We start from the raw sequence: 538,880 nt of genomic DNA on the forward strand, positions 1-538,880 counted from the left end.
GTATACCTAGATAATATACTAATCTATTTAATAGATAGATAATAGTATAAAGAGTATATAAAGGAAGTGCTTAAATAAATAAGTAAGGCTAAACTATACCTTAAGCTTAAGAAATATAAGTTCTATATTACTTAGACTATCTTTCTAGGGTTCGTAATTAAACTAGGGAAGCTTAAGATTAAATAAACTAAACTATAGAAGGTCTCTAAGTAGGGAACCCCTAAGTATATTAAAGATATTTAGTCCTTTCTAGGATTTTATAATTATTATAGAAAGTTTATCCTAGGGTAGACTAGGATTATAGAACTACTTATAAGGTTAATAAGGAAGGAAGTCCCTTTTAAGTAGATAGATAAGTGCTAATAAGTAATAGATTAGCTAAAAGAAGAATTTATAAAGGAACCTATTCTATAGATCTTTAACCTATATTACCTAGTAATACTTAAAACTAACGCATTAAATTTTGCTATAGGAGTATACTTACTCTAGTAAAACCTAAAAATAGACGAAAAACACCTATATAGCTATTATTTCTAAAAAATAAAGGCTATAGAGCTTAACTATAATATCTATAATAAGGAAATGCTAGTAATAGTTAAAGCCTTTAAAGAATAGAGAATATATCTCTAAGGAGCCAAATATTAGACACCTATATTTTTAGATTATAAGAACCTAATAGGATTTATAACTAATAAAGCCCTTACCCCTAGGTAAGTAAAATAGGCATAGACCTTATTAATATATAACTTTAAGATTATATATACTAGAGAAATAGAAAACCTTAGGGCTAATACCCTAAGTAGATAACTAGACCTCTAAAGAAAGGTAGAAGTATTAGGGGCCTTACTTAAGTTTAACGCTAATAGTACTATTATATATAACACACCTAAACTTATAGTAATAATAGAAATATAAAGTAGTGTATAGCTTAATTAGATCTAGAAGGAAACTATAATTAATAAAGAAAGTATAAGCTACTTACTAGTAGGAATAAAGTATAAAGATAATATATATAAAGTCTTTAATAGGATCTTTATACTAGTAAAAATCTAGAGGGAATTTATATAATAATTCTATAAGGTGCCAGCACATAACCACTAAGGAATTAAATAAATACTAGAATAACTAATAAGGGACTACTACTTCCCTTAAGCCTAGTAGGTAGTTATAGAAGTTCTTAGAGATTATATAGACTACTATAGAAATAAACCTAATAGGCACACACTATATAGATAATTATAACCTATAGGAGTACTAAATAGACTATAGGGAGTCGTTATAATAGACTTTATAACTAGATTACTAAAGTCTAGGGACCTAGATAATAAGGTTAAATATAATAGAATAATAGTTATTATTAATAAGATAACTAAATACGCTTACTTCTTACTATATAGGGAAGTTAGTAAGGTAGAATATATAGCGTTCTAATTTACCTCTATAGTAATAGTATAGTATAGTGCTCCTAATAAGATTATTACTAATAGAGATATACGCTTTATATCTAAATTCTAGTAAATAGTATTTACCCTTATAGGTATTAAATATAGTATATCTATAGTATACTATCTATAAACGGATAGCTAGACTAAAAGAATAAACTAGATAGTAGAATAGTTCCTTAGATATTACCTAAACTACTAATAAAATAACTAGGTAGGGTTACTCCCTATAGCGTAGTTAGCCTATAATAGCTTATAATATAGTGCTACTAGAGTCTTACTATTCTTTATAAACTATAGATTTAACCTAGTAGCTTATTAAGTGCCTAGAATAATAAGATCCTAGAGCGTAGATAGAAAAGATTAGGTAAAAGAAATTATATAAATCTATACCTAACTCTAATAAGATACTATATTCCTATAAGGAAAAATAGGCAAATACTATAATCTTAAGTATAAGCCTACGCCTACGCTAGAGAAGGGAGAGAAAGTCTAGCTACTATAAAAAAATATTACTAGTAAATAACTATTAAATAAACTAGACTATCTAAAAATTAGACTATATAAAGTCCTTAAATAGATTACCCTAGTTTTATTTAAACTACGCCTCCTAAATAACATAAAAATACACCTAGTATTCTATGTAGCTTTATTAGAAAAAGCACTATAAGATATAGAACCTATAGTTTATAAGGTAGATACGTACAGAGAATAGTAAGAAGAATAGGAAGTAGTAAGTATTAATAGATACTAACTAGTAAATAGTTAGAACTACTATAAAGTTAAATAGCTAGGACGCAATAAAAAGGGAAACCTATAGGATAATACCTAGGAACTAGAAAGTAATCTTAGCTACCCTAAGAAGTTAAAAGAATTTTAGTTAAACTAATCTCTTAAAGAAAGCCTAGAGATATTAGACTAAAAGTTAGACTACCTTATAGTAAATTATAAAAAATACTACTATTAGAGAAGGTATAAGTAGCATCTTAAGAGACTACTTTACCCTCCTTAGAACTATTCTATAGACTAGTAGCTTTTAGCTCTACTTCTTTCTAATCTAATTTAGCCTCTAGGAATACTAACTAATAATCCTCCTACTTATTAAGAAGCTCTTTCTATTTCTATAACTATAATACCTTTACTTAGGTAGTAGTAAGGGCATCTAGAATCTCCTCCTAAGCTTTCTTAGCCTTAATAAGTTTAGCTTAAATTTTGGCTTAGGAGCGACTAGTATTATGTACTATAAATAATTAGTATAGATAGAATAATAGTGGTAGATAATATACTCTTAGCTACTAAAATACTATTAATATTATAAGAACTACAGACATTTAAATAAACATAAGCTTTATAGGTAGGATGCCTAGGCATATTATATAGAGAAAGCTTATAGGGAATTTTTAACTAATTATAGTAAGAGTAAGGTATAGTAAGGAATCTGTAATAACTAATTTTATTAGTAAGTATAAGTTATTTATTAGTTTTATAAGAAGGTATAGAGGGTAATAATAACCTAACTTATAATAGGGCTTACCCTACTAATATAGTACTACCCCTATAATAGATTAATCTTTAGGCTAAAGACTTAGAAGGGGGAGATAGTATTATAGCTACTACGCTATAATAGAATTATAGGACTTACGTTAATAATAGCAGTAACTAATTAGATTATATAGGAGAAGAATATAATTATAGGTTAAATGCTAAGTATAATATAGGTATATAAGGAAGTTATATAATTAGATCTATAGATCTATAGAATAGAGCCATAGAGCCTAGATTTATAGAATCTATAGATAGAGCCTATAGAGCCACTATTAGATAGTAGTATATAGAGATAATAAATTACTACTAGGTAAGCCTTTATTATTAATCTATAATATAGTTCTCTATATCTAGTTTCCTTATAGAAGATTACTCTTAAGTCTTTAGTAATATACTCTTATAGTAGTAATTAATTAACATTTATACCCTATATAATCTATACTACCCTATACGCTACTTATCTCTTACTAGAACCCTAATAGGGCCACGTCTAGTGATAGAGTCCTAGAGGCCCTATTATAGAGGGGCTTTAGATATATTTAGAATAGAAAGGAAAATCTAGATTAGGGTATAACCTAAGTAGATAAGAGGGCTAGTACACCTATAATAGGGCCTCTAGGACTCTATTACTAGCTGTGGCCCTATTAGGGTTCTAGTAAGGGATAAGTAGCGTATAGGGTTATATAGATTACGTGTAGTATAAACGTTAATTAATTACTACTTATAAGAGTATATTACTAAAAGCTTAATAGTAATCTTCTATAAGGAAACTGGATATAGATAACTAAATTATAGATTAATAATAAAGGCTTACCCTATAGTAATTTATTATCTCTATATACTACTATCTAATAGTGGCTCTATAGGCTCTACCTATAGATCCTATAGATCTAGGCTCTATGGCTCTATTCTATAGATCTATAGATCTAATTACGTAACTTTCTTATATACCTATATTATACTTAGTATCTAACCTATAATTATATTCTTCTCCTATATAATCTAATTAGTCACTACTATTATTAACGTAATACCTATAATTCTATTATAGTATAGTAGCTATAATACTATTTCCCCCTTCTAAGTCTTTAGCCTAAAGATTAATCTATTATAGGGGTAGTGCTATATTAGTAGGGTAAACCCTATTATAAGTTAGGTTATTATTACCCTCTATACCTTCTTATAAAACTAACGAACAACTTACGCTTACTAATAAAATTAGTTATTATAGATTTCTTACTATACCTTACTCTTACTATAATTAGTTAAAAATTCTATATAAGCTTTCCCCTATGTAATACGCCTAGGTATCCTACTTATAAAGCTTATATTTATTTAAATATCTATAGTTCTTATAACATTAATAGTATCTTAGTAGCTAAGAGTATATTATCTACTACTATTATTCTATCTATACTAATTATTTATAGTATATAACACTAGTCGCTCCTAAGCCAAAATTTAAGCTAAACTTATTAAGGCTAAGAAAGCTTAGGAGGAGATCCTAGATGCCCTTACTACTACCTAAGTAAAGGTATTATAGTTATAGAAATAGAAGGAGCTTCTTAATAAATAGGAGGATTATTAGTTAGCGTTCCTAGAGGCTAAATTAGATTAGGAAGAAGTAGAGCTAAAGGCTACTAGTCTATAGAATAGTCCTAAGGAGGGTAAAGTAGTCTCTTAAGATATTACTTATACCTTCTCTAATAGTAGCGTTCTTTATAATTTACTATAAGGTAGTCTAACTCTTAGTCTAATATCTCTAGGCTTTCTTTAAGAGATTAGTTTAACTAAAATTCTTTTAACTTCTTAGGGTAGCTAAGATTACTTTCTAGTTCCTAGGTATTATCCTATAGGTTTCCCTTTTTATTGCGTCCTAGCTATTTAACTTTATAGTAGTTCTAACTATTTACTAGTTAGTATCTATTAATACTTACTACTTCCTATTCTTCTTACTATTCTCTGTACGTATCTACCTTATAAACTATAGGTTCTATATCTTATAGTGCTTTTTCTAATAAAGCTACATAGAATACTAGGTGTATTTTTATGTTATTTAGGAGGCGTAGTTTAAATAAAACTAGGGTAATCTATTTAAGGACTTTATATAGTCTAATTTTTAGATAGTCTAGTTTATTTAATAGTTATTTACTAGTAATATTTTTTTATAGTAGCTAGACTTTCTCTCCCCTTCTCTAGCGTAGGCGTAGGCTTATACTTAAGATTATAGTATTTACCTATCCTTCCTTATAGGAATATAGCATCTTACTAAAGTTAGGTATAGATTTACGTAATTTCCTTTACCTAATCTTCTCTATCTACGCTCTAGGATCTCATTATCCTAGGCACTTAATAAGCTGCTAGGTTAAATCCATAGTTTATAAAGAATAGTGAGACTCTAGTAGCACTATATTATAAGCTATTATAGGCTAACTATACTATAGGGAGTAACCCCACCTAGTTATTTTATTAGTAGTTTAGGTAATACCTAAGAAATTATTCTACTATCTAGTTTATTCTTTTAGTCTAGCTATCTATTTATAGATAGTATGCCGTAGATATACTATATTTAATACCTATAAGGGCGAATGCTGTTTACTAGAATTTAGATATAAAGCGTATATCTCTATTAGTAATAATCTTATTAGGGGCACTATGCTATGCTATTACTATAGAGGTAAACTAGAACACTATATATTCTACCTTACTAACTTTTTTATATAGTAAGAAGTAAGCGTACTTAGTTATTTTATTAATAATAACTATTACTCTATTATATTTAACTTTATTATCTAGGTCCTTAGACTTTAGTAATCCTATTATAAAGTCTATTATAATAACTCCCTATAGTCTATTTAGTACTTCTATAGGTTATAATTACCTATATAGTGTATACCTATTTAGTTTATTTCTATAGTAGTCCACGTAATCCCTAAGGACCTCTATAACTATTTACTAGGCTTAAGGGAAGTAGTAGTCCCTTATTAGTTATTCTAGTATTTATTTAATTTCTTAGTGGCTATATACTAGCACCTTATAGAACTATTATATAAATTCTCTCTAGATCTTTACTAGAATAAAGATCCTATTAAAGACCTTATATATATTATCTTTATACTTTATTCCTACTAGTAAGTAGCTTATACTTTCCTTATTAATCGCAGTTTCCTTTTAGATCTAATTAAGCCATATAGCTTATATTTCTACTATTACTATAAGCTTAGGTGCGTTATATATAATAGTACTATTAGTGTTAAACTTAAGTAAGGCTCCTAATACCTCTACCTTTCCTTAGAGGTCTAGTTATCTACTTAGAGTATTAGCTCTAAGGTTTTCTATTCCTCTAGTATATATAATCTTAAAGTTATATATTAATAAGGTCTATGCCCATCTTACTTACCTAGGGGTAAGGGCTTTATTAGTTATAAATTCTATTAGGTTCTTATAATCTAAGAATATAGGTATCTAATATTTAGCTCCTTAGAGATATATTCTCTATTCCTTAAAGGCTTTAACTATTACTAATATTTCTTTATTATAGATATTATAGTTAAGCTCCGCAGCCTTTATCTTTTAGGAATAATAGCTATATAGGTGTTTCTTATCTATTTTTAGGTCTTACTAGAGTAAGTATACTCCTATAGCAAAATTTAATATATTAGTTTTAAGTATTACTAGGTAGCGTAGGTTAAAGATCTATAGAATAGGTTCCTTTATAAATTCTTCTTTTAGCTAATCTATTACTTATTAGTACTTATCTATCTACTTAAAAGGGACTTCTTTCTTAGTTAACCTTATAAGTAGTTCTATAATCCTAGTCTACCCTAGAATAAACTTTCTATAATAATTATAAAATCCTAGGAAGAACTAAATATCTTTAATATACTTAGGGGGTTCCCTACTTAGAGACCTCCTATAGTTTAGTTTATTTAATCTTAAGTTTCCCTAGTTTAACCACGAACTCTAAAAAGATGGTTTAGGTTATATAGAACTTATATTTCTTAAGCTTAAGGTATAGCTTAGCCTTACTTATTTATTTAAGTACTTCCTTAACGTGCCCTTTATATTATTATTTATTTATTAAATAGATTAGTATATTATCTAGGTATACTATTATGTATTCTCCTAGGCATCCTCTTAAGATAGTATTAATTTATTATTAGAATACTACTAGGGCGTTAGTAAGCCTAAAGGGCATAATCTTATATTTAAAGAGTTCTAGCTTAGTTTAGAAGGCTATCTTCTATTCCTTACCTTTCTTTATCCTAATTTAGTAGTATGCGTTTTTAACATCTAAGCGTATAAAGATCTTTATATCTTATAACTAATCTTATAGGTCTAAGATTAGTGGTAATAGGTATTAATCTTTCTTAGTTATAGTATTAGTTTTCCTAAAATCTATATAAAACTATAGTTTAGGGTTATCTTTCTTCTCTATAAACGTGACTCCGTGAGCCGTAGAAGATTTAGAAGGTTAAATATATTCTTATTTAAGATTATTTTTAATATATTATTTAGTAACCTTAAATTCCTTTTCTATAGTCTTATAAACTAGTCCCTATATAGGTTATTCTCCTTCTTCTAGCTTAATTTCGCAATCCTAGTCTATATATTCTAGTAAGTAACCTTCTAGTTTATTAAAGATGTCTACGAACTCCTAGTATTATTCTAGAATACCTAGAATTTGTTCCTTACTAGCGGCTAGCTAATAAGGGTACTTAATTTCTTTAGTTCCCTAATAGATAATTAGATTAACTTACCTTAGCTATAGTATTCTAAGGATTATATCCTACTAGTTATCTATTTTAGCTAAATCTATAGTAAAATTATTAATTACTAATCTATCTAATAGGAAGGTTCCTAGCGTAGTTTCTATATTAATTTATTCCTAGAATAGTAGCCCCTTAATATTATATAGGGTCTATTATTCCTTTTTATTTATATAGTGGAGTCCTTCTTCCTCTATAAAGTCCTTTAATATAAAGTTTTAGGTAGCCCTACTATTAATTATAGCTTAGATAGGTCTTCCTTAGTATTCTCTATTAAGTATTATATATGGCCTAAGTATTCCTCTAAGGGCTTCCTTACCCTTTAGCTAATACTTAGTCTAGATTTTTATTGCTACGTGCTTTAGGTACTTATTTTCTATATATTTATACCATAGTTGTCCTTTAATATACTTATATAGTAGGAGGGGTCCTAGAGCTAGTACTAGGTACCTACTAACCTTCTTTTCTAGATACTATTTATGTACTTCATCCCTTTAAATAAGATTATTATGTAGGTTATCTATTATTCTAATTAGGAAGGCGTGGTGTTTCTTTTTTAGTACTAGGTATATTAGATAGTTATCTACTATATATAACGTCTATAAGAGTTTATAATATACTAGATATTTAGTTAGCGTTTAGGGGTTATTCTCTTCTATAGGTTTAATTTCTTTCTCTAAACGTTCTTCTTTAATTAGAATCTAGTATTTTATTATAATTTAGGGTATATATGCTTTGTCTACCTATCTAATTTTATTAGCTATTTAAGCCTAGATTTAACTGTCTAGTATCTCTGCCACTAAAATTATATTCCTTTCAACCTACTTATTAAAGCTAGTAAACTTAGTATTTCTTAGGAACTAGATTTTCTAGTTCTTATAAACTTTGTGGATTATCTCTCTATATAAGTTTCTGTAGTAAAAGCACATCCCCTTAATTTATTATCTAAAATTAGCTAACCTAATTATCTTTACTACCTTAAGGGCTAGTCCTTCTAGCTAGAAGTACTCTATTTCTCTAATATAAACGTTCTTTCTAGGAGATATAGGTACTTCCTATACTAGTAATAAGGAGAAGGGCTCCTCTCCTTAGAGGGTTAACTAGAATAGGGTATTAATTAATTTATCTAAACTACTCTCCTATTCCTCTTTATCTAATTTACTATCTAAGTCGCTTATATTAAAGAATTCTAGGACTTAGGTATTTTATTTCTTAAGCTATAGGATTATTTATCCTTCTTAGGTTGCTGCTAACTTTTTGCCTATTAGCTAGTATCCCGTATCTTTCTTTATCTTTATGTGTAATATATACGTATCCTAGGAGTACTTAGCCTAATAGGTTACCTTATATTCCTTACTACTAGCTAGTTTCTCCTTAGTATCCCTTAAGGTTTCTTATTTTCTTAGTTTCTCTTTAGTACCTTTTATAGACTTATCCTAGCTTTTACTTAGGTAGTTCCTAGCTATATAACCTTTCTTACTATAGCTAAAGTAGGTGTCTTCTTTACGTTACTTCTCCTTTATTATATCCTAACTTAATCCTTTTTCTTTATTAGTATCTAAGACTATTAGGTCCCCTTTATTATAGGTTTTATAGTTTTAGCTATTTACGCTATATCTACTTCCTCCCTTATTATCTTATTTCTATAGGAATAACTCGTCGTCTACTTAGATAGCTTATTTAATTATTATAGGTAGAGTTATTAGTTTCTCTATTCTAATTATTTTATACCTAATATCTAACTTTAGTCCTTTATAGAACCTTTATATTAGGGCCCTTTCTCTGTAGTCTAAGACCTTATTAGCTAGCTACTTAAATGCTAATATATAAGCTACTACTATCTTAGTTTATTAGAGTTTTAAAAGTTTCTATTTGGCTATATGTTCCGCATTAATATTACTAAAGGTTAACTATAGCTTTTCCTTAAAGTAAGCATAGCTTATAAAGATAAGGTTAGTTTCTATTTTCTAGTTATTAACTTGGCTTATTTTCTAATCTATAAGATAACTATTAAACCAGTCTATTACTTTTCTAATAAAGTAGGTAGCTATATAGGCCACTTTCTAGTCTTTATTTCTAAGATATTCTTAATTTAGATCTAGGTAAAGAGATATTAAGGCTAGAAATCCCCTAAGTTTAGTTTAAGTACTATTAAACTTCTCTAGATTTATAAGTTTTAGTAGTCTATTCCTTATTTAGAGTTCTATCTACTAGATCTATTCCTTTATAGTATTATTAGCTCCTCCTACTGTCCCTTCTAATATAACTCTTACTTACTTAACTAATTACTTATAAGCTTCCTTAGCCCTAGCATTCTCTTTATTAAGGTAGTTAAGTTATTCCTTTATCTAGACTAAGTCTGTTAGGTCTAATAATATTAGTTAGTTTACTATAGGAGCCATTATTAATACTAGTAATCTAGGTACGTACCTATAGAGACTCTTAAGATACGATTATTAAAGTGTAATAGGGCCTCTAGAACTCTATTACTAGCTATGGCCCTATTAGGGTTCTAGTGAGGGATAAGTAGCGTATAGGGTTATATAGATTACGTATAGTATAAATATTAATTAATTACTACTTATAAGAGTGTATTACTAAAAGCTTAATAGTAATCTTCTATAAGGAAACTAGATACAGATAACTAAATTATAGATTAATAATAAAGGCTTACCCTATAGTAATCTGTTATCTCTATATACTACTATCCAATAGTGGCTCTATAGGCTCTACCTATAGATTCTATAAATCTAGGCTCTATGGCTCTATTCTATAGATCTATAGATCTAATTACATAACTTTCTTATATACCCATATTATGCTTAGCATTTAACCCATAATTATATTCTTCTCCTATATAATCCGATTAGTTACTACTATTATTAACGTAATACCTATAATTCTATTATAGCATAGTAGCCGTAATAGCACCTTTATATATCTAATAGGCGCTAATAGGCTAGCTATACTATAGGAAGCTAGACTAGGGTATTAGAATAATACTCCTAAGGAGGGGGATAATATTATAATTATAGTAGGACTAAGTAAGGTAAGTAGGGAGGATTACACTTAGGATATTAGTAATAGAGGTAAGCTAGATTAAGCCCTATAGACTAGCTAAATAGGTAGCTTATATTATTTATTATATAATAAGGTCTAGTATAAGTAGAAGACCCTAGGGACCTTAGAGACCCTAGGGACCTTAGGAGGTTCTAGGACCTTAGAGTCTAGGTAGGATCTCCTAGATAATAAAGAATAGTATATAGTCTAAAGGAACTTTAGAATTTTTCCTATTCTTTATAGTTAAAATTCTATAGTTAAAATTAGAGCACCTCTTCTATATTAAGATCTATTAGTCTTCTTATATAATTATTACCTTACCTTCTATAGTAAGGTTAGAATATTCTTTTACTCTCTTATTATTATTTATCTACTCTCGTCCACTAAATACCTATAAGGTACGACCTAGGTTAGGTATATAGAAACCCCTTATAATAATATACTAGACGGATCTAGGTATAATATTATATTAGGATTACCCTAGTTAAGAAAGTATAACCTATATATTAATTAGGGTTTAAGAATACTATCCTTAGAACGCTATAAATATACATTATAAGCTAAGCCCACGTAATAATAGAGATTAACGGCGGATAAAAGTACTATTAATAATATAGACTTATAATAGAAAGTTAAAAAATAGAAATAACTCTTAGTAGACGCTAGTAGGAACTACTAGGTTATAAAATATAAAAAGAAGGAAGAAAGTATACCCTTAGAAGTACTAAGAGAATATAAAGTATAGATATATATATTTATAGAGAAGAAAGGAAAAGTAAACCTACTAGAATATTAACCCTAGAATTATATAATTAACCTAAAAGAAGGGAAGACGCCACCCTTTAGACTACTATATAGTAAGATAGGAGAAGAACTCTAGAAAGAATATAAATTTATTAAGATAAACCTAATAAAAGGATATATTAGACTATTAAAGTTACTAGTAGTAAGTCCCTTTATATTTATTAAAAAGAAGGATAGATTAGATAGACTATATATTAACTACTAAGTAATTAATAATATAATAATTAAGAATAGATACCTATTACCTAATATCTTAGAACTTAGAGATAGACTCTTAAGAGTAAAAGTCTTTATAATAATAGACTTAAGAGATAGATACTACCTAATTAGAATAAAAAAAGGTAAAGAATAGAAGATAGTATTTTAATTATACTATAGACTTTTTAAGTACCTAGTAATACCTTTTAGACTTACTAATGCACTAGTAACCTTTTAGGCACTTATTAATAATATACTTTATAAATATTTAGATATATTTATTATTATATATATAGACGACATTCTTATCTTCTCTAAGAATAAATCTAACTACATTAAGCACGTATAGATAGTACTAAAAGCACTAGATAAAGTATACTTAAAAATTAAACTTAAGAAATACTAATTTAATGTTAAATAACTTAAATTTCTTAGACACGTTGTTACTATAGAAGGAATTAAGATAGTACTAAGTAAGATAGAGAGTATTAGAAATTAGCCTATACTAAAGACTATAAAGAATATCTAAGAATTCTTAGAATTCTATAGATTTAATTAATAATTTATTAAAGATTACGTAAAGGTTATAATACTATTAATAAACCTTACTAGAAAGGATACGCCTTTTAAATAGATAAATAAGTATAGAATATTATTCTAGCTCCTTAAAATAGTATATATTATGGAACTAGTTCTTATTTATTTTAGAAGTAATAAACTACTATAATTTAAAACTAACGTAAGTAATCTTATATTAGGAGCATACATAAAATAAAAATAAAATAGTAAATAGCACCTAATAACCTATTACTTATATAAATTTAATAATATAGAAACACAGTATAATATATATAATAAAGAACTCTACACTATTATTAAAGCTTTAAAACACTAGAGAATCTATACTCTTAGCTATTTAATGCTAGAAATCTACATGGATTATAAGAACCTACTAAGGTTTATAATAATAAAAGAACTAATACTATAATAATAGAGATAATTATAAACTACTAGCTAGTATAAATTTAAAATTATCTATATAGCAGGAAAAGAAAACAGATAAGTAGACGCACTTAGTAGATAAAGTAATCTAGTAGAAGAAAAGGTTAAAACCTACTTAGTAATTCTTTATAAAAATAAAAACGGATCTCTTAAACTAATAGTAGAACTTAATTAACTTTTAGTTATAAACTAAGAAGTACCAAAATAACTATAAATAGAGATTATTAAATAATACTATAATAACCCTATATATGGGCACCTAGGTATTAGAAAAATAATAGAGCTTATCTAGCAAAACTACACCTTTAGGGGAATAAAGGAAGCTGTAACTAGCTATATCTAAAAATATATAGAATACTAAAGGAATAAACATAGTATATATCTTAAGTATAGAGAAATATAACTAATTAAGATACTAATAGTATCTTTTAAAGACATCGCTATAGACTTTATTATAGAAATACTAGACTTAATTAAACCAGCTATAAAAACCTTATATAATAGCATTTTAGTAATTATATATTACTTTATAAGCTACGTTAAATTAATTCCATATCTAAAGAATATATTAGCCAAAGAGCTAGCTTACCTTTTTTTAAGATAAGTAGGTTAGACACTATAGTATTCTAAAAATAATTATTAGTAATAGAGATAAACTCTTTATATTAAACTTTTAAATAATATTTATAGCACTTATTAGAATAAAATAAAAACTATCCACGGTATATTATCTATAAACGGATAGAAAAATAGAAAGAATAAATTAAACTATAGAAATATATCTATAAATATACTATAATAAATAGAAAAATAACTAGGTTTTACTACTACCTATAGCATAATTAGCACATAATAATAAGGTATTAATAGTAATAGGGCAAACACCTTATTATACTATATATAGAAAATATCTAAATCTCTTTAACTAATAACTACTAACGAATATTAACGTAAAAGAAGCTATAGATATAGTAGATAATATAGAAAAAATATATAATAAACTCTAAGAAAACCTTAAGAAAGCTTAATAGTAAGTAACTTTATACTTAAACTAAAAATAAAAAATAGTACCTTAGCTAAAGAAGGGGATAAAGCATATCTACTTATAAAAAATTTTTAAACCTAGAAGAAGAAACATAAGAAACTAGATTATATTAAAGTTAGACTATTTTATATTTCTAAATAGATATTACTAGTTAACTATAAACTAGAGTTACCGCCTAATATAAAAATACACCCTATATTCTATATATTATTATTAGAACTAGTAGACCCTAAGACACTAGTTAAAACTACCTTCTATTACTAACTTAAGGAAGAAACTAAATTTAAAGTTAAAATACTCCTAGGATACCACAAAGTGGGGAGAAAGAACTTCTAGGATAATAGATTTCTATAAGAATAGTTAGTTAAGTAGAAAGGCTACCCACACTTAGAAAGTATATAGGAACCTAAAAGTAAGTTAAGAAAGAACTACTAGTAGCTTTTTAAATAAGTAAGAAAAAAGATCTATAACTACTATAACTATACTAGAGTAACTAGAAATAGCTTTAGGGGAGATAAAAGCTACTCTATAATAATAATTAAGTAATATACCTATAGATATAGTATTATATCCCTAGAAGAGATATCTATTCTACCTAATCTAGAGTAGACTATAAGGTACTAGAATACCTAGTTAATATATCTACTATAGGATAGTTAACTATAGTTAAATTAACATCCTTACCCTTAGATAACATTTCTATAATAAGATATATTATCTTCTTATAAGCACGCTCTTTAGCCTAAGCTAATATTTTCTTATTATATAATATATATATAATTACTATAGCTAACTCTTTCTTATCTTCCTCTACTTTCTTCTTATACTCTTCGTAAGTCTTATCTAGGGAAGCCTAGCTTATATTTATACATAAATAATCTATATAAGTATATTTAGCACACTTTAAACTTAAGTTTAGTATAATATAATATATAGTATTCTTAAAGTTATAATTAACGTAGGATTCCTCTATAATAATATTAGCACTAAGAATTTCTTTATAAAGACGATATTTATAGATAGTAGAGTTAGTAGGTATAGTACTAATAATAGTAGAAGGGTAAGTAGGGTAAGTAGTAACTTATATAAGGAGATTATAAGATTTAGAATAAATCTTAGAAAGGGGAGAGGTAATATTAGAATCTAGAACCTAATAGGTAGTAGAATAGTCTATTATATAGTAAAGCCTCTAGATAAGTATATATTAACTATAGGTAATACCTATTTAAGAATTAGGGCGCTTTAGAAGGTTACGTAACTACTCTCTAGAGAGTACTTTCTAGAGAGCACTCTCTAGTAAGCACTCACTAGTAAGTAGCTATATATAATTAAGTATATAGAAATAGAAGAATTACTATTAATTCTTATATTTAACCTAAGTTTTAATCTATTATTTAGATTTACTTAGGCCTCCCTTATTAACTTATTATACTTTATAAAATACTTCTATATTAATAAGAACCCCTTCTTCCTCCCCTTAGTAAGTCTTACCTAAGAACTAACCTTAACCTATTTAGGACTAGCTACCCTTTCTAGATTTAATAGAAACCTATAGAATAATATATAGGAACTAGAAAGTAATCTTAACTACCCTAAGAAGTTAGAAGAATTTTAGTTAAACTAATCTCTTAAAGAAAACCTAGAGACATTAGACTAAGAGTTAGACTACCTTATAGTAAATTATAAAGAATACTACTATTAGAGAAGGTATAAGTAGTATCTTAAGAGACTACTTTACCCTCCTTAGAACTATTCTATAGACTAGTAGCCTTTAGCTCTACTTTTTCCTAATCTAGTTTAGCCTCTAGAAATACTAACTAATAATTCTTCTACTTATTAAGAAGCTCCTTTTATTTCTATAACTATAATACCTTTACCTAGGTAGTAGTAAGGGTATCTAGAATTTTTTCCTAGACCTTTTTAGCCTTAATAAGTTTAGCTTAAATTTTAGCTTAGGAGCGACTAGTGTTATACACTATAAATAATTAGTATAGATAGAATAATAGTAGTAGATAATATACTCTTAGCTACTAAAATCCTATTAATATTATAAGAACTATAGATATTTAAATAAATATAAGCTTTATAAGTAGGACACCTAGATATATTATATAGAGAAAGCTTATATAAAATCTTTAACTAATTATAGTAAGAATAAGGTATAGTAAGGAATCTATAATAACTAATTTTATTAGTAAGTATAAGTTATTTATTAGTTTTATAAGAAGGTATAGAGGGTAATAATAACCTAACTTATAATAGGGCTTACCCTACTAATATAGTACTACCCCTATAATAGATTAATCTTTAGGCTAAAGACTTAGAAGGGGGAGATAGTGTTATAGCTACTATACTATAATAGAATTATAGAACTTACGTTAATAATAGTAGTAACTAATTAGATTATATAGAAGAAGAATATAATTATAGGTTAGATACTAAGTATAATATAGGTATATAAGAAAGTTACGTAATTAGATCTATAGATCTATAGAATAGAGCTATAGAGCCTAGATTTATAGAATTTATAGGTAGAGCCTATAGAGCTACTATTAGATAGTAGTATATAGAGATAATAGATTACTATAGAGTAAGCCTTTATTATTAATCTATAATATAGTTCTCTATATCTAGTTTCCTTATAGAAGATTACTATTAAGTCTTTAGTAATATATTTTTATAGTAGTAATTAATTAACGTTTATACCCTATATAATCTATATAACCCTATACGCTACTTATCTCTCACCAGAACCCTAACAGGGCCACGGCTAGTAATAGAGTTCTAGAGGCCCTATTACACCCACCGTTATCTGGTTCGTAATAATCGATTCTAATTTAATTAAAAAGAACTTAATTACTTCTAGCTTACTATAAGATATTTATAAAAAGTAAAATTATAGATTTAAAGGTATAGCTATTATTAATAAATCTATAATTTTACTTTCTATTAATATATTATAGTAAGCTAGAAATAATTAAGTTCTTTCTAATTAATTCTAAATCGATTCTAATTTAATTTAGAAGAACTTAAATATTTCTAGTTTACTATAAGATATTTATAAAAAGTAAAATTATAGATTTAAAGGTATAGCTATTATTAATAAATCTATAATTTTACTTTTTATTAATATCTTATAGTAAGCTAGAAATATTTAAGTTCTTCTAAATTAATTCTAAATTAATTGAGAATGAATTAAGCTTACTTATCTAGCGCCTCGCACCGACATCTTGGCATGCCACCTCTTGGCGGGCCCATGGTCACATGGCCTGCCGCCTGTTGCATCACCCAATGGCATGCACCGCTTATCGATAAGCCCAACAACAGGGAAGCGCGACGGCGACACGTCGTACCCTTTACCATCTTCTCATCTAACGCAATCTCATTGATTTGGAAATGATTGGAACTCAACTCTAACTAGGAGTTCACACAATGTGTCGAGCACATGTCGCCGCGCACATTCACACATTCACTCCATCGTTGATCTCCACTCCACCCGGCAAAGTCTTCAACCCTGAAATTCTGTCAGTGTACTCTATTACCTCTTCAGAGATTTCGAACTTACAATTGTCGTTCCCAACATCTTCAACCGCTTTCTGCGCAATCTTGCACTTCATAGCCTCCTCGTCTGTCTGCCTCGTCAACTCCTTGCACTTGTCGTTATCGCATCTCGCATTAATCGCGCGCTGTAGACTATCACCCTTCCAACCGAACATATAGTCGCCGTGATTTCCATGTCCGGTCCTGCTTTCATTAATACAATGCATTCACCTCGACTTACACAACGGAAAACACTCACGCATCGCCCATGCTAAACACCAGCGGCTGACTTCCGTCCTCTGGCCACATTCCCTCCCCATTAAATTCTGTTGTGTCAAATATCACTTCGTACATCAACTGCGGCAGATGCACCGGATGCGTGTCGGGGCATTTACCGCGTTCAAGGGACGGTGTGTAGGGTCGAGTGACTATGGGATCGGCGTAAGGCTCGAAGGGGATTGTTGCGTATGCAACGTGGGACTGGAAGATATTAATACTTGAGCACATCATCAACGCTCAGGATACTTGCCTGGTGATCGGGAGAATCAAGGTTCTTGCCGTCCCAGCAGGTGGGAAATGTCACTGCCAAGTGAGGTAAGTGATTGGTGTCAGGCTAAAAGAAACAACTCGTTGGGAAAAAACGGTGGCGACAGGGAAAAAAGCTATTGTACCTTGCGTCCGGATGCCACCTTCGCACTGGTGGTCAGGAAGATGCGTCGTATCTTCGCCCGTACAAGGTGCTCCACCAAATGGTTGCTGGTCTTTGTATAAACACCGATGGCAGATGCCTCGAGATTCGCCAGTTGTGTTGCGCAACATTGGATTTCCTGCAAGCATGCGAAAGCCCTGTGCTAGATCAATACAGCCCCGACAGTCCACAGGAGGAAATATGTACCGGAGCGAATGCCGTCACATTGCTTACACCATCGTAAGTCGGGATATAGTAGACCGTATGACCGCCGTCTTGATGCAGCCCACCGTTGGAAACCTGCTTCACTCTTTTGTACGTTCCGTTACGAGCGCGGAAGTACAGCGCTGCCGTCCAGTAGTTGCTTGGGTACGTCAATGATGTGTTCAGGGATACGGCAGTAGCTAGGTTACCTGAAATCCTAGTCAAGGTGAGTCAATTGCCTCGGAACGTTGCCTTTCAAGTGGGGTGGGAATATCTTACTTCATTGAATGTACAGCTTGTACAGGTGGACTGTGTCGGCAAGTCATATTCGACAGGCTCCATGTCCGGCCTAAACGAGTCTCCGCCCCTGAAAACTGTCAGATTGAGCATGGAGGACAAACAGAGAAGAGACGAACACGATCTGATGCGTATGCGGTGTCCCGATCTGTCCCGGGTTTACCAGTGGGTCCAATCTCTCAACCGTTAGTTGTGAGCACGCGAAGCGCATCATATGGGCAACTTGCGCCTTCGATGCGCTCGCAAGCAAGAGTAATGATAGAACAGCACGATGCATACTGATCGGTAACAAGACCAGAAGTCGTGTAGGAAGACCGGAGTATAGCAAGGGGAACAGCCCTCGTCAGTGAAGTATGTCACGTAGCCCGGGCGTAAACGATGGATATGTCCAGGTACGACAATATTTTCTTATCGGTGTGGGGCATGTGTAACTGCCGTCAAACTTAGACATGCGATTTCATCTCGAGTTTGGAGTTCGTTACCAGGGAGAAATATAGGGTGGTGCTGTGGGGCAATTAATTTACGACACGCACGATAGAAGAGGTTCATTTACCGACTGGGATCTTCACACATGATAGACAAGGCGTGTAAAGGCATGACAAGCATGATGCAGGGTAGCAAGCGAGTTTCAATTCAAGTGCTGAGCTGAGTCTCTGGATAGCAGGTGATCTGATGATGGGATGCTCGGGGCCATAACAAGACTGACACAGACAGGATGTCCTCAATCATATAAGCCACAAGCTTCTCTTTCTTTTTTACCAAGCATGTCAGAATTCACCAATCAAAGTGTTAAGTTCTTTCTCAATTAGGCCAGATGCTCGTTGAATATTATAAACACCCTGCTACCTCTATACTAGGAAATCGAACGATGCCAGGCATCGCAGATGGACAACGCGAAACGAAACGTCTCAAAAGAACTTTACAAAGAGACTAAATAAAACATGAACATGACGACATGGCTGACATCCTAAGCCGCCTCAAGTTGCCCCACGGCCGTCGCACTCTGCAGTGTACACTATCCTTCATTCCTAAGACTTGACTCGCACAATGGGTCGAAAATAAGCAACGAAGGAGAGTTTTTCTCTGCAAAAACATCATGGCGTTTTGGTAACTGAGGAACCCTTATAGGGCTGCTACTCTAGTCACCACAAGAACCGATGCAAGCTGGGGAATGGCCTCGATACTTTCCCGGTGTTCATCTTTACACTCAACTTTTTTTTTTTGCGGATATCGTCAATCCATGATAATCCTGGATAGCGGTTGAATGGAATCCCGATTGCGACGTGCGACATTCGTGCTTCACACTGGAGGGCACCCAGGCTGTTGCGGTGAGTATCTGGATGCTCGGAAAGTGAGACTTGGCGGGTTCGATATATATTTGTAGTAAGACATGTTGATAGGTGTGTACGCGTCCACCACGGATATTTGTAGATTCCCGAGGTCTAACTGGATCCAATCGGAAGGTTGTAGTAAGTCTCCCGGAAGAGTCTATCGTTATTGGAAGACAGGGCATCGATAGAGTCGGTTTGGGAGAAGCGCTCGTGGAGCGCGTCACGAGAAAGTCGGCCCGCAGGCGGCTTCCACGTTCGAGTCGACCAGCCTTCGAAGATGCAATTATCCCAGATCACGCCCTCCCGATCATGTGGGTGTTCCTCAGGTTCAGGTATCACGCGAATTCTCCCGAGCAAGCCGTTTATGGCGCCGCGGCGCCCCATGTACGTCGTGGGGAACTCGTCAATCAGTTGCTGGTTTTCGGGAGAGATCTCGTCAAGCTGCTGACGCTCCCAGTGTGCCCAGTACCGTACCAGTTCCGGAGGGTACGAATGGCAGTGCTGTCGCATCAACCGTTTTGCGGGGGCCATTTTGAGCCGGAACGCATCGAGCAAGAACAATCGAATGGGATCGCTTGCGTTCGTGAAGTGGAAGACGTATCGAAGGTCTTCCGGCTCGAACAACGTGAACGACTCGCGGTTCAGGAGGATCTTGCGCAGATGATCAAGAAGAACATCGCTAACGATCGGGCAGTTCAAGGATTGAGAGCAGCAGTATGCCTCGAGGATGTTACCAATATTATACTCTCCGACATCTTCGTAGACGGCTTTTGAAAAATCTTTGCCCTGATCTGCGTCTTCTCTATCCAGGTACACCTCCAAGCGCTTTGGTCGCTCGGGGAACTCGCCACTGAAGTTCGGCGCAAAGCAACTAGTGAAGAGATCGAACGATTTGGGCGATACATCGACGACATATTCGCTCTCCAGGCCTTTTTCGGAGGTGCGGACGGCTGCGAACTTCTCGCGATGGACAAAACGCATGATCAAAGGCTGGTGCATGTGGCAACCGAAAGGAGTGCGCTGCTTTGAAAGCGCTTTTCCATAGCGGTCACTTGAGTGTTTGCCGAGATGATAGGGCTCATCATCTTCTGCGTCGTCTTCCGAGTCGCTATCTTCTGAATCGCTGGAGTTGTCAAGTTGAGGGTTAGTATGGAACTGTCTCCATGCTTCCCGACACTTCTTATCGTAGCAGAGTTCTGCTTTGCAGCACTCCACGCAACGATCATCCAACTCCAGGTCCGGCGGCTGCAGAATGAATGTGATGATCTGATCATCTGGATCCAATTCAATCTTTACCGGTAAGGGTGCAGCTGGTCCGTCCTCATCGTCCGCCTCGTCTTGGGTGGGCGTGTTTTGGCTTGCCTGTTCCTGCTGAAATTCGGCTTTCGTACGGCCCTTGATTCCATGACTCTCCAAGCCGGGAGTAGAACCTTCGAACCATACACTAGTGGTCTCAAAGACGGCCCTGTTGGCCTTGCCGAATCGCTTGCGAACACCTTCCAAAGATTTGACGGAAGTATCGCCAGCCTTATTGAACATCCTTTTGATGGTATCGTATTCTGATTCTCCATCGTTGGGCACCCATGGCTTGCGATAGATGTAAGCTTGGATGTGCGCATCCGTCAACCCGCTTGTGCGCGCTTTGACGTACTCCCAGTTGACGGGACAGTCCTGCTGGTTGATGTAGGATTTGGTAGGCGCGTATTGGCCTTTCTTCCACGACAAAAGCTTGGCAGGCGGTTGCACGGTGAATGCTAGCGTTTGTTAGTAACGTGAATGGATCTTGGGTAGAGTGAAACATACCTTCTGCAGGAGGAGTCGTAGGAACCCGACTGTCGTCGCTGTCGTCGCTCGGTCCCTCATCATCGTGGTCGTTCGCCGGCTCGTCCCCGTCTTCACCCTCTGACTCATAGTCCTCGTCAGTTTCTTGATTATCAGCCTCTGGGACTGGAGGCGTCTGGACAAAGGCTACTTCGTCCTGTGGCGAAGATACATCGACAGAGCCAACATTCGTCTTGGAATGTTTGGCACGCTTCCGTGGAAAGATTTGGGAACCGCTATTGAGCTGTCCGATTGGAGACTCCTTTTCGTCTTCTTCATCTGGACCGTGGATTGCGGCTCTACGCTTCCTGGATATTGGTGCCACTTCCGCATCCGGCGGGTGGTAATCATTTTGCCTAAGGCGTTTAGAGGCATGATTTGCCACGGTCTGCTCGGTATCTGACAGAGATTCGGAGGTAAACTCGTCAGTCATGGCTGGGCGCTTGCGGCCTGACTGGCCCGAGCTAGGCTGGGTATACGGACTACCAGCGCCATGCGGCGCTTGTTCAGATGGCGACACCATTAAGTGAGACAGTGTCTCAACTCAGTAGTTGAAGACTTGTTTCAGTTATCTGAAGTGTTTGGTGGTTGATGTGTTGAGACGTGGGGCGGAGGAGTTGTGGATGCTAAACAGAGCTCCTGTGCTTGGAGTATATGTAGACCTAAGTCGCAGGTGCAGGGACCACACAGTATGAATTTGGAAAAGGTTGGCCTCAGGTAAAAGTGGCTTGTTGGTTGATGCGAGAAAAGGTGGGTGTGTTGGGGACTCGTTGGCTTCGAAAAATGCGTAGTCTTTATGATGCGGGCGCAAGTACAGGCGAAAGCACGTGCACAGACACGGGCCTGCAGTGTGGTGGTGAAAGCACGTGCAGTTCTGTTGGTCCTTCCTTTCACCCTTGGATGCGGGTTCATCACGGGATGAGCTTACAAGCGCAAGCGCCGTTCATGTATTATGAAGTTTGCGCTGAAACCAAATTTTATAAATTGCGAGGTGGAGCCAAATTTGCATATTTGGCATGTTTCGAAGAAACTGAGTAACTCAAATATGAGTTCACCTTTCGTGGTCTCAGCCTTGAAAGAAAGATGTGATATGCAACAAGATTATTGCCCGGTCCATGACTGAGAGGATAACATCGCCCCAAGATATTGGGTGTTATGTACACAGCGCACTAGTATTGTATATACGAGATGATCAAGATTATACAACGCATTCTTGGGGCCTGTACCCAGACCTGAGCATCAAATGTGAGCCGGTAATGTTCTACGATCGATATATATATATGAGTTATGGTAGTCCCCAGGTTTTGCGATGCAGTACTTACACATAGTGCCCAGAGAGGCGGATCGCAAAGCGTTAATTCCATTGTTAACAAAAAGTTGGATGCTTCGAACAAAGCAGTTTGATGTCGGCCATTCATACCATGGGCTGTGTTTGCGGTAGAATTGTGTACCCATAGACGATTTCATCCTTGCATATCAACGGTTGGTTATCGACAAAAATGTTGCAATCATCACCACTTGCGGCTGCACTTGCGCTTGCTAGTGGTAACCTTCTCGGTGGCCTATGAATGAGAGTCTCCAGAGCCGTTGCTTGAGTTGGATGAGATGTATCATGGGTAGCTTCTTCCAAGCCCGCACGAAATAATGGCAAGGTACCAAGTTGGTAGATTTCACACGGTATAAAGGAGAAAGGGGTGATTTCACCATCGCATGGGACGAGGCAGGCTCGTGGTTTCTTATTTGTTTTAAGCCATAAACCGTAAAATAGCCGCTATCTTTGAAATGCATTTGAACATGTTTCCATTTCATCATTCCATCGCCGTTTTTGGACAGCTTGTGGTGTTTATGTGGAAGAAGCAAGGCAGCCAACGCTGAACAGCAATGTAGTTGTGCGACCGTGAAAGACATATGTTTTCCTATGGCGCATTGGAACGAGATAAAAAAACAGTGCGTGTGTCATAACATCTGGAGACTAGTAACTGCGACTTGGAGATTGACTCAAAGGCTAACAAACAGCATGAAAGCGGGTCAATGATGGACGAAACCTACCCTCCAATCTTACAGTCGGACGACGAAGAGGTAAGATTGAAAATTCCGCTGGGATGTACATCCATTCATCCTCGGCGCAAGTGGGAAGGAGTTGCAGGTGTGGCTGCCCAGATAAAGGAGGAAGCTAGAAGGATAGGTCGCTGTTTTCGGTTTAGCGCCGCCCGAAGAAGCAGTTAAGTACGAGATACACCACGTCACGCACCAGCAGCAGACGTAATGTCTTTCATCGACAATAAATCACCTCGTTGCCAGCAAAGTAGCAATCAGATCTCTCACTGATTATCTACTCTTAAGACAACAAAGCTTTCTCAAATGGAAACTGCGACAGGCGCTCGATTCCAGTCTCAGTGATGAGGACTTGGTCCTCAAGCTTTACACCATCAGTGCCTCTTTCCTCACTCAGATAAGCCTCAATCGATAGTGTCATCCCGGGCTCGATTATCCCGTCATAACCAAACTCGTCGAAGTCCCTTGCGCTGTAAAGGTATGGGAACTCGCAAGTCATGCCAACGCCATGCGCAATGGCAAAGTACCGGTGTTTCCAGTACTTCTGCGGTATTACCCAAGCGGCATCAGCGAACTCTTTGAAAGTCATATTTGGTCTCAACACACTGATGTTGTAGTTGAGCATCTCGTATGCATCCTTGTAAAGTTGCTTCTGCGAGGCAGATGGTTCGCCAGGACCAGCATGGAACGTTCGAGAGAAGTCCGAGTAGTACCCGTGACAGCCAACGACGTCTGTGTCTAGGCATATGAGGGTATTCTCTTCGATTACTGCATTGGAGGTCTCCTGGAACCAAGGGACTGAACGTTTGCCGGCATTGAGTAATCTTGTCTCGACATAGTCGCCGTCTCTCTCAATCACGGCTTTGTGAAGGATAGACCAAAGCTCGGCCTCCGTCTGTCCTGGCTTGATCGCATCTCGCAGCATGGCGACACCTCTTTCGGTGGCGCGTAAAGATTCCTTGATGCATTGGATTTTTTCAGAACACTTGATGGATTTTGCAAGCTCGACAGCCACTTGCGCGTCTACGATCTTGAAACCAAGCTCCGTCATGGTAATGCCGACGCCGGCGTTCATCCGCTCCAGGCCAACCGTCACGCCACTGTCGCGGCCAAGAAGCTCTTTAATCAAGTCTCCCATCTCCTTCGCCCAGTCGCGTTCCTTCTTCTCGATGTTCCTGTCCAGATTGAACTGCGCTCCTCTGGCAATGCGCACCTCATCGATTGTATCTTCGAATCCGATGACAAGATGCGCGCAGCCGGCAAACTCGAAGAGTATAGATCGCTCTTGCGTGAGTAGGAGATATCGTGCGGGTGCATTGCGACCGCTCCAGACCTGCATGTTACGCGTGCCTGTTGCATAGCGAATGTTTACTCCGTCACAGAGGACTACCGCGTCCATGCCGTGTTTAGCCATCTCAGTACGAATGCGAGACTGACGATAGGCCCGCAGAGCCTTATGATCGATATTATCATTCTGCGGAGCCCGGTTGATGAGTTCGTCTAAACCAACACTTTTTCGCTCTGCGTTCCAGTCGAAATAGTGACCCATGGTAGTAGTATATATGATGATAGAGTGAACCAAAATGAGATTTGTGAAAGCTAGAAGCTTGCGTTAGGTAGTTATAATAACCTACTGAGCTACAGAGGAGGTCACAATACGCCTTGCTTGAGTGAACCCGACAATAGTAGTCCTGGGAGTTGGGAGACCTACTGTGGTGGGTAAGTTAATACGAATACGATGGGGAATGCACCTTCAAAGGTTGGTGGAAGGAACGCTATCTTCTTGGTCTGCTCCTGATAGGCTTTTCCCCGCCATGGCTAGGATAGTCACGATGATGCGTGGTCCTGGCTTCTCCACACTAAGCTACACTAGGGTCCAGGATCCAGAGAGCACATCGCGAAAGATAGAGGACTACATGGAGGTTCGGATTCTCAGAGCCAACCTCCTAAAAGACCGTCTACACATGATCGCGGGGAACTTTGAACTCATAGTCTCGTCCAAACACCGCTTTCTCTCCTTCCCATGCGTCTATCCGTGCAGTCATAATCCACTCCGTAGTTGTCGCCCTCATCTTTGTCCACCCCTTGAAGCTGACTTTGATGTCGCCACGTTCAAACTCTCTATCGAAGCCCTGGTAGACTTCAGCAGACAGTGGATCGGCAGGGTGAACCCCCATGACCATCGGTGTCGTCCACCCAAAACGCCATCCAGTCGCATCCACTTCCCACTTTCCATCATCCCAGTCCACAACAAGCTCTGTGCGTCCGGTATCCCAGTCTTGCTTGACGTAGTTCTTGTGATCGGCAGGGCGTAGCTGAGTCTTTTTGAGAGAGCCGTTGATCGCCGGTCCAAACGGCTTAAGCTTAGAGTCTTGAGAGTCGTCGGTTCGTACCGGCAGGTCGATGTGACTGGATCCAGTATCGATTGTAAGGGTGGTAGCCTCAGGGGACGGCCAGACTATGGGAAAGTACGTAGAAGATAGTGCCAGACGAAGGCGACTGCCCACCCCTAGGCGCTGTCCGAAGTGATTCAATTTCAATTCTACGTCGTAGAAATTTCCTGGCTCGAGGGCCTTCAGATCTTCATGGCTGTCACGGTGAGTGAGGTTAAGTAGACCGTAAGATACGCGAGTTGCTGCGCCGTTGGGTAGCACTTCTGATAGCGTTGCGGCTATCAGGGCATCGGGCTTGTCGCTTGCGATACGAACGTTCAGAACAGCAGCCCCGAGCAGATCAAGAGGCTCTTTGAGTGGCTGAGTGTCAAATACGAGGCTACCGCCGGCTTCCAGGCGCTGATCGGATGGGCCCTCGCCCTCGACGCCGAAGATTAACCATCTTCCTCCAGCGAACCCAAGGGTTTGCGGGGAACAGATTCCGATCTTCTCAGAACTGGTGGAGGTTTCGTCGGTCAAGCGCCCTGGAGAAAGACCCATCCGGCGTGTAAGTGCCTTGTCGTCGGCCCATTTGTTTTCTGCAACCCAATGACCAGGACGGAACTTGTCGTGAGGGGCCGGTGGAGCGGGATCTTGCAGGTAACATCGAAGCTGGGGCTCATCCATAATACCCGTTTCGTCGATACCCTTCAGCCATTTGTCCCACCAACGGACTGTCTCTTGCAAGAAGCCAATTTGTGGGCCAGGCTTCGCAAAATTGGGGTATTTGTGACCCCAAGGACCCACGAGCCCTTTCTTGGGGCACTTTAGGTTCTCCAGCATCCTGAAGACTGTATTGGTATACGGGTCTTGCCACCCACTCACTAAGTAAGTTGCGGCCTCGATAGAACTGTAATCTTCGTTGATGGAACCATGCTTCCAGAAATCGTTCCGCCTTTGGTTCTCATGCCACTCCTTTGCAAAGAAGCCTCCAGATTCGAGGCGTTGTAGCCAAAGGTCTCGCCATTGGTCTCCCACGACTGCTGGATCAGGTGGGCAAGAATTAATCGCGAACATTGAAGCCGCCCAGGTGAAATTCTCCGTGAGCATGCAACCGCCCATAAAGTGAATATCGTCGTTGTATCGGTCATCGGTCGATGCAATAGAAACAATGGCCTTCAATTCTTTCGGCCTCCGTGCAGCAACCTGCAGCGAATTGAAGCCGCCCCAAGATATACCGATCATTCCGCAAGAGCCAGTGCACCATTTCTGTGCCGCGAGCCACTGCAAGACTTCAAGCGCATCGTCCTGCTCTTGTTTCAAGTACTCGCCCAAGATCAAGCCTTGAGAGTCGCCTGTGCCGCGCATGTCCACGCGCACGCAGGCATAGCCGCGGCCTGCGACGTAGGGCATGTTTGTCGCATCGCGCTCAGCTGTCATATCACGTTTACGATATGGCAGGTACTCCAGAATGGCAGGGACCGGATTGGACTCTGCGTTTTCCGGTAGCCATATCATGGCAGAGAGTACGGTCCCATCGCTCAGAGCGATGGGAGCGTGATGAATGATGCGAATTGGTAGGAGTTGCATCCTGAATGGCACTAAACTGTTCTCCCTTCAGCTGTTTGTACTTTTGAGGTCGTTCGTAATCACTTACGCAGGTTGCGATTATCGAGGAAAGTCTCACCAGGCACGAAGCGATTCGACCCGCGTTACTCTTTTGTAAAGCGACTCAGAAGAGGTGATTCTCAACGCAGGCATGACAATGTTGCCGGTCCGAAGTCGCAGCGCGCGCTTCGCGCGTTTGGACAGCGTGAGGTTACATGCGGGCTTTCGCGGCTTCAAAAGAATCGGAGACCCGTGTGAACGAATTTGTCAGATACAAGACACATAGTCATTATGTATCGTGAACAGTTTGGGCAAAGTCGAATGATTCAGTCCCATTCCTGCGCTCACCTCCGCCCTGCACGCTAGGCTCCAACCAGTCAAGGGCGACGCCAACCCCTGTTGCAGCCCGCCTCATCCCCCACTTTCGGAGCTCCCCCACCACTCACCACCTCCTTGTGATTCGCTTCGACGAGGCTACGGTATCTGATATGCCGGAAATTCATCGGCAGTCTCGAGCGACGGAAAAGTACGCCCTTTACACCCTTGAGATCCCGCCTAGGTGGGAACACTTGCTCGATGCAGTTGGAACCGCGCGACTTTATCTGTGGGAGCCGCGCCATAGCGCCTTGGAGAACACCCGATCTATTGCCGCTTCCGATTCCCATCAACAAGCATTTCGAAGCTCGACTTACTTAAGGACGCTCTCCCTGGTTGTACGAACCGTAGCTCTGGAACGTTTTACCACCTCTGAGGGACACCAAGGGCGCAATGTCGGCACCCGAGATCACGACCGTCCATGATCGAACATCTGGCGATGGGAAAGATGACAAGCAAACCCAGGCTGTCGATGTTGGAGATGTCGAGTCGGTCATTGAGAAGGGCACAGCGCCCGCCCTCTACAGCAAAGTATCTGTCTACCTAATGATGCTGTTCTCCGGTCTTGCATTGGGATCCGATGGTTACAACGCCGCTGTTATGAGCAATCTTAACCTTCTGTTGACGGTCATCTACCCCGATACACTGTCATCAGACATGAAGGCACGACTCTCGAACGCTTTCCTGATCGGAATGATAGTGGGCATGGTCGGGTTCGGTGTCGTAGTGGACCAACTCGGCCGCAAGACTGGTGCCGTTTTGACAACACTCATCCTCCTTCTTGGTATTGCGTTGAGCACTGGCGCTAGTGGAACATCTCCACTTGGTCTCTTCTGGATGCTTGTTGTTGCTCGCGGCATTGCCGGCGTGGGCGCTGGAGGAGAATACCCCGTAGCTGGTGAGTCTTTACAATTCCGCTTGTATTTGTAGGCTTGCTAAATATGCTAGGCGCTGGTGCTTTGGAAGCCTCCGATGAGGCGGGCCACTTCCGAAAGCGACGAGGATTCCTGTTTGCTATGATTGGCGATCTTGCAGCCGGTCTAGGATACTGCTTTGGTGCGTTGGTACCTCTGCTACTGCTTCTATGTGTCAACAAAGAAGTTGGCAAGTACCACATCGTTTGGAGGACTGCTCTCGCACTTGGTGCTATTCCCCCTCTCTCTATCTTCTATTTCCGCATGCGCATGAAGGTCTCAACTGCTTACCGCAAATCCGCGCTTCGAAAACAGAGGACGCCTTACGTACTGATCGCGAAGAAGTACTATCGACGACTTTTCGGTGCCGCTCTTGGTTGGTTCTTGTACAACTGGATCTCCATTCCGTTCGGCATTTTCGGATCCACTATCGTTTCGCGCATGAACCCCAACAACTCGCTCGTCCAAAACCTGGGCTGGGGAGTTGTCATTAACGCGTTTTATCTGCCTGGGCCGTTCGTTGGTGGTTATCTATCGGACAGGATTGGCCGCAGGAAGACGCAATGTCTTGGCTACACTCTCCAGGCAATCTTGGGTTTCATCCTTGGTGGCGCCGGTCAGCAGATTCAAACCGTGTTTCCACTTTTCATCGTCTTGTACGGCATCTTCCTCACCCTCGGCGAGGTCGGTCCCGGAAGGTAAGCGCAGGTCACACAAGTGACGCAGTTCGCCGCTGACATTCCACAGTACTGTGGTAATTACGGCTACCGAACCTTTCCCCACCTCTGTGCGTGGTCACACTATGGGCTTTATTTCAGCTTGCTCTAAGGCTGGAGCCGCCATTGGTACTGAGGTAAGCGGCTTCGCTATGGGGAAGGTCATGCAGAACACTTACACCGAACAGGTCTTTACTGCTATCATGGCTTCATATACCGATCCCAATAAGTCGAACCAGGTCGCCTTCTTAGTCGGATCAGCTTTCGCTGTTCTGGGTGCGTTGAACGCTTGGTTCGTCATTCAAGACGGCTCGAAAGTACTCGACAATGAGGACGAGATCTGGAAAGACTATCTGATTGCTAACGGATGGGATGCCAATTGGGGTGACCAGGAAACTGAGGACCCCAAGCATACCCGGAACCAAGCGCTTCTGCCCACCTCGTAAGTATGGCGGGGTGCATGAAGAGCCCACCCGTATACTGGCACTGCGACCGCATCAGGTATCAGATGCAGCAGCTCTGGAATGTCTTTAGTAGAGCGATGGATGGGTGCGAGACCAATGCGCCCAATATAATGTCCCAGAGCGACATGAATCCATGATCCAAAGCGACAACCCAAAGCGACAATATCCATCAATCTAGAGCGATAAGCATCAGGCACCCCAAGCGACAGACTTCTACTTTCGAAAGCGGCATTGTGACAGTAGGCAATTGACCATGCTGAGCCATGGCTGTGCGATCAGAATTGAAGAGCCATAGCGCCATGAGATACCACACTTAATACATCAATACCAAACACGCGTTTTAAACAAAAGTACTTCGAAGTGAATTGGGTATCTTAAAGGAAAGCTGACTGTCCAGTCTATATCTCCGCGCCTTCTCTACCTAACATAGGAAATCTCGTCCGCCGTGTTATCCTTACATTGAAATCGTGCACCACCATAATGGCAAGCGACTCAACGTGTAGGGGTTTCTTGTTGTCAACAATCGCAAAATCGAACCTCCGCATCAATTCCACAAACAGCTTCCGCACTTCCATATACGCAATGTGTGTACCCATACACTGGTATTTACCCGCGCCGAAGACGAGTGCAAGCGTCGACTTCATGCGTGTGAGCCTGACGCCATCCTCCTCTTCAGCGGCCTCCAACCACCGCTCCGGACGGAAGCAGTCCGCGTCAGGCCCGAATACTGCTTGAGAACGCAGCACGCCGGGTACGTTGGCGCCGACCTGTGTTCCTCCGGGTACTGCATAGCCGCATACGGTGTCGACGCCCTCAGGTGATAGCTTAGACGGCGACACCGAGGGCGGATGCATCCGCATTGCCTCGCGCAGCACAGCATCCAAGTAGGTCAAAGAGCGACTCTCAGCATCCGTCGCTGTTGGATAACTCAGCGCTCCCGAGGCTGTGGCGGCATCGATCTCCTGCTGAAGAGCCATGTAAGCCGGAGGACAAGTCAATAAGCAGAGCATGACCATGCGCGACCAATTGGAAGTCGTGTCCGAGCCAGCAATGATGTGAATGTACACTTGCTGCATCAGCTCATCTCTGGTCATTCCGCTCTGGATGAACTGTTGAAGCATATCATTTTTGGGCTTAGCATCCGGTGCTGTTCTTCGGTCGACCAGATTCTTTGCAAAGCCAAAGAGGATTCCGAACCCGACTTTGTCTCCCTCCTTGGGGACCAAGCACCTGAATGGCCACAACGTTCGCAGACCGGACATCCATGGTACTAAGCCCGCTACAGTGACCATTCGCAGAGAGAGGTCGTTAATTTGTGTCATTCGGTTGATGTCTTCGTCCTTTTGGAGGAATCCGAATGGTTCGCCAAAGGCAAACGCGCCGAGGCAGTCCAGCGCATAAAAATGCATCTTCTCGCCAAAATTCATGAATCGTGCAGAGGTCTCATTTCGACGACCTTCCGCATTTGCGTTGTTGGAAGTGCGGTTTGTCGCGTATTTCCTGTCGATGAGATCGATCAGTTTCGAAATCTGACGATCGATCACTGGCTGTACATCGGTGGAGTACTGATCATTTGGTCAGTTTGAATTTCTTCCGAAAAACCAGCAGTTTGGAAAGGGTTTCGAACTTACGGCAGTGCCCATCTTAGCTTTCAACGCCTTGTGTTTGACAGGATCGCGCTGCGAAGCAACATGCGGGTCGCCCTCGGTAACGCGTCCGGCATCGTATGCCGGGCCTTTGGTGTACTTGGAACGAATACCAGAGATTCTCCTCAGCTCATCCGGATCCGAGCAAAGCAGAAGATTGGGACCAATGCGAACAAGATCGCCATATTTGTTCCCTGCATCAACCATGGAGGGGAACAAATTCCCCAACCACGCATGTTTCAGCAACCACAGAATTGTGAAGTGTGCAGCTGGTGGACCGGGAATATGGGAAAGCCGTCGCCATGATCGGTATTCCGAAAGTGTGAGTAGAATGAAAGAAAAAATAAGGAAGGAGAGGAGACCTAGGGTTGATAACCTCCAGATGGAATCCTGCGTCGAAAACGAAGGAACAAAAGAGTGTGCTGCTGCCTCGTTGGCAAGGGTAAGAGATGTAAAAGATTGGTCAACCATAATGCCGGGACAATATGCTGTGTAACTGAGTACAGTAAGCCCTGGAGACGAGCGCCTGGTACTTGGGAAGAATCAATTGAAGACGGCAGTACTTTGCGATGCAGTCGGGTAACGAGCACCAGGTACTTGGGAAATAAGTCATTATCAATTGAGGACGGCAATACTCTGCGACCGATTTGCTTGTGATCATGATGACAAGGGTGTATGGAACCCACTCTATGCGCTCGATTCTGCCTCGCTTTTCCCAAAGCTGGTAGTCGACACCGTTACTATTTGCAGCTGTCAAGGGCACTTTGGCACTCGATTGCTGTCGCACCATGTGGTCTCGGGAATATACAAGAAGGTTTCAAGATATCCAGCAGGTTGCTAGCCAGATGGGGATCTATTCGTTCTGGTGCCTACCGTTTGAGGCATGGCGCCGAGGCCTTAGTCTGGCACGTGTTGGCGAAGTTTCATGATCGGCGGTTTGGTCGTTCCAGAATGTGGATCCATGCTGATTTGATTTTTGAGAAGTCGAGCTAAAGACGCGACCATGTCACGTCACTGATTTGAGTATATCGCGCGAACCAGGGGCACCGCCTCAACTAGCTTGGACCCCATATTCTTCCGTGCAACCGTCAGCACAGCTTCAGTGTATTTACTATGGGTCGGCACGGCACGCATCTGGTTATTGTACTAGACAGGGTGAGCTAAAAATGTAGGCCAATTACCTTCCATGGAAGAATGCGCCGTTGAGTGCAAGGCCGTGGAGATGGCGCAATGGAAGATAGGCTGTCTGGGAGCGCAGCTCGCAAGCAGACCGCCCCGGTAGCAGTCACCCTAGAACACGTGCACCTTGTTGAACATTTCGTGGATCAACACGCGCATCACTGCCCTTTGTACCACAGTAAAACTCCGGCTCCGACATCGACCGCATGCAAGACGGGGGCGGATCCGGTACCTGGCGCACACGCGAGAAGGATCAAGTCCGTAGAATTAAGCTCGTGGGGTATACGATTGCCCATCATGGATTCCAGCAAGACTTGGATCGGCATGTTTTGGACCCCAAACTAGCGCGAATGTTTACAATCCCGTAGATGAAGAGCGCGCTAGAAGACGCCTTGTGAAACTGCAATTGGGCGTTCTCGCACAGCCAAACAGCCTTCGAAGACGCGCTAAATCGTCTATTCCGGGTCGACGTTATCAAGGCCCCACAGGATATCGCGAAGATGTTACTGGACCTGGCATTCCCGCACGCGGCTGACATGTCCGCACGTACATGGGTCACACATGGTGCTCCAGTGTTACCATCATCGGTGAATTAATTTCCGGAACTCATTGGACCCAGCACGCGGGCTGTGCTGCACGTTGCACAACCCAGGTTGTCGGCGAATCTTGCCTTGCGCTCGGGACTGGCTCTATCGCAACGTGCTTCGACGCACGAGTGACAACTAGTACCTACGTAGGATGTAAGAAAGCGCCCGCATGCGTGGGAGCATAAAGCTCGCGGCTGCACCCCACTGTCATGCTCAGTGCTTGAATCCTTCGGGTCTTCTCACCATCAGCATAGACCAGGAGTTTCTTCCTTCGCATCTTGCACTTTTCTATTAAGTCCACGCGGACTCGCTGCATCTTTGCGCAAGTCAAACAACATGTCCAGTAACATGGCGACGGCGTCACCTTCACCGGCGGAGACTGCTGCACTCTACCAGACTACCAAGGAGCTCATCACAGAACATGCTTTCAAGGTAGGTACAAACAATCTCCACAAGCTTCGAGGATTGGGCTAACTATGTTCCGCTACAGATCGTTATTTGGCTCGGAGTCGGCATATGTGCCACCGTGTGCATCCTGCGGTTCTGCATCAGATCCTTGATTTTCCGGCGCCTCTTCGTTGAGGACTACCTCATGGTAGCCGCCATGGCAGTTCTCATCGCCATCGCTGCAGTCCTTCAGGTCTACCTGGGGGATCTCTACGAGCTGCTCCACGTTCAGAACATGTTGAAAGCTCCTGGACCGGACTTCATGAACCAGATGACTCGAGGACTCAAGGGAGACGCCATTGCAATCGTCCTGAGTATCATCGGCTTGTGGATGATCAAATTGAACTTCCTGCTCTTTTTCTACCGCATTGGGTATCAGATCAAAGCCTATCTGATTACTTGGTGGGTAGCGCTTGTGCTGGTGATGGCCTGCGGTGTCATCAATCTGGGTATGGTTCCTTACGACTGCATGCTGGGCGATGTTATGCACATCACCGTTACTTGCGCAATGGAGTCAAGGGTGTCAAAAATCTACACGCTCTACGTTGTCTCGGTTGTCATCGACGTGCTCTCTGATTTGATCAGTAAGTCATTTCCGCCACGACCCTGCTCCAACACGACTGACTCTACAACTACAGTTATGGCTTTCCCCATTCTGATCGTCTGGAAGACTGGACTGAACTGGCGCCAGAAGCTTGTTCTATCCAGCGTTTTCCTCCTTGTCGGCTTCACGATTGGCGTGACCATCGTCCGCGGCAGCATCTTCGGTGGCGTGTACAAGTCGGTAACGCAGACCAACCGCCAAGTCATCGACTCTTCGTGGATGCTTTTCTGGTGGTACATCGAGTTCATCGTCTCCTTCGTCATTGCTTGCCTCATCTCTTTCCGTTCGCTTTGGTCCAGCAAACGCGACGAGAACAACGCGAACTACCGCCAGCAGCTCGTTGTAAAGCAGCACAACATGGAGCTCCAGAAGAGCTCTAGGCCTTCAGGGTCAAATGGTAGCGGCAACAACAGCAGCACGAAGAGCAAGTGGAGGAGATTCCACGACGACTTGCTCACCACCTTCGCCGACCTCGAAGGTACCACCATCAACGATGATAGTTCTTTCCTACGCCTCCAGCCCCACCTTGCAACGATGGACCTGGACTTTTCGACATTTGGCAGGAACCCCAGTGTTGGCTCGACTAGCGAGATGACCAGGAAAGACTCGGCGAACGCGTCGACACTAGCCCCCAAATCGCCTCCGATGGCGTATTCACCAACAATGCATTAGAGTAGTCTACAGGCCGAAAGTTGCCATCGAGGTGCTCGGAGGGGTACACAGCCGCTAACCGGCGCTATTTCATGCTAGAACCTACCAAAAAAACATTATAATTAGCAAAAGTGATACCAGACAAGCTTTGAATGGATGACCCCCAAGTGCCCAATGCGCCGTCTGCCTTAGCGGTTGCACCCATGCCCTTGCGAAACGTTTTACAACTCCGACGAGCCGTTTCCCAACCCCGTGCTTTGGTGACCCCACAGATTTGGGGGCTGTGACCGAAGATTAGGGTGGTGGGACCGTCCGAGCAACGTTGATTTTAGCGTTGCTGCGCCTTCCTTCTGCACTCTATTGCTCCTGCCCAACTCAGCCCGAGCGCCCACGGCTCCTTCCGCCGCTGTATCAGTGCGGTTCCTGAGCATTATTTTCCGACCTGCAGCTCCGACAAGAGCGCTCCTACGCTACACCTCGTGAACCCGACACGGACTTACCCACTTGTCGCCAACACCGATCATGTCGGAATATATTACACCGCTGAACGTGTTTGCTGGCATCGTCGTCGTCATCGCCTCCAGTTTCATCATGCCTGAATTTCGAGAAATGGCCAAAGTTACCCTCTTTGGGTCGGGTAACAAAGGCGGTGCCACGTTCAGTCCCGAAAAAGATATTCCATCGCTGGCAGGCAAGGTCGTACTCATTACCGGAGCCGCGGGTGATCTAGGCCGGCAAACGGCCATCGAACTCGCAAAGTATGGTCGACCTGCGCGCATTTATGTTGCAGACCTGCCACGTGATGAAGCGCAGAAGAAAGCAGTCGTGGATCGCATCAGCCGGGAAGCCTACGATGATCAAGCGGGGGAAAACACGACCACGCCGAGTACCGAGATGCGCTTCATCGACTTGGATCTGACGTCTTTCGACAGCGTCCGAGCGTGCGCTGCGGAATTTGCGGCAAAGGAAGAGCGTCTGGATATCCTCGTTCTCAACGCAGGTATCATACGTGTCGCGAAGGGGACGACGAAGGAAGGATATGAGGTCCACTTCGGTCTCAACTATCTAGGCCATGCGCTGCTGGCGAAGTTGCTTGTCCCAAGCCTTGAGAACACTGCAAAGCAGGGTGCAGAACCGCGCGTGGTGGTCGTTTCGAGTGAGGGCCACGCCATGGCGCCTAAGGGTGGGATCCAATTCGATAAGCTGAAGAGCGAGTGCGCGTCCATGGTACGAAATTGCCCCTTCACCTTTGTCCGTCAGAGGTTATACTAACACATTGGCCTTGTAGGACTACTCGCAAAGGTACGGCCAGAGCAAATTAGCCCTCATTCACCTTGTGCGACAACTCGCAAAACATCACCCTGAATCCAAGGTTGCCGCGGTGCATCCAGGAAGGATTCTGACAGGCATGGCGGATGCACTGAAGAAAGAAAGCTTCCTCGTCAAAATCACAGCGCCTATCGCACCCTTCTTCTGTGTGCCGGTATCTGTCGGCATCATCAACCACCTGTGGGCGGCTACTAGTCCAAATGTAGTAAGTGGTACGTACTACGAGCCTGTAGGCGTACCTGGAAAGGAATCTGCGTTGGCGAAGGATGAAGCGCTCTCTGCAAAACTGTGGGAATGGACTGAGGAGCAATTCAGCGGTGTGAAGCCGTTGTAAGGAACGAAAGACTAATGTAAAAGTGCGCTGGCGCTGCTACGGGAGACAGACTGGACGACCAAGGAGTGACTTGGCTGCCATCACGAGCATCCAACGTCAATCTTGTACAATATCTTCCCGCGTATTAGCCATATATTGTATCCACTAGGAAAATCTTAGAGCCCCGTTATAGCCTCGTATGTATCCCTCGACCCTGTCAGATTGCATGCTTCGGCGATTTGATGCGATCATCTACCAGATAGATTACGTTTTGAAAACTTCTCTGATTCCGAATCATTCGTATCGTCTCTCTTCCTTTTCTTCCTAATCGCCAGCTCTCTTTGGACGATATTTCTTTCCACTTCGCTACCTCCGCCCGCCTTTTCGAGCATTTGGACAATATCACGGTGGAGACTCATTCCGGAAGGACAAAAATGCAGATCGCTCACGGTCGAGAGGAGCCAAGGAGAACTCCTCTCGTGGTTCACGCGATCCAAGGCGAGAAGCCAGGGCGAATCTCCGTCTTCGTCTACAAGATTAGGGTCCGCCCCGAGTTCAATGAGCTTCTGAACGGTAGCGTCATTGCCCCTGTTAACAGCGTAATGCAACGGTGAGCGTCCATGATAGTCTTGGTCGTTCACATCAGCGCCGGCCTCCACAAGAGCCTGGATGAGGGGGTCGAAGTTCCGCCGCTTACCCGGAATATGGATGGTCCATTCTGCGATGAATGAGAGTGCGGCCCTACCAGCTAGCTTCTTTACGTCGCTGGGTTGGTCAATTCCGTATGACCTGAGCATTTCGAGGGCAGATTGATCGTGGACCCGGTGAGTGACGTCGGCACCAGCTGCCAAGAGCATATCTGCGATTCGGTTCTTTCTAGAGTAAATCGCAACGAGGAGTGGAGTAACGCCGTTTTCATCCGCGAAGTCGGTACCAGCGTTGTGCTGAAGTAGGAGCTCGACGATGGTCTCGTGACCTCGTTTTGAGGCGAGTAGCAGAGGCGACTGATTGCCAAAGTCGAGAGCATTGACATTAGCGCCCTGCGTCAACAGGAAGCGTGCGATCACATGACGGCCTGCGAGTGCAGCAATGTGTAGTGCTGTACGCCCATCGTAGTCTTCGGCATCGATGTTAGCGCCGTGTTCGATAAGCAGCTCGACTGTGGTATGCCGCCCTTCAGAAGTTGCCTCCATAAGCGCTGTGACACCGGCAAAGTCTTTGGCTGCTAGGTCACAGTCCTCTTTCTCGAGAAGTTCTGCTACCACTTCCCTAAGCCCGAAGTGAGCGGCAAGCTGAAGCGCTGTTACACCCTTCAGGTCGATAAGCTTGAGACCTGCTGCCTCAACATTCTTCGGTCGCTTTAGAAAGTCCATGACGCCCGGATGTACGCATGGAAGATCACGAGCGTGGTTGCCCCAGTGGTCGATCGCGTACATATAGAATGCATGGTAATATCTCAAATCAACCGGAGCGTCTGCACTGCCCGTATCGTAAATCTTGAGTACCTCTTCATCAGTAGGAATCCAGTCTGCGCTCTCGACATCAGAGCATTCGAAGGGGTCTACTCCTTCCTCGCTTTCACGGAAGGAGAGATATGTGGTGCATACGGCTACTATATCACTCCTGGCGTTGGGTGACCATCTCTGTAAATTGCGTTGGAAAAACTCCTGAGCTGTATAATGAATCAGCCTGACAATGCAGCTAGACTCATCAACCACGATAAGACCTATGCACGCAGAGACGACGTCTTTGATGTCTGAAATGTTACTTGGATCAAGGTTTGGTTCCCCGATCTCCACGGCAAGCGCTACTCGCAACATTGCTATTGTCATGGGCGTCTTTGCGAAGGCAAGCCAAGCTAAAGCATCCATGGCGAGCTCTCTTTGGCCCTGTGGCTGCCCTTGAATTCGATCCATAGCAACTGTATAAGCGTAGTCGTAAGCTTCAGACGCAAGCACTGCTTTATTGTCTTTTACCGAGCGCGCGCGTAGCTTTTTCAATAGGATACGGACGGCTTTGGGTGATCTCGCTGTTTTGAGAGACTCAAGGTGAAGTTGTGCCAACAAGAACCTAGCCAGGTATTAGCAAATACATCGTTATAGTGGTGTCATCAGGAAGGGTACGTACATGCCGTCTACTGATGCAACAATACTGGATATGATTCGCTCTTGAAGACCTGGATCGCTCAATACAAAATTTGGTAGGTATGGCATCTGTTCCTGAAGATAGAGCCGTACATCCTCCGTGGTTGCGCGGATCTCCAGACGCGGGAGACATTCAAATAATGCCTCGATGCTGGGAACGCATCTCGATGTTGCCAAAAGATTCAGTGAACAGCTTTTCTGAAGGGCAAACATGGTCGTCATTAGCTGTTGCGTGACTTGACATTCGTCAAGCGCATCAATGAGGATGAAAACTCGCGGAAAAGACCCGATCACAGCGCTTATGGTGTCTAAAACCTCTTGCAAGATAAATTTATCTCGACCTTCTCGGTGCCGCTTATACAAGTCGATGACCGCTTCGGGCAACAGACGCATTTGGTCCACCAACTGCCTTAGGAGACTAACCAAGAGGTTCTCAAGCGTTTGTTCATTCTGGTAACTGTAATTGCAATACAGCATCGCAATCTTGGCATGGCTGGTGCATTCACGATTGACCCGTAGGTCTTGGGCAATAACTGAGGTGATATAGGTTTTCCCGGCTCCGGGAAGGCCAGGGCAGAATAGTGTCTGACTGTGGAGATTGGACCAGGTCTTGTAAGCTTCAGAACGGACAGCCCAATTGCCCATGCCAAGATGATTTGTTCTTGATTCTGGATTCTGGAAGAGTTGCTTGGACGGCGTCATCCACCGGAGTATCTCCTCGCGTTGAATGTCTACCTCCTTGCTTGTAGTTTGTTTCTGCAGGCGATCGAGTGCAGATGTAACGGTGTGCTGAGTCGTTTGGATTTCTGAGATGCCTTTTGTCATTTCTTGATAATGATCAACGTTTGCCTGCGCGTTGTCTCGAATCGATTGTGCAATCTTGTCGATTTGACGACTGATCTTCTGAGAACGGGCGTGCAAATTGTGTAGCAACCTGCCGGAATCGTTCTGCAGAGAAAGGGACAGAGAATTCATCTCTCGGTCAATAGTCGTCATCAGTTCCAGGACCTGCATCCTTTTAAAAGGCCACGTCAAGCGCACATGTACTTTATCAATTTTGGAAAGTTCCCTTTCCAATGGCTCCAGCGCTTTTGCAAGTCTGTGTAGAGGGTTATTGACGGATTCAAGTTTGCGTATAGATACAGCCCAGGTCGGATTAGCATTTGGATCGTTCAAGTCTTCCTTGAGTAGTTGAAGAACATGGCTGCAGCCTTCAAGCTGATCACAAAGACGTTCTCTTTCATCTCTCGCCCCGTGAGCGGTTCTTGCGTACGTAATGATGAAACCTGAAAGCTGAAGCACAGCAATGATGCTTGCGGCAGTCTCCATGGTGCGTACAAGAGCGACGTCGTTATGGCCGGGCTGAAGACATGTTCTTGTATTTTGTGACACCTGGGTTCAGCCATGGATGCAGGCAGCGAGGCGCAGCCGAATTTTCGCTTCCCCTTGCGATTCGCCTGATCTGGTCAAATACGAGACAATACAAACTCTCCTGTCATCTCATGCTGAGCATTGTCCTTTTCGACCTAGGGATGACAGTCGGAGTCGATGTATGAACAGTGTCGTCGTCCTAATGTAACGCCAAGACATTAGCATGTGAACAGGTGCGCATGACGCGTGGCTACCAACAACATTCTCGGAATTCTGCGCAATGCCACTCTACACCTACAATGCGTAATCTTCTTCACCACGACCGGTCTCCCGCTTCCACGCCCTCCGTACTGCCCGCTCCCGACGTCCGCGATACTTAACAGCCGAATGCGCGAGCGACCACCCACTGCGAGTCGCCACAAGGCTCAACCCCGTCCAGCATGACCTCCGTCTTCTCGTCGCTGGTGCGGCCTCCCAAACTGCTCAGCAAAGGTCTTGGACAGACTGCTTCAGATGTACTCGCCACTCTCCCCCTGTCGGCGCCTAATCCTGAAGCCGTCGACCGCGACCTCCGCGATCTCAATGCCGCATTGCAGACCCTCTCCGAGATCTTCCCGGACCTTCAGCCCGAGGTCTTCCGCGAAATGCTCTCTTCGCTAGGCCCTGAAAGCAGGGTGCAGGTAGTCACGGAACAACTGCTTCGCAACGGCGTGAAATGGGCGCGGGGGCGCTACCGGATGCCGACCGAGCAGGAGGAACAACGCGCCGTAGCGCACAAGTACAAGTACCGTAATGTGGATCCCGAGAAAGATACGCGCGGCAATCCACTGGCAAGAGAAGACAAGTTCCGGTCGAAGGGATACAAGGAGGCAGCGAAGGAGGCGCTCTACGGCGAGTTTAAAGGATTAAGCCACGCGACAGTCAAAGCGGTGCTCGCCGAGTACAACTGGAGTTACACGCAGGCGCGACCGACGCTCTTGGTTCTGTCGAGCCAGAGCTGGCGTTCAAGCATCACAAACTTCTTCATGCGGAGGAAGGCCCCGAGTGCGGATGATCATCCGCTCATCATGTGGCTCGCTCCGGATGCCAAAACAGGACGTGGGCGGAAGCCGCTGCTGGTCAAGACTAAAAGTCTAGAGCTGGACCAAGAGCTGTATGAGAGTTTGATAAGGCCGGAGTTGGAAAAGCAGCGGAAAGACCAGGTGCAGCAGGACCTCGAGTTGGCGCTGAAGTGGAATGAGGAAGAAGCCGAGGCAGAAGGGGAGATGTACGACTGCGAATGCTGCTTCATCCCGAACACGTTGCAGCAAATGTCCACATGCGATGTCGATGGGCACTACATCTGCTTCAGGTGCATACGGCATGCAATCAACGCTGCGCTGTACGATCAGGGATGGGCTCGCAACATCAACACAGAGCTCTGCACGCTCAAATGCATAGCTCCCATGACGGACAGCATGGACGATTGCACCGGATGCGTTCCTCTCGCTTTCGTCAAGCGCGCTCTCTTGGAAGAGCCTGACGGCGAAGACGCGGTACGGAAATTGAACGAGCGATTCACAAACGAAGCAATGCTCAAGTCACAACTTCCCCTCATCCGCTGCCCTTTTTGCCCCTACGCCGAGATCGACGACCTTGCACTTCCCTCTGCAAATCTAGTACGCAGCCTCCGTTTCAGGAGAGAATCCCTCCTCGCCTCTGTCTCCCTCTTTCAAGTACTCTGCTTCCAAGCCGTCCGCATCATCGCATTCGTCTTCATCCTATTCATTGGCCTTCTCATCATCATCAACACCGCCCTTCCCACGCCCCTCCCCATCTTTTCCTCCATTCAAATGGCGTTGAGACGCATCCACCTCAAACGCCGCGGTCTCCGCTTCCGCTGCCAGTCCCCGACGTGCGGCCGTTCTTCGTGCTTGAGCTGCTCCGGCCCCTGGCACGACCCGCACACCTGCTACTCCTCCCAACTCACCTCCCTCCGCCTCACCCTCGAACGCGCCACCACCGACGCTGTAAAGCGCACCTGCCCGCAGTGCAGCATGTCCTTCGTCAAGTCCGAGGGCTGCAACAAGCTCGTCTGCACGTGTGGCTACGCTATGTGCTATGTGTGCCGCGAGGGGCTGGCTGGCGTTGGATACCAACACTTTTGCCAGCATTTCAGGGCGGTTCCGGGGAGCAAGTGTATGGAGTGCGACAAGTGCGATTTGTACCGCGTGGAGGACGAGGCGATTTCCGTGCAGAAAGCGAAGGAACGGGCTGAGAGGGAGTGGTGGGAAAGGCAGGGTAGCGGGGCGCAGGTTGGACTGAAGGAACGGGCGGGGAGGCAGAGGGTTGGTGCGAATGAAACTTCGGGGCGGTGGCGATGGGTGAGGAGGGAGGACGTTACTGGGTGGATTGAAAATTTTGTCGAAAGTGTGGTCGTGTGAGAGAACTCTTGACGATGCTTGGGTGCTGGCGTTTAACTGGTCTGGTTCTTGGTATACCCCGTTCCTTTGTACATATATGACTATGTCTAGCTCTAGATGATGTAATAGTAATCCTCCAGATCCACGTTCTGCTGGTGTAGAGTATGTGCTATAACTTCTGATCCTGCTTGTGCGGTCTATCCTAACTCCCACACCAATTCCAGACGATGTTCAAATATTGATAGAGCCCCAGAGGCGTTGAGTATGCGTGGGATCACGTATCACACATAGACCGGCATAGGTTAGTGGACCAGATGTAAACGTTGCGACATGCATTCCTACAATTCGAGACGACCAATCAGAGCGCGTACATCGCTCATCCAACCTGCCCATCTCCCATTCACGGCGGTTCCTCTACCCACGACAAAGAATCGTCGTCAGTCAATCCTAGTGAAGATTCTTTAACAGAAAGCTCATCCGAGCACTGTCCCGCAGAAGGCCCAGATGGAGGCGGCGCCACCTTGTCCCACTCCGTCGACAAACTTCCCCCATTATCCAAGTCCTTGAAAATCGCCTGCATCATTCCCTGCTCTATCTTCTTCAACAACTCATGATCCATCCAGTTCTGACTCGTCAGCAGCCACAACCCATGGCTGCCCTTTCCCTCAGGAGCCTTCTGCAGCTTCAGCACGGAGAACTTGGGTACAGCTACCTTGGCGAAATTCCCATCAAAGCCCTTGTCTAGAAAGATAGCCGAGGACATCTAATCCACGAGGAGGGTCTCTATGGGGTGCCCGTTCTTTTCCTCGCCCGTATTGGTGATGGCCCAGGCGCGGTAGAGTTCGCTGGAAAACTGGATGGGGAGTGCGCCGCCCGCATCGAGCAAGGGGATGAACCGGTTCATACCTATGGTACGTAAAGGAGGGTCGGCGTTCACTTTAATCATGGCGCTTGGATTGAAGTGGGCAGCGCGATGCGCATTCTGAGCACCGTCGACGAGGGGGAGGTAGGACCTCAGGAACTGCAAAGCTGGGTGATGTTAGCATCGTACATCACTATGTGTCCAAATATGCGCTCACCAGGTGGAGCATCGTCCGGGATTGCCTCATAGTCCCCAAAATGCATGTAGGTGTCCCCTGCCTAACGCGACACTCCGAGTTTCGGAGCTCCTGCCTTCTCTTTCCCTTTGCCATGCGTACTGGGGCGCGGCGTCAACGATCCACTCGACTGTGCATCATCTTCGGTCATGGGAACGTCCGACTCGAGCTCTACTCTTTCTCTTCCCTTCTCCTCAGAACGAGGTGTTGCTGCTCCATTAGACTCTGCATCATCATCTTGCATAATAATATCTAGCTCGAACGTTGAAGGATCGGGGAGTTTGTCTGCCCTGACAACGCCCGGTCTGACAATGTCCGGATCAAGCTCCGCAAATTCGGGGCTATGGTCTCCCATGTTGACAGCCGCCTAAGAGGCCGTCGTGGAATGATGGTGGGGCGACTCGATGATAGGCTGATACACAGCGAGCGACAAAGCGAGGGATGCTGACGCGCGAGAGGCCTGCCACATGCGCCTTGTTAGCTTGATGGGGGATGAATGAGTCGTGCTTGTTTGCTTTGACGTACCTTTGATAGGAATAAGTTTGTGAGCGAGGGCGCAGCTGAAACTGTTGCCTTGTTGCGGGTCTTAGAAGGAGGCCGCGTTGAGGGCGGTGGAGTCGTATATAGCGGGCGTGGAGGGACAAGAGAGTTCCTTCCTCCCTCCTCCATGAGACTGGACTTGCTTTTTCCCTCTGATTTCGGTCAACGTGCCTGCCTGAACACGCGCCTCTCAAGAAAGCCACGACGTTATCGATCGAGCCATGAGCGTGGACGCCGTCTCGTCAGCCCCAAGATCGCGCAGCGTTTGTAACGCACAGTGACGAAGATGGCATCCGACAGGACGCCCAAGTACAACCATGTACATTGATCCGACGGTACGGCACGCTAAATATAGAACGCGTTGAGAGATAACGCGCATCCACGTGATTGGCATCACGATCCAACCGTGCCGAAACGTTCACCGAAGAAGCGCTGTACGACCCAGTATGCTTCATGAAAACACACCTTTTCAAAGAATGAGACCAGGCTCGCAACAAACTGTAGACCTCGAGATGTTCTCGGTCATGAGGACGACGAGACGGAGTGCAATTTCCCCGCCCTGCCAGGCTTCATGGATTGGCTGGCGGATCGAGGGTTGGCGCCCCCTTGAATAATGCACTTGCCCGACGGCACCACGCCTGTCACTCCCATCCTCACAGTGCTCTTGCACACGCCCTCCGGCATCGAAAATGCACTTCCATCACTGCTAACCACCTGGACTGACCGATTTGCAGACAGCAGAGCCGCACTGCGCACGCCAGAATGCGAAAGCCACCGGTCTGCCACAGCCACAGCACCCCGCCAATCGTTGGAGGGAGGCCGTTCATACGACGACTGGCCGCCCTCCATCCAAGACCTCGCGCGCAACACTGCGCCCTCCCTCCGAACTTCTTAGACAATATTGCTCGCTCTCCTACGCACCCACCATTCCTCACCGCTCTTGACTTGCGCAGTCGTCGTCGCTGTCGCACTCCCCTCCGTGCTCTGTCACCCTCATTGTCGTCCTCTCACTGTCCTTAGGCATCCACCATAGCATGTACACGCTCCTCGTGGTTGCGGTGCTACTCGCTCTCTTCTTTGACACTGCAGCAGCGTCGAGCCCCGTCATGGACCCGACGATGCCTGCCATGCCTGCGCCATTCGGGTCGTTGTATCCAGACCCAGATGGCATGCTATCTAACATATGCGACCTCTGCGCCATGCCCGTGGATGCCTGTTTCCATGCTTTGGTATCCACCTCTCGCTCACTGCATGGCCTTCTTGTCGCTGACTGCCGTAGACAACGTACCAGGTTCAACAAGTGACGCCCTTCACAGCGGAAACCTTCTATGAGCACCCAGAGTGGCCGCAGAATGATTCCTACGCCGTCACCGAATCGATGGTAGAACCCGCAGCTGCACCCGTACCCTTCTCCTACCCTTTCGCCGAGCAGTCCCGGCGTCCTCTTGTGGATGCGAACGTCCGTCGACTGGACGACAACGCCACTACCGTGAATCCCAGCACCGTACAGATGCATGTCGAGGACACCTACACACCGGGCGATCGATTGGTAGTGACTACCTCACGGCGACCAGGCCACAAGCGACAAGCACCGCGACCGTGTGGTTTCCCATGCGTTTTCGAAGGCTGTGGGAGGACATTCGATCGCTCTTGCGATCTCAAGTGAGACCTCCCACTCTCTTTGCGGATGGGCGTTGTGGGGTAGACGTGCCAATGTTGTGCATGTAGACTCGCTGTGCATCTTTACACCCAACAACTAGCAATACGCCCTCGTACAAGCGTCGGTACCGAAGCTAGTTGCAATCGCGCATGCTAACGTTCTATCAGACGTCATCAAAAGACCCACCTGATCCGTTCTGAGCGGCCTCACAAATGCTCTTTCTGTCACGAAGGCTTCTTGTACCCTAAAGACCGCACCCGACACGAGCGCACCCATGACGAATCTACTGCGTCTCAGAACCAACTCTTCCGCTGCCCAGTGCCTGGATGCGCCAATCCTGGCTTCTCTCGACGCGACAACTTGCTCCGTCACCAGAGGAAGCAGCACCCGCACATGGGCTCTCCACAAATGAGCCCTTAGTGATGCTTCTAGTCCTACACGTTCGTGCTTTGGTATGGGTGTCTATGCTATCCCAGTATGCGCCATAGCACATCAGGCATTGCGTCAAGTCTCGTCTTCCTCATCGTTTTGATTGCTGCATTTCAGCTGCTGCCACAAGATTGGACATTTCCGGCAAGCATTGGCGTTGATTTCGCGTTCGGCGCATGAGCCTTTTATTTTGCGCTACCTATTCTCGCTCTGATTTTGGCTCTTCACATGTGCTCCAGGGAGCACGTGAAGAAATATGGTTTGTTTTGGAGTATACCCCTCTTCGCGCCTGGTGGTGCTGGATAATACCTACGCCTGGTCGTCATGCTCGTCATGGCATGTGCCGCGTTTTCATGATTCACGGTTGGTTTCACGGTTGGTTCTTTTCCTTGCTGTTATCATATCAAAAGTGTTCTGCATACAGATTGGCTGTCTTCACTGACTTTACGGCATGATGCCACTTACGGTTTGCGCGCTTTGGCGTCGCTTTTCTCTTTCTTCATACCCTGAGCTGAGTTCGACCTCTGCGGAGCGGGTCCTACGAGTGAGGATGCTTTGGTGGACCTAAATATACTCATCCTCTTAATTACTTCTACGCTCAACTGGTGAACCTTTGCTGATCCCTTTCTTACGTCCACGTTGTATTTGATGACTGAAACGGCGGCACATGGCTGGCTACCGTATAGGCACACTTAAGATTCAAAAGCTACCGCCTACAACCATAACAGAGTCCGAGTATAACCCGAAGCAGTCAGAACAGCTCGCTCATCGGGAAGGCACCCTGAAGACGACGACACTATTGCAAAAGAAATAACACTCATCGTAAGCGTCAGCCACTCATGGTTTCTAAGACGAGCCCTCGTAACTGGACCTACCACCGGATGTAGTAGACGAGGTGAATGCTAGACCGCTTAGTGGCTCCTTACGTGGCTAGCCCGCTTAGTTCAGAATCGCGTGCAAGATCGAGTCTTTTCACAACCTCATTTTCACCCAGATACACCGAGTCAACATCTAGAAACATGTGGCCCTTCAAAGCACTGACCGAGGTTTTGGGCCTTCCGCTCAGCTATATGAATACTATCGGCGGCAAGCTTCTCAAGACCAACCCCCGCGACCTCGACCTCAACCTCGACCTCAAACTCGACCGCACAATGGCTCCGTCCCCGCACCCGATCATCCCATTCACGATGTACCCTTCCGAGTCCGGCCACCCCATTCGCTTCCTCGTCGGCCCGGCCCAGATGCCGTTCGATGTCCATAGCGACATCCTCGACGATTGGTCACCCGCGTTCTCTCCAAACCTACTTTCCGTCAAGTCGCCTCTAGGTATCCCGTCCATGACGCCAGAACACTTCGGAACCTTGACCAAGTGGCTCTACGATCGTGTCCCGCCTACGTTCAAGGCCGCCTCGGACCTGCTGCGGATTTGCGAGTTGTGGGTTGCGGCGTGTCAGCTCGGCCTCTGGGCTCAAGCCAACACGCTCATGCGGCTCGGCATGGAACTCATGCAGCCTCCGTCGTACATCTGCTCCAAGGATACCGTGCACTGGGTGTTCTCCAACACGCCCGCTTCAAGCCCACTCCGGGGCTACATCATCGCTATCTTTGCGCAGCGGAGCCAGTTCGTGTTGGACAACACGAGTCCATATGACGCAGAGATCTACCGCCTTACCGCTTCCTTCCATCGGAATCTTGAGCACGCGCGGAAGGTGCTTGACTGCAAGAAGGCGGGCGTTGCGTGGGGTAAGGACAGGAATGGGCTTTTCGTCTTCGCTCCCAAGATGGAGAAGGAGTGGAAAGAGGTGGGAGGTCTGCCGATGCCGGAGTATTTGGTGTGGGATAAGGTGGGGATGAACGTGCCGGATAGCTTCTTTGTGCAACCGGGCACAGGGGTGTATAGGGAGGGGCTTGCGGGGTGCTTGAAGTGGATATAGACTTTAAGCTTCGGGTATGGGCCGATTGATGGTGTTCGTTCATACTTCACCATTGGAGAAACGGTCAAGGCATCGGCATGTTAGGCGTTGAAGGGGGTATGAGGGTTTAGCATCATTCATGGCGTTTCAGGGGACTGAATGGGACGAACAGATACCCCTCAATGCGATGATTTTCCTACTCTCGACTTTCAGGATATTCAATACCTACGCATCGTGTGACTACGTATATTTGCTACTTCAAACATCAGTTTTCTCCCGATGCACATGTAGGGTATGCATGGCCTCAAGCAAATTGCTGCTATGATTAGCCTATACAGGCCTATATATTACTTTGGCTTTGGAAAAGAATAGCGCCACAAAAGAAAACTTGATTCTACCTCGATAAAAGCCTTGAACAGATCCTAGCTCCGGCCAAAAACAAAAGCTCTCGTCAACTATGGCTGCGTTGCGAAATGAGCAAAACGATCAACAACGATCAGAAGAGCTTGGCGAAGGCATGATTGGGCCACAAGAGCAGCAACTCCTTGACAAGGGAAATCACAGAAGGCTGCATAGATCGAGACCTTGAGGCCGATCGGGAATCCAGATGTACCTGTATGAAACATTCGAGATCATGGACTTATGGAAGAGGTGGAAGGATAATGGGAGACTGTAGTTTCATATGATGTTATTACAGTTGTCCCGCCATCTGGAATGTTAGCGGGACTGGTAGTAACACAAGATTCCCAGAGATAGTGCAATGAAAGCTTGCTTCTTGGGTGCGATATACATTTGCGAACATTATCATGCAGTTGATAATCAATTAGCAGTCATGCAGTTGTTCTGGAGGCAGATCTTCTTCTAGACTATTGCACTTCTTTAAGTCTCTGCTTTTATTTCCGTGAAATGACTATGTCCTCTGGACTAGAGACAATATGTCGGTACTTTGCAGAAGCGCGCGAGGCCTGCCCTTTAGCACATACAGATCTATTTGACCTCATCATTATTAAGATCTGAGTATTGTATATTAGTAAAAGTACGTCCGAGCCAGGTGGACCACGCTTCTTTAGGGTACTGCGGAAGTTGGAAAGGCTCGGGAGACGACCTTGCCGCTCAATTTTTTACAGATTGAATGATCCTCACATGCCCTTTGAATCGAGTAGATCTAGCGGGTCTCATCTATTAATAAACTGCCAGCTTCTTTAAAACACCATATCTGAGTCTGAGATGTACAAAACAATGCAGAATCGTCTGCCACTTGCGTACGGAATCTCAAGCGTCAATGATACATATATATTTGGTACTGTGAAATATATTATTAAACTAAACAGGTTATATACAGACGAAGCTCCGGTTCTATAATCCGAATTATCACTCTCTTAAGCTCACCCAAAGTAATGGTTTACCAGCGGGTCATACGACGCGTTTCCATAAGCGCTCCCACCGAAGTCAAGATAGCCTGCCACATACGGCTGAGGAACCTTAGACGTGATCTGAGCTTCATCTCCAAACACCCAAGCTGTTTGCATGCCCATAATCATGTGCGCAATGATATGGCAATGCATCATCCACACGCCAGGCTCCGAAACATTGACCCGCCATGCCCGCCACCCGGCTGTCGTGTTCGGCACGCCTTTCTCCGCATACCGATACTGCATCGTAGTATCTCTCACAGCTGGTGTCCAGCCATCCTCTTGGTAAAGCTTGTCCAGCTTCGCATTGTTTGCAGTGGCATTATAAGTCCCATTTCCGGAACCGAGATCCCAGAAGTGACGGCCGTGGGCATGGAACGGGTGAATGTCCCAACCACCGCTCGGACCGTTGTTATTCTCCCATACGATGTCTATGATCTCGCCGATCTTGGCGGGATACGCGAGCGTCTTGGGATCCCATCCGTAATTAGCGATCGCGGCTTCGTAGTTGGGGATCGCTTCTTGGCCCCGCTTGTATATTTCAGTTAGATAGGGATAAGTGATGTTACTCTCTTTCCAGATGTTTCCATTCTGTGCCCATTCGGTCGTACCGTTGACCTTCTGTTGCACTGTGATTACGACGGTGCGGTTAACTGCGCTTGCGGGAGGGAACGGATTGGACGTGGTCTCGTACGGGGTGAGGGAGTACTCCAGCCAGTTTGCGACATCTTGAGGAAGAGTGATTGGCTTTGTCTCTGGCAGAACGATCGTCGACGTAGAGTTGCTTTGGTTATAGCCACCCACTGCAGTATGATATGACAGCAATGCGTAGCCGGAGACATTCGCGGGTCTGTCCCGGTTCTCGTACTGTATCCAGAAGTCTGTGCGGTTCGACTTTTTCAGCTCTTCCGCTGACTTCGTCTTGAAAAGCACAGAGAAACGTTGCCCAGGAGCTACCTGCAGATGGCCAGTGTGAGCTTTCTTCGTAGTTGAACCGTCAGCTTCGATGATAGTCAGGTTGTCATGCCCCTCGATGCCCAGCGTGACTAGCGAGATGACTTGCTGACCGATGAATCTCAGCCTATACGTCCGCTCTGGTTCTACTTTTATAATATGTGGTAGACAGCTGGGGTCGGTGGCATTATCCGTTTGCGCCTTGCCGCTTTGTCCGTTTAGCAGTATCGCGTTCGTCTCTCCGCTCCAAACAAAGGGATTGGCGATGAGACCCTTCTCAATCGTGGCATCGGTCTTGTTGTAGTAGTCTTGCTGGAACAAAATGATGTCTTCGTCATACTGGTAGGGCTCTGGTTCGCAGGAATTCACGATCAGTGGCCCTGCTGCAGTGATTGTCTGGAAGCCGACGTGTGAATGGTAAAAGTACGTTCCAGCTTCTCCTACTTCTGGATGAATCTCATAATCAAAGAAGTGTCCCGGTGCGATGGGCCATTGGCTGGCCTGCGGAGTGCCATCCGAGTATGGTGCAACTCTTGCGGTCAGACCATGCCAGTGCTTGCTCAATTAGCGAATCAATCTAAAGAAGGACCGAAGCTCGTACGACGGTTATGTTTTGGTCAGGGATCTCGTTATACACTCTGATCCAAGTCGTCTTTCCCTCCTCTAGATACAATGCCGGTCCAGGAGAGGTGCCGTTGAGAAGTACTGAGTAGCGCGACTGACAGTCTATTGTGATGTTCGCCGCCGTTGCATAGAGGGCAGTATCGGGTGACCAAGATTTATCGTGCCGGACCAATTCGGCTGTTGCTGGCGACGACCATACAGCGAGCAGGGCCGAAGCGGCAATCACAAAGAGTGACATGGCTGACACATTGTTAAGTGCTTGCTGGGTGTTCCGCTCTTATACAGCCAGAAAGGGTCGCATAAGTTGGGGGCTTTTGTGATGACGGGCGGCCTTGCGGCTGTGCTCGTATGCCCCCAAATGGAAAAGGAGTATGTGACGTCTTAGTGCCCTGTCAGGGTGAGTTTTGTGGGGCCTGAAGAGTACAAAGGCTGCACTTCGGGCGCATTTGGACCGTGCTGGCGGTTTTTAGTGCTGACATTAGCCTACATTTTTACCGATCACAGTTAGCGATCAACAAGTTATTAAAAGGATGGTAAGGCTCAACATTTTGATTCGTTCAGGCGAACGAGAGGTATACTTTCGACTGCACTGCAGCGCTGATCAGCAACTGTAAACTGAATGCCCAGGTGTTAACATAATGGAGAGCCTTTTGATGCTGGTGAAAGTCGCGTAGAGGCTGTCTTTAGGCCTGGGGGAGCATTGATTTTGTACTCGAGAAAAAATCAAGGACATATGCTACGAGGGCCGTTCCACGTCGATCACTAATCTCAGAAATCGTTCCTGGCCCTGGAGAGCGTCGGCGGATATGCCAATGGCCGACATCCGAGACCAGCCGCAAAACAGCCGTAAGCGTATCAGGCCGAGACTAAGGGTGCCAAAGAGTCCACTGTTGATAACATTATGAAATGGGCCGAGCAAGAAGCTGGCACAACAGGCGAGGTTGTGTTCATCAATGGTGGGCTCTGCCGTTACGCTGTAGGTAAGCCGCCAAGTACTGCCGAATACGGCCGTAAAGTTTCGCAATGGATAGTTCAATAGCTTTAAGCATCGCTATATTAGCCAATGATGTGCGTTCGACATTCGGAGGGCTGATTGAGGTCGCGGTGGGCCTCTGCCTGGCGCTATCCGGACGTGATGCTTTACATGAGTTGTATGATATTGTAGGCTTTGTAGCAGAATATAAGCTTGAGCTAGGAGGTACAAACATCGATCCAGGGGGGTCGAATTTCGAAGGACGAGTAGTCGTCGACCGAGCAGGAACGGTGGCTGAGCTGGAAAGAGCCGCCACCAAAGTGATTTTGCTTTTACGTGACTTCGCACTCGTGCTCGAGATCGTGCTCTTGCTTTTTGAGCGTGCTGTATTTGCGGAAGAGGCGGAGGAAGTGGATGAGGAAGCTACTGTCGATGATAAAGATGCTGCAAGAATCCTGCTCGACGTAGACGGGCTGGCTATAAGAGTGGATAGAGCTTGACTTGAGCCAGTAGTGGTAGTTCCCGAGCTGGAAGAACAACAATTGATCTATCGGCAACTGATGTTGGGGCGCTTATGCTACTTGTTACTGTAGCTGGGAAGCTTTGACTCGCTGAGAAGGGAATCACGGTTGACTTGGCGGGGTCGGTATTTACAGAACTTGGAATTCATGAAGTCGGCGTTCGATATGCCGTACTTTGGATCCTCGAACAGGAGTTTCTTGCTCACACAGCATGCCAAGTGCAGCACGTTGAGGTCGTTCCCCTTACAGTCCATGTAGGCGCGCGGCGGCGGAGGTCGAGGGCTGCTTGACTGTAACTTGCCAGTACAGTCCATCGGCGGCGTTCGTAACTGAGCCTGAAGCGTTGGATTTCACCGATGGCGAGTCCTATCGCAGAACGTTGATTGCGGTGCGACGCCCTCTTGTGTCTGTCCAGTTATACGCTGCTCCGGGATTATAGTTAGTGATGCTGACGCTTTGAAGATACATGGCGTAGGGAGCCTTTGTAAGATCCGCATAGCTACCGGCCCATTGAACGACGCCGGGAAGTGTGTCTCGGTTTCCTCTAGACCATATGCCAAGCTATAGCTTACACGGGGTTTGAGGATATTGGTGCATGTTATTGTCCGCTTCGTACGAGTTGAGGATTCCGACGGGCCGCCCATCGATGGAGGGCATGATGCATGTGCGATCGGGATTCCAATCTATACAACATTCGATCTAAGAGAGGCCTGTCACAGATTCGTCGTGGAACGTCTGAGGCTGAAGGTGGAACCTCGGTTGTATAGGGCGGCCATCTCGGCTTACAGAGCGCATTCTGAAATCCGTAGCACCGTTGGAAGAACACATCCGTGCAGGCACGTGCGAGCAGGAGAAGAACAAGAGATGTTGGGGTGCGCGGCGGGGTGGACAAGAGGGAAGAGCTAAGCTGAGCAATGGGAAATGCCTGATCCGCGGAAGCTAATCTCGGGAGGTGCGTGATCACGTGCTTTCGCGTTCTTAGCCACATGTATTTCCAATACGGTCAATCCGGCATTCGTCCCACCAATCATGATCGCCAACGCCTACCGGGTGAAGCGCGCCGCATATTCGCGACGACAACAGGGCGCGCAAGGTCCTTGTCTTTTTGCCTGCTTCGATTTATAATCAGGCGATCTCAACTCTGCGTGCTATGTGCTGACGTCTCCAGAGGATCTGAACCTCCAGAATTTCGACCTCTGCCATGGTTTCCGCCGAGGACGTTATCACGCAGACAGCTAATTGTCTTTGCAAGGCGAACATCTTCACTACAAATGTACCGAAATCGAAGCTCCCGCTGAAAGGATGGGCCTGTCATTGCGAATCCTGCCGCCACGTTACCGGCGCACTGTGCACATTGGTCACTTCTTGGCCTGAAAAGCGAGCGAGTGTCGATGTTTCCGGACTGAAAGCGTATAGCTTCTCATCCAGATACGATCTTCTCTTCTGTTCCATTTGCTCCACGCCCATATTCTTCGCGAACAAGCAGGAAACAGATAAAGAGCTCGGTTTGCTCACGGGAACTCTCAGAAATACCCCAGGCGATGTCGTAAAGATCACGAACCATATTTTCGTCGGAGATACCCAAGATGGAGGCGCATCGATGTGGCTACGCAAGCCTAACGCTGATGGCACCGAGGCCAAGCGGTATAGGGAACGCGCAGAGACTGACAAGGGCGAGTCAGCTGAGGCGGTACTGTCTGATTGGCCACCACACAACAGTTTGACAGGTTCCGAGGCAAAGAAGGAAGGTCCGGTGCCTATCTGGTGCAAATGCAAGGGCGTGAGCCTGGTGTGGCAGCCAGGTAGCTATAACGGTATAAAGGATGATGAGCTGCCGTGGTTCGTTGACCCTGCTACGCACAAGGCTCTGGCAGGTTTCTGCGCTTGCGAGTCGTGCCGCTTGTTTGGAGGAGTAGATGTCTGGAACTGGGGGTTTGCGGAGTTGAAGGACATACGGTTCGCAAACAAGCAGCCGGGTTTCCCAGCTTCAAGCGATGCCCTCAGAGCGCTGGTCGATGCTAAGGATCCTTCCATTGGAACGCTCACCTATTTCGCATCTTCCTCCGACGCTCAGCGGTACTTCTGTAGCAACTGTTCGGCTTCCGTTTTCTATGCCTCGGATGATAGGACCTTCATGGTGGACGTTGCGCTCGGGGTTCTTGGGGCATCAGATGGTGCCAGAGCTGAAGGATACTTTTCCTGGGCTTACGGAGGTGCGATTAGCCACTTGGAGGAGAATTCTGGATATTGGAGGTATGATTTGTTTGATCGCGTCGCCAAAGAGGGTGAGAGATGGAGAATTGATCGGAATTATCCCAAGAACTGGAGGAGGCTGGCGCGTGAAAAAGCTGCAGAGAAGGCATAGAGTAGATACTTCGATCCTTTGGTCATAATTACACGCACTAGCCTTTGAGAGCCTGCTTCGGGTCCTTTCACTGTCCCATTACTCTGGGCTGAATGTTAGCTACATGCTTGTGCGTGATGGCGCTGGCCTCGAGATCTACGGCCTCGAAGAGTGATCCTATCCAGTAATCTCCAAACACGTGTTTTGTAAACGTCATGAACGAGCTGTGGTCTGCAACTGCTCGAATCTACCAAATTCAGTATACCACCTCGTTAAAACTTCCTAGTCTCAACGTCGTCTATTCCATCGAAGTATTCCAATTCCTGTAAAGCGACGGTCGCTTTCATGGTAAGGGAAATTGTTATCTTGACCCTGGTCGAAGGTGTGATCAATTACGGTGCACTTTTTGTGAACCTGCCAAAAGTTGAAGCTAAATGGTGAGCCAGAAATGAAAAATCGCTCTCTGTTCGTAGAGCAGCGTGCGCCTCTAGACCTTTGGCCAATGGCTTTTACGTCCGCCGTGTGAACACTTAGTGTGTGGAAGTAAGTTGTAGATCTAGCAGCGGTAAGGTCTAATGCCCCGTGCTTGCGGTTTTCTGCACGACTGAGTCTCAATCGCTTACCTGATAAGGCGGCCCAGTGTGGTGCAGGTTAAAAGGCTTAAAATACTTCTGGGTGGCGTGGGCTAAGACATAGGTCCAATCACTGTCATAAAAAAGGTTCGTAAAAGCAGACAGCATGGATGGTGGCTACCCGAGGGCTGTAGTGGACATATAGCTCTTTATGCAGGGCACTTATGCCTGCCATTTAACGCGTCGGCCAGTGGAAAAAAGGTCTCAGTAGTGTAAACACCGGGCAGTTGGCCCACACGAAGAGGGTAAGAAGGTAGGGTGCCATTCACTAGAAGTGTCTCAAAAAAGAAAAAGCAAAAGAGTTCGGGCCCGGGCACCCTACGTCTCTATCGCGAATCGAACTACACAATATTAGCACAACGTCCCATACTGGGACCTACCTAACTACCTAACGCGGAACGCTAAGCAACTAACTAGACTAAGGCATCGACCAACGCTCGTCGAGAGGCAAAAGCAACTGCAAATTGTTTGATATATATAGTAGAAGAGGGTTCCTTTGGGGTGAGGTAAACAAGATACTCGTGAGTGATTGTAACTATGTGGAAGGAGCGGGGCTCAGAAGCGAGCACTCCGCTTTGGGGAGGTGAAGGAGCCGGGAAATTTGAGCTTTAGACATGCTGCAAGGTGCGTGTGTGCAGGCGGAGAACGCGAGCGCTTGTTGGCCGTACCTTATTATCTGGGCTTCGAAAGAGATCATAGCAGTATCATCATATACGCAACGTTGCTCCAAAGGCTGTGACTGCAATACACTCTTCATTGATGCCTCTGTGATTGAAAACTACAGACTATGCTACGTTCACAGGATATAGCTTCCCATACATCAGCTTACGCAAGCGGCCCAACAACGCCTCCCTCTGCCATTCTGAAATCAAGTTCTCCCTCCGAAGCCGACCAACAGGCAAGCTTCTCTCCCACCACCTGACAGCGTCTTCCAAGTGCCCTTGCGCTTCGTCCCAGAATATGTTCTCATTCAGAAGCCGGATTTTGTCTAGTGGGGGGTTCTCGTCAGAGATCCCCCGAGCACAGAATTCGAGATACTCGTCTTCCGGCAATAGAAGCACTCCGTTGAACCCATATTGCTCTCCTGTCAGGTCGAGTATGAAGCGCTTGTGAGCTGTTGTGATGCGTATTACTGAGTGAACGTTCGCGTGAGGGTGATCTGTCTCGCCTCTTTGGAGCTTGAGCTCAAGAAAAGGTTTTGGAAGAACCATGATGACATCCGCTCTGATGTTCGGATTGACTGAAGCAAAAATGTGTCAGAAGGGGTCACAGCATATTGAAAAAGGGCAAGCTATAGAATGAGAGCCCAGCAAGACAGTGTTCACACCGCTATCTGTTTAGAATAGCTTGGTGTGTGTCTTGTAAGGAGATTCCTGCTTTGGGCCCGGGTCATCACTCACCAATGCTGAGAAGATAGACGAGCAATGGCAACATTACAATCCAGCTGACGTCGCAGCAGTTGTGCATGATAATTGCTCGTTGCAGGACTGGATGGTTGTGGGGAAGCGGATACGCTGCGCCAATCGTGCAAGGACTCTCCTCGTGGAGCCTAATCTTGAAAGTATGGTACGGCATCGTTGCGAGGGACTCGACAGTGGATATCTCGTATGACTGCGCGGCCGATGCTATGACCAAGAAAAGCCGGTACACGAGTGTGCATACGGCGCGGAGAAGACGTTGCTCGGGGTTCGGGCGTGATCTTGCCATCTTGGTGTGAGGTGTTCGTGACAAGGAATCGACGCAGAAGGTATGTGTAGCAGTGAGAGTGGCGTCCAAGCAAAAAGAAGTCGCGCTAATATTGGGTTGCTGGGGAGTGTGTGTGTGCGTTTAGGCTACCTCTGCCGTGCACTTGACCTCAGGACGGCTTCACTGCCTCAAATTTTGGTTTGCTCTCAACTCGGCTTTTCAGCTTCCCTACTCGCTTTGCACACGAGTATCAAGTCTCTCCCTTTCTATCAAGACGCTTTCTCCAACAATGGCAGCCTTTCCCTGCCCGCGTAGCATCTTCAGCATCCTCGAACGCGTCGAAGAAGGTCCCGCGTTGCGGTGGTTGCAGGACGCTTCTCGAACCGCAAATCTCATCGATACTGTATTCTCCGTTGAGAGAGAGGCGACGTACAATCATGTTCTCCGTAGCTTCGAGATCCTCAACGGGGTGCACGTTTTCACCCTTGAACCGGCAAGCGCACCAGCAGGTCGAGAGCCGTTCTGCGATGCCCAGGTAGAGGAAGCGGTCAAGCTACAAGCTCTATACTTCAGCCAGTGTACTCGTGCTGTAAAGCTTAGCACTCCTGTTTTAGCATACTTGCGCAGAGGTAAGTGGATATTTTTCTACGTAAAGAACGTAATTTGACAAGATGTACTAGATTGTTCTTTCCGCGTCCGCGAGTGCAATGTGCACATTAGACCAGAAGTCCACACATACTGCCGCAATCTAAACGTGCTCAATGGCGAACCCTTGCACTCTGTGCTCTTCATATCGCCCTCCTTTACCCCGTCGAGCGCATCCTTGATAGACCCTTTCAGAGACGCCGGCATGATCATCGACCCCTCAGCACACCAAATGGGCTTCCAGGAAACCATATCGTGCGCAGCTGAGTACATTCGTGACAAGTTCAACATATGGGAAGGACACTCCGTTGTACCCCTTGGGTCCCATCTCCGCGAGTTCCAAGTCGACTTCCTCAGGTATCACCGATCGCTCGACGAGTACAACTGCGAGTTCCGTCTCGAGGTCTCCATCCGCGTGATCTGCAATATCCTCTTCCGCCAGCTAGAAGACAAGGGCGGGGCAAGAGCAATTATGGATCTGGAGCAACGAGAGTGGGGACAATTCTTGGAAGGGCTGAGGCTACGGCTGGAGGAAGGATTGCGTAGGCTTCGAGCTCAGCTTGACGGGATAGACTTTTCAACGTTGAGCGAAGAGGATAGGCACGATCAGGAAGAAGAGCTGATGAGTTTGCATAACAAGGAGGGTTATATCCGGATGATGGCGCTGGTTCGCGACACCTTGTCCTGAGTTCGGATAAGCTGCAGAGATTCCTAGCGCTTTTGCTCTCATAGATAGCTCTTGAGTATAGCTTTTTGACATCTTGATATCCCTGAAATAAAATGCACATGCCGGTCGCATAGCAGTTGCTATGTCCGACGAACCATCGAAAGACCTTTGCAGAGCATCTATGTGGTGCTGAATGTGTATAATGGAGAGAAAATCGCGCTAAGCTAGTCTTGGGCTTCGGCGTCAGTCACTGTCTGTCGTGGGTTCACTTGAGGACGACTTTGAGAAGTCTCTCCACTTCCACAGCTACACCACCTGTGCACTCCTCTCTCCTTGTTGCACTCATCCTCAGTACCCACACACATCTGCTCGATACGCTTCGCCGCGCTGCAACGATGCCGTCTTCGCCTTCCGGTCTCAAGCTCACCACGGGGGACCCCGCTCTCTGCGCCCTCGCAGGATGTAATAAGACCGCCGAAGTGCTTTGCAGGAGGTGCATGAGCACGCCAGCTATCGGTACTGCTGTCCCTCTTCTTGCAGAGATCGCCTACTGCAGCGAGGGGCACCTCGAGCAAGATGCGGCTCAGCACGAAGAGATGTGCACTTGCCGACGCTGGCTGAGATATGTTGGCCGGCTCGGAGAGCTTCACTACCTCTTGTTCTCGATCGACTGTAAGGAGAAGTCTTTTCAAGCGCTTCACTACGCCAATTCCTCAAAGGACGGTACTGCGCTCGACATCGTATATGGAGACATGCAGCCTTGGGAACCGTTCTGCAGCTTCGATGTCGACAAGGACGTGGAGCTTTGCGCGTTATACAACAAACACTGTGATTATGCCATGGCCCTTGGTGCCGGATTGATGGCCTACTTGAACATGAGTAAGTTGATCGTGCAGCATATATAGATCTAAACGCTGACGAAGTGGTGGTACAGACAACGAAATGCGCGTCAAAGAGCGCCATAGCCTGGTCGATTCCCGAAAAATCGTACGTATTTGTTACGGGAGCGGCGAAGCGCAGAACAATGAGAACATGCGCCTTTCTGTGTTCTTTCTTGCGCCGCCTTTCTTCGCTCCGCGAGCGGACCCGTTCACTGAAGACGGAATCATCCTCGACCCCTCCGGCATGCAGTTCTACTTCAAGGAGACAATCGACACTGCCTTGGAATATCAATCTAAAAAGGGTCGGCATGCCGAGGACGACCAATCGCGATACCATGAGCCGTTGGGTTGTGCCTTCAAACGACACAGGGATCAGCTTCAGAAGGCATCCGGACCCGTTCTCGACATCCTTCTCAATACAGAAGCGCGGATCCGTGCTTCCTGGAATATCATGTACAATGAGCTACATTTGTTCGGTGGTGCAGAGGGGATCGACAACTCCGATGACGGACAGTGGGAAGAGTTCAAGGAAAGAATCATCAGGCTCTTAATGAATGCGCATCGCGGCATTCGTACTGAAATCGATTTGATCAACACGATTGATGGACTTCAACAAGACAAGATACATGAGATGAAGCGCAAATTGGTGGTTAGGGAGAACGGGGAAGGGTATGAGAGGATGGTGGCGCTCCTGGATGACATCGGCATGTAGAGTGATCGCAGGCATTCCGGAGATATACAGTAAGACTCAGCGTAGGCAATGAAAGTGTTAAATCGATCCAAGTAGCATGAAGAGCTAGCAATTGATGACTTCTCTTTCAGTGTAATGGATGATGACTCAATTTATGAAGCATCTCTTGTCGCTCAACTCAGAATTACAGCTCTCCATTGCACAAGGTGAGCACAAACGCAGCTTTGATCATTTGGGCGACTGCGATACCCTGCTGGAGTACTTGCAAGTAGATAAATAGGGGATGAGCAGCCAAGGAGCTTGCATCCGAACTCTATGAGCTAAGCTAAGTAAACTTGCGAGATACACTGCCTCGAGTCGGCTGTTGATGTGCAACTATAGTCGGAGAAGAGTACAGCATGGTCGTGTAGATGCCTGGAAATGGGTATGCGTGATATATGCCATTGTAGCTCGGATGTAAGCCGTAGATGTAGCGCCATAATTCGCAACAGGATTGCATCATTTGCAGGTCTGGCACTCTGTCATTCGCCTCAGCCTTACAGAGCCGCATGTCGAGTCCGTTGGCTTCAGCACTTCTAGGTGTGTTGTGGTGACCCGCTAATTTGCAATCGTCGTCACGTCCCCGCCTCGCCTACACCACCATCACCACAACATGCTCATTCTGGCCCGCCTCCGAGCTCCAAAAGCGACGCCGCCGCTTCAATCGAGCCATCAGCAGCTGATATGGGGTATGGCACATGCACTGCGTCTCTTTACGTTCGCTCGAGAGCTTGTTGTTTTATCTTTCTCACCGACTCCCATCCCCTACAGCGCTAGCCTTTCCAGCCTATGACTCGAGCTCTCGAGAGCAGAGGCCGCGACACAAACTAAACGTACGTGATTGCTTCGAAGACACGGCGGAGCCTTCTAGATGCTAGGCGTGGGCACGGGAGAGCGGGTTCACTCAAGCAAAGCGCGCTACGTCTCTGGACTCTTCGCCCCTCACCTCGCCCTCACAGCAACGCAGCGAACCTCTGGGGACGAAGTGGGAAGAAGCTGCAGGTATTTCACATCGACAATAGCGGTGGCAACAGGATGTGAGTGACGAACAAACATTTGAGATGTCTGACCAGATCTCACGACGAAGCTGACCCCGGGGCATGTAGATCGAACAGCCCTAGCGTGACTGATCCGCAAAACAAGTATACCAGCGCATATGGAGAACACAATGGGTTACCCCGGTGGTTTGGAAACATCCAATCTGCCTAGGTTTGCTCTTTGTCGGTGCTGCGACGACGACACCTTGTTTGCGACCACTCTACGCACCGCCAACGCCGGGTAGATTGAGCGCCGCTCTGAGCATCTAGAGGACGAAAACCAAGCTGCTGGAATCAGTGGGTTTCGCCCTCCTGAAAGAGGAGTGCAGCTGCCTCCAAGTTCGCGATCTTCCGAAACGCATCCGAAATGGCGTTGCACTTGCGAGCCTGCAACGACAGGAAGTAGTGACGCTCCACACTGTAGGTACACCCTTGCGAGTTTAGAAAAAGCTCTGGTATTCTTTAGCTGACGATAGCGACAGTTCGATATCGCCAGCAAGCCGAGGCTGTCACCGCGATCATCTCCTACCCCGCGAGAGCACATCACAAACACGAGCACAGCCTAGCTGAGACGGTGCAGTGATCTCAGTGACCACAGCATGCGCAGGCGACCACTCCGCTGCTACAGTCTTGAAAGCGCATCGTAATATGGTGGGAGAGCATGACTCCCAAGAGCCGAGGTAGAGGGAGCGGTCGACAGGATAAGGTGACGGACCAGAATCGAAAGTTTCTGAAAGCCCAAGAGACGCAATCGAAGCCTCGGCATATTTCAGAAGATAGGAAGCGCAATGAGTGGAGGTGGACGACATCCCACCAGAAATGAGCATCGAAGGCAGAAGATACCCCGAAGGATACCATTGTAGGTCGACAGTCGTTGACACCATTCAGTCAGAGGTAAGCATGCGATTGTCTAGATGCTCGCGGCGTTCAATGCTTCGCTGACTCAGTCACCAGTAAGATGGGACGTGTACTTCCTTCACACGGTTTTCCACATTGCACTCGAATGTGTCCGCCAGCTGAACGATCGAGCCGCAGCATCGGTAAGTTGGAAAAAAGTCGTGGTGTTAAGATACCGAGGACGATGGGCTTTGCGTTTGTTGGGGCACGAGATGTGTAGTCGAAGGCTTCTCGAACCCTCACATTGATCCTGACGCAGATCGTAGTCATCGTCAAGTCTCTGTTCAACAGTCGAAAACAATGATAGACATAGACGGGATATAGTCCCCTTACTCGGTCTCGTAGATCTTGACCAGCCTCTCCCAGCGCCACCCGATCGATCGACCGACCGATGGAGCGTTCAAAGAGCCAACCGTGGCCACGCCTCCCGAATCCAGCGAGCCTCTTGCTCAGGGCATGCCCGTCAACGGCGAGAAGATCAGTGCTGCAGATACGAGGGTGAAGGCTCGACAGTTGTTAGATGAGGATCATGAGGCGTTTCGACGACCCTTATCTCGGTCACGGGAAGGAGCAAGAAGACGAGCCGTACATCGATCGAACATCTACGTAGACAGACCGACAGACAGTGCCACGTCTGAAAGGCCAACTTCGACAGGTTGGGCGGTAGACGACCGCAAAGTCAAAAGACTTGGGACCGAACATACACACAAATGAAGAAGGCGAGGACCGTTGAGATCCGAACGTCGGGAAGGCTAGGACTGGGAGGAAGACCCCCTAGCTCACACTTGTGACCGCGCGGACACAGGCGGATTCCATGATTACTTCTGACATATGGGGAAAGAGTGCTCCCGTATAGCTCCAGGTTGGTGCTAACATACCCATGACGATATAGATTAATCCACGTGGCAGGTCCAGTTATACTACGAAGCCGAACGCGTACCGACCGGAACAAGACGACGTTGAATCGGGCGGGTAGGACGACCGCAACCTCGGATGACTTGGATTAGGTAATAACATACCAAGGATGGAGGCTCGTTCATACCGTAAAAGAGAACCCAATAGGCAGAAGCGGAATAATCGTGAGGAGGACAGGAGGACGGGATTACGAGGGACGCCGAGCTACGACGCCGAACGTGCGCAACGGCCAATACCGTACCGGAACCAGTCAAACGTACTGCCCTTCCGAACGAATCTGCTGTGAGCGAGCCGTCTGCAGACGCACTTTCCTCGTACGTACGATCCTTCAAACGGCGATCTACGGTCTGATAATTCATCGAAGAGGCATGGAAAAACCTCTCTGGTCGGGAAGGACGGATAGAAAAGGAAGAATCCGACCGGACATGATGAAAAATGGCGATACACCAGAGGAACGGACATGCATATCGTTCCTTTCGGCAGGGAGAATAGCGGCAGAGAGTCGCGGCAACGTTTAGGTCAGTCTTCCCTTTCTCGTCGACATGTTTTGCTTCTTTCTTGATGATGACCTTTTTCGGTGGCGAAAGCCGCCTGTGTGTTCCGATGTAGTTCATGTTGGAAACTTCGCAGTCTGATCTTTTGAGAAACTCTGAAAACTTTGTTTGTCGTCGCTTGAGACCAGATCCTAATAATTTTCAGGAACGAATCATTTCTCCGAAACCACAAAGAGACGCATTTGGTCCACTTGCATCCTGGAAGTCAGGGTACACCGGTTGCACATCCAAATGCATGGTTGAACGAGTACTGTCGTGGCAGAGCTTTGCAAAGGCTTCCCTGGATCATCAACGACCTGGCTGCACGGCGGAATAACGGTCAGTGCCCCCTGCGATCTTGACTACTGTTCTTTCCCTTGATGAAACGAAAATGGTCCGAATTTCTCATGATGACAACGTCGTTCTTCTGATGATGTAAAGATGATTCATTTTCCTTTCGCTGTTTCTGTCCAAGTCCGTGCTGATGTTTCCAAGAACAATTAGTTCCTCCGAAGGTGGGCTTTAGAGGCAAGCCGGCCAAGTTCCAAACTATGGTGTCTTTTTGGGCACAAGGTTCGCCCCGCATTCGAAGGAGCTACCCTCCATCAGCGACTGAATGAGATGTTCAGGAGGGCAACGGCGTTGGGCTTCTACGAAGAACAGCCTTCGCCTATCGGCTCATCAAGACTCAATTTCCGCGAGCGGCCATACAACTTGAAGACCATTTGATAGGCCCGTCGGCGACATGTTCTTCTATGACAGGCCTTCGAGCAGCGAAGGCTTGAGGTAATCCGAAAACACGTTGATTCGAAGATGCATTAGGTCGTATGCTACACGGAATGGGTCCACAACCTTAGCAGGACATTGCAAAGACTCTAACGGTCGGTGGTCAAGCTCGCATGTTTCAATGTGTTGCTGAAGCGAATATGCAGCCAACCGTCGCCATGCAGTGGACTCGGGAATTGTATGTGCCGATCTGTGACACTGATGGAGAGCCGGCTCAAAGCCAGCCAGGAAAGACCTACAATGTTCCAAGTTAGCATATTGCATCCACGTTGTTGCAAATCAGAGCAAAAGAACATGGGCTACCATCCCGCGTTGCACATCCTAGCCAACACAATTCTTTTTCCATCCTTATCCACACCAACTCTCTCACCCCAACCTCAAGGAAGTTGAAGAGGTTTAAGGCGAGTCGCACGAACAGCACAACAACACCGGAAACCTAATACCAAGCAACGCTTGAGAAGCTCCTCGATCAGCAGCCAGTACCTTAGGACGAGTCACTGCGCGTCGGCAGGACAGACACCCAACACCAGACAACTTGTCTGAACTTGACAGCGTGGCATACGTCTCTCGGAACATGACTCCACCAACAACACTTCCTCCCTAACGCTACGTCTAAATCATACCTCTCAAAGCCAGATCCCAAGCTCAAGGGTGTGACACCGCCACCGCACATCAGAGGGCCCGCATAAGAGTCTTTCGTGAACGTCAGGGGAGGATCTGTTCGTGAAGTGTCATGCGGGGCGTGTTGCACAGGAGAAGTGGATAGCCAGGAGCTCGCGGATAGGTCGGGGGGTAGGTTTCGCGTGCTTAGGGAGATGTGGTGTTGGGCCTTGTGGGCAGGATGAGAGAGGATGGGAGGGAAGAAAGATTTGATTTGAAGATTCGGACAAACGTTGTGGAGATGTTGGCGGAGTTCTCGATACCAACAGGCGGTATGGACGAGCGCGAAGACAACGAGGGAGAGGAGAAGTACCTTCATCAGGTAAGACGTGTTAACACTGACAAGAGCCAGATACACTCTCGCTTGTTATGTCGCTTTGATCGGTCTTTGGACTCTGTGTTCTCAGACGCATCGGCAGGCTGTGGCAGGGGTCAGCGGCTTTAACTTCTGGAAGACACGTAGATGTCAGTATCCACTCGCCACCTGGACGTAGCTGATAAGAAACCTTGACAGAGTCGACAACGCGGTTGCCAATCTGAGTCAGCAACTCAACTCATGCCTGGTTGGCTGCCGCCACGAAACAATACTAGCCGAGAGCCGTGGAATTAGACTTCTCTGCATGGGCTGAGGACGACTACAGCGTACGAGCGTCATCTCACGAAGAGAGGGCTAAGCAAGAGGAGTTAAGACAAGACATGACCCTTCCAGAGACATTGTCAAAGTATGACGATGCCGCAAGAAACGAAAGACGATAATAGAACACTTACTTTGACAGCAGGAAAGATCTAGACGTATTGTGATACTCTGCCTTTCTTCGCGACCAGGATCAATCCGGAAAGTTTTTTTGTCAGTGACCGTCTGGTTCTGTAATACCGTGAATTCCAACTTCTTCGAAAAATCTAAAATCTCTCGAAGAGGCTCCTTTGCTGGATTCACGACCTATCCGATGAGGGAAAATTCGGATCATCAGGAAGGTGACGGACTTAAAGCCACGCTTTTCTTGCGTTACTTGTAAGGTCGCATTCATTGCTGCAGCATTGGTCGTAAGTAATCTTGCAGAAATTACTTGCATCAGCTAATGAGGTTCGATGACGAGCTGTAGGAGTATATTTTGCGAGCCGGGAAGATTCAACCTTCTTCAAGAACGCGATGCTTCTGATACAGTAGCGTGTATATTTACAGGCGAAAGTTGTATGCCTTCACAACCCGTTGGACGCTTGAAGAAGGAACGTGTGGCTTGGATGCCTCAAGTACGCTTCACGTGAAGGGGGTGCGTCGAATCTCCTTCAACATCTTCAAGATTCTTCCCGCGGCTGTAGTCGTCGTGAGCAATCTCTTCGAGCGATAAGCCTCTTGTCTCCTTGAGAAATACGAAAGTGCCGATGGCGATGCATGCATCTGCGAGGCCCCAGAAGAGGAAGGTACCCCATCCCATGTCGTCGATCATATAGGGTGTGACTAGCGAGAAAATGAAGTTGAAGAGCCATTGAGAAGATACTCCAACTGCGACTCCAGGTTCTCGAATCCGTGTCGGAAAGATCTCAGAGATGTACGGCCATGGGAGAGGACCCCAGCTGAAGTTATATGCGATAACAAAGAGGTATATCAAGGCAACTGTTGCAATACCGCTAGGGGTTGTGTTTCCGTTAGAGGGAGCGGGGATGTTCTTCACTACGGCGGCACAGCTGATCTGGCATGCGGCCATGAAGACCGCGCCCCATATGAGGACCTGTCGGCGACCGACCCGTTCTGAGAGGAGGAAGACGAAAACCGAACATGCCACAACCTTAACGGCACCGAAGATGGCTGTCAGGAGGAGGTTCTTATCGCCAGCTCCTACGAGCAGCTTGAAGTACTGCGGACCAAAGTATGCAAAGGCGGTGGCCCCGGTGGCCTGCTGCGCAGCGAAAACGGCGAAGGCGGTGAAGATACGCTTGAAGTTTGGCCATTCGAGGAGTTCTGGAACGAAATATCAGCTTCTGTACATGCTCAAGATGAGTGGCGCCGCGGCTGTACCTTTGGCCTGGAAGCCTTCTGTCTCACGTGCCTCCATTTCGACGCCGGTGCGGATCTCCTTCATTTCGTCTGCCACCTCTTGGGAGTCGCTTGCGCGTACCCATCTCAAGCTTTCCCAAGCCTCCTCGTGCCTTCCCTTCTGTGTTAGCCACCTCGTCGACTCTTTAAGGGTGAGCATGCCAAGACCGAGGAGGGCAGCGGGAACGATTTGCAGGCCGACGGGGATTTGCCATTGCATTGACTTGTGGCTGGAGATGCCCTTGAGAACACCATAGTCGACCCAGTACGAGACGAATATGCCCTTGAATGCGTGTTAGCTGTCTTGTGCTGCGGGGTTGGTGGACTGGTGCTGGCCTGGCATGTGCGGGGACACCGACGGGGACGGCGCGACTCACTATGGTGTAATTGAGCTGGAAAAAGCTTCCTATCTGCCCGCGCAGGTGCTTGGGGGGTCATCTCAGAGCTGTACATGGGGACAACAACCGTCGCTGCACCCAGGCCTATGCCCGCAATGATGCGTCCGGCGTAGAACGCGCCCATGGCATGGGTATCGATGGTCTGAATGACGGCACCGACCACGAAGATGGCCGACGCCAGCGCGAGCGTCTTGCGACGGCCATAGCGGTTTGTGATGGGCCAGGCGACAAAGCAGGCGAGGAAGGCTCCCAGTTGCTGCAGGCCGACTGCGAGGCTGTTGACGCGAGTCTGATGAGCCGTGTCGTAGCGGAAGGAGGAGACGAAGGACTGCAGTGTCAGCACGCCGCCTACACGACGCTGTTAGCCGCGCGGAGGACGTTTTTCGCAAGGGCAGCGTACCGACACTAGGCGGCCGTGGGTCAGCAAGTGCACGCCATGGTGGTTGTGAGGGGAGGGCCGTGGTCGTTGGTGTGGTGTGGGGCGGGTTGGAAAGAGCGACCGCGAAATTTCCCCAGGACGCGCTCTGTCTGGTCGCTCTCCAAACGCTCACCCCACCCACCATCAACTCAAGGGCAACACTCACATTCCCGAGTCGTAGCCAAAGAGGAACCCACCGATGCAGACTACCGTCCCAAGCCAGTATGCTCGGATGTTACCCAGCGTCGAGGGTCGCATGCTGTGGGTTTACGCGCAGGGGTGAAAGGAAAGCCTGAGGAGCTGTCCAGGGCAGCGATGCTGTTTCTTAAAGCGCCGCACAACCTTCACGCTCATCCTCGGGCGCTGTGGGAGCGCATCACGCAATGCTCGCCCTGCATGCCGTCAACGTTGGGTTATGACGGTTCCGTAGAGCTGTCGAGCGTACCCTAGCAAAATGCGGGGGGGGATCTGCAGGGCACCGTCTCCACAGTGGTAGCGCTAGCATGGATGTCGAATACGAACGTCACTCAAATGCGGCTATCGGGTGGAGAGGCCTATGGTTGGCCAGACGAGATCCCGAATCGCATTGCTGCAAGAGCGGAGGAGGACTAGGGCAAAGACTTCTGAGCGTGTCCAATACGAATGCTTTTGGTATCATTTGGCTTGGACGAGGAACAAGGCTTCAGTGACGCCGAATCTCACCTGAGTGCGGCAACATCTTAACGGTTTTCTCCGCGTCTCGCGAGTAAAGCATAGTTATCACCAGAAGCAGAGCTGCGGTACGTGGAGATCACGAGAGGAGGGGCCTCAGAGAACGGCAGTCGGCGACAGAGCCCCCTGATTTGACAGCGAGACTTCACCTCCGTGGCGGATAACAGCGCACGCTGTATTTAGACCCTTTCAGTACCAATTTCGAAGAACAATTTCAGATTCGTCTTTGGAATTCTAGCATTACCCAATCCAACATGGCAGTGAAGAAGCGCCCCAACTTCCTAGTTATTCTAGCAGATGACCTGGGTTTTAGCGACATCGGCTGCTTCGGCGGGGAAATCGAAACTCCACATCTCGACAAGGTACACGGTTTCCAAAATCCCATCTCACTCCCAAAATAGTTTCCGGACTATGAGACATGTTGATTGGAAACGCTAAACTACTATCGACATTCCAGTCGCTAACCTACGCAGCTCGCAAAACAAGGCATCCGCTTCACGGATTTCCACGCCGCGGCAGCATGTTCACCGTCTCGAGCTATGCTCATGACCGGGACAGACCATCATATAGCAGGCTTGGGGAATCTCATCGAATGGACGAACATCTCAGGCCAAAATGACCCGAGTGGGAAGATGTCGACTGCTCCGCAGAGAGGCATGCCGGGATACGAGGGGTATTTGAATGAACGCGTCGTTGCTGGTATGTCCAACATGAGTAATCTCTTTAATTTTGAGGACTGCTCCCTTAGTGCATCGGCCAATCTCAATGGCTACCGCTGCAATCACTAGGAACGAGCGATTTCAGATCTTGAGCCCAAAGCTAATGTCACGTGTAGTGAGCGAGGTTCTTCAAGACGCCGGCTATGCAACCCTCATGTCGGGCAAATGGCACTTAGGGCTAACACCAGATCGGTCGCCGAAGGTAAGAGGGTTCGATAAATCTTTCGCGCATCTACCTGCCTGTAAGTCTGCACTTTGTTTTTCTACGACTTTCACCTCGTACTACAGATACCAGTACAATGCTTTCACTGGAGCGTTGATCAATTGGCAAGCGCACTTACCCCTCTTCTTATACCTGTGTTTTCGATTTCCTGCACTTGGAAGCCCATGGATCAGCACGTGATTTCCTATTCACTAACAACCTCTAGGCAGCAACCATTACGCCTACGAGCCCCAACTTGATAAAGCCGCCGGCGATAAGATACCAGACTTCATGACGATGTCTTTCATCGCGCTACACTCCGAAAACGGCGAGTACGTGCGCAAATTACCCAACAACTGGTATTCGAGCAATGGATACGGCGACAAGCTCATCCATTATTTGAAAGAGTGGCGTTCAGAAAACCCGAAGGATGAGAAGCCTTTTTTCGCGTATCTGCCTTTCACAGCACCGCACTGGCCTCTCCAGGCGCCGAAGGAGTTCATCGATAAGTACCGCGGCGTGTATGATGAAGGTCCGGATGTTCTACGCGAAAAGCGGTTGCAGCGTTTGAAAGATCTGGGAATGATTCCCCAAGATGTGACTCCGCATCCAGTTGTCGCAGATGAAGTCAAGCCATGGTCCGAGATGTCAGATTTTGAACGCAAGATGTCGAGTCGAGCGATGGAGTGCTTTTCCGGTATGGTGTCATGCATTGATTACAATGTTGGTCGAGTGCTTGAGCATCTAGAGGAAATTGGCGAGCTAGACAACACTTTCGTGTGCTTTATGAGCGATAACGGGGCAGAGGGTGCGGCTTATGAAAGCTATCCAATCGTGCAGGGCCAAATGATGGGACATTTGCAGAAGTACTACGATAACAGCTACGAAAATCTGGGCAATGGGAACAGCTTCATCTGGTATGGGCCACGGTGGGCGCAAGCAGCCACAGCGCCGAGTAGACTGTAAGCCCTCCTCCTGTCCACACCTCTGCCAACCTACTAAACCTTACAAAGCTACAAAGCCTATACCACCGAAGGCGGCGTCCGCGTTCCTTTCCTCGCCAAATTCCCCAAAGATACCCTCGATCCCACCCGCGCAAACAGCATAACCGACACATTCACCACCATCATGGACATCATGCCGACAATCCTCGACATGGCTGGCGCCACGCACCCCGCCCCCTCCTACCGCGGCCGAGAAATCGTGCACATGCGCGGAAAATCCATGCTGCCCTTCATCAGAGGCACCACCTCTTCCGTTCACGAAAAAGACTTCATCCAAGGTTGGGAGACCTGCGGCCGCGCCGCCGTGCGCAAGGGCGATTTCAAGATCGTGTTCATCCCTAAACCAAAAGGAACAGAAAAATGGCAGCTCTACAACCTTAAGTCTGATCCAGGAGAAGTTCATGATCTCGCGGAAAAAGAGGAGTACAAAGCGGTGTTTGAGGAGCTGATGGGGTTGTGGGAGCAGTATGTGCTGGAGACGGGGGTGGTGCCGTTGGCACCGGAGCTGGGGAAATGGTTGGCGGCCATGGATGAGCAAATGGTAGAGGATGCGTGGATTGAGTATGAATACTGGAAGGAGGGTGCGCGGGAGGAGCCAGAGAAATTTACGAAGAACCCGTGGCGGTATCAGCCTAAGACAGGGGAGATAAAGGTGTCGCAGATTTGAATATATGTAGGGGAGGCCAACAAGAGCAGGGTCTTACAAGGTCAACTTGATGCCCCTTGTCATCCTCCGCAACTTTCTATCACTCGCCTGCGTAACGTTATGCTTCCAAAGCTGAATCGTTTCCAGGTGACTGGGATACCCGGAATATCGTTCTGCAATTTGTATATTCTCCACCACAGGATTTCGCACCGTGGTCGGGCTCTCGGGAGCCATGCACTTGCTCTTGTACTCCTCCCACGTGAAGAAGTAATCGTCATACCCGAATTGCCATCCTGAGAGATCCAAGACGTATCGCGAGTTGTCTAAGGCAGTGATGCGGATGCAGTCATGCTCGTGCAGGATCTCTTCTTTGGCCCGTACGACCTGCTTTCGGATGAGCACGAGGCGTGGACGTGGATTCACGGTGATCCATTCGACAATTTGCACGCAGGAGAGGGCTGTTCAGGTGGTTGAGTCAGAATTAGTTTGGCTTCACAAGGTTTGTTTCCTTTGAAGGTACTTGCCTAGAAGACGCTGGCTGATCTTGTCGAAAGTGACATATACGCTGTCCAAGCAAGTGTTGTCCGTTATCAAAGCTCGTCCTAGCCTCGAAGGATACTTGTGCTGACGGTTGGTCCATCGCGTTTCGTAGAATTCTACGCCTGTTTCGTTTCGGAATAGCCAATGATCGCGGTAGAGAGACGGATTGAGCTGTTTTGCAGTCTGTTGTATGATAACTCTGTCGCAGAAGAGGAGCCACACGCGGGCAAAGTCTTTGGTCTGCTTGCGTATGGTGATAGAGATCGTGGACTCGCGGCGGGACTTGAGCTTCGTGAGAAATTGACCCATGTTGATCTGGGTGGAGTTGAGGTACAGTGACGGGCAGAGTGGGAATAATTTTCCCCGTGAACGTAAATATGTACCAATGGGTATGGAGAGCCCTTACGTTTGTTCACTGTTGGTGTGCGGTCCGAAATGGACTAGCGCCGCTACAGGTTGTTCACTCCAATGGTTGCGGACCTTCCCAATGATTGAAAAGCTCTTCCACAGCTGCGCAATAGCTCTCTCGAACTCACGACCAGTGGCCACTCAACCTGGTCAGCCGAACCTAAATTTACACCGGTGCCCTATCAAGCCCATACTTGTACCTGATCGGGTGCCCCACTTGCACTTCTGCACATCAACTCGTCAACCGACAACCTCAATTCCTATAACTTCAGTAATAACATGCGTAGCAAGCAGTTGCTCAACGAGCTCATTGAGCTCGCACGACAAGAGGCAACCGAGCAGTTCCAAGACGTGTGGCACCTTTCAGCGAACACAGAAGAGCAGGAGCCGGGCGTCCACCTTCAACTCGACTTTCGCGACCATGCCGACCGTGGCGGTCGCTACATAGGAGAGCTACGTAATGCCACAGGCTTGAACAGGAATAATCGCGAAGGCGAGTACAAGTTCTGGGACGAGTCGAACCTGAAGCTGTTCTGGAGGGTTGACGGAATGCCGACGGCCGCACGCGCTCTGCTCTACACTATGCGGAAGAAACATGAGATTTGTGAAACGCCTGACGTATGGATGGGATTTGTGGGCAGCATAGACGAGGGTAAGCAACCATTGTGTGTTATGAGGACATCAGCTAATCATTGTGTAGAACTCGGCCCCGCAAAGCCATGCCGTCTCCGCCTGCAGTCGATTCTTGGTCCGCTGAAGTTCTGGGATAAGCTTTCCGAGAAGTATTCGGGACCTGACGAGCTACTTGAGGGCACCGAGGGAGAATTGTCTGCAAGCTACTGCCAGCCCTTCTGGTCATTCGCAATCGAAGTCATACGCTGCGCACCGCATATGTTGAAGGCTGGGTATAAAACCAAGCGCAACGGCAAGTCAATAAAGCGCTGCTCGTGGGCTCGACTCCTTGTGCTCCTATTCTTGCCCCGAGAGGACCTGATGCAGGAGTTGGTTGGGGCTGGTCTAGCTCCGAAGAACCCGCCAGCTGGGTGGCATCAGCAGGCACGCGAGCAGATGAAGGAAGCGCTCATGCAACAAAACGGTGTTAAATTACGCGCCAGCATCCGCAATGGATGGGACGATCTCTGCCGTGAGCTTGATAAGCTTTACTTCGACAGTGACCTCTACACAGACTTTCCGATACCGCAGCCTCCACTCCGATCTGCTAGCGAGGACGAGCAAGTTTTGGAACGTTTACAGGACGAGAACCGAGATGTAGAGGACACTCAAGGTAAGGAAGCCGAAATCCCGAACGCTAACCAGGTGTCGAGCGCGGAGAGTATCACACCAACGACCCCCCATTACCCTCGTTATCAGCATCGACCTCCAGCAGCAGTGCAGGGAACTAAGAAACGGAACCTTACTACCAGCGAGAGCGAATATCACGATATTGCCAATGAAGAGAAGTCCCGGCAGCGCAAAAAGCAACGTGCTTTGCCCCGGCGACCCACCCGTTGGGACTTCTCGGATGACGATGATGAAGTGTCGCAGTATCATGTTCTGGCTAATTATCAATTGTCTAGGTCCCTAGAGCAGGACTTTCAAGATCATGCGACGAAGGGCATAGGGGAGACCAGCAGCAACCACGATGAGAAGACAGCCTCGCAAAAGGAGTCGCAGACCAAGGAGGCCCCTGTTGCGGAGGACCACAAGTCGAACGAGACACCCAAGGAGAAGGATATAGCTCGACCCAAGGAAACCTGAAGACCCACAATCAAGATACTGTCAGTCCTGTAGCACGGATGAGGAATAACCTGGCTCGAGGCAAGGCGTCCTAAGTCCGTCCCAAAGAGACCTGGCGCCAACTGGGTACTGTAGATTATATCGGGGAGAATGCGAAATTGATCATCCTAATCAGATGAGTCACAATCAAGCGCTGCCCACACTTGCATGCTTCACGCTTTCAATTGCTGTTAACCATAGACGAATGACCTTCTGCGAGTACGTTCGAAAGTGTATGATATACATCCTATAACTGATTGATGCGCGTCATTGCTTCCTTGAAGATGTTTCATGCTGATCCATACGCCGTGACTATTTCGATCTCCGCTCTATGTAACCAAGAGACTTATCAAGCCGTAATCTTCGTTCATGATCCAAGCTTCGTCTTGCCACCCGGACCTCCTGTCTCAAGGTACCACTGACTTGCCTTGCCTCTTGCGTCTGTTATCATCGCTATCCTTTCAAACAGCTTCGACATATTGTAATGGTCTTTCCCTTCCAAGCCTCAGCCACGAAGTGCTGCTACTACCTTCGCTCTCACCTTGGTAACAATACCTTGTCGCAGCTCATCTTGTTTCTCCTCAGGCAAGAGGTAGATATCATTCCAGGTCAAGTTGTATCGAGCCCAGTCAGCCTTGACCTCTTCCAGCGCTTCCTCGACTGCAATCCTCAGCGCTGGATTCCTATTATCCTCCTCCTCAACATGATGTGCCTTAGCAGCCTCGGTGGTGATTTCGGGGAACCGGCCTTCGAGGAGTAGCTTCCAGTAGCCCTTCTTGGTATAGAACCACTCCTCGATGCCGAATTGGTCCCCGGCGACGTCTAGAACAAAGCGTTGACTGTCTTTGCACGTGATGGTGATGAAGTCGTGTGCGAGGAAAGACAGAGGGCTCTTGCGCTGGTTTCCATCCTGATCAACGTCGAAGAGGATGAGCTTGGGATCGATGTACTGGCGGGACCAGGAAGCTTTGTCGAAGTCCGGGTCATCTGTGACTTGTTAGTGGTGAGTAAGAATTATATCAAGATTGACTGACCATCTAGTATCTTGCGAACCTGCGGGAGAAAACAGTAAACTGCCTTTGAGCAGTTCGAGGTAAAGAACGCTGCCAAGCGAAGGTCTTCGTCGAGGTCTTCGTTCCAGGTCTTCTCGTCGCTTGACTTCTTCTTCTTGTGCAGGATGCCGTGGAAGGCAGTGTTATTCTTGGTCTCCCAGTAAAGATCGTCCAACTTCAAATCATCCATATCGTGGAGCGTGATGCCAAAGATGACCTTTTCGGAGACTACCTGTAACCCTTCGACATACCCAATGGCAGCATCTCGGAAGGGTGCGAGCTTCGCCTTGAATTTTTCGTACCGAGAGATGGGGATAGAGGGTGGGGATGCAGATGAGAAGGATGTAGGGGAAGGAGAGTCAGACATGATACTTCCTTACCTGTTCTTCTTGAATTTGTCGGGTAGTTGCTGGTATGTCTGCCTTGAGGGTTGATTTTCGAAGACGCAGGTGTTGGGGGTCGTCTTGGATGTGTTGTGCTTGTTCTCAGGCTCTATATTGGCTTTTCACAGAGCCTCGAGTACGTCGAGACATCCTCTGGTTTATATACATAAAGAAGTATCGCAGGTGTACTGAGGGTGAATGCATTGTGCTCTGCTCTTTGTCCTTTGTTCACACGTCCCCTGGGACATGGTGACCATGACGGTTGATTCAGCTTTTCTCGATTATTGGAAAATACCATTTCACCGTAGGTACGCTTGGTTGAATTTAATGTAGTATATATGACGAATTCATGGGACATGTAGAGTTATCAGTAAGAGTCCGCCGTGGACATGGTACTCGGCGGATTTAAGAACGCGCCACCAGCAGCTTGACAATGCTTTGGTGGGCGAACGTGGCGTGTATAAAGAAAACCGACAAAGGATTGCCTGACCGCTATTACAAACTCAACCCTGAAGGTTTCTCACGTGAAGGGCTCGATGATGTGGATTCAGCTGTTTCATACAACAGCGGTCTTATAGACCACGACGATACAATTGCTAACGATTGCGTGCATTTGTCACTTTGAATGCTAACAAACATGAAAGGTACAAATTGCGGCCATGTGAGCAGGTCCCGTGGCCGTCTTCTGCGTTCATCGAAGAGTCAACTTACCCACGGATTTTCGAAGTCAACCATCATGGTGGCTTCGTCATCACCATTCGGTCTCTCCAAGGGTGCGCTAGAGCGGCGCATCAACAATCAAATTCCACGGAAACGCCACACTCCATATTCTGTCACTAAGAACTACACTCGCATCCCACCAAAGCAAGTTGCCCACCCCAAGCCCAAGCCGACACCTGTGAAGTCGAGCGCAAAGATAGACATATCTCGTGTACCACAGAATAGACCCGAGAGGAGAGGTACGGATCGCACGCACATCACCGGGACGAGCAGCCATGGAATCAACCAATGGTCCGCTCGTCGCATCCTCGCATCGCGCACGCACCCTTTCAACCCTTCGAAGACTCAATACAAAGTGCAGTGGGACACCACATGGGAGGATGCGAGAGAAATCACTGGTCTAGCAGCTACAGAATGGAAAGAAGCGGCGCATGGCGGTAGCACGTTTCGGTTCAGGGCACAAGATGGGGGTGAGTGGACAGTGCTAAAAGACGCGACTTCTCTAGAGAATGACAGCGAAGAATCTCAGTGGGAGATGTGGAGGGCGATCCGACGCAACGCTGTGAAAGAGCTGGAGAAAGACTGTTTCGCTGCACTGAAAGATAAGGAGTTTGTGTTTGCTAGCGAAGCGGAGGAGCTGGCAGTGAGACAAATCTTGAAAGAAAGATGGCCGGAAGATGATATCTCGGCAAGGAATGTCCTTCGGGCTGCTCGAACTCAACTGAGCAATGATCCGGAGTTGCTTGAAACAGAAATTTCATTCGGCGACGTCAAGATCCGCTTCGTAGTCCAGCTCGATCCGTCGATGGATACAGGAGATGACAAAGAAGGGTTGCATCAAGAGCAACGTACGGCATTCACCGTAGTAGAGATCGTCCGAGCCATGATACCCAAATTACTAGATGGTCTCGATGATGATGCATTTAGCAAGGGCAATGCACACCAAAGTTGGTCTCGGTGGTGTGCGGTGCTCAAGTCACTCATACGGAAAGCTCCATTCATGTTCAAGAGCGGCACATGGCTGCAGCTGTTTGCTTTTTTAGTGCTCGGGAGTGAAGACTTTCGAGGAGAGCTTGCATCGGTGGGCATCAAGGTGCAGGACGACTGGTGCCAACGAGCCCGCGAGTACGACATGCATATGTATTACGATCAGATAGTCGATGACCGCTCGACACACGAGATACAGGAGACCTTCCTTAATCTACGAGATTTCTTCCGGGACATAGGAACGGATAAGGAGCTGGCGCTAGAGTCTGGACTAGATGGGAATTCGACGACATCTGGATCCATGGTTTGCGGAGACCTAAAGCATGAAAGCATGGCATTCAATCAGCAGTCTTCAGCACCAGGATAGCTTGCGCTACAGGACCATTGAGCGCAGCAGAAACATAAACAGCGCTAATCAGAGATGTATAAATGGGTATCAATAGATCGCAGTAGAGCATGTCACCCGGTGTACCAGATATTGAAGAGTGTGTACAGTAGACGTGTTACTAATTATTGATTAAACAAAGAAGTTATTAATACTATTCTCGCGTTCGACATATCCACTCTATTCCACAGGAAGATAGCTGTTAGCTGACACTGTACGTAGCGGCCTTTCGAGACATGTGGAGCTTAGAAACTGCAACATCATCCTTCAATTCGAGAAGCATAGCAGTGAATAGACCAAAAAGCCAAACGCTATCTTTTCCCAACGATGGATCGAACTACAAACAGAAAAAAAAGATCTTCGAATCCATGAGGAAACGACTTCCGTATTCTGGCGGCGGGACCGCTGTGCCATCTGTTCTCATGATACGTTAGCACAGTTCTTTTGATGATAATACTGCTACCTTGGAAGACTATATACAACAAAAAGAAAGGGTGGTGGTGATAGAGAGGGCTTTGTTTGGTGGGGTGAGTGGTTGGCGGGCCACTGTGGGCTACGTCACCCTGGAAGTGAGAAGAACGGCAGGTGTGTTTACATTGGCAATGCAACGCCCGCTAGAGAAGATCCAGCGAAGGTACACTTTCTCCTCCCAGCTTGCGCAACTCTACTCCTCTACTGTTCTTGCGACTGCCTGCAAGACACCTAGCTAATCAGCGGTACAGGTACCGCAGCTCCCTTCCAGACCTACTACTTGAACACTATCCCCCGCACCATTTCCGACGTCTTAAACCGCCAACGACCCCTCTATACCTTTTCCGCACGCTCTTGATCTCGAAATACATGCCACGTACACAGACATATCGCATTCGCATCGCGAGGTCAAGCCGATCGCCAGCACGTCGGAAGGTCCCTTGACCGCTCTATTAACAACCGAAAGCGCAAGCTACTGCCCTGCTTCTACCACCGACTGAGGACCAAAGTTTGACTCGCTAGACCAGATCGATCTACACGTTTCTCGCAATAAGGCAGCTTGACTGACCTTACATATACTTGCGCAGTTCATACTTGCCATTTTGAACCTGTACCAGACCCGCAACTGCAGTAAAAGGGGAGCCATGGGGTCAGATCAGCAGCTAGCACGCCAGACACTTGCCCCATACTTGCAAGATGAACCGCCACGAATATGAACACAAGCAATTGAACCCGATAGAATTTGGAAAAAGGAGATATGGCAAGGCTAGAGGGGCAAGTTATCATACAAAGGGAATCGTGAGCAGGCGGTTGACGTATGGTTCAAAGAAGGACCTGCTTCTTTTGGCTCAATCTTAGTAGTTTTGGACGTGGAGCATGGGGTCCTGGAACATAAATTGGTGCAGAACACTATAGGCTCAGTTAGTCACAGGTCAGATAGACCAAATACTTAAGGTAACCTTTTCGTCACCAATGCAAACCATAATCACAAAACCATCACATCATACATCACATGATTGAAAGGCATAGAACGGAAAGAAAAGATCCATGTTCAACCGCCCAAAGGCGGGACTTCGTCCCCGTATCGCTACATGTCCGTAATCATGCTCGTACTCCGTCGTGCCCTCTACTCGTCGGCCTCGTCGTCGGCCTCATCCTCGTCCCACTCCTCGTCCCACTCCTCATCCTCGTCCTCATCCTCGTCCTCGTCGTCATCGTCATCGTCCTCGTCCTCATCATCATCATCGTCGTCGTCGTCGTCCTCCCCCACGATGCGCACCGCGAGCGGATCCCACGAGATCCACGGGCAGCGCCCGCACTTGAAGTGCCCGCAGGTGGTGTGCACCGGGGGGAGAACCGGCACGAGCACAGGGCACGGGCAGGCCACACCTGCCGTGATCTTGAAGGCGCTGTATCAACATGTCAGTCACTGTCTCATCGATTTTGACGGGCTACAGCTTCTAGGTTGTCGGCCTACTAGCTACAACGAGTCAGGATGGGTTACTTACGGGCCTTCGGTCTCGCCGGGCGGAGCGCGATCCAGGCACGCGCAGCACCGGAAGGTGCGCGGGGGCAGCAGGGGCGGCGGGGAGGGGATACTGCTGGGCAGCAGAGCCCGGAGGTGGTGGCGGCGGCGGAGGCGGCGGAGGCGTGGGCGGCCCCGGGCCAGGAGGAGGTGGTGGTGGAGGAGGAGGCGGCGGGGAAGCTCCTGCTCGCGGAGAATTGGGCGGCGGCGCCGCTGGGCCGTTGACGGCCGAGGAGGTGGAGGGCTCGGAAGCCATGGTGTCGGCGGTGGGAGGGCGTGCGGACAGGTTGATGACTACTATATATCAGCTGCTGGATACTCATTACCGTTCGAGGGCGAGCGAGCATGTACATACGGGGGCTGGTGAGGTGTTGCCAAAGAGAAAAAGAGAAGAAAGCTTCAGAGTTGCAGTATTTATATGGAGGGACCGTGCGCGGTGAAGACGACGGCCACAGAGCTTCCATTGGGTTTTGACGAAGCGAGTGAGGAAGGCACGTGGATTCTGTAAGCACATTGTATGATTGAGCTTTACAAGCATCCGTGGGCTCTTGTAACGCGCTGGATTCCCCATAATCCGTCAGTGACTCTCCAGCTATTTAGTAAGTACATTGATCTACTTCTCACCAGCGTTTTAGAACGTGGAGGGGAAAGCAACGCCATTGTGTGCAACGGAGTCAATCAGCCGCTACTAATATGCTCTGGGAACCGGTAACGCGTTGATACCTGAATACTGCCTCAGTGATGTCCAAGCTATCACCAGCGTGGACGCCTGTGCTTTTGGCTATATTTTCTATAGACAAGGAAGAAGTAAGCACCAGATGATAGCAACCCTTTAAATAGCCGCCATTCAATTGTACGAAGGCATGGAATGCGCTATGTGACACATAACGAGTCACTAACGCCCCATGGTTTGCGCTCATAACGCAGTTTCTTCACCGAGGCAGGGATGAAGCACATTTCGGACAAGCCAAAACGTTCAATTGACGCCATCTATATGCTCCTTGTGATGTATACGCTGTAAACGCCCAAATGCCTCACCACCACCACTCCCCTACTTCCCTGTTGGGGCCCATTTACTCTTCTCCCTGATTTTCGCGCCGTACGCATAGAACAATACGGGCACCGGCAAGAAAGCCACACAGATGAACGCCAGCAGACTACTCGCCCACGCCACACCTAACTTCGTGTACATAACGTGCGTGAAAAGCGGGAAGAAGGCGCCGAAGAAGCTGCGAATGAAGGTGTTGACGGCGATGGCGGAGTTGGCGTAGAAGCCGTAGCAGTCGATGAGGTACGACATGCCTTGCCTAAACGCGCAGGTACGAAGTCAGTCAAGTCAGAAAAGTGGGGATAGTACGAAGGGTTTATGTCTAAGACATATCGACTTCGTACCCGGGCAATACTTGCCAGAAGGGCACCATGCAGCCGATACCGATGAGAGCGGTTGCGAGGACGGAGGGGACCCAGGATATGTGTGGGTTGGATGTCCCTAAGAGAGTGGTCAGCTCTGAATTTTGGCAGCTTTTCTTTCGAGGGAGAATATGATCGGGTGCTCATATGAATAAGTTTGTTGCGTTTGTGATCTTCATCGAAGGATCTCGGGGTTAAAAATGTATAATCATCGCAGGAAGCAGGCTTAAAAAGGGATGACTTACATCCAAACCAGAAGAGCCCGACGGGCAGGCAGATGGCGCCCACAATCATGGGCGGAAGACGCTCTTCTGGAATCGATTTGCCGTGCTTGTTGAACGCGCGGGTGAAGTTCGTGGCGGTGCTGTAGGCTATCACGCCGGCGCCTAAGATGATTCCGACGATAAAGGCCGTGAAAGGAAGTTGGGACACACCGAGGGACCAGCCGCGTTGTTCGTGGTAGGCTACTGGGTACTGGAGGAGTGTCAGCTGATTTGTCTTCGATAGTGTTAAAGGCGATGGGGGCTTACGGCTTCGAAGAGTAGGTACACGATGCCATACAAGAAGGACATGTAGGCCGTTACGAGAGCCAAAATCGGCTCCTGCATGATCATGACGAACGGTCTAATCAGATAAACCGTCAGAACCCTCTCCATTGTGAGCTTCTCGTCATCTGCCTTCGCGTGATAGTCGTTGTTGCCCGACTTCTTGCGCAAAGCCGCAGCACGATATTGGAGAATCCTAGGCGCCGATGTCTCCGGCGCAAAGAAGAACGCAAGAGCGCCAACGACGCCAGCCATGATCAACGTGATCCAGGATGTCCATCTCCAGCCCAAGTATGACTGTGTAATGAAGCCACCAGCGATAGGGCCTGCTACTGGGCCAGCAAATCCTCCAGCTGCGAAGATACAGATAGCATACGATCGAGGGATGGGATCCCAGAGATCAGCTAAGATGCCGCCCACCACTGAAAGCGGCGCGGCGGCGAAGAACCCTCCGAGGAATCGGCCCACACATACGGTTGTTATGTTTTGCGCAACAGCGACGGGAATCTGGAATATGGCGAACAGGGCGTAGCCGCAGAGTAGGGGAGTACGACGTCCAAGGACCTCAGACATTGGACCGAATGCGATGGGACCGAATACAAAGCCCTAACATGCGTCAGTTTCCTACCATTGAGCGTTTTTGTGTGAGAAACGCACCAGCACGAAGAGCGCAACACCCAACGTAGCGACCACCTGTGTAACCTGGAACTTCTCCTCCACGACGCCGATATTGACCGAAAAGATGGAGCTGGCAAAGGTCACGGTGAAAACCAGAAGTCCAACAACCACGGTAATCCCCCATCTCCTACGCGTGGTCCAGTTCTTGGGGTGGTCCGGATCGTCTTGTCCATTGAACTCGACCAGGAACTCGTCCACGACCGGCGCATCGCCCTCCTTCTCCTGAGCCCTTTCCATGTCAGGGATGCTGTTGTTCGAGGCAGTGAGGTCCTCGACACTCTTCTGCGGGGTATCGGGATTCGTCGTCGGCGCGGCATCGACAGAGGTGCGGGTCGACAGCGCGTGAAGGCCGGGACCGGGATGTGCTATCTCGGCAGCCATTGTCTTTGGGATATCGTATATCTGTATGCAAGAGCGACTTGCCGGCCCAGGGGCGGGGCCCGGGTGGCTTTATGTTGGCGCATTGGCGAATATCGATGGTGGATGTAATGGAGGATAAGGTCGTTATTTCCGGCGTTGGTGGCAGGAGAGGTCAGAATGTCGACAGTTTCCGGCTTGGTCGCAGTGCTAGGGTGTCTGTAGATCGCCTCGGAAAATGGGAAGCGCGAGCCGAGAGCGTCACACTACAGCTTCATAGACCGCAATAATTCTCCTGATGTTTCCTCAATCTCATCTTGCAGAAGGAAGGGCGGAGGAGCCACATTTGGAATGGAATGTGGCTGTTGCTGGATGTGTGGCAGTGGACGTCGATGTCATGGTGCACTTCGGCCCTCGGTTTGCAAAATGCGCCAGCGACACGGCCCGCCCACGGCTTTGGGTGGGCACGCGGCATGCCTAAAATGCTTGTCGGAACCTGAGCACATCTCAGCCTTGCCTTGCACAGCTAACAGTGTGCCGTATTCTACGTCTCTCATTCGTCATGATCCTTCTTCCAACTCAGGAGCCACACCTCTCCCTCCGAGTACATTGAGATGTTTGTCAATGCCTCGTCTGGCCTCGACGGTACTCGCACGCATCAATCTCCATCTTGCACGCGAACCGTTTAGCGCGCATTTAAGATAACCGAGCTACGACTAACAAGTGCTTATGCTTCCTAGTTTGTTAGAGAAAACACCAAAAGGGCGGAGACAGTGTAGGCGGGTCTGACTGTATGCTCCAGAATTCGAGTCAAGACTCGCACCACTCGCTTTTGACTAATACATAACAATATATTCGCGCTCTCGGCCTCAACATGTGGCCGAAGGCATATTCAAAGAGCTGCAGAAACAAGGTGAAGAATGGAAGGCATAATGAATATTATCATACTGCATTGCTATGATATTCTAGGGTATTCATCTTTTCCGCCAGGACATACAACCATACGCGCCAAACTCCACAAACACGGGGCTTGCGATGACTTTCCCACCGATATGCCTTCTCCCTACGAAGTAAATCACTTTCTGGCCTCCAATCTTGTGTGTGGCAGCCGGTGCTGTGAAGTTGCCCTTGACCTTGCGTGGAAGCTCAACATCAGCAAGCCCCTCTGCTGAAACAAGCAGTTCGGCGCCACCTGCGGTTAGAACTCCTTTGCCTTCGAACTGTGCGTTGTCGCCGGTAGCAATCATGACCAGGTTGAACTGCGGCTGCGGTTCGTGCGAGCAGAGGAAAATCCGCATTCCCATGAAAGCGATATTGGAACGTGCCGTCTTCGTCGACTTTGAGAACTACATCATACCTGCCCATCCCGAGTGCTGACAACACCGACCAGTCCCTCGCTAGGACGTTTGGCAGTGCTATGGAGTAAGTAGCATTATCGGGGAGAGGATGTTTTACATATAACGTAAGATTGCTTCAACTATCCTGGGCTAACTCAGGGTACTTAACCGGCCACGCGCCTCTTGCCCTCCTCGAACCACTTCTCGATGTCCGCAACGAGTCCAACATCGATACGCACATCCACTATCTTGCCCTCTGTGTGCTCCGTCGCCCTCACTGCATGACGGCCGCACAGTTTCTGTCCAGGCGTATTCGTGCCGTCGAAGTCACCAATCACCACTTGTCCGGTGTCGGTGTCGATGAAGACGTTTTCGGGCCTGATGTCGCAGTGCACGAGACCGATACTGTGGATGTGGTTCATGCCGGATTTGATCGCGGACACGATATACTCAGGATTGAGTAGCTGTGGCGGTGCATTCGCTGGCCGTGAAGCCAATTGCTTCAGGAAACTCGTTCTCACCACCAAAGTCCAGAGATCCATGTGGAAGCGCCGATACACCGTAGCTATCACCCGCTGCTTCACGTCCGTCACTACGCCCATGTACTCGCAGATGTTGGGGTGTGGTGCGCTCTGGTACTTCTGCGCAGCCCAGATCTCGCGCTTTTGGGTCGCCTTGATGTCGACCTGGGCGGTTTCGTCTTCGAAGGTGTCGTACCGGATGAAGTTGTGGTATTTGATGAAGACGGATGGGCTGTCGAGAGGGCCGCGATAGCGGGTCATGCTTGGTGTGAGTTTTGTGAAGAGCGCGTCCGCATCGAGGATTCCGCATCGCGGAAGCTGTTCTGGGGGAGTGTTCCTGATTTCGGATTCTGGGCGCGTAGAGTAGCCCCACCAGATCTTGCCGTCCACGTTGTCTCGCAAGAGGTAACGGGTTTTGCGTGCGTTTGTGGCGTGTGTGTGGACGAGTGTGATAGCCATTCTGGCGGTCGATCTAGCTTGATGATGAATGGACCGTGGAATGGGCGCAGCTGCCAAATCGAGTCTCAGATGTCAGAGGATAGAATGATGCTGTAGACTGTATGAGAGAGACTGGGGGTTCGTAAGTGCAAAGCCAACGACAGTTGCGTTGTAGAAGATTTGAGTGAAAGCAGCACAGAAAGCAAAAAGCGCGCTAGTGGGGACAACAGTCAAGTCGAAATTGCTACCTAGACCTATAGCTACCTGTGCTTCACCCTGAAAACCTAATTCAAGCTCACGACTACCTTCTTGGCCGAGACCCCCTTCTTCTGCAAGTCGATCGCACCTTGTATCGCTTCTAGTCCTTCTCCTGCCACCAGGGGCTCTGGTGCCGCTCTGAACTTGCCAGTTGCGAGGGCCTCGGGCAGATATTTCGCATACACAGCTTCTCCAACCGGTGAGTGAGCCAATGAGCCCCAGATGAAGCTCGTTGTAATGCCTCGTAGTTTCGACTTGATGGTGATTGATATCATCGACGTAACGTAACAGTAAATGGTCTGCAGAAGGGCGAACCGCTTCGGCTGCGATGGAATCGGAAATGTTGCCATTGCCATGTGTTTGTCACCCTTACTGCGACCCAATACGTCCAAACATCGGAACATTGAGTTCTCCCCGATGGCTATAGCTCCTGCAGATATTCTTCCCTTCATGGCCTCGACAATAGCGTCCACGACTTTGGGGTCGTTGTAGTCGAAAACTTCGCTGGCACCGAGCGACTTCAGCAGGTTGAAGTTGCGGGGTGAAGATGTAGAAATAACATCGTAGCCAGCAGCCACCGCGAGTTGGATCGCATTGAGGCCCACACTCGTCGAACCTCCCCATACAAGAAGCGTCTTTCCAGTTGGTTTTGCTTCCAGTTGAGGATATTCCAGATTCAACTGGCTCTTCTCGAAGAGCCCAGCCGCGGCAGTCGTTAAAGTCAGTGGAAGTACTGTTGCAGATTCAAATGACATGTTCTCCGGGATCGTGGCGGTATTCCTCTCTAGCAAAATTGTATACTGCTGAAAGCCTCCATATGCAGAGTTGTTGATATCCTTCTCCACACTGTGCGCTTGGCCTGTAACACGGTCGCCAACTTTGATGCGAGTTACTTGCTCTCCAACCTGGACTACTTCTCCAGCGACATCGCTTCCAAAGACGAAAGGGTACTTGATCCAACCGAATGCCATGGCCGTGCCATTCGTTTGGAGTATCCAGTTGATGGGATTAATCGCCACAGCTCGATTGCGAACAACAATTTCACCAGGTCCAGGTTTGGTATATGGCGCTTCTCTGACTTGGAGTTGTTGCTTCGGACCTGGCATCCACGCTGCGGAGTTGTTAGGCATAATGGTTGGAGACTTTTGATTGGTCGGATGGAGCTGTGCTGAATGTGACATCGAGCTTCCAAATTTTTCGGGACGGCTGATATGGGAAATAATGGACAATATAACTGTAATGGTGCGATATCGCTTCTTGGCCTGTGAATACGACACGATATATAGATAATTGTAGGGTTCTCAAGCCTTTGGCGTAGTTTACATTGGGTGACAGATGCATGGAAGATGCGCGGAGGGTTGCACCAATCAGAACAAAGCGGACGTCCGCTTAGACCCACTTGCCCACCACTTCGTCATCGACCACTTCCACATACATCAAGCACAACGGTGCTTGCGATCTTCCCGACGGCCGTCCGACTGTCCTGGGCGATGTAGCGGAGGAACTTTATACACCGTTTGATGTCATGCCGCCTTGAAGGTCGAAGGCTAGAGCTCGCAAAACTAGGAAAAGCTTATGGCGGACATGGCAACTTCATCCGTCTCCTCGGGCCGGTTGCTAACAAGAGCCAAAGGAAGGGACAAGCCACAACTGTCCTGCGACTTCTGTAGGAAAAGAAAGTGAGCATCATACACACTCATGCCCCAAGAATCGAATTTGACAAACGTATAGACTGCGCTGCGATCGCAAACAACCCTGCCAGAGCTGCATCAGGCTAGGGCAGGCTTCAGCATGCAGCTTTCCCATTATTACACCTGCAAGAACAACAGGCAACGGTGTAGGTAATTTCCCGGATCAATCCAGGTTTCAGGAACGAATTAATCACCTCGAAACGCTCGTTCGATTGTTAGCCGAAAAACAACAAGATGAGCCACCTGCGCCGACGCCAGAGAGCACAGTAACCTCAAATACTAGCCTCTCTACGGAAGATGAATCTACGCCTGCGAGTGACTATGGACATATGCGTTTGCAAAAGAACATGTCTTCTTACGTTGAGAGTGACCATTGGACAGCTATCCTCGAAGAGATTCACGACTTGAAAGACATGGCAGACGAAGAAGCTACGTATGTCTATGATTCGGTAGAAGAGGAGACCCAAAGACTACCCGGAGCCGACTTGTTCTTCCTACACACTTATCCCGCCACTAAGATGGAGCTCATAGCTGCTTTGCCTCCTCGACATGTTGTCGACAGCATTATAGCTCAATATTTCAAGACAGCTGACATGCCCATTACTCTCATTATCCATCGTCGTGTCTTCTTTAAGCAGTACGAAAGCTTCTGGCAAGATCCGCTCAATACGCCTACCATGTGGATGACCATACTCTACGGCATGATGTTTATAGTGGCATACGGTACACTGAACATCAATGCTGGAGGCAACCCAGTCGACGAAGGCACTCTACCGGAGTATCAGAACATCGTCCTGACAGCTCGAGAAAAAATGATTCAGTGTCTGAGACTAGGTAACTACATGAAGGGAACGCCTCATACCATCGAAGCGTTGCTCACTTTACTCCAAACTGAGTACATTCAGGGAGAAGAGGCACAGCACGGATGCTGGCAGTTGATTGGGACCATCATTCGCGTCGCACTCAAGATGGGCTATCACCGAGATGGATCACACTTTCCAGAAATATCACCCTTTGAAGCGGAGATGCGTCGACGTACTTGGTATATGCTGATACAATTCGACATTGCCTCTGCGTCCCAAGTCGGACTGCCACGAACTATCAAAGAAGCGCAGTGTGACGCTGCTGAGCCCCACAACCTGCTCGATGATGACTTCGACGACACTATTACCGTACTGCCGCCAGCAAGGCCATTCAATGAACACACACTGTCGCAATTTCTGATCTATAAAAGCAGAGTAGTCACCGTCTACGGTATGATTTGCGACTTCACAACCTCATCTAAGCAGCGCGACTACGACGAAGTAACCAGACTAGACAAACTACTCCGCACGGCATACACGCAAAAGCCTCCTGTTCTCGAGATCAAGCCGCTCCACCGTTCTATCATGGATGGCACAGAACTAATCACGCGACGTCTATACATCGCAATGAGTTTCTACCATGCACAAATGACACTGCATCGCAAGTTCATGATCCTCGCGAAAAACAACAGCAAATATAGCGCGTCACATACAACTTGCCTGGAGGCAGCTTTCGCAGCATTGCAGCTCCAAACCGAGCTGTTTGAGCATACTCAGACGGGACGTATGCTTTATTCTGACCGCTGGAGGATACTTTACTTGATTCAATCGGAGTTCTTGCTCGCGACTATCATCCTTTGCTATAATCTTGATGACGACGTCACGAATGCGCGACGTATCAAATTCTCGCTCTCTACGTCTCAACTGATCGAGAAGATTGTTGTCGCGCTAAATTCCGCGCAAGATATCTGGAGGAAGCAGCAGGACTTTTCGAAGGAGGCGCAGACGGCAGTAAAAGCTATAGACATTGTCCTCTCTAAAGCACATCATAAGACGGTCATTGGTCCAAGCGCCACCCCTGTCTGGACTTCTCCCCAAGCCAAACCCGCAAATGTTACCGAATCGAAAGAAACAGGCATCACTGCTTCCATGCCGGCGATCGCCGAACCGATGCCTCAAAGTCTTCCCAGCTCCAACTTGAGGCAATCGGCATCCCAGGTCAACCCTTCTCAGACTATATTGTCAACCCAAGAGGCGGATCTTACCGAAGGTCCTTGGAATGAGTTCTTTGATTTCGATCAATCATGGGACATCTGGATGCAGCTCTAGATTTGAAGGAGCTTACCTTAGATATATAGGAGAAGAACTTCACCGTATACGTGGTCGTACACGATTTCTATTTACTATATCTAGATATTGCTTCTTACACACTGGAACCCCCTGGCCGTTCGCATTACGCAAGATTCCCTATCTTCATCCAATTCCTTCCCGAGTTTCATTAGGCAATTCGTGATGGAGTGTTGGTGCCAGTCGTTCATGAGACGGAATGTCTTTTTCTTGAAATTGGTCAGTCTCTCCTGAAGTGGTGCCAATAGAGGAACATCGAGAAGAACCCATGTGAGATGCCTTCAAGCAAACTTATCATTAGGTCGACCCTCCAAATATCTATCTAATGGAGTATTACTGTGCATTAGTAGCATCTTGAATACATAGAAAAACTTACCTCATTTTCCTGAGTCCCCTCATCACATACGTGAAAAGCTCGTCTACGGATACTTCCACATGTTGCTTCGTATTTGCAGTCTATAAATTGCACGATAGAGAAATATTGACGCTGTGCGCGTTACCGGACATGATCTGTAGAAAAAATTTCTTCTATGCCTGCCTCTGCTCTCGTCAGATGGGCCCCGCTATTGGTGGCATCACTGGTGTCGACCGGTTGAGAAACATTGGCAAAGTCGACGCACTGGTATCCCTCGAGATCCTAGTCGCACTACGTTTAGGTCCGCTCGGCGCATGGTGAGTTCAAGACGACTCGTCGCAAAGCTCCCCTCCGGTGAGCCAACTCGCCCGCTCTCGATAACAAGCCGTGCGCCCACCCTCGACGCCTTTCGACTGGACTCGACTCACCCGAACATATTCTTCCCTTCTTCTACTTAGGCTCAGTCGGTAATTGGAGCCAGTACTTATTGCATGTTTATTTATCTAACAAATCTAGAGCTTGAGTACGCGCGCCGCCAACATGGGGTTGGCAGACAGAATAGCAAGGAAGCTGGCCAGAAAGCGACCAAGCGGTAGGCTTTCACGGCTTGAGAAGACAGCTTACCGCCGGGCACAGTCCTTAGAGAGCAATCACGCAAGCATTGCCGCGATATGGTCGGAGTTTGGAGTCGCACCTCCACCTGGTGCTCTACGGCGGCGTCCTGATAGTCCTATCCCGGCAACCTTCTACGATCACAGCACACGCAAGATTAAAAAGTCGAGGACACGACACCGTACAACGGGTAGGGGCGCATATCTCACACCGGGTCAGCACAAGGGTGAGCGAATTGTGCCCTTCAACCCTGCACGTTCCATCCAGAACCAGATTGGTGAGTAGCTCTCCAAGTGCACGGATATCCTAGAGTCCATAAGTGCTGATGCGTAGAAGATGGTGAACAGCCAGAACTGGTTAGCAATAGTGAATTGCGAGGAACGGAAATCAATGTCGCTCGTAGCACCGATGCCTATTTGTCAACGGAAGCGGAAGAATTTCATGCTCAGCTGGCAGCGAGGGTTCAAGATGACGGTAAGCAGCTCGTGGTATCGTAGGGGCCCCGTAAAACCTATCTGACAAGCCGTAGAAGATTTGGAGTATATGCCTACGAACAGAGACGTCCCGGCCCCTGCGCAAAACGACCATCGCGAGCAGGCAGGTCATGGTCAGCAGTCGTTGGACTTTCGTCCACAACGATGTATAAACATCGCGACAATCAATCGAAACCCTGCGAAACTGGGTCAATCAAACGCTATGAGGAAGCAACTCGCCAAAATGGACAAAGCTGCTGATGAATACGGTGAGAAACCTAGCAGTAATCTGGTGGCTATCCCGCACATGGTGACTGACTACCATCAGATGACAAGGAGAATATTCGTATGAACAACCGTCGGGCGTCCTCTGCTACTCAAAGCAGACGACCCAAACGGGGAGATGCAGGGGAAGCGGCACTGACCGAGCTTTCTCCAAGCAGTACCAATCGTCAGCGAGGTACACGCCAGTTTGTTTGCTCACACCAATCATCAGCTCTCCAGAGCGAGGAGTCAGCTGCTCGAAAGACTGGTGAGTCTTCCAGTGACTGGAAATGCTCACTTCAAGAAAATCTAACAGACTGCAGACCAGGCCGGTTTCATTGATGCGCGGAGGAGCGACATTAATCACCATACCCGGCTGTTAACAGTAACGGAATTCATGATGGAGCGTGGTCTCCCCCAGACGCTTGACAGCTTACGCAAAATCCCCGAGACTCATTCGATTCAGCCTCTACAACTATCGAACATACACGATAATGTCCTTCACAACGATGTAACTGACTTCCTCTTCAACGCCTGTGAAATGACGGAGTCGCTCGTTCACCAAGTCCGATCGACCGACTACACATTCGCCGACGACACCTCTCGTATCACAGCAGAATCTCTGGATCTCCCCACGGCGCACGATGCACTTCGATATTGCTCGCAGCTCTTTCAAGAAGCTGAAGGTTCTCTCTACGACCATTCTCAATACCATGTCCTGCACAGCATCACGATCAAGATGAATCAGGAGCTTGTGCGTGGCGAGTTCTACGATCTCGCAGGTGCTTACGAGTGCTCCATCCCACAATATAACATCCACATGCCGGTGACTCAGATCTTTGAGTTCTTGGAGTGGTCCAAGGAATATCGGACTGGAGTCTTATTTAACGTTTCTCGGCTCCATAGCGAGCCCGGTATCCGGGACAAGCTGTGGCACCGTATCCTTCACGCTGCGCCACACGTCTGCCGCTCCAAAGAGATCTTGCTGGTGCTGTTGCTCGCGCCAAAGGAGGATCTGGTCGAAGAAGTCCGCTCGTTCTTCTACGTTGACACTGAGTGGTATAACCGAACGAAGAACAATTGCCTGCGAGATTTCTGCGACGTTTCTGGTATGAGCATTGGTAGAGTGGAGGAGCTGTTCAATGCTACCACGAATGAGTTCCATTAGATGGACAAGAAAGGGTAGTTGGACAGACGGTGAAGGTGTAACGGCATGCCCGGTTCCTGGAAGATGAAAAGCCGATATTGGCTACTTCGGTATCAAAAGGCCTAGTTCTTCCCTGGAAGAGTATTTGGAAATCGTTCGGAGTTCTTTATGTTGCTTTGATGTTGTTTCTTAGACGTCTACAACTACCAAAGCTTCCTTGGAGTCTCTAGACTGTTGGAACAACGAGCGGTAAATGATATACAAAGTTTCCGTCCTTTGAACAAATCCATGACAGTGATAGGAAATGATATGGAATTAACATCCAATCGAAATACTCTTCAAGGAGGCAATCGACCATTACCGGGTTCATGATCTCTCCATATTACGGTTGTGCTTCCATAGAACAAACCCAAGCCGAATATCAAGCCTGAACACTTTCTGTCCTCGTCACGCCTTGTTGCTCACAGACTCCGTAGAGGCGTTGCACTACAGTCCTCAAATCCTGCTCAAAACAAAAGCGCTACTCTGCTGAAAACCCTTGTCACTCAAACCAAAGCAAATGAAGTCCACAACACTGGGCTTGGGCACATTGTAACAGCCGCTTAGCAAAAGAAAACGGCCACCCTGTCCAATTAGCTAGCTACGTACGTAATAAAAAAGCCAGAAACACATAGATCACGACGATCAGCAATTCACTTCGTCGTCTCACTTTCAACAAACTTCTGCGATTGCCGAGATGCCCATCCATTCTTTGAAGAAGCATCCCACCAGTAGCTTCATGGCCTCTGCATCAGTCTCCATTGCGCAATACGCAAAGCCACACAACCTACATATACCGCGTAAATCTAAAAATCTAAAATCTCCCGCGGTCCACATTCATCTCACCAGCTAAACACCAGCACACCCCACATCTTCTCCCCATCCTCGCGGCCCGCCTCAATTTTCAGTACAGTAGCAACAACAATGAAACTCTCCGAGGATTTAAAAGCTTAGAAATTATCCACGCGAAATATTGCCACATTAACTTGTGCACTTGACTCTCAACTGCATCGTTTCCAGATGGTATGTTCTAAAGTGCGCATCTGACTCCATGGATAATCCTGCTTCCTCCCGCGCGCACTCACCCCCTGCGCTATCATACTAAGTACTACCGCACTAGTGTTGAATCCTATTTCCCACCCCTTCGCTTGAGCTGTTCACACTCTGCGCCTATGATACTGTTGCTACTAGTCGGATTTTCTCTCCGCACCCATCGCAGTTGAGCTTTTTCTGGACAAGATGAGATCGATATTTGGACATTTTGAACCCTATAGTTCAAAACTAGCAATCTTATCCACAGGGAGCAGGCGAGAAGAGAGCATATTTCTACACATATAAACATTGCGCCGAGGTGATCAGTTGTTCATTATTCTTCTTCACCCGTCATTCATGCTTTACAGGTTCACAAAAATATGATCAACTTTTTCTCCTTTCGCACACAGAATGGTGTAGTAAGTTTTGGATCATCGCAGGATCTCCTTAGCCCAGTATCACGGCCAAGCCCTCTTTTCAACAAGGAAATGATTACACCTTTTGATTTCCGAGGAACAGCATCTTATCCCGAAATCCTCGACAGAACGCGAATCGCTACCATACATCTCCACCTACGCCCAAGGGTAGAAGGCCCTGACGAAATCCAGATCACCAGCACTCGGTATGAAGTTGCGCGTCAAAGACACCCCCGGTTCACCGTTCGGCCCATTCCCCCTCTTCACCATCGCGCACTCGGCCGGATTTTGTGGACATTTTGTTGGGTCATACATGGAAGTTAAGGCATCATCCACACCCGCTGTGCTGTCATACATCATGACGGATTGCGCATCGAAGGCTCCGAAGGGGTGAGAGTTATATCGTGACTGGGTGCCAGCGTTGTCGATGAACGCTGCCCCCGCGAAGTCATAGCGCACTGCAAAGAGGATTTCGTTGCAAAGCTTGTATCGTATCTCCCAGTCTTGTATGAATTGGTTGGCTGGATCATCTAGGGCGCGGTTCAAACTGGGCCAAAAGTCGCGGACTTTTTCGCAGCGGTAGATGAGGTACTGGTCTCCTGAAGCACGGAGCGTTAAGAAGACTTTGACCACATCATGAACGTTGATACTTACGATCAGGTCGCTGGAACTCGTGGTCGAGACCGAGGACTGCCGTATGTCAGTAACATTGTGGAAATGGAGGTAGTAGGAGACGCGCACCATGACCCAACTACACCGGTTATTCATATGCCTAGACAATCAAGTATCGGGTCGATATTCTCACCTCGTGGACAATTTTGTAGATATGTGGTGGTGCAATATCTGACAAATGCATATGATGGCGGTTGTGGACATCATCGATGGGATTCGACGCAGGTAGATATCCAAGAGTGGTGCTCTGGTCCCGCGAATTAAGCCAGTGAATGGCCAGAACATCATGTTGCACTTCGGGATCCCAAACATAGCGGTATTGTGACCCGGGGAGGCGTGTGTAACTGGTACAGCAGAATTTCTGTTGGCCTTGTTGTCCCTGGATCTCTGCGAAGACAAGATTGTGACCGGTCGCAGCGGATGCGGGTCCTCCGAGGGCATTGATCCAAACCTGCATGGCGCGTTCCAAGTTGCTTTGCAGTCGACCTTTGGACAAGGCGTCTACGTAGCAGTACCTGTTGGGGTGCGCAGATCAGTGTCTATTGCGATGATCACTTCAGAGTCCTAACAGTACCTCACCACGTTGCGACCGCCCTGGCCCTAGACCAAGTGTCAGCAGCAGACAATTGCGTCGTGCCCTAAAGGGTCAACGAAGTAGCAGATTATGGACACTTACAGGGAGAACGGGCCAGGTGGTCCTAAACCGGTTCGTGATGACCTCATAGCCGCGAGCGCCGAGAGAGTCATGTTCGGAGGTGTTCAGACCGACGAGGGCTGCGAGAACGTGTGGCACGAAACTCAGCGCAGTCAAGAGGAAAGCGAGGAGGTGCATTTCAGGCGATTAGGCAAGCAGTCGCGTGCTGGCGGTAGGAGCGCGGGATTGAAAGAGAATCGCGGCCGCGGCACGATGCAGAAGATGAGCAAAGGGAAGAGCAAGGAACGTCGAGCAACCGCATACTGCGAGGTGAGCAAGTTGTGCCGAGGGCAGCCGTGCACGGAAAGAGCGCGGTGAACAGGGCAAGTGCGACTTCGCTCGTGGTGAAGACGTAAGGCGGACCATGTGGATGTATTGCAATAACAGCTGTGGAAGAACGAAGAGAATCGGTGGTATACAAATGTCTATATGCCATACATGTACAAGTGACAATTCTCTGCAAGCCCTGATATCATACAACAAATATACTATACTCTTCTTCACCTTCTTCTCTTCTCATCCTCTCCTCCTATCGCCTCTGCCACGCCTGGCCTCATCTCACCCAAGCTCTGCGTCTCATCCACTGGCTGGCTTGTAGGCGAGAAAGGCTTGGACGCACGCGCCGCGAAGGGGTTTGCGTTGGCATCAGATGCAAATTGCATCATGAATTGTTGCGCCTGAGGGCTCTGCTCGTCCAGCTCCGTACCACTCCTTCCTGAGCCCAAATTTCTCAGAAGATTTTCTGAGTTTCCTTCGAAGTTTGCTCGTGAGGGAGGCCTGTCTTCTAGCGAGCCATTGGCAACCTGTACCTCTGCACCGATAGATCGTTTCAGTTTAATGTGAATGCGACCATTGTTGGTGACGGATGCGAATTGAGGAAGAATGTTGACCTTCGCGCCGCCTTCGGTGCGGACATCGATATCGTAGGCAGGATCCTCGTTCGCGCGGAACCGACCGCTCCTCTCGCCCGTGGATACGAATTCGTCGTTGGTAACGAAACCTGCAACACCGAGCTTCGCTGTGGTCTGTCTGCTTGCATTGCGAGACTCTATTACACGGGCCTGGACTGGTGCACGCTTGTCTTGTGGCCCGAGGATGGGGTGGTTGGTCAAGTATGCGTTTGTGCGGAGGTATCCCAGACCGGCAGAGGGATGCGTAGAGAGGGGTGCAACGTCGTCGTCAAAACGGTACCTGACGGTATCGTCGCTCCTGGCGTCCGCAGAGAAGGTTGTGTCTTTGAGCTTGATGGTCGGGATACGGAGAAATGGTACGATCAGGCGCTGAACTAGGCGTGATTGTAGAGGGTTGACAGCGGCTTCGCTTCGAAGCTTCTTGATGCCTGCGTCGATTTCATCCTCGGAAATGTCAGCCCACTTTTTAGCTTGTTCGGTGATGAACTCTGGGTCTTCTTGCTGTGCAAGGTGGGCATCGAGATCTAGAGGATTCTCGGGCGTTTGGCTCCTTGAGGCTACCTGGCGTGAGGTGTAGATTTCGTTCTTCACATAGTGACGTAGATACTTATTGAACTCTTTCTTCCGAGAGGAAAGCTGTTCGGTCATGTATCTTGTGAACTCGTCGGCGCTCATTCCGGGAAGCCATGGGCCTTCGTGCTTCCACCGGCGAGCGCTGTGGCGGGCCATGTCGGGTTGCGGTAGGTTGAATGGAACAAAAGTGTGTTCATCCTTTTTCCCCTTGCGCTTGGCAGCATTCTCAAGCACGCTCTTCTTGATGGCTTCCAGGACCACGCCGGCTTCGTCGAGGCCTTCGTCCAACTCATACGCCGTTACGTCTGACCGACGCTCGAAGGCACCGGCCGCCGGCAATCCTAAAGCTTCGTCTCGCATGGCAGCCATGCCCTTCATCATGGGCACTGATAGCTCCTCGAACTTCTGCCTTGTCCGTACATGGTCTGCCGCCGAATCGAAATCGGTCACATGCTCGATGGTGTCCAGCTGCTTCACCTTGACCACGGGGCTGCTAGTCTGCACTATATGGGCTCGCGAGGGAAGCGGCCTCTTCAAACCCCAATCTCCTCGTGCCAGCGACCTTGGTGTCGTCGCAATCGCTTGATGCGTTGGGTATGGGAGAGTCGCGGTATCGGAAACTTTCTGGGTGCCGGCGCCGACACTTTCGGAGACCTGGGGGCGCGGGAGGGGGTTTGGGAGAGAGAAGAGACGCGAATTGCGCAGCAAATTGGCTGTCGGCGACAAACTCTGCCGTCGGAGGGCCATGGCGATGCGACAGCCGCGGGCGGGGCGACAATGGCGGCTGAAGTGATCCACTGATGGCGCTGCTGTTCGCGACCTCAAAGTTCGAGCAACATACCCGCGGCGAAACTTGCCGCCGGCTTGGCGTTCATGTGTGCACGCTCCACTTTCACAAGCAATCGAGTAGACAGCGAACAGTTCGCGGGTTCCAGTTTCTTCTGAATTTCGAATGGCCTCAGTACATACTTGTTCTACAGTGATTGGCCTCTCACATCCTGTGCATGCCTTCCCGTATTCCCGACGAGTTCCTTCTACCCTGACCAACCCTAACAAGTGCGTCTGCGCTATGCATTCGCCGAGTGCTTTGCCGTGCTATGGATCTGTGGTGCTTCCGTCTTACAGGATCTCTCATAACAGCGCGTATTTCGTCTACGCTCTCGGCTCGGGGGCGTGGAGATGCTTTCACGTGTTACCGTGTTAATGATTCACCCGGGTAGAGCCTTATCCCAGTCTTGTTCGTCGTCTTCGTCATCGCTGTCCTTTGCTTGTTCTGCATCTCGAGCAGACTTCGGCACATGTCCCTCGATAGCCATATGTGACTGGCCAGAGCTCTGTTGCGGCAAAGAAGGTGGCATCGGTGGAAATTTGGTCACCCGTTCCTTGATCTTGTCCGTGATGAGGTCCTTGTTGGCCTTGCTCAGCCGGCCCGGCTTCTCGCCGCGTTCGATGGCAAGGTCCGCGAGCGCATCGTCGCGCGCTGCCCATGCTGCCGCGGCATCCTCCTCTTCTGTGTCTTGTGGCGCTGGTGTCACTTCCTTCTTCAACCGGAGTGGCAGGGTCTTGTGATGTTCTTCGGCGTTCTCCACCATGAGCTCGATGTCGGTCCCGTAGTCACCCTGTCGCAGCCATGCAGGCTCTTCGTTCAGCTGCACCTTGACAAAGAGTGCCCGTCGCGCGCAGTCGTCAGAGCACCACATCTCCAACTTCTTCCTGTCCACAATCTGAACGCCCTTTGAGGTCTCCACGAATTGCTTTCTGGCCGTAGATGGCGCTTTGCCCTTCGGCCGCGGACACAGCGTGTAGCCACACTTGTCAGCGATGTTGCGCTCCTCGATCAAGGCATCGTAGTCGGAAGGCTGAAAGGCGACAACAGCCTGGCGAAAGCGCTGCGCATCGGAAGGTGACGGACGGGTCGAGTCTGCATCGGCTTGGGAGGGGAAGTCCATGAGCTCCATTACGGAGCGCAGAATGTCGAGCTCCACTCGCTTGCGCTGCTCCAGGACGTTCGCGTGGTGCACCGCGGTTTCGAGGTGGCGCCCGTTGACGGCACGCGCCGCGGGCGGAGCATTCGCAGCGACTGCAGACTTCTTGAGAATCGACTTGGGCGGCATGGCGGCGTCGAAGTGTGGAGTGCGCGCACTCGCCGGATGAAGGTGTTGGCCGCGGCGGTTGAAGCGGAACTGTCGCCAAGCTCAGGGCAGCGCGGGGCGTCTCAGCGTGGCTTTGCATGACGAAGACTCCGCCCTCACCACCGAGCACAAGCTCTCCCACTCTCCCATCCGCCAGATAGCGCGCACCCACGCTTCCATGGGCAGCTCCAGCGCCTGGTAAGAGCCCCTGCTGCCTTCCTCTCCCTCTGGCCCATCTCCGCAGCCCCCGCAGTGCCTAGCTTACGTCGCCGTGGTCGGCTAGCGCTTGCATACGTCCACTGACAGCCGCCTGCATCGCAGCCTCTGAACAGCCTCAACACCCCCGCCTGCCCCCGACCCACGCCAGAGCTTCCTCTACAGCTCTGAGCACCTATAGACCAGCTCCTCCACCGCCGCACCGCCCGTGGTCATCTCCACGATGCCGCCCTTCAAAGTCAAGGCGGTGTACGAGTACGATTCGCCCCACCCTGGCGATCTGCTCTTTCCCAATGGCCAGATCATAACTGTCACCGAGGAGGAGGATGACGATTGGTATGTGGGCGAATACGTCGACGACAGCGGTATCAAGCACGAAGGAATCTTCCCCAAGAACTTCGTGGAGAAGGTTGAGCCGGCGCGACCGCCGCGACCTAATCGTAAATCGTACGTACCCGAGCAGCCTGCCGCCCAGGTAGCTCCTCCAACGCCCGAGGTACCACAGCAAGAAGCTGGGCCGGTGCCAGAGGAGCAACCAGACCCAGATTCTCCCAAGGCCCAGGCGCCGCCGCCTGTCAAGATCCCAGATCAGACCAAGTCGCAGCCGTCACCCCTTTCTCCAACCTCCGCACACAGCGCGAAGGCTCAGGAAATGCCGCAAGACCCTCCGCCAGCTCCTAAGCCAGCTCCAGCCGAGCCAAACACTGCTGCCCCATCGAAGAAAGCACCTCCGCCAATTGCTAAGAAATCGGACGCTTTCCGTGATCGATTGGCCATGTTTAACCAAGGCACTACGGCGCCGCAGCCGTTCAAGCCTTCTGCCGCCCCTTCCAGCTTCATCAAGAAGCCTTTTCAGGCTGCAGCTCCGAGGCCTGATGCATACATTCCTCCGCCCCGCGATATCCCCCAAGTGAAGACATACCGCCGGGAGGAAGACCCGGAAATTGCTGAACGCCAAGCGAGAGATCAGGAAATTGCCGAGCGTGCAGGTTTGTCTGGCCAGAGCCCCACTGCCGGGAACGAAGGCGAAGAAGAAGATCAGCCGAAGGTTCTGAGTCTAAAAGAGCGCATGGCTCTTCTACAAAAACAGCAGCAGGAACAGGCAGAGCGTGCAGCTACATCTCACAGAGAGAGGAAACAGAGACCTCCTGTAAAGAAGAGAACAGAATCACATGGTCAAATGGATGATCATGATGGAGCTAGCCTCGAGAAGGTGGCCAGCGGTGAGCCGAGAGAGCGCGGGTCTATTGATAATGCTCGGCCGCCACGTTCTTCCACTGGGCTCAAATCGCCCGACATTCATGCTAATCGTGAACTTCTGAGTGACGCCAATGATGCCGACCAGTCCGGCGCCGGCGAGACGGAGGATGCCGAGGGTACATCAACAAGCGTCGAGGACGATGATGAGCGCTCTAGACACAAAATGCCGTCAAGAGCTACCACCGCGCCTACCAAAGAGCCAGACGTTGGCGACGAACAGGATGTCGAGGAAGAAGAGGAAGAGGAGGAAGACGAAGTGGATGCCGAGACTCGGAGAAAACAGGAGCTGCGCGAGAGAATGGCACGATTGGGCGGTGGCTTCAATCCGATGATGGGCGGAATGAATCCCTTTGGTGCTCCAATGGGAGCTCCTCTGCCACCTAAAAAGAAAAAGGCTTCCGAGAAGAAGTCGACCGACGACAGCGAGCAGCCAAATCTTCCGCAGCAGCGTGTACCCATGTTTCCTGGCATGCTGCCGGTCAGGAGCCCTGAAATTGAGAATAAGCAGCTTTCTGTAGAAAAGGAAGATGATAATCCCCACCCCATCACCAGCTCACATGAGCCAGAGGAGGTACCTGACGTCGAAGACGTGACACCACAACAGTTGCTGCGAACGCCGACCGCTGAGCAGCCGCCTCCCATCCCATCTGAGAGTAAGTTCATGATACCACGCAAGCCTGTTAACAGTTGTTGCGCCCACCAGACTCTCAGCGCTTTTCAGCTGTCTTCTTCCGAGACTGTGTCAAAGACCTATGTTGCTTCTGATGGGCTCTCGGAATATGTCATGACTGTTAGCGTCTGTAGTATGTCGAAGAGGATTTACAACGCTCACGTCTTCTCTTTACGAACTACTTGCTTACAATACCCTAGGGCGACCTGTGCCGCCTCTTGTTCCTGGTGGTGACCACACAATTGATCGTGCGGTTCCTCCACCTGTCCCTGCGTCATGTTAGTACATTCACCGTTTCTTGTACCGAAAATCTCGACTGATGATCGCAGCTCGACCTCTACCTCCTCATCCCCCAATTCGGTCGCCTAGCCCCGGCTCAGAATCTGGTGATGAAATCTCAGATGCTCCTCCTCAATCAGCGACATCTCCTAGAACACCGTCAGCCCTGCCACCATCAAAACGGAGCTCTTACCTTGCATCAGATGAGCTGTCAGGAGATTCTCCTGATAAGCGTGTGGTGCCGCCAATCCCAATGGGCAGCCCACCATTCTCCCCTTCAGGGGCTGGTCGACCGCCCCCACCTCCGCCACCCACTGGTGCTCCTCCCTCTCGACAGCCGACCATGGATAGCATCGTAAGGAAGGTCGACCGTGAAGGCGAGACCGACTATGAGGGCGATTACGATACCGATATTGCGTCCGGCGCTACGCATAAGGATGCTCTGAAGTCGCATGTTAGGGAGGCTAGCATTGGTGACAGCACATTAGCTGGCGATGACACCCCCGTTCGCTCTCCCGTCACGCCTTCAGCACCTCCACCTTTGCCTCCGTCGTTGCCTCGTGCTGTACCACCTCCGCCGCCGCCGCAGCCTCCTAACAGAGCTTCGATGGATGCCCCCCGAGGAGCACCACCGCTACCGCCGGTTCCGCCGCCGACTCGTGATGTCTATGACGATGATGATTATGATCCGTACAAGTACAACGCGTCACCTCCACGGGCGGCGCCACCTCCAACACCCCGGGCAGCACCGCCACCGCCGCAGGCTCGCCCACCGCCCCGTCGATGCCCCCAGTACCTCCTCCTGTTCCGCAACAGCAGGACGTGGAGTCGGAGGATGAAGACGAGTTGTATGCTCCCCCTTCGAGGAAATCACACGATCGACCTCCTCCTCCACCGCCGCAGGCTCCTCCGCCTCAGCATGCACCTTTGCCCCCTCTGGTAGACCGGACAGCACCCGCTCCTCCTCATGATCGTGCTGCACCACCTCCGCCGCCGCCTGAGGCGTCCCAGCAGCCGCGGCCTTCGATGGGTCGAAAGTCCTTGGATGTCAACCGATCAATGCAGGGAGGCCGCACCTCAATGGACCAGCCTCGCCCATCAGCGAGCCAAGAGTTCATTGCAAGCGATCTCGACTTGGGTGCATCCAGCCACTGGTGGACTCAGCCGAATATGCCGCCTCCTTCAGTCCAAGGGCGCAACGACATCCTTTACGAGATGGATGAATCTCAATCAGGCAACTCCTTTGAGAAAGCTGTCTTCGTCTTGTATATGGACTATTCCCAGACCATCATCACAGCTCGCTTCCAAGCGAACGATGTGTCAAATGTACACCTCGAGCAGCGCCACGACCCACCGCCTAGTCGTTTGCGTCAAGACCAACTCGAAGCAGCCCACGAGCGCTTCGGCATGCGCATAGCCAAAGACGTCGAGTCAAAGCAGAACACCGTTGTCGGCAACGGCACGCCGCATGGGCTGATTGAGGAGCTTCTCCGCCCATACAGCGACGCTCTTAAGCCCGTCGGTACGCGCGCCTTCGGCGCCCTCGTCTACGCTAACCTCGCCAACGCGAGCACTCAGCAGTACGATGAGATCCGGCCCGGCGATATCATCTCCCTGCGCAAAGCGCGCTTCCAAGGAAAGCACGGCGCCATGCATGCCAAATATTCCGTCGACGTGGGGAAGCCGGATCATGTTGGTGTGGTGGTCGAGTGGGATGGGAAGAAGAGGAAGGTTAGAGTGTGGGAGCAAGGGAGGGAGAGTAAGAAGGTGAAACCGGAGAGTTTTAGGATGGAGGATTTGCGCTCAGGGGAAGTCAGGGTTTGGCGCGTCATGGCGAGAAGCTGGGTCGGGTGGAGCTAGGCAAACAAGTGATGTGGAGTTCCATCGCACAATGTGAGCTGCGAGTCTAAGACAGTGTAGATGGGTTGTGTGAAGACAGTGTAGTCATAGGGATTCTTGGCGTAGTGTATACAAATTTCGTCCACGCAAGCTTCGCCTCTGGTCGTGCGTTCCTCATTATGAAATTGTTGTTTCTGTGTAGCCCTTTGCAGCGATCCAGCTCAACACGGATGCGTACGCCTGTAACTTAGCGTGCTCGCTCTCATCTTGTCCTCCGTGTCCGTGGCTGTCACCTTCCACGGTCGTTTTCTTTGGTGTTCCATTGGATACACGTGGGGTCGCGGAGTGTCAAGATTGTCGATGTTCGCTTGCTGGGCGCTGATGAACATGATCTTTGGCTGAGAGCGTGAAGTGCGTTGTGTGCCCAAGGTATTGGACCGTCTGAGCGCAGGTTGAGAAAGACGAGGTACTGGGTGAGTGGTCTACCTTGGAGCCATATTTCAACGTATATGTGCAGTCGCCAGGGTATTGTAAATCTGTTGTAGGCTGCAGGCCGTGACGAAGGTTCAGGTTGTGGCTGGCTGGAGTTGATGAAGGTGAGAGACAAATGGAACCCTCTATGGCAGAGTTGCATTCATGACATGCCATAGGTGAGTTGGACAGTGGTATTATTAGTGTGTTATACTCCGCGATGCTGATCTGTGGTAAAGCTTCAATTTTGCTGCATGAGTGGTCTCCTGATTCTAATAACGAAGATTACAGCGTGTCCAGACCGGGAGGTCAATTTCTTTGTCCCTTTAACCATTCGAAAGCAACACGTGTACCTAGGTAGTTACGGCCCAGTACATGATTGGCAAACGTAGCCACCGAAATGAATAATGGTAGGGCCGTCAAAGAAGCCAGCACCTAGAAATGGCTCTCTAGATATACCTATGTACTGCCAGATTATGCAGTGCCATTGAGAACACATGGAGATAGGTCGCTGTGCAGTAAGCTAGAAACGGAACTAGGAAGGTGCCCGCTCCACTACCTAAATCTCGGTCAGGCCTATCATACCATCTCCATGCCTTCAACAACACATCAATACACTATCGAGTTGCGAACATCCTTCTACAACGATACAGGAAACCATCTCAGGACCAGTTTCCGTCGTCAAAGAGCGCCCACCAATGCTTTAATTAGGACACCGTCAATCCTCTTTCATTACATCGAACAACATCCTGACGGGAAACCATAGCGTCAGGCCTCTCCTAGAACACACCTACGATGCCCCATGACACCTTCCAATGTCGACTCCGCTTCTTGGTCGCTTTCAGACATGCGCCGCAAAACTTCCGGTTTGACAGTTCAAACGTCTTCGATCGTCCGTTTCAGCGGCGTTTCCAACAATACCGGATAGTCACCATACACATCGGCACGATATTTGATCGTCAAGGTCCACCACAAGCGCGACCTCAAATGAGCTAGAGTACTGCTTGGAACATCGTGAATAGCTCGCTGCGGGTGCTCTCTGCTTCTGGTGCGGATACTGTCAAGCCGGACCTTGTTTGACAAAACGCCTCCACGAATATCTATGTTTAGCGAAGCTTATACTTCCTTTCTCTGTTCTATAATAGAGCGTAGTAGGTATGTGAAGTGTTCTCTGCTTTTTTCAACCTCAGTTTCGTAGCCGTACCATTTTCGATACCCATTCCTTCTGCATCGATCTCCACAAGCATCACCATGCAGCCCTCCGTATTATCTTCCTTGTCGGCCCAACTCTAGCATCTTCAAGCCTCGAGGTGCGAGCAGCGAACAGCACCTCAAACAACACCTGCAACCCACAGCAAACCAAAGTCCTAGCTGACGGCATCCAGCGAAACATTGACGTCCAAATGAAAGAAATGCAATCGTATGGGTTCTCTCATCCTATCTGTCCTCATTCAAGGCCACACTCACCATCCTAGTCATCAAACCCTACAATACCTTGACACCACAGCAAACACCACCCTTCGCGCCGTAAATTCCACCTCTGGTAACGATCCCGTGTACGACGTCCAGCAATCTGAGGTCGAAAAACTGCAGCAACAAGCCATCGAGATATGGACGGAGAACCATAGGATCGCGCAAGAAATGGGGAGTCCGAGTAGTTTGCAGAAGGGGCTAGCTAATAGGGCAATCAAGCAGAATATGAAGAAGGTGCAGCTGATGAGGTTGGTGGCGGGGAAGAATGATACGGAGGTTCTTAAAGGGTTGTTGAAGGGAACGGAGGATGGCATAAAGCTGAATGAAGAGGCGCTGAAGGTGACGAAGAGCGGGACGGGGTACAAGAAATAGACGGGAAACAAAAAATTGCCGTGTCCATATACATAGACCCTTGCCCTCCGCGTCACATATCAGCACCTTCATGCACAACCGCATGGCAAGAATAGTCCGCGCCCTTAACATACCGCCGTTTCTGGAGGACCGACTCGCTAGATATCCAATATCTATATGTAGGATTCGACTCTTGCTAAGGCCTGTATCAGCAGATTATCCGTACGCTGTCTAATGCCGAAGTTTTGCGTGCAACCAGTTACTCGAAACTGGGAGAAAAGCAACTTATAGCCAGCCAAAATTGCAGGAGGAAGCTACAAATATCCGTCATAGTGTTGCCGGGTAGAGCTCGCAAGTATCGAGGTATTTCTAATCCTAAGCACATATCCACACGCGTGGAAGGTGTTGCTTCGCAGCGACTCAGCCCGAAGTTGAACTTCTGTAGCCCACTGACCTTTCCACAAATCCAACCGCGTCCAGTACTATCCCCTTGTCAGCACCACGCCCAGTTTCACTATCCCATGCCACACTTATACGTACAGTGCTGACTCGCCCCCTTTTCCACATTCCAGCCTCCAGTCTCTTCCCGCTTGTCGTTGCAGTTCTTGATCACAGACTCGACCTGCGTCCTCGTGAAGTTGTCTTGCACCCATTGCCAAACTGCGGGACAAGATTCTGCGACTTTGTCATTGGTCGTTACCCCATGGAGATCCGTCCAACCGGTCTCATTGGGCATTGAATTGGCGATGGCGATGAAGTAGATGGGTATATTGGCGGGTTCGGCGGGTTCGGCCGCAACGTGGCTCGGTGCCGAGGAACGGATTGGGCGTGGTGGGGGAAACATGGCGTGGAGGTCGGCGTTAGGGTGGGGTGGTGACGGGATAGAGGACTTGCGAAGGAACGATATAGAAGCGCGGTGGTGCCGCTTCACCCACGTGGGTGGGCTATTCTGGAAAGGCAAACGCTAGGCGCCCACCTAGGAGGCATGAGTGCGAGTTGTATTGCCATGGCTGCGTTGGGCTAGGGATTTGAATCTAGTACAGCATCTGATAGAGCGAATCTAGTCGAGTCACATCAAGCTCATTCATGATTTTGATCCCAATGGCAAAAGGTCGAAGTTGGTGTTCAATAGCAGCTGGAGGTATGGAAGTGCCTCTGAAGAGCTTTTGAGTCACTGCGGTGCCCTACGATGTAAAACTTAGTGCTCACACATCGAAGTGCTTTCACAATCGTCTTGATATTGTATAGCATGTCGTGACATTTAGCACACTGGCTCTGGTGCTGAAAACTCGACATAACCGATGAAATTCGCAACGAGTACTCCTGTGAGGATGAGATGTGGAATGATTGATAGCGTAGCATTATTCAAGTGGTTCGATATTACTCAAGTGAATGGTCCAGTTCCTTTTTTGCTTGAGTGTTGTTGTTGTGCACACTAGCGTACTTTCCCGAGCTCTCCCACTTGAACACTCTTTACAGCATCATCTCACCATACACCCGTCACACATCTCTCACAGACCTCTTGCAACTTATTTAAGTCCTTCCTGGCTAGATCATTCTCGTATATCATCCTCATCGCCCAGTAAAGTACCGCAACCCCCGCGCCATCATGAGTTGGCTTCCGGACGAGGTAGATTACGGCTACGGCTCCGTCGATGAAGCCGACCTCGAGCGCAGGCCTTGTGGTCTGCATCCAAAGACCCCTCCACCGCAGCCACCGGTTGCAGCCACTGAGCTCAAGATCTCAGGAGTGAAGATGTTCCGCAACGCCATAGCTCTAGCAAGCTCCACCTTGGAGTGGAAGATGGGCATACAGGAAGGCCATTTCGCCTTCACAGACTGGAATTCCCTAGCCAAAGCTAAGGGATTGAAGCTCAATTGCCCTCGCGAAGTGCTGAACCACTGCATCGACCGCATCGACCGAGGCACGCATCCACATTTCGATACCTTAAGCTGGAACATCGACCCCTTCTTCAAGAAGATCAAGATCAACCACGCCACCACGCGCGCCGGTTTGCCTCACGTTTCCCTCCCAGTTATTGTGCGCATCCAGCCACTCGCCGACCTCAGAGCGCATCCGTCTGAATCATGGACAGATCTGAGTGCCGAGGAAGCCCAATTCCGGTCGCAACTGTGGAGAAGCATGGTCACAAAGTCATCATACATCTTCAATACGAAGATACTGCTCTTGGTTCTCCTCTGCGCGCCCAAGATCAAGTTCAAGTTCGTACGGCTCGCCGAATCTTTCTTCGTTTCCGACAACGACAGCTGGTATGAGACGGTGGTGGAAAACGTCTTAGCGAGCTATGCAGAGATGCATGAGCAAGATACGTGGAGGGTGAGAGAAAATTTTGGGGAGGTGACAGCGCTGCTGCATGGGCAGGATAAAGATATGGAGCTAGAGTATTGAAGGTCATGTCCACCAGCCTACAAGATAGATCAGCGTGGATGCACTTGGGGACCTTGATATGGACACTCTTGGTGATTAGAGTACAGGATATCGTGGGTCGCAGACATAATGGGGTTCTACACATCGTGGGTATCCCCACATGTTAGTAAAGGTGTAGAACACATCTTGGATTGCGATACCAGTCACTACACGCCTACGTTGTCTGCCGACGAGCGACCCTAAGTTCATACGGCGGTGGGGCATCATCACTCACGAACCTTCCAATCTGTCCTGTCATATCACCAGTCACTGTCTCCCTGATCGAATTTTCTGATCTTCTTTCCCATCTATGCCTGTAAACTGCATTCTGATTCCTTACAGCCAAGAACTACTTCACTTCAATTTGTGTTCGAGCTGGACTCAACATCGTCTTTGAGTGGACGCATTCTCCCTTCTTCTTGTCGCCATCTCTGTCTATTCTCTTTCTAAGAGTGCAATAGGTCGCCAAGAGGATGGCAATGAACACGAGTGAGATAAAACCAACGATAATCGTTGGCAAACGGCTGCAAATTTCGTCAGACGATCCCAAAAAATATTAGATGTTGTTGATGCTTCTTAGATACTCAATCGCGGACAGTTGCTATAGCGTTCTGCAAATGCAGTTCAACAAACGTTCAGCACTTATATATAATAACGGAGATCACGCGCGCATATGCACACGGGCATGCTCTTGGCCCGAAAATACGCGGGTATAGCCCAGACTCAGCTTGACACCAGCGAATGAAAGGTCATGCATAGGACCCGGTGAACTGCTTGATGCGCTCGGTGGAACGAATATTGAGGCCTATTGTGCCCGAGGAGGTGGCACTGTTTCGCTGCAAGACTGGTTGGATGCCTGAACCTCCATAGAGCAGCGCCGTTACGCGTCGGATTGCCTTATAGTCTTTAAGACTGTTCCCACTGCTTTCACTGGGCCTTTTAGAAACCAAGACGGAAAACATCTGCACGTCCGGTACTTTCTCAGGCCAAGCGGTACACACAATCAAAATCCGTGGCAAAAATGATACTCTACTAGGTTACGCAAGGGTAGAGGAAAAGCAGGAAGAAAAAACCTGATGGAGCATCAAGGAACATGTGAATACTGCATTACGTTCGGGACTGTGCTTTTCTAGCGCGCTTCGTTGTCAGATAGGAATGTTCCGGCCCCTACCCGATGATGCAAGACGTTCGACCGCCTAAGAACGAGGCGAAGAAAACGGGCTTTGGTTTGCCTGGACGTAGGGATTTGTTCGAGCATAAGCGCTTAGAAGGGTACGCAAACGTCAACATGGATGCGCATAGCATAGTACGCTACTTTACGCAAGTTTGTGGGTACAAATGTATCGCGCAAGGTGGGTTTCACTATTCAAATCGAACGACAGGTGGCTGAGTGTGGCTATTCAAAACCCATTATTTTAGTATGGGGGCTTCTCAGCTCTCGTTATCGCGTTGCCAGCAAGAAGTAGGATCCAGATGAAACAATACGAGCTATCAAGAAACATGGGCGCAAATATTCACCTCCCATTAGCTTTACCCTTCGTCGACCTAGGGGGCAGTACTTGGACATACCTGAATAGATTCCAAGTCTCCTTCCAAAACAATCTGGAGCAAGTAGGGGCCTTTGTTGCTCGTGAAAGTTTGATCATGAACTTCAGTTAGAGACTGCTACATGTCAATCGGAGAATGTGTCATATAGCGGATCTGGGTGATAAGTCTTTCCTCCATCGCTTCGAGGCAAAAAGCCATGCGTGAGCTACGGGTAATGGCTTCGGACGGTACTCGGATGTACCGGTTCTCAAAGAGGTGGCTAAGTACTCGAATAAACAGCTTGATTGAAACAGCTTCTACTACCGTCCAGACCGGTTACAAGAGAGTAACAAGGGTTAGATCGATCTGCATAGCATGACTCGTGTCCTAAACCTCTCCAATCCTGTCAAGCCTAGTTGAATCTGGTCCGTACTCGAGCAGTAGAACATGAACTTCAGATAGCGCCATTGTGCACTCAAAAAGCACTGAGTATCTAGCCTTCTATCATTGCAGGATTGATTCCGAGAGTTAGGGGAGCGTAAGGTGTTATTATTCCGCATGCACAGCCAGGTATGTCGGGTACTCTCCACAAGGTATCCCAGTACTACTCGTCGGTACTTCCATTCCAGTCCTCTTAATCCTGGGAAACCTCGGCCTAGCTTTTATTGTTCCTACGCTATTCAGCTGGCAGATTGTTCCAAATTCGAATTTCAGTGTGTACGGAGGACTTGACGCTTCAAGCGCAACGGGCAAGTCTTCAGGACACACGGCATAATCTCAGAAGTGGATATCGCTCGAACGGGGTCCATTGCAGTGACCGTACTTGAGACGCTGCCTTCCTTTGAAGCGCTCATAGGTGCAAGTAAATAGTGGCACGTGGGACCTTGTGACCTATCTTTGCACTACATATAATTACGATATCGTACCTACCTAGGTACCTAGCTAATCATGTGCGCTGCGCGACATTCAGGACGTTCGATATGAGAAGTGTACGGTGACCATCATGCTAGTGCGAGTTAGGCTGGAGGAATGTCTTACCTGGGCAGCCGCCCGAGCTCAATATCACGCTCCAGCTTGCTCTCAGCACCGAAAACAGCCTCCACTGCAATTGGCGCCAACACACATACACCGTAAGCAACTTGCACATACAGCGCCTCGTTGTGCATATAATGGACGGTCTGGTTTGTGGTGGTTCAGATGAGATCAAGAACATCTGGAGGAGGGACCATCGCGTGAGCATGTGACTGGCTGGAGCCCGCCAAGGACGGTTAGCGGCGCTAACTACGCGAGCGTGAATGTTTTTACCTCGCACCTCGAACTTAGGGATGTCTCCACTCACCTACACTATATAAACACCTCAACCACTTCAACGCCACAACGCCATCAAGATTCATCAACACATCCCTGTCACTTGTTGATACCGATTGCGCGCACTTGCATACGGCCCCTGGACTAGTGAATAGGGCTGCAGGCCGCATTGTTACTATGTCACCTGCCCCAATTACCCAGGATGCAGGCGCGGCTGCCTCGCCCTCCCCACCACAGACTCAAAAATCTCCACCCCAACAGCAAAGTAAGTACAGATCCAGTGAAAAGCGCTCAATGTGTTAATATGGTGCAGCCACTCAGGTGCCAAGCTTCGATGATATGTTCCACCAAAAGTTCATGGACATCATTCAGATTTGGAAGGACGACCCACGCTCTGCTCAGCTGACCTCAAGGGACCGCAAAGACTTCATTGATTCAGCCTACCGCGATACTGACCGTGAGGTCTTCGGTGGTCGTCAGTTGTCAGATCAAGAAATCAAGCTTCGCGCGCTCACCAAGGTCTTCTACAAAGTTCTTTCGGAAGAGCCGTGGTCAGAAGACTGGATCCGACCTCATGACGTGGAGCGCAAGCTCTCTAGGTTCGAGATGCACAAGGAGTCCGTCAAGCTCGCCGCTGAACACGGCATCTTCACCCCAAAGGAAGCTATCATAGCGGCCCGCAAAGCATTACAACTTCAGAAGAACGTTTCACAGGACAAAGAAGGCAATCCTGACAAGAGTAATCTACGTGGTCCATTCGATGATATTGAGATCATCTATATTCCCGGCACTGTATCTTCGACCGCTACCAACAAGATCGATAGAGATAACATCTACCCCGTGTCAGTCGCTAGCGTTGCGCACATCCTGCACAATCACATTTGCCGCGACATGACTAGGCCTTTCGCCATGGCTCAGAAGTTCGTCACTGTGACAGATACTGATGAGCTGACCAAGATGCGCCAGTTCGCCTGTGACGTGTGCGATTTTGCGCCACATCTTCTCGACAACGACAATATCAGTCTTCTTGTCGTGCTACTCATCCTGACTCGTTCGGAGATCTGTAGGCGCTTCGAGAACAACGGTATTCGCATCGAGGGTTCCACTGTCAGTCACCGTAGAGCCGAGTGCATGAAGCAGAAGCTGGGTTGGAAGAATCCCGAGGAGCGCAAGCCGTTCGATAACGTTGCGATCGAGCTCCAGACTCGGGTTAAGAATGCCTGCTTCCCTGCGCCCCGTCTTCAGACTTCGCGTGGTCCCAACAAGCTCAGGACGGGCCGCAAATCCTCTACTCCCGGAACGACTGGCACCCCTCCGCTCGGTTACTTTCCACCTCCCCAGCCTCGAGCTCCCATGTCGTCAACCCTGGCCAATTATGGCATAAACGTCCCAGATCCATCTACAGTATCTCCGTACGCCACGAGCCACCAACAATGGATGAATGGCGCGGACTCTGTGCCTTCAAAGGTAACTCCTGTCCGTACAACCCCCAAGACAGGCCCAGGCAGCAGCGCGGCTGAGCCGATGGACGTCGATTAGCCTCGTCTGGCAGATTACGGTCGTATTTTCCCTAAAGGATTCATTGCATCACAACGGCGTCGGACTACATTTGCTTCTGTTTGTTCTTCTAATGTCAATGCGATTAAGCATGATGGCGCATACAGCAATAGGCGCTAAGGGGCCATCTTTTCTTTCGCTTCATGCTATGGCGTGGGCGGCGCTTTATGGGGCTTAGGCCTGCTTTCTTAACCTGCATACCAACCAGTCATAGGGCGTAGCTTGAGTGTTCTTTCAATTCAATTTTGCGAAATCTGTACAATCCAAGCATAATGCAGTTACCTGACGTGACAATTGGCCGAATGAAGGGGTAAAACGCGTCACGCCGATCTCCGCGCGCCGGTCGTGCACCGCTTCGACCCGTTCTGGCTAGGATGACCAGCCATCGAATTTCATACTTAACACATTGCACGACACATGCATGCTACAATGACCAGTGCTAATCCAGCGGCTATACAAAGGCTTCCTCATACTCCTACATCCTTCTAATCCTTCAAGTGCTAACTCCGAGGCCTTCACCATTGTCGTCGGCCGATGATCCGAGTCGTGTCCCAAACCGCATAGCACACATTATTTCCTACCACCTTCCACAAATGTCACTCTGACCAGCGAGGCTTGTGAAAATGTTCACTACATCCTCATACGGGACGGTCCTGACATGCAGTGGATACCGGTCAGGCGCAGCGTGATGGACATCGCCGCTAACGAGCGTTCGCCTTCTGCCTGCAGGAGCTTGCTGTCGTGTATCCACTTTCCCTGTCGAATAACGCGACATATCCTCAGAAGCGACCATATGATAGCCGTCCTTATGGCGCATGTCCCGATGTCTGTTGTCCTCACACAATCCCCCTTTTTCGGTGCTTGGCTCGAGTGGTGTAGCAAGAGAATGAGTTAGTGCGTGACATTTTCGTAGCTGTACATGGTTTAATCACCTCTGAAAGTCATCGATGAATCGGACGTAATATGGAAGAACTAGATTCGATGTCTGAACAAGTACGTTTCATAGATAGGTTTACCAGTAGTGTTCCAAAGATGAACCGTTCCTCGGTGAGGCAGACCTTTGCTGGAGGCCATCCCTCGCGTTTCTTCTGTCTCTAATTACTATACGCAAAACGGTCTTCCGATTACTCATAATGATCCAATAACCTACTCCTAGTCCACAACGGTCAAGAGAAAGCACCTTGTTGTCCCCGTATCTGCGCAACTCTCGAGGTCGAATGTGGATTAACACTGAGTGAAACTGTTTGAAGTGACTTCCAAGTGTTTGGCAATCCAATATCGTAGGCTAAACCCAATTCGGACACGTGCAGCACGGCCAAAAAACGTGGCGGATCACTCCTTCCGGGCCACAGGATCTCCCTACTCATCACATTCCAGTGAACCGCTCACAATACCATGCAGTATATATCTATAACATAGATGCATGCGAAAGCATGCATGCAAGAGTCGTCGTTCGGTCAGTGCTCCCAAGCTCCCCGGTACCCCTCGCATCGCGACCCGTCACCGCCATTTCAGGTGACCCTAGGCTCCCGGATCCACAACTTGCGTCCGCAAACTCATACGACACGTCCTACGCAACTTCTGCACGGAGTACCTTTGTCGATGTCCGCCTTCAGGAACGACATTCCTAAACTCTTGACTACCTTTCGAGCCTTATCCCTCGGCTGATCCAAACCGCACTTTCGCGAGCATGCCATCGACATCTTCACGCTCATCGACGCGATTTATATTCTTAGATGGCCGAATTCCCAAACGGCGTCCTTGTAGCTAGACATGCTGTCAATTTTTTCGTCCAAGTCTCGCCATGCGAAAAGGTCCCCTTCGCGGTCTCCTTCTCGACCGCGTCAGCCTGATGCACCTCGCGACAAACTAAAGGTCGCGCCGGACGAGCGATTTCAGAGCCTGGATTTCTGGGTCATCAAAGACCAAACGAAGGTGAGTGTCTCGAGACCAAAGCTGGATCGTTCTACTTGATGGTACCTACCTGATGAGAAGGCTGAAGGCTGAGTCACGTGTTTTGACGCGTCCCGAATAGTGCCGATGGCTGGATTCCACACTGACTGACATGTGCGATCATAGGTATCGAAGCGCATTGTCCCGTATATGACAGCAGAAATCCCGGAGGAGCAACAGCTACAATCGTTAAGAGAGACTAAACCATGGGTGGAAGATTTCATCGATTGTGAAGACAATGAAGACGAAGACGGTACAAGCGACGATGCAGAGTGAGTGATGCACAATGGCCATCTAAACCCAATGAAAAAAACCCGTTGATTACCAGACGCTCCGGAAAATGGTCTATCACAGCCACCCTCTGCTATTGAACTGGCTGTTTGCTGAATGAGGCTAATTGTCACGTCATAGGCAATTATCTAATACTGAGGCCGTATTCTGGAACGATCCTGAGGTCACGACGAAGGAATTGCGCGACGTGACACGCTCATGGTTCCACATGCTGCTCCGCTACACATTCCGCGCCAAGCTCCGAGACGGTTGGAAGACACCGTCTCCCGCATTCGACCTTGAGGACTTCGACGACGAGCATTTTACATCGCAGCTGGACGAAAAGCAAGTGCGGAGCTTAACACGGCGCGCGAACTTATTCAATGAGTACAAAGAGACCTATAAGGAGACGAAAGGGCGCATCGGTTGGACACGCTTCTGCGTACGCATAAAGTCATTCACACAGCTTGTAGGTCTGCAAACTGAGTCTATCAAAGTCGAACAGATTCTTCAGGAGTTGGAAAAAAGCTTGCCGGAACTGAAGAACGCAAGGAAGCTACAATCGCAAAGTCTTCTCATTGAACGCCTGAAGGCCGACGCACAATCGGAACGAGCACTTCGAGAAAAGATTGCAGCCGACGCCGCGTCAGTCAACACACTTCGTGAACAATTCGAATCCAAGAAGGCTGAATCAGAGCGCCAACTTCGTCAGCAACTTGAAACCAAGAAAGCCGAATCAGAACGCCTCTTACGCAAACAACTCGAAGCTAAGGGGGCAGAAGCAGAGCGCAAGCTGCGCAAGCAACTCGAAGCCAAAACAGCTGAAGCTGAGCGGAAGCTCCGTGAACAGCTTGAAGCCAAGACCGCGGAGTCGGAGCGCGCACTCCGCGAACGTCTTGCAACAAACGCCGAATCGGAACGCAAGCTGCGCGAGAATCTGCAAGCCAAGTCAGATGCGGAACGAAAGCTACGTGAAAATCTACAAGCTAAATCCGATGCAGAACGGAAGCATCGCATTCATGATTCTCTCGTCTCATGCCGCGAGCTGATGGAGAAATTGGTTGGTGGCGAACTGCCTGCTGCAAAGCAAGGGAATTTCAAAGGTCAACAGTACAAACAGCGTTGGAAGGATCTGTTCCATACCCAATGGCTGAATTGTAAAGCAAAAAAGCCAGCAGGGCATCCGCTTGTGGGCTTGGTTGCCCAGCAGAAATACTACGTAGTGGGGAAGGATCTGTATGGGACGATAAGTGAGCGTCTGCACAACCATAAGGAGTATCGTGATAAAGAGGTGGACGCGGACGTGCTGCGGATGGTGCACGCTATTTTACCCGCTGCCTACTCGAGCCCAACAAGTACGGAGAAGGAGCGAGACTGGAATATCGCTACGGAGAAGAAGAGGTGGGGTCTGACATAGAGCGGCGATATCGCTGGACTATGGATACTCTGTGCGCCTTTGGGTCAGCGTTATCGAACGGTTTGACCCTGACGTGATGCGAGTGGGCGGGCACATCCCACCACCTGCCTCTCTATTTCCGCCAATGGAGGAGCCGCGTCCACAGTAGGAGCCTTCCGGGGTCAAAAAGAGGTGGGAGAAAGCACAATCTGCAAGAAGGAAAACAAAACGCCAGCTGCATGCGTACTCTCAGGATGTGTGTCAATATCGGTCTTTACAGAATCACTCAGCAACTGGGAGGATTCATTGTACTGTACATGGACCTCAGACATCCTTGGTATCGCACTCTGGTTGCCTTTGCGATCATACAAAGCTCTTTCTGTTAAATTTTCATGATTCACGACTTACACGACGTGCATACGGCTAGGCGGCGCACTACGGAGTTTCAATATCAAGCACGATGTATTCAAAGACCCTGAGTGTCAATGCTGTTATTGTATGGTCTTTTCCTTCTTCGTAACTATTCAGTCTTCTACGTCCCTACCTAAACTGATGTAAGGCCAACTGCATCTTATTGATTCTCCAAGCCTTTGAGATATATTTTTTCGGTCCCTAACCCACGCGCCTTTGTGTTGAATTTGATGAGCTAGCCACACCTCATCGATTAGTAACATCCTCAAGCCTGTCCAACAAGCAGAATGCACCCTTCAAATCTACGCTTCCGGTTGTGGAACGAATCACTTCACACCTTCAAAAGCGCACCATACCAGTCTGCACGCATACACATACCTCCAGAGTAGGAAAGATTCGAGTCTCTTCCCCATACATGTTACAATCCAAAATAGGTCTGCAATGTAACCGATCTTCGCGATCTCCCTCGGCTAGACGCGCAGAGGCTACCACAAAAGATCTTTCTTCGCCCAGGCCTATCAAAAGGTGCACCTACTGCAGATACAGTCAAACGTTGAATCCCATGTTGCGTCTCTACTGTTGTACAATGAGTATGCATGCGACTTGCCAGTAGCCGTCACCAACTCTTTCTCAAGCATCTGGATCTACACAAAATTGGAATGGACTACCTTGAAGGGACTAGACCTTGAAATGTGATTGCCGCACTAATGATTGGCTCGCCTGGAACTCAGCCCCAGAACCTGCTCTAGCGTGACTTAAGCGGGGCGGCTCGTGGATTTCTTGAATCTCTAAGCGTCGCTCCATCGCCTTTTTCGATGTACTGCAGCCATCGGTCTCTTTGCTAAACCTGCGAAGCACTACAACATCCCAAGAGGCCGAAAGTCCGGCATTGCGGCCAATCGGGCCTTCGGACACCATCAAACTAGCGATCAGAACGCGTTGCAACCGGGAGCACAGCACAACCACGACTGGTCAAGAGATGAACAGTATAGGAAAGGACCAGATGTCAGAATCCATTGATGGGCGAGTCCGCCTCTGTGCCCGCTGCAAGAGCCTCGATATTGCAGGAGTGCGCTCTTCGACACATCCAAGACAGTCTCTGGGACTGGTCACAACCTGGCATACGGATACCTGTGATCTTTGTAGATTCATGTATAACCTTTTGTCGCGCGATGCCTCCATTTCTCGTACAGAAAAGCAACCATATTTTCTATTTTCCATAAAGACCAGCCATAAAGACGTGTCCGATAGACTTCTACAAATTCTGGATCGCAGACTCATCGTGCTATCGATCTCAGAGAACGGACCTCCCACTGGCAGTGTACCATACATAGCCGCGCATATAGATGAGCCGCCATCATGGTTGAAATACATCCAGCCCTCGATCGATTTCGAACAGCCGAAAGAGTGGTTGAAAATCTGCAGAGAACTGCATGCCGACAACTGCAGTGGCGATAGAAACAGCATGGTCTATAATCTGAAGCTAATCGACTGTATTACTGGCGAAATAGTCCCAGCAAGCGACAATGATCCTTACGTGGCCCTTAGTTATGTGTGGGGTAACGGAGATGCATGTACGCGAGACTCCCATGCATATCCGAGGACTGTACAAGATGCCATGATTGCGACACGGGAGCTTGGATATCGATGGCTGTGGGTTGACAAATATTGCATCGACCAGGATAATTCCAACAAGGTCCGCAATCAGCTGCAACAAATGGATATGATATACCAGCAGGCCACTGTCACCATCATCGCAGCTGCAGGAACGAATGCACATTATGGCCTTCCGGGAGTCAACGAAAGCTATCGTAAACCAGCATCACCCGTTCGTGTCCATAATGAACGCTTGTACGCGATACCCAAGCCTGAGCGACGGTTTGACAATTGCAGGTGGATCACAAGAGCATGGACTTACCAAGAAGGCTTATTGTCAACGAGACGACTGATATTCACCGACGAGCAGCTGTACTTCGAGTGCAATGGATGTTACTGTGCTGAAATGATACAGATATCCTTGGACTCGTTCAAGAAGCTCCACGCTCCTGATAAACCATACTTTCACAGGCGCTACCGCGGAGAGGGAAGCCGCATGGGCACCTTTCCCCTCAATGGCTATGGTGTCGGCCCCTGGGACATCTATACTCGGATCCACGAATACTCTGAGAGGTCACTATCCCATGACTCCGATATTCTCAATGGGATATTGGGAATATTCCGAGCGTTTGAGAAGATTCAAAATCCCATGCGGCATCTGTATGGAATTCCTTTCCCGAAGGCAACAGCCTGCCCCAATCAAGTCAAGAAGTTCGATAATTCGGACCAAATTCTGCCCACATTTTCTGAGAGCCTTCAATGGAAGTTGGAGGTACCTTCGAAGCGGCGTCAAGGTTTTCCAAGCTGGTCATGGACGGGATGGTATGGCAGAATCATCTGGCCCGCCCTTTTCACAGTTGTTAAGATTGTCCGCAAATCCAGCAAAATGGAACGCCCTCGCAATCCGGAAGAAACCGAGCGAGCCCTTGACTTGTCAGTCGAGCTTCTCAATGGTAATGAGATGAAGTGGACAGAGTTCCAGGAGAATTACGAATTGCTCCTTGCTTCCAACGCACTCGGTGGCTTTATATCGATCGAGGCAAATGCAACACCTGTCTCTTTAATCCCAGGTGTGACGGACAGCGGGCCCCAAAGCCCTCAATTTCGTCTAAATCTTGCCGAGGGAACTCATCCAATTTTGGCTTCGATAACCACCGTGGAAGATTTGCAGCCTCACGATACGTTCCTCGCGATCCACTTCCACCGTACAGTGAAAGGAGACCAAGGCCGAAGCGGAAAGTCGGCGACTGCGAGTGATACCCAACATCTTTTGATAGTGCAACAGCTGGGAAGCCATTGGGAGCGCGTAGCTATTGGTTCTTATGTTATTGATTCCAAGAACGAAGTGCCCTCAACGAGGCAACGGATACGGTTGGGTTGATATTTCCTAAATTCTGCATTGTTGGTAGGTAATAAAGCGACCGTGTCCCCGCCGATTAGTAGACGTTTCTGCCATGTCTCGAAAAAAAACAGCTATTGTGAACGGAGTACCAGATGTGTCGTGATGTTCTCTGTACGCGAGGTTTGTGAAGGATGCCGATGTTTGAGCCGCATAGAGAGCCCCTGTCGATTACTCCAGAGTCGGGGAATTTCGCACACTTGAGCGAACTACGATCGAAGGCTGTGTGCGCAAATTGACGCGTTTTGTGGCTCGTGCATGACGGTTCAGCTGGAACCCTTCGATTGACGTCTAAAATAAGGGTGTTTTGTGCGCATAGCCTTCCACCTCGAAACCGACGGGGGACACTATCGTACCCTACGCCAATCAATTAAGTGGAGAATACACACTTCTTGGCATCATCTGCATAGCGTGTGCAACGATTCGTCAATGCCCTGCGCCCTTCGCTTGTTGTAGTTAGATAGCGATGCAGTCGATGGTCAGCTGGGCTGAGTTCGCTTGGCAACCGTGTGGGCCAGAGCTCTTGAAATAATCCAGTCAATCCGTCTACCCTTCATCCCTCACAGCTTGGAACCTTTTCTGTACCATTGCAAACGACTGAACCACTGGAGGTTAATGTTCCTGGCTGTTGACACGCAGCCACCATAACGCACGCACACACACACAACCTAGATGCTCCTTTCAACGTGGGGAGGCACGGGTCGGGGAGGATGTGGAGGAGACGTTTTGATGGATGCCTCGGGGTGGGACTGTAACTGTGAGTACAATCCCCGTTCATCCTTCAGCTGTATTCGAGGTTGGAGAAGAGAGATTTCAATCTCGCGTCCTTTACGTGTAACTGGATCTGGTGGTGATTTTGAGGGGATTCTGTTGTTGTCTCTGAGTTCCTTTCATGGTTGCCTTGCGTGTTCCGTTGCGAATGCTCTTTTTCGTTCGCAACGGCGCGCAGGGAATATTGTGGAGTCGGTCTTTGGCATCTACGGAACACATGCAGAGTCAAGCACAGATTCGCTACTGTTGAGAGCGGATTTCGATCTCTTTTATCGCGACTCTCGAGGAGGCTGTGCTGCGCCACACAAGCATGTACTGACGAGCTTCACAGTGACTCACACTGAGGGCATCCGCCACACCAATAACATTACTGCCGCAACCCTGCGCCACAACATAGAGCATACGGGGCGCTCCGTCCACCTTCTTGAAGACCAAGTAATGGGGTTGTGGAGGACTGCTGGCCTCGGATGATTGGCTCTGGACATCGACTATTCCTTCTCAACCACACTCTTCGATAGCGATGGTACTCGCCCAAGCCACAATCGCCGACCACGTGCACCTACACTGAATCTCGCACTTATGCTTCGACGTCTTCAAGAGAAGACGAACGCCTCGGAGCTCGACGTTGTCGACGCCTACCCGACCTCTCAGTGGCGAATTCGATGAAAAAATTCGACGCGAACTGATTGAACAGCCTCTCAAGCCATAAAGGCCTCTGCAAGGGCTATCACTCTCAACCGAATAAGTCTTGTTTTGCAGATTTATTCCTTTACGATCAGTCTGATGACGGGGGTCATCTAAGATAGAGAGGAGGAGGGTACTGTAATGTGGAAGATTCATTACGAAGGTTCTTCTTTCATATAGGCGTTTCAGTTGCCGTACCAGGCCTGGCTTTTGTATTTACTTGATTGGGAACCATTCATGAAGGTTGCGCTAATTACCGGATCAGTAGTTGAAGTAATATGCAGAGGAATCATTGAAGCTATCTTCTGTCCTGTTTTTGTTGAATGCTGCAGTCGGAAACGGCATGCTGCCATTCTGCATTGCGATTGGTCGGAGTTGTTTGTTGCCTCGTTAATTGCTCGAGTTGCGCAGCACGCTTTTTGACTGACTATCTACCACAACGTTGTCCAAGGCTGACTGAAACCCAGACATCATCTTGCTGGCCGCTTAGCCAGCTCGTATCCCCGTCAATTACGATGTATATAAGCGACGAACGACCTCTGGCTTTGCCCGCAGGAGTCAACCTGCGCAACAAAAATCAGCCCCGGATTGCTCTTCCTCCACGCTGGTCGGGGTGGGAACTTCTCAGACAATATCTTCGTCTGTGATGCTGAACAGAGCCATCAATGTATGTATCTCAAAACAAGACTATGTTGTCATCCCACATTTCGGCCGACACGAGATCATGGCCTTGTGTGCCAGCCCGCCAGAGCCACTCTGCGTAGTCCGATCGCTCCCAGTGACAACCAGGAATTTCTATAGCAGCATGAGGTCATATGTCCTTGACGCTGGTACGCCAAATGTCATCACAGTTGTCTTCTCACTAACGTAAAGTGGGGCCCCATACTCACCCATCATCGCGTACACCTCGATTGGGAACTCTGTCATCTTACTCAACAATACGGAGCTTATGTTAAACATGATAGGCAGGATCCACACTATCGTGATACTGAAGGTGTTAAATCTGACCGTCACCGTAACCTCTAAGCTTCACTACTCCTTCAGTAGCATGCGCATCAAGACTACTCAGGACATCGAGAAGTTGGAGAAGGACTTGTTCAAAACCACAGCGTGTATGAGAAACGGATACTAAACGACTACGAGTAACAATACAGTAAGATCACTATGTTCTGTATCCCCTAAAGTTCCTGTGTACATCTCGCCGCGACTTGCAAAACCACGCAATAATCTCCAAATTTAGATGCAATGACTTCACCCTTGAAGAACACAAACAGCTCCAGACTACAGTGTTTGCGGTTGTCATTCGCTAACGTCTTCTACATCCACCCAGGAAGGTCAAACTTCAAAAGGCCCATGGTATGAGCATACTCTGAATGTACCGCACCTTGGTACCACTTCATGTGAAGGAATAGTACAACAGCTTTCCTTATCCACTTTCGCGCAATAGTTACTACATTAAGTAGTTGCTCTCACTGAATTTTACAAGGCTCACCACAAAGAGAACATGGGACCCGTTTGCTCGTAGCGTTATATCTGCCAATCCCATCATATCCCCTTCCTCATGAAGGTGCGTTTCCACATCATCACGTAGTATTACCTCAAGACCACCGCACCCACCACCTCAAACGTCATTCTGACCAGTCACCACGTCACCCATCATCTTGAGCACTAACTACTGTCCCAACACACTGCACCGTCTGTTTTAACTCGAACACACCGCTCCTCTCCATCTTCCTTTCGATGATGACATACTTTCTGTGTCTAGACTTATCACGTTACTAGGAGAATTCCAATCACCCAAACTGAAAGATGGTGGACCGGGACTTTGGGAAAGGAGTCGGACTGAGAGCGCAAAAAGAGCCTGAACCACGGCTACATGTTACCATTTGGGACTGATTGCATGACAGGTGGAGTGGGATGGGCAGGACGATGCTGACTGTAGAATGCAGCATCATTTCCACCAGACTGATAAAGTCAACAGACACCTTTGCCCTAGTACAGCTTGATATTGTTGTTTATTCTCCTATTTTGTTTTCGTCTCTTAGGCTCGAGTAGGCAGAGAAGCAAGCTGAGCGCTGCCATCTGTACATCATCGGAGCATTCTACCTGCTCTTTCGCCGCCCCGTCCGGAGCCGTTGGACTCTCCGCCTTCGCTTCGCAGAGCTTGGGTATCACATCTTCCCGCTTTTGCTCCTTCCTGCAGCTCCGACCGTGCCCTCACACATTGTGCTCCCTTTTGTGGATGCGTTTCCGTCAGGACTCAGTCGCTCACTCTTCCTCCTGGATAAACGGGTTCGCGATTTCTTCACTGCCGTCAAGGGGCGAAATGACGACGAGTAGGGTGCCACGGGCGACAATCAGGCCAAGCTTGCGATAGCGGGTGTTTCCTTCCTCATCTGTTCACGTTTAGCAAAGGCTTGACAAAGCAGGAAGGAACGTACCGATTACGGCTTCCTTGACCTCGTCCAAGACAAGGTTCATGAGCTGGTCGTAACCTTTCAAAGTACCAATGACTACACAGTGTCAGTACGACGGCTTCACCAGCAGCACAGGTTTCGATTCCGCCAATGGTCCTCGACATACCTTCTCTGCCACCACTGAACTTGACGGTGAGCTCCTTGTCCATGTACTTTCCGAGGTCGAGGATGTTCTCCTTCTTGGGACGCTCCGCTTGGCCGCCTGCTCCCCCGCCATGTGCACCGCGCCCGCCTCCGCGCCCTCCTCGATCGCCTCCACGGCCACCACCGCCGCGGCCCCGGAATGCGCCGCGCTCAGACATATCAGGTCGGACTCGGGTCGGAAGGAGAAATCAAGGCAGGCTGTTGTCTCACGACGCGCGGTGACGATGGTCTCAATGGTGGAGGAATTAGAGCTGGCCTGAGCTCCGCCGGAGATTCGGCGTTCTCTTTCCGACGCGGCGACACGTGACGTTCCGCCGCACACGGGTCGGGCAGGGTTACGTGAGCAGGGGAGGAGATTCAGGAAATGCCGCAGGAGGAGGCCGCGGTCAGTGCAGCTGATCCCGCCCATGCATCGCTCGCTCCCCTGTGATTGGCCAGGGACGGCTGCCCTCGGACGCCGACCCGACGCAGCGCCCGTGGCAGACTGTCAGCCGCCCACGCAGGCCCACCCAGCAGTCTCCGCCGCCTCGTCGGCGCATCGCGCCCAGAACAGAGACGCACAACGGCTTCGGATTGCGAGCACGACGCCGGCCGCTGGAGATGGGGGCGCCTTGTGGCCGTCTTATTCCCTGCGCCCCCTGCGCGCGCCGCCTCTCCATCCGGGCTAGAGTGGCCCGCACACGTCGCCCGCACATCGAAGATCCGCAGGGCCAGAACCCGCCCAAAATGCAAGCCAGGGCGCGAGTGATTGGGCGGGGCCGCTGGCCTCCTCCGCCCTAGCCTCTTGCTCCCGTCCGGCGAGGGCCTCGACGAGCACGCCCATGCCAACCGCGCCCTGCTTCGTTGTGGCTGTTTCCGACCCCCGGCCCTGTTGCAGTCGCAGCGCAGTGCGCAGCGGCCTCCCGTCCCCAGACTCCTCCAGCGCTCCGTCTCCTCACTCTTCGCTCAAACACATCCTTCTGTCAGGGAGCGCTGCCGTGACATGCTGCCCTAGCAGCCTCGACGCCGCCGCTGCTGTGCGCTCTGTGCCTGCTCCAACGCTGGCGCACGCGTGGACCTCCGCTGTCTCCGCTTAGCCTCCTTCCACCCTCCCCTCCTCCCCTCCTCCAAGCTCCAGCACACCCGCCTCCGACACCTCAGCGCACCGCCGCAACCACCAGCGCAAACATGTCTGCCGCCGACACACCCGCTGCGGCCACAATGCACCAGCACCACCACGCTCCCTCGCTTTCGGGCGATCTCAAGCGCAAGCGGAGTCCTTCACACGACCACGTTCATCCCGCTGCCGCGCAAAAGGCTGCCAAGACGTCGAGCAACCACCTACAGATCAACTACCTCGCCCGCCAATGCGAGAACGACCTGCCGCTTCTTACCAACGATGACACCCTGCCCAACATCTTGTCTCTGCTCAGCGACTACCAGGGCGTGCTGGACCGCCACGAGAGCATGGCCTGCAACCTCGGCGCCCGCCCGCTTGGTCCTATCTTGATCAAGAGATTTGAGCGTTTGTTCGACGGCCCGCCACGCGTCTTGAAGAGCCATGGCAGGGACGGTACTACAGTGACGTGGCTGGATGTGGTCGAGTTTGCGCGCAACAAGCCCGAGCAATTCCAGCTAGGACAGATGAGCGAGGGCATAAGAGTTTGTCAATTCTACACCAAGCAGTGTCGCGTCCAGATATCGGAAGAGGACTTTGTACTCATTTCCTCGGGCATTCCGCAGAAGATGATCCCACCGCAACCCATCATCGAAGACGAAGAGAAGGAACTGGGCACACTCGAGATTTTGGAGCGCAATTTGGGGCAGATCTGTCAATTGGCCGATCAAGGTAAGCTTTTGCTGTCTCTCTTCGCGCCAGCCTGGTCCTTCGCAAAATGCACAAACCATTTGATGCGGGCCACTATCCGCGGTCCATTTCCTACGTGCCGACTTAGCCGTTCAATGCTCTTAGTGCATCGATCGCTGACCTGAAACAGTCGCTGCCCGAACGCGCCAACTCAATCATAGGCTCAAGGGGCGGAAACAAGCTATTCTTGATCGCAGAGCCACCGCTAGTCCCGCTCCGCCTATCCGCCCCTCAAGTCCTTCCAATGTCGCGCTAATGAACGGAGCATCCCAAGTGGCCGCGAACCACACACATGCTAATCCGTCAACCCAATCTTCTCCTGGCGGGTTCGTGGCAGTTAATTCTCGCCCTCGCGCCGAGAATGGCGCTTCGAGGGACACCAGACATGAACTCATGTCCAAATTCCATACCACGACCGAGCGGCGGACACCGTCTCAGCCTTCAAATGGTTCCGTCGATGCTCGACGGCCGTCGATGGGCTCCCATAGTCTCTCACACTCTGCGCCACCACCACCACCCCATGTACCCAAACCCCCAAAACCAGCCGACTTGGGACCTTCTGCTCTTGCCCAACAGCGACCGTCACATATGTCCGACTCAGAACTCCATCAGGTCATGAACTCGCCCGTGCCAATACCGAACACACCAACTAGTCTCCTCCCCGCAGCCAGCCAGCGTGCCCAGCAACCCCAAGACAAAGACGACGGTGGGCCCTTCAAAGCGGAAATGGTCCACCGCATGGAGAGCCTTGCCAAAGGCGAGCGTATCCTTCCACCATGTGATCGCTGTCGCAGACTGCACATGGATTGCCTCAAGAACCTGACTGCGTGTATGGGCTGCACCCGGAAGCATGCAAAATGCTCATGGCGTGAAGTGCGCGGAAACGAGATCCGTGGCTCCTACTCGCACCCCCCTTCGACTGGCATAATCAGCAGCATGCACAGCGAGAGCGATGAAGGCGAAGTTGGCTCCGGTCATGGTAACGGCATGCATGTTGAGAGGGCGAGTACAGGGAGTCCAGCGGGCATGTTGAGTCCACAGCGAGGTGGGCTGACACCCTCACATGTTGGTCCGTCGCCGGCGCCGCAACCACAACATCTGCCCCCCGAACACCGCATACCTTCATCGCGCAACTCGCCACCGCCCCACGAGAGGGAGCCTAGTCGAGGCGTAGAAGCGCAACTCCAAGAGGCTGCAAAAAGTGGTCTTGCGCACGCAAGCGCGAGGTTAGCCGGGCCTCCTGAAAGTAGTAAACCGCCCGAGTATCAAGCTATGGTCGCTTGACTCGCACCATAGTCATGGTAGTGCAATGTTCGCGCAAGTCCTAGCATTATTACCATAATTCCCATACGCTGGGTATGCCACTGGTGCGAGCCACTTCCGCACGGCGAAAAAAAGTTCTCTTCTTGTACTTACGTTTGCGAGTGAGCGCGGTGGAAAGTTATCTTGTCCCTCAGATTGCAGGTTTCCCTTCTTTGTAAGGCGGGTGCGCATGACCGCCGGCGTTGGTCTACGGTTGGGAATGATATCCAGGGCCTGGACGCTTGTCATTTATCAACTTTTTGTCGAGACATGTTCTTTCTAGAGAAATATTGAAAATTCGTCCCAAAACCTCGCCACCCGTCGCTCAACTTGTGTTTCATGCCACTCAAACCTGTGCAACCTTTCATAAATGTAGGAATGTTAAAGGGTTATCAATCTACACTGCGAGCGCAAAAGTCCGGTGGTATCTATCAGCAATACCATCTGAAGGTAGGTGCAGTTGATATTCCATCACGACCATGCAGAATAGGCATGTTCAGTCAAAATCATGTCCAACCCAGTATCCATTATAAATCGATATGGGGGTGGCTAGATTTGCCCGCCTAGCACGATTGCTGACAACGTTCGCGACTTCCCTTCTTTCAGGACTGCAAACATTCGGACAGTCAGGAACCCTCCACGAACCTCCCAACTTTCCCTCTATCTTTCTCACTTACCTACCACCAACGACCTGTGTGCACAACGATCGGTCCCACGCCATAAGATCTCACAATGCAGATACGTACACAATGGCCGTATCTTTCACAAAGAACTCTATGGTTTATAGGACGAGTTGAAGATCTTCCCAAAGTCAACACAGCTCTCACAACCGACTCTCCTGCCTACGAAGGAAAATTCGAAGTCGTCTGGTACTGGCTACCAGATTTATTGCTCACCTCATACAAGCTTTCGTAACGCAGAAAGGTTCGAATTGTAAGAATGGCTGACACCTTAGTTCCAAATCCTGCCCTTTCGAGTCTCCTCGCCCACGTCATTGACAACACCGACCTTCGAAATATCACGGCGCTGATCCAGCAGGATATTGCTCAGGCCTCACTCATTGGGGGTACAGAGCCCACGGTGCACACCAGCCCTTTCGTCGATTTGGTAGACACGCGTGTCTCCAAACACGGCATGGCGTTCCCGGGTCGAACTCGCATACTGTACCGTACATTCCGTGTTAGTATACTTGAAGCTGTTTGCGAACTAGATATTGAAGACTTCCAACAGCTCATCAACGAGGCTAGGAAGGGTTGGGAGTCCGCGGCTATGATCGAGCGGTGGTTTCTAGAGTGCGCAATCGCTGCGAGCGAACTCAAGCCGGTACTCACAGCCCGATTGACGCAGTATCTGCAACAACCGCGTTACGAAGCGCATGACCGAGCGTCCGAGTCTACACCCGCAGACCTCAATCAGTCATTGCAATCTCCTCATCTGGAGATGACACTGCTCTTTCGAAAGCTGGCGGGCGGTGCGCTTGGCCGACGTCCGACCGAAGATGAAATCGTTTGTATCCTCCAACAACTCGTTCTCATTGGGACTGATACCTGCTCAGCGATCGAGAAGGTGCTAGGTGACTTCTTCCGCCTACGTTCCGCGATGAATCGGACCCATGCCGAGAACCATTCGCGCTTCCTCATTGATCGCATCTGTTATGCGAGCATCAAGCCCTTCGACGCAATGCTCAGCGATCCGCAGTCCGCCATTTCTTTGCCTGTGCGTGGGCTCCTGCAGACTATGCGGCCTGAGCACTTCGTGCGGCAAGTGCTGAGGGCGACCTTTCCTTATCCTCCAGGTGTGCAACGCCCAGGGGTCTTCTCCCACGCCGAGTACGTTAGGCACATGCCTGAGACGTCCCTATGTGTGTATCGCTCCATTATGCATGCCGCAGTGTCTCCTAGCGTCGACATTGACGGAAGCATCCGACAAGTCGTAGAAGCGCGTTTCGATGACAACTGGAAGGCTAACAGCCGTGTAGCATCCCCAGCACCGTTTTTTCCACCGGGTTGGCGTCTCCCCAATGCCGTGTGGCGCACTCATGTTCGAAACGACTTCCAGCACGCCCTCGATGAGGCCCTCGCGAGCAACGATCATTTCGAGCAAGAGTTCGATATCACGGAAGACGTGCCACTCGTGGCTATTGGTGATAAGCTCGTCCCTTCTGACTACTCGTCTTCCACGCACGCGTACGCGGCCGACGACCTGTGCACAGTCTGCATGGAGAAGTTCGCGGAGACGCTTGACATCCGTTGCATGAAGTTGCGCTTTTGCGGACACCTCTTCCACGAGGCCTGCCTCGACGATTTGATCAACGTGGCCACACAAAACGACTACATCCAATGCCCGTATTGCCGCTGTAACATCTGTGAACCGCGGCCTGTGCGCGGGGTGCCTGACGAGGCAGCAACTGACAATGAGGCGGAGGACAGCTAAACTGATTCTGACGATGGCGACATATCTGGTATTGTCGATTGGCCCTTCGACCGGCTTCCGCTATAGAATATAGGCTGCGATTCGGAGCGTCGGGATTTCATTTCTCTAATTTAATCATTCTTCCTCGAAACAATGCTTATACATTGCTTTGTACAATTCACAATACTTCTCGCAACCCTTATCGCTTCCTCCATGCAATGACCCTTCATTACCGTTCTCTCTTCAAATTCTAAGCCAAGAACCATGAAAGAATTGATTTGGATATAACAGTGCTCCTTTTGAAGGAATGTTCTCAGTCAACGTGTTCATGGAACACCGCATCTCACACAATGGTATCGACGCCACATGTCCGCCACAAGATTTACTCGGTCAGCGTGAGATGAACGAGGAGGAATGTGGGAGAAATGCATATATCGATATATCGTGTATTATCATGCGGCTATAAATCACCGCATTCGTCAAAGAATAATTAACGTTATACCGCCTGCCGTTATAGCCATGTAGCCGTTACTCGTATCATATTCTCGTCTCGTGCTCGTCACGCTCTGAGACTGTGGGATTAGTACACCGTGTCCCCCTTCTTGATCGCATCCCAGTCCGTGGCACTGCCTTGGCCGGATCCTTCATGCACTCCAGGTACAGTACCACTTGCATCCGTTCCGCCGCGACCATCACCGTACTTCTCCACATTCGTGGGAAGACCTGTATGCGGCTCTGTCACGGTGTGGTGACCTCCAGCAACATCGCTGGCTGGGTGAGCACCGTACACACCTGGCTTCGTCTGCCTGCTACCTGTTAGAGATGTGACCCCTTCATCAAGTAAGGGTAGGTATAGCTTACTGGTCTCCAGAAACGAGGTTAGGATCACCGATAGGCCCGTCAATGCCGATGTGTTCGCGCTTTCCTACGTGCGGATCTGCCTCGCGCGCTGGGTGGCCTACGGGCGGTTCCTTGTGCAGGACGTTACGCCCTTTTTTCTCGGCTAGGTGTCTCCCTTCTTCGTGTTCGTAGGCTGCGGCGCCGGCACCTGCTGCTCCTACGCCGGCAGCGCCAGCAGCGTATTCCTTGGAATGGCGGGGAGAATCGCGGGAGGCGCGAGGGCTATTCTCATCACTGTCACCGGTTCGGTCTTTGTCTTTCTTGTTGAGGAAGGTGAGGAAGCGGTGTTTCTTCTCCTTGGGGCTGCCCTCCTCTTCAGGCGTGGCCTCACGCTCCTTCTGCGCTTCCTTTTCCTTCGCAGCGAGCAGCTTGTCGTGCTCCTTCTGTTGCTTTTCCATCTCTTTGGCATGTTCCTTCTCTTTTATGCTCCGCCTCCTTGGTGTGTTTCTTCTCCTCCGCCGCGACGAGCTTGTCATGGTGTTTTTGGTCGTGCGCCTGCTTCTTCTCCAACGCCTTCTGTTGGTCGTCGAAAGCTTTCTGTTGCTCTTTAAGCTGGCGCTCTTGCTCCTTCTGAGCGTCGTGCTGGGAGAGGCCGTATGCGCCTGCACCTGCTGCACCTACGCCAGCAGCGGTGCCAAGGGCGGCGTTGCGCTTTGTGTGGTCCTCCTTCGGATCTTGAGGGCGGGGAACTTGGGTGGCGTCTTGAGGCTGGTAGCCTTGGGTGACGGAGGGCTGCTGGGCTTGAGGGTGGGAGCGGTCGCGGGTAGCGGCGTAAGCTCCTGCTCCTAGGGCTCCTGCTCCTCCAACAACAGCGGCATCGCGGCCGTAGTGGTGCTGACTTTGAGGTGCACCAGCTTGCTGAGTGGACGCATCCTGAAGCATACCGCTTTGCGGGGCAGACGTGGTAGGATCGTAACGCTGGCTATCCAGACCGTGCGTTCCAGACGTAGGATTTTGCTGGTGATCGTCGTGTCCTCGAGTGGCAGCATATGCTCCTGCGCCTAAAGCTCCAGCTCCTCCGACCGCGGCGGCGTCACGCCCATAATGGTGCTGGCTCTGGGGCGCACTAGCTTGCTGGGTAGACGTGGCTGGATCGTAGCGCTGGTTGTCCAGGGGGGACACACCAGCAGTAGGGCCTCGGGCCGTGGATGACTGCTGGTAACCCTGGGTAGCAGAGGGGGTGTTGGGCTTGATCATTCCCGCGAGTGGCAGCATACGCTCCGGCACCCAAGGCTCCAGCTCCACCGACAGCGGCGGCGTCACGACCGTAGTGGTGCTGAGCCTGGGGAGCTCCGGCTTGCTGAGTAGAAGCAGCAGGATCATAACTCTGGCCATCAAGGTCACGTCCTCCAGGCACAGCACGCTGGTGTTCCAGCTGATGGTCACGATTCGCAGCGTGCATTCCAGCACCAGCAGCTCCAAGCCCACCAACGGCGGCGGCATCACGACCGTAATGGTGTTGTTGGTCATGGGGTGACGTAGCAGATGTCGATGTTCCAGCAGTTGATCGGGGATCATGAGCACCATGGACCGAAGGGTCGTAACGCTGATCATCCATAGAAGCGCCGGGTTGCGTGCTTGGATGCTCGCCATAGGACTTTGCAGCTTCGTAAGCTCCGTAGCCTGCGGCTCCTGCACCTCCCGCGACGGCAGCATCGCGGCCGTAATGGTGCTGCTTGGAGGCTTCCTCTGGCGCTTTGGGATCTAGCCTACTGGCTTCTTCCTTTGAAAGGCCCTTCTGCTTCTGCGGATCTGGCAGCACGCGCGGGTCCATAACATTGGCAACATCGCTCTTGTGAGGACCAACAGTTGAGGGTGCAGGGTCCTCAACGGTCGGAGCAGCGTGATGGTGCTTCTGTACAGCAGGATCGGGCTGAACTCGCGGGTCAAGGACATTCACAACATTGCTCTTGTGGGGCCCGACTGTAGAGGAGGCGGGACCGGAATCCGGCTCGGCATCTCGCTGGCTGGCGTACAGGCCTGCGGTTGTTGCAGCGCCTGCGCCTACGAGGGCGGCGTCGCGACCGTAGTGGTGCTGGGAGTCGGGATTCACATCTTGCCCAGCTAAGGGGTATTCCTTGTTGGACAGTTCACGTCCTTTGGATGCTTGTTCGGTAGAGGGCTGAGTGGACGGCTGAGAAGATCCAATCGCACCGCCAGTAAGTGCAGCATTGCGTGTATCACGGTTCTCCGATGCAACGGGGTCGTATCTCTGCTCCGCGAATCCACCCCTTGGAACAGTGTCGACTCGAGGATCCACCTTAGTGTGGGTGTAAGGGTTGGGCTCGTTATACAAGGATTTGTCACCAACATCTGAAGAGCCTGTCTGGTGGTGCTTTCCAGCTGCGTAAGCGCCTGCGCCGGCAGCTCCCAAACCTCCCGCAATCGCGGCATCTCGTCCATAATGATGCTCCGATGTGGGCTGTTCCGCCGAGCGAGCCTGTGGTTCGTCCAGAGAACCCGTGTGGCGCAATCCAGGCTCCGCAGCGAAGGCAGATGGAGTAGTCTCCGTGGTCGGCTTGCTCTGGATGTACGAAGGCGCATTCGACTCTTCGAGCGGTGTCGGGCTAGGAAATCCTCCAGGAATGTGGAGCTTAGGATCTATCCTGTTCGCAGTATCTGTCGAATGAGGTCCTGAGGTGAACAATAGGCTGTTTTTGCCGTCCTGGGGCGATGCAGGCGTAGAATCACAAGGGTCTCCCTCATACTTGTGGCCGTGTCCGGCATGGTCATGGGTCCAGCCGTGTTCATCAACTGCTGCTCTCGCAGCAGCCAGTGCTTCAGGATTTGCAGACTGAGAGGGGTTCGTCAACTGAGATGGCTGGGCCTCATGGCGCTTCGCTGCCTCGTGAGCACCCACTCCGGCCGCTCCTAAGCCTCCGGCAACCGCGGCGTCTCGTCCATGATGATGCTCCGGTACAGGCTGCTCTACTGAATGAGGCTGGAGATTCGCTTCAATCCTTCCCTCGTTCTGGGGAATGACCGAGGACGCCGATGCAGCCTCAGCAGCGCCAGCGAGACCTTGGCGGCTCTGGCCGTCGTGAAGTCCCGCTTCCCTCTCCTTGGTACCCGGTTCCCGTTCGTTGGTAGTCTTAGCCGTCTGTGAAGCTTGATGCGCAACACCCCCAGCAAGGGGAAAAGACCGACCAGAGTCTGGCGGTATGTCCGACTCCTGCCTCTGGAGGTTGATATGCGGAGGTTGGCGAGCGGAACTGTAGCTTGGATCCTCAGGATGGCTCCGCGAGGCATGTTCTGCCAGAGCCCCTGCACCCAATGCACCGGTGCCAGCCGCCGCACCTTGTCCAAGGTGTGATTCATGGTCACGAGCCCTTGTACCTGACAGGTCTCCACCTGCTCCTGGCTGATTGCTTCCAATTGCTTCGCGTTGCTTCTGCTCGAAAAGATTGTCATTCGGCCGTGCGGCGTGAGTATCACTTGAGCCTTGCGGGAAGCCAATGACACCGGACTTGATGCTCGCGGTGCTCGTGTCCTCATGTGGACCCGGCCGATACTGGTTCGGATGCAGACTGGGCGTGGCACTTGGGGCTGATGAATCACCTGCGCTGGTGGAAGTGGCTTGCGGTACGTGTGGGGTATTAGAAAAGTGAGGTGCGTCGCCGGTGGTCTTGGAGTCGCCGGGCGTGTCGCCTTTGGCAAATTGGTCGTAAATGGGGTGGTACCTAATAGCGTGAGGATCAGTTTTGGGACTCCAAGTGGGATTGACTGTTTGGGACTGACTCTCCCGACGCTCCCTGAGTAGACTGATGTGCACCTGTGAGGTGACTGCCCTCGCCAGTCAAGCCTCCAGTCTTGGAGCGGTCGAATTCAGCAGCGGTAGGGGTATCGTGTCGGCCTTGCGCAGCATCACTCTCCTTGCTCTGACCGTGAGACCTGTGATAGTCAGTCAGTACACCATGCATTGTTTTCTCGAAGCAAACTCACAGGACGTTCTTGATCTTCTCCATATTGCCTGCTTTGGGATATCACGAGTTACCGAAAGCAGTAGGAGCAAGGAAGGGTATCACGTAGTTGTTACTGGAAACAGAACGGGATGGATGCAAATGTTGGCAAAGGTCAATTAATACAGTGGAGGTTGTGCAATCATACAGGGCAGTCGCGACCGGAGACGGCCATTGATGTCATAGACGTGAGGTTAGCTGCAAGTAGCCGCACCCCGCTAAGTAGCCATTGGGGCACGACAAAGAGCGCCCACGCCCGAAACTGCCAAAAGCCACGTCCAAACTGGTTTCGAGCGGCCTAGAGGCGTCAAGTGCAATGCTACTCGAGCTTCGCGGATCGCCATGATCCTGGCGGTGAATCGAGTGGGGTCGATGCAAGTTGCGCTGGCGGTTTCGCAGGCGTTCACAGCTTCGAAGCCCGGCAGGACTTCAACACTGACAGCTGGGCACGAACAGGTAATCGGCGCTAAGCTGGGCACCTGATATAATGCGTTTGTGGCGTGGGATGCCATCTCGCCGTGCAGCTGGTGGAGGCATCACGAGCGATGACGCACGCACAGGGATCGCCGAGCTACCCCACACCGCAACGCAAGCCGGGCGCCACCAGGTCATAGTATCACAGGTTGCTGCAGAGATAGTCCCGCATCGCGATTGACATGTTGCTGTGGTGAAGACTCCAGAGGTCAGAAAGAAGGCAGAGGGCCTCCAGAACTGGTACTGCCGGAGACCGGACCGGGCGCTGCGTCCGAAGCGCCTCCGGCTGCATCTCCGGGGCACGTGACCGTCTCGAGCATGGAAGCGATGCTGCTGGAGGCGCTCCAAGAGCCGCGCGCTCCCACGTCGCTGGGACCCGGCGAGCAGCGAAGACGGATGGCTGCTTCTGTGCGCTCAACACTATTCTGACCGCGCTGCTCGCGCCGACAGACCCTCCGACGGGCGGCGGACCCTGGTCTTGGTCTTGGAGGAGGTACCGACGAGGCCTCGAAAAAATCGCGCACCTGGAGCGAGTGAGGCGGCCGTCTTGTCCCCAACGTTGCAGGCCTAGGCCCAGGGTGCAGTGCTCCCACGCGCCGAGTCGGATGGGAGCTGCAGGCTAACGTCAATCTTGCCTTGCGGCGCCAGGGCACGTTGCCATTATGTACAGTAGAGATGCCCAGACGCGGTGCGTCTCAACTGCGAAGGCTGCTCGGCCGGAGGGAGACATGACGAGAGCCTGACTGACGAGCCTTGGCGCATTTACTGCCTGATGATACAAAGAACCGGTGACCCCCTCCATACACGACCTGTTGTTGCTCCACAGCTCGCCTTCGCGCCTCCACGTTCGCCGTCATCCTGATCAAGTCACCTTCTGGCTACAATAACTAAGGGAACGCATCAACGCAGACTACCTTATTGGCTACAATAACGCGACGCTTGCCTGCCGACCCGCCGCGTGCTTGCCATGCCCACCCAGTGAAAGCGCATTCATACCACCGTTACCCACCATACCCACTTGTTCCTAATCCAAGTCCGGCACGCTGCCCACGCCCAACTGCGAACCCTCTTGCCTTCTCCGCTCCACACATTCACATCATACCGCTCGCGACTTCCCCATACTCTCACTCCTCGAATGCGCCATCCGTCCTCGCGAGCAGAACCAAGCGCCAGAAGCAGGAAGGCGCCGTGGACAACATCGGCAGCAGGGACAAGGTCGCTTTGAGGTCCACACGCCCACCACGTCCACTTAGCACTCCGCTGTCAGTCTTGGTACGCACCCACCACTAAGCACGCTGGTTTGTCGACCAATCTCCCACGATTAACCCAATTGATACCACATTCACCAACACTTCCCACACCACACAATGCCTCTCCGGTCGCGCCTGCGTCGCGCCTTCACCCGCGGGTCCCACGAAGACCCACAACTTGTAAAGGGCAAGAAGTCGAAGAACTACGACCCCAATGTCTACCAGCCCGGCGAGAAGATGCCGCCGCTCAAGTACCGCCGGCCCGTCGCTCCAGAACACAAAGCACACCTCGAGTCGTTCGACTGGGGTAAGGCCTGGCGGAGAAAGAGCACTTCGAGCATATACTCGCCCATGGGCTCCCGCATGCCCTCCCGAAAGAGCAGCTTCCAGTCGTTCCGAACACGAAAAAGTGTACGCAGCGTACACGGAAGACGCAGTCAGAGTAAACCTCGCGGCGGTGACGACTACAGGGAAAATGACAGCGGTATCGGGGCTAGCTTGAGCGGCGACCACCAGTTGATAGAGGACAGCGATGACGAGGGCGACATAACAAATGGTGAGTTCGTGCGCTTCTTCAAAATGCTACACAGTTCTAATTTGTATAGTCGGCCTCTCAAGAAACCCCACCGAAGATCCCAAGCGCCCCCGCAAATCCTCCAGCATTCACCGCCGCTCCATGTCCATCGCCTCCAACAGCGGCTCCCGCCCACCCACCGCCGACCGCGTCCGGCGCCCCAGCGTCAGCAGCCCCTCAGGCGAAACCCCTTTCGACCCAGAAGACCTCGAGGCCGCCCTCCAAAAAACAACCCTAGACACCACAAAAGAAGAGTCCGACCGCAGCGGTGAAATCAGCCCGAACAACCCCGCAGACCCGCCGCAGAGTCCTACTCTACCTGAACCTGAACACGGCTCGGAGTTCTATGACAGGCTGAGGCCGAGGGAAAGGATGATTGCTTTCGACGACGACCATACCTTTGAAAGTATTTCTGACCCGCCCCGGAGCGGCACGTACTGAACTCACTCTTTTTCTCAGAATCTTCAAGCGAAACCGCACGCCCGCGTTTGCGTTGGACGAACACGAGTTGAGGGACGAACTGTAAATAATGATTGGAATGGTTTGCGTGCATTCTGCATTGGATTGGGTTGGCTCCCTCCGTATATTTTTGCATTAGCCGACGGCGTTACATGGAAAGGCCATGGGGTGCGGATCTGGAATCCTAGATCTCACGATTGTTTTGGAGTCGTAGGTGGTTGTCTACATGACGTATCTTATATTTTGCTTTTGGGCGCACAGATGGGCGGGTTCATAGGGTGAGACCGACTGGGACGGTGTAGTCGGCTACATTGTAGATGTGTAGTAAGACCGGAATTAAAGCATCACACGTATCACATCGTTTTTCAAGCCCTTTGCCTGCCGTCGAGGCATTCTCAGTGACTAAGTGCCGGGTAAATCTCCAACGTACACAGCAAATCCTCTACGTTACTTCCTTCCTCTCACAACGTAGTAAAGAAGTACCATAGTCTTCCTCTTGAGGAGGTTGTTGTGCAACGATTGATGGGATGAAGCTCGCGCTCTTGGCGGTTCTGCGTGGAAGGTCTAACGAATGGTCGTACCGTTCGTTGCTTTCTGCCCAAAAAAAAAAAAAGGCTTTTACGCCCGCCCTTCATCTGCCGAAACTACAGCATGTCGATGTGAAGAAATCGGCTGGGTTGTCTGGTAGCGTTGCGGCGCGCATAGCGGCGTGGCGACACTGCTGGATGGCGGGATGGAGAAACTGCAGCACACATGGATAGAAGCATACAAAATAATTCGCTCGTTTGCGAGTTGCGGGACTGCGTGGAAATAGCTGGGGAGCATGGCAGCTTTCGGCGCGTTGGCACTCGTCTGCTCTGGTTGTAGCCTTGTTCTGCGTAAGTGTAAGAGCTGCCGAAGTCACTTTAGGGGATGCTCTGGTCTGTGTATGCGGGAGGTGTATCGCATGCGCCTCTATTCACGGCGGAGGTAAGTATTGGTTTGATGGTTGGGAGGGTGCGGTGGAATGAAAACGACGGTTTGGTGAGACTGTCGAATTGGGTTCCGGTGTGGCGGAGTGATCATGGAATGCTGGGATTCTGGGGCTGAGGACTGAGCGGGTGAGCATGTGTGATGATAAAAGAGAGTCGTAATGGCTTAATTTGTGAGATTAGAGTACCGTGAGGTGGAGGGTTGGTGGAGTGCTTTTGCCTGGGAACACGTTAGAAACAGCATACGCTGGTGTAGGATTGGAAGTCGCTGATACGCCACAGGCAACGTGGAAGAGATGGAAGAGACGGCCATTGTGAAGCAAGTCAAAGTGGGATGGGAAGAGGTAGTTTTTACACGTATATACGTGTGGGTATCTTGTCTGCAGGAGGTCTCTCGCGATCACACATGAAGATCACATAGCACAGTGGTCTGCGTATCTGCAGCGCCGAGGATACCGATCAGGACAACACTGCTAGATAAAACGACTACGGCGCTCCCATGTGCTGATTGCACATACGACCCTTTGCTTACCTCTAGACGAATTCAGAGACACATCAAACTGCTTTAATAAATGTCAGCCGCATCCGCGCGAGTTCAGGATGCAGGTACCCGCCCAACGTCCCGCCAGCCATAACCGGACCCAGCTGCAGGCGCTCTGATCCGACCTCCCGAGACAGGGGAAAGAAAACAATACATTATACGGTACGCTATGGAGAGCGAGACGCTGGTGCGAGACACCTCCGCAAATAGCGACCACAGTTCATAAGACGACCCGAGGAGCCGCCGAAGCCGTTGATCTGTAGCACAAGCAGTTGTCGGTAGGTTTTTCGGTGTATGGCCGGGTGATCTTTAGCAAGACCCGCGGGTCTAGAGCTGTGTGAGAGACTCTGGGGGAGATGGAAGCTGTGGAAAGAAAGACGAGACTGGGTCGGCAGCCTGGGCAGCGGACATGCAGGCTTGAAGAGGGGTCATTGTAGGCTGACTGATAGTCGTAGCCATTGGGCACTGAAATTCCGCCGAATGGGCGAACGAGAAGCGTAACAGCCAGGCATGAGGCTCATGGTGCGGTTTCAGACCTACTTGGAAAATGATATTGCTTGCGGTGGGAGTGATCAGCGGGCTCGCATCGAGGATGTCGTTGTTGTTCGAGGTGGAGATGTTCGCGGCGTACATAGGGCTATCGAAGATCTATGGCTAAGAGGCAAGCCGAATTTCCAGCCATTGGAGCGTAGATCGTGCATGTGCGAGCCCTCATTGCGGATGGCTATCAGCCGTCAGCGTGCGTCCGTCCAATCAGTGTTGACGGTGGATGAAGCCATGTTGTATTGCACAGTAGTGCGCGCTTAGAGAAGCTGTCAGGTGCTGAAGAGGAAGTAGATTCCACTGCGGAAAGGCTGACTCTGCTGGAGTGCATGGAAAACATGTTTCTAATGCGACTATTGGGGTCGCGTGGGCGATGGGCGATGGGCGATGGGCGATGGGCGATGGGGGCGTACAAAGGGGCGGCAACGGCGGTGGGCCTCATGCGTGTCTTTCAGCGGGGAGAAATCACGATAGTCGACGAGGAGGGAAGGCTGTTCCTGAGGAAGATGCCGTCACTGGTTTGGGGCGTCGGCATAATGGTGCGGAAGCTGAGGGGATATGTCACCGCGGGCCTCTCGTATCTCTGCGACATAAAGTCAGCCTTCAGGAACAAGCACCTCCTGCGTGACCAGCCGGCGCCTAAAGAGGCCACACTAAAACAATGGGGCTGCCTGAAAAGGATATCAGATCCATTCACAGACGGCACAGATGCTGCTGTCCGTCATATGCGCAGCTGCCGTTGCTGACCGCGTCGCGGACATGAGATGACTTGCTGCCTCAACCATGTACCTGTCGCAGGTCACACGCCAAAGATCGAGTTCAAACGACGGCACACCGTGCCGTCGTCCGACCGTCCTGCCATCGCGATGGGTAGTGGCACTTGGCCTCTTCAGGCAGCGGAATGCGGCAAAAAAAGCTGTGATGCCGGAGTCTACGCCGAAAGCTTGTCCTCGAGATCCATCAACGAGCAGATCTCGCTGTTTCGGCTTCGTCCCAGTGAGAGGAATCCGACGGAGCTCCGCGCAACAGGGGTATGAGCAGCGACGAAAGGCTCGACGCCGGTCTGACGCAGTAACGCTCTCAGTCCTGTGCTCGAAGCGGAGACGCGCTTCTGTCGTGATCAGGGACCGCCCGCAACGGGACGCACCTACCATTGTGCCCACAACATCTCTGGATGTCTTCGTCCAGCCAGGTCTGATATCCAAGGTCCGCAAGCCCACTCGCCTCCACAGCGTTGCGGTTCATCATCGCACAAGCACAGTGCATACATTAGCTCGATACGCGGCACACGGTTCATCAGCGTGCCCTTGCTGACCAGATGAGATTGGTCTTTCTGAGGACATTGTCAACGGTGAGTGCGAGCCAGAAGAGATGCCTGCTGCATAGCGCTCTTGGATTGATGATCGCGACCTTGATCGGAAGGTGAGTTTCAAAGTAAGCGCGATGTTCGAAATTGCTAAACTTGGTCGAGCGCTGACGATGTTCTTGGCTGCTCCGGCTCAATCTCGCGAACTTGCGTATGCCATTCTCTGAGTATCCAAGCGGAAAATTTTCGGAACCGATGTCATGTTGAGTCTCACCGTTCTGTCACATCGCCACGCATCGCATGGACCGCTGGAATGAGGGTGTCAAAGTCCAGCGTGGCAGCCAGTGACTTGCCTCCGCGTGTTCATCGCCAATTCCTTTGGCTCCTGGCAACAGCCGCGCGCTTGAAGGCGGTCTCCCTTTCTCGACGGCGCGAGCTTAACGCGGTGCAAACTCTGGAGTGGAGCCCTGACAGCTGTCGCGAGACTAACCCGAAGACCGATATCTCATCATTCCCTTGAGTGATAGTCAGTGAGCCATCCGGATGGAGCCCTCTGTTCATCGACGTACAAGCTGCAAGTTGGCACTGGCTTCGCGTCCTCCATAGTCGGTTGCCGGTCAGGGCGCTCATAGATACGCTGACAACCACGAGCGTAACGCTTTGTTTGGATTTGTTCAAGCCCGCAGGATCTGAGTCCAAGAACCGAGAATACAGTTTCCACGTATCCAGGTAACCACTCTTCAGCCAGGAAGGCGAGACCTGTCTGAACCAGTTCGTGCAAGCGCTTCTCTTTCGGCACTGTATCGTAGTACACGAGCTTGCCTTCGCTCATTGTTTCTTGGCTGCATATCATGAAAGTGGGACTGCTAAGAGATGCCCAATCCACTGTCGACGCTCTTATGCGAGTGATTTGCCTGTGGGGTCGCCTATACCTGCTACGATCGCAGTTACGTTGCACAACGGTGTATTGAATAACCGACGATGCGGAGATTCAGCATCTCGGTCGCGCCTGACGCCTCTGTATGCAGCCGTTGAGCTAACCAGAAGTATCCGGACTGCGTGTTCACCTGCGCATGCTGAAACAGCAGATCTCGAATCGCGGGTTCGATGGCGGGTACCCGCCTCATCTGGATCGGCTGGTGGAAGATGATGTGGGTAACCATCAAATACGCGAAGGCCTAAGCACCCACAAGCATCTCAAGGACGATTCCAGAGCTTATACCGAATCGTGCGTGGAACGTATATCAGCGTGGCTGAGGTCAGTTCTCGCAAGATGGGCAACTCCCAAGCGCCGATGTCGGTCGGATGCCAACGAAATCCATTGTGCTTCATTCCCTGCAGCAGAATGTCAACATTCGAAACAGCCAATCATGGGTACTGCGTCCAGTGGCTTGTCCATGGCCCGGAGAATTCTTTGGCCCCAGTCAAGTACATGTGGTACCATATGCTGTGCGACCAGAGGGACGAATCGCGCCACAACTCGCAAACAAACAACCATCCCTCTTGTGTAGAAAGAAAGAGGTTCATAATAGTGTGTAAGACCAAAGGCAGAGGTACATGATATTGACTACCATGCATTTGGGTAGTCGGTACAGAACACTGGATCATGTAACAGCCAGAGCAATGCGATGATGATCAGGCCATGTTGATTAACCCCGTGTCGGCTCGACATGTGGTTGAAGTGCATTCTTTAGGATATTGGAGAGATGTGCATCTTAACCGAACAAGTCGGAGTAACCATTGACGGTGCTGGGGGGGGGGAATCTGCAGGTCCGCGGGACCTGCAGAAGCTGGTGGGTCGTTGAGCAGCCAGATGCTTGAGTCTGGTGAAGATGCGCAACAGGGAAAAGCCTGGTACCGCGATCGATGTGGCTGTTCGGCGGGGGGCTGACCTCATGGTAGGGTTCTAACGTATCATTCCACGGGGGTGAGGCGTTAGCCAGAGGCTGAGGTTACAGTCGCGGTCGACCGATGAACATCAGGTCAAACCCCCCCATTTCAGTTCCCGTCGTTCTGGCTACTGTCTGGCAGCCTGCAAGGCCTTCGCGCTTGTGTCGCTCAAGATTCAGGCTTGTGACGACTTGATGGATCTCTGTAGCTTTTAATCTGCCGTGAGGTCGCCGTGTACCTTTCCTCTTGTCTGCACTCTTCTAGTAGTGTAGGTCGTTTGTGAATGTACTGCCCCTTGCAGTCGCTTCGCAGTCCAGGTCGCTACCCGTTCGCCTCTCTATTCCTTCCTTGAATCCGCCACGCCGGACGAGCTACTCGCGCGAGGCTCAACCCATTCCATCGCCCTGCCGCAGTCGCGTTCATGAACGCGCCGTCATATTGTAATATGTTCCACGGAGGTTAGTGTCCTTCAGTGCCACCACGGCATCGTGTCCCCAGCCTATTGTATACTCTTATTCAAAAGCGCAAGCTGCACCCCTTCCCAAAGTGCCTTATCGATCTGACATCAAGAGTATGCTTGTGAACGATTCGGCCGTTTCTCCGTATGTGTATGATGTCGATATGCCCGCCACTGGAAGAGTACATCTGCTGACGATCCTATCCTTCTAGTAGAGCCAGAATTCGAGTCCGTGAAGATGTCGAGCGCAACAACTGCCAGTTTCGAAGACGTCCATTCTCAAGAGGAGTATCATGCTTCACCGTCGACAATGCCAACCTCAGGTCTCTTGACTCCACCAATCCTGTATAACATTGATACCCGGAGAGATTCGATTGCGTCGGCACACACTTCAATGTCTTTCGGGAGCTGTTTATCGGACTACTCTATGCCAGTAACTCCAACACATGGAGAAAGCCCAATCCCCGCCAGGGGCGTCACTGAGGTCATGCCATACGAACTAGGCCAGGACATGCAGGACCAATCTTTCCACGGGCTTCCTATGGAGTCGAAGTCGTTTCCAGGTGCAGATGACCATTTGTATGGATCGTGGGCCCTCAGTACACCGGAAACATCGATGAGTCTCCCCAGTGCGAGCCACAACACGCAAGCCTCTGGATGTTTCTTTGAGACGCATGCGGCGCCCCATCTCAGCTTCGAGATGCCTATCACTTCTTCTGTGAACTCTTCATGGGAAGGTTGGTCCACCACCGCAGACGCGGGCTCCAGCCGACACTGGAACAATCACGCATCCACTTTCAGTATGCCCGAAGGCGGAGTCCAACCATTCTGGACCGAGCAGATGCAGATTGAGCAGACACCACACATGATGATGCTACCGCCTTCAGGGAGCATGCCAGATGTTGAGGACGAGTATGTCCATGTGGAGCCGGTTGCAAGCGCAGCAAACGCCGAAAACAGTTTCGTCCAAGTCGCACCACCATACTTCTCTGACTCGGAATCATTTGAGGATCTAGGGCGGCCTTTCGCGCAATCACCGCAAGAGGTTTTCTTCAAGAAGGAGACCTCCACACCGTCGGTGAAACAAGAGTCGGACATCGAAGATCATGGGGACCGACCAACACGTTCGATACACATGACGTCGACTGGGGGCAAGACCGTCAAGAAAGAGCAAAGGCACTATTCTGATCTAGCGCGGAAGAAAAGTCACAGGAAGCCGAGGTCGGCCAAAGGGGTACGGAATGGGCCCGAGGATGAGCTTTTCCTGATGCTGCCGGATGGAACCAGAACCATCTTGAATCAAGATGGTGTCCACTTTGACTGGGATGGGAAAAGTTTGACGGCCAAACGAACCGGTATCAAGAAGGAGAAGCACCCCTGCCCGTATTGCATCAAGTCATTCGCGAGGCAAGAACATCTGCAGCGCCACATAAGGACTCATGATGGCAAGAAGGACCACGCCTGCCCGCTCCCGTTCTGCGGTAAGACTTTCAACAGGAACGACAATTGCGTAGCGCATTACGCTACGCATGTGGAGAAACCGGGTCGCAAGCCTGGAAGAAACAAGAAGTGGCCGTTGGTGGAGGTTCAAGCCCACTTCCGGGACCAGAAGATGAAGGACAAGATCCGGCATATGTACATCAAGGACATGGAGAAGGATCTGGAAAAGCGATGAGCCTAAGTTGGTTTGTATAAATGATTGTTCGGTACGTCAGGTGTTGGAGTATGGTTTGGCGCTCAGTACATTGTTCCTGTCGATCTATTAATACGTTTTCTTCGCGTTGTACTTTAGAAGCTACTGCTGCGCGCTGATAATGAGGTAATGCGATATGGAATCGCGGCTAAAAGCCTTTGGACGTCTGCAATGATTCCCCAAGTACCTCGCATCGTGAGTGCCGATTCAGAGGTCAATGGGAGCCACTTGTGGAAAGGTCCGCCCACTCATTCGCAGCGGATGGCGGAGGTTGTATGACCTGAGGTGAAATTCAGGAGCGAGCAAGAAGCGCCAAGCCGCCTATTCTCGTCGCAGGGTCTAGGGCTAGATGCAAATCACATGCGCTCTACTTGCACATCATTGCAACCTCGTTGAAGAGGGCACTGTGTATTCGACTTGTTCGATAGTTCCTTGAAAAATCATCGGTGTCCTCATCCAGTTCGCCGAGTCGCTGTTTATGTCAGGCTTAAAAGGGTACCGCGTCACGCGCAATTCGCCACATGCGGCCCTTGTGATCCAAGCAGCAGTGCTGCCAGATCTTCAACAACAACTGCAACGATGCTATACGCATCTCGTCCGATTGAGGCCTATTCGTGCGACGCATCGTCATCGCGTGTCTATCATCGTTTACTGAGCTTCCGACACGTCTCCGAGTTCCGCTCGCCTCCACTACCATAGGTACCTAAGCTGTGCGCTGGGCAGAAGCACCTCCGCGTTTCACTCGATGTCTACTCGTCTCGATGGTCAGCATCGGAACGTATAATCCGGCCAGCGGAAATTTGAAAGCCTCGTGTTGATAGGCGGCCACTGGGTGTGGCGGTGTCGCACTGTGCGGAGGCGCAGACTGTAACTCGCACCTGAGCCAGGCATCAACAAACGTCAAAACGCATGCACCTCACGGCCACTTCTCGCGCCCTTCACACTCCCCCCTTTCTGTTCGAATCGCTTATCCTCATCCATTCTCACTCCGCGCGGTTTGCTCGCCTCTACCCGCCTGTGCAGCGACTCTATTCGCGAAATCTAAGGGCGTTGATCCTCTCGCGCTTCGGAAAGTTTTAGCTTACGCAAGCACGCACCGTGGGGACTGCCGAAGCGACTCTTCTGGGGTCGCGGAGGTCGTGGGAGTTGCCCAGTTGAGAGTCAGCTTGTTAACGCAGTCTTTGGGCGACGCCGAGACCCTGCACTACCCTGCACTTGACCGCCCCTAATCGGTGTCCGGAGCGCGCTATACTCAAGATAGCACAAGACCTTCACGATGCGGACAGGAACCCCACACTTAGACCTTGCGCAGTTCATGCGTAACGATCTCATAAGGTCCGCTGTTCCGGTCGTACTTTATCTCAGCATTTCAGAGCTGCTTCCCTTGACCTTCGTATTCGTTCGCCTTGCTTTCATCCTACTCAAACACGCCATCAACAAGATGCAAAACCAAAGCAATGCACCTTTTCCTTTCATGGAGCTACCACCAGAGCTACGGGACATGGTCTATGAAAACCTATTGGAGGATCCTCATTACCCACCGCCTCGACCATGCCCCAAGACTCGCGGCCCCAGCTGGCTACCAAGCATGCCTCAAATCGGGTCTACAGATGCTGAGACTACGCGCCACAAGAGCAACCTTCTGTTCCTAGCCAACAAACAGATCTATTCCGAGTACATGGATATCATGTGCAAGAAGACTACATTCCACATGACGGTCGCTCCGCACAACTACACGCCACCTGCCACACCCGCCGAAGAAGAGAAAGATATCTGGCAGATTTCGCCCCAGGTACTCAAGCAAATGAAGAGATGCGACATTAAACTCGTCACTACGAGTACCATGCTCGGGGTTTCGGACCCGCGCAACATGAAACCGGAAGAATGGGCGCTGGCCCGCCAGATGCGTCGTCAACTCTCCGAAGTTGAAAACATATCTGAGCTCAACCTGCACGTCAAAGCTATCGGCGACCCTCTATGGAACCCGCTTTGGGTCTGGTACCATGCAACCCAAGCACTCAGGGGAATGGGCTCCGCAGAAAACGACAATGACTGGGCGAAGGTTGAGGTTGTCGGCGCCGAGATCCAGCCCTCTAAGCTCGACCAAAGTGCAGAGATCAAAGGCATCACATCAACTAGTCCGGCATCATCTGGGCCCAAGTTCAACCGCATTACCTTTTCCCTCGACATGTGGTCGCCGGGCGAAAACTACCTCATGCGCGACCCAGCAAGCAACAACCAATGGGCATGGTGGTGTCTAAAGGGCCACTGCGTAGGCCAAGTTGGCTCAGAGTTGACGGTCCGCCAGTTCTGCAGCTGGCTGTATGATTGTCCGACGTGCTACTCCGAAGAGAACGAAGACGAGTGATTTTCTACCGTGGCGGCGTACTGGATTGGGTTACTGATGCGGAGGCACAATATAGCGGAGTCAAGATGTGGGGCGTATGCGAATGATCTTCAAGACGATACGATGTATGCATAGGTCGGACTTTGGTGCTAGGGCAATGTGCAATTGGCGAATTAGCGGACTCCCGCTTTCTCGTATGACCCAAACCTGTGGTTTTTACTCAAAAGAACAATGGCGCATAGCAGGCTGTGTTCTGACTTTGAATGTCGATCTACCTACTTCCTGATTCTCGACTTGACGTGCATACGACATCCTACACCTGCAGTACATTCAACCTTTGCGTAACCATCGGCCTTGCATTTTCCCTGCCCTCACGATCTCACTATTGAAAATGTGTGGCTCCACTTCCCACTCCCCATCACACCGCATCGACTTGATACATACGCCCGACCAGGCGATCCTTCACCACGTGGAGTTCGGCTCGTCTACGTATGCAATGCAGGGCTCATTGTCCGTAGCAAAGTCCGTGCGAAGTGCGGCTGTGTCTGGATACGGTAATCTGCTAGCCAACGAACACCGCGCCGCACCGGACAATTATTTCTACGTGCAGTGGGTACCCACTACGGCGCTTGTGAGTGAATGGTACGCTAGAATATGCAGTGGACTGTATGTAGCGTGGATGTGAAGGATTAGGCGCGGAGTTGAGGTCGAGCTAGCGGGTCGCGTGAGAATGCAGTAAGAATATTCATGCAGTGACTGGACACCTCTAGTCAGTCGAAAATTATTCTATTAGAGAAAAAGACAGTGTTTGCTGACTGCAGTAGCTCTGTAACTGTACATTGAATACAGGTGTGATCTGACGCTGGATCAAAAGAAGACAAGCATGTTGTCAGCGAGAGCATATCACGATGCGCAACCCTAAGCAGTCCGTCTCGACTCAACGCTCAGAGCTCTCCAGTCTACTGCAAAACGCGCACAAGCCCGCGGCCGAGACGAAGGGTTTCATGAGTATTGATTTAACTCAAATTTTGCTGAGATGCATTCGACCTAAAACGAAGCACACACGAAGTCCGAAGTGGGGAACGTACCCTTGGTGGGGGCGCATTAAGCTTCTTACATCCACGCGATCGCTCGATGCACAAGTTTAGTGTTCAATGAGCAACTGTGCGCTGCCCTGTCATCTTTTTGAATAGCCTCATTTCTGACGTACATATCAGTATTGCATCATGATGTTGCATCTTGCTCATTACGATATTCGATAAGTCATTACGAGACATGTACAGGAACGCCAATGCCAGATCGCTTACATCCCATGGTAGTACATCATAACAGTAACTCATCCAGTCTTCGCCTTGATAGGCGCCATACCATACCAGCCGATTACCCCCATCCCCAAGAATGCCGCCACGCAACTGAACACCAACGCCACGATGCCCCTCGCGGTGAACCCAGCAGGTAGTGGGCCCGGGAAGCTTATCTCACCCTTCAGATCAAGCACATCCACCGTATTGCCAGCAGCGTTACCCTCCATCATCACATTGCCTGCCTTGCAAGCTTGTTGATGATCCTGAGGAATTTTACCAGAAAGCTGTTTCTGGATGTCGAGTGGCGCCTCGATGATCGTAGCTATGAGCCCAGATGCCACATGCCATTCGATGTGGCAGTGGAACAGCCATACGCCTGGGTTGTCAGAGCGGAAGCGCAGGACGATGTTGCCGTTAGGGCGGACGAGGATGGTGTCGCGACGCATGGGGGTTTCAGGGAAGGCGGAGTGGTTAGATGCATCATAGAAGCCTGCGTCATCGTCGCTGCGGTGGACAACCTGGAAGACGTGGCCGTGTAAGTGGAAGGGATGCTTTCCTGGGTCGTCGTTGTTGAGAACGATCTCGACCACTTGGTTGTGGTCGAGGACGAATTGGTTCGTGTGGGAACCGTAGACCTCGGGATTGGTTGCGTTTGAGCCGGTTGAGAGGACGGTGTAGAGAGTTGGGACTTTTGGGGAGACGTAGGTCTGGTCGTTGAAGAAGGCGCTGTGGTTGTGTTAATCATGCAGATCCAAGGCTGCCATATAGCTCAGTGCTTGACTTACTAGTTCGCTCCGTCATCGAGATTGTCCATCTTCATGTCGAGTTGGATCTGGTGATCGACGTGATCGTACAGCTTCTCCTTGTCCTGAGGCACAAGACTGAAGTCATCGAACGGCTCGAAACTATCGATCTCTTTTGGTACCGGTTTCTCTTTCGTATCATCGTACACGAGCCAGCCTGTCACATTGGGGTTCAGACCGTCAGGGACTGTGTCAAAGAGATCCTAGGGTTGTCAGCACTAATGCTTCGTCAAGTTGTCGAACTTAAAAGGTGTATGAAGCCAAGTGTAGTCGTGGGAGGTGGTCGGCGAATGTTCTTACCTGGTCCATACTCCCAATGAATGCAAAGTTCGCATTGGTATCATTCTTCGCAGTAACAATGACACTCCAGCGCTGCGCGACCGTCACATAGATCATCTCGGCATCGGCAGGCTCGGTGTAGATGCCATCCACTTCAACTACTTGCATCGTGTGATCTTCAAACCATACATATTGGGCAGCGAAAGCGCCCATATTGATGATGCGGAACTTGTATCTCCTACCAGGCTCAATCTTGACGGAAAGGTTCTGCGTCTCGTTGACTAGCGCGGAGTCTGGCACTGGTTCTGCACCTGAAGGGTTTGCGATACTGATGAAGCTCGCGAGGAGATCCGGCATATGGTCATGATACCAGTCCGAGAAAGTGAGTACGATTTCTTCGTCATAGAGGTCCTTGTGTGGGTCTTCTGGGTCATGAACGATGAACGCTCCACGGAGGCCGTCCGGATATTGTCCACGAACATGCGAATGGTACCAATAAGTTCCGGGTTGGTCAACCTACATCCTCAGCGCATGCTCGTGAGCATTTGTGGGTATAAACTTACTGTGAAGTTGTACGTGAAGCTGCTACCAGGTATGATCGCACATTGTGTGACCTGCGTCGGACCGTCCATATGTGTTGTCCCATTCTGATACAAGCCGTGAAAGTGCAAGCTTGTGGATTCATTCCCCAACGAGTTCTTCACATTAATGACAACTTGATCGCCTTTGGTGACATTCAAGGTGGGGAGCGGCCACTGGCCATTGATACCAATGACAGAGCGCTCTTGCAACCCATCAGGGTTCGCAGACACCCATGATACCTCGAAATCGTACGTCTTAGTAGCGCATTGTGCCACGGAAAGGAGAAGAGAACCTAGGAAAAGAGGTTTCAAAATCGTTTTCGCCATTTAGGGAGAATAGAGCTCAAGCGCTCGACAAGGCCTTCTGGAAGACCACAGGCGAGTACCCCACGATATGGATCGACTCAATATCGTAGACGTCGGTGGCCTGCGACACGGCTTAGGGCAGCTGATGGATGAGATTAGATTGATAAAGCCCAACGATTCGGGCGCGGCTGGATCTGATAAATCACGCGGGTCCCTGTTCTCCTCGTCGTCCATTCGGCGCCGAACACGGAGGCAAACGCTTTGGCTTGCTTTACCAGAGATCGACCCGTAGCGATTCGTCGACTCGGCGCCGCCAGGAGACAATGGTGAAGCGGGGCCCTGCCATCCGTGCAACTTCATCTTCCGCTTGTGCATATTTTTCATGACTACCAACGAAGTGCGGCCGAGCGCTTGCCGCGCAAGGAAAGCTTTAACGAAGCTTTTAGCCGTCAGAGCAAGCAGGCGTTGTGTTAGTCTGTTTTATCAGATGTTGCTGATCTGATAACAGGCCAAAGGTCAAGTCTGGACTGATCGACAGAGCGGCTGGGGTAGACGGCGCATGCACTAGTGAATCAAGGCGTCGTTTAGCCTGTGCGATGGTTGCTTGTTCACACTGTTCGAAGCTTGGCGACAGCGATCGACGCAAAGCTTTCTCCATCGACGGACACTGGAGACGCGGGAAGCCTGAGAGTGGAATGCTAATCAGATCGTCTGACAAGCGAACTCCTCGTCTGAAGCGCTAAACCAATGGCTGTAGGAAGGCCCATCTGCGAGGCAAGCGGGGCACGTTCCGCGGTGAAGAAATTAAAACCCTGCATTTAGCAGGTGTGGCATGTTTCTCGTATTGACCTCGGGATCGGCCAAAGCACGGGTGCATTGTAGTTGCCGACCTCGCTTGCACCTGCTTATCAGATCAATTGGTCTCCGTACTTGCATCTGATAAAGTCCAACTTCCTCTTACCCTTGCCTCCAGGCTCTGAGGATTCAAATCCCACGGACGAGGTCGAAATCTTCAATCAGTTGCTCCGTGAGCGCTCGGCACTATGGTCAACGTCTTCGCTGTCCCAGGTAAGTTGTGTACTTGCGATAACGAACATTTGCATTGCCATTCTCCCGAAGATACCCGCATCGGCGTCGCTAACGTGATGATACAGTGTTCTTCATCTGCTTTCGGGAATGTCTCGAATGCAGCATCATCGTCTCTGTCCTTCTTGCTTTCCTCAAGCAGACGCTAGGTCCTGATCACGATGCCCAGATACGCAAAAAGCTTGTGCGTCAGGTATGTGACACATCACGCTGAAGCTCGAAATTGTTGCGATGATCTAACATCACAGATCTGGTTTGGTATCGCTCTCGGCGTCTTCATCTGCCTTATCATAGGCGCAGGCGTAATCGGCACCTTTTACACTGTCGGCCGCAATGCCTTTGATTCAGCAGAGTACATTTATGAAGGCGTCTTTGCGTTGGTCGCAGCCGTTATCATCACACTGATGGGTGCTGCACTCCTTCGTGTCAGTAAACTGCAGGACAAGTGGAAAGTCAAGATTGCCAAGGCATTGGAACAGAAAGATAGCATGGGTTTCGGGAAGGGAAAGTTCAAGGTCTGGGGCGAGAAGTATGCCATGTTCCTCCTACCCTTTGTGACTGTTCTGCGCGAGGGCGTCGAGGCGGTACTGTAAGTCGTAATTCCGCTCTATAATACTGATGCCTTAATCTAACTAATGGATCGAAGATTTATAGCAGGCGTTGGTGTCGGTCTGCCCGCGACGTCTTTCCCTCTCGCCGTAATATGCGGCCTCGGAGCTGGCGCCTTGATCGGTTACCTCATCTACCTAGGCGGACACAGAACCTCGCTGCAGATCTTCCTTGTAGCATCGACATGCTTCCTATACCTTGTGGCCGCAGGCCTTTTCTCCAAAGGTGTCTGGGATCTCGAAATGAATGCATGGGTAAAGCTCGCAGGTGAAGGTGCCGCTGAAGCAGGCGCTGGCCCGGGCAGCTACGACATCCGCCAAAGCGTGTGGCACGTCAACTGCTGCTCGCCTGGCGAGAACGGCGATGGCGGTTGGGGTATCTTCAACTCGCTCTTTGGGTGGCAGAACAGTGCGACGTATGGCTCAGTCATTTCGTATAACTTATACTGGCTGGTTGTCATCGTTGGATTCCTGGTCATGGGCTTCAAAGAGAGAAACGGTCGTTATCCATTCCAGAAGTCAGCGCCAATGGCTCCAGGAGATGCTACGAGCGAGAGCAGCAGTGGCGTGGTTGGGAAGATCGATGCACCTGGTGCCCCTCGCGCTGAAGTTCGGGAAATCCATACATGAATGGGAGCGTGAGAATCAGAATACTGTATATTGAGTTGTACCTAAATGGTACGAGTGCAGAGACTGGATGTGGAATACCCCTTTCTCCTGGTCGTGCCACGGATGCGAATGATATCCTGCAGGAGATAACGCCCTTTACCATCGGATCCGATCACGTTTCCTTTGAGAATGAGTAACCGTGTGAACTGCAATGTTTCTAAAAGTTCATCAGTAGGCAAATTAGCAATGTCAACCTTCCCGAGCCCGCTTTCGCACACATTCTCACATATACTGACCATACCCATCTCCATCTTTTGCTGGTGCGCATAATTGTACCAACTCGGTACCAAGTAGCTACGCGATGAGCCTCGGTTCTCCCTTTCAGCCAGCTCCGGTACCCTCTGCACTGCCCTCTCGGCTTCAGAGCATCACCTCAAACCATTCGATTGGCTCCGCGTCCAAAAGGTTATCAGAGCGATGGCGGCCCCCCCTCTGGTTGGTCCCATGCCCATGGCTACTGGCAGTGGATCCCTGAGCCACCTAATTAGCTCGGATACGCGATTGGGTAGAGTCAGGCTAACTCAGCTTCATCCGTCGAGGATCTGATCACTTTTGGGATTCTATTACAAGCACCCTCGATGACTCCTAGTTAAGCTGACTCAACTTCATCTAGATTGCACAGCTTTCCGATGCAGCCTGTACCCACTCCAATGAGCAGAGTGTCTGCTGTGGATAGCGATGATGCGTCTCATTCAATGGTTAGTACAGTGCCTAGCTCTGCAACTGCTGCGGCACCTTCCATCCGGCAAGCCGTAAAGAAGGTACAGAACCTCAAAAACCTGAATTGTGCATTTGCCCCGGAGTTTACTTTCGATGCGACTCCAAGGTCTTTTACGGAGGTCCAAAAGAAGACGAACCGCGATATCGCCAAGATGTTCATCACGAATATGCAGGTTCAAGTATTAAATCTTCTGAAAAAAAAACCCAGTCGTAAAAGGGAATGCAGAAATCAAGTAAATCGATGCTCTGGACGTCCGTCTCTAAGGACAGGAAGTAAGAGTCCGGCAACTTCAAGGTGAGCGGTCCATCAAAGGAATGGAACCCAGTTCAGGCAGGGCATCAGCTGATGAACCTCGAGCTCCCAATGACGATGATACTAGACTGCATTTTTGATCCTCGGAACTTCCAGACTGAAGACGTGTGCAACATCCAAGTCCATGGTGACCCTCTGGTGGAGTTGTTCCTGAACATCGCATGGGTCCAAATCATAAAGGAGGTGCGCGATCTTTGGCGCGAACTTCGCAAGTACGAGGATAAGCTCTTGGGCAAGCTACTCGATCTCCTCGTGGTGCTGTACCACGATAAAGCCATAAAATAAAGCCAATTGCTAATTACCTAGACAGTTGGCATGATTGGAGGGGAGTGGTGCAAGGCTACGGGCAGCACGGGTGTGGACGACCAAGGCAATTTTGCTAGGCCTTATATTCACAAGGATGCTCGGTTCCTGGGTAGGCATGGAGCTTCGCAGTTACAGTATCGTGCGGGAAGCAAACTGAAAGAGGTTCCAGAGCTTAAGGGTATGGTAGGTGAGACCGAACGGTACTTCATGCAGCGGCTGAAGGCGATGGAGCACAATATCAAAGCGCTTTGCGAGGATCGCGGCTCCCCAACGATGCTTGATATAGAGGGCTTGGAGGACATGAAGGGTCTCAAGGCCGAAGAGTAGATGAGGCATGACACAACAGGCGAAGCGCGGGCGCTCTAGCCAAAGCAAGATAATTCATAGTCAAAAAGGTTGAAAAGAAAGATCAGGTCATCATGACGGTGAACTTTGACGAATGTATGACCAACAGTCGGAGCTCTTACGAGCCAAATGTACATCTCTCATCTTTCCATAGCTGTGATCACAGCCTCGATGGAATGAGGTTGAAGGCCGGAGAATGACGTTGGTTCGTATACGCTATCGAAAAAGAGTAGTAGCTGTATGGTTTGGCAAGCCTAGCCGCGTCGGCTGAGATAAGGGTAGCTATTGTAAATCCGGCCTCAGAGTTGTCTGAAGTTGATTTTTTCTCATATTCTTGCGAATATGACGAAGGGAAAGTGAAAGTGAAGGAACAAGGTTTGGTCTCAGATCAGCTGACAAAAGGTTTCAAAACTGAAAAGTGACTTGGGATGGGAGTGAGTAATAGTGAAAGACCCAGAGAGCTCTCGTGCCACGTGCGCGTTCGAATGACGTGCAGTGCTAAGTATACAAAGCCGAAGTACTCATCAGATTTGTACGCAACTCAACCCAGGTGGCTGATCTCAACTGACATCCCAGCTTATCCATCGACACCACGCCATGGAGCCCCACCTCAGCGATCAACCATCTGGTCCCCAACAGGCCGAAAACCAGGCTTCACAAGCCGCCCACAGCTCAGCCCGCATGTCCTTCGCCACGCTGACCGTATCCATCTTCTCCAACCCCTCGTACCTCAACCAGAACATCTTCACGTGTGGCTCCACACGTCCAAATGATGACCCACGCGTCGAAGCCTACTTGACCGTCATCCGTACTACATACCTCCTCCACTATTGCAAGCACTGGATCGGACTGCGGAAACATGCTGAGGAACGTTTCGTCTACGAAATGAACACACTTGCCCAAGCCTATCACCCGCGCTTTGGTCGCCAGGCCGTTACGCCCTTTCACGGACTTGAACGGTGGCTTAACGGATGGGCGAGGTGGCTCGCGGAGACCCCTGATAGGCCGATGGCTCGACCGGCTGTGAATGGAAAGAGGGGTATTATGTCTTTATGTGGAGTAGAGGTGCATGGGCGGCACAAGGATACGGAGGCGATGAGGGCGCTCAAGAAGGCGGTTCGGTGGGATAGTAGGACAACAATACAGAAGGAACTCTGGCAGTCAAAGGTGGCGGAGATGGAGAAGAGCGTGAAGGCGGAGTGGGAGGATCGCTCCCAGCAGGATTTCAAGGCGGTGGAGGAGGCTTTGGGATTGGGCGAAGAGCATGGTCATAGTTCGCCTCCGCGAGGTGGTCGGCTGGTGGAAGGAGATAAGACTGATCTTCTAGACGATGATCCCATGGCACTAGAAGATGGGCTGTGGAAGGAGAACCAGGACGGTGTGAGCCGTGGTTGGCCTGCGTCTGAAGTCGTCGATTTTGGGCCACCTTCAGGTGGTAGCAAGGAGGAAGAAGTGGAGATGGAAGGAGCAGATGGTCCTGTGACGGATGAGTTAATGGAGGAGCAGAACGATGCTGCGTGTACTCGCGAGGATCCGTTGTATCCAGGCTTGGAGAATGTTGATGATGGGCATCGCACCGGCACTTCTCCTTCATCCCGAGTTACTGAGGAGCGGGCAAGTCGCTCTCTCATGCAAGAAGCGCGCTTCAGGGGTCCTTCCCGATTCACCAACTCCCACGAGAACACTAGCCGCGGCAGTACTGGAGTGCAGACTTGGTTGCACGAGCTATCGTAATTGGAAACTCCCAACGGTGATGTGAGGGAGCAGAAAGACTCATGGTGGCGTGCGGACCTGAGTGAGACATTGTTCTTCTCAGATGGGAAACAGCGTCCTTGGTCAGCAAATGGTTCTTCGCGAGGGTCGCTGTGTAGGGCGTCTTGGTGTTAGCAGCTTGATAGATACCCTTTGAACGAGTGCCCTGTCAAAGCCCCGTCGAAGAAGTAGTCTGAGTGAAAGCGAACAGCAGAAAGTATGCAATGCGTGACCGTGAGCAGCGTGGTTTGTTGCTGGACGGCAATGCGGCAACGAATGGGAAGGGGCATTGAACTGAAGACGGCAAGACCCGACTAGGCAGATTTCCCGCATGCAGGAGGAGCATCCCACCGAACAGAAGGCAGGCGCGCTGCAACAAGGAGCAGGCGCAACTTCTCCTGCTTCACCATGCGAGCTTGCATGTGCTTGTGCCGAAAGTCTAGCTGTGGATGCTCTGATACTGAAGAGCAATGCGAAGAAGCCACGGCGGTCCAGGTCGCAGTCGGCCTGCAGAATGGTACGATGTCACCATGCCGTGCCAGTGGCTTTGGACCGTGGCCAACGGCTGCAACTGCAGAATCGAAAAGCATTGGTGGGGAGTGAAGTTGCGAGAGGGCAGCACACAAACTCTTGATAGCATGCTGTGCCACTTACGAGAGAGCGACGTGACGCGTCCTGCAGGGCGGCGAGTGCTCGAATGCGGCATGCGCAGAAGTGAGCGGTTCGGACGATTGGCACTGGCGGGAGGACGTCCGGCCAGAGGCGAGAGGTCGGTGAGAGGTCCACGGTCGGATGTTATGGGCGAGCAGGCGTCGGCCAACCCGGCCACCCCCCACACTGACAGCCTGCAGCTGCAATGCGCCGCCGGGCGTTTGGTGGATGCACAGGCGCTCATGTCGGTGTCGGTGTCGCATCTCGCACAGCTGTCCTCTTGCCACTGTCCTGCATTGCCTTGGCCTTGACTATGGTCTCGGAGCTTCAAGACACCAGCCATCGACATCATGTACGAGCATCCAATCTCCACACGCATCTGGTAGTGTAGACGCCGGACTATGCTGCGACAGAGCCTGTTGGTGATCGGCCTTCTAGCGCGAGGTACCGACAGCGGGCCGCATCGTCCAGGGCAAGCAATTTTTGATACCCACACGCGATCCAGACTCCCCACGAAAGACTCGACTGCCCCAGACCCCGAGGGACTCTCGCATCTCCTAAGCGTCCGCTGTCCCCCGTCTGACTCTCCTTCCGACTCGTGAATTGTACAAAATCGCTCCTGCCCCCGCCGCCTCCGCCGCCTCCGCCCCTCTTCAGACTTCGACCCCGAAACACGGCTGGACCTCCAACGCCGCTGCCTCTGCAAGCCAGCCTACAAAGCATACAGCAGCCCATTCCAAGTCTGCTGTGCGCTTCTCCGCCCCGCTTCTTCACAATGGTCACCTCTATGGCTACCAGCACATACCGCACCCGCGCAGGGCTCGATTCCGCAGGGCCGCTCGCATCCTACCTCTTGCGCCTGATGTCCATAAAGCAGACGAATCTCTGCTTATCCGCCGACGTGGAGACCTCGGCTGAACTACTCGATTTGGCGGAGGAGTGCGGAGACTCCATCTGCATCCTAAAGACACACTGCGACATTGTCACAGACTGGAGCGACCGCACCGCGAGGGCGCTCAAGGAGATTGCACGACGCAAGTTGTTTGTGATTTTTGAGGATCGCAAATTCGCAGATATTGGCGGTATGTTGCGCCATCTATCCAAAGCTAATGGGATCCCGTGCTGATGTACAATGCGCAGAGACGGTACAGAAGCAGTATACCTCCGGCGTCTACCGCATCGCTAGTTGGGCCGAGATCACAAATGCACACGTCCTCCCCGGTCCCGCCATTGTCACTGCCCTCCACAAAGCCGCCGACGCTACCATCGCCAAGTACAACACGGGCGTGCACACCGACATTTATTCCGACGCACCGCGACGCAAGCCTGGCGAGGACGACGACGAGGACGAACCTGAGCAGCACACAAGAAAAAACAGCGTTGCTGTAGTCACTCCTCCGATAAATGGCGACGATGAAGACAAGCGGCTAGGCATCAAGCCATTGGACAGGAAACAGAGCGTTGTCAGTATCGGTACTTCGATCTCTCAACGTACGGAGAGCATTTCCCCTCGCCCAGACCCGACCTTCCATCCCGAAGAGACTCTCAGTATCGATAGAATCGCCATGTTGGCTCGCCTTGGCGAACCTCCGTTCCTCCGCTCGCTCCTCTTGCTTGCCGAAATGAGCTCGGAAGGTCATCTAATGACTCCTGAGTACCAACAGAAGACCCTGGATATTGCGCGCAGCAACCGAGACTTTGTCATGGGGTTCATTGCACAGCGTAGTTTAAACTCGGAACCAGAGGACAACTTCCTTACCATGACCCCAGGTTGTCAGCTACCACCACCAGGTCAAGAAGGCCAGAAGCTTGGAGACGGTTTGGGCCAGCAGTACAACACCCCACGAAAATTGATCTTCGAGCAAGGGTGCGACGTAATCATCGTTGGACGCGGTATCGTACGAGCATCGGATCGATCGTTTGAGGCAGCACGCTATCGGGCCGAGGGATGGCGGGCGTACGAGGAGAGAGTGGGGGTCAGACAGGGATAAAAGATATGCCTCGATATTCCCACCCTGCCTTTCTCTTTGGACCTCACTTTCGCGGGGTATCGACAGTGCTAATGCGCGAATGACTTTGACAAGTCTGAGTATGCAAAGTTTCTTTGCTGCTCGGCTATTCAAGTAACACCATCTGCAGAGATCCTAGCGATATAGCTGGATTACGTCCAGCATTGAGGGATCTGGAGCCGGCTGGCGGAGCATCGACGACTCCTATAATTAGAATTTTTAACGCAACGAACTGGTGTGGAGTTGACGGTCATCATGGCATAATACACCGGGGTATTTTCGAGCATCGGGCTATCTCAATCGGTCACTAAAGCATTTGTCTTCTTCATAATGGTTTGCGAGCATACGCACTGGGTTATGCATAGCGACGGCAGTTTAGTCCTATCATGAATGCACGAAACGTACGGATGTTTCTTCTCGCTGCGTGTCACACCACCGTCTCTAGTTTGCGATCTTACAACACGTCTTCGAACCGTCTGATTAGCGGATAACATGTTTATCAAGTAAAGCTCTTGTGAAGTCCGACCAATATCTTGCCCCTCAATCTTTATACACAGACCGGCTGTACCCGTGTGGAAACCGACCGTCGTTCACTTCGATTTCGTACTTTTCGCTCACCTGCGCTTTCTTCGGCAAACCTCTCAGCTCTGGTTCGCCGAGGAAAGGTTCACCGAGAAACACGTCACTCATGGCAACCCACCTTCACTCCTCAATCTTCAGTGCATAGCGTACAAAGAGCACCTTCCACCTACTCACGTCTTCTTCTCTTTACCAGCTTCGAGCTACCACATTACTTGCGCCGTTTTGAAGGAGCTCCTTCTAACGTATTCAGCTCACCCAACCCCGACAAACTCCCAATCCATCAACATGCCTCCCAAGAAGGACGAGACCGCCGCCCCCACCGGCGAGGCCATCACTGGTTTCACGGGGAAGGAGACAAAGATGATCGCCGCCGCTTTCGTTGCTGGAACCGGTCCTGACAAGGTGAGTCCATCCTCACCATACCGTGTCGCATACTGACCACATCCACACAGTACGACTACGAGCTCTTCGCCACTCTCACCGGCAACACCCTCAGCTCAATCAAGAAGATGTGGCCGCCCGTCAAGCGCAAGGTCATCGAGGCGCATCCCTCCTTCGGCACCTTCCTCGGCACAGCCACTACTGCAAGCGGTAGCAATGGTGAGGGCGCGGGCGAGACTAAAGCTAAGGCTGCGCCCAAGGCCAAGGCCAACAACGGCAAGAAGCGCAAGGCGACGTCCACGGAGCCCGATGACGATGAGCTTGTTCCAGAGGGAGTGAACGGGGATGCTGGCAAGAAGAAGCCGGCTGCCAAGGGTCGCAAGAAGAAGGCCGGTAGCGCTGATGCTGAGGAGAGCCAGAAGAAGCCGGCGGCGAAGAGGGGAAGGAAGAAGGTCAAGAGTGAGGAGGTTGCGGGTATGTCCACCCTGTAACCGCTCCAGCAAGTATATTCCTGACCATGAAGCAGACGAAGCAGATGACGAGACCAAGGAGGAGGCTGCCGACGAGGAGGCTGCCAACGGGGTGGCTCAGGAAGAAAGCTGAGGTCGCTTCTTCGCACTGTCTTCTTGAGCAGCCGGACAGAACACGCCGTAGCCCGTCGTCAGCGGTCTTAGTGTTCAATTTTTCGATATCACTTTCGTCGCTGATCCTCTTCTTCATTCAGATGTTGAGTGATCAGCTCGGGCACATGAGTCTTTAGCATTCACGTTAAGGGTCGAATATGATACCATGGTATTCTTGATTGGGCGCTCATGGATCTTTGTTGGTGCTTCTCGAGAGCTCTGCCGAGGGTAAGGCTTGCCGTGAGCAAAATCTGCTGGATTCTTAGCAATACATACATCTCCAAGCATACTAGTCCACTGGTGTACATTGACTGCGTGTCGTGTTCGAATGTGCTACTTGGCATCCTCCACATAAACTCTTCCAGCAGTATTCGCACCTCCTTCCACATAGAATTCCCAAGTATTGGTCTGCCAGTCGCGAAAAGCAACGCGCCACGGCGCCCCGCATACGCGCGACAGCAACGCCAACTCATGTGATCGGAGAGCCCGCTTGCCGACTCCGACAACCTTACCGCGGCGCCATTCCGCGCTCTTACCAACAAACCCTCTTCGCACCACAAACCCCCCGAAGCTTCCAAAGCATCTAGCCACCATGGCTATAACGTCCCTCGCCGTACCTTTCGACGGATCATGAAGCCCTGCTCCTTAGCTGCTATTCTACCCTTCATCACTGCATCTGCGAGTCTAAATTTCTCGCTCAACCCACTCCGCGGCATCCAGCAATTCCCCCTCTCCTTCTATTTGAACACCGCGAAGGACGCAGGCAACATGACCCGCCGTGCGCCCGTAATTGCCATCTCCCACGGCGGTGGCCCGATGCCCATTCTCGGTGACCCCTCCCAAGCCGCCCTCACGCACAGCATGAAGACTCGCGTGCCAAAGATACTGAAGCTCGGCACGCCGGAGCGGCCGCGCGCTATTGTGTTGGTTACCGCGCACTGGAGTGAAAAGGTGGTGGGGATTAGTTCCGGGGAAAAACACGAGCTGTATTATGACTATGGTGGGTTTCCGGATGAGGCGTACAGTCTTAGATACGACGCGCCGGGCTCTCCAGAAATCGCCGAGCTTGTTCGTCGGCAGCTCGAGGAGGCAGGATTGAAATCGAAGAAGGATGGGAAGAGAGGTACGTAGTTCCACTCTGTTCTCCAATAGCAGTGAAATGGGAGGATGGGTACTAATGATCGGGAGAATAGGTTGGGACCACGGCGTGTTCGTCCCCATGACACTAATCCATCCCGAAGCTAGCATCCCGATCGTACAACTGAGCGTTCTCACCTCCGAGGATCCAGCCACGCACTACTCCATCGGACGCGCGCTTGCCCCTCTTCGCGAGCAAAACATCGCCATCGTCGGTTCCGGCTTCGCTTCTTTACACAACCTGCGTGCGATGTTCAGTGGGCAGACGAGGACGCCGGCGTTCAAGGCACTGAACGAGGAGTGGAGTAAGACTTTGGGAGATGCTGTTGCTACAGAAGATGTAGAGGAGCAGAAGAAGAGGTTCGAAGGGTGGAGAAAATGGACAGGCAGTTACGAGATGCATCCTAGGGGTGGAGCGGAGCACTTTTTGCCGCTGATTGTTTGCGCGGGCGCAGGGGCTGGAAGTGGGGATAAAGCGAAGAGTTACGGGGATGAGATGATGGGGTTGAAGATGTGGAGTTATTACTGGGACGACGAGGAGCAAAGCGTGTTGTAGAAATTATGATGGTTTAATATGTGGTCTTGCAATCTCTGCTGCGTACGGAGTACAGTTCTCGAAGAATCAAAGTGCAGCAGGTTGGGTCGATATAGAAAAGGCACAGATGATGCAGAGACACCTGCGGAAGCGAAACGAATTGAGCCATACTTTGGGACTTGCTGTGCAGCTCGAGCCCATGGCAGACGTCACAGTAGGCTGTACGAACGCTTGCGATACCTCGGGCACGCTACTTGCATCCGGATCTACCCAAACCCCACAGTCAAGGCTGAAAAAGGTCATTGTATGTGTCACAATGGTTGTGACCCTTTCGAGAGACCTGGTCGTTGATGGTGAGGAGGGGAAGGAATGGAGAGAGTAAAAGATTGCAAGATTCTGGAGCCAGACGCGCAGATTTAAGATCCTCTGGCATTCAATGGAATGGTTAAACTAAGCGAGCATAGGTCAATGTAAATTCACGCCTCTTGCGAGGGAAAATAGCATAAGCGTGGTCTGGCGTCACGGCCTAGACGTGCAGTGTGGCTTAACATCACAGGCCACGTGAACGACGAGGCTGTGTGGATGCTTGATGTGCCCTTTGCGGTATTGTCACGGACGTCTGTTCCACTCAACTGGAGCGGGTCCTGGGTAAGGCTGTGCGGACGAACATTGCGTCTCGCTGCCTTAGTCGTTTGGTTCTTGTTTCCGGGCGTCTATCGTAGCTGCCTGTTTGGCGGACACCTACTGCGCTCGTAAATTCTTCACCCATGCAGTCTGCCACTTCGCGCCAACAACCACATACCACTGCCGAAGAGGCTGCTACACGCAATCGAAAATTCGCTGAAGCACTGGTGGAGTCCACTTATCCTGGGCGACACCAGTCTGCTACGATCCTGCCCACCCCCACGAACCCCACACGGGCACAGCAAAGGATCGGCTCAGGCCTTCTCCCAATCGACAAATATCGAAGTGACTCTGTGGCGTTTGGTCGAAGTTACGACGATGTCCCGGTCGCTTCCAGGGACATGGTCCTTGCAGCGACCTCCTCACATGATGTGACCAATTTCACGGCAATATCTTCTTCTCCGAGCCTTGAGCGCCATTCCCCTGCTATACACCAATATCATCAGGCTCGACTGTCTACCTCTATAGCGCTTGCAGCCCCGTTGCTGTTCCCTCCTGACAGCCAAGGACCACCAGACATCGTGTCTTCGCTGTTTCTTTGAATGCTTCATAGCATCGCATGCATCAAACTGAATGTTTCAGCCATGTGCCTTGTTACACAGATGATGCTCTTGCATTGGTGCCTATGCGCATTCTGAGGCTGTGTCGCGCCTGCAGCTACTATCTTTGGTCACCTTTTATCGATTATTGTTTCAGCAGGGTCACGATCGAGCAATTTGAATCACCTGCTGTTTAACGCATAGTGTACAAGACGGAATATCGTATGGTAGATTGCGGCGTAGTCTTGGGGGCCGAAGCGGTTCGTCCATATCTTGTCTGGAACCCTGGAACCGGCCAATAGCAACGCAGAAAGAAGCCTAGCGCCTACACCACCTATTCACGATGAGCATGCACTTCGCGTGTAGCCTAGACGCCTCTGTTGCTCGCCAATGAGCTTGTTGCTTGGTGAGTGCTCAGCCATTGACTGCCAGTACACGGGCTATACCCTCCTATGCGAGCACGCACCGCCTCTTCTTCAGTGAAGTACTATAACCTCTCATTGTTAATCGGATAGTTGCGGCTTCCGACTCTTCCCCTCGATATTCTGCTTTAAATACATCCAGCAAGCGCTTTAGCCCTATTATCCACGACCAAAGATGAAGAGAACCAGGGGTGAGGTGATCGGAGACTCTAGGAAGAGGGCGAGGCACGAAGGCATAGAGATCAAGCACATCAAATACAACAAGAGGAGGACCGATGTGCCTTCCTTGCTTAGAGGCCAGTATGACACCATCCAAATTCTGGGCGACATGAAGTACTTGGATTATCAAGATTCTCCGCTCAAGCCATGGCAGTCGGACATCAAGAGGAAGGCTTTACACCTGACACACATGGCCGCAAGGTGTCGGGCCGACCTTCAAAACGAAGCTGGCTGGAGAGATGCAATCGAGTCAAAGATCTTCGAACGATTTGACGTCGAGGTTGCCTGGTAAGTCGTGCATACGCATTTGGGAGTGCGATGAGCTGACGATAATAGCAAAAAATGTCGAGGAAGATTATGGAGATCTGAAATCGAGGTAGAGTCCGACAGCAGTAATAGTCTCACCACGTCGTTGAGGGATCGCCAAAAGAAGAGGGAGGTTTGCACGTGCGATCCATCGCAGCGCGCCGATGAGCAGTACGTTGCCTGCTGCAATTCTACAAGCAGGGGCCAGCCACTAACACGAGATACAGTTCGTCGATGGACCCAGGCATAAGCAATCTATTCTCATTTCGTGTGGATACAGCAGCTTTGGATCGCAATAGCAACCGCAAACACAGGCCCGACAGAATTCATGGTCTACGCAGGACAGAAAACATTGATACCCATCTCCAGTCTCTATACACGCACAACGATCGACTCGCGGCTAATACGATAGTGGAAGACGTCGTTGAGACTTCGTTGCACCCCAACAATGGAGGCTCTCAACTCTTATTCCCATTCCTGGTCGTCGAGGCTAAGAGCGAGAAAGGAGTCGCGAGCTTTGAGCAAATGGAGTTGCAGACTTGCTTTCCTATTCAAAATTCTCTACAATTACAGTTGGAGCTCCTCGAAACACAAGGCAACACCATGGGCGTCCCAGGCGGACCTCTGGTTTGGTATTTGGCGTATCGTGGAGAAGACTGGCGGTTGTATGCAGGTCATGTCGAAGTGCAAGATGGGAAGCCCAAAGTCGTAAGTCTGGCGGTGCCTCCTTTTGGACTCTCCCAAAGCTAACGTTTCTCAGTTTATCAACTACCTCTGGGGAGGCAGTATCAACGGGGTCAACGAATCTCTCCAGCTAGTACTCATCGTTGACTACATTGTGGATTGGGCCAGAGATACGTACAGACCAAACATTTTGCGACAACTGAAGTCGCTCGCTTCTTCAGCTTTCGATGACCGAGCCACTGTCGATCCTGACGTTGTTTCTCTGAACGGAGAAATTGAGAATTGGATGGACGAACAGTGCAGTGATGATAGTCCATCCGAAGAGCCACAATCACCACCGCAACTGCTGTTAATGGACGCACCTTCTGATGAATCGATTGATAACATTCTCGACCCCCTTGAGCAGCAATTTAAGAATACGCACGGGTTAGTGAAAGATGTCAGACGGATCAATTCGCGTCTAAGAGGTCTCCTGATCACACGCGACAACCTTGACACACTTTTTCGATGCTTCAAGACACCGAAACAAGTCTGGAGTTTTTCGAGACGAATTCTTGTACTCCTCAGGCGCCAGGGTGTCGTTGTCAATGGAGCCGCCCTAGGCGCTATCGAGGAACGTTGGACTGGGCGGCCCTGCGACCCATCTGCACGCCCAATCGATGCGTCCAGGATACATGTGCAACTGCAAGTATCCTACTACGTGAACCCAGTCTGGGAGATATTTCGAGAACTCACGTATCTGGCTGTGGAAGATGATGCTCTCGAGTTACTAGTTCAGCGCGCTGCGTACAAGAGACGAGGCCCGATTACGCCTCCTGATTGTCGGAAGGATAGAGTCCTTGCCGCGCTTGATAGCCTTCTCGATAGAAGCGTTCTGGAAGATTTCATGTCCGCACTTTGTCGTCGCACATATATGCTCGGCTTCGATGAGCCTTCTACCGTCATCATCATAGACGACTACAACGTTCCAGAGGAGAGGCAAGAAGTAAGGCCGGTATTTCAACAGGCTAAAGATACCAATGCCGAAAAGCCAGGGATATGGATGCAAAGTGTGGTCCGCATGGTCTTCGATACTGTTCAATTTCAGACCGAGAATCACACTATGCCAGACCGACAGTTGCTAGAGTCCATTCGGGATTCAACGCATGTTAGCCTAGAGGAAAGAATGCTCTCACAACCCGGGGATTGTCTTTTCAAGGATCAGAAAGCGTTCCTGGTTCATTCAAACGTCCCAAGCACTAGGCACCTTCCAGATCTCGCGCGCCGCAAATACTGTCTCTATATCTTAGTCGACCAGGAAGCTGACATGACTGAGTTCTCCGTTATTTCAAAGCTCCTCTCCACGCTTCAACGACGGGAGGTTTATAGCACAGTACGAAGAGCAAGGGTTCCATGCTTGGGAAGTGTGAAGCAATGGCATGACAACCGAGGCGACTTCTCCCATCCTTATAGCAGCCCGACAGATGGCCAACCATTGATGTCCGAATCCCAATTCCAAGGCGAGGTGTGTGATTGGATCAAGTCGTTCGCGCGTCCAACATCGGATAGGGCTGAAGATCTGGCTGAACTGTTGAATGGCTGGTATCTCTCTGCGGGTGCAGTTGCGGCTCTTAGAACGCGTCGTAGGTACAACGTGCAGGAAAGGACTTGGTCGACTCGGCTAGATGCCTCACGAATACGCACACTTTGGGAGAAGACCGAGTCGCCTCCGGGTCGCTCTGAGGCGGTGTTGACTTTGATTCCCGGGGCGCCTAATGTCTTCGTAAATGCGCGGTCAGTGAGTATCTCGCAGCAATTGTGAAGATTTACTGTTCATAGAGGGTCATTGACGGAGTATTTCGCTTTGCTCGTTGTTGATTCAGATATTCATGCATGTTGGCGTACTCTCTGTTCTTCCTCTATGTGTACATCAATCCATCCATTTTCTTTCATCTCATTTTCATCCTCATCTGCGCTGCTCCTCTACAACCTCGACTTCGGCTTCGTGACATCCTCCTCGCGCCCTTGCAAATTCGGGTGTGGCGTCTTCACTGGCCTCGTCACAACGTAAAACGCGAAGCCCTCGGACTTGGTTGAGAACTATCCCTCGTCAGCCATATCCCCTCTTCGCTCTAGGCTACTAAAAAAGAGAAACGTACCTGGACCTTGGAGTTCACGGGGAAGAAAGCATAGTCGCCAGGCACGAGGTGGTGCGTTACGCCAGTGGCCTCATCCTAGATACACGTCAGTGGGCTGGTGGGAATTGGTAAGCGAGGGCAAAGTGAGCTTACGAGAATGTCGACTTGTCCCTGGAGGACGTACTTGGCCTCTTCGAAGGTGTAGTGTGCGGGGCGGGCAGGTCCGGCGACGATCTTGTAGAAGCCGGATGTTACGTGCGTGGGGCCGTCTGAGGTTTTTGTCCGTGTGGTGTGAAAGTCTGCTACTGTTGCGTTCTCGCCATTGGGAAGAGGGATGTGCTCGAAGCCGGCGCCCTTGACGATGGTGAGAGGGACGAGGTTGGACATGGTTATGGCTAGATGCGATGTGATCGGTCGGTTGATTACTAGTACCGGGTTTGGTGGAGTTGCGGAAGAAGTGAAGTACGTTCAATTCAAGCCTTCCAAAATTCAGGGCACAGGATATACTTATAGCGCTCTCCGTTGAGGGTACTGCGGGGTTAGTTCGGGGTTGTGGGGACGCGACGATGTCTTTTATCGTGCTCGGGACCGCTACCGGTGAGGATATCGGGTGCGGATCCGATCAATGGTCCACAGTGCTAGGAGCCCAACATGACCTTCTAGAAGCTAGAGACGTATAAAGGCGGACAAACACGGTACGACAGGCTCTGATAGCGATCGCAGGCGTGCTATGCCCGCATGTACATCTAATCACGTACATACGCAACAGTGCCAGGCAACAGTGCCAGGCAACATCACAAAGGATCTTCACTATTGACGGCGGCTGGACTACTCCGAATGGTCTGTCACAGTTTGCTGCAAATTCAGAACCGTAAGAAGCAATCATCTCCTGGTGTTGTTTCCTCAGTTTCCTTAAGAAGGTCGGAACGAGGTAAGGGCCCCCGCGCTAACCACTTTGGCGGGGAAGCTTTCCTTAGCTAGGGTATGTAAACCGGCCTTGCCTTCCGTTGCTCGTGCTAACTTGCCGGACTGCAATTCTTTCTCATTCAGACACCAATGCTTTCCAGAACTTCCAAATTATGATTACTGCACATTTATACCTAGCCGTGTCGAGTAGTTATTGCAACCTATCCTCCGCGTCCGGGCCGTCCCATCGTGACGTGCGAAGTGAAAATCAGATTGACTGACTATTGCCCGAGTCTCTCCGTGTATTCACTTCAGCCTCCTTCCCTTTCAATATCGAGACCAGCTCAAACCCTTCGACATCAGCATCTCCGGGCGGCTGCGGAAGTTCCTTCTCAGGAGGAACGTCCGCCTCGTCCGTGTCTCTCGCACAATACCGCTCAACAAGCTTCACTATATTCCGCAAAACACGAGATGAGAAGATTCCCTGCCCATGATCATAACCCTCCAACCAGTACAGTTCTAATCCTTCGCCGCTCCACTCGTTCCGCTCCCAAGATTTCCGGTCTGCCCACGACCACTGTAGATCTGGTTTCGACTCCACGGATGCAGGATCTGGCTGAGGCGCTCCTTTCGTGATATATGCGGCGATGGCTTCCGCATTCACGAGGCAGTCATCACTTCCGATTACGATGGTCGTAGGGACTCTGAGAAGGTCTTCTTGCCAGAGTATGTGGCTGCGCCAGCAGAACCGTTTCGCGAGTGTGAACGCGATGTCCGGCTCTGTCATTGCAGCCCACGCGATCTCTATCTCATTGGGATGCACTGGTGCTCGACTCGTTGCATTGTACGCTAAGTCCGGGATGTGGAGCAGGATGGCGACGGGGTCCATGAGGACAATACGTGCCATGCGGCTTGCGAGGAAGGGGTTTTCTAGGAACAACTTCGTGAAAAAGGTGCCGTAGGAGTTACCGATGAAAACGAACGATTCAATGTTCTGCTGCGTGATTATGTCGCCGATTTCGCGCACTTGATCGGCGGGAAGGAGCCCTGCTTCTGTTATGCGAGACGATATGGGAAGGACCTCGATGGCGAGGATGCCAATGTCCTTTGGTAGCATGAGGAAGAAGGGTATGTAGATGGCAAGGCCGATACCGAGGCCGTGGACGAAGACTATCGGACGGTGCGTAGTAGATTTGTGCGGGCGGTAAAAGTAGCTGAAGTTCGGAGAGGCTGACTGTTTGGGCGCGAAAAGCGTGAGTGGACGGAGTGGAAAGGTCTTCAAGAACTTGACGCGCGGTTGACGGTAGAAGCTGAAGCCTGATGCGAGTAGGATCATTGATGAGAAGAAGTCTATGGTGCCAATCATCTGAGAACTAGTCAGTAGCCGTCCTGTGGTTTGGAACAGCAGGATTACCATGTAGTAGGTCAGACTTCGATGCGAGACTGAAAACTTCCGGAAGTTCAGTCGGACACAGCTTACAGGTCCCCATCCAGGCCTAATATTCCTCCCCAGCGTCTCCTCAACCGTCTCGACATATCCTTCTAGCTCCTCGTCGTCTTCTCCCGGCGGACCTTCTCTGTCAAATAATGCCCATAGTAACCACTCTTTCACGTTTTCCCTTCTCAAATCTTCCAAATTTGCCCCACACATCCATTTTTTGACATAGAGCTCAATATCCGAGGTCACGGCTAGACTCCTATCGAACAAGTCTTGTCGATGTTCTCGATTCAATGGCGGAGGAAACAACGCTTTCTTTTTGCGTAGATAAGAGCAGTACGGTAGAAACCAGAAGAGGTAGAACAGGATTTCGATCGCACCGAGAACTTCTATCGCGATGGAAACAGGGTGCGCAATCAACCTGACACCGCCAATGGACAATACCAGGTAGAAGTATGCGAGGCAAACGAGGCCAAGGTAGCTGAAGAAGTATATGACTGCTTTGACGAGGACATACTCGAAAGTGGATCTACCGAGCAGCATGGTTTAGACAGACGTCCTTCCGGTGGATAAAGTCATGAGGCGGACGCAGGAGTCTCGGACCCGGTGTATAGGTGGTTGACTTTGAGATTGGGCTGGAGCGGGCGCGTACATGGCGTTGTGGACGTCTTGGTGAACGTGTTTCGTCTATGATAAGCTAGAGTGGGATGGTGAGGGGGCTGATGTTTGAAAATAGTGACGATGGTCCTGATTCGTCGGTGGGGGCTTCTGATTTGCATTCACATCCCCATTTGGTTTCGGTTTGACTGATGCGACATTTGAGACGTGGCATCGGAGAGTTATTCGGTTCCTATTGCGTGGTGCAGGGTGTAGCGCCTTTCCGCTTTGAGATGTGGATGCGGGGACGGGGATTTTGGCGATAAAAACCCAAGGTTTCAGTTCGGTTCGTTTGACATGTGTGACAATGTGCCACTGCTTCGGCTTGCTCGACCACTAACTTCTCTCACTACGAACGCAAATGTTCTGTACCCTCGCCGGTCTAAGTTCGAAAGACTTGTGGCCAGTAAGGCACGGACATGCCTTAAACTAGAAGGAAAATTACCTGGAACCATTAGAGACAGTGCAAGAATAAGCAGCTCTGCATCCGAAAGTACTTTATGACTTCGTATGGCTCTTCTCGTCTGGACAGTAAGAAAACTAGTGACCGTAAACTCAAGTAATGTCGTGGCGTCATATTGGACTGAAGATGTACGGCTATTTCATAATCTGGCCTTCTCTTCCTCGAAGTCATTTAGATCTAGTCGAGTCCTATTTCGAGGACTCTCGCCGAATTCCTTCGCCCCTCGCTCTTCCAGCTCAACCTCATTCTTCCACTTCCACGCTCTATCCTTCTCTTCGCCGTTACTCTTCCCATACAGCACATTCAGCAAATACTTTCCCGCATTTGGCATGAACTTATATGAATGGAAACTTCCACCGACTGCAATGTACAGATTCTTCAATCGATCGTCTGGATGTCGTGACAGTACCCAGTCTTCGGTCGGCGTGACGGCATCATAGCACATCCGCCAGCGATCGGGGCTTCGTGTCTTGGTCCATTCTGGGATACTGTTCTTGATGACTCTTTCGCTCTGCTGAATGAGCCTTGCTGGGACTTGCATCTGGTTCTTCTTACTTGGTGCGCTGATGCGCCGCCCAGCTGCGGTGGTGGTGGTATTGGTGAACTCGGTCTTGAGGTCGTTGACCTTCAAAGTCGGTATGTGATAGTAAGGTGGGATGATGTCAACTTCACCACCAATTACTACAATGGGGAGCTTGGTCTCCATCAGATGGTTCGCTTCTTCTTCGCTGAGATCGTAGTACGCTGATAAGCGGCCGACAGCTGTAACTTGCCGCTCGATTCGATCCTTGTCCGCAATCTTGAGTATGTCTTCGAGCGGTGAGAGCAGGCTGCTTGTCCAGGCTCCGGCTGCAAGGACGACTTTGTCTGCCTTCAATATTGTTCCATCTTGCAACCTCGCACCTTCCAAGCCCGTGCCATCATCTCGGAACAGGATTTCTTCCACCTCACCGGTGACTCGTTTCGCGCCCTGACTTTCCGCAACCCTCAAATACGCCTTCGTCGCTTTGGCGGCATTTACCCACCCCCGCCTCGGGGTTGAAATACCCCTCTTCCCTAACTTCTCGCCGTCTAGACCTTTTAGAATCTCATGGTCCTTGATCAATTCATCCGCGTGGACATCTTTTACGACATTGGATCCCCTGTTTCCAAAGGTCTTGTGAACACCGTCTCGAAAATGCCGATTTTGCTCAGGACCATCGAACACCGTCCAGCCTGCTTTATGGAAGTGGCCCTGAACTTCCATGTTCCAGAACCAGAAATGAATAGCTTCATTGGCCAGATTACAGTATAATGGTGAAGTGTAGTCGGTCCGGATAATCCGGTTGATGTCTATTGCCGCAGCGTTTTGGTCTTGTACAGGGCCGTCCGGCGACCAGCGGTCGACTATTGTGATCTTAGAGGCGTCGGTGTAGGCTTTTGAGGCGTGCACGGCAAGGGAGGTGCCGAAGGTACCCGCGCCAATAATCAAGAGGCTTGGTTCATGCTCTTCCTGCGCCATTACCAATAAGCCTTTCTCTTCTTAAGATCTTTGCGTCCTTCTACTACATTTTCAAAGGTGAGGACAATCGATTTTAAAAATCTTTGCTTCGAATTGGCTAGCCCCGCATCATGGTGCGGATCCGGCGTGCGGAGGCGATCGATCTTCGATCCACGTCGAGTACACGGACATCGCTCCGCGAGTTATGGATCGACCTCCACACTTTCTACTCAACAATGAAGATGACCGGCATGTAGGTTGCCCAAGTATAGAGACACTAGACATCCACTCATATAGACTAACACTTATTTGTTCAGATTCATCTCATCGTCCTGCTCAATCTTCGTGGTTTTGAGCTCCTTGTGCTAAACGAGGCACTTGCTCAGCTACCAAAACAGGCCGTGCTTGCCTTATACGGGCGCGCGCGAAGTCTCGACTTTCTCAACCACCGCACATGCCGCGATCAATTAGCAATCTATGTTACTCAATCAAGAAGGTCGAGTACCAATGTAGTGTAATCACCTACACACGGCAAAGCGCACAAGCGAAGACATCGCGACCGTTCACCGAGAGAGATACACTTCTTTACTCTTAGAGAACACGCATGTCGCTTCTCGTGGAGGCTTTTCACTTTGCTCGGTGAGACCGATTGTCATGCGGTTTTAGTGCGAATAGATGTCCTCACAGGCTCTTGAGTGAACTTTAGTATGTGCAAACTTAAACATGTTCGCCCTGACCCTTTCTTGTGCTGCACTCTCCAATGAAGTTAGTGATACACACGCACTCACTCTAAATGAACAATCATCAACGACCTTAGGTCTTCGAGACAGCTAATACCTGTGTTTCCTTTTCGACCACAAAATCACTTCAGACTATGAGCGCACATGTTTTGTCACATAAATCGCGCTCATTGTATGAACAGGAACTCATCTAACGCAAGGCGCAACCGCCCTCACCAACGCCTCTCCGCCCAGTTGCCCTCTATCGCACCAACCAGCCGTGAAACCCACAGAGACTCCTGACAGTAATTCAACAGATCTTTTCCGGCGCTATCGCTCTATGAAACCCCAAATAAGAGAACATATAAAGGAAGACAACAACTCAGGGATCAAGAATAGACATCTTCACATTCTCCTCGTTCTCCCCTTCACCAGCCCACCCCCGCCACCCTCCCCTCCCTCCCCGGCTTTTCCTCATCTCCACAGATACCCTAAACCATGTCCCTTGCCCTCACCGGATCCGCAAACGGATTCACTGGCTCCTCAAACGCTGCAGCCACACAACTCCAACCCTCCGAGTCTGATCTTCCGTGCACTTCATCCGCCCATCTCTGGTTACCCACACATCCTGACTGGTTCTCCCTGTCCTCCACCGGCGCATCGGCTGGGAGAGGTGTGCTCACCGCGGCTTCGAGATGCTCGTGGTCGCTGCCGCCGTGGACAGGAGATTCCCTCCTCAGTTGTTGGAGGCGTACATTGGCAGCATGCGTTTGCTGCGCGACGCGGGTGGCGTTGGCGGCGCGATGGATGCCAAGGACTGTAAGAACCACATATATAAACGCCCTAGATCGTTAGTTCTCTGCGTTTGTGGCTGTAGATCTGCTGTGAGAGGAGCACTTACCCACATCCGCACGTAATCACAATCACCGCCCTAGCTTCCAAACATCCGATCCTAGTCCATCCTTGCTTCCTGATCTGTGCTCCTCTTGCTCTATCAACGAAGCACACATTCCAATCATCCAATGGCTTCTGCGGCCTCTTCCAATTCGCTGGCTTCTGCGGCCCGTACCAATCCACAATCAAGGAGCCGTTGAAATAAAGGTACCACAGCAAATCCAACATCTGACAGAATCCCGCATACAAGGCCATGCGCAGACTCATGGGGAAGGCGCTGAAGTGCCTGTAGACCACGATGCCGGCCATGAAGAGCGTGCAGATGGGCAGGATGAGACTGTAGAGGACTATGAAACTGTTTTTCTTCATTAATTGATTCCCCATCCCCTTATAGTGTGATAACGTACGCCTTACTGTCTGAAGAGCCGAAGTTCCCCACCCATTCCGTCCTCTTTCCAGCAGCCTTGTCATACTGCGTATATACGACAAAAGGAGGACGCATTGCCCGCTCTACGTAATCGAGATCATGTGCATGTGGGCTCTGGCAGGTCTCGGTCCAAATCCTATACTGTAGCAGGCTGGCGAGAATGTATGCTCCGAGCCAGAGCTGGGCGGCGGCGAGGATGAGGGACAGGCATTGGAAGTGGGCTGCGAAGCGGGATATACCTAAGGTATGAGGGTCAGTACCTTTTGCTCAGCTGCATGTCGGAGCTCTCTGGGTCAACTCAAGAGACCATGTATAGTTCAGAGAGATGATGCTTTAGCAGGGGAATGCATGACTAGAAAGAACCTGTAGCACCCAGCGATATCACTTACCTGTCCACTGCGTCGACCCAGCCGCGGTCCAGTGCCTCTTCAGGCAGGAAGGTCGTTGAGTCACTGGAGGCGGCATCGTGAATATGGAGGGTGTGTGCGTTTGGGTTTGGACGCTGTATACTGTATCCTGGACGCACTTAACGTAGAATGGAAGTTTGCTTCTCCAAAAGTTTGTGTTTGTGCAAGCTGCCGCTACAGTGCGCAGCGTGTGTGGTAATAGGGTCCGCCCTGAGCAGGCGAGCTTAGGTACCGTGGATGGCGGTGGATCGTTGGGATCCCACATGGGACGGTCTACCCCGCGAAGATGCACGCGTGAAGATGTGATGAACATGAACAAGGGAAATAGTCAATAACTACGGGGAAGCTGGTCTCGCTGCTACATACGTGATATTCAATATAAGCACTCAGAAACATACACAGCGCCCAAACCAAATACAAATTCAGCATATCCACTTCATTCACAGGCGGCTGCGGGGCAAATTGGGAAAGTAGCGGTCGGGCAGCCGGTTGCCGTACTCGTCATAGCGGTAGTCTTCCTTCTCCTCGACCCAGACCTGTGGCACGTTAGACTCTCTCATCCAGCCTTTTCGTTTCCTGGGCGGGGTGGGGATGTGACTTACCTCACGCTCATACTCGGGATTCGGCGGCACTATTTGAATGTCACGATTCAGCAGCTCTTCGTCTCCGAAGCCAGGATCGCCCTCGAACTTACGTCGGTAGTTCGCTGCACCGGAGGGCTGAGGCGCCCCGTATTCAGCGTAGTCGTTGTATCTGCTGTACTGGCCGGAAGGAGGCCCGCGCGACTCACTCTGCATCCAGGTGTCACGTTCTGGGAGGCGGTCTTCAAACGATTCCGGGCGGCGGCCTAGAGGCTCGTTGATGCGGCGCTCCTCGTAACGCTTCTCCTCATAGCGGTCGGGTCCGCGCTCGTAATAGCGGGCCTCGACGTGGCGCGGGTCGCGGGGATCTCGCTCAACGTGGAGGCCACGCTCCACGTGGCGGTCGTCGTGGTGGCGATGGTCCTGGTGGTGGGCCTCGTAGTGAGACTCGTAGCGGGGATCGCGACCTTGCTCGACGTAGACTTCGCGCTCGTCATAGCGGCGAGGACGGCCGTGCTCATCTACCCACGTTTCGCGCAGATCGTAGTGACCTGGTCCGCGTTGTTCGTGCTCGACGTAGTGCTCCTCGACTTTGCCAGGTCGGCGGCGCACAGTGTCATGCTCGGTCCACTCCTCACGCTCCTCGATCACTCTTCTTGGGCCATGGTCGTCCCGCTCGACCCAGACTTCCCTCTCATGCCTGTGCGGGCCCTCGTGTCTGACGTCGATATCGATGTCGACGTGCTTGTCCACATGCACATCGTGGCGTGAGTCATGGCGGTCATGCTTCTCATGCTTCTCATGCTTGTCGTGCTTGTCCTTCGATTTCTTGGTGCCTTCTGGTTCCAGCGCCGTGAGGTAGCCGATCACCTCAGTCAAACTGGCATGCGCGATCGAGACTTCCTTCTCTCTGTTCTCGAGCTTCTCTTTCTCGCTGAGGAGCCAGTACACACGGTGTCGCAAGCCAACGCGGCGGCCCTCCTCAACATCGCTTCCCACGCGCTCAGTGTGCGGCGTGATATTCTCGAGGGCACCGCGCACATCGCGCATAGCGCCGTATACCCATTTGGCCTTCTCGGGATTCGCTTCGAGCGCATCGTGAACCTCTTTAACGGCGAGCAAGCGGCGGACTTCATCGAGGTCCTATGGAAAAGTACTCTATTAGCAGCTGTGACATTGGCGAGGTGAACGGACTTCTTACAGATCGCACGCGGCCAATCAAGCGCACATAAACAGCGTTCGCAGGGCCAACATCGCGCAGACGCTTCGCCTTGTACAGGAATTCTCCAAGCTTGTAGGCACCTCCGAGGGCTGCCGCAGCACCGCCGGCGGACAGCAGCTTCCCCAGATCGTTGTTTCCTCTGGCCATGGTAGCGGAGAGACGCGGTCAAACGCAGCTGCGAGGGCGGCCGGTGGTCGTTGGACGAGAGGCTGCCTCGGTGGGCTCAATTCTGAGAGCTGTAGCTTGTGAAGCTTCGAGTATTGTGTCGCAGCATGCCGCGCACGCTAGGGGACGCTGGCGGTGGTGTTGTGGTGGTGATGGAGCTGTTGTTGTCAGCTAAACTTGGGGGCTGGGGATGAGCTCTAACCGCATGAAGAATCTCGTAAACTCCATTCGGCGAGCGGCATACGGGGTGCTCCAGGACTTCAACGACATCACTACCGACACGAACATCAAAAGTGATCCAACATCAACAGTTGATATAATCTAGTCTACTCCAATTGCATGGGTCCTTGATGTTCACCTTCCATACTTCGCGATGAACGCCCTTACTTTCGGATCACTCAAACTCAATTCGTTTGTCTCGGCACTCAGCAGCTGCTCGGTTGCATCGTCCAATTTTCTGTCCATCTCTTCCAGCTCCTTCTCTAGCTTCGTGTCCATCAAGTTGACTTGCTGGAAGGGAGTGTGCTTGTACAGCGGACCGAAAATCGATCTCAAATCAGCATTCGCTATACTGAGCCGGTCGGCGAGCTCAGCTTGAGTCGATGTCGTAGCGCAACTGTAATGATCCTGTAGCTTTTTTGACCGTTCAAGCTGAACCTTGGTCAAGGATTCTTGTAGAGCTTCGATGCTGTCTTGGTTGAACGAGATGCTGGCGTGTCGAAGCGCATCCTGCAGAGCCGGTGGCAGGTCCAGAGCTTTCGTTGGCTTCAACTTCAGCGCAGGCGAGAAGATGGAGTTTCGGCCGGACTTTGTTCGACGAATCTCTGGTCTTGATACATCTTTGCTCGTATCCAGCATTCGCTTCGCCGCAGCTTGGCTAATGTGAGCAAATGCTTGTTGAAATTCGTCGACGTTTCTAGTGTGGTCATTGACGGTGTCGAGGCGTTTGGCCATGTAGTCCAAGGTGGTGACTACGTAGTTGAGCCAGGCACTTCGAGCTTGGATAGTGTCTCGCTCTTTCCGACTTCTCATGTCCATCATTGGCTTACGCAGCTCATGATCCACCACCATCTCGGCCACAGAGGCAATTTCGGTATGCAGATCTTCAAGCTCAGCCTTTAAAGCTGCCTTTCGCTCTTCCAGCTCTTCTTCGGATGTAGTGGGAAGGCTCTCAAAGGAATAGTCAGTCAAGCTGGTGAGGTACACGGTGTCTACCTTGGCTTTGATCTCTGCTGTGCGGTACGAGATGATGGCTTTGCACCATTGCTCGATGGACTTTTCATCCTCGCCGACTTCAGGCTCAGTAACGATTTGAGAGACGATACCCGGCAATCGACTCAGTATCTGGTCGTCTGAGGCGAGCCGCTCTGTGAGGTAGCTTTTGAGGGTAGATTTCACGGCGTCGATGTCGCGCTGGATATCAGCGAGCTGTTCGCTAATTGTGGTAGACACATCGTTGACCTATAATGTTCAGCACATCGGATCTCAAGTGGTCAAATCCACTTACAGTTACATCAAGCCTCGCCTTCTCTTGATGCTCCTTGCGTCTCTTTTCGCTGCGTTGATGCTCAACATCCCAATTCGGCCTATCAAGAGCCTTCAGTTTCATGAGCGCATCTTTCTGTGTCTCGAGCACTCTGCACTGCTCTTCAATTGCTGCAGTCGACGTCTGCAATGACAGTATCGCCGAAGCTACCTCACGGTCCATGAACGGACGGACAGGTTCTTCTTCCGCCTCATACTGATGCAAAATACCCTTCTTCTTCAACGTTTGATAACTGACGCGTGTGAGTTGAATGACTAGCACTAATTCGAATACACTCACAGTTCCAGCTCTTCAGTTGTCAGAAGCGTATCCTCGTGCAAATACTCTTCAACCCATGCCGCAGCCTCCCTCTTTATGTCATCGTCTTCGAATGCCAGAAGAACGTTGTCGAGATCCAAATGCGCATCGAGACCCCTCTCCTCCAAAACATTCAATAAGTGATGTGCCGCCTGCTCTTCAGCCATGGCGGGAGAAGCTTCGTGGTGTTGTTGATTCGAATGTTTGGCGGTGAGCACCAAACAAGTTAGCTTGCTGTACCCACTCCGGCGCGCCGGACCTGCGGTTCGCGCAGTCGCGCTTTCCCACGGTGCCACGGCCTGACGCGTAGCGCGACTATGCAACGCTGCAACACTCTTGTACCTCCACGTCTCTCTCAGTCTACAAACAGCATGTCGCCTTCTGCCATAGAGCCCGTAATCACGCCCTCGCACGCCCCAGAATCCGCCAAGGAAACGCCCACAAGTGGCTCCTCATGCACAACACCCCACCCCACGCACGAAGAATACCAATATCTGAACCTAATTCGCGACATCCTCGACAATGGCGAGCACCGCCCCGACCGCACCGGAACCGGCACATACTCCATCTTCGCCCCGGCACAAATGAAATTCGCCCTTTCCCGCCCCTCCCCGACCCCTCACAACCGCCCGAGCTCATCCTCCCCCTCCTCACCACAAAGCGCGTCTTCCTGCGCGCCGTGATCGGAGAGTTGCTCTGGTTCGTTGCTGGCACCACATCGTCTAAACCCCTCTCAGACGCTGGCATAAAGATTTGGGACGGCAATGGCAGCCGCGAATTCCTTGACAGCGTGGGGCTGTCGCACCACGAGGAGGGAGACCTAGGGCCTGTATATGGCTTCCAATGGCGGCACTTCGGCGCAGAGTATAAGGGACATGATGCAGATTACACGGACCAGGGCGTCGACCAGCTCGCCGAGGTCATCGACAAGCTGAAGAACAAGCCATACGACCGCCGCATCATCCTCAGCGCGTGGAACCCTGCAGACCTTAAGAAGATGGCGCTCCCGCCGTGCCACATGTTTGCGCAGTTCTACGTATCGTTTCCGAGGGCGAAGGAGGGCGAGGAGAAGAAGAGGGGCGTGCTGCATAGTATCCTTTACCAGAGGAGTTGCGATATGGGACTCGGCGTGCCGTTTAATATCGCAAGTTATGCACTTCTCACGCATATGTTGGCGCATGCTTGCGATCTTACGCCTGGGACGTTCACGCATACCATGGGCGATGCGCACGTCTATGCTGATCATGTCGATGCGCTGAAGGTGCAGCTCGAGAGAGAGCCGAGGGAATTCCCGACATTGAAGATCAGCAAGGAGATTGGGTGCTCAATCGATGGATGGAAAGCGGAAGATATTGAGGTGCTGGGATATAAGCCGCATGCGACGATCGCGATGAAGATGAGTGTATGATTATATGAATATTGATAAACGGATGGGTAGGGTCAAGGATTGGAAACTTGTATACATTGGGATTTAGGACCGCAGTCTTGCTACATATTGCGTCTATGTTTGCATTTTTCAGGAGTATTATACCAATACATAATGTATGCCATTTCATCGCAATCTGAAAGGCTCGCGAGGTCGGGCGTAAAGAGGGTGGCTTGCTTCGCGTGCAACCAAACAACTCCATAGGCCGCCCTGCGTAAACGACAGTAGAGCCCTTGCCTATGCACCTTCATCATTGGGTGTTGGAAGCACTATCAATAAAGACGTATCGTAGGTGGGAAACTTGAAGAGGGACGGAAAGACCGCAGGATGTGCAGTTCAGCGAATGGCAACAGTGGCAGAAGCGAACAAGCGCTGCGCTATGCTGCAACAGTTCTGCATGTTTTGCCGGGCGAAACCTTATACTCCATTCGGTTGATAGAGTAATTTACACTACTACGTAGATCTGGTATGCTGTCTGTTTTTTCTCTCGACTGGTTTGTAATTTGCTCTACTGCTACCCGCTTGTCCTTACATCTGTTAATAGTCTTTCCTCTGTCGGAACGGTCTGAACTCGCGTTGAGACTGATCACGACAGGAGTGCCGCCCGTCGCTTCACCAATAACCCCACGTTCACTAATAGCGGCTCCACCGCAATCTTCTGTCTCAATAAAACAGGGTTGCAACTGACCCTCAAGCTTACCGGCCAAAAAGGCCTCGAATTTAAAGACAACTACGGCGGAGGCAACACCTACACGCCGAAAGATCCTCATTACGGTTCTGAAATCGAAGACCACACCACCATCGCCCTCGACACATCTGACGCGAATGTTCCAAAGTCTAGAAGGGCCCACGTAAGCGAAATCTCTTTCGAGAAGGTGCCGAACTCGGTAGGGAGCGGAAGGCCACTGCTACGGATCCCTCGACTGAATATACAAGTGCGAGTGCAAGAGCAAAGGTCACTGCTACCAGGACCGTAGGCGCAGGGTGGAGCATGTGCTACTAGATTATTACTATTGTGGTAATTGTTTTGTCGACATCTCTTTCCTAAGTTTCAGGATGTTGCAGCGGAGCTTATGTGGACAGGATTACGGAAGAAATTCGGTAGAGCATGTCTATAACCAACCTAATACTAGAGATATCTGGGCAAGGACGTTTGCGCAGAGATTATATACTTGAACATCCAATATCGTACTGCTCGGCCTCTCAAAGAAGCGTGAAGAGGATAAGAAATCGTAGTTTATCGCAAAGAAAAACAGATGCTCACCCACATGCCTGCAAAGCTAGATAAAGCCTTTTCCATGTTAGCCAGGTTCAAGTGGCCCTGTGTAACCCATTGACGTGAAAGAGCCTAGCGCTCGCTTACGTGAGGCATGATCCCAAGACTGCAAGGTGGTACGAGGTACTTCAAGCGCCAAACTGTGCCTCGAAGTTCGAAATCGCGGTTCTTTCCAAAAGTTCACTCAGAAAAAAAGCCATCCATGCCGTAACAGGAATCACGATGTCAGCAGCGTCCGTCCACCCCTTCTACCGCATCTGGTTCACCATCATCGACCCCTTCATCCTCGTCCTCACAGTTCTCGCCTGCATCTTCTCCCCCTCTACCTTACTGGAAACATCCATCCCCCCCTCTTTCGCCACCTACGATCCTCTATCCCACAGCCCGCTCCTTTATCAAGCTGCAGCGCTGTATGCATTCATGGCTATCATCTTTGGAGTCATTCTGCGCGCGTCTGACGACTTGAAGGTGTGGAGAATCGTCCAGTTTGCGACGTTAGTCGTTGATATTGGGCTTTTGGCAACGATGTGGGCGATGTTGAAGCAGCAGGGGAGGCTTGATGTGGGCAAGTGGCGGGGCGGGGATTGGTTCAATGCGGGGTTTACAGTATGGGTTGCCTTGATTAGAGTGGCTTTTTTGGGGTGTCTGGGTATTGATGATACGGGAGGAAATAAGGTGAAGAGAGGCTAGGAGATGTATTGGACTGGGGAAAGTTCGCTGCAGCCTTTGACTTCCGGGATACGGACAGCGCGATAGTAGCTCGAGGCATCTGCAAGTCATTCTAGAGAATCTTCGACATTCTATCACGGAATCTAAGATTGAGCTTTCAAAACGGTGGCGGGCCGAACGACAAGATGTCCCAACGATTCCCAGAGCTGTGGGCCTGGACGACGCCTCGCGACGAGATTCGCCGTCAACGCAGCAAGTGGCACATGGCTGCGGGTTATCTGCGACCTACTCCGGGGATAGCGCGGATTCCGAGGACTATGGGAATAAGGTACCTTTTGATGCGAGGGAGTTCTGGGACAATGTCATCACGAAGTGGATCCGGCGATGAAGGATGAACTCTGCGACATCCTTTTTCTTCTTCAGCGGGATCTGCCCACTATGCAAGAGCTCCCACCGGAAAAGCCATCGTTCCTCATCGAGACACCGCCGAAGGCGATGCCATTGATACCTCCACCTATATATCTTCCCGGCTTGAAGGCCAGCATGCATTTGTTCGACGCCATACGATGGGCGTATCCTATCGTGTGTTCACAGAACTACGTTGCACTCGGGTGTCTGGGCATCACGAAACGAGTACTCAACTGGCCACTCAATGTGGGGCTGTGGGTGTTCGATGTTGAGAAGCGGTTCCGTGACGCAAGATATCGACGAATTGACGCCATCTATAGTTGGTTCGAGAAACAACGTCGACTTCAGTTACGGCAGCAAGCAAACGCGTAACAACTAGCGACATCTCATACGGTTTGGGGACTAAACTGGGGAAAAGTAACCTTCTCTCTGGAGTTATCGTATTCGAACGGCATGAGATGTATTTTCAAGGCTTATACAAGATAGAGACATCGAATAGCCTAGACTTCCTTTGATCTGGAAACGTGGTAAAACGGGAGTTAATTATTGAAGCACTTCCTTCCTTTAGCTGCATGCGATGTTCTGATTGCGGCGTATCGTGGCCCCAGTGCTTACTATGGGAAAGCTCTTTTGGAGGACGTATCCATCTAAGCTAAAGACGTGACCTCGAATGACATCACAGAATGTTCCAATCCTGCGGCGAAGCCAATTTGAGGGCATACCTGCCATTGAACGTCGAAGTTTGGTTGAAGAGGCACGGGTTTTAACCATCCAACAAACAGCTTTCCGAGATCGCAAAGCTCAACAACGCTTTCGTGGTGGCCATACGCAAACTTTGTGTTTTCAAGACAAACTAACTTGCATGCATAGTAATAAGAATGAACTACTACCTTTTCCAAATTAAGGCGTTCCATCACTGCATCCACGCCCGGGACGAACATCCCCACGTACCTCTCGCGCCTCGGAAGCATACAAACCGACTCAACTCAACACCATGAGCTTCAAACTACTCGTGAAAGTTCTTATTCTGGATGGCAGACTCTTTTATGCAAAGGTTCATACATGCTTTCTTGACTTCGTACTCTTCGTACTCCACGCAGTCATCTCGTCTCACCATGTTATCGAACGCAGAATGAACTGGTTTCGCTGCTTTATGAAACGCATTTGCGGATGGTTCTAGCTGTTATGTTCGATGCCTCGATGCGTCGAACTTTTGAGTTATTGCGTTGTACAGTCTGTTGCATATCATAGTCGCGAAATCTTTTATCAAGGTCTCAAAAGATTGTGAGGGATAGATAGCAGATAGGACGGCTTTCATGGGACGTGTTATGGGGTCCTTTGGGGTGCAGTTGTAAGAGAGCAGGAATCTGAGAATCAAGATACAGAACCTGCATCGCCTTGGCGAGGGCTCTTGTGTATTCCACGTTCGCTGCACGGCAGAGCACTACAACAAGCTTATAATGGCCTTTTAGAGAGTTTGTCTTCATATCCCTATATGGCTAGCTTCATTAAACCAGGGACAACAGTATGTCACATTTTTCCTGCTGTTCGTTTGAGGAGTACAATTATACAAATACATCAATGAGTGAATCGAAAAGATTGTGTTCCTAGTCGTGCGAGATCCACAGATCCATAAACACAGTGGCGTGAACACAAATGAGTGGATTAGCGCCCAGATCATAACGACACATTTGGCTCGAGGCTTCAGTGTCTCAAGGATAAAGAGGCAAGACCGTGCTACACAGCCGAGCATATTGCGTTGCCACGCAGAATGTGATAACATGCAGAAAGCGAACGACCTCCCAATAGGATGATGCGAGGAGGGACTCGCTAAATCCCAATATGATGGTTGAATTGTGCCCCATCCAGTAGTTGGAGCTTAGCGACCAGAGAAGAATATAAAAAAAGACGCGAGCGATTTAGCGACGCCCGACAGAGTAGACAGTTTCAGCTTGGGCGACAGCCACTCACAAATGATGACGCAGAAGCGGAAGGACCGGATGCACAACCACCTCATCGGGTGTGAAGGAACCGTGTTGCAATATGGCTTTGCGGCAAGACAGGTCTCACCCTGGTGGATAGGGCAATCACGGGTAGAAACGTGCTCTGAAGGTGGACAAGTGGTTTTAAGGGGCTGTGATACCAGCCATGATCAGGTCTGGTCGTTTCGTACTCGATGCACAGTTGTGGTGCACCTCTTGCGGGATGAGCTGTTGGGAAGGCGCACATTCCGGGGAACATCGGGGTGTTCAATGGTCATATGCTGGAAGTGTTGCGATTTCTTTGATGCAAGCCATCCCCTAGTCTTAGCCGCGAGAGCGCGAGGGGAGTGAGACCTGTTATTGTCTTGCACAGCTGTATGGTCTTCAACTTCTGGTAGGTAGGCATCATAGTCCGGGGAAGTCTCCGCGATGAAATTTGGAAGAGAGATCAGCTCGTTAGCCATTTGGGGAATCTCCTTGAAAGGATCGTCCAAACAAGCGTTGAAGGTGTCGGGTTCAAAAAGGGGCGGTGCATCGGCCATGGTAACGCTGTTCCGGTTGTTCGGCGCCGATGCCACCATACCGTTGCTTGTAGGTCCCGTCACAGTCTGGTGAGCACTGTGACTTCCGAATGAGGGGTCGAAACCAAAGTCCATAGGCGAAGGTAGTATTGGAGGGATGATTGGTGGTGCGCTGTACAAAAGCGGAGAAGCCAATCCAGAAGATGGCATCATGTTGGCGAAAGCATTTGCTTGTGCCGAAGGAAGTCCGCTATGGAAGAGTTTAAGCAAGAAGTCTTCCAAGCGGCCTCCGAAGTTGTGGGTCTCCAGTTGCGCTCTCATCGTGCTTGTTGTTTGAGCGTCCCACGTAAGATTGCTGTGAAGGATGTGCAGTTGAGGGCATAGGATGCCGTATACCTGTTTCCAGTGGGCTGATATGTCGCGATGTTTAAGGAGATTTCGGATGGTTCTGTTGTATGTCCAAGACGTGTCGCCTTCGACCATGTGCGTAGCAACATGGTCGCAATGATGTTTCCAGGTTTTCAAGAGCCCGCCTCTACAGTTCTCGAAGCCACATGCGTAGATACGAGGTAATTGCCGAACCTCTTTGCAGTCACGGGGAAATTTCTTGCCTTCGTGGCCTTTCTTGAGGTGATTTCTGAAGTCAAGACCGCGGGAGAACACTTCAGCGCAGCCTCTGACCTGGCATATCCATTGAAGACCGGTCCCATCATGATAATCCTCCTCGTGGCGCTTCCAATCTTGCTTTGTCTTGATGATCTTCTGCATGCCTAATTCTAGGCAGAAGGTACAGATAAACTGCTTTGGAGCCAGGTCTGCGCTGTTAGGTTCATTGAGAGGTTCGTGCAAGGCTCCTTGGCCTATGGATGACTGAAGCTGGCCTGGATCACTGGAGGCGATGTGCATAGGCCACACAGGAAGTTCGGTCGAGTATAATGGGGAGCAACCGGGTACATCATCGTGAGAGATCGGAAAGCATGGTTTCCAGTCGCTGCAGATCGAGCTCGCTACAGGAGTAGACCGTCCGGACGGATACAGTGTGGAAGCATTCGAACAGTACGTAGTTCTCTGGGCTTCGAAAGGACGTTGGTCTAATTCTTCACAATTAGCAAGATGGCCCAACTGCAGGGAGAAGCACTTGAACCTTCTGCACTCCCTGCATGGCCATGTTCTGCCAACCTTTCTGCCAACGTGTCATTGATCTTTTGTTGTAAGAACCGAAGTTGAGAAGCGTCCAGCTCAACAAGAACCGAGCACCAATATTGATCGTCCATTCTCCGTCAACGTTCAGGGTCCGATGCAGGTCAAAGAGAGCAATCAAGCTTTGCAATCGATGATAACAATAATAATAAATGGTCTTCTGATCACCAACTTCGTCAAAGGGGCGTATAGAGGCTCTTGCTGGAAAAGGAATGGCTGCCGCTGATCGAAGGCGATTTCCGATTGGCGGTTGGGCGCTAGAAGCCAGGATTCGCGGGTGCAGGCGCTGAAAGGGGAGTGACTAAGGAGCGACGAAGAACAAAAATGAACACCAAAATAAAGACCGTGGACCGGAATGAGTGAGTTGGTGTCTGCATCTTGCTCGCGTGGCCTCGTAGGTTATAACATCTAGGATCGAGGGCCCTAGTTTGCTCTGAGACAAGCGTGGGCGTAATTCTCAGGTGGGACACAGCCCGGTGACCATGACGCCCCAAGATCTCGTACTGAACGCAATTGCGATACCAGATGTACGTAGTCCTGCGCCAGCATTGCTCTGTAAGAAAATACAAAGACGCAGATCACTAATGAGCCATGCGTCTGCGAAAGCAGGGGAATCGGACAGGTCTTCCAGTCTATCACAGCAGCGAACGGTGAATACTGAAGGAAGTAAAACCAATTTCTTGGCACCCACCTTCATAGATTGGTTTGGGTCCATGTGCAAAACCTTGCCACTCGCTCATGAGCAGCTATCATGAAGCGCGAAGGTAGAGAAATGAGGATCGAGAGGAACCTCATGACTCTCGATAATGCATGAAACTACAGCATGCCGCAGAGACGCTAGTCGCTAAAGAGCACCATGCAGCAGGACGTTAACGCAACCAGGTCAACTCTGCAGAATTGGATTTCCTTGATTTTGTAGGTGGTAGCATAGCCAGGGGTGGGATCTGGTTCACCGGTGTCATAAGTCGCTTTACGTAGCCCACATAAAGGCTCCCTTGGTATTAGCTTCGCGTCGACCGGGAAAGATTGAGCAACAAGTAATGTCGTGCTTCTCGGTACTGACTGCAGTATAGCGATCGTACTCAGCGACAGGGCGAAACAGGCGGTGTAACTAAACGGGAGATAGCGGAGTGTGGGGACGTTGTCAACCCCCGTTTACCACGTGGAAGCCCGGGATTCAGAGAAGTCAGAACCCTCATTCTTGGACGTCATGTGTTGGGTGATCGACTCTCAATTGTAGTGATGTTTCGTTAGCAGTACCGCAAACAAAGGGGCGTGGAACAACGTGCAGCACCGTGGAAGCGAATGCATACGTAGAAAGATACTGAAAGTGCCTCGCGAGTCGTTCTCGCTAGACCGAATGTGTCTCAAGATGCCTGGTGATCTTCTTGGTGTGATTTTGTTGAGGTTTGAGATTGGTGCCTGCGTCGTGTGGCGTGTCAGCATATCGTTGCCTTCTTTTTCATCTGCCGTAACCTGGGGTTCAGTTAAGGCTGTAGATCTCACATTATGAGCGGTGAGGGACACACTAAAAAGCCAATATGTATTGATCGCATCCTCGATGACATTCTTTTCGTTGGGAGGCCACAAGGCTCGCCCCCACAACATCCGTCCCGAGCCGAGCCAGCTAGGCGCCGCAATCGTATTCATGCGGCGCGGTCACACAGACTGCGACCAACGAGAGATTGCGCCATCCGAAAACTGTCCGTGCTCGACAAGTGAGGCGGAGCACTGCAGAAGGGTAGGGCGGTAAGACAGTGCATGTACATGGGTAGGAGTCATGGGGGAGAGGGCAGGAAAGCTGTTGTTGAGTTGTTCCTCGAAGGGAACGTGCTAGTCCCTTTCTGTATAACATTATTTGCCCTTCGATCGCGTCGAAGTTTCAACTTCAGCCTAGCAGGAGACACTAAATGCACCGCAGAGTTATTGACCAGATGTGTTATTCTTTACGCCTTGTTTACGCGAAGATCGTTCTAATCGAACGTGTGGGGTCAAGATATTACACATCCTGTGTTTATTCGAAGGTCACCGCGAAAGCAAAGGCTCGATCTGTTTGGTCACGCATCGATCTTGAGAAGCTGCTGCTCGATGCTGAGGCTTACATTCTACATGGATTTAGACGACCGAAATATTCAACTATCCGAAGCTTATCCGCGTTTCCCAGATCCAAAGCCCATTCCGGAACCTCAGCAAACAACATCTATCCCTTCGCGTACCAACGGGTTTACCTGTCGACACTCACCACTAAGATCTCCACCTCCTGATGCACAGTAGCCTTGTCCACCTTCCAGACAACGCGCCAACCACGGCCTTCCTTCGTCTTCACCGCGTCCCAAGCTCCCGCTTCAGCTCTTGGCCTTAGGATCTTCTTCTCGCCCTCTTGTTGGATGATCCAGCTCAGTGTGTCGCAGCGAAGACCTTGCGGACAATCGCGATCCCCGAAGATAGTAGACCAGCCCATGACGATGAAGTCATTCGGCGCGGGGAGAACGTACTCTGCGACGAAGTAGATGTCGAGCCAGTTGGTGCTGTCTGGATAAACGCTGCGTAAAGTTAGCGAAATTGATTTTTAGGTCTGTAACACGAGAGACGCTGAGACGTACCCAGCGAGGCTGTAGCGGGAGCCTTCCGAATCGCCGAACTTTGAGAGATAGACGATCACGGGGTCGGACGGAGGATGGATTGTGAAGTTCTCAAGGCCGAAGGAAGGTGCTAGGTGGATTGTCGACTGGGGAGTGTGGTTCTGAGGCACGCCGTCGATAGTGCACTCGGTGAGGCCAACAATGGGACGGTCTTTGAACATGGGCGGGTTTCCTGAGCTGTGGGAGCTGTCAATCAAACTCTGAAATCTCTGCGGGAGGGGCAACTCACACTGAGTTCACGTGGAGGGCCCATTTGGCTTCGAGCGGGTGAATAACAACAGCTGGAACCGCCTCATACTGAGCTGCTGAAGCCGCACGCACAGCGTCAATGGCCACCATACCGAGCGACAGGATGGTGATCTTCTTCATGCTGGCGAAGTCGGACTGGTTATGCCGTCGAGAATAGGTCAAAGTAAATTAAGTAACTTCAAGAATCGAAACAATTTTGATCGTGCGAGATGAGTTGACAGAGAAGTCAAGGGAAGGTGCCAGTGATACACCGCTGTGTTTGACTAAGCTGTAATTTTGTTCGACTCGAGACGCTTCTATCAAGTCGTTTGCTTTGGCGTTACCGTTCGGTTATGTCACTTCGAATAAGGTAATTTCTTCACGCGAAGCTCACCGCTTTCTCGGTGCTTCGCTCGAGGTCAAAGCAGAGCAGTCTCTAAGTTGTAGTCAGCAAAACTTCATTCGCAACTTATGATGTACGATCAGCCTTATGAAAAAGAGATTGTAAACCGCTAGCCTGCGTTCTGGAAGCTTACAACAGGCGTCGCTGGGTTGAGTCTGCAGTGTGGCGTAGGAAACTGGAATGCGACGGCCATGGGTTCAACCACGCGTGTGAGGGTCAATCTGTCGCGATTGCCACCATCACATTCCTGTGAAGAGAAGAGAGTGGCCCCTTACAATTTGGTTCAAGATAATGGTATAATCTCCTCACGCCATATCCAATGCCCGTAGACAAAACCTCAGATCAAGCCCCCAATAACGCCGTGCTTCGAAAATGAATAATGGCACCATCCGCCCATCCTTACGAGAGATGCCCAAAGATAAGTTTTAGTTGAGAGGCCAGATCATTATGTCTTGGTATCCCTTGCATGCGCCACGCGCTACCCACGCACGGCCACACAGCAATCCAGCCAGGGGACCATACTATGAGTACTATCGGTATGCGTAGCGCTCAACATTGAGTAATACATTGTACTCAACTCCTGCCCTTGTGCATGACTAGATTAGTCTAGGCTTTTTGGGGCCGGTTGATGCGGATGCTGGATCGAGCTTCGTCTCTCTTAGAGGAATGTGGTCCCCTGAGCAGCATCCGATAGAGTTCAATGGCTCATTGCAGCAAGTCCAAACTTGGGTTTTCTGGGTGCCTTGCGTAGACGTCTTTGTGCGCCCAACATGAAAATAACAAGTTGTTTCCGGCTGGATCTGTTTGTTGCACTGCATACAGACCGAGCTGGCTTTCGGCTCAGGCTTGATCCTGACAGACAAGGCTGGCTGTGTTGGATTCTGATCAGCGGTGGCGCCATAGGTCGAGGAGGACGGTCCGCCAACGGCCTTGGCTTTCGATGAGCCGCTAGGTTGCTCAAGGAGCACCTCCAGGTCGCTCAGACTGTCATCAGTATCGGGTTCAAGGCTGTCTATGCCATATTTTACAGGAGCCTTCGGATGAGGAGTTCTGGGCGATCCATAGCTGCGCTTGACGGGAGACTTCCTTGGAACTGCTGCTGAGGATGACGATGGATTCCCTAACTCTGACTTCACCCGTGGCAGTCTAGCCCTCCTTTGATAGTCCCTAATGGTGTTCTGAGCCCAAATCGAATGGGGCGCCAGACCGCGCGCAACTGCTCCGGAAAGTGCAGGCGAGGACTTGCAAAGCTCGAGCAAGAGGTCGGCGACTTTTTGAGGAGGGCTGCTGTTGATGATCTGGCGAAGATGGGCCGCGGAGACTGAAGGTAGAGGTTGGGGGTTGTTGGTGGCAGTTTGAGATCGTGAAGTACTCGAGGATGCGCCGTTTGTCCTGATTGGCGTTGCGCCTTGCTCTTTATTGAGGTAGGTTGGAAGTCGCTGTTGCCCTGTATGACGCTGGTGTTGTTGAGGCTTAGGCGGAGGCTCCGGCGAAGGCGAGGAGAAGGTGAGATCGACCGTCTCGACCTCATTGCCGGCTAGCCTGCCGTGCGTGTTGCGTTGAAACGACATGGTGGCTCGTGGCCAGACGTCCCAGACGGAAGGGAGGTTGCGCAACGGCACCCCCACGGATGCGAGCGGAAGTGGGGTTGAGAGTGTGGAGGATCGGGTCGGCAAGCTAGCGCGTCCGTGCAAGGCTCAACGGAACGCGTGGCAGGAGCCAGGTCACGTGCCCTTCTCTCACCCCTGGACGCGACCTGGACTCGATGGACCAAATGCTCCCGCTCAGTGCTGGACCTGATACACGCAGTCGCGCTCAGATGGCGTTCGAACGGGCAAAGCCGCTGTCGTGGTCACGACTCGCCGCATCAGCACGGTGCCAAGCGCCTTCCTCATGCGTTCGAGGGTGTCTGGCGGCACAGGTGAAATTCAGGCCACCTCCGTCAGTCCTAGAGATTGCAGAATCATCATCCCAGCGGCCCACTCGACTGTATCCGCGCTATCTCCAGACACACAGACGGACGGGTGGAGGTACCTGATGGATCCCAGGTGCATCCCGCAGGCGCACCTGGAAGCTCACGAGGGGCTCGATGAGTGCAGTCTTCTCGCAGCGCGTGGGCGTTCCGGCGGCAGCAGACACCTCACAATGGTCGCCTCAGAATACGAGCGCATACCCATGGAACCTGCCTATTCCTGCGAACTGCATCGACGGACGCGCTTCATGTCGCTCCCTAGAGCAAGCGATTTTCCGAGCCCTAGCCTGTGCGCGAGGACTGTGCGCGTCAGCAACGATGTCGCCACAGCGGTTACAAGGAGGCGCACCAATACAGTCCTGCAATGCTGTCTATCGCGGCCGCGTATACTGCTCTCCATTGAGCCCAGGGAGCCTGCCGTTGCGCGACGGCACCGGCTGCCGTCATCGGCAGCTGAAGGGTGCGACACCGAGGCTCTCGGAGGCTCCCCTCGTTCTGGCCCTGTCGCCGGATCAATGTCACTTGCGCGCACACCATCACCCTTGGAGCATCCGAAGAACCAACGACAGGCTCCAGGTCCCCTTGCAGCAGCAGGCCTAGCGTCGACATCTGCCGCAAGTGCTCAGTTGCGCTGCTGTGATAGGTGTGCCGCCACGCCGTCCGCCAGGGCCTGCGAATAGTGCCCCCGTCGCTTGGCTCACTCCCATTTCCGCCTTCTTCCGCTCTCACGGCCTCACCAGCCCGTTGCCTCGTTCGAGAGCGTCAAGGCCGCCGCCGTGGCTCTCGCGACGCTCTTGCGCCATCGACCTTGGAGCTCTGAGCTTTCCGCGGGTCGCCAGACCATGCGAGCATCAAACGCGCTAGGACTCGGCGCGCGCTGCGAAATCATCAGCCTTGCCCCAGACTTGGGTTCAGACAAGGATCATGGCCCTGTTGACGCCGGGGGCCGCGAGCTACCATGCGAACAAAGACGCAATTTAGCTTCTTCTACGGGCTTTCTAGAAGATTGCCCTCCCGCGCTCCCCGCTGCTCTGATGATGTGATATAACAGCCTGGTCGCACCAACAGGAGCTTGCACCCATCTACCGGAAACACGTTCATCCACTCCTTCACCCCTATATCCCCATCGCGGTGCGCGCATGCCACTCCAGCCCTTCTCTAGGCCGAGCATAGCGTTTGACTCGCTTTTTAGCACCCCCACAGCCAGCTAGACCACCCAGGCAGCACTGGCAAGGAATGTGTAGCTCCATTACTCCAGTCCACGCCCATCGGTAGACCATCACTGTCGCGCTCGCCAACATGGACGACAATCTAGATATCCCAGAGGACTCGATGCGGCACATCGAGGCGCTGTTGGCGAGACATCGTCCAGACATGATTCACAGGATGTTCCAGCAGGCAATGGAAAGCCGTACGTTTCGCTCGCAGGCCACGCGCCTCAAGTAGCTGACCCAGCCCAGGACGCAGCTCCGTCGCATCCTCTCACACAGCGTCTTCGATATCGACGACCGCCTCATCCGGCTCGTCATTTCGCTCTCCAGCGCCGTCATTTCGCACGTCAACAACGACTTCGTATCATTCGCGCTTGTCCATGCAATCTAACCACTCAACGTCCACACTGTCTTCTACCATGTCTAGCATTGCCCCCTCCATCGCCTCATCATCGTCATCCATGTCCTCGCGTTCCCGAGCGACGCCCAGACGGACAGAGCCTCGTTCTTACCCATCTTCTTTAGATCCTACACGACCCACGTTGGACCCAACGCGCCCCGTGCCAACAGTCCTCACACCAGCATCCGAAATGGAAAGTCCTATTGATCCGAAGCAGGAGTCTGCGTATACGCCCACAGACGAGGATATGAGTATCGCGTCGTTTCCAACGGATAGGGGAGCAAGCCAGTCAGGCGATTCCTTCATGTTCTGCACGTATTGCGCCGAAGCGAAAACACTGAAGACGTTCAAGGCAAAGTCGGACTGGAAAAAGCACGAGATGAGGATGCACGAAACAGGCGAGGATTGGCCGTGCCTTGTGAACGGTTGTAACCGGATATTCGATCGCCAAAAAGACTTTGTAAAGCATCACCAACGGTACCACTCCGGACGACCGCTACCATCTCTGACAGACATCGGCATCCAGTTACTACCAAGGAGGGTTTTCGGATGTGGTTTCGACAAGTGTAAAGAGGTTAGCATAGGATGGGACGAGCGCTGCGATCATGTTGCCAAACACATGAAGAATGGTTCAACCTTTGATCAGTGGAAATACTCGAACGTCATCCGTAATCTAATCCGTCAAGAGGCGTTGCACGACACGTGGAAAGAGATGATTGCATGTCTGAACGAACGGTTGCGGGAAAGCCGATCCCAAATCAGCTGGTGTCCGGACAACACGCGAATACTACGCCAAAAATTGCAGTGCTGTGATTTGCGACCCAGTCGAGAGGAGGTTCTGATAACAGCGCTAAGTTTGCGATCCGATATATCGTTAGATCCGAGCCAACAACAACCGCCACTAGGTTTTGTCGTTCCCAGCAGGGACTCGGTGCCTAATGTCGACGGACTGTCTCGGGAACAACGCATGCACATCCTCATCGGGAACCCGAACGCGACCATCTCACGGAGCCGCCTTGCTGCTGTCAATGCTGCGCTGCTTAGGGCAAGCAATGCATCGCCTCACGATGGAAACTTCGATTGTGGCTCTTCACCTTTCGACGATGGGCCCGGCCCCGAACCTGACACAAGCTCGCGTCGCATAAGCTACATGGACATTGACACGTCTGAACCGTATCTCGATATGTCTCAGCAAAGCATACAGCAACCCATACCTACATTACAGATGCCCAATCCTGGTCACCAACATCAGCAACCACCGCCGCAACCGCAGTCGCAACCGCAACCGCAGCAGGCTATGATGGAAACCGAACATGCACAAGCACATGAATTCGTGGATCCAGCAAAATCATCGAATCCATTGAATCTGTTTTATCCTAGCTACTTCGATGCGCCTCCTCAGATCGAAGAGAGTAATTACTACGAACGACCGTCGCTCGGGCAGATGATTTCCAAGCCACTGCAAAGGATTGGAAGTCGGTTGAGCAGACATGGTACACCTGGGTCACGTCCAGTGTCGTCGCAACCCGACCACCGTATGATGCACGGGGACATGACTCCCGAGTTCCAGATCCAGAGCCCTGTTCAGATGGAAAGGGGATTCCCTCACCACCACCACCATGCATCAAGCATGCACGTGCAACAGTACCCGGCGGGCGCAGGCAGCCAGCATCAGCATGGGCAACAACAGCAACACCACGACCAGCAACTTCTCTTTACGTCACCTATCTGAATTGATTCTACTGCGTGCATTTTTCTTGTCCGATATCCAGCATGACGGGTTCCTCGCATATAGAGTTTTTCATTTGTCCCGTTAGTTTCCATTCTTGATACCCGTGCTTTTCGCACACCTGTCTAGAAGCATGTACGATACCACACGCCCGCATAGATAATTGGCCAAGCGCCGAAAAAGGATATAGACACGTATCACGACTCCCATGCTGGTGCCATGCCCATGGCATCAATATTCGGCAGGCAGCGCCACTCGTCGACGCCGAGGACGAGTGGGCGCGCGAAGGGCCATTGTCTCGTCACGGAGTTTGACAGTGGACGAGTTGCTTTTTCGGGCCTAGGCGGTGCCACGGCACGAACAGACACGTGCCCACCCACGCGCACTCCGTCTCGCTGGCTCGCTGGCTCGCTGCTGCCACCAGCGAACCCTGCCTGACTCAACCACGCAGACTTTCCTCTTGGATGCCTTTATCCGTCCCGTATTTGCTGGGCTAACGCTGCAGTGCGTGCAGCGCTATTGCTGCATGGGGGCTGTCAACCGCCGCCGTCGCGCACACCCACCCAAGTGTCGTGGGCGCCAGGAACATGCATCCTGCGCGCGAATCCGGTCGTCCAACTCTTGCTCAAACGGTGGCCTCGTGCGCACCTCCCCCTTGCCCTTTCTGTTCCTGCGACACGCGACCAAGGTGCGCGATGCGGGAATAATCCGGTGGAATCACGCCCATTCGTCTCCCTCGCTTATCTTGCACGGCGGAGTTACCGGGTGCGGTTTCGCATAGAGCTGGCTGACCGACTGAGGACCTGTGTATCGCACGGCAGCGGCACGGCGCCCCAGGGACAGGACGAGATGCTGTCTGGAAGACCTTGGCTCCGGCGCGGAGGCAGGTGCTCGGAGGCCACATGTCTTGTTCAAGGCCGTGAAGCAATACCAAGGGCAAAGCTTAACATGTGGGTCTGGTCGCGCTGCCAGATAAGGCATGCGTTACGGGCGCGACATGGTCGCGCTGACACGCGTCCTGCCTTTGCCGTGTGCGGCATGTCACCAACGTTCCTGCCATGTATCCATGTATCCATGTATCCATGTACCGCCGGAAGAACTTGCTGCTGGACGTAATAATAGAAGCATGTACTATGTACCGCCGCCGTTGCTTGCTCTTAGCGAGCGTCCTATTACTGTACTGGCGCTCGACGAGGAAGGCGTGTAAGCGTCTCGACGGTGGTACCTTGGGACGGGCGTAACCCGATGGAGCAGGAGCATCAGGACGGTGTCCTGGATCGCGGGTGTGATCCGCACTTGCATACCACACGGGTAGGCAAGAGCAGGATATGTGATTTGTATGGTACGCAGTAGCAGCAGTGTATCTCGCGTATCTATATTGAGTACATCGGATCCGCGGATGGACTCATCTCGGAGGGTTTTGTTAGACCGACCGATGGGTTCTACACGTGCAGCCTGGACATCGTGGTTACTCTTTGTTTGAGACACATGCTGATGCCGAGGTGTCATCGTTTGAAGAATCCTCGCAGGGAGCTGGGGTGGAGCATATTGCTGTCCAGCTTGTTATGCTCCTCACATCTGGAACGTGGACGGTCCAGAGGGTGAATGCATCAATGACGCTCTCACGTAATGGATATTGAAAGCTGCCGTTTGTTCGTCTACCAAGCGTCGTACCGATGCTTGGCAGTATCTACACATTGCTCTCCGAAGCTGTGGGCTGACACTCGATCAAGGCAGGTAAGATCCGGGTACATGCGGCACAGCTTACCGCGTCATAGATCAAAGTCACAGCAGCAGCAACTTCAATGCAAGCGCGCGGTAGACGGCAGGTGGTAGACTTCCACGGGCTTACTGCTTGTTGGGTCGAGACAGTATGCACGAGCATGGCGTATACATGAGGATTGCAGCATGCCACACTAGTAGTAGACGGCCCGGTGAATGAGCTTGGCAGAAGTGCTTCTGAACGATGACCTGGCAATGCTAGTCTCGCATTCAGAGTGGTCCAAAATGTGCTCACACGGCCGTTCCGATGTCAGATTCTCGTATTCAAACTTGGGCATACCGAGAAGAAAATACATCGCAAGATCGGTGCTTTGCAAAAGTTCTGCCTCCACTTTTCCATGGCTCTAGATCTTGGGGATTCGTCCTTGTCCTTGTCCTTCATTGAGTGTCCTGGCTGCGTGAGCACTAATATTTCCGGAGGGGATGTCGCCTGAGACCTCGTGTAGGTCGTCTATGTTCAGGATGGATCTAGTACCTACAGATTTCGAATGCTTCGTTCGACTTATTTCGATAGGATCAAACCTGATTCAGTGAACTTCAAAGTGAAGTCCGCCTGTCCCAGTTTTATCAGATAGCACGAAATTCCATCATACATTTCTCTGGATTTCGTGAAAGAGGCGCCGTTCGGCATTAAAGCATTTGTGAGGTCCTCGAAAGGATTTTGACGTACGGACCATCTGGCTACTTTTCATCGGTCAGAAAGTTTGAATCTTCTACTTCCATTGCTCTGGGTCTGGGAAGCCTTGCGTGACTGCCTCACAGAACCGACTTGTATTCAGGAAGGCGTTGCAGAATTAGAAAAGCAGATTCGTGGACTCGTAGTTTACACGGCTATGTAAAATATCCAACAAACCGAGTGAATAAGGCTGTCTTTCCTCTTCCGGGAGCATACACTTGTCTATCATCTCGGTGAAGCCTTCTCTGATTTTCAGGAACATAGTTGTTGTTGAAGCAGGGGCCTGTATATGCTCGGCAGGAGCTTCTTAGCGTTGATTATAGGTAATTCAAGCCGCTTCGATAATGCATCACTCTTACACCCCTGACTTTTATTAATAGTCACGTTGAAACATTTTACAAATCGCAAGGCAGAGGGCCACGCGACCTGCTTAGAAAGATTCTTTAACCCTATATGCTCGGTATTTGGACGAATCGGATTTTTTTAAAAAATGGCTCATACGCTCTGTCTCAGCATAAACAACAGCAATTTGCGGTTTAACATGTCTTGATCAACACCAACCCTTGAGACTTCGTTCACTGGACTCTCAATGGTCCCCCTTGTATGTCCTCGGAAGGATTCAGTATATGAACTACGTGGATCCTCTTCTTTCACCAAAAAAAAACCCCCCGTGCAGTAGTCCGCGATCTAGCTCCCCACATCGTGGATGTGTCTAGCATCCGTTGTGTCGCTTACCACTTGCCATATCTATTTCCTCACAAGTGCCTCGCCCGGAGGCCATAGTGAATACTCTCCCACAACAATAATACCGTGAATTGTCTGCCAAGATTATGCTTCGTGATGCATCTATCAGTCTGGAACAGCGTCTAGCTTGTCCAGACCTGAGGTTAACCTTGCCGTATTCTTGATTTATTCACAGTACGGCAATTGGGGTTTGAATTAGAATCTGGAGAATATTCATGAGGCCTTACTCCTCTTCCTGGAGCTCGCGCAACCTAGATCAATTATCCATTCACCCTAGGCCCGTGCGCAACCCGACTTCAATGATGATCTTTCACCTATCATTCTAGATGCATCAGGGGTAGCGCATCATTGGCCCCTACGGGGAACATAATCTTCGCTCTATATTAAATCGCTTGAGCCAATATTATCATCAACTGCGCTGGCATTAACCGCAACCTCAATTGATTCACTTTCATACCGAGCCGAAATGGAGGCCCGCCACTGTCATCAACGTGGCGAAAAAGGAGACGTATACCCAGAACACGACGAAGACCACGCCGGCACCAGGCAGACCCATGAGGAAAGCTCCAAAGATGACGTCCGGAACAACGGGCAGAAAACCGAGTTGCATGCCAACAGGAACAACAACGCAACTACACCCAGTGACACGAACATTCAGAAAGATATCACCAATAAGTCTATCTCATTAGAAGACTTCACGGCTGCGCTGGTCCCCTACAAATCAGTCATTGACATCAGTGGAGTCCCCTTCATCCTCGAACCCTTTCGATGCACTCTCTGCCACCAACCCACCTCTCTTGCGCCTACCACGAAGTTCTCACAACGGATCTGCGATATCTGCCGAATCGCCCTCGACGCCGACGCCCCACTGCGCTTCCTACACGACATCGTAGGCAAAGTTTACGCATTCTGGCTCACACTGCGGCGCGAAGAACTGTGCGATCGTATCGAGCGAATCGATCTCCCAGGCATGCGTACGTATTTCGGGATTATCGAAGGCATTCCCGGAAACAAGACGACGCTTCCCGCTATCACCAATGTCCGCGTTTACGATGAAGCGGGTATGTCACTAGCATCGCACGCATTGTCCACAGAGCAGCGCGGCCTGCTGGAAGAGGTGCTACTTACCGTGAATCAGTGCCACATCTCGTTGTTGGTACTTGCACCGCTTTTGGAGAAGTTGATGTACGCGGACGTCGACAGCCCCGTGCTGCAGGTTGGGGAATACCGCTACCAACCCAAACACGAATCCTGCTATTCTCACTGCATTCACATCTTTACGCTCAAAGATGGGCGTCACTTCGTGGTTAGCTTCACGGACCGCCAGCTGGGCTGGTACCCTCTGATCGTGCCGTATGCTGAGTACCTCAATCTACGTGTCAAGATTGAGTCAGTGCCTAGCATGTACGGTTTAGGTTACGTGCATACGGAGACCGCCGCTGCACTGGGAGAGCCGGATCTTATATCCGAAGACGAACGTGGGAGCAGTGGGATACTGCAACGAGAGCGTTGGTTGAAGGTGGCAGATGAGGTTGTGCGCAGGTGGGAAGAATGGGCGAAGAAAGAAGAGTGAGTGCACAATGATGGAGGGTTAGTCTTCCAAGGAAAAGCTGGGAATCTCAACAGCGAACTTGTTCAGGCTTTCATAAGCATCATGTAGTTGAGTAGATCCTCAGTCTAAAGGTTATGGTCATGGCAAACGACTGGAATCAAAATTGAACATGGTATTACACTGTTGCTACTCAGTTAGTTTTCCGTACGACCGCTTAACATCAATGACAGTTTCACTAACTCATCCGTTGGGATAAGCGAACTCGCTTCCCTCTCGCAACGGTGATAGTATTGATCTGTTGAGCCGTAAACTCGGTAAGGCAACGAGACTTGCTCATTCCACCATGCGTTGTAACACTTGTCTCATACTAATGATCATCATTAGGGAAGAGAATGCAATTCCCGCAGATGTTCCCATACAGTCCGCTCGTTCCGTAGTTGCGGTCCTTGTAGATTGCTGTACAAGCCGTTACTATAATTGGCACTTCACTCCCACTAATATGGATTCACTCAATGGTCTGTGGGAATACTTTTGTGGAAATTCATTTCCAGTACCTCGATCCCGGCAGGGTCCAGTATGCCACCACATTTCGCAACAGGATCGCAGCGAACACCTAGCTTTTCGCCGCTTACCTGGTCATAGACGAGCTATCAGTCTGTGTGTGTGGTTGGAGAGGGAGCTTGAGTGGGAATTGCCTACGTCGCCTTTCACTAGCCCGCAATCTTGCATCCGCCGTCTAGTCCGAGCAGGCCCAGACGTTACGTAGCAGTCCCACCCACAGGGTGAAAATCATTTCACCAATTTTCCTGGCATCGAAGATACATCACGTGCACCGGTCCGGAATCGACAGCCTGCTACAGATGTAGTGCGCCTGCACAGACACTCGCAGGGTTTCATTATTTCTGTCAATTACATGTACGAGCAACTTCAACTTGTCTCAGCACTACCGGTACCCAGTTACTAGTTGAATTTAAGTGATGTAAATTCATACTTCCACGTCTTTAAGTTCCCGCTGTGACCATGACATATGCTCCCTTCGTATTGTTTCCGATAGCGGCTGAGGTATATGGCAAAAATTAAGCCCCACGCATCAGCTCCCCCCGATATTGCTCAGGTACAGACACCTCGTGCGCCGCTTGAGATGGGAAAGTCGCATAGAACATTCAAGTGCGAACGTGGACGATGCTTGCATGACCACCGCTCCGAAAGACGCACTTCTAGCGTTGGTTTGCGAAACTGACTTCCACCTTCCGACCCTTCGCCTTGAAACCCTCTATCAAAACTTCTTCGAGATTGACAGGCCAATCCGTACGATCGGCTTGGTAGTATTTCTCACTCACGCAGTAAATGTAGACATGTCGTAGCTTCTGCATATCGAATAATCCGTCGAAACACCAGTATTCTCGAAGATTTTCCTTGGTCAGCGGGATGATGTTGCGCTCGCACCAGCTGTACGACGAAGAAAGGTAGCGAAGCTTCTGTGCAGTTATTACAATGCTTGTGATTCCCGGGCATCGGGAGACTAGGTATGCTGGCGAAGAACGAAAATCGGCTTTCACGAGATGTTCCGTGTTCTTGATGGATTTGAAGCTGTTCTCTTCAGTCAAGGTGCGGACCCAACACCAGGAATCCCGACGGTAGCCTATCATGCGAACTGACAGCAGACCATATTCGAACTGCTCCAAAAAGCGGATCAGCTTGTCATGAGAGCCGCCTTGAGATGACGAAAATATAAAGCGCGTCCTCCGTATCCACGCCAAAATGACTTCCGTTCTTAGCATCCGACTGATGAATGTAAAAGGCGGAAGCGTGTCAGGTTGAAAGACAAGTTGATCGATGTAAGTCTCCTCGTCAATACTGAAGCGGCTTGGGAGATCCCGCATCGCATACGTCCAGATCTTCTCCCGGAGCTCGAGAGGTAGCTTCATGAGGCTTTGAGGCGACTGAAGGAGCAGGTCATGGTGAGTGGAGGCTTGCGGACCCTTCTTTTCCAGGTAGCTAGCGTTGTTGTAAAGCCGTCGGTCTGCATTCAACTGGGAAATAAACTTGACGGAAGTGACCGGATCTTCGATGGCGAGGTGCTGCAACGCTCCATTCGAGCCGTCGGTGCCAGATTGGCGAGAAGTACGTGCATCCGAGCTGGCGACCTCAGTGGTGGATGCGGGCGGAGTTGATGCGGCCGAGCTGATAGAGAGATTGCCGTCGGAGACAGCCACGGCGGTAAGCCTTGATTTAGCAGCCACTGCTGCTGTCGTGCTGGTGACGCCGATGTCTGTACCCCTGGTTTCCCGGGTTGCTTTGGCGAGGTCACGTTTCTCCATACGACAATCTTTCCGTTCGTGATATTTCCTACCACAGTATGTGCAGCGAGGCTTGTCTTTGTTCGGACACGGCTTGTCTTTGTTGGTGTTGTGTCCGCGGCATCTGCAGTCATCGCAAAATAAGCTCGCATGGAATGAGGAATTCCAATCGGCCTTTGACACCGGCTTGACGTGCATTGTTCTGCAAAAGCCTTGACTAGGACGCATGTATGCCGAAGTCGTCGAGCTCAAAGGGTAATTGTGCGGAAGTGGGCGGTTATTGTGGAGTCGGGACGCGATGATGAAATCGGGAGCTGGAGCTACAAAATCATCAGGCTCGAAGGAAAATCCCCTTCGAAATGTGGGAGGTCTTTGACGTCAGGAATAGTCGCGCCTGAGTCGGTGGTCGCCTCTGTACGCGTTGGGCAGAAGCCGAGTGATTGCGTATAAAATTCAACGACGCAGGCAAGCTTTTTACGTGCCTAATGGCGTTTTGACAAGTACACTGCCTGCGCAGGGAGGGCTCGGGCGTGAGGGCATGCGAGGGCACGTGCCCTTGAGTCAAAGGTTGGTGCTGAAGGTGAAAGCACGCTTCTGAGGCGCAGCCGTAGAGCGAACTGTGGTCTTCGCGGGAGGGATTGCTTGAGAGAAACAAGGTTGGTCAACACGTTCACCTTCACCCATGGTTGTCACAGCTGGAACCACTCTTTCCACATCCTCCCGCGTTCGTCCATTGGCGGCAGCGGTGCCTCGCCCCGACCCTCACCCCACATGTCCATTGAAAAATAAACCGCAAAGCGTCCGTTTCCATCCATGTCACCTCGAATAACCGTGCCTAAAGACCCCCATCAAAGTCAGCGTAGCTCGCAATCAAGGAAGTGGTACCTGTGCACGTCTTAGGAAGCGGAATCCTGCCTTGTACCTGCAACATGACATGATACCCGGGCTTTGCGTACTCATGACCCTCGAGTTTTCGGTTGGCCATCCAGTGATGGGGTCGACCTCGCTTTCCTCGATTTCGATAAGCCGCCGAGATACGACGGCTTGCTGCTGTGCATCCCAAAGACCTTCGCGTGGTATGTTGCGCTCGAGAAGGGCGACAGCTTCGCGGCGAGTGACTGGACAACGACACCGTGAGGCTGTCAAGTTGAGACAAGGAATGACCATGACCTCGAAGGTAAAATTTGCTGCGGGGGATGTAGCTCCTAGGCGTTGGCTGTAATCCACTACCTGTTTGCAATGATATACCAGAGCCCGAAAACGGGGCAAATGCCGATCGCAAGCAGACTGATTAGGATCTGTAATGGATGCTCCAAGAATGTACGTGGTGTAGTAGCACGCCTTGAGCGAGTGTGCAGTGATTGTTTCGTCCTCTGAGAGGGTCATGCCCCGTTCGAGCTCTTCCAATGCTGCCCACCATTCATCCAATGCAAATAGCAAGCCCTGTTGGTCGAGCAGCTTGTGCTCAGGAGGAGGCGTAATCGGCCGGAAATTCTCGCCCATATGGCGAATGAACAATAAGCCTTGATTGCGAAGCTCGTGCATTGCGAACTGAGCTTCTAATACAGATTTGAACGCAACTCGTGGAGTATTGGGTGGCGTCTGATTAAGAGACATGACGAGCTCAGTAGGTACGCCATATAGGATTCCTGTGGTCAGCAGGCGATGGAAAAGAGGGACCAGTGACTTTTCTATCAGGTCAGAGCCCAGCGTTTTCCTACGACTTTGCCTCTGCTTCCCTCTGAGCGTCTGCAAAATGCGCAGCCCATTGCAGTAATGTAACATGGCTGAGTCATAATTGCCGCGCAAAATTTCTATGCCGATGAAGATGAAGCAAGACACAAGTCCAACATCGGCGCTGTACGAGGGGTCAGAGATTCGTTCCGCAAGAGATCTGATAGCTTTGTTATAGTGTGTCAAGAACGTCTCCTGTCCGGAAGTAGCTACTAGACCGGAGCGAGCGCTCTTCAAGCTTCCAGACTGGGACCTGTTGAGGTAACCTATGGCGATTAAGGCATGCCGAACCGAAGCCTCGGACTGGGCCATTTGTAGACATGCTTGGGACCAGAATCGCGTGTCGAAACCATCAGTAGACATGGAAGGGGCGGCACAGTGAGTATAGAATTCCAGGTAGTGGAGGTCTTTATCGCCCGCCATTGGAGACCTGACAGCACGTTGGATTGTTGATGTTTGGGCCACTGGAAATACAATTGCATGGCTGCCATTTGGGCTTGTTGTGTACCCATCGCATTTGCGCCCTGTGCTTGTGCATCTGTTTCATTAAGCATGCGACACAATGGGGGAAAGCATACTGACCGTTTGCATTGGGGCTTCTCTTCGTCACATTTGACTCGCCGTATTCTGTGGGATTAGCGGAATTATCAGAAGTGGCGCTTCGTCATGCTACAAAGGACGTACTTGCAAGTTTTGCAGCCTGTCTTCACTCTCGGAGCGGCTCTCCTGGTATGTGGCCTACCGACCACGGTAATAGAGGAAGTAGTTGAGGACATGTTGCACGCACTAAAAGGAAATAAAACGCTACAAACAAGCTATAGTAGGTAGTAACATGCAGGTGGCTTGGATTGCCGATGCTGATATGGATTAGGTAGCCATGTTGGCTGACGAGGACACTGGATGGTGTTCGGAGGATTTTGGCCCCAACCCCCAGGAGGAACCCCACAAAAGCTTACTAACCACGGTTTCCTACAACGGATCGACAAAGAGAGCATGACAATGCTTTTTGGATCTGACGACATGCGAAAGGAAAACTTTCGTTCCTGGTGCGATGGACTACTTCTGTTTGCGAACCATTAGTAACGCCCTATTGTTCCTCGTTATCGCGGTTAAAGTAGCCGCGGGAAGCATTGCTGGTCTCGCCGCGGCTGGGTAGACGTGTCTCAGTCTCTGAAGATGAGAGCAAGAGGATGCATGATGTATGCACAGCACCCATCTTCATGTCCGGATGAGCGAGACCTGTTGATGATAGGATACGTTCTGACACACATCAGCGCGCATCTGCTGGGATGTGCTCTATGTTTCTATACTAGGCACCGTGGGATTATTCCCAGACTGCATCTACTCTATCCGGTGTGGCAGCAGGGCTTGGAGACGGGTCTACACTGGCCTAATCACTCCCTCTCGTCGGTTCTAGCCATCTCCTCAAAGAGCCACTCAGCCTCTTTGTTCATGTCTTCCTCACTCCTCGGCTTGCGATGTTCATCTGCATCTACAGCCGGGAACCTACCGCGCTTCACGTCGCCCTCGTCGCGCTTCCTCAACTGCCTGGCTAGATCGCCATCCTCGCTCTCCATCATCTCATATATGGCATCGGGCTCAGGCAGGTCATGCTTCTTCCTGGGGATGATATGGGCATGTACATGGGGCACGCTCTGGCCGGCATCCTGGCCATCCTGTATCGCAATGTTCAGCGCCGAGGCATCGAAGACGCGCTCAATGGTGCGCGAGACGCGCTGGACGGTCAGGAAGAGGTCCTGCACCTCGGCAGCGGACAGGTCATTGAAGCGCGGAACGATGCGGCGTGGCGAGACGAGGACGTGACCAGGAAGCAGCGGCTTGAGGTTTACGAGGGCGTACGACAGCGGGGTGAGGTGGAAGACCTGTGCGGCCGTCAGCCTCATCGAGACTCGGACCAAGACATGGCAACGTCATGGTGCGTGGGCGGGAAGGCGCACCTGGTTGGTTACCACGAAGGCGCCGAACTTGATTGCATCCGTTGTTAGCGGCGGCATGCCAACAATGGGCGAGGTGAATGATGATGGCAAGGCAGAGGGCGTTTGGCTGGAGATATCGGGCTGCGGGCCTTCGGTAGCCGGGGCGCTGGCAGAGGCGGGCAGGCAGAGAAGGCAGAGTGCAAGAGCAAGCGAGGCGACTGGTGCGGCCCAGAAGCGGCGCCCCAACGTCAGCTGGACGCAGCGCCGACAGGCCCTCGAAGCAAGCGACAACAACGCGTGCGCGAGGCCGGCGCAGTAATTCGACTGTCGACACGGTGCAGGCCAACGTCAGGATGCATGCAGCCACCAAGGCCGGGCACGGCGCCTCCAAGGCTTGTGTGTTATCAGCATCTGCTGCCTGCGCACAGTGGCCTCCGCGCGCCGCCGGACGAAGAGTGGGCTGCGTATAAGATCAGAAGATGGCATCCGCCGTGGACCTTCACCTGCACTTGCGCGAGTGGATCCGGCCCTGCGCTAGCGGCTCAACTGCTGGACCCTTTCTTCACGGCCAGAGGCAAGCACGCCGAGCGACCTCACACACGGAAGAAACAAGCTTGGCCGCTGCGTTTTGCAAGAGCCTCAAACCCTCAGAGTCCACCGCGCTGCGACTCCCCGGCACACACGCACCCCTCACTCCGCCGCCTGTGCCTGCATCCGGCGCGGACTTGGCTCGCAGCCTCCGACGCGCAGTCCCACCCCACCATCCCGCGGCAACGCCTCACCGCGTCTGACTTTCTGCCAAACGTCTCGAAGCGGCCGTCTCAGCGCGCTTCCCGCCTGGGCAAACACCAGAACCGCGATTTATAAGGAATTCGCCCCAGCTTCCATTCCACGGACAGCTAAAAAAAACACTTCTTTCGCCGTCGTCTACTGCCGCCGAATTTTGACCGGCACCACCTCGGCCGCCTGCTAGTACTTTACCAGTACCATTCCGGACTTCACTTCACACTTCTGACGCCCACTTCACGGCGCACTCGTACAAAGAGGAGAAAGTGACGACGCAGTCGGACTTCTGACACTCATATACTGCACCCCGCCAACACCTTCCCCGGCATATCCTCACACTCCACATCTACGCGCTGTTCAACCGCCTTCAACACCGGCCGTCACTCAACAACCCACCTCTCAGAACCATGGACATCACTCAATCTTCCCGGGACTACTTCGCCATGCCCTCGCCCTCACCCTCCGATAAACTTAGCCTCGCCGCCTCCTCAACCGTCTACACCTACCACTGCCTCTGCACCCACCTTCTCCTGGCAACCAGCACACCTCTCCACGCCCTCCCCGCGCGTAAAAACTCCTGCGATGGAGCACACATCATGCCCCTCCCGCCGCCACCCGCACCCACCACCAAGAGCCGCCGACCCTCGAACGAACCTGTCCCGGCGCCTACCGATCACTACGGCCTGCTCCTCAGCACGCACCTCGAGAACGCGCCTAGCATCGTGACCAGCGACTCGGGCTTCGAGAAGCGGTACCTGCAGCGGTGCGGCCGGTGCAATCTTGTGGTCGGGTATCAGCTCGATTGGCAGCAGTTTGCGGGCGATCGGGCGGGGCGGAAGGAGGATCTCGTCTATCTCCTGCCTGAAGGCTTCGTCACGACGAGTGAGATGATCATGGGGAAGACGCCGCCGAAGAACGGGGGCATGCAGGTGGTGGCTATGGCGGAGATCAAGACGTGAGAGCCTACGCCTCTGATTCTTGGCTTTTACGAATTTCATATCGACAACTTGTACCATGCACAGCGGATGGGTAGGGTAATGGCGCGCACGATACACAGTCACGGCTCGGGAACAGCTGGACACTGGGAGGCGTTTCTTGCTTTTTCATTTCCTTTTCCATGTTACTGCATTACAGATACCCCCCCATTCGGCGAACGCGCAGGGCTTCTCAAGCTACCACAGAGAGCGCCCAGATAGACATTGCGTTTGGCAAGTGGACCAAAAACAGTTCCATCTGGTATTTTTGAATGATACATCACGATTTGAATGTCGTCACATTTCACAAACGTGTCACACCTAATCTGAGTGATGTCTTTGAGCGATACTGAACGTGAATGCCCATTCAATTCCTTGAATCCCAGAACTACTCCAATCGAAGTGATGAGACTGCCCAATGTACAATCCAACGCCTGTGCCGTGCTGCATGCAGTTGAGACCTTCGAATCATAAAAATCGTGAAGGCCTCATCAAAAGTTACATCCCGAACTGAAACCCCACCTCCACCGTCTACCGCCCTAGTTCTCCGCAATCGTCTTGACAAACTCCCTGTAGTCGACCTCATTGTTACCGGTATCGATTGTCGATTTGAACAGCTCCTCGACCTCCTCCTCGCTCATCTTCTCGCCCAGGTTGGTGAGAATGTACTTGATCTGGCCCTTTCCGACGAAGCCCGAGCGATCTTTGTCAAAGACCTGAAACCCGCGTATGTACTCCTCGATGTCGAAGGGCTCGCGGAAGCCGCCGGGCCGGTTGAGGATCTTGCTGAAGGTTTCGAAATCGACTGTTTGCTCCTGTGTTAGCGGATCGCTTTCTGCTTTCTGTTCATGGGTGCTGGGGCGGGACGCTGCAGCACTGTGGAAGCAGGAGTGGGACTGCGTGGTGGAGGGGGATAGTGTACGTACAGTCTGCGCCAACGCCGCGCTCCAGGTCTGCAATCTCAGCGAGCGTCGGGTTCTGTCCGCAGGCGCGCAGCAGGTCGCCGAGCGCTGCGCGGTCGACACGGCCGTTGCCGCGCTTGTCGAAGAGCTGGAAGGCTTCGCGGTAGTTGGTAGAGGCCTGTTGGTTGTGAGAATGAGACTTGTCCATGGTGTCTTTGTTCGCTTTCGCTTTCGCGGGCAGAGCGTTGTGATGTTTAGGGACTCGGAGGAGGATGTGTTATGCGCGGTGCGAAGGCGAGCGTGGCACAAGCTTCGTGTTTGTGTCGCGTCGTTGCCGTGGAAAGCGCACACTGTTGCTGCTTCCAGTGCAGCGGCGCGGAGGAGGCATGCGCCCCGCGCGCAACGTGATTGGGAACGCAAAGTGCGAAAGGGTCCGCGGCTCGTACTCACCATTGTGGATTCTTTGTGTGAAGGGTGGTACAAAGGGCTAAGTGTGAATGAACGTGGATATTTCTGAGGGCAGTATACTGAGGCGAGAGGGGTGCAGCGGTCAGATTTGAGGCGTGTTTGATAAATGGCGAGCGTGGGCCAAGGGGTGCGCCTGTTGTTGCCAAGCTTTCGTCGTCGTGGAAACGGGATGCCATCTGGCGCTACCCGTCAATCACCTCTCGACCAGTTCAACACGAAGCGAGACTCGGCCTGTGAGGAGCAGAGAAAGATGTCCAGGGGTCTCGCTGTCGAATCTGCTGCATCGACGAGTGTCGCGCTGTCAGATTCGTTTCTGCATCCGCATATGGCGGTGAGCGGATAGCCTCGTCTCGACCTACGACTCCACGCGCGTCCACCACTTCCTTCGGTATTTCGAAAGACACACCGCACTGCCCTAATGGAAAACATACGGCGAGATAGCCATGTCATTACAGAAGTCGGCCGCTTTGGATATTTCTTCGGTTCGCCCCCCAACAAAGCGATCGTCGCACGTTTTGACCTTGAGAGCCACTAGCCTTCTGGCAGCAGAGATCAAGTGCAATTCGGTTGATAATGAGAGAGGAATAACGACGAATTGGGCGTTGGCGGGCATCTATCGAATGCTGGAATGGAGTATTCAGCCGCTGTTCAAGACGGCTTCGTAATCGCCGATTCCCACCTCGCTTTCCTAGAGCAATGCTTTTCTGACCTCTTCCTCCTCATAATCCGGACCCGGAGCTGCCTCTCTTATGCATCCCTTGTCAATTTTGGGGTCTACCCGCACTCTAAAAGTCACGCTCGCCGCGTTCCAGCCTGATCCCAAGTTCTTCCGCAAAGTCTATGCAGGCCTAGTCTCTCCAACCAAGCGCCAGGCGTTTAGATCTCTTCCCAAACCAATGTCTGAGCTCGATTCGCTTGGTGCTCGACGCCACCATATTCCAGCTGAGCCCACCCCTCATGGCATTCGTTCAAGGGCCTGTTGTGGCTGCGCGATGCTGAGCTGAAGCTTACCTAGTTAGGCTAATCCCGCAAGAAGGAATCATACAAGTACCACCAGACCTAATTATCTTTCACGTCGCTTCATACTCTACCATTCCTGTATTTATTACCTCTTAAACATCTACTCGCTGTGCCCCACATCACATCGATATTGCTCACTTGGCTAGCAAAATTACGCTGCAGCACGATGTTCCGGTCCCTCGCTGTATTACTCACCATTACACTCGTCACATACGCATTTGTTGCTGAGACGTATGCGCCGTATGCACTAGCCCATCCCATCTACGCTCTGGAAGTCCATTTAACGAGCACAACGTAGGACGCAAGACTATACTCTAGCTATCTTAGATGCGCCAACCATCGTGTTCCAGAGCAAGGACAACACGATGAATACAGTAGAGCTCAGTCCTGCAGTGGGACGAGTTTTCGAGCCGTGGAACTGGATGATTTTGGGCTTGATCGTCGTGGCAGCGTACAGAGCTGAGGGCTTGGGTGGAAGATGGTTGCTGATACGTTGACGTTAACGGAGTGCAGCACATGGAAATAACGCCATTCAGAACCTTGTCAAGAATTTCGTGAATTTCGTCTAGAGGATGCTTGATTTGAATTTTCAAGGGTCCTAAATCCATCTATAGCTACAGACAGGGTGGATTCCATTCACCTAGCCCTCAGTGAGAGCTCAAGATTGGCTCAATTGCCGAAGGCAAGCGTTATTTGCGACGGCTGCTCAAGCAATGTAAGAGGACCAGCGACAACAGTATCCGTGTAAGGTGCACCAGGTGTATCGGCGATGACAACAAGAATCAAGCCCTTGCTATCGAAAGCTGCTGGGATGGTGGTGCGGTTTGTCTTGACATCGAATGGAACAGACACCTTCTGCAATCCATGGTAGAATACAGCATAGTACTCCTTGTCATTCTGGTACTGCGGATTTTTAGTGAATGTGAACGTGATATCTGCTCCTGGTCTAGCCGTAGTCGAGTCGCTTTCAAAGTTCATCCGCGGCAGGTGTTGACTCGGTCTGGGATAAACAGGATTCTCCTTGGGACAGCTACCCGGCACGACGAACTGGTTTGTTACATCCAAGATCTCGTTCGCGTACGGGAAGATAGTCTCGGCTGGACCGGTGAAGGGATCGGCTCCCCAGACGTCGATCAACGCCCAGGCGCTGTGGCGGGATTCAATTCCGCCGATGGCCACCATGGCGGACTTTGTCTTGTCTAGCTTGGCCTGTAGTACGAGCCCTGTGAGAAAGGCCTCGCTGGTGATTTCGATCACTTGCTGGAGAGCCAGGAAGAATTCGGGGGTTGTGAGGTTGTACTCATATTTGCACGGTCCGGGCTTAACCGAGCTTGAAGATATCGAATCCTGGAAAATACGCAGATGGCCTGCCTCATTGTCTCGGATTTCCGTTATACGTTCGTACGTGTTGTTCGGTAGGCCGATGGCGATGAAGGAGGATGCGTTGAACGTCTCCACGGCGGTCTGGTAGAAGGAGTAGATGACCCATTCGGCAGCCAACAGGTTCTGGAAGAGTAGATCATCTGCTCCTGGATCATCTTCCGGTGTGGTCGACTTGATTGCTCCAGTTGAGTTGCCTGGGAATGGGGCTGCTTTGCCGGCGTAGTCGTTGTATATGTCCGACTCGCCTGGCACTGGACCACAGCTGGTACTTGAGAGGTCGCAAGGGGGTGTTTGGGCATCTGAGATTGGAACTGCTTTGACGGCACTGAGGCCTGCTAATATGATGGAGATGGATCGAAGTTGAATCATGATTTCTGCGACAACGAGGTATACAGACAACGATGAAGTGGTTCGGTTCAAGTCCTGGCCCAGTGCTTAGAAAGGATGCTTGCGATAGTCCATTGTGTCTGCGTCTAGGTTTCTTATATACATTCGTTCCGCAGAGCCGACCATAGCAATGCCTCAGCTTCGTGGAGCATCTTGTTGCCCGTGTTATGTTTCAATCGCCAATCACACACAAGTCGCGAGCATGACCAAAATAGGACAGCAGTTTGAGATAGTATGAGATCGGTTGGACGCGCAAAGCTTATGTTTTCATCATCGTGCCTGAAAGAATGGGGCCGGTCTCCAAGAAATTCATCAGGATAAAAGTGGGCGACCTGACTGTTGGATTAGCTGCGACTAGTTCCGATGCTCTAATATCCAATCGCAACCGAGAGCGTCCTCTATCCCTAGCGTGGCGTGAGTTACAGCTAGCCTTCAGTCAGCATGTAGTGACGAATCTACTAGCTTCCTCCCCGAATTGACGTTCAGTCCTGCACTTTTAGTCGCTCAGCCACAATGAGCTTCGTGTGCAACTCATCAAATAGTCGGAACTAATGAGTTCCCTAAAAATTTCTGTCTACCACAGGTAGTTCGACGTCTTTACATCCTGTTATCGTACGAGGTACGCTTTCAAATACTGTAACGAATAAGCGTACACTTGCATGATGGACTGACGCCTCGATGCAATCTCGGAGGCTCGAAGAGTTGGGCCTGTAGTGGGAGTCGACGAAATACCCAAGTAAAACTTGTCTCATGATCAGTCCCCATAACGCATTCTTGTTTTGCGATCATCAACAAGTTTACTTGTTCCAAGGTTGCCAACTGCAGCAAGGGCCACTTTCACAACGATGCGCAGCTGCTTGAACTAGGTATACGACGGGTGCCTGTGAGACAGAAGGATATTCTAGCCGGATCTTTACGAACGTATCACCTCTACCCCGTTTACTAACCGGTGAACATGGAAAAGCCCTCTTTATAATTCCTGACCAGGATATAGACTGGGATAGAAACAAGTGTAGTGACGCACACCTTATGTTCCAGCTTCCACATACCTTCGGGCCCCCTGTGTTCTCAATCCGGCCGATCCCTTGCCACCGACCAATCAGAGCTTCCCCTACACCACCCTCGTGTGTCTCACCTTGTCCGCATGAGCACATCGCGTGAACGCCAGTTCTCCACCCACCCTCCACAATCATGGACTGAGGGTCGCTGAGCCACACTATGATTCTTCAGCTCTGGGATCGCTGGGTTTCAAGGGTGTTGGTTGTGGATTATATACCAAGGGCGCGCTGGAGATGGCTCGGGGTTAGGTGAGCCTGAAACAACTACCTAAGCCAACTTACTTCTTCCTGGCGTCGCGCGAAGAATCAAACCATCATTATCGTCGAAATCCTGCGCACATCATGGCGCAAATACCTAATGATGTGATAAGATCATTATTGTACAGTGCGGTATTGGTGCTTTTTTTGAGAGCAGCCAGGGTGTATGCCTTTGCGTTCTGGTCTGCGATTTTCTCTGCGAACTTCGGAGTCTTGGTGAGAGCAACGATCCAGATCCATTCTGGTGGTCAGGCTGCGCCGTGGAAGGGTCATAATTTACAGAGAGAAGAAAGGCGTGGGAACGATGAAAGGAACGTGTCGCCGCCTGAACGTCCGAGCAGTGAGTGAACCCGCCTTTATAAAAACTTTAGTGTTTTATTAATGCGTTCACCCAGATCGTTCATCCCCGAAAGTCGTACCAACTGCAAACCTCAATACAGGGCACACGAAGACACCATCGTCACCGTTCCAACACTCGCCATCTCCTCCGCCCTATAGTTCTAATCCACCAAAGTTGGACGACGAACCCCGTTCCAAGTCTATCTTGAAGCTATATGAAGACATCATCGCGTCAGATGCTCAGACCATCCAGGTTCAGCAGAGTACGATGTCTGCGCAACAAGAGACTATTCGTGCACAGGCGCAAATGATCAAGAATATGAGACTTATGCTTGAGAGACAAGATGAGAGGATTGAGGAACTGGAACAGGTATTGGAAGGAGGGGTTCCATGTCAAGAAGACCTTCACTCCTAATCAGAAGAGAGAATCTATTCGCTTCGCTACAATTGTTTTGGATTATACTGAAGATCTCACGACTGTTCTGGTAATCTACCGTTGCAGTAGCCGGGCTTGCAAGGGCTGTAGTTGCGCGGAATGCTGGTGGAAGAGCTGCGGGGCAGACTGCGAATGTATCGTTGCAGCTCGCGGTCGGGTAGGCTGTAAGGCAACGTGTAGCTGTGATTGCTCCGGAGACTGAGGTCGTAATCTGGGAAGCTGCAAACTGGAAGGCTGTGGACTGGGTGGTAACGAAGCAAACAAACCCAGATCCGAGGGTTGCTCGCTGGAATTATATTTCGTGTCCAGAAAGGCGACCAGCGCGATAAGGACAGCACCTTCGACATCGTAAGCCGCAATTTCGAAATGGACCTTAGAAAGGCTTACCTGTTGTCACGACATAGCTTCCTATGGTAAAACCCGTTTGTACACTAGCCTGTATGTCGGCTTCGTATCTCAGTGTGAATACAGCCGACCAAACGACCGACACAGCCAAGCTTATGGAGACTGGGATAGCTACCGTCACACTTGCTGAACGTGGGTTCCAGCTTCTGACTACATTGAGCGCCCGTGTTTGTTCAAGCGGCGAGATCGTGATTGAAATACGCTGAGGGTCATTATGCGTGCCGTGCATGATGCTCTCGTCGAGAGTTCTGTCCCTGATCATGGTACCATTTAGTGTCGAAGGATCGCGGAAGAAGTGTATCTGCCTGTTGTATGGGCCATAGCGCCCGAGATCGAGCGGTGGGCCTACATTTGGGCCAACAGCTGCACCGAACTGAAGCTACACATCGTGAATAAGTCAACACAACACGAATCAAAAGATAGACATACTTGTACTACGTCAATTCTTGCGCTCGTTTCAAAGCCAAAAATCTGTATAACACCTCTTCTTGCCATAGTGAGCTCGTAAAACATACGTAGAAGCCTCACGAGGTCTTTGTCGGTTGTCATTTTCGAGCACGGAATTTGTAACCGATAGCCATTGTCAACGAACATGACGATCTCGGCGTCTGTTTCAGGTTGCTCTCGTAGCGCTTGACAGTAGTCCATAGTGAATGTGTCTAGCGATTCGGCTACGCAGAAGTACGTAGTCCAAAAAACCGTATAAGTGTACTGGTCAAAGTGCCTGTGATAGATTCCTAAACGTAGAATCAGGCTCTGACGATCCGTCAATTAATGTTCAGATGGAGCTGTACAAGGATCTCAAGCTTACAAGAACAATTTCTGATGTGGCTTTCAACGTGATTGAGCTGGCGAACGTCCCGTCTCCCATTCTGCACCAGGAGAGAACTTTGACGATGCCTCTTGTAAACAGCAACAACAGGTATATTGGCATAAGGAAAGGATAAGGGAGGACTGGCGCACTGAATTGGAAAATAGCGCGGGTGCATGTCCAGAACTTCCATGAAGGTCGCTGGAACAGTCCAGGTGCGCGTATGCGCTTACCCGCAGCCTTGTGTGAATTGAGCGCCATGCACCAGAAAACCATGATCTCAGTGGTGGGATTGCCCCGGTTCTTGAGGGTCGACGTAACAATGTGCGAACAAGCGGAACTGTCGCAGCAGGCTACGCTTGGAACTGGCTATCTTAAGTAGTTGAGAAGCATGAAGGTTTCGAGGTCGCGCGAAAGGCTGATGAGTTGGGCGCTTACTGCATGTCGTATCAAGCAGGGGTGTTCAGCCTTCCAGATGCAAGATTTTAACCGAAACACTTTGCTCAATTTGCTATCAGGTGTTCACATCAATACCTCCAGGAATGAATGTTTATTCCTCCAACTCCAGAGAGAGTGATCGCATCGATGAATTTTGACTTCCGGATTTTCGACACCTACACCCTGATAACTTTCATCACATCGAACATATCCACCCTGTCCTTAGCCGGAACGTTATCTTTCAAGATGCCCTTGTCCTCTTCTCCGACGCGTCCTCGTTGATTGCTAACAACTTTGAGGCCGAAGCGTTTAGCTTTGCCCGTTCTTCCGGTTGACCCATGCACCCAGTACCTTACACCATTCCAGTTGTTTCCATTCAACAAATCCGTTCCATGCGCAGCGCACCATGGCGAGTGTACTTGCCAGGGAGGAAGCGTATGATGCAGATCTGGCGTGAACGAAGATATAACGACAAGCTGTTGGGGTTGGGGCGATGTAGAGGTTGCATCATCGCCAACAAATGTCTTGGGATCGTTGATCTCTGCTTGCAGCCAGGCTAGGTCGCGAAAGTGTTCCTCGTTGTGATCCGAAATTTTCCACTGCCGAACGCCTTCATTCACGTCGAATTCTGGCGCCTTTCGAAGCACTGCTGCTTCTGCTGCTTCAGGTACATGGCTCCACAATGTGCATCCCAATAATGTGATATTCGTGCCGGCGACATCGACTCTTGTGCGATTCAGGATTTGCAGCTTCCCCTTCGTTGCTGCTTCTTCTTGCATATGTCGTGCCAACTGTAACCCCTCTTCGTACGTTAGACCTTGGAATTCTAAGGCTCCCAGAACAAGATATACTTTCTCGTAGAGATTACAGCGTCTGACGAGGAATGATAGATAGGCATCGTAGTCTGCAAGCTGGCCGATGTTGCCTGCGAGGATGAGATGGGGTGCTGAGACTGGGATGTGGAATGTGAGGTATTGGGATTCGTAGTTGAGGTAAAGGTCGGAGAGGATTTGGAAGGTGGTTTTGGGGGTAGAGAAGAGGCCGGAGAGACGTTTCATATTTCCCAACTAATGATGAGATATTATATGAAGATGAGGCCGACAAAGCAAAGAGAAGAAAAATCTATAATTGCGTAAGCGCATCTAAATACGTTGTTCTGAGCGATTATCCGCTGACACGGAGCGCTAGGGCCTATGCAGGAATAACTTCGCGGAATGCTGAGCAGCAAGATGACGATTTCCCAGCCAAACAATCCATACAGCTGAGCGGTCAGAAGCAAAGTGCACGTCGTAGTGTCACGGCGTCGAGAGCTGAGCGTGCGGCTGGCTGAGCTTCCCGCTGCGTGCGATAGCTCCCAGCTAAGGAGGAGGCTTCGCAACAAACCTTCAGTAGACCACTTCACGGACATCGAGGTCATAGCAGCTAGTAGGACACCGCGCGGACCTCTTGTTAGCGAAGAAACACGGTGAAGCTTTTGTCGCCCATCGGGTTTCACCAGAGTATAAGCAAACCAACCTCTTACGTATTAGGGCGGCTTACGTGAGACGATCTACCCGTTCGAGTGCCGATGGCACCACCCTTCATCGCGACAAGATCAGCGCATCAATGTATAATCTTTCCAACGTACGTCCTGCAATATATTGAGCTACCAGAAAAAACTATCGTAGGAATTTGAAGGCTACGCAAGCACTTATAAAAAGTCCAATTCTCCGGTTGCCGTCGTTCGCTCTCTCACACTTGCTGCGGCCTTTTGGTTCTGATGAATTACGCTCCCGCTAGCTTCACAGCATTGAGAGCAGATGTGAATAGCTGCGCTCCTGACACCTTTGCGTGGTATCAATGCGCCTACTTGTTCTCAGGCACACCGAGACGAACACGAACCGGACCTACGTACCGTAAGCCGCGCAGGAATTGACATTAGTACTGAAAGAGGATGCCAACAGTGGCCGCTCTACGATACCTGAGGCGGTCTGCATATTGAATATGGAACAGAAAGTCCTAGGATGCCATGTCTCCGTTAGCGGATACGACAACTGCAGCATGCTCGTGTCTTCGACCTCACGTGCTCGATGCAGGGCAATCGTAGTTCTGCACCGGAGCAGCGGAGTCCGACCCTCTTGGCTACAAAGTTTGAACGCTGCAGATCCACCGCGCACATGTGCGGGTTCACCAAACTTCAAATTCCATAACAGTCATAACTCGCGTACAGAGCGCACGGCGCCGCATACTAGAACTGGACGAATTCTCCTGTGCGCAGCTATCCTATCTTGCCATTGAGCAGGGTCACTCATATCGGACTAAGTGAGTAAGATCCCCTTAAAGATAATATCTTCACACACTGCCTTATCCGGCTAAATAGTCACGAGGTTTCTATTCTCCTCACCCTCGCTTGTAGCACGAACCACAACCGCGTCAGGTCCTCACTGCGGCTGACTTTACAATATACTTCTCGCTAGATACGCGGCCATATATTCGTTGACGCAGATCTGCCGCTTCCTAGCCAGGAACAACCCTCAGGTTGGCTAAGAATAGGCTCTTCTTCACACAGCGTCCCGCAGGTTCGCTCGGGCCTACTGCACACTAATGTAACCAGCTCGACCTAGGGCAGCTTTGCAGAATGCCCCGATGCTAAGCGCACATGTCGTTATCAACCACTCGGTCGTCCCGGTGATCCTTCTGGGTCGTACAAAGAAGATCACATTGCTTCGTCAGTATACCCTCTGCTTCCAGTACATAGCAATTGCCTTTCATGTTTAAGGTTCTGTTAAAGAAGTAGAAGCATCTATCTTGGATGAGTCACCTCCCTCGGGACATTGTCGCATTATCTTCCAGATCTGAAAGCTTCCTGCATGAGCAATATATATACGAAAGTACTAGAACCCCGATAACGCCATTCAGGCCGATGAGACCGTACTTCTCGCGCATGCACCACCACCTGGACCAATCGTGATGTTGCTAAAGGGCCTCCTTGGCCGTCAGCTTTTATTACCTTGCGAGCTTAACAGACCAGGCTGCACTTGACGCAAGACTTGTGCGTACGCAATCGAAAACCTGGACAGAGCTTCCTCCGACTAGCTTGTCACGATCTGGTGTGTCTAGATTTTCTCGTATTCATCTACTTTCCTGAATTCCAGACCGACAAACAGACTCGAGTCGGTCCTCACCCGTACTGTCACAATCGTCTTTCGCGTCGCAATGGCACCACAATCTCACGGTGAGCCTAGAAGTATAAATAGTTCAAGCATTCTCCATTGCGGCGCTGAGTCCATATCAATCACACTTGAGTTTCATCATTTCCGATTACTCTTGTGGGTCAATATGAAGATAATAACAGTTTCATGTTATGCTATTTTGTACTCATCCTTCGTTCTCGCATATCCCGGCATGGGCGAGGCGATCAAAGATCTTCGACGTTCAGCCAAGGCCACCCGCGAAGAACCGAAGCAGCTCATTGGAGACCTCAAAAATCTCAAAGACACCCAATTGACCGCCATCGGAAAGGATATCAAGGCCATCCTGCTGGATCAAAAGGACGCACGATCGAGCGAGATCGATGCTGGTGCACCCGCAGGGACACCAGATAGCGCAGCATGCAAGGCTGACCTGTGTTGCGTGTGGAAATGGATTTCATATGAGATGACTGCCAAGTTCAATGGCACCTCCGGGCGTTGCACGAAATTCGCGCGTGGTGCTGTTCGGCTAGGGTTTCATGATGCCGGAGTCTGGTCCAATACAAGCTCATACGGTGGCGCTGATGGAAGCATCCTCCTCACCGATGAAATCAATCGCTCGGACAACAACGGCCTTGCGACAATCGGGGATCAGATGAAAACATGGTATACTAAGTACAACAAGTATGGGGTGTAAGTACAAGTGCGTGACACTCTGTAGTAATCTTCTAATTTGTGTAGAACCATGGCCGATCTGATACAGATGGGTGCCACCGTTGCCACGGTGGTTTGCCCTCTCGGTCCGCGCATTCGATCATTCGTTGGCCGCAAAGATAACGCAAAAGCTGGACCGACTAGTCTTCTACCAGATGTGAACGACTCGGCAGATAAATTGGTCAAGCTGTTTCAAGCGAAAACGATCGACCCACATGACTTGGCTGCTCTGGTCGGAGCACACACGACTTCGCAACAGCACTTCGTTAACACAGCAAGAGACGGCGACCCGCAGGATAGTACTCCTGGTGTATGGGATGTGAAGTTCTATGGAGAGACTGTATCTACTTCGCCACCCAGGGTCTTCAAGTTCGCAAGTGATGTGGTGCTAAGCAAAGATGCTCGGGTGAAGGACGAGTGGCAAGAGTTCATCAATGGACAAGACCATTGGAACGAGGTAGATCTTGAAGTTATTCCAGCAGGCCATGACTAATATTTGCAGGATTATGCGAAAGCCTATACCCGGCTTTCACTGCTTGGCGTCAACAACATCAATGACTTGAAAGAGTGCACAAAGGTTCTACCTCCTGCAAGAAACTCGTTTGTTAGCCAAGACCAGCCGATCTTGGATTTGTGGCTGCAGGGCCAATACAATCAGCTGAACAATCTAGTGGACGACGCTATCATGCTGACTGGTCTTACCTAGGGTAGCAAGGGGTAAAGGCTTTTTTCAAAGTCTACACAGAACCTTTCAAGCACTACAGTTTATGTTTTATATATGCGTGTCTCTCAACTTCTCCATTTTCGCCTATGCTTGTAAAGTGGCGCAAGTGTGACCACCAGCGGGGCGATATGATTGGCGTTCGTATTTGGCATGCATGTCTTCAGCCTGGTTGACGCGCACAGCCGCTGAGCACCAACGTTCTTCGCTCCAAATTCCACAAACTTCGTAACCTACTTTACCCATACCAGCATGAATGCGTCCTTTGGGCCTCGCGAATGGATCCGTAATCCCAGATTGCTCGAGCCGAACGATGGCCATGTATTAGTGTCCATACAGAAGAAGGATGTAGGTGCACAGTTAGAGTAAAGGCAGTCTATGAGCTGATCAACGCAGGGCTTCAGCATGTCACAGTCTCATGTAGATGACAAGCGCCTCCTGTCATTGATAGACTCGAGCTTTTCAATGAGATCAAATTGGACGCTGACTTTGTTAGAATTCTTGCCTTCACCAAAGAAGTGACACTGATGTACAACCAGGGTGATCACTAGGAGTACTCGTTATAGCGGGGATCATAGGAGGATACCATATCCACCCGATATCCTGGAGGCGTTCATTGAGTATTGGAAGATTGCGGATATTTGCTTCCGTGCACAAGCAAGAGCGGGATCCTGCAGCTTCTTGTGTAACCCTGTACCTGGTGATCCATCCTACACCGGTAGGTCACCTTGTCTATGGTTCTTTCGCGTATCTGAAACATGCTCTAGGTCTTGTCATACGGTTTGTCTACGGTCTACCCTTCCGTGGCACGCTAATGATCACGCACGATCGCAACAGAAACAATACCTACGTAATATGCTTTGGTATCGCCTCAGAGCATGCGCACAGACTAATCGCGCGCTTGGAAGAGTCCCAAAGCTATGCTTTGTTCCCGTTGCACGTGGCTTACCTGCTTTCGGATATCGTTCTTGAAGATCTAGAACGGTTCTCTACGACCACTTACTATGACTTCGTTTCTGTTCGGGAAGCCATGGGCACAAATCTTTACTCTCTGTCTGAAGAGCGCATTACGCGCGCCCCTGATCTGTTCGACATGCCAAGGAGACTTACGGCTCTGGCGAACGCGCTGGCAAGCAATTGCTCGTCTTTGAAGGGCGTGAGCGGCATCCTCGATAGCATGGAGTCATATTTGGAGCGCAAGGAGAACGTGACGAACCATAACACCGCTAGTTTCGATGTCTTTGCCGATCAGTTGAGCCTGATGCGTCAAATCGTTAAGAGCGCATTAAGGAGAAATGAGTATGTGGAAGAATCAGTGCAGGCGCAGGTTCAGATGGTGAGGTACCAATCACGAATACCACACAACCCATGACTGATAGCTACAGGTCTACGCTCTTCGGGCCCAGCAAGATAATGAGTTGAGCCACCAGTATGGCGCCGACATGCGGGTCATCTCCATAGTCACGCTCATATTTTTACCTGGAACTTTCGTTGCTACAGTCTTCAGCACCAGTTTCTGGGACTTCGATCCGGCGAACGAAGGACCCATGGTCTCTAAGTGGGTTTGGCTTTATTGGGTCGTTACTGTGGTATTGACGACATGTGTCATTAGTATCTGGACATGGTGGCCTTTGCTCGGGAAATTCAATGAGAGAAAATTGCGGCCCTTGAAGGATATAGGGCAGACGATGCTGGAATGGAAACACAAGAAGTAGTAATGTGGGAAAGATCTTCACGAAGATCAGCGTCTATGGCAACGGCGCTCGGCATCTGCACAACTTGATTTGTGTATTTGGCACAGTTTCGTGTCTTGCACTATTGATTGCTGGGTGGGTTTAAAGAATTGATGCGGAACAAATAGCTATACCTTGCAAAGTTCAATTGTTTTTGTAGCCGTACTTCGCTCCCCGCTTATTCCACCAACCGCCTAATTTTGAGAAAACCCGCTCACGCCAGCTTGGTACTACACAGGTAGGTATGATGGTTAATTGGCGCGTCTTTGACGATGTCTTCATGCTCTCACTCATATTGACGGTGCTAGAATAGCATGTGCAAGTTATATGACATTTCGTGAAAATATCGCAAAATAAATACCTACCAAATGGGCTTATCTGTAAATGAGATCATCATAATAAATTTGTCACTCTTGTGACGCACCCCAACGCTTTGCTCCAAGCCGCAAAACAGTATCAAGATATATACTACCAGTCTCTGAGACTGCTCACATTGTAAAAGTCCTCAAACACGCTGCCATCTTCAATTTGTCACCGTTATTCAACAGCGATGATCGTAGACGTAAGTGAGAAAGCGCTGGACGTGGCGGACTGGAGCTCTTCTTCTTTTGGGGCGGCGGCAAAATTTCAGTGACGAGAGTCTCTGAGCTGTTTGTTTTTAAGACTACCGGTACGCCAGGCTGTTGAATTCCAGACGTATAAGGGCTCCAAATTGCAGTTGATGCTCCAATAGTCGAAGCTTCCATAGCTTGCGGACATTGGTAGAGTGGCATTGTATGCACAGATATCGGAGCCGGGGTTGTGTTTGAGGCCAGTGCGATTGTGCTAGCTGAGATCATTCGTAAGCACTGGCGAAAACATTCCTTGAAAACGCTTACAAGACTGTTGAGGGATAATATTTGTACAATTCAGACCCCGCCTTCGCCGTCGCAATTGCATAATACCAACGACACCAACAACGAGCGATCCGAACGCCAACAGTACCGAGAATACTCCGAAAGTTGTCGTAGACAAGAACTCGGGATCTTTTGCTGCGGCTGTTTGAGCCGCTGAACTGCTGTTGTGGCAGGACGTGTCATTGTGAAACAACCACACCTCATCAACAGCGCTCTGTGGTCCGGGGCTAAGACTCGGCAGGGCCGAGACTGTTCGCCAGTAAGAGATAGTGTGCATCGAGGCGATGATATAGGGAAGACTAATAGAGGAAGTCATCGTGATTGGCGGATTGTAGTCAGGGGTCGAGACTAAAAACAATCGTAATGTGATCGTGTCAAAGGAGCGGTCTAGAGCGCAGATCTTGGATACATATATCATGAAGCACAGGGACAATGCTGCACGTAGAATCAGCCAAAAAGCCCTTGTGACATCATGTTAGTTGTGTAGGGAGGCGCAAATACCATAAGTACATAGAGCGGGTACGCGAACTCAGCCTCCTGCGCATGTCGTCAGTCACGAAACTGTGAGCGAAGCCACGGCCTGTGGCTTTCCAAAGAGGGAAAGAGTGTGTGCAATTGGTTGGATCATGTTTGTGGCTGTTGCAGGCTTTCGCTTAATGCTCGGTGGCTGGCAGGCTGAGCTTCAGCTGAACCTGAGGAATGTAAAACGAAATGACCTGCACGTGAGTCATTACAACATGTCGAAGTCAAACGTGGGATGTAATATCAACAAATGGATTTGAGAAACGCGTCTAGGGTTTGGCACCATAGCCGATGATTTGTATATCTGCACCCGTGTCGAGTCGAAGGTCGGCTGTAAGCTTGCCAGCACACAAGGCATTAGATATTAAGTAGAGTATTGCATATCCGAGGATGGTTCGCTTCTTGGCACGTGTCTGGAGTGTAGAACTGTTGCTGTATGACGACTTTCACTTTGGCGTGAGAGATTCTGAACGTTTGATGTGATGCCGGAATCTGATTCGCTGTCCGAAGCCCCGCTAACTTCATTGCTACGATGACGTAGGTACCCGTGAACATACTCCGGTACCTATATGCTCCTCAACAGACTACCAGACTCACAATCAGAGACATGGATTTTCCTAATAGCAGCTACCCACGGTGGTGGAAGGATCCAGGCCTGCGCAAGCTCAATTTCCTACTTTCAGCATGCTATCTAGGAGCCATTGCAAACGGCTACGCTAGCTCCCTCATCTCCAGCCTAATAGCCAACCCAAGATGGTTTGCAGACCTCGAAGGGATTTCAAATTCCAACTTGCTAGGGCTGGTCGTGGCTGCGCAACCAATAGGCTGCATCGCTGCATTCTTCCCAGCACCCTGGCTCTCAGACAATTTTGGCCGTCGAGCAGGAATAATGTTTGGCAACATCTGCATGGCCAGCGCATTCATCGGACAGATCTTCTGCCACGACTTCGGGCAATTTCTCGCAACACGTTGTCTTGCTGGATTTGGCGCGGTCTTCAACATCATAGCGGCTTCGGCTCTACTTATGGAACTTGCTCATCCTCGACAACGTGCTATTTCTGGCGCGCTATTCAATACCTTCTACTTCATCGGTTCTATGACCGCTGCTTGGACATCGTATGGAGCCTTGCGTTTTTCGAACTCGTGGTCATGGCGTCTACCAGTGACCGCCCAACTTGTCTGGACCGCAGTACAACTTCCCTTGACTTTATTCTGTCCTGAATCGCCTCGGTGGCTCGCATCGCATGGGAAGCTTGAAAAGGCCAAGCTAATCCTTGCTAAATATCACGCTAACGGAAATCTGCAAGATGAAACAGTGACATCAGAGCAAACACAATTCAGCTTGACGACCGGGTCCGAGAATGAAGACTACAGGGCTAGTTGGTCGGCGCTCTGCAGTACGTCAGGAAATCGAAAGCGTCTCATGCTATCTGTAGTCATCGGTGTGACTACTCAATGGTGTGGGAATGGCGTTATCACCTTTTACCTGGCACCTGTATTGCGTACAGTTGGTGTTACCAGCTCTTTCAAACAGCAAGGCATAAACGGATGTTTGCAAATCTATAACTGGTTTCTAGCCTGCGGCGCCGCGCTCCTCGCTGAGAGAGCTGGTAGACGTCGCTTATTTCTAACTTCTGCCGGGACAATGCTGGTTTTTATGATCTTGGTCACCGTTTGCTCTGCCCTGTATTCGACCTTCCAGTCCATCGTAGCAGGCTACGCAGTCATCACATTCCTCTTCTTGTTCCTCGGCGGCTACGTTGTTGGACTGACACCAATTCCCATCCTCTACATCAACGAGATCTGGCCCAGCCGCCTCCGTGCGAAGGGAACGAGCGTCTTCTGGGTTTCTCAGGCTGCTGCTACTTGCTTCAATCAATACATCAATCCCATTGCCTTGGAGAAGATCTTGTGGAAGTATTACCTAGTTTATGTGGGCGTGTTGATCGGTGTTGTTGGTTTCATGTTTCTTTATGTACCGGAGACTAAAGGGCTTTCGCTGGAAGAAATTGATAGGATGTTTGACAGGCGGCAGACGAACGAGATTGTGCTGGACGCAGCGGAGCCCCAGGAGAACAACGAGCGACACATTGTTGATGCTTAACGAGGATAATCCTTGAAGAATGTAGATCTGCATAGGTGTTCTACTAGTAAGAATAATAAGTGTATGGGCCTTGTCTAATTACTCCAAGCGACAGCGAAAGGCTCCGAATCAATATGTACCAAGTCATCCGCCGTTGTCGGACCATTACGCTCCGCGAATCCTCGCAAACTATCAGTCCTGAAGAAATACTCGCCTGCAGAAACTCTGGTGGAACCCGGATTCAACTTGAGGTCACCAAACCAACCGGTCCCCACGATTCCTCCATCAGCTTGCTCGCCATCATCCCATATTGGAACTGGCCATGCCCTGGTACCGTTACCTGCATAATGGAGGTACGTCCTGATCCAATGAGAACCCATGCCCCTAAACCAGATAATACCTTGCGTCTCGCTAGGGAAATTTACAGCTTTCTTCTGGGCTTCGACCCTCCACACCTTAGGACTGCGATCGAGGTCCCCCTTGAAGCCCAGATAGGGAAGGCTGAGGTTGAAGCCATCTGCAGCCTTGAACAAGACCCAGCCGGACCAAATAGGAAGAAGGTCAGCGCCAGGGTCTTTCGGGTCGATGGCAGTGACTTGGATAGTTGCTTTGCCTTTCGCTGGGACAGTCACTTTGGTGCTTGAGAATTGTAAGGTGGCACCGGGCTGCACATAGCCTTTGTTGTAGATGTCATCGTAGTTGGTGATAGGCTCGAAAGCGAGAGGGCCGCTCCAATGTGTTTCCCGAAGTGAATTCACAGTACCGGCTGGTACGTTCAATACTTCGAACTCCAGGGCCTTGTCCCCGATATTGACTATATCGACGTTCTTCGAGGTGCGGTAATTGGTTTGGTTGAATTCCAGGTTTCGAGCGTTGACATAGGCGGTCGCAGAGGCAGCGCGGTCGACTTGGATCATGCCCGCGCCTTGCTGTGCTGTCGAAGCGTATCCGGGACCCCATCCGCCTCCCGCATCGCGATCGAGGAACTTAGTCGTCGAGGTTAACACGTTTGCCACGCGAGCCATATCAGTCGTATTCAATGCCTGGGCCACAAGAGCTACGGCGCCTGCGACCACCGGCGTCGCGAACGAAGTACCTCCGCCGAATCCAAATTTACCGCCAGGAACAAGAAGTGGCATCTCGGTACCAGGTGCAGCGATGCCCACTCCGGTCGAACCATCGAGGGTTGGGCCCCAAGAACTTTGTCTCTCGATACGACCACCTATTCCTTCACCCTTGGGGCTACTACTATAGCTCGCTATTCCGCTGATGTTGATAGTGATATTGCGGCCGCTCTGGAGTAAGGTTACTAGATTTTGCGCTTCATTTCCGGGAAGGAACGCAACCGCCGTGACGTTCGGCACGTTCACATTGATGTCATTCAGCCTATCTACCGCTCCGGTGAAGTCGGACAGCAGGACGTATTTGGCGCCATGGGCACCGGCTTTCTGGATAATGAGCTCATCGCCGCCACACTCGCCCCGGCGAACAAGTACGATGTGCCTGCTCAAGTCGGGAGTGTTTGCTGGATACTCAGCGCATCTAAAAATCATTCCTATTAGCGATCTGGTTCACAGGATTTATATATCGCTTCACTCACCCATCTGCACCGTTCCCAGCCCATCCACCGAGCGTGGGGTTTATCCAAAGGGGGAGACTAACGTTTGTCCAGCCGTACATGCCCGAACCACTGTTGCCGTTACGCCATTTCATCTTTCCAACAGTGCCATCATCTAGTGCATAAGACGCCGTGTTGTTCCATGCCACGTTGTGCGTGTTTTCGACCATGCCCACACACAGATTGGATGGCGACGTACAGGAAATCTTTTCCTTGTAGAGTCCTTTATTCCCATCGTTACCGGCTGACACCACAAGAAGGATGCCTTTTGCGGCTATCTTCTCGAAGAGCCGCACCTCGCTAGAGAAAGCGGTAAAAGCCCAGTAAGAGCCCCAGCCTAGGCTCAGAGAGACTACGTTAACCTTATCTATCGCGGCCTGCTCGAGCGCCTGCATTATTTTGCCAACGGTGCCGCCTTTGCAACCTGAGATGATGTAGTTCCCAAGCTCGACGTCAGGTGCGACGCCTTGCCATTCCGCGGCGATGCTAGGGACAGACGAGATTAGACCTGCGCAAGCTGTTGCATGGCTTCCGCACATTGGGTCCCCGTGGCGGTCATCAGAGTCTCGTAAGTCTGTGCTAAACGCGATTTTGATACCGGGATGAGTCGTATCAGCCTGAGTACTACTATTAGCAAAAGCGGGGGAGGTTGTACAGACCGATCGTACCTTGGCGTCGACAAGTGCCACCTTAATCCCTTTCCCAGTAATTCCTTTCTCGCGCAATGTATCGACCTGCATCATGATCTGATCGTTTGAGTACAGTTGCTTCATTTGAGCGGCCGTGAGACTTGTTTGACCGTGGCTGACTGTGGCGTTTGTGATGCTTTCCGGGGACTCGATGACATTGCTGAGATCAAGCTTAGGTGGTTCCAACTGCTCATTAGGCATCACACTGACGATATCCGACAACTCTTTGATTTTATCGATAGCGGTTGGGATCTCGACTTCGATGCTGAGCTCAATGATTACTCCTTTGAAGATCTGACCACCGCTGAGGTTAGTCGTGAGCGATGCTGAGACACCTGTAGCCTTTTTGATTTCGCTGAGCAGACTTTGTTGCTGTTGTCTATCATCAGCTCAAACGCATATCGACCCCAAGGCTGTGGAGGATACCCACAAAACCAACGCCATCCTTCAATGCAACGAGGTATGAAGAAGATTTCTTGATCTCGAGAGGCACAATGGCTCGCATATCAGATCCTGGGTAGGGTGAGGTAGCGTGACGGCCGCGGGGCTGTCTGGCATGAACGAGTGACAGAAGGAGAGTAAAGAGCGACAAGACCTTGAGAAGCCAGGCCATGATGAACGAAAATACACCCACGAGCGGATGGTCTCAATAGTCGTCCTCGACTGAAGATCTTATACAATCCGCTTTGACTGTGCCTTGATAAGAATGCTCCTCCGCATGGTAAACTGTGCCGTTTGCTAAAGAGGCGATGGAATATATCCGGTCAACGGCACAGCTTTGCGTTTACTTGGCTCCGTAAGGTAGGGAAGTTGGGTGAGCTTAGCGATTCGTCTTGACGTGCGAAGCGATATCATGCCAACAGTTCTCAGGTATAGACGGTTTTCTCCAATGCGGATTAGGGGTTCTCGCGCGATCACAGCATGACAACGGTCGAGTCCAGGTATGAAGTATATCTCCATGTTTCAAACATACTTCTCACGAAGCTGAGGGGCCCGGAAATTATCATTTCGACAAGAACGTGCGCACAGCAGTGAGTCACTAAGGGCGCTCTAATCCTTGAACTGGTCGCGCCGCATCTGGGTAAATTGCGCCCACCCGCTTTATGGAAAGGGGATGGACAACCCTTGGCTATACTCCAACACTGATCAATGGATGTTGGATGCGGCGTGTTGCTGGGAATAGCAGCGCTGAAGGCTCCGTTGCAACCCGCCATCTTGTGCGGCTCATTCAGCCTGCGGCGTTCGATTCAGTTCAATATCTGTTATCGTCCCAGCACCCGTCGTGACTATGCATCGATGTGACCCTAAGAGGAGCTGAGACAACATAGTAGACAGGTTAACGGCAGAGACGTAAAGCCAGAGCGAAGGTGAAGTGACATGATGTTACGGTTTCAGCTGTGGACACGAATCGTAAGCTGCATGATTACGAACAATTACATGTCATCTACATCTCCGACGACATTATGGAGTCTCAACCCAAAAGTAGTGTTTGCCAGACAATCATGTAGCCGTAAACGATGACGAGGGTGGTTGTCGTAATATGGAAGAGGTTAACGCATCGTCGCACCTGCCCCACTTTAACGGAGCCTCGGTGAAACCAACACCCGGCCCCGCTAAAATTTCAGGACGATCTGCTCAAAGTCGCATCCCCACCAGCACGCTTTCATAAGCCTCTGCGCACCCATTGTCGTTCATTCCAGCTCCCAATCATGTTTTCCGTTCCCGGCTGGAATGTCTCTGCGAACCTCGCGACACAGGTCGAGAAGCCGAAGCCGCAAGACCCTGAGAAACAGGGCAAGAAAGCAAAAAAGAGGAAGCAGAAGCAGGAGGAGCAGGTCAATGAGGCAAATGTGGGAGAGCTGTGGGACAGAGTAATTGAGGGGAAGACACCCAAGGCTCCGGGAAAGACAGCGCCGGGAAAACCTGAAGGTGCACAGGCGGAAGAGGGTGCGCAGGAGGTGAGAGGGAAGAAGAGGAAGAGGGGGACGAGAGGCGCAGGGCGTGGTGACAGTGGAAGCAAGGAGGATGAACAAGTGGCAGACATTACACAAGCAGCCGTTGACGTGAAGATTGCTGCGGAAGTCAAGCCAAAGCCCATTGAAGGCGAATCGAAGCGCGACAAGAAGAAGCAAAAAAAGGAGCACAGGGCCGACCAATCTTCGAAACCTGCAGACGCAACCATGCCATCTGCAGGTATAATAGATTCACTCCTCCCACCCGAGCCCAAAGGCCTCACCCCTCTCCAGAAGTCTATGCGCCAGAAACTCGCTGGCGCCCGCTTCCGCCATCTCAACGAGACGCTGTACACCAAGCCGTCCACCGACTCTCTCGCCCTCTTCAAAGAAGATCCCTCCATGTTTGAAGACTACCACCGCGGTTTCGCGATGCAGACCGAGGGCTGGCCCGAGAATCCCGTGGATGGCTACGTGAACGATGTGCTCACGCGTGGCAAGGTGCGAGATCGAAACACTCCCAAAGACAAGAAGCGGAACGAGAAGAAGCCCAGATACAGAGACCCGACTAAGCCAGAGCCAGAGGAACCGACTACAGCAGGGGGGCTAAAACCCTTACCCAGGAATCTTAAGGGCCATTGTACTGTCGCGGATTTGGGCTGTGGCACAGCCTCCCTCTCCTACCGCCTCCAACCGCACCTCAAATCTCTCAACATGCACATCGACTCCTACGACCTTTCCAAACCTTCTGGTCCTTCTCATTCGCTCGTCACCATAGCAGACATCTCCGCATTACCCTGCGTAGATGGGTCAGCCGACGTAGCAGTCTTCTGCCTCGCCCTTATGGGCACAAACTGGCTCGATTTTATCGATGAAGCATACCGCATCCTGCGGTGGCGCGGGGAGCTTTGGGTCGCGGAGATAAAATCGCGCTTTGGACGCGTCGAAAAAGGCAAACCTAGAAAGGGAAACCCTCCCATCAATTCCATCGGTAGCTTGCGAAAAGGCGGTCCCAAGCCACCCAAGAAGAAAGAAGATGATGAAGGCGAAATGAATTCCGACGACGAAGCGGAGCTCGCGACGCGCATTGATGGCGTGGCTGCAAAGGAAGGCACGGATGTATCGTCCTTTGTCGCTGTGCTGCGTGCGCATGGGTTCGTGCTTGATGCGCCGCCGGAGAAGCCGTCTGCCGCGATTGATTTGGGGAACAAAATGTTTGTTAAGATGCAATTTGTGAAGGCTGCGCAGCCTAGCAAAGGGAAGAACGTCAAGGAATCGGTGAACGGGCTTAAGATGGGCATGAAGGGGAAGAAGTTTACGGCAGTGGAAGACGATGATCCTGATGATACGGAGAACGCAAAGGTGCTTAAGCCGTGTTTGTATAAGATTAGGTAGATGTAAAGCCTATTGCCTATCTTCCTATCACACGTTCCTGTATCCAGATCCTCACCTCCCATCCCGTCACTTCTACTCCCTCTCCGACTTTTCTTTACCCAGCTTATCCAGTCCGCCAAGACACTGAAAACTCCCATCTGTTAATTTAGTAGGCAACATATCGTCCAATTTGCTCGTCGCACTAATCGTCCCCGCCATGCCGCCCCTCCAGATCTGCTCCGGCGGATCATCAGGGTTCTTCGACAGATCTTGCACCACATTTTTTGCCCAAGCCTCACGGTCTTCAGCATACTCCTCTGTCTTCTGACCCGTCACCACTTTCATTACTTCTTCTTTGATTGGTTGGTACGGCGAGTCCACCGGTAGCTCGTACGGATTACTCTTGTTCTCCCCAAAATTAGACTCTAATGACCCAGTCTTGAGGTCAACGACGTGGATGCCGAGCGGCGCCAATTCAACTCTTTGGATATCGTTGAACATCGCCATTGCAGCCTTGGAAGCGGAGTACGCGGCGTGGAACGGCGTCCTTAACACACTCGAGATACTCGTGTTGTTAACGATCACGCTCTTCCTTCCTTCCTTCCCCGATGTTGCTGCGGCCAGAAGTAGCGGCAGGAAAGCCTGCGTAACGGCAATATACCCCCATACGTTGACATCAAACAACGCTTTTGCCTTAGAAAGGTCGAGATGCAGGAAAGGCTGGTAGTGTCCGCCGCCCACGCTGTTAATAAGAAGGTTGAGAGTTCCATTCGTCAGGTTGGAAATATCGTTCACCAAGGCGGAGATAGAGTCTGGACTAATGACGTCGAGTGTCAATATTACAATCCCGGCGAAAGATAAGGCTTTCATGTGCGCTTTGTCGCGCGCGGTTGCGAAGACTTGCCAGCCACCGTGGTTGTGTAGAGCGAGGGCGAGCGCAGAGCCCAGGGAGTTGTCCGAACAGCCTGTTATGACGACCGTGCGAGAGTCTGAGGACATTGCGGAGGTGTATGACTTCCAAGACTGAACTCACCAAATTGAAAGTCTTCTGTATTCCTTGTTATGGTTGATATCAAGCCTGATGTAGTTGGTGTCTATGCAAACGAAGTTGTGAGGTCATGACTATTTCGGGCGCCAACGTTGATCAAGTGTATCTTACACTCCGTCTACAGTTGTATGCAATATTAAGACAGTGTACTTGGCAGATGAAGATCTTTTGAGAACGAGTACCGGTGAGGAAAACCCGATAAATAAAGATTACTATGATGTAGTGTGGTGTAAGCGCGTAATTGCCATTGCTCGGACGCGCTGGCACTCTCGAGTCTATCCATGATGCGCACAAAAACTTCATGTAAGCAAAAAGAAAAGCGGCGATGCGCAAACGTGCAGATTCTTGCACGGGTATATATCCGTCCTCCCATGTAACCCTACCTCTGCACTCTAAGCCATAGCAGCCATCTCCGTCTCACTCTCACTCACACTCTTTCCCCCACGCCCCTTCTTATTAAACAACGTCCCACCCAGGGCGGGGAAGAACCAGCCCGGATGGAAAGCTGTCTGTGCAATAACAGTAATAAGAATCATGATACCCTCCAGGACAATGAAGTCAGTTTCATTGCGCATGAGGTCGTTCGCCCAGCCGCCGAACAGCTCGGGAATGCGGTAGATGCATCGAATGAGTATGCCGAAGTAGGCGACGATGACGGCGCCAGCGAAGAGGCGGAACTTGGTAGAGGTCCAAAGGGAGAGGGCGGTAGGAGAGAGTTGGTCGCGGTGGCGGAAGGTGCGGAGGGAGTATTCGAGGACGAAGAGGGCGAAGACAATGAGGACTGGATCGTTATTAGTGACTAGATAAGGAGCATGAGGGGAGCTTGGTACGTACCAACGACCTGGAAGATGATACCGCCGATCATGATGTCCGTACCCGCATCCAGGGTCTTCTGGTCTCCGTCGTCGGCAGTGGCAGCGAGCGCTCCACCAGCGCTTTGGAGCACCAGGGACGTGATGTCGCACGCGATGAAGATGTAAGTGTACCAGTTCGGTCTCAAGCGACTCCACTGCTCGCCAAAGCTGATGACAACGTGCTTAAGCGTGAGGTAGATGCCAGCCGCCAAGAATGCAGGGCTGAAAATGAGCAAGACAATCTGGATCGTGAAGCCGCCATTGTCGTAGGGATTTTTGTGCATCTGGATACGCCCAATGTAGCCAATCGTTTCGCCGAGACAGCCCAATCCAACTCCTATCATGTACGTCCATGTCTTGTAACGGATACCGAGGCCGAGCTGGAGAATGAAGGCGAGAGCAAAGGCCGCTGCGAAGAAAGCATTCCAACCGAGCGACGGGTAGTACCCGTACACTGTGCCCTCAACGGGGCAATCTGGACCAACGCTCTCGCACCAATCTGGGACTAGGACTTTAGGCCCAGTCATCTTGATCGAGGGAAGGTGGAAGCGGAGTCAAAGTGCGTTGTAGAATTCGACTCCGTAAGCTAGGGGGTGATGGGAAGATATAGCTGGCCCAAGGGGATACGAAAGGAGGATGGGTTAAGGTTGTTGGTTATGGGCAAACGTGCCGTTGAGTTGGGGGGTGGTAAGATTTGGGGGTATAAGGTTGGTGTGTGCAGCTTACCGTTATCTCGATTTCCACGTCGGTGCCTTATATCTATAGTCTCTCGGATGAACTTGAGTCCTTACGCAGGCATACAACGCCATGTGGCATGTCATAGACCAAGCCGCAGGATGCAGTGATTCGCGTCCACTTCCCCAACACCGCCCGCGGGCTAACGCGACCGTTGTTCTACGGAAACAAAATCGAAATAAGCGTGGTAAAATTTGCAACCATGCGATTCGCCCACCAGGGCGGAGCCACGGCGCGATTTGTAGTTCCGCGATTCTGTTGCAATCTGATTTGTCCACTCGTCTATGATGGGCGAGGAGCTTGGTTGCTTTCGTCGCAGGGAATTTCTTAACACTGCCCACGCCTGAAACTCAAACATTGCCGTTCACGGACAAAAGCCAGATAAGCGCGGTAAACTCCACTGTGATGCGATTCGTCGATTCGTGTATTGAGCAACGATGAGCCATCGTGTCAGTGCGTAGGAGCCTCAGCCTCTCACGTTTCGGTGGTTTTGGTCGCAAGTCTAACCCCAAAAGGTTTACATTGTAAGCAGCCGCCGCAGGCTAAGCCTCGAGTTTGTGATGCCCGACCGGTCGGAATGACGCGGACACGGCGTGCCTGATGCTCTCCCTCGAGCGGAGAGCTGGCAAGAGAATTGTGCCGTCCTCCGTCCAACCTCACAACAATTCGGATAGAGCACGTTCGGCGATGACGGTCAACCATAAAGTATAACCTTCATTCGCACGGCTCATGTCAATCCCTTTTCGCGCATGTTGAACGAGATGTCCGATTTGTGAGAAAGGAGGTCGGACGATAAGGGAGAAAACCGAATATGCCGAATGCGAAGAAAGCGGAGCGGACGAACAGAGGTTGGTAGCGGTCAGAGAGGAGTGGAGTGGAGGCTCCGCCATGCTCGGCTCTAGCCGGACGAAAATCGTTCCAGGAATTAGGCAAATTCGGGGCTAGTTTGCGACCGACGACCGACTCCTTGGATTGCCACGAGCCTTACCCGTACGCGATCCTCTTGCTGTGCCCTTCGTTGATCGGCCCCCGGCGGCCTTGTCGCCCCAGTAAAGGGTTCTGCGCGACATCTTCGAAATCTAGAAACGTAAATAGCAACCGATGTCGCCTCGCGTAATGCGTACGCTATGAGTCGTTCTTCTCCACGCTAGAGGGCCGTACAGCAGATGTAGCTGTTGGCTCACCCGCAATGCTTACCCCTTCAGGAACTCGATGACGCTGATTGGATTTCTCTTGGCACATTGTTGCTCCCGTCTTGAGTCTGGATTGCGCGAGATGCGAGCTTCGCTAGCATTCATATTGTCGGGCAGCTGTATCATTGACGCGTACTGTGACGTTGTGGTCGGGTATTTCGCGATGTTATTGATGGCGGGCCTGAAAACATTCGCTGCTGGTCGACGAGTTGAACAGAAAACGGACATGTGTAAGTTGCAAATGGTTCTGAAATTGGCACGGGTGGGATGAATTGGGTAAGTACTCAGAGTATTCGATGCCTTCTGTCCCGTTTCAGAGGACTAGAGTGTAGCGAAAGCGCGAGGAGTATACACGAGACTCATGGAAGGGCTTTTTCGCTAATTAACATTAACATAGTAAACCCTTATACCTCATATCCACGTAGACTAGATGGTTGTGTTTTTTTCGCGCCCCTCCAGATCCCAACCCTTCCGAAAACTCCAATTTTGTTCCACGAAGCTCAAGGATAGATGTCTTCATCGTGGCTCACACTGTCAAATTCCATCACCATGTCTATCCAGCCGCCTCCGCCGTACTGGCACACACTCGGCCCAACATTCTTGAACCCCGCGCTTTCGTAGAACTTGATCAGTCGCTCTCTGCAAATCAGTGCAATTCGTTTCCCCAGCCCGGCGTCCTTCATCCGCTGCGTCCACGCCCTCAACAACACACCACCAAGGCCCTTGCCATTGAGATCTGGGTGCACACAGAGCGAGTGCAAACATATCGTGTCGCCTTCCTCATGATGACCGGTTGATGGGCCGAACTGGTAGTTGGTCTTCCAGTCCGAAGGAAAAGCCATGGCGTCATCTGTGACGAGGTTGCTGCCCTTGAACTTGGTGGCTATGATGTGGCCCATTAGTATCCTTTTGCGGTCTGAGTCTGCAGAGTCTACCGACGGGAAGTCCTTGCGAGCTTTTACTAATTTAGAGAGGGGGCCGGAGACAGTGGGGTAGGCAGAGGAGAAGAGACCAGTGCTTAGCTCGCCGCAGACTGTCAGACGGTATGCGATCTGTAGCAGTGTTAGCCGTAATGCAGCGATTGTTTGGTTAATGCATGTTCAACGGGAGGAAACGAAAGGCACGGGACCGCAACAACAATTTTGTCTTGGCGAAGCGAGGCGAGTGCTCGCCTGCTGTGATGTTGTTTTCGTGCAGCGGGTGGCTGAACGGTCAGGCGAGATAGGCGTTGCGCATGGATGAATGGGCGGTATGCTGTACGCTTTGAGGGACAATGCATCCGACTGATGCCTGAAAAATGCCCGACCAAGACGTCGTCGCACAAGCAAGCATTCAGCCATGGAAGTATCGCGAGGTGGACTAGGGTGCACCGGAGGAATAGATATGGAGCATTCCACCCACCTTTTCCCGCGACGCCGCCTCATTCTCGTCAAATGCGGTGTGCTCCAGCCAGTCGCAGTCATCCAGATCGTCCTGGTTGAGCAACGAAGCAAAAGGATGCAAGTCGGTCATGCGCTTGAAGCGGTCCTCGATGAAGCTGGTGGGCACTTGATAGAGCGACGGCATTGGGTTGGGATCTTCGGGGCTGTCTGCGGCAGGTTCCTTTGACAGCGGCGGCATATCCTCCAGCGTCTTCTTATCCGCTATGAGATCCCGTGGCATGCTGACTTGGCGCTGTGGTTGGCTTGCTGGAGACGTTGAGGGGATGCGTGGGAGGTGTGCCCGTGATCGATTGATGCGCTCCGGGAGGTTTGGCCAGACCCTTGCCGCCGTTGTAGATCGTTGTGCCTTAGCTTACCCTGCCTGTACCACAAGCATACACGAACATGACTACTTGGCGTGGGACTCTCTTTGTGTCGACTTCAATCATGCAAAAGGCGTTGGACTTGAGGGGTCTTCGAGCTGGCATTCGCTTGTGTACGCCGACGGATGGCCACGGTGAGAGGGGACAATGGTTCCTTCCTACGGTGCAAAGGGCAGGCAGGTACCGGGCCGCCGCTTCCCATGCTGTGCAAGCAAACAAACCCCGCCAGTGGCCGGCGGCAGGAGCGAACCCGGTCGCTGGACGAGCTCTCAGAGGGAATTCGAGCTCGCCGTAGTCCTGTATATAGGCTCCCAAACCCGCCCAAATGCTGCAGCCAGGATCAGCCTTCTCTGCCCACTATCCATCCAGCTTTCCAGCCTTGTTTCCTGTGTTCCGCCTTGATGATGGCCTCCCGCCGCGCTAGATTGCCCCGCGGTGGCCCCTGCGACTGCAGACACTCACCGCCGCCGTTTCATGACTCCAGGCAGTGTCCGACGTACTGCGTGGTGCCTACAGCCCACAGCAGCCCAACCAGCTTATACCAGTGCCCCAGCGGCCTCATCATAGCCCAGCGCGCTGCTATAATACGCTGACATAGCCGCGCTCGCGACCACCGCGTAACCGCCCATGATGCCTTCACTTCATCACCGCGCTCCCCGCTGATTATTAACAAGCGCAAACGGCCGACCGTCTTCCACCACCTTCTAGCAACCGTTACGCGTGAAGGCAACACGCTCGGGACAAAGCCGTTGTCTTATAAGCCACCGGCCAACGTGCTGAAACCCTTGTACACAACCGCCGAGTGGGAACCCCGCTGTCAACCATCCAGATCCCCCCAAGCTCCTCGCCTTCCGCGTACCGTGCGACCTCATCTTGCCTCTTTTCAGTTTTGCCTGCATATCGCAGAGGGAGCCAGCGCCCCAGCTGACCGCGACCATGTAAGTCGCGCCGAAACCGTCATGTGCGACGTGCCAAACCCGATGGCTAACCGCTCCTCAAATAGGCCACGCGTAACAATTTCCATCACCTCGCCCAGCGAGACGGACCAGCCGCTCATCACCCTCGATTTGCCCGCCGACCTGACCCTGAGAGACCTCAAGGCTTTCATCGAGGCCGAGAACCCAAACTGCCCCGCCGCCGCCCAGATACTGTTCTACAACGGGATGCCTCTGAGCAACGACAGTCAGACATTGGAGCAGGCCGGCGTCAGGGATAACGAGATGATGGCTGTGCACATCCGGCAGCATGGAAATGTGCAGCCACAATCTCGCCCTCGTCAGACGCGCCAACAGGCCGCCGGTGGAGTGCCACCGCCAGATCCAGAGGATGTGCGACAGCAGCTCTTGCGCAGCCCGCCCACTTTGGAACAGCTCACTAGGCAAAAGCCCGAGCTTGCTGCTCTCGTCAACGACCCTGTGCAGTGGAGAACCGCCTACAACCAGATGCAGCGTGAGCAAGAGCAAGCCCGCCGCGAGCAGGAGCGCCAGATCCAGCTACTGAACGAAGATCCCTTCAACATCGAAGCCCAGAGGAAGATCGAGGAAATCATCCGCCAGGACCGGGTTATTGAGAATCTGCACACTGCATACGATCTCAATCCGGAAGGTGAGCATGAGCCCTCATTTATTTGCGCAGATAACATACTAACGACCCAGTCTTTGCCTCGGTCCACATGCTATACATCAGCACGGAGGTGAACGGCGTGCCAGTGAAGGCTTTTGTCGACTCTGGTGCCCAGGCTACCATCATGTCCCCAAGTTGTGCCGAGAGATGTGGCATCATGCGCCTTCTGGACACGCGCTATGCTGGTATTGCTCGTGGAGTCGGCACTGCTGCCATTCTTGGTCGCGTGCACCATGCCGTCATCAAAATTGGTGGTGTCGATATGCCGTGCGCTTTCACCGTCATGGAGGGCAAAGATGTGGATCTTCTTTTTGGCCTCGACATGCTCAAGAAGTACAGAGCCAAGATTGATTTGGAGAAGAACGCGTTGTGTTTCGCAGACACTGAAGTGCCTTTCCTGCCAGAACATGAGATCCCGAAGGGATTTGGCGCAGATGAGCCTACTGTGCCTGGTCCAGGGAATACCGAGATCGGGACGAAGACTGGTGCTGTGAAGCAGGCCGGTGCTGGGGAATCGTCTGTGGCGGTTGGGGAAGCTGAGAAGCAGCCCGCATCTCAATCAGCGGCGCCAGCACAACCTCGACCTGCACCTGCAGCAGCGTCTTCTCCACAATGGCCGGAGGAGCATATCCAGCAGCTTATGAGCATCACTTCGGTTCCTCGCGAAGTCGCCATCAACGCGTTATCGGCAGCCGGCGGAGATCTAGACACGGCAGCCAGTATGCTCTTTGGAAGCTAGGCGCGACCGAGAACATCCTGAAGAGCATACCTGCTATCGAATCACGCAAGCAAGGAAAACGATCGAATATTTTTATGGGAACGGAAAAAGAACCCCAACGGCTGCTCCAATGATTCCCCTTCGCTGAACCTAGATCTGGCATGGACATGAAGTCACGGCAAGGCACGATCGCAACTCTTAGCGCTTGCATTGTATCGCATGTATTATCTAGCCTCTCTATTGCACTCTATACATGAGTTTCCTTTGTTCGCGGAGGCTTTGACTCCCCTGGAGTCATGGGGTTGGTCTAGGTAGAGTGATAGAACTGAACAGAGCCTTCACGAGTGCGAACAAGACGACTGTCTGAGCGTCTTCTGCGAGCATGCAGATATGTTTTTTCCATGCGCAACGTTAATCACACTCGGAACAATTGCCCGTGATTGGGATGCGATCGATCGACGTGCAACAAAATCTCTTGCCATTGCCAGGACAATGCTACCTTGAGGTCGCAATTATCCTAAGTCACACATGCTGTTGCATTGTCGTAGGTGTCTGACGCCCACCTGAAAAGGCGCTTCACTGCATCGCGCCACAGTGGTACCATGTACCATTCCAAGATTCCCGCAAATCCCTCCATTCCCAGTGCGCCGTCCTTGTCTTGTGTCGTCTTGTCTCCGCTCTGAAGCAAATCCGTGGTACAGCAAGAAAGGATAAAGGGATAGTACACTACCGGCGTAGTATAGAATGGCCATCCTACTATAGCATGGGAAATTTGAAGCTAGCCAGTGTGATTTGCGACAGAGAACTTGGAGTATGTACAAGGCTATATGCGATAGCCGTACGTGGTGCGAACAGCCTTTCCAAGATGATGGTGAAGGTCGCACAAAAGTCATTCAGTGACAATGTTTTGCTGTTTTGCTGTTTTGGCTTTATCTTTGTATCTCAACCTCAGTGTTAGCACAAACCAAGATTCACAACTACACGATGCAACTAAGCTTGTCTAGGAAATGTGTACGTACCTGTTCATGCCTGAATGGTGGACACAAAAGCGTTTCGAGGATTGTCATCGATGACCAAATGGGGAGATACGATTACTGTTGCAACGAGGGGGGCGATGCAGCGAGTAGTGCCAAACCTAGAACAAGGGATTCTTAGAAATGTTTCAACGTAGAAGTAAATCATGTCACATCTCCTTCAATGCTCAGACATAATAGTGTAATACTTTGGCATTCGACAGCAAGGAGATCCCTTTACTCCAAGCCGGCAGCTATTTGGCTACAAACAGACCCTTCCACAAGGTCACAAGGTGTATGTATCACGTTAACAGAGCGAGCCTGACAGAGGTGACTAATGTTTAAGGAGAGTTACGAAGCGAAGCTTTCAACAAGTGGGTATCACGTTAGCATGTCCATGGCCTGACATGACAGAGGTGACTGAGTGTTCCGTGTTCACGAGCTCGCCTCGGCAGAGTCGTTGATCTTGAGAGCTTGGAAGCCCTCGGGCGTGATGTTGACGGCGCCAGCTTGTACGAGCTGTTCGACATGAATAACAGTTCCGATGCGAGTTTAGGAAGGGTGACTTACAGCACGGCTAAGATCATCAATCAGATCCTCCGGGTCCTCAATACCTACACACAAGCGGATGATATCCTCAGGCAGCGCCCTCTCCGCGCGCGTCTTCGCATCAATACTAGCGTGGCTCATGCGGCAGGGCATGCTGATCAAGCTGTTTACGCAGCCGAAGCTTACACTGATAGCCCAGAGCCGGGCGCTCTCGACGATCCTCTCGGATACGTTGACATCACCAGTCTCGAAAGACAGGACAGCGCCGGCGCCACGAGCCATGCTCCAATGGAGGTCGTACTGCGGGTGAGACTTCAGACCCGGGTAGCGGACCTTGAAACCATGTGACTCGAGGAAGGTAGCGATGCGCATGGCGTTGGTTTGCTGTTTCTCCATGCGGACGCCAAGGGTCTTGATGCCGCGGAGGAGGAGCCACGAGTCGAAGGGCGAGAGACCGCAGCCCGAGGCGTTGATGGTGAAGTAGAGTTTTTCGCCCAGGGCGGAGTCGTTGATGGCGATGACACCAGCCATGAGGTCGTGGTGGCCAGAGAGGTACTTTGTACCGGACTCGTAGACGATGTCGGCACCGAGGTCGAGGGGGTTCTGGAGGAGGGGAGAGAGCATGGTATTGTCGACGGCGACGACAGCGGCGGGGTTTGCGGCGTGCGCGATGGATGCTATCGAAGGGATGTCGACGATCTTAATGAGCGGGTTGGTGGGTGTTTCCAACAGCACCATGGCCGTCTTGTTATTTACGACACCACGAAGCGTCTCCGGGTCGGTGGTGTCAACGTGGTGTACAACAATGCCTCCGTGCGTGGAGAGGTACTTGAGTAGCCTATTTGTTCCGCCGTAGAGATCGTCTCCAGTAACGACTTCGTCGCCCGGCCGCAGCAGTCGTGTGATCACGTCGAGTGCGCCCATGCCCGACGAGACAACAAGCGCGCGTTCCGCGTTCATGATCTTAGCGAGGTGTCGCTCGAGGTGTGTCCGTGTGGGGTTTCCAGAGCGTGTGTAGTCGTACTCCATCCCGCCACCGGTTGCCGACGTCTGCTTGAAGGTTGCAGACTACTCAAATTAGCATTGTCTTCCTTTTTCGCCTCAGCGACAAGCCTACCTGGTATATGGGAACCGAAGCAGCATTGTACTGATCGCTGCTCTCGGTGTAGACCAGCTCGGTCGCAAGAGCATACTTCCTGCCGCCATTGCGCGGTGTGCTCGGTGCGGGCGAGGGTGGCAGATCGTGACCGTCGAGGTCGTGTGTGTTCAAGGCCTTGCCCGCGCCATTGACTTTGTCCTTGGAGCTCCCAGGGAAAGAGCCTCCAGACATGGCGGCGGTGATGTGCCTTCCGAGTTTGTTTGCGATCCGAGACTGCGTGACGTGGGGTCGAAGATTGCTTCTTGGATCTCGTGTCGAAGTCAATATACGTCGCTGTTGAAGTGATCGATTGCTATGTCTATTCAGGAACAACAGCAAACTAGGAGGTGTGGAGAGGTAGGCAGGAGGAAACGGAAGCGCAATGCTGCAGGTACTTTTGGTCTGACGTGGGGAGTCACCGCTGCTATTGCGCCATCGACAAAGCCCGCCACTGGCTCGGTTGTCATACTTCCGACCATCGGCCCGCTCGCCCTTACCCCAGATCAAACACAATATCCATCACTATCCGCAGCGCATCCACCTCCGCACAGCGAGTCGAAATCAAGAAAGAAAAGGTGCTTTTGCATGCCTAGAATATGAAGGTAGCGGGTATCCATACTACACACCATCACCAAGAGCTTACAGGAAGACTATCGCCGACCGGATCCAACGCCGATGCTCGCACGCCATGCCCGAGAATCCCAACCCCATCTGCGCAACTGCCGTTATGTCCGTAAATTGACCACTTCCGAAACAGCCCAACGAGACATATAAAGTACAGAGAAGCGCTGTGTGAAAACATCAAGTGCGCCGGAGCCGATTAGAATAACAATATATTCATCGCGGTTTGATGGCAGGGAAACCCTTTCGCTGGTGCAGATTCATGCGGAATTCGAATATGCCCTCCTCCGTGCCGCAGTATAGAGTGCGCCCGTCGGGGCTCATGGCGAGGCCTGCTGTCCGTAGTCCAAGCGCCGGGTCGTACAGGTTGCGGCTTGCACGGCGATAGCCCATGCCCCCAAGACTGTACGTCTCTAAGGGGACATGGGCTTCGCGAGCAACGCGCAGGCGCTCCCGCATTTGAGTGAGCTGTCGTAAACGTCGAAGCTCATTGCGCAATTCTGGTGCTGCAGAGGCGCGCCCGCCATCTGTAGCCCGTGCGTTACGTGCCAATGCTTCTTCAATAGTCCGCCACGCTTCGTCGGTCGATGCGATCATTTCGCTATTGTCTCGACGAATCTGAGCTGTAATCGGATTTGGCGACCTTGTTGTAGCGCCACCTGTGATGTTGCCTCGATGGGGCGGTGCATCAGAAGCAACTACTGTACCATCGAACGCTGAATGTGGTTCAGCTGTGAGGTCACGCAGAACGAGAGATGCCCGGCGCTGTGGTGCTGTGCGTTCCGAGCTCTGGTTAGATTGACGAGTGATCTCCGACACAAATTCCGTAAAAGTGTCAGCAAGTCGCGTTTGAGCTGCACTACGTCTTGCGGCTTCTGCTGGTTCTCTATTGATTCGTTAGCGTCGCGCAAGCATGCTATCACGTGCTGCTGTACATACCTCATGCTCTCGGCAGTAGAAGAGGTTATGTAATTGATGCTCCGAGGTGTGATTCCTGACTCCAGCGCCTCGCGCCGCTGCCTCACCGTTCGCAAAGTTTCAAGAACCTGTCTCTCGTGCGCAGTAAGACCATGCGGATCATCATCTGATTCGACGACTCCAAGCTGCCGGTGAAGCCTCCTACGCTCTGACGAGTCGATGTAGTCGTTCGCAAGGTTAGCCGCCGCGCCAGTCCCGTCCGCGTTCAACGTATGGCGATATGTTCGGATGAAGTCTTCTTCTCGTCGCAAGTCACTCAGCTCTTCTACCTCAAAGTTTGCAATCTCTACTCTCTCCGTGTCTTCATTCTTGGGATCCAGAGTGAGGATTTGCTTCACCTTGAGGTTGGAACGGAGGTCCGCTATGCAGACCCTTGCCTGATCTTCGCTCCAGATCAGAAAATCCCAAGGTGCTGGAGAGAACAGCATGGTTCTCACTGCGCCAGCGCCGTAGGATACGGCCGGTCGGGTTGAGCTGATGAGCTTCACAATAGCGTCTTCCCCATATTCACATCTCTTGAGAAGCTCTGTGTCGAAGATGGAAATGTAGCCACATTCTGAGCCTACGGCACACAGGCGGCCTGATGGCGACCAGGCTGTCGTGAAGTAACCCTCTATGGGCGAGCCTGTTGGCACAAACAGGCAAACTTCCTGCAGCAAGGTCCAGTCCGGAGGAGTTGACTCTACTCGCCCCTCCATATTCTTAGCAATATTAGCCTTCTTGTTCTTGTTCCGCTCAAAGAAGAATCCGTTGTGCATGTCGCCCACGGCTACCAATTGTTGTCCGTCCGGCGATATGGTCGCGTGGTTCATGGGAAACGGAAAGTCCAGGACCGTGACCTCTTGCTTCCGTGTAAGCGAGTAGATGCGCACCGTCTTGTCGTTGTTGGTGAGCACTGCTACAACATCCTCCTCCTTGTCCCCATCCGCCGGAAACTTATGTATCGATATCGAGTTCACGATGTCGTCTCCGATCTTCTGATAGTCCGGCCGCTCGAGGGAGCTTAGGCCTGCCGGACGCGGCAGCGTGGGACGGCCGGTGAAGTCCAGCGGAAGCAGGGCGTCTACATGGGTGGAGTTGGCCGGAGGGAAGCCCTTCACCTTGATGGCGGCAAAGTGACCATCGTCGGCGCCGCCCACACAGACAAATCCGTGACCTGCAGTGGTGCAACGGGCTTCCCAATCAAGCTCCGCTATCTTCGTTTGGGTATGCGTGCTCGCATTCAGGCAGTAGACGTCGGACCCCCCGTCGCGGCCGGTAGGGTCGTCGCGATTGCTGGCATAGTATATGAGGTCTGGCTCCGGAGAGCTGATGAAGTGGCGTAATTGGTAGTGACTGCATGCGTCAGAGGTGTTCCAGTGCGAGTGATCTGAAGAGACGTCACGTACGCGATGGGAATCTTAAGCGGATAGAAGGACCTAGGTGGCAGCACGAAAGTGTCGGTGTCTCGACTCCTGATCAGGTCAGTGTCTTGCAAGCATATCAAAGATCACAGGAACGCACAGGAAGTCATCAACGGCCATGCTTCAGGCGCAGGTGGATGGCAGCATGAGGACTTGACGGACAAGGCGGTTATGCGACAAACCGCGATGATGTCAGCCGGGGAAGCTGCAGCAATTCCAGAAAGCTTCAGTAGGTGCACTGCACGCACGAAGGAGATAAGGAGGACGGGCCTTATAGATGGTACGGAGGTAAGTCGTTCGTAGGAGTGATTGAACGCTGCGTGGCACAATTCACAGGCAGCTCCTCCTCAACGCTGCTGCGCGTACAATCACAGCGCGGAGCTTTCCCCACAGCGCAGAGAGCTTGACACGTGAGCTGCCATGCATCGCGCCACGAGCATTGACACCTCACTGCACTGGTCCGACTCGACTGCAATGCGACGCAAGCAAGCCAGACGATAGACTCTCACCATCTCAACTCATCAGCAGCCGTCGACAGCCTCACTCGGGTGCGCTTCCGCCTCCTGGGCGAGCACAGACGCAACCTCGGCGCCCATCGGTCCAAATGCCAAGACGTCTTTCCCTTCTCGAAATTTCTAATTCGACGACTAAAACTTCTCCTGTCAAAGCTCCCTCTCCATCTTGCCATCATATAAACATCCTCCTTCCCATCAACTAATTCTCCTTCTCCATCGCTTTTGTTGTTTGCGCCTTCCTTCCGCAACACACCCACACATACACATCATGTTCTCGTCAAGGATATCACGAAGCGTAAGTATGCGCGCGCGTGCTCATCAAAACGTTTGACTGACCTCATTGAAGGTTTTGCCGCGGGCAACCGCAGGTCTTCGTCGTGTTCAGCCATCCACATTCCGATCGCCTTTCCTGGCGCGAGGATATGCTGAAGGCTCAGATGAGAAGGTCAAGGGTGCCGTCATCGGTATCGATTTGGGTACCACCAACTCGGCCGTCGCCGTCATGGAAGGAAAGCAGCCGCGCATCATCGAAAACTCGGAAGGTACATCATCACAGTATTTCCAATCGTCACGGCGTTAGTTAATCATCTTTCAGGTACTCGAACAACGCCTTCCGTTGTCGGTTTCACCAAGGATGGCGAGCGTCTCGTCGGTGTCGCTGCGAAGCGTCAGGCCGTTGTCAACCCCGAGAACACTCTGTTCGCGACCAAGCGTCTCATTGGTCGCAAGTTCACCGACGCCGAGGTCCAGCGCGATATCCAGCAGGTGCCATACAAGATCGTCCAGCACACCAACGGTGATGCTTGGCTAGAAGCTCAGGGCCAAAAGTACTCGCCTTCGCAGATCGGTGGATTCGTTCTCGGAAAGATGAAGGAGACCGCCGAGGCGTTCATGGGCAAGAATGTTAAGAACGCCGTTGTTACCGTTCCTGCCTACTTCAACGACTCTCAGCGTCAGGCTACCAAGGATGCCGGCCAGATCGCCGGTCTCAATGTCCTCCGTGTCGTCAACGAGCCCACTGCTGCTGCCCTTGCCTACGGTCTTGACAAGTCCACCGACAGCGTCATCGCCGTCTATGATCTTGGAGGTGGTACTTTCGATATCTCCATCCTCGAGATCCAGAATGGTGTCTTTGAGGTCAAGTCTACCAACGGTGACACACATCTTGGTGGCGAGGACTTCGATATCACCCTCGTCCGTCACTTCGTGAACGCCTTCAAGAAGGAGCAGGGCATTGACCTGAGCAACGACCGCATGGCTATCCAGCGTATCCGTGAGGCCGCTGAGAAGGCCAAGATTGAGCTTTCCTCCTCTTCGCAGACCGACGTTAACCTGCCCTTCATCACCGCTGATGCCTCTGGCCCGAAGCACATCAACCAGAAGATGACTCGCGCCCAGCTCGAGAAGCTAGTTGACCCACTCATCTCCAAGACCGTTGAGCCTGTGCGCAAGGCTCTTAAGGACGCCAACCTTCAGGCCAAGGACATCCAGGAGGTCATTCTCGTTGGTGGTATGACTCGTATGCCCAAGGTCACTGAGTCCGTCAAGAGCATCTTTGGTCGCGACCCCGCCAAGTCGGTCAACCCCGACGAGGCTGTTGCCATTGGTGCCGCTATCCAGGGTGCCGTCCTTGCTGGTGAGGTTACTGACATCTTGCTTCTCGATGTCACCCCTCTTTCTCTCGGTATCGAGACTCTCGGTGGTGTCTTCACCCGTTTGATCAACCGCAACACCACCATCCCCACCAAGAAGTCTCAGGTCTTCTCCACCGCCGCCGACTTCCAGAGCGCTGTCGAGATCAAGGTCTACCAGGGTGAGCGTGAGCTTGTCCGTGACAACAAGCTGCTGGGTAACTTCCAGCTCGTCGGCATCCCCCCAGCGCACCGTGGTGTGCCCCAGATTGAGGTCACCTTCGACATTGACGCTGACTCCATTGTCCACGTCCACGCCAAGGATAAGTCCACCAACAAGGACCAGTCCATCACCATCGCTTCCGGCTCCGGTCTCTCTGACTCCGAGATCCAGTCCATGGTTGACGATGCTGAGCGCTATGGTGACCAGGACAAGCAGCGCAAGTCTGCCATTGAGGCTGCCAACCGTGCCGACTCCGTCGTGAACGACACCGAGAAGGCCCTCAAGGAGTTCGAGGACCGTCTTGACAAGACCGAGGCCGAGAAGATCAAGGAGAAGATCAACGATGTCCGCGAGAAGATCGCCAACAGCCAGCAGGGCGAGGGTGACCTCACTGCTGAGCAGATCAAGGAGCTCACCGACGATCTCCAGAACGCCTCCCTGACCCTGTTCGACCAGATGCACAAGGCCCGCAACGAGAGCCAGAACCAGCAGCAGGATCAGCAGCAGCAGCAGCCCGAGGGTGAAGGTGAGAAGAAGCAGTAAAAGCTTTAACTCGCTGTAGCCTTTCGTCATTTCCATTTCGGTCATTTTCCGCGGCAAAAAAAGCAGGCGTCTTGCATTACGGTCCAACTAACTGGGAAGGAATGGGTCTTTAGACGTGTATTTTGCTCTTGTACGTTTTTCACTGTACCTATACCTCGGGCGACTAGCTTCCTCTTCACTTCTCTTTGGCTTGTTTTGGAACAGCAGCATCTTGTTTTACTACTCCCTACTAGCTTTTATTGGAGCGAAAGATGTGTATGAGAGGAAGGAGATATACCTGGAATGTGAAGGAGATGAAGAAGTGTAACAAAACCATCATGATTGCGATAATGTGGAAGGAAGATAAGCCGAAGTGTGTACTATAGTCGAGTTGTGAGATGGTTACGTCAATGTCACTTCTTTCTCCGCTCTCAACCTTGAAGTTTTGATGTGATGTGGTGTGAAGTTCATTCATTCGGCATGGTGAAGGAAGTTCTGCATACAGAATGAGGGCCGAAGTTGAGTAAGGCAAGTTACCCCGCGATAGGGCATGCGGGAGTGTCCAGCATCGCCAACGGATCTCTGATAATTGTCTGAACAATCCCGTCTGCGAAATTAAGTGCGGCGATGGGTTAAGGGGCCAAAGCTGAGCATATTTCCATGCTATGAGTTCTGATTGTTGATGTCATAGTGAACTACGAGTTGGACGTCCAATAGAAGTATGGTCCTCGCCTCTGATGCTTAGCGCATGGACGAGAACGTATAGAGGATATTGCCCATGAGGTTCGCCTTGGAAGGAGATTGTGGGACGTGTTTTCATGCCCCCTCTTCCTAAATATGGGACTTTGATGGTCCTCATCATTATCGGTGTATTTTTAGCCGTTCAGACAAGAATTGCTTGTATTCGCTTGCTCCATATTGACTTTACTCGCTACAGTTGTGCTCTCTTCTAGGGTGCTAAAAATCTTGGAGAAACGCAAATTGAGGGCGTTCTGGAGGGAGACCAACAAAGGGAGAAGAACAACTGAGTATGGGGTGTGCGTGGTGTGCGTGGTGTGCGTGGTGTGCGTGGTGTGCGTGGTGTGAGACTAGGAAATGGCTTTGAGTGTTCTCATGGGTAGTCGTTGTTGTTTTGAGGACTAAAAGCATAGCGAACAACTGTCATGTGCTTTCACGCATGGGGCTCAGTATTCCTAGAGAGTTTACTGTTTCTGGGACCTCAGGTTGTGGCGATGGTCAACTTGAGTGCATGTCCCTTGGGATGAACATAAACTCACCTCAACACCACTTCTAGTTCGCCAGACTCCTATATAGCTACTTCAGGGGATCGAAGAGATGACCAATGGAGAACCGTCTGCTGCCTCGCGGGCAATGAACCAAGAAGCCGATGGTGAACATCGTGTTGTGGGGGACAATAAAGAAAGAAATAGCTCTGGGCATGAGGTCTGTCACTGGTCTCCGTCGAACGCCGACATGCTCCGCTTCACTGCAAACTCATCAATGTTGTCTGCTTCCGGTGAACGATCGAGTAAATCCACGGGCCCCTTTGAAATCAGCGATGAAGCATTCCCTCAGTCAGTTACGGTCAATGATTCGGGACAATGAGTGTAGATACATGCTCGCCTCGCTTGCGACTCCGGAGGTCACCTCGACATTTCTGCTCTGGAGGACTGGAAAGCAGAAGCGTATGTAATTCCTCGCGGAAGGTATCCAGGTTGGGCAGCAGAGACTCCACGCACCGTGACGGTGGAGCTAAAGGATTAGGATTAAAGTGCGAAATGAGGTCAGCAGGCTTGCCAGGTAGTCTGTATGATGACCGTGTATATAAGCTTAACTGGTACCGTTTCTATGCGGTACATTTACAATCAGCTCGTCTAGAGTACTCAAAAGAACAGGCTGCAGCGCATGGGTGTGCTGGTGGTGAAGTAAGAAACGGTGGAGGGTCGATGGACTGGGCTGCGTGAGGTCTAAACCTTGATAAAAACATTAGACTGTAAACTATCTCCTCGTATGAAACTGAGCTAGCGACGAAGATCAGCCATGGAAAGTGCCGCTCTTAGAGGACTACAGCTTATTGGTGAAATCTTGCTTTTATGAAAGGTGCTGAGAATCAGTGCAGCACAGCGCTCAGAAAATTCTTTAGACGACACGCATGGGTAAGATTCCGAGGTCGCCTTGCTCGTGCTCTCGCTCCGCACTTCTACGCTCAGCTTCTTTCGTGGACCCGAAATTGCGACAATGAAGAGATAGGTGCTCCCTCGTTGGATTTTCGAATTGAAACTCAGGAGCAGAAAGGGATCTGACTGCGGTTAATGCCCAATAATCAGGAAGGTAGCCCATTATCGGTCGTGGTTGACCATAGTGCCACATAGTAACTTGACGCGGATCTTATCGCATCCTCAGTGATTGCCACCCTGGTTCCGCGCTAGGCTACCTAGTGCGGTGACCAACCCGAGGTTTCCAATCTTCCACACTATCATCCTCATCCTTAATGCGACCTTTTCTCAATCTAAAGAAGCCATACAAATTCCTGACAGCACTCTCTGACCCAGAGATGCGTTGTTGATGCTCCACTTGTCAGCCTCGTCGCCTTCCCATTGTGTACAAGGATTCTCCACACATGTCGTCTCCACTTTCGCCTACTAGCAACGTGCGACGCAAAAGAACAGTAGAAGGATCCTGTTGGCCTTGTAAACAACGACGTGTAAAATGCGATCTTCAGAAGCCTTCGTGCCGCCGTTGCGTCGCTTCTGGAACTGCCGAGGACTGCAGCTACGACAAGCTGTTACTCAGATGGAAGAAGCGTCCAAGCAAGAGTGTACCTGGATTGCGACAAGAAAGTATAGTGCTACATAGGTCGCTCGATGATTCTCCGCTGGCTACGAACGAAAAGAGAGCCGTAGATTATTTCAAAGGCCGATTATGGCCGTTATTCTCTACAGTTCACGAACCGATACCACCTCCAGTGGCTTTGGCATTACGGTCCCAGCCGGTACTTCAGGCTCTGTGTGTGTTCGCCGAGGAGCACCGCGCATTGCAAGAGAAGGGACAAGCTCAGCACACTCTCGATAACAGACGACTACATTGCTTGACGATTATACGAGGCGAACTGGGCTTAGATCAGACTCAGACAGCCTCACTATCCGCCCTACTGGTCGCCGTTCTACTCCTGTACTTCCTGGAGGGTTACGTAAATTGCACGAATGACGACGCATCGACTCCTTGCCATGCATCGGGAGCTTCGGCTATCCTAGATGCCCTGGGAGGTTTTGAAGCGGCGTACATATCCTGCGATAGGATGACTCGAATGCTTCTCTCTGAATTCGCGTCTACGGATCTTACAGAGGCGATGATGCAGGACCGGAGAGCCCGCTTTCCCGCTGCAATATGGTCCAGAATGGAATCTGGTTCAGTGTGGTGGGAGAGCCCTTTAGGAGATAAATCGCTAGCCACGATACTAGGTACCATGGCCGAGATGACTGCATATCGTCAGAACGTAAGGGAAGGAGAAGAAACCTGCAATGAGAGAGTACAGTCCTTCGAGAGGGCCTTGCAGCCGTCGTATTCAATGCTCGAGCATTCGGTCGAAGAAAAAAAGTCAATGGCATCGAAATGCGATCTCTTCGATGCAGTCACGGCGTCTTCACTGTCCTTGAATCGGTCTTTCCAGCACGCTGGGTTGATATACTTGTACAGTGCTATTCTCCACATACCGAATCACCACTTTCTGGTTCAGCAGCACGTTCACGCTTGCCTGGAATGCGTACAGGGAATGGATACGAAAACTAAAGTACAAAATTGTGCACTTTTCCCGCTCTACGTTGCGGGAGCACACGCGATCTCTGAGCCGCATAGAACAAGCGTTCTGGAGAAGCTGGATATCATCTACAAGAACCTCAGGTTCGAATCTGTCACCTGTGTCCGCCAGATGCTAGAACAAATGTGGAAGACTCCAAGTCACACGAGCACCTGGACCGACTTATTCAAGGATGTTCCTCCATGTACGCTGGTCATATAAACGTTTGATTTATCTCATTCATATTAATCAACCATTTGCAAGTCCTAGTGTCTAGGACTCGATCAGCGCTTCGACCTCAATTTCGACTTGCATTCCTTCAATTCCAAGCTTCCTAATCTCAACGCAGGTGAAGACAGGCCTTCGGTCTGGCGTGAACTTGCGGAAGTTCTCAATGACGTAGTCTGCACTCTCGTCGAGGTCGATGTGGAATGATCGGACGGCGTACACATTCTTCCAGGAGAGTCTCTTGTCTGCGGCTTGCAGAGCCTTTTCAACGTTTAAGAAAGCAAGCTCGACTTGCTTCTTAAGATCTGGAACGACCTTCCCTGAGTCATCCCATCCACCTTGACCCGATGTCTTCACGACATCTCCGATTTTGACTGCCTGCGAGTAGTGGAAAGCCTCGGACTTTTCCTCGGTGCCAGCGTAGTTGTGGACGGAGACGACCATCTTGGATGTAGAGGGTGAAGAAGTTGTGTTTGGAGAAGAAAGGGCCAGGTAAATGTCAGTAAAATGTTGTATAAGTTGAGAAAGTCTGTCGCTCATGTTTCTAGGACAGCACGCCTAAATACACGGCGCGTAGCCGAAGTAGGAACAGGAAATACGCGCCAAGTCGGAAGGGTAGGGTGGTCGCTGCAGGTTCAAGACTCGACAAGCAATGCTATTACGTCTTCTCTAAAGTACGGATCTCGTTTATCTTCTGTAAACGCCAGCAAACATCAAGGTGATCCGTCTGGTGGAGCCTCTTAGAGTGGCCTTTATCTGCTCCGCGGGTTACCCGCTCACTAGCTTCTCGCCCACCAAATTACCTTTTTCAGAAGGCCAAATGAGGGCTGTCACTCAATCACCACTGCCTCACCGACGTCGGCGATGTGCACATCTCCCCGCGTTCCAAGCCTTGGATCATCTCCACATGTTCGAGCCGTCTACATGGACGTCTTGTGACCAAAATCATTCCTTGTCAGGCAGTTTTGACGGCCACGATCGGCTCAGATATGTGGGTCCAAGCTATTTCTTGCACTACGCTCAACGCGGCAGTTTGGAGGTCCACGCTAAATCCGCTACTTCCCATCGGCGAGGCGATAGCCAACCTGGTGGGAAAATGTGTCCCAATTAGTGTCATGCACGATTGACACGCGTCGTTTATCTCCGTCTTGTGCCCATTTATACAACAAAGTCACAGCGGCGACTACGAGACTACCAAAATCTTGACGGACCTCGTTGCACAATGGATCCATTATTGAAATCATCCACCATTACGATCCTCGGGCTCGCGACTTGCGTGCTGGTACTCGCAATTTCGGTGCTGACGAGATTTCGAAGCACGAAGAAGCTTGTGGCGCGGGCGAGTAGTCCTGGTGAGAAAGAGAAAGGTAAGTCGATCGCATCAGTTGGAGAATATTACCCCTAAACCGCGTCCACAGGCGAGCAAGGACCATTTCGAACGCCACTCCCAGAGCCAGCAGAAGGTTACAAGCTCGAGCTTACGGAACCGAAGCTCTATCGCCCATTCCGACATGGCAAAAACTTCGTTACCATGGGTATCCGAAAGATGGACTGGAATGAATGGATCGAGATGGATTCAAACTTCGTCCGGTACCATGATATCAAGGTTCAGCAGCTGGAGAAAGACATCGATGCTCATGTCGGATACGTCGACAATAAGGTCACGCGATTGGCCTGCTTCGAGGTTTACGAAGAATTGACGCAGTACCTCACACATCGCTTTCCAGAAATGTTCTCGCTGAAGGACGGTATTCTGAGGAACTCGGTGACGGAAGAAAAATTCCCGTACCCGGCTACACCAAAGGAGGCTATGGCTACGGCCGCGAAGCTGATTCAAGATGATATAGCACTCATGGTGCTGAATGACGGTAATTGCATAGTTATGAGATTATATGACGGGGCTGGTGCTAAAACTGCTACAGACGGCCAATACCATCTCGATGCCGGCGCAGTCTGCCTCCCAGGATTTTGGCGGCTGAAGGAGAAGTTCAGAATGTCGCTCGACACATTGCACATCGAAGCTGGCGTCCCGCACTACCAAGAAAAGCTCATGAAGTCGATGAACCGCTTCTTCGCACGCATGACACCCGAACAGCCAGTGATCAGAAACAACGTAAGTGCTCTGTCCATAACTTCCCTTTCCAGCACACGTACTCACAATCTCTTGAAGTTCTTCATTCAGCTTGACGACGGCCTCCACTGGTCCCACCGCATGGGCGACGAAAAGAACGTCGACCAAGTGGCATCCTGGGCGACCGCCAACTCGAAGGATCTCACCATCGACGAGATCCACTTCCGCTCGGAGAGGCAATCCCTGCGTCGTCTCCCTAAATCTGGAGCTCTCATGTTTACCATTCGAACCTATTTCGAGCCTATTACAGTCGTTGCGCAGGAACCGCATGTGCCTGGTAGATTGGCAGAAGCAATTCGCGCATGGGACGGGACGGTCAGTCATTATAAAGGGAGGAGCCACTGGGAGGGAATAATGTTGCCTTATTTGGATGAGATGCATCAGAAGCAGGTGGAGAGTGGGGCGCTAGAGACGGAGGAGGGAGAGTTTCCGTTTTAGACAGACAAGGAATTGATAAGACTTTAAATTTGAAATTATCTATATCACATCTAAGATACAAAATACAAATTCAACAAGATGTTATCAATCCTACAATCCATGGGTGATGTTCAAGTCTAAATTTGGCTTAGAAGCATGCCTCATTTGCTTCTCAACGAAGCGACAAAGCTTCTCAGTCGTAATGCAAAGTCTGATCGTGCATCATGTGACAAGGACCCACTGTGAGACAGCCTGTTTGGTGAGGAACCTATGTTATTCCAAGACTACATACGAGCTTGCTCACGCCTTGATACGGCCAATCTTAGTCAGTGTGAGCGAAAGTTAAAAATTATTTGATTCAAAGTCATACTTTGTAGTGGATGATACTGAAAGTGAGCCGATAGGAATACAACTGTTGCGACGAAATATTACATAAACCCAGATTCCCGTGCCCATTGCATGTAAAGCTTGCTTAGTACATCTCGTCGATCTCATCTGGCGGTCCGGTGAAATCTGGCCATAATTAGCATACCGTGCCTGGGTTCTACGACCGATTCAACTTACGTTTTCTTCCAGACATCGCATACCAAATGCCACTCAGTGACACTAGGCCGACCAATACGACCGAAGCATAATTCATCGAAACTTCGCTAACTGGAAGTGCCGTCGGCATGCTGAAAAGAACAAGCTCGAATAATATCCACGCAATAGCAAGGACATTTGCCACTGTGCCTGCGAAGTGGCCGACATTCCAACGCGCGTGTGAGACCTCTTTACGACATGTGCCCAGACTGATGGCAATAGGAACCAGGTATCCGATAGCCAGCGCTATAACCCCCACAGAAGCGAACGCTGTAAATGCCGCACTGCTCCCCAGATTTATGAGTCCAAGAAGCATCTCGATTATTGTAACGAGGGCTAAAGCATAGATGGGCGAGTCGGCGATGGTACGGGTCCAGATGTTAGCGAGTGGCAGTGCGTGATCGCGGGCGAAAGCCCACGTGCAGCGTGAAGCGCCTGTAGTGATACTGATGGAGCAAAAAAGTGTGACCAAAAAGACCATGACCATGAGAAATATGGTGCCGGCCTTTGTTCCCATCACCGTAGCAAGGATGAATGGTAGAGCTTGGCCGTTGGGCGCCGCCAGGATGGCTTCGAGCGGTGGTAGCGTAAAGCAAAGCGGCAGGACGAAAAAAAGCGAGGCAATGCCACCGATCGGTATACAAAGAACGAGCGAGCGCGACACCTCTACCTCGGGGTCTGCGCACTCCTCCGTCATGGAAGTTATCATACCGATGGCCGAGAAAGCGTACGCTGGAGGCAATAGGCCGATGAAGAAAGTGAAACCTTGACCCCAACCTGAGAAGCTGGTGTCGTAATTCCCAAGAGCATAGGACGCTGAGTGTCGGCCTGATTTCGCTTGGACGACGACGCCGATGAAGACGGCAATGATTGTAACGACGCTCCAAATTGCGGCCGCGGCGTCGACGATGGGTAGCATCTTGTCTCCGAACGCACAGATGGTAAACGTCAGGACGCATACAGCGTAGAAGATGAGTAGTAGTTCCCAGCTTGATGCAGTCCACTCCGGGTGATAGACGGAGACGGTCGCCGCAATCAGTGAAGCAAACCCGAAATTGACGGACAGCGTGATGGTCCAATTGCCAATCAGCCAGAACCATCCTGTGATAAACGAAAGTAGTTTTCGCATATTTTTGTGTTCACCGCAGAGCCGGTAGGACCAGTAGTAGACGCCCGAGGAGGTGGGATACCGCGACGCAAGCTCAGCAAGTGAGACAGCCACAGCCCCATCAAGCACAAGGACGACGATGAGGCCGACGAACATTGAGAGCTGACCACCGCCGTAGACGGAACTGATCATAGGCGATCCGAAACCGTAAGGAACTGCGACAATAGCAAGAGCCATGCCGAGAATACTCCAGAAGGAGCGGTTCTTCGTGAGGGTTGTCGAGTATCCAAGTTGCACATGTTGGACGACACCCTCGCCATGGTTCGTCGGTTCGTGTCCCATGGTGTCGTTGAACTGTTTCTTTTCGGTGGTGGACATCTTGGCTGCGATGAAAAGTCTGGAAGATGGCAATAATGATTGAAGTGCGCAGACACTGTCTCAAGAGAGATACGAAGGCGTTTATGGCGTATATGGATGGTGAATAAACGGATCACGAGGGACTCGGTAAAGAAATCAAAAGCAGTGACAATTGTCAGACTGCCTGTTCATGATGGTGACCAATGAAGGGTCATCTGATCGCCGGAGACACGACTCGATGCGGCGCAACAGATAGCCATCTCATGAGGCGTCGTCCGATGCGGTAAGTAGATAGGCATCTTGAGTTATCATGCGGGGCCCCGGACTCTGTGGAGTCGTTTCTCGAAGCCACAAAGATCTGTACGTCGAGCAGTTACCATGATTTTGGGCTGTCTACTCCCAATGTGGCAGTTTGATAGGCATTCTCTAGCGTTCTGTCGGCCAGGGTGGCCGACGAAAATATGGGTTCGGTGGAGCGTGCTAAGCGGCGGCTTCTAACGTGAGGCGCTAGTCTTTATTGGGCAACTTTGAGGGCAAAGAAAGACGATCGGCCCGAATCACGTCCAGCTCCTGCGGCCCTTTAACCTCCCCCTATCGAGCGCTCTCCTACGGAGGCTTTAACCTTTTCGCGTACAGCCATGATGCACTATGAGGGGCGTGGGCTTGTTTTGGTGCGGGGTTGCTTCCGACCCTCGGAAAGCTATGGAAACTGCGTCTGCCGACTGATAGGTTGATAGGGTGTTCATCTACTCATCGCAGCTTCCAACCCATTTCATCCTTTCCTCACTCCTTGCTTAATCTCTTCTGTCGATTTTCTCCTTTGATACCCGTAATGGCAAACTCGATTGAGCTCAAGGCACCTAACGGCGCTACCTGGACTCAACCCACTGGTCTTTTCATCGACAACGAATTTGTAGCAGCGAAGTCTGGTGAGACGCTCGAGACCATCAACCCTTACGATGAGTCCGTGATTGCAAAAGTAGCTTCGGGTGGTTCAGAAGACATCGACATCGCTGTAGCAGCGGCGCGCAAAGCATTCAAGTCGCCCGAATGGACTGACCTGTCCTCGGCTGAGCGTGGTGCGCTGTTGTGGAAGCTCGGAGACCTTTGCGAGAAGAATGCACACGTCATTGCTACCATTGATGCGTGGGATAACGGCAAGCCATACCAACAGGCGCTCGACGAGGATGTGGCCGAGACCATTGCCGTTCTCAGATATTATGCGGGGTGGGCAGACAAGATCTACGGTCAGACTATTGAGACATCTAAGGCGAAGCTGGCATATACCAAGCATGAGCCTCTCGGTAAGTTCAAATGAATAATGTATCGAAGAGTATCACTGACACGCAGCAGGCGTTTGCGGACAGATCATTCCGTGGAATTTTCCAGTCATGGTTCGTTTTGAATAATACCTCCATTCCAATGCTAATGGTTGCAGATGGCTGCTTGGAAGCTCGGTCCTGCGCTCGCGTGCGGTAACACTGTGGTGTTGAAGCCCGCCGAGCAGACACCGCTCAGCGCCCTCTACTTAGCCTCACTAATCAAGGAAGCTGGATTTCCTGCTGGCGTGGTCAATATTGTGAATGGTCTTGGCAGAAGTGCTGGTTCGCGTCTGGCTGAGCATCCCAAAGTTGACAAGATTGCGTTTACTGGAAGCACCCTGACAGGCAAAGCCATCATGAAGGCTGCTGCGGGCAACCTCAAGGCTATCACGCTAGAGACAGGTGGCAAGAGTCCGCTTCTTGTTTTCGAGGATGCCGATCTAGAACAAGCTGTGAAGTGGTCTCATATGGGCATTATGGGTATACCTTTTCTCTATACCTATACATTGTCACAGTACTAACCTTTTCTAGGTGGCGCAGGTCAAGTGTGCACAGCAACATCCCGTCTCTATGTTCAGGACACTATCTGGGACAAATTCCTCGAGGCTTTCAAGAAGCACACCAAAGAGAATACTAACGTTGGCAGCCAATTCGATGCTAACACCAACCACCCACCTCAGATCAATAAGGCTGCGCAGGAAAAGATTCTCGGATACCTTGACTCAGCAAAGTCCGATGGTGCCGAGCTCATTCACGGAGGCAAGCAATCTGGCATCCCTGAGAAGGGGTATTTCGTCGAACCTGCGGTCTTTACAACCTCCAAGAACGATATCAAAATTGTACAGGAGGAGATCTTCGGACCCTTTGTTGTCATCCAGCCTTTCAAGACCGAAGAAGAAGCCGTTGAGAAGGCGAACGATACTGAATACGGGCTTGGCGCTGCTGTCTTCACCAAGGACATCGTGCGTGGGCACAGGGTCGCAGGGAACATTGAGGCGGGCATGGTCTGGGTAAGCGCGGATCTTGGTCTTGGTTGGCATATGTTAACACCAGCTTCAGATCAACAGCTCACAGGACTCACATTTCGGTATTCCGTTTGGTGGATACAAGCAATCTGGAGTCGGTAGGGAACTGGGACAGTACGCTCTCCAGTCGTACACGCAGGTCAAGGCAGTGCATGTCAACTTGGGCACCTGGCTATGAAGCCACATTGTAGTGTTGGTGCACTTGTACGATTTGATATCCCTTCATTGTAGCGTAGCTTGGAATTGATGTATATACATGGACAACCCACGTGAACCCGCAATAATCAACAAATTATTTCCAATGGGAACTTTACCCCGCACTATTTCTTTCCTCGAAGGTGCGGGGTCCATTCAGCTCCCGTTCTTGAAAGTGTGTAGTTGGCTCAACAATTGTTGTCCACTAGCGATCTTTAGACAGAGCAACCCCGGATCGCAAGTCGACGATCGACCGCTTTTTCGACCTATTTATCTCTGTTAGCAAGGTTTCTTTAGCTGTTTGTCAACAATTGACATACATTGCTTCTTTCTCAGCTTCGAACTTTCAACAGAGAGAAGAAACGGCACTTAGACTTGGCTCTCTGATTCTAGACACCACATACCAACCAAGAAGCACATTTATGTGTACAATTGTTCTAGTCTTCCAGAAAGAAAAGATGTCGTATAGAACCTGGCCAGGTAGGTAGAGAATGAGCTTGATAGGTTTACCAACTCCCTTTACTGTCTACGTTACCATGCCGCAGGCTACAGAGCGCGAGCATGACAGAGTGCCACCAATGCTTGATTATCACGGACTAGCGTTGACCTACACATGGCGAGGCGTCTTGTGTCTCTTGTCCTCTGCCATAGTACCACAAGTAGCGCTTTCTCTTTACTATAACTCCTCGCGGAAAAGAAGCACATATCGCTGCATCGAGTTTGTTTCGAGACTCTCCAGAGAAAGCCACCGGTGATCGCAAGCCGAATGATATTTAATTTCCGGAAACGAAAGCCCCACGCCGCCAGCACACTCTTCGACTCTGTTATGTGCGATTTGGATTCCTAGACCAGCAGCACATTCACCTTCTGCCTGTTCTTCTCAGTCCCCTCACACCGAACAGCATCTGGTTCTGGGTGATGCCTTTTTAGTATTTTCCGGAAGGAACAACGGTCCAGGTTTTTGTCCTTCACAAGCCGCGCTGCACATGCATCGTTACTGACGGTATTTAAGTATCTAGAGAGCGAAAAGCACATTGTGTTTCTGTTGCCGAAGTTTGTTCCCCGCAGAGCCGAATGCACATCGGTTCATGTCACTTTGTTTTAGGTCTCCGCAAAGCGAGCAGCAGCACATGGCGCGCAGTTAAGCCCATTTTAGGTCCACGCAAGGCGAGCAGCACATGGATCTCTGGGTCGATCATTTTAGTCTCCACAGAGAAAGCAGCACATAGGATTGTACGGGCTTTACTTTTAGTCCTCGCGAATTGGATGAAAGTTGTGTGATTCATAACTCGGGACATAATGGGAGCTTTCATACCTTAGCTGATGGGGTGCGTATATCAATGGTGATCATCATTACCGAAATATGCCCTCTCACGTAAAAAAAAAAATTTACATCTTGTAACGTTGAAGTTATCTGATCGTACTGTCTAAAACCAGGCCAATTTACATAAAACGCCAAACACCATGCTGATGCCCTTCACTCCACTTCTCTATCCCTACCTTGTCCCTCTTTCCCCCGTTCTTCTTCCTATCTCTCATTGCCCATTTGACTCCTCTCCATTTCCGTTCCCTGCTTTACTCCCCCTTCCCCTGCCTAACCATCCAACTCAAAAGATCAACCTTTGTCACCACCGCCTTCGGCACCAACTCCTCACCTACTCGCTCCGTAACCACAGCCGCCGCATTCCACTCGAAGAACTTCATAAGGTCTGACAGCTTGGTATCAACCGTGATTTCCACAAACTGTCGTCCAATACTCTTATCAGCACCTTCTAGCGACAGCCGTCCAAGGTCCTTGACAACCTCCTCCAGCTTGCGAAAATCGAACATCACCTCCTCCACTTTGGTTTCACCGGTGGCGCGTCCAGAAGAGAGGTATGAGAGGACATTGCCCAAGGTCAGGAGACCGACGAGTTTCGGGTTTCCCCACGGAGGAGTACAGAGAGACGGGCAGCTGGTCGAATCCTTTCTCACGCATAGTCTCGATGGCTTCGGAGCAAGGGGAAGAGGTTGGGATTGTAGTGATGGGTTTGAGGCGGAGAGCGGCGATGGTAGCGCCTGCGAAGGCGTCTTTCTTGGTGATGGAGTTTGTGCGGGAGCGCGGATTGTTGGGGGTGATGGGGGGTGTGGGGGAGAAGGGAGTTTGCGGCGAGCCAGTCGTCGTCGACGAACTGTTGTTACGTTAACATGTGATGGCCTGAGTGATTGAAAAGGGGAGTGTGAGGGAAGGAGGGAGACGTACCTTGCTCAAATAGCTGCGAATCGAGTCAGGGCAGACAACGACAACGACATCGTCCTCTCCCAGCTGCAACTCCTTAATCGCCTTGACCGCCGCATCTAGCGCGCTGCCGCTGCTGCCACCGCACAGGATTCCTTCTTCTGAGATGAGTCGACGCGCATACTGGAACGCCGTCCGATCATCCGTCTTATACCACTTATCCACGACCTTCTGCTCCAACACATCAGGAATGAAATCATACCCAATGCCCTCCACCTTATACGGTTTATCCTTGAACTCGTCGTTCAACTGCGTCGGCAGCGCAAGGATGCTGCCCTGGGGATCCGCCGCCACGATTTTCACGTCCCTCTTGTGCTTGTGGATCCCGCGCGCAATGCCCGTCACTGTGCCTCCCGTTCCCGCGCCGGCTACGATACACGTGACCTTTCCCTCGGTCTGTTCCCAAATCTCCTCAGCCGTGCCGTGTTCATGGGCGAGGGGATTATCCGCGTTCGTGTATTGGTCGAGGATGTGCGCATCCGGCAATTCCTTGACTAGCCTCCTTGCAACCCCAATGTGTGACTCTGGGGAATCCCACGCCGCACTCGTCGGCGTTCTAACCACCTCGGCCCCCAACGCCTTCAACACCGCCACCTTCTCCGGGCTCATCTTCTCCGGCAGCGTAATAACAACCTTGTACCCCTTGACTGCGCCCACGAGCGCAAGTCCAATCCCCGTGTTCCCCGAGGTGGGCTCGATGAGCGTGTCGCCCGGCTTGATACGCCCGCTGCGCTCGGCTTCTTCGACCATGCGGAGCGCGATGCGGTCTTTGACGCTGCCGCCGGCATTGAACATTTCGAGCTTGGCGTAGACTGTGGGTTTGAGGCCGAGGGATTTGGGAATCTTGTTCAGGCGGACGAGAGGCGTGTTGCCGATTTGTTGGGTGATATTGTCCATGACGACCGGGGGGATTGCGGGGCGCGTTTTGGTCGACATGGTGGGCAACTGTTTGCTGCTTGCTGTTGTCGAAGAGATCGCCTGAGGTACGGGTAGGGAAGGTGGTGGAGCGGGGCACAAAGGTAAGATATGAAGTCCGTCGGTATGCTGACCGTCGGTTTCCTGGCGAGGAGGACTTGAGTAGTTGTTGTGAAATGAGAGAACGAAGTGGCCTCAACGTCGCGATACACACCGTCAATAGCGCAAGCTATCGAAAACAAAGTCTTTCGACCTGCAGACGTCTTTGCACGTTGGCCCGCCACTAGCCGGTCCACACGCCTCGGTTCCAGCCCACCAAGCCAGCGGACGCCATTCCATTTACGGAACGCCATCAGCCCTACAAGCACTGTGAAATTCACTGACAACCTTCTTCGTCTCGCAACGTCGCGACTTGATTCAATCACGAACACTATCAACAACCAAAAGATTGATACTTGACCCTGCATAAACGTGCAGCCAATCGCCCCGTCAAATATCGCGATCACGCAACCGGCACTTGTTTCCACCACCGACACCCAACATCCGCTGCCAACGTAGCACGATATGAACCCGCGCTGCAGATTATAAAGCCACTGGTACCCAACCTGCGGAGAGTGTATTGTACCTGAAGATCTGTGATGCAGACGGTGGTTGCACAGCGGCGGAAGAGGCTTTTGCCAGCCCTTGTTTCTACATATAAAGACCTCCTGATACCAGGCTAGAACAGGTATGGTAAACCCGCACCTAATTTCGATGGTGTCTTGCGAATTGCCTAGAGAGGTGTGCCATACGCCGCTCTTGTCCTTGCGCGCGTACCGCGTACCTGCACCCGAAAGGCATCCTGCAGAATGATAGATGAAGTGATGCTCTAGTTGCGCAGGGATGGTGACGAAGTCCGTTGGCGCCCAGCAAGGCTCGAGAAGGCCCGAGAGCAAGCGCAAATCAGACCACTTGTACCCTTTGGGAAGCCATCCGTAGCCTCCGCATCCTTCCCTTCCCGTTGAAGTAGGGGTGGAGCGGAGCGCGCCCTGATCAGTGGCGCACGCATCAGCTTATGACAGGGGCAGCGCAACATGGAGCAGGGGTGCGGCGAAAGAGGGTTTGTTAAGTGCCTGGGGCGTATCTACGTGGCGGTCGATGATGGATGTGAGATCTGAGGTATGTCTGTGCTTGGTTGCAGGGACGGGGTGCTGCGAAGATGAACGGCGATCAACGATCCTCGTATTCGGCATATGTTCCTACCTCACGAACAAGCTTGCGAGTTCGCGGTCAGCATACCACTATCGTCCGGACAGCACCGGTTTTCATTTCGATTCGTTGTCACTAGACAAGGAACCTATCCCGCGAGGGCTGTGCTGGGGTGGAGTGGTTTGCCCTGCTCTCGGGCCTTCCCCAGCCTTGCTGCGCGCTATGCTGTGGATCGAAGACAGAATGTCTTACTGACACGAGGGTCAGGTACCCTGTCATCACCACGCGTCGAGCACGGTGTTTGAGAGGATCTCGAGGAGATGGTGCGGTCAGCTGACTGGCTTCGAAGAGGGTGTGAAGATCCTGTTGCGGTGCTATGAAGGCTTGAATCGTTATCGATGCTGTCGCCAGCGCGAGACACAAGATAGTGTTGCAATGCCCCCGATGTCGAAGAGGCTTCGACGCGGGACAATGGCTTCGGAAACGGGCCGGAGCGCCGACCCAGTCTTTGATTGTAGTCCAGCAATGCCCTATACAAGCAACGACTGTCACCACAAGTTTGAGATGTAAGCTATCAGCCCCATGCCCAAAGCAGACCGAACTGGGTAAGTCAGTGGGGAGAGGGCAGGGTTACTGATTCGTGGCCATAGGGCTGAACACTTGGTCCCACCTGCTTCCTCAGCCCTGTGAACGAAATTGACCGTCATAGGGCAACGCAAAAAAATAGCGCACCGCACGTCAGACACTAGACCTTATCATCATTTGCTGGGCCCGAGTGTTGGGATAACATGCGGTGTAATGAACCCAGCGAAGAGGTGCTGGTTCTTGTCATGATTTGATAGTAGTGTAGGTAGATTTCTTGCATGCAAATCTGTTCTGTCCACCCCAAAGACATGCAATGCGGCGGTGGGTTTGGAGCTTGATGGCTCCTTTACCAGAGACAAATCGGATCAATTGGCCACTTGTCCTCCGGCAGAGAGGAATTGCAACGCATCCGGTTTTCCACACTAATTCAAACAGGTGAGTGGGAGCGGTGATCATGCTTAAGTGCGAAGCAGAATCCCACGGGCCACGGGTAAGGCTGATTCGCAGGACGATTCTCGAACCGAAGCGGTGCCTTCACAGGTGCGAAGCGATCCATTCGTACCAGCTCCTCACATCTGCGCCGTCCCCACGAATAACATGGCCGCCATGCACGGTAACGGAGGTACCCACTTCCTCCATCTGACCAAACTCGAAACTGCCCTCGCCTCCCTCGCCTAGCCATTCCCTCTCCTCATCTAAGCCCTCTTCCTCGCCGCTCAAGGCAGCTCCAGAGTCCTTCAGGCCCTTTGCTCGGCTTTTTCTTACCTCGGAAATGGCCTTCTCCAGCTGTTGCGTGACAAGATGCGGTGGTAGTGCCGTAAATAGATCCATCTTATTCGCAGCTATCAGCACGGGTATTTCCTTAGGCCCCTTGCTGGTGGTAGCCCCTGTATATCGCTTCTGCAAGGCCAGCAAGACGTCGTGTAGGTACTCTGCAGTCTCATTGAGGCCTGCCTCCTCGGCGACCGTCGCCGCATCAAGAACGAAGATGATGCCGCGAACATTGGTAGGATTGGCTAGCTGCGTCGTCGCAAAATGGCGTAGCTTGCCATGGCCAGGGGTATCGTTCAGCAGGAAGCGGCGCGAGCGTTCATACGCGGGGTCGCCCGGCGAGCGGTAGTGCGACGACTGGGGCGTGTGGTCTTCAGGAAGGAGGACCTCGATAGCCGAGGGCGCGGTTGACGTGTGTGTCTGAGCTACGGCTTTGCGTTCCGTCTGGAGTTGAGTCAGTCTTTAAGCCGGGTACCACTAAAACAGGATGCAGGTAAATGACGGATCGAGGGGCGGTTTTCCAGGCAGGGAGGGGAGAAAGACAGGAAGAACGCACCAGAGTGAGAAAGGCCGTCTTGCCTGCGCCGCTGGGGCCAATAAGCAGGAAGCAGGGCAATGTCGTAGGCGTCGCTTTGCGGTAGATGAACTGGTGCAGCAGAATCGGGAGCAGCACGGCGAGGAGGAACGTGATGGCGATGGTTGAACCCTTCGGAGCGAAGGCCGCCGTCGCCCAGCTGTCCTCGTCGTACCACGCCATGTGAGAGGAGTTGCGCGCGTGTATCCGTCAACTGTGTCTGGCGTGGGGGGGCGGTCGAGAGATGACGACAGCGTGTTGTGCCCTGAAGGTTTTCGCGAGCGACGCCGGCCGGCGCGGAACCAAAGCCGCGAGCCGGCGGGAGCTAATCGAAGCTTCCCTTCACCTCAACCACGCCTCATACATCAATAAACTGAGAATAAGGAGAAGGGCCGCCTGCTCGATTTCAAACTACACACGCTTTTGGGACTATAATCATACATAGACAAAGCCACCATCATTAGCACTGGGTGGTCATCCCCTCTTCTCATTGCAGTCTCCAGCTCTCTTGCGCCGTCCGTGATCCGTGACCCGTCATTCATACATTCCATGAGCCGCGCCATGTCCACCGAGCGGCACGGCAGGTACCGCCCACGCCCGGCAGCTATAGCATAACAGAAAGGGGTATGTCCGTCCGCTGATTTTGTTTTACCAATGCTCCATGCGCAGCCTGTGCATACATTCCAGAGACTCCATATATTGCCGTGATAGATTCCAGCCAGCCCACCCGCCGAACACCTTTCGCAGCCGCCTGGATGCGCCAACCCCAATAAGTAATGAGACATTAAGACAATACGAGACAAGGAATAGGGATATAGAAAGGGTCGCTCATGCAAGTCATCAGGTCGTGACATGACGGAAGCGCTTGTGCAGGACTAAAAATGCTTAGAAGAGAAAACCGAACAAGTATAGAATGCCCACTTGGAGCTGTGTAAAGAGTGACGAGCAAGACTGGCCAGTCCCTTGAGTGAAGGCAGGCGCCGTGATGCGCGTGCATAGAACCGCGTACCCATTTCGTTATGCGCGCTTCCCTCACGCCGTATGCCGCGAGAAATGGTGTCCGTGCGTAGTTCGGGCGGTGCGAGGGTGCCATTGGCTGCGGCAAAGTCATCGCTCTTTACTCAATTGAATGAAACTATGGTGTTGTAACATGTCATGGAGACGGGGTTGTTGCTGGGGATGCGGCGGGTTTGCATCCATGCGCTGCGCAGAAGAGATACCGAAATCAGCTGTGCTGCGCTTGAACGAGCCCAGGAGAAGAGTGTTGTTGATGTCCGGTCAGCAGCTATGACAAGTCGCAGCGAGGCTGCCTCGCTCATCAATAGCCTGCAGCATGCGCATGTTGGGCATGTACGTCGGGGTAGTACCCACGACTCGTCTCCATGCCTTGGAAGCGACCGCATCCTCCGACTTGCCAAGAGCCACCTAAACCCGTCGAGACGGGATACTCCTCTTTGATTCTTCGGTCCAGAACAGGAGGTATTGAGCTTTCGACCTTAGGTTGTATAGCCTCAAAGATTGGAGCGGGGTAGTATTGGTAATCGTTGTGCGACTGGATCATCTTATTGTCTTCGTCGTCTGCCATATGATGATCGCCCACGAAGCTCTCCACTGGGCCCCCACTGAGAGAACTTGCAGAGCTCACGGTATGGCTACCCATCGGGCTCGGATCCAGCGAGTAGGTAGTGCCTCTGTACATTCCACCGCCAAGGCCTGATGATCCACCGCCGGATAGACCATTGCGATAGCTGGTGGTATACTGTGCGCCATTTGCGCCATATCCATGGGGCCCTTGGCCTGGGCCACCGGTACCGCCTGCACCGCGCGAAGCACCCGCATTGTGTGGGCCCTCGTTCGAATAGTGGCTGGGTGATCGCCCACGAACCACAACTGGATGAGAGGACCGCGCAGCCACCTTGACCCAGCGAGCTTCTTTATCCCTCGGATTTTGGATGTTCGCCCAGAGCTCGACGATGAGATGGAAGTATTGTTGCTGAGCGCGACGCTTGCCGTTGTTAGCAGTAGCTGACTTGAACTGTATGCGCTCAAAGCCGTGCTGATAGCTATTCTGCGCATGGCTGGTTGGTGAGTACGCCTGCGAAGTGTCCGATTCGCTTTGTAGAGGAAGTAAGAAGCCGGTTGCTTGGCTGGACTGATGAAAGGTACTAAGCCCATAACTTCCGTGTTCATGATTCTTCCCTGGAGGCATTGGGGAGAGTAGCTCCTTCTTCATTTGCAATTGTGGTCCTTTGTCACGTTTGGGCGTATGTTGGATCAACTCAATGCTTTTTCCGCCAGCACCGTCTACCGCCGCGGCCAAAGACACAGCCATGGATTGTATTTGTTCCTGGGGCTTGCCGGGACCTTGGTCCAAGTAAAGGCGACCGTTGTTTATCCACGGCTGTAGGTTGAAGTGGACGGTCACGGCAAAATAGTTCCGTCGATAACAGGTCCAAACGCCGTCACTGGACATGAAAAATCCCTTTTCGATTTTCGCGTCGATGCTTGGAGTGACCTTTGACCCGTCGCACACGAGGCTGCAGTAGTCCTCTTGGGTGTTGAAGGGGGGAGTCCCCTCTCCGGGGCGCTCAGCCTGGCCGTACCCACCCATGGAGAGGCTGGTATATGACGTGGTTAGAGGCATGGTGGCGGCAACAACACTCCGCGGTGTCTCGGGAAGAGAACCGTAACGGGAAACGTCGGAATGGCGAGATGAGAGAGTGTGTGGATGTCGAGACAAGCCTGGTGTAGATGTAGTATAGTTATCCCTGGCCGACGCACCCATGGACGGTGACACGGGGTTGCCCATCCCTGGTGATCGTGCTGGAGGCAGCATAACCGATGGCGAAGGCTCAGTCCTACCGTCCGTTGTCAGCTGTCATGCAATACGATCAAGGTTTTACATGTACAAGGGCGCCACAACAAGGTTACCTACATCATGGATGTTCGTCGAGTTGACGACATGGTACCGGCGTAGTACCCTGTGTTATAGTTCGCTATGGGAAGGGGGTTGTGAAAATAGCTGGAAGGAGCGCCGAGAGATGTGTAGGCTAGCTGCGATGATGAGTTGGAGCTGGGTGAGGCAGAGATAGACCCTGATCCCGTGTCGGAAAGAGCCGCACTAGATTGATACCTTGGAGCAGAGTTAGTCAACCCAACAAAACAACGTTATCGGCCAAAGTGATGCCAACGATAGTGATGTGTAACCGTCGAGTGGGTGGTACGGTGCAAGCTGGCAACCAGGCCAGGGACGATGTGGGCATCGCCGCTAGCCTTGTCGTGTGATCAATGTGACAGACCAGCGTGCTGGAAGAGCTAGGTGCACCATGCGTCCGGGACGTGTGTGACAGGAGACATGACGAAGACGTGTTTGTTTCGGCGGTCGTGGAAGGCAGAGCTTGGGCAGCACCAGCGAAGAGGCGTCGAGGCACGCATGGACTGGGGGCCGCAGGACAAGGCAACACTGCGGAGCCCGGCATGCCGACCGGGACGACAAGGACCAATGAGACGGGATACTTACGAGGCTTCGGGACGATGAGAATTGTAGCTCCTTGTAATGGAGCTTAGAGGGATGCCGGTCGCTGACTGGCCCAGCGTGCTTTCGCGCCTGAGCTGATCGGAAACGCCAGCGGTGAAGGGACTATGATGTGCATGAGCACCAATGTGATCGATGCATTCTTGCTCCGAAGAGAAGGGGTTTTCCGATGCCAATGGCAGAGAAGGTTGAAGGACTGCTTGGTTCGCGGGTCAGCCAATCAAGGAGCGACAGACGGCGCGTCGTTGTGCAAGGTGTAGGACAGAAACGGGCAACGTGCACCCGCCGACAATATGAGTGCACGCGTGGGACGCGGTCGCACAAGGCTCCGCGATCGGGTGCAGAGGTGCCAGAGTGCCACTACAGCAGCGGGCAGAAGGCGAGAACAGCGGCCCCACAGTGTGTAGCGGTAAACAGAAGGGGAAGGAAAACAGGGTGCAGGCTCGTGAGCCAATATAAGAAAGGAGTGGAAGAATGTGGAATTTGTGGAAGAATGCGGAGAAGGGCGCCGGTTTATGGGCAGGCAGTGGGTGTGCCGCGCGTGAAAACCTGAGGCTTTGCTTCTCGCCGGGCAGAGAGATGGATGTGCGGTTAAGGCTGACTTACCTTGGTTCATATTGCAGACGCAGACGCACCAGCAGCGCTCTTAGGACGCCCGTTTTGGGCCTGATGGTCGCTGCGACTCCTTCCAGAGGCCGCCCGGGGGGAAGCGAATCTCACGCCTCAGCTCCTTCGCTCTTTGCGAATCCGATGTGCTGGGACCGCAGTCAACGGCGTCGGTTGTGGCGAGCTTCCTAGTCGCTGACGGCGCTTATGTTGCTGCTGTTGCGGGCTCAAGGTGTGCCGCCGGGCGAGCTCGTCGCGGGACGAATGCGAGTGAGGCGTGGGTGGATAAGGCCGCGGCGGTGCAGTTGCTCGTTCTGGCGCAGAGACGAGCTCTACGGACGTGTCGACTGCCGTTGTTGGTTCGCTTGAAGGGAGATCCGGGGGTTTAGCCGGTACAGTACAGGCTCAGGCACAGGAACAGGGGGTGGATAGGATCCTCGATTAGCTGCCGCTGCCTGTGATGGATGGTGGGCTGCCGAATCCGTCGAGTTTCAATGCTCGGTGGTGGATGTTCAATGCTGGAGTATGCCGCAGAGGACCCCGGCCAGCAAGCTCCGCAATGCGCGCCTCGACCAGCAGATTGGGTTCGTGATGCGCGTCGTTCGCCGTGACCACACCGACTCGTCGACAGCAGAAGATGCTGCCAGGCTTAGTCACGAGGCTGGCGCAGGGCGGTGACGGGAAATGACAAAACGACAATGGACTGCTCTCCTCGAAGCCCAAGCGTGGGGACGGCTGGTGGACCTTAAGCGTCAACGCTCTCGAGGCGACACCTCAGGCCGTCAGGTGCGCTTTGCTTCTTCCCGTCTCCACAGATCTCGAATTACGCGATGCGGACGCACAGACAGGCACTGATCTGCTAGCCGACCCCGGTTCCTGGCGGCTGCGACGTCGGTCGTGAGATGGCGGATGCTGTCGAGACTTTGCTGTGACCTGTCAGTCCCTGGCCTGGCGCAATTTGGTTGAAACTTACAAGGTTGCTCCTGCAGCTGCCCCAAAGGAACACTGTGGCGCCGACTGATTTCGAGAGTGGCTGTTTCGGCGAGCGCGCTGGCTTGTCACTTGTCGTCGAGTCGTTAGCGATCTGCGCGGAGGCCGGGTTTGCGGATCTGCTTGTCGACGTCGTCTGTATGCGCCGGCGCTGTGGTGTAGCCGATACGATGCCTCGCTTCCAAGGCTTGGTGGGAGGCTCGGTGGTGAAGGCAGGCTGGAGGGGGGGAACCAAGTAGATATGCAGCAGAAGACGAGCAGAGTATCTTGGAAGAGCGAGATGAGGACTGAGCTATATGCACTTTGCCTTTTGCTCCCAAACGGCTTAACGGCTTCCTGCTCGTAGCCTGGTTGCACAAGGCCGCCTGGACCAGGAGATCCCGTGATCTTGTTCTCGAAGATTGCTTGGTAGGGAGCCGGGAGCCCAGCACGAGAGGAAAAAAAAACAACGACCCCAGGCTGACAGGTAGGGATGGGGCAGCCACAAACGGGGAATAGATGACGGCGGAGAATTAAGCTGGAGATCAGAGATGAAGCAGGACAGAGGGCCCAGTACAAGTACAGTGTGAAGTGGGCTAGAGCACTCAGGGCTATAGATTGATACAGAATAGACAGGGAAGCTGGGGCTTGGGGGGATGTTGATCGGGTTGTTTGGCTGAAAGAAGAAGTGCCTACCAAGCTGGTAGCTTCAACGCATCTCTTGCGGTGATGGATCAAGATTCAGCCCCAGAGCAAATGGTGCGAATCGCGCGGCTCAGACCAGCGCCGTTCTCTAGCACCACGGTAGCATTGGCGAGCTGCAGCAGCGACCATTTCCCAAAGAGGCGTCTCTATATCTCCGATGTCAGGGAGAGCGGATTTGCCCCAGGGCCCGGGCTCGCATCTTTCTCGAAAGGTCGGCGGCCCACGCAGCGCGTCGCATTCCTTGCACCAGCGACCAAGGCCCGAGAGCGCAGCGGGGACCGGGCATGCAGCGCGGTGGAGAGATTGGCTCGCCTGGGCCGTCACTCTCCCGTGCAGCGACGCAGGAACATTGGCCACGACACGGCGCTCCATGGGGCGACTCGACACGGCAGCACACATCCGGCAGCCTGGGTCCGCGATGTTTCATCTGGGCCGGCACCCATGCAGCGAACAGATGATCGCGCGGCGGGCTAGCAGCGCAGAGGGGACGGCGCTGCTCGGCGGCGGCGGTGGGCGCGCCACGGGCCGCGACGTGACGAGCGACGGCGCGGGCAGCTAGCAGAGCGTTGGGCAGAGGGCCCGCGGTGAGTTATCATCGCCCGGGGAGCGCTCGAGGGGGCGGCGCTCCGTGGAGGCAGCGAGCAGCGGGGCCAGGTGAGCCGCCAGATGCAACCCTTCGCCTGGAGGTTCGAGTTAGAGGAGCTGCGCCATGATCGAAAGTCGCAGCATGGGCGGGCCCGGCAGCACGGTACGCTGCGCAACGCTCCGAAAGCAGCGCCCGCAGGTGGTGTGCGAGCAGCCAGTCGACGCGCAGCGCGGCGGCGGGGGCGTGACGGCCAGCTGCGAGGTGCCTCGGCGGGCGGCAGCCTGGCGGCGAATTGGGCGCGTGAACGCTGAGGGCCACGAAAAGCGAGCCCTTGGCCGCTCCCTTGCGTCTGGTCCGCGGTGAGAGGGGCGGGGGTTGTCGTGAGGAAGGAGCGAGTGGTGACGTGCAGCCCGCGGTTGCTCCTTCCCGCGCCAGCCCCATGCGGCCAAGCGCCCCCGCTACGCCGCCAAACCACCGTATCGCTCGAGTGAATGCCCTCGCGCGCTCACCACCACCATCGCAGTCCCTCCTTGCCTTCGACACGCGCAGGCGTGACCTCGCCGTCCCAGGCCGCCTGCCTCATGTGTCTCGCACGTTGCGGCTGCCCGCTGCCCAGCGCCCGGGGCTGCCTGACCGCTACATGGCAGAGTCGAGACGACCTCTCCAATCCGCTAATCTGCCTGCATTGCATTCCTTGCCTCGACAGAGATGCGCACCTGCGCCGCCAGCCAATCGCCCGCGCGCACCCCAAGGCTGGCGGCAGCGACCTCCACCGCTCTGCCTCCCATGCCAGCAGTCATCTGATGCCGCTCGAAACAGCATGCGAGAGCAGCCCGAGCAGGGCTGCCGCTGTCTCCCGGTGCCTCGCGCGCACTAGCAGCGCCCCCGGCACTTGCCAGCCATTTCACCGCTTCCACCGCATCTACGCACGACAGCCCGTTGGGGCAGATGAGATGGTGGCTGCGCGGGTGCCCAGGAGATCACGGCCCCTTCGAGCTGCCGCAGCGCATCATCAGGTCACAAGATACTATGCTTCTCTGCACGGAATCCGGCTTCGAGGCACACCGGCCTGCAGCCTCCCGTCCGTCCCGTGACCCTCATCCGGGGCGTCCAAACAAATGCCACTGCCCGCGAAATTCATGGCGGCCTGCAGCAGCCTCAATGTACTACGGAAAGATTAGGGACCGCAACTGCGCAGAACTCAATGTCTCAGCCCGCTCCAGATGGCTCCATGAGGCGCTATCGCATTGACGCTGTCGCATGCCCTGCTCCGGCCACTGCAGAGGAGCAGTTACACCAGCTCCACCCATTCCAGCCCCGAGATCAGAGACCTGTAGCCCCCTGAAGCGGCTGACGTGATGTTGTGGTCACTCTCGAAGAGCAACGTCTACCAACAGCGGTACGGGCCGTGACTGAGAGGTTGAGCTCATTGTGAAGTGCTTCCAGAAACCAGTTCGCCCGTCCGTCTCTTGCCTGGGACGACTAAAAGTTGACCAGTGACTCGAAGCTGCTTCTGCTCTTCCGTCCCAGCCTCTAGCTTTGTCTCGGGCAACCACTCGTTCCGTCGAGAATCATCTCTGCATATACCCTTACTACCGGCCTCCGTCAGGTTGCCCCTATCGGCCAGTGCTGATGGCAAGTAACCCGACACCATGGCCGTGCCTAAGTCGATCAGACATAGATCAATTAGACTCTCGAATCCTGTTTCCCCACTCTCGAGGCATACAAGATGATGGACTATTGACCATTCGATCACTTGCAGCATCGAACAGCACTACTGCTGCCAGACATCGGTGGCGGCTGTCAGCTGGCGATCATACCACTCGGCATGACCAGCACAATTATCTCGGTTCACGAACTCCTTAATCCCAAGGCCACCGTTACCAGCTTCTCAATGTCCGGGAGACGTGCGATAGGGACAATGGATGAACACTGGTCAGCGTGGGCGCCGCGCAAGCCTCCTGCACGACCTGCCATTTGCGACATGTATACTCGCACAGCCGATCTGGTGAAACTGTTGAATCTTCCACCCCACACTAAAGCAGTGGAAGGCCTTTGATGTCTTTGAGGCATTCTACTTCGTGGAATTATTGGCGAGTGCTTAGCTCGACAGCACTGGCTGCCATGTCAGACACGTCTCATGGCATTTTTGAGGGATCTGTGGTCGTGATGCGCTCCAGTTCGTATCCTCGTCCTGTACGGCGCTCTAAACGCATGTCGCTGAAGGCCAGCCTCGGATTTTCACGTTTTCTTTGATCAACCTGCCTTTCATTTTTCCTCCTTTGTGAATCTCGGTACCGAAACAACAGTGTAGTACAGCGCGGCCGATGACATCCGAATAATTTCTGGACAGATTGGTTCGTCACGCAGCTCGTACCACGGATCGCCCACCAACCATGTCAGGCATCACGCTACCCATATACCTAACCTAACAAAGGAGTTAGCGAAGAGCTCGACGTCCTTTGTTCATGCACTTCACTCTCACAAGACGCCTTCTTATCGGCGCCGAAGGTACTCAACATGACCGTACCTGTCCTGTCATACTGACCAAAATCTCGGCAAGAGTTTCTCCTATGTGTGGCTCGCTTGTTCGAGGCTCACTCGTGCGTTGAACACCTCGTGCCTTACCTTTAACCATCGCGTGCAACTGAACTTATGCAAATGGCCCCTCGGCTGTGCACTCGGCGGCTTCCCGAGAAGAGCGGACACAATGTTGGCGTTGTAGAACCAGCGGCCGCTCTGTTCAGGTCATGAACGATTGGTCCGTGCGATCGTAGAAGACGCAAACTTCAAAGATATTCCACAGCACAAGTTCCCGCTGGCCGGTTCTGGTCAAGCAGGTTACAAGTTTGTTTCAGGCGTTAGATGGAGGAACATTCCTATTACAGGATTTTGCTCAAGCTCTCTAGTGGTTCTCTGTCGGGTGTACAGCACGAGCGTCGTCACAAGCTACGCCCATCGCCTATTAGAATGGCACAAACCTGCAGGACATAATGTGGGGACAGGCAATCAACAACGCCACAGTTCCGCAACATGCAGGTGCCGTATTGATTCAAAGCGCCATTATGGTTTGCCTCTGCCGGCAAGCGTATGGACAACGGCTGATCTCAGAATCCTTCTGCGTCGTCAACTTCTGTCGAGGTCAATGCTCTCATCACCACTTTGCCGCTTATTATTCGGGGTCCAATTATTTGCTCTATCAACAAGATATGAACGGTGCGCGCTATGACCGCCCATGAGCGCTGCATAATATTTGTGGTTCGTGTCAGCTGGGCACGGCAGTCTGCGCTAGAGCGAGGCTGTGGTGAGCTGTTGTTCACTTTCGCGCTGGCTGGGCGAACCACCATTCTTACCTAAGATAGACTCACGATCCCATTGCTAATACCTATCAGGCGATTTATTTCTCATGAGCAATCTTTCGACACCTCGTTGAGTGGTCCGTTTGGATCACAATGTCCCTCGCGAACAATCAATTGGAGGCTTTTCCAAGCGCGTTCGACTAGCACTGCTCAAAGAGAGATCCGCGCTCGAGCACCGCACTTCACGACCAATCACTTATCGAAAGTCTAGATTGGAGTGATCCCGTGGAGCCCCTTGATGCCTGAATCGCCTCGATATCAGAAACTTGACAAGCGTCTGCCAGGGCTTGGATATCTCCACAATGAAGCTCGAATCATTCCTTCACGGCGTGTTGCAAATTGTTCTCAACAACCGGCAACCACTGCCCTCCCGCAATGCTGACTAGAACCCGCCAATCAACAATGAAGCCTACAGTTTCGCGGAGACTCCAACATCGGAGCGAATGCCCAGTCTCCACCCGGTGGCCACGATCAAACAGTCTGCAATATGGCCCGGCCACGACCACAATATGACCGCATGACACTTGATTTCTCGTAGCACGGCTTAGAACCTCTCCACCGCGCCTCACTTCGACCTGATGAGTCCGATGGCTGACTGCAAGGCTCGTGCTCGTTGACCGGTGTCGTGTCTTGCTTGCCCTAGCGCAGTAAAGCTGCAGGGTCGGAAGATCCTCTGTCGGGCGGCAATGGCGCTGCTTGCCCAGCCTTTGTTGTCGGAGAAAAAATGGAATGATGAGCCCAGGGTTCCGCGCGGTGGGTGCGCGCTTGGGCTATTTGGGTAGGTCGTTGGGTGAGTGAGGAGAGTAGTGTGACGAGACGGGCGAGGTGTGGAATCTCAGGGTTCGAGGGGGCCCCGTGGTTGAGGGGGAATGTCTGGAGCTCAGGTTCCTTTCCGGCTGGATGTATGGAGGAGGCCGTTCTTGTCACGAGTATGAATAGGTGTGAGTTTAGTAGACAATAGAACTGAGTCGGCCTGGTAAGCGCTTATTTACTGTGTGATGCGGTTTCGAGGTTGCAAGTGCCCCTCGTTGCGTGCGAGGTTGGACGCGCGACGGAGGCGCGGAAGTCGCGAGACGGTGCTTGAGACATTGTCAACAGCAACTATCATGAACCTTTGTTCATATAAGATTATAGATATCCTCATTGAATAGACTTCTTCTGTGCCTCTCACCGAGCCGCTGGGATGTCGTTTCCTCATTGTGCGTGCCCTTTCGACCGCTTCTCGTCCACCACTCCCTGACGCGATTCCAAATCACTCTCCTATTCTGCACCTCATGCTGCAAGAGCAACCCGGGTACTGATTAAGCGGATGTTCTCATGATCTTGACTCACTTCTACCCAGAAACGCTCTCGTCGTTCGAAAGGAGCATACACCCGCACTTCCAGCGCCCAGACGTCACAGACAAACGCCGATACGTGAATCAAAACGTCTTCGAAACCTTCATACATTGCCCTTAATCAAGAGCACGGCGGCGGAGTGACAGCCCACAGAGAAGGATTGGATACGGTGATAATGTTGCGAAGCGGAGATCAAGATGAGCCGCGTGGGGGGGAGAAGATCTTTTTGCATTGATCATGTCCTCGTGCAAAACGAAGTCAACATAGTCGAGATTGCCTGGTGGGTTTGGAAGAAGGTCAGGATGGTAAATGATCAACAGAAGGGAGGGGTCTTATGCTGTGATGTTGGCAGTGCGCGATTGTTTGGCCCTGGATGGGTTGAGGAAAACGAAGGTGCCTGGAAGTGGAACCTTGAAGCGGGCTGGAGACACAAACCCATTCAGATTGAGCTTAGGATATTGCGCATCAAGATGGATAGATTGTAAGGCGCGTAATTGTATGCGTTGCCCTTCTTCTAGGTTGTTTTGGACTCTGGGCTTTGGTCAGACCAGCCGGGCAATGGCAGATGAAGGATGAGAGACGTATAACAACAAGGAGTGTCCTATTTCCGCTCGCAAACTTGTACAAGTGGTGTTGCATAATTTCATGAGGGGTTTCACCCATCCCACACGTACAAGTCTTCTCCTTATACTAGAGTCTCCCGACTCTTACCATCGGTCGTTCCGTGCAAAGAAGGCATCGACATGCACATAAAATGCTGTTCGGGAGAAAACGTATGCACCTAGATCCGATGGGCTGATATTCTACAATTGTTGTTAAAGGTTAAACCGTTGGTAAGCTGGAGTAGGGCGAGAATCTACCCATGCCTGGGCTCTATAGCCCTCTTCAGATTTCTTTCCCACTTCGACTCCATATCAATCTCTCACTCGTTTGCCGAATCACGCGCTGTTGCGTCTCGATATCTATCCTATCGCCTCTGCTTACCTTTCCATCCCCGGGCTGCTGCTGCTTCACAAGGTCCGATAGCTGCTCACTATGGCCTTCCTCACAGTTAACCAGCAGTACGATTTCACCTTCTGCTCAAATGCAAGACATACCCACACCGGTTGACCCTTTCTGACTAGACCGCAATAGCATGCCAAAGGCTGAATTCACTTGCCTGGGTGGGTACTTTCGTAGATGGAACGATGGTGATACTTACTGGTGCTATCACTGAAGGCGTGTTTTGCTGAATAGTATACCTAGGGCAACCGTGACAAGGATTCATACAAGAATCTCGAAGCGCTGACCTCTCCAATATGTTGTAGATGCTACTTCCGAAAGTACCAGATATTCTGTAGTGGAATGGACGCAAGGATCAGCCAAATTTAACATCCCATGCGGTGGAATCACCGATGAATTGACTTATGGTAGGCTTTTTGCAAGGACGCTGATATCAAACCGATCCGCAAGCTATGTCCGAATACAAGGAGGTTATGCATGACACATCTAAGTATCGTTCGTTGCTGACATCGGTGGGTGCTTCAAGCTCTTTCTGGCACTGTCGAATACTCTGGAAGCTGCACTTCGATCATATTTGGGCAACTGAGTGTATCGCTGAGAAATTTATGTGGAAGTGCATATGAAAGTGTAGAGATCACTGAATATGTAGAGTCGATCAGGTGTCAACAGTAATTAGGAACATGTGGTCTTGTAGTTCAGGCAATAGAGGTGCATTTTATAGCCATGGAAAGAATAGTAATGAACTCGTTCTCACGGCGCGGCCTGCGTTCGAAACCTCCTATTCCTACTGTGTGCTGATTATCCCTTGTACGATGATCGGGCGTTTGCTCGGACATATTGAAGTGCCCATTAGAACACCTCGATTTGTGCAATGGTTATTGATTTCCATTGAAAATCTGTCTGCGGCATCACCATCATTTCTTCGATCCAGCCATAATCAACTCTCCAATTCTCTCCATCGCCGCCCCGTCCACAAACTCCACCGCCTTCTCCACCCTTTTCCCACCCTCCTCCATCCACAACCACCAAACCAGATCGTTTTCCACCGGCTCTTCAGCCCCGTAGGGCTTCATAAAGTAACTCACTCTGACAACACACATCTTCCTCGTCTCGTCAACCACAATATCCGAGATGCGCGCATTCCAGGTATCGAGCTTGGGAACCATCTTGTTTACGTGAGTGAGAAAGCCATCGACGCTGAGTTCACCTTGGAGTGCGGGCTTGGTGGAGACAAGAACGTTATGGCCGAAGGAGTGTATGAAGTTGGTTGAACGGATTGCGCGGACGCGATTCAGGTTCATGCGTGTAGGCTGGGAGTCGTCGCGATCTTGGCAGTGAATGAATTCTGTGGCCGTTGCAAGGAGGATTTGGTAGATCTGGCTAGCATTGGAAGGAGCTTCTGGGTCGGAGGCGGTCATTTTTAGAGCAATCTCGTGATCTGGGCTCTCGAGTAGCGGTCGAACGCCGATCGATTAGTGCCAGCAGAGTCGATCCAGAGCCTCGAATCTAGAATTGAGGGGACTTGTGCGGTTGTTTGATGAGCGCGATGGGTGTGGGAGATTATTTTCGACGACACAGCAAGCTTCTTGTACTATGGAGCATTGCGTTGTTCGGACACGGCATTACGATAGTAAAGAGCGACCCAGTGATTTTGTCGTGCGTTCCGGTCCAATCGGCACGCAGTATTTGGGATGCGCCTCCTTACGGCGTCATGTGCATTTCTGTGTGATACCCTTGGCGGAATCGCGCCACGTTTTTGCGACACTGTAGCACTCGGAGACCCAAGGCCGTGATACCAGTCCGATTATGGGATAAGAATGCCGTTCAAGATCGTTGCAAAATCCCAGCAACTTTGGGATCCTGTACAGCATCAAACATGCAGTGTACGAGCACAATGCCCAGATATTTGCACAAAGGCGCTTCTTATACAATTCTGCGGCGTCCTGGGGCCAATGAGTACAACTATTCGCACCAAGAACGACGCTGCAGGGCTGAGTAAGAACGAAAGGAGAAGTTGATTGCAGCGCGGCTGGGTTTACGGAAGTCGCGAGCAGCGACCGATAGCGCTATGCAACAGTTTGCCGAGCATATGACGTTTGACATTTCAAAGGAACGATCGAGGCTCGTACTCTCGATGAAGTGGCAGTGGTCTTCAACAGAAGATCATGTGTCTGTCCATGAGTGTCTTTCTCATTGCGGCGTTTTGCCCCGTAGGCATCGCCCTTCACCAATGACAGGCAATTAAAATGGACTCTTCCTAAAGAGGTTGAGCTATAGATCAGATCCTTCACGCGTACTCCGAAGCTCGACTGTACTTTGGCTTGTAGATGTTTAGGCGCTCTACAATAGATTATGCGTAATTTTGATCGCGCGTGTATTTACAAGGCTTTACCGTGCGACACGGAGGATATCTATTCGATAGAAGTTGGAGCGGATTTCTAGTGGCTAGGACAAATTATGATGCTCCGGCGTGCTTCCTCGATCGGATGCAGTGCAAAAATGAGCATACTTGGGTACATTTGTACACTAAAAAGCATCTTGCAAGATGCTACCTCGGCTTGTTCATGCTGAGCCTTTCTTGGCCGCACGCAATCCAAGAATCTGTCCTGGTGCTCTTGATATGATCTTTCCAATCTTAGTAATGTTTTATTGTGGGTTCAACGTATTATCAAGTGGTTATCGCATACTATCTTGTTTCGAGTGAAAGCGCGGAAATTTCAGTTGAACATCTGCACACTTTGAGGCTACCCCGCAAGACCTCTTGCAAGTAATTCCTCCAATATCGACAGCCAAGGTTATCCCCACAATCTAAAAGAGGTTATTCGCCAAATCGTTGTGCATATTAGCCGATCGGTTTAGTCAATCCCCGCGACTCTCTTGACAGCCGGGCATCGGCACATTCGACAAAAAGGGCCTTTTCGCGGCACTTGTCCTTCCAGCAGTAGCGCTACTCGTCATGGGGTGTTTATTGTCGCGTGGACCATAACAGGGGCCTCAAATGTCCGTCAATCAATTCCAGGAACAACGGAGTGACCGCCGCGGCGATGCCCGGTTTGCATTCTATTCTAGATTAGCATCTGAATAGCATTTGTTACCTCAGATTTATAAAGGGTAGATCATGTCGGCTCAACCTGACGCTGTGGAAAGTAAAATCTTGCGCTCTTGAAAACATGCGTTCCCTTCAATTACTCTTCGCGGCCGCTGTGGCGCTTCCAGCAGTCTTAGCAGCTGCTCTCCCCTCAGTTTCTGCACTCGCTCTCAATACCCCATTCAAGACCAACAAACAATGGATACAGGACTCCACAGGCAAGAACTTCACCTATGTTGGTGTCAATTGGCCAGGTGCCGCCGACGTGATGATCCCGGAGGGTCTGCAGTACGCTTCAATTGAATCGATAGTGTCCAAGATCAAGAGCCTCAAGATGAACGTCGTGCGACTGACCTTCGCAATCGAAATGATTGATAACATCAAGGACAACGGGGGCGATGTTACTATCCAGAATGCGTTCAATAAGGCTCTCGGGACAACGAATGGACCGAAGGTATACCAGCAGGTTCTTGAGAACAACCCGCAATTCAACGAGAAAACGACCAGAATCCAGGTAGATATACATGCCTATGGGTCTTGCTGCCTCCTTGACTTATTGATTTTCATAGGTTTTCGATGCTGTCGCGGCCGAGTTGAACAAGCAAGGCATCTACGTCCATTTGGACAATCATATGTCGAAGGGTGCATGGTGCTGCGGTAGTGGAGACGGAAACACCTGGTTCGGAGACACCTACTTCAACGTCAACAACTGGAAGCGGGGTTTACAGTACATGGCGGATCATGCGAGTCCGCCAACACGCTAGTGATGACGAAGCGCTGACAACTACCACAGGGCAAGTCATGGCCAAACCTCATATCCATTGGTCTTCGCAACGAACTTCGAAGCGGAGCCACGAATGGTCTTCCGTACAATTGGGCGACCTGGTACGACCAAGTGATCCCAGCCGCCGACCTCGTGAACCAAGCCAACCCAAACATCCTCATCTTTCTCTCTGGTCTTGACTACGACACCAAATTGGAGCCCATCGCGACCGGCGCAGATCTGGGCAGCGGCAAGAAGTTCTTGCTGACGAACTTCAAATACGCCAACAAACTGGTCCTCGAGCTGCACAACTACCAGAATGATGCCACAGATTGTGGAAGCATGGAGAGCGGCCTGTGGAACAATGGTTTCAGAGCCACAGGCACGATTGCCGCAAATATAATGCCTGTAGTGCTCACTGAATTTGGGTTCTCGCAGGCGGGCACCGACTACACCAAGACGTACGCGACGTGCATTAAGAAATTGATGCCACAATGGAAGACAGGATGGATCGTATGGGTACTCTCCGGAAGCTATTATATTCGATCTGGCACACAAGATTACGAGGAGACTTGGGGATTGCTCAATCACAATTGGTCCGGTTGGCGAAACACAGCCGCGATAAGTGCGCTCCAGGGAATGATTGACGCGTCTTTGAAGGGATGAAATACTTTCTAGAGGGTTTCGTAGGCAACAATGTTAACTTCGTGAGCGAAAGTGCTGACGCAAGTCACGCTTTTGAGAAGTGGCGCTTGTGGACATGTCGCTTCAAGCTTCGAACTTAGCAGCAAATGGTCACTTCCGACCGTAAATCCTCCGTGAAACCGTGAAACGGGAATATCCACAGATGCAAAAACATGTTTGAACTTCTCCGCTGTTGCTTTCACCAAGAATATTTGATCGACACCCCCTTGCTTCGCACTGCCCGGACGTCTCAGTCACGTGACTATTCTTCCAGCCATCGCGTGTTCATGGTATCCAAGTACTCGAAGCCAACTCGTCTTTTCATCTCCGCGCATTAAAAAAAATGCTTCTCGTGAGCATCGTCTATCTCTCAACACTGTCACAAGCGCATGTGAATGTTATCCTTAATCAAGCTGAGTTAGCGTCTTCCCGAATTAGGTCATGATGTAATCCGCTACACTACCCGCTCATGATCTCTCAGCTGTGATCCACTTTGAAACTAGGCCTGCATATCCCTCAGGAACCCGAAGGTAGTGCCCCGGATTTTCGAATGGGGAACCGAGAGTCGGGCGTCCGTGGCGTGAGAGGCACGGTTGCGGCCTCTCGGAGGTGTAAATGAGCTGAGCTCAGGTTCGCAGCTCCAATTCTCCGATCGGAGCAAGCTCCTCGGGAACCCTGGGCGTTCGCATTAATGTTGTTTGTTTGGCCTGCTGCTGGTACTTGATCAAGCTTTCCATTTCACTTTTTTGGGTACTTCTTCGACAGCGAACTTTGATTCTTCAATATCATTCCCATGACTGACAACTACATCGTCAAGACCGTAGCAGGCACCTGCGTCGGCTTTTCCTTTATTCTCGTCGGTACGTAATATTAAGAGGCTGCTGTGGTTTCTTTATTGACTTTGAACAGGGAATGCAATCACCCAGTCATTCATGACCGTGCCAGCCCTTCTGGTCGACTTTCCCAAGCCAGGCACACCAGACCATACCGCGCGTGCACGTCTTCTTGGACGGCAGTGGCCCCTCTGCTGGTCGGTCGGCAACCAGTTCTTCCGCCCTATCTCCACCCTCGGCTTCCTTGGGTACGCCTACGCAGGCTACGCAGTATACAAGGAGTACAAGGATCACGTTGTCGCGAAAGGCGACTGGAAGATGTTCGCTGTGGCGGCCATCCTGCATCTCACGACTATTGTACACTCAGCGGTCAACATGCAGCCGTTGAATGACAAGTTGGAGGCGCTTGCCGATAGAACGAGCGAGAAGGAGTTGGGCGAGGCGGAGGGCATTGCCAGGAAGTGGGGTAGTTGGAACAGGGTCAGGCTCGTTACGCCTCTGATCGCAGGAAGTTTGGCGTTGTTCCAGCTTGCTCAGTAGATGTGATATGCTTGGACACCATTTATTACAATGGGAAACTGGACCGGAGCGAAGCATGTTGGGAACTAATAGAATTTAATAAGCATCCATGTTCGTCAATATGAGTGTACGTTAGACGTGTATCAATGAGCGAATGTAAAGCTGAGCTGTTACCGGGCACAGGTTACATGCATAATCACTTCTCTGCACGCTCCGTCGTAACGGCAATATTCTGTAGGCTTTATTGTCCGGCAGATATCCTCAAGATCTTTACGAGCCTCGGGTTGGAACTCTTGTGACTCGGCATTTTTGGACGAAGCTCATGTGGAATATACTGAAAAAGCTGAATTCCGATAGTAGACTTTGGCTTCGTACATTATCTACTGATTAGTCCCACTTTCTGTAACGAGCACGCCTCAACGCCATCGTCATCAAATCGCATGCAAATCAATCTCTCTACTCAACATCTACTGCGTCTTCCAACCGCTCCTCTCCCGCAGCCACCTTTCGAAACCGCACAGCTGCGGCTCCTCCTTCTTCAACTTAGCGATGTCCGCTCCGTATCCATCAGTTGCGAACCAAGTAATCATGACGTTCAGCTCTCCAACAGCCCACATAAGCGCACTGCCAAGGAAGCCGTACGTTGCAATATTCGATGATCCAGTGACGCGCTCGAAACATCCAGCCATCTCGTCCAGAGTCAACTCATCGCCGGCAAGAGCCTCGGCTCGCGAGTTCCAGCCTTGAGGATCGCGGAATGCCTTGGCGGCAAAGAGCCCAATATCTTCAGTAGAGACCCACTGCAGCGGCTTTCCCTGTAGAGTATCTCGGAGAGCTGCGAGGAAGACCTTGGTCTTGAAGCCCGGCTCGAGGTTGTCCATGAAAGCGACTGGGCGAAGAATAGTCCATCCCATGTTCTCGCCCTTCTGTCCAGCCTTCTCGAGTAAGTGGTTTTCGATCTGGAACTTGGATTTGAAATGTGGGATTGGTGTCTCGTTCTCGAAGCTCTTCGCATTGCCTCCACGATCGACGGAGGAATAAACGAAGTGCGTGACACCGTGGGCCACAGACTCGTCGACCAATGCCTTGCCTTGATTGATCTCGCCCTCGAAAGTGACGCCTGGACCCAGCGAGATCTGCACAGAGTACACACCCCAGATGTTGCTCGGCTTTCCGGCGCTCTTCAGTGTGTTCTGTGCAGATTGGAACATGTCGGGTACATCGTTTAGGTCGCCTTGAACGAGGAGGACATCGGGAAAGCGCTTGATAATTTTCTGGGCGCTGGCGGAAGCGGTGTTGCGAGTCACGGCAAGGAGGACAAATTGAGACGATGACGGGTGCGAGGCAAGTTGCTCGAGGACAGCGCCGCCCTGTTTACCTGTTGCGCCAGTAACGAGGATTGGTTTCGTGGAAGCCATGATTGACGTCTGAAGGGTGGGAGAATGAGATGAAAGGCGGTCAAGTGGAAAATATGCCTGTAGACAGGTGGAAGTTAAGGTGAAGATGAGATAGCTCGAGTGGTAATTCACTGCTAGCACCGGGCCCGGACCCCCGTTTTCCGCCAGACAGGTACGGGCGTGCAGTATCGCCGGGAAGCTACGGCCATGGCCAGACAGCCCGCTTGAGGTAAGATAGCGCTGTCGTCATTACAGAACCGGTCCACTGTGATCCAATTCAGCCAATTACATGGTTCCCGTACGACTTGCGCTTGCTGCCACCACCGCACCGGCGTTGCCGAGCACGCGACTTGTACGGCATCGGAGCTCTCCATTCTCCCCTCACCCTGGGCCGACCTCCGATGCCACTAAGGGCTTCCCGTGACAATCACGAGTATGCCCTTGTTATCGAGGTTCGCGAGTTGAAACGTTGAGGCGTAGAATCGCACTGTTGTGTAATTTTGAGCAGACAGTCGAGAATGGATGCAGGTTGAGATCTGCCTAGACGTCCGCGGAGGCACTAGTGATAGATTTCCTTTTTCGTCTACAGTGGGACGAGATGTACCCCAGGATAAGACTACTGTGGCGCATATAGCACAGATACCAGACCGCATGTGTACGGTATCGGACCCCAACTTCTTCGCTTGCCAGCCGCAATTGCGCACGGCTTAAATGCAAATTCTTGCCTTGGAAAGCGAGACGACAGCAATATCCAATGCCCACGATCAATGTCCTGCCAGATCACTTGCTCAGGATCCCACTCAATCTGTGCTGCAGCTCCTGTGCCTTCGCGCTGTTCACAAACTCCTTCAATTCGGTTATCTTGGTGCCGTCCGGGGTCATCTTCACAAAGAGAACACATTCTGTCCACCACTCGGTGATACCATTATCAATGAGTACTTTTCCCTTCTCGCTAGCAGCAACCCTACCACCCATCCTGCAATGCGCAATGACCGTGTTCGTCTCCCGCGAGAAGTGCACCTCTCCATGCGGTGCCATTTTGAAATCCTCAAACAGCGAGAAGATCATGACAGCATGTTGTTGAAAATTATCAAGACTTCGGGGAGGAAGGTTGAGAGATAACGGCAGAACTGTGTGCGAGAAGTCTTTGGATGCGTTCGCGCCGAGGGCTGCGGGTCGCAGGGTCGTATATGCTTTGAGGAGCTTGCGGAAGGTTTGCAGGTGAGCCGTTTCTTCCTGAGGCTTGTCGCCGCGCAGATAGTAGACTGTTGGGACGAGGACTGCGAGCGCCGTGAGTGTCGCTGTTGCGAGCCGTAGCTCGGAATTCGAGATGTGGAGGTTGGACATTGTCTGTGATAAAGTGGTATCTTTGCTTCTACCGACTTCGTATCTCGGTCGTAGAGCAAAGAGCAAGGACGTGCTTTCTTCAGCTCCGAGTGTCAAGCAAGAGTTCTCGATAGCTCTAACAAGTGGTGCAGGGTTCAGCACGTGTTTGCAGACTCCCCGGGGCCCCGGCGCTGTTGATACCGGCGCAGGAGAAGCACGCAGCCACTCGCCTCGGTGACGACGATGCCGATTCGAGCAAACGGTACTCCTCCGAAGTCCGCCTGTCTCCAAATGCAGCATCGTCATCGAAATAGCGTAGCTCTTTCCTCGCACCATCATCCCCAGCCTCCGACCTTTTCCCTGTCATCTCACCGATGCCCACTTCATCACTCAGCCCCCGATAACGGCAGTGCTGAGCTTGCATATCCGCACTGCGCCATCCTCACAGCATCCTGGGTATGCTCACACCCCCTTATTGTGTTGACACGCATACCCGTTGGAGAGCCGTAAGCAAAAACTCTTGGATCTGTACCTCGCATATCGCGAGCTTGTCCACTAGCGTACCACATATTGCGCGGGAGTCCGTCGGCATATCGGAGGCTGAAGGTGCGAGACAATGACGTCTACACTTCACTTTCGATGTGACACTGCATCTATCCACGATAACGCATTTGCAAGCTCACATCAATGCAGAAAAACCGAGAGATGAGAATTCGACATCTCTCACGCGTTGCTCGGGGCTTTTGTGAAGTTGACCGGGAATTTCAAGCACCAGATCCGCTTGGCTGCTGCCACTGCCTCGCGCCGACACAGCATGGGAATGCAATGCGCACATCTCGAAGACAGATACTCTGATAGTGCAAAGTTGGTTAACTATCTGTAAAGAAACCGGAAGGTGAATAATTTGGACGTGTAGACAGATCATCGCTTTCGGTGGATTAATGCCATTATGCACATGGAAGGAGACAACACCGTATTTAGAATGCCCGCGAAGACAGCGACAACAAGAACAACAATTGAGCCGCAACGGCCATCTACTCCCAGTCACCCGGGCCCAGGTCAATCGGCTTTCCTGCCCTCATGTCCTCCATAATCTTCTCAATGGTCCATGGTACATACTTGTAACCCTTGGGATAGTTCGGCTCGAAGCTTGTCTCATCCTCCATCTTAATGCCCTTCTTCATGCTGGCAGCAGCCTTGTCATAGTTCTCGTAGGCATATGCTTCCGGGTCGTGAGACCACACCCATTTGGGTAGCTTGGGTGCAGCGCGGCGCGGGTCGAGTTTGACCTTGTCCCAGTCGGTGTCCTGGAGAAGCTCGGCGTTGGAGAAGCCCAGCTTCTGTGCGCACGAGTTTCGGATGAACCTGAAGCGAATGTGTGTGCGCACCGACTGTGGAATCTTCTCTCGACCACCGATTTGTAGGCAAGATGCTATTGAGACGGCATCCTCGATGGCCTGGGTGGCTCCGTTACCCGAGGCGGGGAGATAGGAATGTGCAGCGTCGCCAATCTGGATAACGCGGGCTCCAGGCGAGGTCCAGGTGGGCTGAGGGTTACGCCACAGAAGCTCGAAGTTAACAATGGTGTCTGGGGGTGTGACCTTGACGAGATCTTTGAAGATGGGTGCCCATTTGTTCACCTCCATACCAGGCATCTCGTCCATGCCCTGCAGCACTTCCTCGGCATCGATGGTGTTGCTCCAACTTTCCTTCTCGGACCCAGTAACCTGCAACTGTAAGCACTCACTCTAGGTAGGATTTTGGATCTTGCCTGCTCACATCGTGGTTCATGATCCAGACCATGACATCCTCACGCGTCAGGGTCAATGCGTACGTCGAAGGCCCCAGCCATGTCCTTACGATTGGCTCCTTGTTGGGCATCATCTTGAAGGCTTCCTTAACCTCTAGGTTCTTGTCCAAATGCTCAATCGGAAACGCTGCGCGCCACATGGCTCTACCTGACGGCTTTGCGCGGACCTGTCCGCCCACTAATTTTTGGCTCTTGGATCCGACACCATCAGCCGCGATAACAACATCGGCTTCATACGATGTGCCATCGTCGGTCACGCAGCCAGCCTTGCCAGTCTTTTCGTTCTCGAAATAATCTACAATCTTGCGGTTGAACTCTACACTCACACCGTGTCTCTCTACTGCGCTTACAAACATCTTGTAAACAAGCGGGCGCATCTGAAACTCGCCCGGCGGCGTATCAGGGTCAAGGCCCTGAGCGCGCAAACGGTCTGCGACCTTCTTTGGTGTGATGATGACCTCGCCGCTGTGCTTAAATGTCTCGATCCACGCATTGTGCAGTGAGATATCGTGATACTCCTTCAACAAATCCGGCCAGTGTTTGAGGAAACGCGTCGCACTAAGGCCCATAAAATACATATCACCTAAGAACTGCGTAAGTGCGTTGTATCAAGCTGACTGTGTGCGCCAAAGAACTAACCATTTGTGTTGATGCTGTCACTCTTCTCTAGAACGCGAACGTTATGTCCCTTTCTAATACATTCGAGGGCGGCGACGAGACCTGCCAGGCCGGTTCCGATGATCAAGACGTCTATCCCACTTGGTTCGTATGAACCAAGCGGTCTCGCCTCCATCGCGGAATCGCGAGAAGTAAGCGCGTGAGGCATGTTGAATGTGTAGAGTGTTGTTGCAAAAAGAAAAAAACGCGAAGGTGTATAGTGTTAGTGATCACTCTGGCAAGTGCTGCCAAGTGTCTTTATACTACTGGGCCAGCCAGTCCATTGACTAGAGTTTATGTATGTGATCATAGTCGTGAGCGTTGGTCGAGGGTGCTCCGCCAGGTGGCGTAGTTTCTGCCGGCGGGCTTCCGAATGCCGACCGCTGACAGCCTTCGAAAAACAGAAGTGTATACTTCGCACGAAAATCGCTTCCCCTGCCACCAATTGCCGCGGATGCATCTAGGGTGCATATATCTCCCTTTAGGGCAGTGATGCGAAGAGGAAAGGATATGACGGCGATGTGTATGCTAGCGCAGCGCTAAGCGGAAGCGAGCTCATGTATGGCTGTCAATGACGGTTAAGCGTGGACTTCATGGTTCCCCACAAACTCCGAAGCTAAGCAAGACGCGGGACGGGTACACTAGGGCCCAGATACTGCAATCTTCCGCGTAGAGCCTAGTCAGTAGTGTTGAGGTTGGCTGAACTTAGCTTAGCAGTGCCACAACAGCGCCTGAGAAAAAGGTCTTACCGTAGGAATCATGGGCTGAGACAGCATCGAGCCAGATCGATCGCCCTTCCCGATGTGAACCTCACCGCGTTGATCATGCTTTCAACCTTCCTTCGCAAGCCAACGCGGCTGTACCAGTACCAGGGGCAACCGCGGATACAACAACTATGCTCATGGCAACACGTTGAAGCAAGGGTTGATCCAGAGCAAGATGATCGGTGCGGATGTCTTTGTTGCCGCGCCGATGGCGAAGTACCCAAGGCTGTGGTCCTGCATTGAAGACCACACAACCGAATCGATGGCTGTCAGCCACACAACGTGGCTCGGAATCCAGCGAATTTTGGACTGATGCTTTAGCTCTTGGATACCTCAGCTTCTGTTATCGCTGTTGCCTGGGCTTCTTTGCTTTTTTCTGTAGATTGACCACAGTGATTCAAAGGCCCTTACATCCGTCGCTAAGACTCATCCCCCGGGGCGTACCTTCGAATAATTACGCCCCAGGAAGGCGGTGGAGACGAAAATCTCACTCGATACAGCTCAAACTTCGTAGAGACTGCAGTCGGTGCTTCGAAGATGTGGTTCATGAGCGCGGGAGAGTGTTCGTTTATCGGTCTCTCTTGCAGAGCTGAGGACATGTCATGGTCGGTGCCGTTTAGTACCGATATTGACGTGAGCATTTAGTGGAACACACATGTGCTAGATCACCATCAGCGAACCCGACTGGATGGTGCTCATGGCATCTTGTTCCGGCCCACGGTCCGAAACCTCGTGCTCACCCTTTCATTGGATCAAGATGCTCACTTTGTCCATTCAAGGTTGCCATCGGTTTTCTCGCACAGCCCTATCGAGCGGAGGCCCAGCCCCCGACCTGCTCCCTTCCTGTGACATTCAGTGCTAGTATGATCCTTGGTCCCGGATTGATATAAGAACTCGTTGGAGAGCCGACCAAGGCGAGCTGCGACATACGCAGGCTGTCACTTGTAGCGTTGGTATCCTATACGTGGTACAAGAGCCGGCTCGCGTGGTTCTTCCCTCTACAACATACCTTCACGGTCGCTTTCATAGCAAGCAGTCCTCCTACGCCTGTTGCCAACGACACAAACGCCCCTAGGCAGACGCCTCAGCGCGGGCATCCCAATAGTAACGCTACGCATCGAACCGTCCGCACACGATTATGCATCCCTTAACACTGTATGCCGTGGGCTTCGCGGCCTTCGGTTGGGTACTCTACCGTTTCAGTCAGGCTCTTGGAAAACGTAACGCCAAATACAATCCGCAGGGCCTTCCTGGACCGACCCTGATCCCCTGGATTGGACGTATCCATGACCTGCCCATCGACTACATGTGGTTGAAGTTCTACGAATGGGGGCAGAAGTTTGGACCGATCTATCGTACGAAGATGCTGGGAGCGAACTTTATTATCATCTCCGACGAAGACGTGTGCGAGGAGATCCTGACGAAAAAAGCCAAGATCTATTCAGACAGGCCCCAGATCAAATCCCTGTTTGATGCCAAGAGCACGTACGGATCTATGGAATACCTACCTCTCATGGGTAGGAACAGTAAGTCGTCGACGCCATCGGTCCGCTTCGTTTCTAACATACTATCAGAGTACTGGGCGCGACAGAGAAAGTTCACTCACGCGTACTTGATGGAATCCACCAACAACCGCTACTACGGTATCATGGAGCTCGAAGCAAAGCGCTGGATGTACAGGCTATTGAATGAGCCGGACAACTTCGGATTCTCCCTCGAGGACATGGCATCCAAGGTTATGTGCCAGCTTACCTGGGATGACCACACCGTTAGCGAGCAACTCACCCCTAGCGCTTGGGGTCTGTTGACACAGATGTCCCCGGCCGGTCCGATTACGAACGTCCTGACGCCTCTTTGGGACTGGGTGCCTCACATGATCAACCCGTGGAAGATTGCTGAACGAAAACGCCACGACGACCAGCAAGCATGGTGGATGGACCGTCTGGTGGCCACACGCAAGCGACTTGAGAAGGGCAAGCAGAGACTCTGCTACACACGCACATACTTGGAAACCGCCGGGAAAACCGCCATTTCGGGCGACTATGAGGCTTCTTCTGTGATTGGTATGATGGCCTTGGTTGGTATCTTCACTGTCGCTGGACCGTTGTACTACTTCCTCGTGTCAATGATTCATCATCCAGAATGGCAGAAGAAGTGCCAGGAGGAGATTGACAAGGTCTGCGGGCATCGGCCACCTACTCTTGCGGACATGCCATACCTTCCTGTCCTTCGCGCTTGCATCAAGGAAACCATGCGATGGAGGCCCAACGTACCGACAGGTAAGCGTACAGGATCCGTGAATGACCGAGCATTAGACTGACTACTCTCAGGTGTTGCGCATGAGCTCGAGGAAGATGACTGGCACAAAGGCTACTTCATCCCGAAGGGAACTCGCATCCTTCCGCTCGATTACGCGTTCCTTCACAATCCGGTGAAGTACCCCGACCCGTGGAATTTCCGACCGGAGCGCTGGCTCGAGCCGGGCTGGCCTACATATAACCCCGACCTCACGAGGTTCCCCACCATCATGGGTATGACCTCATTCGGTTGGGGCCAGCGCCAGTGCCTTGGCCAGTCCATCACTCGGGACGAGACTGTCGTCGCTTGTGGTGCTCTCGTGTGGGCATTTATCATGAAGCGAAAGATCGATGGAGCCACCGGAAAGGAAATCGAAGTTTCTACGGAGAAGTCGAACTCGCTCCTCATCGTCAAGCCCGATCCGTTCCAGATGGCCTTCGAGCCTAGGAGTGAAGAGCGAAAGCAACAGATAATTGACGAGTGGAAGGTTGCTGAGGCAAAGGATGCCGAGGAGAGGGCCGAATTCTTGAGGGCCGCAGAGAAGAAGGAGGTTATTGCATGATTTGTCAGATCACTAATGAAAAATGTTCGATTTCGAAAGATATTTGTTGCTCACATCGTTGCGGCACTTGGGCGGGCCTTCCCACAAGTGATCGCTGTAAATATCTCATTCTAGTGTCCCATTGGGACCTGGTCTTCTCAATGAAAGTTCCATCATCTCGATGTCAGTTTCGATAATTTTCGTGCGATCCACTGCTCCAAGCCCCGTTGGCCCAAGAGACTCATCGTGACTTGTCCTGGTTTCGTTGCCTCTTAGCACGGATGTTTTTCAGAGCACCCGAGTATACTACATGCGATAGTGCTGTTGTTCTTGCGCGCGTGGTCATTGAGGGGCAATCGTTTCCGACATCCGAAGGTGCCGTAGCCTGAGGTGATTACCGCAGCAAGTGGTTGTCCGTACTAGTTATTTGATGCAGAACTCCTTGCGTTGGTATATTTCTGTAGTCACTTATCGAAGTGTGTCCGATGTAGACGTGGATTATTGGTGGCACCGTCTTCACCGTAGGCAGTACGATCAAGAGAGATTTGTCTATAAGTGGCTAGCGTCAAAATAGCTTTGCGCTACGCTATCTTGGTCACAAGCTTTCCAAACTTCGAAAGTTCCGTTTCTACATTCGCGACCAGATGTCAAAAAGATGTTCTTCGATCACTGATTGAACTTATTTTGACACGTTCGCACGCTGAACGCTTGAACTCTTGTGCGAGCCGAGCCGCCGCTGATCCGCGAAGCTCATGGGGCGCGTCATCAGTTCTAGGGAACACCCTTTGCTATAGCTGAACAGCACCAGAGTCACAGCGCTCTAGTATAAGTTGCACATGCCCCTAGATCAAGGAAAGAACACTTCTATGTATCTTACAAGGGGCACAAAATGATGCAGTGAAACTCTGCCCTCGCAGTCTTACGCCCTGTGACGACAAGTATGTGCTTTTCGCATTACGGCGCCGGCAGCTTCACTTGTTTCTTTTGTGGGTGCACCCTAACATGGTCAAATATCGCGAAGAAAATTCTTCACGCACAATGGCGTCACCTTTGTGGAAACCGAAAATAAGCAAAGGATAATTTGATGCCACTTTCCGTATGCTGACGCTCAACTCTTTGCAAGATAAGGATAGAAGCCTGAAGACGCTCTCAACATGAAGGCCTCACGTGGGTCAGCGATTGTCTTACGCTGTGAACAAGTGTGTTTTATCAAGAGCAACATTCAATTGAGCGTACGTTGTAGAAGAATCATAGTGTATACATGCTGGAGAACGAGCGGTAACATAGACTACATGTCAACACCTTCTATTGCACTTGGGATCCCCACACAAGGACCCAACAATCAAAAGATTTAAAGCCCAGATGAGCGAAAATCTTTGCTTGAAAGAGAATGTGAACGCATGAAGCATGCGATGCGGCACGGGATGTCGGGAGCGGTGTCGGCAATCCCGCGCTGCACGTAACGAGCGAGGAAGACAACGGCATCCTTGCAAGTGAGAACCGGGCAGCTTTCAAAATATCACTTAGACTACATTGATCCAAATATCCTCAGTCAGCTTATGAGATCTTCGTACCTGCCTTGTTCTCTCGCGAGACTGAACGCAACTCCAGTAGTGATCCATCATAGCTGTGATCCTGATACGAATGATATTCAGCCGGTACAGCTTTGGAGTAACGATGTGACAAGCCAGAAAGTGTGAGTAATCCCACCATCGACAGAGCACATTGTCCTTTCTCACGAATGCTTGGCCATGCGCATCATGGTCAAACGGAACTCTTTTATACAATGTCTTGTGAGGTACGCACAGATGATGGATATTGTATGATATGAACCAGCAGTATCTGGAAGATGGCGATATATTGCAGAAGATCTAGAGACTACCAGTACCACGGTATGATGAAGCACTGACTCGTGTGAAGTGGTGGACGTTTCTACCAGGTCAGGGCTGGGGAAGAGGCGATCCACTCGTGAGACTTTTCCAAATCTCATTGAGTAAGAAACACAGAGACGGAGCACATGAGTCCCACGTTGTTATCGACCCCATCTGTTCTGTGGGGCTTTGGAGCAATCATGGTGGTAGGACATGATGCAATCGCCCATGTACCCGTGTGATGGGACACTACACGGCTGCCTATTGCCGGTGCATTTGGTCCAACGCAGTTATCTGACCGAACAAAGCCAGGTTGTGTGTGGGGTCGTGGGGACGAGCCAGGCGCATGTGGTGGGTCAACGTAGCATGGAGGGCGCCCGCATTGGAAGCTCATGCACGAACAACGTATGACGAGTCGGGATATCTTCAAGGTGCTCTAGCTTCCCACAACGCATTGTGACGCATAAACGGAAGTGAAGGTAAGAGGCAGCTATTTTGTTAACATGAGGGCCGCGGAGCGCTCTGGTAGCGATGTTGGCAGAATATGACCCAAACACGTTGTGAGATTTGATTGGCCCGATGCGTTCTGCGCAGCTGCTGGGACGGGGGATCCTCATCTTCGCTAGGGGCGACGGAACAAGGCCTGCAGTCTTCAAGGAACTCGGGAAGCTTTGGTAGACTTGTCAGGTTCGCCATGAGAGGCAGTGTCTGCGATGGCCCCGGGTGTGAGTGGGTCACGTGGCATAACGAATGCGGGGTGTTTCTGACTTTGCGCTTGCAATGCACTCGACCGATCGGAGCACCAATGGGACAATGTGTGAAATTTCCGCGTCATTTACGTCGATGAGAGGTGTGCAGTGGCTTGCTGGCAGAGGACCAGGTGTCGACCAAGCAATGGCGAGGCGCACGAATACGGCGGTGGCACCGGGGAGTACAGATGGGTGCCTTGGGACAGTCGACTCCCAGGTCGCAAGTGACGCAGCGTCTGCTGATGATGGAGAGACAGAAGCCGCAGGTCGAGACTTTGTCCGGTGCAGCACGTGGAGCTGGTGATCAGCGCGGCTCAGGCGGACGCCAGCGGCGGGAGGGAGGCTCGCCTCCTTCCACGTCGGGCGAGGGTCATCCCAGCAGCCTCCAGCCCACCGTCTTGCTGTGTCCGGCGTCTTGTTGCAGGGCGGACGCGGTCAGCCCTGTGGAGCAAGCCCCAACATGGCCGTCGAAGAGGTCCTCCTGGTATCCAAGTCCCTCGGTCGCAGGCTGCAAAAGGGAGGGGCGGGGGCTCGCATCGATTCGCCAACGAGGCGCTGCGCTGCGCACCTGGACAGCATCGGGGATCGCTATGCCGTCGCGGTCTAGCGCTGAGTCGTGAACAGCTCCCATTTGACCGTGTGCACTCGACGACCGAGCCCATGTCTTACCGCTCTCCAACGGTCGAAGGCAGGCCTTCATCCCACGCAGCTGCTGCGCCCTCGGAGACACCAGCATCCTTCACCGACCCCTGCGTGCCGAACAGCCTGCCACCCTGCCTATAGGGTATATCCTTGGTCCGCCTCGTGTACGTGCCGCCCAGCTCACTCCACCCGTCGTCCTTCGCGAAGGCACCCGACCACCTCGACCACCGCGGCCTGCACTCGGAGAATCATTCTACTTATACGCCGCGAGCACCTCCGCATGCCGGCTCCACCTAAAACAATTGCAATTGCACCGCAGTGGATCCTGACTCCATAAACTCCGCGCTGTCGGTGTCTTTCTGTTATTCCTACCATGGCACGGACTTGCGATTCCAGCCGAAGTCACTCCAGCAGAAGTACCACAATCAGCTCTCGACGCTCCAACGACACTGCACCCACCGAATACAGTGCCCGCCCCGCAGTGCCACGTACGGGGACCTGCCTCGGCCGCGTAGAGGGGCATTCACGCGACTACTTCGCGACTGAAGCCACCCTCGACCGACGCACATCGGTCGACACATACGCCTCCACGTCCGAGGAAGACCTCGCCCATGACTTCGACCATGTCCCCGAATACCATGTCCCACAGTATACCCACGATCCGCTTCCCGTCGATGCCATTCCCACCACCCCTCGTGACTTTGCAGACCTCTTCCCCACATCGAAGCGCATATCCATCCGTCACGATGACGCTACAATCGACGGGAACATGAATCTGCGCGTCGATACCCAAGTGGAGGAACATAATCGGAACAAGCAAAGTTACACTCTGTTCCATTTGCGCATGCACGACTTGCGCACTCGCGAATTCTCCTTGCGTCGCTACTGCAGAGACTCCGGCCGCGAGGTCTGCCACTCCATCCGGAAGTACCAGAAGCCGCCGTCAGAAAAGCGCCCGGTCTTGCAACGTGCGAGCACTGCCCTCGCCAATTTTCGCCACAAGCCAGATTCCCGTCCCTCGACGGCGGCAGGCCTCAAGCGCTCCGATTCTGGTTACGAATCCGAACATGGCCTGCATGTAGATGAGAATGAGTCACGGCCCCAATCGGCAGGCTACGCCAAAGGCCGCGCACTGCTGCCTACCAACACACTCAAATTGGAATTCTCAAACTACGCCCACATCGATGTGAAGCGCAGAGGTGCCCATGGTGGCAAACGGTACGTCTTCGAGTACTGGGGTCACAATTATGCGTGGAAACGGGTCGTTAAGCAGGAGAATGATCACGAGAGCGTCTCCTACTACCTAGTTCGTTCGGACAATGAATCGGAACCTTTGGCCCATATCAGTCCCGTCCGGTTGACGCATGACCAAGCACGCGAGGAGGCAGCAAGAGGGGGCTGGATTCCGCCTTGTTATATGCGCATAACCGACGAATATATCCTAAAGTCGAACAGTGATATCTCCGAGTGAGTACGAGAGCGGCAAGACGCATTTATACAACTAACATGCTCTAGTGTCGTGGTTGCAACCGGCCTGATGGCACTCGTCGACGACTGTATAAAGCGACGTTTCCATCAGAAACAGTCCACTCAATTGCACATACCCCTTATTCGGAATAAACTGCATCTGGATTACATTGGCCCAAAGCGGTTGATCGATGAGATGTTCAATCGTGCCAGCCGCAACGGCCCGCCAACCAGACAGCCGTCTGCGTTACGCCGACCCGCCACGCAGACTTAGTGTTTTGCATCGAGCCTCAGATTGAATTGTTAGAGATCCATTCCACTGGAGTGGTACCCTTAGCGGTTGCACGCGTTTCTCGTACATATCTCCTCGCCGTCTGCCGTATTGTTTGTTGTTGCGTTGGGAACCGCATGTGCATCGGAACTTGGCGTCTAGCGTCTAGCGTTTGGGTATGCATAGCGGCCACAGAAGACGAGTCGATGTCATTGTTGCTTTTCCCGGATCAGGATGATGATCGGATATTCTTCGCAGCATGGCGACAGGGCATAACTGAGTTTACGAGTCCCTGGGCTATCATCCAGGTTTTTATACGAGTTGATGACTCCTATGATAATGCAAAATTCGAGCAGCGCGCTCACTCCTCACCTCTTGCGTTTTACACTGTCGCCTTCATTGCCCAGGAAGCTATGAAGATCGACGAGACACCCGGCATACACACTAAACGGTTCTAGATTTGGCATATACTGAGGATTTTGTCTCATGATATTTCGCATGACAGCCAAGTAGGTACCCGTGAAGATTAACCCTCGTAGCATCTATACCCGTTCAAGATCGCAAAGATCGCACATGCCATTGAAACGACGCCAACGAACTCCCTCCCAGTAACGATCTCGCAGCTTTCGCGGTTTGCTGCAGTGGTCTCTTCCAACCCCGTCCTACCAGGCAATGCTGACTGTTGACAGATGTGCAGCCTTACGCCGTGAGAACGTTGATGCCAACACATAGTGCATAGATCGGCTCCATGCAGAGTATCATGGCTGCCACCGACCGTCTGGGTTGAGTCTATCCTAATTCAATTGGACTTGCCTAGAGGTTCACAGCTCGGGCCGTCCGCACGGCAATCTGCCATGGGTCGGCGCCCAAGATGCTCCCGTAACGACTTCGATACCGGACCTTCCAGCTGACTACGGAAGAAGGAATATGCATGAAGCCTATAGACACATGTGCCAGTATCTTCTGATGTACTTATAAGTGGAGCGCATCCTCTCGCAAGTTTCCAGCCTCATCAGAAGCAGTACGTCTCCTCGCTTCCGTTCTCGTTCTGGTTCTACGAGCTTCAACATCCCTATCAGTTCCAGCCTTCCTTTCCCAAAACAGTTATCACTATGCCTGCCCCCATTGTTCCCCAATCTGCATCGGCTGTCCAAGGACATTGGGCTCAGCGCCTTCGAGGTATGTGCAGCTGGGTCTGCGATGGACTACAAGATTTGCCAACTAATCACCTACTGTAGATCATTGCAGCGTTCGAAACTTAGGAGAGCCTACCTGGCAAGACGTTAGCGATCGTCGCGGTGAGTTTTCGCTTTGATGTTCCCTTCCTCGCTATATGATCGTGTCCGGCATATCTTGGCCATCCACGTCAAATTGAACCTGACTCTCCTCTAGGAGGTCGCACGGCTTGGAGCAGTATTGTTTTGATTCAAGGCGCTTCTTATTCTGCTCGTTTTTGGTACTCTGGCGAGCGTCTCGAGCAGGCACGAGAAGATGCCGCCGAGGTAGCCCTGCGCCAGATGACAGGATACACCAAGCCTAATCAGCAACCACCACCGGCTAAGTGAGTTCTTCTTTCTCGAGACGATATTTTACTCACTCCGGGTCAGTTACTACGCCCAAAACGCGTAGAAGAACTTCACAGGAAGGTTCAGTCGCAAGGCAAGAGGTGTGCCAGCAGGCGATCAGGATGATCGATGGAGGTGCCGGACTCGAAGAAAACAGGCCAATTCTGATGTGGCTGGGGGACACGTAGTTTCTCAAACGAATTTCGGTTATTGTTCCAGTGTGCTAATAGCTTGTATGTCCACTCATAGTCGATTCCAATAGCTATGAGCTTGACGGAAGCCTACACGAACACCGTTGATCTGCTTCCTGGATATGATGTGCGTCCTACAATCTGCACAATTTGGCCACGTACTACCATTGACGACTTAGCGTGACTAGCTGCATGCAACTGACAATAGCCTTGCGTTACAAGGAGGTTGGATGTGCAGCTCATCAAGATGAACGTCTGCAGCCTCGAACTTAGCGTGGCGCTAGGCCAGCTAGGGCTCAAGGTACCACAGAGAGTAGCTGACACTACCTTCTATTTCCCTCCATGCTTTACTTCAATCTCTCATATCCGTACAAGCACTTTTTCTTTTCCATTCTCCTTGCGTACTTTCGTAAGGAATGCGGGGTAAACTCCGGACCGATCGGCTGGTTCAGTCGACTGTACGGTGCACAAGGCTGGCGGCCATACTTTGCCGCAACTTGGCAGCATGGCCACGACATAAAAAATGTACTATAACCTTACGGACGGAATCAGGTGTTCATTAAGATGGGCGTATCGCGCGGGATCCAGCTGTATTCGGGCCGCTGGCTAATGGTTCGGTTTGACTCGGGGCCCGAACGTATCACCCATCGTCCAGGGGTACATCCTCCGAGGGATGCTTGGGTTGAAGGTACTACGTAGTTGCGCCTAGGGGCCGGAGAGTCATCTACATTCTAGTGCGTGCGCTCTGTTACGATATCAATTTTCTCGTATACTCGTATATACCATCGTTAGCACATTCGTCTTGCTCATGATGATCGCTACATCCCGAGATCTATATTCGCAATTTTCTGGTGCCTCGACATGGCCGGCTACCAATCTCGTGCCGCCCCTTACCGGTCAACTCCACCCTATCGACCGCAGGACTTACTTCACTCACCAAACCAGGCAAGTCCTCCACTGTCCATACTATGCATAGAGATCCTGGTTATTGTTTATCGAGGCTTCGCTTGCGGAACTGGCTTCTCCCCCGAAACGATCCCAAGTTACGCGTCTTGTGTAGTCCTTCGAAACATAGACAGGCATGCTGCATATACAGATTGCTTTGTTGGCGTGGGATAAAGCCAATGGCTCTGCACACCTCAAGGCTACGAGCCAACCGCCGTGGATGCTGTCTGCCTGATTTGTCGGTTTGCCAAACAGCTCGTTTCGTGGCTCGAACATCATTCGATTAACGGTTGGAGCACCTTCGCTGATCACTGCCCTGCAGGAGTTGAGGGGGCCAGGGTTAAGCTTCTTTGTGTATAGGATGTGTGCTTCACGTGGGGGGCTGCAGAAGGCTCTGACCGGCAGCAGTGGGGCAAGCACAATGCAGCTTTGCTCCTTCCAAGCTGCTGCGTAATTAGGAGGCCCACTCGGCACACCTGAGTTGTAGGCTCTGTAGTAGTAGAGACCTTCCACCACAAGGCAGGCTGTCAAAAGCAACATCAATTGCCTTCGACCTAGACACCCAATCGCGGCAGTGCCGAAGCTCGTAGGCGCTACTGCTCCCAAGCATCACCCTTACGTACTGTCTCTGGGGCCAACTGCAAACAAACAGCACGGTATGGCCAGCCGAGCAACACCGAAAGCGCTGCAAGAGGATGTGCAGTCCTTCTCAGCTCGCGGCTGATAGTTCCGTGAACAAGGCCACGATTCGTGATCCTCACAATCAGCAGGCTAGTGACCCCTAAACCGGTTGTGCGCAAGTGCAGGACCACTGCCAAAGCATATCTATTCCAGGAGCATACTGAATGTTATTCACGGCTCAATCGAGATGAGAGGGGGGCGACGGGCAACGTGTGTTCAAGCAATGATGCGCCACTTCTGAACAACGCTCGCCAGATCCAAAGGCACAAATGTTGCGACCACTGTGAGGACAGATCAGTGCTTGCACAAAGTCAGCTCAATTCTTTGACTCGGAAGACTGGTAGCATGAGTGCAAGAAAACGAGTAGACTGTTCTACGGCTGCAAGTGTCCGTGCAAAGCTCGCAGCTGGTACGTCCTGCGGCGGATAGGGCTTGATGCGTCCTGTACGAAAATCAACTGCAGTCACACAAGTCTTGAGTCAGTGCTAGTGCTAGTTAAATAGAACATAAAGATTCCAGATACACTATGAATAGAATGTCACGGAGATCTGAGAAGAGCGGACGGTACATTGTAAGACGCATTCGTGATCGGGCCGATGCTTGTCCTGTGGGAATGCTCAGGCGCAGGGGCACTTCGTTGGTTTTCACCCCTTCTGCCCTAGGCGCCTCTCGTCTGCAGGCCTACACCTCGCCTCATCGGGGCATATGCTGTCTCATTGACGCAGTTGACCTTTACTCTTCCTGCTCGGCTACTTGACTGCATCACGAATCCTCGGAGCGCATAGTCATCATCGATTCCTACGAGCTTCAAATCTCCAACGGTTCCGAGAGGCGCAGAGTAACACACGACAAACGAAAGCAGACCATGGCCATTTGAATGCACTGCAGCGAATGCCACAGTTAGCCTGGGCCTCAGACTTCAGATATTGAGACGCTGGTAAACGACAACGTGTTCTGGGCTACAACGCTCAGTGGAAATTGGGCGGCATCGACAAGCTGTTTACGTCCCCCGTCTTGCTGTCATACGTTGAACATCGCAGCTGTGCGCAACGGATCACTATCTGGATCTACTGGCATCTAAGCACCTAAAAGCTCACAGTCACAGTCCGATTAGAACTATCGAAGTACCATCGTCCGCTGTCCACAGTCGCAAACGTTCCCATCGTCGCACCGCGCCTACCTCTCACCGAAAGCTCATACCTTCACCATCACAATACTCTGGGGATCAGTCACACTACAAGGAGGACGGTACTGTGCACTGTGGCGCAGCTTCAGGTGTTCATCGTCGCCAACGTAGCCCTCAGAAAGCCCTTGAAAAGCACCGCTACATTGAAGTGTATTACTGTAGCTTCACTTTGTGTTATGACACCTTCGTGCTCAGGTAATCTTGGATATCCAAGGCTCATCGGCTGACTACGGCTCGACCATCAAATGGTCGTAAGAGCACAGGAACGACCGAACTTCCAAAGTTTTCGAAGACGCTAGGGGCTGTACGAAGACTCCCCCATTCCGCCCTCGCCACGCCAACGCAGCTCAAACTTTATCGAATGCCGCTAGGCCCCCACGATTTATACTATAATACCTCCGATTCGATGTGTATGGGCTGAGCAGTTGCGTTCTTCGAACTATGAACACGACTGACAGTATAGGCCGTACAACTATGATCGGTCGTCTGTAGCGTGCTGTCGAAGCAACGTCGACTTGGCCATCGGAGGGTTGCGAAATCGAGCGTGGGAAGTCTTCGAGACAGAAACGTACGGCAGAAGCAATCGCAGATAATCGCGCTCTTGCTCATTCAAGGTTTGCTAGAACAGAGGCGATGAGACTGCGGCAAGTGAACCAGACTCAAACATGAGGAGCGAATGGCACCGAAAAGAGAGATCCTTCCTCGCTACGTCGAAGATACCAATAAGACGAAATCTCGAATACCGGCACGCATAATCGGGCACGAAGCCATATCCGTCCATCGCTCTTCATAAGGCTTTCTCGATCCGTGTACAACTTCTCGAAGCTTGTCACCTGCAGTACTACGCACACACATAAGGAAGCAAGTAACCGAATGATTCACCAGTCGACAGTCGCATATCGGATCGTTAGCCATGGACGAACGAATCCGTGCGTAAACATTATGCGAAACGCTAGTACAAGAACGCGTCCAAACATCTCCCATCGCCAATCCTCCCAGCATCCGAAATTCGGTCTTTGACGAAGATTCTGTGACACACATAGTTTCGTTTGCCTACAGACGTGAAATATCTCGGCGGAACGGACATGTTCAATACTCATAGACCGTGCCAGTGAAGCGTTGAAAGTCAGAAAGCTTGAGTCGAACCACCAACTTGATGATGTTGAAGTTTTCCGCGCCGTGTTCAAGCTAGGGCAGATAAACAGCACTGGTCGTCCCGGTTCAGTCACTGAATCGTATCCATCTACGTCTGTTCCGATGCCCGGAATATGAGCTGAACGGTGGTGACACCCGCGAACAGAGCGTTGGTACATATGTGTGGGAAGGCGATACGGTGTGACTACCAAGTGCTCAAGCTGGCCACATCAGTTACGCATTCGATGGACAGACTTGATGGCAACAGTCTGCGTATGCATCATTCTCTTGTCGAGTATTTTCAGCAACGCATACGAGGCAACTGTCGACATCCCGATAGCATGTTTGCGCAAGTATCTACCTTTCCACCCAATGCTCTGCATTATTCATGATATTATAATAGCTCCGCCTCATAGCTTATCTTTAATGACGAATGAATGCATAAATGCACAAACATTCCACATGCCACGATATAGAAATTATTCTGATGCCTTGTCAGGAATCGCAGAGACACATGTCGCGTCGACGACCCCACGCAAGAGCACCGACAGTGATTCCGTGGAATCCAATGAGCAGTCGCAGGGAGACCTTCCGCAAGTCGCCACGTCGAAGGGTCGCGTCCAAGACGAGGCTGCATACCGTACATTGGTCCCTGTGCTCTGGGTGCAGATGGCTCGGGCCGACTTGGCGAAAATGCACACTCGTACAACATCATTGCTTTGTGCTATGTATACATGTGCTCACTAATCAGCTCGCTCAGAAGGAATCCGCATACGAGAAGTTTATCATACGCATTTTCTTCGGTATAATTTTGTAAAATCAATCTATCACGAAGAGACTGGCTAGTCAAACTTCAAGGAAGTGCAATGAAGATGTTTACATGAAGTCCGACGGACTCACCTGTATGCAAGCGGATTAACGCCGTATGCACTGTTTCCACATTACGAACCGACCCACTGGCGCTCACCGCTTGACGGTTGTGCCCGCCAACGTGCAGGATCGATCCCCATCTGGGCGGTTCATGTGTTTGACTCAGTATCTAGAACATCTCCACGGGTTCCCAGGTGACTACTCTACTCGAAGCAATCGCTCTTATTACAAACGGTCTATCACTCATTGCTCATGAGGGTAAGCTCAAGCTCAGTATCACTGAATCATCCAGAGTAGGACCGTATTAGAAGGTTTCAAACGCACAAGGAAACTTTTGACAGTGGTAATCACTTTGCCGAATAGTAAGTCTAGGTCTTTCTGTGTTTTAGTCATGCGTACAAATGCTAGTTATCCACCATCCCTTATACGAGACCCACACAATGCTACTAATACATGTTTAAGGCGGAAACAAGTACCGAAATATGCCTGACATTGTCACTTCGTCCACTTGCCGTAGCTGCTACCCAGAAGCGGCCTCCAAGAACGCGACATGTAACCCTCGCTGGTACTACCACAATATGTATACTCTTTCCTCTTATGAATGATCAATGGCAGGGAAGAGAGCGACAAGCTGGTTCTCTCAAAAGCCTCTCGCATCAGAAGATTTTAGACAGAACTCCAAAAAACCCATAGAGGACAAATGGCGCAGTAGTCCCGCGCGTTCATCAAGATACATAGCTAAATTGAATCCTAGTTGTATTTCATCTAGTTCATTGATAAATCCACATCTTAACGATGATGACAATGACATCTACAAATCTGATCAATTGAAGTGCATAGACGCCGCTTTCCACAACACGGCCTACCGCTGACACCCTACGCAATTCTCTTCGAACCTCCCAGGCAGTTTGTGCCTCCACCTATTCTGCAAAACACACCTGCGCTTGATCTTAGAGGTTTTCACTCATCCTCGCAACGATCTTCCCCTCTTGAATGCTATGCTGGCCTCCCCGTTACCTCCCAAGAGAGATACTTCCTCGCCCACCCTGCAATTTCACGGCTACTTCATCACCATCCATATCTCGAAAACCGCTTATGTTCACAGATCTTCCCATTTACCTCCGCGCGCCAGCCTTTCCCTCCCTTACTCAGGCGCCCCTCTTCCCACGAACGAGATAAATACTTTTCACCCCCAACCCAACACAATCCACCCGGTCCGCCAAGCGCACGCCAACTTTTTGAAGCAGTGCTCACCACCTAGCCCATCATGAACCGTACTACGCATATACTGAACGCCCTCTTTTCGATCAATTTCACTACCACCTGCACCGCCCGCAGCGCAGAAATCACTCTACAGCTTCTCCACACCTCTACTTCCGTACCGCACTTCAACGTGAAAGCCTCGGTTCTGCTCATCAATTCTCTCTCAGTACGCGGCAGCGTAACCTTCACAGACTCCATCACACATGAGACCACTCTGCACAAAGTGAAATGACCAATGCGATCTCTAGGCTGAACAAGTAAATGCTAATAAAAACAATGTGGGTATTTTGCAAAATGTACAGTAAAAGAAACAACCCTCCACAGGCAGATAGGGGTATAAATGTACAGTGGGAATGTGCTGTATCAAGATGTAGCCATATCTGTGAAGACATAGCCGCACCTGTTCAAACAAGCCTTTACGATGAAACAGTCGCTGCCACACCCTCATCTAAGCATGTCCGCCGTGATGCACATCTAGAACCGTCCACTCTCCCTCCTCATGTTCCCCGCACCCCCATTCCACCTCGCAAATCTATCCGCCGCACTAATTGTGCCATCACTGCCCGACGCCTTCAACCCCGCACCAGGCATACTGATCCTCTTCAACGGGCTGCCCTCTCTCCGCACAGGCGTCCCCGTTCTTCGTTCAACACCATGACCACCAAGACTTTCCCGCCCTCGATCCTCGCGATCACGCACGAAGTTTGTAGAAGCCGACTTACGCAGCGGCGAGTTCGCGTGCGAAAAGACACCGAGGCTGCCTCCATCGCTGCCGGTGGCTGAGGGCCGGTATTGAGGCTGTGCTTGCGACTGGCGGAAAGGGTTGGGTGTGTGGGAGGGGCGTATGGGCGAGGAGAAATCTGCACCGGTTGCGGTGGAAGTTGTGGAGTAGTTTGCGTTCGAGTTCGAGTACAGTCTACCGGACGGTGTCTGGGTTGCCGAGCGGAGATTATCAGGGTCGTATTGCGAGGCGTATGCAGGGTTTGGATTCGTCCGGAAGGTACGATTAATGATGGTGGTCGGGGTGTATGTGGTGATTTGGGATGCGAGGTCATCGCTGCTGCCGCGGACGCCTACGCTGGAGTCTCGAGACCGGTTCTTCGAGATAGCTTGGATGCCGACGTCGCGGTATAATTTTTGTGTCGATGGGTGTACGAACTTGTTGTCGTACTCGTGGAGGACTTCGCGCTGAATGACGGCGTTGTCGCGGATCTGGCTCGCAAAGGAGGAACGTATGAGCCACAGTGAAAGGGAAAGGAAAGCGCCGATGGCGATGGTGGTGACGACCCTGATGCTCGGTTGCTGGTCCATGGGTGGCACCGGGAGGTTCAACCAGTAGATGGCGACATGTAGCGGACTGAAGAGACAAAACATATCCAGACAAAACGGGTTCGGGTCCCAGACAGAAATTTCCCATACATCTCTGCCAGCGTCTGGGTGAGCGCGCGAGTCTGCGGAACCAGGACTCAGGAGGGTCTGGAAATATCGCAGTGGTGTTACGGCGGCGGGCGAAGAATCTACTCGCACTCTGTGCGCAGATGGCGTAGACGGAGCGGTCTCGATAGGCTGCTCGAACAGGCGGTAGTGCCGCTTCTTGTAGAAGGTGACGAAGCTGTTGAAGACGGCGATGATCGAAAGAGTCGTCACAGCGAGCTTAGAGAACCATGTAAACCAACCTGGACCATTGTTTGAGCCTAGTAGTATGTCGTCGTTGCGGGGACCGCTAGCTGTGTTGGCCTGCGCAATGATATAGACCAAGTTGAAGACGAAGCCAATGATGAATGCGTAGTCTTTGGCGAAGTCTTCCCAGTCATTTGTGTTCAGCTCTTCGTAAATCCACAGTAGCCAGTCGTGGACGTCGAGGTAGGCCTTGACACGCTCCATGAGCGGCGCCTTGCGGACGAGGCGTTCGCGGGGTGGCATCTTGTTGAGGTGCGGTTCAAACGGCGGGTGTACAGCGAAGAAACCGGGCGATTAAAGTTCGAGGTGGTTATATTGAGGTATTCAGTACAAGAAAGCAAACCTGGACTCACGGCATCGCGCGCCGCGATGTCTGAGGGAGCAGTGAAAGAAAGAGCAAAGGCCGTAAACAAGCAGGCACGGAACATTGTTGTTCCGGGGGAGCTGCTGCCCGCCCATGACGACGGTAGCTGCCCTCCGAGCCTAGGCGTCTCCAAGCTGCCCATACGCAGCGTGTACCAACCTACACCACCATGTCAGCTTCTACAGCCCAATACAAGGACCGCCAGTTCCTCGCTGTCATTGGCGATGAGGTATGCCATTGGATTGCCGTGCCACTACTCCGTTAACAGCTCCCAGGACACGGTAACGGGCATGTTGCTCGCCGGCGTCGGGGTATGCTTGTCCTCAGAATCGCGTAAAAGCGAGTACTAAGAACCCTTGCAGCACGTAACGCAGCCTCCGGATTCGCAGAAGAACTTTCTTGTAGTGGATGCGAAAACGCAGAACGCCGACATCGAAGCCGCATTCGATCGCTTCACGCAGGAGCGCAAGGATATTGCTATCCTTCTCATAAACCAGCATGTACGACACTCGAAAAACAAGAAGAGGCAAAGGGTGTGCAGCTGACTTGCGCAGATTGCGGAGCGAATAAGGCACCGAGTCGAGACTTACACCGCCGCTTTCCCGTCCCTTCTTGAGATACCCTCGAAAGACCACCCCTACGACCCCGACAAGGACAGTGTGCTCAAGCGGGTGCGAAGACTGTTTGGAGAGTAGGCTAATGTACAAAGAGAGGCGAAGGTCTTGGGTGGTGGGCATATATGGCACTGCATCTGTACACAAGTCTTATCACGATTTGAAGATATCCAGTTCAGCACGAACGAAAACAAGTCCATTATTTCATGACAACATGACTCATGCGTAGCAATTACAGAACCCAGCTTTACTTAAGATTGACAGACAATGGATATCTCGCTCAACTTGAATGCAAGAGCCAGCACGTCGACCTTTGACAACTCGACCCACCAGAACAACCCGACAAATGTTCACTTAAAGCTCGTTCCTCAACCGATTCTGCATGATATTCACACCCAGCCCGGACATTGAAAAGTGCCGCTTCCCTACTTTCACAGATCTGGAACGCGTTCAGATACCCCTCGTTCGCGTCAAGGGCAGCCGCCGTGGAGTGTTTACCGATGGAAGGTGATCTCAGCCGTGAGGCAGGTGATGTCGTCTCCGTCCTTGGTCTTGACTTCCGCCTTGACATTGTACTTGCCCTAATGTAGCTATTAGCATAGGGGATCTCTTGTGCAGATATGATTAGGGAATGTACCGGAGGGATCTGCTGAGGAAGATCAACATCCTTGGTGAGCTTCATCTCGCCCTTCTTCAATGGGCATTCCAAGTCTGCCTTTTTCACCGTCTCGCATGTGTCGGCGTCCTGGTTGATCAGGGTAATCAGATTGTTGTATCGGACCGTGAGGTGCATTTTTGAGCCCTCCTCGACCTGCTTCTGGAAGTCGCCCTTGGCTGTGATGCTGAGAGTCTGGCCCCTGCAAGATTTGTGTTAGTTCAGACGTCCCAGGCCTGAAGTTTGGAAAAGCAACACTGTTGCTCACGATCGCAAGACGTACGGTAGAGGTGGGTTAGGGTCCAGATCCACGTTTTCAATGTCTAGGATGTAGTCCTTGGGGTCTGCGCAGAAGTACAGAGGATTGTCGCCCGGAACCTTTAAGTCCTCGTTGATCACGGCCTGGTTGCCTTGAATCCATGACGGGCTCGCTGAGACGGATACAGCGCTGGTGGCGGCGAGAAGGACGGTAGAGACCTTCATGACAGTGGTGGTATCCTCGACGATGCGCGAATTCGGGAGAAGAGATCGAAAGCTGCAAGTATGGATTGCGCAGCTGTGGAGGACTTGAGGTCAAGGTCTGGAGTTGCCGCAGCGATAGCGCAGTCGTGATGCTGGGGCTGGGCTGGGGCGAGTGGCCCGTGCAGCCCGCTAACTGCGTCATTTGGGGTCAGGTGCGAACGGGCGCCTACGCCGAGCCGCCTCGGCATTCACCGCCGCACCGTGCATTCCAGAGGTCTTTATGTATAGTCGTCTTCCAACGAACCCCAATGACCTCTAGCAGCTATAGTATTGGACAGTACGAAAGATCTGGGCCACCTTCCCGAATGATGAAATGGGTAGGTTGGCGACAAGCCCGATCGTAATCACCCTCAGAAACGAATTGAATGGCGCGAAGAGAAGTGATGTCTTGACCTGGTTTTGAGACTCTACGTAGGCGTCTCAAATAGAAGCTGCGGTCCGACCATGAAAAACGATCTACAAAGTTCGGCAGTGTTGCCTGGAATGCTTTCCAACGAGTAGACAGTGGGCGTCAATAATCGGTACTATCAACGCCGGTGGAGCACTTCCACGCAAAAGATTCACGGGTGCGGATTATCGACCAGCTGAGGATCTAAGTGAAACGGCACTCGAGCTACTGATTCAGAATGTATCAGGTCCGACAACGAGACTTAACAGACGAGGGAGTCGGCCACGAGGTCACGCAAGCATTCAAATCGATGAAGGTGCATAAAGCAAGGCCAATGAGTATGGAGAATGAATCGTTGCTTTTGGCGGCGTGAAGCGCCTCGATCCAACCGATAGTACCCAATGCGGAGTGAACTCAATGCTTGTCGGAGGACTCGCCATGCCACTCACCTTCGAACCATTTCCGGCCAGTTTGGCCAGTAGCGACTGATGCCACAGTTTTTGATGATGCGAGCGCTGGAGCGGAAGTAGCCGTGCCAGCCAGAGTAAGCGTAATCAACCCATGAGTGACCACGGCAACCTTGGAATGGCCGGACCCATGGTTGAAGAAGAAACCACTGTAGGAGCTGTCGCGAAAGACACGGTCTCGACTTAGAGCGCTGATTCTAGTGAGGCCTGTGAAAGTCGGTATGGGAATTGTCGAAGACGATAGAGGAGTCACAAGACAAGTTTGATATTGAATCCTTTGGACCACAAAGTCGAGAGACTTGGCTTTCTAGAAGAATGATTATTTGAAGTCTAACCTGCTCTATGTTGCATGGAAAAGAGATGATGACAGCGCCCATGCTATTACGCGTCCTTAAAATTTTGGGATGGGAGGCACCTACTTCCTGGCCGTGTTGCAAGAGGCGAGCAAAGTGCTGATTCATTTAGACTCCTGCAAGACGAGTTTGAACAGTTTCTACCAGGCGTCACTCTGGACACCACTAACGTGCCTCATTCATCTGGGGGATTGGGTACCAGAGTGTTAGAGGCTTGGGGTTTGCATCACTAAGGTCTGACGCTCAATGCTCGCATAGTTCGTATATCGTGGACGGTGCAGAAGCTTTCGGTACCAGTGATAATGGGCTTTGGACAAACATCGACTATCCTACACAAAACCCTCTGCGCAGTACCTAGGTAGTTTTAAACTTTATGCAAGAAATCGTCCAAAGATGTCGCAGGCTCTGTGAAGTTGAGTCAAATTCATCTGCCTGACGATGGTCACGCATATTATCCCGTCGAGACATACAACAACACCATACGCTTCATAGAATTATACAAGTAATCACGGTGCGGGTGCTTTTTCGAGTTCGTCGGACAGCATCACGCAGACCTCTTCACAGGCCCCGTTCACAGACTCCCATCTCAAACCGCGGCTACACACAGTCCTAGCACGGAGCCAGATCACCAACAACTGACCAGCTCACCGCGTACTTTGTTGTACAAAATTCATGACTACAGCCCAGTACCAGAATGCAGTATAACACCCGATGTCCCTTCTTTTCATTCTTTTCAAAAGGGCAAAGTGAGCAAATCTCCCTAACCTAGCATCGTCGTTTCCCAACGATATCAAACGAGCAGAGCATCGCAAAGAAAGATGTACGTGCCTAACACCACGGCGCCATTCCCCACCAATTTCGCTCTCACGCATCTGACCACTCTCACGAGCGTCTACCCCGCCATCATCGGTTGTGTGATTGGAGGAGATATCTTCGCTTGCTGTCTATGCTGTCGATGTTTGTGTTGTCAGAATGAGGGGTTGTTAGGATTACGAGGCCGAGACAGGCTAAGGATTGTTGGGCCGAAAAAATCGTGTATTTCATAAGCTGCAGACTACTTTCATGATCTTAAGTAGCTCATACGTTTCATATGATTGTGGACTGGGGTAATGGTCACATATGATGGACAAGCACGAATGAAGGACTGGTGTGAACCAAGGACCACTTTCACGTTGTCCAATACATTACCAGGACTACATAACGTCGTTCGCTGTATCCTCACGACTCAGCGATAGCCGGCCAGAAACCTTGCTCCCCCCTTCCCCTTACCCTTCCCAACATACAAAAGCCGCGTGTGACAAGCACGCGCGCGCATATACAGGTATCCCATCGTCAAGGTATCAATCATCCCAACGCCAACGCTCATCAAGTCGTAAAACAGAATGCTCGCCTAAGCGCGCTTTTACTTCCCCAAACTACTTCCACTCCAGGAGCTCGGCGCCCAACTACTGACCTTACTCGAGATAGCACTCCCGCTCCACCAACTACTTCCTCCATTACCCCAGCCCTTTCCAAATTTCTTCTTCCCGCCGCCTAATCCCGTCTTCGACTCCATTCTATCCTCCCACTTGAGCTTCGTCTCCATAATCGAGTGGATGCTATTGATGATGAGAAAGCTCGTCGACCCCATAGCGCGGAAGAAGGCCAAGCCCGCAACAGCCCACAAGATGAACTTGAGATAGAAGTTACTCGAAATGTGCTGACCACCGTACGCCTCGGACACGGCCATAGCGAGGATAGCGTTGGAGATGAGCCACACGACGACCATGTACGTGCGCACAGCGCGGTAGTAGTCTTCCTGTGCCTGGGCTTCGTTGAGACCAGGTTCGGGCACTTCGATGCGGTCGCGAAGGTTGCGGAGGGCTTCGTCGTAGCCTGAGTCGATGTCGAGTTGCTCGGATGGCATCTCAAGCTCGACGACGTTCCCCTTCTTGGCTTTGGCATCTCCGAGGTCGGTCTTTGCGACGTTGTCACCTTTCGTGCCCCATGTGATATCGTGCGTGTTGCAGAAGGCGTAGACTTGCAGGGTGCAGATATAACTAGGCAGGAGCGCGAAGTACTGGGCTGAGGAGGTGAACATGTGCCAGGGATCCAGGTACATGAAGGACATTAGGAAGTACAAGCCAACTGTTGTTGCGGTCGAAATGATCAAGTTGGTGAAGACATTGTTTCCGAGTGTCTTTGGCTGTTTGGGATCTCGCAGCTGTTTGACGACGATGAGGATCGAGGCAAACGTAGTATATGCCATGATGACACAGTACGCAATCATACTCCACAAGAACATCTTCTTCGCTCCTTGCGGACGGTTACCCATGGATAAAATGAACTGCATGCAGATCAAGAGCACACATGTGTACCGCAGGAAGATGAAGATGTATTTGGCAATGTTGTGGCCGAAGGGGTCGTAGTTCTTATCGCTGAGCGAACCGGCGATGAAGAAAAATGTGAGATAAAAATTGGCTAGGGAGAAGAAAGTGAACATGAGCTGAACGAACTGGTAGATAAACTCGATGTGGAGCAGTATCTTGCGCCAAATGGTGTGGTCTGTTGCCCAAACTTGCTTGAAATGCAGTAGCGAGTAGACAGCCGCGAAGAAGGCACCATTGAGCCAACGACGACGTTGTGAGATAAATTCGGGCACGGCATCTAGACAAGTTAGCTATGCAATTTTCGTTCCCATTAGATCATTTGTGCGGCTTACCAGGCACATCAGTCTCGCCCGTAGCTGCCTTGACATACTTCAAGACCCACTGCTCGCTGCGCTTCGCCACCAACTCCCAACATAGAATACGATCTTCGGCGAGATACATATTGGCTGTGAAGACATCTGCATCTTGACCATGCAGTGTCTCACCCTTGAAATACTGGCTCAAAGGACCGTGGCCGGTATGGTCATTCTGTAAGGCGATGTACCGATATGCCGACAGCGCACCTGGCAAGACAGTGATGTATCCAAACACGGATTCCAGTGGTTTATCGAGGATATTCGACATCTTGTACTCGAAGTTTTGCGACGCAACTAACGGATTGAGCAATCCCAGCCAGCCTTTGCCCTTTCCGGCTTTGATCTCGCCAGCAGCACCAGCGACAGAAGAGTCGTTGTCGAAGGTCTTCCAGAGATGATACAGTGCCTTTGGTCCAGGCTTGGTTCCAACGTCAAGCAGAATACAGACATTAGGGTTAAGTGCTCGTCCGAAGGCGTTGAAGAACCATCGATGTGAGTTGAGTTTCTTCTGGTTGCGCTCCTTCATGCAGAAGATCATCTGCACGGGAACAATGCCTTTCTCAGCCCCCTTAAACTTGAGATCGGAGTCTAGAGAGACCTGGGTAGTGTACTCGTAGACGTGCGCAGAGACCTCACGCTGGTTGACGTGGTTTTTTGCGATGCCCTTTTGGAAGCAGCCCATGGCAGCGAGAGCATCCAGTGTGCGGGGATGTACTTTCTGACGACCGTCTGAGATGATGCAGACGACAATTTTCTGCCACCCATCTTTGCCCCAGGTACGTGACTTTGTTCGAGAGCAGAAGTGGCTGATGTTGCGCATGACTCCGTGCATTGTTCGGGTGAAGTCGATCTCATTTTCGTTGTACATGGTGATACATATGAAGAGCTCCGTCTCACGGGGGGTGCCAATGTTCTGTCGTAGCTTGTAACCTCTATCGACAAAGTCATCGGGATCGCATGTTACGGCCGTGTATCGCATGTGTGTAAACTCAATGTCATCGCGCCGCGGCAAGAAACTGTACAGGATGGTCGGGATCTTGCACTCCAGGATGAGCTCTCCGTTAATGAGACGGACTTCCTTCTTCGTCATGACTGCATCACGTGCGCCGCGTCTCGGCTGCGCAGCCTCTGGCGCTGGACCGTAGTGGTCAATCTTCTCGTCCATGTCCGTGTACTCGTCTGCGATGGTATCCTCAGTCATGTATGAGTCTCTCGAGTTTAGTTCAGGCCGGTCATCACCGTATTCGGTGAACGGGTCATCGGGGTCAATGGGTATCGAGCTCATGTCGAGGGTTGCATTTGAGTCGCGCGAGATGGGCCTGCCACCGGCGAATAGAGGTGCTGGGGGCAGTGGCCGCTTAGGACTACCCGGTCGCTCGCCGCCGTACCTGGAGGATGGCGTGCCGGGCCGTGGACTTCCGTTGAGGTCTACTGGCTCGTACATGTTTGAGGACGCTGGCGGTCGCGCGTAGTCTGTGGATGTGCGTGTGGGCGAGTATGGCCGTCCGGGAACGGCGCGGTGGGGTGAGAGTGGGCGGCGGTAGGGTATGTAGGAGGGGGAGTCCTCGCCGGGAGGAGGCATGTTCGGCGCAGTATCAAGCACTGAGGGCGCCCTAGAGAGTGGTAAAGAGGACATGGAGGGCTGATAGGATCGAGCCACGGGCGATGGCGGCCTGCGGGTGTCATACAACGGTAAGCCTGGTTCCTGCGTCTTTGTGGGAGAGAGGCGGTCCACGAGCCGCGTCTTGATCGACTTGCGTTTCAGCGTCTGCGGCACCGGGTTCGAGGTCGCATTTGCGGTCGAATTCAGTGCCGCGTCGGCTTCACGCAAGAGGTCGACGATGTCCGCTTCAACGTATGCTTGTGCGCCTACTTCGGAGCGCGTGAGCTTGTCGCCCAGCGTGCCGGCGGTGCTGCCCATGGTCGATGACAGCGAAGCTGATTCTCGTTTCTGGGGTTTTCTGCGTGCGCAGTATGGAATGAGTTTTGGGATGAGAAGAGATAGGTAGGAAAGAGTGATACTCACGACACATAGCTCTGTGTATCGTCGGCGTGGGTCAACAAGCGCATCGTCGACCCTCCTTGCAGATGGCCCGGCGACGGCTCCTCGTCGTCGTATGCAGGCGGGCGCCCGTACGACGCATGTCCGCCTGGTGTGTCCATCGGCTCCACAGTGTTGTCTTGCGCGGTTCTTGCGCCAATGCACCCCACAACTGGTCTTTTGTCGTCAACGGAGCGATGGGATAGTGTATATGATAGGGTATGATAGTGTATGATTTGGAGAAGAATGCGAATTGTATGCTTGCAGTACTAGCCGTAGTTCTGGAGCGAACGTTGCGGCGGGAGCTCCGGCAGCGCGGGCGCGTGTTTGGAGGTGCTCGTTTCCACAGCAACGACCGACCTACGCCGCACGGCCTTCGTTGGCTGCATGCGCCTCAACGGCATCTCCAGTTTTCAGCGCAGCGCAGGAGAACTCCCGGGGAACATGATTCGGTTCCGTGACCTGTTCCTGAATTAGTCTTCAGCCGCGTCTGACCAGCTCCGACGTTGCTGGGCACTTACCGAGGGTGTCTTCCGCATCGTTGCACCCCCGTAAACCGTGTCATGAGCAAACATTGTCAGCGCTCTCGGAAAAGACGACCACAAGACTACCTACAAGATGCTGTCAGTGCAGACGACGCGTCACCCGCTGTTCATAGTGGGAGTCCGAATGTCGTGAGGCGAGCTTTCCTGCCAAGCTGCTTATACTGCATGGGAAGACTGGTCTACCTACGGTACTTTGCGCTAGACAGTTTGATCGATACCGGATTAATTCCTACCAAACGTAAAACGAAGGGGAGCAGGAACCATACTAAGGCACGCGAGCGTCCCTATAGATTCCAAGTCCAAAGACCGCGTCTGCGGGGTGTGTGTGTTGTTCTTCGCGTCTGGGCGAGTGAAGGGTGTTGCTGTCAAAGTGTCATGGACGAAGGTAGGACGTAAAGGAAGGAGCCGGCGCCATTGTGCGGAGAAAGAGCATCCACTATGCACAAGAACCGTGGCATGACAGGGCCTATGACGCACCCCTCTCACTCCACGATCGTTGCGCCCGCCTCGGACGCTTTCTCACATTTTCAGCTCCAGCATCGCTATCACCATTGCTTCCACACTGCTCTTTACGGGGTTGCTTCCCCCAATGAACAGGCCAACCGAGTATCGCTCACCTCGGCGTTCGAGAGAGGACTTTCTCTCGCCGCATGGTTCAACAAGAAGTCTCCGAAGCGTGACTTCCCATCGCTCCCAGAGGTCGGCAGTATCTCGACGTCCGGGCAACCAACTTTCCACCATCCACTCACGATCCAACCTCTCAGCTGAATCCTTCCGACCTACCTCCCCACCGCTCGGCTCTCTTATCCACCCGCACCCCCTATCGTCTTCTCACGTCTTAGCCCACAGTCCATATACTCACAATCATCCTCACCTACATTCTCACTGCACTGTAGATACCGTCCCAACCCTTGATCGTTTCCCTCGCGGTCCATATCAGACAACGTGCGCCTACTGCGGCGTCGATCCCGCCGTTCTCTTCCCCACACATCCCTGGGACCATCGGCAACCTTGGTGGACGCACCTCAAGCAGGAATACATACTTGTGAAGCCTTATCTCGAGTGGCAGCGCAAGGAAAAGTATCGCAGGAAAGAACGCAGGCGTAGCGAAGGCAAATTGAAACGTCAGCGCTTCCAACCAAGGAAATTGAAGAAGAATTGGAAAGTGGAACTGAAGCGGTTCGCTTGGAGACTCACAGGCTGGAACCACTGGGAACCTTCGAACAAGACCTCGCAGCCGCCTCAACCGGAGTACCAGATTGTTATCACAGGCGGTGAAGAGCCTATAGCAGCACAAGATGATCGAGACGTTCATGGACATGAAACACGGGAAGAGCTCCTACGAGGGTTTGAAGCTCGAAAGGACGGCGAGCCAGCTGATACATCGAATGCAAGAGACGGCGTCAGAAGACCCATTGGAAAGCACGAAAACAAGAGTCCTAGGTGTGTTACCAGTCGCCGTCATGGCGTGAGGCTATGCTGACCATTCGTAGCAAACGCTAGAGCAATTTACGGTCCCGCCCGCGTCCTAGATGTCATCACGTACGGGAACACCTCTTCTCGCAAGATTGCCGCTGCCATCGTCGAACACAATCCTACTGGTCGCTCTTACGTCCATTGCTGCTCCGCCAAGGAACATACACGGCTGGCCGCGCTGGAGCATTTGTTGGTCATCCAAGAAGATATTATGCAGCGTTTAATGGATCGAGAGGGAATCACCAGCAGTGGCTGGCTCCCTGCAACTGCGCAAGCGCAGCACGCACGCGCATTCAACAGCATGTCGGACTTGGCGACATCGACTCACGGCTTACGTTCGCACGCCCCTTCCAGTGTTCCTTCCAAAGCGCCCAGTCCAAGTTTCTCCTCTGTCCCATCGTCTGTGCCTTCTCAACCCCAGCCACATCGCCCTGGGCGCGTGCAATGGATCATGGGATCAGAGAGCTAGCCAGTACAGGGTAGGCTCTAGGAATTAGCTGGCGGCAAGGAGTCATGCTTGTCAGCGTAATGATATTACTTCCTATTATACTCTCTTTACTTTTGGATATCACGTTGCTCTAGATCTTCTCGCCCTCGAGGATCGGTCTCGCCTCTTCGCTCTTCCACCAGCTGACATTTTCCTTTCCGGGATAAGAATACCTATCCATGCTTTCGGGCTTCATCTCCACGCTGTACCCAGGGCTCATTGGTGTGACATAGTATCCATCCTTAATCTCGGATGGGTGGTGAAAGTGCTCGTGCAGGTGGTCAACGTACTCGAGGACGGACTTCTTCGCAGAGACGCAAATGTAATCGATGGTCGAGAGATGCTGAGTGTACTCGGGAAGCCCAACACCACCGCTGTGGGGAACGATGGGTACGTTGAACTGGAGTTCCTTAGCTGAAGCTTCGAGGGAGGAAAATGCTGGAATGCTTACCTTTGCAGCCATCAGCAAGACGGCAATGACCTCGTTCACACCACCGAGACGGCACGCATCGATTTGGCATACGTCGATGGCACCCGCGGCGAGGAATTGCTTAAACATAACACGGTTCTGGCACATCTCGCCAGTTGCGACTCCAATACCGTATGGCTTCAGGGCTTCCCTGACAGCCTTGTGTCCGAGAACTATGCACTCGTTAGCTCCTTCAATTTCCATTTGGTTCCTCGCCCGCTTCCCCTTCCTCGACCCAAAATCCCCACTCAAGAGGAACCGGAAAACATACCATCATCAGGACTTGTCGGCTCCTCAATGAACCACGGCTTGAACTCAGCCAACTGCTTCATATACTCGATCGCCTCGGGCACACTCCACACCTGATTCGCGTCAACCATAAGCACATTTCCCTTGTCAAACCCAATAATCTCCCTCGCGATCCCCAACCTCGTCCTATCCTCTGCAACATCCCCTCCAACCTTGAGCTTAAAGTGCCTATACCCCTTCTCCAACGTCTCTCTCAGCAGGCCCCTCATCTTATCCTGCCCGTAGCCCAACCAGCCCGCGGAAGTCGTATACGCCGGAACGGCTTTGGACTCGAGGGCTTCTTGGAGACGTTCCTTCTTACCGGCTTCGGCTTTGGTGAGGATCTCGAGGGCTTCTTCGGGTGTCAAAGCGTCAGTGATGTAGCGGAAGTCGATGAGGGAGACGATTTGAGAGGGCGTCATGTCGGCGACGATGCGCCAGACGGGCTTGTTGAGGGTTTTGGCCCATAGGTCCCAGATGGCGTTTACAACGGCGCCGAGGGCGAGGTGGATGACGCCTTTTTCGGGCCCGATCCAGCGGAGTTGGGAGTCGTTCACCTAGTTCTGGGTGTTAGGATGGGGTGGTTTGGAAGAGGCTAGAAGGCGGATATTTTTCGAGTGGACGAAGGGTGTTTTATCTCGGAAGGGAGGGTAGGGGATACGGACCAGATGACGCCATGTCTTCCCCCAATTCTCGACGAGGGAGTCGAGCGTGCGGCCTTTTATGCGGTCGGCGAGGTGCTCGATGGCGGCGCAGACGATTTCGTTGCCACGGCCGATTGTGAAGGTCTGGTTATGTATAAGTAACCTTGTAACACAATAATCTCCATTCAAGCGAAGATGTAAGATCCGAAGATCCGAAGATAAGGTAAAGGGAGGCTCAGAGGGTTGGTACATCCACAGAATCGAGATGTGAACTGCAACATCCTCGGTGCCCTCCCCACAACAGCAGCTAACCCAATTATACCAGAAAACCGCGCAATAACCGCGCAAGCCCGAGCTCATCATTCCACAAGCCCTGACAACTACAGATCTGTTGGAAACTGGAAAAGAAACCACTCACCATGCCATGTCCCTGGTACTCCGAATCCGTTTTCAGAATCGCATACGCAGCAGAGTAGTCACCCGCCGCATTCATAGCATCCGATCCCGTCTTGTCGAGGGACGTCTGCACTTATCAGCCTTCTCTTCTCCCGCAAGTATCGAAAGGGAAACTGGGACAGAGATAAATGACTTACGGGAAACCGCACATCCCTCGTCTCAACACCTGTGATGGTAACCATATTGGAATATATATAGCAATGTGTTCGTAAGAATGAGGTATCAATAGAGACGCAGCTGGAGGGAATGTAAAGGAGAAAGACAGATCACACGGAGAAATTCAATTGCTTGCACCAAAAAAGTTCAGCCAGTGCACCTATATACGTCCAGCCGGTCGTCCACTGGACCCCAAATGCCCCTCAACGCGCCCGCGCGTCCAGATTCAGTGCCCCGCGCTACGCTTGTCATCGGTGGAGAATTGCTCCCATAGGTGGAGAATCATATTCCGAGGGGAATAAGTGTGGAAAGTGGTGCGCCGCTCGGCAACTCAAGGGCCGATGTGCGGCTATAGTTCCAACTTGCACTAGGCTAGTCTCCGCACGTGAGCAGATGGTGGGGGTAGCGCACTCAATGTGGCTGGATTTCTACGAAAGCTGGGGATTGGAGATTGTCCGATTGAGCCGCAAAGCTTGTTGTACTGCACGTGCCTTGAAGTCTAGGTCCAGGCTGACTGATTTACAGCTGATGTAGTCTGTCTACTACTTCAGAGCTGGTCAAGGTGTTGGGAGTGGTTGTGTGGGAGCTGGTTGATCACAACATTAGGACTACAATGACTTGGACACATACGTACCGCATCGAGCACGATACTTTGGTTTTGCTTTTGGTTTTGGTCGCATGAAGACTCTGACAGTTAGTATATTGCCATAGACAGTAACACACCTAATGCCCAGAATCCCGCATCCAAGCCACCAAAATCTGGCTACCTGCTATAATACACTCTGGCGGAGAAGAAGATCCAGAGAAGCTGCGCCCGATCAATATCTCCATGAAATAACGCCCTTTCGCCATACTCACTGCTCTTCACGGTCTGGATGATCTGCACCTTGCGGTAAAATGGCTCACTAAGAGTCTTCGGATTGTGGTCACAGTGCTGTGCTCGCATGGGCCGACCTAGGCAGGCGTGAAAACATGTCCAGCTCTTTTCGAAAAACGCAGAAATGGAGCACTCAGCGCTTATTTGATGCCCCTCCTCTCCGTCTCGCTGTAGTAGATGACCATACGCCAGAGCTTCTTGACCAGGCTTTCGGCTTCGTCTTCGAGGACCTATATGACGATTAGTGAATACTGTATGATGATAGAAAGCAGGTTTACTGACAGGTTCAAGATTGTCCACCAAAGCCTCGGCACTACCATGGCTCCTCAGGTGGTCTACGATGGTATCGACAATCATGTCCTCCTGAACACCAAGCAGGTCAAGCACCTTATTTGCGGCCCATTTCTTGATATCCTCATCGATGTTCTTGTCAGGTAGGTGCTCCCAAGAGACAGACCACTTCCAAAGGCCATTTTTGTCAGCGGGAATATCGCGGGCGAGTTGTTTCTGCGCATCTTCGACTTCTTCTTGGGTGAGGTTGGCACGGACTGCTGCATCGAAGTTGATGGGGATGAGGGTCCGCTTCTTGGAATCGGCAGGATCAACTGTTTCTTCGTCTTCGAGCAAATTCTCGACATCGGCAGCGCTACGGCGAGGAGCAGACTTCTGGTCGAGCTTCTTAGTTGCAGCACCGAGAGAAATCTTGAAGCCTTTCTCTGGCTCGCGAGGTGTCCGGGCACGAAGCATCTCTTCAGCCTGCTCGTTGAGGAAAGCATCCGCCTGATGCCGCGCTTCTGCCTTCTGTTTTTGCCTCGTGGCCATCTCGCCCTCTTCTTGCTCTCTGTCAACGGCATCTTCCCTCTCTTCGCGCTCACGGAACCTCTGCCGTTCTCGCATGTACGCACCATGATCGCGATAGTAAAGTTCGTGTTTGCGGGCCTCTTCCTGGTCATCGTCGAAATTCTTGAGGAAGGCCCCCATTGCTTCACGAGCCTTCTGCTCTTCGGCCTCTTTGTTCTTCATAGTGTTATGTGTCCGCTCAAGGGCCGAAACGCTGCGGCTTTCCTGTTTGAGCCAGCGACTGAGCTCCCTCTCATAGGCCGCATCAAGCTCGGCATTGCGCTTTTTTTTGCGACGCTCTTCAAGCTCGGAGTCGCTCGCGGAATCATCGTCGTCTTCTCGGTTAATGAAGCCGCCATTGATCATGGCTTCGCCATTGACGAACTTCATGTTGCCCTGGTAGTCCCGGGGAAATTGTGAGCCCTTTGGTCCGCTGGGTGCGCCTTGGACACCTCTATCGGCACGTGGCCCGACGGGAACTCCATTGGCACCTCCAGCTACACTACCGCGTCCTTCGCCTGCGGAAGCTTCCTCTTCCTTGCGTAATCGCTCTAGATCACGTTGGTTTGAGCGATCACGGAAGGCAGCAATTTCGGCTGCCACGGTCTCGCGCATCTCAGCTGGGATATCTGAAAGATCATCCTCGCCGCTAGCTGTGATGTCGATTTGAACAATGTCAGGGTTATCCTCGTTTTGTGTGTCCATCATCATGGCATCCCCAGCGAGGTCTGTCTGCGGATCATCAGGCGGATTGAACAGCTGCGCAATTACTTGGTCTAGGGCTTCCTTGGCGGAATCCAGTCGAAATTGCATATGCTCCTCGTCTTCGTTCTTCGTCCAATCTTCAGCGTACTTGACTGATGCGTCGTCAATCACTATCTGCAGCTTTGTTGTCTCGACCTCATCTCGATCCTTCTTCTCGCCTGGAGTCTGTCGCTTCGTCGGGACTTGAACGTCTTGAAAAAGCTCCGTAGCAACTTTCAAGCTCTGCGCATCCCCATATTCCGCGAAACCAAATGTCTGGACCTTGTCGTTCGCATCCTTCGCGCGCGTAAACCTTGTGAAAGCCCCAGCCGTTTCCAGTATCCTTTCGATGCCTGTATCGCCGAGGGCGGCTGGAATGTTGCCAACGAAGATGGTACGCGCAATCTCTTCGCGTGTAGGAGGATGCAGAGGCCGCGCGTCTTCACGCCTACCATCTCGGTCGTCCATTCCCAGTCCGCGTCGCGCAAGAGGAGTTCCGCCATCGCGCCGACCACCTGCAAGGCTGTCAAGATTGCCGCGTTGCGACCCGGAGGTGCCTAGACGTATGACGGGCGCACTGAAGTTAATGTTCGGCATGCCCGCGGGCGGCTGGAAATTGGGAGGCAGCGTGCGCGGACCGCCGAGCTGGGGAGGGCCATTGAACTGGACACCAGGTGGTGCTACGCCGGGAGGTGCTGCAGCACTGCCAGGGGGGCCTATACGATATTCTCAGTACAAGATGATTCAAATGCGATCCATTACCATAGACTTTGAACTTACCCATTCCCGGAGGCGCCGCCATACCTGGAGGGGCTCCATAGCCCGGAGGGCGGTTGTAGCCTGTTACCAAAGTTAACTTTGATCGAGTCGCGACGGGTGAAGTACTTACCACCATAGCTGTTGTACATCTCGAATTGGCGCGTCTACGTTTACTGTCGCGGTGTCAAGTTATGTCTGTCGAAAGTGTATCAGCAAGTGTTCAGGCAGGCGCGCTGCGGGTAAAATGGTATGGAAGCATGAAATCTGTAAACGGCAAGCTCCACCCGCGCAAACGCCAAGAATAGCCCGGCCGAGGTGGAGCCGACGAATTTGGAGAGCGCGTTGGAACGACTCCATCACCATTCGTTTACCTTTCCTACCCAAGTCCGGGCGAACCATTATTTCCCTTCTGTCTGATAGCTCATACTACCTAAAGAGAATACACAGAATGGGCTCCCGCCAGCTTGGCGAGCTCCTGCTCCGCCCAACTTCGCTATCACGCATGTCCTGCACCCAAAACATTCGAAGGGCAGCAGCACCATCATGGAACCGCATGATCACCACCTCGAATAACAACCAAGCCGCGCAACCACAGCCCGAGGAGGTTGATACGCACGACTCCTACGCGCCTCCGAAGCCCAATGCCCCTTCACCAACCCAGAACCCGACGAGCGCCGAGCAAACCAGCGAGGCCATCGATAGCCTCTTTAGCTCCATGCCCGCCTTTTCTCGCCAGTCGTCATCCACATACACCCGCACATCGCAAGAACAAGCAGCTGAACGGGCCCGCAATGTCTTCGGCAGCAACTTCAGCAACGCCAGGGAAGGCTCCGCTTTCCAGAGGCGCGGCCTCGACTTCGAAAGCATGAGCATGGATGGCTTGCCGCTCAGTTTACCGAACCAGCCATCGTCTGTTGCTCCGCTCGAGCCAGAGAAACAAATCTTCCCGCGCTTGAATCCTGCGTTCGGTCGTAGTGTTGAGCTGAAGCCGGAAACGGGCCGCGATCTGGTGCGAGGAATCAACATGCTTGGAAGCCTGATGGCGAGGAATAAGGTGCGGGCGGACTTCAACAAGCAAAAGTTTCACGAGCGACCAGGTCTGAAGAGAAAGAGACTCAAGAGTCAGCGGTGGAGAGCGAGGTTCAAGCAGGGCTTCCAGGATGTAACGGCGCGCGTAAGTGAGTTGACCAGGAAGGGATGGTAATTCAGGATGCAGCATACCATTGAGAGAGAGGCAACTTGTACGATAGATATCTGTTACTGTGGATGTAGGGTCAGCGTACATGTTCTGTACATTATTGATGTATCAGTGGGAGTATTTCCTGGCACATAGAACGGTGGAAACCTCGATTGCGCAAATTTACTATACTCGTTGTCAATTGTTCGTTTCATTGGAGTGCTCACGCCATTGCGCAGGGAAGATAGAGTTCGGAGAGCACGTAAGGAATACATTAGATTCTACGATCGCTTTGGTATAAGCCCAGTTCATGAGGCATGTCAGGGTGTCAGCAGCCTTGGACTCCTACATACCGTCCGAAACCAAGGTCGACATATTATCAGCTTTCGACGTTTTATATATGCCGCTGCAACGCAATCGATATAGGATTTTTTTATACATTTTATGCCGAAGCTAAACATTTACAACCGTTGTATATCACTCCTTCAGCTATAGAATCCATTCTTCCTCCTTCCCCTTCTAGAGCTGTTCCATCTTTAATCCCTTTTCCCAGTCCCAGTCCCAATGCCATACCCATAGCCTCCATATCCATTACTTCTGCCGTTCGTAACGGGAAGAGCGTACCCTCCGCCCCTTCCCACACCCATCCTATCCCCCGCATATCTTTTTAGTCTCCTAGGTAGCTCCACGCCTCTGAAGTATGCCACACATATGGCTGCACTCGCACCTGCGCTTAGCAAGCAATACAGGAACGTGCTCTTATACACATGACCACCATACCCGCTCCACCCCGGCGGCAGCGTCGTACTCGGATACCACCTGACGCTGAAGTGCAGACTTAAGCTATCCCCAATCGTCACCCTCGCATTCCGCGCATGGCTGGCTATAGAATACGCGGTAGCGGCGTCAATAGTCCCCACCTCCTCACTCTTCGGCTTCGCATGCACCAACAAATTCAAATCATTCCCAATATGCAGATGACTCAACTGCAGCGTCCCGCTAAGCGCCACAACCAGCGGTGTATACAAGCTTGACTGGCTCCCCAGCGCGCCCTCCTGCGTACTTTCATCTACCGCTCTAAACTCATTTTCTAAGACGCTCGGGGGTAGGGGTTTGGAAGGAATACGGCAGGACAGCGGCGCGTCGTTATGGATGTAAAACTCGAGGAGGTGGAAAAACGGGTCCGAGATGAAGTCCAGCGTGCAATTTAGGGATTGCTCGACGCCGAAGAAGAGTTCGAGGGGGCGGCCGGTTTCGTTGCACGTCGGGAAGGGAATGTATTGGAGTTGGCCGGAGGCATCGGTTATGTGCTCGCCTGTTTCGCTGCTGTCATATCAGCCTGGCGGCCTTCGGTTTTTGTGATGCTGCCAGCCATCGTGTGGGGATCGAACGTGACCTACACCGTCCTGTTCAAACAGCTGACAGGAATGGGTTCTCCGAGATTATATCCCCTACTTTCTGCAGCACCTTTCAGTGGCTCTTGTCCAGACACTGCATCCGCCAGCGAGATCCAAAAGGAGTAGACTGCGAAGATCGCAAGCCATAGCGAGGGTATGGAGCGTGACATTATATGTACAAAATGCGAGAATCAAGATTATGTTCAGGAAAACGACATGCCACGCAGGTCTGGAGAGATCGCGCTGGGCAATGCCTGGTGTTGTATGCGATCTGTCAACTCGGGAGTCCAGATAATTCAAAGTGCACGGACCCAACACTTCCGCCTTGACTCCGCAACTGTTGTTCAGTGCTTGAGGACTGTACACGTCACATATGATCTAAGCCGTTTATTCTTATTTTTGGAATCTCGTTAGAGCTTAAACATTCTATGAGTCCTGCTAGATGCTCGCCAGTAGTTTTCCTGTTCATTTGTTCATCATGATCATTACCGGATTGTCATTCCTGCCGCTTCAAGTGCTCCCAGGATCTTCACCTACAAAGATGCCTTGCTCTTGAAAGCATTGATGAGGCCGCTCGTGCTGGCGTCGTGCGACGTGGACTCGCTCTTGTCATCGAGCTCCGTCAAGATCTTCTTGGCCAGGCTCTTGCCCAGCTCGACACCCCACTGATCAAAGCTGTTGATGTTCCAGATGGCACCCTCGGTGAAGGTGAGGTGCTCATAGTAGACGATGAGTGCACCAAGAGTTGCTGGGGTGATCTTGTCGGCAAGAATAGAGGTCGTTGGTCGGTTGCCTAAGAAAGTCTTGTGGGGCACGAGATTGTCGGCAGCGCCCTCAGTCTTGACTTCCTCGGGGGTCTTGCCGACCATCAGAGCTTCTGCTTGAGCGAAGAAGTTGGAAGCAAGCATCTTCTGGTGCTTGTTGTTCTCGACGGGGTTGTGGCTCTGGGCAGCCAAGATGAAATCGGTCGGAATGAGCTTAGTGCCCTGGTGGAGCAGCTGGTAGAAGGAGTGCTGAGCATTTGTGGCGGGCTCGCCGAACAAGATTGGGCCAGTTGTATACTTAACATAGTCTCCGCTGCGAGTGATAGCCTTACCGTTCGACTCCATGGAAAGCTGCTGGAGGTAGGCAGGGAACCTATGTAGGTACTGGTCGAAGGGAGATACGAGATGAGTCTGCGCACCGAAGAAGTCGGAATACCAGACACTCAACAAACCACCAATGACAGGAATATTCTTCTCAAGAGGGGTGTTCTTGAAGTGGTTGTCCATGGCATGGGCACCAGCGAGGAACTGGTGGAAGTTGTCGTAGCCAATGTAGAGCGCAACGCTCAGACCGATGGCACTCCATACACTGTAGCGTCCACCGACCCAATCGGAGAAGCCAAACATGTTCTTCTTGTCAATACCGAACTTGGTGACCTCAGCCTCGTTGGTGGAGAGGGCAACAAAGTGCTTGGCAATGTCCTCCTGTTTTGCGCTCTTGAGGAACCATGCCTTGGCAGTGTTGGCGTTGGTGACGGTCTCGGCGGTCGTAAAGGTCTTGGATGCGATGAGGAACAGAGTGGTCTCGGGATCAGACTCCTTGAGAGCCTCGGCTATGTGTGTACCGTCAATGTTGGAAACGAAGTGGAGCTTGAGGCTTCGGTCGCCATATGGCTTCAAAGCTTCAGAGACCATGACTGGGCCGCTGGAAGCTGTCAGTTGATGGATTCACGCGATGCATACTGGTCACGACTGCAATGACGTACAGATCTGAGCCGCCGATACCGACGTTGACGATGGTCTTGATCTTCTTGCCGGTGTATCCCTTCCATTCACCACTGCGAACCTGCTCGGTGAATTCCTTCATGTGCTCCAGCACCTCGTTGACACCCTCCACGACGCTCTCGCCATCTACCTTGATGGGCTGGTTGGAGGTGTTGCGGAGCGCAACGTGCAGCACAGCGCGGTTCTCGGTGAAGTTGACCTTCTCGCCTGCGAACATGTCATCGCGGAGCTTCTCGAGGCCAGCCTCCTTTGCGAGCTCGACGAGAAGCTTCAACGTCTCGTCTGTGATGAAGTTCTTCGAGAAGTCGAAGAGCGTCTCAGAGTTGTCGGCATCGTTCTTGAAGGCGAATGAGAACTTCTCGAACCGTTTCGGGTCCTTCTTGAAATACTCCTTCAGTACAATGTCCTTTCCAAGCTTTGAGTGGTGGTCTTGGAGGGCATTCCAAGCCGAGAGATCCGACGCCTGGGAGAAGCCGGGCATTATGCGGTTTGGATTTGTTGTTGCGGTACAGGCAGGGCTAGTGGGGCGTTATCAGTGACGTTCAACAAAACTGTGACGAGGAATGGCAGTGGCCGCAAGGCTGGCTATTGAACCAGCAATTGAGCTACTTACAGCTATTTAATCTGAGAACCAGAGGAGTGGGGTGAGTGTTTGTAATTCCGCGGTCAGGTGTAGGTAAAAGAACCTTGGAAAGCAGTCGTTGGCCGGATGCTGGTGGGGTTGGAAGGCGGCACCGGACGTCACAGGGAGGGGCAGGAGCAGGGGTCAAGCTCTGGCCTCAGTTCTGGAAGTAGACGTCGGACTTGTCACGCAAGCAATACAATGCGGTCGCTAAGCATCGCTTCCAGTTGTAGTTGACTGATGCATGCATGCAATGGGGTCTTCAAGATGTGCTAATAGTTCTGAATTGCTTCTCAGCGTGTGTTCCGCGCAAGTGCTGTCTGCCTCATGCGCCTGATTCGTGGTGCCGTCCCACGCCTCCCCACGCTCGCAAAGTCTCAAACGGTCCGGGGCTAAACACCTGCTCGGGTGTTTGCAAGGCGAGGTCCAGAGCCACGGTGAACTGGACCTGGGCTCGCTAAGCGAAATTTATGCGTACTGCGGGAGGCCAACAACAACCAACAACGCCCAAGTCTAAATCGTCCCGCGCTAAACCTTCACAGCTCCTCCCTCCTTGCAAAACTCTACCGTGTTGCATCTTCAAACGAGGGATCTTTGACTGAGCCACCCGCATCGCCGAGACCTGCAACTGGGCGGTTGTACGACCAACCGGCAAACTGCTGCTGCATCGTCTGAGAAAGCATTGGCCCATCCACATACGAGTCGGTGGGGGCTTCGCGGGTGAACTCCGCATCAAAGTTGTCCGTGTCCTTAGCATCAGCCTGTGCTTGTCAGCATGACTTCCAAAATGGCGCTGTGTTGGGAATCTACGTACCACGTTGGGCTTGAAGCTAGGCTCGTACTTCCGCTCCAGCAGCTTCCGCCAATCTATGCTGTGGAAGAAGTAGTGTGCCTTGATCTCCGCCGCACCCTTAGCACCAAGACGCTTCTCGGCATTGCGGTCAAGGAGACGGGTTAGCAAGTCTCGCGCCGCCGGTGGCACAATCTCGGGTCCAGGGAAGTGCAGAGGCTCTGTGAGAATCTTTCTGTACATGTCGTTGGTATTCTCGTCGTAGAATGGCGGCAGACCTGTCAGCATCTCGTACAAAAGAACACCAAGTGTCCACCAATCGACAGTCTTAGTGTAGCCGGCTCCAGTGAGTAGTTCAGGAGCGAGGTACTCTGGAGTTCCACAGAATGCTGGTTGATGTTAGCGAAATAATGAGAATCAGGGTGCGTGTGCTTACTATTAGTCCGGTCTTCGTCTTTCATGTCCAGTTTGCAAAGGCCAAAATCACACAAAGCAATGTGTCCAGTGTAATCGAGAAGGATGTTCTCGGGTTTCAGGTCACGATAGATGACATTGAAACCATGCAAGCACTCCAAGGCGCACAGAAGTTCTGCTGCGTAAAATCGAGCACGATTAATGTCGAAACGCTGTTCCTTCTGCAGGTGGTGGAAGAGCTCGCCGCCATTTACGAAGGCGAGAACAAAGTACAGCTTCTCAGGCGACTGGAAGGAGAACTTGAGTGGTACGATGAACGGGTTGTTGATCTGCGCCAGAACGGAACGCTCTGCTAAGGTGTGCGCGACTTCCGAACGAGAGATAATGTGCGCCTTGCGGATAGTCTTTAGGGCATAGATCCGGTGTGTGTCCTTTTTCCTGCAAGGGGTTAGCATATGCGAAAACTTGCTTTCAAATCGACACATACATAACCTGCATGACCTTGCCAAAGCTGCCTTTACCGACGACCTTGAGCAATTCGAAGTCGTCGATGGAAAGCTTGTCTTTTTGGGTTTCCACAAAGTTCACGCCAACTTTCATGGAACCAGAACCATATTGCAGCTCCAGCCATTCGGCACCAATCTGCCCTTGGCCAGTTTCCTTCTTCGCAGCCGCATCGGCAGCCTGTGACTCTTCGAACCTTGGACGGACATGGCACTTTCCAATGAAGATATCGTCTGTTCGGCCTGCGTTCGGTGGGGCAGATGGGTTGCGGATGTATAGTGACAAGCTAATATCGGTAGTTCGAGAAACATCGAACTTATACTGCGTGTTCCCTCCAGCCCAAAGCGGGTTCTCGGGAGTTCCCGAGACCGCATTGATGAATACCTGCTGCTTATCGAAATCGACAAGTGCGTATGGGAGGTATTTGGAAGAGTAGCGTCCATGAATAGTGGGAACCGCGTTGATGCTGCCAGCAGCGGACTGTGGTCGGTTTGCAGAGTAAGAGCCGGCCACCTGATTTCGTGATGATGAGCCAGGCCGCATAGACCCCGCCACAGAGAAACCACCTCCTTGCGATAGCGAACCCTGATGATGTCCACCACCTTGGAAATGCTGTTCTGCGCCTGGTGGGAGCGAAAAGCCTTTGCCCTCATGGAGAGTCACTATGAGGATACCAGGGTGGAGGGGCGGTGGAGGAGGGGCAGCATTTGCTTCGGAGGCGGCTGTGCCTGGTCAGCAGTGCAGTCAACATGGAGCGTTCCCGGTACACACCGATGCCATTGGGGTCTTTTGAGTCTGAGAGGGCGGTGCTGCTCGTGCCCTTCGGCGTCTGCTCACCGCCGACTATGGTTGATGTGGAGGACGAGCGACTAAAGGTATTGGCGAGCGGCGCAAGGTGGGTCTCCTTGAGTTCTACGCATTATTAGAGAAGTATCAAGAGACCAGAGCGGCGGGACACACTCTTGGTCAATTTCCAACTCATGGTTGCGGCGGCGAGTTGGTTCGCTCCTCAAGTGCGGGTGTAAGAGAAGAGGATCCTCAGAGACGAGGGACGAGGCAAGCACGAAGGAGGCGGAGTGGTTGCCGGTTGGGGTGAGGTCGAAAATAAGGGGGAGCAGCGTCGGCGCCGCTGAGTTTATGTGCGTGCAGTGGCGAAGGGTGACTCCTTTTATAGAGAATGTGGTCCTACGATGTGTTTGGGGAGGGCAGTGGGGATCAATCTCCAGCGTCTCAGGCTCGCGCCAAGCAGTGGCTGTCTGTCTCTCCTTCAGCAACGCACAGGCTCACAGCTGGTCCTTCGACGCAGCTAGCCGTTTGACAGCAATTCGTGCCCGCGGTGCCGACGCCTCTCCTCGGGACGCCTGTAGCGATTCCGTGATGCGACTACCTGTCTATCGCGACATTACCAACCGCCCGCCCGTCCGCACGCGCCGCCACCCCCGACACAGTGTTACATTGCCAGCTTGCGACAGCACGCCCGCCTCTGCGACGTCATACCCACTCATTGCGCTGCATTCACCAGTCTGCGCCGCAGCCGTGAACTGCTTTGCGTACGCGCAAACGCGTTGAAACCGACACAGCCACGCTCCAGATCGTGCTCTAGCGGACTGCCCGGCGTGGCAACTGCAGCCGCTCCCTCACTACTTCGTATATGCGCAAAGCGTTAAACACCCATTATGGGTCTTATTAAGAAGAAGACTGGATCGAGGGGCACCGAGGGTGGTGTCAAGTACGTGTGTGACGTGTGCTCGTCGGACATAACATCGACGGTAAGCCCCCGGGCGTATACTGCAATTGATGCATCTTGGGCATATACTATGTCGGCGGTTACGTAAAAGCACAGTATTGACTTTTGTAGGTGCGTATACGCTGCGCCAGCGACGTCTGCCACGAGTATGACCTCTGTGTGCCCTGCTTCTCTGATGCAAAGCACTCCCGCGACCACGACCCCAAGACACATCCATATCAAGTAATTGAGCAGCACTCAATACCAATATTCACAGAAGACTGGGGTGCAGATGAAGAGCTCGCCCTTCTCGAAGGAGCAGAAACGTACGGCTTAGGATCATGGGCAGACATAGCAGATCACATTGGCGGGTTCAGGTCCAAAGACGAAGTACGGGACCATTACATAAACACGTACATAAACAGCTCCAAGTTTCCTCTACCGGAAAGAGCCAGCCCCGAGGATACCGAACTCAGCGACCGGATACCACGAGATGTGTTCCAGGCCAATAAAAAGCGGAGGATAGAGAAGAAGAAGGATGACGCCCAGAATGCGCCACCTGCAACGCCGAAGCAGAAGCCAACTGCCAGTGTACCGGCATGTCACGAAGTCCAAGGCTACATGCCTGGTCGATTAGAATTTGAGACCGAATACTTCAACGAGGCAGAAGAAGCTGTGCAGCACATGCAGTTCGATCCCGGCGATGGTGTCAACCCCAGGACAGGCGAGATTGAGCCAGAGATGGAATTGAAGATGACAGTGATGGAGATATATAATTCTAAATTAGATGCGCGAGTCGAGCGGAAGAAGGTTATCTTCGAACACAAGCTCCTGGACTACCGGAAGAATGCCGCTGCCGACAAGAAGCGGACGAAAGAGGAACGTGATCTTCTCAACAAAGCAAAGCCTTTCGCCCGGATGATGAAGCATGATGACTTTGAGAAGTTCAGCGAGGGGCTCATCTACGAACACAGCTTGCGACAAGCCATAAACCAGCTCCAGGATTGGAGAAACCACCAGATCACGGACCTAAAACAAGGCGAAAAATATGAGCAGGAAAAGCAGCAACGACAGTCTCGAGGCCCTCCACTGGGACAGTTCGATCGCCTTGCATCAAACCGAATAAGCAAGCCCACGCCTCCTTTCGAGACACCTTCAGCCACACAAGCACTGACGGCGGCTGAACTGCCTCTACACCTACGCCAGAAGAACGGACTTTCGACGCCGCCTCCTGACCAGCCGAACGGTACCAATGGCGTGCTGACACCGCAGCAGTCCAAGACCAAATTCGTAGCAAAAGCATTACCCAATACAGTACCCTTGAAATTTGCCAAAGAAGCAGCCTCGGACCTACAGCTTCTCACGCCGGAGGAACAAGAGATTTGTCGAGTTCTACGCATCTTGCCGAAACCCTACTTTGTGATCAAAGAGAACTTGATTCGAGAAGCGATGAAGCAGGGCGGTTCTCTTAAGAAACGGACTGCGATCGAGATAGCGAAGATTGACGAACGCAAGACGAAGCAGATATTCGACTATTTTGTACACAGTGGATGGATTGCACGCGCGTAAAGGTTGTAGACATGTTTGGAAGCATAGCACGGCGTTAATTCCTATGTTGCGGCGGTGTCTTTCCGATACCCGGATGGTTCTCAGGTTCGGTCGGCGTTGGAGATATTTGACAGATACGATTCAATGAACATTGACACTGTTGTTACGTTGCAGACAACATTTGAATTGACCGCCATTTGAGATCTAACCCTAGCGTTTTTGAGCACACGTGATTGGTCGTTTACCGTCGCCGGGGCAAGTGCAACCCAAACAAATGCTCTCTTACCTCTCAACGTTTTCCGCACAGAGCCTCTAACTTTGAACGCCATCATGTATCTCTAATCGTGCGACTGCTGCACCTTTTCGTCCGCCCACTTCCTCGACCCTCCGCAATCCTAAAAACGTGAGGCGAGCGCTTCCGCGGATTAAGCCGAAGGGACCCTTTCGAACAGTCGCATGGCATCAACACCTCGACAACAGAGCAACATGCCAGGCTTCTTCACCTCACCCTCGCTTCAGCGATGCGACTCGCGACCCCACCTCTACGAGCCGGTAACCCGATTCCCGCCCGTCTCTTCTGAAACCTCCGGCCTTCAGGTGACCGAAGGCGACGACCACGCGACCCGGAAACGCTCTCGCTACGAGAACCCCGACCTGCAAAATAATGCATTCACCTTCAGAGCCCCATCGCCCAACACAAACCCTTGGTCGCACCCGCTAAGCAACTCTCGGTCGTCAGTCAGGAGTCCACCGCCGCTGGCAAACGACCGATACGAGCTAGCTGGAGGCATGGAGGTTACGGATAAGTTCGCAAGGCAGAACGGGAACTTGGACGATTATTTTCACCTGGAGAAACAACGCGGAATGTGGTCAACACCTATAAGCCCAAACTCTGGCATACCTCCGCACCTTCAGCCCACGGAGCTTCAGGTTACACCAGCCAGCGCCAAACCGTGGATGTTGAACCAGTTGATGAATATCGTGGGTGGAGTGGCTGGCAAGTTGTATCAATTCTGCTCTGTTCCTTTCCGTGGATTTCAAGCTGGAGGTGGCCAAGCATATGCCTTCGAAAACCAAGAAGTGGCGGCCAAACTGGGATTACAGGATGATTACAGCTTACCGAAAGGTCCTACGCCGCAAACCCGTCCGATCGACTACCGCGACAACGATTTCGGTGTCGAGTCGATAGAATCCCTAAAAGCCGAGCGACCCGGAGCAAAGCGACAGCGTACGGCGGAGAGTTGGGTGGTCGTAGACAATCAAGGCGATATTGTATCGAGGCCTTCGACACCGCGCATGGCTGCGCGAAGAGTACCTAGTCAAACAAGGTCACCTTCGCACATCCCACGGCCTGTTTCCAGAGCGAGTATGACAACGCCGGTGCACAAGCGACCATCGTTAATACCGGTCTCCCGACGTTCCACCCTGGACAAAACAACGTTTTACGGGTCGGTCAAAACGAACTCTCAATCGCCAGGCCATGTGCGATCATACAGTCGCCAAAGCTACGGCTCGCCTCTCTTGTTCAATGACAAGCCGTCTAAGAAAAAGAGTCCATTGCCCCCGGAAAGTCAGCGACTCATCAGCAAGATGCGACGGGAGGAGGACGAAGACGATGCCCGCATGAGAAGGATGAGCTCCCAGATGAGCGCCATGCTACGGGAAGCTCGCGAGGCGTTGGGTAGCAAATTCGAGACCGAAGATGAATACATGGAGGAGGACGACGACGACGTAAATGACAGTTTCAACTCGAGCAGTATGCCGTTATTCTCACGGTAATGGTAGGCCAACGTTTGCATCGATCGCTCCGAATCCACGCCATGCTCGAGTCTCATGCATGGAGTTGAAGACCCTTGGTTTGTTCTTAGTCCATCCTGTTGACAGTACGTACTGTCGTCTGGGGGAAGGGGCTAAACCTCGCGATCCAGGTCGCATTGTACATGTAACCACACACGGCCTACTTTCTTTTGGGAGGGATGTCGACTTTCACAATTAGAGGATACCGTCGTTTGTTTACCGGCGTTGGCGCACTTATACCCCTTGGCCATGGCGCCAGAATTCCTTTGTAGTTCGAACACAGGCGTCTCAGCCATGATTAGCGCCGCGAGATGAAGACTGTCTTTTGCATCACGATGAGTGGACGTGTCTAATTAGCGATCTCGGGAAAAGTAATCATTGCATTATATGTTGTCATTTCTGGGAGCTGTTCTTATCGATAATGGGGATTGCTACCTGGGAAGTTGACTGCATCTCTCACGGGAACGTGAACTCCGGATCTAAGCCATATCTTGGCACTACTTTTAACACCCTCCACCAAGTAAACACTGCATATAAGCTCTTCTATAAAAATCTACAACTTTATGCGATCACAAAGAACTAAAAAAGAACAAAATCTGATGAAATATACAGTCGCTATACAAGAAGGTATTTTGTTGGGGTCTGTGCTTAGATCCGAAGAATTCGTTCCCGTGAGAGCTGCATGACGGTCATCACGAATGCGGGGCATCCGGTACAGCGGCACCCAATGCTTGTTACAGTGGCCTCCACCACGTAGTCGTCGTCATGCAAGCCTCGCTGGGTCCGCGGACGGGCGTAGCCATGCAGGTGCACCCCGAAGCTGCTGACCCAAGACCATGGCTAGTACCTGGGCGGCGCAGGCGCGGTGCGCGACATTTAACAGAATGCGCCGCCATGTTAGAGGCCCCGTTGCCCTGTTTCTACCGTTCTAGTGTTTAGCCCGCCATGCTGGCCACCTCATATGCATTGAGGCTTTTGAACGACTTGACGGTCACTTTCAGATTCTAACTGGGCTCAATCTTCGAACTCTACAACTTGTGGTACCCTGCGACTGCCCGCAACTACGCAATAACACCCCCCCCACAATGTCAACGCTCCTCGACGTCCGACCCCTCGACTCAGAACCCCTCCCATTATACTCCCGTCAAGACCCCGACACCGCTTCCATCCGCAGCGCAGCCCCCTCCTATGTCTCTGATACACCCACGTACCGCTCCTACCGCACACCCACCTCCCTCCTCCCACCTTTATCACCAGGACAAGAAAGTATTGGCCTCCCCGCACCGCGCATATATGCCCCCGGCTTCGCGCCCGAACTGCGAAACCGCGCCTCCGGGTCGAATTCAGACTTCAACATCACGCGTACAGTCAATTCAAAACAATACAGCGCCGTTGCGCGCGTCGCACCGCACAGGCACGCGCAGACACAGAAGCGATGCTAAATGCGCTTTCCGCCGTCCCCTGTCGCCGTCCCCAGAAACCTCCCCGAACCCACCTTCCCCAGATATCTCCCCATATCCGGTTCAAATCTCACCACTAAGTCCACTCGAGGACCCATACCTCGTTGGGGAGGAAGCAGCAGGCCGAGCGAGGAGGTCGAGGGTGTAGGGAAATGTGTGCGAGGGACACGGAGATGAGGGGGCATGAGGGGCGGAGTTGGGATTTTATGGTCGGGCAGATGAGCGATTGGGATGAGAGGAGACATAGCTGGAATAGTTTTAAGAACAATCTGCCGCGGAAGAAGGGGTGGGGAGGGGAGGGGTGGAGGTCGTAATCGGGTATTCGAGGAGGATTGAACACATGACGGTGGAGGTGGTGAGACGAATGGGATGGTGGTCTGTATATTGGAACTGCTGACGATGTCGGCGTATTGGATATAACTACGACTACGACCGGGTGGCTTTGGTCTGGCGTATGTTCGGCATTGCAGGCGTCGCATGTCCAACCCTTGTTCCTGTTATGTTTTTCGGCGTTCAAGCTAATGATCACGGGAAAATCCTTTCTCACCTTTACGTTTTACTTCGGGAGGCTATCTACTTTCGGCTCGGCTTTTCATGTCTTTCGACTCTGGCAGGTCCCGCAAATTGAAAAGCTTCTGGAAGCTATACAATCTACGCGGCGCGGAACATTATCGAACGGATCTTTGGTCATGTTGTCAGCTTCATAGTATCTACTTATACTTTAGGTGCAGTGTGTACTTTACCAGGAATTCTTGGATATGAGGAATAGCATTAGCAGTACCTCATCAACTCTTGTGTTGGCTCGAAGAATAGCTCGGGTCTTCCTCAAGGCAAACTCTGGGTAATGAATGGAGTAATCGGGTGATGTTCGAACATACCACAGACCTACATTTCTGTGGTGGAGGAGTAGGGGAGAAGAGCCTCGAGCCAAGCCTGAGGGGATTGTCAGTAGAGTGAGCGCCAGATTCGTGGACGTCTCGAGAGGAGATGACTACGCATGCGACTTGTGCATATGCATCAAGTATCAAGTATTCTTTGCACCAAAATAAAAGTGTATATCTGTACCGGAAGTGGGAATATACCATTGAGAAAGGGTGTAGATTTGTACATATTAGTATAATGCTCATCGTGAAGATTAGTTAAGTTGAACATTCCTAGGGTAAAATGGTATCTTCGGGTTTGGTAAGATGACTTTGTTCTGATGTCGGCCTACGAAGAAAAAGTTGGAAAATGTGAAGATCGCAATGTTTCTTCTGTATGCCGCTGGAAACCACAGTTGTGTGATGGCGACAGGCTAAGTTTTAGAAATAGTATTTTCTGCAATAGGACACAACTACAAAGCCCGGAGCCGGAGTAATGCGGTCCGGATCGGTCCTTTAGATTCTAGGGCTGGCTTAAGCATGGAACAGCGCTCTGAGAGATATCTCGACTATGATCCTCTAGACTTATATACGTGTATGCGGAATAAGCTTGCCTGTGGTTTGCCTTGGGCCTCGGGCCACGTCTTTGTAGAGAACACTGATAATAATAAGATGAAAGAAAAAAATTCATACGATTGTGTTGAGGTACGCATGCACTTAGCATTCAGAGCGCCTCTCCTTCTCGAAATTTCCCTATCATCAAACCTCTCCAACCTCGTTATGTTACAAAAGTCTTTTACCCGCATCATCGCAGCCCTATCTTATTCATATGTCCATTTGAGGACAATTTACAACAGATGTACTTTCACATAAGAAGAAACCAACCATCACTTTTGACGAGCTCTTCGAAAGAATAATAGTACAAGGCTTCCGAGGCTTTTACCCAATCCAGAAGAGTTCTTCATAGTGGGCTAGGGTCCCTTTGGTATAATTGCGCAACTTTCAGCTTGTTCTGCACGTCAAGACGCTCGTCTTCTTGCAGGCCTTTGATTAACTTCAGATTTTGTACTCCCAAGCCACCGTTCACTAAGAAACGCAAACATTTAAGCCGGCGATTCTTCAGTTTGCCACGGCCGCTACGCAATATGTCATTACAGGCGAAGTCCCTATGCTAGATTACCTTACCAAGCCCGATCATCGCGCGGGTACATGAGTCTGCGCTCAATTACGAGCAGCACTCACCACGTCAAACGCACAGCCGCTCACAACAAGGCCAACACAGCCAGTGCAACAACTTCCCGAACGCTCCTATTCACCACCCCAAGCACGATATATTTGAACCGCAATGTATCGCTTCGACTCTTTTGAATTTCTACATACTATCCTCCCTCCACTTACTTTTAACTCTTTGCCACCCATCTTTCTCTCCCTTTCCTCCTTCCCCTCCATCCCCAGCCCCTCTCGACCCACTCCACACTTCCCATCTCACTCAGCCGTGACAGCGCGCGTGCAAACGCAAACCTCTCTTCATCGCCAGTGAAAAGGTTGCTGTTCTTCAACATGCTCATGTTCATCCCGAGGTCATCCATCAGGCTTCGCATCACGTCGGAGACATCTGCGCCGTCATCGGCAGAGCGAGGGGTACCCTGGGGGTGGTCGGTGGCCATGGCGTCTTGGAGTTCGGAGGCGGAGAGGAAGAGGGAAGTTAGAGGGACAGCGGTGGTCATTACGAGTTTGGCCTGTTCCTAGTTAATCAAACATGCTGTAGATCGGTCGAGAGTGTTGGGGGAGGACTTACGCGGCTTTCGTAAATAGCATCAATGAACGTAATAAATCTTCTCGCCAAATCCCGACTCCTATGATTCATCCCCGGCACGTCTGTGATGACGAAAGCGTCGTAATTTCGCATGAGTTCTAGGTAATCCGCCGCGCCCGTCGCCCGTCCTATAATCTCATTGAAGCTGAACCACGCGCATCGTCCACTGGCTTTCGGGACTTCAATCTCACGTCCCCAGACATGGTGGATGGCTTTGTGCGGCGGATCGTTCTCCGGATCACCCAGGAACTTGAACCACCGCTCAGCATGGCTCTTCGCAGCTTCATCGAGCGGATGATGATACACGCCCGACGGCGGCCTTGGGATCTTCCTATAATCTGTTTGCGAATCAAGATTAATGACTGAGAGTTTTGTCTTGAGGAGGTTGATGGCGGGAATAAATGATTCGCGCTGAATGCCGTTCTTGTAGAGGTCGTCTGGGTGCCGGTTGGAGGTGGTGACGATAACGGTGCCGTGGGCCATTAGAGATTCTATAAGCCGTCGCAGGATCATGGCGTCTGCGACGTCGGTGCATTGGAACTCGTCGAAGCAGAGTACGCTGCTACGCTCGGCGATGCCGGCGGCTACGTAGGGGATGGCGTCGACTTCGTTGCCATGTTGCATCTTCATTTTGTGGAGGTTTTTGTGCACGCTTTGCATGAAGGCGTGGAAGTGGATACGCGTCTTCTTCGTAATATTAGGTGGAAGGGTGTCGTAAAAGAGATCCATGAGCATTGTTTTTCCAGAGCCAACATCGCCGTACATGTATAATCCTTTAGGTAAAGAGTCTGGAATCGGAGAGAGCGGGGGTTTTGAAGCTTCCGCGGACGAGAAGAATGAAAAGAAACTCTTCTTGGGCTTCAGGTCTTCTATTGCTGGCGGTTGTACAGGCGGTTGCTCGTAACGTGACAGCATAATATGAAGGTCGTCGAGGTACTGGATGAGTCCGCGCTGGTGCTCGTCGTTTCTAAGACGGCCACTCTCCACCCGCGCATCGTATTCTGCTAACGGAGTATGTCCTGATGTTGTCCTAGTTTCCTGTTCTCTTTCTAGTAGAGTAGCTTGCACTTCTTGCGCGTGCCCTCTGTATGCCCCAGCCCTCAATCTAAGCGTGCCATGTCCAGCTACTGTAGCTACTCTCGGCGCAAGCGCGCCACTCCATCGGCTTCTCTGCAACCGTTGCGTCCGCAAACAGTCCGTACATATCGATCTTCTCGTCGTGGCGCCTATCGGAAGACTAAAGCGAGTAGAGGTGGTAGTCCGAAGGAGCCCTCTGAGGGCATCGGATGATGTCATGGTGGGAGACGCGTGAAATCTGTAATTGGTTTCCTATGCATAAGGGACAAATGCTAATAGACTTCTAAAGAATAGCGCCCAGGGTATCATAATTGCATATACAGGAAAGGCTGGGAAAATGGCGTTCGAAATCGGCCACTGATGTCGGGCGTCGGAACCAATTGCGTTCCTAGCGGGATTTTGCGCGTGGGTCATGGCTTCACCTCGGATGTACGGCAAGATCACGTGGCGCTTGTATTCAAGGTCATATAGAATATATATGGTACTTGTTGTAGTATCTTAAAGGACCTTTCTAGTCTGCTCATCTATACTAAAAACCGGATTGACCCCTTGATTTCCTCACCCAGCCCCAATCTGTACAATGCAAGGCATGCCAAGCCAAGTTATGGCGAAGACGTCTCATTGGTACTTGATCCTGTTGATGCTGTGCATTTCCTTTCGCTATCGTTCTTCTGCGTCCGTGTGACTGCTTCAGGCCCCCAAACACTTGATGTACGCCCACCCAAGATCCATTCCACAACACCTGCACACCGACAAATACCCATTGGGGAATAATTTGACAACGAACGTTTGCTTTACAGGCTTTCATCCCTCGGTTCACACTGGCGTTGAGGGGCTATTATTTCTCACAGTAGATAACGAGATGTCCTGATACAGAATGCATTAGAATCCCCATGGCATGGAATAATGTACCGACATCGGATGAGAACATCCGACCCAGCCTGCATGATATGCGCAACCGGTGTTTTGTCTACACTTCAACCAACCCAATCTGCCGTATAACGCCATGCAAGTCATACAGTAACCGTGAATTTCAATTCAAGCCTCGAAGCATCTAAGACCGCTTTTGGACTTGAACAGTATGGTCCAACCGTTCGCTTAAACAACTGCCACTTTCCCAGGCTCCGAGCGCTAACGTCGATGTGGTTCCTACTTACGCCTGGTCTCTTCCTAGTTGCCGGGTTTCTTGGCAAACTCAACGCGCAGGATAAGATGGCCGTAACCGACTGAAATGATGTCAGCATCATACACAAAACGGACAAGGAAATAAACTTACATCCATCCATCTTCTCGCAAGCCTTTGCAGCATCTGACCGGTCTGCGTAGCTGACGAAAGCGAAACCCTTTGCTCTGCCCGTTTCCCTGTCCTTCGCGAGGAACACTCTGGTGACATGGCCGTATCTTGAAAACATATCGCGAAGGTCCTGCTCTTCTGCGAATTCGGAAACGTTCGTGACTCGGAGTGTGGCCAGGTCGTCGCGCTCGAATTTGCCGCCCATCTTCTCGCCGGCGCCAGCGCCGCGGCCTCGCAGGTGAGGGGGAACGTAACTGCCGGACCCGGTGCCAGCTGCGCCTGCCTGGGGAGCATCGTCGGGCATGTCTGCCGGTGTGACCTCGCTCTCACCCATGGTGTCCTTGAAGGGACATTTGGTAGTGAAATGATCACCCTGGCAAATACGACACTTGATCTTTGCTGATTTGAGCGCATCTGCCTTCTTCTGGTCCTCCTGGCTCTTCTCTTCGGTGTTGGCCTTCCAGCCTGCGACGGGTCGGAAGACGATGTTCTCGGCAACACTGACGGTATCCGTTTGGGGCCCAAGAGGCTTGCCCTTCTCCTGTCCAAACTTCTCCCAGTGCTTGCGCTCGGCGACGCGCGGGTTCACGACGATCTTGTTGACGGTCTTCTTGATGCGGCGGGTTGTCTTGACTTTCTTGCCGTCCTCGCGGATGGAGTAGGTAATAATGGTTTCGGTTCCATCTTTGTTCTTGATAATCTGCTGCTGCGGGAGCGTGAGGGAGTCCTCGTCCTCCTCTTCGGCCCAGTCTGTTCGTCTGCGGGGGTCAGTAAGCGAATACAATGCGCGCACAAGAAGGCGGGCACATACCCTGCTACCCGGGACATGGTTGCGGTGTATTGTGTAGTGAGCCTCGTGCTACCCGTGCTTGTCTTGCTATAATCGATTACGTGTGTGCTTGTTCGAGGGGTGGTGAGGCGTGCGTCTGCGAAACTTCAAGTAGTGGCGGCGTGGGGCCAGGCACCGTGGGCGAAATTCATTTGTGAGAAAGCGCGCTGGCCAGGATAGGAATAGCGTGCGTCTGAGTCATGCGGATCCTCCCATCAATCGTGGACTGAAGCAGCGGCAACATCACGACTGTAAGTGCGACTCACAAAGGATGCTATCCTTTGAAGTTTTATGACTGTATGACAAAGTAAAGCGACCTCGTCGCCGTCTCAGTGTGACTGGAAGGCTCTCGCCGTGCAATGAGATCGAACCATATCCACGAGTTCGACATTGACTGTTCCAATAAAAGCTGTCTCTCTCTAGGAAGAACAAACCTTGCTCACAGAATCTTTGTCCACAGTAGGATCGTTGTCTCTACGCCAGGATCAAGGTCGGTTGTGGCTTCAGTGAGCGCTCGGCCGTCACCATGCATATCCGACGGATATGATGCGACCTCCGATAGCCTCCGGCCTTCTCCAGCCTTGGCGCCGCAGCCCCCAATGCTTCACCGAAGGCGGCCGTACGCGCACATCTTTCCGCCGATGGAGATCTACGAGCCTAAGCTTTGCTTGGCTACTCTTCCCAGTGCTCACTGGGCGGACGAAGCGGCGGTGTTGATCCGCTAAATAATGCTGCAGGTGTAGTAGCTGTGCTACCGTGCGAAAGATTGTCTCTAGGTATCTACATATAAGTGGTACAGTATGGCGGCTTTGAAAGATCATCACAACAAGCATCTCATTCCATCAACACTCCTCAACTACATCTGCTCCTCTTTCTCATATTGACGAAGACAATTTCCAACCGCAACCCGTCTCTACCATCCATCTACCACTTCCTAAACCCACTCTCCACCATGGCAAGAACCATCCTCGTAACAGGTGCAACCGGCCGCCAAGGTGGAGCGGTCATCAAAGCCCTTCAAGGCACCGACTTCGAAATTCTCGCCCTCACACGCAACACCTCATCACCCTCCGCTCAGAAACTCGCCAGTTCATCCCCAAATATCAAGCTCATAGAAGGCGACCTCGACAACACCTCTGTCGTCTTCAAGAACGCAGCGGCCGCCACGAACAACCCCATCTGGGGCGTGTACAGCGTCCAAGGCAAGCCGGCAGGCGATATCACCATCGAAGAAACCTGGGGCAAGAACCTCATTGACTCATCCATCTCCGCACGCGTAGAATTCTTCATCTACAGCTCTGTCGACCGTGGAGGCGAGAAGTCATCTTCCACGCCGACTGATGTACCCCACTGGATGACGAAGCACAACATCGAGAAGTACCTCGAGGAGAAGGCCGCGGGGACGCAGATGAAGTACGCTGTGCTTCGGCCGGTAGCTTTCATGGAGAACATCACGAACGACTTCGCTGGCAAGGCTATGGCGTCGATGTGGCAGTCTGCACTAAAGGATAAGCCGCTGCAGCTCGTTGCTACGAAAGACATTGGAGCTTTTGCTGCTCAGGCTTTCAATCACCCGGAGGAGTACGAGGGGCGGTATCTCTCAATAGCTGGTGCGGAGCTTACTTTCGATCAGGCGAATGCGATATTCAAAGAGAAGATTGGGACGGATATGCCGGAAACATTTGGCTTTGTGGCGTGTATTGCGCTAGCTGCGGTGAAGTCTGTTGGCAACATGTTCAACTATTTGAAGAAGCAGGGTACTGGGGCGAATCTTGAAGAGTGTAGTAAGATATACCCGGGCTTGATGGACTTTGGCACGTGGTTAGAGAAGGAAAGTCAATTTCGCAAGCAGTAATTTTAGGGAGGCAAGAGCTGCGCTAAGATACATGTTGCATCTGTAGGAGTTTTTATCTCGTCCGCGATTGCTTTTTGGGTTGGGGCTGCGCCTCAAATGGCAGGATAGAACTTAGTCTGAATGCGAACATCTTCAAAGTTCAGTTGATTCTCATCGAGAAATTGATCCACTTTGCCAAGCGCCCAATTAAAGTAATCAGTAAGGGATTATCTGGTCGCGTTAGTCTTACTATCTCTTCGATCCTGTATCATCTTCTGCCACCTCTTTTCCTTCGCTAACCCGTAGATTCCCTGGGGATGCTGGGAGTACCGATCCGCGCCCTCGTCCCCCGTTATCTCAAGCTCCTTCCATCCCTCCGTGACATCAGGTCCAGCGGAAATTCCTCGCTCTCGTTCCAGCTCGACCCACGTAATCCCACTTCCTTTTAATCCCTGAAACTCTAGAATCATCATACGCGATTGTACTGCAAAAAATCAACCTAGCCAGTTACTGTCGCCCCACTCACAGTAGTGCATTTGCTTGGCTAAGACAGCGCGGACTTGTTCAATGGGCTCTTTCATCTCTTCGTGTAGTGTGGAACAAGAGGCGTGAAGAGTGAAGAAGACACGTTTCGATTCTGGGAGGATATCAGAATAGACGTCCTCGTACCAGCGCCGGCTGCGGGACCCATAGTCGGTGTCTTTGTGTGAAATGGCTGGTGCGGTGAGGTGGTCGTAGATGATTAGGCGGAGTTCGAGGGGCAGGGTCAGAAGGGCAGGTGCGCCAGGTGCAGGAGTATTTGCCATCATCGGAAGCAGTAGGCAGTCCGACTTCAAGTGCTCCGTACCCAAGTCAACATATAATCGGCCCCCCTCGCCGTTGTGCTTGGCCAGCGATCTGCGACCGGCACAACGGTACTGTGTAGACTAGCGCCGCACCGCCACGCAATCACCCATGCGCATGCAGGGGTGCACTTGCTGCTTATTTCGAAGATTGAGCATGCCGCTTTCCCCGAAGCCTGTTCAGATTCAAGCCCTTTCACTGACTTCAATCCTGCAAGCGTCGTCCTACCTCCAGCGTTCTCGCCCCAGCATGCGCGACTTTTGGTGAAGAATACCGACCAAACATCACCCGAAAAACGCCACACCTCACCTCCGCAGTTCCGCAATCATGGCTTCAGGGAGCCCAGAGAACAACGGTCAGCCCACTGGCGAACACGAGCTCGAAGAGATGGGAGACAAGAAGGCGAATGTGCCGCTTGAGGAGGATATCATGCAGCTGGCACGGTTGGGGGAGATATCGGCGATACAGAAGCTATTTGATAGCGGCAAGTACGATGCAACGTACAAGGACGAACAGGGCATTACGCCGCTTCATGTGCGCATCCTCCAACGCATGCGCAAAAAACAGGCTAACGGATATAGTGGGCTGCAATCAACAATCATTACGCCTTATGCCATTTCCTAACACAAAGCGGCGCGAACATCAACGCAAAAGGCGGAGACGCTGTTGCGACGCCGGTGCTGTGGGCTGCGAAGCGGTGCCACTACTACATCGTCAACCTCCTCCTCGAGCACGGTGCAGACCCGCTGCTTACCGACGATCAAGGCTTCAATCTCCTGCACTCCGCTACCCTCGATGGCAACGTCTACCAACTCGTCCTCCTGCTACACCAAGATATCCCGGTCGATATACCAGATGCGCAAGCGCATACGGCGCTCATGTGGGCGGCATACAAAGGATACCCTTCGTGTGTGGACCTTTTCCTGCGATGGGGCGCAAATGTCTATGCGACAGACGACCAGGGCTTCACAGCTCTGCATTGGGCGCTGGTCAAAGGCTCACAAGGCTCCATCCAGAAGCTCCTCGAGTATGGCGCAGACCGATTCGCGAAAAACAATGACGGGAAGACGCCAGCCGTCACCGCTGAGGAGATGAACACAGTCCGACAATGGCATGCAGCCCTATCGCAAGCAGGCTACAACAAGGACGGGACTTCCAAGGAGTTCCCGATACCCAGGATCAAAGACACACGATGGTTCATTTCTAGATTTATGTTCTTCTGGCCTTTTCTAATCATTCCGATTGCATTGTATTTGATCAGCCAATACCCGGTCTATGTTGGGCTTCCATTGGCGTTTGGCATCGCATACGGCATGCAGTGGGCAGCGCAGAAACTTCTGAGTTGGGCTCCTGCCAACATGCGGAACATACAACATACCGCAAGTATATATAGTTTCGCTTGTGGCAGTCTTCTAACAGCATGCGCAGCCCTTCTTAGCCGGTATTTTCGCCGGTACGTTGTTCTGGGTCGGTGCACGTTGGGTAACGACCGTTTTGCCTTGTGAGTAACTTTACGAACGACCAAAACAACCCAGACTCACGGCAGCAGGGACGTTCCGAACAAATTTCTTCCTTAATGTGTTATTCGCAGCATTTTACGCATCGACAACATATTTCTACTTCTTCACCATGTCTTCAGACCCCGGTTTTGTGCCAAAGTCAGCGAGCAGGAGCGCGTCTAAGGCAGTCATTGATGAGCTTATGGAACTACGGAGATTCGACGAAAATCATTTCTGTGTCAACTGTATGGTGCGGAAGCCACTTCGGAGCAAGCATTGCAAGCGATGCGAACGTTGTGTGGCAAAGACGGACCAGTAAGTGGTTGCGATGATATGGATAACAGCTAACGTTTGCAGCCATTGTCCGTGGGTCAACAACTGCGTTGCGAACAACAATCACCGTCATTTCGTGTTCTACGTGCTTTCTATGGAACTAGGCGTGCTTGCCTGGATCCGCTTGGTCCTTGCTTGTGAGTCCATAATCCTGATTGAGAAGTACTGCTGACAGCGAGTCAGATCTGGAAAATGAACGCCTCGAATCACCAAAAGACGTCACCTGCAATGTCCTGTCCGACGACCTCTGCAGAATACTTCACAAAGATCCCTTCACCATCGTCCTGAGCATATGGGCCGCATTTCAGCTAACCTGGGTGACAATGCTCCTCTGCGTCCAACTCCTCCAAGTTGCCCGCAACCTCACCACCTACGAAAGCATGCGCGGTCATCTCCACAGCAACACCGCCGCCGACGCACTGAACTCTTTTGTCACCACCGGTGACACCTCGCAAGACGTCGCAGGCGGCAACGCGCCTGCTCCCGGCTTCGGCTCCGGCCAGGACACAGACGATGCACCGCGACCCCGCCACCAACCACACTCCATCTGGGACCAATGGAAGCGTCTTTTGGGAATCGACTCTTTCTGGGCCACGGCGCTACAGGGTTCGCAGGCGGATCAGCGCAGGCGTGTGGGAGGGAATCCCTGGTCAAGAGGTATTATCACGAATTGTAAGGACTTTTGGTGCGATGGCGCCCCGGTATTTAAGAAGAAGGAAAGTGGGTTCGCGAGGTTGGCGGGGGATAGGGTTGATTATACAAGGTTGTATGAGGTGCCGAAGATGAGGTATACAAGGGGTGGGGGGAGTTACGAGCAGGTTAGCGCGCAGGAAGAACAGGTTTAGAAAGTCGTTGGGTGAGCGCTGACCGAGGCGCGAGTAACTGTAGCTTTGATATGCATATAAGTGCAACGGTGTACTCTTGTTCGCTTTGCTGAGTGCCTTATGTTTGATGCTGTGATTGGATTTCGACATTATAGTTTTAGGATAGACAATGCTGGACACCTTGATGCGAATTTCGAATTGTGAGCAACGGTCTGCGCACTATCAAAGAGGAGAAAGCGTCTTTTGCGACAACGCATTCCCTGCCAAAGTTACACTAGACGTTGTCCCGCATGCCCAACCGCTGATGTCCCTCATAACGCACACTTCCTACGCTACGGAGCGTGCTCAATGGTCTTGGAGGCCAACATTCTATACCGCATAGTTGTAACATCGATCGAATACAGAACCCGTTGGACAGTTGGGCTCGTTGTCAGTAACTATGAAGTATTGCAGCATTGAGAAGAAGTAGAATCGACCTGCTTAGAACTTGGCAAGCCAGACTCTTATGGAGGACGGGTAGTTGTGAAGTATGCTGTAGAATGGGGCGTGTGCGTAGGGTTCAATGGGTATGTATGTATCATTTTCGATAGGGGGTGGTCTTTTGGATGTGGAAGCGAGCGTTTCGCTTTAGACATAAAACTAATTGCAGACACGTGTAGAACATTTTGATATCTGCTGTGGATCCAGATATTCTTGATGTATCCTCTGATGCAGAGGGTGTGGCTGACCTTGTTGCATTGAGCATTGATGTATCATTCGTACGGTAATATGTCGACGCTTGACAGCAGTTGAACAGTTAGCATGCATGAATTGGATGAGTTGATCACCTCGTGACGTCAGAGGAATTTCGTCGAACATAGAGTATGAAGGCGAGCCAAAGTAGGGAGCCACCTATTGCTGATGCTTGCCTACCTCAGCGAGCACCACATCGACAGGCTCTCCGCTCACCTCTACATTTAATGTCACGGTGTCGTCTTTCGGTGACACCTCCACCATGCGTACAAGCTCTCCGTCAATGTACGCTCCCCAAGTCGCACTAGGGAGACCCCTCATAAGAATGTTTACGATCCGCTTTTCTCCATCCCATGCCCTTAGGCTCACAACCATAGCGCGCTCATCCTCATCCCACACGCCTCTCAGGCAGTCAATTCCGCTTTCAAGAGCCACTCCGTCGACCCAGGGTCTTCTTTCCACATCTGCTTTCGACCAAGGCTTTTCCCACATCTTCCTCTGTCCCTCTTTGACATTTAGTCGTGCGTAGCCAATGCCCGCGTTCCCTGTATACGCCTCTCCGTAGGTGAAGTTTCCATCGGTATCCCATCCCTGTTCATTGCGCTCGTAGTAAAGCCCGCCCTTTTCCCACCTTGGCCGCAGATACGCATCTGCATGGCGCAAGAGTGCAGCCAAATCATCACCATTCTCTACCTCAGAGAGCCACTGCGCTATGTAGCCGAATGTGGGCGACATATACGGCAAGGTCGACGGGGGTTTGCCTGCGACGAGCGCTTTAGCACGTTCTACTGTTGCGGGTGACTCAGGATCGGCACCCTCCGTCTGATTTAATTCGCGGATCTTGTTAGCAAGAGTCTGCGAGTTGAGGTTAAGCCGGTCCCCCTTTCGTTGAAGATATCCGTGTCCAGTCTGTGGGTATAACGACTTGACAAACTCATGGTTCCAGGACATGAATGCCATGGCCCAGACCGTGTGTGCAATATTGTTTGAGTCGATGGTCCGGTCCTGCCCTGTGGCATAAAACAGCCTGAACAAGCCATTATCGCCCACAAAACCGTTCTTCTTGGTCCACGCCGCTTGATACTTCGGCAGCACTTCGTCGAACACCTTCGTTCCATCCGTAACGTCATTGTACCGCATAGCAAGCAGTGGAAACTGGTTACACACGATGAACACGAGATTCGGCTCGCAGCACACTCCAATCCACTTCTCGCGCTCCATCTCATTGACAATAGCCTGCTGCAGCGATCTTCTCGTGTAGCTGAACTTTTCCGGGCCCATGCCCCAGAACATGGGATTCCAGTCAAAGACGATGCTATCGTCCTTGTCAAAACGGTCGTCTGCGAAGAGCATCGTATACAAGGAGATCATCAATAGTAGATGGCCCGAGTACATGATGTTCTCCTTGCATACTGGGTCCGCCCACGGCTTCCTCAGCTCTTTGAGATCCGGGTTCAATCGAATTCCTGACTGGCTGGTGAGGTACCAATATCCCCAAACTTCTCTCCTCAACATTTTGCCGATTAACTTCACCAGCAGCTCCTTGAACATGCCGCGCATGGCTGGTAGCCGGTGATAATGTGCTGCGCCAGCCGCATACGCCATCGTGGCAATCTGGTACCGATACGCGGTGTCCCATTCTTGACCGGGCTCTTGGCTACCCATGTGTGCCCATTCTCCGGGTGGAAGAGACGCGATGTTGTGGAAATGGCGAATATGTCCGCATTGCTCGCGGGTCAGCTTAGCATGTTTCTCAAACCTAGACAAGTCGAGCTTTTGGGCAACATTAGTCGATAAGGTTAGTGGAGCAGCCGTTTTGGTCGTGGTGAGAGTGCTTGTTTGGCTCATTGTGTCTGCGATGTGGCTTTGGGGAAGATTGCGGAGTGGGCGTTGTTCCAGATCAAAAAATTGGCTGTCCGGGCATTTCGCTCGGCTTTATGTTAGATCTCACGCAGGACGCTTATCCCAGCCTCTTCGCAACCGACTCCTAATGCCGCACGTTGGCAGCCTGCGGGGCATTGGGATGTCATGCGCAGACTTGCGACATCCTTTGGTACTAGATCTTACTCCCCCGCAGACCCTATACCCAAGTAGGTAAACATTCGAAGGTTGGCTGAAATCCATGGATGCGGGCGATGCGGGCGATACGTTGCTGCACTCACCCCGGTCTTTGTACAAGACAAGGTAGGACCGTAACTTGGGTCTATGTTTAGTGATAGCGTACCTCGGATTTGGGAAAGTTGAGGAGCGGTGCCCGACATCGCCGTACGATGGGTACGAAGACGGCTCGTACGAGGATGACGAAAGACACCCCTAACAGTAGTGGATGGTAAGTGCAGCTGCAAAACATTGGAAGAGACTTTCACTGTTTGACAGATTGCAATTTGGGGTCTGCATGGGAGATCGGCGTCCTAATTCGGACACTGTATACACAGTACGTACAGTAGCAGAAAAACATTGAACTAGCATCCTGTACGAGGACCCTCTTCAAACCTTGTTGAAACAGCACTCCCTCGCTAACGCGCTTGGGGCCCACATTCACCCACACGACGCCTCGGTGCAATGGGAAACATTTGGAGGGGAAAAAAAGAGCTAAAACATACAACAGCGGGTATTCGCTGCTGGTCACCCACGCAACTACTAATCCGCCGGTACACTGCTTATATATGGCTGAGCGGACGGGAAGCCTAGTTCTCAGTGTCCTATGGTCGTATGTGCATATTCTATCAACGGTTAATTATACATAGCATACGATTACATATTCTCAATGCAATCGATCCTTCTCTGCGATGCAAGGAACAATTCGCTTTGTAATATAATGCGCTCGTACTTTAGTTTGAATCAAATCCTCATCAATTCTTCTACCTCTCACTGCGTTCCCATTATCGCAGACGCTGCCGTGCAAATCAATGCTTGAGCTTTACGACAACGACGCGCAAGCACTAGACCAGGAGATGCTCCCCGGTAATCGAGTCTTGGGAGTTCATCTTCTATGCTTTCCTTACCGAGTTCAGATCGTCTCTGACCGCGTAATATTATGTACAAGCTTGACCGGAAGGTATTCATCACCGCTCAGTCGATGACGTAGTCCGAGTCAGCGAACATGAAATGGTTGCGGGGAAGCTGCGTGTTTTAATATTCTATTGAGCATTCGCACGTTACTCACTTGATGTCTTTCTGCATTGCGCTTTCTTTGAAACGCGCTTTGATTTGCCCTTCCGGCAGCGTTGTAGAAGTACAATGTCCGAAATCGGCTGGGACGAGCGAGGGGCTACAAATTGGGTGAGAACTTTATGGTATGAAAGTATTTGGTTGGCTCTAAGATAAGGATTCCGATGGAGTCTCAAGTCAAAAGCGAAATCTTGCTGACATATATACCTATAACACGCGTAAAGCAAACTCTAGGATGTTTACCTGATACCCCTATGCCATTCTCATAGACAAAGGCTGGCTGAAACATGATATGCTCACTATGAGTCGATGCCTTCTTGAAAATGGCGGCTGGTTGACTATGGGCCTCGCATCGTGACATACACTCTGAACCCCCATGGGATGACTTTGGGTTCATCCTGCTGATACTTTGAATATTAGAAGATAGGTGCTTGGTGTTGTGTACACTTGGTGCAGATATTGGCAATGATTGAGGCAACTGGAGTATTAATTATCTAGGTTGCATTCACGATTGAAGTCTCACCTTTAGTTTCCTTTGACACGCTTCACTACCTGGGCGCATTTACCCTTTTAGGAAATCTTTGATATTGGTGCTTTCTAATAGTTCTTCCCCCACCTTCATATGGCTCTAGGTCAAACTTGGATTGATTTTATTGGATTGTTAACTCTATGATTGACCAATTCTTGGTGAATAGCTAAACTTGGCGATGGTAGACTTTAAATTAGGGTATAAAGCTGTTAAACTAGGTGGTGTACTAAAGTTATGTAGCTTATTATGGAAGGACATGTCATAGAAACTGACTTAAGTCAAACAATATTATGCCTAGAGCTATAAGAAAGGGAGGAAAAACATTTGCAATCGACTATAAGAGAACCCCTACTGTCCACCGACATTGGTACTGGCTCACTGCCTCATCAAAACGGCCTTGGACTTGAATTGCTATGACAATCAACAATGGTCCCTGTGGCTCGTGTGAGACGTTTCAACAGGGTTTTTTCCCATTGGAGCGGATGCGGCCGAATATGTTGCTGCAACGCACAACTTCTCCACCGTAATACCGGATAAGCGATGTTTTGACCAATTTCTCCAATGTAAAGCTAGAAAAACAATCTTTGATCTATAAGGACTGAGGCTCGAACCACCGTGATCTGAACCAATTCCTGTACGCTCGGTGCTGACGCCACAATTTTAATCCTTTGTGTTGACCGCATTGCGGCAATGATGTTCTAGTGTGGACGTGCTCGTAATCAGGCATACTAAAGGTTCGAGATCTCTCAATACGCTAGAATTTAAAGCTTGAAGTTACCTATAGGCTGTTATTTGCGGTAGCTGAAAGTGGATCATACTAATCTTTCTGAATGGGTGCATCTCCCCGATATGACATCTGCATGGAATGGAGAGTTCTTCCATAACGATCCATTATCACCGTCGGATGTTCGCCCGAGCGGTAGTATCTGGAAGCGTCCACCTTGCATACATGCACACCGTTCTTATTGGTTTGATTCGCCCCTCTTGATTAGTATCTCTTGTGCACTTTTGATTGGGAAGCATCAGGAACTTCTCATTGTAACAAATATATGCGATCAGACAGCACGTCAATTGATGAATGTCCGTCTTCAGCCGTTCCTGGCTGAAGAACCTAGACTTACGTATGCGGTAGATCTTGCGCCGGTTTCTTCGAGCTGTGTCTCGAAGTCTTCAGCGGCATCCCAGGCGCGCACTTCACCGCAGGACCAGTCAGAACCTTCCATTCTTCATCATAGAAGTGCACGCAGTTTAAACATATGTATAGAGGGCAAATCCTTCCGTCCGCCATCAAGTATAGCTCAAACCCAAGTTCTTCCCGCCTCCCCCATACTAAAGCCCCGCTGGATCAGATGATGCGTTCCTTTGATTCTCTGCAATTGCCTCCGGCGTCGCAAAGTTTAGAAGATAGTCTCTCGCGTCTGTGTTCAAGTCCAAAGCATTCCCCGTAACATCGTGGCACAAACACGGTTCTTTCTCGATGATGCCTTTCTCAAATATGAGTCGTCGACCCTTGTCGATGGCGGTCTGTGCTCTTCTGACCAGAGCATACACCGGAAAACAATTATTTGTGGCGAGAATGGAGATGATGCACCTAGGAGCACCATGAAACCACTGCATATGCTTGTGCTTGTGCTTGCGATCCGTCGTGCTATCCCAAATTCCATCTTCTTGTTGTAGATCCAGAAAGGCAGATAGCCGATCGGCCATCGTAGAAAGGCCACCAGAGAGACAAACCTGCGTGATGATGTCGATGTTGCCGTGAGCTGCACTCCTGTATTCTCTGCCATGGACGAGCCATGATGGTTCGTTGATGTGGTCGATGACTGCCTTAATTGCTTCATCGATCCTCCATATAGCACTAGCTACGAAGGTCCTCATGAAGCGGAGAAGTACTAGTAGACCCGCACTTCCGAGCAGGAGTTTCTGAACGTGATTTGATTTTGATGGCCTCTGCCGCGTCTAAGAAAGGTACAGCACCCAGAGTATGTGCTGCCTCCAATGCTAAGCGACAGCAGTATTTATCCGCGATCACGAGCGATGCTTTGTCAACGGCGGGTTCAGGTGTATGATAAAGTAGTCTTCAAATCATGCCAGTGGCGTCTTGCCCTGGACTTCGAGCTGTGGATGGCTTCTTGGTAGATGGAAGAACAGATACACAGTCGATGCGGGTCCTTGGAAAAAGCCCATGCGAGTCTCTTGCAATCCTTTCTCTGGCGGTCATGATGTGACCAGGTTCTTGAGACTTTGTAGTAGAACTCTCGAGGTGTTTCTTCCAATGTGCTCAGTGTCGTATGCTGGTGAGACGTAAAGATATTCAATAGCGGCATCCATTTCGAGTGACTTTACATACTGCAGGCTGCCTCTAGAAGCAATCCCACTTTTAACAACATAACCGGGATACTATAAGAGGTTTCCCTAAATTGGTCGTCACAGCCTAATTTGCGTGCTAAAGGAGTCCCCTAACTTCAATAATATCGCGCTCTTGCACACCGACTCGCGAAGGGAAGGAGCACAACTCCACAAGATCAAACAGTGGTGGGTATTGCTGTTGATCGCAAGCGTGATTACCAGGCAATTAGAGTCCTCATAGCAGATTGACCTGCCATCCAAGCAACTTATCAGGTATGTCTGCCTCCGCAATCAATGCTACCTAGGTAGGCACCATTCAGAGATACGACTTACTGCCAATTCTAGATGTAAGGAATAGGAGTGAACTACCTACCCAGGTGCAGATAATCTCCTCTGTCCTGCTCACTGATAAATCGTCTTTTGATTGGACTTGTCCATTATCTACTGCCTGTACCGTGTGACGTATGATCGCTGGTAAACTTGTATTCACCAAAATTGTTGGCAAGGTTGCCAGTCTTCTTGGAGTGGCAAGGATCAATAGCAACCGATATCTGACTAGCCACCTGCGCGATTGAGCAATCACTACGCCCTGCACGACTATGCTAATCTATTGGACATGCAAAGTCATGTTTATTCACATTGTAGATCCATTAATTATTGTCACTGAATCAAGCCCATATCTGAAAATAGTCTCTTCTCGATATTCAAAATTCTACATCCTCCCTACCCCTAGTAATCATACCTATAACACAAGAACCCACCCAACGTATTCATGATATCCCTGATCCTTAAATCCGGCTTCAAACCATTCAAATAAATCATTGTATCCATCGTCAACGCCTTCCCATCCGGTCCCGGTCCATTAACATAATTAACTCGATTACTGTCATCATTTTGCCAAATCCTAAAGTGGCGATCGACCATGCCATGGTGCAGCCAGAAGACCGGATCGTTAGGACTGGCAAAGAAATCAGCCATTTCGCCACCAGTGCCGATATGGCCGTAAGCGTGGATACCGGATTCTTCGCAGCTTGCGAAGACTTGGTAGTCGTTTGCGACTTGGCATGTCTCTACGTTGGCGGAGGTGCAGAGACCTGTGACGGAAGCGTCGCCGTTCCGCGTGAGGCAATGGTACTGATTGCCTGAGCCAGGTCCGATATTCAGAGCGAGATTAGCGAATTGGCCGTCCGCAACACATGCGCCATTCAAATTAATAGCGCCGAACCACTTGCTGCTGAAAATGGTGGACTGCGAGAAGTGCCCAGGGTACTTCGTCTCGTCGAACCAGGGGAGGCTCTCGGTGTACCCGCATTCTCCACGGAGCGATTCCTCGAAAGCCCATAAGTACGCGCGATGCCAGACGACGAACTTCGCGTTGAACTGGTTGTCATGACTGTGCACGTTAAGAGCGACTGTCTGGTGCACTTGGACGAAATCTTCGTAGCGGTTGCGAGACCCGGGATAATTTCCTTTGCTCGGGGAGGTGAACAAGCACTTTATTGCGTCGACGAACTTCTGTTTGAAGGCGTCGGAGGTGCTGTGCCATTCTGGTCGTGTACGTGGGCTGCTGCATGTCGCCTGAATACTCTGGAAGTCACCTCCAGGACCGTGCTGTGTCCCGTTATCGACGAGGGTCACCAGTTCCTCTGGAGTGAGCATCTGGTGGGGCATAGTGTTGAAAGCCGAGAGAGGGAGGGCTGGTGCACCCGTGGGGATATCGGCTCGTGGTAGCACGACAGCCGATGCGCCTGCGAGGCAGGTCGCGAGGAAGCTGAATTTCGTCATGATGTTTTGGGAAATGAATATTACTGGGACTAGAAATCAGATGTATCAGGTCACTTCAGTAGCGAACGATTGGCTGCAAGAAAGGTGCCGCCACGATGGATAGCGAGTTCTATTACGGAGACACTGGCTATTTATTTTACGGTTCAAGAAAGCATCGAGACGTCAGCGTAGGATTATGACAGTAGCAGAAGTCTTCTTCATCCTGGTTTATTGACACCGCGTGCGTCGAGGATCAATACGAGAAGATCATTCCACAGGGACTGCATAGCTCGGCGACGCTAACCTTGCGTAGGCAATGTGGCTGCTCGTATGCCCTAGGGCTCGACCACCCCCGGCACTAAACTGGCCCAACAGCCGTTGCTACCGAGTTCTTTTCGCAGAGAATTGCATGTAGAGATCTTTGACCTGTTCGTTCATATTCCCGTTAACGTCTCGTTGATGGGTGCATCGGTCGAATGACATAGTCAAAGCAAGCCTTCCATCACGCCTCAATTATGATGTTTAATTTAACTTACTGAATACCATTGCCCAAACGCTAAAGGTAGGTAAACCTGTGCCTCACCTATCTCCAACACTGCACCTTCGCGTCTTGGAAAAAAGTAAGCTTACAATCCGTTTTAGCTAACGCCAATATCCAAGCAGTACAAGTGTCCAAGATTTGCCTTTACCGACCCCAGCTGTGCTGACAGTTACTCCACGTTGTGGTGGACCGGGGTAGCATTTGCTCGGTTGAAACCTTGCAATCCTATTTTTGGCGTGGAGGCCGCATCCATCACGCCTAAAATTTTCTGTATGCAGTATTATCTGGGCGGGACCTCTGTTTAATTTCGATATCGGCTCTCACGTAAAGGCTTTGCTGAGTAATCCCGCTTTCCTGGAAATTGCACGGGACATGCGAACAACCTGACCTGTCAGCCAAGATCGAAGCTCTCGGGAAGGTAACACTACGGCCGAGTATATTTGGAAAAGTGATTGGCACAACTCGGACTCCAACATACATGCCATTGATAAGTCGTATAGCCTAATCATGTACCGTAAGCGCAATTGAAGGCTACCGATGCACCCCTATGAATGTCCTGTCGCCTCCAAACATACTGATACTTTGAGAGAATTGATCATCTTCCTCAGGCTCGTTCTTGATGAAGATACCGTCTACGAACCTGCCACGCACCATGCGCACCTCGTCAGCAGGGACGATTGTTTCGATCCCCGCGGGAGAAAGTTCTTCATCTCCATAGGGCAATGCGTCGATGTCGATCTCTTTCTCCCTTCCAAGCAGACACATAATAACCACCAACGCGCCAGCCTTGCTCATAACCTGGTTCGCCTGCTTACACGCCTCGTCGCAGCAGCATTCCAGACATCCTTCCAAACAGTGACAGGCCTCCACCCTTTTGCAAGCCTGTTCCAAAAGTGTGTCTATGAATTCAAACGCTTTGGTTGATATGCCAGACCCCGAGGCGCCACCCTTCGCATCGTAGAAGGTAAGGCGCGCAGGTCGCTTCCGCTGCGTTTCCTTCTTGGCAAACTCCTTTATGGCGACTTTACATTCGGTGCGCACATCACCCGGCATGCTGATGACAAAATTAGGCATCAGGGAGAGGATGGCGTGTTCAGCAGCATGAATCGCAGCTGCTACATTCAACCGTCTGTCGTTCAAGATCTCCAGCGCGACCTTCGGCACATCGAGCCACATACCCTTGCTGTACAATATGATGGGCGGATTATCAACTTCGACAGCGTCTAGAATGCGTCTTTTCCTGTCAACTTTGAAAAACCCAAAAACAACCTGCTTGATCTTGATAGGGCCGTAGAACGCCCGGGACAGGGAATTTGGGATGCGCCGGATGGCGTGGGTTTCCACGGGGTCGATGTCCGTGAAATCTCGTTGCTGGGTAGTCCAGTCTACTTTCACAAATTCTACCTTTGCGATCATGCGCTCTTGGCTAAATTCTTTGATGAGGTAAGTGTTTCCCTGGTGAAGGAAGATGCCGCCTTCGTAAATAGTGAAGAAAGCGCGTGAGGCTTCCAGCTCTTCAAGGACGGTGTTCTTGCCATACGTTGTGTCGATGATGGCAAAGTGTGTGTCTTCTGTGTCGCGAATGGCCACGTGACGAGAGGGCTGCGGGAGGAAGCGGGAATTGCAATGGAAGAAGCCGTCAGCATCCTCGCGCATACGTTCTCGCGCAATTTTTGGGAGCAGTGGACCAAAATACACTTGATCGGCTTCCGTATTGATGGGCATCTCGTAGGCCGCGCACTGGATGTGGCCTTCAAGAACGAGGATGTTTTCCAAGTCGACTTGTAGCTCGCAATTCGGCTTCGTGAAGATCTCATCAGGATTTGACATGTAAAACTGATCCGTCGGAAAGCAGTCCCCAATTAATACTGAAAGAGAGTCTTTGTTTCGTCGACCAGCGCGACCGCTCTGCTGGCGGAGGTTTGCGATGGTGTACGGGAAGCCAACTGTTATGACAGCGTCCAGCGAGCCGATGTCCACACCGAGTTCCAAAGCACTCGTCGCGACGATTCCGACCAGCTTTCCATCGAACATCTCGCGCTCTATTTGACGTCGATCTTGAGGCGTATAGCCACCTCGGTACGACATGACCCTCCCTACGACCTCTGGTCGCTCCAGCTCTTGCAACTCTGTCTTTATTGCTGCTTGGAGCACTTCGCATTGCTTCCTGATACGACAAAACGCAATGACTCGGACGCCTCGCAGTATAAGTTGGCAGAAAAGTTTTGCCGACTCCGCCATGGTGTTACCACGTCCAGATGTAGGATCACCAGGGTCTCTGAAAGGTGTGTTCCAGCACAAGAACTCTTTCCTACCAGAAGGCGAACCATCGAAGTCAGTCAATCTAACCTTTTCGACGCCGAAGATCGTTTTCATATGTGCTTCCGGATTGGCTACAGTGGCCGAGCAGGAGATGAATCTCACGTGTCGGTTTCCGACTGCAGCGCATATTCTTCGAAGCCTCCTCATGATCAGTGCAACATGTGCACCGAATAGGCCATTGTACACATGGAGCTCGTCTACAACGACAAACTTTAGGTTTTGCAAAAAAGATCGCCAGGCTTCTTCTTGGGGCAGAATGGTTATGTGGAGCATGTCCGGGTTCGTGAAGATGATGCGAGCCTCGTCCCGAATGTAGTTGCGATCCGGCATGGGAGTGTCGCCGTCGAAGGTCTCGACTACCAGGTCTTGCAGGCCGTCCACAAAGCGCAGCATCTCTTTCAGGCTGCGTCTTTGGTCTTGGGCTAACGCTTTGGTGGGAAATATGTACATTGCTCGAGTATTGATGTCTTGTTCTAGCTGGTGCAAAACTGGAATTTGGTATATTAGGGACTTTCCGGAACTCGTTGACGTTGACACGATCACGTTATGTCCTTCGTAGAGGTTGTTGATCGCTTCGGCTTGGTGCGCATACAGCTGCTCGATGTTTCGCGTATTGTAAAGGGCATTGACAAGGCTCTGCGACATCTGAAAGTTCAGTTCGCCGTGTATGGGTGGTTGAGGATCAAAAACTCGATGTCCGTCCGGGACGATCTGCCCAGTATACCAATCTAGCGTTTTAATCTCTTCGATGATTTCTGGGATGGCTTTACGCGCCGCAGGTATTGTGCGTGGCAACGAAGACCTCTCCGGTTCTGGTGTGCCTGCCCTGCTCTCTGAGGGCATTGGGATGTAAGCCAATGAGATCTGTTGCAGGTGAGTCACTGCGTCACGTCCTTCTTCGGCGCATTGATTGAGAAAAGCGTTGACCGCCGAGGTGAACTTAATATTCCGTTTCTCGATGAGTCTCATCATCTGTTTTTGGCTGAAAACTGGCATCTTCAAGTCTTCGTTCCTCAAGCGTTGAAATGCCCTAGTAGGCTCGCCGGTCTTCGCGTGCTGCACCTGTCGCTTTAATTCACCATCAATAAACTCAAACAGCAACACCTCCTTGTGGTCGTGCTTATCCAACTCCGGATTCGGAACGAAGAATTCTCTAGCCCTTTTGCCCTTGCCCTTCTCTTCTTCGCCCATCAAGTTGACCTGCAGCATCGCTTCGTCAACGTATGCGAAGGTGATGGCCTTCGGAATCAATGCCGTTATTTGCGCCACATCCTCGACCACCAGACCGCGCTCAATGTTGGCCTCAACGGTACTTTTAAGGTTATCCAGAGTTGTCGCGAAGTGCTTCCGTGTGCAGCAGAAGGTGTAGACGAGGTTCAGCGCGCGATGCACCTGACCAAGCTTGGTAAAATGCTCTGGCCATGGCATTGTTGTCTCCACAATCGTCGACGAACCGGCGCGATTCAACGCAGGCTTTCCCGTCCCATCCTTCTTCGGTGTTCTTCGGGGCTTCTTTCCGCCATCGTGCGTCTTCGTGGGAACGGTCGTCGTCGTAGTTTCTACTACCACTCCGCCCGGTTGCGTGTCGCCCTGATGCATCTCGCCCTCATGCGCCTCGTTCGGTAACGGTTCATCCTCGCGGATTTTTCGTTTGCGTTTTCGTATGACTTGGTTTGTTACAGTCGCTGCCTTCAATTGCGGCATCGTTGGCGCATGGTGCAGTTGAACGAGCGCGCGGAACGAATGTCAAGGGTGGCGTCGGTCGATGACGCAACTCGACACGAACGTCAAGTGGAATGGGCTGTTCGTGGCCGAAAGAACGTGTGGCGTGCACCAGACATCTTCTTTAAAAGAGCGGAAATTAGAAAGCATATATGACGTCTCAAAGTGAAAGGCGAGAGTGGCAACGGCAGGTACGTTCAAGGCGCGGCTTGACGTGTTCACGTGCAGGGGTCCGTGCTGTCCACTTCTTCCCCTTCTTCCTCGCTCATTTCGGTCAGTCAACCTTGCCCATGTCCTATGAAACTAGATTTAATGCTACAGAGATCAACCATAGACTAGATTCACCTGTATCGAGGATCCATAACTGGCGAGGGAGGCAAGATCATGCTAAATTAGTATCTGCATGTGCGTTAAGGGATAGACATTCTTCATCGTGGAAGCTCTACTACCTTTATTGATGTTTATACAACTTTTTGATGCTCTTCTGACTATGATAGGTAGAGTTCTTCTTCTTTTATACAGATGTCCCTTGCATGTAGCTGGAGGTGAAGAAGCACGTTGTTGCACAAGTTTTGGTGACTCCTCAGTAGCTATGGTTCCTTGGTACAGGTGGGCGTAGTCAAAAGTTCTACAGTCGTGCAACGCAGGGTTCAAAGGAGTACTCTGCCGTGCCACAAGTCGGCCCCCGGAGAAACTACATCCTCTAGGGCCGAAAATTCAATCACGCCGCCGGAGTGCTGGTTTCCTTCATTAGTGCATATACACCACCGATTTAGGAAAGGCATAACAAGCGGCACAGTCGTGTGTTCCATTTCAAGCTGTTATGTATCGTAAAGTTCTCCATATTCTACCAATCATAGCCCGATGACCGATGCCCGTTGTGCTTCAGCGAGTCATCTATTCAACGGATGACTACTTCTAGCTCCTCACCAGCCCTACTTATAGACCTTAACCTATGCCCAACAACATGCAACACATCCTCCCTTATATTGTCCACTCTTGCTAGCACACTCGATTTGTCAAAAGCCCACTCCACACTCGATCACTCCATTACGACTTCATGGCGCGGTCTAGAATCATTGCCACCCTTCTCGCCCTGTTTATTTCCGCTTCTTCTGTTCTCGCCGCACCGGTTCCTGGTAGCTACATTAATCAATCTTCCGCGACCCTCTTCATTGCATTGACTTTGTCTAGGTTGCATCATGAACAACGGCACATTGTACTGTGGAACAAAGAACGTACCGCCCGGTTATAAGGGATGGACCGATGAAGATAAGAAGGATGGGCATGATCACCATGATTAGCGAGTGGTCTTTGGGCTGGTCTTTTCCAAAGAGTCATTTGTAAATCTAGCTTCTTGCGAATACATCTGTTTAAGTATTGGAGAGACGTTTTTGTTGGCAGTCTATCTTAGCAATCTGTACCTTTTATGTCAAGATCGTTCATGGCCATGATCGAGTGTAACTGCATAGTCGGATAATTGTCGGATGTGGAATCCTCGCACAATGGGTCTAACCTAATTAGGAAACAACAGGTGAGCACTAGTGTCTTGGCATATGAGCTGTCTGTATAGAGACCTCCACCCACTCTGTGCGTAGAACAGGTTAGAATGCTCAAGTCAAGTTTATCACCCTATCAGTGCCAAGTATAATCGCTACCTATGGCAACATCCTCAATAGGTAGCCGAGCAGTGGCCCCTCCTCTGTCTCTCAAAGGCCACCCATCGCAGCACTCACAAAGCCACTTATTTCCTTTATTACTCGAGTTACCCTTAAATTACCCCAATCTAAGTGTGACGGGAGTCCGCTTCAGCGTCGTCCCCATAGAACATCTAGACATACGACACTTATTATCACTTACAAGGCTACCTATCCAAAAACATGCATTCCACGTCTCGTCGCTGTTATTACTTTCCTCTTCTTTACTACCACACTGGGTACTCCGATAATTAGTAGTAGTGATCTAGGCCGGCTCACATGAAAGCAGGGATTCTTGAATTGATGGTTTAAAGAGTGCGTGAAAGGCGAATTCAGATTTGATTTTCGGCGTATGAACTGCAGGGGTGGACGTATTCAAGCACATCCGAATGTAGGGAGGGTGGAGCAGCATGGAAAAAGCAATCCTTTGCCGAAGCGGCGCATTGTTTAGGTCACATCAATATATCGTATGCTATCGAGTCACGAACAATTTTCATCGCCAAACCCCTGAAGCAACGAGGAAGACATGCCGTTTGATAGTGCTATGGGAAATTTTCCGAAATTCTCTGTATTACATATCCGTGTTGTTGCAAAGCAATCTTTGACTGACAAAGATTGCGCGTGTTCACTTTGCACTCCATGTCCGACGGTTATGAAAGCCTGCAGCACGCAAATTTTGGCCTCTACCCTAGGTTAGCTCACTAGAGTTCGAACTAACGGAACGCCTTACCTCGCATATATTAGGATCAATACGTAGTAACGCTGAAACAAGCATGTGAGCCACATTCATCAACGCCTCAATGGTAGCAGCGAAACCTTCTGTAGCATCTGCTGTCCTCGCGCCTTTGAGTACTCAGCCTTCTCATGCAGCTCGACAATGTGACGCTAATTTGGATTTAGCATACTTCTGCCAAAAGCTCTCGGACTTAGCGAAGAAAAGCAGTGTGTACATTCAATGGTAAGATGCTTACGAACTGGGAGAAGGCTTTTTTAGGTACTCAAACTGAAAGCCGGCTGGTTACACCTACCTATGGTAAAATCAGTGATAGTCTACAACTGGATGATTGGACGTGCTACACACCTTACAGGGCAGACCAGGCTACCCCTGGTCTTCCGACGATCCTCCATGTCAGGCTGTATCGTATGCAAAGGACTGTGTACCCCCTAAACACGGAAGACATCTTTGATAGCATAGAAACGAGGCATTGCAGCCATAATAGTATAGGAGCTTGCCTATCTACAATAGCATAAGCTGTCTCTATACTATCAAAGATACGAAGGTATAGTAAAGGTCTTTGTTATATTATATAGCTATAGTAAATGACCTCTATCATAAGATTAGGTAATGGTGAAGGATAAGATAATGTTCTGCTCTCGCGTAGTACTTAGTGATAAAGCACCTGCTCAACTACCTACAGTATCTACTTAAGGACCTTTAAATTGACAATATCAGGCAAATCTTATACGTGTACAACCGTGTCTTGTCTTTTTAGCAGTGAATTGCCTGTGTGGTGGCTTAGTAGAGGAGGTGGATTAATTTAATAGTAAATACTAGTGCAAGACTTCTTCCAAAGCTCCAATTCACCTAGCTATTTACGGAGATCTCTCTACAGATAATCTGACCCCTTAGCGAGCTGCGTAATCTGTCTACAGTAGTTTTTATCAAGATTGCTAGATAACCATTTTCTATAATATTATAGACAGCTCGAAATTATGCTATTATAGTACATGACTTAGTCTACAAGACCATGTGATCGGACGATCCCTCAACAAGTTCTAGAGCAACGTCAGCATTATCAAGTTACATACAGAGGACAGAATAGGATACCCACCAACGTAGGCAATGACTATACGCGCCTTGACGACTATAGTATGAAACCTTTCATCTTTCACTTTACATGAAGGTCCTTAGTAAGGCAAATCATAGATCAATATCATGTTGCACCACCAAGTCAATTTGCCCAAGTCATTACTTGAATACACTTGCAGATCAGTGTAGGAGCCCCGGTTTTGAGAAGCTAATTAAACTATACCGTTGCCCACCAATGCTTCTCTGACAGTCAATGGCGTAATGCTGGGGAAAATCTCATTGAGCAATGGCCCTTCATACACCATCTGGCCTTCTGCCATGTAGACTGCTACTCCAGCCATGACCTTTTGGAAAAGGCTCTTTGCCTCCTCGCTGCCAAAGAATTGCTCGTATACAGCCTTATGACCAGGAAGCTCGGTTATCTCTCCACGTTTCAACATCTCGACAGAGTCGTATGCTACGTTGAACTTGACACCTTTTGCCGCTTCGGCGACTGCGATGATCTCGTTCCATGTCATCTTGTCGGCATAAACGAAATACTTCTTCCCCCAGTGGTCAAGTCCTAGTAGAGCGGTCGTGTATGTGGCGAGGTCGGCTGTGTGGGTGAAGTAGACTGGGTAGGTTCCATCACCTGGAATGGCGGCGGCGTTACCCTCGATGTCTAAAGGTAGGGGTACTAAGTCAGTGTAATGTTAAGAAATCAGGGAAATGGGTGAATTAGGTGTTCTAGCCAGCTCGTAATGTCCGAAAATGCCAGGCTTAGAGGTGTAAGGCCTGGAGTCTCTAGGTATCCGGCCAGCCTGAACACCCACTTTGTACCCCAAACATGACGTACCAAGTGCTAGCGCAGATTTCTTCGTGTACGACGGAACTGACAACGTGTAGAAGTCGAGGAATATCCCAGGGAAGATAGCTGTCCACTCTAGTCTCGTTTGGTTCAAGGCGTCGAGAAGAGCGAGTCTCGACGCTGCAAAAGGGCTCTCTTTTCCTTGCCTGTGTTCTCTAGTTACAAGATGGTATGCAAAAATTGCTATGAGTTTCGTACCCAGTAGTATAGTCAAACCCCGACCAAATGCTTGGGATGTAGCGATGCGTGACGCTGGCTCGCTCCGCCGCTTCGATGAGATTAATCTCAGTGGATTGACTGTTGTCGTAGTTTGAGATACAGGAAATGACAGTGTCGATCTTGTGACTTTCGAGGAGTTGGACAAGAGAATCTTGATCGGAGTAATCAGCCTGCAGCACAGGGACACCAATGGCGTTCTCCAGCGACGGATTGACCTTGCATGGGTCAGTAACGGTTCAATGTTGAAATCGGATTGAAGGAATACCTGACGAGCCAGAATAATGGACTTGTATGTGCTCTTCTTGAGTGCATCGACGAGAGCTCGGCCCAGTCCACCCGAACCACCAGCAACTGCGACGACGTGAGACATAGGCAAGATGAAAGTTAGTGTTGATTTGAGGAGATAGAATGTAATGAGAGGGTTGTTTGGCAATTTGAGTACTTCAACAGTGGACGGCGTATTTATAATAAAAGGGCAGTCCTTGATTTGTCTGCCTCTTTCGTCGCTATTTCTGGAAGCCTTTCCAGGAGATACACACACTCCGCTGCTCGTCCGGACATACAGTGTCTGTGTAGCTACCAGTGGCCCAATCATTGCGCAGGGCGTAAGTCAAGCCACAGCGTGCCCCCATGCGGCAGCAATTCTCTCGATCCAGCTTTTCTTTGCTCTATTTAATCGTGGGAATCAATAGCGCACATTATGTATGAGGCAATGAGCAATGCTCATTGTTAGGATTATTTATCCTGTGTCTAAACCATGACATACTGTTCATTCTACCCTGTATGGTAGTTATGCAAGGGCAATCTCATCTAATTCCATCTTTAGATATGTAGACCTGGCGAAGCGGGCTGGAATAGGATCATGCCATATGCCACTAGTTGTGTGTGGGAAACCAACATGAGCTTTTGATGCAGCTCTATGTAAGGTTTTCTAACCCAGCACCCAATAGCAGGTGAATCAGCACGTAAAGTCAATAATTGGGGGCCAGCTGTTTTCGAGCGTCAGGCTAAGACAGAGTCCGGACGAAAACGGGGTCCGGTCTGCTGCTCGCAAAGCCTTACTGCTCGCAAAGCCTTGCTATAGCACACGACTGGTTGAGCCGGATGCCACAGCTCACAGATAGCTGGTAGTTAGAGCTACCAGCGGTAAAGTTCGGCTCGCCTTGATCTTCTTGGTACTATCATTCCAGATGGTACGCCAGCCGCTTTGATTGAAGAATGGGTCGGGTTTTCGCATTCATTCGAACTAGCTTCGGATACTTGCCTGAGCTGTCTGATCCCTGGCTATCGCGAGATAGCATATGGTACATGCTCGCGAATTGCGTTCTACTCAGGAAGACTTCCCACTTCAGTCCGCGTACACAGTGCCTTCCATGATTCTCCTCGCAGTGCGGAAAACGGTGACATCCTTCACTGCGCCTGAATTGTCGAAGTTCGCACCGACTAGAAGCTTTCCGCTATTGTGACCGATTGTTACTCCGTCCGCATCGACGGGGCTCGAGCTCGTTACTTCCCTGACAACAGCTCCCTCCAGTCGCGACGCAACAGCAAGTGCCATTGCCACGGTTATTGGTACCGCACGATGTGGTTGCCCAACACTGATCGCTCTTACCAGCAAATCACAACTCGTTTCTTCGACTGTCTCGCCAGAGATCAGCTCATGCGTATATGGCGCAGCCACCATTGCTACCTTGGGGATCGACCCCGGAACAGATTCCAGTGTCTGAGAAATACCCATCGCGACAGCGGCTTGTCTACGTATTGAGTCCAATCGGGGCAGGAGGTCTGGATGTGCATCGATCGCGTCCGCAAGGATGCCGCCTTCAACACCAAGGCTAGAAGCACGGACAAAAACGCAAGGATTGCCGACATCGATACATGTCACGCGTATATCGTCAAACGTGTCGACAACGTTCCCCGTAGGAAGAGTCTTTCCCGTCTTAGAGCCAGCAGGGTCGATGAATGCAAGCTCGATCTTTGCGCCTGTTCCGACGACGCCATCGATTGCGAACGAGCCTCCAACTTTTGCTTCATTTTCTTCGACAGGGAATTTGGAGTGAATGATTTTGCCAGTGTTGGTGTTGTGTATGCGTACCGTGCAGGGACCATCTTCTTTCTTTACTAAACCCGCGTTCACAGCGAAAGGTCCGATCGCAGAGATCATATTTCCACAGTTACTTGAGAAGTCCACTTCTGGCTTTTTGACACCTATCGCTGCAAACGTGTAGTCGACATCTGCATCATCCCTTGCTGAAAAACCTACGACACAGACTTTGGAGAGGGAAGAGACACCGCCACCCATGCCGTCGAGTTGGCGGCCATTGGGATCCGGAGAATTGATGACGCCACGGAATATAGAAGGCCATTTACCTTCGGAAGGAAGATCTTGCGTTCTGAAGATGACTGCACGTGATGTTCCACCACGATAGTATGCAGCTGGGAATGACAGTTGCTTTGCGGGACATGGCGATGCATGAAAGGGTCGCGCATGATTTCGAAGAAGAGGTGCACACCTGCATTGCATCCGGCGCGCGCAGTAACCGAGGGAATGCATTTTGTGCTTATCGCATGCTCCAATGTAGAAGATCGCTCAATGGAAGATTATCGATGGAGATGAAGTGGATCGCAAATTGAGCCCGAAAGCGTTCTTTACCCGCCGGGCGAAACAGGCACCACTTGTCGTGCACCAATCATATCAGCCACTCCTAGCAGCTTATTCCCCACTCATCGATACACCTTGCCGGCGTCTCGACCGTTATCTTATTCCACACACACTTTCCAACACAATCTCTGATAATATTCACAGCCGTTACATCCTCAAATTAGTCGGAGACATCGAGGCGTCGACGTTACGTCGCCTTCGCTTGTCGATCAGGTGGTACAATTAATGTGAAGAGCGGAAGAGGATCGATGAGAAGATGATAACCCATCTGGAAGCTGGTCATGAATTGGAACCGATAACCAGGAAATATAGGAAGTGATGCAATATGGTGTTCCGGAGCGCTGGAAGTCACTATTATAAAATTGAGCATGCGCGGAGCTTCAAGTAAGCTGTTATCCCCGTTTCTGACTGGTGACCTTCACTCTTTCTGACATGTAGAGAGACCTGAAGCCTTTACTAGTTGATTAACATCTGCAAAGACGCAGGGTTGCTTGCCCACCATTCGGCGATGCATTGCACGTGATCAGTTCACTTCCGCCGTTGCGGCGGAACAACCTTTAACTTGCGGTTTGATTTAGTATTTGGCCTGCATTCCATCATCAGGCCATCAAGGTATATAAAGAACCTCCACATGGCTCCCACAAAGACCACAGACCCCCTACAAGATGTCTCGCATTCGCATTGCCATAATCGGTCTCTCTGCCTCAGCCATCACGGCTTGGGCCGCCTCCGCCCACCTCCCTTACCTACTTTCATCTCACGGTCGGAAACATTTTGAAATTGTCGCCCTGCTCAATTCTAGCGTTTCGTCCGCCGAAGCAGCACGCACAACCTTTAACCTCCCACCCACGGTCAAAGCCTACGGCGACCCCAGCGCCCTCGCCCAAATGTCAGATATTGATCTGGTAGTTTGCTGCACGCGTGTAGACGTCCATTTTCGCACCATAGAGCCTAGCATACGGGCAGGGAAAGCAGTCTTCGTGGAGTGGCCGTTAGCTGAAAATCTGTCCCGCGCTCTCGAACTCACGGGCGATAGGCCGATGTCAAATAGCATCATTGGATTGCAAGGACGCGTCTCACCTGTCACGCTGCGCCTCAAGGCACTGCTCGCGGAAGGGGTTATAGGGAAAGTGGTCAGCAGCCATGTGTCATCTTACGGCGCATTGCTCCCACGCGATGCACTACCGGAGGATATGGAGTATTTCGCCGAGCGGAAGTATGGTGGCAACCCCATTATCATTGAAAATGGCCACAGCCTCGACTGGTTACATGAGGTCCTTGGTGAGTTCGAGGAGTTTGAGAGTAGGATGCAGATTCAGCGTTCGGAAGTGAAGGTTCTAGGCAAGGATGGGAAGGTGAAAGAGACAATCGGGACGGATGTTCCAGATCTTCTTAGCATCCAAGGAACACTCAAAGCAAGAGAAGGTGAAAGTGGAGTTGTACAGGGCGCGTTATTCACACATATCTTTCGTCATGGGACGCCGTTTAAAGGGCGGGCTGGGTTGACGTGGACCATAAATGGAGAGAAGGGGGAATTGCAGATCACAATGGGCGAAAGGTTCCTGTTCTTAGAAGATCCGATCACCATTCAGCTGCATGACCACGCTACAGACGATGTAATGGAGTTGACCTGGGATTGGGCTGATTGGCAAAAGGAGTTGCCTATCAAGGCGAGAGGTGTTGCAGAGTTGTACGAGAGGTATGCGCAATGGAAGAAGTCTGGGCAAGGACGCGTCACGAAGGGCAGGGAGTGGCCTACTCTGGCCGATGCCATGCTGAGGACAAGGCAGCTCGATAAGATTTTCCGCCAGTTCGATCAGGCCGAGGGCAGGCGAGCAAATGGAAAGGCTTGTGGCTGAAATCATGGTGGACTGTAAGTCAACCAGGTCCCACTGGGTAAGACTGCGGTGGTATGAGGGACTAATGATTACTGAAGGTTGCTGAGGGTCTGTTCACGCACGTTGTGAAGTTTGCAAAATTATGTAGTCTGACATCTTGGATTGTCTTTTGGCAACTTGTAAGCATGACTCCACTCAGCGATTGCCTTACCTCTCCGTAGAGATAGAGGGTGGTGAATGGTAATGGGGCTACAAAAGAGACACGAAAATGATCATGATACGGCAAATTAACAAAAGCAATCTAGATCAGTCGCCCAACATTCAATAGTCAGCCTCATGGCGCGAGGATGCAGGCAATTAAAGCCTAAAAATTTAGTCACCTCATGTAAATCACCCTGATTAGACATGAGACCATAGAGAGATACATCCAAAACTCTAGACTCAACGCGATACATACGACTCCTAGTCCACTTATAGCGCAAAGACTCTCCTACGATAGCACTTTAACCCACATTAATCAACGACACGATAGAGACTAAGATACTAACTCCCGCTTCCACTTGCCTTAGCAATCTACAAAGGTCGCCAGCCTGTTGGTTGCGAACTTTCTTCTACTTGTTACCTAAGGACATCCATACATTTCCTGATGCTGTTCAGAGCTTGAGCGATACGGACGATGAGCAGTAGCACGATTCGGTGGGTTAGGAGATTCGTAGATACTATAGTGATGTTAACGAGCAGTTCCAGAACTTGACACTTCGCACTAGATTTCTATATTGAAGGCCAAGGTCTGGTCACCTGGCTGCTCCGGTGATTAGGTGGTATCAAATGTAATGTCCGTTCATCCTGACCCAAGCCTCCGCAGGTGTCTGACAAGACAAGGCTGTGGCGATAAGCTTGATATCCCGTTTTAAACTCCCAGATTGGACGAGCTGCCGTGTGGCACAACTGCACTCTTGCCCGCATCCACATTATGGGACAGACCTCACATGTACTTCAGCGCTGCTGGGGTTTGTCCGGGGGTTGTGTCGGCAGATCCTCGCTATACGGTCGCGGGTTTGGCCGACGACATTAGGCATGCTCGTATCGGCCAACTGCTAGTCAATGGCTCGTGCCATGACGCAGCAGGGTGTTGAAGAAGAAGAAGAAGAAGAAGAAGAAGAAGAAGACACGACCTGGGTCTGACCTCTCGCCAATAGCGTTAATTGTTTGGGACGTTGAACATTTCGCACATAAGCCTTTACTCCCCAAACGCCACATGCATGCTAATCTTCTCTTCAAAGCGACACCAACGTATACGATTGCAAAAGCAGACGGTAATTACAAGTAATGACGAGCAATTACAGGCCGAAGCCCGACCAAAAGAGACCTTGTCCTAATACATTCCCGCAAAACACCCACCAACGGCCAGCTTAGCATTACACTTGTACCCAGACAGACCTGAACGAACCTCTCTCTAATCCTAACGTCGTAATTATAACTACCGAGTTCCTCCCCGCTAAAACCAATAACTATCCCCACTTTTCGCAACCTCAAAACTGCAACCCAAGCCCTTGCCCTTCTCAGCCGCTAGCTTTTCTCCTTCTCGAAGCTCCTGTAGAATGAGATCGCCAACAGAAGGCCCATCGCTCATTGTATCTTTAACATGCATGACCACAACCTTCAACCCCTTAAGTGGAGCTTCAAGCCCAGCCGCCAGCAATGCTCTGCTATGCTCCGCGCTCACGCTGGAGACATTCAGTGCCGCGGGCGCAGACGGGTGCGCAGGTGTATGCGTGCCTGTCGCTACGCGGGGACTTTGTGCATAGTCTGTCATGACTTCGTCGTCGACGACATGCGCACCGGTACCTCCACGGGAATCAGCATTATACGCCCTTGTACGAGAGGACTTGCGCGCATCGGGTGTACTCGAGCCACCATCAACGTTTAGCCCATTACTGGCGCGCTTCCTTTTCCGCGCACTCCTCGCCTCCTCCTTTTCCTTCTCGTGCTCCCTTCGCGCTTCCTTGACCATCTCAGCGAGATTCTGCAGCTCGGCAAGGAGGTGCCGCGGCGCGAGGTGACCATATAGTACCGGGTCGCCTTGCGCGTTTGTGTAGCTGCACTCGATAAAGATGCCTGTTAAAATACCAGCTGCAATCTTGGGTGCGGCTTCGGTCCAGATGTGGGCGGTGCGCGGGGAGAGAGATATGGAGTCTGGTTCGACGTCGCCGAACATAAGGATTTCTCTCGTGGGAGTTATGGGCGTGGATTCAGTGCGGATGAAGTATGCCGTTGAGTCGATGACGCATTGGTCGGCAGGATGCGAAGCGGTAGCAGTGTTGTTGCGGCCAGTGTCTGCAGCAGTGGTGCCAGAGAAGAGGGGAGTGCCTGGAGCGCTCTGAGTAGGGTGGGAGAAGCTGAGCGAACGGACTTCTCGACCGTCTGGCACTGAATCGGGATGCTGTGACGTGATGTGGTGTGTGGACGTTCGATGAAGACCACTGCTAGAGGGCTCCAGTTGGTTCGCGTTTGAGCCGCGGTGGATGTGGCCCGGACCTCGCATGCAGTGTCCATGACTGACTTTGAAGCCTCGGACGCCGAGACCGTCGCATACTTCGATGTAGCCCCGGCCACTTCCTTCCCCAAGGGCAATGTTGCCGCCTTCTTGAAGCCGTTGGAATGTGACTAGGCCTACGCCGCCATCTTCGTCTGTAAGGTTCGGCCATAATATATTGTTGAAAATGTGCGTTTTGATCGCGTTGACAGTGAATGGTAGCGCCGCCAATCTTTTCGGACGTGAGGTGTTGTGGAAAGCTGCTGTGTTTATGATAAAGCCGGATACATGATCTAAGTGGGGATGTGTGATAAGGTAGGTTGAGACGTGTTCCCGTACCACATGAAGCGCATTTGCTCTTGCAGTTTCGTTCGGGAATGGAATTCCAGCAAATGGACCTTTATCCAACGTTGTATACGCGGGCAATGGATCGATATCTGAACTTGGCGTATCGACCTCAGACTCTTCGTCAGTGACCGATAAAGGTGCTGTTCGTGGCGAAGGAGAGTCCTGCTCTCGAGCATTTCCATGCCCGTTCCGTGGTTTAGGTGGCGGCCTTGATGCAGGTTCTGATGCTAGTGGAAAGTCATTGGCTAGTATGCGGGTTATGGCTGCAAGATGGGACCCTGCATCCACAGCTAAGACTGAGTTCTTTGCCCACTTCGCGGCTGTCGAGCGGACGAGGAAGCCCGTGACATTGTCTTCGCTTGGCCCACCGCCAGAGCCCTATTGTTGTCAATGAAGGTATACATTAACCCAGTTGTCCCGATCATGGTGGTGCGATAGTGTGATATGCGCCCTGTGGTCATCCAATACCGAGACATGTCCAGCCATATCATGGACCCATAGACTGGAGGAATTGAAGAGACATACCAAGGAGATGACCTGTAGCGCAGGTTCGTTCGAATGTCCCGCCGTCCGCCTCGTCTGCCCATGCCCATCGCTCTCCTTCATCCCAAAATCGTGGTCAACTGATATTCTACCGGTAGATGACCGAGCACTGTCTCAGCCTTATCCAAACGTTGGCAACCCAGATCTTCCCTAGTCTCGATCCGAGACCTTTTGCTTTTATCGTGGACCGCTGTCTCAGCGCCACGCCTCCCTAACACCAGCGCTCAAGAGATACTTAGCCAAACAGTTCCTCGCAAAGATGGTCGATTCTCACGTTTTTGGGCAATCGTGAATTTAGGGCGTTATCGTCGTATTTCCACTGTCGTCGCAAAATGCGCGCACTGGAGATATTGGAAGCGCAACTCTGGAGGAATAGTAGAACTCAAGCTCTTCGACGGCGGTGAATGATTCGAAGCTCTCCGCGTACAGACAGATGACGGAATGATCGGGGCCGATATGTTGTGCAGAAACGGTGTCGCGATGCCGCAGCAAGCCGTCGAGTGCTGCAGGCGAGCGGAGCAGCGCGCTTCAGCCTCCTCTTCCCCAGACGATCGCCCTCAGCCTCGCCGAAGCCAGAACCCGGTGCAAAGACGTTCAATCCCGCGAGTCGGTCGAAACGCCCTCGAAATATTCTCTTTCTTCTTGTGCGCTGGGCACCTACTTGGCCCACGTGCCAACGACTTGTCCACGGTTGCTGTGCGCGCGGTATCCTGGAAGTCGCAACACCTCGAGTCCGTCCTCTTTCTTATACTTGTACGCGCAGCTTGCAGTAATGTGTCGCTCGGACGCAGCACGCTCGAGGTCGCAAGAAGGCCGCATTCAAGACCAGACCAGACCCGAGCCCCAGGCCCCGGCCTTTGTGTGGCTGCGCTCCCTCTTAGACCCTCGGCCCAATCACGCCTCACAACACCCACGAGCCGCAGCTGCGCCGCGCCGGACTCGACTCAATCCTGGGTCCTCCCAGCCTCTCTTGGCCGCATTCCTTTCAGAGACGTCTCTGTGCCTGCACGTTGTCTCTGTCTCCCAATTAAAAAGGTAATGTGACGCTGTGCTGCGACTGCTCCCTCGGACGCAGGTTGGTAGTACGAACTCTGCTGTCGCAGACGCAGAGCTTCCGTGCTTCACCAACGCATGTCAACGACGACCCGGGTCCCAGGCCTGAGAAGCGGGGTCTGCATGCTTGCTTGTCTTTGGGACGTGCAACGAGAATACCATCTCAGGTAAGCTGCATGGGCGCTGTTGTCATTGGTCAACGCCATGCGCTCTGTTACATGGATAGTCGTGGCACAATTCTAGTCCAGGTTGCAGTATAGCATGTAGTGTCAAGATGTCAAATCCGCCCTGTGAGCGGTTGTTGTCCCAGAGTATATACATCCATCCTACTATCGTCCGGTCCGCATTCAGGCATAATCGAGGCTGGCTATATGCGGTAAGCCATGGTAGCGCTGCGACCATCAACACACCTGAGCTTACACGCGAACAGATGAGGTCACTATTGGACAATCATAGGTTTGGGCTTGAAGCTCTTTCCATTTGGCTTTTGCGCCCATCTAGGCAAGCAAGAGTGACTGGTATATCTCTACTAAAAGCTGCCCCACACACACTCTCGCGTCCACCCCTCATCTCTCATATGCATAGTGTCCCATCACGAAGTCGTAATATTCGTCCCATCATAACCGAATCCCTGAGTCCCTCCTTTTAAAGAAAATGTTTACTTGAAGATCTTGCCGTCGGCGTACTTGTACTCCTTGCCCTCAAGAGTGATGGCTGGAGGTTCGTCAGCCCACTGCTGCTCGACGAAAGTGCGGTCCTCGGGCTTCTGGGGGTCGAGCTTGGTGAACTCGTAGCTCTCAACATCGGGAGCAACATCGAAAGCGGGGAGGGCATCCTGGCCACGGATGACAAAGGCACCCTGGATGACGTTGTCGTTGTTCTCGCCGTACACCGAGGCAGCACCGAAGATGAACTTGCGGGAAGCCTCGAGACGGGCGAAGAAACCACCTGCAGATCGTCAGTATCTACTTTCTATCAATCGGATATGGGGTCTGACGTACCAATCAAGTTCGAGGTCATGAAGACGAGCTTGTTCTCCTTATTGTACTTGTAGTCAACCTTCCAGATGGAGTACTCGTCGAACTTGACGTTCTCCCAGAACCACGGCAGGGAAACATTGACATCGTTGTTGGAGTACTGGCGCTTCCACTCGTCGAGATCGAAAGTGGGGCGGTCAAGCAGAGCAAGCGGGTGCTTGGGCTTGGGCTTAGGAGCCTCCTCCTCCTCCTCAGCTGGGGTCTCCTTGGGTTTAGCAGCAGCCTTGGGCTGCTCCTTCTTCGGCTTCTCCTCCTTCTTCGGGGGGACGTTCTTGATCGCCTCCTCGATGAACTCGAGCTTGCCTGCTACTGCAGAGTAGCTAGGGACGTTGTAAACGGTCTCGTACCAACGGGTGACGTTGGGGTTCTCCGCACGCCAGGCCTTGTCGTAGAAGTACTGGAAGCCGCGGGCGAGGATGGAGGCAGTGAAGAAATCAGCGAGGGTGAGGCGCTCGCCGACGAGGTAGGTGTGGGTAAGGAGGTACTCTTCAAGGACGTGGACGGCCTTGGTAGCGGCAGCCTTGGAGTCCTCAATGTTCTTCTTGTTGTAGGGGTCACGGCCGACGAGCGGGCGGAACCAGCCACCGAGAGGAGTGAGGATCTCAGTGTTGGCGTATGACATCCATCGCAGGATCGAAGCGTAGTCCTGCTTGGTCTTGCCAAGAAGGGCGGTCTTCTCGTTCTGGGAGGTGACTGTGATGGTCAGCTTGAGTCACATTATAATGTAGTGATATTTTGCAATGTACGCGGGAAAAAATCAGAGTCGAAGATTCTCAACAAATAAGTTCAGACAGGGATAACTGAATGATAATATGCCTCATCCTTTGCGCAACTAGACGGGTGGAAAAGACGTACGGTAAACGGCGATGGCGATGGTCTCGCTGAGGACGAAGCCGTCAGCGCCCTCGAAGGTGGGAACCTTGCCGAGCTTGTTGAGCTTCAAGTATTCGGTGGAGACACCATTGGCGGGCACAGTCTCGACAAACTCGAGGTCAAGACCATTCTCCTTCGCAACGGCGAGCAGCGAAGTGGTACGCGGGTTGCCCTGCGGACACGTTAGTCATTCTCGCTCAACAGACAGCTGTACCACGGTAGCACGAACCGAGTAGGAGTAAAGCTTGCCGAAAGACATGATTGCGATGTTCGTGGAATACAAGCAGCACAATCAGTGGTTGACAAGACGGTGATCGAGAAAATTGGAAGTACGAGGGGAGGCGGGGCAAGAACGAGGGAAGAGCTTTTTGTGCCGGAGAAATTGCGCGCCGACGACGCCTTCCCTGAACAAGCAACGAAGGACGGCGCTTGGGCCGCGCCTGCCCAAGAATTTACGAACCACAGCTCGCCAGAAAGCCATCACAACTCACGACGAAGTATTGCGACAATTGCAGCCGCCATGGTGCGCGGCGAGCTCTCACGATCCATATGGTCAGCCACGGAAGGCCTGTTTAGCGGAGCGCGACCACAGTGCACGCGGACGATGCGATTACCGTACAGGAGTCTGCAGCCGGCAGCGCGCTTCATCTCGACTACCCCGTCGCGGAGCGCTGAAATCACAAGCGAGAACCCCGAATTGACGCCAGATTCGTTCACTGCTGCACCTGAGTTCGAATTTGATATGGAAGGGGAGGGTGAGAGCGAAGTGAAGGTAATGAGGAATGTTGACAAGGGGAAGAGCAACAACCAACTACTCCGCACCCTGCGTGTCGTCCCGGCGTCTCGATCGTACTTCAGCGCAAAACCGACCTTCAACGATGATTTCATCCATGTCTCCGCTCTCCTCCGCAGTGTTGCTACACTACCTACCATACCGAACTCCGAGGCTCCCAGAGTGGCATGGAAGACTGTTGACCAATACCGCATCATGACAAACGAACCTGTCAAGACGCAGCGATTCCATAGGATGATGCACCTGGTCAAGAGACTAAACTGCGTACATCCTTCTCTAATGCCAGAGCACGTCCGGACCGCAATGCGACGATTCATGAAAGACAGCCAGCCTGGTGACATCGTGCCTGTTCCTCAGGTTGTAGATGAGTGGGGCCGAGCCAGAGGAGTTGGTCGCCGGAAGACTTCTTCTGCTGTTGTGTGGCTAGTCGAGGGAGAAGGAGAAGTTCTGGTCAATGGCAAATCCTTGTCGCAATTCTTTGGACGTTTACATCACCGGGAGAGCGCTGTCTGGGCTCTGAAGGCCACGCAGAGACTGGACAAATACAACATGTTTGGATTAGTTCAAGGCGGAGGATCCACAGGCCAAGCGGAGGCGTTGACACTGGCTGTTGCAAAGGCATTGATGGTCCACGAGCCAGCCCTGAAGCCAGCTTTGCGACGCGGTAAGTGCTACTGTTATGATGCTGATAAAGACTCCGAACAAATTGCTAACACTATGCAGCTGGCTGCGTTACTCGAGATCCAAGGAAGGTGGAGAGGAAGAAGACGGGTCATATCAAGGCGCGCAAGATGCCCACCTGGGTCAAGCGTTAAGCCTTCCGCGCAGTGTATATTATCCTTGTGCATTAGCATAGATACTTGTTGTAACATACTCGCATGCAGGGCGACCATCTTGTTAGCACCTTGCAGCTTTGTGTTCGCATCATCTTTATTGATACTAATTCAGTCCGCGCAGTGGCACGAAGTAGTAGTCAACCCAGTGCCGTCGAGTTGCCGACCATTCTGCATTGCTTGAAAGAGACCGGCTGACAAGAGGCGTGGCAGGGAGTCCGACAGCAGTGGCATAATGGGAGGGACTGAGGAACAAAGTCGAAGACAGTGTCCCGTACCCTCATGCACATTCTACAGACCTCGACCATGCATGCTATAACGAAGCATTATATCGTTCGGCTGATCCGGAAAAACTTTCAGTCGATCGGCATCCGCTACTGAGCCCGTGGGGTTCGCATTCTGGATCAATCGAAAATCTTGATTGCCGTAAGCAAAACGGGCCGCTCCTCCCACTTGGCATTGGAGGATGGTATGTAGGTGAGAGACGGCAGAGCAAGGTATGCTTGGCTATGCCTCGGTCCAAGGTTTCGAAGCGTTCAGGCCTGGCCAGTCTGACGAACGGAGCATTCTTCCGCCAACCACTCACGGCTCATTGTTTCTCCGATTCCCTGTCACTTCTCTTACACTTGAGATTCATTGACACACATGTACCCGAGGCTTGCTGTAGAGATCGCGTGTTTTTCAATTTGCTCGCCCAACCCTTCTGCTAGCACTCATCTGGTGGCTTGTTCTCAGCTGGGTCGCTGGTTCTCCTGTCTTGTGCAGCTCGACGTTGACGTTGCAACGACTCGCAACGCGCTAAGCATGGCATCCCTGTGTCGATGGCCAGGTGCGTCATGCTCTCCAAAATAGTCCTCCTAAAGCGGTTGGCGGGCCGCTATTCGGAGAGGACCGCAACTGTTCAGAAAAAAATAAGTGCAAATGGATCTTGACCGGAGGGTGGCTGATACCTCGGTCGCAACACGCACGAACAGTTTGCGTTGGTCATTTTGTCCTGACTCGCCGAATTACAGGCCCATGGGCGATTGTTCAATCTGACCAATCAACGTACCCGCCCTGTCGCTTCCCCGAATGTTCGCTTCTGATCTCAACGGCGGCAATCATGACGGGAGCAGCCCTAACGGCTAAAAGGCCAGACGTGAGGCTTGCAACGGCATATGGTCGGAAGCAGGACAACAGCCGAACAGCTTCTGTCTGACAACGTCAAATGCGCGCAGCATCAGACCAGATTCCGGAAGGTCGCCGAAGCTGTGTGATTGCTTTTTAGGCGGCCTGCCAGGTGCATATTTGGCAGCACAGGCCTCGCTGCTGTTCTAGAAAGAAACGAAGGAAACATGACGATGACGGCCTTCTGGAAAGCTGTTCGTGGGACCTGCAATTTCGGTTGTGTGGTGGACGGTGGGCGAGTGCCGGATGGCTGCTGTTGGTCTAGAAGATGCACCAATGCCCTCTTCAGACAGAGATGCAACGTGGACGCCGCCTGTTTCAAGACGCGGCTACGCAACATAGGTGAGGGCGAGTGAGATCGGGAGTTCTGCGCGGCTTCCAGAAGGCTGATACGAGCAGAAATGCCGGGGGCCTGCAGGAGAGCACGTGAGGGTAGCATTCACGGCGACGGCGACAGTCACATGGAACTAGACGGGTGCGCGTGGCGGCGCGTGTTGGAGCAGCGTTTTCTTGGTGTAAGTAGTGTACCACAATCCGCTCGCGACCAGCGTCAGAAAGCGTTGGCCGTGCGCCGGAAGGAAGTTTCGCGGTGCATTAGAGCATGCTGCAGAGGGCCAGTCAGACGTGCAGGAGCGGTGCCGACGTTCGCGGCGTGTTCTGCTGCCAGCCTGCTCCTGCCGTCATGTTTGGGAGCGTTGGCGACGGCGAAACCACATGTGCAGTTGCCCGGAAGGCGCTGGCGTGCGGCGGGATCGACGAGTGAGGCTGTGTGCGTGCGGATCGGGCTGCGCGCACATCCCTGCGGCTCAGAGTCAGAGATGAGATGAGCGAGTCTTGGGCGAACCCCCTGACGGCACCGCGAGCGAGCGTGCACGGGCGCCGTGCTGGACGGAATGTCAGCGCCTCGAGCAACACCACATGACGACGCTGCAGACGTCTGGAGAAGCGTCGGATGCTTTGGCCAGCAGCGAAACGAATCAGCACCGTGCCTCCTGCCAACGCGTCTTTGTTCTTCGCCGGCATGAAACGCCTCTGCGACGCTCCTCGCGCTCTTGCGGACCTCGCAATGCTCGGTGAACCGCGCAGTTGGTGGCTCCTCGACGGCCCCCTTTGCTCAGCTCAGCGCGGCCAGCACTGGGCAGGTATGCACTCCCCATGCCTGCCAGCTGTGGCGCCGTCGCCGTCAGTTTGGCCGTGGCCGCCAAGCGCGTGAGCGACCAGTTCCTGGCCATGGCCCTCCGGCGACCGCGTCGTTCGCGGATCCGCTAGGCCTCGCTGCTCCATACGCGTGCTTGTCCGCGCGCATCCAGCAAGCTGCCGACAGCTGCTGTGCTCCCTTCTGCGGAAGGATGCTGACAGGAGCCCTGTATGCGCCCACCCGCCAAACAGCGCCGATGCCCTGCAGAAATGCCTGTCCAGCCCTCTGCAGATCGTCGACGGCGATCTGTAACCATGGCGGCAGGGCCTCATGCTAGCTCAAGCCCCACCATATCATGGTCGGATATCGGAGACCTTGGCCAGGTACGCAGCAGTCATCCACAGTTCGGTGAAAGCCTCTCGTCGTCTCCTCTCTCCCTCACTCCACCCCCCGGCGCAGCGCCACACCCACCCACTCCTCAGGTACCTCGTACCCCAAACCCGGCCTGGCTCCTTCTCCCATACCCTTCCTCGCCCGGCCGGCCCTATTATTACACTGTCTGGCCGCCGTCGTGGCGCGTTGGCCCTTTCTTTGCTTCCTTCCGCTTGATGCTCGCCCACCCCAATGTGGCTGTTCCCACCCTCACTTCGTCCCTTTCAACCCAACCGACATCACACGCCTTCCTTAGCACTCCCGTCTGCACACACCCCCCCACTTGCACCCCAAGGCTATTATTGCATCCGACGCCGTCCACGGTAGCGGCGAGCTTTGTCACGCACATCTGCCCGAGCGTCTGCTCGTGACGCAACCTGCCTTAAAGTCCTTCCCACCCACTGCCCAATGAGACCACGCCCGCACGACTCCTCGACTTGAAAGGCTTTTCCACCGGACCCAATTTGAACGTGTGGGCCAGTGCGAACGTTGTCGAGCAAAGCAAGACTGTCGCACTGTCGTCCTGACGCAGAACCATCGCTTCATCTTTCACTGCACCTGCTCCCTATCGTCCTGTGCGTCCTCGAGCCACCATCGTGACGGACGCCAACGCATCGTAGGGCTGGCCAGCTGCCGAAACGTAGGCGTGGGCTTGTTTGAGACGATCCAGTAGCCTGGCTTTCTAGCCCGTTGCGTTCGGGCTTTTTGGTCGTGTGCAAGGAGAGCCCTACTTTCGACCAGCTGCGTTCCTGGGGGAGCATTGCACCAAGCCCAACTCTGTCAGGGTTCTCCCCGTTGCTTTTGCGCGCCACGGTCCTGTCACGGTTTGGCTACGTGCCCAAGAGTTCCACTCTCGCCTTCGTCATTCTCCAACGTTGCCAGATCGGGACGCCGTCTTCCGCGTCTTGACAGAGACATCCTCGTCGCAACGGGCCGAGGATATCCTTGCCACAGTTCCAGTCCGGTGAGGCGTTGCGCCGGCTTCTTTTCCTTCTGTCGGGCTCCATTGGCTGCACAAGTGATGCGCAAAGGCGCTGTTTATATCCATATCCACCCGTCTGAAGCCTCGAGCATCCCGCTCTTATTCGCACCGCGGACGTCACCTCTCAAGACCACCACCCGGGTTCCCGTACCCCTCTCTCACCGCATCTCTTCCTCGTTTGCGAAGGCTGTTTGCTGCTCCTTCTCTTGCCCGGACGCCGCGCCCGACTGCAGCAGCCTCGCGCCCGCCCTCCTCTCGTCCGCCGACACGTCTCCAAGCTGGCAAATTACGCGACCCCGCCAGTGTCGCCCTCGGCGTATAGGGCCCTCGAACCGCCCTTTAACGTGCAGCTCAAGAGCCGGCCGGGTGGGATGGACAATGACCGCCGGCCACGGCAGAGTACCGCAGGTTACGCGAGCCAGCAAGGCACGCTGCTCCAACCACAAGCATCCTATCCTGTGGTAAGCGCATCCGACCGCTTCAGGCAGGCGCCTTTGGCCGCCCAACCGCCCACTTCTGCGCCAGCAGCTGCGGCCAGTCGCGCGGGCTCAGGCACCAGCGCACAAAGTTACGGTTACGCTTACGAAGGAGGTTCACAGTTTGTCGGCTCGTCGATCCAGCAGCCCGCCGTGGCCTACGGTACCCAGGACTATGCCGACCAGCAGCAGGCGCCCCAGCGCGCGTCACAGCAGTACTCGCAGTACCCCCAGAACGTCATGTACAATGTGCCCGCCCAGCCCTCGCAGCCGGGCTCGTCACAGTACGAGCCCGTGGCACAGTATCAGCAGAATAGGGACTCGGCTATAGAGGTCCTGGGCACCAACTTTGGCGTTGCACAACCGCAATACTACAGTGGTGTGCCCAGTGAGGGTGGCCCAACAAGCGCGCCGTCCTCTGCCATTGCGCCGCAGAACGTCCCCTCTCAGTACCCATCCATAGGATATACACCGCAGCAGTCCGCGCCCGCCTACTCGACCGCCGCCATGACAGACCCGCACCCGCCCACCTCCCACGGCGGAGGTTACTCCCAGCCCGCTGCATATCCCCAGCCGCAGCCGCAGCCGCAGCAGGACGGCAGCAGCAACGAGTACGATGACTTTTACAACACCTACCAGACAGAGCTCAAGAAGACGTTTGAGCAGGTCCGCGACGGGCGGCTGAACGAAGCCGCGCCATCATTGGATCGGCTCTCAGAATGGCTGCTGCACTGGGCCGAGACCTTGGGTGAGTCTGTCCGCATCGTGTGGCGCGAACGAGCAGCTGAATTGACTATAGGCCTAGTACGCGACGATGAAACGCATTACCAGATGCGCCTCAAGCTGTGGGAAGAATTCAATAACTGCTGGCTGGGACTATTCCAAAAGCAATTCGAGTTGGTGGAAGACATGCGGACTACAGGCCAGCGGCCACAGGCGCCGCAGTCGATAATCGAACATGACTTCATCGAGAAGATGGGCACCAAGCTCGTAAAGAACTGCGACAACATGGAGAAGCACGGGCTTGTCGACTACCAGATGGGGGTGTGGGAAGAGGAGATTACTGCCAGTGCGTGCAAATGACCTCTCCTTCCCTTTCAGAGCTGACCATTCCCAGTGTTGATGAAGTGCCTCGAACAACTCGAAAACCTAGGCGCTGGCTCTTCCTCTGCGCAGCGTCCCTCGGCCTCGGGCTCACGACGGCGATAATACAAGCTTTCTGCGACGACGATCCTCTCCGTGGCTACGAATGGCGCTCGTGGTCGTTAACGCTAACGACGCATCGAGCGAAGCCACTTCGCCTATTCTTCCCTTACCTTGTGTGATACTCGTGTACCATATGCACAAGTCGAGGAACAGCGCCCTGCTTTTCAGCTATTTCCTTGTCATTGTCTTTTTCTCGTTGTACATGATTGTCTCATTGTCATTTCGCATGGTCGCTGTCTCACTGGGTCACTCTTCTCACATGGTTCTTGATGTTTCCGCCTCGGCATACGATGGCTCGAGGAGAATAGCGCGGACTGTAAGCTCGCCGAGGTACGGCATACTCTGGACGCTGGACACGATGTTTCCTTTTCACGCCATGGGACGTATCGATTCTCGTATTAGGGTATTCTGCATTAGATGGACGGCACGGCGAAAGGATTAGGCATTGGGTTCTCATGAGCCCCGCGACGTGCAAGGACGCGGGGATTGGGCGGGGATTCGGGTGGACATCTGGACTTTTGGGCTTTTGGTTGTTTTTCTGGCTGGGGGCGGTAATAAAAGAGATGGCCGGTGCTGGCGTCGGTCGGTGTTTGGCATGGTTCCTAATGACGAAGAGATGCGGTGTGAGGGAGTTGTTGGCACAGGCTGGGCACGGGTGAAGCCAGCTTGGGAGATGGGGTTCAAGCCCCAACGATGCGACGTGTCCGGTGAAGATGGGGACGCAGCAAGGGGAAACAGCCCAGAGACGGAAGAGGCAGGTAGCTGTGCATGCAGATGGGCAGCGACAGCGACAGCTGTGCAGGTACGCTCTGAGAGAGTTGGGCTGCGTGGTCGGGCAGCAACCGAGCCCGCAGTGTATTAGCCATGACTCCCAATTCCTTGGTAGACTAGCATCGCAACTGTTTGCAGGATTCACTCGACCGTGAGGAAGCTTCCCAGTGTGGTCGTGGTCGTATTGGTTGAGCGTGGATGCTACTTGGCTGTGCGACATTGACTCGCAGTGGCCGGGGTCCATGCGCGCCTCATTTACGCCCACGCGTCCTTTACGGACCGCCTCACGCATCACGACGCCGCCACCACGCCTCTGCGCCGTCGTCGATGCGCGGGCTTCAGCTCGTTCCTCTGGCCCGGACGGAGGCGGCGAATCGCGAGCGTGGCAGCTGCAGAGGGCCGCTCCTGACGTGCATCTCTCTCCACATCCTGGCGACGCAGACTCGTTTCGGGCCAAAAAGAAACCCGAGAACCACGGCCGCGGTAACGTGATCGACAGGCGCTATGCCCCATGCTGGGCGCCATGCAAAGTGACGAGATGTGCGGAATCGTCACGCTGCAGCGCGCAGCTCTGGCACTTGACGCGGCGTCGATCATGCAAGGCTGCGCTTCCTTCGCTTCCTGCATCTCCGCCACGGAAACATCGTGGCGACGTCCGCCTCACCATGGGGGACCGACAGCGCGCTCGACGAGAGGTGCGCACCTGTTCGCCTTGCCGCCTGGGCCACGCGCACCAACGTCAGCTCTGCGCATTCCTGCGAGCTGAGAACTGCCACGCAGGGCTGCCGCCTGCTTCCAACTCCACCAATCATCCGAGATCCTGCGCTTGGGAGACGAAGTCCACAGCCGGTCGTCTCCGCCGTCTGGGGAGCAGGCATCGGAGCTTTTGCGACCTGATAGCGCCAGCGCCGGCGAACTACGCCTCACACTGCCATCTGCTGCAAAGTGCGCGGCCAGCTCGTGCCGAGACCGAAACACGCCGCACTGCCCAAGGCACAGCCGTTCCGACGCAGCCGTGGAAACCACCCCCTGCGTTGGCTCGCTTTTGCATGCGAGAGATCTTTGCGGCGACGCGGCCGAGTGGGTACAGCCCCGCCCAAGGGCCTATGGGGCCGACTATCGACTTCCAACCTCAACACCACATCGGCTGCCTGATTCGCTCTCTACGAAATTGCGTCCATTCTGAATGCACACCTTCTCTTGTCACAACGCGCATTGTGGCTTCGCCGAACAAGAGAGGCCTGTACCATCGGACCTTGCCGAACTACAGTAGCACGATAATTTCAAGCGTGGCAGCCACCACATCAACAAGGGTACAAGACACGACGTCAATAAAACTAACGTAGACCGACCGACTAGCACGTGCTACACATAGGCGTCTCAACTGAGACGCTACGTTTGAAAACGCTTACAGGCTGACAGCATGCCATCACATGTCTTACCACGGTACTTTGAGATACGAGCTTCAGCATGCGGGTGAGGTTGGTGTAGCGTACTGCATACCTGAAAATGAACCCACCCGAAGAGCATGTGAGAGAAACATATTACTTTTTCAGATCTGGCTCTGAACTTCCCGATTCGGTCCATCAGCCTCGTGGCAGCCTCGTCTTTCCGGCTGACTGGCCTAGTACTTACTGACTTCTGTTCCTGGACTTTCCAGACGCTACTATTCTTACGCATCTGTGGGATCGGTATTGCCTTAATGCAGCCTGAACGTCTCCTACAAGGACCTTCCTTCCCCACCTAGCGTCTACGCTGTGCCATCTCTACTAGAAATAGTCGTGCTTTCAGCGTTGCCGGTCTGACATCTATTCCTGCGCTCTCCGTCTGTTGCTTGGCTTTCATGTTGTGAATTCCATTGTTATTAATTTGCTGGCCACTATCACTAACGCTCCTCTACCGTGCCGTCCCGTATGCGCACGTACTCGGGGGAACCGCTGCCGCACGGGAGATATGCGACAGCTCGGACCGTGCCGTAGACTATGTCGCTGCCTCGTGGGGCCGCCTGGTCTCGGGCACGTTTCTGCATAGATGCCCAAGACCGCCGGTGGGGACTAAGCGATCGACGACGAAGACTGGCCTAGACGTGTTGTATACGACCCTGATGAGGTGGTATCATGGCTTGGACGGATTGATCGTGACGTAAACGATGTAGGAAGAGATCCTACATTCTATTCCTAAACTACCTGGTTGGTGTGGTATCTACCAGCCGGTCGACATATTTTGCGCTGATATGGGCTGCGGTACAACAATGAAAGAGATACGTTGGAAGGTGTAGGTTTATCAATGGAGGCATGCTTCCGTCAACGATTTCAAGCTCTTTATCAGAAGAAGCTGATCAACCTGTGCACCTCGGGAGCTCAAGACGTGGTGGTGGAGGTTTCGGTGTACGCTTGACCGATGCCCACATACCGACTTGATCAAGCTATAGCATGTCCATATTTGCCCACAATTCTCGACATGACTCGTGCAAGCTCCACTCCCATTCTTAGTCCACCGGGCACTCTGCAATGTGTTTTAGTTCCCCATTCACCCGCTCCTTCAACTTCCCATCCCACTCGCACACCAGATGATTGACCAGATGATTACTCCAATGACCCTCATCCGCACGTCCCAAAACGGCCCGCATAGCATCCAAACTACCTCTGGCCACCTTACAATCTACTCTTTAAACCTCACAAACACAAGCCAGTGCCCATCCTGCATCCACCCCTGCAAACCCTGCACATGCTGCACCATCTGCTCGGGCATCCTTCAATTTTCCCGTAGGCTTCGCACTGCGCAGTCATTGAACTTGTTCTCAGGGGTCCAGGTCTCGCAGTTCATTATACAAAGAGCTAGACGCGCAGATTCAGCTGCTTTGTGTTGCATCGAAGAGAGACGGTCTCTAGGCACGCCTATTAGAATTAATCGATCACGGGCTGGTGAGGAGGTCGTCAGGAGGTGAAAGAGTGAAGAGCCGGGTGGCAATGATGGGTCAGAGAGGATGGCTATACGGATTGAGCGCAGAAACAGATTTGTCCCATCATGACATTGTCTACTGGAAATGATTCGGGGGGGCTTAACATAACCAAGCCTCAACGTTGCGGCTACTCCTGACCACAAGAGCCGCGACACTGCAGCTTCCTGTCTTACCTAACGATCTGCGAAGCCTTCAACTGCTACAATCTCATCTCTTGATCGCCAGTTCACTCAATACTCGCCCACTTCTGTCGCTAGGTAGCGATTACCTCGTCCTCTGCTGAAATCTTACTTTCACCGTCCATCCAATCCAGTCTCATCCTCATCGCCCTTCAAGATTCCCCCACGATCACAATTACCACCAACAGTACTTTCCTGCTTGTACAAATTAGCCTCCCCTCCCGAGTTCTTACAACCAAACAACAAACGTACCTTACCCGGCGCCGCAACAAGCACCCCAAACCTTCGCCTCCCCTCCGGACTCCGGAAGTACAACCGCACAACCCGCGTCCTGATGAGGCGAGGATACCAGTACAGGCAGTTTCTGCATGTGTGCCTGAGGCAAGGCGGTTTGTATAGCACGGAGGTGTGGTTGGTGGAATGGTAGTCCAAGACGCCGCGGCCGGGCTTGTAGGTGCAGTCTTTGCGCTTGCGTGTACGCTTGCGAGGTTTAGCAGTGGGAAGAGGGGTGGCTGCCAAAAAGGGTGCGTAGCCGTTCCAGAAGTGTGCTGGGAAGGTGAGAAAGGTAGGGTGCTGCGATGGGAGATAGGCGTTCCATATGCGTGACGGGAGGCGGAGACGGATAGCTGATTGAGGAGGCGGTGTGGAATTCATAGTTGACGGATGTATAGGTATGAAAGGAGCGTAACATTCTAGGTGGATTTTGGCTGGAAAAGAAAGGGTGTGTTTGCGGGTTTGTTAGAGAAAGCTGTTGTTTCTTGGGGTTTGGCGACCAGATGGGGTCGATGGTACCACAGGAACCGACAAGATTCCATTGTGGCTGACCAGCTTGGTAGAGATGAGGTAGGCGCGCATATGGACCTACCTCGTGCCATGTCGCTTGACGGTCGCTTGGAACGTTTTGCGGCGGCTTGGTTTGGGTTGGTGTTTCACGATTCACATTGGTTCTCTATTGTAGAGATGATGGAATTAAAATACATACTACATTGCACTTGAAGCACATCGTTCGCTTGTCTGGGGTTAGTGGTATCATACATCTATTCAGAAAAGATCTTTCCCGAACTCTTGCTGTTTCCTTTGACCTTTCGAACGCCGGTAATGCAAGTCCCACGTCTTCCTGCCAGACTTCTAAGCACCTTCAGTCTCCTCTGTACTTAATAAGTGGTATTTTCACACAATACTGCACCCCACGAGACATAACCCTTCATTCCTCATCCCCCTCTCTTACTTGCGCTTCGTCAATGGCATGTTGCCACTTCCACAATTTGCAGTACACGCCCTCAATCATCCAGATCAAACAACTTCCCACCAAACATCCGGTCCACAAGCCATACAACTCCAACTTCAGCGGCCCAAAGCAAAGAGCAAACGCGACTGGGATGGCCACGAGATAATACACACCGAGATTGACATAGCCACCGATGTCCTGGCGGCCCAGGCCGCGCAAGATGGCATTTGCTAGTGCGCATCCCGCGTCGGAGAGCTGGAAAAGCGCAAGAATGGGCATCACGGAAGCGGCGATTCGAATGACTTCGGGATCGGAGGTAAATGCTCGAGGTAGGATATGTCGGAGAAGGGTCAAGAGCGCAGCGTCTACAACCCCGATGATGAGGAAGATGACAATGTATGTACGTGTTGCGATGCGAGCCGCCGGGAGCGCACCGGCCCCAATGAGGTTGCCCAAGCGAGTGGATACGGCGACGCTGGTACTGAAGGGGATGTGGTATATCATAACTGCGGTGGTCATGACGACGCTCTGGGCAGCGAGATGTTCTGTCGAGAGGTAAGAAGCGGAGAAGGTTAGAATGTCAAACGCCAGCCATTCTGCTTCTACCATAACAACTCCGGGGAGGCTCAGCTTGGTCATGGGACCCCAGTTGGTGAGTGCTGCGCGTGTGAAGCCATTCCAGCATTCCAGACTTGATGGCGCGATGAAATAGACGTATATGCAAAGAAGAATTGGCAGAAGCGTATTCGAGACGACTGTTGCCAGCGCAGATCCAGTAAGGCCCCAGTCCAAAACGAAAACGAAGAGGTAGTTCAGGACGATGTTGACGGGTGTCGCAACCATAAGCACAAAAAGTGAAGCATTGAACAAGCCCTGTGCCTGCGTGAACCGCTTTCCTGCCTCGAAGATGGCATATCCCGGAGCGCCTGCGAGGAGTATCTGCAAATAGTGGCCTGCCATGTACGCCAGCTCTCTTTCGGGGACTAGTGCGGCCAAAATCCATCCTGAGAACAACCACACAGCGGCAATGGGAACTGTGACTAGCAGCATGAACAGCACCATGCGTTGCAAATGCAGACCAACCTGTTCTTTCCTTCCACTTCCATACGCCTGCGCACACAGCGTATCCAAGCTCGTAGCAAGGCCTTCATACACCGCCAAGCCCGTGATATTGGCCGTCATGGTAGCTAGGGACACAGCGCCAAGCTCATCTGTTCCAATGTGCCCGACCACAAATATGGTGATCAAACTGAAGCTGTATTGCAGAACGTAGGTCAGACACAGTGGTACCGAATACTTGATCAGAAGTCTCGTCTCCTTCCCTGGGCTGGTCCTGACCTCTCCTCCATCTCTTTCTATCAGCGTTTCTTCCTCACTCGCGTCCGCGACTATTGCACCGTAGTTGGTGTTCTTCTTGACATTGACACCATCATCCAGTATGGGACGAACGAGCGCGCTGTTACCAGAGAACCGGCGCGGTCCCTGTTGCGCCTCCATGGCCTCACAGTCACTGGATAACCACCTCAGTACAGAGGCTCTATTCGGACAGTTGCAGCGTACCTGAACTCTTGTCCTAGTTTGGTATTCAAATCACCGAAAGACGTAAGTGTCGTCGATGAGGTCGTGGTGTAAACATCGTCGCTGGATGTTATTTGCGGTCGACGAGAAGTTCGCCGCGCCTGCGCTTGTGGACCGTAAAGTGGGGCGGCGGCCTGCATTGGGGCGACGGCCTGCATTGGGGCGACGGCCTGCATTGGGGCGACGGCCGGCGGCTAGGACGGATGCGGGAAAAGAGAATGCGGGTGTGGCGGCCGCTCAAGCGTACGCACCGAGATGACCAGCAGCAATAAAGGGCCTCGAGATTGGTGTTATTCAAGTGATGCATGTAGTGTTCCCCTCTATGGTAGGCGCTCCTGTATCTGATTGAACGCATGGGCGATAGCCGCTTCGGGCAGCAGCGATGAAGCTAGCGTGGAATGCAATCATCGCCTACGTATAGTAGCTCAAGGAATGTGAATCAGTGGCCGTGGCGTATACGTACCTGTGAACATCATGTCTGCACCTATTTCCGATCGTGTCGAGCTGTATCTCCACTGAGTATCTCGACGTGAACGGATGTCAGCCTGCCAGACTTCATTATATTGGCTTCCATGCTTCAATCCCTTTAAATTGGGCAGTATTGATTAGCTGGTTGCAAAAGTCTAACGAGGAACATGTCCCTCGCTATCTCAGCTCTTCTTGCCCATCCAAGGACCACACGCCTCGTATACCTCTTTGTACCCTGGATACTGCATGCATCTATCAAACACCCCCTCATCTACGACCCTCGCATTCTGCAACGCTCCGGCAATAAAGAAATCCGTGAAACTCGGGCTTGCCCCTAGCACAAACGGGCCCTCATCCTTATTCGTACGCATCAACTCACCCGCCGCACGTGCATCCTCTTCAATCGCTTTCCAAGTTTTCTCCTCCTTGTTTCCAGCAATAAGCTCTCCAATCGGATGCCCTAACGTTTCCTCTCTCGTGCGCCGGAAGTATTCTTGCGACCGCGGAGACAGAATGAGGATCTCGCGGGGGACGAGAGAGGTGTAGAACGCCGGTCCTACGACAGCGCGCGCTTTTACCTCGATTTGGCGGCCCAGTTCAGAAGTTAGGGGGAGTGGTGGGGATGGGTATTTGGATTCGAGGACCCGGGCGATGGTGGGGGAGTCCATGGTGTACGTATTGGTGGGGATGTGGTGGATGGTTGGGACGGTATATTTGTGTTTGGCTTGCTCGTTAGGAGGGATACCGCTACAATGTAGGTCAGCTATATGTACTGGGTTCAACGGTTGTGTTACGTGATTGTGCAGGGACGTTTGCAAGGCGGAGTTGGCAAAGGAGAATGCACGCACAGCTCTTTGAGGGTAGGCTCGATGTCTGGAAATTCGAGGAAGACTGTCTTGTAGGGGATTTGCTTGTAATTGAGGATGAGCCGGATGCGCCAGACGGCGGGTGAGAAACATATGTTCTTCGTGCAGGCTAGGTCGTACAGGACGATCTGGGCTTCGGCTTCAGTAACCATGGTGTGGATTACGATGCTGACGATTTTGTTGAATTCGCAATTGATTGCTCCTTTTGAACGATATCCTGTGCTGATTTCGGACGGTATTTCTACGAGTGCCGTGGTATATGTCGTACGGTAGTTTTAAAAAAGGTGATGGTTAGAAGAATACGCTAGGCAGCAAGAACCTTATTTCCAAGGTTGGACCACGAACACGTGGCTCCATCAGCATAGATTTGTGGAAACATCGCAACTAAATTCGTATTGTGCGGTATACCTGGGTAGTTGTAACTGCGCCTTCGCGGGTGAGTCTCACCTTTTAGAAGTTGTAGAAAGTACGGGTCGGTCCAAGAAGGCAAGAGAATTAGAGAATGGTGTTTACGCGCCAGAATAGTGACGGCCAAAATGTGTTACATGTATCTATCTATCCCCTACGTAGGGCTGCGGTGCGATGCTAACAGGTCTTCCCGAAGCGCAAAGCAACAAGAAGTGAAGTTTCTCGACCATATAAATTTGGAAATCCACTCTTATCCACCATCACCATTTTCCGTCCATGACAACACTCGTTTTCGTACAGTCTCCTTCTCCATCGTTCCTTACTACAAAACTAGTACACAGGAGGCGTAGGCACTGCTGTCGGACTCCCAAAACCACCTGTTCCAGTAGGGAACGGGATATGACTCGGCATTCCAGTGCCATGTGGCCATCCGGTCCCATGAGGGTATCCCGTGCCATGAGGACGGTACGGGTGCGGCAGCTCACCCTGTCCACTAAATCCGCCGTCGCCAAGGCGCGGCGCAAGCTTGTAGTCGATCTCCAAGCCGCGCCGGTCAACGACAGGTGTGGGGTAGTAAGGGAGGATGCTGTAGGTGTCTGTTGGGTTCGGAATGGGGATGCCGGTTCCGGAGGGGAGACCTGTGCCGCTGGGGATACTTGGGGTGCTGATGCTTGGAAGACCTGTGGGAAGACCAGTCCCAGTAGGACCCGGTATCACAGGACTGCCAGTGGGGTATGAAGGCCAACCGCCAGGTGGGTAAGGCTTGCTTGGACGAGTCTGAGAGCGTTCGTACTTGGCGTTGAAGTATTTCTCAAAGTGGAACGGTGCTGGCTTGGGTTAGCACGGCCTTGTGGAACAATGGTGGTATTCGATCGTACCAGCGAGGGATGAGCCCACAAGGGCAAGGACAACGAATGAGCGCATGTTGGCTGTTCTGGTAAGTCGAATCCGGTGCTGGCTAACCAAAGCTATGAAGAAACAAAAAGACCAGCGCAGCCCTGTGGGTAGATATGGTTGAGATCGTACTCAAATGATGGCCAGGCAACCAGCGTATGACCAAAGGGAATGAATGTCTAGCCGTACGAAAAGGCGACTGAAGAACTTGCAGTAGTTGGTAGATGGCCTCGTCACTGGAACCACAAGCTTATATACTCGCCTCCCCTCAGCCGCGAACTCAGTCTAAAACAGACCCACCGTCTAATCTCTAGCAAACGGAACGACATCCCAGCAGTCGGAAGCTAGCATTGCCTACGGGTAGTTACGATCGGCCGCGCAATTCCCGTGTTTAGCTTCATGTCAGTGTAGGCCAAGCGCTGTCGACACCCTAGGACTTGAGCACGCCAGTAACACGACGTCAGATAAGCACTCTGAGGAGTGAGCTGAGGCTTCATTTGGAGAACGTGTTCGCAAAACGTGGGCTTTCGCTAATGGATTTTCGTTTCCGTCCGTGCTTGCATGCGTATATGTATGAGTTAGAGCCAGGTAAGCTTTCGGAAAGGCACAGCTGCCACACTCGGAAGGACTAGCTTCATGTCCGAGTTTGTGTTACCCATTCTCGTTTATGCTCGCTGTATGTCAGATGAGTATTCGCCTAACACGATAGCTAAGCGGCCGCACGGAATTTGGCGAGGATCATGATGTATATGAGGTAAAGGATAGTCGTATGTCAACGGACTTCGAGATGAAAGGATGTCTTGGTGTAAATCGTAATACACGCCGTGTAGTTGCTGTTGTCGACTATTGGTGCATCGCACATCGGCTACCTGAAACACCGTGTTGTTTGGGGAGCTAATAGACGGGAGAACGATTACGAACCATGCGTTGATCGACAGGTCCCTCTTCGTGTTTCAGGCGGCATCTCGCCGTGTAGACTGCCTAGTGGGGGTCAATACGTCCGAGACTAATTTAGAGACCTTGGCGAGATAACAGTTGGGATGTAGGGTACTCAATGCGACACGTAGGAAGGACTAGGGCTACAGCCGGCGATTGATGGAAAAGCTGAATCTGTACCTAGGTTGTGTAGCCATAATTGTGCGTACCCGCTCAGTAATTATGCCGAGGCTCAATTGCACCACCAAGTAAAAACATACAGCTCTTTTCCAGCGGGGACAAATCTCAGAGTCATCGCCTAAGCCCCTTGGACAACACGAGAAGTTTAGCGATGGTCGATCGAGGAAGAGCTATCTTTCGTATGCCGTGATGTTGTGGCGTCGACTATTGCGCGTACCTGCGCGAACATGGCGAATACCGCTCCCGACGTCCGGATGCAACGCGAAGAAACCTTCGGAACCCTTCAGCTTCGCGAGATGACGGCTTCCAAGGTCGCCCTGATATGCACGACGAAGGAAATTGATAACGGGTCTCAAAACCAGCCGATCTTCTTAGCAGCGTAGCTCCATCCGGAGAGCAGTGCAGTTGCGCCGGTAAAAGCGATGAGCGCCCCGAATCCACTGCCATATGCGAATCCGGCTCTCCACGAGTCCGCGTGCAGTAACGCTTCAGATAACGGTCCGCTACATAAGTTCGCAACGCCCTTCCCGGCCGATAGGCAGGCAAATATCATACCTAGATGTGCGAGAACAGAGTTAGTGTCGTCGCTCTATGATAAGGCAATCGCCGGGTGGTGTCTCAGCCCGCTGCTACTGCGCGGGGAATCCTACCATTCACAGTCGAACGTTTCGCGAACTCGCAGCATCAAGCTGTTCATGGAGCACCCGAATAGGCTTGGACTTACGTACCTGTGTCAGCTCCATTGCGCTTCTCCTTCGTATCTCGCATGATGGCGCTCCAGCTGCTGGAATTGCTACCTGCAAACGCTCCGTAAAGCAGGCAGAAAGCGTAGAGAGGGGCGAGAGAAGTCGAGAACCCCCATAGTAAGAATACGGTAAGGGTAGAGCCGAGGGCTGTGAGTCCAATACAGTTGACGACTGCGAATCTATCAACCGCCGCGCCCATGCAGAAAGATCCTATACATGCAGCACCATTCAGTAGAATTATAGTGGCGGTACTTTGGTTACTTGAGGCGCCTAGTGACCTTGCGAAGGTGGGCAGGTAGATAGTCGGGAGGAAGTACCCTAAGCCCTGAAGTATGCTGCCTGACTGGAAGATGAGGAAACTCGAAGTTTTCCAGAAGGTCATGTCAAAACTTCGCGACTGCGTTGTTTGGGATATTGGTAGCCGGGGCTTGAAGAAGAATAAGATAGGAAGGTTCAGAGCAACGACGGACAATGCGCACACACGTAGCGTAGTCCTGAACCCATAGCTGTCTAACAGCCACTGAAGGACAATGGGTAAAACCGCCCCTGACAAACCAAGACCGGCCATGGTTGCGCCGTAAGCAAAGCCGCGGCGGAGAACCCACCATTCTTCGATGTAGAATAGGATAGGCGTCCAGGCGAGGCCACCACCAATTGCATACATGATGCCTTGGCTCATGATCAAATGCGTAACATTGGTCGCGAGAGATCCCAAGCCGAGAGATAGGCACATGATAGTTAGACCGACTGGGGCTGCCCATATGCGTAGTCTTGGATAGAGCTTAAGAAGCACAAACATGGGGATGATCCACATGTACATGATACCCTGTCTTCCATCAGTTCCACCTGGATGACGTGTGTGGGTGGTGTTACCATCGCGCAGGCGCCCACAACGGCAATATTGCTTGATCCGGCAAAGGGCTCATGCGTGCTGTAGTATTCCTGAAAGACGCCATATGATGAGCCGAATCCTATCTTGGTCAAACAGCAGTCAATTGCGTTGGCACATGCAGAACGCACCCCAGATCATGCCCTCGAGCATGAAACAAGCGAAGAGCAATAGCCAGGCATGCTTCCCGCCGTCAGTAGGTGGCAGGGAGAAGCCTCCTTCGAGCTCCTGGGTGACTTGTTCGTATGTGGGTAGTTCGTCTGCGGGCCGTTCGACACCTGTAGCAACAGGTTGGGGATAGCGGATTAATTCGGTTTCGGTGGTTTGCGCTGAAGCCATTGTGACGGATGCTCACCTTGTGTCTTCAGCCGCGCATTGGAAGCTTTTTATGGTGGCAAGTGAGTCCATGGTAGACATGGATTAGCCCTTTTGGTCATCATTCGTAGGGCGCGCCGACAACGGAGCCAACCGAAAAAAGTGGGGAGGACGGCAGCTGTGGCTAGTCATGCCCTTAGTCAGCAAACATGTGGCTGTGCTTGAGAGAGTGAGACAACGCGACGAGGCCAATTCGAGACAAAGAATACGCGCAGCTTTTACGGCGAGCATCGATCACGAACGACCACTGTACTATAATGCCTCAATAATCTCGCTGATCCCTCACGTCGCTCCAACTCCTCATGGCTGATACCCCGAGAGCCTCTAAAAGGAGGAAGCTCGATACGGCCACTCGTAATGCGCCCAGTCCGCTCGCGAAACCTTCGACTGTGCGGGAATCTACGCGGCCGACCTCCCGAACGGCTTATAAAGCGGATGGCTCACCTAAGGAGCAAGACATACCGTTGAAGAACGCTTCGAAGCCGTTGTTGAGAAAAGTCCATGGCACAGTACGCCAACGGGAAGCGGGCGAGGATGCTGATGTATGGGACGATATAGAGGGCGCATTGGGCGAGAGTCCGACCAAGCGATTGCCACCAAGGTCGTTGCCATCCACGAAGAAGCGAGTGACTAGGAATACGGCGGTGGCAGACGCTACGAACGAGAGGACCAGCACCGACGAGCTACCAAAGGCGACACCGAGCAGAAGGAAAGGGAAGGCTACATTCAATGAGTACCAGGGTGATCTCGCTGAAGAAGTTACAACACCCGCGCGACGCGCATCTGCACGAGCTGCCCCAATCAGTTTGAGGCGCACGCCGAAAGACAGCGAAGCAGCGAATGGTGTCAGCACCAAGCCAGGGTCGCTCCGAAAACCACTCAGCAGTGCGAAAGCGGAACGGAAGTTCGAGTTTGAAGATACTATGCTCGTGTCAACATCTTCTTCCCGGCACAAGCGAGCACGACAGCTACGCTTTCGAGACAACGATACAATTCCAGAGACGGATGATGAGCCTGAAAAGAATGGTATATCTGCTCCTCGAATTGCAAGTGCAAGGCGACAAATACTACGACCAGACAACGTGATCACCCAAAGCGAGGAAGCCGGAGATGCTGACGAGGATGAGGACATAATGAGTGTGGACGGCAACAGCGTTTTGGAGAGTGTTCTCGATCCTACTGAACCGAGTCCTTTCAATAAGCCTTCTTCTGCCCAAAAACAGAAACCAGATGTTCCTCTACTATCGGGTTTCATCGAAACTGGACGCGAGCTTGATCTTCTCAAGAACATTATACTGGAACGCATCTCCGGCAAACGACCTGTGCCTCTGGTTGGACTCGATGATGCATATAAGTCTGTCCACCAGCTCATCGAGAACACAGTCACCGCCGGCGAAGGCAACTCGATGCTTCTGATCGGAACACGGGGCAGTGGAAAGACAGCACTCGTGAACAAGGCACTTATAGAGGTGTCCAAGGACAACAGCCACGATTATCACGTGGTTCGTCTCAACGGCTTTATACATACAGACGATAAGATTGCTCTACGTGAGATCTGGCGCCAGCTCGGCAAAGAGATGGAACTTGAGGAAGAAAGTGGAGGGGTAGGTAAAAGTTATGCCGACGCTTTACAGACTTTGCTCGCTTTACTATCCCACCCTTCTGAGCACACAGGAGAGTACACAGAAAAAGTCGCAAATGCAGTGGTTTTCGTGATGGACGAGTTCGACTTGTTTGCTCAACACCCCCGACAAACGCTTCTGTACAATCTCTTCGACATTGCTCAGTCCCGCAAAGCTCCAATTGCTGTTCTGGGTCTTACCACGCACATTGATGTAGCCAACAGCCTGGAAAAGCGCGTCAAGAGTCGCTTCAGCCATCGCTACGTGCACATCTCCTTGGCAAAGACCTTCACCGCTTTCCAAGAGATATGCAAGGCCAATTTGCTGGTCCAGCCGGAGTTCCTTAGTGTCGAAGAGCGAGGCGTTCTCGAGTCTGCCGTCAAGAAGAAGGCTAGCAAGCAAGCAAAGAAGAGTGCAACGGAGAACGTCTTGTCGCAGTGGAACTCTAATATCAACGTAAGCAAACCTTCACAGCTTCATACACCCACTAACAAATATTGTCTAGACCCTTTTTTCCTCCAAAGCATTCCTTACAACTCACTTGGCCCGATTGTTCTACCGCTCAAAGTCGGTCCCAACAACCTTGACCACCTTTCTCCTCCCCACCGCTAACCTCACGACCTCCCTTTCGGTCCCGTCTCTGTCTCTGAGCAATCCTCCCGACTCAAAACTTAATTTGATACGACACCTCTCAACTCTGGGATTGTCGTTGCTAATAGCCGCCTGCAGATTGGATATTATCCATGACAGCGATACATGCAACTTTCACATGGCTTACGATGAATACGTGACACTCGCCAGCAAAGCACGCATCCAGAGTGCGGCAGGCGGTAACAGTGCAAGTGGCGGCGTGAGTAAGGTGTGGGGCAAGGAGGTAGCGCGACGAGAATGGGAAGGTCTGCTCGAATTGGAACTGGTGATGCCGGCTGTGGGCGGCGGACTGACGGGAGGCTTCAGCATGGTGAAGTGCGATGTTAGCCTTGAGGAGGTAGGGGCGGTCTTAGCAGGGGAGAAGGGCATTGAGAAGGGATTGGAGAGGTGGTGTAGGCAGATCTAATCGCTGGCTAGCGTGGTTCTTGGGATGTTCAGGCGTACGAAAAGAACACGCCCGCAGAACTCTACGACAAGAAAGCTTTGAGAGGAGATTGATATCCCGCACAAACCTGATCAGTGGTCGAGATACTGCAGATAGAACGAATCATGAATCCTCGTGCTCTCCATAGCCGAATGCAACCCGCTGAATGATCATAGCACTTGATCGCAAGTCAACCCTCCGGCAATCGGTGACCATAAGTCGCGACTTCCAATTGTTCATTGTTGGCTGTCATGTATCATCTCACTTGTGCAGGATCAAATTCGTCGTATTATCGTGTTATCTCATAGTCAGCAATATTGAAGGCAAAACACAAAAAAGCCATACACTCGCGTTCTTCCCTGCATTGTTTGTTTCACAACACTACCACAAACTGCCTTTTGGCTCGAAGAATAAGTTCAACAGTGCGCTTTCATTCAGGAAATATTTTACAAACGCCCAATCATGACAACTATAGCTTACTTCCTCCACCCAAAAGCTCCGCGCCCGCCCCCGAGATGCACAGTTTACCCGTCTCCTTGACTCTAGTCTGGAACACTACCGTGTTCCCAACCTTCCACATCTCTGTCTGAAGAGTCTGTCCAGGTAGTACCGTACCTGCAAACCTGACCTTGATGTTCTTATACTGTCCGTACGTTTGGAGCACATGCTTGCCCGAAATGCCAAAGAAGCACAATCCGTGCAAGATAGGCACTTCGAACCCGCCGACTTTGCTGAACTCGGGGTCGATGTGCAGCGGATTTCTGTCGCCAGAGAGACGGTAGATAGCGGCTTGTTCCTCGGTCGTCTTCTCCTCGACGACAGCGTCAGGCGCGCGCTGCGGAGGCTTATGTATAGCGGTTGCGGCACCACGGTTTCCGCCCTTGGGGTTACCGCCGAATTTGCCAGAGCCGCGGATGAATACAGTGCTCTCGTTGTAGAAAATATCCTCGCCGGTGTTTGCGTCGACGGTGGTGGTGCCCTGGACGACAACGCCGGCGGCGCCCTTATCCATAACCTCAATGAGCTTGGGGTATGTGATGAGCTTAGCCTCGGTGGGAATGGGGTATTTCCTTATTTCGAGGAACTGTTCGCCGTGCAGAAGCATCATGGGGGAGAAGTTGGGGACAATGTCGTCCAAATTGTAGGGGGGGACGGCGTTGAATGGCGGGATAACGCCGAAGGTTGGGTATACTTGGAAATTTTCGTTGTTTTCGAAGACGAAGGGGAGGTCGGTGCGTTTGGCGCCGATTCCGAGGTCTGGTCAGATGTTAGATCATGCAGGTTGCTGGGACGTAGTAGGTGGGGACTTACTATAGAGAATGACATCCTTATCGTCGTACTGGAACACAGAGCCTTGGGCCTTCGCGGCCTTCGCCTTCTCGATCGCCTTGAGGTAGTCGACTTTCTCATCATCATCCTTCTTGCCCTTGCTTGTGTTCTCCATATTCGCCATGATGCTCTTGAGTCCGCTGGCGTTATCGAAGGGGTTGTCTGCACGGCCGTCCTCGAAGTTATTTATTCTATCCCACTTCTCCAGCACAGCTTCAGGCGTGAGCTTAACATCGATAGGGAAGCCGTTACCACCGGTGCGCTGCCACCTCGTAGCAGCAACCCAGCCTTGGCCAGTCTCATAGAGACCACCAGTTGGCTCGGGTGCGTTGTCGGAGCACAGCAGCACAACGAGAGGAGCGACGTAGTCAGGCTTGAGCGCTTGGACCATTTCCTCGGGCATAATTGTGCGGGTCATGCCCGTACCGGCGTTGGGTGCGATAGTGTTGACGAAGATATTGTTCTTCTTGCCTTCAAGCGCAAGAGACTTGGAGAAACCGAGGATACCACACTTCGCCGAAGCATAATTGGCTTGACCGAAGTTTCCGTAGATGCCACTGGTCGATGTAGTGTTTAGCACACGGCCGTACTTTTGCTTGAGGAAATACGGCCAAGCAGCCTTGCTGCAGGCATACGTGCCGAAGAGGTGCACCTGGTGGATGACCTCCCACTGCTCGTCGGTCATGTTGGCAAAGGCCTTGTCCCGCAAGATACCCGCATTGTTGACGAGTACGTCGATGCGGCCGTAGGTGTCGATGGCGGTTTTGATTACTGCCTCGCCGTCAACGACGTTGGCCTTGTTTCCAACAGCCTGTCCACCGAGCTTCTGGATCTCTTGTACGACAGCATCAGGGTTTACGAGATCGTTGACGACAATCTTTGCACCAAGCTTGGCGAAGAGGAGGGCGTATGCCCGGCCGAGACTAGGGATATCAGTAGACATTCTTGTTACGAGCTTGTGTGACACTTACCCGGCACCAGCGCCAGTGACCAGCACCACCTTTTCCTTGAAGTTGGGTTGCTCGGTCTTCGGGCTGGGAGACAACTGCGTCGCAGCCTCAAGAAGCCCCAGAGCATCGGCCGGACCATCGGGGTGGTCCGGTTGCGAGAAGTCCACTACATCCTTCCACTTCGCCGCGATGGCGCCGGGTGTGAATGAGTCGTCGGGCTTGAAGAGCGCGCCCTTTGACCGCTCCCACCGCAATTTCGCAATGTGACCACCACCTGCTTCGAATATTGCGCCGGTCTCGGTATTCGACTTATGTGTAAGGACGGCAACAAGCGGCACAATCCACTCGGGCTTGAGCTTCTCAAGCACATCCGGCGGCATGACCGTCTCTGTCATGCGGCTTGCAGCAATAGGCGCAATGACATTGCACAGAATGTTGTACTTCAGGCCCTCCTTGGCGAGCGTCTCGGTGAAGCCAACAAGTGCAAGTTTAGCAGCCGAGTAGTTTGTCTGGCCGAAGGAGCCGAACAGACCAGCCGCAGAGGCGGTGCTAATCAAGCGTCCGTACTTCTGCTTTCTGAAGTACGGCCACGCTGCGTGCGCACACTTGTATGCTCCCCTGACGTGGACCTTGTATATAAGTTCCCAGTCGGCCTGCTTCATGTTTTTGAACGAAACATCGCGCAGGATGCCTGCGTTGTTGACGAGCACATCGATGCGCCCGAAGTTGTCGATGGCCGTCTTGATGATGGCATCGCCGTTCTCGACGGAATCGTAGTTGGCAACGGCCTTGCCGCCGGCGGCGCGGATCTCATTGACGACCTTGTCTGCGGCCTGTGGCTGTCAGTATCGTGTGCGGAGCGATGATGGGTGGTGGTGTCGCAAGACGTGGGGCCCAGTCGGAGCTCCACCACAACTTGGTGTAGCAAGCTGTTTGTTTCGGAGTCAACAAAAGAACAGGTAACGTACCGCTGATCCAGCTCCCTCCCCCTTGAAGCTTCCTCCAAGGTCGTTGACCACAACGCTGGCACCGCGGCTGCCGAAGAAGACGGCGTACTCGCGACCCAGACCACCACCTGCACCCGTCACCACCACTGTCTGACCGTCGTACCGCAATTCTGCAGGTGCCATATTGTAGGAGATGCTGCGACTCAGCCCAGGTACCATGCAAAAATGTAAGAAGTCGAGGAGAAGATTGCAACGCTACAAAGCAATGTCACAAGCTGTGCGACGCAAACGGTGTTTTGCGAGGTTCGTTGGGACGTCCACCCAGAGTGCAACCAAATGGGGAATATACAAGACGCTGGAGAGAAAAGAGAAGTGATCGAGCGGTACCGTCGTGGACGACAGGCGGCGTGGTTTTGTGTCGTCCTCGATGCTCCGGGCATCGAGGTCATCGCTCACGCCGACTTGCCGAGGTCCATGGCAACGGCCGAATCTGGGGCTGGCAATTGTGGGGTGTACACGTGACAGCTCGTTTTCACATGCGAGGTCCCCGGCAAACCAGAGCAGAGCCTCGACATCACCTGCCGGACCATGACGCCGCTACCGAGCTGTCGCGTCAGCGAAACCATTCTGAAGACTGCGCCGCGCTGTTCCTGTCTGCTTGTGATAGTGCGCGAACGTTCTGGTGCGCTGTACGAAGAGAGGCCCGCGATGTGGGGCATTCAGGTACCGCGCAGTTTTGGGTCCTGAAATGCGAATAATCATCATCAGGGAACAAACCTTCCTATGTCTGCGTGCAACAAGATGAAAGATGGTTTGGTCACGCCAGCGAGTATCCGTGGGTTCGTCCGTTCTATTGGCCTCTGCCTTCACTCTTGACGCTTACAATTACCATCATTATGGTGGTGCATCCGCCATCTCGAGCACGACGCGACTAGAGAGCGCGGAACCAGGTTCCCTCCTTGATCGCTACGAGACCTGATTGTAGAATTTGTAGTAGAACATTGACTGCTCGCGAAAAGACGAGGGAGGCTTTTACATAAGCCGAACTTGGAGCCACACAGGCTGTGCCGATCGCCCTAAGCGTTTCGTGAACAAAAACTCTTACCAAGATGCGTTCGCTGCGTTGGCAACGTTCCATAAAACCCTTTGACACTGTTGCTTCCGTAATGCACGCCAGTGCGAACAATTGACAGCTCTAGGCCAACCAGTACCCCGACCTGCCTCGTCTTCATCCCACCCTCGCGCTACAAAACCCACCGACGCTGAACTGAACACCATGCGCTCAGCTGAATGCTTAGACAAATCGTGTATGCGATTAGTAGTCCTCCACTGTCAAGTACGACGTGGCGTAGAGCTGAGGCCATCATGTCATATTCAATAGCAACGAGCACGGGATAATAGCGCACATTGTCTTCCTGAATACGCCCGACGACACCTGGTATAACGCGTCCGAAGACTCTTCATAAGGGTCAGCGATGACGGGTACGCATGAGGAAGTCGTGAGGGACTTCGTACACTGCGATGGTACTACGCTGGGACGTACGTCCTTTGCACAATCGAACACAATCGGAGCAGGGTGTCATGCTCAATTTATCATGGTGGTTTGAGCGCCGAATGCCTCCCATAGTCCGGTCAGACATTGGCAATTGCGGAGCACCGCGATACCGATAACTTCGTTCTGTAAAGATGCTGTGACACTCGGGGGTCAGTCCCCCTGTTTCCGCGATGACCTGTGTGACATTCGCTTCGCTGCAAATGCATGTCTTCAATAATATCCCAACGTGGCGGCGCTCCTATCGCGTTGTACAGCATAGGAGCCGAGAAGGTGCAGATCAGCGTCGAGTATTGAGCGCCCTCGAAACTACGAGCAGAGGCTCATACGCCTTTCCATGCTACCCTTGCCATTTATGACATGATGCACAGCTTGGGTTTGGTGTGGTCACGGGAAGCATCGTGACAACTCTGATCTCTAGCAGAATGTTGAAGGACCGATGGCTGTTCGAGGTTGCGGTATTCCGTGCAGGACGTACTAGCAAACTTTGACAGCTGGTTATCTCGCAGCCGACGGCCCCGCTCACGATGCTCGTCATGCATAGTTTCTCCCTCCATGGCGGGTAAATCGAAAACCCCGTGCAGACGTTTTGTGCCCGAATCGGTCCGCGGTGTTACGTGGCGCTGTCTAGGATTGTATGCGCTTTGGAAGATGCCGGACAGGTTGCAGGCGACCGCTAGCAAGCGTAGGAGGCAGCTGCGTTCTACCATCCATTGGCCCAAGAACCAGTATCGCTCGCTTGTTATGAGCGAGAGCCGTTCCACTTTCCGCTTTGGCATAGGTCTACCGATGGTCTCAGCCGTGCGTGCAGAGACAAAGACGGAGGCCGTGGTGCAATCTGTATGGCGATAATGCTGCCGCAACATAAACGGGAGAGGTAGAGCAGAGAAGCTGGATTCGCGAGCTACCAGCTAGGCCATTTAGAGTGCACCTGGTTGTGCCAGTACGCGACTCGGTAGGCACCGTGAGATCAGGTAGCGATCGGAGCAACGAACCCGGGAAATTGGCGTTCTTAGTGAACTTTGCAGGATGTTAGCAGTGGCCCGTGGACGTGTTGTTGTGCGAGAAACCTATGTGAGCCGTGTGCATGCAAGAAACCTTGGCCGGTGCTTAGGCTCAGGCAGACCCGTCGAGTCGTTTCTCCTGGGAATCCGCCCGATGATGTACGACAGTCCATCCACTACCAGCCTCGGGCGTGCTGATCGACAGACTATGATCGTTTTGCGGCCAAAGTGAAGCAACAAGAAGTAGAATGACTACCACTTGGCTTGCATCTATGCGGGTATGTAGCTGCAGCTAGTACACGGAATTGGGCCGCAATGCGGCAGAAAGAATGCCCATACGTTGTCTTCTTGGGTATCCGGCACATATGCGCTTTTTGAGACGAGCAATGGCGCCCCATATGTAGAGCTTCCGACAATTCTGGACGTGCGGCTGTCCTAGGCTCCGACGGAGAAGGATCTGCGTGTGAAGTATGTCCAGACCGCATCCCAATGTAGGAACCCGTGACCATTTAACGCAGAGAACAAGGTTGTTTGACGCATGTTTCTCTTTCAAATGGAGTTTGTGCAATATTGTAGTGGTAGAGGCTCCCGTGGCCGTGGTGCCCTAGTCCTGGCTGCCTCAGAAGGCGGTCGTGGCCTTTGCAACATACCAGAGCCATGTCAACGGTAGTGTGGGCAATGTGTGCCTTATCTCTGGCATTCGGTGTTGCTCAGAACGCCTGTCAAAGGTTCATGCGCACCGTTTAGCTGGCTAGCGCTTCGGGACAAGGCCTTGTTCGGATTTTGCTCCTACAGACATTTCCGCGACCAAAGCAACCTTTTTCGACGTCCCGTCTGCTATTTGTGGACCACGTTGGACTCCTCAATGCGGCTAGTCGATTTCCCGTAGCATAGCGCGCACGTTCTCAATATCGCCATCACGCTGTGTCTGTGTATGGCGGAGTCATTGTCTTGACCCCACTAGCTCTGAGGCTAATGCATTCACGATTCTTTGATGACGATCGACGAACTCATTGGTCGGCAGAGTGCTGGATAGCTCCGCGTTCGGGAGAGCGATGTTCTTTATGCAGCGAATGTTCTGTTCCAGGGTGGGGAGCATGACCTTGCCGGATCCATGCATGTTGTGTTTCTGCCAGGCCTCTTCCCGCCAATTTCCCTAGGGCTTGGTTATCGCGGCTATGGCCAGCTCATCACCGCCCGCCGCCGTTACCAGTGGTTGCGGGCCAGGAACTCCCAGTAGCATCAGTCGATACCTCAGGAATCCAGTAGTCCCGGTTACTCAAGGTCATGTGGCCCTGATCTCCATTCAGTCTAGGATAGCCGCAATCAGACTCTTTTGCCGAGTCCTTGATTGGTCTCCAGCAAAGGTCGCAATATGGCCCTTCGATTTGCAACAGCTGGTCTATTGACAAGTACGATCTTTTTCCTCCATCCATCACTTAACTGGACGGATTCTACCATTGTTGCGACCAACTTTCAATCGACGTGTTCATATCTTTCCGGAGGTGAGATCCCCTTGTGGCTTAGCTATCCTAGATCGCTAAGGAGTGCGAAGAACTGTGCAAGCTCAACCGAGGGCATGCTGTCTCCCTTGTAGAATCACAGAAAGACCGTGGACTAGGGCAAGATCCGCGCAAATGGCGAATGTACGAGACCTGGTGTGGATACATGAGCGCCAGTTTCAGAAGTATTCGGTCGATAGGAGGATTTATTGTGTTCCAGTGTGCGTATTCTCTCAATGAAGTGCGGTTCCCTTCGAGCAGGGCAGCCAAAAGCTCATCAGTCGCTACACCGCGACCTCATCGATTTCTCTGTGTGTCCTGTGTTGGATTACGCTGACGTTGTTTCATGGATGCAGAGACGAGGTGCGAATCCACTCATTACATGTCTCCCAGCTTGTCCAGCTCGGACTTGGCTGACGCAAAAAAGCGCGAAGAAGATCGGTTAGAAGCACAGCATGACATGATTTACGAACTCTTCGGGGAGAGGCTCTTCTTTCCCAATATCCCCAACCCTCGATCAATCCTCGAATGCGGGTATGGAAGGGGACAATGGGCCGTCCAGCTTGCCGAAGAGTATGGACAGTGCGAGGTAAGTCGGCAGGAAGGTCACACTTTCTGTGGACCCGTTCGTCTCATTGTCGTGGTATCTTGGCTTCTAACTGGAGTAGGTGACCGGCCTTGACAGTACGTAACACTGGAACACGGGAGTGAGTAAACTCCCTACTGACTCTGTATGTGCGATTAGTCTACACGGAGTTCCTTCCAGATCAGCCGGACAACCTCACCCTACACGGCTACAATCTCAATGACCGACTCGACGACCCAGTCGTATTCGAACAAAAGCCTTACGATTTGATTCATTCCCGTTTCGTCGGTATGCATAACGAATTGAACGATGGTTCGGTCTGTCTGCTGACACCTGTTAGCACAAGGAATAAAAAACACCAGATGGCCGAGCTACGTGCAAGACATGAAGAGGCTTTTGAAGCCGGGCGGTTGGGTCCAGATGGTAGAGTATTATCTCAATATCCAATCAAATACTGGACGGATAGACTCAAGTTCTGCCCTGCGAACTTGGTGGATCAGATATACCGAAGCAATGGAGAGTTCGAGACGGGATCCACGTGTTGGACCGCATCGACTCGGGCGGTTGCTTTCCGATGCTGGGTATAGACACATCAATGTCAACACATTCCAGTTGCCCATAGGCGGATGGCATCCAGGTAGGTCTGACTCCTCCTTTAGTTTTTTGCTTGCGGAGATGGAATTGTACCGCGCCGCTAGCATGTAGAACGAGTATTGACTGTGCGACAGAGCCACACATGGCCAGGATTGGACGGGACAGCGTGGAAATGGTGAGTGAATTGATAGAGTCGGCAAGCCTCTGGTTGTTCACAGAGCGTCTCGGCATGTCTGCTGCGCAGGTGGAGACGCTCAACAACGACGCCCGGCTGGAGTTACGAAACACGAGTCTGCAACTGTACCTTCCCGTGTGAGTCACCTTGTTGCGCGACTCGGTTGAACGTACTAACGGCAGGACAGCTATGTGGCCTGGGGTCGCAGGAGCTGATAAAGGTGTTCTGCAAGTGTTTGTTTGCCATGGGTTCGTAAGGGCGATACGGTTGTAGTGTGCATCAATGTCAATACCAAAGCGGCGTCGTTACCGTGTTCCCTCGCAATCATGACGAACTCATCGGAATCGTGCTTTTGTGGCAGTGACGATGAGCAGTGATCTGTCCGTGGAGGGACGCGCTGATGGCGAGAGAGCCATGATGGAGTTCGTGCACCGCAACGATGGACTCAAAGGGCGCACTCGAGTCGTAGTGGTAGAAGGAGGGATTCTCAGACACGCAGTAGAAGTGCTAAGATTCATCAGAGGTTACAAGGTGAGTGGGAATATTGGAGAGGACAACTCGGGCTCAAGACTAATTTAGGGTTCCAGGGAATCGAGCGTGCACCGTCTGTAATGGTTGAACACCAGCATAATGAAACACCATGCCACTTCAACATGCACCAAACGTTATTTTTTGCACAGGGAACCGCATGCACACCCTTGATTGGCCGCCACAGGCGTCTTGCACGCCTTCGTCACCGACTGAATGGAAGCGAAGGACCAGCGCAGAGCAATGGGCCCCGTAGCGTGTCGCCTGAGCCTGGCCTTGTCCAGGTGGAACCTTGTTGACCGAGCCCAACGGCCATCGCAATCACGGTTCCTGTGCGGCACAACCCCATGCCGCCGTGGTTCCCAGCGCTGGATGCGCACCTGGCCCCCTACAAGAGCAGCAACCACCACCACCACGCCCCCCGAGCGAGCATACGCCTCTCGCAGCTCTCGCTGGACCGTCGGCGCCCGTCTCCGATGCGGACGAGCCTGCATAAAGCACACGCGCGGATGGTGATAACGATCCACAAACCGACACCATCCGACATCGTGCTAAAACAACAATGCGTACCGCGGGGAAGCGGGAACAGCCCTACGCCCGCATGCTGCGGCAGGCACGTGAGCGTCGCCCGTGATACGTGGCACCATCGCTTGACGCACTGCGCCTTCGGTACGCCAGCTTCCAGTCACTTCGTCGAGCGTCGGCCCATCGTGTCGACCTTCTCCAAGCTCTGGGAGAAACCTCGGGCACTCGAATCTTGAAATCCAGGTTACCTACTCTCGGACGATTCCCCAAGACTGAGAGCCCGTGCACATCCACACATCACCCGACCTTGGAAGGGCCCAACAACGCAGGTGGACGTGATCGAAAACACATGCATCGCATCTCAGGAACAGGATCCATCTTTCTAACCGTTCCTCAGCTTCATACTCGTGTTGATCGCCTTGCAGACGTACTTCGTGGCCTTCACAAAGCATCGACCAAGGTATGAGTCTCAACAACATGCGTGTTCGCTCATCTCCCCGGCCCCATGTCGACGACTCGTCGCGATTGTACTACCTGTAACACTTTGTGCTTTGTGGTCAATCGGCCCCGCAGCCCTGTTCCTGTCCGTGAGCTCCTGATTGGCCCGCTTTCTCAAAGATAGCTCTTGACATGCACAGTCTCGGAGAATCCACGTGCCCGACCTCATAGCAACCATGTCGCCGTGTTCCAACAACAGTCGCTCAACATTGTGGGTAATGTCTTGTCCGAGAGCATGACGTTCGATTGCCTCGGAAACAAGCAGTTTAGGCTGATACCGCATCCGACCAGGCTAGATCGCGTTAAGCAAGTACATCTAGCCATGCAACCCCGCTGCTGCTCTGCAAGATCCTGACCTCAATATGTCAATGCGGAGATTTCGGAGCGACAAATTGACTTGTGCGCCTTAGAATGACGGGAGGCGGAATGAGATATATAATGCTTGGACGTACCGCCGACCCGGTTGCGACCTGACTCTAAAGTGCCGGACGCGACTACAACTTTTCTGCCTTTGTGCAATCACCGGAAAGGAGAAGCCAACGACAACATGCGTTGTCTTCTACTATTTAGCATCGTGCTCGGTGTCGTATGCGCAGATTACACCACGAACAGCTGGCAGTCGCAAAGTTTCAAGACGCTGGTAACTTTTGGTGACAGCTATACGGATGAAAACCGCCTGGGATATTTTGGAAGCCACAATGGGTCTGCGCCGCCCGTTGGCTGGGATGCAGGAGTGGTACGTGTGATCTTTGTTCATCGTTTCTTGAGATTGAGAGACAAGACACCATAGGTATCTGGAAAACCCGTGTGGCAACAAATCTATCCGCATACATGCACACAGTCAAAAAATCGTTAGATGAACCAGACTAACAATGAATACAGAGCTATAAAGCCTCCACCGGCGGGCTCGTCTGGCCCCGCTATGCCTCCATCTACACAAACAGCACCCTCTACAACTACGCCGTCAGCGGCGCAGTCTGCTCCAACAACATAACCCCCCGCTGGTGGTCCACCATCGACGCGCCCTTCCCCGACATCATCAACTACGAACTCCCCGCCTACATTGCCGACTCGGAATATATCACTCCAAACGGCACAGCCTTTTTCACCGGCACCCCAGACACCACCGTCTACGCAATCTGGATCGGCACGAACGACGTTGGAAACGACGCTTTCTTGACTGACAGCCAAGTCGCCGGCAAAACGCTCTCGGATTATGTTGACTGTGTGTATGATGTAGTAGACGATTTGTATCAGTCTGGCGCTCGATACTTCGTTCTATTGAACCTGGCCCCGTTGAATCTGGTTCCTCAATATGCAACTCCTGAACACGGCGGTCTCAACTCCACACAGTTCTTCCCCGAAAAGCCCTCAGTCGCAGCTGGGAATATCACCGAAATCAGCTACCGCATGCTTGAGACCGTTGATACCGTCAACTCAATTTACGCGTACCGCACGCCATTTGAGACTCGGGTGAACAACACCTGGCCGGGTGTGAGTATTGCAAACTTCGACGTTCACGCACTGATCACGGATATGTATATGAACCCGAAGGAGTATTTGAATGGCACCGCGCCGCTAAATGTTACGGGGTATGTGATTGGTGCTGGTAATATTTCGAGAAGTGATAGGGATAGTTACTTGTGGTATGATGAGCTGCATCCAAGTGAACAAGTGGATCGGATAGTCGCTCGGGAATTTGTTGGCGTTTTAGGTGGGGAGAGCAAGTGGGCGAAGTATTGGTGAAAAGAGATCTGTGGGTATGCTATAGAAGGTGTTGATGTGGAAGTCTCCAGCTAGGGACTTCCCATTGTTCCTGACATCCCACCAGCAAGCTAATGCGAATGCCTCTTCGCAAATACCGATCTCTTCTCCGCATTCACTCCTGGAACCCAACTCCCATTGCCAGCTCTGAGCTTCGCGGTAGTATCACCCATGTTCAATTTCAACACTTTCTCGATGTACTTTGGTAACTCCGTGTTGTCGTGGTTACCTGCCATATCGCCCTTGAACTCCCTCCACTTCTCCCCTACCGCATACCCGTGCAGATTAACATCCGTGGCTGTATGCCCGCCAGTAGACCAGTTCACGCCCGCCTTATCCGCGATCATGACCTTCATCTGCGCCCAGGGACTGGTGGCGGACAGCAGCACGTCGATCTGCGCGTCTGTGACGTCGGCTAGTCCGGCGGCCGGGAGGATGGTAGAGATGAAGTAGCCGCGCTTGTCCGTGCCGTTGTAGGACTCCCACAAGGCCTCGAGATGCTCGAATGAATGTTGTACTTGGAGGAGCGGTGTCGGATCAAATCCGTTGGTCGTCAAGCCACCACACTCGTGGTCCGCGGCGCTCATTAGCAGGGTATTCGGGTGCTCGTCGATCCATTTCTGCACAAAGGCGAGAACATCGTTGTACATAATCGTGTCATGTACGTGGGCTGCTGCGTCGTTGGCATGTCCGGCGTGATCGATGCGCGAGGCTTCGATCATGATGAAGTAGCCCTTCGTGGAATTGCTGGTGGCGCGGTCGAGAGTGCCTAGTGCTGCTTCTGTCATCTCGAGCAGTGAGGGCTCTTTCTCAGGTGCCTTGGAACGGTCGATCTCGTACATCATTTGGTCGTCGTTGAAAAGGCCGATGTACGGCAAGCTAGCGTTGGTGGTGTAGCCACCGCTTCCTAAGAACGAGTCGAATGCGGAACGATCTTGCATCACGTGGTACCCTTTTTCCTGGGCGAAGCCGAAGAGGTCAAGGTCGTCACTGCGGCAAGAGGTTGGGTCAGACTGTGGCTTGAAGTAGCAGCGTCCGCCGCCCATGAGTATGTCGACAATTGAACCGAGTGGATGGCTGTAACCAATTTGTTGAGCAGCGATAGCCTCGTAGGAGTCACGGTTCGCAACGTGCGCAGAGTAGACTGCTGGCGTGGCGTGGTTGATCGTGGACGTGACAACCAGGGCGGTCTTGAATCCAGCGAGTTTGGCTGTCTCGAGGATGGAGCCCACAGGTTGACCATCTGGAGTCACGGAGATGGCGTCATTGTATGTCTTGTGGCCACAGGCGTAGGCTGTTCCGGAAGCTGCTGAGTCGGTCACCAAGTTATCGCTTGCATACGTACGGACTGTTCCAAGAACCTGTCTTTAGTCAGGGTTGCTTTGCTTATGACTTGAACGGTTCTACATGCCAATCGATCTCCAGCAAGCTCCTGGATGATCGGCGCACTTGCGTTCGAACCAGTCTTCTGGAGTGACACATAATCACGTGCCATGGTTTGAGAGGCTTGTCCGTAACCATCAGGCACAATGTAGATGAAGTTCTTGGCCTGTGGTACCGCCCATGTAAGGCCTGTCTGGGCGACAAGGCCTGCCGCGAAAAGAGTGAGCGAGTATCGCATTTTATTGACGAGCGAAAGCACGACTAAAGCGACTTGAAAGAAATGCCTGGATAAACTCGTAGCTCCAGGTCTATTGTACTTATACATAATAAGACCGTACTATTAGCAACGTCACATCCATACCGTATCTGTTAGGTGGTACCACATGAATAGAAAGTGGTTGTAGCACGCGACACGTGCGCCATGCCGATATTGTTGTTCGTATGCTGTCTTCATTGGCAGGATGCAGCCAAGATGCTGCGACCTTGGCACCAAGTATTCTCCGCTCTGTTGTTCTGTTTGATAACACATGCAGTTCTTGGACGTCCTTGGCAGATGGCCCCGCCCACCTCAATCCGCCGGTGGAAGCAGAGATGTCTGAGCATCGTAATTTTGAGAATGATAATCTGGTTGTCGAAGATTACGCCCTGGACGTATTGGAGATATCTTTATTATTCCTCTAACTGTACGGATACCGTTCTGTCTTCTTCTCGTTCTGTATGTTCGTGCTTAATTTTCACTCCATTTTCGTCACAGCGGCCGGTCGAGGCAATATTATGCCATCCCTTCCGCTCCTTTAGAAAGTCGACGATATCCCGCAACATCTCTGTGGAATACCAGTGACCCAAACCTTCATACTCTTTCCACTTGACGTTGACGTCGATTGCCCGCAGAAATTCAGCAGCCTGCTTGCCCTGCTCATGAGGAAGCAGAGTATCCTCCGCTCCGTGACCCATGAAGGTAGGAATCGATTGCATTGGTGGTGGTCCCACACATCTGCGTCCCCCCTCCATCTCTAGCTCTTCACGCAGCCACGACAAAGCTTTTCCGAACTTTGTGTTGTCATCAAACTCTTCACCTTTCCGTTTCAAGACCTCGCCTATTCCGCCCATCGTATCCGTGAATGGATTGTCTTCGTCTTCTTTCTCGTCCATCATCAAATCGGCCATGCCCTTACGAAATGGGAGATACCCGCACATGCCAGCTAAGGCCCCAAATGGCTCACCATCCCATAACAGCGTTGCTACGAGACTGGACGCGCATCCTTGGCTAATCCCAACGAGAGCGACATTTGGCGCGCCCACAACGTTGATCTCCTGTTGCAGGAGACCATGTAGATAAGTGCTTGTCTCGCGTAGGCCTGGCACTTGGAGGTATTGCTTAAGCTCTGGGTGTTGTGGCGACCATTTGTCAAACCATTGGTGCGTGAGGCTACGGTTGAACGCTGCTGCCCTGCGCAGAGGCGCAGTAGGAAAAAGAAACTTGGTGTTGGGGAAGTAATCGCGAAAAATCGTTGTGCTCTCGGAGGCTAGTTCAGATACTTGGCTTCGGGTGACCCGTGTTCTTGGTGCAACGAGACTCGTGAGAAATGGTTCGGCAAATCTCTCAGCAGTAGATCCACGACCGTGGAGGACTATCATGGTTGTCGTGTGAATCTCTGTTGGCTCGAAAACAAGAGGTGCTTTGTGGGTCGGGCTCGTGCGTGCGGTGGACATGGCTGCGAAGTCTACAGCCGGTGAGGAGGTTCTCTTGTCGATGGGCGTGTGCTACCTATATTCTCAGGATAGCGGGCACCCGCCCGTCCGCCAGGCAACAGCGTTGCGCATGGTCCCTGCTGATCCTAGGGAGGATAAGTCCAGCGCTCTCTGCAGCGACATTGATCCGTCTTCTGTCGACGGTGCGCAATGAGTGGTCGTGTAGGAGGTTCGTAGTAGCATGTGAGGAGCGCAGAAGACGCGAGCGATTTCACCAACCGGATAGGGTTTAGCGGGCGTGCCCCAGATGCGTGTCCCACGTACGCAACGACACAGCTTTCCTACGTAAACCCAACAATGTTATTATGTATTCAGCTAGCCTCAGATCATTGCAATCGCACATGCACAATGTGTATCCGTAGATCTATGAGCACCACGACTGCTTACCAAAACAGCTCACTCAAGTTGGGGAAGATTAGCGCTTTGCGCCCTACACGCCGTGATGCATCTCAGGGTAGCGCCTGATCTTTTCAACATACAAGCACGTACGAAACCACAGAGCATTCCTGCCTCTTAGATCGATTTGGCCACCATGTCTGTCTCTACGATCAGCAAAGCCGACTGGACCCAGTGGCAGAACCTCTTTCGCCAATATATCGCCTTCTATCAGACATCCATCCCCGAAACGCAGTATCAGAACACTTTCGACCGTATCATCGACCCAAGTGGCGACTTGCACGCGCTCGCGATCCGCGAAGAAGACGGTTCGCTGAACGGCATTGCGCACTACCTCTTCCATACATCCTCATGGTCGGATAAGCCCGTTTGCTACCTGAACGGTACATGGACTCCCCTCCCTCGCAGAAGCTTTTGCTAAATTGCACAGACTTGTTCGTCAATCCTGACATCCGTGGAAAAGGGTACGGCAGGAAGCTGATCGTCGCGTGCGGTAAGGCTGCCGAGGAGAGAGGCTGCTCCAAGTACTATTGGTTGACGCGGCATGAGAACGCCGTAGCGAGGAAGCTTTACGACACGTTCGGAGACTCTGGGTATGCAGAGTACAGAGTCAAATTGCCAAGCGATAAGTGGTGAAAGCATCGAAGAAACGTTGGCTGTGTCAGTGCCAGAGCTCCTGTGCATTTAGAGAAAACACTTCTTCTGTCAGACCTGCTGCGTCGGTCCACTGCATGCATCGCTCGACGAATGGTCGGACATCGAGCCCATCAAATCGTGTATGTGGCCAGTCTGATGCGAATACGACCCTGTTCCCAGCCTTCTTTAACAGCTCCTGTGCTAGTACTTCAATACCGCGCATTTCCGGGTCCGGGTCAAATCGGTATGCCGCCGAGAACTTGATCCAAGTATTGCCGCGTTGCAACAAGGTGACAAGAGCTTGAAACCCATCTAACTCGTAAGGATCGAAAGGATATGTTCTCTTATTCACCGTGGGCAGTATCGGAGCACCGCAATGCGCAACGACCAAGCGTACTCCGAGGTGCTCAGCAGTGCGTTCCAGGATCGGGATGGCTTCCATGCCAATGAACAATTCTAGAACCCAGCCAAGAGGCCTTATGATATCTGCGTAGCGTCTTAGTTGACCTCGAAGGACTTCTTCCGTAAATTGAACATTTGTCGATTTGAGGTTTAGTCGCACTCCTCGAACGCCTAACTGATGCCATTCTTGGAGCGTGCCCATTTCGATCGTATCAGGATCAATGCCTACAACGCCTCGGCCATTGCTGGGCCCTATATTCTTGAGAGCATCGAGAAGACAAGAATTATCGTTGCCGTAGATAGAAGGCTGCACCAAGACGATTTTGGAGATGCCAATGGTGTTTTCGAACTCTAGCGCGTGTTGCAGGTTGTGTAGTGACGGAGTATATGCTGCATTTGCGGCAAGGGGGTACCCCGGGGATGTAACGTGCATATGGCAATCCCAGGCACCTATTGGCATTCGACGAGAAAGTGTAGACAGGTTTGAGACATCATCGTGGAGTTTAGCTGATTGGTGTAGTGGCTGAATGTAGGTTTTCGCGCGCCTGAAAAACCGAGTAAGGACCTGTTTCATGAAAGATCTGAGGAACTGAAGGAGCCCAATCTTCTGAGAAGGCATTTTGAGACAGAAGTGAGGGTGCGAAGTGACCTACCAAAGTCGCGTGTGGCCCACAGAGCGAGTATATAAGAGGCCTCGAGGAGGCGCTCGGCATATCATTGTGGATATCTGCGGTGCCTGCTGTCTCATACCGAGGATGATCAAGTCCGCCTACAGCGCAACAGTTTTATCCAAAATACCCACTGCATGTCGCATTGTGATAGCGGCTACAGTCAGACTGCTGTTAGTTTACGGAAGTTGACCGAGGGATCGGCGGAAGATGGCCGAGTTTTCCCACACGTGACAAGCTAGTCATTGCAGCGCCTACCCCAGCTCCACTCTCAACAACACTTTTGCGGCGCCCTGGTGGTCCCCATACCCCGGAGTGATTCCCCGGATTCTATGGGGCGCGCATCCTACATATACTGTCGCCTTTTGCCCCAGTAGTTTCAACAGGCTTGATTCCCAGCTCTTGCCAAATTTTCGTCGATTGCCATCAACATGGCGCCGAAGATGCCCCCTTTCTATTTACTTGCTGTCATTATTCTGGCATCTGGCGGTATCCCCAAAGGTATGTGACACTCCCCACAAACGTGATCTGGACTCATACGTGACTATAGGTTACGACGAGGGAGGATTTAGTGCAAGCGTAACCTTGCCAGCTTTCAAGGCTGACTATGGTCTGAACAAAAACCTTTGGGTCGGCAATGCAACAGGACTCGCCAATCGCACCGCCAACATCAGTTCCTTTGGTGTGCTCGGAGCCGCCTTCGGAGCCATAATTGCCTACTTACTGAACGACAAGGTGGGAAGGCTATGGTCCTACAGGATCGCTACTATGGTGTGGGCCAGCGGCATCCTCATGCAAGTCTTTTCATCTGGCGTCTTCGGCTTCCTCCTGTTCGCCAGGATTTGGGGAGGCCTCGGCGCAGGCGGCCTCACGGTCATCTCTCCACTCTTTCTGTCCGAGATCGCACCAACAAAGTCCAGAGGCATGGTGACTAGCATGTATATGGTAGTACTGCTCTCATTCCTGTCTCTGGGCTTCTTCATCAACTACGGTGTCAGTAGGCATATGGCTCAAGCCAGAGCTCAATGGCAGATTGTCCAGATGGTTCCACTGATCCCCATGGGCATCTGCTTCTTCGCCTCTTTCCTGATTCCGGAAAGTCCTCGATGGCTTGCCTCGCGAGGCCGCCGACAGGACTGCATTGCCTCGCTTGCTCGTCTTCGAGGGATCTCTCCCGACGATCAAGCGCTCAGGGGTGAATACGAAAGAACTGAGTTGGAGGCCAATGCACTTATCGAGACATCTAAGACCTCCATGCCTCAAATAGCGAAAGAGTGCTTCACGGATCCTAATCTGCGAAGCCGATACTTCCTTGCCGTTGCTTTGCATACCATCGCTCAGTGGACAGGTGGTAATGGTATTACCTACTATATTTCGGACATCTTCCAGTATGCTGGTGTTAAGGGCTCCGAAACTTCGCTCATCACATCCGGAGCCTACGGTCTGGTCAAACTGTTTGTCACCATGATATTCGCCTGGGGTCTCATTGATAGGCTCGGTCGCAGACGCTGCATGCTAGCCGGTCTGGCTCTCCAAGGCATCACTCATATCTACATGGCCATCTACTTTGGTGCGATTGGGCAAGGGAATCAACACGCATCTGATGCTGCAATCGCATCGGTCTTCATTTACGCGACAGGATGGTCTATTGGGCTGTGCACGATCCCATACATCTACGGAACAGAGATCTTCCCGACCAAGGTCCGCAGTTTCGCGTACGCAACCACCATGGCACTGCACTGGCTCTACCAATTCGCTGTTGTGCGAGTGACACCAGTCATGCTGGCTGCGCTCGACAAGTGGGGCGCATATATATTTTGGGCCATGATCTGTGCAATTGGAATCGTTGTGCTAGGATTATGGGCACCTGAAACGAAGAGTGTGCCTCTTGAGCGTATGCACGAGCTCTTCGACCACTCCTGGTACAAGTGCTGGAAGTCGAAACTGGACCCGCGCATGGATTATGGGGAGTCCTACGAGGGAAAGGCTGATGTCAAATATACAGTCGAGCAACGAGAGGGTGATTCTCGTGCGTAGAAATCGGGCCGGTTAAGGGGGATTAGCTAAAACTTCCGATAGATCTCTCATGTCGTCGGATTTAGTGTCAACATCCGTTTCGAAGACGGTGATGTACTTTGTTATGAATACAGTGGGGGCCAGCCAATTTGATGGTCGATCTTGGGTGCCCTCTGCACCTTGCAGATCTTGCTGAAGGATTTTCAATCTTCACGCCGTACACGGTCAGAATCAGTAGAGCCGGCTTGGTGTAGCTTCAAGCGCTTGAACGAAGACTACCGAGCTTGAGACACTTAGTCAGTGGTGCCTCAACCGAACGCAATAATGTTATAATTGAGACATTGGGGTAAACCGGAGAAAGGCGAAGGTTCGGATGTTAACCGAGGCTAAACTGGCAGTAGCGTTGCTTCTCCGCACGTGCTGCATGGGCCCAATATTCATACACTTGGGCAGCGTTGACCACGGAACATGACCGAGAATTGCTTGCCAGCGATTACAATTCCGAAGAAGAATCTATGAGACATGGAAAGCGGACCCCTCCAGAAGCGCCACCCCAAGAAGAGCGCGTTCTCTTGCGAAGCATGCCGAAAGCGAAAGGCAAGCATTGTGTTGTCAAGATTTGGCTCGTCTCAGTGGCGCTAATGGTCTATGCCAGGTCAAATGCGATGCTACGCATCCAATCTGCAATCGATGCAAAGCTCGTGAGGACACATGCGTCTACAAATTGTAAGAGGAACCGGATTGCTCTTTCATCACTGTTGCGGTCGCGCGTGGTTCCGTAACAGCTGTCGTGACCCTCAATACATGCTGTAGTGGCAATAGACTCATTGGGAACAGATCTCCGACCCTATCTTACACACAACGACTTGAACAACGTGTTGAGCAACTCCAAGCGGCGCTTCTCGACGCGCAAAAGAGCAACTTGAAACCTGTAGTCAACGATACTCCAGTCGATCCAGATCTGGTCTCCAACAGCCAAGCTATCCCCTGTCCTCCTCGAGCCGTAGAAGCCTTGAGAATCGAAACCGATGGAAGGCTGTCATACCACGGCTCTACAAGTCTTTTTCAGCTGCCTGATAGCACACATCAACATACAATAAATCGAGATCACGCAGCTCACGAAACAGCGACCGACAAGGAAAGTCTCGTGAACAACGCATGGCGCGAAAGAGCGTACGAGAGGCTTGCAGATATTCCAGTATGATAGGGATGCTGTTGACCATCCCACAACAGACTAATGAGTTACCATAGGAACCGTTCCGATGGCTGTTAGATTCACACTTCTGCTGGATCCAGCCGCTGTTTAACTTCGTATACAGACCGGCATTCACCCGTGTGTACTTCCAGGTTATGCAGCACTCCCATTGCTGATTCCGGATACAGGTGACATGAAGACAGGAGGCCCTTATTTCTCGCAAGCGCTTTTGAACGCAGTAATATCGCATTCCGTACGATGGTGCCGTAATGAGCCAAGCATGGAAGAGTTGCTCGCTCCCTTTGATAACGGCACAATATTCTCGAGAAACGCTGCTCGGGATTTGTTTGAGGACGTCCAACACGGACAGAGTAAGATTCCAACTGTACAAGCTTTGTTGCTGCTGAGCGCTCAGAATTGCGGCAGCGGTAACAGAACCCAGGCTTGGCTATATAGCGGTATGGCGTTCCGGTTGATTGATGGTACGCAATGTCGGGGTAAAAAGTGGGTGTTCATGCTGGGCGATTGTCTAAGAAGCCGAGCGTTACACCTCTAAGTCTGAGAATGTCAGACATTAGCAGCTGGCCAGAACACCTACTTCACCCACTTCTCTGGTTGGTGAACATTACACTGACTTTGTACCCGCACTTTTAGATATGGGCATCTGCGTCGATGGCAAGAGGTATGCAAGCGCTGGTCATCTGTCAGCCGAGGATATTGAGATTCGCAATCGATTGTTTTGGAGCTGTTACTTCTGGGACAAACTGATATCGCTCTACTTTGGACGCTCGCCCATTCTTCAAAATTCTGAAATAAGCCCTCCAAGAGTCCTGAGTAAAACTTTCAAATTGAATGCTTGATAAACTACTGACTTACCTTAGTGGATGACACCGCTGAGATTGAGCCCTGGACACCCCACGGTCTTTCCACATCCGAGTACCGACCGAAACAAGCTCACTCTATCTCTTGCTTCATCCACATGTGCGCACTTGCAGAGATTCTGAACGAGATTCTTATTCACCTATACAATCCATCCAAGGAACTACCTCGGTCTCAAGCATACAAATGCGCAGACTCACAGAGCTTCAAGCTGCGAAATTGGTGGCGAGACCTCCCAGAACACCTCAAGATCAACATCTCAGATCCAAACCTAGAATGCCCTCCAAGCCACATCGTAACGCTCAAGTACGTACCACTCATCATTTCCAATAGGCAATGTCTAATCAAAATAGTTGTCTCTTTCATACCATCAACATCTTGACAAATCGCGCGAAGCTAAAATTGAGTCGCGAACCAGACTTGGCGGGCCAGATGACCGAGGACAACCCGTTAGTCCAATGTATGTCATCAGCGACTTCGATAATTGCTTTAATCGACTTATATAAGCGCACATTTGGCGATGGACATGTCGTCTTAAGTCTGGCCTACAGTGTCTATACAGCGGCTTCTATCTTTCTCCTGGAAGTGCAGGCGCTAGGCCATGCTGCGCCCAGCACGCTAGAAAGGTTATCATTTTGCGTAGAAGCCCTAGATCGGCTGAGAGTGACCAGTCCAGGTATGTTGACTCGAAGCTTGAAGAAAAGTTTTGTTGACCAGTACCCCAAGTCATCGCCACTGCCTCAGATCTGATCGCAAGAGAGCTCGATGCCCTCGGCATACAAACAACGGTCATGCTTCCTCCCGCATCCAGTCATACTGTAAATCAACCGGTTGCAGACCGTCCGCCTCCGCCACTGCCCACTAATGCTCCAACAATCATGAACAACCCCCAATCTTACGGCCCAGCCAATCAACTTGGAACCACAATAACGCTCGACAATCCTTACCTGGTAGGCGACATGGATGATTCACTGGGCTTCAACCTTCTCGACATGTCGACCGAGATGTACGAAACCTTTTCGCAGGTTGAGCCGATCAGGGTAACGATGAACCCAGGCTTCGATATCTTCTAGTCTACAGGTATGTGGTATACAAGCTGTCAACAAAAAGGTCTACGCAACCAGGAAGCATCCCAAAAATACCTCCATCCATCTTCGACATTACCCCGGACACCTCAAACCGCATGACACCTTCCCCCGATGCAGACTTGGCAGCACACTTCCGTAGTACCAGTGCATACAGCTTCATCACCTTAGCATACATTTATCTAATGCATCCAGCACTTACAATTGATCGTTAAACACCGCCTCTCCAGGAAGACGTTGACGCTCCGTGGCTCCTCAACTGGTGGCATCGCGAGCGCGCCCAGTACAAGAGTCGCAAGAGTGACAAGTGTGGCCTTCATCTTGGTTTTTTGATTCAGTGGGAAAGAGAGAAGGTTAAGATATTGTCAATAGGAATGGCTCGAGGTGACGACGCGCTTTTGTAAGTAAGGACGACGGCTCGCAGTGTGCTACCCCAGATATATGCATCCTACGCGAAGGCTTACCGTTGCTTATGTTGCTTATCCCTCAGTCATCGGCATGAGGCGCTAGTGGCTGAAAAAGATATCAGGATACTGATAACGATCCTGAAGGATGGCTACGACTAAAAAGGGCACGGGACTTATCAGAAGGACACTGTGTAGCAGTGACTCGAATTGTTTATGGTTAACAAGGCATAAAGGGAGCTTCTATAGGTCAAGTGGCGACGTGGAATGTCTCAGACTCGAGACAAGATTGAAGGGAATCAGGGAAAGGGGTCGACTTTAGGTCTGGAAATTAGGCAGTACAAATTGGTCCGAGGTACTATATTTGGCGCTGGGCAGGATGGGAGGTGCGCAACATTGCGACATACGTCTGATTGCTAGGGATACTCGGGTTCACCCCTTCATCACCTTAGTGGTGACGCCGCACTCGCAGAAACACAAACTCTCAAGATCTCCCCACAACGATGTCCCCTCTCCCACCTTCCCTCTCCCCCATTCCCGTCCTCCTCATCCCCATCAATCTCACTCCCCTTTGCCTCTAACATAAAGCTCAAATCCTCCAGCGTCCTTCCATGCGTCTCCGGAAAGCACACCCACACAATCCACGCCTCGACAAGCAGCCAAACACAGTACAGAATGTAATATTTCCAGCCGATAGCATCTATTGCGATAGGATTGACGTACGCGTTGAAGAAGTTTCCGAGACGCCCGACGAGCTGCTTGAAGGCGAGACCTTGCGAGCGCTGCGTGAAGGGGAAGAGCTCGACGATGTAGGTGTATGCGAGGGAGTTGAGGCCGACATTCAGGAATCTGGACAGATGTTCAGGCGGATGGTTGAAAGGAGTGGGTGAGGCAGTGGGGATGAACGGGGAGGAGGGCTTACGGATTGTACAAGAATATGAAAGCGATGCTTGTGGCTGCTGCTGCTTCCGAGCCTGTGATTGCATAGCGTGCGGAGGCGATAGTCCATGCTGTGAAGCAGGCTGCCATACCGAGGGCGCCGAGAACAAACATGTGTCGCCGGGGATACCGGGGAGCGATCAGCGAGAGAGGAACAGAGTTGATGAGGGCCCAGCAATTGTGTGAGAGGATGATTCGTTGTATTGTGCGGTTGGAGGTTACGCCAATGATGCGGAGGACTTTGGCGAAGTAGTAGGTGATCAGCCTGTCGCTCAGCTTAGCAACATTGCCGGTCGTATCACTTTACCGGTATATATCGACGTACCCGTTGCCGGAGACCTGGCCAAAGATGCCAGTGAGACCCGAGACAGCGAATCGGTGAAACATTGCCTTCGAGCGAAATACATCCGCCCACATAAACCTCTTCGCCAACTCTTTCTCAAGCGCAATAGACGCGTGTATCTGCGCAAACTCCCTTTGGACATATTCCTTACCATCCAAACCTTCACCGTGGTACCTCATCAGCACATGGTGCGCCTCGGCCCCTCTCCCATTCGAGATCAACCACCTCGGAGACTCAGGACAAAAAGGAAGGAAGATAATTTGTACCGCGCTAAACGCGACCTGTAGCAGACTCGGGATTCTCCATCCCCAGGTAGAGTCCATAACGAAAGTGGCTGTCGTCACGCCCGAGGCGATGATGCTGCCTATGAAATAATTTGCACTGAAGAGAGACGTCATGGTCGCCCGTTCTTTAGCGTAGGCGAGCTCGCCGATGAGGGCGGAGGCTTCGCATATAACGAACAACACTCCGCTGAACAAACACCACAACCGTTAGCTATCGTCTCATGGGGTTCTCATGACAGGAAAGGGGAGACTGACAAGCCCAAAAGCCACCGCGACGCGATAAACATATCCGTGTTCATCGCTCCAGCCTGAAGTCCCGCCCCAAGCCACATAATGCACGATCCAATGGCGATAGTCCAGCGACGACCACACAAGTGGCTCACGCGCGGTTCGAAAGGGACGGCCATGACCATTCCCAAAGAATGAATGGCATTCAGCAGCCCAAGCTTTGCGCTGGATGGGTTGTCGAAATCTAGTTCCATTAATCTTACAACTACCACAATGAGAACATGGTAGCTCACATGCGAGCCACGAGGGTACCGCTTGGAGGTTGTTCATCATCGACCCGTCGAAGCCTAGAGTCCATTCCGTCCCAATACATGTCGGTATGAGGATGAAGTACAGGAGTCGTAACTTTGGCTTTTGATACCACTTCACTGTATCGGCGCGGACGATGTCCATCAGTCGAGGGTCCAAAGGCTCCCTCATTGTCGTTGAGGCAGGAGCCGTATCCCCGAAACGAATTTACTATCCGGGGATACAGACGCTGAAGCTTGAATCGAGGGAAGGACGACAGCCATTGTCAGCGAAGGAAAGAAAACCACAATCCTTGTAGACTAGAGGGGCACTACTCGTGAACATCTGTCGAAAGATACTGTAATACCAAGAGTCGCCAATGGTGGAGCAGCGTTGAGAACCGTGCTGGTCGGCCAATCAGGTGGTCGCGATAGGTAATACTTGTTTGTACGCCACTATGCGACCTACATAATATCCGTCTTCCTTACGATGGACTACGACATCTTCAGCTGTATTATTTGTTGTTCATTCGCGTCCATCAACGTCGCAATCACCCCTGAGCATGACCCGTTCCACAAAGCAGAAGTTAAGAAGCGTTATAATCTCCCCTGACATCCTCAGCAATCTGGACCGCTCTTGATAATATTAAGCATGTCGTCAATCTCCTTGGGCGCCGGCGTGAGGTTCTCGTGCCCCGACTCTGTGATCAGAACGTTATCTGCCAAACATTAGCTCAGAGCCACCCCATGTAAACGCTCAGCTTACCTTCGATTCTTACTCCACCCACGCTCCAGTACCTGTCCAACACCACCTTGTCAATAAATTTCGCCTGTTCCGCATTCTCCAGAAACGGTTCAATGATGAACCGGCAGAAGTAGCACCCCGGTTCCACTGTGATGACACTCTTCGCCGGCAGCTTGCCCCTTACTCTTAAATACTTGAACATGGGGTCCGTGTCCTTGTAGTTGGCGTTTCCTCCCGTATCATGTACGTCCATACCTAAGTAATGTCCCAGGCCATGAGGCATGAAAGCCACGCTCGTCCTCGCCTGAAAAATCTCATCTGCGGAGCCTTTGAGAATGCCGAGCTTTAGCAAACCGTCAATCAGCACTTTATGGGCTAATTCGTGCACGCCGTCCCAGAGCACGCTTTCTTTGAGGACGGCGACGGTCTGCTTTTGCATCTCTAGCACGATCTTGTAGATGCCTAGCGACTCTTCAGTAAATTCGCCTTTGAGCGGAAACGTGCGGGTGATGTCTGCACAGTAGTTGTTCCATTCAGCTCCAGCGTCCAAGAGCAGCAGATTCTGGTTCGTAATGAGTGCATCGTTGGAAGTGTAGTGTAGGGTAGCACCGTTCTCACCCGCCGCGACGATGGGGTGGTAAGCTGGATTCTTTGCGTTCTGCTCGAGATGAGACTTGACGAAGACGGCTTCCAGCTGTGTTTCGTTCTTTGCTTTTGAGGCTGCTCTCATGACGTCCACATGGCCACCCGTCGAGACCTCATTCGCTTTGCGGAGGAGCGCGACCTCGTAGTCGGATTTGGTGACACGGCATGTTTCTATGGCGACCTTGAGGAGGTCGAAGTCCTTCTCCTTGTACGATAGGAAGGTGATATCATCCGAGACCTGTCCCGGGATGGCAAAGATGGTGGACTGTGCGCTCGTTGACGTAGAAGCCAAGTGCGAGTTGACATCTGCCGTAGTCTTGACTTCATCGACATCATACTTTTCCTTCGCTTCTTCGACGGTCATAGGTAAACCAGACCAGATCACCTCATCGGGCTCGATAGGAGGGATGAACAGAGCGAGCTTGTCGTCGCCGATATCGTAGGTGAGATATGAATCTGCCAGATTGCAGCCGCTCAGATAATAGAAGAACCGTCGTTGTCGAAATGGCACAGGTGCATCGTTATCCTGGGCTGTCTTAGCGGAAAGTCGTCTGTCTTGTGCGCTCATTCACCTCAAGTAAGCGCTGCTTCTGAGCCTCCAGGTAGATGGTTCCTGCTTTGTCGCCCCCTCTTGCAACGATCCAATCTGCAACCTTCTTCGCGTGTGCCTTTGCAGGGTATTTGCCCTTGAGGACGTCTTCGTAGTTCTCGGCTGTGCCCATGGTGGTGTTAAGCTACGAGACTTTTTCGATTAAGATCAGCAACTTAGGCATAGTAAGATGCAGACGTCAAAAGGAGGTGAATGTGCCGAAGCTTTTCAAGTCGGACGATGAGCGTTTGGAAGCTCACGTCGCTGATAGTGGGGTGGTGGGGTATGTTAGCATTTAGCAGCGGCGTCTGGGACCTGTCAAGCCCAAAGAGGAAGGCGAGACTTCTAGAGATTGAATTATGACGTTAATCTCGACAGCTTACAGAATCTGGTCCCTAAGATCCCATGTCGCTAGCTCGTGTTGAGAGCTGGTAGTAATGCGTTCATTGGAATTACCTATCGTATCTAACTCGTTCAAAGCTCCTGCGCCGTGTTGCCATATCTTCGACATGCAGAACCAGCTTCCCTTCATATGCGCGATTGCACAAGTTTCACATCTCGCCAGAAAATCTTCGTCAACGCCGTCACCAGTAACGCCTTGCGACTCCTCTCATATCGATGAAAGCTAATGATGAAACTGATCTAGTCTTCCCAACGCCTCAAAAACTTGGCCATATCGTCTGAAGGCATAGGAGCCGCAGCGACCTGTTTCCGACGTTAGTATAATAATCCAAGAGCCATGAGTTTAACCATGACATAGCCAATTGACTGTCCTTGCTATCACATACCGTATTCTCGATGCTGGTGACCTTGTGTGTCTGACTCTGCGTAATCGTTGTCTGTATGCTCGGAATTGGCAGGTTCGTTGTCGCTATCTTTACGGAGCTCGTCGGGTATTGTGGCTTCGCCGTTTTGGCCGTGATCTTCGTCCCAGGTACAGGCTGCATCGGCGCATATCGAGTGGCGCCGGTCTGCATTGTATATTCCACCTCGTATTCATCATCTGCCACACTCGAGGCATCCGCCGCATCTTTGACGGTTGTGTCGACTGTTGATGGACCATCGGTACCGGTGACATCTTTCATGGCGGCGGTGAAGGCGGCGGAGAACGAGGCGGTCATGCCAGTATAGGAGAAGCGATCCGAGAAGACTGTGTAAGTGCCCCCCTGGGCTCCAGTGGCGACGATTTTGACGTAGCTAGAGCACCCCTGATCAGCAAATGAACAGCGGGAACCTGATCTCAGGATACGTACTATGCATTTGACGGTGAATTTCCACCCACCGTCGCGGGGATCTTGCCCTCTGCCGAACTTCCTCCTTTTGCGAAATTGCCCGATGTCGTTATAGGATAGATCTGGTCATAGAATGAGCACCTCCTGCCACCTAGCTAGCGTATATCTACTGACAACTGTATTGGCGTTCCCAGGATCGTTGGGTCCTGCACACAGAAACGCCTCGTATGTGGTAAGGTCATCGACGCCTGGCCCACTGCCAGCTTCTTTCCACTCCACTTTGAGCGCATCGCCAGCTGTGAGCTTAGCTCCCGCTTTCGGACTCGTGATTTGGAGGCCAGCGCTCGCCAGTGTCGTAAGGGCCGAGAGCACTGCCAGCGGCGCAAGTAACCGGCCCATGGTTGCGACACAAGAAGCGGCAGCGACAGGTAGTGAGAACGATGGAGTTCGCGACGCAATGCTGTGTACGACGTGGGGTAACGAACGAAGGGTATACGAGAGCAGCGGGTATGCGAAAAGATTGCAGATGTTAGCGAGCGTAAAACGGAAAGTTGGCAGGACGTTGAGCTGCGCCTGAGCTTGATTTCACAAGTGGCGCCGTATCGATTGCGCGCCAGGGGCACGAAGGAGCTAACGATCGCCCCTTCCGCCGCTAAGCCTCGATCTAGCCACGAGACATGCATTCTACAACTGGCGATCAACAAGATTCGTATTCGCCTTCTAGTACGCATTTGCACGAGTAATGGGGTATTGGAACTGTGAATTGAGTGAGGAACTCTGAATTGTGCTTTTTCTGCGTGCTACGTGGTATCTCAAAACGGCTCAGAATACCCTCCCTTCTGCAAAGCCATGCCAGCAAACCGCAAACTGGCCCTAAATATCTTACACAAGCCCTGGCCAAGGCCGTATATTTGTTCCGGAACGCCAACCCTAACGTCGATCTTTGATATGCCGAAAAAAGAAACTCGTATGCGCTACTGCTTCCGTAACTTTGGTATTCTCAAATTGAATGACGATGGCAATTTGGCAGTCATTACAGCGGCCTGACCTGCCTTCTGCAGTGCGACCGTGGACTCCTTTAGTCGGCTCTCTGACAGGAATTGCAGGTCAAAGGAAAGCAGGAACTCGACGCAAAGCTCTAAGCGACTGAGAGCTATATCGTTAACGCCGCCTACTGCTGCCAGGCGCTTTTGTGGCCATCGATGGTCTTCAAGCGTCTTCATTGCCGTCGTCAAGCACGCAAGGACTAATCGGTGCATCGTACGGTGTGTGAGTGGAACGTACTTCTCAACGAGACACAGACGGAGTATGTAGGAGCCAGCGGCTAGCCAAACTCCTGTCGACAGGGGACAATACTGCTGTATGCGGTTGCAATAGTCCTCCAGACTGACTTTTGGGACTGACTTTGAGAAGAACTTGCGGGCCATGTTTGCTCGCTGCACCCATTCCGGCTCTGCTCCTGCACCAATATCCGTGATGATAGGTTCATCGTGATGCGCTTCAGACTGCTCCAGAACCGTCGTGGATGTTCGCTCCCTCTCCGCTGGTATGGGCGTTGCTGGTCGAGACGCTGTTCGTTTGTGCAGACGCGTGCCCGGAACATATTCCTTCCCTTGAGGGGTGTGAGGCCGTGACAAGGGTGGTGTCGCGGGAATCTCGCCGGCAGCATTAGCAAGGGCAAGCACCGAGCGAACTACTGTCTTCATGGCGGTTTCGCGAGACATGCTCATGACAACCAACTCTTCCTCCCCTGGTGGTGATGGCGCGTCTTGAATGCTGAGGCTGCTGAACGATGGGAGCACACCAGCGTCCCCTGCGGGATTTGGTGCGGATGGTGGATTCATCGCCTTGGGTGTTCGCCTCACAGGTGCAACTAAGTGCCCAGGAAGGCCTGTTGCTGGAGCGGTTGGGTGACAGATTTGGATCATTGGGGCTGTTTCGGAACCGTAGCCGAGATTGACCGGTGGGTTGACCACGCAAACACAAAGGCAACAAAAGAGGATGGACTGTTGAGTGGATGGCAATGATGGAACCACGGAAGACACACGTCTGGCGTCCTTTCACTGCTGCGAAGTCCAAAGTTGAGAAGTTGCAGGGAGGTCGACGCAACAGAGGTGGAGGGTTTCCTAGAAGGGTATGCCACGAGAATGCTCACGGCCGGGGGATTGCAGCGGGAGACAGAGGCGTGTTGCGTGCGGATTCTGCGGCGTGATGATTGAAATGGATGACTTTGATGTTTGATGGAGGGCGTTGGATCGAGTGAAGTTCTTGTTGACTGAGCAGAACGCTAGCGGGGAACTATGTACTGGGAGCAAAGGACGCCCGGGTTAACCGTCATGTAGCCCGGCTCTACGTGGACCTTTGTGGAGACAGCCGCAGCCAGGGGTAACGCGTGTAGAGGCGTGAGGCGGGTCGCAGAGGGAAATTGCAAATGCGCTGGCAGGTCACGAGCAGGGCAGGTGGGAGCCACTTGAGGCGGAAGAAGGGTCTCGTGCAGTGCAAGATCTGGCTAGAGCGGTGGACCAGCGGGCCGACAGTAGGAGGCGAGCGCCCCTAGGCTTCTGGACGTGGGCGCATTCAGGCGGACAATGTATATGTTCAGAGGACGGTCTGGCGAGGCCTCGCTTTTAACACGCCTCGCAGGCTGCGGGCATGGGAGTCTGACGAGGGTTCGATTGCGAATGCGGGGAAGAGCGCGCTCCGCCGATGCAGGGTGCACAGGAACCAAAGAGCAACAACAGCCGCAGGGTGGCCCGCGCTGGCGACGGGCAGAGCTGATCGTGAGTGGTGGTGAGTCGGATGGCCGAGGGCGTGCCCAGCTGCTATATACTCGTACATGCACACGGTTTCGCATGTGCTGCTGCGGCTGCCAGAGCGGTTGCCAGAGCGCGTGCAGTGGAGTCGTACTTGGCCAGATGTGGGCTGCGGCCGGAGGGGAAGCTGGCACGCTGCATGGCGTCAAATGCCTCAGCCTGGCCTCGAGTCACCTCACGCGTTGCCAGCACCACCGCGATCCAGCCTCTCCCTGCTCTGCTGCGGCCGACGTTGCCCTACACGTCGTGCCGCAGCGTTTCACACGCATTCTGGTTCTCACCTACCGTGTGAGACGCGAAAGGAGCCATCGTGTGCCGCGGCTAGAGACAGGAAGCCCTGTTTCTATAGGGCAGGAGCGACAAACGCACTTGCTCTACACCGGGGTAACACAAACGTAACGTGTACCTACCTAGGTAGGTAGTCTGTCACCTGATCGGACGAGCACGCGAAGGCGCATCCATCAATCGACGCCTAGCCCTTGCGACATCGCAACGTACACGCGCAGTCATGCATCTTTTCGAGCGACATCAGTGCCCGGCCGTGGACTCCACAGAAACACCCCAAGCTAGCACCACGTTCTCGCGGCCCGCCATGTTACTGTTCCAATGTCGCCAGTTCCTGGACCGCTTGACGTCAGCGTGCACCCCGGCGTAGGAGCGAGCGAACATGGATCTGGTCAAGATCGATGGGCTACGCGCATGTGGAAAATGTGACCCAAAGAACCGGGACGAGTACCTAGCTCCAGCTTCAAGCCGGCCGTCAAGCCTCCCGACTCACACTGCCGTCGCGAGAGCTCCTTCGCCATCACGATGCGGTTCGCTTCAGTGGCGTATGCGCTCGGGTCGGTATGCGCAATTACAGCCGCAGCATCAACCCAAGGCCTTTACGACTTGATCGAACGACGACTACCTGGACACGCTCAAGATTTCGCGTTTGATTTGAACGAGACGTTGCAACGCAACGAGACCTCACGTCAGAACGACCATTACACCATCACCGCGGCTTCTAATGGTTCCATCTCCATCTCAGGTAATAGCGTGAGCGCTCTCGCAACAGGCCTGCGGAGATACCTCGTCGATATTGCCCACGTTGATGTGTATTGGTTCATCGGGAGTCGACTTGATCAGGCTTCGCCCACGCTGCCTCGACCGAATAGTACTATTACGGGAGCTAGCATAGTGCCCTGGAGATACTTCTTCAACACCGTGACTTTCTCGTACACGACACCATTCTGGAGCTGGTCTGACTGGGAGACCGAACTGGATTGGCTAGCCCTCCACGGAGTCAATCTGCCCCTTGCCTGGGTCGGTTTCGAGAAGATCCTGCTAGATGCCTTCCAGGAGGTCAACCTGACCACGTCCCAAATCTTGCCTTTCTTCTCCGGACCGGCGTTCCAAGCTTGGAATCGTTTCGGCAACACCCAGGGCTCTTGGGGCGGAGACCTTCCACTACAGTGGATCGACCAGCAATTCGAGCTACAGCAAAGGATCTTGTCACGAATGTTGGAGCTTGGTATGACTCCCATTCTTCCAGCCTTCACCGGGTTCGTGCCAAGGGCGCTAGTAGACGTGCATCCAAATGCCACCGTCGTCAATGGAAGTCAATGGGAGGACTTCCCTTCTGAGTATACTAACACTACTTTCCTTGAGCCCTCCGATCCACTATTCTCCGAGGTACAGAGGATCGTTTTAAACAAGCAACTCGACTACTATGGCAACATAACCCTATTTTACACCCTTGACCAATACAACGAGAACGACCCCTTCTCCGGCGACCTCGACTACCTCCGCAACGTAACCCACGGCACCTGGCAATCCCTCAAGTCCGCGAATCCCGGCGCAGTGTGGGTAATGCAAGGCTGGCTGTTCACTTCGAACGCGGATTTCTGGACCAACGAGCGCATCGAGGCTTATCTTTCTGGCGTGGAGGAAGACCAGGATATGTTAGTGCTGGACCTGTTTTCGGAGAGCCAGCCTCAATGGCAAAGAACAGACTCGTACTACGGCAAGCCGTGGATCTGGAACCAGCTTCATGACTACGGCGGCAACCAGGGGCTTTACGGGCAGATCGATAATGTAACTAGCAATCCCATCGAGGCGCTCGCCAACTCCTCATCCCTTGTGGGCTTTGGACTCACGCCTGAAGGCCAGGAAGGAAACGAAATCATGTATTCCCTCCTTCTAGACCAAGCCTGGTCTTCCACGCCCATCGACACGGCAAGTTATTTTCAGACTTGGGTCCACACGCGGTACACCGGGCGTAATAATAGTATTCCTGAGGGGCTATATACGGCATGGGAACTCCTCCGCACAAGCGCATACAACAACACAAACCTCACCTCCAACGCCGTGTCCAAAGCCATCTTTGAACTCGCGCCGAATATCACGCACATGACGAACCGCACAGGCCACCATCCCACAACAATAAACTACGACTCCAGCGTTGTAGTTGATGCGTGGAAGGAGATGTACAATGCGGCGACCGTGGAGCCGGGGCTGTGGGACAACGCAGCCTACACGCACGACTTCGTGGATGTAACGCGCCAGGTGTATTCCGATGCTTTTGCTTTCGCATATACGGCCCTCATCGCGGCGTGGAACTCCAGCACGAACAGCTCGACTACCTTCCAGGCCCACGCGGATAAGCTGATCCTCCTCCTCCGCACGCTCGATCCTCTCCTCTCCACCCTCCCACAGTTCAACCTCGCGTCCTGGGTCTCCTCCGCACGCTCTCTAGCCCCCAACTCCACCAACTCCTCAGTTATAGCGGACTTCTACGAGTACAACGCCCGCAATCAAATCACCCTCTGGGGTCCCTCCGGCGAGATCAACGATTACGCTTCAAAGTCGTGGGGCGGACTCGTAGGAGATTATTATTTGTCGAGGTGGCTCGTCTTTTTGGAGTATATTGGTAGTGTGACGCCGTCAGATTACAAAGATGAAGTTATCAGAGAAAGGGTGAAAGGTGTGGAGGATGGTTTTCAAGCTGCAGGTAGTGGGCTCGGAATTCGGGAAAGCACGGGAGATGTGAGAGGCGTGGTGGAGAGTGCGGTTGTGCCGGCGTTGAGGGAGGCTGGTGTGCTGTAGCGAAGGGTAGTAGGACGAAGAAACGACAATTGAGTACGAACGTTACGGCGTGATCGTCTGCAACTGTACACTTGCAATGGCTTTGATTTGAGACTCGATCTATTATTGCAGCATGACAATACTGTCAAACGCCTCCAGGCGCCGTAGCTAGCTAAAGTACAAGGGATACACCGTATATTTGGGCCATCCCTGACCTTCCCCCACCGGATATATGGAACAAATTCGAAGTACACGAATTACATGAGTAGATGCAGGTGGCATGCCAGTCACTTGCGATCCTAAACAACGACATAGATCGCCTTCGAAATAGGAGATTCGACTTCGGTGACCAATGCGTTCTTACGCACTCGATTACGAGTTCTCGATCGAATACCTCTCAAAGTTAGGGCGGCGTCTCACAGACTAAATTACGAGTCAAAGAGAAACTAGCAGAGAAATGTAACAGACGCAAGAGGGCAGAGGAGACGACAGGCGTGTGCAATGCGGTGCATCTAGACCTGCTGACTTACTCTAGCCCTCTTGCGACTGCTACCAGGCACGACCGCCGGGCCCCTGTGCGAGCTCTCGCCGTCGCCGCCGCGGTTTCTGCCCCTCTCCTGACTGTCAAGAACCAATTGCAGCACATCATACGAGAATTGCGGGAACTCGAGACACATGGCGCGGAACTCTGGTTCTGCCTCGTGGCGCAGGCTGAAGGAGCGGGTGGCCCAGAAAGCAGCGACCGGTTTGCGGATGGTGTGGTCATCAGGACTGGACTCCTTGTAGACGTAGCGGGCGTAGGAAAGTTCGCCCTTGGCGGTGGAGGCAGTGCGGTGGATCTTGCTATGCGCGAGGGACTTGAGGTTGGGGAGTTGCAGGCGCTCGGCGAGGGTATAGATGCGCGCGTGGACAAGGAGGCCGAGGCCTTCATCGTCGGGCTGGGGTTGACGTGGGTCTTTCTCGAGGGGAGCATCGCGCGATGAAGAGGTCTTCTTGGGGAAGTATTCGTTTGTGTAAAGGTACTCGATGGCAGAGCCCATGGCGTCAACATCAACATCAGGCATGATAATTTGACGTGGCTGTTATGGGCGTTAATGACTGCTGGAGGAGAAGATTTACAGCATGCGACTTACGCCTCCCGGTGCGAACTCCTCGATATTCCTTGCAAATTCTGGCGATTTGACTAGAACTGCTTCGTGGGCAGAGTATGTGGTCTTTGTGCCTCCAGATCCAACGATAACCTCGACGATAGGGCTCTTCATCAAGCTGGTAGCTGGTTAGCAGCTATCCAAAGTTCCCGAATTCTCTAGCACAGCCGAAAACCAATTTGTCTGGCAGAGTGACATCGCAGTCGCATCTTTTCTTCTCGCAATGCTCCCGCCGCGACCGTGTCGCATAGGACCAATTGGCGGCCAGCTATCGTCACATAGCTCTCAAAGTGCCACCAGAGATACTCCCAAGGAGATGAGGCTTACTCTGAGAACAGCACGAGCTTGGGCGTCTCCGGCTCCAGCTCGGTAAGGTTGGCTTCCTCACCCGCGCCCGCACCTGCGTCAGCGCCCTCCTCCATGTCGACATCGTCGGCCGGAGTCCCCTCAACAGGTGTCTGGTTCTCAATATCCGCCATAGCTAAAAAAACTGTTTGGTAACCATGCGATCGAAACGGGGGTGGTGCGAATCGAAGACGAGAGCTATTAACGAAGCTCAGAAACGGAGGCTACGAAGCGTAAGCAATTGCGATCGCAGACGAGAAAGAAGCTGCGTGGAGCTCGAACGAATAGGAACCAAGTGGAAGGAAGCTGTAGCGGACGCGCGGAGTGTGTAAGTGTCTACTTACGTTGAGCTATGGGGGAAGGCTGGCGTGGTGGTGGTGGCTGGTCTCTTGGATGGCTGTCTGTGCTTGCTCCTGCCCCAAAAGTCCGGGACGTTCCTGCGTTAGCGCCGGAACCTCGTACCAGCACTGTAACCGCCGAAAGAGGCATCGCACGTCAATTGATGTTATCCCTATGTGCCTGTTCTCTCTAAGATGCACGACGCCTTTGCCCTCCCTTACTAAAGCCTATTATGAGCCTGGCTACTCGTATTAAGCTCATACACATTGTACGAAGGAAAGTCACTTGTCAACACGAGTACGCATCAATTCTTGTAGAGTACTAGCGCAGACTGTGTGTCCCTATAACTTCGAAGACAGAGTCGCTTCGCCTGCCTTCAGGGCATTGTCAATCACCACCATGGCATCAACCAATCGTCTGTCTTCTAATCTCGGCGTGACGACTTGCACGCACAAAGGCGTACCAATGTACACCGATCGATCAACTTCCGTCCCTGATTATCAGTCAGAAACAGTTGGCTCCTCACCATGGGCAAGCTTGAAAGAGACTTACATAATTCTCGGTTCCGCTGATCCCAGCTTCCCAGCGCTTTCGTTCTCGGTATCTCGCCATCCATATCCTTCTCCTCGAATAGTCGAACTGGAACGGTACCCGCTGGATAGTCTAAGAGCACAAAGGAACTTGTGTAGCTCGCAGCATTATACTTGTCGATCTCCGGCACAGGGTGGGGCGCCACGGGGCAGATGAAAGCATCGACCTGCTTCCAGATCTGAAGAGCTTTTGTCTGCAATTGCACCCTCCGCGCATGAAGTTCGCGAAGCTTTTCGAATGCCAAAGGTTCCTTGCGGCGCATGCGAGGTTTCATCCACGGCGAGAGCGGCTCATTGTGTGACTCAAGGAGATCTAACATTGCGTTTCCACCTTCCACGCCCATAAGAGCGTTGACGAGCGACTGGCACTTCGAGAAGATGGGCGTGATGTCGATTTCTATAACTTCGATGCCCGATTTTCGCAATTTGCCCGCCACCTCGTTCAGCAGCCTTAGAATCGGCGGATGCGGCTCCACTACGCCGTCTCGTCTTACGACGCCGATGCGTAGCTTTTCCCCGGCTACCGAAGAGAGGGAACCCCAAGGTCCAGGTATGACATCTGGATCCAGTTCCCATGGCTTCTGTTCTGACACCGCTTGGAAGAATAGCTCGATATCGCGCATAGTGTGTCCCATCGGTCCTGCACTTGCAGCGACCCCCAACTTCGCTACCGCAGGCTTGCTTCCTCCTTCCTGGCCCGCATACGGAACACGTCCATTACTCGGCTTCGCGCCATAGAGACCTTCGCACATGGCTGGGACACGTATCGAGCCGCCAACATCTGTGCCTATGCCCAAGACAGAGCCTCTTAATCCTAAAAGCGCTGCCTCGCCGCCGGAGCTGCCGCCTGCCGTCACAGCTGTATTCAACGGATTGAGTGTGCGCCCGAAGATGTTATTATGCGAATCCAACGCTGCCAGTGTCTGCGGAACATTTGTCTTGCAGTATAGCACAGCGCCGGCATTAAGCAGGATGTCGACCAGAGGGGCATTCTCTGTTGACGGTTTGAAACACAAAGCAGCAACGCCGATGGAAGCATCATATCCTTTGACCTTGAACGTATCTTTTAACGAGATTGGCACACCATGAAGTGGTCCCAAGGGTCGTTTCCCTGACTCCAGATGGTCGTCTAACTCTTTCGCTCTTTGCAATGCATCTTCAAACAATATCTCGGTCAAGCAGTTGGTAAGCTGTTGTGCTATAGCAGCCCTCTACAACCCTAAGTCAATCTACGGTGACATGACTTTCAGGCATATTTCTGTACGAGCCAACATACCTTGCAGAACGCCCGCACTACATCCACACTCTTCACTTTTCGTTCTCTGATCGCCTCTGCCAATGCGGTCGCATCATAACTTTCCGTCAACCTCAATTCTTCTTCACTTAGCACACCACACTCCCTTGGTATGCCCAAGTAGTTCGTCACTTCAGGCGTAGGAAGTCGATCCTGAGGTATTCGCCAGTCAGACGGTATGCGCGCATACTGCTCATCCTTTTTTTGCCAGGCAACGAGCTGCCACTTGGGTGGTGACAGTGCTAGAGAAGCCATCGTGACACAATTGAACCAGAGTGAGATGGTTCGATGGTCGTGGAAGGAGAACAAAGTGATGCCGTGGACTAAAGCTGGGGTAAACGCGGAGCCGAGGTTGGCTAGATGTCGTTAGCGCCGAGGCAGCGCGGAGTACATGTAGACGTTGAGGCGAAGGGCTGGGAAATCGAAAATCTACATATCTCTTCTTACAGCACACTCTTTGTGCTTCCCTTAAGACTTGGTAGAAGCCAATGCGTTCCTCAAACTGATATCGCACCTTCTACATGTAACACTCTGTATGAATTTTATCTAGGTATGCACACCTGTCTTGCAGACGTAAGGGCAACTTCATATACTTTCTTGGCCGTCTACGACACACTGCTCCAGGCGTGCGTAAATTGAGGCTCCATCGCTGCATTGCAAAGACTGCGTCAATACTTCGGAGTTAATTTCTGGAAGCCCGTACAACTGCCGCGCCACTAACAGACGCCCTAACGCCCGTAAGCATCCTAAATGATACTTATCCTGCTGCTGCCTGCCCATTCGAGACGGCTGTGATTCTTCTGGAATCGGTACTAGGTTACCAACCACGATGAAACTCATCATCATCGGCGCAACAGGCTTCGTAGGCACCGAAATCCTGCGCCAGAGCCTCCTCAGGAAAGACATCACCTCCGTCGTCGCGGTCACACGACGCACCCTTCCCTCCTCATCACCCTCTTCCCCAAAACTGAACAACGTGGTTGTGAGAGAGTACGACCAGTACGATCATCATGCGAAGACCGCGTTCAAGGACGCGAATGGGTGTATCTGGACTATCGCCATCACACCCTCCAAGTCCTCGAATTTCCCTTGGGATGAAGTCGTCCGAGTCTGTCAAACATCCACACTAGCTGGCCTCCGCGCAATGCACTCAGCCGGCCTCGCATCACCATTCCGCTTCATCTACATGTCTGGTATCGCGGCGGAGCGCGACCAGACAAAAACGCCAAGTTTCAAGCCCCAATATAGTCTTATGCGGGGCGAGACGGAGAACCAAGTCCTCGCTTTCGCCAAGGAGCATGGATTTGAAGCTGCGGCCGCGAAACCGGGATTGATTACTGATGGGGGAATTGCGAAAAAGGCTTTGGCCACGGCGCTGTATTACGCAATGGGTGTGCCGAGTGTGAAGGTGGAGCAGTGTGCGGCGGCGATGTTGGAGCAGGTTGTGAAGGGAATTGAGAAGGAGCCGTTGATGAACAATGATTTGGTGGAGGTGGCGGAGAGGATGGGTAGGGAGGGAGGATGATATGAGGTGGAAGGCCTGTAGAGGGCGAGAAGGGTGGCTGATCGCGTGTACGTGTGTTGTGCAAGTTGGGGTAGCAAGATGCACGAGCTTCCACCTAATGGATCTTACCCTCATGCTACGACTCTGTATGGGACGTGTCAAGTGATATGTTTCTCATGATGTTGCTAGGGAATGACTCGATTCACAATGTGTTGTCGTCTTTTCGTAGCAATGCCAAAACCTCGTACTACAGGGTCGATTGTTACGCAACCACTGAGGATTACTGTCGGCTGCCCCTTTGTAGTGGACTGGTTTAGGAAACATGTTTCCAATGATGTAGCCAGGAGTACCTCGATCTACATCGTGTTGTCGCGGTTTCATAGCGATGTCGAACCCTTATACAATAATGTTGAGTCGGAAGCTACTGACTATACGATTGATTAAAGCTTCTGGATGGTATGATGCAGTATGTATCTTGCAGACGCTGAGAACATCTGAACTCATGATTTGCTTACATGCAGCATCGACACTTGAATCTTGCCCAATAGCAGTCTGTCACTATGACCCAGAAACTGTTGGTTCCGATCAACAAACAACTATCCCAAGATGGTGCGAATTCTATCAGGATACTCTAAGTCTTACCACCTTTTCCCCATGTGCCTCGTTTGTCTCCGATTTCGAATCCCAGATTTTACCCCCAGTGTAGACCTATGATTCATCTAATCTTTTTCTCTTGGCCTTGCTGCTATGTCCAACGCTTTTTCGCACGACTAGGTGAAGATGGAAACTTGAGCAGTATTATGATTCACCTTCACCACGAGGCGTTGCAGCCGGCAACCAGCAAACGGAAGGAGCAATATACTCCCAGTTGCAACTTGTGGTCGTTTTCCTTTTCCTTTCTCTTCAGGTCGCTTTTCTTCGTTCGTTATAGGAGCGAACCAGCTAACAGTTGACAGATCCAGACAATGACAGTACGAAGCACCATCCGGGGCCAGCAACGCCGCAGGGCCATCGTCCAGCGCCTGATTGGCGGGCAGCGCTTTCGTGGGACGATCGTAGTCGACGAGGAAGAAGCGCACAAGAATGACGATGAGCGATTAAAGGACCTCATTGAAGCAGAGGGTATTGATGCCGCGTTTGTCGAAGGCATCAAGCCTCGTTGGGAGGCATACTTCACGGACGGCAGTGCGAAGAACGACAGACTCGGCGCTTGTGTCGCGGTGTTGAGCGAAGCCAAATCGAAGATTTGGCACCTAGGAACGTATACCGGCAAGTCGATGGATGCTGAGCTGTTTGCCATAGCGGCGGCGCTGGGCATGGCCCTCGATGACTCTAGCTCAAGCAACCGGTTGCGCCGCGTCCGCATCTACACTGATGCTGCGACCATTCTTGCTGGCTTAAGCAACTCTGGTTGCTGGGTCCTTGGGCCCATCATGGACACCAACGAGCCTCTAGCCATCCAGCTCGTTTACGATCGGGCTGAAGCGCTCTACAACTTGGGTGTGGACCTGGAGCTGGTTTGGGTGAAAGCCCACAAAAACAGCTACATGAATCACATCGCAGACATAGGTGCCAAACAAGGTGCAAAGCACGAGCCACCAGACACACAGCCGCCGCAAGGCAAGACCTTTGAGATATGGAAAGCGATACCAAAATCAATTTTGGGCAAGGGCCTTGATGTGGTGCAGGAATGGAGATTGCGGGGCAATCAAGTTGATAGCGAGTCAAAGAAAGAAGCGATACGAAGATGATTGATCTTCAGAAGAAGCTCAACTACCAGTGTACATTTGGTGGTTATGCATCAGGAGACATCTGGAAAGCCGCTTCGGCGCTAGTGATTGATCCACACTAGCGCCTCGCCTAACGATGACGTAACCGGGACTGACCGGACAGCCCAACCCTGTTCTCGTATCGCCCAGAAGGTTCGACGACCAATACCAGAAGTCTCGCGGTGGCTCCAGCGACAACTCGCACCTGCGACCCCACGTACGACCTACTATAAAATCTCCCGTGGCCTCGACCTCGACTCCTCAGACACCAACAACAACCATAATTGCTTTCAGTACTCTCATTCAGCATACTCAACGACACACGAGTCACTGCTCGACCCACTTTCCAACATGACATCCTTTGACGCATACACCGACAAAGCCGCCAAGGCGCTCGCCGACAGTTTCGAGCTTGCCAAAGGCTACGCACATTCACAACTCACTCCCGTCCACCTCGCCGTCTCGCTTATCGACCCGCCGCCGGACGACCAACAAAAAGCAGGCCTGTCCCAGCCTTCAGTACCCTTCTTCCGACAAGTCATCGACCGCGCGAATGGCGATGCACAACAACTCGAGCGATCTCTCAAGAAAGCCCTCGTCCGGCTGCCCAGTCAGGACCCGCCACCAGACCGAACCTCACCTTCACCAGCAATGGCCAAGATACTACGGTCAGCAGAAGAGCTCGCGCGGACACAAAAGGACAGCTACATCGCAGTAGAGCATCTCATCCAGTGCCTCTGCCAGGACCCGTCAATACAGAAATGCCTGGCTGAGTCCAATGTACCAAACACCAAGCTGGTCGACCAGGCTATCCAGGCTATCCGCGGCACGAAGCGGGTCGACTCTAAGACGGCAGACGCAGAGCAAGAGAACGAGAACCTCAAGAAGTTCACCATCGACATGACCGCAATGGCACGGGAAGGCAAGATCGACCCGGTCATTGGTCGCGAGGAGGAGATCCGACGAGTTATTCGCATTCTGTCGCGACGAACCAAGAATAACCCCGTTCTCATCGGAGAGCCAGGTGTGGGTAAGACTACCGTTGTCGAAGGTCTCGCCCGCCGCATTGTCGACGCCGATGTTCCCGCCAATCTCGCAGCTTGCAAGCTACTCTCACTCGACGTTGGGGCCTTGGTCGCCGGCAGCAAGTACCGTGGAGAATTTGAAGAGCGCATGAAAGGTGTGTTGAAAGAGATTGAGGAGTCCAAGGACATGATAGTACTATTCGTGGACGAAATCCATCTTCTCATGGGCGCTGGATCCTCTGGAGAGGGCGGCATGGACGCTGCCAACCTGCTGAAGCCCATGCTGGCCCGTGGACAGCTTCACTGTATCGGCGCAACGACTCTTGGCGAATACAGGAAGTACATCGAGAAGGACCAGGCGTTCGAGCGACGTTTCCAACAGGTACTGGTCAAGGAGCCTAGCATTCCCGAAACCATCTCCATCCTACGTGGACTGAAGGAACGCTACGAGACGCACCATGGTGTCACCATCATGGACGGTGCCATCGTTTCTGCGGCTACCCTTGCTGCACGCTACCTTACACAGCGTCGTCTCCCCGACTCGGCAGTTGACCTGATCGATGAAGCTGCCGCTGCAGTCCGCGTTACTCGAGAATCACAACCCGAAGCTCTTGACAACATGGAGCGTCGCCTTCGCCAACTCGAGATAGAGATTCACGCTCTGAATCGCGAGAAAGACGAAGCGTCCCAGGCCCGTCTAAAGGAAGCTAGGGCTGAAGCTGCAAACATCGAAGAAGAGCTGAAGCCGCTCCGAGAGATGTACGAACGCGAGAAGGGCCGCAGCAAGGAAATTCAGGAAGCTAAGATTAAGCTCGAGAACTTACACAACAAGGTCGCAGAGGCTGAGCGTATTCGCGACCTTCAGACCGCTTCCGATCTGACGTACTACGCCATTCCCGACTTGAAGCAACGCATCGCCGAGCTTGAGGCAGAGAAGAAGAAGGCTGACGCAGAGATGTGGGCTCACCAGGATGGTGAAGGTGCGGCTCTTCTCAGTGACTCCGTTGGACCCGACCAAATCAACGAAATCGTGGCGCGCTGGACCGGCATCCCAGTTACCAGGCTAAAGACTACCGAGAAAGACAAACTTCTCAACATGGAGCGACACCTTGGTCAGATTGTCGTTGGGCAGAAGGAAGCTGTTGGGGCTGTCTCCAACGCAATCCGGCTCCAGCGATCCGGTCTCGCAAACCCAAATCAGCCGCCGAGCTTCCTCTTCTGTGGTCCCTCCGGGACAGGTAAAACATTGCTCACCAAGGCCCTTGCTGAGTTCCTGTTCGACGACCCCAAGTCTATGATCCGGTTTGATATGTCAGAATACCAGGAGCGCCACTCTCTTAGCAGAATGATTGGCGCACCCCCAGGATATGTCGGTCATGACGCAGGAGGCCAGCTTACAGAAGCACTCCGTCGTCGTCCATTCTCCATCCTACTCTTCGACGAGGTCGAGAAGGCTGCAAAGGAAGTTCTCACTGTTCTCTTGCAACTCATGGACGACGGTCGTATCACCGACGGCCAAGGCAGGGTCGTAGACGCGAAGAACTGCATTGTCGTCATGACCTCTAACTTGGGTGCTGAATACCTCTCCCGACCCAACGCACCCGACGGTCGCATCGATCCTACCACCCGCGAGATGGTCATGGGCGCACTCCGCAGCTACTTCCTCCCCGAGTTCCTCAATCGTATTTCCTCCGTTGTCATCTTCAACCGTCTCACTAAGAAGGAGATCCGCAAGATTGTCGACGTGCGCATGGCCGAAATACAGAAACGTCTCCACGCAAATGGTCGCAACGTGCGCATCGAGATGACCAACGAAGTACGCGACTACCTTGGATCAGCTGGTTACTCACCCGCCTACGGTGCCCGTCCTCTTGCACGTCTTATCGAGAAGGAGGTGCTCAACCGTATGGCTGTGATGATCCTGCGCGGTAGCATCAAGGATGGCGAGTCGGCACGCGTGGTACTCGAAGATGGTCACATCTTCGTCTTGCCCAACCACACAGACAGCGAAACAGACTCCGAGATGTATGACGAATCCGATGCTGTGGCAGAGCTGGAGGATGAGGCAGATGGAGGTATGGATCTCTATGAGTAAATCTCTTCTTCTGAGGAAGTCGACCTTTGCTAAGAGGTTTATAGGTAATGGTTGGATGAATATGGACGAGGATGACGTGGACTAGATGAAGTCTAGTACCGGATATAGTCTTCTTATTTCTACGAAAAAGGGCTCTGGGACTTTGGATATACAGCGTGGCGTTTGGCTTGGAGATACCTTTTGTAATGACTTCACGACTAAAGATGTTTACGGCTTTGAAATATCGAGTAAAGGCGCTGGATGGGAGTTTAGGCGACCTTCGTATATAGTCAATAAAAACTCCTGCATACTTCATAAACACCTTCCTAGCATTCAAACCTTGTGATGCCTTCTTGCTCCTCCCGAAACCCCCGTCCGACTTGTCACCTCTCCATTATCGAACACATCTACCCCGTCGGAAGCTCGGATATGTTAACCAAAAACACTAACGAGTACTACTAATTAAACACACGTCGGTCAGCTTCTCACCTTGCCCATATCACTTCAGCTAATGTAGTTTGGAAGAAGTCGAAAACAGTCGGTCAGCGGGAAAGACATATCATGATGGACGACAGGAAAATATCTATATTGGTGAATGTATGTTTTCGTGGGGAGGTGATACTGTGGGAAGCATTCCATAGTTCCGGGTGAAAGTATTAGCGCGAGTAGTTGACCTGAAAACGAGGTTGAGTGTGCGCTCGGTTTCCACATTTAGAAATGCGAGCATTTCCCCTGAATCCAATCGCACAATCGAGGGAGAAGGTAAATCAACAAGCCGGCTGAGTGTAGCATTGTGAAACCTGTCCAGGAGCTTAGCCCAGCATTCCAGGTTGTCCTAATCACATAGATCAGTCTCAATGTTAACGACCGTCACGCTGGCACCATCACGCACTGGCACCAGCTCACACCCTGTCCTTCCGTTCGTGTGGACGTCTATCGTAAAAAGTAAGACTATGCACTGACGTCAACATAAATATAGGCTGGATGATTTAGCCATCTTATTCACTTCAAGTGTACCCTCTTCTTGCAGTAGTGACAGAAATCCAAGCCCAAAAGAGAAACCTCGCGTCGCCCTTAGATGAAAAGCCGATACCGACCAGAGCGAAGGTGATGGCAGCGCCGATGAAGGAGATAGCGGCAGAGCTGCACGCCTTGAGACGCCTGGAGTGAAATGTCCGATCGCATACAGTTCCAATGGTAGAGGAAGGACTGGGAAGCAGAGCTTCGATGTCAGCGACTGTGGACGGCGGAGGCTTGTATAGTGGCGTAGCTGTGGTGATGCCGTCGGACTCGTCCATGAGGGGTCGCACTACCGAGTTTGCTGTTTTGGAAGGCGTAGATGAGGCGACAGCCGAAGTTTCTGTTCCGAAGTTGCCGTCTCCATGTACCTACCCTTGCGCTGTCCATATCGGGGCAAAAAGAAAAATCATGGTTGCCGAAACCCAGAATTGCTGACAATCGTTAGCCTTGATTGATGGAGGCTCGAACGGGCGCAACTCACAACTAGGGATCTTCGCATTTGCTTGTAGTACAAGTGCGACGCGTTACCACTGCGCCATTCCGGCCCGAATGACCCTTCTGAAGCTGAGCTCAGAGTGGATTGTTTGATGCCAAATTTCTGGCCCGTCGGCAATATGAAGCACGCGATGATGGCTTTTCCAGGACGCGCAATGCGCCTTCGGTCTTCTCATAGTGCTAATTGACACGCAGGCAGCGTTGGTGGGGCACTGTGGGCCTCCCCCGCCATACTCTATACAGCCGATGGCGTGCGACCAGCATCGGACGGAACGAGCCTTCGTCCCAAGTTGGGCTCAGCCCGCATTAACGAAATCATCTTGAACGATAGATCTATCAATGAACCATTTGATTTACACATACACCAACGACAACTAAGGGGCTAGCACTTTCGTCACCAGTGCCCTTTCTACAATATGTACGGAGCAAACCTTCGCGGTATCTTCCGTCGTTTACGTAGAGGAGCTCTGCAGTCTACCGAAAAAGCGTCCTAGTCCCACTACTGCACATAGATACGTACGGATGTTCATGCCACGGATCTCAAATACCCAATATCCTTGGTCAGAAGCAGCATCAGAGTCCTGGCCATTGCCTCAAATGCATCTTGCGCGTTGCGAGCAAGAGAAATTGCCAACCACGGAACAGACCCGCATTGGACCACACAAGAATCATATCTTTTGGGCCTAGCAGGCGCTTGGAGACAGGACGTTGGACTCACTACGAGACTTCTGCAACCCTGCTATCGAACCCAGCGAGCACTCAGTTTCCGTACCTACAGTAAGTGGTGGTAAGCCTGATTCTGTAGATAGTCTCTTATGCTTTACCGCAGGTTCATTTGCGCAGGCAACGGCATGTTTGATCCATCATACACATCGGTCAGTTGCATCGCATGTCTAGTGCATGTCCGCTACACAGCTGAACATTCTGCTGTTGATTACTCAATTGAAGCAAGGCAAAGTCGATAACTTCGTTTCCCTAATAGGTGCATAGCACATCGATAACATCATTCGTGCTTTCCTCCACCGATAGCAGGCTTGGAGGGCGGCATGGCGGTGATGAGCTGTCTAGCGCGCGAGGTGAGCGGGACCATTCACCACTAAACCCAAGTTGCCCATCCAACGGCGGAACATCGTGCCGCCGACAACAACAACAACAACAACACCACGCCGCTGTGACGATCGACAAGATGTGCACTACAGATTTAGGGCCCAAATTTGCAGACCCAATCCATCACTCACTGCTAATCGAACTTCGCGAGTGACCCATTATTAATCTTCGCGCTCGCTCGGGGTCCACGAGCGCGGCAATCGAACGTCGCACAGCGACCAACATTCCAGCATGACCACAATCCACCACTCGCCACCACCGGGTGCGACTCCCTTCGCGATCTACGAGGACCCAGAGGACCAAGAGCCGCCTTCGCCGTCCGAAGAAGGCGATGTAGACGTTTCCTTCACGTCTGACATGTCAATGTCTGGGGCCGATGTAGCCATACCTAGCATTGAAACCGAGCGCGACCTGCACGATGAACCAGAGCCATACAATGGCTCGTACACGTCCCGCTCGTCAATACTCTCGTCGTCCCGTCGCGACTCGACTATGACCGACAACAGCTTCGTCTCGTCGCTCCCATCCGAAATATCGGTAGCCTCCAAACCAGTACCGCCAGCCGATGCCCTCGAATCACGATATTCGCCTCGCAAAGAACGTCCACCGTTTCGCAACCCATCATCGGTACGGGCCATGCAAATGGCGTCTCCAGTGCCTTCACTTGCACTAGAAGCGCCTCGAGAGCGCACGAAAGGGAGCTACAAGCTTGCGACGCCTAGTAGAAGTGGTAGATCGGACTCTGTGTCGACTACAGGTACGCGCCGATCACGGTCGCACAGGGACAGCATGCATAGGGAAAACCAGGCCCAGAGGCCTAGTGCAACGCCGCAGCCGTTGCCGCTAGTGCTGCTGCACGTCACAATACTGCCGATGCAGATGCCCTACACGCCTGAGATCATGATTAAGATCATGCCGGAATGGCTTGTGGAGAACTACAAGGTTCTAGAAGAGAAGCTTCAAGATATTGTGCTGATGCGTCGAGGCCTTCTGATTCAGCATCCGCGAGATGAGTACGATGTACTAGAGGAACGGATATTGGAAAGCTTGGAGCTGAAAACGCCGCGACTGCTCAAATGCGGACACTTCGTTGCGCCTGACTCGGACGACGAAGAGTCTGATGAGTTTGATGACGAGCGCAGAAATGCAGCAGACGATGGTACGGGGCGAGGCAGTCGCATGAGCGGAGGCACAGTCACCGCTGAAGAGGATCCCGAGTATAGGTACCCCACACCCAACTCTGACGACGCAGGTGTGTGCCTGGACTGCCATCGACAAGTAAAGAAGCCTGGTCACGGTGTTGGTGCAGGTACAAAGAGATGGGACATCAAAATCTACGCAGCAAATGGCCTGATGCGCGCTGGCGCTTGGATAGCGGCTTGGAGCGAGATGGAGAGATGCGACGTAGAAATTTCGCCTTGGATCCCGCATGAAGTCAGGAAGACTCTAGACAAGCGGCTTCAACAAGAAGAAGAAGCAGTAAGGGACAAGGCACTCTATGCGGCCGAACTACAGCGTCAGATGGAGGCAGAGGCCACCTTGCAGAGAAAGCTAGAAGAGGAGGCGGAAGCGAAGCAAAGAGCAGAAGAGACTGAGCTACAGATCAAGATCGAGGCAGAAACAGTTATCCTCCAGAAGAAGCTGAATGAAGAGGCCGCTGGAAAGAGAAAGCTCGAAGAGACGCTCACTGAAAGAATTGAAGAAGCAAAAGAAGCCATCCGACTTGAATTTGAGGCTCGAGCACTTATGGAGGCGAACGGCGTTGCTGACCGATTTCGTGCCATGGAAGATGCGCTGAAGGCAGCGCGCGATAAAGCTGCAGCGCAAGCACCCAATGTGGTTCAAGTGCCCCACATTCCGTCTCGCTCACGTAGTCGAACTCGACATCGAACTCGCTCACGGTCTCGCAGACCACGCGTTGAAGAGATTCCGCTTGGTACATTACTGAAGAATTACTTTGTTTTACAGCTTCAGGACTCGCGAAACTTCTTCATTCTGATACTGGGAGCTCTCGTTGTCTTTCTGCTGACTAACTCGAACCCTAACTGGAACTTACATCCACCCACACTAGATGTCAGAGCCGCAGTTCCGTTGGATGATGTCGCTGAGCCAATAGTCCCGGCCGTAGTCACTTCTACAGCTACGATGACTGCGACCTCCTTCTCTACGCTAGTAGTCATCGAGGTGCAGACATCAGAGGGTCCCCAAGAAACTTTGTCGCCGGCATCATCCGGTACGACAGTGCTTGAAGAGGCGGAGCCCAGTACCTCGCAACCTTCAATGGAGGAACCGAACATAGTAACGATTTTACCGGCCGAGACTGAGCATGGTGACGAGAGGGCGGACTCCGTAAAAGAGATCTTGGAAGAGCCAGCTGAACAAGCCATCAGTGAGGAAGACGATGTGACGACCAGGGATCAAGCCATCCCTGTCGGGAATGCCTCAGGATACGTAGCATCGTCAGAACCACCTATGTCAACTGCTGAAGCACCCTCTGGCGAGTCCTTCGCGCCATCACAACATGTGTTGTCTTCATATACAGTTGAGGAGCCCGATGTTGAGGAGCCCATTCCTGGAGAGCCCGCCACTTCGCAGGCCATTATTGAGGATCTCATTGCTGAGGAACCTACAGTTGAACCATTTGAGATTGAACAAGCCGATGCATCACTTGGTTCTGCCTTGCCTGAAGCCGAGAGCCTTGACAACGAAGACTTTGCAGAGGCCCCTGCACAGCATGAAGATCAACCAGAAACCGAAGCTGTACCACAAGTCGACGAGGCTCCGAATCTTTCCGGAGAAGACGCCTCGGCAGCTGCGCATGAGATTGACGAACTATGAGTGCCCCGAAGCCACAATATCGTCCGCTGAGGCTGAGCATAAGACATGTCCCTTTCGGACGTGGCGTGAGCTTCACCACACGACACACTCGCACATCACCAAGACTGCCATGTCCGCCTTCTTTCACCGGTTTGCAACCACTTCATTGAGCAATCGATACGCGTAATGCTCCTATTCCCCTATCTCACGACTTACACCCCCTTACGATGTAATGCACACAGGCCACGTTCCGTTCGTCTCTTTCATTTACCATGTAGCGTTGATGCAATGTCATAGCGTGGAGTTCAGGACATCCCAAGGATGGTCAGCATAGCGAAAGTTTAGGAGTAGAAGCTGAGCATTGTAGGACAGAACCAGCTGCCAGTAGACAATATAGTAATACCATCCTCATGGTTCTTGCATTTCCACTTGATAGTCAACCATGAATGAGTGAATAGAGTACCAAGGAATCGTTGATTTCGTAGGCAGAGCCGTGATCCCAATTCTGCCGTGACCTCGTGCAAGATTTCTTTACACATTATGTATCCATCCCCAATTTCATCTTTGCCTCAATCAATACCGTCACTCGCGATCCCCTGCTTCCTCTTATCTTCCATACGCTTCCTCGTCTTCGCCTTACCATCCTCAATCCACTTGTCATACGCGCCCTCACCCTGTGCCAATTTCGCCTTCACAACGCCCTTCATGAGCTCGCCGACAAATCCCACGAAATTGTGCCGCCGCAGCGCATTCTCCCACAGCCACGCACTCCGCTTCTCCTCCTGCTCCTCGAGCGCCTCCTGATCCCCAATCTCGCGCGCGCGAATCCGCTGGTCCTGCACGCAGGCGAGCAGGTTGAAGCGAATTTCTGTGGCGGGGTAGCGGTTGATGCGGCGCTGGAGCACGGGGACGATGGCGTCGGGGAAGTTTTGCGGGGTACAAGGGCCGTGGGAGATGGGGGCGGGTTGAAGACCGTCGAGTTCGTAGAGCGTGTTGTTTATTGAGGTATATCTATCCAGCAAATCAGTATTTCCAAGCGCATGTGAAGAAGGTGGGGTAAACACACGCGATGAAGTGGTAGACGTCGTCGTCTTCTGTGGCGGTGCGCTGCGTCTCGTCTATGAATGGTGAGGATCGCGCGAATGAGTTGTGTACTTCACGAATAACGTCTGAGTTTGAAAGAGTCTCGCCCCGGAACTGCGTGTAAATGTTAGCATTCACCCGTCCAAGGCGCAACCGCCACGCATGCTCACCTCCGGTGGAAATTCCTGTGTGAATTCCTTGAACTCTTTCAAGTCCTTGCCTATTTGCACCTCACCATCCTTGTTTAGTAGTACGCTAAGCAGCGCTTGCGTGCCGCACGCATTTTGTATTGTCTGCGCAGCAAAGAAGATGTCGTTTGCCGCATCGTGATCAAAGCTGCCATCTTTTGGTGTATCAGACCGCGCTTCGCCGGTAGGATATTTGAAGAGAAATATGACGCCGTAGATCTTGCCGAGGCGTTTAAGTTCGTCTGAATCTAGGGTTACGAGCTCTTCAAACTGTACGTCCTTGACGCCGAGCTTCTCGATGAGGTACGTGAACACGCCCTATGGATATGTCAGCTCGTGTTAGGGATGAGGTGGGCGCAAAAGACGTACCGCATCACTCTCGATTGTGTTCCAGCCTCCGGACATGGTTCAGGATGTCTGGATGTTGTGTCGAGGGAACGGTGAGTTGTTGCGGCGGTGGAGTCTGGTTCGCTGGCGCCGGGTTGAGGTCGGCCCGAAGTGCGTTCTCGGAAGAATTCCGAGAGCTCGGAACGGGAGAACCCCTCAAGTGACGCAATGTCTGGCTACTCGACTTTGGACTTCGACATCAAAAGTTCGGTTCTTGCTCGGAACCACTCGGGCTTATATCAACATTATCGTATACATCCGTGAAGCCTCTACTTGTCTATACATGTAACGTCTAGGCGCACATTTGCTTCGTTGTACAAGTCAATCGTTGAAACCATGAATTCAATTTACTACCTTTCTCCCCCGATATCCAACCAAAGTGCTCACATGTTCGACATTGATATTCGGACTTTGGAAAATGCTCGGCGAAGAACCGGCGAACTCTGTGATACACCTACGCCTATATCCTTGTCCAATTTCTCCACCCATCGTGACGTCAAAGGTCCAGCGACAACGCCAATATGAGCAATGCACTCGTATGTTCGCCATGTAAATAAGCTTCCCCGCAAGATGGATGCGAACCATCACGACACTCCTGGCTCATCATCTAAGATGGCATCTAAACCAACAATCGCCATAATTGGCTCCGGATGGGGCGGGTTTACCTTGGCTCATGCTCTATCGCTCGCGAAGTACAATGTCACAGTCGTGTCACCCTTGAGAACAATCCAATATACGCCTCTGCTTGCCAGTGCAGCAGCAGGTATGTTCAACTTCCGCCTGGCGGAAGAACCGGTACGCCGGCGCAACAAGCTACCCGGCCTATCCTACTACAACGCCAAGGTCGAAGACATCGACTTCAACTCTCGAACGCTCGACTGCAAGGCGACCGATAGCGACATTACCGAGGAACATCTAAAAGGCGTAGACTCTTTTAAGCTCAAATACGACAAGCTCATTCTCGCGCCAGGATGCGATGTGCAGACATTCGGGACACCGGGAGCGCTGGAGCACGCTATATTCCTGAGGACCACAGATGATGCGCGGAGGATTCAGAAGCGTATACTAGATATGCTGGATGCGGCGTCAATTCCTGGCTTGACGGACACCCAGCAACGTAACATGCTTCGTATCGTCATTGTTGGCGGCGGCGCCATCGGCATTGAAGCGACGGCTGAGCTCTTCGATTTATGGGATCATGAAATGAGGCATGTGTATCCGCACTTGGATGGAAAAGTAACCATTGAGATCCACGATGTTGCGCCCGCGCTTTTGGGTACCTTCGACAAACGGCTCGGAGAATACGCAGCGCAGAAGCTTGAAGGACGAGGCATCGAAGTCAAGACGAGCAGCCATATCGAAAAGGTCGATGCCGGTGCTATATGGACGAAGGAGCAGGGCGAATTGCGATATGGCATGCTTATCTGGGCAACCGGGAACGGCACCAATCCACTGGTTTCGAAGCTGGATGTCAAGAAGGACGGGAAATTGCAGCGCATCGTGACAGATCGACGGCTCAGAGTGTTTGACGCCAAGGACCAGCTCATCGACAATGTGTATGCTCTTGGCGACTCGGCTGATATTGAGGGGTATACGCTGCCAACCCTTGCCGAAGTGGCAGTGCAGAAGGCGAAGTATCTTGCCGAGGAACTCAACAAGGCCGACATGCCAGCGCAGGCTTTTGAATACAAACAACGAGCCAACATCGCCTACCTAGGTCAGCATGATGGTGTCATTGGTGGTAAGGACGAATGGACGGGGCAATCGGCGTGGCTGGCGTGGAGGAGTGGCAGTATATACCATTGGCCCAGAAGTTGGAGAAGAACGCTCATGATTGGCATTAGCTGGTTCTTTAACAAGATTGGGGGAAGAGATATTGCCAGAAAGTGGTGAGGGTATTGAGAAATGCTATGGCTGACGATAGTATGCTAACCGACAAGTCTACCGTGGATATTGCGCCGTTCAAACACTTCTATGTCTCGTCGAAACGCGTTAGTACACACTCTTTTCATACTATGACGTTATGATGGTGTTCTTCTCTTTTCGTTTTGTAGGGTAGGATCATGGAGAAGAGATACTGGAGGTGCAGCGGAATTGTGATAGCAGAATCTTTCCAACTTCGTCGGAAGCTTGTAACATTCTCCGAGAATATTGCGTGTTGGCAACATATCGTTTCTCTCGCCAGCGTGAAGTTTCGGCCGTGGGCTCGCTAGATAAAACGTGCACGAGTCCAGGCTCTTGGCTACTCTATCCCAGAGTGACTCAAGCTGTCATAAGTCTCCTAATCTATGACTCAATGCTGGACAGCCGACCGTCACAGTTTCTTTGAATCGCGCTGTTACAACTCGGCGCGGAGATTGCTTTTTTCAAACGTGTAATTTTCGCTCGTTCTGGTGCCAAGGATGGTGGAAAGGAAAGTTCCATGGATATTGCAAATCGCAGACGATCAAGCCTTCGGGATTGAACAAGTTTCCGAGCTTTTCGCATCTTGAATGGAGATAGCCCACCAGTGATACTCCTTCACATTCGAAGTCAGTGGGATGCGAATGCAGAGCTCCCGTAGTCGTGCATGATGAAATCGAGAAGGCACAATCAAGCAGAGCATCATGACCGCACCGTACCCACTTGGACATGCGCAATAACCGCTCTCTTCGACCGTTCCAAGCCGATGTCCATGCAGCAACTCGGTCTAAACCTCGGCGCCTTGCCCAGCCTCCCTCTCCACAGTCCCTGAGCAGGGGCAAGCGAAAATCATCTGTCGCTAAGACGCCGCCCACACGGCTCCCGAAGTGCCCGTGCACGCACCAGCATTTAGAACTGTTAGCCTCGCATCATCTGTTCGAGCTAGGAAGGTTCATAGTGTCGGGACGGGGTTCAGCACCCGTACTTGGCAGTCAGCGGAGCAGCGGAGGGTTCGATAAGAGGGATGGTTGGAGCGATGAGACAGCGGACCGTGACTAACACTTTTGCTCAGGAGATGTGTGGCTGCGGAAAATCGAACGATGATCTGATGGTGGATGCACATATAGCACCTTGTGGAGCCATGCATTGGAATGCCTTGCTGTATACCTCGTGCGATGCCTTGCCAGCGCACACAGTAGAGACAGCTGTCACTGCGCAGCCTCCTGAAGGTGCAAGCTTTTGGTACTTTGTACACCGCGCGCCCAAGACAGCAATCCTCGCGGCGATCGCGTTCCTCACCGGTTTGCACCGCCACACGTCCCATTCGGTGCGGAATTGCACGCATCCCGTCGATCACCCTTTCGCACTTGTTTCCCTACGTCGCCTAGCGCCGCTGCTATTTCAAGCCTTTCCAAGCCTCCGCACGCTAGCCGAGCACGTGCTACGCCCTCACTACCAGACACTAATGCACACTGCACGTGTGCTGAGAAAGGGAAAGCGTAGCAGAGGGCAAGTGTACGCGGGATCGCGGGCTCGTAGACTACCCATGAAGGCATGGTGCCGGAGGCTAGAAGATACTAAGGACTAAGAGTTAGATGATCAGTCAGAATTGCGGGTTAATAGTACCGTCTGGCGGCAGTGGAGCGTAGCCCAAAGGGGACAATAAGACGTAGCTACAGGATCTGATTCATTAGTATTTCATCGACAATTGACGAGGAGCATCAGATAGGCCATGCGGGGGTCACCGCTATTGTGTCCTTGCAAGGTCCAACACAACACGCAACTCCGATACCAACCACTGTCGCATTCGCATCCAAATCCATAACGTAACAGGTCTGGCCAGCGGGCGCCCAACCACCCATCGAAACCGTTCCTTCCCACCCAAGCGACTGCATCGCGCCGCCCGTTGATTGGCCCCAGGTCGTGCACACTGCGCTGCTATTTTCAGCAACGGAGCCAGGAACAGTATCTCGATCGAGGAAAACGTGCCATCCCCGTACCGTGTGTGGAAAGCGTGCGCTGCACGATACCGGTATGGGGGAGGCATACATGCGAGGGCCAGGGTCGTGCAGAGCGCACCCGTCCGCCTGTAGCCATCTAGACCAGTCCGGAAGCAAGATAACCTCAAGTGGCCCTGTCTCTGCTGTGCTTCCCCTGCCACATGGCCTGGTTGATGTCACTGTTGCTTCGGTGCATGACGCATGCATGGCCCGACCAAGTGGATGGACAGGGCAAAAGTCTGCCATTTCCCTTCCCGATACCTGCCGGACAGACTGCACAACGCTCACATGACGGGCTTACTTGTCCACGTGCTTTCATCGGTGGCAGTGCCAAGGTCTGTAATCAAGAAAGTAGGTACTTGTTGCACAAGATCACGTTGCTTGATTCGTCCATGGCGACGCATTCGCATTCAGCCTTTTGAGCTGCCTCATCTAACCCTTCAGCTATCGCTACGCAGGCCTCTAAGAATAGCAGTTGAGACCGAGACATCCGTACATCTACCGCCTTCAACCTCAGAAACCCCACGCGCGTCATCGCGTCTGCCGATTGTAACGTCTGCCAAAGGGTATGCAACATCGTGAATTTCTAAAGCCACCAGACCCGTTCAGAGCACCACAGGGCGACGGTCGACATTCAATTCGTCCGACCGTTCCTTCACAGGTATATCATACATGGTGAGAAAGATAGAAAGAACGAAAGAGAAGTAATGAAAACAAAAGTGACGCCATTGTAGCCAATCGGCTACGTGATGCTGCCTTCGGTCATATCCAGTCCCAGGAAGCGAACAGCCAAAACGTGTACAAGGCTGCAGCAGGGGTATAGGGGAACGTGGTCACCGATCATGAATCGTGATATCCAAGGTTGACGCGATTCATCAATAAACTGACATCAAGACATTCAACGTCTTGCGTTGCGGCGCGGAAAGCAAATAATGTCAAATGCTATGCGTAAATCGGAAAGGTCGTTCATGTCGTAATGGTGTGGTGTGCAAAGTTCGAGATGTCGAGCAGGTGTGGTCATTCGCTTGTTGTTCACAGCCCAGACTAGCGTAGGTGACATGCATCGACTGCGCCTCACTTCACTCAAGGCTCCTTGAGCTAGCCACGACTGAAATGGATAGGAGGCAGTTGCGGTCCTCGGCTATGATACGAGCCATATGCTTGAGTAGATACAGGTGGGAGAGTTGGTGCCGGCCCCGGGACGGGTTGAGGGGTGTGTCCAACGATGGGCGGGGGCTGCGACTTCAACTGGTTGGGGTCCCTGGACGATCGTTCAGCCTCGTGTCTTTACGTCCAGATCTGAGTAGGAGCCGTCACGAACCCGCTGGGGTGGTATCCCATAGGAGGCATACCAAAACTGAATGGATGTGGTTGCTCCGGTACCGAATAAGGACCGGTCGCAGGAGACCCCAGCGGAGTTGTGTAGGACGGACTACTATACGAAAGGTCGACGCTCGTGCGTGGTACATGTGGTACTTCGAGGTACGGCGAAGTTGGACCGGACGCCAATCCGGGCAACGTGGACGCCGGGAAGAAGTTGAGGGGCGATGGCGCGAACGCTGGACTCAGGCTCTGACCATAGCTGTATTGTGCCAAGTTTTGCAAATCCATATTCAACGCCTCCAAGCCGTACGGCGTTTGCGGCAATGGCGAACCTTCTCCAGCCTGTTGGCGCATCCAGTCTCGACGAGCCTTATAGGAGGTTGCAACATCGGTAGGGTATTGGATCAGATACGACACAGACTGCGTGCGATCATCGTAGGATGGGTTCTGATAACCTTGAGCAATAGCTACGATCTCTTCCAGAGGACCTAGAGAGCGGTTGGCGCAAAAGGCCGCACCGATCTCGGGAAACATTGGTTCCAATGCTAGGGCAGTGGCGTAGAAGTGTGCGAGAACAACCATGACGGTGGCATCAGTGTGCTTCGCAGCTAGTAGAGATATCGGCACCCAGAAGAGCCACTTCCGTAGGGCATAGAGCTGTCCAAATTGCTCCTCAGCCGTTTGCGCGGCGCCAGATGCTCGTAGTCGTTCGATGTAATTGCGAAGCTGCTCGACCCACTTTCCTTCCTGCTCGTGGCGGGTGAGACTGAGATAGGGTTGAAGTCGTGCCAGTGAATTTTGAATGTCTGCAAGAATAGTGAGATGCTCCCTTCTGGTCTCTGATGAGATCGGTGAGTAGTTCTGGTTCATAAAACTCCTCCCTGGAAGTGGTGTCTGCTCAGCGATGTAGTCGGCGAACATGGACTCATGCCGCCATGAATGCATTGCTTGAATGACCTGTATCCAATTAGTACGTAGTGTTGTTGCTGGTGAACTGCAACTCACCGTCTTCGTACCCGTCACCAAAGAAGCCCAACCTCGCCTATGATTGTTAGTCAGGCCATTGCAGATTGAGAGCATCAACAAGTAGCCTACCAATCAGTTGCTTGCCATGCCAGGAGAAGCGAAGACGCAAGCACCGCATCTGAGTTGACTTTGGTGAAGTTCGCAATGCCTTCATGCAAGCCCTTCAAGGCGATGCCCGCGTGATGAAACGCGAGATTTCGCGTTTCACTCGACTGACTGATCCACGCCAAATGCGACGCAGAAAATGCGAGAATAGAGTGCATCACGAACGGATGCGATGCGGCGATGCTCAGAAACCTGTGGTCGTTAGTACGGCTCGCTTGCACAAAGTACCGAATACGATAGTGTAGTAATACGAAATGCTTACTTTGGCATCATGTCTGTCCAGAGAGTGAGTTTAGACGTTTGATGTGAAAACATTTCGTTAGAGATGGTCGCTACGTGGTGGACCAGACGCAAGTCAGTCTTTGGGAAGATTCGCCATTGCGGTTGAGGATAAACTTGTAGGTGGTCGAATGGCCATACTCCCGTCTGCCGCCATTGCTCAATGGTTGCATCTATCTCAGGCGTCCAAAGAAGGTTCGGTTGCTGTGGAGACCTTGGGGATTCCGGCGGCATCAACGCAGCTGGACTGTCCATATAATCGCAGCGGACTTGATGTTTCGTGCAGTTACGACTGCTTCTATTAGAGTGTTGCTAACACGACCTACTTGCTTGGACTTACCATTGCGGAAACGTTTCATCACATCGGATGTGCCTCTTCTTGCATGTTTTGCATCCTTTTCTGGACTTTGTGTGGCTGCGCCTGGAGGGTCCTCCGCCAGGTCCTGCCATTGAAACACAGGACGATCAATGCCGTCGAAGCTTGACGGAGAAAGGAAGCTAGGCCACCAAGTTGATTGCGTGTTGAACAAGAAGTGTTCAAGTACGCTGTCGACTGGTAATAGACCGGTTGAATAGGAGAGTAGAGGCTGGCGGGGGCGGAGCAGATGCAGGCTGCAGATCTCCACGGCGGTTGATAACAGGACGATGAGTGCGGAAGCCGATGACGGAGTGAGACAGATTATGGAGGCTGAAGCTGGATGTTCGAGGATATGTATAAACGCCGGGGGCCGGCTGGGAGATTGACGTTAGGGCTGAAGAGTGATATGGATGTGGAGGGGTGCGAAGTGTTTCCGGCACAGTGACAGGCACGAGGGTATGGGCGACAATGAGAGCGGATGTGGACAAGGTCTATGGGAAGTGGCCCCTGCAGCTGGTCTAAGCGAGTCCCGGACAAGGCTGCAGGTCTAGAGGTGGAGGCTAGAGACACACGGCCGGCATGGGAGCGGACTCGCACAGTGACTTGTGCTTCTGTGCAGAGCAACAGACGTCAGGGAGGGGCCCTGTCATTGATGCGGGAGGGTCGACGCCCACAATTAGCAGTGTGGCCTCGAGAAGGGGTTGGCAGCCGGTAAACGGCGAGACGGGACGGGCTAGTAGGGGGGTGGGGTGAATGTGTAGCGGGAGCTACAAGCAGGCGATAGAGCGATTCACAGACGGCATTCTTGCGCATGCTCGTATGACATAGCCCCCGGTGTGATTCCCGTGGGGAGCAAGCTCTATCCAGGGCCGTGGACTGTCCGTGTCGAGGACGGCTGCCTGGCTCCAGCAGAGCGTCTCCCGCCAGTCCCCTGCTGGTAAGGTGTCTCATCGGATTGCAGTTAGCACACTCGGCGCGCAAAAACATCGTGGCCTGAGCCACCCTGGCACTACCATGATTTGGTTGCTCCAGGCCTGGGGTGCTCTGCGAACGACCAGGCCACTGGCCGTCGGCCTTTCGTCTGCTGGACGAGCCACGAGCCGTCTCTCGGTGGGCCCCTCGTCGCGACGCCACGTCCGGGATATGTTGCAACGTTTGGGCGTCGATGTGCAGCAGCCGCCACAAAGCGCTGGCTTGGTGTCGGCCAGCTCGCCGCCCACAACTTTGACGCTGGCAACGCAAAACGGCTGGCTAGCCCTTGGTGACCCGATAGCCGGCGAGCGCGCCCTCGACGGGCCGTGCGGTGGAGACCGGCGTCGATTACTGAGACCATTATTCAGGGCGTAGGAGCTACTACCGTCGAGGGACACAAGAGAGGTCAGCTCTTGGGCCGGGGCACACAGCGAGAGAGGCCAGACTGGGACCTGAGCCGGCCGGAGTCGCAAGAGCAAAGTAGCAACCCCCAACTTTGGTCACTGAGGCCGCGTCTGGGGCGAGCCAGTAGCATGGCTCGAAGAAAGAGGGTCGCTGATGCGAGGCAGCGATGGCAGCGATCGCTTAGGCCTGGCAGGACGGGGTCCAATATGTGCATCGCCCCAAAAATAGCGCCCGCGCGGTCTTGGCTGCAGCACGCAGAATGTGAGCACCAGCGTCACCAGACTGGCAAGACGAGGGATGCAGTGATGGGGCGATAGTGCTGGAGACAAGCGTGCGAGACTGCGCGGGCGGGCGCAACGGCAGTGTGTGAGCTCCATGACCGCGCAGTCGGCCAGCGCTGGTGGACTGTACGCAGGCCCGGCCGCCTGCCAGCGCCGTGGCTAAATGGACGCCAGCCATGCCAGTGGACGGGTGTTAATTGTTGCAGGTAAACCAGCGGCTTCTACGCGAGCCCCAGGCGACGGGCTGGCCACGGCGCGCCGCAAGGTCCCGTTCAGGCATGTCGACAGCGACACGGCGCACGACGAGAGCTCCAGCGCGGTAGGGCTGCTGCTGTGGCCGCCGCGAGCGCGTGGCGGACTCCATGCCATGCGAGGCGGGAGAAAGAAGCAAAGGAAACGAGGTACGAAGAGGGTCGACGCCAATGAGCGCGCTGTGGTCCGGCCGAGGCAGCGTGGGCGACGAGCTCCGGGTCGACCTGAGCAACATCAAGCGAAGAAAACCAGTCGCTGCCGGTGGTGGACGGCTAGATATGGGAGCCACAGGCACAAGCGGATAGGTGAGGTTCGCCGGCGGAGCAGCTTGCGCGCCAAAAATAGAGATAAACTCATTTAAGCGTGCGCGCGCAGCCAGGGCCCCCTTGCGCCTGTGGGGACCGCCCAGGGTCGACGAGCCTTGGACCATGTGCACAACCGCCGCCTCCAGGTCGCCGACCAACTCAAAATAAGTGCGTCACACAGAGGGACCCGTTCGACGGACACATGTCTCCACCGCCGGGCCACGGACCTCCGACCTCCCAGCTCATGGCTGCCGTCTCGCTGTGCTTCCGTACAGCGGCCAGCGAGCATTCAATACTTCCTGCCCTTCTGCCCATGCTGCATACCCGGCTCCGCGATGCGTCCGAAAGAGGTCTCGCCTTGAGCCGTGGACCTCGTTAGGCTAAGTACTTCGACTTCCACACCTCGTCTGGTTGTATACAGGACAGGACTTGCGATTGCGAGCATTAGCCACATTCAGACTCGACTCAATGGGGAAAGTGGGCGAGGAGACATGTACCACAGTACGGCCGAACACCTTATCCACCACCTCGCCGCCACCACTGCCGTGGACGTCAACGTACCTGCTCCGGCATGACCAAGTAATCAATTCCTCGCATCTCTCCTTCCCCATGTAACGAACGAACCGCCACCTCTTCGCATACCCACACTCGGAGTCACTCCTCCGCCTCTTTGCTTCCCGCTGCACATGTACCTTCGCCTTCTACTGTTCATGACGCTTATCTCGCTTCCTTGGTATTCACTGCACATTCGCTTCCTCAAGTCTACACCGCCCGTTTCGCACTATTGTCGCTTTCGTTCATTACATCCGTCTCGCCCCCTTTCTCAGGTCGACCGGACTACTCGTTCCTCAATTTCCCCATGTCACATCTGCCTCTCCCCTCCTCGTCCGCTGCACAGACCCGCCTCACACTTGCCCACACCTCCATCCCTCCATTCACCCCACACTATTCAGCTCCGCGCCCTCAAATTAGCAACCTCGTCCCAATGACCTGGAAACCCCCTACCCGCTATATATAGCCATTGTCTGTGTTTGACCACGGACCCGACCGCCATTAAGCCCTGTCTGTCTATCAGTCCTCATCCATGACCCTGTCGCCATCGCGTGGTCTGCAATTTGCACCTGGAACATGCAGATGGCGGCCAGGTCCCTTGCACCTGTCTGTATCACTTCCACTATGACGGGCGTGGCTAAGCTATGACGGGATCCTGCACCTCCCCTCCGCCGTCACGGATGGGGCACAACAAGCCAATCTATGTGGCGAGCTGTTGTGCATCTCTTGGCTCCCACTTCAACATTGGGGCAGCCGTCTATCCATTTGTGGCTTCCGCCGAAAGCCATCTCCATGCGAGACCAGACCATCGCCTACACAGGCTCAGACAACGGCTCGTATGCTCATCGCAAGGTCCTTCGTCCTGACACCTCCAACCGGAGTGGCGCTGGTCATGCGTCCGAATCTGCCACCTCAACGGCAAAGGCAGCCAGTCATCGACGCGGCACATCGCCACACGGTACGAGCAGTATGGTAGCCAACAACGCCGTCCCGCGCTTCTATCGGTCGGATGGGAATCCTTCACCTCTCGTTATGCTTTGCTAGCAACAACAGCTAGCTGTGCAGATGCATGAGTGCATCCATTCGGCTCGCCCAGAGCACCAGGAGACGCAGGAACATGTAGTGAATGACACTGCTTGAAAAATTTATGTGATCGTCCACGTGCCCATTACGTTGATCGATGCAAGACTAGCCAAGACAAGAAAAAAATGACAGATCATACTGTATCTTTTGATATCACTGACTGACTTGGAACGCTGGAGGACGCTACCTACTGCTATGTAAAGTGTGCTGGCCCTCGCTATCCGCGGCTCAACATCGAATTGTAACGAAAAAAGGACGAACGCCGGGAAATGTCGAGTCAGTCGCAGTTGGTCGTTCGTTTGAGGATAACACACGACTTCGCTAGCATCGAGTGGGGAAAGCCAAAGGAGGCACCCCTTGGTGATCATCGCCGTATGTAGAGTGAAAAGCAGTCGCTGAAATGTCTATAGATGCCGCAGCCCATGTCGCTTTCTCCTAAGTCGTCATGCACATCCCTTTTCTCATGCAGCTGCCTTCCCTTCTCTTTCTTCTTGCCCGTACATTTCCGTCTCTTTTGCCCCTGCTCCTGCGGGGTCCGTTCACCGCCCATCGTTATCGAAACGTTTCTCATAGCTCGTCTCCAGCTTCGCAAGCCGTTGTGGGTCTCCCTCGCGAAGATCTCACGCCTGCAGCCCGTCTAAGAATAAACACCGTTCAGACACCGTACAAGTCCCTGAACTTCTGGCGATGTTGCGCCGGCAGCCCCGCAAGGAAGGCGTCAAAGTCTGGAATCATGGCCTTGTACGTCTCAATGACCTGTCTAATATTAGCCCAACATTCTAATTCGGTAAAGACGTAAGAATAACTCGCCTTCTGAAACGTGTCCCATAGCGCCGTATGGCCGGGCGTAGGGCCGTTAAACAGACTCCGTTCGGCTTTCGACATTTCGTTGAAGAATTGTAGGAGAGATTGCTCCATCGCGCCAGGGTTCGCGAGCACGATCTGCATGAAGCCCGTGAGGGCGTGGCCCTTCTCGTCGGTCCACATCACATTTTCGATGCTGCGGATGAAGGGGGGAGCAATCTGTGCGAGATGCGGCGCCAAGAACTGCGAGCAGCCCAGGCCCAGACGTCCGAGAGCGATGGCGGCGTTTTCGTTGAGCGAGTCTGGGACGTTAGGGGTAAACAGGATGGTTGCGATCTTTTGGAGGAGTCGGTCGATGTAGCGTTGCATTCCTTCCTTTTCCCGCATTGCGATCTCTCCGACTGACCAGCAGGCATTGTTGATGACGGAGAACCCGGTCTCCTCGCCATCGATCATGACCTGGGAAAGCTCGAGCTGTCCGATCAAGACCTCCAGAAGCTCCGGCAGCTGCGATCGTAGCTGGTCGAATACGTAGATGGCGCAGTCTCCGAGAAGCGCGTATGCGGATTGTCGTACATCGTTGTTGTCATCCTTCATGCATAGGCAGAGAAGCTGGAAGAAGTTCTCAGAGCGGGCGACCAGTTCTGAGCTCGAGGATGGGTCGAGGGCTTGTATGATTGCGCTGACTACGTCCAGGCTCGTCACCAGGAAGTCCTTATCGGGCGCCTCCAGTGTAGGATTGGTAGCAGCCAGGAGGGCCTCTTGGAGGTTCCGGTGTATGATGTTCACACACCTAGAAAATATGCCAGCGGCATAGCGTTCGAACGCCCCTCCGAGTGCAGTAGCGACGTACGAGAGACATTCGAGCAATGGGAACATCTCCCTTGATTGATCGGAGACTTTGTTCCATCGTTGGATGAGCGCAGGCATGAGAATGCTGACAAGGTCGTCTTGTGCAAGAGCTGGGCCGACATGTTCAGCGAGCGTCTGAACACAGTCGTAGAGGATGAACATGTTCCGGTACTTGTAATTGGCAAAACATTGGACGAATTGCCGTACGATGATTGGACAGTACGGAGCCAGTTCGCTGTTGGCCTTCTCCTCCAGGTTTGCAAATGCGGAAGCAGCTGCTTCCTGGACTCGCTTGTTGCCGTCCAGCATCCTCTGTAATATACCGTCCATCATAGGCACGAAGAATTGCTGCTTGCCGTTCTGGTCCAGGTGTGAGGCCCAGCCAGAGTACCTTCCCAGCGACCAGCAAGTGATTTGACGAACAACAGGTTCAGGGTCGGACAAAAGCGTAATCATGTAAGGCGTCAGCATGGGTAGGTGAGGCTGGACGACTTCCATGCAGCCGTCTGCAATAGCACCAAGCGCTAGAACAGCCGCTTCTCGCTGTGGCCATTCTGCGTGGCTGAGGTTGGTTGTAAGGTACGGAAGTGGCCTGGAAGACGGGCTCATGGAAAACCGATGCAAGTACATCCAGGGCAGCAGCGGAGCACTTTCTAAGGTTCCATTGCTCTTCGGGATCGCCCACTGAATCATCGTCATCGAAATCATCGATCTCTCCTTCGCTCAAGTCGTCATCATCCATGCCAGGTGCAGCTTGGTTCGTCGTACCGTTGACGTTGGTTGCTTCACTGCCATTGGCGCCCGTCGTCAGACGAGCCGACTTGCTGGTGGCGAAGGCAGGCTTGATGTCCTCGTCGCGATCTTCGAGTTCCGCATCCTCCTTTTCTCCCTCTAACCTTAAGATGTCGTCCTCGCCGTAGACCATGCTCTCTAATAATACCGGGACGATCTTGGCAAGGTATGGCCCAAGGTGTTCACGCATCTTTTCATCTTCGGCGGCGCACAGCCAGAATTCTGCGGCGTCCAGCGCCAGATCCGCATCGTCTGAATTGCGTTGTTGTGTGACCATGTACTCGACTAATCCCTCCATGTAAGGTGTGATTTTCTGGGGGGGCGATGTCGGCGATATGCACGAACGAGCGGCAGACGTGCTTTCGCACTTCGTTGCTGGGATCCGCAGACAAGTTGAAGAGTTGCTGTAATAATGTGTCTATGTTTTCCTGGACTGCGGGGGGGTTGTCGGGTATGAATACGTTCGCAGCCGAAAGCGCATCGGCACGCACTTTGGCCAGCGGGCTGGTGGTGAATTCGAGCAGTTTGGGAAATAGAAATGTCAAGGCGCGCTGTCCTCCAGCATGTTCATGGTTCAGGGCTTTCTTGTTGTCCTCGCATATCTTCAGCAAGGCACTCATTCCACCCTCCTGTGCTTGCTGTGGGACGTTGGCGTTGGCATTGCCGATCATGGCAACAAGCTCGGAGAGCACTTGCGACCATCCCAGGAGACCACCGGAGCGTACAATCTCGGTGATGACGTTTCCTGCGTAGCCTCGCATTTGCGAGTTCGGGTCCTGAAGGCCGTTCAATATAATGGACTTTATGTACGACTTGGAATCTTCGGGCATGGTCTTGTAGCTGGCTTTGATGTCATTCTTGAGCATGACGGCGGCGGCAGCTCGGGCTTTGAAGTAGCTCGGGGCATCCATGTCGACGACGGGCGGTGGCTGGCCATTCGAGAAGACATATGCTAGGTATTTGTCGATATCAGGGGAGGCCTTGGCCTGTTTGAGCAGCTGTACAGAGGCCAGAAGTTAGCCGAGTTGGGGGAATGGATTGTGCAAGACTCACGTTTTCGGCGTTTTTTTGGACGGAAGGGTCCTGGCCGCTGAGGGAGTCTCGTAGGCACTCTGCGAGTTGCCGCAGAGGCCCCTCCTCTGGCTGCCACGCCATGGCAGGGTGTGTCCCCGATGCGCAGTGCGGGGGAGGTGGAGAGGGTCGCTGTGAGGATTTGCGGCTCGTAACAAGCGGCGGAGGGGTGTATGGGGCACGGGAAGCTGCGATGAGGAGGCACAAGGCGGTCGAGCCGTGGCGAGGGCTTTCGCGCTGGGTCTGCTGGTGCAGGGCATTGTTAGCTCAAGCGTGCAGGGCAGCAAAGCCATAGGTGAAGGGGCAATGGCGAGGCTACGTACCAGAAGGCGTTGTCGGTGCGTCCTACAGGTCGTCCATATTTCGATTGTCCTACAGCGTGCAGTCGTTTAATTTTTTGCGAGTGCCGCAACAAGTTTGCTTTCGAATGACGCGGGGCGCGGCAGGTTGCAGGCGAAGGGTTACGGGCCCTGGATCTACGACTTCCAGCAGGGCGAAGCGGCCACACAGCGGAGAGGGCGCGGCTGCAGTGCGACAGAAGGCAGACGGGCGGGCAGCGCGTCGGCTGGAGCACAATGGGCGGCGGCGTTGACAGCGCGGTGTAGGCGGGGGGCAGAAATATCAGGCCGGGCAACGCAGCAGTGTGTCTCTGCGGCCCGCTCCCAATCGCTTGACGCCTCACAAGCCCACCGCTTGCACGAGCGCCGCCCCCACATTGCATCTCTTCACCGCGCTCTGATGGCGACGTCGACCTTCGTCGGCCGTTACCCAAGGCCTGCGCCGACGCAGCTGTCAGGCCCTTCACGTGCACTGCAGCTGCGCGTCGCACCGCGTCTGCACCTCTGTCACCGCCTCTCCACCAGGAGCCCGCACGCTTCGACTTGTCGCTGCGCCGGGAAACACGTTACTGTTGCATCGCTGCCCACCTCGCATCTCCTCTCCAGTTGCACATGCGCCACAGACGGCCGCACCCCTATACTTCGGGCGCTATCTACTGCTCTTCGAGGCGTTGCCGGGGCCAAGTGGAGCTCGTGCTCTCGATCACCTCCTCTTGGGCGATACGCTCATAGTGACATATGTGCAGACCTTGCTGAAAGACCGCAAATCACTTTCTCGAATCTTGATGATACGATAGACGTCCCATTCGGCGAGAAGAACAAGAAATGAGGTGGCCTGGTCCCACTTGGAGAAAACTCACTCTCATCACAAGAAGCTGTACGCGTCGAGGACCGTGAAATTCTTTGCTTACAAGTCATCCTGCATACTGTGCTGCGTTCGACCGATATTGCTGTTACACCTACCAGATTCACCCCTGGCAGATTCGACGTGACCCGCACGTACTCTGCCTGCTGCTCAGAGCGTCAACGTAGCACTGGCTCTCAGAAATATTGCGTCTTGGAAATTTTGAACGTTGACAATGGAGCATCAGGCCAGGACTCGGACACTCATTGTAGCCCGAAGTACCTTATGGTGGGTATTCTACACTTCGTTTCGTGAACGGTCAAGCTATTCGGCCATTGATTTGACAACAAGGACTTCGTACACAGCAGCCTTTGAGATGGACTAACATGAACTGCTGACCAGGTGTAGGAATTCATGCTTTAGAAGAAGAAGTCGACAGAATGGAACGATGCGCCCATGGCTCATCGTCTCAAAGCAAAGCAGCAACTGCCACTACCAAAGCCAAACTAAGGCACGCTGCATTGGACACCCGCGTCTGCCCTGCATGGCCTTTTTTGGCGTCTGTTACGACCTCCTTCGCATCTACGTACGCCCCTGTCGTCCCATTGAAAACCAAGCACTGTCCGTCTACGTCCGAGAACGTCCCGTTGGCGAACGGGTGATCGAAGTCACTGTGAGCCACCAAGAAGCTTAACTCGCCTGCAATTCCTACACCCCAGTCCACAGTAGGCTCGATACTCAAAACTTCTTTGAGGACCTTTTGCGCCACGTCTTTGTCTTTAGAGTCGCTGGTCGCCAACGCACCGCATTCCTCGTCAACCCCCCGACTTCTTCGCAAATTCTGCACCGAATTTGGGTAGATCCAGATAGACACCGACCTCGACGCCAACTTGGTTGACGAATTCAAAACCGATCTGTATCTGGTGGCGCAATGCCACCGAGAGCTGCACAAATTGCACGTCCACGCTCGCTTGGAAAGGAATCGGGGTGACAGCTGTCGCATCAAACCCCGATGTGCTGGAATTGTTGGGCTCTGTCATATCGATGAGGATCTTTGACTCGTCAGGGACGGCAATTTCGAAGCCGGTAGTGAAGTTGAGGGTGCCGTTGAGTGTATATGCGAAGCGGAGTGCTGGCGCGTATAGCAGACCCGCACTACCTATACCTCGGATCTGATATGGCATCAGCAAGCGTCGTATGTCGGCGCCAACGGTCTTGTTAACTTACCGCAAGTGCATATAGTAACGGGACTTCGAAAAGAGGGATGTCGAAGCCACCGTCATTACTGAGACCGATCTCCAATTCGACCCTTGCGCCCAGCCCTTTCGCCACTACGCTCGCCTCTCCACCTTCGAAGAAATCTCCTAGTTGCAAGCCGGTCTCATTATTATCTCCAAAATTCTCAATGTCCCGCAGATTGAATGAGGCGAAAGCGAAGTCAATCTCGCCAAACGTGGAGCAGTTCTTGCATTTGATATGTATGTTGGCGCCCGCGTCGCCTGGCAGTGGTAGTTCCTTGTCGATGAACGGATGATTTACATCCAGAGACGTACCATTCGCCGTCTGCGTGGCGGTCGGAGCAGGTATTGATGGTGTAGGAAATCCACTGGTCATGGTCGACACGACTTGCTGTCGTCGAACGCGAGGCATCTGGTGACGGCGATGCATGTGTGGCTCTGTGGTGCGATGTATCTGCACGTCGAGGCTCTTAAACGACGTAGACCAATCGGCGTGCTTAGTATTCATGAAGACGAACAACCCGTCTTCGCCGACGGTGACGTTCCCAACACTAATAGTATTTGGTAAGTCATACAAGGGGAATTTTGTTGACTAACTCTACCTGAATAATTTCCTCTCGCCATGCGCATTGCAGCCATGATGCGATGTTACAATCATACCGCCGTAGGCCAAATCCAACCAAGTTGTATGTCCCGCGCTCCTCAATACGTGCGGCAACGAACGAATAGAAATCGACTCTGGTCGACAGTCAACAGACTCTATAAGATGCTCTACTTCTTCGAGGATCATGATGAATGTGTCGGACTCCGCATGAATAGTGGCTGCAACAACATTTTCACCCTCGCTGTTCTCGTCTCCCGCTCGTTAGCTTCATTTGATCTCCGTACTTGGCGGAAGGAAGGTCCTTACTCTCCGAGTAATCCAAGTCAAGGGATCTCCTTATTACAAAGCCTTCCGACCGTTTCGCAAGCTTCGCAGCGCTGGTTGACGCGCGAAGGTCGCGCCCTAGCAGCGCTCCATTGCGTTCGGCAAATGCCTTGGCCAGTGGAGAGACGGGCGACCTTGAAGGTAAGGCTGTAGCCGAGAGAACAAGGCTGGAAACTACAGCTACGAAAACAATGTTGAAAAGCATAGTGAGCATTTACACCTTAAATGTTGCGGTTTGGACTTCCTTGCTATTAAGCAGCAACCGGGCTCATCTTATACACTCCTCTTCAGGACTCCATCGTATGTCTGCGGCATTGACCCCATCCTCGCGTTCGTATGCAGTGTTTCTCTTCGAACGCCCGTTCACGCTTACTGAGCAAGAATATACCAGGCTGGCCCCCGCACCGCATGCACAAACCAAAATGGAAATAACTAACAAGGCTGCAACGACAATCGTTCTCGATCTAGGAAGCCTACATGGCGTAAATAGGCGGGTATCGCACGTATCCACGCAGCAGAATCCCTCAGCCTGGCGCCTCGCTCCTGGAAGCTCGCCGGATGTGAGATAGCGCAAGGTTCGAGAGGCTTTATTAGGGGGCGTCGTGGTTTTGCCTTTTTCTAGAAGGGAAGATGCTTTGGAAGGATGAGACAAGGCAATGAAGGGGCTGCTTAGTGATATGTTGGTGGAGAGGTGTCAAGTGGAGAAGGATTGATGCAGACCTTGGCTCAGAGGTGTAGAGTCTTCTGATAAGGACGTTGGTAGATTAGTAGCGCGTTGGTTGGAGTGAGTTTCTTAATTTTCAGGGTTCGATTGCTACTGCATTTAGGTCGACGAGAATCGTAAGCATGTTGTGGGAGATCTGCCGATCGACTCGATACAATATCCATTTACGCATTGTCTTCAAGTGTACCCGTAGGGAGAGCCCATTTCCGGTGGATCAGCACGGAAATGTCCTTTAGCGGCAAGTTCATTCTCAGACTAGAACCTCGATGATGCCGACGGATGAGCACAGCTTTCGAAGGCTGGGTAAAAAGCTGTGCTACAACGCGCCCTGAATGACCATAACCACGCAGCAGGCCGTTGGTCTCGGCCTCCAGCTCATCGATATTTTCCGCCAGGCTCTCGAATTTCTCCACGATTGGTTACTTCAGGTGCTCAACCTTGATCTCTAGCCCGGCCAACGTTGGGTCAGCAGCATGAGCTGCGCTTCTGCATTCCAGTCCGCATCGTGTTTGCCATCGTCTGCGTAGAACCTACGAGTTGTGGTAGTGTCACCCATCGGCTTTATGTGGACAACGACAAGACGATGTTCGATGCGCTGGCGGTAGCGAGAAATATCATTGCCGTTCGATTGACGCAAGAAATTTGGCGAATCAAATTTCGTAATCACGTTAGCCTTCCTGAAAGGCTTCTCGTCCACCAAGACCCCAGAAGTAGGAGAAGTCTTGGCAGTCTTCTTCGACTTCAGCTTCCGAGGTGCATCGACCTTGAGTCCAAGCAAAGTTCCAAGTACAATCTCGCTGTTGATCGCCACATGGTAGTATCGCAGGATTAATACTATCTTGCTGAACATATCAAGGTAGTTCATGACAGCAGATTTTGCAACATCAGCTATTGGTGGTAGCTGATCATCAGGTTGCATAGAAACAAGCGTACGAATCGTGGAAGCACGAATGCTCAGTTGTTGGTTAGACTAGAATCACTAATCATCATAGATGTCTGGAGACATGCCGTGCTCGGTCTTCGTGTGCCGGGTTAGACAGGGGCTCTCGTGGAAGAGCTTCCGACCAAGACCCAAATCCGACATTAGTACAAATATACCTACAAAGACAATACAGTATGACTTCGTCTATACTAAGTTTCACTCACGCATCAAGACAATGCTGCAGTACTCTTGGGTATCTTGATAATGTATATATAAGAGATGGTACCATTCCATCTTGCAGAATCGACACCATGCCGACATCATGAACCTTTCCAGTCAGAATACCAAACAGTTTGTGCCAAGTACACCTCAGTGCAATGATGATCCCGAAATAAGACACCCCGTCCGCATTGACCGTTGACGTCCCCAAAAGATGGTGCACTGACGACAACACCTTGCTTTCGCTTCGGGTACGCGACCTATCTTTCGGTACAGTACTAATGGTGCGAAGGCTAAAACGTAGTACGGTCAGAGTGATTGCGGAACTCCAGTCCTTCTAACAGCAGCCTTTGACATCAACGTGGGCGTCTACTACACTCTCCCGATTCTCCTTACCAGAGTCCAGGAATTCGGATTGGTAGGGGTCGTCGACTAGTGTGGAGTTGCAGTCTTCTTCGTTGATCAGCAGCGTTTGGTCTTCGTTGTCGATTCGCGATGCGAGAGAGAAACCGGCTGAGTCGATGGTGCTGTCAATTTGATGTGAAATGGCAGGTGGATTCAGAGTCGCCGAGACAAATGACGGGCGGTTGTCATCACTGGAAGGGAGTGAAGTGATAGCCTCTGACTGGGAGCCATCAATTTCCGCCTCTTCACGCAGTTCTTCCATCTGCGCAGATCGTAACTCCTTGGCCGTGCTGTCAGGCCCGCGCCTACTCTCGAAGACAGCATCCGCATCTGCCATGGCCTGCAGTTGCGCAATCCGAATGTCCTTGAGCTCGATCAGCAGCACCGTGCAATCGATCTCGTGTCTCAGTTCGCTGATGCGCTGGCCAAGATGCTGAAGCTTATCGAGAACCATGTCGCCTCGCAAACCATCGAAGAAGTCACGCTCTAGAACTTGAGCAGGAGCGTCGCCCGATGCTGCACCTTCTAGTTTCGCAATCTGCGCATCCTTCCTAGCGCATTTTTCATTCAAGTACTCTAGCTTGAACGCCAAGTTGATGGTACGTTGGCTTCGTGAGTCGAGTATGCGGTTAAAGAATTGCACTGCGTCGTGAGGCGGAGTTGTCGGGAATCCGAACTCTGGATCCATTACCGTAGTCAATGGGGTAAAGAACGGCGTAAACGGCGTCTGAGGCTGTAGTGGTGATGAAAAGTCGAAGGGGTCAAAAATCGTGGTTGCCGGAGTGGACAATATGCTAAAAGGTGATGCTTGAACGGGCGATATTGGAGCTGGGGCCGTCAGAATTGGTGATGCCCGGTGATTTGCGGCATGTTGATGTACCAAGTTCTTGGATGCTTCGAAGATACTTCTAATGCTCATCCGGTGCGTAGTGAGGGTTTCCGCATACGCCAATTTCGCGAAGGTCTTCAAGAATTGAGTAAAAGCATCCGCGACATGGCCATTGGTCATTGCATTCGTCCATTGCACGGGCACAGAGGCACTGAGATCCACGAGCAGATGACCATAATGTTTGCACATGCTCTTGATGATGAAGGACTTTTGCCGATCTGAGTAGTTGGGCGAGAGGAATGTGACTGCTTCTCTGATGAAGTCGCGAGCAGTGTAGAACGAGGCGCCGCCGCGAGGATCTCCAACAGGCGGAAAGAGGGCTTGAGCGGCAGAGGATTGTTCAAGTTGACATACAGTCCAGATATCCTTCTTGAGGGTATTGAGAGGCGAATCAACAGCGATCGAATCTGCGCTGACCGGTGGAGGGCCGACACGATATCTCGTGACTTCGGGGGTTTTGGGAAGCTGCGTAGGGTCAGATGAGGTTAATTACAGGAGGTTATTAGTACTTACGAATCGACTCATCTCGTCTACCGTGGTTCTCTAGGTAAGGATGTAGGTAAAGTAATGAGTAGATAATGTACGCGTTTTACCAAGGGACTGTAGGCTCGCTCCTAATTTCTGACTTGACCTTGCCTTGCATTTCCGCGTTGGTGTAATGCCGAACCGAGCGAAGTGAAGTGAAGTGAAGTGAAGTGAAGTTGAAGGTCGAATGGATAGAATCAAAGTGCGGTTCGTGTTTGATCCGCCTACAGTAATGAAAGACGCGCTGGACCGTATGGAAAGGCTATCTCTTCATCAACCTTTAGGACCGTGCATCACGTGCGGATCAAAGTGCTGCAACATGGCATGAGCCACACGGTTTCACTGTCACCCACCAAAGTGCCAGTATAACTGCTGTCGGCTGCCGCAGTTCTTCATCGCGACGCTTGGTTCTCCTCGCAGACGCTCAAGCTGAGTCTTGTTGTAGTTGGAGTTGAAATCGTATGTCGGAACTGGGGCGAACTAAGATATGTCTTGATATTGTACTAAAACGTTGTTAGTCTATTTCTCTGGATGTTCTTCAACTTCAAAGATGCACCCACCAAATCGCCGTCGCAATAGTATCGACTTGTACCTTTCTAAGGGTCCAGCAATTGTACCCTACGCCAATCCACTAGCTCCCTTCTGTTATTAATGTTCGGGTCTCCTGACCTGACATCGTTTGCAGGTCAAACATTGTCAACAACCGTAATATCCTCAAGAGGCAGAGCCGCGAACCTAAGTACAGAATTCATCGCGTCCTTTCTGCACGTCATGTCTCCGATCGGAGCAGCGAGCCCAGTCCCAGGTCTGGGCCGGTGAGATGAATGCCAGAGGTTGACATGCAACGCCCGAAGATTGGGGAAACTGTCTTAGACGTTGATCGGGATCGTTGTTCTCCAAGCGAAACCATGTTAGATGATGGATAAGTCGTGGTTCGGGAAGATTGCCATCGCCAGCGTTTGAAGATGCGCCGCTTCAAGACCATAGTAATTGTGAGTCGGTATGACGGCCGCAGTGCGCGAATGTGCCATCTTGTTTGAGACAGCAAGACTGCGGTAAAGGCATCAAAAAGGCGCCGCCTCTGCGAAGCTGAAGCGGAAGACTAGTCTCGGATACAACCTTGCGCGTACTTCATCCGCTATTCATTGACTTGCAAGGAGCAATAAATGAACCCTAGACCGCTCCTTGCAGCATGCATTGCCTTACTCTGTAGGCGCGCACCATGTTGGGTTCACTATCACCTCTTCTTTTGTTCTTTCGGGCGTGGAGTGGATAAGAATGAATGATTGGTGCCATATTCTGTAATCATCGAACCGTATTTCTGTACGGGATCTATCATTTGGTGCATCAAGTGCTCGTACACGTCTTTCGGTGAGGCACTGGTTTTGCAGTAGCAATGGAGTAGCTTTTTTGTCTCAGGACGGGAAATCTCGATGGTTGGTGATTCGGGAGGCTCTGGTGCATCGAAGACGACATAGGAATACATCACATGGCGTAGCTCAATAGGTAGCGAGCAGAAAGACATGTTGACAATGCAGGTGTACGTTAGCACGCAAGAAGGCTGTGAGAACGATCTGTCAGTATTAAGAAGCAACAAGGTTCTGGTATGTAGTAAGTTCGAGTCAAGGTGCTGGTATTTGTATCATAAAGTGCAGGTGTGCATGTGCACAGCGTTCCGCCTGGGCCGCGCTAACCCCGATTAGGACGCAAGATCTGCATCCACAAGACGTGGATGCGAACGAAAAAGGAAGTGCCTAATCAGGGAACAGTAAGAAAGTGATTAAGCTCTGCGCATCAAGGACGACGTCTTGTAGTCGGGTGTATCATTAGGTAGCTGCGTATACATACGTAGTTTCTTGTTGCTCACGCCGTACACTCATGAATACATCAGCAAAGACATGCGGACATTGTGTGTTCGATGATTATGTCCATTAACCCCCCCTAAACACTGATGATTTTAGAATACACTACGAGACGAAGAGTGAGCTAGGAAAAACGACTTGTCCAATTCAAAGACGCAAGAGTCCGGGAAAACCAAGGGTATACACCGCCATTAATGCCGAGCCGAGACGCACTGTCCGGACTACTAACCCACCATCGAACGCCTGCTCCTTCTTCCCATGCCGCATAAACAGAAGGACGAAAGGAGAACCTGTGCGTAAAGCAGTTGCGCGTATATCGCGCTGTAGATGAAAAAGACAGAGCGAAGGAAAGATGTGTGCTCGTGTTCAGACAGAGAAGGAGAAAAGACGTAGAATGTGTCCGAGTCAAGCGCATCGAAAGGAAGCATGGAGCATAAGTGGCGGTTGTTCTCCATCGTGCTCATATCCCACTCATGCGGACTTCCCGTCCAGTACCCCACGGCTGCAGAAATTCAGCCTCGTCGAAGTCGCCAGGGCTTCCGACAACCACTCGATCTTCAGTCTGATCGGCGTTCTCGAGATCCATATCCATATCCATCTCCTTGACGACAATGCCATCAACGTCCATTGCTCTCAACCCCGATCTTCTTGCCTTGGGCTGCGCGAACGGCCGCATTGGTGCTTGCGGGAAGCCATTAGAAGGAGTTGCTGACAACGGTGAGATAGGCACCTCGTCCTCTGACACCTTCATGGGTATCTTGAACAGAAAATTTGAGCTCAGGCGAGCGGGGGCTTCTTCTTCATCCTGCCAGGAGCGCTTGTGCAGGTTGGCAGGGTTGGGTGCGTGCAGTGAGGCATTCGAGATAGATGAGGAGGTTGAAGACTGGGAGCTAAAGGGTTGCGAGAATGCTTCGGCGGGCAAAGGAAAGATGTTTAGCGCACGCTCCCCCGAAGCATCGGCTCCGCCATAAAGATGCACATTGGTGACAGGCTGTTCGGCATATCCACCGATCTTTTGCAGGCCGCAGAAGGGCAGTAGCTCGCGCTGATGCTGGACGTGCGCAGGTACGGGTTCGCGAGGCGGCTTGACGCTGTATTCCTTGATGGTGGTCATAGTGGTGGTCGAGGCGCCGTTCGGGGACATTGTCAGGGTGGTCTGGATGGAGGGGAGCGACAGGGTCTTGTGTGTCTTGTAGCCCTCAGGCACGCTTTTCCGCACACGCATTCCGACGCTCAGCAGATCAGACTGTACGCTCCCTGGGAGCTGGTGGGGGTGTTGTTGATGTTGATGTTGATGCTTTGCTCCACTAGCGCTGATCCGCTTTCGGGTGTTCGGGCCAGGCCCCCGCTCGCTGTCGCTATCTGAAGAGTGCCCAAAGTCGTAGGACGTGAAGAAGCTGGTGATGGGCGGTTGGTATGGCCGCTTGCTCCTGTGCTGGGCGGACGAGGCGTAGGCGTTGCTGCCGGGTGGCATTGTCGTGAGGGGGCAGGTGGGAGATGAGACGATGTCGAGTGTTTGAGGGGCTCGCGAACTGTGCGCTGGTTGGTTCGCGCAGAACAGCCCTGGCCTCGAGCTTCGGGAGCTGAAAGGGGAATCGCCTGGGCACAGGGCAGAGGGAGTTGCCGGGGGTGTGCGCTGTTGGCGTAATCAATAAGATGGGGACGGTATGCGGCGGTGGTGGGCGGGTAGAAGAAGACAAGGGCGAGATGGCGACGTCGAGCGAAGCAGCAGTTCTCGGCCCAGGTATCATCAAAGTGAGCACCTAATGACGGCGTCGGGCGGTCCGCAAGAGGGGAAGAGACGCGTTGATCTGTCGCGTCGCCTCCGGGGTTGGTGATGGGCCGGCAAGACGCGTCTTGTGCTTGCTAGGCGAGCAGATCCGGGTCATCAACGTGAATCAGCGTCCAGCGCACAGATGGCGTCGGGGTTGAAAGCCCACAGTGGGCAGCCTTAAAATAAACTTGACGTCGGCTTTGCGAGATGCAAGTGTTGGCGGATTCAGTTGCGCTCGGGATTGGGTCGTGCACGCTGTTTCGTGAAGCTATGGAGGCTGCACTGATAGCCACAGCAAGACGTCATGCAGCGGCCTTGCTTTCGCAGAATCCGGGGTAACTTACGTCGCGATTGGGTCGCAGTTAACCTTGCATTGCAGTGTTCAACAAGAAGTGTGTGATGTCGTTGAATTAATACACACGAAGACTAACAAATGCTCCTATGCGATCCTGACTTCCGTTGCGCCCCGTACCCATACTGATGCGTGCGCATCTTCATTATCGTCTTCTTTCGTCTCGTCAACGTCGCTTCTGTGATACACAACCATGCTGATCACACCATCCATGGGTGGATTGCACCTCTCTTCATGCAGTCGCTTTCACCGCGCCTGCATCAAGCCTGGTACTGCACCTCTCCTCACGACTGCTGCATCTCCAACTCCTTTCGCTCCTGCCTCTCAGTCCACTTGTCCGCCATCCATCCCACGACGCTCAATCCCATGCTGGCGCACAACAACACGAAGACGACCAACGTCCCGTAGAGCGCAAACTTGCTCTGGTGGCACAGCGACGTGAAGTTGCCGTTACCCATGTTGCTTGCGAGTGCCATGTCCTGCTGCATGGGCGCACTGTTCTTGTATTTGCACGTCCACGTCTGGATGGTGTCGAGTTCAGACTTGGCATTCAGGATGTGCACATAGATGACAGTGACGACAGTAAGGAGGGAGGAGGGGCCTGCAGACCCGAGGGCGAGGAGCGCACGGAGAGTGTGCTTGTTGGCAAGATTGACCTATCGTCTTCTTAACACATATCTTGCAGATTAGTTGGGACGCTTACCTGAGGAATGAGCGACATGACGAGGAAGACACCAGACAGAGCGAGAGTCACTGTCGCGGACGCGATCAGCGCATTTGTGCCGTGCACATCAAAGTGCTGAGGCCAGAGTGGAAGCCACCATGGGTTAGACGTCTGAAGCAGACCCGGTCAGTAATCATTCCCACCGACACCCGGACATGAGGCTGCTTACCTGCTGCTTGTTGAAGACGTCAAGAGTATGCGCAGCGGTTCCCAGAATCGCAACGCTGAACGCGACTACAAGGCCAGTGATGACTGTCTGAGCAAGGTGAAGCGGTGCGGGGTTGATCTTCATCTTGTCTTTGTAGCTTCTCCTTGCAATTGTCCCAAACTTTTGCTTCGTAAAGTGACTGACGATTCGTAATACCGTAGTGAAATATAAAAGAGAGACTGAGAAGTCGGGCACACAACCAGGTACACCCAAACCCAAAGAGCGACTTTAAAAGACCAACGAAATAGAGAAATACAACGTATGCGACCAACGTTGATATCACTCGAGGTAGCTTGCTTGCCTGAGTAGAACAGAGTCTCAAGACGAGGGATGTCCCAGCTTTTAAAACAGACCCATAGCCGTCGCCGTTTCAAGCGTCTGGCGCCCCGCCAGCCCTCCCCCTACCACGATCCCAGGCATGTTTTACCCGCATTACCCAAAAATAAGCAACTGTCGCTAGGGCGCGTCGATCTACTGTCATTGACGTTCGAAGGGGCCTACAATAGCAAGGGCGCAACGACGCTGCAGGGTGCGCGCGTAGCCTGCACCTCATCGTCGAAAATAGAGCCCTACTTTAACCTACCACAGTTCCCCTCTTGACCGTTCTCTGCGGTGCGATCTCCACTTCTCCACATCTTTGACTCTTGAAAGAGAGGGCATTGGCCTCACAAACGGCCAATACCCGTCTGTTAAGCACCGTGGCTTGCCATTCATGTTCAGTTCGGCGCGTGGCATGAAGTGTTTGGTACAGTGGAGGTGCAGCGCGGCGAATGAGACGCTGCAGAAGACCCTATGCGGGTGCCCAGACGTTTGAAACGGGGTTTGCATGTCGACGGGCGCTTCGAGAGGTGCAGGTGCAGAAGATGATTCGGGGGAGGTTTGGCGCTTAGGCGAATGCGGCGTTGTGATAGGTCGGCTTGGAAACGATGGCGACGACTCAGGAACAGGGGATGCACAACGTTTGTACGCGCTGCGATGTATTGTCGGTTTTAGCGATGATGCGACAGGTCTAGATGGTAGACTTTACAGTCTTGACGGTGATGAGTTTGCGGGGCGTCTCAACGGTTCAAAATTGCCAGATGCCTCGTCACCGCCTCCGTCCGCGATTGAACAGACCGCAAATGGATGTCCGCTCAATCTGTTATCCGATGGTATTCTTGATTGACATGCATTGTCAGCTGGGAATTTTTTTTTTATCACTGAGCAGCATCTGATAACTAATCCTTACCCAGGTTCAATGATGCAGCAAGCAATGGACATCATAATTGCCTGACACTGGTAGATGATCTGCGCTCATGTCAGCCATCATAGATTGGTACCGTATCTATCTCTGTCCCGGAAACTCTCGAACCCGGAGTCCAGCTGTCGTCGACGCTATTCAAAGTGCTTGATCGTCGGAACATCTTTCAACACATGTGCAGAAGTGGTTTGTCCTATTTGTAGGGCCTGGACACTGAATTGATTTACTTGGTACTGTATGCCTTCATGTACTCGCTACGTCAGGATATCTGGCCAGTGAGCCCTCCTCCGCTGCCGCCGGAGCTCCACTTCCGTCTACCGGAACCTTGGGAAGCCTTAGCTTTCCCTTTCCTCGCAGCCTCCAACGGATGCTCTCTTTCCCACCGCTCGTCGGCCTTGAAGGCCGTTATCGCTTCCTCAAGGTTGTATTGTGCTTGTTGCAAATATAGTAAGGCGACATCATATCTATAACAGGGAGCAATGCTCCTTCTGATTAGTCTGACCCCGTCGAAAAATTGATGCCATAGGCATGCTTACTCGGCGACCTTGCATCCCACCATGAACTTTCTCACCTTACCCTTCCTTATCTCCTCTTCTTCTCCTTCAAGAGGCCTAGGACTCAAACTCACGCCACCTTTGTAGTACTCGCCAGGTACCAGAATCGTTCTCCGTGCCGCTAGAAGATGGTCGGCGAACAACCCATTTGTACGTCGCAGTGCATCCGCAGGCACACCATATCGTAACGACAGGGAAGAGATCGTGTCGTTGTTCGAATCTACGAAGTGTAGCGCATCAGCCGCGCTTTCTGCCAGCGCAGCCTTTGACTTCTCTGCCGGTGGTTGTAATGTATCGTGCGTGGAATATGGCGGGGGCTCGTCTTCCAACGACTCTCCTGCCGGTGGCGAATATGCTGGAGGATCTCGTAGGTTTTGCGGAAGTGGTGAAGGTACTACGGACACTTGGCAGAAAGGACAATACGTTGCGAATCGAGGGTTATCCGTTATACATCGAGCGCATATCGCTCGGCGGCAGCATTCGAGGCGGCGCTCGTACTGTGCAGGTTTCTCGGTCTTCTCGTCGTAGGTGAGTGGTATCGAAGAAAGCAACGCAGCGCAAGTACAGCAGGCTTCTGACATGACGAAGTTATGCTAGGTGGAAGATACAAGAGAAGGTGGATTGCTGAGATGGCGGAGGGGCAAATGTAGGTGCCGGAGATAACTCTGGTACGTCATGATAAGTCCATCGGTGCAAACGCGGCTCACGTGCGCGGCTAGGGAGATGAAAGCAGTTTGCGCTCCTGTATGCAATAGCATTGCGTGTCTATCAGCGCGGCTAGTTTGCAAGTGCACGTTGTGGAGAGAGATGCTGCAGAGACATGGTGCGTGATGGAGAGGGTGACGGCGCGCACGAGCCAATTCGGCCCGCTCGTTTTGCCGAGACTCCCACACCAGTCGAAAATCTGCAACTTCGAACTTTCGCTTCGCCCGTCAATCCGTCGCCAACATCGACACCACCACCACGACCCCTCGAGGTATGTCCACCGTCCATCGAGTGCCCTTCAGATGGCCAGGAGATGCAATCGCATTGTGCCTATGCGCGAGCGCGCCACTGCTTTCCTCTGCGACAGAGCTGAAGACCCCTCATGTTGCAGACTGTGGGCACTCTTTTAGCTTGGGCGTCTGAAGGCTAACCCTTCAACATACAGATACCTTGATCGCCCTCAGCCATTGAGAATCTCTGCATACCGCCAACATGGTCAAAACCTCCGTTCTCAACGATGCGCTCAACGCCATCAACAACGCCGAGAAGTCTGGCAAGCGCCAGGTTCTCATCCGCCCGTCGTCCAAGGTCATGTGAGTATCAACCTACCCGTTTAATCAATCTGCTAATGTTCGGAAAGCATCAAGTTCTTGACTGTTATGCAGAAGCATGGTATGCACGCCCTAGCTTCATTTAATCTCTTATCCTGCGCGTTGATAACTAGGCATTGGTTTTGCTCGCTCCATCGACCATCTGCCCTTTAAGTGCGCGCTATATCAACATGCGAAGAACTTACACGTCTTCGGACTCATTCATGACGTTTGATGTTTATTTCTTCGCAACATGCTGACACTTCATAGGCTACATTGGCGAGTTCGAGGAGGTTGACGATCACCGCAACGGCAAGATCGTTATCCAGCTCAACGGCCGCATCAACAAGACCGGTGTCATCTCCCCCCGCTACAACGTCCAGCTCCGTGACCTCGAGAAGTGGGTCGTCAAGCTGCTTCCCTCGCGTCAATTTGGTTACATCGTCCTCACCACCTCCGCTGGTATCATGGACCACGAGGAGGCCAGAAGGAAGCACGTTGCGGGCAAGATCCTTGGTTTCTTCTACTAGATATGTGCATCGCGTGCGGGGAGGTATACCCTGGATTTAGAGTCATGCTACGTACCATAGGTCGAGCATCTCTGTCATGATTATGGATATCAAAAGTTTCATGATGATAGCATGATCATTTCATCCTGATTTTGGTGCACGTGCAATTGTGTGATACATCATTGACCTCTGCATGCTTGAAGACAACGCTATGTTTTGCCCCTACATAGTTTTGACCTGTCGCTCAGTCATTCTTTTCGCGCCACCCAGAAAGAAGCTCGATACGTGCTTTGAAGCATACTCCTCGGGTTAGTAATATACCCAGTCTCGACAGCGCCTGGCTCGTGCTTCTCGATATTGAACCCAAAATGCTGCACCAAAGCGACAACCTCCTCGTCCGTAATCTCGACAGACCCTGGGTCGGCAATGCCTATGTCCTCGCTCTTGTACGCGTTCTTCCGGTCGTCCGCATCTTCTTCGTGCGGATCCTGTATCCGCGACGTGTGATGCCATAGGAGCGGACCAAGATTGATCCAGATACCGCCAGGCTTGAGACAGTTCTGCACCGCCTCAATGTATCGTATAACATTGGGCGCAGTGTCAATGAAGAACACGGTTGCAATAGCGTTGAATGCGTGCTTGTACTCCGGCTTACTGTACAGTACAATGAAGTCGCCCGTCGACATACTCATATTGCCATTGTCGCCTTCCGATAGCTCTGACGCCGGATGCACGTCCGGGATTTTGTAGGTACGGAACTGGTCTGTGCGACTGAGGTGATTCGAGCAGTTCAGCGCAAAAGGCGCAATCCTAAACTGTCCTGTTTTGGACATGTGGTTGAGAGCCAGTGAGGAGGCCATAATCTCGTGATAGGAGATTTCGTTGCCTTCGACGCTGTAGCCGGCCTTGCAGATGTCGAAGATGAGTCGGCCTAGCCCAGCGCCTGGGACAAGCACTTTGATATCCTTTTTTTGCAGCTCTTTATCCTTGGCTCTTCGTGACGAATATTCCGAGACAAGTGTGGAGAGAACAGGAACGAAGCATTTCTCTCGTTCTGCGCTTCCTTCTGCGCTCCATTCCCGGTAAAATTGATTCACGCAGCTCCGCGCCTTTTCCGAATCATTTGCAGTGCCCTTCGCACCTAGGTGATCCATGACCGCACTGAAAATCTGGAAAGGGCCGTGGGCGTACTTGTCGGGCACGATGCTGGCGACTTGCTCGCTGTCAAGACCAGGCGCGACAAAGGCTTGGAATCCCGCGCAGAAGATGGCTTCCGCAAGCTCAGCATTGGAGTCGATCAAGTCATCGAGGTGGGAAAGAGAATCGAGCACGGAGAAAGGAGGCTGGCTGAGGAGTGTCCAATGTGCAGATGGCAGGGAGTAGAAGGCCCGGCGCCGAAGGTGCGTAGTGTTGTAGTGGGCGAGGCGGCGGTAGGAGCTAATGATGGTTCAGCAAGTCATTTTCAATTTGGACGATGGATCGATGTTGCTTACGAAGGGAACATGAACATATACGTACCGGAAGGAGTCTAGTACCGAAAGAAGATGTTTGCGTTCTTCTGGGTCAGCCATGGGATTGAACTCGCCTGTCCATTCGTCCTCCTCCATCGTGTATAGTGATGTTGCCTTTTTCTCGACCCAAACCCTTTTTATTGATTTCCTGTCTTTCAATCGATATCCTTGTGAATAGATTTTAACGATTGCTTGACCGGTTGTGTCTTAGTTGCTTCGTTGGTGAATCACTTAGTCGTAACCAGCCATCGTGTCATACGTCAATAATGAGTAGGCCCAGATGAGGCTATTATGCGGAAATCGTGAACGCACTGTAGGTTATGAGACGCAATTCGCCAAGACGTTAACCCCGCTAAGTCCGCCCCCACTGCCTCCCAGCCGGTGCAGCTCTTCTGCACCGTTACCACAACTACTACATCAATAACCCGAGATGGCCGCCACTTTCGCCAAAGGAATAGGGGTGCTGGGATTGACGAACGGTGATGCCTCTACCTCCCCAATATCCGTCTCGTTTCCCCTGCCACGTGCCCCGCAAACAAACATCCATCTCCAACTTCACGACAACGGGCTAAATATCCTGCTTTTCCTCGCAACTTGTACGCCAGAATCATCGAATGCCGCGCCGCTGGGTAGTTTTGTCTATGCCATGCCCAACGTGAGCTTTCTCGCCTGACTGACTGATACATAGCTAAGCTGACCCGCATCGTGCAGAGAACCAATCCTTCCGATCCGCTGAGCACACCACTATTTACGCCTCCGACTACACTTGATTCGACGACAAGAATGGCAAAAGTACTGGCGAAGAAGCTGAATAAGCCGGTGTATGTGGGCAATTCAATGAGCTTTGCCACTGCGGGGATGGGTGGGACAGTTGAGGAGGAGATGGAGGGCTTCAAAAGGGTGGTTGAGGTGGTTACGGAATTATTGAATGAAGATAAAGATGCAGCGGCATCATGAACTCTCAATTGACATTCCATCTGAAATGCGCCTGACGACAACTCATCTGGAAATGGTCAAGGAGGTTGTCATCAAGGCAATGATGATGCGCACGCGGTAGGGTTGAGTCGTATATGTGATGAATGAGGTGGGTTTGTGGGACACCCACCAGTCTCTGGTAACACACGTTAAGTTTAGCCCTCTCCTTGAATAGGGTACAGGATTTGGAATAAAGGCTGTGAGAAGAATGTTAATCCGGACAGTCAAGCAATTATCAAAGCAACATCGCCAGTCGCCTATGGAAAAGGTCATTAATGCCTTAAGTTGGGTCACTTGCTATCAAGAGTCAACGTTTTGACATTGAAGACGTCGCTTTTACATGTTGTTCAAGCGTTCCTTAGCGCCCTCCTTCACCTCGTCCGAGATCTAGGGATTATTGATGGTCGCCTTCAATCCTCCTGCGACATTATTGGGTTTCTTGCCCGCGTCAAAGCCCGTGTCGCTGTTCCCACCGTTGTACTCGTTATCGAGAACTTCACGGGAGTGCTGCTTGGACTCTTCAGACGTGTCTAAGATGGTGTCAGCACAAATGCCAGATCGTAGCAGGGTAATCATCCCAAGAAAGACTCACTGGGATTGTTGAGGTTAGCCTTGTGGCCGCCGACAACGTTTCCTGCGTTCATTTTGATAACGGAAAATACCGGCGTGGTAAAGATCGGAAAGTTTGTTGAGAAGAGGCTGTTGACTGTTACGGATCGGATAGATGATGGTGGAGTTTCTGGGGTGCAGGATGCCCTCTTTTATACTTCGAGATCTCCCAGTTCTGTCGCCCAACCTCCTGCCTTAGCATTTAATTCCCTCGTCAACGATTTTCCCTCTTACCGGCAATCCGAGTCCTGTCGCCCAAGAAACGCTCTCTTATCGTCTGTTTCCTACGTCAACGATATCCCCTTAACGCGTCCTCGCGTGTCCCCGTGACGCAGTCGGTGAGACGCGCCTTGTCTGATGCGCTTAAGCGGTAGTGGGTTGACTGCGCTGGTACCTTGCCTTGCTCCAGTTTTTCTTTGTCAACAAGATGGCATCGTCATGATCCTGCATCGAAGAGTTGTCACTTCGTCTTATTGTAGCTTCCAGCCTCTATTCGGGTAGTGTACCAGACTAGAGCAAGGTACAATCTGATAACAATCGGACGGCGCGAGCGACCCGCTGGAAGCTAGCCACTGTGGAGGCCTAAGTCAGTGAGGAAGAGACTAATAAAAGATGGGCAAATCTGAATAGCGCATGATGTAGATATGGGGATTTGCATGGGCGGATCGTATTCTTTGATGCACTATGCTAGTCGGACCGCTAGTCGGACCGCAGTCAAATCTCACCTGTGGGGTATCCGATCGATCTGATGCTGCACACGGGCGGGAAGCAGGCTAAATTAACGAGGTGAAAACCTGTACACCATAATGAAATAGTAGATGACGTTAAACTGACGAGATTAGAAGCATTGGGCATGCCGACTACGGTATACCCATAACCCAGGAATCGTGGCCAATCAGGATCATTCTTCTAATCCATCTACATCTCGTCATATCTGTACCATTCAACCACACTGTGCGCATGCGACGATGCGTATTCCTGCAGAACTCTCACCGCGGCTCAACCGACGTCCCGACTGACGTGAGCATGCAACGTGTCTCACGCGAGCGTTGGTCAAGCAGCTGGTCATCAGGACCTTATTCCATATCGACATCGGTCGAACCAAGCTTCGAACGACAGCACGCTTCCCACACGAGTCTGCGTTTAACGTCTACAAAGAGGTAAAATTCAGCCGGGAGTGACTCGGAGGGTGATGCGCTGGCAGGGGTTCCCCGAAAATCTGCAATTAACGCAGACTTCGCTCACATGATGTACTAGGCGTTATCGGGCTACAGATGTATTTTCGCAACGTCCCAACCTTTTCCTTACTGTTTTGGTTCAGGTGCTTTGGTCCCACAGATGCGTTTGCATGAATACCTGCAAAGGAGAGAACTCATGAAACATACTCGCCGTACCAATCAACCGATCAGCTTTGCACCTACTGGTCTTGGAATAAGTATCTATACCACCAATTCCGCCATTCGAAATGTTTATCGAACTGGGCAGTTTGAAAGAAAGGCTTGCACACCCTTTCCAATATTGGTAGGTAGGACGACCCCACCGCCGAGAACACTGGCGAAGCGTCCTTTTTCTGGCAACAGTGACGCCAGCACCTTTTGAGAGACAGGATCTCCAGATGCTGAAAAGACGAACTTGTAAAGTCCAAGTTGGCGAAGTTGTTCCACGGCATCGGCAGCTTTATAATCAATCACAGCTGAGGGACCTAACCGCGTTTGTCTTGCGATATCCTTTGGAGATGCAGTGGCAAGCACGGTATACCAAATCTGGGAAAGGTTAAGTCAGTCATGCATCTTGCTCAGCCGGCAGCTCGACTTACGCTTTTTGCATGCTGGGAGCATAATTGCCTACCGCGCCTCCAGCACCCCATACTAGTACCTTCTCATCACTTGCCCCCTTTACAGGTTTCTCCATCCCTAAGTATAAATGCAGAGCCGCGACCGCTGTCTGCAATGGAAAGTCGACCAACACCGCTTGTTCGAAAGATACGTCGCCAATCTGTCATATTTGTCAAAGGAAGCGTAAAGCAATGCAACAGACGTACTCGCCTTTATGACCGTCTGCGATCTCACAATCACTAGCTTCTGCCAGGTGCCCTCGCGTTTGTTCTTCTCTGGCTTCACAAGAGCCCTTGTATTGAAGACGACTCCATCGCCAATCGTGAGCTCAGACACGCCCTCTCCAACCTCCTGAACCGTCCCTGCTCCAGCTTTTCCCAGTACAGCCGGACAACTTTTAAAACACCCCAGCACCACCGTAGCCGGCGTGCAGCGTCCTCGCAACGAGCGGTTAACTTGCGGCTGTCTCGCTCTTTATCAAGACTTCCCTGGATCTGGGTGACAGACCTCGATATCAAGAACTTCCAAAGCTTTTGCTGGTCCTGAGACGAGAGCGACGCGATTCATGGGGGCTTCAGATAGAAATTCCAATCAGATATTAGCGCATACAGGGTTGATGAATGCTGCAGAGATGCAAGCTCGTCAATAAAATGCATCGAAGGTATGTCGACCTTTAAACCGGTTGCGTATATCGTGTTAGTGATAGCGTACGCTAAGCTATCGAAGATCCACAGGGAATACTTTCTGTATTTGTTTATTCTATGCGTCACAAGGTCGTATAAGCCTTTCACACCGTTTCGTAAGCCGTGGGTTGGTGGCGCCCTCCTTCATTGAGCGCGGAACCACCTTGTACCGTGACGGATGGCCATGAGTTGGGTTGTGTAAGCGTGGGTTAATCAGGTTGGGATTTGATATCAGAGTCCGTTAATTAGCCTTGATTTTGCGAGCTAATAGAGCTAATTTAGTATCTCAGCCCATCATCGCATGGCCACTTCACCCACGAGGCGTCTGCTTGTCCTTCAATTTCGCGGTTACTTCTCACCATTTCGGGCAATTATGGGCGTGGTAGATGTCCTTCCGGGCAATAAGCGTGCCTTGAAGTCGTCCAATCCGTCCAAACTCGCTTACTTTTGCACCGCCTCCACCATGACCACAATAGAGTGCATAGTGGCGTCTGATTGGTAGTCCGCAGTCCTGGAGATGGATCCGAGCGTCAACTACAAGGAAATTATATAGGACCGCCCCATGTGGGATCAGAGCATGGGTAAGTCCCAAAATGGCAAGCTTCTAGAAGAAGTTCGCACGTTGCACATATTGATGACTACGGACCCTTGCTAGTCTACTCACTAATCGCTCAAGCGAGAGTTGTGCGCTTACAAAGTTCCGAGCGGTGACGCTATACCCATCATTGCAAGTACAATGGCACCAAATTTGGGACGATGAGGCCTGTTTGAGTATACGCGTCCGCCCTATGACCTCATAGGATAGCTGATGGAGATGGTTGATGCGAACCGGCATGGCCGTTGTGAAGAAAATATGCTCGGACCAGCCTAGGATATTCGCGATAGCTGAGTAACACCCTAGATCACAACTTCGTCTCGTGTTCATTCAAGCTAATATTAGCTAGTTCTAGTTGTAGATGAATCGTGCACGTTGAACGTCCGGATGTTGTAGTAATGGATTGTAAACACGGACATTCCAAAACTGATTGGCGTACGCTAATTGTCACCCCTCTACGATTCGGTCAAGACCGAAGACTGATCGTGCGAAAATGATCGAACCTTTTGGGCCGACGACGGGTAAGGCGTCACTAGCGAGTCTAATCGAGCCTGATGCGTCTACCAAGATCCCGCTGCCGATTTGATGTGCTGACCACGTTCGCGACAAATCGTTGTCCTAGTAGAAGGAATATCGTGGAATGATAATGTGGCCGTATAATACCCGCCTGGCGATGTCGCTGAGGCTTCAACCCAGAAAAGATCCGCTCTCAATCGAGCGTGTCCAGTCGTGTGCATCAGCGAGCATCATCTTACTGGAGCATTTGGCCTTGCACAGGTATCATTGCGCCAGCAACTGGTCATTTGCATGCGGCTCAAAAGAAGCATCTGACGACAGCCGCCTTCCTGCAGCCCACAGCTACCCGCAAGCTAGGATTCACTCCCGCACGGATCTTTTTGGCCCTAACAGCTACACCGAAAGCCAGACTCTCAAAATAGGTATCCTCGCACATCGTCCATCCAACCTGCCGGAATCTCCGCATCCCAAAACGGTCGCAAACCAATTTGCGCCTCTTCATCATTCGTCGAGAATTGGACAACGGAACTCTTTTTGGCTAACGGCCCGCTCCATCGTTGCACAACGTGGTTCCAAGCCTCCGTATCTCACGATTACTTTCAACGGAGAAGCTCACGCGACTGCAATCTACTCAGAATCAGAGTCTTGTTTTGTTACCAGTCATCAGATTCGTGATCTTAGAATCTGGAACATTCATCCTAACACCGGGGCCGCTCCAGGGAATGGATGTATATAATATCTGTTCAGCATCAGCCTTTAATTCCTCATCAAACAACAATAATCACACCAACACAGCAATCTCCCTCTCATCGGCTCATCAAGCTCCAACCCGAACACCACAGTCAGGGCTAATCGCTTATGAGCAGTAGGCCTTCCAACAATCCCAGCCCATCAAATTCCCAGGCCGATCGTGCTATTTTAGCAGTCACAGAAGCTCTTCCACAGCAATATAGGACTACTAGCACCATCGAATCTGCGGAAACTCCTCAAATTCTTGCTGGACGACGCTCTCAGTCGACTCCCAACCTCACCCTAGACACACAATCATTCACTTCAAATCCAAGACCGGCACTCCCTGAGGTATCTATTCACGACCCTCGCACTTCTCCAGCAACCTCTCACGCGGAGCCTACCCCTCGACAGGACCGCTCCCTCGTCGCTCGGAGCATCCCACGAACTAGCTCTTCGCAGTTACCACGTAGATTCGGTAATCCTTACGCCCAACCACTACCTCCACTCCCCAGAGCACGCTCCCAGCCTCCCACAGCAACAATGTCCTCCGCTTCCACGCCCTCCAATACCTCCACCGCTGGCGCTTCCTCCGGCTCCAATCCTTCCTACCAGCTTCCCTACGCCCCATTCCCATATCCGATGCCTGCCAATGGCGGCTCTGGGCAGCAGAGCGGCTCTGGGCAAGGCAAATAAGTAGTGCCTTTCGTCATTAGTTTCCTAGGTTCATATTCGATGCATTAACGAGGCGCAAAATGTTTCCTTTTCCCGTCAATTGGTCACGGCCTCTATGAACGAACAGCATGGCACGACATAAGCTTATACAACACGATGAGTCTCGTATGATTCAAGCATGATATCTCACGATGTACACGAATGGTCCTTTTCTCCTCTTTCTCACTTTTATTGAAGCATTTGCATGGTTTCTATTTCCAGCGGCATTCTTGGAGTCATTTTTTCTTGTCTTTCTTCTGGTTTATCTTCACTTCACTGCCCTCTCTCTTGGTCAGTCTTTCAGCATTACGAATCTCTTTCTGTCCTTGGGTAGCATCGGTTTCTGCATTTCTTGGCGTTCTTCATTAGACTGTGGCATTAGCATTAGTATCAAGTAGCTTGTATCACCATCAACATTACGTCTCCACGCGGAACATTTCCAAGAATAGTTTTAGATATGCAAGTGACGTCTACCCTGTAAAGACCACCGAACGATCTGCTGATCGGAGAATTGATCACGGAAATGAAGCTGGCACTGGGACGTAGTACCGAAGCGCTCGCCGAGTCCCAAGATCCTCGGCTGCATGCAAGCAAGTAAGAACTCTGATGTGCTTGTTATTTCGGAGGATTTGCAGAGTGAGACATGTGCTGGTAGGGTGGCATGGAGGGGTGTCTGAGCGTTTCGCACAATTGAGGGACACAGGTGGGCAATCTCCGGCGAGGCTAGGTGTGGGGTAGTGAGATATATTTAAACCATGAAGTTGAGATTTGAGAGCGGAAAGCTAAGGATGGATGCTAATCGGTCGTCGCCAAGCGTCCTCTGGCGCTGGACGAAGGATGATGCGCTGGAATGTTGTTCGGTTGCGGTGTGACCTTGAGACGGAGTGGGGTCGATTCGATGTGCGTGGGCGTGGCTAGACCACATTAGATAAGTATGGCTGCATTCTTGGCGTCTGCGCCACGTGCGCGACCTTTCGAGAACGCTGATGACGGAACCGGTCAAACCGCTTACTCGTCCAGCGCCGTGCCGTGAGGCCAACACCATCCACCCCCACGAGGCCTGTTCTGTCTACCTTCGTAGGTACGCGCCATTATCACGCTTGCCAGGCCAGCTTGTGTCTTCTTTCTTTCGTTAACACACCCTAGCGTTGCTGTGGCGTGGGTCGACCAGCTGCTCGTATGCCTCCTTTCCCCATCTGCAATTAGCCGTCGACGACAGTGACCGAACTTCTTCATCGTCAAGCCGGCAACCACGACAGCCTCAAACGCGACTTCCGCGTCATCCTGCCTCCTTTTCCTCTCAAATAACAACTACTACAACCTCGACGAACGACCGTCTCCCGAACGCTGCCATTTTCGCCCAAGCACGACCACATATGCATCATGTATCCTCCTCGGACAACACAGCTTCTCCTCGCCGTAACGGCAGTTCTCCCCACTTCGCTAGCATCATTTGCATGCAATGATATCCTCACCAAAGGCCAGCACTTCAACTTCGAAAAGCTGGGCGGACCGCGCGTGGTGCATTGGACACATTCACTACCAGATGAAGAGATGGAAGCTCGGTGGAACTTCACGTTAGACATTTGCAACAGATTGCAGCGGGACAAAGGCGTAGAAAAGCAGAATTGGTGCCATGACGGTGCAAGAGGTACGATTTTCTATTTGTAATATGCCGATGCTAGGTTATTTCGCCTTCTTCTATGCTTTCATAATATCTCTCCTGTTTTTTTTACAAAAAGGGTACTAAAATGTCCGTAGTATGCGGGGTCCGCTCATTTCACGACGTCTACGATGTGAAGAATGACACGATTCAAGCCATCGACATTGCCGGTACCTACACGACGCAAGGCGGTCGCAACATGGTCCTCGATCCCACATTCAAGCTTCTGCGAGACTCAGAATCAAACTCTGATGCGTCGCGAGAGGGTGTACGGGTTGAGCTGCACGGAGGTCGCTATCCCTTCGAGTCCAAAACAAAAGGAATAGACCAGCGTGCTATCATCGAATTTGTATGCGACCTGGAACGTGAAGGTGACGAGGGCGCCGAAAAAGATACCAATGAGCGCGCGGAGGAGCCCAAGAAAGATGAGGGCACGGATAAGGGCAATGACGGCGACAAGAAGGAAGAGAAGAAGCTGAGCCGGCGAGACGGAGAGAAGGGCAAGTGTGAAGACAGCGATGCGAGTCTGCGCTTCTGCGGATACGAAGATGAGAAGGCCGAGAAGGATAAGCAGGTGAAGACGCTGCGGCTGGAATGGCGGACAAAGTACGCATGCGAGAATGCGCCTGCGCCGGATGGCGGAAAAGGCTGGGGCTTCTTCACCTGGTTCATCATCATGTGAGATGCTCGTGCCAGCTCTGGTCAAGGAATACACATGCTAACATAGGCAATAGTCTCTTCCTCGCTACCGCCGCATACCTCATCTTTGGCTCCTGGCTTAATTACAACCGCTATGGCGCCCGCGGTTGGGACCTTCTTCCACATGGCGACACTATACGCGACATCCCGTACATAGTAAAGGATTTGGGACGCAAGGTCGTGAATGCAGTACAAAGTCCGGGCAGCAGGGGTGGGTACAGTGCTGTCTGAAAGCCTGGTCGGGCAAAGGTTATCCATAAGGAAGTCAGCAACATTGTTCTTGTACAAGATACATTGTGGGGGCGTTGGAGCCTTGGTCAATCTCAATTCAGGATGCATAGGGCGTTCGAGGGTAGAAAGAATAGCTTTCTAGGTATTCGACATGTACATTTGACAGAATCAGCTATGAATGATCCCCGAGCGCTTTCCTTGTGTGACTGTGAAGACCGGGAACATAGTGTCAATTTTCTAGTTTGTAGACTTGTCATTGTCTGTGTTACCCCAGGATACATTGCTCATACGCATGGTTCGAACGCTTTGACATTCAGCCATTGACTCGCCAGCCAATGTCCTAACACGAAAAAGTTCTCCGCAGTCCCATGATAGTGACCATTGTTCTACCATTTGCTGTGAGCTCGACCCGAAAGAATATTTTTATATATATATCTTCTTCTGCACCCCACACACTTGTCTCGGCGCGTGAGCCTCTAAATGAAGCTCCTACTATAGCTCCTATGCTTGAGGGAGATGGTTTGAAACGATATGGTCGGGAAAGGGACATCTAAGAATTATATTCATGTCCGGCGATGGGGCATGGAAGCTGGAGGCAAAGACTGGTTGCTCGAGACCCGAGATGACTAAAAGCAACGACACTCGATATTGATGTCTGAAGCTTAGGAGCTAGAGGGCATCTAAGACGACTCCAACCAGTCCAAATGTGTTCTTCGACGCTCAGAAATTCCAAGGAAAATATTCATGTCCGGAGGCGGAGAGTAACAGCGACATTTCTGAATGCATGTCCCCTCTCAGGTCCAAGCCAGTCAAAAGAACTTGATGCGTTCTCAACAAACTACACAGGGTATCGCCGCTACGAACGACTAAGCCGACGAACGATACTTACTGGAGACAGACCGATGACACGCCACGACAATGACCAAAGAAGGCGACTGACTAGAAAATGAAGGGCTTGAAGATGACCATCAACGCCATACAGATATGAAGATCGCTCAGTCAAACTACTCGGAGTCGAAGAACCACAGGAGCCCGGGGCACACTACCAGTCAGGTAAGTCTCGATCTCCTCATCCTTTTTCTTCCACGCATCCAGCACCATTTCGCTTCAACGAAAGACCAAGGCAGCCCCTCACAGCAACTGCCGAGTGGGCTTTGTTATGTACCATCGACGTGGTACAAATGCGCACCACGTGAATTTATTCACGCGCCTCACGCGGCACATCCGGCCCATCCCTCAGCAACGGCGCGCGTTCACGATCCTCAGACACTACCTCACCGCCATCGAACGGCGTTCTACCACTCGACACACCAAGGCTCAGGATGAACAGCAGTGCACCAATAGTGAAAGCAAATATCCACTGCAGCTGGAAGATAGGGATCTTGGTCATGAACTGGCCGACACCGGTAGCTGTTTGTTGTCAGTGACTAATTCCATGACACTCGCGCTAGGCTAGGGGTGAGGGGTGAGGGGAGAAAGGGAGACTTACAGAAAGCCAAGTAGGACAGCGCAAAACCCATGGTGTAGTCCTTGAACGCGACCAAAAAGAAACTTCCATACGCCAAAATCCCCCAAATAAAGATATTCCCGACGATTCTCGCCGGCAGGGCATCGGTATGCGGTACCGCTCTGGCGCCAACCCAATATAGCGCAACAAAATTCCACGCCAGCGGGCCCGCCACCGTGCCAATGTGGATTGGCCGTGGCGTCGTAGAGTGCCGGAAGTACGCGAAGCTCAGGTTGAAGAAGTTGATGATAATGAGGAGTTCTGCGAGCCAGAAGTGGCTGCGCACCCAGAGGTGCAGGAAGCCGAAGAGGAGAAGATTGGATGCGATGTAGTGGGAGCCGATGTTGGCGGCGGCGTTGACGTAGACGAGGTCCTTGGAGTAGAGGGACCAGGCGTAGACGAGCTGTAACAGCAGAAGGACGATCCTAGGTCATTTCATTAACAGGAATCCTATAGCTGACTTGGAGGGCAAAGCGGCAATACCAGTAGATGGAGGTCATAACCTTGTTTTGTGCAAAGGGCGTAGCCGCGTTATTGCCCCATATCGTATGCCACGGATGATGACCTTCATGGGGGGCGCTGAAGGTGTAGTAAATCGCGGTGATCACAAAGATGATGTAGGTGACAAGTGTAGTGATGCGGTGGAGGATGAGTTCTCGAGAGGAGAACTCGTCGCGGCGGGAGAAAGGGTTCACTGTTTCCATTCTGTCAGCCACGTACACGTTGGTGGTCTGATGAAGCTCTCAAGGCGGCAGTGTTTGCACGGCCTACACGGAGGGTTGTACTCACAGCGAGAGCCGCTCGACGCAGCACCGTTCTGGTCAGCCATTGTTTTCCCGAATATCAGACGTCGCGGGAAAGGTACATAGAGTTGGTCAGAGTTAGACGTTGGGTGTTGCGTCTTATTAAACCCGGCCGCGTACTGCAGACCAGGTATAGTCAACGGTACGTCATTCGCACCCTGCAGTAGCAGAAACGCCATGCGGGCCCAGGGGTCAAGCTCCGAATAGCGAAAGCCCCGCACGTCGCGCAATCCTGCACCACACACATCACGCCCCATGACAGCAACCAGACTCACCCACTGGCCAATGCCGGGAACCACATGCACACCTTGTGACAGCCTGCAGACGCGGGCAACTCTGTCTTCGGCGCCGTATCCGCGAGGCTGTTAGAGGGATTGTTACACCGCACTTTAGGCGATGGCGTGGCTACAGGCTTCTGAGACGACATTGGAAGAAGCCGCAGCACTCGTTGGAGGTACATTCAATGGCTTGACACCGGTACTCATGATTCGTACATGGCATGCCACTCACTAGAATATGAGGGGCCGAATCAGCGCGCGGCCAAGCTCAGGTATCGACGCCCCCCTCGTATTCGTTATACCGGATCGTGATCTACACCTTTGTACATACCAAACCGCCCCGCCGCTCGGCTCGCATCCGTCTATTACAGCAGTAGATCCTGATTGCCATCTGCACCCACAGGGCTCATCACAGCTGCCTGGGGCATGTTTTGATTGACCACCCACCCGCCTCCAAGCGAACCCTGCTCCGCCACAATGGGACTTCCACCGAACGTACTTTGCCTACCTACTCCCGCAAAGTAGAGGTCCGCCTCATGTGCCGCAGCTTCAAGTCCGCTGCCGTTGGTGGGACTAAACGAACCATTGCCGTTGGTAGTTGAAGTGTCCAGACGACTCCGCTCGGCTGCTGCGCGGTCTCGCGCTTGCTGTGCAGCCTTGGCCGTAGGCAGTTCGTGCCGCTGCAACGCAGGTGAATCCTGCAGTCTTCTTGGCCGCGCAGAGCGAAACACTTGGTTCACCGGTTTGAGGTAGACGGTGGCGAGGGTACCGACGTTTAGACACATCTCCTCCAGCGTCCCCGGGTCCAGCTTCTCTGACTCTTCGGCTGTGATTGCGGGTTTCTCGCCCATGACGATCCTCTTAGCTTCTTCTGGAGCAGAAGAGAGCAATCGCCAGTACATGTAACCTCGGTCACGTAGGTCGGGATTGTCCGTCTCCTCTGTGGCCCACTTGAGCACCCTGGGGACCAGCTGCGAACCGCGCGTAGGCCTTTGAATGAACAGTTTGACCGTCGCTGTGAGCAGTGCTAATTGCACCTCGTGTGTTTCCTCACTGAATGAATCGAGAAAGTCTTCCAGTAATACATCGCTGTCTTCTATCCGGTCGGCGTACTGGCCAATGACCCAGATCATGGCAGCTTTGGCTTCTGGCTCGTCTAGGGAGTCGAGATTCTCGCACAGGGTGGAAATGATCGACTCGTACTGGTTGGGGTATTTTCGGAAAATATTACGGATGACTACTGTGGCCTCTTGGACAATATACGACACCTTTGTACTGACTAGTGTAAGAAGTGTCGATATGCATAGTTGACTCGCCGGTGGTATCTTGATGGCAAGCTTCCCGATTGCTCGAACTGACTTGCGCACAAAATCGACGTCGATCTCGGTGGCGTACCTGCATAGCTTTTAGCAGATTCTATTGAATATCACAATTGAAATGAACGTACTCAGACAACTCCGTCAAGACCTCCTTGATATTCTTCTCTGTTGCGAGCATGAAGATGAGTTCCAACTTTGTGACTTTGACGTAGATAGGGTCGTTGTATTTACAGAAGAAGACGCGGATATCGTTGCGCAACACCTCCGGCCGCCGTTGCAGGATGAGGAGAGCGTTCCGTAGAGCAAGGTATTGGATCTCAGGTCCTTTCGAAAGGAGTGTGACAAGCGGTGGCGAAAGCTTGTTACATAGAGAGGTGATTACTTTTGGGTCTGAGATATAGTTTAGAAGGTATAGTATGACGCGGATGCAAGTCAAGACAACAGCAGAGTTTGAATGTGAAAGCCGTGGTGCTATGCGCTCAGCAAGAATCGCTGCTTCCTGCGTGTCTTGTGGAACGTAGTTCATCAAGGCTTCGAGAATGTATGTTTGACCCCATTCTGAGCACTGATGCAATATTTGAACGATCTTGGAGGCACTCGCATAGTCGATGGTGAGCTTTATGGTTTCCGATCGCTCCCATATGTCCATCAATGAGGCCAAAGCACAGGACACAACGGTGGGGTTTTCGTCTCGCAGCATAGCATTCAGCTTATCGATGAGGTCGGAGGATTCGACCATAGCCTTGTCATGGTCGTAAAGCTTCGCGACGCAAATGGCGGCGGTTTTGCGTACGTAGGGGTCGTTATCTCGAAGGAGGCTCTTGAGATGCGGTACGGTCGCTTCGACGTATTCGCGGACGTGGATGTAGGACATGGTTCGGAGCGCGAGCGACCGTACGAGTGGGTTGTTGTCGTGCATGTCTTCCTGGATTATAGGCAGAGCCTTCAGGGCAATGTCGGGTTTTATCCTCGCATAGTTGACTAGATACAAGAAGCACCTGTCAAGTCAGCCCGCGCCCAACGAACATGGCAAATGTTCACCCACATCTTCTTGATCTCCAAGCTCGGTATGTGCATGCAGCCTACAATATCAGGAAAGAGAGCTACCATATCGTTGTTGCTCATGGTCATATTCGCTACGATTTTCTTGAGGGCGGTCTTCTTCGCGGTGAAGTTCTTGTCCTTCTTGCCGCCACTGTTGAGCTCAAGACGTAGCTCAGCTACTTTGCCCTGTGGTGTACGAGCATACTGTAAGCGTGCGCTCTCAAATGCGTAAGGGAGGAACATGATGGCGGCATGGTAGGGATAGCGAAGAAGGACGGGCAGAGCTGTCGCGTGGGTGAAGCGACCGCTGTAGGAAGCGAATACAAAAAAGGGAGAGTATGACAAGGCGTATATCGTTGGTTGTGCAGATGGTGACGACAAGGGACGAAGCTTACCCTCGCAAAGAGCTTCGCATCCTGGCCTCCGGCGCTCATGGTGGCTGTTATCTCGTGTCCAGTAGGCGCGCTGTCACTCTATGCATGTGCCTAGCTGTAGCACGATACAAGCAGCTCCCCCTCTCCTTGATCGTCTTAGCCCCTCCTGGATTACGTCGAACGAGCGGATGGGTGGACTGGCGCCTCAGGCCGCGAGAAACGTATGGCGCATGCCGGAGCGCTTATGGCGTGGTTTCGAGGGACTTTCGAAAAGATTGGACGCTGTTGAGTGCGAATTGAACATTCTAAGACATTCACAGGCCATTGCGGAAGGCGGAAGGAACGTGCTTGCCAAGGCCGGGGGTGTGGGCCCGCGACTTCCACAACCACCACTACGCAAAGCAAGCACGACCATCCCACTACATCGCAGCTCAGGGAGCCTGGTACAAACCGACATGTCCGCACAGCCTCCACCGCCCCCGAAATGGGTCCTGGACCTGAACACGCCACCAACCACCAAGCCAAAGACGAACATTGCAGACCCGCCAGGCTACACGGCGTCCCTCACCCGCAGAGACCGAGCTGCTGCGTCGAAGCAGTCCGTGCGGAAGCAGCCGACACCAGAAGAGATGGATACGCTCAAGATGAAAAAGGCATGGGAGGTCGCCATTGCCCCTGCTAAGCAGCTGCCCATGAACGCCATTGGTATGGTTGTTCCTCGCCCCACTGCACTTGCTTCCTGAGCTGACTTCTGCCAGGGATGTATATGACGGGCAACACGCTCCAGATTTTCTCCATATTCATGGTCTTCACCCTGTTCAAGACGCCTCTCATTGCCGCGTTGAATCTACAGAAGACATTCGCCCCGTTTGAAACACCCGGAACCTCGTCCCGCCTCATCATGGTCAAACTTGTATATTTGCTCACGAACGCACTGATGTTGGGCTTGGGCATATGGAAGGTAAATGCCATGGGCTTACTACCGACAACACGATCAGATTGGCTGGCATGGGAAGCGGAGCGGACATGGTCAGAGAGAGCCGTGCCCAGGGAATGGTTGTGAGGCGGATTTTGCATGGCAGGCGCTCACGTTGAAATGCACATAATGGTATTTAATGTCAGTATTACAGTCTAGGGCCTTGTCCACAGTCTAATCGACGTTAGCAAGGTCAACTATGACGCTGCTTCAACGACCAATCCCTTCCTCACGCTTTTCACGCGCGATCTTTATTTCCTTCGAACGCTATTGACTAAGTTCGCGAACTTATCCCTCCGCAACTCGAACTTGATCACCAAAAGCCCGTGCTTCTCGGTGCCACGGTGCCTCGTTTGCCTTTTGCGCAATGCCACAGGCGTTCTCCTCGCTCTATCCCACCGCTTGAACTTCTCGGAGTTCGGCCCAAATGTCAACACCAATGGCGGTCTCGTAGCTTCCTCGAGCTCCTCTGTGATCAAGGGATCATACGCGGCACTCTTGATCCAAAGCGGACAGCACCCGCCCTTCGCCCTCTCAGCGACCGCGATGTTCCTCCACTGTTGCAGATCACCAAGACTGAGTGATTTTCCTTCTGCAGGCGCTTCGGTTAGAGCTTTGAGCGCGGCAGCGAGCTTCATGAGAGAGTCAGACCGCTGTGTACCGATGACAATGAAATGCATCAGCAGACCGGCGTCGCTCCACCGTGTGATCACATCGTTGTACATGATCTTCGCCATCTTCTCCACGTCCTCACTCTTTCCATTGTCAAAGATGTCTAGGTCCGCGGCATGGAATCCAGTTAGTACAACATCGGGCCAATCGTGGTAGCTCTGCCCGCCTGGCGATGAGCACTGGAGCATGAAATTCGCGCCGCTCACAGCACCATGGGAAATCTCAGCTCCATGCACGAACTCCAAAGCCGACATCATGCTTAAAAAGATATGCCACACGAAGTAGGTAGGCATCCGGTTCGTGTCAAGGCAAGCCTGTCCAAAGGCGTCGAGGGTTTTTCCAAAGATCGGGCGCAGGGCAACCCAACTCGATATCGGTGTCCAGGATATCACCTCATGAACTACCCATGCGCCGACGAACGCCTCACTGCGGTCAAGGTCATGCAGTATCTTCAGGATTTCAGACTCGTTCGTTAGAGTGTCGATCCGGGCATGCATCTTGACCACCACAAGCTTCGCGAGAGCTTCTTGGAGTATGTTCCCAGTGAAGGGACCAGTTTCGGGACCGCGGTTGAATTCAGCTACGCTGGAGTTCTCGTCGAAATGGTCATCAGTAGGCAGGACAACCGTGGGTTCCTCTTGCTCCTTAGATGCGGGTCGTCCGTCGTCATGAGGATGCGCCGCCTCGGGATCTGCTGCCAGGGCGGTGTCCATGTGGCGCGGCAGACAAAGCCATTCTCTGCTGGTCGCCGTCTTGTGCGTGTTCTGGACTATGCGGAACTCGGCGGGTGGGGGTACAAGATCGTACGTCTCAGCGGCGCGAGACAGCGATCGACGTTTTCGCTCACCTTATCTTTTCAGTACAGGCAATCACGGTCGCATGCTAGTAAAAGGGAAACTGGAGAAACGGGCAGAGCGAAGGGAGAGGAAGGGGGGAATACTTACTCATGATCAAGTCGGTTGTGGTGATGGCAGTGGAGATTGTTGACGAGGGTGCCGAGGGTGTCGACGAAGATATCGGCAAGGGCGTGGGCGCAGGTGTGCGGCGAGATCTGCCGTGGAGAGAAGTTCTAGAGGTCATAGGCGCTGCGTAGCGAGAAAGTTGATCATATGAAATGGATCTGTGCGCTTTACTGAATCACCGGTGAAGTGAAAAAGCTTGTGAGCTTAGGGAATTCGAGCTGTGAGCCGGAAACCGCGCGTAGAAGCCTGGTACCACCCATCTTCTGGCGAGTGATACTTCTTGCTGATATACATGTACTGGTGTTTGTCTGTACTGTCACAAGATGCGGAGGGAATATTCTGTACAGCTTTAGACTTGCAGTCCTGAGGCTGGACAATGCGATGGTTTACTGAAGAGGCACTTGTGAGGACTCATGATGAGAAGAAGAAAAGCCTGGTACAATGACATGCAAGTGCACTGATATGGAGGTCGCGATGAAACAGAGTTTAGTAGCTACACCTAGGATGGTGAAGGGGAGTACGGTCAAACAAAATTGTTTTATCAGACGAGAAAACATGAGGGAAATCATCATGACAATATTCGCATCTATGGACCTCACCGAATTTCTTATATGCAGAATCCAAGGAACGCTTGTTGCATAAGGGGGCTATAATGTTGGAGCAAGCTAGATTTTGGTTTCTTGGAGTCTGTTTGCGGTTGTCAAGGACGCCGATCAGCCGGCCCTACGAGTAGAAACGGCAGGAACGCTCGGGCCCCAATCCCTGTCAGCTTTCACTTTCCGGTGCCCTATCGAATCCTCGACAACCCACGATTGCATTTTGAATTTGTTTGAGATCCACATTCTTTTGGAATTCGATGATATAGACATAGATGGTTCTTGTCGCACAAGGTACCGGTTCGGCGGAACACGATGACAGGGCGGAGTTCGATGCGGACGAGGAAGCTCAGCTACTGCAGAGGGAAGAGTTGGACTTTGAAGACAATGACTCTGCCGAGGCTGGCTTCAAGCGACCACGCGCATCCGGCGTTTTGGGTCGGCTGAAGGGACCTGATCCACTGGATATCCAAATTATCAGCCCTTTCTTCACTAAAGCTCAGGAATTTCTACCAGCTTGGTTAGACCGATGCTTCCCTGAACGGAGACAGCAGGTCTCCCTCCTGGGTGGAGTCCTTATCCTATGGCTGATCGCTTTCATCATGTCTTTGAGCGCACAACTTCCCATTGCAGATAATTCGGGTCGAGCAGTCACCAACCTAGACTGCGTCGACACGCTGTGGAGACCCAAGAACGAGTGCGGCATAGGTGGCATTGACTGTCATCCCTTCAGCAACACCTCCTTCCCCTTCAAGTGTCCAGCCAAATGTGCTAGCGTCAAAGTCTTGAACCCTCGCGCCGTTGGGCCTTTGGACGTGAACTACCGTTCGCTGGTAGTTGGCAATAATCCATACCGCGGCGACTCCTTCATCTGTGCTTCAGCTATTCATGCTGGCGTCGTCGGTGACAACGGTGGATGTGGGCGAGTCACTCTTCTGGGCCGCCATGACAACTACACTAGCCGGGAAAGCCACGGCATTGAGTCTATACCGTTCGATTCGTACTTCCCCATGGCCTTCGCTGTTACATCCGACCCAGACACGAAATGCCCCTCCGATCCACGGAACGCGTTGTTATACTTGGATGTTTCCGTCACCGCGTTGCTCTCGATCTTTACAGCGGCACCCGCCATCTTCTTCCCAATCTTCATCATCATCTTCGCGCACGTAGCCTTCGGTTCTGACCCTCCTTCAGCTTCATATCACAACACCACCGTTCTTCCTGACCACATCTCCATGTTCGCCAAACGCTTGCTCCCTGCATTGTTTTGTGCTGTTATTATCTACCGCACCACCGTCAGACGTACGCTGCACGGCCTGACTGCACACGTAGAGAAGACAGTGTTGTGGCTTGGGGGCTTCTTTCTTGGTGCCTTGTCCAACTACACCTTCGACTGGATCCCGATCCAACGCCTTACCGCCCACGATCTCGAGCAACAAGCAGGAGCCAAAGTTGCTTTAGCCGCGATTCTCGTGGTGTTAGTCGCGATCATCGCAGGTCAAATCTATTACTTCTGGCTTGAGGGACGCCTGCTGCGATACTTGGCCTTGTACGGACTGTTCATATCTGGCATTCTCGTGTGCCTGGTCATACCCGGGGTCTCACTACGCATACATCATTATATCATCGGTCTGCTGCTTCTACCTGGCACGAGCCTACAAACACGGCCATCGTTGGTGTACCAAGGGATACTGCTTGGCCTCTTTGTCAACGGCATCGCACGCTGGGACTTTGACTCTGTCCTTCAGACGACCGCTGATCTCCGAGGGGATGGCAAGTTCGATTCCGCGCTGCCCAAATTGCTAGAGCCAATCGTATCTAGCACAGCCCAAGGTTTGATGACTACTTTCCGATGGGAAACGCCGCCGACCGCAGTCGATGGAGTCAGCGTCCTTGTCAACGATGTGGAGAAGGCTCGTAGGTTCTACAGTGATGATGCTGACGGTGCCGCGAGCTTCGAATGGCAGCGACCAGTGGAGGAGCAGCTGAATGAGTACTTCCGCTTTGGATATGTCAGAGAAGGTCGAGCGTTGGACTACACGGCGTCTGGAACGTTGTTTGGCAATGGAACCTGGAGCGGACCGGAGCGCGGATAGCTTGAAATGGATATATTTCAACGAGCTCATTAGGTACTTGGCGAAATAGATGCAACCTTGGAAAAGTCCACAATCTATGACAGAGTTGACCGTCGAGTGTCCTTTTCGTACCTCGCGCCGGGGCCTGCGTCACGCAAACTTCTTGCTGCAATCTACACAGATGGCTGCACAACAGTCTACACAGATGATCCCAAACTGGTCGACGCCATTCTCCTCGCGACAGCCGCTGCTCTAGGTGGTCACCAACTACTTGCAGAGTGTTGCAATGAAGCTGAACAAAGCTGGCCAAGCGATGTGTCACGTAGCCAAGCCTCGCCAAGAATGACAAAGAATGTCACACAAGACTTCAAATGTTTATTGTAGGGGAGTATGTCGCTTCTTCTGTCACGCCTTCTGCAGACTGCTGGGCCGCATCCCAGAGCAACGTTGCAGTAGGTCAGCCGGACGACCCACGAACGATCTACAGCATGCTGTGAAGTGTCGCCAGGTCCGCGCTGAAGCTTCACAGTTGGACCCATGCGGTGGGACGGAAGAGCATCCTGGAGTTTCGACGCGTCGACATGTGCAGGCCGACTTTCGTCCATGCACGGCGGGATGACGCAGCAGCCGCGACGACGGTACGGCCAACGGGGCTTTCGGGCTCTCGGGGACCCAAGGACGAATGCAGATGCAGCCGCACGGAGGTGACGCCAAGGGCACCGAGTGGGGCCTCTGCGAGTTTGTGTTGAGCGCAATGTGCACCGAAACGTTATGGCAGACCGCCTTGTGAGATTGATCGACGGCGCTAAGCCCGCCATCCTGCAGCAACACGACCATCAACAATGCCAGACTCGACGTCGCATTGCAAGCATCATTGGCCAAATGCGCTGTGAATGTTTCGAGGCCGGCGCATACATGGACAGCAGCCGTGAGAACTTGCCTCCAAGTCATACATTCTGCGCGCTTACGTCGCCGTTTGAGGCTGCGCACAACATGCATCGTCCCCGGATAGCCCACACCAAGTCTCCGGACCTTCATTCTCTCGGACGGTCGGGGGAACATCAGTCAGCCTTAGCCTCATTGCCACCGGTGCCCCTGCGCTTCCGTTTCCGGGTGGATGTCGTTTCTCACTGCTCGTCCGCTCCTTGGCCGAGCTTATACACTAAAGCGGTAGTGGCTCTGATGACAGCATAATGCAATAGGTACATAACAAAACAACATTTCCCCAATGCTGTGCCAATCCCCTTGGCGCAACCGCAATCGCTTGCCCTCTGTTCACCATGGATAGCTCGCATCCCAACGAGGGCGGCATCATCCGCACGGCCTCAGGACGCGAGACATACGCCCCTGATGGCCACACTTCAAATTATACCGGGACACAACAATATGCGGCCGCAGGAGAGAACCAGGCGTCTCCAGCGACGTCGCGGACGTCAAGCGAATCTTCCGTCTCCGGTCGATTCGCCCCAGTGAAGACCGCAGGAGATCAACAAGATGGCCCTTCAGACTCAGACCTCACAACACCTACGTTGACAAGGCGGAAAACCCAAGGCACAATCAACGATGAAAACCGTAGTGAGCTACGCGAGCTCTACACTACACTTTCGCGGAAGCAGTCGACCATGGCCAATCCCGGCGATCCCTCAGTCGACCCCGGAAACGATGCATTTCAGCTACCCAAATTCCTGAAGATGTTCAGGAATCAGCTCGAGGATGTCGGACACTCCATGATGCAAGTCGGCATCGCATACAAGAACCTGAATGTATACGGCAAGGGCGAAGCACTGCAATTGCAAAAGACAGTCGGCAACAGCTTCATGGTGCAAGACATGTTCAAAGGAGGAAAGAAGCAGCACAAGCACATCCTGCGCAATTTCGATGGCATCGTCAAGAGTGGCGAGCTGCTTATTGTGCTCGGCCGACCTGGCTCGGGATGCAGTACGCTCCTCAAGACCATGTGCGGCGAGTTGCATGGGCTTGAGATGGACGACAAGTCCGTTGTTCACTACAACGGCATACCCCAGAAGGACATGATCAAGGAGTTCAAGGGAGAAGTGGCTTACAATCAGGAGGTTGACAAGCACTTTCCCCATCTCACAGTTGGCCAGACACTTGAATTTGCGGCTGCTACACGGACACCAACTCTGCGTCCCATGGGAATGTCCCGCAAGGAATTTGTTCAGTTCATTGCACGTGTCGTCATGGCCGTTGTCGGGCTTAGCCACACATATAACACCAAAGTTGGCAACGATTTCATTCGGGGTGTTTCTGGTGGTGAACGCAAACGCGTCAGTATCGCAGAGATGATGCTCGCTGGTTCGCCGTTTGCCGCATGGGATAACAGTACCAGGGGTCTAGATTCTGGTGAGTAAGGCTTTCAAATCCTGTGGACCATGAAGTAACACATATCAGCCACCGCTTTCAAGTTCGTTAACACACTGCGACTCGCTTCGGATTTCGGTGACAGTGCCGCTGCTGTGGCTATCTACCAAGCCAGCCAGAGCATCTACGACATTTTCGACAAAGCAACTGTGCTTTATGAGGGCCGTCAGATTTACTTCGGCCCTGCCGATGCCGCCAAAGCGTTCTTCGAACGCCAGGGCTGGTACTGCCCACCACGACAAACTACTGGAGACTTCCTCACCTCCGTGACCAACCCGCAAGAGCGCAAGGCAAGAGAGGGCATGGAGAACAAGGTTCCTCTCGCACGCCCGACGAGTTCGAACGGATCTGGCGGGAATCGCCCGAGTACAAGGAGCTCCTTGCCGAAATCGATCAGCATGAGCAAGAGTACCCCATTGATCACCAAGGTCAGAGCGCGGTACGGTTACGCGAGCAGAAGAATCTCCAGCAAGCGAAGCGCGTCCGGCCTAAGTCGCCGATCCTGATCAGCATCCCCATGCAGGTCAAGCTCTGCACTGTCCGCGCTTATCAGCGCATCTGGGGTGACATCTCGGCCACCGCTACCCAGGCAGGTCTCAATGTCGTCATGGCTCTCATCGTCGGTTCTATCTTCTTTGGTGCTGAAGACTCTTCGGCCAACTTCTTTTCGAAAGGCTCGGTTCTATTCCTCGCTATTCTGTTCAACGCTCTCACTGCTATTGCCGAGATCAACAGCCTCTACGCGCAGAGGCCGATTGTCGAAAAACATGCTAGTTACGCCTTTTACCATCCTTTTGCGGAGGCCATGGCCGGTATCGTGGCTGATATACCCGTAAAGTTCGTCCAGGCTGTCTTCTTTAACATCATCCTCTACTTCATGGCTGGACTACGAAGAGAACCTGCACAGTTCTTCCTGTACTTTCTCATCACGTATATATCGACTTTTGTCATGTCCGCCGTCTTCCGAACGTTAGCAGCCTGCACCAAAACTGTTTCGCAAGCCATGGCTCTTGCGGGAGTCTTGGTTCTCGCACTTGTGGTCTAGTAAGTTAACCACTATTAGATCTATCGCGCTCCGACTGACTTTCTCCTAGTACTGGTTTCGTTATCACAGTCCCATCGATGCATCCATGGTTCAGCTGGATAAGATGGATCAATCCGATTTTCTATGCATTCGAAATCTTGGTTGCCAACGAATTCCACGGACGACAGTTTATATGTGCAGACTACGTCCCATCGTACTTTCCTCTACAGGGCAACTCATGGGTTTGTAACGCGGTGGGAGCTGTGGCGGGTCAGAATACGGTTAGTGGTGATGCATTCATCGCGACAAACTACGAGTACTATTATTCCCATGTGTGGCGAAATTTCGGCATTCTCCTCGGTTTCCTGTTCTTCTTCATGTTCATCTACTTCGCAGCGGTTGAATTGAATTCCGCCACATCGAGCAGCGCGGAAGTCCTTGTGTTCCAACGAGGCCATGTTCCCGCATATATGCAGAACGGCGGTAAGGATTCACAGACCGATGTAGAGAAGGGAACCTCCGGGAATGTGAACGCAACCGCCCCTGAATCGGACGTTAACGCCGTCGAGCCCCAGAAGGACATCTTTACTTGGCGCGACGTGACCTACGATATCCAGATCAAGGGTGGAGAGCGTAGGCTGCTCGACCATGTTTCTGGTTATGTAAGGCCAGGCACGCTCACTGCACTAATGGGTGTCAGTGGTGCCGGAAAGACGACTCTGCTCGATGTGCTCGCGCAACGAACTACCATGGGAGTGGTTACCGGAGACATGTTTGTCAATGGAAAGCCATTGGACGCAAGCTTCCAGCGTTCGACCGGTTACGTTCAACAGCAAGGTTAGTCGTCTTTTATGGGATAACATGATTAAGTCTTACCCTAACACTATCCAGACCTTCACCTGGAAACCGCCACGGTCCGCGAGAGTCTTCGGTTTAGCGCTATGCTCCGTCAACCAAAGACTGTGAGCAAGCAGGAAAAATACGACTACGTGGAAGAGGTTATCAAGATGCTCAACATGGAGGACTTCGCCAACGCAGTTGTCGGTGTACCGGGCCAAGGTTTGAACGTCGAGCAGCGTAAGCTACTTACCATTGGAGTAGAGCTGGCAGCTAAGCCTAAGCTCCTTCTCTTCCTCGATGAACCCACCAGTGGTCTTGACAGTCAGGTGAGTTACTCTGGAGCAATACAATGCAGCCTAGGGACTGATTTCGTTATAGAGTTCATGGGCAATTTGCGCTTTCCTCCGAAAGCTCGCCGATGCCGGTCAAGCCGTCCTTTGCACCATCCATCAGCCTTCCGCCATTTTGTTCCAAGAGTTCGATCGCCTGTTGTTCCTGGCTCGCGGCGGCAAAACGGTCTACTTTGGCGAAATTGGCGAGAACTCCCGCAAGCTGCTGGACTACTATGAGAACAACGGTGCCCGCAAGTGCGGAGACGAGGAGAACCCGGCTGAGTACATGCTCGAGGTTGTCAACGCTGGGAAGAATGACCAAGGCGAAGACTGGCATGACGTATGGAAGCGCAGCGACATGCGACAGATTGTTGAACAAGACATTGAACGCATCCATGAGGACAAGAAGCACGAAGAAGTTGCCGGCTCCGATGATCCTACCGCCAAATCCGAGTTTGCTATGCCGTTCGGACAACAAGTGAGCGAAGTCACTTACCGTGTCTTCCAACAATATTGGCGCATGCCTAGTTACGTTTTCGCCAAGTTCGGCCTCGGTATTGCCGCTGGACTGTTTATTGGTTTCAGTTTCTACAAGGCCAATTCCTCTCAGGCTGGCATGCAGATTGTCCTGTTCTCTGCCTTCATGCTCACAACCATTTTTACCACGCTCGTACAACAGGTAAGCTTCCGGCCGCATCCTCTCAATATGCATACTAACGCTCGTAGATTCAACCGCTTTTTATTACTCAACGAGAGTTGTACGAAGTCCGCGAACGCCCAAGCAAAGCGTACTCCTGGAAGGCTTTCATGATCGCCAACGTCATTGTGGAACTTCCCTACCAGATCATGACCGGTATCTTAATCTGGGCCTGTTTCTACTATCCAGTCGTGGGTGCCAACCAAAGCGGCCAGCGACAAGGTCTCGTGCTACTATTCAGCATGCAGCTACTCATCTACGCCAGCTCCTTCGCCCAGATGACCATAGCGGCACTTCCTGATGCGCAGACCGCCTCCGGAATTGTCACACTGCTCACGTTCATGAGCATCCTGTTTAACGGTGTTCTCCAGCCTCCGTCCGCACTCCCTCGCTTCTGGATCTTCATGTACCGAGTCTCGCCCTTCACATACTGGATAGGCGGGATGTGTTCGACCCTCCTGCACGGCCGCGAGGTCGTCTGCACTTCGACCGAAACCTCGCGCTTCAATCCACCCTCCGGCCAAACCTGCCAAGCCTACCTTGCCGACTACCTCCAGACAGCTCCTGGTCTGCTTCAGAATCCGGATGCCACCAGCGACTGCAGGTACTGTCCTCTGCGCAACGGCGACCAGTTCCTGGCTGGCTCGAATATCTTCTACAGCGAGAGATGGCGAAACTTTGGTATCATTTGGGCTTTTGTACTGTTTAACATTTTCATTGCGGTGCTGACATACTGGGCGTTCCGCGTCGCAAAGTGGGGGGAAGGGAAGTAAGAAGGGCACGAAAAGTAAACCGCAGAAGCATGCGGAGAAGGTTGCGGAACGGCCGGCGCAAGAGGGTGCTGCACCGCCGAATCGGGGGACGTGAGGTATGGCGACTTTGAAGGTCATCTGTTCCCTTTTTGCATTCTGAGGGCAAGCAAAATTTCATGATTGTAACATTTTGTTATCTAGCAGAATATGTAGGGCATGCTATAGATTTCCTTGGTTAGCGCACTGTAGGGGGGTTGATAGATTGGTTTGGCTTGAATAGGGGTTGAGGAGAAACTGTAGTAATTGTAATCTGAGTCTATGGCACTGCTACGGAGTGACAGAGCTACGCGACGATTTCACGTCTTCTTCCAAGCTTTCGGCTCGAACACCCAGTTGAAAGAGATTCTTCCTTGTTGACTATGAGATTAATTCACGAAAGGCTCGCATTTGGAGCGGAAAAGCGCAAATGTCAGTCAACAGTTTGAAATCACTCGTAACTAGGAGTTTGAATGGAAAGCTGCCTCGGAAGAAAAGTATGACTGCACTCAGGATAGTATGACGGCACTATTTATCTTTTCAGCACATCCACCCGATTGTACTCACAGACCTTCGGTATGTTCGGTTATATGGAGAACACATATGTGACGAAGAACATGCGCCGAGTCACTGATACAGTATTTCGAAAAGAGCTCGCCAACGCACAGCTGATGTTCGACAAGGCGGTCCCGCCCGTCAATGCAGCCGCGGCAAGCGTAGTCTCTTCGGGTGTGGACCTCGGAAAAGGATCGAAGGACTATACGAAAACACGTCTCGCTAGTATCGCCACCAAAATGCAGGCGTGGGCCAACACCCAGATCACTCCGGTTTAATCCCATATAGAACCAGCAACACGTTTCCAGCCCGTCTTCTTGGACTCCAGTGGTTCTGGGTGTTTCGCAACTTCATGCAAAGCCTCGCGAATTGGTATGTCCGCCAGATTCATGAACTTCGTGCCCTTGATAAGTTTCCATAGTAAAAAGGGGCGGCAAAAATGAGTGGGATATCCCTTTGTAGCGCGTTGGCAGATTTGGCTCATTGAAGTGATCCATGATAAACTGGTAGCTTACAGATATGATGAGACAACTGACGCCGGATCCCATCCGCCTTAGGCGAACCGCGGTTCCGCGTTCGGAAGGTATATGCGAGGTATCTTCGCACCATCTTTCCGGCATTTGACGTGCAACTGGAAGACATGAATAGCATGAAATCACGAAGAGGCTGCTCGCACGTACAACTAACGCATTTTCCATGGGCAGGATGAAGATAAGGCTTGGGATGGCGAAGCGCACAGCATCGGTAGCTGGGATTTCTAGACCACGAATGTTGGTCATACGATATATGGTCAACGTCTTGGGCTTGCATCATTAGCTGAGTTATACCAGGGTAGACCGACAGGTACCACATTATGAAAGCTCTGGTCAGGGACATAGTCAACGTTTTTCCTGACGCGAGCGACTTGTTTTGCGCGTAACGCTCACGTGGAAGACACCTCGACCTTACAGATTGGTAATAAAGCGAGGCACATATACAGACAACCGAATCGTTTTCTGAACTTCATCCTTTCTGGGGGGTCCGTCATCACCAGAGACATTGTTTCAACGAAGCGTTCGGTTCCTCCTGCCCCCTTCCCTAGTCAGTTACCCCACATTACAACACATACACCTATGCGTCTCCCATCTACCGCCCAACTTGACGTTATCGCAACATGACCAAGACAACTCCCCAGATACTCTCACGCGCGACAACAGATGCGCACCCGAACGACGGCGTCCCCAAAAGAGCTATATGGGACCAATTCATCTTCTTCGGCGACTCCATAACACAGATTGACGGAAACCCAGAGCTAGGCTTCAGCTGCATGTCTGCGCTCCGCTATGGTGGCACATTTTCCTACCCTCCCACTTCCCCCAAACCAATGGTTGGCTCTAACATGTGCGGAAAGATTACGTGCGACGCATCGACATCGTCAACCGCGGTTTCAGCGGCTACAACACTGCCAACGCCCTCTCAGTCCTACCTAGGTTTTTTCCTCCGCCGCAGGAGGCGTGTGTGAGACTCGTTGTACGTCTCTCTCCGGAATGGACCTTCCCTACATTATGTATCGCGATCTAACCATGGTGAAATGAGAAGACCCTCTTCTTCGGCGCAAACGATGCCTCCCTCCCCAACACCACCGGCCAACACGTCCCCCTCGAACAGTACAAGCTCAACTACCACAAACTCCTCTCTCATCCTTCCATCATTGCGCATCCTGACATCAAGGTTTTGTTGATCACGCCACCACCGATTGACGAGTGGCAATTCGACAATTGGGACGAGCCGGGCAGGTCTGCGCGCAAAGCGGTGATTGCGCAGGCGTATGCAAGGGCGGTGCTGGAGGTAGGGTTGGAGAGTGACACGCCGGTGGTCGATTTGTGGGGGGAGTGTATGAGGGCGATAGGTTGGGATGGCGGAGAGAAATTACCTGGGGATAGGGGGGTGAAGAAAAGTGCGTTGAGTCGGCTTCTGTACGATGGTGAGTGACGTGTTGGGAAGTGGGTGTGAGTGGTGAGGGCTAACGGGATGATAGGTTTGCATCTTAGCGGCGAAGGATATAAGGTGCTGTACGATGAGATGAGAAAGGTTGTAGCGAGGGAGTATCCGGAGCTTGTGCCCCACAAGATACCGGTTGCACTTGAGCCGTTCTTCCCGGAATGGTGGCAATGAGTAATGTATCAATGAACCATGTACTTCGAGAGTGGCACTGCTGCCTTGCAAGTTGATACTCTGATTGGATTTTGAAGCATGCCAAACAAGGCATGCCTCTTACACGAACAAGGCACTGTTAGAGTATGGTCGCGGTGGCAGGTAAATTAGACAAGGCGAATAGTATGACTCCTCTCCAAAGCTCACAGCTGTCAGATCCATTCGGGAACCGTGCGACCGCGACTGCAATGCGCGACCAGAAGAGATAGAATCTGTAAAGCTAGACTAGATGTTCGCCATAAGTCGTCTGTGTCTTGTCAGCGAAGACCGATTGACAGTAGCATGCAAGATCCTAGAGTAACTCACTCTATGATGGGTCTGCAGAGTTGTGCATTGAAACTGCATGAGCGTTATTGACGTAAAAGGGAGAGGGGCTGCCTCTAAAAGGTCCGATTTATACTGTCGGCCACTGTGCGCAGCTGGAGGAGATGCTGCAGCAGACAAGCAGTCCAAAGGAAGTAACGTCACAGAGCTTTACCCGCAACATGGGAATACAGAGTGATTAGGGTTCATGCAAGAACATCTGCCAATAGAAACCTATTTCTCGCCTTGGTGTGCCTAACCAGAGGCTGGAGCACTCATTACTGGGCGTCCAGAGAGGAGGCGGACGGGAGTGCGATCATAACGCCGATTTTTTTTTTACATGTGTAGCGCTGCCTTGGGTTCCAACAATGTGTCCCGAACTAATCCATCACAGAGCCTGAAAACTCGCTCTTGTAGTACTGCAACAGGCATCAGCATCTTCCGCAAAACGACACCATCGCATGGGCATCAGACATTCACAAAGGCAGCACTCACCTCCGAAACGTTCTTTGCCAGCTTGTCGTTCTTCATCTTCGAGCCTTCCTCGGGTATCTTCCAGTTGTTCACGTCCCACCACCACCTCCGTAACCGGGCACCGACACCTCGCCCGCTGAACTTGGACGACCGATTTACATGCCTCCAGCCACTCAGTACAAGCGTCCAGAGTAGCCCCTGAGCAAAACACAGAAGAACGTGGTCCTTGAAGGTGATCCACGCCACAGCCTGCCATGACTCTGCGTGCTCGATGCTCTTTAGGTAGGTTTGCTCCAAGCGCAGGTCGGGGAGCGGCGGCATCGCGTGCCGCCGGGGAACAGGTCGTAAGACACTGAGAGGAACCTCATCCTCGTCTACGTCGGAGGCATCGGGGTCCGGGTGTGCATCCAGGTGGACGGGCTGTTTCTCGGATGCGGTTGTTGATGGGTTGAGGTCGTGTCGCGGCGAGGGACTGCGCTTGATGTGTGCGTTTTGGATCAGCGAGGCAATCTCAGAAGTCGCGGCGTTGTCCATGGCGGGCTCGTCGATTGGCACGCCCGTGATGCAGGTAACCGTGGGCAAGCAGTGCGATGATGTCGATTGCAGTGAAGGTTTAGGGTGACTAAGCAACAGATGCGGAGAGGCTAGCGGCGGCGGCAGGAGAATGAAGGGCGACCCTGACGGCGGGGCGAGACCAGCTCAGCTCAACCGACCCCACGAACATACGCCGCCACCCACACAGCGCACCCGCACCCTGACCCCCTCACCTACACGCCGCCAAAATGGGGAACCAGCCGTCGGCGATATTGGACAACATCGCCTCCGGGTCGAATTGTACGCCTTCTCCCCGCAATTCGTGCGCACGCGCGGGGCTGAAAACTGAGGCATCCGCTAATACGTCTTATAGTCGACCGCGAGGAGGTGGACCGCCTACGCAAGCGCTTCATGAAGCTGGACAAGGACAACTCCGGTACTGTTGACCGCGACGAATTCCTCGCTCTACCACAGATATCCTCGAACCCGCTCGCAACACGCATGATTGCCATCTTCGACGAGGACGGCGGCGGCGACGTCGACTTTCAGGAGTTTGTGTCCGGTCTGTCGGCGTTCAGCAGCAAAGGGAACAAGGAGGAGAAGCTGCGGTTTGCGTTCCGTGTCTACGACATCGACCGTGATGGATACATAAGCAATGGCGAGCTTTTCATCGTGCTGAAGATGATGGTGGGCAGCAATTTGAAGGACCAGCAGCTGCAGCAGGTACGCATCTTCAACCTGGATATAAAGTGGAAGTTGTTGGCGCAGAGGAATATACTAACCGGTTGCAGATCGTCGACAAGACCATCATGGAGGCCGACCTGGACCGCGACGGCAAGATCAGCTTCGAGGAGTTCACCAAGATGGTCGAGAGCACCGATGTTACCATGAGCATGACCCTGGACCAGTTTTGATTGTATCATATGGCTTGATCACGATACGGCACGGCATTCCTTGGTTTCTGATCTTTGGCGAGGAGTCTGGGGTTATATGGGTACTACGGCTGGGTGGGCTCAAGTACATGGTATCCACAATACAGGATCAGGATTCTCACTACACGCAATTGCACCTCGCCTCCCGTCTGATTTCGAATACACTGTCTTCCAGACTTACGTGTAGTGCTGCTATGAACCAGGCGCTTCGCAGCTTCCAGAGGCCTAAAGCCACCGGATACAATAGTAGAACTTGAACTTGACTGCCACGGTGCCAGCATGTCGTACGCGTTGTATAGGAGTACAGATCCATCGGTGAAGCAAGTGCACGTGAGTGTGTGGTATGGGAACATGACGATAGGGAGGCGGTCGTCGTCGGAGTGTGATGTCTTCCTTGCACTTGTACTCTGCAGCCAAACCATGAGTCCATAAAACTTCTGTTTGTGCAACACAATCACCATCATGTCCACCTCACGCATTGCTCAGCTAGCCCAGCTGATCGCCTCTGAAACGCAGATGCTCGACAAGCATCTGATCCAGGACGACCTTCCTTAACCATCGTTTGCAATTGGAGCTCCGACCGAGCCATTCCCACAGGCTAATCGGGACGTAGCTAGGGCTAGGACTAGTGTTATAGAGGCCACAATAGAGCTTCGTCAGCTCCTAGAAGGGCCTCTCGAACTAATTTTACCAGAGGTTGGTTCATCGCCGGCTTTCCGACGCCTTAGTCCCAACCACCGACTGACGTACAGTCAAACTTCGCTCCCCTGGCCTCAATCTACCGGTTCGACATTCCACGCCATGTTCCTGTAGGTGGAACCATCTCGGAGAGAAATGCGGACTTCTTGAGCACGACTTGAAACGCATCATTCGCTATACCGCCATCATCATCGTGTTCTCGCAGAGCCAGAAGAGGGCTTAGTTGCACATACTGCAGCATCACGCTTGCTAGTCGACAACGACATCGTAGGAGACCTGATGGGCTTGACCTTTGCAGAACGCTGGCCGGCCCACGTGCGAGTACCTGTCCCCTCCCCTTTCTCCCCTCCCAAAAGTTCCTGACAATCCGATCACAGACTCCAGATGCTATAGCCCTCCGAAGCTCAGAGCCCAATATCCCAGGCTACTCCCTCGCCAATAATACAAAACTCAACACGTTCGAAGACCTCGGACAAGACCCAGACCGCGCCCGCTGCTTCGCAGGCGCCATGTCCTCGACTTCAGAAACCAGCCTCGATGCACTCGCAGAACACTTCGATTGGCCCGCCCTACCCCCCGGCGCTACCGTTGTCGACGTTGGCGGCGCTCAAGTACACGCCTCTCTCCATCTTGCTAAACGCTTCCCCACCGTGACCTCCGCGGTCCAGGACATCGCCGAGGTAATCAACGGCGCGCAGGGAAATCTTCCAGAAGCATTGAAAGACAGGCTGAGGCTGGAAGCGCATGACATGTTCACTCCCCAACCCTTACAAGACCTAGACGTTGATCTCTTGCGGTACGTGCTGCACGACTGGCCAGATAAGTACTTCGTCCGTGTTATTGAGAATGTTGTGAAGGATATGAAGAAGGGTGCAAGAATTGTGCTGCAAGAGCATGTCTTGGCGGAGCGGGGGACGCTGGGCATGGTGGAGGAGATGCAGGAGAGGTAAGTGAAGAAACATTGTAGAGGAAGCTGGCGGTCCTTGTGGTGGCTAATGACGGACAGGTCTACGGATGCTACAATGATGTCGCTGCTTAATTGGAGGGAGAGGGGCGTGGCGGCTTGGGACGATGTATTTCATCGAGCAGGAAAGGGAGGATCCTTCAAACGGGGTCATTGTTGCGGAGTGGCAAGCGAAATGATTGAGCGCATTTCTTTGTAGCCAAGATGCTCCTCGGTCTAAGTTACCCCAGGATATACTATCGAACTACAAACTGACGAATATGCTAACATCCAGAGGTTCTAGTCGGCCGTTAGTCTGACACGGTAGCTAGGTCACTGCTTAGGTTTATTACCAGCTTCCGCACCACATTAGCAGTGGGCAATCTGAAATCACTCACTGCTTGTATCCAAATGGGTTGGCAGCCGAATTCGAGTGATTCGAGTGAATGTCTCCAGAATTCGGTTCATCGTTGAATAACGTCCTCATCGCTCGTGCGATTACGCTCTCTACACTCAACCCTCCTGACAATCCACATTGATAAGTCATTTCGGCACCAAATTCCGTATCGAAATCGCTTCTCAACACGGCATTACTAACAGTACTCACTAAAAATTGCGCTATGGACAAGGTTCATATATGCGAAGACCTCAGTGATCGCATACGCCTTGCTGAAGAAGTTGAAAACGTGGCTCATTCATTACAGCATGGTGCTTCACCATCGGCTCGGGACCAAAACGGCCTTTCCATTCTGGACCTTGTCTCTCAGGACTTCGCCTTCGAGGATATCCATAGTGCAAAGATTCTCGTCAAGCTGCTACAGTCTTGGCAGTTATAGCAGATCCATATACGGGGCTTTCCATAGATAAATGACACGGCACAAACAGAGCGCAGTTGGATTGGTTTCCGGGCACGCTGTGCTCGGGTAGCATTAAATATTCCTTATACGGAAGGCCTACACAGAGAATCGAACAACCACACACGTCGCCAAATGCGAGACCACTTTTCTCATCGGCCGTCACTACATGCCCGAGTGGTAGTCTACCAGTTGCGTACAGCCTTGAGCTTCCTCCACCAGTCGCGGAGCATCCAGGCATCGAATTCGGTGATCTCCAGCGCGCTACCAGCCATCATAACAAAGCTAGTCTGGCCCTCAGGAACCCAGTCGTAGAAATCGAGTAGTCCAAAGCCGTGACCCATCTCATGTTGCATGATTTGAATGTTCTCCTCGTCCAAGTTGTCGAGGACGTAGTCAGGGGCGAGTTCCTGGCCCCAATTGTATCCGTAGCCGGCGTTCTGGCCTTCGAGGGACTTGTCCAGCCAGAGAGAGATGTCGTAGCGACCTTCAGCGCCGTTGGGGCAGCCTGAAAGGTCGCCGTCGAGGTGGGCACCGCGGTAGCAGAGGGGGTCGCACTCTGGGACGCCATCGGTATCGGTGGTGGTGTAGATGTTGATGCCTCCGGCATCACCCTCGATGAGGGACTTGTCCGTGGTCGCGTAGCCGACAACCTTGACGGCGAGCGTGGTGAGCGGGAAACCCTCGAAGCCGATGAGCGTGTCAAACCACTTCTTCAGGTTGCGCTGGAGTCCGGCCTCAATTTTTGTGCGGTCAGACGCAGTGCTCTTGTGTGCTGCGGTGTTCCAACGCACGCAATAGTTGATGGAGCCGTTGTTAGAGACCAGCTGGTCGAGGATCCAATTCTTGTCGTCAGACCAATTGGGGTTTTCCTGGAGGGTGCGCGCCCAGACCTGGTCGAGGCCGGTGGTCATGGAGGAGGGAGGGTCCCAGGTGGTTGCGGCGGGGATGTCAGCACGGGACTGCAGGCCGCGGTCGAATAGTTTGCCTTCATCGATGGAGCAGATGCGCTTGTTGATCTTCTTGATGTCGTCGAGGTGCTTGATGGTAGGGTGTGCCAATGCACCCGCAAGGGCCGAAATGGCCAATAAAACAGAGTCAATCTTGACCATGGTGTAGAAGTGAACGAATGACGGAAAGGTTGTGTGAAAAGGAAATGGGAAAAGAATGTACAACCCAGAGATGGATGCCTCCTACATGAAGTCAGGTACGCACATTATATACTCCGTCCTCAGTTCACGCTCTCTCCACCCTTCTGTCATCGAAACATCCTAAAAGTACTTTCGATGAATGTCGCGGCCTAAAGAATCCTAGAAGCCTCCGTTTGACAGGAAGCGAAATTGTCGATGGGTCCATCAACAACGTTTTCCCGTCTGTGGGAGCGGGAGCTACGAGGAAGCGGTTAGATGTTTCAAACAAGGGCACCTTGGCTTTCATAGCGGCGTAGACCCGCATGCGCCGTGCTTGGTTTGCAGATGCAGAGTGGCGCAATATGTTTTTCCAGGTTGGTGATGCGGGAACCACGTTGTGAACAGTGGTAGTGTCTGCGCTCGGCATGTTTCAAGCGCCAATCGCTGTCTGGACGAGGTGCTTGAGGAGGAATACTGGAATTCCTCCGAGAGCACAATGTTCATGGTAGTATTGCCAATTAACCCTGCTCGGATGGCCCCTTCTCTTGTGCGGCTGCGTTACATACGGCAGCTGCACGTGCCCTAAAAACGGGTTCTCAAGAGTGGCCGCTGGAGTTGTTAGTGACAGGTGAGCCGGAAGCACAGTCTTTAGCCGCGCGGTAGGGTCACGTGCGATGTCCATCGCTAGTCCATATCTGGGTAGACGATCTCCACAGCGCGTGAAGCCAGACTGGTGCATGTTTGGATATCGCGAACATCCCGCCGTCATTGCCCCTCCCCAGCTCCCTGCACGCCGATTCACTCCCCGTTCCTCGCAGACTCTCGCTCGAACGTGTACCTCATAAACCTCACTCGCTCTTTTCTACCTGCATCAGCCCCCGTGCAATATGCCGCGCCCGAAGCGGGCCAAAGTCGCGTCCACAGCGGTACGCGTCGCGAAGCCACCCAAAGCGACCGAACCTCCTGTTGCCCAGAAGCATTCGCAGCCACACAAATCCACAGTAACGAAATCAGTTGAAAGTATCAGTGAGGATAGCGATGGGCTTGTAATAAAAACGACGCGCGGGCGGAGGCGGTCACTGCTGGTGGAGTCGCAAGAGGAGGTGGAATTTACAATGACCGGCGCGCTCCCTGTCGCTAGTGAGACAGACACACCTACAATTTCCAACAAGAACCGCACGCCGGTATCACATGCGTCAAGAAGAACAAGAAAGTCTACAGGCAGCGCACAGGAATTTTTGAGCAAGCAATCGCCGAGGGTGATGGCATCAGCAAAGTCACGGTCGGCGCAAAGAGACACAAGCAATGTGGCGACTGAAGAGGGTGATAGTAGCGGATTTGGGGAACATCTGTTATCTTTCACGTCTTTGGGCTCAGACTCGCCAGCCCACGGAACTCGACCACCGTCTGCTATCAAAGTCGGCGCAACACCCGCGCATGAGAGATCGATTCTCGCTTTGACAAATTTCAAGCGCAGGGCTAGACAACCAAGCCTATTACGCATGGTTCACCAGACAACCGACGTAGAGGACAACGATCTTGACGACCTGACTTTATCTGAACTTGAAGACTGTGAGCAATCACCATTTACATACGCCCACTAGACTTATACTGATGATACTGGTCTATCTAGTTCACCCGAATGCCGAATCCACACCACTACCCAAAACGCAAATTGCTCCAGCAAAGGAAGGCGCCACTGACAGCGGGGTGAACCTATCCAGTTCCAGTTCGCGGGGTACGAAGCGTAAGCTGTCTCCTATAGTTCAGGTACCACGTTCTTCGCCACCTTACGACCCTCCTTCTGGACCTGACATTGAGCCACCGTCACCCTCGCCGAGCCTGCCGGATGTTGTGCAGAGCACTGTAGAAGAAGAGGATCAGGATGAACATGAAGAACGCGCGGAACCGGAGATCTTCAGCGAAACGATGGCCCCGCCAATGTCAAGTAGTGATTACCATGCCGACGACATCGAGAATCCCAAAGGCTCGCCCGTGGCTACAAAGCGGACGAGACGGAAAGCAGCATTAGCGCAACGAGATGAACAAGAATCGGAAGGTGAGGAGATAGATCGTCAGAAGCAGTCAAAAGTGAAGAAGAAGCCGAATCGCGAAAAAGGCATATCTACAGCAAAGCTGCAGGCCCTGCTACCGAAGCGTCGAACAAGGGCCACTCACGAGGATTCCGATTCTGCGAGTCCCCTTGATTCAGATGAAGATGAGCTATCCATGCCACCACGGCGCCATGCGCGACTAGCTCGAAAGACTGCAGCTCCCAAAGCTTCAAAAGCTCCCAAAAAGTCGACTCGCGCTGCAAACAAATCCGCAACAACAAGCAAAGCCGCCAAAGGCTCTAGAACATACGGCCGGCGTATTTCGTCTGATAAGGAGAATGAGGGCAGAGCAGAGGCGGATGATGACAGTGACGCGTCCAACGATACTGCTCAGGGGATGAACGACAAGCCTTCAGCGCATCTGGAAGCTATGGCGAAGAAATTCGCAGACATTGACGATTTCGACTTGGATTTCGAAAGCGTCAGCTACGTGCAGACAAGTTCGAGCCCGTGGCGGTGAGAAGGAGTGCGCGTTTACTTCTATTTCTAGAGGATGCTCCGATTGCTTACATCCCTCCTGTTTGTTGTTTAGTGCTTCCCTGGCAGACGACGCATGACTTTACGATACTGGGCCATGCAAAGGACAGTGTTACTAGTGGGCGCTTACTATATTCTTGCTTCCGAATGTACGAGCTTGTACACTTACAGGCACTTGAAGCAAAGACTTTGAACTTCCATTGATGCGAAATCATCATTGCCGTGAATGTCATAAGAATGACGACTGGTAGCGGGGATCATGTGCAACATGAAGTATTGTTCAAGGGCCATCCTTTGAACATATTGATGCTCACGTACAACGCATGTAGATGGTATGCTTGTATCCTGTGCGTTAACTGCTACGCTCCAATCATAAGCAGATTCGACCGATGGTATAGCGGGCTCGGCAACGAACGGGGCCCTCTGGCCTTTGGGGCTCCGTCATTATACACCAAGTAGGGCTGATAGGCCGGTGTAAATGTCGCCTAAGATAAGGGAATGCCAAGCAGGCGCATGGCTGCGAGCTGTGTTTAGGGGTCCCAAGCCGGGAATGTCGGTCGCTTCGGTCTTGGTTTGGAGGTGCACGGCCATTGAGACGTACGTATGTCGCGGCTCTCAGGGCTCAAGCTGCCTAACACAACCACACCGCACTCGGCTTTTGTCTGCACTCCCTCGAGCATGCCGCACTGATTCGAATGCCATGCGCCTTCGCAGACCTCGCGATCGCATCCTGTCCTATGCTGCTCCTCTCCCACCGACACCGCGCGGCTCTAGAGTGCCATGAACCCCACCAATGGCTCTCCCTCGTCCAAGAGCAGCTCGACGCCTGCAACCTCGACCTTGCGCCCGCGGACACGTCGCCTGATCTCTGTCGAAGATGATCCGAACCCTCCTGCTAGCAGCGCGAATGCCTCTTCATTTGGCTCTCGAGCCGTGTCGCCCGCACCACGGTACAATACCACATCGGCGCCCACGTCCTCGTTCGAGCGTTCAGGCTCACAGTCCTTGCGTGTTGGAAGGGATGCCCAGAAGACGCTGTCTGGGTTATGGGGGAATTCGTGGTCGGCTATTCAAGGCCTGGCAACCAACGTGCTCGGGAATGATGCAGGCGCGAAGGATACATCAACATCTACAAGGAAGCGGAAACCACTACTTGGCTCACACCGTCGCACTTCTACCAGCGCACCGCCGAAGCAATGGGGTCCGTCAATTTCATCGACCCCGTACATCGGTGCCGGCTCACAGGAAGAGAGGGAGAGCATGGTTCGGGCTATGAAACGCAAAGACATGCTCCTTGCTGATAGCCTTTTGATGTCAGACTCGGTCGGCCGCTTGAAGAGAAGGAACTCGGATGACCGTATGAGTACATCGGCACCGCCAGGGGAGAACGAAGATCGCGACGCCCTCATCTACATACACAAAGTGCGCCCGCATGACACGCTCGCGGGCATCACTATCAAGTTCAATTGCCAGCCCGCGGTGCTTCGAAAGGCCAATCGTATGTGGCCCAACGACAGCGTGCAGACGAAGAAGACTATTGTGCTACCCGTCGATGCGTGTGGAGTGAAAGGGCGCCCTGTAGCGGGTCCAGGTGTCCAGGACCATGAGGACCTCCTGATAGGGGACTGGAGTAAGACCCCAGAAGTCAACTCGAACGCTCTGCCGAACGGTTGGGCCTCTTCGAAACCGACAGATACCGATACATCATCCACCCTCTCACCTTCGATATCCAACGCGGACTCCGAGCAACCTTGGAAGCACGACTCTTGGGTCCTTCTGCCCAACGACAAAGAGCCTGTAGAAATAGGTCGTATGCCGCGAAGAAAACTAGCTTTCTTTCCTCCTGCCAGGCGGAAGTCACTCGTATTCTCGGATGCATCTACGCCTAGAGCTTCCGTTGACCTACCACGGTCTTCCACCTCAACAAGCACGCATTCTCCCGCTACCAGTATATCACGACCTCGAGCATCCAGCAATCTATCGACTGTTTCCGCACCATACCCAAGACGTCACCGAAGCACATCTGGGTTTCACCTGCATGGACCGGGAGGTGTAGGAACCATGGGAAAGAACGTGCGGAGTCCCGGTCCAGGCCAGGATCCCCTCAACAAACTGTTTGCTGCGCATCTTCCTAACGTCGAGCCACCACCGGATCAGGAGTATTTTACGCCTTGGGCACCTGGGCTACTGGATGCAGACGCTGGGAGGGTGGTGCACCATAGTGGCTCCGGTGCGCTTACTCCTTCAGGAGGCATGGATCTACAAGAGATTGGTGGTGCCATCGAGGGCTGGATGCGCAAAGTGGGTACGCAAGCATCAAAGCTACTAACGGAACCCACCACACCCGGGCAAGGAAAGCGATCAGCTGTCCCAGTCATCGGAGCAGTCGGTGGCGACCTGGGTGATCTGATCGAGCTGCGGGATGATGCATTTGAGATAGGAGATGGAGAGGAAACCAGAGGAAGGTCAGGAAGAAGCGACTCACGCACGCCAACAAACGAACAATACCGAAGCGCAAGGCCTGATATCAGCCTGGTGCTACGGGCCAGGGGTCCGAAAGGAAACGGCGGCAAGAACGACTGAGAGCATGACCATGCTTGCGGCCAAAATCAACGGAGTTTGGGACACGCATTGAGTTGGGACGATTACCAACGCGGGCTTTGAGCGTTCCGGCGTAGGAGAACGGGACTGATTTTGTTATATACCTTGCAAGAAGCTCGTTACTGTGCTCTAATTTTAGAAGAATCGTATCTCAAGCTGGGATCGTGAGCTTCCCCAGCAATTCGCATCACACCTGTAGACGAGGTCTCGTGACCTTGCCCAATTGGCCGAAAGATGCCCCGTGCTTGCTCTTGAAGTTTCCAATTGAGCTTCCGCATCCAGTAACGAGACATTCCATCTATCTAATTGATGAACGGACAAGCTGTGTGCCGCTCGCGCGCTTTTGCGACGCCGTTGCCGCGGTCCAACTTTGGAAACGGCAGGTCCTTTCCACGGCCAGCGGCGGCTTTCTCTCTCCGGTCCCACTCCACGGCACCTTCACTTGAGCTCCGTCGCACAACCTCAGTCGCCAGCACTACAACCCTCAGAACGTCACAGAGGAATCATATTGCAAGAGCAAGGAACCGCCGCGGGCCACTGTATTCCACCATGCACAAAGCGCCGGCCGCTAAAGTCACGGTGCCAATGACGGAACCAAATGTCACCATCAGAACGCCAAGAGATCCGAACACGCTGTCCAACTATCACAACTTTTTGACGAAACATACGGTCGCTGAGTTTGAGATCGACTTTGAGAAGAAGCTACTCAATGGTGGTGTAGAGTTGACGTTTGAGAGCTTGACGGAGGGTGAGACTAAGGATATTGTATTGGACACGAGGTTAGTACTCCCTTCCTGTTCCGCGCGATTCGAGTGGGCCTAGTGTCAAGGGCACGGTGACAATATGTATGCTCAGGACACTGACATCTTCATACAGTTTTCTGGATATCAAGGATGTTAAGCTTGGTGGCAAGGAAGTCAAGTGGGATGTTGGCGAGCGCATAGAGCCGTATGGCGCTCCGCTGACCGTCACGCTTGACAAAGGCATACCGAAGGGTCAGAGTATCAAGATTGCAGTCAAGCTTTCCACGACGGAAAGATGCACCGCGTTGCAGTGGATGACGCCAGCGCAGACGTCGAACAAGAAACACCCGTACATGTTCTCGCAGTGCCAGGCGATCCATGCGCGCTCCGTATTTCCGTGCCAGGATACGCCCGATGTCAAGTCGACTTTCGAATTCAAGCTTCGATCCCCGCTTCCCGTCCTGGCATCAGGCTTGCCCACGGGGTCTCACCAGTATGAGGCCGGGTCCGACGACAAGGCTGGGACCCTGCTGTACACATTCGAACAGAAGGTTCCTATTCCGAGTTACTTGTTTGCTGTAGCGAGCGGTGACATTGCATCCGCTTCCATTGGGCCCAGAAGTCTTGTCAACACAGGTCCAGAGGAGCTCTTGGACTGTCAGCGTGAGCTTGAAGGCGAACTAGAGCCATTCATGAAGGCAATTCACTCTATCGTCAAGGTACCTTACCAGTGGACCCAATACAACTGCCTGATTTTGCCGCCTTCTTTCCCTTACGGTGGCATGGAGAACCCAGTCTGGACATACGCCACGCCGTCTATCATTTCTGGCGACAAGCAGAACGTCGATGTCATCGCGCACGAACTCTCACACTCTTGGTCCGGCAACCTGGTAAGCGCAGGTAGCTGGGAGCACTTCTGGCTCAACGAGGGTTGGACTACGTATCTCGAGCGGAGAATTGCCGGCTACGTGCATGGAGAAGAGTACCGCCACTTCTCTGCCATCATTGGTTGGAAAGCCCTCGAGGACTCCATCAAGAGCTATGGAGAGGATCACGAATACACAAAGCTCATCGTCGACCTGAAAGGCAAGGATCCGGACGACGCTTTCAGCTCGATCCCCTACGAGAAGGGCTTCCACGCGCTCTACGCATTCGAGCTACTGCTGGGCAAGGAGAAGTGGGATACCTTCATCCCGCACTACTTTGACACATTTATGTTCAAATCTCTGGACAGTTACGATTTCAAAGCATGCCTCCTCGACTTCTTTGCCAAGGACGCAGAGGCCGCGAAGAAGCTTGATGAGTTCGACTGGGACAAGCTCTTCTACACGCCCGGCTTCCCGAAGAAGCCCGAGTTTGACGACACGCTAGTTAAGACATGCTACGCACTCGCGTCGGAATGGGAAGCCCGTATCAACAAGAAGGACACCTCATTCACCCCCAAGCTGTCCGACATCGATGGTTGGGTCGCCAATCAATCCGTCGTGTTCCTCGAGCGCCTGCAAGCCATCTCCGAGTCCTTCACGCCCAGAGACGTCCACCTGCTCGGCGAGACATACGGCTACACGGCCACAAAGAACATCGAAGTCCTGAGTCGTTTCTTGACTGTTGGGCTGCGTGCTAAGGTAGAAGAGACGTACCAGCCGACTGCGGAGCTGCTGGGTAAGATTGGACGGATGAAGTTTGTGAGGCCACTATTCAGGTTGTTGGAAAAGGCGAATCGCGATTTGGCGGTCAGGACATTTGAGAAGAACAGGGACTTTTATCATCCCATCTGCAGACAGATGGTGGAGAAGGATCTATTTGGGGAGGAGAAGAAATAGCGGACTTGCTTGGATGAGGGATATGGGTTGTTCGCCGTGATTGTGAGACACTGAAGAAATCAGTGCCGGATACAATAGAATATGAATAAGCAATTACTTGAAATGGCGGGATTTCTTGATGATCTATACCCCCTCTCAAGCCTTCTCACCATTGGGAATCTTCTCGTACGCCTTCTTCACTTCATTCAAGCCTGCGATCCCATCTAGCCACGCCTTAACCCCGGGATACTCCTCCAGACTCAAACCCGCAAAGTTATACTGGTACACCCACGGATAGAAGTGAACATCGACCACGCTCGGCTTGTCGCCCCCCACAATGTATTTCCCCCCACTCCTCTCTAGCTGCTGTTCGAGTACGCCAAAGCACCGGTACGCTTGCTCTTCGTATCTTTGTAGTGCCCCCTCGATCTTCTCGGGATGATAATGCCTGAACCAATTCACCTGGCCCATCATAGGACCCAGCGTACTGACCAAAAAGAAAACCCACTGGTCGTGTTCCACTCTACTCTTCTCATCATCTTTCGGTCCCATTACATTATTGCCCTTCGGAGCAGCGTCGTACGTGCGCAGAAGGTAGTTCAGACAGGCGCCGCTCTCCCAGGATGTGATGCTGGTGTTCGGATCTTCGAGCGCAGGAACGCGGCCGTTGGGGTTTATCTTTGTGAAGGTCGCGCCTTTGACGCCGTTCGGTGCGTCGCCGAAGTCCCAGAGCTTGACGGTATAGGGGAGGGAGAGGAGCTCGAGGGCGATAGCGACTTTGTAGGGGTTTGGGCCTGTGGAGTGGGCATGGAGGACGAGCGGTTTGAGGGAGGAGGACATTGTGAATGATGATGGAATTTAGTTTACTCCGCAGAATTTTCTGTGGATGTTTTCGTGAGGTGTTGGTGCTATATGAAGAGGAGGAGAAAGATGTGGGGATGATGTCTGAACCCTGAACTCTTTACGTCACAGCGGGGTTCCATTATATGAAGCTATAGTTACAAATGCGGAGGTGAGATCCATGCGATCAACACTCGAAGTGGACAGGGCTAGCAGTGTTTTCGGAGTAATTGGGGTAGATTTGGAGGTGGTTTGCATGTGCTTTTAAGCAATTGGAGTAGTTCGGAAGGTGGGAAAGTAGCTTTGGGGTTGGTGAGAGCACCACCCGGCCCGATTGCTGTCATAAAAGTGCACCAATAACTCGAAAAGTTCCGCGTGCATTTAGTGTCGTGCTTGAATTGGGTTACCAATCGATGTTGGGCAGTTGGTGGATCCTGTGGGTCCTACACACTAAATTTTGGATAGCAAGCGACATCACGACAATAGCAAGATGTAACTGCTTGAAGCTCGGAACCCAACAAATTTTGAACGCCCGTGAGACTCGTTATATATACAATTCAATTCACCTGTGGTGTCATCGACCATGCAAGCGCACGTGTTCAGCATATTCACTACTCATGGTTGTGTAGTGTAGCGGTTATCACTCCGGATTCTGATCACCTGAGGACATTCCGGCAACCCCGGTTCGATTCCGGGCACGACCTGATTTTTGGCGGTTTCCTCACCCGTTACCGAAGATTGAAAGGCTTCTCCTTTTTGCTGTTTCGGAATGGTTTATCATTCGAAAAGAATCGAGTCGAGGGGTCCAAATACTATACTATCATACAAGAAATCGAAGCCTGACACGCTAAGTACCAACGCTTTGTTAGTCGTTCCAATTAGAACGGCGCCTTAGCCACCTCCGCCGCAACACCAACAATGTAGCAAAAGGCTCCCGCCCAGATAGCAGTCTTCACGACACCACCCATGCCAACCCTTCTCCTTTCCTTCTTCTCTGGCTCCTTCGTGCTATTTCTCAATCTGTTTACTTCCCTATGATACTCATCCGCCTTCCTCCTTCTCTCTGCGAAGTCGACCTCCCGGTCCAGATCGGATCTTACACCTACGAAGCCGGTGGGACTCAAAGTGGTCGTGCCGTCGACGGGATTGATGCCCTTCCAGCCCTCTGCTTCATCGGTATCTGCCTTTTGCTCTGCATTTGGTTGGTCTAGGGTGGTTGTGGTCTTCTTCTCTGCTGTTGCGTTGAAAGGTGACGCCGTTCGAACACTGAGCACATCCGGCTTCACGGCAATCACATGGAAGGATTCCGGAAGGTGATCAACAAACTTTGCTGGATGGGAAAGCGTAGCGAGTGCTTCGTACAAGGGTACGGTTGCGATAGGTGAGTTTGGTTGTGGGACTTGCGATGTGGTGATGGAGAGTTTGTCGGTTTCGGCGTTGTAGATGAGCGTCTTGTATACTAAGGGGACGTAGCTGTCGGTTGAGGCGACGTAGCTGTACTTGTTGCTATCAGCGGTTGAGGAGGCTAGGGTATCATGTGTATCTTTAAGGTCGGCAGCAGGAACATTTGACTCAGCCCGGGCGGGGTCTGGAGATGATGTTTCCTGGCGAACAATTCCTTTGTCGCTCGTGCTCGAAGAACGCAAATCTTCAACTACAGCTAGTTTATTGAAAGCAGCTTTCTCTACTGCTGTTTCAACTTCAGCTGCATCCCCCATCGTTGAAACATTCTCCTCGGGTATGAAAGCGGAGTTCATCGCAATCGTCGAACCTTCGCCAGTAATCGAAAGTGAGATCTCATCTTCTTTGAGCATCTGTATCGATGGTTGTCGCTTGGGTGTCTCCTTTTCAGGCACTTCCGTAAGCTCCTCAACGATGGGTGGCGGCCTTACCGTAGGCGGAACCTGCCAGTGGTCTACAGTGATCGCCCCGTATGTGTCCTCGTATGCTTTCCTGACTTCCTTTATCAACTCCTTATCGCCCTTCGCCTTCTTAGCTGCTTTGACTACACCGTCTTTCTCGGCATCCGTATCTTTGCCTAGGCTTGCTAATTGTAAGCCAAACGGCCTAAATAAGCTGTGTGCTAGCGGATTTGGGCCGTCGAAGGGTTTCCTGACAAATGGCTTTGGTGGGTGCTTGTAACCATCATCGGACAGACCACGCATTGCAGCTTTTTGCTTGTTGATTTCAACTTCCAGCTTTTGGTTGACGATAACGGTGTCGACGCCCTGTTTCTTGGAGCTGTCGTTGGCGGCTACGGATGCGAGAGCTTCAACGACCGAAGGGTCCGATAGGACAGCCTTTGACTCCTCGGTCTTCATTGAGACCTCTTCTTGTGCATTAGGGTTGATACCCAGCATTTGCATTGATCTCAACACTAGCTTCGAAAGCGCAAGCTGTGTATCTTGCAGTGCCAGAAGCCTGTGCAGCACCTCCCTGGCCACGAGTCCCCCTGAAGTTCCAGCCTCGACCTCGATACGCCCTTGCAGCCCAAAGACCGCCATACGTGTAAGCTTAGCGTTCTTCCGAAGCACTTCGGAGGCGTATCTGAGGTGTTTTTCTTGAAGGAAAGGAGGCTTGGACGCTCTACCGGTACCGTCAACGGCTTCACAGGCCTTCTTGTACTCCCTGTCAGTGTCTAAAAGCGCCTGCCTAAGTTGTCCGATCCGCTTGTGTGCCGCAGCTTTGGAAGCATCCGCATCCAGTGTATCTTTCAAGGCAGACGGCAATTCCCTGTATAATCTTACAGCCCCAGCAGAAGCTCTGATTTCGTCTCTGCTCAGGCGGTCCACAAGCTCTTTGGAGGCTGGAATATCTTCGACAAGTTCGTCTTTTATGCTTGCGAACGCGCGATGACCTTTCAGGACCCCAATGCCTATGCCCTTCAAGAACTGTTCGTCAGCTCTCGCAAGCTGACCTGCCACGAGCGGGACCGGATCTTGCCAGAAGTGTTGCGCAAATTCATTGCCACCATTATGTAACCATCTCGACATGAAGTCGAGGCTTGTCTCAAGAGCCGATATTGCTTTTGAAGGCACGTCTTCGGTCTTCTTCCCTGGCATGATCGTGTTTCGCTCGTTCTCAGACGCTTTCGTCTGCTCCTGTGTCCGTGTTAACTCGCTCGCCCTCCGTCGCACATATTGATCATTCATAATCTTGGCTTCGAGCATAGGATCAATTTCTGGCGTGTCTTTATTGAACTCTTCATCAAGCTTTTGCCTGGCAGCAGCCTTTTTGGCATTGTTACCTTTCGTACGACCCATGGAGGCGCGAACGTCGTCGGCAGTCAAAAAGTCCAGATCATCTTCTGGAAGCTGTTTCAGAACGTCTGAAGTTGATCCTGGGGGGTTGCTGAGTGTATCGGGATCGGTCTGGCCAAATTTGAGGTCCCTGATGCTGGAGATATCGAGCTTAGTGTTCGTGAAACCTTCAAGTTTCTTGTCTGCGTCTTTTCGTGATGGTAGCACCCAGTCATCTGTGCAGATCCTCGGGTATGGAGAGAATCGAGACATTGATGGATCCTCAGCACTTTCTGGTGTCTCTGCAACATTGGCAAGAGCTCCACGTGCCTTTGCGTCGTCGCAAGTCTCTGCTACGCTGCTCTCGAAATGCTCAACCTCTTTCCTTCCCAGGCGGGAGTTCGGCAAACCATGGAAATCTATAACAGTTTTGCCAGTGCCTGATTCTAAAGATGCACGCTTAGATCTGACTGCAGGTTGCGGATCATGCCCAATTTTAGGATCGTTCTCGGTCAGAGATTTATACTTGGCCGCGACATCAACGACGGGGACATTGGTCTGCCTCCTCATTTTCATAGCAAAATCTAGCGCTGCTCTACGCTCCAGCGAAGTCTGTCGCCAATCTTTGCTGCTTGATTGACTAGACGAAGCAGGAGATGCTGCCTGGGTCTTGTTCGCGAGGAACTCTTCAATAAAGGAAGTTTCTCGGGCTGTTGCATCTTTGTTCGGTTGTACCTTTCCTTCGGACTCAGGCTCTAGCTTGGGAGCCTCCTTAGGAGACGGACTGATGTCGGCCTCAGGCGTTTTTGCAGGAGTGTGCTCCTGCGGCACTGGTTCTTCCGGGGTATGTCTGTCTTTGCGAAGACCCTGGATTATATCCTCGTGTAGGGTAGCTGGCTTGTTCAATGCGTTCACTGGCGGTTCGCGTGGCCTCCGAGGGTCCGATGGACTCTCTACACCATCGTTCCAAAAATCCTTCTCAAACCTGCGACTCCTGTACGAGGGACTTCTATGCAAAGGCTGCCGGAAGATGCTCTCGGGTTCTTTCGCGCCAACCTCCTCGGCAGGATCAATCTTCACCTTCTTTGGGTATACGTCTTCACCATTCTCTTTCTTCGCTTCTTTGTCCTGACCACGCAAGCCCATATCCTCCAACATCCATTTCGGAAACGTCTTCTCCACCCACTCTAACCCCTTCCTATGCATCTCCCTTTGCTTCTCGAAGTACCGTCCCAGCCCGCGTCCCCTCAGCATATCCTCGCTAGCACCAAAGAGCGCACTGTACGGATCCGCTTCGATCCGCTTCCTCCATCGCTGAAGATGCCGTTGACGCATTCGCTCGAGATCTGACATGCCATCAGGCTTCTCGTCACCATGTTTGTCCCGCTCGTCGTTGTGTTGAGCGGAGGTTGGGCTGGACTTGGAGAAGCAGCGAGCGGAACGGATGAACGTTGTGGAGCGGCAGGTGGAACGGCGGGTGGGGGTGCGAGACCAGAGGATGGGGTCGCGGTGTAACATGTTGGAGGTTATCAAACGGGTGAGTGGATCAGTGTCTACTGAGAGTGTGCATGGGAGCGCACAGGTGGCGTCCAAGAGCTCGTTTGAGGGCGTTGCAGGCCGAAGGTATCTCAGACGTCTACATCAGCTAGTGAGGGCTAATTTCCAAAGCAAATCAATCGACAGCCTCGTTCGGATGTATCCAATCGTATTGAATCGTGAATTGCGTTACGTGCTTTCGGGTCTCGCTCTCGTTGTCGCCTTGTAGAGCGCAAGCGGCGTCAAATAACAGCTACCCAATCAAGGGACATATACACAAAATTTCACAAAGGACTCGTTCGCGCCTCGGGACACCATCATCAGAGACAGTTCATGAACAAAGTGAAGAAGCATACGACACGATTCCGCCTCTCCGCATCGCCGTGTCGGAGGTAAGCTTGACGCCGATGCACCTATCATCGCTCGCGGGGTACATGCATGACAGCCACCTGATCACGTATTCCGCGCCCCATGTTTCCGATCGACCTGCCAAACCCAGCTTCACATTACACCCATGTACTAGTCGATTCCGTCAATCTCTCTCTAAGATATGGGGTAGGGGACGATTTTCATCGTCAGGAGGAAGCTCACGAGCCGTTAAGCTTTCCCCACATCGCGATAAGGCGATAAGGCACGACTGGCCCGAGCTCCACGACCCAAACAATGATCCGCCGTCGCCGTCGCCGTGAAGTAGAAGCTTGCGTCAGGGTACTAGTCCTAGATGCCACACGGTATGCTGCCTGTCTGCTGTCTATGATGACCTGCCTCTCATGAATTTAGGTCGTTGTCCGCCCTTGATACAGGCTGTAGCTCGTAGACATATCCACAGCATTGATGACGTCGGCTTTGAGAAGACGTCAAGCGGAGTCCTCTGCGATATTTACCCAAGCACTACGGCAGACGTAGCTCGGTCTATCCGGAACAATAGACATCATGTTCAAGCATCTCAAGATCCGTCCAGACCGAGAAGTGGTTGCACATTGGCAGCAACGCAACGTAACGCTGTGTGCACGCGTGCATGAACACAATGATGTCACTCTCATAACCTACAGCCTACAGATGCTTCACTCTCCCTTCCCATATCAACCCAAATCCAGCCCAAGCTCGGGCAAGTAACGCCGATACGCCACGCCAAGTGCATTGAAAATGCCCAAAAGTATCATACAAGCACCTATGCGAAACCCAACACCACCATATACACCACCCACAACACATAGCCTCACGTCACTGACCTCTAGTCATTCTTGCCCAAGCCAGTTCCGCCCAATATCCCGTCCTTCTCTCCAAGCTGGAAGTACCCGCCTGTTCTCCGCTTTCTCTTGGCAAGGTACGATGCAGCGATGCCGACGACGGCCAGACCGAGTGCGAAGATGGGGTGATCGGAGCCAAAGCGGCGGATCGAGTGGAAGAAGGACATGAAGGTTCCGGAGGTGGATTTCGGGCTGATGGTAGACGGGTTCTTGGTTACTTCTTTGACGGTGTCGAGAATGGAGGAACGACTGGGACGGATGAATTCGCCGTTAATGCTGACGTCCCAATAGCGATTGTTCTGAGTGTCAAGTTAGCCAAATGCTGGGAGGCCTCTCAAAGAGCAACTTACGTCTTCGTCATTGATGACGACCCTCTCCCCATCTTTCACGTCAATGCCGAATGTCGTGCGAATCCAGCGTTCCCAGAATACACCATCCACCCAAGCGAACCCAACTTGTTTACGCTTGATATCGTTCATGTCGATGCGGGTACCCTTGGCATCACGCAGAGCTCGCTGATCTCCCTTGTCTTCAGCTTCTTCAATGCGCAGCTGCTTTGCGTCTCGGAGTTCTTGGCGTTCGAGCTGGTACGTCTGGTCTTCTTTATCGATCCATTCAAGGGCGGCATTCTTGAGTTCGCGCCTAGCGGCCTCGAATTCAGCCTTGTTCTCCCTATCGAGTATCGCAAGTACGACCATTTTTCCGTCCATAATCTCACGAGCATTTTCACCCTTGAGTTCTGGGACAATGGGGATCCAGACTGACTTCATCCAGGACAACATTTTCTGTGTGTCGCGCATCTCCTTTGGCGTACGACGGTCGTAGTATGTCGGCTTACCATCCCTGGAGACCATCATACGCGGCCAGGTGGAGATCTTGAAACGGTCGAACATAGCCTGATCGTTGGTCTTGACAAGCCTCGCCTTACCGACCAAGCTCAGAGTGAGTCGATCAAGCGCCTGAAAGTCTTCCGAAGTTGTCGCATGATCGTAGAAATACACGAAGATGACCTCCTCGGTCTTCTCCATCTCTTTGAAAGCTGCAAGGTCTACGTCCTGGACTCCTTCACCCACCGCGACGGCCTTGTTAGCATAATCGAGGAAATCACCCAGCCCGCGCATACCGTTGTACTCGGTACGCTCGCCTCCACGGAAGAAGAGGATGGTGGGATATCCCTTGACGCCAGCATCCTTGCAAAGCCTATTGTTCGCGTCGCAGTCAACCTCTCCAATGTTGAGTTTGCCCTGCATCTCACGAGCCATCTGCGCCCACATAGGAGCCATTGCCTGGCAGTGGTGGCACCAAGGCGCGTAGAATTTGATGAACCAGGGGTCAGAAGTAGTTGTTACTAAGTCTTGGAAAGTCTCTGGGTTGAGAGCGACTGAGATACCTGAGGGATTCTGGGTAGAAGTGGGCTTCGCAGACGTGGGCTTGGCCACCTTAGGAGGGTCGCTTGTTCTAGAGGGTGCTGCAATTGTTGTTTCCTTTGCGGCCTCGACTCCCTGATCATTATCCTTTGCCTCAACTTCTGTCTCCGGTCCGGTCTCGACAGAGTTCGCGCCAACTTTTGGCAGCTTTGGTCCACCTTGCTTGCGGGAGCCTGGTTTTATTGTTTCCAAGATCTCTTCCACCCAGCCGCTCATGTCTTTGAGTGACTGTTCGCCAATCTTCTTCGCGACTTCCTTTCCATCCTTGTATTGTACGATCGAAGGGTAATTTTGTATATCGTGGTCCCCGCATGTGTCCCTGTATGCCAAACAGTCGACCTTTGCGAACTTGAAATCGTACCATCGAGTGAACGAGTTAAGGCCGTCTTCGTCGCTCTCTTGCGATGTGGTGATGGGCTTGGAGGTGTAGTAGAATTCGTATAATGTTTGATATACGGGCTTGAAGCGCATGCAATGCGGGCACGCGGGTGAGTAATATTCGACGATCCTGGAATAGTCAGTGGTTGTAAGAGCCCATGGACCCGATTCTCGTACCAGTTTCCATGGCTGATTTCCTTGTCTACGTCCGTACCGAGCTCGTTCATTGGTGGCACTGTCTGGCCATTGAATATAGTATCGGGCACGATCTCTTCTTCCCAGTCATCGTCTGCTTTGGTAGAGTCGCCCTTTGCGGGAGCGCGCGGTTCTAGGGCGAGCGATGTGGCAATGGTCGCCAGCGAAAGGAGGGAGAATAATACGGAGCGCATCGCGGCGAGTGCGTCCTGTCCGCGACAGGCTGGCCTCTTGATCTAAGATCAGGGCTGATCAGGGCCGATCGCAGCGTTGGTATATCTGCGATGGAGCGCAGGGCGACTGCACTGTTGATAAACGTGTCCCTGGCGGCGTTCGTTTGTCAGGGACTGGGAGGGGCTCGGGCTGATGCGCTACAGAAGTACTGAATGTCCACAGGAGTGCCTGAGCGAGCGACAGGGATCTGCTTCCCCGGGGCTTGGCGAATCGCAACTTCCCTTAACGGCATCATTAACTTTGCCCATCCATTGCAACCAGACCCCGCACCGGACCACCACAATAACCATGAGAGCAGCTGCACGGCTACTCGCCGCCGTTAGGCAAGGAAAATATCTCGAGCCCGGCACGCCGACCGGCCTCACAGGCCTACTCACCCACCCGTCGCCGCGTTCGTCGCTCCTCTACCACTACACCGCGACCCTCGACAAGCTTCAGCAGATCCCAGAGTCCTCCATCTACCGCCAGTCTACCGAAGCGCTCACGAAGCATCGCCTGAAGATCATCGAGGAGGCGACACCCGTAGGATGGGCGCAATGGCAGGAGACTATCCGGAGTAAAATTCACGACGATCCGTCCGCATTCGAGTTCACGGAAACCTCGCAAGGAACCGTTGCCAAACCGCCAAAGTACCAAGAGATTGACCCTAGGACAATTCACGCGGAGTGGGACGGAGAGGCTCTGGTTAACTTCCCGCCAGGCATGCGCACTCAAGCCCAGCGAACATCTCACGTGAAAGCATTCAAGGGCGATGTGAATTACAACCCTGAGAGGACAATTTCCCCGATCAAGCTCCCTCCGGAGCCGCAGTACACTGTGGAGGCGTAGGTACATATGTCTCAATTGATGATAGTCACTCACGTGGATAGGATATCCGAACTCGAGAGCAGGCTTGGCGGCGGTCTGATTGAGGAGGTCATTCAGGTTGCAGAGGGCGAGCACCAACTCGTGGATGAGATGATCAAGGCGAAGGTGTAAGTCTCAAACGTGACAGCGTCTCTATAAGACATGTGTTAATGAAACCTACAGCTGGGAGCCGCTTGAGGAGCCGGCACCTGAGGGCCAATGGAAATTCTTCGAGCGTGGATTCAGTGGCCATACTAAGACTCAGCACCCGTGAACTGTGGTTTCAGACAGGGAAAGGCATGTAAATAGCGAGTGAGATGACAATGTACCAAGTAGCACAACGTTTACTTCATTATCTTGGTTTTAATGTGCTATGCCTGTACCCGCTTGATGCTGTTGCAGTCAAGATCCATAAGACATACTAGGAATGCACCTAGGCGGAGTGAACCCACATGACTTGAGCTGTTTGGGTACACCATGCTCAGTTGATGATATTGCAATCAACAGTTGAGAAATATACGAAGCATGCGCCTAGGCGAAGACGGTGGGACCCCGGGCCGTCTTGAGCTATTTGGGGTAACCATTCGCCGTAGATATTGTTGCAAGTAACAGTCGAAAGATATACCAAGTATGCGCCCAGACGAAGGCGGGGAGATGCCACGTTGGAGGAGCTGTGTGGGTCTGATATCGCGAAATGTTGGGCTTGCTCTGAGCCTTCACGCGTAACCGACGTGTCGGTCGGCGAGCTCTACTGCTTCGGAACATGGGATGATACTACAGTGAAGACGAGTCGAGGGAAGCACCAAGAATGTACCTGGGAGGTGTGATGCCTCGTGTCAGAATTAAGGACAGCCATCAGCCTGTGAGGTGTTAACGAAACGTTAGCAAATGTAGGATTATGAATCCTATGTAGGCGACCCCATCTATCATGATGACTGTCGAATATTTCCCTACAACACTGGTAGGCTGGCTTTCAAGTCTACGCGGGGATCCTCTTGAGCTATTGGAGTTTGAGCGACAAGCTGACGGATACTGCATTTTCTTGAGCTGTTAGGATGTTGAGCTGTTAGGATGTTGAGCTGTTAGGATGTGGAGATATGACATGAACTGGGCTTTCAATCTGTACGCGCACTCGGCGCACCGATCGCAGAGTTTTATATTTTTCCATGGTGGACAAGACTCGTGAGACACGCGTTGAGCAAGTTGAAGCTTGAGTCGCGACATAGGGTTATTGCTATGAACCGCTTAGGTGCAAAAACCGTCACGATCGAGAAGATCATCACAATATCGCTGACACCAGTTCTTGGGCCTCTTGGCCGTTTCAAGGTCGATCTCGGACGCGCGGACCAGCATTGGCTGAACGTTCTCGACCCGAGAAACACGCGCAGGCGGCGCATGGTTTTGCAGTCCCGAGAGCTGAGAGGACTGAGGAGCGCCACGTTGTTTCGACGTCCATGTCCGTATCTGATTGTACTGGTATGTGAGGTTGATTGGAGCGCGCAATGTTGGCGACGAGTTTGCGACTGTTGACCGCTGGCACACGAGGATTGGCTGTTCAGTGGAAGCCAAGTACTCAACGGTCACATGTTCCTGGCGTCACACGCATCAGTCAGTTGAGTGAATTGCGTGAGCCAATCCTTGGCGACTTGGGCGACCGTTATGGTATACGGGTCCGAGACGAGGTGCACTGCTGCAGGGTGCAATCCTTCATCTGTGGGCTCCGCTCGAGAAGGAAAAGCGACCAGCACACTAGCCGCCAAGTCACCAGAGGCGTTCGTTAGACTTCACCAACTGCAGAGGGATCGGCCAACTGCATCTGGCGAGTCGCTAGCAGCGCTAACGTGTGCATGCGATTCCAAGTGCAATGCGCTCCTGCCTAACGTGGCGTTCATACACAGTGATGGCAGTTGGGCAGTCCTCATGAATGATTGTTGGCGACTCCGAGGAAATCACGAACAGCTTCCGGTGAAAGACCGCCCGGCTAAGCTGCAGGTTTGATGCACGACATCAGTCGCGCGCTCGCGGATCCTTCCTACTGAGGCTCCGCGGCCAGGCGTACGAGACGGCGAGTGGGACTTGAGCTTAATTGCACTGCATTTTTACCTAAGAAGCGCCGGCGGTCGATGTGAAAACACCATCAGGGTTTGGACTCGAAGCCTGGTCCTGACGACGACGACGGGTGACGTTCGCCCCGGTGCGCCAGTGGCTCGCCGCTGGGCATTCTGCGTGGGCTAAGCGAGAAGCAGGATAGCAAAAGCGGATGATTCGAGCAGGAGAGCAACGCCGAGCAGATTAGTCTTGGTGTTGATGATCGCTATGAAAATCAAGTTCGTCTCGAGCGGAAGATTTTTCTTCCCGCGTGGCCCGACGTTGTGCTCGAGATTGGTGCGGTGTTCGCTCGGGTTTTTTTGCGCAACGTAGTACAGCGAAGGACGAGTGCCACAGGAGTCTCGAGTGATGAGTCGCGGCCGGCGGTGTGTAGAGTGTATAGTGCGCGGTGAGACAGACAGGTATTACTGCTGCAAAGCATGTCCTGACGCGGGCGTTGCTCGCCTCCCGCGAGCGTCACCACGTCGACGCTCGTCGGATGTGTCACTTTTTGGAGTCGGCTAGGGGCGGGATGCTGTTTTGGGACCCCGGCACCCAAACCGGCATCGTCGAGCGGCGGACGCGCCGAGTACGTAAGCTGATTTTTCTTGCTCACCATTGTGGCCAGTATCGTGCCTGTGGCGGACCAGCGACGGCGCGCGAAACCAGCGACTTTGCCCTGCAGCCGCGCTGGTTTCGTTTGCCAGAGCGGCCTTCTTCCATGCAGCCTTCTCGAAGCGGCGAGCATGCGACGCCGAGCTGGTGTGGTCCGACCTGGCGTCGGCCGTTGTGACGAAGGCCGGGGTGACCCCAACCACCCTGCTGCATCGTCCCCGGGATGCCGTCATCGACGTTGGGAGCTCCCAGCACCACCCAGCACCACCCAGCACCAGCGCGGACCGTGGCAGCGCGCTGGCGAACCACCGTTTGCCTGGGCGCAGCGCATGAGGAGGCTTTCACGGCGAGCGTCCTCGAGGCGGCCGACGGCGCAGGTGAGGCTCACCGAGGCTGCTTGGCGCGGAAGTCGGCCGGCACTGCAGGCGTTTCAGCGGCGGGAATAAAACCCTGCAAGCCACAGCCGCTATCTGAGGGCTTTGCTGTCGCTCGGAGCCAGAAGCGCCTGCTGCGGCAACCGATGCGAGGCGCCCCGATGGGATGATAAAGCACGGAAGCAGAGCATGGCCCAGGCGAAACGCGTTTCCAGCAGCAAAGAAAGGTACGCGTCGAGGCGCGGCATCGGAGATGGGAGACGGGCCAAGGCGCGCGCGATAGGCTCGCAGGCGGCGGCGTCATGCTGCAGCGCGGGCAGAGGTTGCATCGCGCCGGGGAGGCCAGACGGTCACGTGCGGCGCTCGCTCAGGGCACCCCCATGGATGCGCGCCGGGACGCCCACGGTACTCGCAGATAGTGTGGAACCTGTTGGGGGACGCGCTGGGCGGCCGTATGTAGAGGCAGCACGTCGCGCGAGCTTGCCGCGCACCGCAGCGCAGAACAGCCATTGTCGAGCAGACAGCACACGCCCAGTCGACCAGACCCCCTGTCGCGCCCTCTGCTAACGCCCTCGCGCCGGCTCAGGCCACCGCTGCTTTACCGCTTCAGGCTCTGCTCGTTAGCTGCTACGTCGCCGGCCAGCACCGGCGTCTTTGTGCAGCTTCGCAGCAGGGAAAGCAAGGCGTGCGCGGCGGAATCGGAGACAGCGCCTTCCCTAGGTCACAAATTTTTCCAGCACGACTGCTCCGCGTCAGTACCACTGCCCTCCGCCAAACATCTCCCAGCCAGCCCACCCTCCGTCATCCACCATTATACGCGCACGCGTGCCATTTTTCGCCGTCGTTCCTGGCTGCCTCGTGCAAGCGCTCCACTTGGTCGTCCGGCTGAGGCTGAAGCGGTGGGCCCTGCGATCTGCACACCTGCCCTGGTCGCCGCGTGAAATTGCCGGCGCCAGCCAAACTTCATCAATAGCACGGCTCACTATTGCTTGTCGCTCTGCCACCCACCCACCAGCAAGTCAGCAGCAGCCCACGCCGTGTCCCGCGCTCCAGACTCCATCTCATCTCTCTCCACCGCTGCTCCATCCAGCAAGCAATCCACCGCGGCTGCCCCTCGACTCTCATCGCGCATTCCCGCCTCCATCCCAAGAGAGACCCACCCGGCTCCGCAAGCTCCTTCGAGGCCCGTCGTTCCCCAACGCCAAAGAGTAGTCCTTGTGCCGCCGACGCGTCCTGTCTGCGCCTGTCCCACCACCCTCGCAAGGCCACTCCCTCGAATGGTCCAGCGGCCCGCACCACTAATTGGTCGCGTCTCCCCCTTCCTCCACCGTAATACACAGCTATCATGGACGACCGCTTCCGCCAACCTGGCAACGCCCAGTACCCATCTCTAGGCCAGTCCTACAATGGCACTCAGCAGAACACCCTGCCGCCGCTGGGCAGCGCCCAGCAGTATCCCTCCATGTACAATCACCACAACAGCAACCCGCAGACGCCAATCACGCCTCACACGCCTGTCACCACTTCCGCGAGCTCAGGCGCCTCCATCCCGCCCATCGCACCCCAGCATCCACCTCTGCGCCCGCTCCAGCCATCGCCCTCGTACCTGCTCACCACCTCGTCGTACTCCCAGGCACCTCTCCTTCCCACATCAGGCGCGCACTCCAACGCCCTGGGCCAGAACCCCCTCACTGCCGGGCTGCAAGATGTACGTGCTGGTGGTATGGCCATGGGACATCCTGCACTCTACCCTCACCCACCAGTCCTCTCCAACCAAGACTCTGAGCCTGTACACGTTGTCGGGCAGCAAGGACGTCGCGGCGTGCTGCCCACCCATCCTGGCCGCCCCAGCCCCGCTGTCGGTAAGACCATCACGAACCCGACCAAGAACGCCGAGGGAAAGTACGAGTGCCCTCACTGCAACAAGACATACCTTCACCTGAAGCATCTCAAGCGCCATCTTCTGCGACGTGAGTCCACCCCGAGATGACGCGTCATCTACCATTGCTAACGATTTTAGACACGGGTGAGCGGCCATATCAGTGCCATCTGTGCAAGGACACATTTTCGCGCAGCGACATCCTGAAGCGCCACTTCCAAAAGTGCTCGATTCGTCGCGGTAACCCTACCGGTGCGAGCCATCTGCAAAATGCGCAGTCCCACCTGCAAAAGAACCGACAGCCGAGCAGCGCAGAGGCCAACTCGTATCTCAACCACATGGGCACGTCTATGCCTTACTCAGACAACGCTTATGGCAGTACGACGCTTGGCAACATGCAGCCCATGGCCTCGATGCAGACTGACGGATATGGCGATGGCCTTCCCCCCATGAATTCGCATCAATCCATGTCTGCGAGAACTTCCAGGTCCAACAGTCTTATTCGCCCCGGCAGCGGAGTCGAAGAGAACCGCAGAAGCATGTCCGCTCTTGACATGGGACATGCGCGTCTCAACTTCAACGACTTTCGCTCAACCAACGGTATGACGAACAACATCTCGCACGATATGAGCCCCTATGGTAACCAACAAAGCCAGCCTGCGACGGCCGTTACCAATGGTCAACCACACTACAGCTATGATAGTGCCATGGGACACCAGGAAATCACCCCGACTAGCATGTCCGTGAAGCAGGAAGAAGCGGACCCCGCCTCCTACGGACGCCCCAATCTGCCCAGTGTCAACGGTCTCGCCAATGGTCAGGACCGTTCAGCGCATTGGAACGGGTCGTTCAGTGCTAATGGTGACGGCCAACCCCAGGATAACTTCCTCATGAACTCAAGTATGGCGAGTGGTCCACACCCCACTAAAGCGGGAGGTGTTCTGACTGTCAACAACTTCTAGACCCTAGATGATACCCAGTGTGATGCAATGCTTGGTGGACTGTACTCGGATTCTGGATTTGCTGCTTCCGACTCTGTTCTTGCCAATTGGGATTTTGGTCCAATCGACCCGCTGCGTAGAAAGGCGACCGTCTTAGTGGCTTTTTGCTTTCCTGAACCTTCTAAGTTGATTCCCGGATCAAATGCCGCTCATGGCTACGAAGCACTCAAGGGATTGTTAACGGCGGATAACTTGAAGCACTTTCTCGAGCTGTACAAACATTATCAAAACCATTGGCCAATGATCCATTCTTCCCTCGATTTATTTAATGCGTACGACGGCCTCATTCTCAGCATGGTCTGCATTGGAGCGGTGTATTCGGAGAGGATAGGTGTAAAAGAGGTTCGCTGGTTGATGGAATTGGTGAGAGCATCGGTATTCAGGTCCTCACGGCTGTACAAGGGGGCCTCTGAAAGAGCTAGGGATGTAGAAAAAAGCGTGCCACTTTCTGGTGATATTCAAGAGGTCCAGGCTTTGGTGCATATTCATTCGTTGTTCGTGTGGCATGGTAATCAGAAGCAGAGGCAGCAGGCTCGGGAGGAATTCTGGATCCTTGCTAGCATCGTACAGCAGCTGGGGTTGTTGCGAACTTTCCCCAGTGGGCATTCGAACGCGAGCGCACTCCATCAGCCTGGACCGATCAATGTGAGCGATGTCACCACCTGGTCCTGGGAAGAGTGGCTGGAGCAGGAGACACGGATACGTGTGATGTATCTTGTGTTCCTAATCGATGCTTCTCTTGCCATATTCTTCAACGCCCAGCCACAATTCGACATCTACGACATTCAGCTTCCTTTGCCAGCTGATGATGCGGCCTGGGATGCCAAAACTGCGCAGATCTGTGCAAATGCACTAGGCCTCCAAGGTGAAATAGCACAAGTGCAGAACCATGCCGGAAGTCGACGCGCGAAACAGCTCATCATGTCGGAAGTCCTCCTTTTGCTTCATCAAGGAAGTAACCTGCCTCACCGAGCCACGAATGTCTACTCCAAATTCGTTCTGATACATGCCATCCACATCCAGATTTTTATGCTTCAACGTCAGCTATCTAGCTCCTCCCGACTGTCGTCCAGCGGCGCCAGCACGCCTCAATCGTACCACGACGAGACAACTAGTGGCGGCAGCAGCGGTGCTGTTACTCCGACCGATGGTAATGGTGCTCAATACCCACAATTTCAGGGTATGCTACGCAGTACTATGTGCGCTCTTATGCTTTGGAAGAAGCAGTGGGACTCAGACATGCAGCTTCAGTATGGTACCAAGCAAAGGCCTCTCGGCTTTTGCCGGGACGGAATCCACTATTACTTCCTGGCTAAAATCTTTCTTCAAAATTCTCGTCGCGAGGACTGGACAGCCACACCAGACGCTCGGTTCCAACAAGTCTTCAACCAGCTCAAGTACATTCGGACACATGTGGCGTCCGATTCAACTTCCAAAAACCTGGATATCGGTAGCGTTACAACGATCAACGACGATTATGGCCTGGCAGATCTCACATTAAACATGAAGCTTCTGTTTACACCTGTTTTCGATACCCTGACAAGTTGAAGATGGCATTCGAGCTTCTCGACAACGATTCCAACAGCATTTCCGCACCACATACCCGAACACAATAATCCCCGTCTTCCAGAGGCGGTTTCACAAACCTCGCGTCCTGTTACGATCCACAAGCATTGCATCTACCATCACACACTACACGGACCAAATCTTATTGGGCTTTAGCTGGGTTTTCCAGCAAGTCTGCATTACACATAGGCGTTTTTAGAGTTTCAAAATTTCCGGAAATCATTTCTCAGAGAGCGCCTCAAAGCGCCTCATCGAGCATAACGACAAGGTGGTTTGCGTTTGCATTTACGACCATGTTGCTTTTAGCAATGAGCAAAAAGCATAGATGTTCTCCTCACGGCGTGCATTTTCACGGCGCAAAACAGGGGTCTACTCAATTTGCAACGGCAAACTAGACGCGACGGAGACATGAGTTTGAATTTTCAACCAAAAAGAAAGAGAAAGGTATCAATGTTGTGGGGTGTGCGCATTTTTGGTCAAATTGGCTGGCTTGCTCCAGCCCACCTGTCTGTTCTTGTATATTTGGCCCAACAACCCTGGTTTTTGGGGCTTTTTTTGCAATTCATGGTTGAGTCGCGCGAGCAAAGTACCGAATAGAAATAGATAAACCATAGCTCGGCAAGCGCAGCCGGAAGAAAAGTAGGAATGAAACACTTTGAACACCGAATATATTCTCCACAGCTAAATGCATGCCATTGTCACACACATCCACACTCGGTTGGCGAATCCGTCGACAAATCGAGCACAACGAAGTCGTAAAGGGAGACATGGATCACATCGGAATGCGAGTTCCAGAAAGGTGATGAAGCGGAGGGTTGGCGATCGCTTCGACATGGGCTTCAGGTAAAATTGCCATGCACACCCAGCTACTTCCACTGTGATTGCTTGTATTGATCAAATTCCGAGTCAGTCTCCAGCTTCAACACTCAAAGAATGGGTTGAGGTTCGGACCGTGTTTGAAGTGCAGTTTCAGCCTGCCACTGCCTGCCAAACCTCACACACTTGCTTTAGAGTTTGCGCACCGGCTAAAATGTGGTCTGTGGTCGATTGCGTCTCGCCTCCTGCGGTCCCAAGCCCCATCATCAATGCGCGTGCCCAGCGTCCCGGAGCCGCAAAATGGACGTCATGTGACTCAC

General features: G+C 51.9%; 178 protein-coding genes and 1 non-coding gene across 179 annotated transcripts; 81 read left to right on the forward strand and 98 right to left on the reverse strand.

Annotated features, from left to right (window-relative positions):
- Positions 1–17,326: 17,326 nt before the first annotated feature.
- On the reverse strand, positions 17,327–17,675 carry N0V89_000493 (uncharacterized protein; the record flags this gene model as incomplete). Its single annotated transcript, XM_056209314.1, has 3 exons — positions 17,327–17,379; positions 17,431–17,609; positions 17,665–17,675. 3 exons carry the CDS (start codon positions 17,673–17,675, stop codon positions 17,327–17,329), a joined length of 243 nt encoding a protein of 80 aa, XP_056076136.1.
- Positions 17,676–20,036: 2,361 nt separating this feature from the next.
- Positions 20,037–22,179, reverse strand: N0V89_000494 (uncharacterized protein; the record flags this gene model as incomplete). The annotated part of the gene is made up of 2 exons (XM_056209315.1): positions 20,037–21,679; positions 21,729–22,179. The coding sequence occupies 2 exons, from the start codon at positions 22,177–22,179 to the stop codon at positions 20,037–20,039; spliced, it is 2,094 nt and encodes a 697-aa protein (XP_056076137.1).
- A 1,905-nt stretch (positions 22,180–24,084) lies between these two features.
- On the reverse strand, positions 24,085–25,350 carry N0V89_000495 (uncharacterized protein; the record flags this gene model as incomplete). The annotated part of the gene is made up of 1 exon (XM_056209316.1): positions 24,085–25,350. One exon carries the CDS (start codon positions 25,348–25,350, stop codon positions 24,085–24,087), a length of 1,266 nt encoding a protein of 421 aa, XP_056076138.1.
- A 409-nt stretch (positions 25,351–25,759) lies between these two features.
- N0V89_000496 (uncharacterized protein) lies at positions 25,760–27,763 on the reverse strand (the record flags this gene model as incomplete). The annotated part of the gene is made up of 1 exon (XM_056209317.1): positions 25,760–27,763. One exon carries the CDS (start codon positions 27,761–27,763, stop codon positions 25,760–25,762), a length of 2,004 nt encoding a protein of 667 aa, XP_056076139.1.
- Positions 27,764–28,549: 786 nt separating this feature from the next.
- Positions 28,550–30,232, forward strand: N0V89_000497 (uncharacterized protein; the record flags this gene model as incomplete). Its single annotated transcript, XM_056209318.1, has 3 exons — positions 28,550–29,054; positions 29,105–29,768; positions 29,818–30,232. 3 exons carry the CDS (start codon positions 28,550–28,552, stop codon positions 30,230–30,232), a joined length of 1,584 nt encoding a protein of 527 aa, XP_056076140.1.
- A 416-nt stretch (positions 30,233–30,648) lies between these two features.
- On the reverse strand, positions 30,649–32,103 carry N0V89_000498 (uncharacterized protein; the record flags this gene model as incomplete). Its single annotated transcript, XM_056209319.1, has 2 exons — positions 30,649–31,815; positions 31,882–32,103. The coding sequence occupies 2 exons, from the start codon at positions 32,101–32,103 to the stop codon at positions 30,649–30,651; spliced, it is 1,389 nt and encodes a 462-aa protein (XP_056076141.1).
- Positions 32,104–34,010: 1,907 nt separating this feature from the next.
- On the forward strand, positions 34,011–35,385 carry N0V89_000499 (uncharacterized protein; the record flags this gene model as incomplete). Its single annotated transcript, XM_056209320.1, has 3 exons — positions 34,011–34,094; positions 34,153–34,693; positions 34,748–35,385. 3 exons carry the CDS (start codon positions 34,011–34,013, stop codon positions 35,383–35,385), a joined length of 1,263 nt encoding a protein of 420 aa, XP_056076142.1.
- A 501-nt stretch (positions 35,386–35,886) lies between these two features.
- N0V89_000500 (uncharacterized protein) lies at positions 35,887–37,027 on the forward strand (the record flags this gene model as incomplete). The annotated part of the gene is made up of 2 exons (XM_056209321.1): positions 35,887–36,591; positions 36,653–37,027. 2 exons carry the CDS (start codon positions 35,887–35,889, stop codon positions 37,025–37,027), a joined length of 1,080 nt encoding a protein of 359 aa, XP_056076143.1.
- Positions 37,028–37,254: 227 nt separating this feature from the next.
- On the reverse strand, positions 37,255–40,479 carry N0V89_000501 (uncharacterized protein; the record flags this gene model as incomplete). The annotated part of the gene is made up of 4 exons (XM_056209322.1): positions 37,255–39,076; positions 39,134–39,143; positions 39,492–39,600; positions 39,664–40,479. 4 exons carry the CDS (start codon positions 40,477–40,479, stop codon positions 37,255–37,257), a joined length of 2,757 nt encoding a protein of 918 aa, XP_056076144.1.
- A 482-nt stretch (positions 40,480–40,961) lies between these two features.
- Positions 40,962–42,944, forward strand: N0V89_000502 (uncharacterized protein; the record flags this gene model as incomplete). The annotated part of the gene is made up of 1 exon (XM_056209323.1): positions 40,962–42,944. One exon carries the CDS (start codon positions 40,962–40,964, stop codon positions 42,942–42,944), a length of 1,983 nt encoding a protein of 660 aa, XP_056076145.1.
- Positions 42,945–43,686: 742 nt separating this feature from the next.
- Positions 43,687–44,375, reverse strand: N0V89_000503 (uncharacterized protein; the record flags this gene model as incomplete). Its single annotated transcript, XM_056209324.1, has 2 exons — positions 43,687–43,952; positions 44,123–44,375. 2 exons carry the CDS (start codon positions 44,373–44,375, stop codon positions 43,687–43,689), a joined length of 519 nt encoding a protein of 172 aa, XP_056076146.1.
- Positions 44,376–47,668: 3,293 nt separating this feature from the next.
- N0V89_000504 (uncharacterized protein) lies at positions 47,669–48,583 on the forward strand (the record flags this gene model as incomplete). The annotated part of the gene is made up of 1 exon (XM_056209325.1): positions 47,669–48,583. One exon carries the CDS (start codon positions 47,669–47,671, stop codon positions 48,581–48,583), a length of 915 nt encoding a protein of 304 aa, XP_056076147.1.
- Positions 48,584–49,947: 1,364 nt separating this feature from the next.
- On the reverse strand, positions 49,948–51,790 carry N0V89_000505 (uncharacterized protein; the record flags this gene model as incomplete). Its single annotated transcript, XM_056209326.1, has 2 exons — positions 49,948–51,483; positions 51,530–51,790. The coding sequence occupies 2 exons, from the start codon at positions 51,788–51,790 to the stop codon at positions 49,948–49,950; spliced, it is 1,797 nt and encodes a 598-aa protein (XP_056076148.1).
- Positions 51,791–52,857: 1,067 nt separating this feature from the next.
- N0V89_000506 (uncharacterized protein) lies at positions 52,858–53,360 on the reverse strand (the record flags this gene model as incomplete). The annotated part of the gene is made up of 2 exons (XM_056209327.1): positions 52,858–53,072; positions 53,180–53,360. 2 exons carry the CDS (start codon positions 53,358–53,360, stop codon positions 52,858–52,860), a joined length of 396 nt encoding a protein of 131 aa, XP_056076149.1.
- Positions 53,361–54,247: 887 nt separating this feature from the next.
- N0V89_000507 (uncharacterized protein) lies at positions 54,248–55,411 on the forward strand (the record flags this gene model as incomplete). The annotated part of the gene is made up of 1 exon (XM_056209328.1): positions 54,248–55,411. One exon carries the CDS (start codon positions 54,248–54,250, stop codon positions 55,409–55,411), a length of 1,164 nt encoding a protein of 387 aa, XP_056076150.1.
- Positions 55,412–57,997: 2,586 nt separating this feature from the next.
- N0V89_000508 (uncharacterized protein) lies at positions 57,998–59,041 on the forward strand (the record flags this gene model as incomplete). Its single annotated transcript, XM_056209329.1, has 2 exons — positions 57,998–58,337; positions 58,434–59,041. The coding sequence occupies 2 exons, from the start codon at positions 57,998–58,000 to the stop codon at positions 59,039–59,041; spliced, it is 948 nt and encodes a 315-aa protein (XP_056076151.1).
- A 374-nt stretch (positions 59,042–59,415) lies between these two features.
- N0V89_000509 (uncharacterized protein) lies at positions 59,416–60,613 on the forward strand (the record flags this gene model as incomplete). The annotated part of the gene is made up of 2 exons (XM_056209330.1): positions 59,416–59,899; positions 59,955–60,613. The coding sequence occupies 2 exons, from the start codon at positions 59,416–59,418 to the stop codon at positions 60,611–60,613; spliced, it is 1,143 nt and encodes a 380-aa protein (XP_056076152.1).
- Positions 60,614–66,706: 6,093 nt separating this feature from the next.
- On the reverse strand, positions 66,707–68,330 carry N0V89_000510 (uncharacterized protein; the record flags this gene model as incomplete). Its single annotated transcript, XM_056209331.1, has 4 exons — positions 66,707–67,419; positions 67,477–67,777; positions 67,960–68,167; positions 68,326–68,330. 4 exons carry the CDS (start codon positions 68,328–68,330, stop codon positions 66,707–66,709), a joined length of 1,227 nt encoding a protein of 408 aa, XP_056076153.1.
- A 945-nt stretch (positions 68,331–69,275) lies between these two features.
- N0V89_000511 (uncharacterized protein) lies at positions 69,276–71,613 on the forward strand (the record flags this gene model as incomplete). The annotated part of the gene is made up of 5 exons (XM_056209332.1): positions 69,276–69,383; positions 69,495–69,720; positions 69,857–69,982; positions 70,169–70,904; positions 70,956–71,613. 5 exons carry the CDS (start codon positions 69,276–69,278, stop codon positions 71,611–71,613), a joined length of 1,854 nt encoding a protein of 617 aa, XP_056076154.1.
- A 33-nt stretch (positions 71,614–71,646) lies between these two features.
- On the reverse strand, positions 71,647–72,441 carry N0V89_000512 (uncharacterized protein; the record flags this gene model as incomplete). The annotated part of the gene is made up of 2 exons (XM_056209333.1): positions 71,647–72,050; positions 72,126–72,441. The coding sequence occupies 2 exons, from the start codon at positions 72,439–72,441 to the stop codon at positions 71,647–71,649; spliced, it is 720 nt and encodes a 239-aa protein (XP_056076155.1).
- Positions 72,442–72,819: 378 nt separating this feature from the next.
- Positions 72,820–74,298, forward strand: N0V89_000513 (uncharacterized protein; the record flags this gene model as incomplete). The annotated part of the gene is made up of 2 exons (XM_056209334.1): positions 72,820–73,192; positions 73,241–74,298. 2 exons carry the CDS (start codon positions 72,820–72,822, stop codon positions 74,296–74,298), a joined length of 1,431 nt encoding a protein of 476 aa, XP_056076156.1.
- A 523-nt stretch (positions 74,299–74,821) lies between these two features.
- Positions 74,822–75,735, reverse strand: N0V89_000514 (uncharacterized protein; the record flags this gene model as incomplete). Its single annotated transcript, XM_056209335.1, has 2 exons — positions 74,822–75,303; positions 75,351–75,735. The coding sequence occupies 2 exons, from the start codon at positions 75,733–75,735 to the stop codon at positions 74,822–74,824; spliced, it is 867 nt and encodes a 288-aa protein (XP_056076157.1).
- Positions 75,736–76,487: 752 nt separating this feature from the next.
- N0V89_000515 (uncharacterized protein) lies at positions 76,488–77,825 on the forward strand (the record flags this gene model as incomplete). The annotated part of the gene is made up of 1 exon (XM_056209336.1): positions 76,488–77,825. One exon carries the CDS (start codon positions 76,488–76,490, stop codon positions 77,823–77,825), a length of 1,338 nt encoding a protein of 445 aa, XP_056076158.1.
- A 1,615-nt stretch (positions 77,826–79,440) lies between these two features.
- On the reverse strand, positions 79,441–79,752 carry N0V89_000516 (uncharacterized protein; the record flags this gene model as incomplete). The annotated part of the gene is made up of 2 exons (XM_056209337.1): positions 79,441–79,723; positions 79,745–79,752. The coding sequence occupies 2 exons, from the start codon at positions 79,750–79,752 to the stop codon at positions 79,441–79,443; spliced, it is 291 nt and encodes a 96-aa protein (XP_056076159.1).
- A 1,138-nt stretch (positions 79,753–80,890) lies between these two features.
- Positions 80,891–82,853, reverse strand: N0V89_000517 (uncharacterized protein; the record flags this gene model as incomplete). The annotated part of the gene is made up of 4 exons (XM_056209338.1): positions 80,891–81,141; positions 81,495–81,723; positions 81,780–82,400; positions 82,452–82,853. 4 exons carry the CDS (start codon positions 82,851–82,853, stop codon positions 80,891–80,893), a joined length of 1,503 nt encoding a protein of 500 aa, XP_056076160.1.
- A 1,477-nt stretch (positions 82,854–84,330) lies between these two features.
- On the reverse strand, positions 84,331–85,146 carry N0V89_000518 (uncharacterized protein; the record flags this gene model as incomplete). Its single annotated transcript, XM_056209339.1, has 1 exon — positions 84,331–85,146. One exon carries the CDS (start codon positions 85,144–85,146, stop codon positions 84,331–84,333), a length of 816 nt encoding a protein of 271 aa, XP_056076161.1.
- A 263-nt stretch (positions 85,147–85,409) lies between these two features.
- N0V89_000519 (uncharacterized protein) lies at positions 85,410–86,513 on the reverse strand (the record flags this gene model as incomplete). Its single annotated transcript, XM_056209340.1, has 1 exon — positions 85,410–86,513. One exon carries the CDS (start codon positions 86,511–86,513, stop codon positions 85,410–85,412), a length of 1,104 nt encoding a protein of 367 aa, XP_056076162.1.
- Positions 86,514–87,403: 890 nt separating this feature from the next.
- On the forward strand, positions 87,404–89,206 carry N0V89_000520 (uncharacterized protein; the record flags this gene model as incomplete). Its single annotated transcript, XM_056209341.1, has 1 exon — positions 87,404–89,206. One exon carries the CDS (start codon positions 87,404–87,406, stop codon positions 89,204–89,206), a length of 1,803 nt encoding a protein of 600 aa, XP_056076163.1.
- A 913-nt stretch (positions 89,207–90,119) lies between these two features.
- Positions 90,120–92,096, forward strand: N0V89_000521 (uncharacterized protein; the record flags this gene model as incomplete). The annotated part of the gene is made up of 7 exons (XM_056209342.1): positions 90,120–90,468; positions 90,528–90,665; positions 90,721–90,933; positions 90,993–91,010; positions 91,074–91,106; positions 91,161–91,196; positions 91,252–92,096. The coding sequence occupies 7 exons, from the start codon at positions 90,120–90,122 to the stop codon at positions 92,094–92,096; spliced, it is 1,632 nt and encodes a 543-aa protein (XP_056076164.1).
- A 1,622-nt stretch (positions 92,097–93,718) lies between these two features.
- N0V89_000522 (uncharacterized protein) lies at positions 93,719–95,066 on the reverse strand (the record flags this gene model as incomplete). Its single annotated transcript, XM_056209343.1, has 6 exons — positions 93,719–94,161; positions 94,217–94,252; positions 94,304–94,313; positions 94,368–94,749; positions 94,809–94,834; positions 94,911–95,066. The coding sequence occupies 6 exons, from the start codon at positions 95,064–95,066 to the stop codon at positions 93,719–93,721; spliced, it is 1,053 nt and encodes a 350-aa protein (XP_056076165.1).
- Positions 95,067–95,428: 362 nt separating this feature from the next.
- On the reverse strand, positions 95,429–97,159 carry N0V89_000523 (uncharacterized protein; the record flags this gene model as incomplete). The annotated part of the gene is made up of 1 exon (XM_056209344.1): positions 95,429–97,159. The coding sequence occupies one exon, from the start codon at positions 97,157–97,159 to the stop codon at positions 95,429–95,431; it is 1,731 nt and encodes a 576-aa protein (XP_056076166.1).
- A 461-nt stretch (positions 97,160–97,620) lies between these two features.
- On the reverse strand, positions 97,621–98,526 carry N0V89_000524 (uncharacterized protein; the record flags this gene model as incomplete). Its single annotated transcript, XM_056209345.1, has 1 exon — positions 97,621–98,526. The coding sequence occupies one exon, from the start codon at positions 98,524–98,526 to the stop codon at positions 97,621–97,623; it is 906 nt and encodes a 301-aa protein (XP_056076167.1).
- A 457-nt stretch (positions 98,527–98,983) lies between these two features.
- On the forward strand, positions 98,984–102,829 carry BBC1 (assembly of actin patch protein; the record flags this gene model as incomplete). Its single annotated transcript, XM_056209346.1, has 4 exons — positions 98,984–100,673; positions 100,891–100,968; positions 101,020–101,665; positions 101,716–102,829. The coding sequence occupies 4 exons, from the start codon at positions 98,984–98,986 to the stop codon at positions 102,827–102,829; spliced, it is 3,528 nt and encodes a 1,175-aa protein (XP_056076168.1).
- A 1,862-nt stretch (positions 102,830–104,691) lies between these two features.
- Positions 104,692–105,124, forward strand: N0V89_000526 (uncharacterized protein; the record flags this gene model as incomplete). Its single annotated transcript, XM_056209347.1, has 2 exons — positions 104,692–104,699; positions 104,755–105,124. 2 exons carry the CDS (start codon positions 104,692–104,694, stop codon positions 105,122–105,124), a joined length of 378 nt encoding a protein of 125 aa, XP_056076169.1.
- A 1,588-nt stretch (positions 105,125–106,712) lies between these two features.
- N0V89_000527 (uncharacterized protein) lies at positions 106,713–107,513 on the forward strand (the record flags this gene model as incomplete). Its single annotated transcript, XM_056209348.1, has 1 exon — positions 106,713–107,513. One exon carries the CDS (start codon positions 106,713–106,715, stop codon positions 107,511–107,513), a length of 801 nt encoding a protein of 266 aa, XP_056076170.1.
- Positions 107,514–110,660: 3,147 nt separating this feature from the next.
- On the forward strand, positions 110,661–111,905 carry N0V89_000528 (uncharacterized protein; the record flags this gene model as incomplete). The annotated part of the gene is given in 2 exon segments (XM_056209349.1): positions 110,661–110,664; positions 110,680–111,905. The coding sequence occupies 2 exon segments, from the start codon at positions 110,661–110,663 to the stop codon at positions 111,903–111,905; spliced, it is 1,230 nt and encodes a 409-aa protein (XP_056076171.1).
- Positions 111,906–113,696: 1,791 nt separating this feature from the next.
- N0V89_000529 (uncharacterized protein) lies at positions 113,697–115,563 on the forward strand (the record flags this gene model as incomplete). The annotated part of the gene is made up of 3 exons (XM_056209350.1): positions 113,697–113,858; positions 114,003–114,148; positions 114,288–115,563. 3 exons carry the CDS (start codon positions 113,697–113,699, stop codon positions 115,561–115,563), a joined length of 1,584 nt encoding a protein of 527 aa, XP_056076172.1.
- Positions 115,564–117,600: 2,037 nt separating this feature from the next.
- On the forward strand, positions 117,601–118,930 carry N0V89_000530 (uncharacterized protein; the record flags this gene model as incomplete). Its single annotated transcript, XM_056209351.1, has 2 exons — positions 117,601–117,606; positions 117,635–118,930. The coding sequence occupies 2 exons, from the start codon at positions 117,601–117,603 to the stop codon at positions 118,928–118,930; spliced, it is 1,302 nt and encodes a 433-aa protein (XP_056076173.1).
- Positions 118,931–122,671: 3,741 nt separating this feature from the next.
- lsm7 (U6 snRNP-associated protein Lsm7) lies at positions 122,672–123,182 on the reverse strand (the record flags this gene model as incomplete). Its single annotated transcript, XM_056209352.1, has 3 exons — positions 122,672–122,799; positions 122,845–122,916; positions 122,987–123,182. 3 exons carry the CDS (start codon positions 123,180–123,182, stop codon positions 122,672–122,674), a joined length of 396 nt encoding a protein of 131 aa, XP_056076174.1.
- Positions 123,183–124,191: 1,009 nt separating this feature from the next.
- On the forward strand, positions 124,192–126,154 carry N0V89_000532 (uncharacterized protein; the record flags this gene model as incomplete). Its single annotated transcript, XM_056209353.1, has 2 exons — positions 124,192–124,852; positions 125,001–126,154. The coding sequence occupies 2 exons, from the start codon at positions 124,192–124,194 to the stop codon at positions 126,152–126,154; spliced, it is 1,815 nt and encodes a 604-aa protein (XP_056076175.1).
- Positions 126,155–127,111: 957 nt separating this feature from the next.
- On the forward strand, positions 127,112–128,605 carry N0V89_000533 (uncharacterized protein; the record flags this gene model as incomplete). Its single annotated transcript, XM_056209354.1, has 1 exon — positions 127,112–128,605. The coding sequence occupies one exon, from the start codon at positions 127,112–127,114 to the stop codon at positions 128,603–128,605; it is 1,494 nt and encodes a 497-aa protein (XP_056076176.1).
- A 559-nt stretch (positions 128,606–129,164) lies between these two features.
- N0V89_000534 (uncharacterized protein) lies at positions 129,165–133,449 on the reverse strand (the record flags this gene model as incomplete). The annotated part of the gene is given in 6 exon segments (XM_056209355.1): positions 129,165–129,390; positions 129,446–129,952; positions 129,996–130,809; positions 130,829–133,164; positions 133,223–133,375; positions 133,427–133,449. The coding sequence occupies 6 exon segments, from the start codon at positions 133,447–133,449 to the stop codon at positions 129,165–129,167; spliced, it is 4,059 nt and encodes a 1,352-aa protein (XP_056076177.1).
- Positions 133,450–135,284: 1,835 nt separating this feature from the next.
- N0V89_000535 (uncharacterized protein) lies at positions 135,285–136,182 on the forward strand (the record flags this gene model as incomplete). Its single annotated transcript, XM_056209356.1, has 2 exons — positions 135,285–135,723; positions 135,773–136,182. 2 exons carry the CDS (start codon positions 135,285–135,287, stop codon positions 136,180–136,182), a joined length of 849 nt encoding a protein of 282 aa, XP_056076178.1.
- A 6,455-nt stretch (positions 136,183–142,637) lies between these two features.
- N0V89_000536 (uncharacterized protein) lies at positions 142,638–143,583 on the forward strand (the record flags this gene model as incomplete). The annotated part of the gene is made up of 2 exons (XM_056209357.1): positions 142,638–142,645; positions 142,710–143,583. The coding sequence occupies 2 exons, from the start codon at positions 142,638–142,640 to the stop codon at positions 143,581–143,583; spliced, it is 882 nt and encodes a 293-aa protein (XP_056076179.1).
- Positions 143,584–144,916: 1,333 nt separating this feature from the next.
- Positions 144,917–145,969, forward strand: N0V89_000537 (uncharacterized protein; the record flags this gene model as incomplete). The annotated part of the gene is made up of 2 exons (XM_056209358.1): positions 144,917–144,920; positions 144,975–145,969. 2 exons carry the CDS (start codon positions 144,917–144,919, stop codon positions 145,967–145,969), a joined length of 999 nt encoding a protein of 332 aa, XP_056076180.1.
- Positions 145,970–147,284: 1,315 nt separating this feature from the next.
- On the reverse strand, positions 147,285–149,242 carry N0V89_000538 (uncharacterized protein; the record flags this gene model as incomplete). The annotated part of the gene is made up of 4 exons (XM_056209359.1): positions 147,285–147,978; positions 148,038–148,258; positions 148,356–148,850; positions 148,898–149,242. 4 exons carry the CDS (start codon positions 149,240–149,242, stop codon positions 147,285–147,287), a joined length of 1,755 nt encoding a protein of 584 aa, XP_056076181.1.
- A 1,022-nt stretch (positions 149,243–150,264) lies between these two features.
- FTR1_1 (high-affinity iron permease) lies at positions 150,265–151,545 on the forward strand (the record flags this gene model as incomplete). Its single annotated transcript, XM_056209360.1, has 4 exons — positions 150,265–150,289; positions 150,376–150,500; positions 150,556–150,896; positions 150,954–151,545. The coding sequence occupies 4 exons, from the start codon at positions 150,265–150,267 to the stop codon at positions 151,543–151,545; spliced, it is 1,083 nt and encodes a 360-aa protein (XP_056076182.1).
- Positions 151,546–152,650: 1,105 nt separating this feature from the next.
- Positions 152,651–153,250, forward strand: N0V89_000540 (uncharacterized protein; the record flags this gene model as incomplete). The annotated part of the gene is made up of 2 exons (XM_056209361.1): positions 152,651–152,869; positions 152,924–153,250. The coding sequence occupies 2 exons, from the start codon at positions 152,651–152,653 to the stop codon at positions 153,248–153,250; spliced, it is 546 nt and encodes a 181-aa protein (XP_056076183.1).
- Positions 153,251–153,865: 615 nt separating this feature from the next.
- Positions 153,866–155,002, forward strand: N0V89_000541 (uncharacterized protein; the record flags this gene model as incomplete). The annotated part of the gene is made up of 1 exon (XM_056209362.1): positions 153,866–155,002. The coding sequence occupies one exon, from the start codon at positions 153,866–153,868 to the stop codon at positions 155,000–155,002; it is 1,137 nt and encodes a 378-aa protein (XP_056076184.1).
- A 1,444-nt stretch (positions 155,003–156,446) lies between these two features.
- On the forward strand, positions 156,447–157,662 carry URA3 (orotidine 5'-phosphate decarboxylase; the record flags this gene model as incomplete). Its single annotated transcript, XM_056209363.1, has 2 exons — positions 156,447–156,753; positions 156,812–157,662. 2 exons carry the CDS (start codon positions 156,447–156,449, stop codon positions 157,660–157,662), a joined length of 1,158 nt encoding a protein of 385 aa, XP_056076185.1.
- Positions 157,663–158,547: 885 nt separating this feature from the next.
- Positions 158,548–160,959, forward strand: N0V89_000543 (uncharacterized protein; the record flags this gene model as incomplete). The annotated part of the gene is made up of 5 exons (XM_056209364.1): positions 158,548–158,664; positions 158,715–159,117; positions 159,170–159,225; positions 159,750–160,389; positions 160,460–160,959. 5 exons carry the CDS (start codon positions 158,548–158,550, stop codon positions 160,957–160,959), a joined length of 1,716 nt encoding a protein of 571 aa, XP_056076186.1.
- A 1,799-nt stretch (positions 160,960–162,758) lies between these two features.
- Positions 162,759–165,593, forward strand: N0V89_000544 (uncharacterized protein; the record flags this gene model as incomplete). Its single annotated transcript, XM_056209365.1, has 4 exons — positions 162,759–163,090; positions 163,139–163,279; positions 163,336–163,816; positions 163,869–165,593. The coding sequence occupies 4 exons, from the start codon at positions 162,759–162,761 to the stop codon at positions 165,591–165,593; spliced, it is 2,679 nt and encodes an 892-aa protein (XP_056076187.1).
- Positions 165,594–165,754: 161 nt separating this feature from the next.
- N0V89_000545 (uncharacterized protein) lies at positions 165,755–166,296 on the reverse strand (the record flags this gene model as incomplete). Its single annotated transcript, XM_056209366.1, has 3 exons — positions 165,755–165,871; positions 165,931–166,005; positions 166,063–166,296. 3 exons carry the CDS (start codon positions 166,294–166,296, stop codon positions 165,755–165,757), a joined length of 426 nt encoding a protein of 141 aa, XP_056076188.1.
- A 787-nt stretch (positions 166,297–167,083) lies between these two features.
- N0V89_000546 (uncharacterized protein) lies at positions 167,084–168,796 on the reverse strand (the record flags this gene model as incomplete). The annotated part of the gene is made up of 1 exon (XM_056209367.1): positions 167,084–168,796. The coding sequence occupies one exon, from the start codon at positions 168,794–168,796 to the stop codon at positions 167,084–167,086; it is 1,713 nt and encodes a 570-aa protein (XP_056076189.1).
- Positions 168,797–169,512: 716 nt separating this feature from the next.
- Positions 169,513–170,874, reverse strand: N0V89_000547 (uncharacterized protein; the record flags this gene model as incomplete). Its single annotated transcript, XM_056209368.1, has 1 exon — positions 169,513–170,874. The coding sequence occupies one exon, from the start codon at positions 170,872–170,874 to the stop codon at positions 169,513–169,515; it is 1,362 nt and encodes a 453-aa protein (XP_056076190.1).
- A 1,189-nt stretch (positions 170,875–172,063) lies between these two features.
- Positions 172,064–173,358, reverse strand: N0V89_000548 (uncharacterized protein; the record flags this gene model as incomplete). Its single annotated transcript, XM_056209369.1, has 3 exons — positions 172,064–172,389; positions 172,478–172,813; positions 173,283–173,358. 3 exons carry the CDS (start codon positions 173,356–173,358, stop codon positions 172,064–172,066), a joined length of 738 nt encoding a protein of 245 aa, XP_056076191.1.
- A 382-nt stretch (positions 173,359–173,740) lies between these two features.
- Positions 173,741–175,250, reverse strand: N0V89_000549 (uncharacterized protein; the record flags this gene model as incomplete). Its single annotated transcript, XM_056209370.1, has 4 exons — positions 173,741–173,836; positions 173,903–173,931; positions 173,995–175,024; positions 175,083–175,250. The coding sequence occupies 4 exons, from the start codon at positions 175,248–175,250 to the stop codon at positions 173,741–173,743; spliced, it is 1,323 nt and encodes a 440-aa protein (XP_056076192.1).
- A 372-nt stretch (positions 175,251–175,622) lies between these two features.
- N0V89_000550 (uncharacterized protein) lies at positions 175,623–177,278 on the reverse strand (the record flags this gene model as incomplete). The annotated part of the gene is made up of 3 exons (XM_056209371.1): positions 175,623–176,729; positions 176,776–177,046; positions 177,094–177,278. The coding sequence occupies 3 exons, from the start codon at positions 177,276–177,278 to the stop codon at positions 175,623–175,625; spliced, it is 1,563 nt and encodes a 520-aa protein (XP_056076193.1).
- A 287-nt stretch (positions 177,279–177,565) lies between these two features.
- On the forward strand, positions 177,566–178,519 carry TMP1 (Thymidylate synthase; the record flags this gene model as incomplete). The annotated part of the gene is made up of 1 exon (XM_056209372.1): positions 177,566–178,519. The coding sequence occupies one exon, from the start codon at positions 177,566–177,568 to the stop codon at positions 178,517–178,519; it is 954 nt and encodes a 317-aa protein (XP_056076194.1).
- Positions 178,520–183,042: 4,523 nt separating this feature from the next.
- On the reverse strand, positions 183,043–184,299 carry N0V89_000552 (uncharacterized protein; the record flags this gene model as incomplete). Its single annotated transcript, XM_056209373.1, has 1 exon — positions 183,043–184,299. The coding sequence occupies one exon, from the start codon at positions 184,297–184,299 to the stop codon at positions 183,043–183,045; it is 1,257 nt and encodes a 418-aa protein (XP_056076195.1).
- Positions 184,300–186,817: 2,518 nt separating this feature from the next.
- N0V89_000553 (uncharacterized protein) lies at positions 186,818–187,604 on the reverse strand (the record flags this gene model as incomplete). The annotated part of the gene is made up of 3 exons (XM_056209374.1): positions 186,818–187,136; positions 187,197–187,412; positions 187,465–187,604. 3 exons carry the CDS (start codon positions 187,602–187,604, stop codon positions 186,818–186,820), a joined length of 675 nt encoding a protein of 224 aa, XP_056076196.1.
- An 858-nt stretch (positions 187,605–188,462) lies between these two features.
- Positions 188,463–189,437, reverse strand: N0V89_000554 (uncharacterized protein; the record flags this gene model as incomplete). The annotated part of the gene is made up of 1 exon (XM_056209375.1): positions 188,463–189,437. The coding sequence occupies one exon, from the start codon at positions 189,435–189,437 to the stop codon at positions 188,463–188,465; it is 975 nt and encodes a 324-aa protein (XP_056076197.1).
- Positions 189,438–191,639: 2,202 nt separating this feature from the next.
- On the forward strand, positions 191,640–193,181 carry N0V89_000555 (uncharacterized protein; the record flags this gene model as incomplete). Its single annotated transcript, XM_056209376.1, has 1 exon — positions 191,640–193,181. One exon carries the CDS (start codon positions 191,640–191,642, stop codon positions 193,179–193,181), a length of 1,542 nt encoding a protein of 513 aa, XP_056076198.1.
- A 3,665-nt stretch (positions 193,182–196,846) lies between these two features.
- N0V89_000556 (uncharacterized protein) lies at positions 196,847–197,953 on the forward strand (the record flags this gene model as incomplete). The annotated part of the gene is made up of 1 exon (XM_056209377.1): positions 196,847–197,953. One exon carries the CDS (start codon positions 196,847–196,849, stop codon positions 197,951–197,953), a length of 1,107 nt encoding a protein of 368 aa, XP_056076199.1.
- A 1,196-nt stretch (positions 197,954–199,149) lies between these two features.
- N0V89_000557 (uncharacterized protein) lies at positions 199,150–202,329 on the reverse strand (the record flags this gene model as incomplete). Its single annotated transcript, XM_056209378.1, has 3 exons — positions 199,150–200,356; positions 201,155–201,448; positions 201,557–202,329. 3 exons carry the CDS (start codon positions 202,327–202,329, stop codon positions 199,150–199,152), a joined length of 2,274 nt encoding a protein of 757 aa, XP_056076200.1.
- A 1,031-nt stretch (positions 202,330–203,360) lies between these two features.
- Positions 203,361–203,981, reverse strand: HNT2 (Dinucleoside triphosphate hydrolase; the record flags this gene model as incomplete). Its single annotated transcript, XM_056209379.1, has 2 exons — positions 203,361–203,849; positions 203,925–203,981. 2 exons carry the CDS (start codon positions 203,979–203,981, stop codon positions 203,361–203,363), a joined length of 546 nt encoding a protein of 181 aa, XP_056076201.1.
- A 1,115-nt stretch (positions 203,982–205,096) lies between these two features.
- Positions 205,097–205,648, forward strand: N0V89_000559 (uncharacterized protein; the record flags this gene model as incomplete). Its single annotated transcript, XM_056209380.1, has 1 exon — positions 205,097–205,648. One exon carries the CDS (start codon positions 205,097–205,099, stop codon positions 205,646–205,648), a length of 552 nt encoding a protein of 183 aa, XP_056076202.1.
- A 554-nt stretch (positions 205,649–206,202) lies between these two features.
- Positions 206,203–206,773, reverse strand: CDC4_2 (SCF ubiquitin ligase complex subunit CDC4; the record flags this gene model as incomplete). The annotated part of the gene is made up of 2 exons (XM_056209381.1): positions 206,203–206,468; positions 206,590–206,773. The coding sequence occupies 2 exons, from the start codon at positions 206,771–206,773 to the stop codon at positions 206,203–206,205; spliced, it is 450 nt and encodes a 149-aa protein (XP_056076203.1).
- A 1,949-nt stretch (positions 206,774–208,722) lies between these two features.
- N0V89_000561 (uncharacterized protein) lies at positions 208,723–209,805 on the reverse strand (the record flags this gene model as incomplete). Its single annotated transcript, XM_056209382.1, has 1 exon — positions 208,723–209,805. The coding sequence occupies one exon, from the start codon at positions 209,803–209,805 to the stop codon at positions 208,723–208,725; it is 1,083 nt and encodes a 360-aa protein (XP_056076204.1).
- A 3,939-nt stretch (positions 209,806–213,744) lies between these two features.
- Positions 213,745–214,626, reverse strand: N0V89_000562 (uncharacterized protein; the record flags this gene model as incomplete). The annotated part of the gene is made up of 1 exon (XM_056209383.1): positions 213,745–214,626. One exon carries the CDS (start codon positions 214,624–214,626, stop codon positions 213,745–213,747), a length of 882 nt encoding a protein of 293 aa, XP_056076205.1.
- A 2,326-nt stretch (positions 214,627–216,952) lies between these two features.
- N0V89_000563 (uncharacterized protein) lies at positions 216,953–218,158 on the forward strand (the record flags this gene model as incomplete). Its single annotated transcript, XM_056209384.1, has 3 exons — positions 216,953–217,431; positions 217,480–217,909; positions 217,955–218,158. 3 exons carry the CDS (start codon positions 216,953–216,955, stop codon positions 218,156–218,158), a joined length of 1,113 nt encoding a protein of 370 aa, XP_056076206.1.
- A 267-nt stretch (positions 218,159–218,425) lies between these two features.
- N0V89_000564 (uncharacterized protein) lies at positions 218,426–219,888 on the forward strand (the record flags this gene model as incomplete). The annotated part of the gene is made up of 5 exons (XM_056209385.1): positions 218,426–218,521; positions 218,570–218,586; positions 218,713–218,891; positions 218,941–219,509; positions 219,559–219,888. 5 exons carry the CDS (start codon positions 218,426–218,428, stop codon positions 219,886–219,888), a joined length of 1,191 nt encoding a protein of 396 aa, XP_056076207.1.
- A 3,081-nt stretch (positions 219,889–222,969) lies between these two features.
- On the forward strand, positions 222,970–223,428 carry N0V89_000565 (uncharacterized protein; the record flags this gene model as incomplete). Its single annotated transcript, XM_056209386.1, has 1 exon — positions 222,970–223,428. The coding sequence occupies one exon, from the start codon at positions 222,970–222,972 to the stop codon at positions 223,426–223,428; it is 459 nt and encodes a 152-aa protein (XP_056076208.1).
- A 74-nt stretch (positions 223,429–223,502) lies between these two features.
- N0V89_000566 (uncharacterized protein) lies at positions 223,503–226,219 on the reverse strand (the record flags this gene model as incomplete). The annotated part of the gene is made up of 4 exons (XM_056209387.1): positions 223,503–224,949; positions 225,008–225,642; positions 225,694–226,086; positions 226,145–226,219. 4 exons carry the CDS (start codon positions 226,217–226,219, stop codon positions 223,503–223,505), a joined length of 2,550 nt encoding a protein of 849 aa, XP_056076209.1.
- Positions 226,220–227,423: 1,204 nt separating this feature from the next.
- RRP8 (25S rRNA (adenine645-N1)-methyltransferase) lies at positions 227,424–229,061 on the forward strand (the record flags this gene model as incomplete). The annotated part of the gene is made up of 1 exon (XM_056209388.1): positions 227,424–229,061. The coding sequence occupies one exon, from the start codon at positions 227,424–227,426 to the stop codon at positions 229,059–229,061; it is 1,638 nt and encodes a 545-aa protein (XP_056076210.1).
- A 72-nt stretch (positions 229,062–229,133) lies between these two features.
- On the reverse strand, positions 229,134–230,039 carry N0V89_000568 (uncharacterized protein; the record flags this gene model as incomplete). Its single annotated transcript, XM_056209389.1, has 1 exon — positions 229,134–230,039. The coding sequence occupies one exon, from the start codon at positions 230,037–230,039 to the stop codon at positions 229,134–229,136; it is 906 nt and encodes a 301-aa protein (XP_056076211.1).
- A 441-nt stretch (positions 230,040–230,480) lies between these two features.
- On the reverse strand, positions 230,481–231,469 carry N0V89_000569 (uncharacterized protein; the record flags this gene model as incomplete). Its single annotated transcript, XM_056209390.1, has 2 exons — positions 230,481–230,869; positions 230,923–231,469. 2 exons carry the CDS (start codon positions 231,467–231,469, stop codon positions 230,481–230,483), a joined length of 936 nt encoding a protein of 311 aa, XP_056076212.1.
- A 1,901-nt stretch (positions 231,470–233,370) lies between these two features.
- N0V89_000570 (uncharacterized protein) lies at positions 233,371–234,532 on the reverse strand (the record flags this gene model as incomplete). The annotated part of the gene is made up of 2 exons (XM_056209391.1): positions 233,371–233,922; positions 234,272–234,532. 2 exons carry the CDS (start codon positions 234,530–234,532, stop codon positions 233,371–233,373), a joined length of 813 nt encoding a protein of 270 aa, XP_056076213.1.
- A 1,101-nt stretch (positions 234,533–235,633) lies between these two features.
- DDI1 (DNA damage-inducible protein 1) lies at positions 235,634–237,036 on the forward strand (the record flags this gene model as incomplete). Its single annotated transcript, XM_056209392.1, has 2 exons — positions 235,634–236,279; positions 236,330–237,036. 2 exons carry the CDS (start codon positions 235,634–235,636, stop codon positions 237,034–237,036), a joined length of 1,353 nt encoding a protein of 450 aa, XP_056076214.1.
- A 1,427-nt stretch (positions 237,037–238,463) lies between these two features.
- STR3 (cystathionine beta-lyase) lies at positions 238,464–239,907 on the reverse strand (the record flags this gene model as incomplete). Its single annotated transcript, XM_056209393.1, has 3 exons — positions 238,464–238,547; positions 238,599–239,645; positions 239,695–239,907. 3 exons carry the CDS (start codon positions 239,905–239,907, stop codon positions 238,464–238,466), a joined length of 1,344 nt encoding a protein of 447 aa, XP_056076215.1.
- Positions 239,908–240,552: 645 nt separating this feature from the next.
- Positions 240,553–242,837, reverse strand: N0V89_000573 (uncharacterized protein; the record flags this gene model as incomplete). Its single annotated transcript, XM_056209394.1, has 4 exons — positions 240,553–241,222; positions 241,276–242,649; positions 242,703–242,768; positions 242,818–242,837. 4 exons carry the CDS (start codon positions 242,835–242,837, stop codon positions 240,553–240,555), a joined length of 2,130 nt encoding a protein of 709 aa, XP_056076216.1.
- A 663-nt stretch (positions 242,838–243,500) lies between these two features.
- SSC1 (Hsp70 ATPase ssc1) lies at positions 243,501–245,629 on the forward strand (the record flags this gene model as incomplete). Its single annotated transcript, XM_056209395.1, has 3 exons — positions 243,501–243,527; positions 243,579–243,774; positions 243,828–245,629. The coding sequence occupies 3 exons, from the start codon at positions 243,501–243,503 to the stop codon at positions 245,627–245,629; spliced, it is 2,025 nt and encodes a 674-aa protein (XP_056076217.1).
- A 4,048-nt stretch (positions 245,630–249,677) lies between these two features.
- N0V89_000575 (uncharacterized protein) lies at positions 249,678–250,076 on the reverse strand (the record flags this gene model as incomplete). Its single annotated transcript, XM_056209396.1, has 1 exon — positions 249,678–250,076. One exon carries the CDS (start codon positions 250,074–250,076, stop codon positions 249,678–249,680), a length of 399 nt encoding a protein of 132 aa, XP_056076218.1.
- A 778-nt stretch (positions 250,077–250,854) lies between these two features.
- Positions 250,855–252,201, forward strand: N0V89_000576 (uncharacterized protein; the record flags this gene model as incomplete). Its single annotated transcript, XM_056209397.1, has 2 exons — positions 250,855–250,999; positions 251,051–252,201. The coding sequence occupies 2 exons, from the start codon at positions 250,855–250,857 to the stop codon at positions 252,199–252,201; spliced, it is 1,296 nt and encodes a 431-aa protein (XP_056076219.1).
- Positions 252,202–252,652: 451 nt separating this feature from the next.
- N0V89_000577 (uncharacterized protein) lies at positions 252,653–254,248 on the reverse strand (the record flags this gene model as incomplete). The annotated part of the gene is made up of 2 exons (XM_056209398.1): positions 252,653–252,693; positions 252,745–254,248. The coding sequence occupies 2 exons, from the start codon at positions 254,246–254,248 to the stop codon at positions 252,653–252,655; spliced, it is 1,545 nt and encodes a 514-aa protein (XP_056076220.1).
- An 811-nt stretch (positions 254,249–255,059) lies between these two features.
- ALD2_1 (mitochondrial aldehyde dehydrogenase) lies at positions 255,060–256,752 on the forward strand (the record flags this gene model as incomplete). Its single annotated transcript, XM_056209399.1, has 5 exons — positions 255,060–255,531; positions 255,581–255,621; positions 255,666–256,029; positions 256,081–256,559; positions 256,609–256,752. 5 exons carry the CDS (start codon positions 255,060–255,062, stop codon positions 256,750–256,752), a joined length of 1,500 nt encoding a protein of 499 aa, XP_056076221.1.
- A 1,592-nt stretch (positions 256,753–258,344) lies between these two features.
- CYS4 (cystathionine beta-synthase) lies at positions 258,345–259,983 on the reverse strand (the record flags this gene model as incomplete). Its single annotated transcript, XM_056209400.1, has 2 exons — positions 258,345–258,940; positions 259,008–259,983. 2 exons carry the CDS (start codon positions 259,981–259,983, stop codon positions 258,345–258,347), a joined length of 1,572 nt encoding a protein of 523 aa, XP_056076222.1.
- Positions 259,984–262,269: 2,286 nt separating this feature from the next.
- Positions 262,270–263,263, reverse strand: N0V89_000580 (uncharacterized protein; the record flags this gene model as incomplete). Its single annotated transcript, XM_056209401.1, has 2 exons — positions 262,270–262,950; positions 263,063–263,263. 2 exons carry the CDS (start codon positions 263,261–263,263, stop codon positions 262,270–262,272), a joined length of 882 nt encoding a protein of 293 aa, XP_056076223.1.
- A 1,135-nt stretch (positions 263,264–264,398) lies between these two features.
- On the reverse strand, positions 264,399–265,724 carry N0V89_000581 (uncharacterized protein; the record flags this gene model as incomplete). The annotated part of the gene is made up of 1 exon (XM_056209402.1): positions 264,399–265,724. One exon carries the CDS (start codon positions 265,722–265,724, stop codon positions 264,399–264,401), a length of 1,326 nt encoding a protein of 441 aa, XP_056076224.1.
- Positions 265,725–276,094: 10,370 nt separating this feature from the next.
- On the reverse strand, positions 276,095–276,803 carry N0V89_000582 (uncharacterized protein; the record flags this gene model as incomplete). The annotated part of the gene is made up of 2 exons (XM_056209403.1): positions 276,095–276,618; positions 276,773–276,803. 2 exons carry the CDS (start codon positions 276,801–276,803, stop codon positions 276,095–276,097), a joined length of 555 nt encoding a protein of 184 aa, XP_056076225.1.
- A 1,547-nt stretch (positions 276,804–278,350) lies between these two features.
- On the forward strand, positions 278,351–279,697 carry N0V89_000583 (uncharacterized protein; the record flags this gene model as incomplete). The annotated part of the gene is made up of 3 exons (XM_056209404.1): positions 278,351–278,782; positions 278,838–279,011; positions 279,062–279,697. The coding sequence occupies 3 exons, from the start codon at positions 278,351–278,353 to the stop codon at positions 279,695–279,697; spliced, it is 1,242 nt and encodes a 413-aa protein (XP_056076226.1).
- An 811-nt stretch (positions 279,698–280,508) lies between these two features.
- N0V89_000584 (uncharacterized protein) lies at positions 280,509–281,088 on the forward strand (the record flags this gene model as incomplete). Its single annotated transcript, XM_056209405.1, has 2 exons — positions 280,509–280,575; positions 280,625–281,088. 2 exons carry the CDS (start codon positions 280,509–280,511, stop codon positions 281,086–281,088), a joined length of 531 nt encoding a protein of 176 aa, XP_056076227.1.
- Positions 281,089–281,534: 446 nt separating this feature from the next.
- N0V89_000585 (uncharacterized protein) lies at positions 281,535–282,485 on the reverse strand (the record flags this gene model as incomplete). The annotated part of the gene is made up of 1 exon (XM_056209406.1): positions 281,535–282,485. One exon carries the CDS (start codon positions 282,483–282,485, stop codon positions 281,535–281,537), a length of 951 nt encoding a protein of 316 aa, XP_056076228.1.
- Positions 282,486–283,244: 759 nt separating this feature from the next.
- N0V89_000586 (uncharacterized protein) lies at positions 283,245–283,811 on the reverse strand (the record flags this gene model as incomplete). Its single annotated transcript, XM_056209407.1, has 1 exon — positions 283,245–283,811. The coding sequence occupies one exon, from the start codon at positions 283,809–283,811 to the stop codon at positions 283,245–283,247; it is 567 nt and encodes a 188-aa protein (XP_056076229.1).
- A 1,013-nt stretch (positions 283,812–284,824) lies between these two features.
- On the reverse strand, positions 284,825–286,426 carry N0V89_000587 (uncharacterized protein; the record flags this gene model as incomplete). The annotated part of the gene is made up of 3 exons (XM_056209408.1): positions 284,825–285,517; positions 285,570–286,183; positions 286,240–286,426. 3 exons carry the CDS (start codon positions 286,424–286,426, stop codon positions 284,825–284,827), a joined length of 1,494 nt encoding a protein of 497 aa, XP_056076230.1.
- Positions 286,427–288,159: 1,733 nt separating this feature from the next.
- On the forward strand, positions 288,160–289,881 carry N0V89_000588 (uncharacterized protein; the record flags this gene model as incomplete). Its single annotated transcript, XM_056209409.1, has 3 exons — positions 288,160–288,547; positions 288,596–289,300; positions 289,352–289,881. 3 exons carry the CDS (start codon positions 288,160–288,162, stop codon positions 289,879–289,881), a joined length of 1,623 nt encoding a protein of 540 aa, XP_056076231.1.
- Positions 289,882–293,495: 3,614 nt separating this feature from the next.
- Positions 293,496–294,863, forward strand: N0V89_000589 (uncharacterized protein; the record flags this gene model as incomplete). The annotated part of the gene is made up of 2 exons (XM_056209410.1): positions 293,496–294,589; positions 294,638–294,863. 2 exons carry the CDS (start codon positions 293,496–293,498, stop codon positions 294,861–294,863), a joined length of 1,320 nt encoding a protein of 439 aa, XP_056076232.1.
- An 8,306-nt stretch (positions 294,864–303,169) lies between these two features.
- On the reverse strand, positions 303,170–304,618 carry N0V89_000590 (uncharacterized protein; the record flags this gene model as incomplete). Its single annotated transcript, XM_056209411.1, has 1 exon — positions 303,170–304,618. One exon carries the CDS (start codon positions 304,616–304,618, stop codon positions 303,170–303,172), a length of 1,449 nt encoding a protein of 482 aa, XP_056076233.1.
- Positions 304,619–304,908: 290 nt separating this feature from the next.
- On the forward strand, positions 304,909–305,434 carry VMA7 (H(+)-transporting V1 sector ATPase subunit F; the record flags this gene model as incomplete). Its single annotated transcript, XM_056209412.1, has 4 exons — positions 304,909–304,968; positions 305,015–305,050; positions 305,102–305,239; positions 305,294–305,434. 4 exons carry the CDS (start codon positions 304,909–304,911, stop codon positions 305,432–305,434), a joined length of 375 nt encoding a protein of 124 aa, XP_056076234.1.
- Positions 305,435–305,847: 413 nt separating this feature from the next.
- Positions 305,848–306,491, reverse strand: NPC2_2 (Phosphatidylglycerol/phosphatidylinositol transfer protein; the record flags this gene model as incomplete). Its single annotated transcript, XM_056209413.1, has 3 exons — positions 305,848–305,934; positions 305,991–306,210; positions 306,277–306,491. 3 exons carry the CDS (start codon positions 306,489–306,491, stop codon positions 305,848–305,850), a joined length of 522 nt encoding a protein of 173 aa, XP_056076235.1.
- A 2,649-nt stretch (positions 306,492–309,140) lies between these two features.
- CHS2 (Chitin synthase, class 2) lies at positions 309,141–312,384 on the reverse strand (the record flags this gene model as incomplete). The annotated part of the gene is made up of 2 exons (XM_056209414.1): positions 309,141–310,384; positions 310,440–312,384. The coding sequence occupies 2 exons, from the start codon at positions 312,382–312,384 to the stop codon at positions 309,141–309,143; spliced, it is 3,189 nt and encodes a 1,062-aa protein (XP_056076236.1).
- A 2,719-nt stretch (positions 312,385–315,103) lies between these two features.
- Positions 315,104–317,051, reverse strand: LGD1 (L-galactonate dehydratase; the record flags this gene model as incomplete). Its single annotated transcript, XM_056209415.1, has 6 exons — positions 315,104–315,412; positions 315,464–315,654; positions 315,753–316,326; positions 316,435–316,557; positions 316,832–316,936; positions 317,007–317,051. The coding sequence occupies 6 exons, from the start codon at positions 317,049–317,051 to the stop codon at positions 315,104–315,106; spliced, it is 1,347 nt and encodes a 448-aa protein (XP_056076237.1).
- Positions 317,052–318,042: 991 nt separating this feature from the next.
- N0V89_000595 (uncharacterized protein) lies at positions 318,043–320,394 on the reverse strand (the record flags this gene model as incomplete). Its single annotated transcript, XM_056209416.1, has 4 exons — positions 318,043–318,132; positions 318,185–320,202; positions 320,267–320,326; positions 320,376–320,394. The coding sequence occupies 4 exons, from the start codon at positions 320,392–320,394 to the stop codon at positions 318,043–318,045; spliced, it is 2,187 nt and encodes a 728-aa protein (XP_056076238.1).
- A 299-nt stretch (positions 320,395–320,693) lies between these two features.
- N0V89_000596 (uncharacterized protein) lies at positions 320,694–321,449 on the forward strand (the record flags this gene model as incomplete). Its single annotated transcript, XM_056209417.1, has 1 exon — positions 320,694–321,449. One exon carries the CDS (start codon positions 320,694–320,696, stop codon positions 321,447–321,449), a length of 756 nt encoding a protein of 251 aa, XP_056076239.1.
- A 1,903-nt stretch (positions 321,450–323,352) lies between these two features.
- On the reverse strand, positions 323,353–325,069 carry PGI1 (glucose-6-phosphate isomerase; the record flags this gene model as incomplete). Its single annotated transcript, XM_056209418.1, has 2 exons — positions 323,353–324,508; positions 324,570–325,069. 2 exons carry the CDS (start codon positions 325,067–325,069, stop codon positions 323,353–323,355), a joined length of 1,656 nt encoding a protein of 551 aa, XP_056076240.1.
- A 704-nt stretch (positions 325,070–325,773) lies between these two features.
- YPK2_1 (Serine/threonine-protein kinase) lies at positions 325,774–327,900 on the reverse strand (the record flags this gene model as incomplete). Its single annotated transcript, XM_056209419.1, has 6 exons — positions 325,774–325,971; positions 326,025–326,389; positions 326,437–326,852; positions 326,902–327,640; positions 327,690–327,830; positions 327,879–327,900. The coding sequence occupies 6 exons, from the start codon at positions 327,898–327,900 to the stop codon at positions 325,774–325,776; spliced, it is 1,881 nt and encodes a 626-aa protein (XP_056076241.1).
- A 694-nt stretch (positions 327,901–328,594) lies between these two features.
- Positions 328,595–330,213, forward strand: ADA2 (Transcriptional adapter ada2; the record flags this gene model as incomplete). The annotated part of the gene is made up of 2 exons (XM_056209420.1): positions 328,595–328,687; positions 328,777–330,213. The coding sequence occupies 2 exons, from the start codon at positions 328,595–328,597 to the stop codon at positions 330,211–330,213; spliced, it is 1,530 nt and encodes a 509-aa protein (XP_056076242.1).
- Positions 330,214–330,678: 465 nt separating this feature from the next.
- N0V89_000600 (uncharacterized protein) lies at positions 330,679–331,971 on the forward strand (the record flags this gene model as incomplete). Its single annotated transcript, XM_056209421.1, has 1 exon — positions 330,679–331,971. The coding sequence occupies one exon, from the start codon at positions 330,679–330,681 to the stop codon at positions 331,969–331,971; it is 1,293 nt and encodes a 430-aa protein (XP_056076243.1).
- A 3,738-nt stretch (positions 331,972–335,709) lies between these two features.
- AFG1 (ATPase) lies at positions 335,710–337,287 on the reverse strand (the record flags this gene model as incomplete). Its single annotated transcript, XM_056209422.1, has 3 exons — positions 335,710–336,048; positions 336,108–337,230; positions 337,283–337,287. 3 exons carry the CDS (start codon positions 337,285–337,287, stop codon positions 335,710–335,712), a joined length of 1,467 nt encoding a protein of 488 aa, XP_056076244.1.
- Positions 337,288–338,372: 1,085 nt separating this feature from the next.
- TIF35 (translation initiation factor eIF3 subunit g) lies at positions 338,373–339,324 on the reverse strand (the record flags this gene model as incomplete). The annotated part of the gene is made up of 3 exons (XM_056209423.1): positions 338,373–338,428; positions 338,479–339,254; positions 339,308–339,324. The coding sequence occupies 3 exons, from the start codon at positions 339,322–339,324 to the stop codon at positions 338,373–338,375; spliced, it is 849 nt and encodes a 282-aa protein (XP_056076245.1).
- Positions 339,325–340,277: 953 nt separating this feature from the next.
- Positions 340,278–341,180, forward strand: N0V89_000603 (uncharacterized protein; the record flags this gene model as incomplete). The annotated part of the gene is made up of 1 exon (XM_056209424.1): positions 340,278–341,180. The coding sequence occupies one exon, from the start codon at positions 340,278–340,280 to the stop codon at positions 341,178–341,180; it is 903 nt and encodes a 300-aa protein (XP_056076246.1).
- Positions 341,181–342,329: 1,149 nt separating this feature from the next.
- On the forward strand, positions 342,330–344,679 carry AKR1 (palmitoyltransferase akr1; the record flags this gene model as incomplete). The annotated part of the gene is made up of 6 exons (XM_056209425.1): positions 342,330–342,536; positions 342,584–343,381; positions 343,431–343,503; positions 343,552–343,816; positions 343,859–343,971; positions 344,018–344,679. 6 exons carry the CDS (start codon positions 342,330–342,332, stop codon positions 344,677–344,679), a joined length of 2,118 nt encoding a protein of 705 aa, XP_056076247.1.
- An 870-nt stretch (positions 344,680–345,549) lies between these two features.
- On the reverse strand, positions 345,550–347,055 carry N0V89_000605 (uncharacterized protein; the record flags this gene model as incomplete). The annotated part of the gene is made up of 2 exons (XM_056209426.1): positions 345,550–347,030; positions 347,052–347,055. 2 exons carry the CDS (start codon positions 347,053–347,055, stop codon positions 345,550–345,552), a joined length of 1,485 nt encoding a protein of 494 aa, XP_056076248.1.
- Positions 347,056–352,168: 5,113 nt separating this feature from the next.
- On the reverse strand, positions 352,169–353,224 carry N0V89_000606 (uncharacterized protein; the record flags this gene model as incomplete). Its single annotated transcript, XM_056209427.1, has 1 exon — positions 352,169–353,224. The coding sequence occupies one exon, from the start codon at positions 353,222–353,224 to the stop codon at positions 352,169–352,171; it is 1,056 nt and encodes a 351-aa protein (XP_056076249.1).
- An 8,283-nt stretch (positions 353,225–361,507) lies between these two features.
- On the reverse strand, positions 361,508–362,731 carry N0V89_000607 (uncharacterized protein; the record flags this gene model as incomplete). The annotated part of the gene is made up of 4 exons (XM_056209428.1): positions 361,508–361,956; positions 362,131–362,288; positions 362,359–362,576; positions 362,627–362,731. The coding sequence occupies 4 exons, from the start codon at positions 362,729–362,731 to the stop codon at positions 361,508–361,510; spliced, it is 930 nt and encodes a 309-aa protein (XP_056076250.1).
- A 978-nt stretch (positions 362,732–363,709) lies between these two features.
- On the reverse strand, positions 363,710–364,663 carry N0V89_000608 (uncharacterized protein; the record flags this gene model as incomplete). The annotated part of the gene is made up of 1 exon (XM_056209429.1): positions 363,710–364,663. The coding sequence occupies one exon, from the start codon at positions 364,661–364,663 to the stop codon at positions 363,710–363,712; it is 954 nt and encodes a 317-aa protein (XP_056076251.1).
- Positions 364,664–365,688: 1,025 nt separating this feature from the next.
- N0V89_000609 (uncharacterized protein) lies at positions 365,689–366,882 on the forward strand (the record flags this gene model as incomplete). The annotated part of the gene is made up of 1 exon (XM_056209430.1): positions 365,689–366,882. The coding sequence occupies one exon, from the start codon at positions 365,689–365,691 to the stop codon at positions 366,880–366,882; it is 1,194 nt and encodes a 397-aa protein (XP_056076252.1).
- Positions 366,883–368,359: 1,477 nt separating this feature from the next.
- Positions 368,360–370,351, reverse strand: TEF4_1 (elongation factor EF-1 gamma subunit; the record flags this gene model as incomplete). The annotated part of the gene is made up of 2 exons (XM_056209431.1): positions 368,360–370,123; positions 370,271–370,351. 2 exons carry the CDS (start codon positions 370,349–370,351, stop codon positions 368,360–368,362), a joined length of 1,845 nt encoding a protein of 614 aa, XP_056076253.1.
- Positions 370,352–371,999: 1,648 nt separating this feature from the next.
- TEF4_2 (elongation factor EF-1 gamma subunit) lies at positions 372,000–373,510 on the reverse strand (the record flags this gene model as incomplete). The annotated part of the gene is made up of 4 exons (XM_056209432.1): positions 372,000–372,289; positions 372,343–373,071; positions 373,234–373,423; positions 373,481–373,510. 4 exons carry the CDS (start codon positions 373,508–373,510, stop codon positions 372,000–372,002), a joined length of 1,239 nt encoding a protein of 412 aa, XP_056076254.1.
- A 261-nt stretch (positions 373,511–373,771) lies between these two features.
- MRPS9 (37S ribosomal protein S9, mitochondrial) lies at positions 373,772–374,859 on the forward strand (the record flags this gene model as incomplete). The annotated part of the gene is made up of 2 exons (XM_056209433.1): positions 373,772–374,708; positions 374,768–374,859. 2 exons carry the CDS (start codon positions 373,772–373,774, stop codon positions 374,857–374,859), a joined length of 1,029 nt encoding a protein of 342 aa, XP_056076255.1.
- Positions 374,860–378,967: 4,108 nt separating this feature from the next.
- N0V89_000613 (uncharacterized protein) lies at positions 378,968–380,155 on the forward strand (the record flags this gene model as incomplete). Its single annotated transcript, XM_056209434.1, has 1 exon — positions 378,968–380,155. The coding sequence occupies one exon, from the start codon at positions 378,968–378,970 to the stop codon at positions 380,153–380,155; it is 1,188 nt and encodes a 395-aa protein (XP_056076256.1).
- A 5,239-nt stretch (positions 380,156–385,394) lies between these two features.
- On the reverse strand, positions 385,395–386,915 carry N0V89_000614 (uncharacterized protein; the record flags this gene model as incomplete). The annotated part of the gene is made up of 1 exon (XM_056209435.1): positions 385,395–386,915. The coding sequence occupies one exon, from the start codon at positions 386,913–386,915 to the stop codon at positions 385,395–385,397; it is 1,521 nt and encodes a 506-aa protein (XP_056076257.1).
- Positions 386,916–387,646: 731 nt separating this feature from the next.
- On the reverse strand, positions 387,647–388,482 carry N0V89_000615 (uncharacterized protein; the record flags this gene model as incomplete). Its single annotated transcript, XM_056209436.1, has 2 exons — positions 387,647–388,211; positions 388,313–388,482. The coding sequence occupies 2 exons, from the start codon at positions 388,480–388,482 to the stop codon at positions 387,647–387,649; spliced, it is 735 nt and encodes a 244-aa protein (XP_056076258.1).
- Positions 388,483–389,068: 586 nt separating this feature from the next.
- Positions 389,069–389,662, reverse strand: N0V89_000616 (uncharacterized protein; the record flags this gene model as incomplete). Its single annotated transcript, XM_056209437.1, has 2 exons — positions 389,069–389,565; positions 389,617–389,662. The coding sequence occupies 2 exons, from the start codon at positions 389,660–389,662 to the stop codon at positions 389,069–389,071; spliced, it is 543 nt and encodes a 180-aa protein (XP_056076259.1).
- Positions 389,663–391,100: 1,438 nt separating this feature from the next.
- Positions 391,101–392,722, reverse strand: N0V89_000617 (uncharacterized protein; the record flags this gene model as incomplete). Its single annotated transcript, XM_056209438.1, has 4 exons — positions 391,101–391,303; positions 391,477–392,320; positions 392,368–392,465; positions 392,515–392,722. The coding sequence occupies 4 exons, from the start codon at positions 392,720–392,722 to the stop codon at positions 391,101–391,103; spliced, it is 1,353 nt and encodes a 450-aa protein (XP_056076260.1).
- Positions 392,723–393,060: 338 nt separating this feature from the next.
- Positions 393,061–395,437, forward strand: ORC4 (origin recognition complex subunit 4; the record flags this gene model as incomplete). The annotated part of the gene is made up of 3 exons (XM_056209439.1): positions 393,061–394,836; positions 394,886–395,016; positions 395,110–395,437. The coding sequence occupies 3 exons, from the start codon at positions 393,061–393,063 to the stop codon at positions 395,435–395,437; spliced, it is 2,235 nt and encodes a 744-aa protein (XP_056076261.1).
- A 487-nt stretch (positions 395,438–395,924) lies between these two features.
- On the reverse strand, positions 395,925–398,864 carry FOX2 (bifunctional hydroxyacyl-CoA dehydrogenase/enoyl-CoA hydratase fox2; the record flags this gene model as incomplete). The annotated part of the gene is made up of 4 exons (XM_056209440.1): positions 395,925–396,712; positions 396,767–397,707; positions 397,756–398,567; positions 398,703–398,864. The coding sequence occupies 4 exons, from the start codon at positions 398,862–398,864 to the stop codon at positions 395,925–395,927; spliced, it is 2,703 nt and encodes a 900-aa protein (XP_056076262.1).
- Positions 398,865–406,192: 7,328 nt separating this feature from the next.
- N0V89_000620 (uncharacterized protein) lies at positions 406,193–407,391 on the forward strand (the record flags this gene model as incomplete). The annotated part of the gene is made up of 2 exons (XM_056209441.1): positions 406,193–406,381; positions 406,528–407,391. 2 exons carry the CDS (start codon positions 406,193–406,195, stop codon positions 407,389–407,391), a joined length of 1,053 nt encoding a protein of 350 aa, XP_056076263.1.
- An 89-nt stretch (positions 407,392–407,480) lies between these two features.
- N0V89_000621 (uncharacterized protein) lies at positions 407,481–409,030 on the reverse strand (the record flags this gene model as incomplete). The annotated part of the gene is made up of 2 exons (XM_056209442.1): positions 407,481–408,715; positions 408,817–409,030. The coding sequence occupies 2 exons, from the start codon at positions 409,028–409,030 to the stop codon at positions 407,481–407,483; spliced, it is 1,449 nt and encodes a 482-aa protein (XP_056076264.1).
- Positions 409,031–409,461: 431 nt separating this feature from the next.
- On the reverse strand, positions 409,462–410,505 carry N0V89_000622 (uncharacterized protein; the record flags this gene model as incomplete). Its single annotated transcript, XM_056209443.1, has 1 exon — positions 409,462–410,505. The coding sequence occupies one exon, from the start codon at positions 410,503–410,505 to the stop codon at positions 409,462–409,464; it is 1,044 nt and encodes a 347-aa protein (XP_056076265.1).
- Positions 410,506–411,076: 571 nt separating this feature from the next.
- Positions 411,077–411,576, forward strand: HPA3 (D-amino-acid N-acetyltransferase; the record flags this gene model as incomplete). The annotated part of the gene is made up of 2 exons (XM_056209444.1): positions 411,077–411,323; positions 411,371–411,576. 2 exons carry the CDS (start codon positions 411,077–411,079, stop codon positions 411,574–411,576), a joined length of 453 nt encoding a protein of 150 aa, XP_056076266.1.
- A 25-nt stretch (positions 411,577–411,601) lies between these two features.
- Positions 411,602–412,411, reverse strand: N0V89_000624 (uncharacterized protein; the record flags this gene model as incomplete). The annotated part of the gene is made up of 1 exon (XM_056209445.1): positions 411,602–412,411. The coding sequence occupies one exon, from the start codon at positions 412,409–412,411 to the stop codon at positions 411,602–411,604; it is 810 nt and encodes a 269-aa protein (XP_056076267.1).
- A 666-nt stretch (positions 412,412–413,077) lies between these two features.
- N0V89_000625 (uncharacterized protein) lies at positions 413,078–414,683 on the forward strand (the record flags this gene model as incomplete). Its single annotated transcript, XM_056209446.1, has 2 exons — positions 413,078–413,147; positions 413,197–414,683. 2 exons carry the CDS (start codon positions 413,078–413,080, stop codon positions 414,681–414,683), a joined length of 1,557 nt encoding a protein of 518 aa, XP_056076268.1.
- Positions 414,684–416,836: 2,153 nt separating this feature from the next.
- Positions 416,837–417,809, forward strand: N0V89_000626 (uncharacterized protein; the record flags this gene model as incomplete). The annotated part of the gene is made up of 3 exons (XM_056209447.1): positions 416,837–417,042; positions 417,090–417,412; positions 417,463–417,809. The coding sequence occupies 3 exons, from the start codon at positions 416,837–416,839 to the stop codon at positions 417,807–417,809; spliced, it is 876 nt and encodes a 291-aa protein (XP_056076269.1).
- An 859-nt stretch (positions 417,810–418,668) lies between these two features.
- On the reverse strand, positions 418,669–419,551 carry N0V89_000627 (uncharacterized protein; the record flags this gene model as incomplete). Its single annotated transcript, XM_056209448.1, has 3 exons — positions 418,669–419,074; positions 419,148–419,465; positions 419,490–419,551. 3 exons carry the CDS (start codon positions 419,549–419,551, stop codon positions 418,669–418,671), a joined length of 786 nt encoding a protein of 261 aa, XP_056076270.1.
- Positions 419,552–420,924: 1,373 nt separating this feature from the next.
- Positions 420,925–422,418, reverse strand: N0V89_000628 (uncharacterized protein; the record flags this gene model as incomplete). The annotated part of the gene is made up of 3 exons (XM_056209449.1): positions 420,925–421,025; positions 421,073–422,222; positions 422,269–422,418. The coding sequence occupies 3 exons, from the start codon at positions 422,416–422,418 to the stop codon at positions 420,925–420,927; spliced, it is 1,401 nt and encodes a 466-aa protein (XP_056076271.1).
- A 509-nt stretch (positions 422,419–422,927) lies between these two features.
- KRE9 (Cell wall synthesis protein kre9 precursor) lies at positions 422,928–423,916 on the reverse strand (the record flags this gene model as incomplete). The annotated part of the gene is made up of 4 exons (XM_056209450.1): positions 422,928–422,990; positions 423,074–423,482; positions 423,539–423,639; positions 423,692–423,916. 4 exons carry the CDS (start codon positions 423,914–423,916, stop codon positions 422,928–422,930), a joined length of 798 nt encoding a protein of 265 aa, XP_056076272.1.
- A 575-nt stretch (positions 423,917–424,491) lies between these two features.
- Positions 424,492–425,445, reverse strand: N0V89_000630 (uncharacterized protein; the record flags this gene model as incomplete). Its single annotated transcript, XM_056209451.1, has 1 exon — positions 424,492–425,445. The coding sequence occupies one exon, from the start codon at positions 425,443–425,445 to the stop codon at positions 424,492–424,494; it is 954 nt and encodes a 317-aa protein (XP_056076273.1).
- Positions 425,446–427,140: 1,695 nt separating this feature from the next.
- On the forward strand, positions 427,141–429,417 carry N0V89_000631 (uncharacterized protein; the record flags this gene model as incomplete). Its single annotated transcript, XM_056209452.1, has 1 exon — positions 427,141–429,417. One exon carries the CDS (start codon positions 427,141–427,143, stop codon positions 429,415–429,417), a length of 2,277 nt encoding a protein of 758 aa, XP_056076274.1.
- Positions 429,418–429,908: 491 nt separating this feature from the next.
- On the reverse strand, positions 429,909–431,023 carry N0V89_000632 (uncharacterized protein; the record flags this gene model as incomplete). The annotated part of the gene is made up of 3 exons (XM_056209453.1): positions 429,909–430,475; positions 430,530–430,662; positions 430,872–431,023. 3 exons carry the CDS (start codon positions 431,021–431,023, stop codon positions 429,909–429,911), a joined length of 852 nt encoding a protein of 283 aa, XP_056076275.1.
- A 546-nt stretch (positions 431,024–431,569) lies between these two features.
- Positions 431,570–433,367, reverse strand: N0V89_000633 (uncharacterized protein; the record flags this gene model as incomplete). Its single annotated transcript, XM_056209454.1, has 3 exons — positions 431,570–431,721; positions 431,781–433,029; positions 433,095–433,367. The coding sequence occupies 3 exons, from the start codon at positions 433,365–433,367 to the stop codon at positions 431,570–431,572; spliced, it is 1,674 nt and encodes a 557-aa protein (XP_056076276.1).
- Positions 433,368–433,941: 574 nt separating this feature from the next.
- On the forward strand, positions 433,942–434,637 carry N0V89_000634 (uncharacterized protein; the record flags this gene model as incomplete). Its single annotated transcript, XM_056209455.1, has 1 exon — positions 433,942–434,637. One exon carries the CDS (start codon positions 433,942–433,944, stop codon positions 434,635–434,637), a length of 696 nt encoding a protein of 231 aa, XP_056076277.1.
- Positions 434,638–435,581: 944 nt separating this feature from the next.
- On the forward strand, positions 435,582–436,367 carry N0V89_000635 (uncharacterized protein; the record flags this gene model as incomplete). The annotated part of the gene is made up of 1 exon (XM_056209456.1): positions 435,582–436,367. One exon carries the CDS (start codon positions 435,582–435,584, stop codon positions 436,365–436,367), a length of 786 nt encoding a protein of 261 aa, XP_056076278.1.
- A 369-nt stretch (positions 436,368–436,736) lies between these two features.
- On the forward strand, positions 436,737–439,590 carry HSP98 (Heat shock protein hsp98; the record flags this gene model as incomplete). Its single annotated transcript, XM_056209457.1, has 2 exons — positions 436,737–439,485; positions 439,550–439,590. The coding sequence occupies 2 exons, from the start codon at positions 436,737–436,739 to the stop codon at positions 439,588–439,590; spliced, it is 2,790 nt and encodes a 929-aa protein (XP_056076279.1).
- A 2,747-nt stretch (positions 439,591–442,337) lies between these two features.
- N0V89_000637 (uncharacterized protein) lies at positions 442,338–444,944 on the forward strand (the record flags this gene model as incomplete). Its single annotated transcript, XM_056209458.1, has 1 exon — positions 442,338–444,944. One exon carries the CDS (start codon positions 442,338–442,340, stop codon positions 444,942–444,944), a length of 2,607 nt encoding a protein of 868 aa, XP_056076280.1.
- Positions 444,945–445,492: 548 nt separating this feature from the next.
- On the reverse strand, positions 445,493–446,599 carry N0V89_000638 (uncharacterized protein; the record flags this gene model as incomplete). The annotated part of the gene is made up of 4 exons (XM_056209459.1): positions 445,493–445,934; positions 445,990–446,120; positions 446,177–446,512; positions 446,564–446,599. The coding sequence occupies 4 exons, from the start codon at positions 446,597–446,599 to the stop codon at positions 445,493–445,495; spliced, it is 945 nt and encodes a 314-aa protein (XP_056076281.1).
- A 510-nt stretch (positions 446,600–447,109) lies between these two features.
- Positions 447,110–448,474, forward strand: N0V89_000639 (uncharacterized protein; the record flags this gene model as incomplete). Its single annotated transcript, XM_056209460.1, has 1 exon — positions 447,110–448,474. One exon carries the CDS (start codon positions 447,110–447,112, stop codon positions 448,472–448,474), a length of 1,365 nt encoding a protein of 454 aa, XP_056076282.1.
- A 3,296-nt stretch (positions 448,475–451,770) lies between these two features.
- N0V89_000640 (uncharacterized protein) lies at positions 451,771–453,666 on the reverse strand (the record flags this gene model as incomplete). The annotated part of the gene is made up of 5 exons (XM_056209461.1): positions 451,771–452,763; positions 452,812–452,848; positions 452,902–453,129; positions 453,200–453,508; positions 453,557–453,666. 5 exons carry the CDS (start codon positions 453,664–453,666, stop codon positions 451,771–451,773), a joined length of 1,677 nt encoding a protein of 558 aa, XP_056076283.1.
- A 4,412-nt stretch (positions 453,667–458,078) lies between these two features.
- N0V89_000641 (uncharacterized protein) lies at positions 458,079–461,027 on the reverse strand (the record flags this gene model as incomplete). The annotated part of the gene is made up of 5 exons (XM_056209462.1): positions 458,079–458,180; positions 458,235–459,684; positions 459,731–460,185; positions 460,214–460,870; positions 460,926–461,027. The coding sequence occupies 5 exons, from the start codon at positions 461,025–461,027 to the stop codon at positions 458,079–458,081; spliced, it is 2,766 nt and encodes a 921-aa protein (XP_056076284.1).
- A 1,913-nt stretch (positions 461,028–462,940) lies between these two features.
- N0V89_000642 (uncharacterized protein) lies at positions 462,941–463,775 on the reverse strand (the record flags this gene model as incomplete). The annotated part of the gene is made up of 2 exons (XM_056209463.1): positions 462,941–463,297; positions 463,353–463,775. 2 exons carry the CDS (start codon positions 463,773–463,775, stop codon positions 462,941–462,943), a joined length of 780 nt encoding a protein of 259 aa, XP_056076285.1.
- Positions 463,776–465,460: 1,685 nt separating this feature from the next.
- On the reverse strand, positions 465,461–466,165 carry N0V89_000643 (uncharacterized protein; the record flags this gene model as incomplete). Its single annotated transcript, XM_056209464.1, has 2 exons — positions 465,461–465,903; positions 466,162–466,165. 2 exons carry the CDS (start codon positions 466,163–466,165, stop codon positions 465,461–465,463), a joined length of 447 nt encoding a protein of 148 aa, XP_056076286.1.
- A 328-nt stretch (positions 466,166–466,493) lies between these two features.
- On the reverse strand, positions 466,494–467,975 carry N0V89_000644 (uncharacterized protein; the record flags this gene model as incomplete). The annotated part of the gene is made up of 2 exons (XM_056209465.1): positions 466,494–467,915; positions 467,964–467,975. The coding sequence occupies 2 exons, from the start codon at positions 467,973–467,975 to the stop codon at positions 466,494–466,496; spliced, it is 1,434 nt and encodes a 477-aa protein (XP_056076287.1).
- A 2,322-nt stretch (positions 467,976–470,297) lies between these two features.
- N0V89_000645 (uncharacterized protein) lies at positions 470,298–471,311 on the reverse strand (the record flags this gene model as incomplete). Its single annotated transcript, XM_056209466.1, has 1 exon — positions 470,298–471,311. One exon carries the CDS (start codon positions 471,309–471,311, stop codon positions 470,298–470,300), a length of 1,014 nt encoding a protein of 337 aa, XP_056076288.1.
- A 936-nt stretch (positions 471,312–472,247) lies between these two features.
- On the reverse strand, positions 472,248–472,979 carry N0V89_000646 (uncharacterized protein; the record flags this gene model as incomplete). Its single annotated transcript, XM_056209467.1, has 3 exons — positions 472,248–472,619; positions 472,667–472,798; positions 472,857–472,979. 3 exons carry the CDS (start codon positions 472,977–472,979, stop codon positions 472,248–472,250), a joined length of 627 nt encoding a protein of 208 aa, XP_056076289.1.
- Positions 472,980–474,394: 1,415 nt separating this feature from the next.
- On the reverse strand, positions 474,395–475,270 carry N0V89_000647 (uncharacterized protein; the record flags this gene model as incomplete). Its single annotated transcript, XM_056209468.1, has 2 exons — positions 474,395–474,617; positions 474,672–475,270. 2 exons carry the CDS (start codon positions 475,268–475,270, stop codon positions 474,395–474,397), a joined length of 822 nt encoding a protein of 273 aa, XP_056076290.1.
- Positions 475,271–475,886: 616 nt separating this feature from the next.
- RPS22 (40S ribosomal protein S22) lies at positions 475,887–476,514 on the forward strand (the record flags this gene model as incomplete). Its single annotated transcript, XM_056209469.1, has 3 exons — positions 475,887–475,987; positions 476,035–476,066; positions 476,255–476,514. 3 exons carry the CDS (start codon positions 475,887–475,889, stop codon positions 476,512–476,514), a joined length of 393 nt encoding a protein of 130 aa, XP_056076291.1.
- Positions 476,515–476,741: 227 nt separating this feature from the next.
- On the reverse strand, positions 476,742–478,100 carry N0V89_000649 (uncharacterized protein; the record flags this gene model as incomplete). Its single annotated transcript, XM_056209470.1, has 2 exons — positions 476,742–477,930; positions 478,012–478,100. The coding sequence occupies 2 exons, from the start codon at positions 478,098–478,100 to the stop codon at positions 476,742–476,744; spliced, it is 1,278 nt and encodes a 425-aa protein (XP_056076292.1).
- An 8,114-nt stretch (positions 478,101–486,214) lies between these two features.
- On the forward strand, positions 486,215–487,253 carry ATG27 (type II membrane protein; the record flags this gene model as incomplete). The annotated part of the gene is made up of 3 exons (XM_056209471.1): positions 486,215–486,311; positions 486,422–487,001; positions 487,058–487,253. The coding sequence occupies 3 exons, from the start codon at positions 486,215–486,217 to the stop codon at positions 487,251–487,253; spliced, it is 873 nt and encodes a 290-aa protein (XP_056076293.1).
- Positions 487,254–488,451: 1,198 nt separating this feature from the next.
- On the reverse strand, positions 488,452–489,589 carry N0V89_000651 (uncharacterized protein; the record flags this gene model as incomplete). The annotated part of the gene is made up of 4 exons (XM_056209472.1): positions 488,452–488,663; positions 488,743–489,185; positions 489,244–489,454; positions 489,550–489,589. 4 exons carry the CDS (start codon positions 489,587–489,589, stop codon positions 488,452–488,454), a joined length of 906 nt encoding a protein of 301 aa, XP_056076294.1.
- A 617-nt stretch (positions 489,590–490,206) lies between these two features.
- Positions 490,207–492,447, reverse strand: N0V89_000652 (uncharacterized protein; the record flags this gene model as incomplete). The annotated part of the gene is made up of 3 exons (XM_056209473.1): positions 490,207–491,236; positions 491,289–492,158; positions 492,206–492,447. 3 exons carry the CDS (start codon positions 492,445–492,447, stop codon positions 490,207–490,209), a joined length of 2,142 nt encoding a protein of 713 aa, XP_056076295.1.
- A 586-nt stretch (positions 492,448–493,033) lies between these two features.
- On the forward strand, positions 493,034–493,641 carry N0V89_000653 (uncharacterized protein; the record flags this gene model as incomplete). Its single annotated transcript, XM_056209474.1, has 2 exons — positions 493,034–493,283; positions 493,337–493,641. 2 exons carry the CDS (start codon positions 493,034–493,036, stop codon positions 493,639–493,641), a joined length of 555 nt encoding a protein of 184 aa, XP_056076296.1.
- Positions 493,642–493,805: 164 nt separating this feature from the next.
- N0V89_000654 (uncharacterized protein) lies at positions 493,806–495,174 on the reverse strand (the record flags this gene model as incomplete). The annotated part of the gene is made up of 2 exons (XM_056209475.1): positions 493,806–495,073; positions 495,171–495,174. The coding sequence occupies 2 exons, from the start codon at positions 495,172–495,174 to the stop codon at positions 493,806–493,808; spliced, it is 1,272 nt and encodes a 423-aa protein (XP_056076297.1).
- An 885-nt stretch (positions 495,175–496,059) lies between these two features.
- On the forward strand, positions 496,060–497,880 carry N0V89_000655 (uncharacterized protein; the record flags this gene model as incomplete). Its single annotated transcript, XM_056209476.1, has 1 exon — positions 496,060–497,880. The coding sequence occupies one exon, from the start codon at positions 496,060–496,062 to the stop codon at positions 497,878–497,880; it is 1,821 nt and encodes a 606-aa protein (XP_056076298.1).
- Positions 497,881–499,139: 1,259 nt separating this feature from the next.
- Positions 499,140–503,907, forward strand: N0V89_000656 (uncharacterized protein; the record flags this gene model as incomplete). Its single annotated transcript, XM_056209477.1, has 7 exons — positions 499,140–500,223; positions 500,272–500,577; positions 500,670–501,285; positions 501,336–502,102; positions 502,157–502,431; positions 502,484–503,116; positions 503,164–503,907. 7 exons carry the CDS (start codon positions 499,140–499,142, stop codon positions 503,905–503,907), a joined length of 4,425 nt encoding a protein of 1,474 aa, XP_056076299.1.
- A 1,723-nt stretch (positions 503,908–505,630) lies between these two features.
- On the forward strand, positions 505,631–506,631 carry N0V89_000657 (uncharacterized protein; the record flags this gene model as incomplete). Its single annotated transcript, XM_056209478.1, has 4 exons — positions 505,631–505,802; positions 505,868–505,986; positions 506,053–506,440; positions 506,495–506,631. The coding sequence occupies 4 exons, from the start codon at positions 505,631–505,633 to the stop codon at positions 506,629–506,631; spliced, it is 816 nt and encodes a 271-aa protein (XP_056076300.1).
- An 810-nt stretch (positions 506,632–507,441) lies between these two features.
- On the reverse strand, positions 507,442–507,981 carry N0V89_000658 (uncharacterized protein; the record flags this gene model as incomplete). The annotated part of the gene is made up of 1 exon (XM_056209479.1): positions 507,442–507,981. One exon carries the CDS (start codon positions 507,979–507,981, stop codon positions 507,442–507,444), a length of 540 nt encoding a protein of 179 aa, XP_056076301.1.
- A 248-nt stretch (positions 507,982–508,229) lies between these two features.
- On the forward strand, positions 508,230–508,895 carry CNB1 (Calcineurin subunit B; the record flags this gene model as incomplete). The annotated part of the gene is made up of 3 exons (XM_056209480.1): positions 508,230–508,281; positions 508,355–508,704; positions 508,773–508,895. The coding sequence occupies 3 exons, from the start codon at positions 508,230–508,232 to the stop codon at positions 508,893–508,895; spliced, it is 525 nt and encodes a 174-aa protein (XP_056076302.1).
- Positions 508,896–509,714: 819 nt separating this feature from the next.
- Positions 509,715–510,562, forward strand: N0V89_000660 (uncharacterized protein; the record flags this gene model as incomplete). Its single annotated transcript, XM_056209481.1, has 2 exons — positions 509,715–509,722; positions 509,911–510,562. 2 exons carry the CDS (start codon positions 509,715–509,717, stop codon positions 510,560–510,562), a joined length of 660 nt encoding a protein of 219 aa, XP_056076303.1.
- A 1,032-nt stretch (positions 510,563–511,594) lies between these two features.
- N0V89_000661 (uncharacterized protein) lies at positions 511,595–512,521 on the reverse strand (the record flags this gene model as incomplete). The annotated part of the gene is made up of 1 exon (XM_056209482.1): positions 511,595–512,521. The coding sequence occupies one exon, from the start codon at positions 512,519–512,521 to the stop codon at positions 511,595–511,597; it is 927 nt and encodes a 308-aa protein (XP_056076304.1).
- A 1,520-nt stretch (positions 512,522–514,041) lies between these two features.
- Positions 514,042–515,113, forward strand: N0V89_000662 (uncharacterized protein; the record flags this gene model as incomplete). Its single annotated transcript, XM_056209483.1, has 2 exons — positions 514,042–514,111; positions 514,305–515,113. 2 exons carry the CDS (start codon positions 514,042–514,044, stop codon positions 515,111–515,113), a joined length of 879 nt encoding a protein of 292 aa, XP_056076305.1.
- Positions 515,114–515,910: 797 nt separating this feature from the next.
- Positions 515,911–517,713, forward strand: N0V89_000663 (uncharacterized protein; the record flags this gene model as incomplete). The annotated part of the gene is made up of 1 exon (XM_056209484.1): positions 515,911–517,713. The coding sequence occupies one exon, from the start codon at positions 515,911–515,913 to the stop codon at positions 517,711–517,713; it is 1,803 nt and encodes a 600-aa protein (XP_056076306.1).
- A 567-nt stretch (positions 517,714–518,280) lies between these two features.
- On the forward strand, positions 518,281–520,297 carry LAP2_1 (Leucyl aminopeptidase yscIV; the record flags this gene model as incomplete). The annotated part of the gene is made up of 2 exons (XM_056209485.1): positions 518,281–518,510; positions 518,608–520,297. The coding sequence occupies 2 exons, from the start codon at positions 518,281–518,283 to the stop codon at positions 520,295–520,297; spliced, it is 1,920 nt and encodes a 639-aa protein (XP_056076307.1).
- A 135-nt stretch (positions 520,298–520,432) lies between these two features.
- N0V89_000665 (uncharacterized protein) lies at positions 520,433–521,116 on the reverse strand (the record flags this gene model as incomplete). Its single annotated transcript, XM_056209486.1, has 1 exon — positions 520,433–521,116. One exon carries the CDS (start codon positions 521,114–521,116, stop codon positions 520,433–520,435), a length of 684 nt encoding a protein of 227 aa, XP_056076308.1.
- A 619-nt stretch (positions 521,117–521,735) lies between these two features.
- Positions 521,736–521,820, forward strand: N0V89_000666. The gene has a single exon. It is a non-coding gene; the product is annotated as a tRNA-Gln (tRNA).
- A 174-nt stretch (positions 521,821–521,994) lies between these two features.
- On the reverse strand, positions 521,995–525,873 carry N0V89_000667 (uncharacterized protein; the record flags this gene model as incomplete). Its single annotated transcript, XM_056209487.1, has 1 exon — positions 521,995–525,873. The coding sequence occupies one exon, from the start codon at positions 525,871–525,873 to the stop codon at positions 521,995–521,997; it is 3,879 nt and encodes a 1,292-aa protein (XP_056076309.1).
- Positions 525,874–527,125: 1,252 nt separating this feature from the next.
- On the reverse strand, positions 527,126–529,335 carry N0V89_000668 (uncharacterized protein; the record flags this gene model as incomplete). The annotated part of the gene is made up of 3 exons (XM_056209488.1): positions 527,126–527,440; positions 527,492–529,076; positions 529,124–529,335. 3 exons carry the CDS (start codon positions 529,333–529,335, stop codon positions 527,126–527,128), a joined length of 2,112 nt encoding a protein of 703 aa, XP_056076310.1.
- Positions 529,336–529,663: 328 nt separating this feature from the next.
- On the forward strand, positions 529,664–530,353 carry N0V89_000669 (uncharacterized protein; the record flags this gene model as incomplete). The annotated part of the gene is made up of 2 exons (XM_056209489.1): positions 529,664–530,184; positions 530,245–530,353. 2 exons carry the CDS (start codon positions 529,664–529,666, stop codon positions 530,351–530,353), a joined length of 630 nt encoding a protein of 209 aa, XP_056076311.1.
- Positions 530,354–534,643: 4,290 nt separating this feature from the next.
- On the forward strand, positions 534,644–536,139 carry N0V89_000670 (uncharacterized protein; the record flags this gene model as incomplete). Its single annotated transcript, XM_056209490.1, has 2 exons — positions 534,644–535,268; positions 535,319–536,139. 2 exons carry the CDS (start codon positions 534,644–534,646, stop codon positions 536,137–536,139), a joined length of 1,446 nt encoding a protein of 481 aa, XP_056076312.1.
- A 279-nt stretch (positions 536,140–536,418) lies between these two features.
- Positions 536,419–537,726, forward strand: N0V89_000671 (uncharacterized protein; the record flags this gene model as incomplete). The annotated part of the gene is made up of 1 exon (XM_056209491.1): positions 536,419–537,726. One exon carries the CDS (start codon positions 536,419–536,421, stop codon positions 537,724–537,726), a length of 1,308 nt encoding a protein of 435 aa, XP_056076313.1.
- Positions 537,727–538,880: the final 1,154 nt, after the last annotated feature.

This window comes from Didymosphaeria variabile, assembly GCF_027946475.1.
Source record: "Didymosphaeria variabile strain IMI 356815 chromosome Unknown scaffold_1, whole genome shotgun sequence".
Classification (NCBI taxonomy): Eukaryota; Fungi; Ascomycota; class Dothideomycetes; order Pleosporales; family Didymosphaeriaceae; genus Didymosphaeria; species Didymosphaeria variabile.